A 447,086-nucleotide genomic window follows, 5' to 3' on the forward strand; every position below is an offset into this window, starting at 1 on the left:
ATAGTGACAATATGCTGTGCAGCTTAACTTTAAGTGGCTAGTAGCATGGGCAAAATTACAGGGGCCACATAATGGTGGTAATCAAATGAATAATTTCTCCACAAGAAAAGCAATTTTTGTAGCAACATCATTTAATATTGTTGGTTGGAAATCAAACTAAAACATTTAAGGATATTTGGGTCTGGATTTTATGGGAAGGGCAGATAGACAAATGGGATAGGACAACATCATGCCTTGTTATGGAGAATAGGACTTCAAAGCAGCCTAAATGTTTGTCATGGACAAATTTAATCAATAAATATCAATTAATAAATATTAAGTGCCTACTATTCAATGTATTATGTTAAGCGCTCAGTGTAAACTTACCTCACTTAAGAAATAATTGTGAGACCCACGCTCAAACTTTTGTTTGCCAAGAGGATACCTCTCTGAATGGGCAGCTTGGCCCACTGCCACTGTAGAGAACAATTTATGTTCTATCCACAAGGTTGCTGTCCAAAGCAGGGAAAATCCTTTGCTTCGACAGAGCTGTGTAGGGTTGGATGTTCACTTACAGATGTAGATGAGATGGAAGCTTGTAATTGCCTGCAGCCAAACAGTGTTGATTTGATGACTTTTTCCTCCCTGGATTGTTATTTTTCTTTTGGTTGCTTCTCATTGAACAATATGTGGCCCAGAGGGAGGAAGAAGGCTTACCATATGGGTTAAAGTGTTCCTTTTGGTGTTTCACTGTCACTCAGGGAAATAAAGTTTTATGAATGTTAGGAAAACAAATGAAAACAGTAATTCAGACTCCTACCTAACAATCTCCATAACCCCTTATTTTTGTTTCATTTATCATAGGATGGAGGAAGGAAGGTTCTCAGTAAATAGGGGATTATTGTTTTGGGGGATAATTGTTACAAAATCAAAATGCTTGAATCAATAAAACAATGCTAACACAATATTTTTGACCATACAGATGTGTATATGTATTGATGAAGGTTATATGTGTGTCTCCATGTATTTGTATATGTGTGTGTATATGAGTAAATCAATCAGCAAACACTAATTAAGCATTTATTATTCGCACTGTGCTTGAAGGCAAAAGGAAGGCAAAAACACAGCCTAGGCAAGTTACAGGTCAAAAATAACCTAACTTCTTTCTGTAGTTTTATTTGACTTTCTTGGGGGATTGGCAAACTTTAGGAATTAAAACTAGAAATATTAAGGATCTGAAGTCACCCTGATATAGTGAAACCAGCAACCAATAATTTGAGCTTAAAAGAATAAATTTTTTGATTCAGTTGCACCACTTTTATTTTTACTTTGGTAAGTAATTTATCTTTCTCTGCTGAGTTTCCTCATTTGTAAAATGAAAATAATACTTATTTCATCGGTCTAGTTACTGGAAAATAAAAAGAAAACAGATAATAAAAAAACACTCAGCAACTATTGAGTACCAAAGAAATGTTAGCTATCATTATTGAATTCTTTCCCCCAGTCCTCAGCCCAGAAGGGAGGTTGGGATGGGACTTAATGTAAATCCCATGGGTTGTGTCTGAGATTAAATCTGTTTTAAAGTAGGAACTAATTTAGTGATTGTTCCCATTTGCTTTTCTAACTTGTAAGGAAGAAACAGAGCAATCTTGGACTCCAAAAGGTTGCTTAGCAACAGTTAACCCCTAGTGAGAAAGGTCTAGGAGACTCACTTTGCAGAAGGGATCATTAATAGACATGCCAGAATCTGTTCCAGCTCATGTAGTCAACTTCCGGTTGTATAATTTAATTTTGTTATTTGGTTTGTAGTTAACCATTGAATATCCTTCCTTGTTCCCCAGCAGTGTGTGCTGGGAAGTGTTCTCAGCCATCTTCCATCCCAACTACCTTCCACTACTGCTGTTGCTACTACTGCTGCCTTTAATCAGAGCTAACTTTAAAGTCTTCCCTAACTTCAGATGATATGCCTTTTTTGCACATAGTAGGAGCTCAATAAATGTATATCTGATTAAGAGAATTGGATTTGGCATCACAACAGGGACCTGACGTTGCATCTAGATTCTGCTTCTCTCTTTTTCAATCACTCCCTTCCACATGAGGTCATTCCTGGTACAGTTAGTGACTTCCTCCCCTCTCCTCCTCAAACATCTATCTATATGAAGATATAAATGCATATATTTATGCAGATGCATATATATATAGGTATATCCAATGCAAATATATGTACTGTATATATATATATATGTGTGTGTGTGTGTGTGTGTATTTTGTGTACATGCATGTGTATATCTATTTATTTACCTATCTATATGCACATATTTATAGCTCTGTCTTTCCATCTGGCTATCTATATTTCTATCTTTCGATCTTTCAATCTGGCTATCTCTATTTATCTTTCTATCTATCTGTCTGTCTAGCTGGCTGGCTGTCTATCTGTTGGTTTGTCTATCTTTCTATCTCTTTCCCTCTTTATACATACCTTTACCTATTTATCTATCAGTCTATCTATCTATCTATCTATCTATCTATCTATCTATCTATCTATCTATCATCTGTCTGTCTATCTATGTCTATACCTATACCTTTACCTCTAACTATATCTACTTATCTATCTATCTATCTATCTATCTATCTATCTATCTATCTATCTATATATATATATATATATCTTTAAGTACACTTATTTGAATGCACTTTCTCAACTTCATTAAAAATGTAAGTTCCTTGAGAAAAAGAGACACTCACTTATGCCCTTTTTTTAAATACCTGAAACTTAGGTTGCACTTAATAAATGATGTTTGGTTAATGGATTATGCGACAGTTTACTCATCTCTAAAATGAAATTTTCACATTTGGTTATCTCTAAGGCACTTTAACTATTAATCCTGGGAAATAATAGTCCAGTTAGTGGCTTTGTCCCTAACTAGAAATCAAGGAACAAAATGCAAGAGGTAGAGTATGATTCAAAGGGAGATAGGAAGCTATTGTTCAGTTGCGTCCAATTTTGTGTGACTTCATTTCGAGCTTTCTTAACAGGGATCCTGGAATAGTTTGCTATTTTCTACTCCTTCTCATTTTACAGATAATGAAAGTCGGTCAGTGTTAAGTGACTTGCCTAGGATCACTCAACTAGAAACTAGACCAGATTTGAATTTAAGATGAGTCTTCCTGACATCAAACCAAGCATTCTATTCACTGCATTACCCAACTATTCAGATAGGAAGTTGCCAGTGTTCAAACTGAAAACCCAAACTGAATCTTAAAAAATAATATTTTTAATTAGCAAGTATTTATTTTTTTACCTCCCCACCATTTTCCTCTTATGGAAAAGAAAGATAATCAGAAAAGCAAAATCCATGCAATAAATAAATATAGCCAAGAGTAATGAATTATAAAATTATTCATGTCTAAAATTATGTTTATATATATATATATATATATATATATATATACATGTGTGTGTATGGATGTATGTGTATGTATGATATACAGGTATGCACATATGCAAATGCATATATGTATAGATGTATATGCTTATGTTAGAAGTTGTATATGATTATGCATTTATACTTATGTTTATCTCTAACATAAATATAATAGATAGTTAATCGATGTGTGTATGCACATATGTATGCTGTATATGTATATATAGTACATATTATATGTCTACATGTATCCATATAACACAATGCACCACACAAATATATATGTGTATATGTGAGTGTGCATCTTTACATATGGTACATACACAATACACATACATACACATATGCATACACATGCAAACACACATAAATACAAACAGAGATACATACATGTATACATACATGTGTGTGTGTGTGTGTGTGTGTGTGTGTGTGTGTGTGTGTATACACACAAATTTGACTGAGGTTGCATTCAACTCAGGTCCTCCGGACTCCAGGGCCCTCTATCACTGTGCCATCTAGCTGCGCTTATGCGTTGTTTAGACAACTACTATGTTTCTGAAATTATGCTAACAGATATCAGAAGGCCTGATCAGAAGCACTCCAAAAACAACAAAAAGAACTAATATTTCTAGGATGATCTATAGTTTGCAGAGTGCTTTTCAAACTCTTATCTGAGTCTCACAAATATGCTTTGGGATAGAAACTATCCCCAATATTTTGTTTTTAATGTCACTGTTATTACCAATAACATAATTATTGACATATTGGAACGTCCTTGGAACCAGCATCAAATCTCATCTCTGACACAGACCAGTTGTAGCCAAGTCACTCAACCTGTTGATGCTCTACCTAATTTTCTGATGCTTTATATTTCAGAGAAGGTGACAACTTGCATTAATAGGGAAATTTTACCATCCAGATGTTCCCTATCCCAAGAACATTCCAGGATGAGTCTCAAATTCTCTATTTTCTCCTATTTGTGAGAAACAGAGCCTAAGACAACATTAGTGACTTAATACCCTTGCAAATATTAGAGGTGGATGACAACCTGGGTGTCCCTTTCTACCCAGATTTAAATGATTTGTGAGATCCCTTTGGAGTCTACTATTTGGTGATTGATTTACAACCTTGACTACTAAACCATTTGCAGACAATTTGCAATTGCCTGGAGCTGGAAGCAGCATATTTTAAATAGATTTCATCATTACAGATGTTAGCACTAACACTTAAGAATCATCATTTCGTGCCCATTAAATAAATAAAGAGGTACCATAATTCTCCTTTTTTTTAAAATGAAGAAACTAAGTTTAAAGAAATTAAGCTGATTTATATAAAAGTATCACAAGCCAGGATATAGATATAGCCAGGTCTTGTGTCAAGTTCAGAGTACTTTCACAGCCACATTGAGCTAAGAATCAATAAGCCTATTTTCTATGAATAACTGGTTTCATCTCTCACCGTGACCTTGTCCAATCTGTTCTTCATGACTAGAATGCACTCCCCACTCCTTGAATCCCAGTCTTCTTTTCTGGGGAAACTGAGAACCAAGAGGTTAAATGACTTTTCTAAGATTACACAAGCAGTATCAATTTCACATTTTTTGCTTCCATTGATTGTATCTTAAACAACCACTGCCTGCCATACTTGTGTTTCTAATAGGTAGTGGAATAGAATAGAAGGTGTAGTCATGTGGGAGAGAAACTAAGCTTCCTGTGTTTGACCCCAGAGGATAGAATTGGGAGTAATTGTGGAAACTACAGAAAGCCAGATTGCAGTTTGATAGAAGAAAAAAAATTGCTAACAGCTTTCTGAAACTGGAATGAGTTTCTGAGGAAGTGTTTGTGTTGACTTTAAATCCTTGAGCAAAATAATCGCAATAGGTTGTATCTGTAGAGTGCTTGAATATTTCCAAACATCTTTGATAGGTTGTCTCCTTTGATACTTGGAAGACAGGTGCCATTATTAACTTTGTTTCATGGATGGGAGAATTGAGGCTGAGAGAGATTTCATCACTTGCCCAGAATCACACATCTACAAAGAAAGCTTAAGAATTAAGGTTTTCCTGCTTCCAAATCCAGCAATATCCCTATGATGTGAATTTTCTCAGCCTCCCCCCCACCTCCATTTTACTTTGCACTTACTTAAATCTGGGAGTCACTCCCTTTCACTAGAACAAAAGCAATATGAATGTAGATAAATAAATACTGAAGTTAAGACAGTCTTGAAAATGTCTTCATATCCCTCAAGCATGTAGTGGAAGAAAGTACCAATGGAAAACTTATCTTTTGCCACTTTCGATATTTGCCTGTTCTGCAAATTAGAGCCTTAGGAGTTGTCTGGGGGCACTTAAGGATCTAACACCAGTATGGGTCAACAATGACTAGTTTCTGAGACTGACTGTCTATCTACTCTGCCATGCTTCTGGAAGTGATTTTATTTGGATAGTGCAGAGTGAATTCTTCATCAAATAAAGATTTGATAACAGGACCTTGGGAATAATATTATTTCAGGAAGGTTTCAAAATTTGCTGGAGAGTCAAAGGATTTGCGTGTAAGATTCAGCTTTTCGATTACCTTTGAATAGTCTATCTGTGCAACAACTGTCTCTTTCATTAAAAAAAAGGATTTCGTACAGATTGACTGGAATGTCTTAACCTCATTTGTATCATAGACCCGTTGAGCAATCTGTTGACCTTTTCTCAGAAATCTCTTTCTAAATGCATAAAATAAAATCCATAGGATTACAAAGGACACCAATTATATTGAAATATATATTTCATTTTTAAGTTAATGAAACCTTATATTAAGATCCTCTGGATTGTATCATCTTTATTTTTTTTGTTTATTTGTTTTTTTGCAAGGCAGTGAAGTTAAGTGACTTGCCCAAGGTCACATAGCTAGGTAATTATTAAGTGTCTGAGACCAGATTTAAACTCAAGTCCTCCTGACTCCAGGGCCCATGCTCTATCCACTGCGTCACCTAGCTGCTCATCATCTCTAAGCATCTTAGGATGATGTTTAAAAATTCATAAAATAAAGCACAAAGGATCATAAATGAAATCAATTATATTAAAATATATCTTAATGTAACTCTGGTCCCAAATCCATTGGTATGGGACTCTTTCTTTATTTGTAGAAATGAAAGCTCGACCTGTATGAACATAGAATTTGATACAAAGGAGAAATTTCATACTCAGACAGTCCCTTTCGGGATTCTTTAAGTGAAAGTCTTGTTTGAGTCAGGATCAAGTGCCTTTGGAACTGATCATGCTTCAGATTTTCTTCCAGTGTAGAGTCACTTCATGTGCTTCTGTTTCAGAATATGGATGATGCCAAACCCACTTTAGTTTGCCAATAGGAAAGACTCTGATAAGACAGGATAGGAGTAGGGGAGTAGGCAGTTTCCTTCATGTCCCTATTTCTATCTTGCTACTCTAGAGACTTTGGGGAGTTTCTCTTTGTGAAATCCAGGTCTCTCTCTCTCTCTTTCTCTCTCTCTCTCTCTCTCTCTCTCTCTCTCTCTCTCTCTCTCTCTCTCTCTGACTCTCTTTTATCTAGAATATATTATTTTATTTATCCCATCTCTGAGTTCTGCTTTTCTGATTTGGATAACTGAGTTTGTTTTCTATTGTTATATGTATTCATTGTGGAAATGATATTAGGTAGAAAAACATTGAATACAGAGCTTGAAATCCCTCTTTACCCTAGAAATGGCAAAGAAGTTAAATCAAGTGTGATCAAATCCACTATAAGAACAATATTTAAGGGAACAGATAGATATATTTCTAATCAGATAACCACTCTCTCTGAAGATAGCAAAATCATTCCAACTTCCTGCTTCCCCTCTTGGCAGGAACAAAAATTTCCCTTTGAGAAAGGTTTGGGGATGAGGCATGGGGTGAAGAGGCTTGAGATGACCATTCTGTCTCCCTGTTAGCCATATAACAGTTCCATATAACATGTAACAGCCATCTAGCAACATGTGAGCTTCTCTATACATGTGGCCTCAATGATCATCCTTCTAATAGTTATCATATTTTTCTTTGAAGTTCATGGAACCTACTGAAAGAACCACTGTACTAAATTATCTCCGAAGTTTCTTCCATATTTAAAGCTCTATTAACTTGTTAGAAACATCTTCACTCCAATTGTTCATGTGGATTATTTGCAATTAATTTTGGTAGTCTTCCAAGTTTATATTGATCTGATGAGTCACATTTGGATACACTATACTTTGACTACAATAAAGTGATATCATTTTGGTCCTATTTGAGAATACATGATGACAATGCAACAACCAACCAACTTGTTTCTAGTACTTGAAGAATGGATGTTTGTTCTTTCTCCTCTCACCTCATTGGGATAATGATTTCAGAACAAATATGATAACTCATATGGCAGAATCAGAAACTGGAAGAAACAACCTACTAAGATTTTTAAACTCTAATTATTGATGTCAATAAACCCTCCATTCCCCCATCTTCAGTGACACATTTAAGAGAGGGGTTATTTAACTCCTTGCATAAAAATTTTGGTGTGTGATACACTTAGATTGCTGTGTTATAGTTTACACCTATTTCCTCTAGTTTTGCCTTTGGTGCTGTGTTCTTCAGACACATTCCTTATCATTAACATTTATCATTGTGATATTGATATCATTCCATTTACCAACTGCCCTTTTAGTTTTATTTTACAGGCAGATGTTCAAATTGGCAATTTCCCCAGTTGCTATCAATATGAATGAGACAACAGTTATTTGACTGGTTGCAAAACATTTTGCTCTCTCCATCGAAGAAGTCAGTGTTGAGTTTCTTGCCTCAATTTCTTGGTTGTTAAAAATAGACCTCCCCAGGGAAGTGAACTGGGAAGTGGTCATGGGTGGGGTGGAAAGAGAGAATAAAGACTTCTCATTGTGCAATATCAATATTCAGAATATTACTGTATTATTAGATTGAGCAGTTTAAGAGGCATCTGCTGGAGGGAAATAAGGGATAATGCAAAGAGGTTTTGTATATAAAGGACCAGAGTTCAAATGCTATTTCTGTTCCTGTACCCTGTGTGAACTTGAGTAAATAATTTCCTTTTTTTTGTTTCTTTTTGTCTTCCTCCCCACCAGCATCATTTCTAGACCTTTCCTCAGGCTAACTTTATTTTTATTTATTTTTAGTATTTATTTTTCCCAAATACATGTAAAAATATTTTTTAAATATTCAAGACTTACATGTACTGAAACAAAGTAAAGTGAACACAGCAGGAAGATTGTATACAATCACAAAAAAGTTGTACATTGATCAACTGTGAATACGATTTCAAAGGACTTATAATGAAAAATACTATCCACCTACAGAAAAAGAACTGATAGTCTGAATGAAGATCACAGCATACTTTTTTCCTTTATTTTTCTTGGGATTTTTGTCTATTTTATTTCACAATATGACTAATATGGAAATGTGTTTTCCTCCACCATGTCTGTATAAACAGTATTAAATACTTGCCCTTCTTAATGGGGGGGGGATAAAAGAGGGAGAGGAAGAATTTGAAATTTAGATTTTTTTAAAAAAAATAAATAATTAACAGGAAGACTTGAGTTGAAATCCAGTCTCAGACACTTGATACTCAGTAACTATGCGACCTTGGACAAATCACTTAACTCTAATACTTTGCAGAAAAAACCCATAAAAATAAAATAAATAAAATAAATGTTAAAATGTTTTTATAATTGGTGAATATTAAAGTACTAATTTTTAATTAAAAAGCATCTTTCTAATCATTACATAGTAATAATCATTTCCAATTTGGTGAGCAACCCTCAATTTCCATTTTTGCTATCACCAAAAGAGCTGCTATAAATATTTTTGTACACATAGATCATTTGTCTTTTTTTTTTTAACTCTGTGAAACACAAATCTAATAATGATATTGCTAGAGTAAAGAGTATGGACAGTTTTAAAGTCCTTTGGGCATTATTCAAAATTCCTCTCCAAAATGGTTGAATAAGTTCACAACTCTACCAAAAGTGATTTACTTTCTCAATTTTCCCCCTATGCCCTCCCACATTTATCATTTTCCCTTTTTTTTTGTCATATTAGTCAATTTGATAGGTATGAGGAGGTAACATACAACTTATTTAGCTTTCATTTCTTTAATCAATAGTGAATTAGAGCATTTAGAAGGCAGACATAACTTCAATTTCTTCACCAGAAAATTGCCTATTCAAATTTTTTTGACCATTTATCAATTGGAGAATGACTAGTAGTGTTATAAATTTGACTCAGTTAATTAAATATTTAGGAAATGAAGCCTTTTTCAGAGCAACTTGGGATAATTTTTTTCTACAATTCTGATTGCTAACTGCACGTTTCCCTCAACTTATTTTTGAATTTCTCTCTCTCTCTCTCTCTCTCTCTCTCTCTCTCTCTCTCTCTCTCTCTCTCTCTCTCTCTCTCTCTTTTCACCCTAACCTCAAAAAATGTTGATTCTGACCAATACCTCCTTCAATCTGCCCTCCCTTTTCTCAGTACCCCTCTTCATTTATTCCCCTTTCCCTCCTATTTTGTTGTAGGGTAAGATAGACTTCTGGGCTCAACTTTGAGCTAATTCCAATGAAAGTAAATTTGAAGCATTGTACATCATTCTAAATCTTCCTCTTCACTGTAAAAACGCTTTTGTGATGCTTTTATATGAGGTAATTTACTCCATTCTACCTTTTCTCTTCTCTTTCTAACCCCTTGATTTTATTTTTATATACCATCACATTATCCTCTTTCTGGTTCTTAAAAGTAATATTTTAACTCACAAATGCCCTCTGTCTATGAATATTTCTTCTAACTCTCCCAATAATGAGAAGGTTCTTGTAAGTAATAAGCAGTTTCTTCTCAAGCAGAAATTTACTCATTTTAACCCTATTGAATACCTTTTGATTTCTATTTCCTGTTTACTTTTTGTGTTTATTTTGATTCTTGTATTTGAAAGTAAAATTTTCATTTTGGCTCTGTTCTTTTCATCAGGAATGTTTGAAAGTTCTCAATTTCATTAAATATTCATTTCCTCTAAGAAGGACTATAATCAGTTTTGCTGGATAGGTAATTCTTGTTTGTAATCTTATCTCTTTGCCCTCATATCCCAATAAGGGAGGAGTTAATAACTTTTATGTTCTTTCTACTTGTGGATACATGACAGTTAAATTGTTTCTTTCTGCCGCTTACATTTTTTTTCTTGACCTGAGATGAAAAATTTAACTAAAACATGCCAGGGATTTTCAATTTGGGATCTCATTCAAGAGGTAATCAGTGAATTCCTTCTATTACTGTATCACTCTCTGGTTCTAAAATATTATAGCAGATTTCCTTGATAAATGATATTGTATCAAGGGTGCTTTTTTTAAATAATGACTTTCAATTAGTTCAATAATTTTAAAATTATCTCTCCTAGATCCATTTTCCAGGTCAATAATTTTCCAAATAGATATTTCATATCTTCTATTAATTATTTTGATTCAGTTTATTATTACTTGATGTCTCATGGAGTCATTAGTTTCCATTTACCCAATTCTATCTTTATATTAAAAATATTTTTCTGAGTTATTTTGTATATCACCAATTCTAATTTTTTCCATTTTTTCCATTTGACCAATTCTATTTTCTAAAATATTCTTCTTTTCAATTGATTTTAGTGCCTTTTTTGCCATTTAGCCTATTCTATATTTTAAGGTTATTTTCTTTATTATTCTTCATCCTTTTTTTACCAAACTTTTTTTTAATTACATTCTGGCACTGCTCTCATTTTCCCCCACTTTTTCATCCACTTCTCTCATTTAATTTTTAAAATCCTTTCAAATTCTTCTAGGAACTTTTTTGGGGTCTGAGACAAATTCACATTTTTCTTTTAAGATTTGAGGTTAACTGTTTGTACTTTGCTGTCTTGTTCTGAGTTTCTGTTTTAGCGTTCCTTCACCATAATAATTAGATTCCTTTTTATTGTTTTTTTTTCATTTTCCTTGCCTATTCTATGTTAAAGTTCAATTCTTTTCCTGGGGTGAAGTGGGTACTATGCCAAGCTTCAGGATATTTGTGCTGCCTTTATTCAGATTTACTTCTGGATTTCTGTAAGTTTTTAGTTTTTTTGAGGTAAGAGCAACCACAAAAACTCTCCATCCTAGAACTGTATCCTGGGTCTTTCTACCCCATGCAACCATGTTGCTAGTGCCACTCTTCACCCTGAATCTGAGACCAAAAAAGCATATGAGCAGAGCAGTAGAGTCCTGGGGCAAGAGTCAGCAAAGGGTCCTCTGTAAACTCCATCTGACTAGTTGTCTGACTGCACTGTCAACCATTGGCTAAGAGTTCCAAAAGATCTGTCATTAAGTCTCCTTCAAGGTCTACTGTTGACTTGTTTGACTCCAAGCCGCACTGGGGTGGAAGGAGATGGGGAGGCTGTGTTGGTGGATCCTGTGCTCCATTGTCACTTCCTGGAAACAGCTAATTCTTGCCATCCTTCTAAGATAATTTGGGCTAGAAAATTGCTTCATCCTGTCCATTTTTCTTTTAGTTCTGCTGCTCCAGAATTCATTTTTGATATGTTATTTTAAAGTGGTTTGTAGGGAAATTTGGAAGAACTCAAAAGTGTCTCTGCTATTTTTTCAGTCTCTTCCTTAGTTTTTAAACCTCAATCCTCCACTCCTGAAGGGTGTTCTTTCATAAAATCTATTTACAAAACTATTATATTCTAAAAACTATTTACAAAAACTACCATGCAAATCAAATAGTGTACTGCACACAAAAACATATACAAATTTAGCACCCCTAATTCCCTATCTCTCAAAAAAGCACTGAGCTTTCATTTATTCTCTGAGACCAAAATTGGTTGTAAAATTTATGCTAGTTTTGGAAACATTTTAACATTTTTATTTATTTTTAGAGAAATTATACATATCATTTTACCAGTTCTACATCAATTTCTACATACTTCCCCAAATTTTTCTTCATTCCCTTAATTCATCATTTCTTTCAATGTAATAATATCCCATCACATTCATATTTCACAATTTATTCAACCATTCATCACAGCAAGTTATTTTAATCTTGTGCTTTTTTTTTATTTGTGACACAGGGGTGTTGGTTTAGATTATCACTAGATACCTTTTCAGCTATGATACTATGACTATGTTGTAACCTTTAGAGGAATTCAAATTACTCTAAATCAGAAAACTATTTTGTTTTCACATTGTTTTTGACTTTAAAAAATTAAAATAAATAAAAATCATTCTCCCTGTCCATAAATCAACTTTCTAGGATATAAATTGAGAATTACCATTAAATAGGAATAAACTCCAAGGAATAACATGTATTCCTAAATACTAAATTAGAATAAATTGCTCCAAGTAAATTTAATATGATGAATGACCTTTATTCAAAATCTTTACCAAGTTACTAAGTTGCTATTTAAAAAGCTTTTAATTATAATAAAATTTACATTCAGTCTTCATTGGGGAATGCTGCTCACCAGCTCTAGTTCTCCCATGATTAGTATAGTTAATTGTTACTATTATTTAACATTTATTTAGCATCCTTTGATGAGTCTCCTAGGTAAAGAAAAGGTTCTGCAATCCTCCAGAGTACTAAAGGCAGTCTAGAAAGCCTCCATCTCCCCAACTTGCCAAATTCAAGCCATAGTGACAGGTACTCAATAAATGTTAGTTGTTGCTGATTAATTCTGGCTTTGGTTTGAAGAAACTCCCATGGGAGCAGCCTTTAAAGAACCACTTCTAACAAAGTTAGAGGACGAAAAGGTCCAGGTGATTATTTTTTCAGTCCATTTCTCAAGTTTCCCATTTCTCAATCACATCACTACTCTTCTAAATTATGACTTTTCAGGATTGTTTGATACAAAATGACATTCTGAAAGTCTACCAGGGGAAACCAGCATGTGTCCACATTGTTCTATTTAGGGAGATTTTAGAAGTGTTTTTAGCAGTATTGGTTCCCCGGGATTTCTAAGATTTACCAAGAAAAAGGAACTTAGGTGTTCCCCTAACTGACAGTTTTAAGTGAGATAGAGGGAGATGAATGCTTTGATCATCATAGTGATCTAATTTCTCAGATGACATATATTATAAATTTGAAGGAGAAATGCAATGTCTTTGCAAAATGATGAGGCCACTTTAGACAAGTCACTAAAATAAATAGGACTATTTCCTCTTAAGACTCTGAAGCAGCAAGGAGACTTTCCCCCTCTTTTTATCTCATCTTTTCCCCATCTCTTGGAAGTATTTGTCTTTTTCTTTCAAGTCTCACATCATTTCTGAATACTTAGTGAGATTTTGGGGGGGGAGTAGGCATTTCTAATTATATAACCATTACCAGTGAAATGCCCAATATCTAGTACCCAGTGACAAAAAGAAAATCCTTCTGAACATGCTGGAACTAGTTGGGTCTACAGGCATAGAATACAGAGAAGAAACACTAAAAAATGTCTTGTAAAAAGGTTTTTTAATAAATATCAGCTTTTGTATTGTTATAATACATTTAGTTGTAGCCCATAATAATCATCATTCTCATCATACCTACCACTTCCCCTAAGCTATGCTTTGTTGTCCTTCATTTTCCTATTCTCTAACTATAAAGGTCTCTTTCCTAAGGATTAGATCACATCTCATTTTTGATAAATCTCTCATAACTCCTCATAAGGAAAATAGAAGTGTATTTGTAATAACCAGAATACAAACTATGGCTTTTTAACCCTGGTAGATATGCATGTTAAAGAAAAATGTAGACTGTGAGCTGTGATGGAATTCAAAGAAATGAACAATTGGTTCGCCAAACTCAACGTAAACTTAGGTATCAGTTCTGCCAAACTGGTGCTGACCAGCTGAATCCCAACATGGATCATGAGGCACAAAATGCTTGTCTTATTCCTTTAATTTTTTGCTCGGTTTGGTTTGGTTTTTGTTCAAAATTTTAATTACATGCCAATCTAAGAGAATTTTGAGAATCAGGCCTATGTCTAATGGAATTTTGGAGCCATGTTTGTTAAAAAGAATATTATACACACACACACACACACACACACACACACACACACACACACACCCATAATCAAGGATTCTTGCTGATGCCAGCCTAGGATAATCAACATCTTCCCATCTCCCTCAAACTCCTCTCCTCTCTGATGGAGGATTTAATGGCAGAATATTAAACAATTTTCAAAGACTTCCTTTAAAAGTCAGAAACTAGATATTCCACCCTTTCCGCTTTCCATCTGCAACTCTATCTAGTTTAAAGTCCATGTGGCATTTCATTTCTGGTGAGTATCCTCCATTTAAGTATTTACTCATACCAAGGAGCAAATTTTAGGTGATCATTTTTAGCAGATCATTCCAATAGCAGTCATCTCTCCTGGAGAGAGCCTAGACAATTAAGACTAGCCCTGTTTACAGGAACTAAAAACATAATTTTTTAGATTATTACAAATGTTGTTAGTTGTCTAAATCTTAGATAGTGTAAAGATTTGAATTAGCAGCATGAAAATGAGATTAGATGCTCAGGTTATAGAGCATAAGAGCAGGGGAAAAAATGTACAAATTACAGACTTTCCTATAAGGAAAAAAACTGATAATAAAACAGAACTCTTAATAACTAGAGTCTGGAATCACAAATGCAATGTTGGACCAAGTAACAACAGGAAATATCTAAAGTTGAAATCGTAATGAGGCCTTTTACAAGAACTGCTATGAGTTCAGACTTCAGGGAGAAATAAGTAGGTTATTGCCCAAGGTTAAAGGAATGAATGAAGGTACAAAAAGTCTAAGCAGGGGATGACCTTTACCATCCAAGTATAGCATTTATCATGTGATGTCTATTTTCATATATATATATATATATATATATATATATATATATATATATATATAGAGAGAGAGAGAGAGAGAGAGAGAGAGAGAGAGAGAGAGAGAGAGAGAGAGAAAGAAAGGGAAAGAAAGGTAAGAGAGAGAATATGAGTGATTCAGAGTTTTACAGATATTACAGTATTACAGAAAATACCAGACAACCATGTATCAGCTCGTGAACCAAATATTTATGTCAAAAAATCACTAATTCTGGGGCAGCTAGGTGGCGCAGTGGATAAAGCACCGGCCTTGGAGTCAGGAGTACATGGGTTCAAATCCGGTCTCAAACATTTAATAATTACCTAACTGTGTGGCCTTGGGCAAGCCACTTAACCACATTTGCCTTGCAAAAACCTAAAAAAAAAATCACTAGTTCTATGCCTTTCATATTTCAGTTGAAATTATACCTATATCAACCATTACCATTCAAAGCACTGAAAATATAACCTACCAAAATATTGATTTTGACACTTTTGATCATTAAGAAGTGAAGATAGTGATAAGAATATATAGAAAAATAATTTCCAGTCTATTGTTGGATTAAGAGAGAAAATTAAGATATTGAATAATTTACTGATGCACAATCCCCTACTTTTATTGCTCTTGCTATATCTGGATTTTATTTTTCGACCTAAATTTTTTTAATTTAATTTTTTTAACCTGTGCTGGGATTTTCATCAGAAGTTTCAGTCATTGTCAGTGAACTAAATCAAAAATGGAAACTGGGGCTTATGCCTTTCTATGAAACTCACTTGAAAGAGGGAAAGTTGCTGCCTCATCTCTTTTTTAAAAACTACTGAGAATCTTAAGAAACCTTTAGCAATATTTTATGAGTTTAAAAAAAATAGATTCATTCCATGTCCTTTTTCCTCTAACTCTTCTCAAGATGGAGATTAAAATATTAAATTGCAGCATCTGGATTTTCTAAAGAATGGTAGAAATTTTAAAAAAATTCAGTTATGGAATAACAAGAATAGACTATAATATTATCATGACAACCAATTTATTCATTGTAGTAAATGTAAATTAAATTTCTTCTCCTTTCAATTGGCTCATCAATCAAGCATTCTTTCTTTCAACCAATATTGATTAAACATTTACTTTGTGTAACACACTGTACTTAGCAAATGATGGCTGCAAAGTTGCTTGAAGTAGGCTATTCTTAGAGAATTGACAAAGAAGTAGAGAAGATTAAGCATGAATGCAAATAGCTATAATTGATCAATTACCAATAAGTATTTATGGAGAATCTATAATTGTCAGTCACTGCATCAGGGGTTGAAACACAAGATAAAAATGAAATATTACTTGCCCTCAAAAAGTTCACACGTTAACAGGTGAAACAATATGTATATACAATCATTTGTATTTTTCTGGAGGTGGAAACAAGAGAAGATACTTTCAGTTGCAGGGTTCAAGAAAGACATCATGCAGAATAATCCATGACCAAGAGTTCTGAAGGAAAGTATATTCTAAAATAAAAAGAGTGGGTGAACTCTACTCATAGGAGATAGTTCATACCACACTTTATATATACTGGATCACAGTGCAAAGGGTGAGGAATAGTAAAAAGGTCAAACTTTAGAATACATGGATGGGAGCTGCATATGATAAGGCTAGAAGAGAAGATTAGCATATGAAAAAATTAAATGATAAATAAAGAATTTTATATTGTCCCCTGATGTAATATTGAGTCACTATGATGTTTTGAGCAGGGCATGACATGTTTTTGTTGTTAGATCATTCAGTCAGGTCTGGCTCTTCGTGACCCCGTGGACCATAGTAGACCAAAGAGATCCACGGGGTTTCTTGGCATTGATACCTAAGTACTTTGCCATTTCCTTCTTCAATGGATTAATGCAAACAGAAGTTAAATGATACACAGCTAGTGTAATCATATCTCTAAGATTGTATTTCAATTCAGATCTACCTGATTCCAAGCTCAATTAGCTGCCTCAGTGGCCAGACCTATAATTTAGGAAAAAGTATTGTAGCAGATAAATCAGACTGAGGAGAGTCTTGTGTTAGGGAAAGCAAAGAGAAGTTTATTTGAATGATCTAAGTAAGAGGAAGATAAAGGACTAAATTAGAGTAGCTGATATTTGAGAAAAGAGGAGGGGACAGATGAAAAAGAAACCATGGAGAGCTATGCAAAAATGACAAGCTTTGACAACTATAATAAAGGATGGATTTGATATGTTCATGGAAGAATTACACAGTGTCATGAGAATTCAGGAGAAATAGAGGCTATTTTTAGCTGTGGGAATTAAAGAAACCTTTCCTGAGATGACATTTTGAGCTTGATGTGGAGAGGTGAAATTTTAATAAATTGAGTTGTTGAAATAGGAAAAGTTATTTCAGAGTGAAGTTTGATCTTCTCTGAAACAGTTTATGGTATTGATATATAACAGAAGTTTCAGCAGGGAGAAAAACATGATAAAATTTGGAAAGTTCTAAAGAGTCCAATCATATCACTTGAAAGCTGAGTCCAAGGAGGCTGAATAATTGACCCCAAAACAAATGATAAGTGGCAGAATTGAGATACAAGGTTCAGTTTCTGATATTAAATTTCTTTATCTTTTATTATACTGAGCTGCTTCTCAGGGATAGAAAGAGAGCCTGTGGAGCTGAAAGAATGGGAAGAATTCTAGTATGGGAAGAGGAGTAGCAGAAATTCAAAACAATGTTGCTAAAACTTCTCTTATAATAATAAAACATCACATTGGTAGGAAGTGGAAGGGTCTGGTTTAAGGGACAGATCTATTCCATAGGACATATAATATAGCCTATAGACCATGAGTCATCAGAATAAGCTTAGGTACCCATTATAAACCATTCAAAAAAATCACACATTTATTAAATTCCTACTATTATCTTGGCAAGAAGAAGTAATAATAGTGTGTATAGAGTTATCCTGGTAGTCAATAAGAATTGAGTTCAAGAGTCACCTTAAGACCATTTAGCCTCATGATCAACACACTTAACATCTCAACTTCTGACAACTCTTTAAGAATATAATTGCAGCTGCCCATCTGCAAAGATATTGATCACTTCCTCTCTGCGAGTGCCCTATGGCAATGAAATAAGTCCTCTCATCTCTTCATCCTATGGATTAAGCATTATGCTAAGCTTTTGAGGTACAAGTATAAAAGAGAGGCCATTTCTGCTCTTAGAAATTTATATTCCACTGAGACCTGGGTAGATAAACATATTTATAGAATTAAGGTATATATACTCTATGCAAGTTCATATGAACAAATTTGTAGACGTGTATAAATGTATATATTTATTTTATATTTTACATTTATGAATTTATATAGGTGCCATAGTGGATGGAGCACAAGCCCTGGGGGTCAGGAGAACCTGAGTTCAAATTTGGCCTCAGACAACAGACATTTATTACTTGTGTGACCCTGGCCAAGTCACTTAACCTTGATAGCCTCATATCAAGGGTCATCTCCAGACATCCTGGTTCTAGAGAAGAAAATGAGGCTGATGACTTAGCACAACTATCCTCACTCAACGAAATGCATTTCTTTGTCATGGCAGCACCTCCCTGATGTCACGAGCTTCTTCAAGAACAAAGGATAAACAATAAATTTATGAAAGAAGAGATTTGGATTAAAGAGGAGACTAACCACTGAGAATCAGGACAAAAAAAAATTTCCTTTAAGGTAAGAAATAGAAGGAATATAATCTTCTTAGAACTAGGTTGTTATACCTCTCTGTTGGTCTAGTGAGACTATCTTCTTGTTTCCAATAATGAGTAGGATTGCGTATGAATTATAGGTTCTCCCCTTCTGACTATATAAAACTGGATTTTGAATCCATAGAGGAGAGTTATGCTTTGTTTGTGTGTGTGTGTGTGTGTGTGTATGTGTGTGTGTATGAATACATAATATTATTGAGGACTTAGGTTGCTTATCAGAACCAGACCTTGAATGGCACCTGGACAAAGACAACTAGGCAGGGGTTCAGAGATTGGATATTTCACTTGGGTTATTGAGGAAGTTCTCATTTATGGGAAAAAGAAGAAAATCAAATTTGAAGGAGAGCCATAAATATATAGAAGGAAATAAAAAGGAAAGATTTAGAAACACAGGAATTTGATGACTTTAATGAAATCCAGTAGATGCCCAGAGTGCATTTTCCCTGCAAGTGGGTACATCACAGCATTAGGGTGGTATCATGACAAATAGCCTGAACAGCAGGGGAGTTGAGTGGTAGGAAATAGATAGGTGTCTTGTGTGAAAGTAGAATATAGGATTAGGTATTGTAATCATAAAACCTCTGAGTTAGAAGGGAGTTCTTAACTACTCCAGTATGTGAATACGAATCAACTGATATTACAATTTCCAACAAGTGATTATTCAACTCACATCGAAAAGACTACCTCTTTGGGGGAACTCACTACTAGCTGAAGTAGCCCGTTTTATTTTTATATAGCTCTAAATAATTAGAAGCTTTCTCTGCATTAAACTAATATCTACCTTCCTGCCACTTCCACCTGTTGCTCCTAACTCTGACATCAAGGGACAAAATGAATAATCTAATTTTTAATACACAAGTAACCTTTCAAACTTTGAATACAAATAGTTCATACCGGTATTATGTCTTAAGATTACAAAACACAACAACTCTATGAAGTAGGTTGTGTAAATATTATTTTTCTCATTTTACAAATAATAAAGATGGAAGAGGTTCCAGTGCCTCTGGTAACACAGTCAGTGTCAGAGTCAGGACTGGGATCTAGGGTTTCTGGTTCAAAATCCAACTCTTTTTTTTCCCCTCTATGGGTCTTTGGAAGACAATCCTCCTGCCTGCATTAAATATTCTTTCCTTCAGGTTGAACATTAGCAGTTAATTATCTGGGTCTTCAAAGGACCGGAGTTCCAGTCATTCCCTCTCCTTCCTGATCATTCTCTGCACTTACTCCCTATTCAGAAGCATGTAAGCTGTCCAGTGAAAAAAAGCACTGAACCTCTACTGATGAAGCTCTGGGTTAAAACTCAACCTTGGACAAATATTAGCTGTGTGACCCTGGGAAAGCTTTTTTAGACTCAGTTTTCTATTCTGGAAAATGTAACTAACACTAGCAGCTGTTTTTCAGCTGTTGTTCTGAAGATAAATTAAAATAACACTAGTAAATGATTTTATAAATTATAGAGGGATATAAAAATACTAATCATCAATTTATGCAAAATGAATTATTTTATATTTGATCCTGGATGTGATAGGAAGTCACTGGTGCTTACTGAATGGTCAGAAATATGTTTTAGCAAGATCAATTTGACTACAGTAAAAAAAAGATGGATTAACAATCTTCTGCGACTATGGAAGAAACTTGAGGCAGAAAAATAGATCTGAACAAATTGATTTGGGAATCATCTTCACAGAAATGATTGTTTTTCATTAGAGGGAGGAGAAAAGAAAGCCCAAGACAGAGTTTTAAGGGATATATAGATATACATATCTGGGGATATACATATATATGTATGTGTGTATATATATATATATATATATATACATACATCTATGAATCTGCTTCTATTTCCATCATTTATGCTTGTGCAATAATTCATAAAAATGACTGAGTAAGAAAAGACTTTAGAGGTCATCCATTCATTCATCCATCCACTTTCCACCCATCTATCCATACATACATACATAGATGAAATCATTCAGTTAGTATACCAATTATGTGCAAAGCACACAAAAAAATATTAGATAAGACACAGACTCTGGCCTGAAGGAGCATGCTTTCTAGTATATATGGGACTTGTACACAAACACACACATATACAAAGAAGCATAATAAAATAATATAAATGAATGTTTAAGAGGATAAATTGATATGTGAGGTTAGGAGAATATAATTAGAGGCAATGGGTAGACCAGGAGTCAGGAAGAAGTGAGTTAAAAAGCAGCCTCCAACTCTTAGTTGTGACACTGGGCAAGCTATTTAAACTCAGGGTTGGTTTCCTGATATGTAAAATGGGAATAATAAAAGCATCTACTTCCCAGGGTTGCTGTGAAGAATAAATAATAGAATAATCATAAAGCACTCAGCCATAATATCTATATAAATATTTGTTATTGCTGTTATTACTGTTATTTTCATCAATGTCTTCCTTCAGATGTGGGTACCTATGAGTAAATGCAATCCTTCCAAAATGATCTAAACAGTGCAGAAGACCACAGAATGATTGCATCCTTCATTCTATACATATTTTCCAATCATTTCTTTCTTCTCACTCTTTCTAATCTTCTTACCCTTTCCTCTAAATATTCTATGATCTAGGAACATTGTACTTCTGAATGTTCTTTCTTTATCATCTCTGATCTCTTTGTATTTTGCTCGGCTGCTCTCTGTGTCTAGAATGTTCTCTCTCCCTCTTCACTTTCAAGACTCAGCTCTTTGGTAGGAGGCCCTTATTTCTTACTCCCTACCCCCATGCCAGATTAACTTCCTTCTGAGATCACCTCCGATTTATGCAGTATTTATCCTGAAGGCAGTTAGATGTTTCCTTGTAGTCTCTTCAATGTGAATGTGAGATCTGTGATAACAGAAACTAGTTTTGTCTTTCTTTACATACTGCAAGCCAAGGTTACATGGATGCTAAGTGTCTGATATAGCATTTGCACTTAGATATTCCTGACTTAAAGTCCTATGTTCTATACTTTATGCCACCAAGATGCTTCTATATGGTTATACTTAGCACAGAACCCACAAAGAGGCCCAGTGAGGCAGTTCTCCTACTCAAGGTAACCTGGAAAAGAGTAGAAAGGCTCTGCTTACCGGGGTTGGAGGGGTGGCCTGCCAGAGGGGTGGCCCGCCAGAGCAAAAGAACTTCAGCCTCCTGGAGGCAGCCCCAGGGAGCTGGGAGCAGTGGTTTATAGCAGCAGGGGAGTTGCCTGAGCTACAGTTTCCTGAGCTACACCCCGGGGAGCACCTAGCACAAATTGGGAGAACAGTGGGGGGGGGAGGGAACCTCTTCCAGAGGAGCACATGAAGCCCAGCCCTCAGGGCACACAGAGAGCAGCAGAGTTCCAGGAAACAGAATCAGACTGAGCCAGCAAGCAGGAGCCCCCAGGGCATGAGCCCATTGAACCTAGGGAGGGGAGTGAAGAGAGACTGCCCAGCTCTGTCTTCTGACCTAGAACAGGACTCTGGGGCTCTGACCACATTCAGATCCTGATCCCAGTCTAGGCCCCCCCATAGAACAGCAGGGGCCCCTCCACCAGGACTCAATACTTCAAAACCAAAAAAAATGAAAAATTAGAAGAAAATGTGAAACATCTCATTGAAAAAAAACTGATATGGAAAACAGACTTAGGAAAGATAATTTAAAAATTATTGGAATACCTGAAAGTCATGATCAGGAGAAGAGCCTTGACATCATTTTCAAAGAATTACTACAGCAAAATTGCCCTGATATCCTAGAAGCAGAGGACAAAATAGAAATGGAGAGAATCCACTGATCCGCCCCTGAGAAAAAGATCCCAAAAAACCAACCCCTAGGAATATTATAGCCAAATTCCAGAACTCCTATGTCAAAGAGAAAATATTACAAGCAGCCAGAAGGACACAGTTCAGATACTGTGGAGCTGCAGTCAGGATCACACAGGACTTAGCAGCAACTACATTGGAAACTCATAGGCCTTGGCATATAATATCCTGGAAGGCAAAAGAGCTTAGAATGCAGCCAAGAATCAACTACCCAGCAAGGCTGAATGTCCTCTTCCAGGGAAAAAGATGGACTTTCAATGAACCAGAGGAATTTCAAATGTTCCTGTTGGAATGGCCAGAGCTGAACAGAAGGTTTGATCTTCAGATACAGGACTCCGGTGAAGCATAGAGATTGGAGGAGAAGGGGAAAATATGAGGGACTTAATGATCATAAACTGCATGTATTCCTGCATAGAAAAATGACACTGATAATACTCATATGAACCTTCTCAGTTAATAGAGCAGGTAGAGGGAGCTTTTATAGTTGAAGCACAGGAGAAAGCTGAATTCGAAGATAAAATATGGTGTAAAAATGGAGTCAATAGAAAAAAGGGAAATGTAATGGGAGAAAGAAAAAGGAGAGGGGGGAATAGGCAAAGATATTTCATATAATAAGATTTTTCTTTATTACAATGAATTATTGCAATGATATGGAAGGGGGGGAAGGCAAGGGGGAATGAGGGAATCTTCGCTCTCATCAGAGGTGGTTTGGAGAGGAAACAGTATATATACTTAATGGGGTATAGACATCTGTAGGAAGAAGGAGGGGGGAGCAGGGGGAAGGGGTGGGGATATGAGTGATAGAGGAAAGGATGCACCATGGGGGGAGAGCAGTCAGATATAGCACATTTTCTTTTTTACTTCTTGCAAGGGTCTGGGATTGGAAGGCCTGTCCAAGACCATAAGACCAGGTGCATACTGGGCCTAAGGGGAGGTAGTGGGGCTCAGGGCCTCTTGGCCCCAGAGCTGGGGATCTTTCTGCTGCGCCACGCAGATACCCTACAGCAGAGTCAGAGTAAAAGGAGAGAGAAAATATAGTACATGGTAGTGGAGAAACACGAAAGGAGGGAGTTGTGATCAGCAGTGGCTACAGTGGAAAAATATGGGAGTAACTTTTGCAATGGACTTATCATAAAGAATGTGATCCACCCGCGACAGAGCTGTTGATGTTGGAACGAAGACTCAAGCACATTTTTTATTATTATTATTTTGGGGGGGGTTGCAGGGCAAATGGGGCTGGGTGGCCTTCCTGGGACCGCACAACAGGGTGATTGTTGGGTGTCTGAGGCCAGATTCGGACCTGGGTGCTCCTGGCTCAAGGGCCATTGTTCTGTCTGCCACCCAGCAACCCATACTATTATTACTATTTTATTTTGGGTCTTTGTTTTCTTTTATTTTTTGGATTTTGCAGGGCAGTGCGGTTCAGGTGGCTTGCATGTCACATGGCTGGATGATTGTTGGGTGTGCAGGACCGGATGTGGGCTCATGGCTCCAGGGCTGGGGCTCCATCCATTGCGCAACCTGGCCATACCTACAAATTATCACTATTTTTTTTATTTTAATTTTTTTCTCTCCCCTTTACTTTATCACTCAAGTGAGTCTATATTTATAGGGGGAAAGGGGGTATTTTGTTTACTCTTTTTTTGTTGTTGTTGTTGTTTTGTTTTTAGGTTTTTTTTTGCAAGGCAAATGGGGTTAAGTGGCTTGCCCAAGGCCACACAGCTAGGTAATTATTAAGTGTCTGAGACCAGATTTGAACCCAGGTACTCCAGGGCCAGTGCTTTATCCACTGCACCACCTAGCCACCCGTTTTGTTTATTCTTAAAGAAGAATATTTTATTAATGTAAAAAAAAAATATTTGTACAAAATGAGAATAAATATTAAATAAAAAATACAATTAAAAAATGAAGGAAAAACAACAATAGATGGTTATATAATTCATTAAGTTCTCTGGTGTGAATAAAGTTCATCTTCCTATACAAATCATCTACCTATGTTCTTAAATTGATAGTCTTAGCATACTGCTTGATAAAGTTCTCTTAACTCCAGCATTAGCTAATTATCTACTATATATAACACTCCCTCTCACTAGAGTTTATTCTTATTGCTTTTTTTTTAGGATTTTTTGTAAGGCAAACGGGGTTAAGTGGCTTGTCCAAGGCCACATAGCTAGGTAATTATTAAGTGTCTGAGACCGGATTTGAACCCAGGTACTCCTGACTCCAGGGCCGGTGCTTTATCCACTACACCACCTAGCTGCCCCATTCTTATTTCTATAAGACAAATTGATAATAGATCCATTCAGAAGAGTATGAGATTTTTAAGAAAAGAGAATTCAGGAATAGTTGAGGGTATCAGTGAAAACATCATATCTAATGTAGACTTTAAAGAAAGCAAATGATTTTTAAAATGGAATGGTGATGGAAAAATTATATCAAAAATGTAAATACATCCAGTAAAAAGTCATGGAAACAAAGGTTAAGACGGGAATAGTAAACAATGAAATTTGGCTAGTGGCAAAGGTTTCTAGGAGAGTAGTAATTCATAAATCTGCCAAGGTTTATTGGAAGAAGGTTATATAGAGTCAACAAAAGATTGAAGGAAAGCATTTTCTCAATCTAAGACAATTTAGAAGATCCTCAGGAGAGTATGTTCTACTAGAGTGGTCACAGATCAAGAGTGGCAAGACCTCCAGCAGTAGGCCTTGGAGGTAGCTGTAGCAGCACCAATTTCAGGAACCATGGAGACATTAAGATGGTCAAACAACTGATCAAAAAGAGATTACAGAGGACCCTTTGCTGGGATTAGGAGCAGCTGGTACTGATCGACAACTCTATTGTCCATTAGCAGTTCTGGATTGTAATTTTAGGATGGTGAGGAGCAGGAAACCTGGTCAGAGTACCAGGGCCAAGAGAATCTCCAGTACTTGCAGCTGCAAGAGAGCAGGGGCCTTTCCTAAATAAAGACCAAAACATGCTCCTGAAGAGCAGTGACCACATCTCTCACAGGAAAAATCTTTTTTGAAAGCAACAAAATCTGACATGCACTCTTAACTAGCTCTAAAAACAAGACAGAAAGAAATAGCTCAAATATTATGTAAACACAGGATCACCCAAAATTTAGTTGCTTCCAGGATTCAAAGATCAGAGGTCTTAGAATATTATATTCTGAAGGGTAAAGGAGCTAGGAATACAAGTAAGAATAACCTACTCAGAATATTATGAGGATACTCTTTTATGGGGAAAATAAATATTTAATGAAGTAGAGGACTTTCAAGCATTCCTGATGAAAAGAACAGAGTTACATTGAAAATTTGACATTCTGGGGCAGCTAGGTTGCTCAGTGGATAGAGCACCGGCCCTGGAGTCAGGAATACCTGGGTTCAAATCCGATCTCAGACACTTAATAATTGCCTAGCTGTGTGGCCTTAGGTAAGCCACTTAACCCCATTTGTCTTTCAAAAAAAATTGATATTCAAACACAAGACTCAAGCAAAGCTTAAAACGGGAAACATGGAAGAATAATCATAAGGGAGAGTTAAAAATGTTTAAATTCCTATGGGAAAAAAATACAAATAACTCCTAAGAATTTTATCATTAGTTTGACAAAAGTAGTTTGTTTAGACAGAGGGCTTATTGTGAATGATTATGTTGGAATGAACTACAAAAAAACTGTAGGGGTGAAAAAAGGAATGTACTGGAAGAAAAGGGAAGGGAGAGGTAGGATCAAGAAATTTTTCTCACATAAGGGAAGTATATAAAAGGAAGAGCTTTTATAATGGAGGAGAAATAGGAGCATGGCTTGTATTGTTTGACTCTCACTCTCATCAGAATTGGTCCAAAGAAGAAAGAAATATACATACACAGTTGTAAATAGACCTCTATCTTACCCAATAAGGACATAGAAAGAGAAAGGTATAAAAAATATTGGGGGGGGCTTAAAATGAGAGAAGCAGAGGAAAGACTTTTGAGGAGAGGCAGGATTAAAAACAAAGAGAGAACTATAGTCAGAAGAAAGTGGAATGAAGGGAAATGCAGTCATATAATAACTGTGAACATGAATGGTTTGAGCTAAACCATAGAATGGAAGTAACAGAATGGACTGGAAACTAGAATTCAACAATATGTTATGTAAAAAGAACATAATTTAGACCAAAAAAACAAACACAGAGATGGAATGAAAGGCTGGAATAAATTCTATAATTATTTAGTTGAAATGAAGAAATTTGAGGTGGCAATCATATCTCAGATAAAGCAAAATCAAATGTGTACCTAACTGATAGAGATAGGGAAACCACATTTTGATAAAAGTAGGATAGGAAATAAAGTAATATCAAAGTATTTTATAGCAATTTTCTCTGATAAAATGCCTCACTTCTTAAATATATAGGAGAGAGTCAGATTTCTAAAACTAAGTAATTCCTCAATTGATACATAGATAAAGGATAGCAGCTTTCAGATCAATAAATAAAACAATTTAAAGTCATATGAAAAATACTCTAAACTACCTATGATTAGAGAAAGGCTCATTAAAACAGTTATGAATTACCACTGCATATTCATCAGAAATGACAAATGCTAGAGGGAATGAGGGGAAATAAGTACATTAATGAACTTTTGGTAGAGTTTTGATCCAACTATCTTGAATAATAATTTGAAATTATGCCCAAAAGCCCCTTTAATCTAGCAGAACCATCACTTTATCTATTACCCCAAAGAGATCAAAGAAGAAAAAAACTTATTTATTTAAAAATCTTTATAACATCTCTCTCTCTCTGTGGCAAAAAATTGGAAAGAAAGGGGAATGTTCATCAGCAGGGGAATAACTAAACCAGTTGTGGCATATGATTGTGATGGATTAATATTGATTTTTAGTTTTGTTTTGTTTTTTTTAGTAACAAGAGGAGGTGACTTCAAGGGATATAGGCAAAGCCTATATAAATTTATGCAAAGTAAAGTGAGAAGAACTAGCATTTCATTATGCACAGTAAAAATAATATTGTAAAGATATTCAATTATGAAAGACTTGATTATTCTCATCAATACAGTGATCTAATACAAATCCATAGAATGTGTGATTAAAATAAATCTTACATCTGGGGTTATTCACCCAAGAGAGAGAACTGGTAAACTCTAACTTCAAATTGAAGTCTACCTTTCTTACTTTCTTTTATTCTTTCTTTTGTGATATAGATATTATAGAAATACATTTTGCATGATTTCATATATATAATTGAAATCATATTATTTTGCCTTTTCACTGGGTGGGGGAGTGTTGGGAGGGAGAAATAAATCTGATAAATAAAACATCTGAAATGTTAAATTAAAAAAGAATGTTAAATTATATTATACATATATATATTATACATATATACATATACATATTATACATATACATATTATATACATATACAAATATATTATTAAGATACTGGTCAGAAGTTGACTAGTGGTAGTGGGAGTATATAATAAAAAGAAAAGATTTTGATGGTAAAGGGGGGGAATCAATGATTACCAAAAAACTACTGCATTACAGGTTAACTGCTTTGTCCAGTAATCAAATGCCACCCAACTTTTCCAGTATTACCAGATAGCACTGCCCTTTCCTATAGTTCATTTTAGCCTAACTGGTTCACTTTGCCTTCCTCACTATTATCTTATGCCCATCCTGTATACCTGAAATGGTATCCTACCCACTAAACTAATCTCTTCTGAACTTGTTTGCTTCTCCCAAGAACTAAAAAATTCAAATTCAATTAATTTAAGATTTATTTAGTGCCTATTCTGTGCCAGATTAGAGATACAGAAAAAGAAAAAAAAGAGTCTTTGCCTACAGGCTAATACACAAAAGAAAGCTGAAACATCAAGGAATAGATGGCACAGGGATGTTCATGGAACTGAAAAGAAGCAGAGCCACTAATGGAAATGAAGAATTAACTAGAAAGTTCTGGGACTTCTATTAATGAAGTCTTTGAGAGGTGGAATTCATTGTTCTGCCCTCCAGGTCATGAAAACAAGCAGAATTGCTGTTAGAAAATGAAGCATTAATTCAAATGGCAAGTCTCCTCCTCCTGATCCTCCACTTGGCAGTGACATTCCTCCCATCTTACCATATAAATCTAAAGCCTCACATTATACTTTATTTATACTACTCATTTATTTATAGTCTGGACTATATCTATTTTCATATTAAATAGCACATCATAGTAAATAAAGACTTAAACTCATAGACAAAAAGATCTTGACTTAATTCCTACATCATAGTAGCTCTGTGAACCTTGGCAAGTCACTTAATTTCTGTATTAAAAGTAACTCTAAGACTGAGAAGATACCAGCCTGCATTAATAGAATTTTCCTCATCCAGCTGTTCTCTATGTTAATGAGGTCAAATATATGGCTCCTATTTTTGTTTATTTGTACATGAGCAAATAAATTAAAAATAAAAGGGATCTTGAATAGATATTAAGTTACTTCCCATAAAGCAAATATGGTCTTCAGGAGGACATTGATATCAATAATGTTTTGGAAAATATAGACCATATTTATGAAATTCTCTCTACAAGCCTGCTAATGAGTGATTATTATGGGACATTCTAAGCAAATGGTCCATGAGTTTTCATTTTTGTCAAGCTATTTTCTACTTCTGTTGTTGGAGTCTTCAAACTTGAACACAGGAGACTATGCCATTGGGGACCAAAACAATTCCATTCCATACTCTCTAGAAATAATATTCCATTTTTCCTGGCAATTTTGTATTCTGCTACTGAAGTCACATCATTCTAATTTCAGTTTTCTCTCTAAAAATCAATCAAATCAATATCTCCATTGCCTCTAATATTGGCAGGTCAATATGACTCCAATCATCCACTCTGGGACTTTCCAGATAAAAAACATTTATCTTCTATATGTATGATTCCTCATTTATTAGAAAATAAGACCTTTAAGACCAGAATCTTCTTTCTTTGAGTATTTGTGTCCTAAGGCTTTGCACACAGTGAGCATTATAAGCATCTTATAATACTTTTTCATTCATTTTTTTATTCATATCTGTGTTACTGAAACATTCTACTTTCTATTTGAGAAATTCTAACACAATAATTACTGCATTATACATACTTTATTTAGGTTTGCAAAATAAAATGAATTTAATGTTAGAATTTAATTAGTCAATTAGTATTGAGTAGAATGTCTATTCTGTTGTGTAGTAAATACAAAGATAAAGTTCTGGAATTCCAGTCTGGATAGCCTTAGGCTCAAAACTTGCCCCTGAAACTTATTGCTCCTTTAAAAGAATGTCTGTTCTGCTCTGAATTAAATACAAAAATAAAGTTCTGTACTTGAAGTCTAGATAGCCTTAGGCTCAAATTCTACCTCTGAAAAATATTATTCATGTGACCTCACAATTTTATTTAACTTCCTTCATCATTCTTCACTTTTAAAATGGGCATAATAACATTGGTAGTATGTATCACCTAGGATCAAAGGCAATGGCATTATATAAAGCATTTTGCAAGTCTTAAATGTGCTATCTATATGGATTTCATTATTACTGAGACAAAATATATGAAAAGACAATCATAGCCTTCAAGGAACTGTTGTATCCCTGTTCATATATGTTGAACATCATACCAAACATAACAACTTTATTAAAGACCTGAATCTTTGAAGAAACCAAAGGAAGTATTATCGTAATTACTCAAGCTCTTTAAACTGAATAGTTTACTGAACAGGGGCGGCTAGGTGGCGTAGTTGATAAAGCACCTGCCTTGGAGTCAGGAATACCTGGGTTCAAATCCAGTCTCAGACACTTAATAATGACCTAGCTGTGTGGCCTTGGGCAAGCCACTTAACCCCATTTGCCTTGCAAAATCCTAAAAAAAAAATAGTTTACTGAACAAAATAAAATGATTAACAATAATAACAGCAAAATAATGTAAACATCATAACAAAATGAAAACCCAGAGGAAAAACTCTGTATTTTCCCTTTTCAATTCTTTCTCTTGGAAAGTCAATAAAAAATTGATTTCTCTCAGGGTACATGCCTTAAATTTGAAACTATTCCATAAGAAATAACCAGTCATTTATAGCAACTAAGATTCGTTTAAAGTGAGATGGCTATTTTAGAAATGACTTTAAAGAACACGTATTGACATTATACAACTGTCTAATCTTACCTTCAAACTGTCACATTCATCTAGGCATGGCATTTTGATCATTTTTATTTCTTTTCAGTAGAATCACTAGCAAGAGTATATTTTTTATTATATTTTTCTGACTCTTTAAGTAATGAATTGTCCAGTTTCAGGAAAATAGAAGGTATTTTATTCATTGATTGATTGATATTTATGAAAATGAACTCAAATGAATAGACTAGCTGAAAGGAATAAGGAGCTTTTTTTTCTAAACTCAAAATGTCAAATCAAAAAAGCCATAAAACATAGAGAGAATGTCAATCTCATCAACTTTGCTCTTAAAGAAGGATATTTAAAACCTCCACTAACACATAACATCATCTGACATGCTCCAGAAAGAGGTGACATTATTAGGAAAGTCAGACTATTTCTGCCAGTCCCCAAATAAAATTCAAATTAGCTTTAAATGATGAGTTCTTAGAAAACTAGAACAATGTCTTTCTTCAAAAATTTATGGTATGGGAATTTAGGATCTTTTCATGTAGAAAATTTCATGTATGCATAATAATTGAGGAGACATTTCTTTATTCTTTCTCTTATTCCCTGCTATTTTGGCTATTATAGAAATCCAATGAATTACATCCATCTTAAAGACAAATGTAAATTCTTACCTTTTTTGTCATCCATGGAGTTCTGCACTCTTAGTATCTGCTGACATTTAAATTACTAGAATTGTCATCTTCATCCTTTGAAATATCAAGTCCTTGAAGGAATAGTTTAGAAATAAAGACACCTGGTATTCAGAATGCTAAATTATACAAAGCACTTTACTTCCATCTTCTTTTATCCTTTTAATAGAAAAAGATATTTTATGGGTCACTGGAGAGAGAGGAAAATATAATTATTACTGTGATCCAATCTCAGACCTCTGCACTAATTTATAACTAGAAATCAAGTCATTATTCTTATCTTTGATTATTTAAAAGATGCTCCATGATGTGGAAAAACAGTAAAAAGTTAATCTTTGAAATATCCTATTAGAGTAAAATTGCTTTTCTCAATGTGTAGCTACATAAAATGAGCAAAAAGACAACAGATTTGATTTTTTAGAATGCATTTTATTATCAGATTTCAACTTTTGCTTTAATAGTCTGAAACATCACTTCTTTTATATTGTAATCAGTAAGGCTTAGAATGCGTGTAATTATTGTGTTCCTTTTTTTCTCTCTATCCCACTGAAGATTAATAAATCACAAATCAAATTTTTTATTCTCCTCTGCTTTCAAAATACTATATCATGTACAAAATATATAATTTAGTCACAGACAATGGCTTGAATTTCAAAATTTGGCTTCATTTAAGTTTGATGCCAGGTAAGTTCCAATTAAATATGAATAATGAATCATGAGGAATGGTCACATTATGTGGATTTTCAGTATTTCAGTTATAGGACAAGTATGATCATTATTTCTAGGTCAATGGAAATGCACATTGAAAATAGGAATAATACAATCACTTCATATAATTCACAATAAGCAGGATCTAGTTGTACTTCAAGGACCTGTACTTTCATGGGTGAGAACTAAATCTTTCATCACTGTTGTATCAGGAGGAAAAGAAGAACCATAATCAACCTCAGCCTTCTGGTTATGAACTTCCAAACATGGTTAGATGGATTCTCAGATCCCAAACATCAATCTAATGATCAAAACTAAGACACAAAGGCTTTCTACCTGGTTAGGATTCATAACTTCATCTCTAACTACTGCATTAATCTTTGACAATGTAATAACAACTCTATGATAAGAGTAATATTTAAGTAGGACTTTATGGTTTAAACTTGTTTAAATACAACAATTTTCCCAAATGGTTCTTTGTACCTTTGAGTGAAGAGATACACATAAGAAACAGTGAAAGGTTACATTCACCTATTAAATGAAAAGTTCCCAAATAGAAGGAACTAATTTTTTCTGATGCTATTTTATTTTTTTCCAATTACATTTAAAATAACTTTTAACATTAATGAAATTTGAGCTCCAAAATCTCTCACTCCCTTCATCCCTTCACCCACACAGAGAAGGCAAACATTTGACAGAGGTTATAGATGTGTATTCATGTGAAACAATTCCATCTAAATCATCTTATGAAAGAAAACACAGACTAAAAAAAAACAAAAATAAAGAACAGAAAAAATATGCTTCGATCTTCATGCAGACACCATCAGTTCTTTTGTTTGAGATGGAAACCCTTTTTCATCCTAAGTCCTTCAGAATTGATTTGTATTATTATTAGGTATTACTGAGAATAACAGTCATTCAAAGTTGAGTATCATACAATATTGTTATTACTATATACAATCATCTCCTGGCTCTGATCATTTCTCTTTGCATCAATTCTTCTAAGACTTTTCATTTATTTTCTGAGAGCCCTCTGCTTGTCATTTCTTATAGCACAATAGTCATCTATCACAACTTATTCAGTAATTCCCCTGCATGCTTTACACCCCTTATATCCCTTACATTCCCTTCGATTTCTATTCAATTTCATCCTTTCAATTTGCACCAATAAAAAGGCTGCTACAAATATTTTTATCATATATGTCCTTTTTTGATATTTTTTTATCTCTTTGGATTACAGACCTACTAATAGAAACTGGGTCATAGAGTTTGCATGGATTTAATAGTCCTTTGGACATAGTTCCAAATGCTCTATAGAATAGCTGAATCAATATACATTTCATCAACAATCGCAATATCCCAACATTTGTCATTTTACTTTTCTGTCATTTAAGTCAATCTGATAGGGATGTGGTGGTAACTGAGTTGTTTTTAATTTGCATTTTTCTAATCAATAATGATTTTATATTTTAATATCACCATAGATAGTTTTGATTACTTCAACTAAAAACTGACTTTTCATATTCTTGATCATTTATCAATTCTTTAAGAATTGACTCAAGTCTTTATATATCTGAGAAATGAAAGCTTTATCAGAGAAACTTACTGTAAAGTTTTTCAAGTATTACTTTGTATTTTCTCCCATTCTATTTTCCTCATTCATCTTATTCTGTCTTTTCATCCTGTCCATTCACAAAAGTATTTTGTTTAATACTTTTACCTTCCCCAATATTATGCCCTCCATCCTCTCTCTCTCTCTCCCCCCAGATGTGCGCATGCACGCACACACACACACACACACACACACACGCCCTTCTCTAATCTACCTCTCCCTTTATTGATTTCCATACTGATTGTGTATGTTAATCCGAATTTGAGCCACTATTTCACATTTTATATTTTGTATTCTTTTGATTCTATTTTATAAGTTTTTGAGTCTTATGAAGTCTTGTTTTATAGTTTTTGAATCTTATGAAGTCTTGAGCTTCCACTTACAAATTTTAATATTTAAGGATTTCTTTTCTTTTTTTATTTTCATGTAAATAGTATTTTATCTTTTAATTACATGTAAAGATAGTTTTAAACATTCATTTTAATAATATATTGACTTCCAAACTTTTGTCCCTTCCTCCCTCTCCTATCCATCCTCAAAATGAAAAGCAATCTGATAATAACTATATATATAGAATTGTGTTACATAGTTAAACATTAGTCTTGGTGTAAAAGAAGAAACATAGCTTAAGGGAGAAACCACAATTAAAAAAAGTGAAAATAATTTATTTTAGGGGTCTCTAGGTGGCACAGTAGATAGAGCACTGACCATGGAGTCAGAAGGACCTGAATTCAAATCCAGCCTCAGACACTTAATACTTACTTAGCTATGTGTGACTTTGGGCAAGTCAGTTAACACTATTGCCATGTAAAAGTATAAAACTAATTAACTAATAAATAAATAAAATATATTTTGTTCTATATATGTCTTTTCAGGCATTTCTGTAATCCATTTGTGCATCATGTCTTACAGCACAACACCATTCCATTCCATTCACAAATATGTGTAAATATATGTATACATATACATATGTATTTATATTTATATATTTATATCTCTCATATCAACCTCTGAAACTAATAAGCAAGAAAGTATGAGTTGATTCTCTGTTGCTTATACTAATTTTGACCTAACAACATCAAGAAAATAAAGATGTTCCATCAACAAACACCACACCTTCCATCTGTGGACCCATCAATTACAGCAAATGTAGAAGTTTTGAATGTTGTGGATAAATTCACTTTCCTTGGGACTATTCTTTTCAAAGATATACACATTGATAATGGAGTTGACACACACATTGCCAGAGCTAAATTTGGGAGCCTCTAAGAGAAAGTGTGGGAGAGAAGAGGTATTAGACTGACCAGTAAAATGAAGGTCTACAGAACCCTTGTGCTGACCTATTGTTATATATGCCCATGGAGCCTGGATGGTCTTGCTTTCATCTGAATTTTTTTAGGAAGATTTTGAAGACTGCCTGGTAGGATAAAGTAGCAGACACAGAGGACCATTCTCAAACTAAACCATCAAGTATTCAAATTCTACTACAGAGAGCACAACTCCAATGGGTTGGCTGCATTGTTTGAATGTCAAATGTACACTTGCCAAAAGAAATATTTTTATGGAGAACTCACAGATCAAGTGTTCACATGGTGGTCTGAAAAAAGGAAAACATTCCAGGAAACTCACAGGGTATCTCTTCAAAATTATGAAATTAATTGTGTGACATGGAACAGGACCACCCAGAATAGTATGACATTATCAGAGAAGGGGCTGTGCTCATGAGCAAAGCAAAATTGTAGAAGTTCAAAAGAAATGCAGGATGTAAACTTCATGTCAAGATGGCAGAGAGAAACTAGGACTTCTGTAAACCCTTCTGAGTTTCTTTCAGAAAGTAAATTGATCAAGCCTCTTAACAGATTTTGAAGTGACAGAATACACCAAAGATGAGAATAAAGCTTTTACTAGAAGGTCTGTCAGGGGAGGGTAGGTGCCCAAGGCAGAGTAGACACCCAGAACACAGGAAGGGATTAACCTGAGATCCTCATATGTGGGAGTGGAAGCTTTGGAGTTAGGACTTGGCTAGAAAGTAGACAGCAACAGCGTGCTGGGAAAGCTCCAGAGCTGGTGTCCAGGATAGATATTCAGCCTGTAAGACTGTGTTAGACAAATTGACCCTCTCTGGAAGAGGCTGGCATTCCTATCTGGGAGAAGAATTGATGTCCTGGTGTAAACAACCCAAAGATGGACTGTTTCCCAACAGACTATGGTCACTGGCACTTCCCTAGCCCTTACAGTTGATCCAGAGAGAGAGAGAGAGAGAGAGAGAGAGAGAGAGAGAACCTAGCATTCCTGTGCAAACAGCTCAGATATAGTCACAGATATCCCAACCTTCCTCAACAAGAGAATGAGCAGCTGACTTCCCTATGCTGAGAGAGACTCTGAGTTGCCAACCTGACCAGCATAATCCAGTGACTGGGCCGCCTGTAGACAACCTGGAGATAGCCCCAGGTGTTTCCACTGTAGGAAGTGAGTGACTGACATCCCCAGCATAGATGGCCCAGAAGGAGCCATAGACTTCCCTTACCAGTAAGTTCACTTAGCAACTCTTAGAAATTCCTAGCATCAACAAGTCAGGACAGGTAAAAATCTCTAGGGCTCTCAATATCAAAAATCTGCAAGAAAACACTCCCTCAATACAAGAACCTTGGAATAGATAACAAAAATAAAAATGAAGAAAAGTCAGAGAAAACTCAGATCCATTGAAAGGTAACTTGGAAATAAGGATGGGGGAAAAAACACAAACTCAGAAAAGGAGAGTAGAAGGAGTGCCAATGTGGAGCTATGGAACAGAATATTAATTGATCTCCAGTCCAGAAAGACTTCTCAGAAGAGCTCAAAAAGGATTTTAAAAATCAAATAAAAAATTGGGGGACAAATGCAAGACAAAATAAGCATCATGCAACAAAAAGAAACAGAAAAAAACAAATTATTTTAAAACTACAATTGGGCAATTGGGAAAAGTTAACAATTCATTTTTTAGAAAGATTTTATTTTATTTTTATTTATTTATTTGTTTGTTTGTTTGTTTGTTTTAAGTTTTAAACTTTTTTGATTTCCTCCTACCACCCCAACAGAAGAAATTCTGTTAGAATTTACATTGTTTCCATGGCATACATTTTTCTAAGATGAATGTGATGGGAGAGAAAATATCCTTAAGGAACAAAAATAAAGTATAAGAGATGGCAAAATTGCATAGTAAGATTTGTTTTATTTTCTAAATTGAAGGTAATAGTCTTTGGTCTTTGTTCAAACTTCTGTCTCTGAATACAGATGGTATTCTCCATTGCAGATACCCCAAAATTGTTCCTGATTGTTGCACTGATAGAATAAGCAAGTCCACTAAGGTTGACCATCATCCTCACATTGCTTTTAGGGTCTACAATGTTCCTCTGGTTTTGCTCATCTCACTCAGCATCAGTTCATGCAAATCCTTCCAGGCTTCCTTGAATTCCCATCCCTCCTGGTTTCTAATAGAACAATAGTGTTCCATGACATAAATATACCACAGTTTATTAAGCCATTCCCCAATTGAAGGACAGTCACTTAAATTCCAATTCTTTGACACCACAAACAGGGCTGCTATGAATATTTTTGTACAAGTGATGTTTTTACCCTTTTTTCATAATCTCTTCAAGGTATAGATCCAGTAGTGGCATTGCTGGATCAAAGGGTATACACATTTTTGGTGTGTCGTTTGGGCATAATTCCAAATTGCTCTCCAGAAAGGTTGGATGAGTTCACAGCCCCATTAACAATTTAATAGTGTCTCAAATTTCCCACATCCCTTCCAACATTGATCATTGTCCTTTCTGGTCACATTGACCAGTTTGAGAGGTGTGAAGGGGTATCTCAGAGATGCTTTAATTTGCATTTCTCTAATAATGATTTAGAGTAATTTTTCATATGACTGTGGATTGCTTTGATTTCCTCAGCTGTAAATTGCCTTTGCATTTCCTTTGACCATTTGTCAATTGGGGAATGTCTTGTGTTTTTGAAAATTTGGTCAGTTCTCTGTATGTTTTAGAAATGAGTCCTTTGTCAGAAATATTAGATGTAGAAATTGGTTCTCAATTTATTATATTTCTTTTGATCTTGGTTACAGCAGGTTTGTCTGTGAAAAATCTTTTTAATTTAATGTAATCAAAATTATCTAGTATGTTTTAATGATGTTCTCTGTCTCTCCTTGGTCATAAACTGCTTCTCTTTCCATAGATCTGACAGGTGAACTATTCTTTGATCTCCTAGTTTGCTTAAAATGTTGATTTTTTTATGTTTAAATCTTGTATACATTTTGATCTTATCTTGGAATGGGGTGTGAGGTATTAGTCTAATCTAAGTTTCTTTCATACTAACTTCCAATTTTCCCAACAGTTTTTATATTAATAGCTTGACTCTTTGTGTTTCTCAAATAGCAGATTACTGTAATCATTTCCTGCTATTGCACTTAGTCTATTCCACTGATGCACCAACTGATGCTTTATAATATAATTTTAGATCTGGTAAGGCTTTATAATTTCCTTCTTATTTATTTTATGATTAAATTTATCTAAATCTGAGAGTGGGAGGTTGAAGTCTCTCACTAGTACAGATGTACTGTCTATGTCTTCCTGTAGCTCTTTCAACTTCTCCTCTAAGAATCTGGATGCTGTACCATTGGGTGTATACATATTTAGTATTGATATCACTTTATTGTCTATGGTAACTTTTAGAAGGATATAGTTTCCTTCTTTATCGCTTTTAACATCTATTTTTGCATCTGTGTTGTCTGAGATATGGGTTGCTATCCCTGCTTTTTTCACTTCAGCTGAAGCAAAATATATTTTTCTCCAAACTTTTACCTTTACTCTATAGGTATCTCTCTGCTTCAGATGAGTTGCTTGTAAGTAGCATATTGTAAGATTCTGGGTTTTAATCCACTCTGCTATTTACTTATGTTTTAAGGAAGAGTTCATCCCAATCACATTCAAAGTTATAATTACTAACTCTTTATTGCCCTCCATGCTATCTTCCTTCTGTTTGTAATTTTATCATTTTTTCCCTTTATCCATATTCACAAGTGTTTTGTTTTTGAGTATTGCCACTGTCAGTGTATTTGCCCTTCTATATCATCCCCCTCCCCTTTATTTCACCTTTTCCTTTTCTTCTTCTTCCTTTCCTTCTGTTAGTTCTCCATTTTGTCCCCCTCCCTGTCGTCCCTTCCCCTTTCCCATTTTTAATACTTGAAAGGTAAGATAAATTTCTTAACTTAACTGCCTGTGTCTAATTTAACTTTAAGCCAAGTCTGATGGGATGAATATTCAGGTGGCTCTCACCTCCTCCCTTCTTCCCCTCTATTACAATGGGTCTTTTGTACTTCTTGATGTAATGAGATTTTTCCCATTCAGTCTCCTCCATCTTTTCATCTCCTTACTGTCCCCCTTTTTTAAGGAGGTAATGCTTTTAAAACATTCTATCTAGTCACAGAAAAGTCGTGAGTGTCCATAACTTTTGGCTACACATATTATCTCTAATAGAGTAACTATTCTCAGGAGTTATGAGAATCTTTCTACCAGATAAGGATATAGCCAGTTTCATCTTATTGGATAGCAGGGTTTTTTTTCCCTTTTTTTTTAACCTTTTCATATGTCTCTTGAGACTCCCTTTTGATGTCCAAATTTTCTATTTAGCTCTGATCTTTTCATCAGGAAATATTGGAAGTCTCCCATTTCATTAAATATCCAACTTTTCCCCTGCAAGAGAAAGGCTCAACTTTGCAGAGTAGTAGATTCTTGGCTGAATTCCGGGTTCCATTGCTCTTCAGAATTTTTCATTTCAGGATCTTCAATCCCTTAATGCTGGTGCATAATCCTTATTGTGGCTCCTTGGTAATTAAATTGTTTCTTTCTGGCTGCTTGCAGGATTTTCTCTTTTATCTGATAGTTCTGAAATTTGGCTGCAATATTCCTTGGTGTTTTCATTTTAGTATCTCTTTCTGGAGGGGGGTCAATGTATTCTTTCAATAACTATTTTGCTTCTGGTTCCATGACAACAGGGAAATTTTCCATCACTAAGTCCTGTAATATTAAATCCAAACATTTTTTCTCTTCAATGTTTTCAGGAAGGCCTATAATTCTCAGGATGTCCCTTCTTGATCTATTCTCAAGGTCAGTGGTTTTGCTGATGAGGTATTTTACATTTTCTTCTATTTTTTTTTTTTGATCTTTGGTTTTGTTTAATAGAATCTTGCTGTCTCATGAAGTCATTAGTTTCCATGGATTCCATTCTTTTTTTAGAGAAGCATTTTCTTCATTTACCTTTTGCAACTCCTTTTCCAGTTGGTAATTTTTATTTTTGAAGGAGTTTTCCATTTGCCCAAGTATAGTTTTGAGAGAATCACTTTCCTTTAGCATTTATCCAATTGAGGATTTGAGAGAATTATTTTCTTTTTGTATTTGCCCATTGGGAGATCTGAGAGAATTATTCTCATTTTTTATTTGTCAAATTGTCTTTTCCAATGATTTGTTTTTCTTGTTGCAAGGGGTTAATTTTCTCTTGAGTTTCTTTTCCCAGTTTTTCCAATTATATTTTTAAACTCCTTCCTGATTTCTCCAAGGAAGTCTCTCTGGGCTGAAGACCAATTCATATTCTCCTCAGAAGTGCTAGATCTCTCTGGGTTAGAATCTATTTCTCCTAAGTATCTCTCCATGGGTCCTCCTTTTCACTGGCCTTTCTTCATATTTTTAGGATCTGTTTTGGGGGGTGGGGAGCTGGCTCTCAGAGGTTTTCTTTTGAAGATCCTAGTGGCTTTGTTCACTTGGCTTAGTAATTCCAAGGGTCAGGCAGTATGGGGTGTTGTTTGCTTTCTCTGGAGTGTTTGGAGCCCTCAGCAGCAGGGTCTGAGTTGACCTTGAACAAAAGTGTTCAGCCCTGGGTGAGGGAGTTAATTCTGTTGTCCTGAGGGAGTGGGGGGTTGTTTATTGTTTATTCTGGTCAAAGGGCTCTGCTGAAAGTATGGAACTCAGGTCCCTGGCCCAGCTGGTTGTTCTCCAGGTAACCTCTGTAGTTCCTCTCCCTCTGACCAAAGACTCTACATGTAAAATTGGACCTCGCACCCAACACTCACCAAAGTCTCTACAGCTAAGTTTGGCCCTCTGGCTTCCCCCAGCTGCTGTCCCCATGCTGATCCTCTGTTCTCTGCTCCTGATTCACCCATGGTCCCCTGAGACAGACTATCTTGGTAGGAGTTCTTCTCTTAGCTTCTCTTTCTGGGTTTTGCCAGTGGAATTTCTGTTAAGAGATTTATTTCTTGTTGTTTTTGAGGGGAAAGGGGAGCACTTAACACAGTGCCTGTTTTCTCTCCACCATCTTGTTCAGAAGTCTAACAACTCTTAAAAATAAAATTGACCAAATGGAAAAGGAAATGCAAAGGCTAGATGATGAAAATATCTCCCTAAGAAATAAAATGAGACTAATGTAAGTTAATGATTTCATGAAAAATTAAGAATGTGTTAACAAAATAAGAAAATGAAAAAATAGAAGAAAATGTAAAATATCTTATTGGTAAAACAATTGACCTGGAAAATAGAGTCAGGAGACATAATTTAATAACAACTGGACTATCTGAAGGCCATGAACAAAAATAAAGTCTGGACTCCATTCTTCAGAAAATCATCCAGGAGAACTGCCTTAACATTCTAGACCAGAGAACAAAATAGTCATTGAAAGAATACACTGATAACTTCCTGAAAAAGGATGAAATGAAAGCAAGAAGGAAATTAAGGAGGTGAATAGAATATTAGAAAAGTTAAATATGGTAGACCACTGGAAAAAATAACTGGAGATCAAAAGAATGTACCATTTTTTTTCTGTGATGTATTGCACCTACACAAATAACGATCATGTATGAGGGCATTAAAACCTCATAATTAAATGCAGAAAGATTAAATATTTTTTATATATCAGGATGCAATAAAAATTATATGCAGTGAAGGTTTATGGAGAGATAGACCTAAAATGAATTGAAAACTAAAAAAACCTAATTTTAAAGAATGAGTGGATCAAATATTTAATCTTAGAAAATAATTAATTTTTTTAAGCCAATAACCATAAGAATACAGCATACCAAAATTTGTGAGATATATCCAAAGTAGTTATCGGGGGAAATTTTATATCTCTAATAGTTTGAATGAATAAAATAGAAGAAAGAGGTGATCAATGATTTGGGCATGCAACTAGAACAAAAATTAGAGAAAGAAAGAATTAAAAATCTCTAATTAAATACCAAATTAAAAATTTGGAAAATTAAAGAAGAAATTCATAAAATCAAAAGTTAAGAAAATTTTTGAACTAATAAAACTGAGTTGGCTTTATGAAAAAATAATAAAATAGATAAATATTTGGTTAATTTGATTTAAAAAATAAGGAAGAAAACAAAATAACCAGCATCAAAAATGAAAAACATTTCCACCAATGAGGAAATTAAAGTAATAATTCAGAACTATTTTGCCATCCTGTATGCCAATAAATTTGACAATCTAAGCAAAATTGATGAATATTTTCCAAAAAGGGAAAAAACTGTCTGGGTTAAAGGAAGAAGAAATTAAATACTTAAATAACCCCATCACAGGAAGAGAAATTGAATAAGTCATCAATGAACTTCCTTTCCATGAAAAAATATCTTCAGGACTAGATGGATTAAGAAGTGAATTCTCCCAATCATTCAAGGACAAGTTAGTTCCATTTCTACATAAACTACTTGAAAAGACAGGTGAAGGAGTGCTGACAGACTCCTTTGCTGATAACTAAACCAGAAGAGTCAAAACAGAGAAAAAAATTATGGACCAATTTCTCTAATGAATATGGATGTGAAAATTTTAAATAAAATAAATACCAAAGCAATAATAGTAATTTATCACTAAGATAATACAGTATCATCAAACAGGATTTCTACCAGGAATGCAGGTTTGGTTCAATATTAGAAAAGGTATCAGAATAATTGATCATATTAATTAACAAACCTAGCAGAAATCATATGATTATTTCAATAGATGCTGGGAAAGCTTTTTATAAAGTAGAGCACCCATTCACTAGAGAGGGCATAGGAATAGAGTTTTCTGTAAAACAATAAGCAATATCTATTTAACATCATCAATAAGTATTATATGTAATGGGAAGAAGCTAGAAGCATTTCTAATAAGATCAGGGGTGAAACAAAGATGCCCATTATCAACACTATTATTAAATATCTATTAGAAATGTCAACATTAACATTAAGACAAGAAAAAGAAATTGAAGGAATTATAATGACTAATGAAGAAACAAAACTCTCACTGTTTGCAAATGATATGATGATGACACACATAGTGAACACTAAAAATCATCTATAAAACTGCTTGAAACAATTGACAGCTTTAATAAAGTTGCAGGATATAAAATAAAACCACACAAATAATCAGCATTTCTATATATTACTACCAAGACACAGCATCAAGAGATAGAAAGAAAAATTCCATTCAAAATAATGATTGAGGGGTGGCTAGGTGGCGCAGTGGATAGAGTACTGGCCCTGGAGTCAGGAGTATCTGAGTTCAAATCTGGCCTCAGGCACTTAATAATTACCTAACTGTGTGGCCTTGCACAAGCCACTTAACCCCATTGCCTAGCCAAAAAAAATAAAATAAATAAAATAAAATAACGATTGAAAACATAAAATACTTGGGAGTCTGCCTGGGAAAGGAGATTCAAAAACTATATGAAAAAGAAATAAAACACTATTCACACAAATAAAATCAGAACCAAATAATGTCAATTGCTCATGGATTGGCAGGACTAATATAATAAAAATGACACTTCTATCAAAAATAAATTATTCAGTGCCAATACCAATCAAACTTCCAAAAAATTATTTTGGTGAGCTAGAAAAAATAATAACTAAATTCATATGGAGGAACAAAAGGTCAAGAATATCAAGGGAATTACTGAAAAAATGCAAAGGAAGGAGGCCTAGCCATACCAGGGCTAAAATTATATCATAATGTATCAGTCATCAAAACTGTTTGATACTGGTTAAGAAATAGAGTGGTAGATGATGTTTGTCTTTAATTTTGAAAGAAGATCATGACATCAGGTGAGGTAATGTCATGGCAAGCACATAAATTGGATTTGAGTGAGGTGCTGCTATGCTAAGTCAGCAGTCTCACTTTCTCATTCAGAGTCAACTGAGTCCAGTGACCAGATATGAATCAGAATGACTGGAGATGACCTTGGATGTGAGACAATCATAGCTAGTATCAAGTGTCTAAGGTCAGATTCAAACTCCTGTCTTCCTGATTCCAAAGCCAGTACTCTATCCACTGCACCATCTAGCTGCTCTGGATCAGTGGCATAGACAAGGTGTAAAAAGAAAGTAGTAAATGACTGTAGTAGTCTGCTATTTGATGAACTCAAAGATTTCAACTTATTGGATAAGAACTCACTCTTTGACTAAAATCTGTTGGGAAAACTAAGATAGTATGGCAGAAACTAGGTATAGACCAACATTTCATACTCTATACCAAGATATGGTTGAAATGCAAGATTTAAACATAAAAGGTAATCTTATAAGTCAATTAAGAGAACAAAGATTAATTTATCTGTCAGATCTATGATGGAAAGAGAACAGTTTTTGATTAAAGAAGAGATGGAGAGCATTAAAAAAGAAAAAAATGGATAATTTTGACTTCATTAAAGTGAAGAAAGCTTTATACAAGCAAAATAAATGCAAACAAGATTAAGAGGAATGCAATAAATTGGTAAACAATTTTTAACACTAATGTTTTTGACAAAGAACTAATTTCTAACATATACAGAGAACTGAGTCAAATTTACAAGAAAACAACTCATTGTCCAACTGCAATGGCCAAAGGATATGGAAAGGCATTTCTCAAATGAATAAGTTAAAGTTATCTATACTCATATGGAAAATTGTTAATTAATTATTGTTAATGGAAGTGCAAATTAAAACTACTTTGAGGTACTACCTCATACCTATCAGATTGACCTAAAAAGGAAAATGATTGATATTAGAGGGAATATGAGACAACTGGAACACTAATGGTGGAGTTGTGAACAGAAGCAGAAAATGCTTTCTGGAAAGCCTTTTGGGATAATGCCCTAAAGTCAATAAAACTGCATACCCTTTAATCAAACAATACCACTATTTGATCTCTGTCTCAAAAAGATCCCTAAAATGGGTTTAAAAAGCCCATATGTGCAAAAATATTCATAGCAGTTTTTTTCATAATGACAAAGAATTGGAAATTGAGGGAATGCCCATCAATTGGGGAATGACTAAAAAAATATGGTATATGGATGTGATGTAATGCTATTCTTAAATAAGTAATTATGAGGAATTCGTATTTCATAAAAGCCTGTAAGAAATTACATGTACCAATGTTGAGTGAAATGAGCAGAACCAGAAGAACATTATACACACTAAAAACAACATTAGCTGATGATCAACTATGAGCCACATGCTCATTTCAGCAATATGATTATCAAAGACAATTCTAAAAGACTTTATAAGAAATACCATCCATATTCAGAAAGAGAAATATGGAGTTTCAATGCAGACCAAAGCTTCCTATCTTCAATATTTAAAAATTGTCTTATGTCATTAATTTCTCTCTAATGCTTTTTTGTGCTTTGTTTGGATTTGATTCTTCTTTCATATTGTGATTAATATGGATCTATGTTTAGCATAATTACACATGTAGAGACCATATTAGATTGCCTTCTGTCAGGGGAAGGAGGGAGCAGGGAGAAAAAATGTAAAACTCAAAATCCTGTTAAAAAAATGATTGGTGAAAGTCACTGTTTCATGTTGTTGGAAAACAAATAAAATATTAAAAATATAAAAATAAATATGATATATAGAAATTTGGATAATAAATCCCAAATGTTTAAATTGTCTGTTTGTGTCTGACCTGTATTAGGGTGTCCTAACCTCATATTTGTCTGATCAGTCTCAATTAGATACATTGCAACAGGACTCTAACATAGTAAAGTCGTTTTGGTCCTTTTTGAAAATAAAGGAATATAACAACTAACCAATTTTTTTTTGCAAGGCAAATGGGGTTAAGTGGCTTGCCCAAGGCCACACAGCTAGGTAATTATTAAGTGTCTGAGACCAGATTTGAACCCAGGTACTCCTGACTCCAAGGCCGGTGCTTTATTCACTGTACCACCTAGCTACCCCACAACTAAGCAATATTAACACTTGTTCAGTCGTTCCCCAGTTCATGAGAATTCCCTCTATTTCCATATCTTTGCTACAGAATAGCTTTAAATATTTAAGTACATGTAGGTTCTTTTCCTTGTTTTAAATTATCTTTTATGGATATAGATTTTGTAGTGGTATTATTAGATCAAAGGGTATGCACAGTTTGATTGTCCTTTGGGCATAGTTTCAAATTACTCTCCAGAATGGTCAGATAAGTTCACAACTCTGCCAGCAAAGCATTAGTATCCTAGTTTCCCCCATACCTTCTTCAACATTTATCATTTCCCTTTTCTATCATATTAACCAATCTGATAGTTGTGAGTTGATACTTCAGAGTTGTTTTAATTTTCATTTCTCTAATTCATAACGACTTAGAGCATTTTTCGTATGACTATAAGTAACTTAAATTACTTCATTTGAAAACTGCATTTGACCATTTATCAGATGGAGAAAGGAATTATTTTGTTCAGTGAACTTTCATCTCTGTTTTTCCATTTGGCCAATTCTACTTTTAAGGAGTTGTTTCTTCAGTGAATTTTTGTGCCTTTTTAATTTTTCTACTTCTTCTTCCCAAGATATTGTTCTATTCTCGTATTTTTATGTCTCTTTTACCATTTGACCTGTTATTTATTGTAATTTTCTTCAATATGTTTGCATTTCTTTTACTAAGCCTTTTTCCATGATTTTCTTGCATCAATCTTGTTTTTCTTTCCAATATTTCCTCTACCTTTCTTACTTAACTTTTGAAATGCTTTCTGATAGATGCTGAAGAAGCTTTTGACAAAATTCAGCATCCATTCCAACTAAAAACACTTAGATCATAGGAATAAAGGGAATGTTCCTTAAAATAATCAGTATCTATCTGAAACAATCAACAGGTATTATGGGTAATGAGGATAAACTAGAAACATTTCCTATAAGAACAGGGCTGAAAAAATGATGCCCTTTACCACAACAAGATTGCATTAGAAATGTTAATTTTAGCAATAGAAGAAGAAGAAGAAGAAATTGAAGGAATCATAATCAGTAATGAAGAAACAAAAATTTCACTCTTTGCAGATGAAAAGATGGCATATTTGCAGAACTCTAGAAAACTAAAACACTACTGGAGACAAAACTTTATTAAATTTGCAGGATATAAAATAAACCCACATAAGCCCTCAGCATTTCTTTATGTTACAGATACAACCTCAAGAGATAGAAAGAGGGGGTGACTAGGTGGCGCAGTGGATAACACACCGGCCCTGGAGTCAGGAGTACCTGAGTTCAAATCTGGTCTCAGATACTTAATAATTACCTAGCTGTGTGACCTTGGGCAAGTCAATTAACCCCATTTGCCTTGCAAAAAAAAACTTAAAGAAAGAGATAGAAAGAAAAATTCCATTTAAAATAACCACAGACAACATAGACTATGGGAGTATACCTGTCAAAGCAGACTCAGAAACTTTTTGAAAACAACTATAAAACACTTTTCATATGAATAAAATAAGATTTAAATAACTGGACAAATATCAATTATTCATGGGTGGGCCAAGCTAACTTAATAAAAATTATATTTCTACCTAAATTAAATTACTTATTTAGTGCCACATGAATCAAACTTCCAATAAATTATTTTAATGAACTAGGAAGCATAGTAACTAAATTCATGTGAAGGAACAAAAGGTTAAGAATATCAAGGGAATTTATGAAAAAATGCAAAGGAAGGATACTTAGGCATACCAGATCTAAAACTATATTATAAAGCATCAATTATCAAAACTGACTAGTAATGTCTAAGAAATAGAGTGGTGGACTTCCAGCCAAAATGATGGAGAAAAAATAGGCACTGTGCTAAGGTCTCCTGATCTTCCCTCATGTATGATATGAAATAAACCTCTTAACAGCAATCCCATCAACAAAACCCAGAAAGAGAAGCTAGGAGAACACCTACCTCAAGGTCTGTCTTCCTAGATCTTGGGTGAGCTAGCTGCAGAGAGCATAGACTGCCAGGAGCACAAGACAGAGTGAGAGCCTGAGGGCAGAACTAGCCTGATCAGCCACAGAGGCATTGGGTCTGTGAGACAACTGGGGAGTGGAGGCATTGACTTTGATACTGACAGTCTGGGGCTTACTGGCAGGGCTGGAGGGAGTGTTCCACTGAAGGAGAGTTGCAGACATTGATCCCTGGGTTCCTCTGGTCTGGAAGAACTCAGAGTCCATACCTTCACTTGAGTTGAAGCCTCTTCCCAGAATATAAACAATTACAACCTACCTCTGCCCCAGGCTCAGGTGTGAGCAGCAAAGCCCCCTCAGCTGTGAATAGGGAGAATAATGACATTACTCCAGGGCATAGCCCATTGTTCAAAGATAAAAGTATTCAGCAACTTCAACAACCCCCTCCAGATCTAGGGAGAGGGACTCAAATCATGGTCACAGACACTCTAGAGAAAACAACCAGCACCCTCTACTGGCTGGCCCATGTGGAGTTACTAAACCAAGTGAGTAAAGGCTCTAGGGATCTCAACACCAAACCTCTGTGAACAAGCCCCTCCCCCAACACAAGATCTTAGGAAAATAAAAGAAGTCCAGTGAAAAGGAAGGCCCATAGAAAAATTCCTAGAAAGAAAAGACCCTACCTCAGAGAGACCTAGAACCTCCAAGGATAATATGATTTGGTCTCCAGCACAGAGAGACTTCCTTGAAGAAATTAGGAAGGAGTTTTAAAATCAATTGGAAAATTTGGGAGAGAAAAAAATAACCCCTTGCTACAAGAAAACAAATCTTTGGAAAAATGCAATTGAACAAATCCTAAAAGAAAATAATTGTCTCAAATCCTCAATTGGTCAAATGGAAAACTCTTTCAAAAATAGAATTGACCAATTGGAAAAAGAGTTGCAAAAGGTAAATGAAGACAATTCTTCCCTTAAAAAAACAATGGTCTGTGGAAACTAATGACTTCATGAGACAACAATTAAACAAAACCCCAAAAGTCGAAAAAATAGAAGAAAATGTAAAATACCTAATCAGTAAAACCACTGAGCTCAAGAATAGATCAAATTATTGGTATTCCTGAAAATATTGAAGAGAAAAAAAGGCTGGACTTAATATTACAGGATTTAGTGATGTAAAACTTCCTTAATATCATGGAACCAGAGGAAAAAATAGCTATTGAAAGAATACATGGGGGGGGCACCTGGGTGGCACAGTGGATAGAGCACCATCCCTGGAGTCAGGAGTACCTAAGTTCAAATTCAGTCTCAGACACTTAATAATTACCTAGTTGTGTGGCCTTGGGCAAGCCACTTAACCCCATTGTCATGCAAAAACTAAAAAAAAAAAGAAAAAGAAAGAAAAAAAAAGAAAATGCATCAATCCCTCCAGAAAGGAATCCCCAAATGAAAATGGCAAGGAAGATTGTGGCTAAATTCCAGAACTATCAGATAAAAGAGAACATCCTGCAAGCAACCAGAAAGAAACAATTTAGATACCAAGGAGCCACAGTAAGGATTATGCAGAGCCTGGGATGGAAGGGTCTGGAATATGATATTCTGAAAAGCAAAGGAACTTGGAATGCAGCCAAGAATTCATTATCTGGCAAAACCAAGCCTTCTCTTCCAGGGCAAAAGATGGATATTTGATGAAATAGGAGACTTCAAACTTTCCTGAGGAAAAGACCAGAGCTTAATAGAAAATTTAGACTTCAAACAGGAGAAACAAGAAACACATGAAAAGGTTAATAAGGGGGGGGGGGTTGCTATCCAATTAGATGAAACTGGCTATATCCCTATCTGGGAGAAAAACTTTAATAACTCTCAAGAATTGTAACTCTATTAGAGAGAATATATTTAGTCAAAAGTGATAGACAGTCATGAAACTGCTATCCAATAAGATGAAAATGATAATATCTCTACCTGAGAGAAAGACTCTAATAACTCTCAAAAATTTTAATTCTATTAGAGAGAATATACTTAGCAAGATGTGAAAGACACAGTCATTATTTTGTAACTCAGATAGAATGATTTATAAGCCAAAAGAGGGACAGCAAAGAGATGGGAGGATGTATGAGACTGAATGGGATAAATCTCATTACATTAAGACATACAAAGGACATATTGCAATAGAGAGGAAGGGGGGTTGAGAACCACCTGAATCTTACTCTCATCAGATCTGGTTTAAAGTTAACATGCATACACTTAGTTAAGTTAAGAAATTCATCTTACCTTTCAAGTATTAAAAGAGGAACCAACAGAAGGAAGGGAAGGAAGAAGGAGAAAAGGGGAGGGGAAAAGGGGGAGGAGGTGGACATAGGAGGACAAATATACAGAAGGTGATGGTATTCAGAAACGAATTATTGGGGAATATGGATGAAAGGGGAAAAGGGGGAAAAACAAACAGAGGGAAGATAACATGAAGTGCAATAAAGAGTAATTATAATGTTGAATTTGAATGGTATGAACCCTCCCTTAAAAGTTAAACAAATAACAGAGTGGACTAAAAACCAGAATCCTACAATAGGCTGCTAACAGGAAACTTGTTTGATGCAGAGAGATATATAGAGAGTAAAGATAAAAGGTTGGAGCAAAATACATTTTGCGTCAGCTGAAATGAAAAAAACAAGGATAGCAATCCTTTTCTCAGACAAAGCAGCTGCAAAAATAGATAGTGTTAAGAGAGATAAGGAAGGAAACTATATCTTCTTAAAGGTACCATATACAATAAAGCACTTTCAAAACTAAATATGTATGCACCCAATTGTATAGCATCCAAATTCTTAGAGGAGTAGTTGAAGGAGTTACGGGAAGACAACAAAAGACAGGAAGACAGCAAAACTCTACTAGTGGGAAACCTCAACCTCCTGTTCTCAGATTTAGATAAATCTAATCATAAAATACACAGGAAGGAAGTTAAGGAGGTAAATGGATTGTTAGAAAACCTAGACATGGTAGACTTATGGAGGAAAGTGAATGAGGATAGAAAGGAATATGCTTTCTTTTCTTCAGTACATGACACTTACACAAAAACTGACCATGTACTAGGGCATAAAAACCTAATAATCAATTGGAGAAAGGTAAAAATATTGAATATATCTTTCTCAGGTCATAATGCAAGAAAAATCACATGAAATATTGGACCGGGGAGATGAATACCCCAAACTAAATGGAAACTAAATAACTTCATTTTAAAGAATAAGTGGATCAAGCAATAACTTATAGAAAGAATTATTTTATCCTAGATAATGACAATAATGAAATAACATACCAAAATCTATGGGAAACAATCAAGGCAGCTTGTCAGGGGCTATATTCTCTCTTTAAATGCTTACAGAAATAAATTACAGAAAGAGTAAATCAATGAATTAAATATGCAACTAAAAAAATTTGAGAAAGAACAAATTAAAAAACCCCAATTAGATGCCAAATTAGAAATCCTAAAAATTAAAGGAGAAATTAATAAAATTGAAAGCAAGAAAACTACTGAACCAATAAATTAAACCAAGTGTTGGTTTTATGAAAAAACCAATAAAATTGGTAGACCTCTGGCCAATTTCGTTTTTAAAAAAAGGAAGAAGAAAACCAAATAGCAAATTGCAATTTACAGGTGAGAAAATCAAAGTGATCCATAGTCATATGAAAAATTGGTCCAAATAATTACTTATTAGAGAAGTGCAAATTAAAGCATCTCTGAGATACCACCTCATACCTCTCAGACTGGCCAATATGACCAGAAAGGACAATGATCAATGTTGGAAGTGATGTGGGAAATCTGGGACACTAATACAATGTTGGGGCTGTGAACTCATCCAACCTTTCTGGAGGGCAATTTGGAATTATTCCCAAAGGGCAACAAAAATTATGCATACCCTTTGATCCAGCTATAACACTACTGGGTCTATACCCTGAAGAGATTATGAAAAAAGGGTAAAAGCATCACTTGTACAAAAATATTTATAGCAGCCCTGTTTGTGTTGGCAAAGATTTGGAAATTAAGTGAATGTCCTTCAATTAGGGAATGTCTTAACAAATTGTGGTATATGTATGTCATGGAAATTATTGTTCTATTAGAAACCTGGATGGGTGGGAATTCAGGGAAACCTGGAAGGATTTGCATGAACTGATGCTGAGCGAGATGAGCAGAACCAGAGGAACACTAAACATCCTAACAACAACATGAGGGTGATGGTCAAACTTAATGGACTTTCTCATTCCTCCAGTCCAAAAATCAGGCAAAAGTTTTTGGGTATCTGCAATGGAGAATACCATCTGTATCCAGAGAAAGAATTGTGGAGTTTGAACAAAAACCCCAAGACTATAATCTTTAATTTTGTTATCTCTTTATCTTTATGTTACTTCCTTAAGGATATGATTTCTCTGTCATCACATTCAACTTAGATCAGTGCATACCATGGAAACAATGTAAAGACTAACAGGATGCCTTCTGTTGGGGGGGGTGGAGGGAAAGAAGCAATTTGGGGAAAAATTGTAAAATTCAAAATAAATAGAATATTTCTGAAATGAAAAAAAGATGGAAATAGAGTGGTAGATCAGTGGAATACATTATTTGCAAAAGAGACAGTTGTATATGACTAATCTACTTTTTGATAAACCCAGAGACTGCAGCCTCTGAGGTAAGAACTCATTCTTAGAAATAAACTACTGGGAAAACTGGAAGACAATATGTCAGAAACTGAGCATCTCACACTCTTTTCTAAGATAAGATTGAAATGGGTGCAGGATTTAGACAAAAAACGTAACTTTATAAGCCATTTAGGTGAAAAAAGAATAGTTTACCTGTAAGATATTTGGAAAAGGGAGCAGTTTATAACCAAAGAGACAGAGAAAATTATAAAAAAAATAAACCACATAATTTTGAATACATTAAATTAAAAGGGTTTTGCACAAACAAAATCACTGCAACTAAGATTAAAAGGAATGTAGTAAATTGGGAAACAATTTTATACCTAGTGTTTCTGACAAAGGACTCAATTCTAAAATATTTATTAAAAAACTCATTTCTCAACTGATAAATGGTCAAAGGATATGTAAAAGCAGTTCTCAAAGAAATCAAAGTTATCAATAGTCATATGAAAAATTGTTCTAAATCATTACTAATTAGACAAATGCTAATTAAAACATCTCTGATGTAACACCTCACTCATCTCAAATTGACCAATAAGATTAAAAAGGATAATGATCAATGTAGGTGGGATGTGGTTTTGGGTGCCTGCCCTGAGCTCCCTCTGGTCCCCGAGTCTTTCTCTGTCTTAACCCCTGGTGCCTAATAAAGGTGATTTCTCGACAGGGCTAGTGAAAAAAATACATTTCTTTAAATGTATTGTTGGTGGATCTGTGAATTGATCCAATCTTTCTGGAGAGTAATTTGAAATTATGCTGAAAGGGCAATAAAAATATGCATACCCTTTGATCCAGCAATAACACTACTAGGTCTGTATCCTGAAGAGATCATGATTATACATATATATATATATATATATATACACACACACACACACACACACACACACACACACACACAAATATCTTTAATTTCTTCATTTGAAAACTGTCCATATCCTTTGACCATTAATTATTTGGGGATTGACTTGTAACCTTATAAAATTTAGTACAACTTTCTGTATATTTTAAAAATAAGATCTTTATCAGAACTCCTAGCTGTAAGAATTGTTTCCCAGCTTTCTGTTTTCCTTCTAATTTTTGTAGCATTGGTTTTATTAATGCAAAATCTTTTTAATTTAATATAATCAAAAACATCCCCTTTTCAATTTATATTATACTCCATTTCTTCTTTGGTCACAAATTTCTCCCTTTTACATAGATCTGACAGATAGAATAATTCTTGGTCTGTTAATTGGGTGTGAGATGTGGGTCTATGCCTAATTTTTATTTTATTTTCCAGTTTTCCCAACAATTTTTGTTGAATAGTGATTTCTTATCCCAGCAGCTAATATCTTTGAATTTGTCAAACAGTACAATATCATAGAAAGTTACTACTGTTTCTTTTGAACCTATCCTAATCCACTGGTCCACTAGACTATTTCTTAAGTAGTGCCAAGCAGTATTTCTGACTGTCACGTCATAGTATAGTTTTAGATCAGGAAGAAAAGACCACCTTTCTTTACATTTTTTTCCATTGGTTTCCTTGATATTCTTGACCTTTCATTGTTCCAGATAATTTTTATTACTATTTTTTCTTGTTCAGTAAAATACTTATTTGGTAGCTTGACTGGTATGGCACTGACTAAGTAATTTAATTTGGGTAGAATTTTCATTTCTTTTATATTAGCTCAACCTAACTATGAGCAATTGTCATTTTTTCCCAGTTGTTTAGATCAAACTTTATTTTTGTGAAAAGTGCTTTATAATTGTGTTCATAGAGTTTCTGGGTTTCCCTTGGGAGGTAGTTTCCTAAGTGTTTAATGTGGTCTGCAATAACTTTAAATGGAATTTCTCTTTCCTACTCTTGGGCTTTGATATTCATATATAGAAAAGCTTATGATTTATGTGGGTTTATTTTATATTCTGCTACTTTGCTGAATTTGTTCATTGTTTCTAGTATTTTAAAAAATATTTTCTTGGGTCCCCTTAGTGTACCATTATAGTATCTGCAAAGATTGAAACTTTGTTTCCTCACTGCCAATTCTGATTCTTTTGATTTTTTTTTCTTCTCTTATTGCTAAACCTAACATTTCTAATACTATATTGAATAGTAATAGTGACAATGGGCATCCTTTTTTCACCTCTGATCTTACTGGAAATAATCCTAATTTATCCCCATTACATATAATATTTGTTGTTGGTTTAGATAGATATTGCTTAATATTTCAAAGGAAAACTTCATTTATCCCTATATTTTCAAGTGCTTTTAACAGGAATGATGGATGTTGTATTTTGTAAAAAAAAAAAGGTTATTTCAGCATCACTGGAGATAATCATATGATTTCTGTGGGTTTTGTTCATATAGCTAAGATGATTAGTTTGAGTAATGAATCCTATGAAAGAGTAATGTATATTCAATTTGTAATGTTTGAAATAATAATCATATCAAATATAATTATTTCTAGGACAATGGTAACATTAAGTGTGAATTTGAATGAGAACATTCTTGTATTTTATGTTCTATGTCTGTGATCTGAAAATACACCTATCTATGTTTGGAAAGGGTCCCAGAAGACTGATAATAACTTTAATAATATAAGATCACTAATAATTTTGAAAGATAGTAGTGCAGATCGAACCAATGAAATCACAGATCCTTGAAGTACAACACGGTCCTAATTAGAGATAATTCTGAATCCTGTGAAGTCTTTAAATTATTCCAATTTGCTGATTCTGAAAACTCAAGATTATGTCCAATTTACATTCTCATAAAATGCCTTAACTACTTTTACATTTTTGTCTGCAAGTTTGAAGGTTAGCTTTACAATTTGTTGGTACAGTAGAAAGAGCGCTTTTGATTCAGGGAACATAAATTAAGATCTCACCTATGATGCTACTACCTGTGTGACTTTGAATAATTAATTCACTCAATCTCCCTGGGACATTTACCTTATCTGAAATAGGAGAAAGTTGGAGTAGATATCCATTGTGATCTTTTCCATTTCTAGCTCATGAATTCTAATTTAAGATTTGCCAATGAATTTGATTTTATTCACAAAGAACGCCTTCCTCTGATCCTGAATTGTTGAGGCATTTACTAGAAAAGCGGAATATCAGATAAAGGGCAAAATGTGTCCACTGACTGAGAATCAGTCCAGTTAAGAGAAATTCATTGGAAATCTTGTCACATTATTTTTTTGACCATAAAAACTCATGTAGCCTCTCTACTAATCATCTGAAAGGTAGGGAAACTTTAAGGTGTGACAATTATCTATAGTGATGAAACTATATACCCTTGAAATACTTTATCACAATACCTGAATTTAAAGTCAATGAGTTTATAGATAGAAAACTAACCTCAGAACCAGGTAGGTGTTGATTCAATTTTCAACTCTGACACATATCAACTGTGTGATTCTGGGGAACTGCCTTGGCCTCTCTTTGTCCTAGACAACTCTCTAAAATTCTAATTAGGGGAGAAGATGCTGACCTGAATTAGAAAAAGGAGTTACTTCATCTGAGAATCTCCTTTTACAATGAAATGATAGTATAAGTCTCTATTGCCATCTAAAATAGAATCTAGTTTGGATGTTGGAACATCTACAATGGAGAACATCTAGTCTAACATCCTCATTGTAGCCATAAGAGAAACTGAGTCCCATGAATATATTTGCCCAAAAGCCATTTGCATTTCATGAATTACAAAATGAAAGCTACTTGAAGGAATTTTTCTGTCACTTATGTGAGAATCTATCATTATACTTTCTATTTTAGTGAATCTTGAACATGGGACAAAATTTTGTTCTGGTTTAGTTTTAAACCTGCAATCTTATTTGGCAAGAAAATGTGATTTCTGTTTTAGTCATTGCTTTGCCAAATTAAACAACATGGATGCTTCATTTTATTATTATTTTTTGTTTTACCTGTGTTTGAACAAAGAGACTAAGACTGAGAATGATTTTCACTTCACTGAAATTTGAAGACTTTGAAAAGGAGTGAGGCCTTTGTGAAACAAAATTGTGAAGCAGATGCAGTTTGTGGTATCTCTTCTTCTCTGTTAAGTGTCCAAACCCATCATTCTGAATTTGGACTACCCATAACACATTTCTGTCCCCCACAATTCTAGTATCTCCTCATCACTTCAAGTTATTCCTCAGTGACTGACTAAGGTTTTAATTCTAGGCTGAGGTACTTAGATGGTACAGTGGACATGGAGTATTGAACCTAGAATCAGAAAAATATATGTTCATCTTCTGCCTCAGATACCAGCTGTGTGATGTTGGGGAAGGCACTTTACTCTTGGAAGCTTCAGTTGACTCATCTGAAAAGTAAGTAGCAATTAAAAATTTCTCCTGCCTCCCAGGGTTGTGGTTGTGAAGATAAAATAAGTAACAATTATAAGTTGTTAAAATTTTAAAATACTATAGAAATGCTAACTTATTATAAATGGATTAATGTACTTTTCCCTCTCCCAAGTAGTTATTTTTAATTTTAACAATTATTTTTAATGCTTTAACTGCCCAAGTAACAATTAAAGTTGGACCTGTGGAGGAACATTTGGTGTCAGAGGAGTCTTTGAGTATTTTTGTCTCACATCACAGAAACAAGGGCCTGGTTTCATTTACTTTGTCAAATGAGTTGCACAATAGCTAGAGCCCTAAAACTGTAGTTGGAAAAATCTGAGTTAAAATCTATGAACTATGTGAGTCTGGGCAAGTCACTTAACCTTTATTTTCCTCAGTTTCCTCATTTTTAAAATGGAGGCAATAATAACACATTCTCAAAGTATGTGTGGAGAATAAAATGAGTTAATGTTTATAAAATTTGTTGCAAATCTTAAAAAAAGATATATGTGCTATCAATTACCATTTGCCTACATATAAGGTAGGTCTTATCCATGAGAATCTAACATATCTGTAGGTGGTTTCATTAGAAAAAGTATAATAGCTTTATTACACTGATTCTTTGAAAGATTCAGGGTTCTACACTTATGAGTATTTTTTCCATGGATAATAAATATTTTAACCTTTCTATGTTACCATAGTCAACAATTTTATGACTCAGTGGTCAGCCTTTGAACGAAGTATTCTCCATTTAGATACTATAGTTCTCAGTGAGTCCAATCTTTTTTCTGGATTGTACTCAAGGCTTTCAAGATTAGTAGAATTGGATGGAACTTTATTCTTAGCTGGCGAAATCACACCAAATATAGGAAGCTCTCAGATTAACAAATATAAGATCACCCCTCATTTTACCAAGGAAGAAACTGAACTCCATGAAATCTATGGTAGCACAGATTTAGATCAAAGATGTCTTCTATAGTGATCCAGCATGTTATGAATGGGAGGGACCTCAAAAGCCATTTTATCCAGTTTAGGTAAAAGAAAACTAAAGTTTGACAGGAAGTAACTTTCCAAAAACAATGCAACCAAGAAATACCAGAAGTGAAAACCAAGGTCTCAGTCCCAACCTAATGGTCTTGCCTCTGTAGCATGCTCCATAAATTTAAAGCAAAATTTGGGTACATTAGGCTACAATGATAAAAGCATTATCTCTAGTGTCCTAGGATTTAAATTCAGATCCTGACCTATATAGCCCTACATAAGTCATTACAAAAGCTTGTGTAAGTTACCTGACCTGCCCAGGACTCAGTTTTCTCATCTGTAAAATAATCTGGGTGACTTTTGAAGTTCAAACTCTTTATCTATGATTGTGTGTGTGTGTGTGTGTGTCTGTGTGCATTTAATTTTAAATCAGGCTTGTACATATATCTAAATTCTTCATAAGTGGAAATAAATAGTTTTTTTTATTTTCCTAATCTACAATGACCTAGGTGGTCTCTGAGATTCCAGCTCTGATTGTGGTGTGTGTGTGTGTGTGTGTGTGTGTGTGTGTGTGTGTGTGTTTGTTTAATTTTATTCTATTTATCACAAGATTTTCTGTGTGAATAAATACTTCTCCAAAGTTCTTTGGGGCTATCTGCAAACTGACCAAGGTAGCCTATGAGACTCCAACTTCATAGCTATATCACTGATCTTCTGTGGTATGTATTTAATTTTTAAGTCAGGTTTTTGTATGTATTACTATATTCTCCATAGGAAGTTCCATGGTACTTTAGTGATTGCGATTTCAAAGCTCCGACCCTTTTTAGCATATGAAGTGTCAGAAATGATTAACCCCAGGAAACTAATTAAAGGTTGGGAGTAGATAGAAAATTAAGTTAGCCTCTGAAAATCCAAAGTTACCTCCATTCCATGTTGAGAAATTCAATAGTGAGAAGAAACTTTCAGTGATGAAAAAATTATAATATAGACAATATGAAATTTACATATTTGTGTATATGTAGACATGCATATGAGTGTAGATATCTGTGTTTATGCATAAGCATATTGTATTTTAAATAGTTGAAATATTTCACCACTTACACTAACTTCTATAAGTATAGATTAGAAAATGTAATAAATATAAAATCAGAATGGTTCCTCGGTTGTTGTCCTTCATTCTCGAAGAGGACCAAAATGACATTGCTTATGTGCTAAAAGTCAAGTTTCAATGTCTCCTACTATGGATGATCAGAAAAATGTGAGTTCTACTACAGGTCAGACATAAATAGTCCATGTGAACAATTGGTGTGGATTATCTAAATTTGTATATGCTATACTTCTTTTGAGCTATTTCAATTCGGTTTTGCTCATAGAGCACTGTACATTCTTTGATGACGGCACACCATGTTCGATAGTCCTATGCTATTGTCTTCCACGTTAATAAATTAACCATCAGTACAAAAAAATCAGAATATTTGCAAAATAACTATTCTTTAATAAGTAAAATTAACAGTATATCATCCTTTTGATCCCTTGAAATTATGGTTAATCCTTTTTGAACTATAAAAACATATTTGTTCCTTTTATATAGCCCAAGTCATCCATATAATGTTTTTCTTAGCTATGGTTCTATATACATATTTATATAAAGAAAGAAAAAGGATAGAAATAGGGACTAGAGCTGTATTGTGGAATTGGTGGGTATGACAGCTTGCACTTAGAAAAAATATAGGAATTCTCTCTGCAAATGTGGATTGGCACTGTGTCTACAATTCACAGTTTTAGAAGGCTGGCTAGAACAAGTGCTCAGGGTCAGATAACTAGTACATATATGTGTGTATATATATCTTGCTTAAATCAAGGCCAGTTAACTATCATATAAAAAGATTATCACTATTAATACATTTATATTTGTGATCTATTTACATTTATATATTTATTATGTAGTTAAATATGTGTTATATGTATATATATATGTGTGTTTGTTTTAGTAAATAAACTAAAATATATACATGTGTGTAGTAAATAAGTTAAATATGTATGTGTGTACATATATACATGTATATATGTAAATTTATAGATATAAAGGTACAAAACTTATTGATTTGGATTACAAACACCTCCATTTATCATGTAAAGAGTCATACAGTCTAATTATAACCTACTTGTAGTAGTCCAGGATGATAGTAGACCTGAAGCAGACTAAGTTAACTTCCCATCCTCTTAACCAGTTTTGTACAGGAGTCCTGGTACAGTTTAGAGTAACTTTGGATTCTTCTGAACCCTGGCAAAAAGAATATAAGGACTAGTTCTATGGCTTAAGTAAGGAACTTCTGAGATCCAGAGAATCACCCATACATACAGTAGATAATTTTACTTGGTTGTTTTTTTTGGGGGGGAGGGATATTTTTATTTCTTCAAGTTGTCCTTTGTACTAGCTGTGGAAAACTCTCCCGTTAGGTTATCATTCTAATCTTACTATGCATTACTTTTTGTTTTTTTAGGTTTTTGCTAGGCAATGGGGTTAAGTGGCTTGCACAAGGCCACACAGCTAGGTAATTATTAAGTGTCTGAGGCCAGATTTGAACTCAGGTACTCCTGACTCCAGGACAGATTCTCTATCCACTGTGCCACCTAGCCACCCTATGCATTGCTTTTCATCATGTGGTTCAATCAACTGGGCACCTAACTGCTTTACCATACCACACTCATATCTCATCTGTGTGCCTTTGCCCCAGCTGTCCCCCAAGGCCTGGAGTGCATTTTTTTCATCAGCTCTACTTCTAAGAATCCCTTAGTTGTTTTTCTTCAGCCATTTCAACCATGTCTAACTTTTCATGTTCCCCTTTGGAATTTTCTTGGAAAAAAATATTGGAGTGGTTTGCCTTTTATTTCTCTGGCTCACTTTACAGAAGAGGAAAATGAGGCAAACCGAATAAGTGACTTACCCAGGGTCACATAGCTAGTGTCTGAGGTCAGATTTGAACTCAAAAAGATGAAGTTTCCTAACTTCAAACCCAGAATGTTATCCACTGTGCCACCCAACTGCCCCCTTAGAATAAATCCCTAGTTTCTTTCAAGTTTAGCCAAAGTAACAACCTCTACATAATTCTTCCCAAAATTTTCCACATATGTTCTTATCTCATTCACTACCAACCCTAAAAATTAATGGTATATATATATGTATATATATATATATATATACATATATGTGTATATATATGTGTGTATGTGTATATATGTGTATATTATATGCTTATGTATATGTGGGCTTGGGATTGTTGAGGTCAGGGATTATTTCTCATTTTTTTCCCTTGCATCCATATTGCCTATCTCAGGGTTTGGTATATAGCAGGTGTTTAATGTATGCCAGTTGATTGAATAGAAAAAAATACAAATTAATGTGTTTTCTATTTATCAAAGAAATATTCCAAAAGATATAACCAACAGCAACAACACACACACATACCAACAAAATGCAACATTTTTTCTCATCTTGTATGAAAGCATCAAGGTGGACAGAAGATAGTTCAAGTTTCTGATATGGCACGATAGACAGTTATAGAGAGAATGTGTGTGTGTGAATGTACCTGTGCATGTGTATTGTGATACTGCTTTTATACACACACATGTGTATATACATATCTATATATATATATATATATATATATATATATATATATATATATGTAAAATTTCATTTCAGGAATGGTTTTCCGAAGGGAATCCACACTAATAAGTATTGATATTAAAATGTATTAGTCTCATTTTAAAAGAACTCTTCTGTTTTACACTGGAACCAATATAATGCATGGGGAAATATGTTGTAATGTCTAAAGTGCTACACAAATCAGAGCTGTTATTAGAAGGATCTTTTCTCCAGCATTGCTTTTAAACTCTCTCTCTAGTTATAGAACACTAACTCATTAGTCATCTGGAAAGATGCTGATTTGAATATCTCAGAGGAAAAATGTTCCATTCAATTTCAATCAACAAATATTGTATTAAGTGCCTCCAGTGGAAGTAGAAGGCAAATGGTATTTCATTCACCTTCTGGGATATGACTTGAATTTAAAAAAAACAACGACCATATCTCATAGAGGAGGCTTTGGAGTCATCAACATCTGTATTGAGACAATAAGGATAGCTTATTTTCTGATCTCTGCAGTCATCACAAGGATCAATTCTAGATTTCAGCATTTGTCACAGCGGAACATGTTTACATTTGTCAGGAAAAATCTTCCTACTTTCCAAACCTTGAACTTTGCAATGAAAGAAAATTCACTGTGATCAATTTCTTGACAGATAGATGATAAAGCTAGAATTTTAATTTAAAAGAGCATTTTGTTGTCAATGGTAAAAACCACATTTAATCTCTGTTTTAAGCAACATGGTAGCTTTTTTAAAAAACCTAGAACATTAATTGTATATGTATATAATATGTGCATGTTTGTATGTATATACATATATACATACAATATGCATATATTGTATATATATATAATTTTTAACTTTTTTTATTTATTTAAGGCAATGGAGTTAAGTGGCTTGCCCAAGGTCACACAGCTAAGAATTATTAATTGTCTGAGACCGGATATGAACTCAGGTCATCTGGTACTCTATCTACTGTGCCACCTAGCTGCCCCTATAATATATATATACATACATATATACATATATACATATATATATATATATATATATATATATATATATATATATAATTTTTAAAAGAGCAAACATAGAATCACTCTCCTCAGTGTATAAAAATCTGGCTTTGAAAAGATCAGGATAGCTGGAACTTCCAGATTCAGCAAATCTGTTGCTTGCTCCCATAAGTGAGAAAGAAAAATGAAACAAAACAATATCCCAATTATATTTCTCACATCAACTAAGGAGGGGGAAGAGTGAACTATTTTCAGTTTAGGTCATAGTGCCTATATTTCAGGTTAAAAAAAAATCACTGGAAAATACAAGAAAAAGAGGGTAAGATCACCTCAGTCTGGTACTTTTAAATATGTAAGTATACAGCAAATGGAATAAGAGTATTTTCCTCTACATGGTAAAATGCAGAACATCCTCTACCAAGAGGTCTCTGTCCTCTGCCACATAGGTGCCTCCATCTTACATGATCCAAGCATTTAAAAGCCCCATAGCCTTTTTTTTACATTCTTTTCCTCATCCCTTCACTTATTTATCTTCTCTCAATTTTCTTTTCAAGGGTGTTTGGGATATCTAATTTCTTTTCAAAGATAAGAAATACAGATCAAGACACCATCTCTGAAAAATCAATTCTCTTTTCACCAGTAAAACTTAAAATTGCACTAAGATTTTGGGTAACACTCTCTCCATGCTACCTCATTTTTCATGTATCTGTTTAATGGTGGATTAGGAATCCTCTCACATATCAAACCCATGGACTTTTAGACCAGATATTACCAATTCAGATTTTGATTCATCCATCAATAAGTTATCTTTAAAATCTTAAATATATTTTGAAATATAATTCATACTGTGTCTAAAAAATTTCAAATTTGAAACAAACTTTTCATCTAAATTCTTCTGATTTTTGAGGAGAGGATTCTGGAAAGATGGAGACATAGGTCAGAAAACTTTCAACTCTTCCAAATTTTCTACACAAGAAAGCAACAAAATATTTCTTCAGAGGAAACCTAGAACAGTGACAGTAATCAAAAGTAAAAGCAAAACAGTTATTCTCCTAAAACAACTTGAGAAGACTTCTCTGGAAAGACCTGACCTGCAGGGACAGAGAGTCAACCTTAGTAAACCCCTCCAGAATCATCAAATAAGCCTAGGGAGCAACTGGGCTGGGAAGGCTTCTCAGTTCTAGAAACTTCAATTTCACCAACATTGTCAGGGTCTGATTGCAGAAGAGAAGATTGAGGGAACTTCCACTGTCCAGCAAAACCAAACTTAACCATGTTGAGCAGAGAAGTCCAAGGATTGACTGCTCTGCCCCAGAGAAGGAACAAGCATACATCTAGTGAGTGCAGTATTAGAGGGGCAGGGTCAACTGTTGACCATGGGCAGTTGAAAGTAGAGTCCCTGGTTTCCGTTCCAAGATGGAGATGGTAGTAGTTTATAATCACTGAGGGAACCAAGCAAGCAAGATCATGAGGGATAGAATGACTATAGACCCTAGTCATCCTTAGGAGTGAAGAAAAGAGCCTAAGGTAAAACCCTATACAGACCTCAGAAAATAAAAGTAAGAAGAACCAGAGAACCATACCTTTATTATAGTAACAGATGATAAAAATAAACAAACAAATAAATTAAGGATTAAATAAATAAATGAAAATGAGTAAACAAAGGAGAAAGAATTCAACCATAGAGAACTATTATGGGGATAGAGAAGATCTAAGTTTATATTCAGAGGAAAATAATGGAGATTAAAAAAATCATTTCTTTTTAAAATGAGAAACATCAAATAGTCTCAAGCACGAAAAGAGATATTGGAAGAATTTTAGAAGAACTTTTTAAAAATTAAATAAGGGTAATTGAGGAAAAAGTAGAAAAAATAAGATCAATCCAAAAAAATAAAATTAAGAAAAAATGTGAAAAGAATGTCAACCAATTTGAAACAGAAAATCAAAAACTTAAGGAAGAAAATAATTCCATGAAATAAAAAAGCAAGAGGAAGCTAATATGGTTATAATACATTAAAAAAATAATAAAACAAAATCAAAATAAATGAAAAACAGAACAGAATTTGAAAATCTCATTAGATCTGGAGAAGAGATCAAGGATAAATAATATGAGATTAACTGAAAATCCTGATAAAATATTGATACAATATTATCAGTTATTGAGAACTTACCCAAAAAAATTGTCCTGAAGTTTTATAAAAAGAAAGCAAAAGAAATTTAAAAATCCACTGATAATACCCTAAAAGAGATACCAGGAGGAAAACTTAGAGAAATATCATAGCTTAGGGTCGAATCTCCCAGGTTAAGGAGAAAATATTTGAAAAGCTGAGGAAAAAAACAACCCAATTTAAATATTATGGAGTTACAAAAAGATTTCACAAGATCTATTAGCTTACTTCTTTGAAGTACCATAGGTCTTGGAATGCTATATTTTATAGAGCAAAAGAGCTGGGGCTACAACTAAGGGAAACCTACTCAACAAAGTTAAGTATAATCCTGAATATACATATACATGACATGTATACATGTCATGTATATGCATGAATTTATTGAATTGAAAAACTTAAGGGAACTCAAGCAGAACTTAAGGGAAAATTCAACATATAACATTCAGGAGAAATATAAAGTGAACATTAAAAACCAAGAGACTCAATGAGGTGAAATTGTTTACTTTTAATACATGAAAATATTATCAGTACTTTTATGACTGTCATTATTATTTGGATAGTTTGAAAAAGATTTATCCTGATCCGAATGTGATGGGATGATTCTAACAAAATAAAACTATTTAGGAACAGATTAAAAAGGAGTAACTATTTCATACAAATGAGGTTAAAAAAAGAAAAAAGATACAGAAGAAGCTAGTAGGAAGGAAGGCATGTAGGATTGAAACCCCACTCCTATCCAGAAGGGGTTAAAGAGGGAACAGCATATGTATGTTGAAGGATATAAAAATATTCTAAATCTGGAATGAAATAAGAGGGTAAGAGAATATAGTCAGAGGAGAGGATAAAGAAGGGACTATTCGAGCAGTGAGTAGGTTTAGGAATACGGGACAAGGAAGTAGGTAGAATTGAAGAAGAGAAAGTGAGGAGAAATAGAAGTAGGGTAAAAGGAGAGTGAGAAAAAATGGCATGCAGGAAAATATACAAGTAATTGTAACTTGGAATGAGAATGGGATGAATTTGCCCATAAAATGAAAACTGATAATAGTTTAAAATTTTGAATTCAACAATATGTTGCTTTCAGGAAATGTCATTAAAAATTATACACACACACACACACACACACACATATATATATATATGTATATATACAAAGATAAAAATGAAAGTCAGAAGAATTTATCATGCAAAAAATCAATAGGAATATTGATCATTATATTAATTATATATTTAATGCCATCCTAGTTAAATTACTAAAAATTCAATTACTGGGCTAGAAGAAACATTAACAAAGTTCATTTGGAATGAAAAAAGGTCAGGAATTTCAAAGAGGGAAAAAGACATAAAGGAAGCAGATTCAGTAGTATCAGATTTTAAATTATATTATAAGGTAAGAGTATTGTTGGAATGTAAAATGGTTAATATTGATTACTTTAAGTTAAAATCTTCTTGTATAAATAAAACCTATGCAACCAAAAATAGAAGGAATGGAGAACATCAGGAAAAATTTTCACAAGCAGTCTCTCAGATAGGATGATGGGTTGTAACATTGTGGTACAGAAAATGATGAGCTGAATTGATTTAGGAAAAAGATCTGGTCTTATCACGGAAGATGCTTTCCATCTTCAGAATAACAGTTGGTGAATGGAAATATGCATGGTACAGTTTTACATATAAGTGTATGAGTTTATATGTTATATGAGAGCATGTTTACAGATATTTATGTATAGCTAGGCTTAATCATAGCCTTCTTTAGTATCGGGAGTGGGGAGGAACAGGAACAAAATTAAGTAAAAGGTACATAGCAGAGAATAAAAGAAAATCTATAAGGAAGCAAAGAAAATTGGGGCAGCTTTGAAAACAATGTGTAGTATTTATTATATAGGTTTTCTTGAATGGAAATTTATTATTTTATATTTATTTTCTTCTTATGATCTTCTGTGAACATGGCAATTTTCTCCTTCATTTTCTATTTGTTCAAAATACATTTTTAAAATTAAAAAAAAATCTTTTTACTTTTGTTGGATCTCAAAATATGGCAAAGCAAAAAGAAAATCCTAGCACCTCTGGCTATTTCTAGCACTCAACATTAATAAAATATTTTGGATCTTCCATTTCTTTAGCTTAAAGGAGGATGTTGGAAAGTCCCAGCTGCCTCATCTCTCCTTTCATGCTACAATTAAAGTAAGACATATTTGGGAATGGATAGTAAAATGGCCATTAATGAGTTAAGAATTGATAGAGGGCCAGAGAGAGAGAAACCTTGAGAAATTATCCATTTTCTCATTGTTAAATTTATTTTTTTAATTCATAGAATAAAACTTGAATTTTTGCAATCCAATATAATAAAAATAATTACATATGAAATTTCAAATCTATTATGTACAATTTGTTATTTCTTTCAAATATATAATAAAATTATCATGTAAATTTATTTATTTTCTTTTTTCATTCTCCTTTGTCCTAGAGATGGTTACTATTAGACACAAAATAAGTGTATGCATGTATATATATGTATGTATATGCATGTGTATATATACATATATACATACAAAAATATGTATATGAAATTGTACTAGAGTTGCTTTATCATTTATTTGAATTCAGACAGTGTCTTTCTTTGAATGCTGCTTATTTTTAATTTGTGTATTTATAATAATCAATATTGCTTTTACTGAAAATGTTCTCTTGTTTTGCAAACTTCTTTATAATTTCATGCAAATCAATTTCTGGAGAATACTGGGTCATTATTGTTTCATGACAAGCAATGTTTTAAGATTCAAATAAGAGGTTTAGTCTTGGCTAGAGTAATACTGAGTTGAAACTAGAAGTTCTGAACTGTATTGTGTCTTTTCTTCTATATTATACACTAGAGTTTCTCTCCAACCTCATGTTAATTCTCCCATTGGAACTAACGTGTAGTCCTGGGGTCTTTCTCTCAGATTGTTTTTTTTTTTTCAATCAGAACTTCTATTTTAAGGAGAAAATCCAAGATAATCTTGTCTTCATTCTTCCAAAGCATATCCTGATGATTCACTGTACTTGCTTTACCATGTCTTTATGATGAGTATCTCCTCCATACTTCCACTCATCAGTTCCCTTTTGTATGCTGTCATTAGAGTGAAACATCCTTGAGAATAGGAGTCACCTTTCTTTGTGTGACCAATACATAGCATAGTAATGAATGCAATATGTCTTTCATAAATGCTTATTGACAATTCCCACCTTAAACAACCTGATGATCACTCTTTAGCATAGTTGTAAGCTTGGTGAAGATAACTGATTGGTTTTGACTCTCTCTTATCAGAGATCTTGGTGAACCACCAGTCTAATGCAGGAATTACAGGCATGGGTTAACCAAGTTTCCTCATATTCAAAGATATTATCCATCCCTTTCTCTTATTATATGAATAACACATCTGATCTAGATGGAATAGTGCAGTGGTGTCAAACTCAGAAATGGGAGCCATTATATAATAATATATAAGAATCCTATGGGTGGGGTATTCACTTAGAATGGCACGTATTTGTATATTTCTTTTTAATTAATTCAAATAAGTTAGAAACAACATTTTTAATCTGGTTCAAATCATAATTAGGAGAGTTTTGGGTCAATAAAATATAGACTCCTAGTGACGCTTGAGATGAATCTAGGGTGAAGTAATGTATCTGGAAGATTACCATTAAAAAATAATCCTTGGATAATTGTGGGTGAACAATTTAATTGATATCTACAGTAATCTTTTTTTTTGCAAGGGAATGGGGTTAAGTGGCTTGCCCAAGGCCCCACATCTAGGTAATTATTAAGTGTCTGAGGCCAGATTTGAACTCAGGTGCTCCTGACTCCATGGCCAGTGCTCTATCCACTGCACCACTTAGCCACCCCCATCTGCAGTAATCTTTACAAAGATGCTTCAGGAATGAAAGAAAAAAAGAAAGGTTGATCTAATGCCTCAAGTATACTTTACAAACTAAAAGATTGTGTTATTAGTATGCTTAGCAGGTGAGCAAATAAGGATTCTGGTCAGTTTTTCACTTGTGGAAAAAAATCTATCAAAAAAGTAGATGAAGTGCTGACTTGGACAAAGTCAAGGAGACCTGCTATTAAATGATGCCTATGACATTTCCTAGTTATGAAACAATATGAAACAAGTCATGAAGCCTCTATAAACTTCAGCTGCCTCCTCTTTAAAGTGGAACAAATATAAATTGCAACACACCACAGGGCAGTTAAGAGGATTAAACAAGGTGATATCTGCAAAGTTTTGCTTTTTTCCTGAAAATTTTAAAATATTTTAAAATTGCTCATTTAAATTATTGTAATTACACTCAACACCACTTCCAAAAACCAGGGCATAAGAAAAATAAACAAATTTGCAAGCATACATTTGATTCACTTATGTACAGCTTTCAATTCAAATTAATAAATATTTATTCAACCATTACTAAGTATAGAGGTCTTGAAGCATAAAGAAAAAGAAGACCTGGAGTGAAATTGCTTTATCAGACTTCCAATTCATGTGGCAAAAAATAGATTAAGAAAATTAACAAATAGAATGAATGAATAATAAGCTAGTAATAGTAAGATAGGTTTCAGATATTCTTTAGGTCAGTACTCCTTCCTTTTCCTTCCTTTGACTTCCCTTCACTTTCCTTCTTTTCTTTCCTTTTCCCTTTCAAAGACTAGAGAGGTTAAACCACTTGCTCAGATCAAAGGTAGAAGGTAATTAAGGCTAGGTTTGAACTCAAATCCTCTACTCTCAAATCTTGTACGCTCTTCAAAAAACCTTCTGTCCCTACCTCATGCAAGTGGAGAGATAATTGATTAAATAGTTTTAAAAAAGCAAAATCGACTTTTCACTTTTCCAATCATATCTTGTAAAGCAAAAAAAGCTCATCAATGCACACACATGTGCACACACACACACATCCAAGATGATTTGATTTATAAAATAGAATGAATCATAGAGAACCCAATATAGCATACCCTTTTCTTGAATCACAGAAAACCCAATATAGCATACCCTTAACCTCAAAAGAAAGCATCCCCTAAAAACTGTCTCAGATTTTAAAAGAGAAATATTTTGTGTATTGGTACTGTCTTTGTACTTGTACATTTCACATTAAATGTCTGACCCTGGTGATATTCAAGACTTTCTCAATTGCAAGAAAGTGACTTTTCTTGACTTTTATAATATGTTGTTACCTTTTTTTTCTATCTTTAGTGTCTAAAATCTTATACCATTCCTCTAGAATGATAATAGCTTATTTTGAAAGTTGACCAACTAAAATTTAGTATGATAGAATGCTTTTAGAAAAACAGAACATAACATTTGCAGAATATTAAAACAGCTTTCCTTGTTTTCAGAGGGGACTCACATATATCAATGGTAAAACTAATCAGAATACTAAAAAATACATAGAGAGTTCAGAGATTTCAATTCACAGGGCAAAACTCAGTAAATGAGGAACTATTTTTTCGTTGCTGAAGGGTATGCATAATAAGAGTAGGAATGTGCTCTCAAGTAGTCTTTTGTTATTATCTTAATATTATTTGCATTTATGATCCTATGAAATAGAAATTACAAGAATTTTCTAATTTTGTTAGCTGTCTGTGAATCATTGAATTCCCTTCTTTCCCTTCCTCTGTTCCTTCACTTCTTTTTCCTTCCTTCCTTCCTTCCTTCTTTCCTCCCTCCCTCCCTTCATTCATTCTTTTTTTCCTTCCTTCCTTTCTTCCTTCTGGTTTCCCCTTATTCCTTTCTTCCTTGCTCAGGGTGGAAGTTTAATGTCCACTTACTAATATTTGATGAACTGATTAGCACAGAAGTTTTAATCTTGCTTTGTTTTACTGACCTTGGACATTCAGCTCCTTAGGTCACCTTTTACTCCTTAATGATGATCCAATTAAAGAAGATACCTAATCAGCTTTAGGTCTACTGCAGCTCAGAATTTTAATGCTCAAATGACCATCTTGCCCCATCCTCCCCTCATGACCAGCAGCAAGGTAGGGATTGCTTACAGACATGAAGATATCTCAAAGATCATGAAATTTCAATCAACAACAACATACAGAAAAATCTAAAAAGAAATGTATTTAACCCTAGCACTAAATTTCTATTGGGATTCAACTACCCTGACTTTTGGAGACCAGCTATTTTTTTTGCTCTTTGGCTACAATCATTAAATTGTTATATCAAACCTTTCTGTTCCAGCTATGGAAAACTTTCAACTGGTTATCAAATTAAAGATATTTTTGAAGTCTGTACCAAGTAATCTGAAATGTCCTAAAGGAAATAAGTCTTAGTTATATTTGTGATACTTTATAAATTTAAAAAGTGAGTAAAAGAAAAACTGTAGAAGCCTTAAAATGCAATATCAATATCAGCTATGATTTTCTTTACCAATATTGTTACTGTCATTTTCTCAGTAATGACTACAAAGAAGCAAACATGAACAATGAAGGAGGTGACTAAAAGAAAGAATCATGAAGTACATTTTGCAGTACTTCCCATATAATGACATTTTGTTCCCTTTTTTTCACATTTCTCTCTATCTCAAAAAGAAAAATTAGTCTTTCATCAATGTATTACTATATAAACTTGGGCTCTTTCCAAAAACTTGCCATTGCTCAAAAAAGTCTTTGAGGAATGAATTTTTAAACTGTAGCATGAATTTAATCACTAAAATTTACTTCCTAAATGCTATTGATCCAAAGACCCCAAGTAGTTATTTTCCCTCTCAGATTCATAGTCAGAAATTCCAATACTCAAGGCAAATACAGAACAATGAATCTAGTGCAAGTAGTATAAAAAGTGTCTTCAAAGCGACTTCTTGACAATCAATTCAATTGCAAGACACAAGAGTTCTTTGATACCAAAGTCATGTTTAATATAAGACCCCAAATCACTGCCTTATGATGACAGGGAAAGCAGCTAAAGAATCCAGAAAAAGTAGAAGCAAATTCTGTGAAAGGAGAGAAAGACCAAAGCAAAATCCAACTGGAGAGGATATCACAAGGATTGTGGCTTAGCTTGAAGAAAACATACTAAATTATTTGATGGTGGGCTATATATTTTCATATTGCTATTGACAGTTTATTTTTCCTTCAAGAACAACATTTTTGATTATTTATCAGCTGAAACATCCATCTTATTTTTATAACATTTCAAAACAATCAATCAAATTTCAAAAAAATCAAACAATTATTTAAAAATTTATCATAAACACATTTTTAAAAATGGGGGGAACTGCTATTCAGATCTATGTGTAGGAGAAAAAAACATGACTATATGAAGAATAGAGAAAGTCATAGAAAATAAGGAGCATACTATTTGTTAGCTTCTCATCTTAACTGATTATTACATACTAAGTTCAATTGTTTCTACCTGCTAAAGAAGAAAAACGTAAGTCTTATTGTTATCTTTTGAAATTCTTGTATCGTGTGATCATAGGATTGACTCATACCTATAGTTTTGATCTTTTTCCTTCCATCAATACCCAGAATTTTTGTCAAATCAATGTCTTGGTCTTAGTATGCTAAGAGTACTTAACTAGTGGTCAAGGCAAACCCCCTTCAAACTAATAAAATAACATGCAAACAATGTAAATAATAGCTTTTCTTTATAAATAGCTACTAAGGTTTGTAAAGCACCTTACACATATTATTCTCATTTGATTTTTAAAATAAATATACTTTAAAACTTTATTAATATTAAATAGGAATCCTCTTTGATCATGAATTTATGAGTATCTGCATTGTAAGCAATTATTTTTATCTCACTCTCATTTCTTTGGTATAGGGAATTCTGGCTAAGAAATCTCCTTCTGTCTTTGCAGATCAGCAATTGTTAATCAGTGTTTAGTTAGTCTCTGAATCAACTTGAACCACTGATTAATTGTGACTTTCTTTCTGACCATATCACCTCCTAATTAATAGCCTTCACTGGCATCCTATTATCTTCATGATCAAATAAAATATTTTCTATTTGGCATTAAAAACTCTTCCCAACATGATCTCCTCCTTCCAATGTTCTTACACTTTGCATTCTCACTCCCTAGAAGGTGTCTACATTGTAGCTTCATTGGTTTATTCCTTGCATAAGACATCCAATTTCCTCCTTTTTTGCTTTAATATAGACTTCCCCACCACCACTACCACAAAACAATAATCTCTTTCTCTGCTAGATTGGTTTCTTTCAACACTCAGATCAAATACCACTTTCTTAAAGGCATCCTTTCCCAGTCTTTCCCCTTTCCCTAGGCTGTAACCCCTGATATCTTCCATTTACATTATAACTATTATAACTATAAATGTGTATATGCGTATGCACATAGCTATTTACTAATTGACTCCTTCCATCTGCTCTTTCCGGTATTTCACTGAAACTAAGTTCCATTTTGTTTCCTGTGGTTTTGGTAGTATTGCCTTTCTTTGTATACCAGTATTTAATATGACACCTGGGTTATAATTAAGTATGTAATAAATGTTCATGAATAAACTACTTGACCAGTATAACAAAAACTTTATTTGTCAGAGGAAAAAAATATGAAACAAAATGTCCTTGACTTTGACATCAGTTCCTCTCCTGACCCATGGAAATGTAATTTTAAGAAGAAAAATATTTTTCTTCTACCTTTTACACACCTGCAGAGGAATTGCTTGCTATTCTTTGAGGCTTGAATGGAGAAAACCAGGCTAATTATCTATACTTAGAACTCATTCAGAATGGAAGTATGGTCTTAGATAAAAATCAAGTAGATAACCTTGGTATCATGCTTCACTGGCAACATGGAAAGAAACATATTATTTGTACAATCCATGAAGCTGCTAAATTAATGTCTTAAATAGTATTTTGTAATATTTTGTCTCAAAGTAATCTTGAAAGATAGAAGTTATCGTATAATATCAGAAAGGAAGAGAGAACCTATGAAACAGCTTTAACAAGAGTAGAAGGTGAATGAAGTGTATTTATACTGCATTTGGAGGAGCATTTTAGTCTCAGTAATGATTCAGGAATAGTCATTCATTCACTTGTTCATTTATTTATTAGACAAACATTTTTTGAATATTTGGTAGATGTAAGGTTTTCAGAAATATGGATAAAAGGAATAAAAAGAAACAATGATTATCCCAATGAAGCTTTTGAGCAAGAACAATTTAAACTTCCATAGCAAATCAAATTCCCCTGACTGGTTAAAATGCAACCAACTGAGGTGTGATTGGGTTGCTATTCTCTTCTTGACTGTGATGCAATTTATTATGGAATCAGATGTTAAGTAGATATGGGATAGATACATACTATTCCTTAAGCATCTGCGTGGTAACTGACTTGTGTGGGCAATCACATATATCATAAAGTTTAGTACTGCTCTCTAGTCAACTGAAAATCCTCACTGCTTTCTGCTTCCAGTTTCAAGAAAAGCCTTGTCTGTTCAATAAAAAGGTGAAGAACTCTGGAGGCTTTAGAGACCAGAAAAAGGTGAAACACCTGTTAGCAGGGTTAAATTAAGGTACATAAGTGATTTATTTTTATGCAAGAAAAGAGTGAAAGTCAAGGTAATTGGCATAGGTCAATTATAGGTGTATAGATTGTAGATGTAAATGTGGAAAAGGACCTCAGAGACCATTCAATCACTTTAGATCAGAGAAACCGGAGGTCCAAGAAAGTTGGTATTTCACTTCACAAAATTTATTTGGAAGGTCTCTATTTGACGAATTTACTACATATTTAATAAAGGGCATCATCTTCATCACCATCTTCATCATACCCCTCATCATCATTGTGGCATTTATGGAGCAGGTTAAGGTTTGCAAAGCAGTTTAAATATTATCTCATTTGGTCCTCCTAACAACTCCATGAAATATATACAACTTATTCCTGTTTTCCAAATGTGGAAACTGGGGCTAAGAGAGTTTAAATGATTTTTCCAATGTAACAGGTGATAAGTGCCAGAAAGTATTGCAACCTAGGCCTTCTGTCCATGGAGTCATGGAATAATTCTATTGAGGATAAGATTTGAGTATACTGCATATATAAACAAACAAAGCTGATCATGCTGACAGGATTTTGCTGGGTTCTCAAACAATCAGTTCCTGAAAGGGGAAAAATGCCAATCCCACCTCCTAGACTTGAAAATTAAGTTATTGACAATTATTCCCCTTGAATTTGAGGCACTTAGCCTTTGTGAAGGCCTGATAAGTCTCTGAGTGACATACTTTTCATATTCTGTTGGACAATGAAAGTTTTATGGATGTCTTTCCTGGTTTAACAAAAAAATATATCCTCTGGGTAGAATATTTATTTTCAACAAGTTTTGCAGCTCTTCCATTCTGAGTGTTCTTGGAGACCCTTTGCCATTTCCCCCCATCTTTCTATTTTACTCTGTAGAGAGGATTCAAATTTTAAAGTTTCTTAAAGATAGATGGAAGTGTCAGGCTTCTATTAACTTTGACACCAAATGAGGAAAAAGAATCTATGCAAATTATTGAAATTCTCTGTGGAGCTTGTCTATCTTGTATGTGTGTGTGTGTGTGTGTGTGTGTGTTGTTTATGTTTACTAGCCAATATTGAATGAAGGTACAAAAATATTATCCTGTCAAATAGTTATGTCATCCTTATTCAAGAACCTAATTTAACTTTAAGATAATAATGTAAGGAGTCGTAAGGAGTTTGTAAGGAGCTGATTTAGGACATAGATTGATACCCAGAAGGAAAACTGACATTACCCTGTAGAAAATATATACTATGATTCTAAAAATCCTAAAGGCATTTAAATAAAGAAGTATCTGAGTTTGAATATTGGAAGAAGTGTTCTGTTGTTTTGGTTTTCTATTTGAAAAATAGAAAGAACAATTCAAATAAGTATTTTTTTCACTTGGACTATTAGTCAATATCTATTTTCTAGATTCATTTAACTCTAATAATCTTTGAGGCATGGAATAAATTCTCTTGAGTCATTGCTTTGCAATATAGTCTTTTAATATATTCATGGTCTCGAGAAGCAGTTCTCTGTTGCATGATTTGGTTTCATAATAAAATGAATGATGTCTACTTCTTTCATAATTTTCAATTCTAATCTTTGTATCAAATTTTGATGGTAATTATTTTCCTATTAAAAAGTTCTTCATCTTCCCCCTCTATATATTTCTTCCCTTCTTTTATAATGAACTATATTTTAAAAATTTATCCTTATGATTATATTTGGATAAATTCCTGTTTCCAAGATTCTAAATAGTTCCTTAATTAACACTTTTAATATTAACTGACACAAAACACTTTATACACATTATATTATTCTCATAGTAATCCAATAAGTAAGGAATTACTAGTTCCTTTTACAGATAAAAAAATTAAATAGATAAAGATTAGTACATAATCTAGGGTCATGCAAGGTAATCTCTGAACTACCATTTAAAGTCAAGTATTCCTGATTCCTAATGCCAATATTTATCCAATAAACTGTAAAAGAGAAACTACCATATCATGGAGTTTTATTTTCTTATAAATTGTATTTTTTTTTCCTTTTTTTTTCCTTTAAGACAAACAGAAGTCAAGTGATTTGTCTAGTAGCTAATAAGTGTCTGAGACTAGTAAGTAGGTAGTAAGAAGCTAGATAGTTAGTGTCTGAGGCTGTAATTAAACTCATATCTTCTGCCTCCCAACCCAGTAATATATCCACTATGCTGTTTGTCTTTAATTGTCATCTTTTCTTACTTAATTTTGTCTATAGTTTTGGAATTTTACAAGTCAACTTTTTATAGGGTAATTTGCTGGGTAATTCCATGGAATAACCTAAATATTAACTGTGTGATGCTTCTAAATTATATCTCATCAATAAGTTGGTATTTCAAGCTAATGAGTGAAGCTGTTAGGAGGAAGGATGGCTTACTTTCAGGCAGCAGGAGAATCACAGAAGAGAACCCAACATAGAAACATCATGGAGTAGAACCTCTTAAGAAACTCAGAAAGAAGTATTTATCTAAATATAAAAAAGTAGCAGGATAGATTCTTAAATATAGTTTAGGGATGTAGGATCATTAGTTTTTTCATTTTTTAAACAAAGAAATTAACATATGAAGGGGAAAGAGGAAATACTTTAAAAATGGGAAATAATATCAAATTTTGGTATAATGATTAGTTTAGAAATCGCAGACTTCATTCATGCCTCTGTGTGACTATAGGTAAGTAGTATGTGATGATGGGCAAGTAGCATGTGACCATGGGCAAGTAGCCTCACCTCTTTGGCTCAGTTTATTCATCTGTAAAATGGGAAAGACAAGAATACTTGATATTTGAACCTCAGCTGAAGTAATGTATTTAAACAGTTATTGGAATTTGTTAAAGCACCATGTAAGAGTTAGTTGTAATTTCAGTCTGATATGAATTTTGATAAGAAGTATTGTATGGTAAGCATTTTTAACACAGATTCAGAATTGCAATCAACAGGAAATGGGAGATATTCAACAGGAGCATGTTTTGTTGCTCTCATTCTGCCTTAAGAAAATTCAACTTTTTATCTAAAATATGTGTGTGTGTGCATAATACATACTATTTAGAAATTTGTAATTACATTATAATTTTATATGTGACTTAAGACTCATTTGTCCTATATTATATCTGGAAATCTAGACTCGATGCTTCAATGAATAGGGTAAAAATGCAGCGATATTGAAATTTCAAAAGGAAAGAGAAAAATAAAAAAAAACAGAGAGAAAAATAAAAAAGATAAAGGAAAGGAAAAATGACCCATTTAATATTTAGGATCCAAACTCATTCCCAACTCATTTACCCTTTATTCTTCATTTCAGTTAGTTACATTATCATTGGTTTTCACCAAGGTTGTGCATGCACTTTGAAATGTTCACAAAAGGTCCACAATACATAGTTTCATAATTGGGATAAGTCCTTATACCCAGGATCCCAGGGTGACTAACAGATTCTGGAGATGTTCATTCAACAAGATGAAATAGTCTTATAACAGTTTCAACTACAAAGCTTTAGAGACATTTAATAGACTAGCTTCAGTTACCACAAAACTCACAAAGAATAATTGATCAAAGAATATCTCTCTTATGCAAAATATACATTTTAAGATATTAATTTGATTACATATTTCACTATTTACTGATGTTGCTCCATGATAATTGTAATAAAAAAATATTCTCACTTGCCAGAATTTTATTTTTTTCATAATATTTATATTCTTGAGGTAACAATGAAAAAGACTCATACTATGAACAAAGTTTGTGACATTTTTTCCAGCCTTAACAGTTGTTTTCTTAAATAAAATAAAGAAATAAGCATGTTTTCAAAGATTCTAGAACTTATAAAATAATTAACAAATATAAACATGTCAATGGCTTCTAACAAAATGATTAGGGGTAATGCTTGAGAACTAATATTTCATCAAAAAATATAGCAAATATGTGAAAAATTAAATAGACAAATTAACATCATTGCATGTGTCTTTGATTCACAACACAACCTACTGGGTGGGGAGAGGCCCATGAGGAAATACATAGAGGCTTGGGCCTTTGCAAAGTGGCCAAGGAGGCCATCAATGACCACGATTTCATCTACTCTTGATGTGAGATGACCAAAGCTGATATCCCATGCACAATGTGTGTTTCATTTTTTTTTATTTAATTTATTTACAGTGGTTTCAACAGCACTGGTTAGTCCTCTGGCAGCCCTCTCACACCGAGAGCACCACCTTCAGTCCATGGTTCTTTAAACATCTTTAAATCCAAGTGAAGATGCAGGGACCTCTTCATTAGCAAGTTTATCAGCCGCAGCAGTAGTCTCTTCCCAGTATAGTCCTTGGTATGGCTAAATTCCATTTTCCCTTGTTAGCAGTCAAAAATCCATGAAAAAGTCTGGGCAACACTGTAGTCAATAACAGCAGCACCAGACAGTGCATTAATTCATTTACTAAAAAGTTGTTGATACTTATATCTGTTTACAGGTGACATGAGCAAGATTCATCATTGTACATCTCTAATATCAGAAATGCGTGTTTAGGTAAAGACACTTTTGTACAAGGATTCTGACATGCAGTCCATGCTCTAGGGCTCATACAGATTAATTTAATACATGTTACATGGTCAACAAGAAAAGTGGTCATTGTGTTTGTTCCTAACAAAAATAAACATATGAAAAGCAGGTATTAATTCAACAATGCCAGGGATCTTGTCTGCCTCACAAGGAATTACTTACTCCTCTTTTTTTAACATTGCCCTCCCCCCCATCCTTAAACACCAGATATGCTATTGCTATTTCATTCATAGTGATTGGTAAACAGATTATATTTCTCATAGACTAAATATGATTCCTCGGAGGCTTAGTTGGAGTGTAGTGATGAATGCTGGTTGCTAGGTAGTAGAACTGACAATCCAGCTGGCAACGAGTGCAAATTGTTTAAAAAAAAACAAAAACAACAAAGCCCTCTATTTAAATCCTGCTTATTAAAATCATTCTTAGTGCATGGTAGTAGTCTAAAGGACATTATTAACTTGCATGTGAAGAATGGTGGCTGGATAGACTAGGGAGAAAGGAGAAAATCTGGGACTAAAAGATGGAATCCTTTTGTTCCCCCTAAGGCATCTCTGTGCTCTATGGAGACAGATGAAGTTTACATTGAAGACAGGTAGTTAGACAGACAGATAGAAACAACATACAGGACAAAGCACCTGCAAAAAACACTGCCTGAAATTCTTATGGACCTAATAGGTCACAGATTTAAGGCTAGTCAAAAAAATTCCTTTAAAAGACCTCTGGCCTTTCCATATTTGCACCCACCCCTATTCCACCCCCTAAAAAATGAACAGAAGTCTTCTGGGTTGTGACTTGGCCCAAGGTCTCTTTTGAAAATGTTGGGGGAATAGGGGAATAATGGCTATGATACCAAGGAGCCTTTCCTGGCTAAAAAAAAAAAAAATTAAAAAAAATTAAAAAAAAATTATGCAAGCCTGGCTGGCATTTACCTTTCTCTTATGTTTTGTGCCTTCCCCAAGTCATTAAGTTAGAGATCTGGCCTCTGCTTGCGTGTAACCAGTAATGACAACCTCTTTGCAGTTATCTGTGTGCAAATAACCAAACATTCAGAACTCCATTACAGCATTTTAGAAGATAAAAAGCAATTTTAAAAAAATGAACCATTTAAAATATATTTTTTCTTTCCAAGGATTTGAGGGAAAAAAGGAGAAACCCTTCCCTCCTCCCTTACTTCCATTTCCCTCCTCCTTCCCCCAGCCCGCAATTATACATGCGAACCATTGCCCATTGCTTTTGCATCAGCAGCATGGTTCAATGTGAAAAAAAACAAAACAACAAAAACAAAACAACAAATAAAGCATCCAGAGCCATCCAGGATTTTCATATATGTAACACTGCTTTCAGGTGATGGAGACAGGATGGTTGGTCCATGCAAATGATTTGACCAAAGTCATATCGATAATTTGTGCAATCAAGACAGTGTTCCAGACATCTTCAGAATGAGAGCATCACAAGAAATGAAGGTAGGTCCAATGGAGTGGTAGTCATTTGGAAGCACATTGGTTTAAATAGATCTCCCTGAAAATATGCTTATTTTATTGAATATACTGGCCAATATCTGACACTATCTGTCTCTTTATTGCCAGAAAACAATTGCCAGAAAACTAGTGCAGAGGAAGAAGAGAAGCACTACTTTAGATTATCTGGAGAGTCAAACTGAGACTCATTAGCTACCCAAGTGGCATTTCTGACTTCTGATAATAGTAGTATCATGCAGGATTTCTATTGTATTAGTGGAGCCTACAGTAATGCTACATTTAATTATTTCCATTATGTGGTAAACAGTACTTGAATTGATGCAATTTAGCCTCCTGGTGCAGTTTGGTTTACAAGATGGATGGGATGGGAGATCGAGACCGTCTCAGAGGACAAGGTGAGCTGTAGGGTGATGTAACTGGAGAGAGTCTCAGAGCATTGCCTGCCAAGCCCGCTATGTTGTTTAAACTTCTGGATTTTTCATATCCTTTTATGAAAGAATGCACAGACATCAGTTGAATTCAACCAGAAAATAGACACAGACAAACAATACAGAACAGGGTAATCAAAAGCTATTTTGAGCTCCAAGAAGACTTGTTTACAGAGAATTCCATATTGAGACAGTTTATAAGTCCAAAAAGAAACGAAGTTTCCTCTAGCTGCCTCTCAAATGCAATTAACTCAAGCCACCCCAAAAGCATTGATTATTATTATTATTATTATTATTATTATTATTATTATAGTGATCTTTCCTCAGACCATATTTATTATTGATTAAATTTTGGTGCATGGGCATTCAAAATTCTCATTAAAATATGCAAACAATTTTTAAAAACTATATATTAAATCAAAATGCTGGTTAGTTTAATGACATTTTCTAGGGGAGGAATTGCAGAAAAACAATAGACTATTTCTGGACTCATTTCATAATTCCATTATTCACTTAGCATAGTTGTTTGTTTATACACTAACCTCTATAGCAAGTTTATAAAGAAAATATAAAGAGGAAATTGAGAACTTAACCCAAGTATTTAATCTTCAAGTGTCAGAGTTTAGAAAGGATGGTGCACTCTGAATGTTAACTAATGGCATTAGATGTCATTATCCAAGGAATAAAAAAAATATGGATATTTGCACATACCTCCTCTCTCAAAAAAAAATATGTTAAAGCAGACTGTAGTATCTAATGGAATTAAAGCATGTATTGGGGAGTATACTGTTTACAGATTAGTCCCAAAGTTTATAAGGAATCTGAGATCTAGTATCTTTTTTTTTTTACCTTTATGTCAACCTTCCTTGTCTCAGAAATGATTTTTGGTTTCTATTCAAGTATAGGGAGTTTGTGGAGTAAAGGATTCCTCTTCATTTTCCTTAACCCTCCAGTGTATTTCACTAATCAGCTGATAAGCCTTTTGTCCCAAGTCACCATTCATCCACTTCAGGGGGATTAAGGAGCATTATAGAGAGGAAAGAGAGAAGGAGATTGGAGAGGGTGGAGGACAGAATTTTGTTACCCTTAATTATCCCCAATATCAAAGACAATAACTAAAATTGTCCTTAATATCAAAGACAAGTCACTTTCTCTTTCTCTGTCTCTGTCTCTCTGTCTCTGTCTCTCTGTCTCTCTCTAATTAAACACATACCTCATGTTTGCCACTTCAAGACTGTTTTCTAACTACCTCTATTAAAACAAAATCTGTTGAGGAAGGAAGATGAAATTCCTTAGTGGATATTTAAAGGTATAGCACCTGGGAAATGCTTTAGGGAATCTGCCATTTGTAGAGTTCTACAAATTTCTGCATCAATACACTGCGCAAATATCAAATATTCTACGATCCTTTTTGGGATCCTTAGACTCCAAAAGTATCATCCCCGATAATGTCTGTTAAACTCAAGTGAAAGCATTTAAACTAGGTACCTCATTCAAGGCAAAAGCTACTGATTGGGGAAGAGCCATCTATTATAATTATTAATAACAAAAGAATAATGAATAACAATTTGAGCTGTTTCTTGGCATTGTAGACAAGAGATTAGCTTGTCTGCCCCCTGTATTAGCTGAATGATGATGATAAATAACTCAACCTCTCAAAGCCCCTCAAGAAACTCTAAATTATAGATACAGATCTACATCAGTAGAAGGAGTTTCCACACTTAGGTTTATATACACTGATGAAATCACAGGTCCAAAACTATGTCTTCAAAAATAAAAATTAAATTTGATAGCACTTCAGAAATTTCAAATTCATCAACTTGTGGTAAGGAACAAAATAAGTCATTCTGATGCAAAGGTTGGATCCCAGATACTCTAAGTTAAACACTGGAAGGGACCTGGCATTCAGTTCTTACAGATGACCAAGTGATGGATTTTCTTCAAGAATTATGAAGAATAACAGTGAGCTTATTCTTAACCATCAAAATTTCATATGTGTGATTGAAAGATTGATGCAAGGCATCCTTCTCTTTCCTAACCTAGAGTTGCCCATAAGTGAAATAGGCTAACCCACCAAGAGAAGGGCATCCCTCTTATTAGAGATAAATTGAATGAATCCTCATAGCTGGCATCCTTAACTATATTTTCTTGGTCATGAAAATTTCTGAGAGATAGGTGAAACATAAAGAACTTTTCTCAGAAAAATGCTTTTAAATTAATAAAATAAAAATGTAGAGAATTAAAAAAAGGAACTCAACTATGGAATACTGGTATCAAAAAGTTTTGTTTTGTTTTTATAAAATTAACAGATGCCATGGGTTCACCAAAAGTACTGCTGAGGTCTCTTCCTATTTTCAAAGTTTTTTGCTTTAACATATTAAAGAAACTAATATTTTCCATAAAATGGATGTTAACACTAGAGGTATAGCTCTTATTTCCCATATCTGTGCATGTTAGGCATTTTTCTTCCTACTAACTTTCTCTGCCTTAAAATAAAGTCCACATTCTCATCAGGATCAGGAAGTTTTTGAACTGACAGGTTCCTCATCATTCTTTTTTTTCCCCAAGGCAGTGGGGATAAGTGACTTGCCCAAGGTCACATAGTTAGAAAATTATAGTGTCTGAGGCCAGATTTGACCTCAGGTCCTCCCAGCTCCACAGTTGGTTCTCTATTCACCACTTAGTTGCCCCCTTATCGATATTCTTATAACTCGAGGATATTTTACTAAAAAACTGAAAAAGTCTTCTTGTCTCCCAAGGAGAATTTACAATATTAAACAGGCAAATAATTGCTAGAAAGTTGTGTAAAGCTTGATTTTTTTTTAAATTTTCAACATTTTTTTGTCTGATACAGTGTTACAAAAAACATTATCTATCCTCATGATAATGTGGGAGCTCTCCTAAAAATTCATCAGTTTTCCAAAGGAGAACTTGTCTCTAAATGCTAAAAAACTGATGTGCTATTCTCAATCACAATTATTCCTTTGTAATATAATCATTAACAAAAGAGTTATCAGTGCATTTTGTAAATAACTTCAATTAAATTAATTTCATTATAATCCACTCAAGGTTTTCAATCATATTTAGAAGCAAATATTTAATTAATTAAGAAATTTATATTTTCCATAATACATCTGAATCACATATGTTTCATTTTATTTCACTAGTTTTTTTTAGATAAGAAACTTTAATGTGCAATTTGCCTAAAACAAAATTTTAATCTAATTCCCAGAGGAAATTATGTTTCTGAGCATATGCAATAACAGACCTGAGTTGAACTGAGAGGTTCTGGAAGTTTCAAAAATTATACCTTATTCCTAAATCTTGGCTTGAATATTTAGGATTTTTAATGTCATTTATTTAATCAAGACAAATTTTAGAAAACTTGTTCATTACATGGAAATCTGCTTTTATCTATAAAGTATTCCTTTCTTAAAATATATAAATATGCTCATATATTTAATGATAAGGGCAACTCCATTATTAAGGACATACTTAAGGTGACTGCATGTGTTTGCAAATTCACATTTTTCTATAGCAGGATTTCTTTAATGGAGTATACTTATTCTACTATTTGGAACAACATAAAATAAAACACCTCAAAAATGCAATGCCAAGACTTTTCATTCTAATAGATGATGAGACAGAATTAGGTTTCTGCCTAATAAAGATCAAAATAATAAAAAAAATTTAAATGTAAGAAGAAAAACAAAATGGAAATTATTATTAGATATTACTATCAATTATTACCAATAAAACACATAAATAGAAAGAAGAGTGAGGGAGGAAGGAAGGAAGGAAGGAAGGAAGGAAGGAAGGAAGGAAGGAAGGAAGGAAGGAAGGAAGGAAGGAAAGAAGGAAGGAAGGAAGGAAGGAAGGAAGGAAGGAAGGAAGGAAGGAAGGAAGGAAGGAAGGAAGGAAGGAGGGAAGGAAAAAGGGGCAGGGGAGGGAGGGAGGGAGAAAAGAAGAGAGGAATGGAGAGAGAAGGAAAATCAAAAGGATAGAAGGAAGGAAGAGAAGAGGGAAGAAAAGACTGAAGGAGGGAAAGGAAGGGAAAAAGAAAAGAGGGAGGAAAATATAGAATAAAGGAAGGAGGAAGAAGGCAAAAGTGGAAGAAGGAAAGGAGAAAAGGAGAAAAAGGGAAGGGAGGGAAGAGGAAAAGACTTACATCAAGAAGAGGAAAGGATAATACATTGAGAAGTCTAAGAGAAGAAAGTACCTGTTACTACAAGGGGTAAATCAATATAAAATTATACATGAATTTTAAGTCTCAAGACCATAGATTCAGAACTAGAAGGAATTTTATAGGTCCTATATTCCAACTCCCTCAATTTATTTCTCCCCTCAGGAAAATGAGGTCATAATAGGTTCAAGTCACTTGCCCAAGGTAATACAGGTAGTCATGAGGTAGAATTCAAATTCGAATCCAGGGCCCTCTGTTAATAGATATATTGAATTTTCTCTTTTCCGTGGAAAGGAAAGTCATTAATTAAGTCTATAATTTTAAAAAGATCAGATTTTCAAATGACCATTTCATTTAGGAAGAGAAATATAATTGGGGCGGGGATATGGGTACAGAATTTACATATATTGGACCATCTTCAATATTTTATGCATGCAACTTTATACTTCCAAAATGAATAATAATAATACCTTGTATTGGTAAAATGTTTTTAGCTTTGCAGAAAACCCACATCTACTACTTCATTATTCTAATATAATAATAGAAAAGATGAAATAAGATCTTTTTATATTGAAACTCTTGTACATATATAGAGACAGTGAGAAAGACTGAGCAGAGACAGAGAGGCAGAGAGTCAAAAAGATAGAGAGAATGAGATAAAGAGAGCAAAGAGACATAAACAGAAAAAGAGAGAGACAGAGTAAGATAGAGACCAATCAAAGAAGAAAGAGACAAAAAGGCAGGTAGAGAAAAAACAGAGGAAAAAAGAGAAAGAGAAAGAAGCAAGAAAAAATCTCCTAAATCTATATTACTCTAGGACTGAAATGCAATTAAAAACATCACAATTTAAGTATTTTACATATATAATATCTCAAAATTCTTACAAGAGATAAATCATAATGTTGAAGCATTTAATTACATAGTGAGAGATTACTAGAATAATTTCAAACTGTATATTTCACATCACATTAAGGTGCAGAGACATAGAAGGAAGATCCAAGGTGGGGGAAAATAAAATAAAACAAAAACAAATCCTGCATTCCAGAAATTAGAGAAACACCTCTCTCTTCTTCAAAATAAGACTCTAGAAAGGCCAAGACTGGGCAACTAGAAGCAATAGAAAGAAGAATATAGACTGGGTAATGAAAAATGGAAAAAAGAATGGGAAAGGAGAGAAGATAGAGGATAATCTGGAGCAAGTCTTTAGAGAATTAAAGGAAAAAAATATAATATATAGGCACCTGAAATGACTAAATGAATGTAATTATTTCAAAAGGACAATGACATTGTGCAGCTTTCTTTCATTGAAAATCAATAAAATTTAATATTTTATTGCAAGATAACATTGTTTTGTTCCTATTCTTTAATAAGGTATTAAAGAAAAATTTTCAACTTATATTCAGATAATTTTTTTCTGTTAAAAAAGAAACATGTCCAAATGTATATATATGCATGCATATAAGGTACATACATCTGTATATAGAGATGCACATGAGTACATTGATATGGATGTGCAAATAGAGAATTAAATTTGAAACTTTAATAGTATGGAATATAGGATGCACAGACCAAGATTCTGGCTAAGGTAAAGAAGAAATGATGATCTGTTATTTGTGGACTCAAAGATATATTTAAAAGGAAAAAAGTCAAAATTATATTAATGTTTAGATGAATCAAATACTTTTAAAAATACTCATAAGAGGAGGAAGAGTTAAGTTATAGAAAGAAATGTGAGATGGAGTTGAATTAAACTATATAGTTTGTTTCTCCAATCAAAATGTCTATTAAGAAGGAAATTTAAATTCAAGTTGTGTTGTTGTCTTTGTTTTTGCTATTACTGATTTAATTTTGACCTACCAAGAGAAATTACATAGACCCAAATGATAATTCCTGATGTTGTCTAAAGGATATTTTTAAGAATAGTATCTAGTTAAATAATTGGAAAGTTTTCTGATGTTTCTGTGAAAATCAAGCCATTTTAGAAAGTCAGAGATAGAATCACTCTTCAAGTAATCAGATATATTAATCAAAGTAGACTTGCCATTACATAAAACTGGTGATTCTCACATGAATGAAGCATATAAGCTGCACAAATTGATTGGCGCCTACTTAATTATTTTGATTCTTTGAAAATGTTCAGCAATTTTTAAAATGCTCAATAACCTTCAATTATCATTTAAAGAAACACCACATTAAATTAAGGACATTAAATTTGAATTACTCTAAGTGATTTATGAGAAAATTCTAGTAAATTTTTAAGACTTCCGAAGTGATCACATTAAAGAAATGAGGCGATTAAATTAAAAAAAAGTTTTAATACCAGGGGTATGCTGAAGTTATCTTGTACCATCTCAGAAGACTGATTGTTAAATGTCTTCTATGAGAACTGACACCTTAGTAAACAGTAAATGTTATAAATTAAACTTCAGTTACTGTTTCATTTATTTTTCATCTTAAATGATGGAAAAAGTTTTAATAATAATTCAGATTAAACTCAAAATTGTGGTATCTTTTTCTCTAGTGTTAATCAAGCACAACCCCTGCATTATAACCCTGCTCACAGGAGAGAGGATTAAACAAAAAAAATGAAAGAAGGTGAAAAAGGAAAAGAGTGAAATGACAGTCAAATGCAACAATAAGCAGGCTTTGCAAAAAAGAAAAAAAGAAAAAAGAAAGAATATTTTTGGCAAGGAAAAAAAATCAATGGAGATGGACAAAGGAGGGATAAACAAAGTACATTGAACTAGATGCAATCTCTCTTCAAAAGCAATTGATTTGCATTTCATTTCTTTTTTTCATCATTTAACTGGTGAATAACCCTCCAGAAGCTGACAAAATTCATTCCTACCTTTCCTGATCCCTCCATCAGTTGTACACGTGTAATCACCTGTGGTCAGTAGGAAACAGGCTCCCCCTCTTCTGTTTTTGTCTCTGGTACTAGAACGTCTCATTGGAAGCCTTTCAGGGGGTGACAATGGCTGCTCACTTCCTGCACTGTCTTCACCTGATAACACTGGTCAAAGCATCATGCCCATTTACAGACATTAATGAATGAAGAAATGACACAGCACATAGAGGTTTACACTGATTGCCAGATATTCCAGTCACTCAATACAAAACACAGTAATCAACTCATGATACAAAAAGGAAAAGAATTTTCATTTCTAGTCACAATCATCTAAATAAGGCAAAAGTTAAACATATTAAAATGGGAGAGGCAGAGAATCCTCTTGGGACATCTCTGCTCCCTTTTAAGATTTTGTTTTCTAGGAAGAGGTTTAAGGGAACAGACTATAACCCTGCTGATAAAGTTATTTTTGACAAGTTGCCCAGTGGTGATATTCATTGTATAAAGGAAGTGCCTTTAATGTAAATGAAAATATATTGGAAAGGATTGCCTATTTAGGGAAGGAATAAAATATAAATATATGTACTAGGGCTCCACTGACATCTTACTGTTTCTTACAGGTAAAGTTATCCACAATGTCTCACTGAGTAGAAAAACAGAACACTTGGTTCTAAAATTCTAAAACAGAGCTATTCAAGAAAATCATCAGCGAAAGATGAGCTTCTTGAAATGTCCTTGAAGTATAGATTTGTTTGTTTTCATCGAATTCTCAAGGACACTTATGCTTTGCCAGAATGCTCCCAAGGTTTCTAACTGTTCTCATGTGTGCATGACTTCTTTCATAGGAATACTTTGGTGATATTTCCTGAGAATTATCTTTTAAGAACTATCATTTGAACTACATCTACAATTCTTACCAATATTTTGAGTAGACTTATTCTTAGAGACCTAGTTAGAAAGAATGATCAGAGCTATTGGGCATGAATGGAAATGAGATTCAGACAATCAAATCTTTAACCAACTATTCCATACAAGAATGAAGCTATATACATACATACATACATACATATGTGTGTATGTATATGCATGTTTATGCATTTGCTCTAATGTTCCATCAGCCTTATCTAAATGTCTGGGTGCTGACAATTAAGTTCATGGCCATCAAAAAGCATTTGTTTTTTCATTAGTTTTATTTGTTGAATTTAGATTAATGGCTATGGAATGATCTTAAGCCACTTTTGCACAAGAAAACATTTTAAATGATCAGTTTGGGAAAATATTCCAAGATTGAAAATCTTTGATAGGTTAACTAACAACCTCCAAAATATTTCATCCAGACTAAGAAATTAATAACTACAGATATGCACATAGGCTACCATTTCAATAAACTGTATTTCAATATTTTGTCAGTTAAATCTCAATTATGTCAATGGAGGGAGAAAGAAAGGCACAATGACATAGCTCAATGATTCTCAAACCCTTTGGTCTGAAGACCACTTTATTCTCTTAAAATTTATTTAAGGCCATCCAAAGAGTTTTTCTTGACTTGGGTTGTATCTATCAATATTTTAGTATTATTATAAAAATAGTTTTATTAGCTCCTAGACCCTTGAAAATGTCTCAAGGACCCCCAGATATACCTAGACCATATTTTAAGAGCCATTCTTATAGTTTACAGATGATCAGTCTTTGAGTAAAGAAGACCTTGCTTCAATTCCTTCTAATTTAACCTCTCAATGTTTTTGGTAGCAATCTAAGACTTAAAGGCAATGATGTGTTGCTCATCTACACTGATAGAGTTTCCACATCTTCCATGTGAATAAAATTACAAGTCTATATCTCTCTTTCTCCCTTTCAAAATATACAGGGGGGGAAAGTAGAACAGTCTAGAACTTTAAATCATTCATATATCATTTATAGTTAACTTTGGAAAGGGGAACATTTAAATCGGTAGTATATTAAAAAAGGAAACCCTAATAATGGAATTTAAACTTGAATACTTTTTTTAAATGAATATAATGAGATGTTTGCCCTTAAATCCAGGATGATGTGCATTTTAAACTAGTCATTCAAATACTACAGCATTAGAGGTCTAGAGAGCAACTTTCCAAATGACTTCTTTGGGATTCAGGCCTCTACAGTGTAAGCATCCATTGCTTTTAAATGATGTCTTGGTGTGACTGTTTTTATAATGTATGCCACCGAGTGACTGAGGTAAAGCTGACACAAGAGACAAACACACCAAGCAAAATGGCATGGAGTTTAACAATGAGGAACATGGCAAGATATTCATACCATCACATCGTGCAAGAACACAAAGAAACATTGGCACAAGACCAACGAAGAGACAGGCAAAAGAAAAGGTTGGCACCATCAGCAAAAAGCATTCGCACCAAAGCAAGAAATTTGTATAGGCCAGCTATGCGCAAGTCTAGTTAGTATTAGCTTAAAAAGACTTTGACTTTGCCTCTCTCATAAGCCTAGCACATTCAAAAACAATAGTAAAGAGAGAGAGAGAGGACTGAAAATTGGGTTGGATTTGCAGAAAATGAGGCTCTTATCTTATGCTTACAGAATATCCTATTCAGGAAGGCTTGAGGAGGCATGCATTTGGTGTTGTGTCTTACCTGATCGGTTATGGTCCAACAGTAGATTGTCTTTGCCCAGGCATGGATCTCCCTGTGTGCTATTGCAGGCCATATTCAAGTCCATCTTGCAAAACGTAGGAGAGCTTGCCTGAGGAGCTGGAGGGATGTGCTTCTTTCGTTTCCTTGGAAGTTTCTGCTTTGCCATTGCCAAAGAGTAGTACATTCCAAAATTGTTGACAATGACAGGCACGGGCATGGCTATGGTCAGCACCCCAGCCAGAGCACATAGGGCCCCCACTAACATCCCTGACCAAGTCTGTGGGTACATATCCCCATAACCCAGAGTGGTCATGGTCACCACAGCCCACCAGAATCCAATGGGGATATTTTTAAACTGTGTGTGCTCACTAGCTGAAGGGTCATTAGGCTGAGCCCCTACTCTCTCAGCATAGTAGATCATGGTGGCAAATATCAAAACTCCTAGGGCCAGGAAGATTATCAGCAGCAAAAATTCATTTGTGCTTGCTCGAAGAGTATGTCCAAGTACCCTCAGCCCTACAAAATGGCGGGTGAGCTTAAAGATTCTCAGAATCCTGACAAATCTCACCACCCTGAGGAAGCCAAGGACATCTTTAGCAGCTTTGGATGAGAGTCCACTGAGTCCCACTTCCAGGTAGAAAGGTAGAATGGCCACAAAGTCAATGATATTCAAGAGATTTTTGATGAATTCAAGTTTATTTGGGGAAAAAACAATTCGAACTAAAAATTCAAATGTAAACCACACCACACACACACCTTCTACATACGTTAGAGCAGGATCTGTTTCAATTTCATACTGCAGAACAACTTTTGTGCCATTGATGACTGGTTCTGTCTTGTTTATAATTTTATTGAAAGCCTCATGGGTCTCCAGGCAAAAGGTTGTGATTGAAACCAGGATAAAGAATAAAGAAGCGAAAGCAATGAACTGTAAAAGAAAAAAGAAAAAAAAAGAGATAAATAGAGTGTGATCAATGCTATCAAAGACTTGATTGGAGTCTAAGAACAGCCATCCCCAAAGATAAGAAAGAATTAAATATTACTTGAACATTTCAGTTGGGTTTTTACAAAAGTAAAATCATATTCATGAGTACAAAATTAATAAAGCTAATAGGTGTAATGTTTCTCAAGCACTCTATTGAATTTGTACATTTAACCAGTTTTTCTTTATATAAAAGAAATTTCTCTTTTTCCTTTGTCCCTGAAAGAATATCTCTGAGGATGAAAAGAAAATTCATTCCAAAAGAAAGTTTATAGGTGAGAGATACTTTAAAAGCCATTTCAGGTAATAGAGTGCATAGGAGATAGGACCTTGTAGTCATCCTACCAGGAATCAGTACAAAATAGAATTGAGTTTTTCTTCTAGAGATATAAAATGTACTTCAGAAAGTCTGAGGTTTTCTGAAATCTCAAAGTTACCATTATATTTGGAAATTGAATTAAAAACAAACAAACCTAAGATATTATACACTAAGCTGAGGGCTTTTCCTGTTATAAGCATAAAGAGTAAGAAGATGGAAGAAGAAAAGCTTTTTTGAAACAGATTCATAACGAGGTAGCACCTAACCAGTGCTAGATCTAAGTTATTAGACTTAGTAAGCACTGGTAATAATTATTTCAACAGCAAAGAACTAATTGATCTTTGGAACTGTCCTTTAAAAGTTGGAGTGCTTTCAACTGTGGAGTTTGAACAAAGACCAAAGACTATTACCTATAATTTTTTAAAAAAAAGTTATCTTCTTATGTAATTTTGCACTCTCTTATACTTTATGTCTCTTCCTTAAGGATATTATTTCTCTCTCATCACATTCAACTTAGATCATTGTATAACATGGAAACAATGTAAAAACAGAAAAATTGTAAAATTCAAAATGAATGCAATCTTTCTTTAAAAAAAAAGTTTGAATGCTTTCCCTTCCCCTGATCTGGCTGCTGCAACCCAATGAAATCCATACCATCTCCACCTATAGAGCTGGCTTCCCTTGGTTTCTTCCTCTAAAATAGGAAAATAAAAATAATATTTTTTAAAAAGTTAACCCCTTACATCAGTTATATTTTATGAAACTTGCTCCAGATATGAAAAATGAAAGATAAATGAAATCTAATTTAAAAAGCAAGTTAAAAGATAGTGACTATTTCTACAAACTACAAAATACTTCCCTAACTCCAAGATCTTAAATTAACAATTAAAATTGTCACTAAGAAACACGATGAAGCTCATTAGGTAATACGGACAGGACCAAGTGAACCACAATATCAAAACTCATCCCTTATCATTCATTCTTGTGATGGACTGAGATATGGAATTGGGGACAATGTCTTATATCTATAACCAAGAAAAACAAGTCTCTTTCAGTCTCTTCCTCACTCACTTCTCCCTCTTATCCAGAAGAAATTGCACACTTTTCAGATAGTATAAAATTGAGGAGTTTTTTGTCTCTACTGTCTTGGAGTAGAATATGTCAAATATATAAATTCTCTCACATCCTCCAGATTCAACAGTCTCTTTTGGTCAATTAAATCTAATTCACAATTAATGACAAATTACCTTACTAGTCACTTTCATCCCATATCTCAACATTTTTGCATCTATAATAGCTCTCCCAAACTAACTCTTCTCTACTCAGATAACCACCATTTTAATTCAACTCCTTATCTACTTTTGCCTTCATTAGGGTAGTGGTCCTGTGATTTAGTATCTCTACCTCAGTATTCTCCCATCTCCAATAGATTATACACACTGCTGACAAAATGATTTTCCTAAGTGCATGTCTCACCATGTCCCTTCTTTCCTCAATAATCTCCATGGGCTCCCCTGACCTTAGTAAAAGCATATAAACTATTTAGCTTATAAAGCCCTTCATGATATGGATCCACAAACTCTATGACTGAATTTATAAACATCAAGAAATAGAAAAGTGTGGTATTCTTGATGGAAAGAGAAACTTAAAAGAAAGATAAACTTCATAGAAAGGAGAATAATGTGAGATGCAAATGAAAGAGAAAGAAAGCTCTATTCCCAGCCACACTTATGATATATGATATATACAGATATACTCATTTATATGAATAAAATCTAGAAATCATTAGAAATCATTCACAAGACATAAGTGAACCCCAGAAGCTATTGAAATAAATAAGAAAACATAGAGAAAGGAAAGAACAAATAATAGGGCACAGTATTGGAAGACATACATGTTGCAAGGCATAGTTGTAATCCAACAAGGGCCAATAGGAATGAATGAATGAAAGCATACTTTGCCACCTTAAACTAAAAGTAATAGATTTTGTATGAGGTTCAAATCATAGAAATAGAAAGAATTATAAAGATAATTTGATCTAATTCCTTGCCCAATGGAAGAATTTCTTCTGTCAAAGGTCATTCAGTCTTTAATATGTTAGGTGATGGGTAATTTCCCACTTCATGAGTCATTAACTACTTTGTTTTCAGAATCTACTTATAGCGATAACTAGATGCTATATTGGATGCAGTCCTGGCTCTCAAATTTGGCCCCAGCCACTTAGTAACTGTGTTACTCTAAGCACGTCACTTAACTCTGATTGCTTTTTAAAAAAAAAACAGATTTTACTTATTAGTTCTTCTTTTTATTGAACTTGTCTGTATTGATATAATTTTCAATACAAATAACAAGGCAGGAAATAATGTATTGATGTTTCGAAGATGCCTTTCATTTGCAGATATTTGTATAAAAAATTACAAATATTTAATATACCTTTTTGTGTGCCACTATGAAAACCTTGACTGCCTGTGGCAATTATAAAGACAATTCAAACAATAGCTACAGGTTAGATAAACAACCTTTGAGACTCCCTTCTGTAAGTATTTACTTCAAGAAAATTCCAAGGAGATTAAAGGGAGGGAATAAAAGGTCCTATAAAGAAGAAAATATTCACAACAGCACTCAGAGAAAAGCTTAAGACAGAATCAATATTTATCATTTGGTGAATAGCTCAATCAATTTTAGTTCCTGGAATTAATGAAATTTGATTGTGCCTTAAGAAATAATAAAAATTCAGAGAGTCATAGGAAGATCTCTCTTTATTGATAAAGTGTAAACAGAACCAAGAAAAATATATATATAAATACTCTTCTGAAAATGTAAATGTAACATCAACAATATAAATAGAAACCAAAGGGTATGAAATTAAAATGACCATGCTTGTCTCCAAAAAAGAAAAAAAAATGCATCTCCCTTTTCAAAGAAGTAATGGCAATGAATATGGAAATTGCAAAAATATATTATCATACTCAGTTGATATATTGCTTAATTTTGCTGAGCTGCTTTCTCCCTTCATTTGCTTTTTTTGTTGATTAATTAGGATGACTGACTGGGTAGATAAGAGAAAGTCAAATATTTCAAATTGAAGAAAATGAGCAAATAAAATGTATCAGAAAAATTTTAAATTTAAAAAAGATTTTATGGAAGGATCATTTCTATATCTGAGATGCTATAATTCTATTTTTTCACAAACATGTCTCAAAAATTTTAGTCTTTGGAAAAAAGGATGGAAATATTGACCTCTTCCCACCCATTTTCTTTATTTCCTTCCTTTTTTTTCTTTCCTTCTATTTTTTCCCTTTTCTCTGTGTCTCTCTGTCTTTCTCAGGCTGTCTTTCTCTGTTGTTCTCTTTTTTTCACAGCTGACTCTTCCATGGATGGTCCAATAATTTGATATAGAACTATCAATCATTTGCATACTTTGTCCAGTGTTTGCAGATTACCTTTGATAGTTTTCGATTATGAAACTCTCAGTAGCTAACAAAATCTTGTAATAGGACAGTATATCTCTTGGGATAACCTACTTTGGACAGAAACCCCAGGTATGAAAAAGAAATATGAAGTTCTTTCACTGAATTTTGTTTATTGAACCAAACAAACAATAGGAATTTTTAATTTTACTTAAGGAAAGTTAGCACAATAACAAATGCTAAGTTCTGCTTCTCCACTCTGGATCAGCTTTATCACTATAGTGCTCATTAAGTGAATTAATGGCCCCACTGAGAATGTAGAGATTAAAAATATTATTTTGGTAGCAAAGGAACTATTAGATTGGAGAAGACAAGAGTCAGAATTTAGGACCATGGAAGCAATTCCAATAATTCTGTGCCTATTTGTAATGTGTCTTGCTGCATTTTCCTTCTGTGCATACATGCAGGTTGAAAATGGCTACCACTTATCAATGAGTTTTTTGAAGACTTTTGAATCACAGACTCATGAAAGAATCACACAGAGTCAATTTTACTAATTCCAAATGAGTGATGCAAATAAATACTTAACACTGTAATCTAATACCTGAGAATAAAAATAAATTATTGAGAAATTATTTAGCCAGAGACTATTATAGTATTTTAAAATTATATAGTCCCTACTCCCAGAGATATTATGAACTTAATAGGAGAATTATACAAAAAAGATATCAACTTATAATAATTATTATTGTAATAAATACAATAAAGAGTTGCAAAAGAAAGTAATCTATGAGGTCTGAGGGGAAAATGTATGTCAAAGGTCTCAGTAAAGACATTTCAGAATCAATAGCAGTAACTTAGATTTTAATGCCTGGATAAGAATGTAGTATTCCAGATATAGGAAAGAATTTAACAAAAAGAATAGAGACTAGAACATAAATCTAGTGTGAGAAGGGACCTCAGACCCCTGATTCCCTCACCTAGCAAATGAGGACCCAAGGAGATAAAGCAATTTTCCCCAAGTAGAGGTGAATATAGCTCCTTAGATTCCTAAATGTTCCTCTTTCTATCATACAATGTAAAGTTAGACTGAAAGGTATAGTAAAGGGGATCATATCAGACAAGACTTGCAAAGTAGAGAGGTAGAAAGTTCTGCTGAGAAAAAGTAAGCAATAAAAAACCTCAGAAGGTATTTTTTTTTGTTTAAACAAACTTCCCTGTCCAAGAAGAATAATTCTGTCACTGATATGACCCTGGTTTAGAGCGAATGGAAACTAAAACTAGGAAAATTTGTTAGGAGGTTATTATAATATCTCATGTCTGTACTAGGAAGAGTTGTCCAACAACACTTGGTAATTCAAAATTGTTTGAAAATGAATGATTAGAAATATCTTTATTTAATAAGTTATTCAAACAATTCTCAAAACAAAGAGGGAATTGGGGTGGCTAGATGCATAGTGGATAGAGCACCAATCCTGGCATCAGGAAGACCTGAGTTTAAATTCAGCCTCAGACACTTAATAATTGCTTAGTTGTGTGACCTTGGGCAAGTCACTTAATCCTATTGCCTTAAATAAATATTTTTTTTAAATCTTGGAATTATGCAAGAAAATGCATTTTATGTTGAGTCTCAAAGATCTAACATATATATATATATATATATATATACATATATATATATATATATATATATAAATTTCTAGGGAGATGCATGAGAGAGATCAAATACAAAAATAATATCTCCCAAAAGAATGAGACTTACAAATGATTTTACTGGTTTGGGGAAGTTCTTAATCAGGAAACTCCTAATAATGCAATTTAATTTTCAGCAATTAATAGGCTCAGAGTATTCAGAGATTAAATGATTTGACCAGAGTCACAGAACCAACTGGTATCTCAGGAAAGATTTGAATCTAAAACTGACTCCTTGTCACCTGTGTCATTTTATTCCCTTTCTGCTAATGGCAATGATCGAAACATTCAAAGGGGTATTTTTATGTGGACAAGACACCGGGCAAGATGGAATCATGATAGTGAAGTAAAGTCAGGGAATCGTCCCAGCTCTCTCCAAAATCATTTCAAATACCTTTAAATAAAGACTCTAATCAAATCCTAACGTGATAGAACCCACAAAAAAACAGAGTGAAATTATTTTCAAGTGCAAGACAACTTGGAAGCCACAGGAAGGGTTTGTTGCACTGGGGTTAAAGATGAGTGCAGCCCATACTGTTTCAAAGCAAACCTGTCATAGCAATCCAGGAATAGATCTCAGGGTATTTGAGACACAGGCAGTGGTGGTGGTTTCCAGATGTCTTAGCCTAGGGATTGCCAAGGACATCTTGGAAGTTCAGCAAGAAAACTCTGCTTCACTGGGATGACAATGGAACAAGTATTGGGAGTCACTTTGGGAAAGATTGCAAGAGTCTCTTTTGAGGCAGGGATCTGTTGACTTGCCCATTGTCAGATCTGGGACCCCAGTTCCAGGAAAAAGAATAGAAGCACAACAGCAGGGATTCTCTTCACAATTCCAGGGCAGAAGGGTATACTTGTGGACACCAAAAGAATAAAGCATAGGCCAGGAGAGGAGTCATAACCTCTCATAACATCTTGGAGGAGCTGAAAATTTGCAAGTCCTTAAGGGTATCTCTGAAAACAGCTGCAAAATTCCTCAAAATCTGGATACAATGCATCCTCCATGCTAGAAGTGATGCCCCACCTTTACAAAGAGCTAAAATCAATTCATAGGCTGGAGAAATGAGCAAAGGACAGAAGGAAAAAGACCAAAATATACAATCAGAAGAATATAACAAAGCCAAAATGTTTATATCCAAAGCCTCCAAGAAAATATGAATTGGTCTCAGGCCATGGAAGAGCTTAAAAGATTTTGAAAATCTAGTAAGGGAGGTAGAAGAAAAAGCGGGAAGAAAAATGAGAGCATATAAAAGCTAAACAGGAAAAGCAAATCATAAGGTATTAAAGATGTTGAACTGCTTATATTCTTGCAGAGGAAGATGATACTGCTAACTCATATGAACATTCTCATTAATTAGGGCAGTTAGAAGGAGTATAAATAGATGATGCACAAATGGGAGTTGAATTTGAAGGTATAATATATTTAAAAGATGGAGTTAGTGGACAAGAAAGGAAAGAACTAGAAGAAAAGGAAAAAAGAGGGTGAAGAGGTTAAGTTGTTTCATATAAAAGAAGCAAAAAAAATTAACAAATGTTTTGCAATAGAGAGGAAGAGGGGAAAAGTGAGAGGAACTGGCTCAGAGAGAGAATAACATACACACTCAATTGGTATAGAAATCTATTTTATCCTAGAGGAAAGTAGGAAAGAAAAGGAATGGGAGAAAGGTAGAAAGGGTAGGTGATAGGAGGGAGGGAAGATTATAGGAGGGGTTAGTCAAATGCAAAAAATATTTTTGAGAAAGTACAAGGTGAAAAGAGAGAAAGAATAGAATAAATGAGGGTGGGAGAAATAGGACTGAGGGAAATACAGTCAGCAATAGTAATTGGTGGGGGGGGGGGATTATTGAAACAAGTATCTCTGATAAAGACCACATTTCTCCAACATAGGTAACTGAGTTAAATTTATTAAAAAAAATAAGAGCCCCAACTGATAAATTATCAAAAGATATGAACAGTTTTCAGATGAATTTATCAATACAATCTATTTAAATCAATTTTAAAAGTGCAAACTCACGTAGTTCCTTACAAGAATGTGCCTAACTGGCATAGAGATTTTGAATAAGTATATGAAAATATCCCAATAGTGTTGTGTGGCAATAAAGTGAGTATTAAGAAAGAAAATTCAAGCTGCATTCAATTGTCTTCCTTAGGAAAAAGATAGTACCATAACAATTCAGCCAAAAGTAACTACAATTTTAAGAAAACTTCTCTTTGGCTTGCTTTTGTTGTTTCAATCATGGACCAACACTGTGACCCCATTTGGGATTTTCTTGGCAGAGATACTAGAGTGGTTTGCCATTTCCTTCTCTAGGCCATTTTACAGCTGAGTAAATTGAGGCAGACAGATTTAAGTGATTTGTCCAAGATCGCACAACTGGAAAGTGTCTGAGGCTAACTTTGAACTCATGAAGATGAGTTTTCCTTACTCCAGGCTCAGCACTCTACCAATACATTACCTAGCTATCATTGGCTTGCTAGAAAATTTAGTGAAGACTCTGGTTTTCATGGATCCAACTCTGTATGAACAGGACTTCCTTCCTGATTGTTCAGACAAGTATGCTCTCTGATGAAAATGATGATCAGCAGAGGTCCAATTTTATAGGCAGTTAATTGGAATGGCACTGGTATAGCATCTACCACTTTATTATATAGCTGAGCAGAATATGTGCTTAATCTTTGGGATGCTGAAGGAGATGACTAGACTTTGGAGAGAATGGACAGCTTAAATATATGCGTGTTTGTGTTTGAATATGTGTCTATATATGTGTACATATATATTTTTATATGCATGATTCATATTTTGGACTGAATATTTGGCTGTTTTGGACTGCAGTTATGTCTCCTTGAGTTTCAAACATAAAACCGCTGCAGTGCCATCTCACTATTCCCTTTTCATTTTCATTTAGATCATAAGAAAGTTGTATTTCAAATATCTAAGCAATTGAGCTCTTATCCTTTGTTTACAATAAACATTTTAAAACATGAAAAAATCAAACTCACTATTTAGAAGAGAACTGCAGGTTGGAACAGTTCTGTGGTAATACCTTATACCTATTGGATTGGCTAATAGGGCAGAAGGAGAAAATAAATTTTAGAAGGGATGTAGGGAAATTAAAACATTGATATACTGTTGAAAGAGTTGTGAAATGATTCAATAATTCTGCAGAGCAATTTGGAACTAAACTCAAAGGGCTATAAAACCATGCCTACCTTCTAGGTCTATATTCCAGAAGAGATGAAATATAGAAAGAAAAGATCCTCTATGAATATGGATATTTATGCCAGCTCTTTTCTGACAGTGGGGAGTTGAAAATTGAGGAGAGCCTAGCAGTTGGGGAATGGCTGAACAAATTGTGGTATATGGTTGAGATGAAAGCTGTTCTGTTATGATGAACAGGATGCTCTCAGTAAAAAACATACATTAGCAGATGTAATAGGAAATGTACTGTATATAAAATCACAGCAATGCCAAAGGTAGGCATGGTTTTGAGCAAAGTTGTAGGATGATCAGCTGTGAATGACCTGCCTTTTCTCAGCAGTGCTGTGCCCCAAGAGAATTTAGAAGGACTTATGATAAAGAATACTATCCATCCCAAAGACAGATAGAAGCTTACTTGATTTCTTGAGGTTTCTCCTTTTTAAGGGGGGGGGGGTTTACAACATGACTATTGTGGTAATATTTTTCATGATTACATAGTTTTAACCTATATCAAATAACTTGATATATATTATAAAATATTGTTTGAAAATAACAAATTAGGGGAGAGCCAAGATGCCAAAGCAAGGACAAGGATTTACCTGAGTTCTCCCCAAAACTCCTCTGAATTTCTTTTTCTATTAAAAAATTATTTATTTAAGGCAAAGGGTTTAAGTGAAGTGTCTGAGGCCAGATATTAACTCAGGTCTCCCTGACTCCAGGGCCAGTGCTCTATCCACTGTACCACCTAACTTCCCCATACTTCTGAACATCTTTAAATAATGATGACTCTAAACAAATTCTAGGACAGCAGAATCCACAAAAAGATGGGATGAAATAATTTTGCAGCCCAAGGCAAATGAGAAGATAGGCAGGAAAGTTGGTTGCAGGATGAGAGAAGATCATAGTCAAGTGCAGCCTGAGCCAGCCCAGAGGAGATATCAGCAATCCAGGAGCAGGACTCAGGCAAATGAATCAACAGCAGCACTGATACTGGTGGTTTCCAGACTTCTCAACCTACAGAGGCCAAAGACAAGGTCAGTGAGGAAACTCTGTCACACTTGGATGAGAGTAAAGCACAGTACAGTATAGGCAGCACCAGTATAGACCCAGTTCCCCCAAACCAGGAATAGATCTTGGGAGTTGCTAACTAGTCATGGCAGGAGCTCCTTGGTCCCTCTTTAGTTCACAAATGGTAAGAGGGTTGAACAACTGGACTGAAGGAGACTATAGGGGTCTTTTTGCTATCACTGAGACAGGCTTCTATTGCTTTGCCATACTCATATCTGAGTCACAATACTGAGTTCCAGGGGGAGGAGAAGCACTAGAACACTAGAGCTTGTAGGGACTCTTCTTATGATTCCAGGGCAGAAGAAATTGCTTCTGGTTACTTAAAGACCAGAGGAAAAATGCAGGAGAGTAATAATGCCTCTACTTAGATGATGCCACCTTGGAAGAACTGTAAACTTACAGGTCCCTAGAAGATCTCTGAAAACAAAAATTGAACAAAAAAATGTTTAACAAAATCCTTGAAGCTTGGGACTGTGACCTGTCACCCTGGAAGAGTTAAAATTAAGTGATGGGTTTGGAAAATGAGGAAACAGAAAACAAATTCTGACCACATAATGTAACTATATTGACAAGAGAGGTCACACAATGAGAAAAAGATAGCAAAGTCAAAGTTCCTATATTCAAAGACGCCTAGAAAAAATATGACTTAATCTGAGATCATAGAAGAGCTCAAAAAGAATTCTGAAAATCAAGTAGAAGAGGTAGAAGAAAAACTGAGAAGCAACATGAGAGTGATATAAGAAAATCAAGGAAAAAAGAGATGAGAGCTTGGTAAAGAAAATACCAAAAAAATACTGAAGAAAATAGTGCCTAAAAAAAGAGACTAGGCCAAATGGTAAAAGAGGCTCAAAAAAGCAAATGAGAAGAAAAGTGCTCTAAAAGGCAGAATTATCCCTCTGGAAACTGAGTTACAAAAACTCACTGAAGAAAGTAATTCCTTAAAAATAACAATTGAGCAAATGGAAGCTAATGACTTTATGAGAAATAAAGAAACAACAAACCCAAATCAAAAGAACAACAACAAAAAGGAGACAATGTGAAATATTTCACAGGATTAAAACAATTGATCTGGCAAAGAGGTTCAGAAGAGATGATTTAAAAAATATTGGACTACCAGATAGCTATGATCAAAAAAAAAAGATCCTAGTAATCAAGAAATTGTCAAGTAAAGCCGACTTAATATTCTAGAACCAGAGGGTAAAATAGAAATTGAAAAAAATCCCACTAGCCACCTCCTGAAAGAGATCTCAAAATGACAACTCCTAGGAATATTAAAGTCAAATTCCAGAACTCCCAGGTCAAAGAAAAAAATATGATAAAATCTAGGAAAATACAATTCAAATATTATTAAGCCACAATAAATAAGACAAGTTTTAGCTGCTGTAACCTAAAGGATTAAAGAACTTGGAATATATATATATATATATATATATATATATATATATATATATATATATAATATATATGATATCCTGGAAGGTAAAATAGCTTGGATTACAACCAAAGGTCAACTACCCAGCAAAACTGAGTATAATCTTTTAGGGGGGGAAATGGAAGCTCCATAAAATAGAGGACTTTCATACTTTCTGGATGAAATAAACAGAGCCCAACAGAAAATATGATCTTCAAATACAAGTCTCAAGAGAGGCATAAAAAAGTAAATAGGAAAGAGAAAACATAAGGGTATGAATGATGTTCATGTGCTCAGATTCCTGATAACTCAAAGGAACATGCTCATTTATTATGGTAGTGAAGGGAAGAATATATAGACAAGACAAAGGTGAGGCTTGATTTTGAAGGTATAATATATTTAAAAGATGGGTGAGAGAGAAATGTATTGGGAGAAAGGGGAAGGAAAGGTAGCTATTTCACATAAAAGAAACAATGAAACACTTTTATATTGAAGGGAGAAGTAGGGAGGTGAGGGGGAGTGAGTAAAATTCTCAGCAGAAGTGATTGAAAGAGGAAACAACATATTCAATTGGGTATAGAAATCTTCTCTATAGAAAAAAAGAAGAGGGTGTGAGAAGAGAAGACAGATTGGGGAATGGAGATGTTACAAGCAAATATATGAAAAAAATGTATGAACTCACTATTGATGGTTTAAAAAATTAAAAGAATATTGAGGTACTACCCCATACATATTAAATTTGTTAATAGGTCAGAAAAGGAAAATGGCAAATTTTGGAAGGGATACAGGGAAAATGGGAAATTAATTTGTTGGTGGTGAAATTGTTAACTGATTCAACCATTCTTTAGAGCAATTTGGAATTATGCTTGAAGAACTATAAAACCATGTTTGCCCTTTGACCTAGCATTGCCACTACTAATTCTGGATCCCAAAAGAGATTTTAAAAACGAAAAGGACCTATATGTACAAGTATAAAAAGTTATAGCATCTCTTTTCTGGTGGGAGAATGTGGAAAATTAAGGAGATACCCAACAATTAGGAATGACTGAACAAATATTGGTAAGTGATTATGATGGAATACTATCATGCTATAAGAAATGATGAGTTTTGAGGGGTGGCTAGGTGGTGCAATGGATAGAGCACTGGCCTTGGAGTCAGGAGTACCTGAGTTCAAATCCGGCCTCAGACACTTAATAATTACCTAGCCGTGTGGCCTTGGGCAAGCCACTTAACCCCATTGCCTTCCAAAAAAAAAAAAACTAAAAAAAAAAGAAAAAAAGAAATGTTGAGTTTTTACCCCCAGAAAACCTGGAAATACTTGCATGAACTGATGCACAATGAAATGTACTATATACAAAGTAACAGCAATATTGTTAGATGATTAGCTGGGAACAAATTAGCTATTCTCAGTAACACATATATCTAAGAAAATTCTGAAAAGACATGAAAAATACTATCCATCCCAAGAGAAAGAACTGATGGTGTCAGAATACAGATTGAAACATGCTATTTTTTTACTTTAATTTTCTTAAGGATTTGTTTGGCCTTTAATTTTTTTCATAACATGACTATTATCAAAATGGTTTGCATGACCACATAGGTATAGCCCATATCAAATTGTTTGTCTTCTCAATGGGGGAGGAGGGAAAATGGTCAGAGGTTTCCAAACTTAAAGTTTTAAAAATGAATACTAAAATTGTTTTTACATGTATTGGGGGGAAAAGAAAATACTAAAAACGTTTTTTAAAATAGGTATATGAAACATGGCAGTTCTAGAAGATGCTTAATCTTTTTTTCGGGTTTTGTTTTTGGAAGGCAATGATATTATATGACTTGTCCAAGGTTACACAGCTAGGTAATTATTAAGCTTCTTAGGCTGTACTTGAACTCAGGTCCTCCTGAGTCCAGGGCCGGTGCTCTATCCACTGGGGACCTAGCTGCCTGAGTTGCTTTTAGTAAACTTTTAGAAATACTTTAATCTGGGGGGTGGGGGGAGTCTATTCTTTAGTAATTCTATATATGGGCATTTATGGGTGTTATTGATTTTTCTTATTCTGCTATGTAAAACTCAAATAAATAAAATAAATTTTATTATCTTTGTAAAAAAAGGAAATAGCAAATTAACTTACTCTTGGAGAGCATAATCTTCTATCATTATATCTTTACTTATTCCTGACCTGGTTATATGTCCTCATTATAGCTTGCATTCCCTCTACTCCTCTCAGTTTTTTCAGACTCTCACTCCTGTTCTGGCTAAACTCAGGTCCCTTCCATATTTTGACCTAATTATGAACCAGTTCAACTTTACACTCTCAAATTATTTCTCATCAATCATCCTATCTTATTAACAAAGAAAAATTAGAATGAATGGATGGATGAATAAGCAAACATTGATTTTAAAACTAATATAGTTTATCTGTAATCAAAATCTTGAGACAGAAAGAATTTTTAGATAATCTGGTCTAACTCCCTGCCCAGTGAGAGAATCTCCTTTATAATATCTTCTACAAATGGCCATTCTCTCCTTTAATAAATGAGATACTTTCAATGATAAAGATGCATTATTTTATGAGTAGTCTTTTATTTCTAAAGCAAAATACTTAGAATATATTTTATATTTCTTTCTAATTTGCCTAAATTTCAACCATGGTTTATTCCCACTATTTTCATTGCTCATTCATTTTCTCATCCTGCTGAGGAGCCATGAAATCATACTTCAGTTCCAGAAAATGTTATGTCATTTAATCACAACTGGACCCTCTCTAAGGCAAGCTAAATCTTTTATTTTTTCCCTAATTAATTCTCTATCATCTTTTCTTTAATAGTACATTCCCTGAAGGCTTAGCACATTGGTAATACCTGGACAATCATTTAGTTTTAGAACAATTTAAGCTCCTAAGGTCCACCATCCTAAGTTCCCCCTGTGATAGAGTATTTCTACTGTCCTGCCAAACTCAGATTTTCTTAATTCCAAATCCAGTTCCCTATCCAGTTCTATCATCTAGTTATGTCTTATTAGGTCCAGGCTAAGTGGTTCTAACCTTTAAAGATCTTTTTTGGATCCTGACTATCAAGTATACTAGAAGTCTTGGCCAGATTTGTGCCATTAAAACTGTGAAGAAGAAGAATGTACCAATATTTAATTAACTAACAAATGCTTGAGCACTCTAATAAAGGCCAAAGCTTGAATCAATGGGCCCAGCCATTTAGCTTATTCAAAATATCTCTAGAGGTATTATATCCTAGCTCATATCTCTTCCTTTTTCCCACAAGAAAGAATATAGGCAGATAGATAGATTAAAAGAGAGATAGATAATAGACAAGTGATAAATATAGATGTAGATAAAAAATACCTGTGTATATATAAATATATCTCTGTGTATATGTGTATATATGAATACCAACATATATCTTAAATAATGTGAATGACAGTGTGACATAATAGATAGAATTATGGTCTTGCAACCCAGAAAACCAATGTAAAAATTCCATGTGTGCTCCATACTGATTACATCAACCTAGGCAAGTTACTAAACACCTCATTTCTCTGGGCAAATTTCCAAGAATACAATTTGCAGAAGTGTTGACTGACAATGATTGAGAAAGATTCCTCTTCTGAGAGTTCTCTATAGTCAAGAATTCTTAGGACTATTCCCTGTTGCCTATGATAAATCTGAATATTCTTTACATGTTGTCTTTATTTGCTTACCAAGGGCAGCTAGGTGGTGCAGTGAATAGAGCACTGGCCTTGGAATCAGGAGGATAGGAATTCAAATACCATCTTTGATACTTACTGTGTGACCTTGGGCAAGTCACTTAACCCTGATTGACCTGCATCCAAGGCCATCTCCAGTCATCCTGATTCATATCTGGACACTAGACCCAGATGGCTCTGAAGGAGAAAGTAAGGCTGCTGACTTAGTACAACACACCCTCACTCAAATTCAATTCATGTCCTTGTCATAGAATCACCTCCCTGACACTGTGGTCTTCTTCAAAAGTGAAAGACAATCATTTGCTTACCAAAAAACTGACAAGGTGCTACAAAAACTGAACTATATTTAAACATTAATCTTGTTAGCAATGATTTTACATCTATTACTGAAAATAACAATTCTCCTATTTATATTATATTTTAAGTCTTACAAAAATATTTTGCTTACTTTACAACTAGAAGAGGAAAAGAGTAAATTTTATCATCTTAATTTTTATGATAGAGAGGACTGAGGCTCAGAAATAGTAAGTGCCAGAAGTCAAACCCAAGCATCATAACTCTAAGACATGTGTTCATACTCCACAATAAGATTCTCAGCAAACTGGGGATCTCAAAAATGTTAACCAATTAAAGCTTTAAATTGCACTAAAATTTTTGAGATACACTATTTATATAATAAAACACCTCAAAAGAAATTGTAGCTAAATATAAGAATGATTTATAAATTCTCTTGAAGGAGACACATAAAGGAATAAATATATAGGATGAGGTATCTAGAATCAAGAAAGCTAGGTGACTCAGTAACTCCGAGTCAGGAAAACTGACCTTCCTGAGTTCAAATATGACCTCAAGCATTTACTTCTTCTATGACACTGTCACTTAATCTTGTTTGCTTGTTTCCTTAAGTGCAAAAAGAGCAGAAGAAGTAAATGGCAAACCACTCCTGTAACTCTGCAAGAAAACTCCAAATGGGATCACAAAGAGTAGGTCATGACTGAAAGTCACTGAACAACAATAAAGAAACAGAATTATTTGGAGACCAGCTAATCCACCTTCTTATTTTCGCCCATAAGGAAACTGAGATCATGGAATTTAAGCTACTTGCCCCATGATCATTCTTTGAGTTTTTTTTAACTTGTAAATATTTTCTATAAATATTCAATAGTAGTTTCTGTCATGTTTTTGTGAGAGTTTGAGTTTTATGATTTTTCTCTCTCTCCCTACATTCCCCCCCCCCCAATAGAAGGCAATCTGATATAGGCTTTACAACTATATCCAAGAAAAGCATAGATCAAAATTGAACTTGGTGTGAGAGAAGAATCAGATCCAATAGAAAGAAAGAAAGAATCAGAGATAGAAAAATTACATATTAATAAGACAACTTTTAAAAATTGAACATTATAAGTATTGGTCTTCATTTAAACTCCACAGTTCCTTCTCTGGATACAGATGTTATTCTCTATCACAAATTCCTTAAAATTGTCCCTGATCCTTACAAATGATAGAATGACCAAGTCCATCATGGTTGATCATCACCCAGTATTGTTGTTAGTATAAATAATATTCTTCTGGTTCTGCTCATCTTGCTCAGCATCAGTTCATGCAAGTCTTTCAAGGCTTTTTTTTTGAAGTTCTCATCCCTCATGATTTCTTATGAAATAAGTGTGTTCCATCATATACATATACCACAATTTGTTCAGCCACTACCCAATTGACAGCCCCTCAATTTCCAATTTTTTGCCACTACAAACAGAGCTGTTATGAATATTTTTGTTCATGTGGTATTTTTACCCTTTTTCATGATCTCTTCAAGATACAAACCCAATAGTGGTATTTCTGGACCAAAGTAAATGCATATTTTTATTGCCCTTGGGGAATAATTCTAAATTGCTCTCCAGAAAGCTTGTCATCCTTTGGGTTTGTGTCAGAAACAAACTCAAACCCAGGCCTTGTAACATCAAGTCAATTTCTTTCTCCATTATACTATGACATAATTGGTACAAATGGAAAAAAGAGATCTAAAATCTGTAAAATCTGTAGCTAAATGGAAGAATGACTTAAATAATTTATAGGATTATAAACAGAGAGTTAGAAGGAATTTCACTGGTTTTCATGCTCAATTCAGAGTAAAATGGATGATGTAATTTGGACCAATTAAGGTGCCACTGAAGTGGTAAAAGATAGAAGTAAACTTTAAACTTCGGATATATATCCTTTCTTATGTAGAATTCATCCAATGGCAGCACTAACAACACATCCTCAAAAGTCACAAGGAATATTTCAAATTGATACCTCATCATCCTGCTTTGATGTTCTCAGGATAACCATAATAAAATAAAGCAATATGAGGATCATCACTACTTGTATACCAACCCATTGCCTATAATGAGAGCTAAAAGACAAAGCCTATGAAGAATTTGGTGAAATCTTTAAACTTAATAGATACCTTAATATTCAGAGACTTGATTAGGAAAGTGGATACAAGGGGGGGAACTGAAAATTATTCTGGAAAACTAGAGGTCAAAGGCTAATAGACTCCTGAGAAGACTCATGCTTTCTTCAGGAAGAAATTCACAATGCAGCCAAAATAAGCTGAAGGAAAAATAATCTTGCAAGAAGTTTAATATAGGACTTCACATATATGTATATATAGGTATATATATATATATATATGCATATCATCTGTATATGTATATGTGTATATATGTATGTATGTATATATATATATGTGTGCGTGTGTGTGTGTGTGTGTGTGTGTGTGTGTGTGTGTGTGTATAATGTCTATATAATGCCTGTCCTTCATTTTCAAAGGCTATAACATCATGGCAAGCATAAAAATTTAAGTGAGGGGGATGCTGTGCTAAGCCACCTGTTTAACTTTTTTCTCCAGAGTCATCTGGTTCCAGTGACAAGATATAAATCAGGATGACTAGAGATGGCTCTGGATGACAGGCAATCAGAGTTAGATGACATGTCCAAGGTCACAAAGCTAGTAGGAGTCAAATATTTGAGGCTGGTTTCGAACTCCTGACTCCAAGGTCAGTGATCTATGCACTGCTCTATCTATCTATCCATCCATCTATCTATCTATCTATCTATCTATCTATCTATCTATCTATTTATCAATCTATCTACGTATCTGTCTGTCTGTCGTGTGTCTGTCTGTCTGTCTGTTTAGCTAGCTAGCTATAATGCAAATGGCTTTAGGTTCTCACAGTAATTCAACATACTAGTACCTGTTACTATCCCTATTCTACAGATTTAGTATTTTAATCTTTCACAAATGTACATGGGATATTGAAAGAATCAGATTATACAGTGAATACATTTGGTGGAGTTTTAAAGGAAAATTCACTAAAAGGGACAGATAAAAAAAGCAAAGGGAGTAATGAACATAGACAAAACACATCTCCTTTAAAGTAGTATTATATTCTTTTAACATGTTCAAAATAGCAGAAGATAATTATTTGAACTTCATTAGCCCTGTTGTTTTAAGGTTCACAGATTACAGATATTTTGAAGAATTTCAGAGATTAGCATTAGACTTTTGGCTACACATAGCACCTCTGTTTTTTCATGTTCTTTCTACTACTCTTCAGTCCCCTTTGTTGGAATAACTTTTTGTATTTACTATAGTATCACTTTGGGAAAATATTAATTTAAATGAACTGAGCATGTATGGATTTTTTCCAAATTATGATAAAGTTAAATAATGTCCTGTTCTCCCTGAAAATCTTTGATAAAATAATACTTCTTTGGGAATTAAAAAAAAAGAAAGAAAAGAATAAGACATGTTCTGCTTTCATCCCAGGAGTCAACATTGGTCATGTTTGGACCAATATGAAGAAGAAAGTGTCTTAAGCCATCATCAAGGAGTACTGCACCTGCCTGGACAACAACTTCCATGCCAGTAAGTTCATATGCAAGGAGATATACATCATATTTAGGAAGATCTCAGAATATGTTACTCATTTGATGAAGCAAATCCAGAGGGACCATCTGAGAGATATCTCCATAAAAATTGTTTTTGTTTGCATCAGGAAGTTATTGAAGTGGGCCCTGATACCAAAGAAATGCTGAAACATCTGGACTTCAACAGTTTGTGCAACATTTAAGCTATCCAGACCATGGTTTGGATGAACTTCAAAAGCCCAAGAGGAGCTATTTAATATTTACTTTTACCTTCAATAAATTTGCAAAGTGCTTCTCTCCCAAGGTTAAAAAAAAAACAAAGAAAAACATGCTGCTTCAGACTTCCAGTTCTGTTATTGGAATGAATAATTATGATGGACAAACTCATAAAAATAAAATGAAAGTTGATCTGGCATGACTATTACATCAATTAGATTTTTTTATGTCAGTGTTCTATTGTTGAATTTTATGTATCCTGGAAGTATTTCGCCTCCTCTAAATAAAAAAAGTAAGAAACCTATACTGTCCTCCATCATCACTCTAACAGAGTATGAAAAGGAACCACACTTTTTCAGGTTGTCTTTCAATTTCAGGGATATAAAACCATAAAATAGTCTATTCTATGGTGAAGCAGACTCTACCCTCCACTGTCAATTCCATTTTTCCAGTCACATGTTTTTATAATCCTGGGATGTAGAAAGAAGACTGGAATAAGAATCAGAAGATCTGGATATGAATCTGATTTCTTTTACTATTGGATGATTTCAAGAAGGTCATTTTGTGTCTCCACTATCTTTTATTTTTCTCTCACTTCCCATATCCAAAGACATTTACTCATGACATTTATAGTGGTTTACTCACATTTCATAATGTCACCCCCCACCATTGCTGCATTCAAAACCCTGTGTGTGCAACCTGACAAGGTCAAATGTAACATATTTCCTATTTATAATGAAAATTAATGGGGAGAGGAAGAACATAAATGGAAAATTCAGATGATTCATTATTTTGAAATTAGCACTTTTAGGAACTTTTTGGTAATATATTAATGGTGAAATTGAATGTCTATATTAAGCATTTGTTACACAAAAGATGCAAATGCTCTTTGCCTATTTAATTTAAATTGTAGTTACAAATCTATATACATACTATATTCCTATAACAGAATGAAAATTCTTCAAAGGTAGGGATTATTTTGACTTTCATCCAGCTAAACTGTACTTCCCTCTTCTCAGACCCTATGCAATAATTTCCATCTCTGAGTCACTTATACCTCATAGAATCCCTCACTAGCTTCAGACTCAGTTCTAGCTCTGCTTTCTTAAATGAAGTTTAGAAATATTGACTGGTTACAAATCTGACCCTCGATACCCACAATCTGTATGACTTCAGATAAATGGCTTAACTACCCTATTGCTTCAGTCTCCTCATTGATAAAATAAATCACTTGGATTTAATGTTTACTAAGCTCTCCTTAAAAAGAATGTTAAATCTATGATTCCTCCCTACTACTGGTTCACTCATTCAAACTACCTTCGATTGATTCTGTATATACTTATACATGTTATACATATTAAAGGAGGATTTGTCCTTTTATGAAAGGAAATACTGTTTCAATTTGGTCTGTTGACTCCCCTTTGCAAAGTAAAGGTGCTGTCACATAGTAGGTGCTTAATAACTAATTGTTGACTAACTGAATTTGTATCCTTGTATCTCCTCTACATAGCACTGAGACTTGCACATTTTCAGTCGTTTTCCATTCATATCCAACTCTTTGTGGACCCCATTTGGGACTTGCTTCTAAAAAAATACTTAAGTGGTTTGCCCTTTCCTCCTCCAGCTCATTTTTTACAAAAGAGTAAATTGAGGCAGATAAGATAAAGTAACTTTCCAAAAGATACACATAACAGACTCCAGGAGGCCAACATTCTATCCACTGTACTACCTAGTTACCCAACCACATCCTTGCACATAGCTAATATTTAATACATATTGGTTAGTATGAGTGACTATTTTCAAATTAATATTTTTATAAGTTACAACATTCCTGGGAGTTCTACACTATTTCTGTTCCTCAAATGAGATTCCAGAGACACACAAAAGCTAATTACTTTTCATGTCAATTTTCCTAGTAGAAAAGAAAGAATTAAAATGTGATATTTCACTCAGTCCACTGAACTAACTTTATTAATTCACAAAAACACATCTGTGGCTTGCCATTAATCCACTTCTTTCCCAGACTTTTATGTCACCAGAAACCACTGAATCGCATGCACATTCACATCTTGGGAATGAGCTTTACCTTAATTAGCCAGTCTTTTTTGTTCCCAGAATCACAGCCTCTGGAGATAGAAAATGTCTCTTTCATTAAATCTTCAAGGACTGGCCAAGAAGCAGCAATTATGGCTATACTGTGTGCTGATTTTATGTTCAGTCAAGATTTATTTTAATTCTTCTAAAGTTAGTACAATCAAACATCTACTCACAGGTGAACAACTGTCTAACATTGTTCTACCAAAAAAAATAGATGGTTTGGCAAAGAACTGGAAAATGAGGGGATGCCTATCAACTGGGGAATGACTAAAGTTATGTTCCATGAATACTATGGAATATTATTGTTCTATAAGAAACCATAAATGATCGGACTCTAGAGAAGCAGGGAATGAATTACAGGATCTGATGCTGAGCAAAGGGATCAGAACCAAGATAACAATGTTGACATTACCAACAATATTGTGAGATGATTAACCCTGATGGAAGCAGCTCCTCTCAGCTGTTCAGAGAGTTAGGGCAACTGTTTTAGACCGGCTATGAACAATGTTATCTCCATCCAGAGGAAGGACAACAAAACAAAACAAAACAAAAAAATCCTTCAAAATCTGATGGAAACTTTTTAAAAATTATCTCATGTATTTCTTTCCCTTAATCCTAATTCCAGATACTGAAAATGACTAATCTGTAAACATGTTTATCAAAAATATGTATGCACAATGTCAACCTGATTGTTCATCCCTGGGGGGGAAGGGAGGGTGGAAGCAAATTTTGTAACTTAAAAATATACATATGCATATGGATGAATGTTAAAAAAAATAGATGGAATTTTGGACAAAAAATAGATGGTTGCTTTTTCTCCCGATTTTGGAAAGAAAAAAGAAATAGAGAAAATGTATGATACTAGCTCCTAGTAAGGTGTAGTGATAGGAGAAAGAGGAGGAGAAGGAAGAGGAAGAGGACCAACAGTAGTAGTAGTAGCAGAGTAGTAGTAGTAATAGTAATAGGAGTAGTAGGAATAGTAGTAGTAGCAGCAGCAGCAGCAGCAGTAGCAGTAGCCAGCAATAGTAGCAGCCATAGAGGCAGTAGTAAAAGCAATAGTAATAGTATACTACCTTTATATAAACCTAACTATATTCCAGGCATTATTCTGAGAGCTTTATAATTAAAATCTCATTTAATCCTCACAACAATCCTTGACAGGAGCTAATATTTTTCTCTATTTTGTAAATGAGGATGGTAAAACAAACAGAGATTGTGGTTTGCTTAAGCTCATATAGTCATAAGTATCTAAATTTTTGTTCTGGTTTTAACAAGTATAGACTCTATATTCAGCCACCTGGCTGAATTTTATTTAATAAAGTTCATAAAAGAATTCTATACTGAATTAGAGGTAATACAAATATTCACTACAAAATTCTTCAGCAGGATAGTAAGATGTCCCTGTATCCTGCAAATCTCTGATAGTAACATATATTCAGATCTCATCTATTGAGTATGGATCTAGCATATAAGCTACTTATCAAGTGTCTGAATACCAGATTACTTAGGTTCAGAGAAGTTCATTACAAATATGGTCAGAAACTGATGATTTTTCGAGCCACAAATTCTTGTCAACCATCTATCAAAACAGGTTTTCATTATGCTAACAGTTCTGCTGCATCAATGGTTTTTACTTTGTTGTTTTCTTTCCTTTGTTATAATGGAATATTTGAAAATATAGAGGTTATTTTGGGAAATCTCTAGCTATGTAAATATCTACCGTGATCATGAACATAATAGAAAAGAAAAGAAAAGAAAAGAAAAAAGAAAAGAAAAGGAGGGGAAGAGGGAGGAGGAGGGCAAGAAGAAAGAAGATGATGTTAAAGAAGATGAAGATGAAGGTTATGCATCAAAAAAAGAGTTATACCTGTATGTCTTTGCCCTTCCTTATAACTAATCCAATTTCGTTTTTTTTTTAAATTGTAGCTTACAGTGACTATTTGCTCCTTTGATAAAATAGACACTGTACATAAACTAAAAAGTTATCAGAACTTACTAAATATTGATAATTGTACTTTTTCAAAGAAGACCATGACATCAGAGAGGTGATTCCAAGACATGAACATGAATTGGATTTAAGTGAAAGGGTGTTATGCAGTCACCAGTCTCACTTTTTCCTCCAGAGCCATCTAGGTCCAGTGACCAGATATGAATCAGGAGAACTGGAGAAGGCCCTAGATTCAAAGCAATCAAGTTTTAAGTGCCTTGACAAGGTCACACAACTAATAACTGTCTGACATGCTATTTGAACAACTCAGGTCCTTCCAACTTCCTACCCATCTAGCTACCCCAAATCAAAATAATAATAATAATAATAATAATAATAATAATGTTATTTGATTCCATGGAAACTAAGAAAATAAAAAAAGAATTGCCTATAAGCTAGTTCTTATTATTATCTCCCTTCTTTTCCTCAATAATCATGTCCTGTTCAATTTATCCATTTGGATATTTTTGTCTTAAAGAAAATATTTTTTTATTTCAGATTGCTCTCAGTAATTCAATGTTAAGTTGATCCTAGTATGAGCCCCATAATTACTTCCTAGAAAGTGGGCAAAGAATGAATACTGCTAATATTAGAAACATTCAGATTATCACACTGTGTTATGATAAAAAACACAAAAATATTAAATATATATATATCTATATATCTATATATATATATATCTACCATGATCACAAGTTTCCTAGCCTCAAGAAATCTTCTTGGTAAGCATCTCCTTTGCATAAAACCCTAAATCATTAACAGGAAAGGACCTTGGACATGATTTGGAGTTCAATATAGTGGAAAGAATGCTCTTTATGGAATCAGAAGATGTGGGTTACAACTTCATTTGTAGTTTTCCATCTGTATGACCTTGGATAAATCATCTTACTACTCTGTAAGAAGTAGGAGAATAAATTAGATGTAATCTCAAATTCTTCTTACCTTTAATGTAGACTAATCCCATCATTTTATAGATGATAAAACAAAGATTTAGAGAAAATTGGCCTGCTTGAGTTTACTCATCAAGATAAATGGGAGAAAAGGGAAATTAGAATCCAGGTACAGACAGAATCTCATTTGAATGATCTTATCTGGCAGGATATGAGACAAGATGTTCCATTAATAAAAATGTTGGTATAAGTTTTTTTTTTCTTTTTCTCCTTAATTCATCCTGTTTTGGAATATACTGAACACATCTCACTATCAAAAAGAAATAATCTTCATTGAGCCATTGCATTGAATCTGATTTTGTGCATTCTTCAAAAACAGTGAGAATCTGGAAAGATAATTGAATTTAAAGATTTTTGAAGAAATGAGTTTGAATCTTGGCTCTATTCCTTCTTACTGGGTTGTCCATTTTGGAATTATTAATCACTATGGGTCAAAATTATACTCACCTATAAAATGAGAAGATTTGACTAGCTGACTCTGAAGAACCTTCCAGTTTTATATCCAAGTGTGGTTAAGAATCAGAGGTTAATTGGCTTGCTGTCTTTGTGCTTTAAAATAATTAAACTTATTATATGAAATGAACCAAGAAATGATATTAAGGTATTTTTGTTTATAATGTTATAGTTCATATAATATTCTAATTAGTTGTGGGTTACCATAAGCACCATGCATAAATCACCATTTTAAGAGTCTCTGAGTACAATAATTTTCAGTCATTAAAATTTAAGAATATTTCATTAATTCAGATTAAAATTATAAAGATGAATCTCACTCTGATGATTCAGAAGGTACTTCGAGGTTTAGTAGGAGCATCATTAAAACTAATAGTTTTGATTATCTAGTATGACATATAAAAAGTTAAACTGAATCAGTGCTATCCCTGTCTCAACAAAATAAATAAAAACCTATTTGTTTGCCATTTTCTCATAAAAAATATGGTAAGAAAAAAAATTCTTCGAATGTGATCTGTCTGTATGGATTCCTAATTTTAAAAATGTTAGTGTTTGAGAATGACAAAAAAGGAATAACTGCTGTAGTCTCAGGATTACTGAGGCATATAATTCTTTTGTTGTTGTACACTCAGTCAGTCATGCCCAATTCTACATGATCCCATGGATGAAATCCATAAGAGTTTCTTGGAATAGATACAGGAGTGGTACCATTTCTTTCTTCAATGTATCTCCATTTTACATCCAAGATAAATGGGGTTAAATGGCTTTCCAAGGTCAAATAAGTAGGAAATGTATAAGATTGCATTTGAGCTTAAATCTTTCTGGTTCCATATCCAATGCATTATCCTTCTCATGATCTAGCTTTCCCTTATGGTTATGCCATACAAATATTAAAGACAGGATCCACTATCTGATGCTGCTCATATTAAGGACAGAGAGAGAATGAAAGTCCTGGGATGAATGTTAATCTCTGCAGCCAATAGTGCTAACAAGTGGACATTTAGGATAGGAAGGATCAAAGAGGATGTCAATTCCCTTTACATATGGAATACTTTTTTAGAACTTTAAAAAATAAAACACTAAAAAGAGCTTATCATAGTGATCAGAGAGTTGACTTTGAATTAAGATGATCTGGGTTCAAATTAGTGTAAGTAACAAGTTACATGACATGATCTAATAATCTCTTTGGGCCAACCAACTCTACAAGACTACAAATTGAAGAGTAGGTCTTGAGGATTTGTTGTGTAAAGACATTTCTCCATGCAAATGAAATCACAGATTGAGCTACATGTAAATTTTTAAATAATATCTCATTCAAGACCTTTGTCTATATACATAAAGTAGGCTAGGTATTCAGATGTTGAGTCAAGCAACAAAACACTTGATCCTTCTTTATTTCAATAATTTAGGAAACTCTCTTCACTCAAGCAATTGAATTTTCTGCTTGAATTAATGAGGTCAACATTTTTCATTGATTTTCTTGTGTTCTTAGTGTTTGGGGTGCTATGAATAACAAGTCTTTTAAGTTCTAAAATCTAACAATATTTTCTCCTTTTTAAATATGTATGTTATATAAATGCTGGCAATGGGTGTCAGTAGTTAGTAATGTCACTTACTTGTAAATACCCTTATACATGAGTAAGTTTCTGGAAGAGAAATAGGAAAAAGTTTCAGGTAAACACCACCATCATCACATCCAAAAAGTACCAACATAATAGACATGGAAGATGTTCCCATTTCTTCTCTCTTCTTCCTAAATGTTACGATTTCATAGATTTCTAATCTATGAAATCGTAACATTTAGGAAGAAGAGATTTATGAAATCATGTATTTAATTTTATCAGACTGAATTTCTCCCTATTTATTACCCATATTGCTTATCATTTTGACCTAGGTAAGTAATACAATAAGAGAACAACCAAACAAATTACCAGGGAAGAAATCTTAACTGTCACTTTCTTGTCCCCTGCCTCACCTTAGGGGTCAGATGTGGTTTCTGATTCATCCCACACTGCTGTTTCCCAACCTCTGACAAAAGCTGACATTTAAAATGAGACAAGGGTTCTAATTTCTTTATATAACAAGAACATTCAGGGAAAGGGGAGAAATCTAGAGGGAAAAGGAGGTAGTGGATATGAAAGGGTTAAGTTAGTCTTTTAGGAATAGAAACTTCTATCAAAAAATATGGCAAGAGTGATTTGTCCTCTTTAGTTTCTAACTACTCTAGAAGAAAGTAAAATTGATTTTGGTATACTTGGCTTAGAGGGGAAACATCCTTTTCAGCTCTGAGACAGAGAAAAGATGAGAATTAATCCCACTTAGTCCTATCTCAGACTTTGACCTGCTCTCAGTAGTTCAAAGATGTCACCTTCCTTTCCAGGAGTTCCAAACAACTCTCTAAAGAATAGACCAAAAATGGTAGATTTTCAGTAATCTACAATATGACAAGATTGAAGATGACCTGAAGGATAACCCTTCTTAACCAAGCTCATTTTCTACTTCATATTTTTTGTATTGCTTTGAGAAGTCCTTGAAAAAAAAAATCCCCTGCAGGAACTGGTGAAATCCTGGGAAAGTGTTGTTATTTTCATGGTTTTTCCAACAAGCTGAGGGTCTTGACCTCGCAGTTTCATTTTTTTTTTAGACTAGGTAAAAGTTGGCATTCTCTGTCTCTTTGCCTCATCTCTCTTTTACCTGCTTCACTGAACAGGTGTTGCCTTGCTCAAACTGAGAGATGAAAAATATCTAAGCTTAAAAAGACCAAAGTCTCCCATGCATCCAGGGTCATTTCTAGTTATTGTGACCCATAGTTGGCCACTGAAGCCTGATGGTTTCTAGATCTAAATCTTTGAGTCTATTATTCTTCCTCAAAAGAAAATCTAGTAGCAAGTTGGTTGATAAGGAAGTACTGATGGTTTAAAAAAAAGTGAAAATGAAAATTTTGGAATGTGATGAATGTCAATAGAATTTTTTAAAATATCCATAGGAGGGCGGCTAGGTGGCTTACTGGATAGAGCACCGGCCCTGGAGTCCGGAGTACCTGAGTTCAAATGCGGCCTCAGACACTTAATAATTACCTAGCTGTGTGGCCTTGGGCAAGCCACTTAACCCCATTGCCTTGCAGAAAAGACCTAAAAAAAATATATCCATAGGAGAAAGTGAGGCTGGTGACTTTGCACATTCTCCTCCCCACACCTTCACGTAAATTCAATTCACTTGCAGGTACTGTCATCACCTCCCCTTCTTCAAGAAAGAAGGACAAAGAAAAACAACATTCCAACACAGAGTCATATTTCAATATGTTGTTACTCCAAATATGAAATTGTGCCTATATAAACTATTTATTTCATTTATTAATTTTCAATAGGAAAACATGTTTAATTCCTCTATATTTTTTCCTCTAAAATTTCATCAAACTCTCTTACTTCAAAGTTTTAAGATATCCTTGGACTGTATGTTTGGGTTCTACTGATAAAGTGCAAGGCAAAAGATGAAAATAGCTTGAAAAATGATGATCTAGATAATGCTTCTGTTTTTTTATGCAAACTGAACACCCCTCTGAGATAGATTCCTGGTCTCCTCCCCCTTTATTTTCTCCTCTCTACTTTCCCTCTGTAGAAAGAAAACTGTGGCCATTTTTTCCAGGTTATTTAGCTCATTTCTGTTTGGTAGTGAGTTTTACAGCACTTGTCCTTGATGTACTGACTGCAGTGAGGAAGAACATTGTTGAATATTTAATAAGACCTTGGAAATACTACATTTAATATTCTCTTGTGCTCTCCCAGTGTTGACTTAAAAGGAAACCTAAATAGTCCCTTTCCCTAGGTGTAACAAACATGAAAATACAGTCAGCAAAATAGTCATTGAAATCATCTTCAGTACTCAACTCTCTTCTAAGAAAAAGATTCTAGAAAAAAATTAGAGAATGTAGACAAAAATCATAATTATTCAGTTATTGGACATTTTTAAAAATTCTATTGACATTCTTCTAATTCCACAATTTTCATTTTCATTTTTTATTTTAATCCATCAATATTTCTTTACCAACCAACTTGCTAGGAGATTTTATTTTGGGGGAATATCATAGACTCAAAGATTTAGATCTAGAAACCATTTAAAAGTCCATCAAGTTCAATGTTCTCATTTTACAGATGTCAAAATTGAAACTGAGAGAGGTTAAAACTGAGGCTGAGAGAGGTTAAGTGTTTGTTTAGGATCATATGGTTAGCAAATGTCTTAGGAGGATTTGAAATCAAATCTTCCTGACACTAAATTCAATGTGCTATATGCTATTCACTTCATCATGATGCCATGCTGGTTTTGTAGGATAATCATCAGAAACGGAAGGGACCTTAGAGGACATCCAGTCTAACATCCTCATCTTATACATGTGGACAAAGAAGAACAGAGAAGGAGTGACTTACCCAAGGCCACTAATATAGCAAATAATATATTAACCATTGAAACCCCAAATTCTAAATCTGCTATTAACTCCACTACAGCCCCTGCCTCATATTGATCTAGGTTATAGAACACTGGAGTCATAGGGCTCATATTTAGAGTAAGAAAGAACATTATAGACTATCTGGCTCAAGCTTTTCATTTTACAGATAGAGAAAGTGAGTCTAGACCAGTGAAGTGATTTACTTATGGTCTTGAGAGTAAATTTCAGAAAAGTGATTTTCACCTAATTCTGACTCAAAATATGGTATTTTTACCAGTCTCATTTCTACCATATATTAGGTATGTGATCCAGGAATACTCTATGAGCTTCAGTTTGCCTATCAGCAAAATGAAAAAGGTCATATTCCATGGTCTGTTAAAAGAGGGTGTGACAAGGTTTAATTTAGAGCTGCTGTCAGAATGGACACTAGATTGCAATGGGGAGAGACAGCTATTGCAATAATCCAGGTGGGAGGTAATGAGGGTCTACACTAGAGTGGTGGTAGTGTCACAGGAAAGAAGGGAGATATTTGAGAGATTTCGTCATAAGGAATCTGTGCAACATGCTGGAAATCTTCACTACGTGATCTTGGTATCACTGTAATCACTCATTCCTACTATACTACACATGTCCTTTTATCAAATAGATATTTTCTTGATGACTTACTTTACACTAATCCTATTTCTTCATTAGCAGTTGGTTGCTTAAACCCATCAGGAACTTCTCCATTGACCCTTGGATCATCTTTTCTATAACAGTATTTACCACATATAGGCATAAAAATTGACTTTGAAAAGAGGTAATCTTTACTCCCAAGGAGAAACTTCATAATTTCTCAAAGACAAATAATCTGTATAAGTATTTGCTTATTGGTATGAGGCAGAAGCTATATATATATATATATATATATATATATATATATATATATATTATTAAAAAAAAAACATCCTAAGGGCAGCTAGGTGGCACAGTGGAGGAAGACATGAGTTCAAATTTGACCTCAAACACTTAATTATTACCTAGCTGTGTGACCTTGGGCAAGTCACTTAATCCCATTGCCTTGCAAAAATCAAAAACCAAAAAAAAAAAATCTTTCATTTCTAAAGTTATGGGTTTAAGGAGTCAAGTTCAAAACCTGCCTCCAACACTTACTAGTACTGGGACTTTGAGCAAGTCACTTAATCTTTATCAAACTCAATTTCTTTATCAATAAAATGTAAGCTTCTATATCACACGGTATTAGAAGCATTGAAAGATTAAACAAGATGAGTTCTTTATAAACTCTAAAATGTTATATAAATGTTAGGTATTAGTATATATGCAAAGCAGTGGTAGTAATAATAGTAACAGTGGTAGTAGTAGTAATAGTGGTAATAGTGGTTAGTGGTAGTGGTAGTGGTAGTGGTAGTGGTAGTGGTAGTGGTAGTGGTAGTGGTAGTGGTAGTGGTAGTGGTAGTGGTAGTAGTGGTAGAGGAGGAGGAGGAGGAAGAGGAGTGGTTATAGTTTATCAGTGAGTGAAAACATCCCTCATCACCTCACACATGTATTATTGCAATAGTGTGCTGGTGAATCTCTGCTTCAAGTTATTCCCTACTCCTATCTGTCCACCATTCAGTCAGTAAATTCAATAATGTAATTCAAACTGTAATTTCAATAATGTAGCCATCCCTCCCTTCCTATTGCCTCCAGAAACAAATACCAAATGCTATTAGACATTTAAAATCCTTCATAACCTATCTCTTTCCTACCTTTCCAGCTTCCTATACCTTACTATGACTCAGAAGGCATTTAATAAGTCCTAGATATATAAAGAAAGATAGCAGCAGTTCTTTCCCTCAGGGAGTTTATATTCTAGTGGGAGAGTATGTTATTTTTTTTTGTCCTTCATTCTTGAAGAAGACCATGACATCAGGGAGGTAATGCCATGACATGCACATGAACTGGATTTGAGTGAAGGTATGCTGTGCTAAGTCACCAAGCTCACTTTCTGCTCCAACTCTATCTGGGTCCAATGGCCAAATACAGATCAGGAAGACTTGAGAGAACATGTACATAAATAATCACATACAAGATAGATACAAAGTGCAAGGCAATCATTTTCAAAATATTACTATGATTAAATATTTATTTTGGCTTTTCAGAATAATTATTTTACAGATGCAAAAGTGCCTAAAATATTAAAGTGATAGATCTAGATATGGAAAAGACAGAGATTATGTAATCCTATCTCCTCATTTTCAGATGACAAAGCTAAGAAAAGTAAAGATTGTGACTTGCCCAAAGTCACAAAGTAAATGACAAAAGTAGAATTTTAACCAAGTTTAACATTCCCTCTAGTCTTACCAGCATACCAGATTATGACATACCTCCCTCCACCTGGTATTAGACATGGATATTCTGGATCTCATCTAACTGCTTTGCAAATCTAAGGATCCGTAAGTGTGGAACTTTGACTGTAATGTAATAGTTTTTCATTGCATTGATTAATTTTATTGAATCTTTTCCCCTTCATTAAAAAAAAAAACACTTGCTTTATGGAATAGCTATCTGGGAGTGGGAGCAAGGAGAAATCTAGGTGACAAAAAATTAAAAATTCTTTTTAAAATATGGAGGTCTTAAATTTTAGACTTGTTATTTATACTATTAGGCTATCTCAATGCCAATTGATTGGGGGGTGGGTGGAAGAAAAGTACACTTCTGCCAATATTTTGACTCTGCACTCTAAAGACTTCCTTCAGATCTATAAGAAATGATATCTATTGGGCTTCTAATGGATGAACTAAGTTCCTCTCTAACTAAAATTATGGGATTAATATGAAAATGCATTTTGATTTTTAAAATTACCCAGAAAACATAGTTTAGTAAGTGAACCAATAGATATAGATCTCTTTGAACTAGGTGGATCTCCTACTTCAGAATATTTTGAGGCCATTTATCTGAAGAGCTCTCTTCCCCCCTTCTCATCTCACATCAGTCAGATATCTTTCACCCTCTCTCCTCTTTCACTCTTGTCTCTGAAGAAAAGGTGGCTCTTCTCATTTCTAAGATAAACCCCCCCCAATAAGCATCCTTGAATCCACAGTCTTTCTTCTCCAGCAGTTTGCCCCCAGTCATCCCCATTCTCTTTCAAATCCTTAATGACCCTGATGCCTACAAGCAGACTCATGACTCCTCCCATCAAAAACCAAAACTAACAAAAGCCTACTTGACCTTTACATCAATCTATCAAAGTCTCTACTCCTTTGCTCACTAATCTCCTTAAGAAAGAAACCCACAATTAGGTGACTCCTTTTTCTTCTCTCTTTTCTGATCCTTCTACATTTGGCCTCTGTCTTAATCTTACAAAAGAAATTTATGGCTCTAAATCATCAAAGATCTCTTGTCAACTCCAAAGACCTTTTCTTCTCATCTGTCCTGATAATTGCAAACTTTGACACTCTTGATCACCTTATTGTCTTTATTATTCTTTCCTTTAAAAGTTTTCTTGACATTGCCATCATTTTGTTTTCCCATCTGTCTGGTCATTTTTTTCTTAGTCTCCTTTGCTGAGTCTTCATCTATGTCATCTCCCAAGTCTCATCAACTCCCATGGATAATATACAGATCTTATCAGATTTAGGCAACTAACATATCTTTCCTGAGCTCCAACTCATCATCACCAACTATTTTTGGATATCTCAAATGGTATGTCCCAGAGACTTCTGAAGGACAACATGTCCAAAACAAAACTCAGTTCTGTCCTCCTTCACCACAAAATTCTTTCCTTATCCCTAATGTCCTTTATTGTTGAGCACCACCATCTTCTTTGTGACCTAACTCATAATCTCAGTGTCATACTCAATCCCCCTCCCTCTTACCCCATTTATCTCTAGTGTTGTCAAATTTTATCAATTGTATGTTCACAATATATACTTATTTTATATTCATAGAGCTACAACCATACTTCAGAGTCTCTCATCTCTCACTTGAAAGATTGCCAATAGCCTTTTACCTGATATCTTTGAGTTTCTCTCCACGTTCCAATCAATTATCTACCCTGCTGTCACTGATTTTCCTAAAGAATAGGTCTATCCATGTTACCCTCATATTTGATAAACCATAATGATACAAGGGAAAGATGAAGAGAAATGTGAATGTTACAGAAAGAATTTGGGAGGAGATGTAAATCGACTCTTGAGATGTTAATTGACTTTGAAGTAGAGAAGCATGATTGTAATAGAAACAATTGTTATCCTGGGTGGAGACCCTCTCCATTCTTAAATGCTCCATTGACCATTGACTCATTGTTTAATGTAAAAATTTGTATCCTGATCTTCAGTTCTTCAGTTTTACCCTCTACCTAATTCCAGGTCTAGTAAGAGAAAGGGAGTTCACCTTTTGCCCTCTGAATGAGAAGCAAGAGGTAAAAACCTGGACTCCATGGCCCAGAGAACACTGCTTGGCTGTTGGCTGTTCTCTCTCTCTCTCTCTCTCTCTCTCTCTCTCTCTCTCTCTCTCTCTCTCTCTCTCTCCCTTCCTATGTCTTGAACCTTTTAAAATATATTTTTTGGTTTTTTTCTACCCTTACTTTTCCGAGTCTGAATCATGAATGGTTCCTCATAAGCAGAAATGAACACAAGTAGCCAGCATCTACAATAAAGACTAGAGCCCTGACATCTAGGGTTTCAAACATCAAATCGACTATTTGGCATTTCTATTTCTATTTGACCTTTCTAGCATTCTTCCATTTTAATACCCTCCATGTACTTTATGATGCAGTTACATGGGTCTTGATATTCATGTTCCTTGAAAATTACAAATCATTTTCTCATTTCTTATATCTTTGCACTTGGGCAGGTCTAGAATGTTTGGTAACTTTTCCCTCTGTTGCTTTGCTTCCCTGACTTCCTTCAAGGATCAGTTCAAATCCAACTATTGCTTTTAGTGCCTTTCTTCTATCTATTCTATCAATATAGTGTTTATGTAGTTATTTACATGCCATCTACCCTCTTTAGAATTTTAGAATATGAACTCCTTTAGTGTAGTACTTCTTTTCTTTGTTTTTGGCATCCAAAATACTTAGCACATTAGTGTATAGTAAGACCTTGAAAAGTGTTTGTTGACTTTTGGAAAGAATGAAGGACTCTAATTAGGAATATCTAAATTCAAATCTTGTCTCAGAAATTCACTAGCTGTGGGGACTTTGGGCAAATCACTTAATCTCTTTGTGCCTCTGTTTCCTTATCTCTAAAAGGGAATTAATAAAAGTACAGAACTCACAGGTTTATTCCAATCCAGTCAATTTCCAAATAATCAAGAATTCAAAATGTAGGGATTGACACCATTATCCTTCTTTATGCTTTTGTCTTTGAGGAGCTTTTGTGATGAATTAATATAAATGAAAAAGTCAAGGGATATTATGAGATAATATATAGCTTTAAAGTTTAAACTTTAAAGCACCATATACATGGTAGAAATTATTAGAAGTTTAACTGTAAGTTATATTCATGAGTGTTTTTACTGTGATAATTTTAGACTTATAAATTGATGTTTTCTTCTAGTAATTTATGATAGAATTTTGTATGAAATGTTAAGACTGTTACAAAAATTAAGATCATTTACACTTTCTTGGCATGGTTTAGTGGAATATTTTATCTTTAAAATTAGTGCCTTGCTTTTGGAAACAGTGAGAAAACTACTTGTTATGGTTTTCTAAAATCTAAGTGATACCCATTATAACCAAGAATCAGAGTAGTAGAGGTTGACAGTTTTGTGCTTAATTATGCTTCAGTCTTTGAAGAACTTTCATAATGAGGTCAAAGGTATTTAGTTTCTACAATTCTCTATTGCAACTTCATAAAATACCATTTAAAAATCAATCTCTCTCACCAATTTAATCATGAGAGCTCATATATTTACATGGGACATTAAAGTTTTAAAAAATCACAACTCCGAGAAGAAGGCAGTGCAAATATTCTTGCAATTTTAGAGAAGAGAAATGGAAACAGGTAGAGTCAGTACTAGAATAGGACCATTAGGGCTTTACTCAGAGGTCAAAAAATCAATCAATAATCAAATGTTTTCAACACAAATTATTTGCTAGATATTATAGTAGACACTGAAGATACAAAGACAAAAATAATAGTCTATCTTCAAAAAGCTTGCAAAACTTATTATATGTGATCCTTCTATAAGGTTCACAACTAAATTATGTTGATAGCAAAGCTAGTTATAGAAAATATAAATTTATGGTAACTAGTCCATACTTCTTACTCAGCTACCTATGTCACAACAAGAATTCTGCAGATTATTTATGAGTATATCTTATGCTGCTTGACTAGAACACCAAGACTACTACTTTTGGCTATACTTGCAAAGGTCCTGTACTTGTTTGTTGATTAATTGGGATGGGAATTAATTAAGGTGCTGGGCCTGTGATCTAGCTCTTGAAGGGAAACCTCCTTCTACTGATGTAGATCAGTACTTCCTCTTCAACTGAAAGTCTTAGAAGAATAACCTAGAATTTTAATTGAAAACTTAATTGATTTGCCCAGGAATCACAGAATCAATATTTGGCTTCATATGAAGTTTTCAAGGATTCAAGACCAACCCCAGTCATTATTATGCCATTTCCCTTAAGCTCACATTTTCTAGATCACTCTAGTTACCTTAACATCATAAAGATAATTTTTAAAAACCCTTGTCATCCCTACCATACTGAATTCAATTAAAAAATTCACACAATAGCAAATATGCATAATTTTACATAGGATCTTCATTATCATGCCCCATCCTCACTGCAGTTGAGTGATCATAGTAGGAGACTCAGTACTCATTATAAGTGAGTATGTTCAAATAACATCATAAGTACTTAAGAGCAATTATATCCTCTCATTCCCTAATAGCAGAGACAAACAAAGCTATATCATGTGGAAGTGTGGGCTATAAAGGGCCTAAGTTCTTCATTATATTTTGAAGTAGGAAGAAACTGAAGTATGTTGCTATGAAAAAGGGGAAAAAGCATAAGGAATATTTTTCTACTTTTTAAAAAAAAATAAAAATAAGATAACTAGCATTGCTGTCCTTTTGGTTTTAGATTTAGGAAGACCTGGTTCATGAACCCTCTCTCTGGTCTATGCAAGTCATGGGCAATTCACTCTACCTCCCAGTAGGTTCTCCAAGACTATGAGTTCTCAAAGACTATGAGAGGGTTAAGTAGCTGGTGTGCCTTGGTATATAAAATTTCTATGACAGGAGTTTCCAAAAACAAAACAAACATAGATTTACACACATGCACACATAAAAAATTAGCAATATGACAAACTCTCCCTTAGTATATTCTCACTGTATTAATGCCAACAGTGACATCTATTTTCAATAAGACAAATGTTCTAGCAGTGGGCTTTGAAATGACAAAAAGGAACAACTATTTAAAATGTTATTTCCCTAGGTTATATCTGGTCTTTCCCACATGTAACTTTAAATTCAGTTGATCATAAATAGGTCAATTTATTTTTGCTTCAAAGTTGCACACTTGAATTATTCTGAACAAAATATTCCCTAAATTCTCCAATAGAAATAATTTCATGACAAGAAAAAGATAAAGGGATATCTAAGTGACTGAAAGAAACTGTCTCATGTATTGGATAGAGAGCCGGCCATGAATTAGGGAACAATTAGTTCAATTTATGTCCATTATACATGTTCTATTGCAATGCCCAAGATACTTCAGCTCTCAGTGTTCCAAGAAATTTCCTGATGCTGATAATCTAAAAAGGAAATAATTATCTAGATCCATAGTGGGAGTATCTACACAAGGAGTCCCGATATAAAAACAAATCAGGAGTGAAAATATAAACTATTGCCAAAGGGTACTATCATTGAAGTAAAGAACATTGTATATAGATTTAAAAATCTGAAAGGAAATTTTAGGTATATCCTGTGAAACCCTCACATTTTTATAGGCAAAAATGAAGAGGTTTAGGGAGGATATCTTGTTAGCTAATCACAAATGTATTTAATTTTTTTTTTTGCAAACACCCTTCTTGAATTTCCAGGTGACAAGGCTTCTGTCTGTCCCCATAAATTCTATTTGATAGAACACATTTTAAAGCATGGGCTTTTTTGAGTGACACATTTTTAGAATAATATTAGTTAGGGATAAGACAATAGCTCAAGTATGCCATTAATTGAATTGTCTACCAGTACTAGAATTTCAGTAAATATATTTTCACTCAAAAAAAATCAATGCTGTCTCACTTCCATTTATTTCCTAACTTTGTTTCCTCTCCCTGGAATGTCATATATTTCCCTTGATGTGCTCCCCAAAAATGTTGAGAATCTCAAATGTTGAAATTCATCTTTCAAGGTTCTCTTCAAATTCATTTTCTTCACAATGTCTTCATTGATTGCTTGGCAGAAAATTATCATTCATTCCTCTGAATTTCATAGTAACTTGTTCATATGTCTTTTATGAATAACTAAATTCTAATTCATAGTGTGCTTATTTTTTTTACATATCTGCTATTCCCTAAAAGATTGTGAGTTCCTTTGGAGTTTTCTTATTAAGTTTGAATTACTACTTCCACCAAATAACAATGCATTGAACAAAGTAATAACTTAATAAATATTTGTTGAACAAAACAAATGTGAAAGAATGAGGACCTACCAAAGAGGCAAAAGAGGATGAGAAGGAAAAGGATGACTAGCATTTATGAATACTTTAAAGTTTGAAAAACAGTTTCTATTTGTTACTTTATTAGATCTTCACAACAATCATATAAAGATGCACTATTAGCCCCATTTTATGGATAAGAATAATGAGACTGAGAGAAATAAAAAGAACTGAATTCAGGTCTTCCTTACTCTATGTCCAACACTCTATCCACTGTGCTATCCATCATATAAAGAAAGAAACAATTTATCAATTAAAAGGAGAAATGGGGTGGGTAGGTGGCGCAGTGGATAAAGCACCGGCCTTGGAGTCAGGAGTACCTGGGTTCCAATCTGGTCTCAGACACTTAATAATTACCTAGCTGTGTGGCCTTGGGCAAGCCACTTAACCCCATTTGCCTTGTAAAAAAGAAAAAACCTAAAAAAAACCCCAATTAAAAGGAGAAATGATAAATTGTTATCATAATGATCAACTGAATTTAAGTTATAAGTTAAAAATGAAAAAGGAGGAGGAGAAAAAAAGAAGACAGAAAGAGAGAGGTAGAGAGGAAGAGAGCAAGGAAGGAAGAAAAGAAGTTGAAAATAATGACCAAGATCCAACTTGAAATTTCATTGATGCATTAAAGTTACTTCCACCAATGTAGATCAGCATCCTGTCTATAATTTATAGCCTAAATTTATAGCCCTGGCACTAAGAGGTTAAGTGTTCTCCACATGGTCACATAGCACATATATTTCAGAAGCAAGATTCAAGCCTAGGTCTTCATGGTTCCAAATCTGGTCTACTATCCATCAAGTCACTCTATCTCTACATGTATACGATGAAAATTAATGGTATTTTGAAACTAATCTATTTTGATGCATAGGGTTTTCATCCATACTGGCCCATGATTACTGATCCTAAACTTCACAAGGATGTCTCATATATTCTGCTGCCTTGGTCAGATAGAAATTTTCCATCAGGTCTGGAGTCCTTATATGTAAAATGACTCAGACTGAACTGTAGACTTAAACTTAAAGATACCTTAAAATGCAATATTGTCACTAATTACTGAAGCCCTGTTTGGGGAGACATTCTCACCATGAAAATAAAAATAAAGTTTTTTTATTATTACAACTTTTCCCAAGAGTTGAAGCACAATGATGTTTTTCATAATATTATCAGCTTTCTCTCTATGGCTTCAGTTCCCAAATTGCAAAGAAACTTAATTCAAATGAACTAGAGTCACTTGACTTTCTTCAGCAGAAGGATTACGTTAGTTATACAGTTCTACAGCTAATCAATATAAAATAAAGTTATGGCTTTTAGAAATTATAATTTATTGTTACCCAAGAAACTGTTGCCTATTTTCTGGAAAATTATGAATTACTCAGAAATAATAATTTGATAAATAGTAATATTTTTTCTTTATAAAGGAAGAAAAATGGCCCTGGAATTGGAATTAGGAAAAATCTGAGTTTGAATTTTAGTTCCAACAGATCACCTTGTTAAGACAAATCTAATTGGAAAAGGTGAATACCTTGAGGAAAGATCCCAATCCTCAAGGCAGAAGAGTCTATGACAGCAAGATAGAGACCTCCTAAACCTGAGGAGACCCCTGGGGAAGCAGGACAAGATCAGACCAGTTCCCAGAAGAAGAAGCTTACCATCTGATAACTTCCTATTAACTAACTCTTGTCATTAAACAGGGCCCAAGCTAATTTGACTATATACCTCTTAAACATAAAAACTGATAATAAGTTTTATGTTTCAAGACCCTGTAAGAAAGGTTCTGGTGATGATTAAATCCTAAACCCTAGTTATGACTCTGAATCATGTAGCATATTTAAGTGAGACTTGTTTCTTCAAGTCCAAAATGGGGATAATAACATTCATTTACCTACTTTTCAAGGAGGTACACTTTAAAGATTTAAAGTGCTATGTAAAGTGTGAGCTAATGTTATTTCAAACTAAGCTTACAATTTTCTGATCTCTTCAACATTTATTCCATCTATTTTTAACATTATGTGATGTTATCAGCGCTATAATATAATTTCCATCACAGCTTCACTGAATTTTACTACAAACCATTCCATTGTTTATAGCATACCACTAACAACAAATGAAGTTTCATTTTTCTTCATGAAATATCACAGCTTGTGTTGATTGGAATTTCATAACCAGTCATACAAAAGCTGGATTATGATCAGCATTTCCTTTATCTTTTAGACTGTTCAACTTGGTTCAGAGGAAGCCTCTCCATGTGTATATATATATGACAATTAAATATTTTTCTTTTTATTTTAACCAAAATAATGGCTAATCAGTCTGGTACCATTTATTTGCTAGATGATATAGTAGATAGCAGCTGATCCTGGAGACAAGAAAACAAATTCAAATCATACCTCAGGATACAATATTGGTTATTAATATCATTGTCATTAATAAGGTGACTGCATTACTTAGCACAATTTCAAGAACATAGTAATCATCTAATAAATGTTTGTGAACTGAGTTATAATTAAATGATTGATCTGATTATTTTTACTAACTCAATAACCAAATCAGATCAATGAAGACCAATTGATTGTGTAGAAATTAACCCAATCTTTAAGGTTATCATGAGGCAGAGTTATTTATAACCTTGTTTCATGTTAGGTAGAATAAAATGAAAAGAAAAGAAAAGAAAAATTCCTATTTTTAAACCTCAATGGAATTTTGAGAATGAAAATGAAAAGAAAGAAGTCAAATATTTAAATGATGCTTAAGATGAACTGTTAAGTACTTTGATATTATTTCATTTGATCTTCACAACAATCCTGGGAGATCAATGCTATCACTGTTCCCATTTAAAAACAAAAGGAAATCAAGGCAAACAAAGGTTAAATGACTTGTCCAGAGTTACACAACTATTAAGGCCAGACTTTTAATTATGTCTTCCTGACTCCTGAGCCAGCATCCTTATTTACTGAATCACCTAGTTGCCCAAAGTTTGAAAAATTTGCCTGCAATTCAGTCTTCATTTCTTTTCCTCTCTCTCTTAAACCCTTTGTAATCTGACTTCTGACCTCATTACTTGAATAAACTGCTTTCTTCAAAGTTTTGTTGCTGTGGCTAGCATTTTCAGAATTATATAAATTAATAGTATGGAAATTGGGCATCCTTCATTACTTTCATAATTATTTATTGAAAAGAAAAAAACTTTTGCATGCGCCATTGCATATGATTCTTGATTTGGGTTTTAGATAGATACTTCTTTAATGACATCTTTTTAAAAGTTATCTCTATGCCTATATTTGTAGGGTTTTTAGCATAAAAGAATATGGTTCTTTGTCAAACTATTTTTCTGAATCTAATGAGATGATGAAGTGGCTTTGAATGTTTTAATTTTTAATATGATTAATTATTTTGATAATTTTCCCAACCATTCTTGTTTTCTTGGTTTACATCTCACTTCATCATAATGAATATTTTCTTGGATAAATGAATGTAGTCTGATAGGATTTTGTTTAAAATTTTAATCAATATTCATTAATTATATTATCCTACAATTTCCTTTCTATGTTTTATCTTTTTCTGGTTTGTATATAATGACTTTATGTGTCTTAAAAAATATTACATTGAGGTCCTCTCTTTCTCTGTTTTTTATGAATAATTTTCAAAGTATGAATTGTTTTTTCAAAAATGATTTCTTAACTACCAAATCTGACTTTTCTCAGATTTCTAATCATTTTTGTCCCATTTGTGGAATTTGACAGTTCTGAGCATCCTCTTTTCTAGATATACTTTCCTTTTCAGACTCTTATGGAACTGTTCTCTTCTTTTTTTTAAAATCTGTCCAAAATCTCCTTCTCAGTCTCCCTTACTAGCACTTCATCTGATTCCTGACCCCCAGGTATTTGTGCCAGACCTTCATCTCTTTTTCCTCTGTATTCTGTTCTCATTGGGTTTAACTATCATCCCTATATTAATGACACCCAAGTTTATATATCCAACTTTAGCTTCTCCCCTGAGCTTCTGTCCCAAATCTCTGTCAAATAAAAATTTTAAAATAGATATTTTAGACAGACATCTCCTATAGTCAAAACTAAAATAATCAAATCCCCACCTTTTACAAACTATTCTATTTCAGTTGAAGGTATCACCATTTTTTTTTCAGTTTCCAAGGGCTGCAAACTCAACATTATCCTAGATTTCTCACTTTCCCTGACCATACCTATTCCATCAGTTACCAAACATTGTCATCTCTACTTTTACAACACCTGTAAAATCTTTAAACTCTCAAAGTCACCCTATTAGTTGAATTCAGACTTTCATTATCTCTCAGCTAGATTATTGCACCAACCTCCCAATTACTCCTATTCCAGTCTCAAAACTCTAGTTATTCCAGTTCATTCTACATCCTGCTGCAAAAGTCATTTTCCTTACAAACAAATCTGCTCATGTGACTCTCCTACTTAATCAATTACACTTAACTTTCGATTGCCTCTTGGATAATATGGAAACTTTTGTTTAATTTTTAAACATTCACAATTTGACCCTAAAATATCTTTTTCAGTCTCAATGCACATTACTCTTCCCCCCAAATTATGCAATCCAACCAAACCAGTCTCTTTAATGACATCTTTTTTTAAAAAGTGCCTCTATATTTATATTTCTAGGGTTTTTCTTTCTACTCTCTGTGCCTTTGTGTCTACTATTCACCTTCCTAAAATACACAAGCATCTTACATCTGTCTTCTTTCAACTTACCATTCCAGTATTACTTTTTGCATAAAGCCTTTCTGATCCCACCAAATGTCACTGCTCTCCTTCCCAAACTATTTTGTATTTTTACCTCTCTATTCACTTTTGTATTGTATTTGTTCACTTTAATTGAAAATGTTTCAAATTCATATGTTTGGTTCAAATTTATTCATTTTATATTTATGCTATATATACTTCCATGTATATTTGTTGCCTCCCCTATTAAAATGTAAGCTACACAGGAGTAATTACTTTACTTTTTGAACTTTTATCCCCGGACCTCAGGCAGTAGCTATCATGTGCTAAGTACAAACATGCTATTTGATTGTCAATTGATTTTCTTATTTATGGTAATTAAATGAATCATTGTTGAACACTGTCATCAATAACATTGGAAAGATCAAATTAAAATGTTGTTGAGGGTCAATAGCTTTCAGAAATCAAAGGAATTTTTTGTAATTTATCTGCAAGGATATAAACACTTAATAAAAACATATTAATGGACTCACTGACTGACTACATACCAATCTTTAAATATACAAACAAGAAATGTTAAGTATCTTTTTTTGGTGCTTTGTTCTTCTTATAGACATAAGTCCTTTTGTCCTGACTCATCAAATTTAAATATATAAACTTGGTATCTCAGGTTATAGTTGACTTAATTTTTATGGAAAGTCACCAGAGCTGACAATATCACTACAGAATTTTGCCTTACTGCCAATTTCATTGGGATTCCTATTCATTAGTCCTGAAAGAACTTCTAAAGTAGTTTTCTTACATTAAGAATTGTATAAATACTAAAACTGATTAATAGGTTCTTCATTACTCCTTAAAGATCTTCTAAAATAGTTTTCTTTATAGGTATAACTATATAAATACTAAAATTGATTTATAGATTCTTCCTCACCCTGATGCAGTCTATGTTTTTTTTACTTTACATAAGGCCTCAACTTGCAATTCCATTAGTGTTTAGAATTCATCATAAAACCTTCTTCCATATCACTCCTCTATAACTTGTCAGCTTAGAGCTCTATTAATTACACTGCCTTTCAGTGATAAATGGAATAAAACTATTCTCTTATGTCCCATAAATTTTAATAAAATATAAAGGTTGTAGATTGTGTGCTGGGTTTGGAGTTAGGAAGAGGAAGAGGAAGAGAAAAATCTTTATTAAGTACCTACAATATGACAAATACTCTGTTAAATTCCTTATAATTAATATTTCATTAGTTCCTCCACAGCAAAAATAAAAGGTATGTACTATTATATGCATTTTTAATTGAGGAAACTGAGGTAGACAGAAGTGAGATATCTTCACTAGGGTCACATAGATAGAAAGTCTAGATTTGAACAAAAACCTTCCTGACTTCAGCCCAAGTCCTCTATCTAGGGTTCAAATGTGACACACAATAATTATTAACATTGTGACCCTGGATAAATCCTTGGACAATTCTCTAAATAAATAATTGATAAGTTGTTGCTTTTTGTCTGTTTGTTTGTTTTTCAACATGTATGGGCAAAGGAATTTCCTAGATAAGAATATCCCTTGCTAGAAAATAAAATCAGATTGCTCCTGTAATCATATATAAATTTCAATGAGAGAATTCATGTAAAAGAAATAGAAAATACTATCATGCTGAAGAGATGTTTTCTAGGTAAGTTGCTGACAATTTACCCTCAGGACCTGTACATGCAGAAGCACAAGATTACATGGTAAAAATATATGCTTTCAATTTTGAATTATCCACATTCCATACCAGCAGACATATTTTCCTAGAAAAATTCAAAAATCTTTTGTTTGTTTGTTTTTCTTAGTTTTGTATTTTCAGTAATTGCTTGCTCTCCATAAAAGGACTTAAAATCATCTAAAAGTACTGGATTTTGTAAGGGATAAATACCAGAAACCTTGTTTTGTAGGTAAATAAACAGACTGACAATACAGCTGCACTTGTTTTTCTACATGAGCAATGATATTTTTCACACTTCAGTCAGAAAATTTAATGAACTCTATTCATTCTAGGATAGTCAAGGAATGGGAACATCAAGTTAACTAAGAATTCATGACTGTATATATGTACATACAAATGGACATATACGTATACAAATAAATGTGTATATGGATATTTACATACATACAAAGATAAAAAGAGATAGATAGGTATAGATAGATAGATACTGATATATATGTATATGATTAAATAATTTTAAAACTATACTAAGTCTTTTGGGATAATACCATATACATTATCTATATAACCAACTTTTAGAAATTTAGATTATATCATTAAATCTTTACCAAACAAAACAATCATCATTGATTCAGAAGACAAATCAAGGAAAAACTTGGGTGAGGGGGGTAGAAAGGCAGAGAGAAAAGGCATTTTTTTACCCTGGAAAAAGATTGAAAATTAGATCTGCAATTGTATTATGACCCACCAGAGACATTTATGCTTTTCCTATAAAACATACAGAACATAGTCAGAAGATAGCTCAGAAACATTCTAATTGTATCATTGACCTAGAGTCAGAAGGGACAGCACTCTGAGATATCTAAAACCAACCCATACCCAAATAAAAATCCTTTCTACAAAATCCTTGACAAATGATCATTTGTTCTTTGCTGAAAGATTTCCAGTTAGAAGGAATTCCAAGTCTTCCCCATGAAGTTTGTCATAATTTTTTGCATGTTATAAATTAAAAGAATTATTTTTCCTTAAAAATTTGCTTTGGAATTTTCACCTCTTACTCCTAACTCAGGTTCCAAGAATCACAAAGAGCAATTCTAATCTTTATCATAATATTTCTTCAAATACTTAAGCACTTAAGCACAGCTATTATATTCCCTTTGAGTCTTTTCTTCCTCATCCTCTCCATTCCTAGCTCTTTGAGCTTATTCTTATATGGCATACTATCAAGAAGCTTTACTATCCTTGTCATCTTTTTAACAGTCTCCATTTTCAAACATCTTCTTAAACTGTTGTGTCCAGAACTGAGAACCATACTCCAGATGTGTTCTGATGAGAGTATATGACAAGCATAACTGCCAATGCCCCGGTCCTGGGGAATAAAATGTAGAATCCTCTACATGAAACTTAAGAGCCCATTAGTCTTTTCAGCTGCCATCACACTCTGAATCATGGAACACTAAAAATCACTGAAACAAATTGAGCATCTCCTAAAAATCTGTTGTGAGGGGCATAGTGAGCATGAGTAATCAGTAACATGTTATAAATAAAGGATGTATGAAGAAGAATCAGAGTAAGAATTCATTTAAGGAAATATCTAAGCAAAGAAAATTACTAGTCACATGGTAAGATGAAATAAAAGCCAACACAGCCCATGTGTCCCATTGATAATCCACTTGAAATTAAAAGAAATCCAAGAAAGACACAGGTAACTATGTTGTTTGTCCTTCAAAAAGAACCAATGACATTATGGAGTGGTATCTTAACTGATGCATGAATTGGATATAAGTGAGGAAGAAGTGCACAAAGTTAAAAAACCTCACTCTATCAAAGAAGAGCAGTGGAAAGGCAAAAGTGAAGATGACTGATGATGGACCAGGATGCAGTTAGCATTTTCAGGATCTGACTAAGTTTTAAGTGTTCCATAGCACCTGCTTCATGTGCCTTCAGGGCTATAAGAATAAAGTGTTCTCATCTGACCATTCTGGCAAAGGAAATCTTCACATGCTTGTGTTTGAGGTCCATTGGTTGCCCTCAAACTGCTTTAATCCATCTTCCAAGATGGTTTACTGAAGTGTGACTGTGGGTACACATTACAATGTCTTAGAGTCACAGGTAAGATCTGAGTGCCAAAAGTGAATGAACAGTCTTGAAAAGGGTTTGACATGTCCTCTAGAGGTGCTAGTCTTCCTTAAATATCCCATACACCCCATTGTCTATGTAGAACTTGTAGGAAGGCATAAGTGGCAATTGGTATCAGCCACTCCTTAAGGAGTGGCCCTGTGGCATGCACTCTACCATTCCTATTCCAGCAGTTAGCCATTCTTTAAATACCCCCATTCCTCATAGAAGGATATTTAAAGAAGGTCTACCCTGCTGGCCTTCTTTTTCCTTCCTACATAACTTGCCTAGGCATCTGGGAATACCATTCCTTTTCCCCTTCCCTTTTCCATGCTAGATTCATGTGGTTCCAGCTCCATGCAGGTGGATCCTTGAGAATCTAAGCCCAGTCATCATCTTGGGGCTATTTTCTTTCTCCATCTTTTTCCCCCTTTCTTAACTGTCTTTGTTATTCTCCCCCAGCTATCTCTTCTTTACTTGAAGTATCTTCTCAAGAAATCACTTTCTTTATAATCTGATTTGTACCACATTATCTTCTGAGAAAGGCACCTTATTTATCTTTTTAAAAAATCAAAACTTGATTCCTCATAGGACTATTCTCTCTCTCTCATTAGAGAGTAGTAGTTTCCTGCCTTCATTTTAGTCTTCCTTTTTCTCAACTTCTGCTAATCAGAGCCTGCTGTTTAGTCTCTCTTTGCTTTTAGCTCATAGCCATAATGAAACTTACTATATTGCTGATTCTCCAAAGAAGCTTTTGGTGGTAATTTGTAAAGCTTTTGTGCAACCCATGAATTAAAGTCTAAACCTTTCTTACCTCCCTGAGTCAGAGAATTTGGTGATTTCATCACCCAAAATTAAACCCAATTGTCCCTCTCGGATTTCCCCACCCCAGTTGCTCTGAAAGCATAAAAAGCTTGACTTCTACCAAAATCATAAGATGGTTCATATATATATATATATATATATATATATATATATATATATATATATTCTTATTTAGAGTTTCTACATTTTGTATATGGGAAGTTAATTTTCCGTTAACCCAAGCAAATATTTTTACCTTTATTCCTATTCAATTTTATCTTGTTAGCTTTGGCCCAATGTTATACCTTGCCAACATCTTTTTGGATATTGTCATGCAATATCTTAGCTATCTTTCCTAACTTTGTTTCATTTGCAAATTTGTTTCAAAAATCTCTTTTCTAATTATAATTTGTTTAAATAATTGTCAAAACTTTTAAACAGCATAAGACCAAGTAAACAATCCTGGGACACTCCTCTGAAGAACTTCCAAAGTAACATAAAACCATAAAGTGTGCCTGGCCAATATTTTAGGAATATTGTGACAACATTCTAAGGATTTATTAGTAGTGCCTTGAAACTAAGGCAAACAAACCCAATGACTGTTACAGTTAATGTGGGGAAAAACAAGTAATTAGAAAAGATGAGAGAAAGAAGAACCACCATTATTTCTACTGCATGACAGAGTTAGGATTTTGAGCGAAGAGATCTGACTTCAAAATAAACTCTCAGTTCAGAAATTTAAGGCTTAATAGATATGTGAGTTAAAGAGAGTTTCCCCAACATTATGGTTAATATCTGTGGCAAAGAGGCTTTTGAATATAAACTAGAATGATGATATAGGAAGTGACTATATGAGAAGATACCTTAAACCATAGGATGCCATTAGTCATTAAATAATCTGCTTCTATAAAAAGCTGTCATCATCCTTGATGGTTCTTCATTACCTGTGATAAATTATAGATTCCTCAGTCTGTCTTTAAATTTTTTTTTCATAATTTGGTTCTAATCTTGGGTTAGGTAATTTCTAGTTGATAGATTTAGAGTTCAAAGGGACCTTGGTGGCCATCTATTCCAACCTATTCATTGTACAGAAAGAAAAAGGAAACAAACACTTATTAAATTTTATTTATTAAATAATAATTTGTTAAATAATTAAATGCTAATTATCAAATTAATTATGTATTAATTATGTTGAATCCCTTTCCATACACCCTTAACCTTTCACCAGGTGAAGGTTGAAGGGGCAGGACACAAGAGAGACAAGAGAGACAAGTTGTCTCTGTACACCAAGATCTTTGTTTATTTACCAAAATACAAATACTTAAATATCCTCACCTGTCCCTGGTCCACTCCCACTCCCATGGCACTTATTAAAATAATGTTCTGGTGCTCAATGACAGCAGGTGACGAAGGTTTACAGTACTCCCAAACACAACAGTACCTAACATATTGTCACTATGCTAAGTGCTTTACAATTATTATATCATTTGATCCTTGAACCAATCCAGCTAGGTAAATAATATTACTGTCCACACTTCACAGTTGAGGAAACTAAGGCAAATAGAGGTTAGGTGACTTGTCTAGAGTCACAAAGCTAGTAAGTATCTGAGGTCAGATTTAAACTCAAGTCTTTCTCTCTCGGGGTCCAATGCTCTATCTATTAGGTCACTTAGCCTCCTAGAGCAGGTAATATCCCATCCACTTCTAAGCCTGTGAATATACTTTTCCAGTCTTATTTATTATTCCTATTATTATTATTATTATTATTATTATTATTATTATTTCTGCCAGTCTGCTCCAGATAACACTATCTACTAGTTACTCCTTGTCAGTTAAACCAGACATCTGGTTCATCTCCATGTCTTTGCAGTTTTAATCCATGCATATGTCCTACTCATTTCTACCTTTTTTGAATCCCTAGCTTCCTTCAAGATTAATCAGATACTGCCTCCTAAGTAATATTTTTCTACTAGCTTGCAGGAGAAAGAATAGAGTCAGTGATGGCTACAAGATTTCATGTCTAGGTGACTAGAGAGAAGATGTGCCAAAAAGAAGAAAAGAAAAGAAGTGAAAAGAAAAGAAAAGAAGAGAAAAGAAAAGATAAAGAAAAGAAGAAAAGAAAAGAAAGAAATAAGAAGAAAAGTAATTTTAGGAAGGAGATTTCAATGTGGTGGGTTTGAATTCTCTTTGGGATGTCCAGATGGGGCTATACAATAGAACTACAGTTCAGGGAGAGAGATTGAGGGTGAAAGAAAATATTATAAGATCACAAAGTTAGAACTCAAAGAGACTTGAGAAAACATCTAGCACAAGTGCATTTCTTAGAAGACAAGGGCTAGAGAGATTTAATGAATTACTCATAGGCAGTAAGGTAATAATAAGTAACGGAGTCAGTCATCTGCACATTCTTGCCTGGCCTTCTTTCTCAAAAAGGACCAAAGATATCAGGAAGGTGATGCATTAACCTGTAAGTGGATTGGATTTAAGTGAGGCAGAGTTGTGAGAACTAATTAGCCTCACTCTCCTTCAATAGCCATCTGGGCCTAGGGGTACAATATAATAGAACAGGGTGCCAGGAGATGACCTTGGATGCAGTGGGGAGACTTTAACCTTTTTAAAACTATAGTCTTTTCCAATTCTTAGTTTTTCTGAGGCAACACCCATTTAGAGAATAAAACTATGTAAAAAATTTAGGTAAAAGCTGACCTCTTTTACCTCCTTTAGGAAAAAATCAGTCTGGGAGGGGAAGACCTTTAGGGATTCCAGCCAAAACAGATATAAATGCTATTTAACCCTCCCTTTTAAGCCAATGAAGTCCAAACTGTTCAATCTGGACATAAATCAGTTAAAATCAATTATAGAAAAGTTCTGAGAGCAGAACTTGGTGGAAATGTACTTAGTAAGGGTACAAAAACATTACAAGAGTCAATTTAAAGACTAAAAACAAACTTTCAAAAAAGAAGGACAATCTTGAGAGAAAATGTTCTGGAAAGTCCCCCATCAAGAAGTTGACCAAAAAAAAAATTCAAGGATGATGAGGAAATGTTTTTAAAGTCATTGGATTTGCAAATAGGAATCCATCAGTGCCTTCTAAATAGCTGAGTTAGACATAGAAATCAGACTACAAAAGGTTCCAAAATAAATAGAGGCTGAGGAAACAGAAGTACCAAGGGCAGACTATGCATTTGAAAAGTTTGAAAATGAAAAGGAAGACAGAGAGGGGATGAAAGATTTAGGGCAGAGCAGAATCAAAGAAGTTTCATTTTATTTTCAGGATATGGAAGACTAAACATATATGGAGGCAGGAAAGAGAGAAAGAGAGAGACATGAGGCAGAAACAGACAAGACAGAGATACAAAGACAGACAGAGACAGAGAGACAGGGAGAGGAAAGACAGACAGAGAGACAGAGAAAAAGGGAGGAGAGAGGAAGAGAGAAAGAGACAGAGACAGACACACAGAGAGACAGAGAGAGAGAGAGAGAGAGAGAGAGAGAGGGAGGAGGAAGGGAGGGGAAAGATGCTGAATGGAGGAATAGGAAAGAAGTTAGAAAAAATATTTGGGAGTAAGGACAAAGATACAGGCTTTAGTTCAAGTGACTGGGAGGATTCTCCTCTTCTGAGACTGGAACAAAGAATGGAGAGACAAGTGATGATACAAAAAGATTCAAAGGAATAATGGAGGTGATTTGGAGAAACAGCTAGTCTTGATCCTGTCAGTAAAATAGGAGACAAGGTCATCTGCTTAGAGATAGGGCAATGGAGGTGAAAATTGGAACCTAAAGAAAGATTAAGAAATCAATCAGAAGTGAATAAAAAGGATTGCTGAATAGCCCTGAAAGCCCAGTGGATGTTAGCATAAATTAGCACCTGACCCAGCCAAGAAAATAGATGGTGGGGGTGCCCTGGTTTGGTGATTAACAGAACAGGGACAGTGGAAAGACAAAGCTGCAAAACGATTGATGGGACAGAGGTTGAAATAGAGAAAAATTGTTTCAAGATCATGAAGAAGGTGAAATGATGTTAGAATTGAAGCTAGAACTGAATAAGGACAAATGAAGGAACTGCAGGTCTGAACCCTTACACAAAGGCCTTTGTCACTCAACTAGGTTTCAGACACTTGTAGTTAACTAGGGCCATAGTTCACATTCTCAGCAGTTCTGGGATTTGTACACATATGGAAAAGACTGGTCACTAAAACAACCAGTCTCACATCTCAGACCTAACACGGAAATAAAGTCATGTTTTCAAAGGTGGAATATCTCTCGGATGTGCCTCATTTCTTTTCAACTTGGAATGTTACTTTTAAATTGACAATTCTTAAGGACGGAAAACATTGGTTTGACCTTGACATATTACCTTTCTCATTTCTTCTGTATTTGGAAAAGGAATATTCAGTTATCAGTATGCTCCATCATCACAGTACTCTGGCAACTATAGTTAGAAAATTCCTATCTCCAAATTATTCAAAGATTACCACCTTTGTGATCAGACTATTCAATATAAGGGCATAGTGTTGGACATAGTCAGGAATATCTAAATTCAAATTCTATCTCATATATTTCCTGTGTGACTTTTGGCAAGTCACTTAAACCCTTTTAGTCATAGTTTTCTTCTTTGTAAAATGGGGATACCTATTTGGTTTCTTTTAGAATCAACTGTAATAGAATATGAAGCACTTTGAGAATCTTAAAACACCTTATAAATGCTTGCTATAAAAGCCCTCTTTCCAATAACATCAGTCTATACAGTTGTCCCCATTCAACGCAACATCTACTGCCTGCAGGTCATATCTTCCCTTGCCCTTCCTTTCCATTGCACCCTCTGGCATGCCTTCTTAATATACCAACTTTCCTTCATCCTCAATTTCTTATTTTCACACACTTCACTTATTGCTATAAATGCTATTGTTCTTCTATCATGTTTCCTACTACAGTTTTCCTTACATCCTCCACAACCACTTCCATACCCTTACTCTATTACCATTACCCAGCAACCCCACTTTCTTTTAGGTTCCTTTTATCCATATATTTAATATTGTCCAAATTCTAGCTATTGTGACCTACAAGTTTCCAGATCATTTTTTAATTCTTTTTTCAAGGACTTTGTATAGACTTTTCCCCTAAACAAGCCCCTCCCTTCATATTTGGGGATTTCAGCATACATGCTCATGCTCCTTCAAATACCCTCACCTCCTTAATCCTCAAGATCAATGTTTCTCTATACCTCAGCCAGTTAGAAATAGCCATGCTTAAATTTTACTGTCAACTATAATTATGCTACCTCCTTGATTCTGAACTCTGGAATTTCCTCCTCTTTTTATATTCTCCTGCCTTTCCATCATTCCCTCTACCTAAATCTGTTTTTCATTTTCATCACAAATTCTCACCACAGTCTTTCCATGTCCCCCTATTCTCCCAGTCTTTCCTGTATTCATAGCCTTAAACTTATAATTGATCATTTTAATTAGATCTTACCTCCTACTCTCAATTCCCTTTCCCATTTTTTCTAATGCCAGTAATATCCAGTCAATGCTTCCCCAGCATTATTTGCCTTCGAAACTCACATTCCCTGTCTACTTAAATCACACCACCATGCCAACCAGTTCCTCTAGAAATTCAAATTTACTACTCTCAACTGGGTCCTCATTGCTATAAAGAATATCTTTATTCTTTTCCAACTGACTAACTGTCCTACTCCCCAAATCTGCATTTCTAAGATTTCTGTGTTCATGCCCAACACTTCCTCTACTCCTAATTTTCTCAGAGATACATCCTTCCTTCCTTCCTATTTAACTGATAAAATCAAGATCATCTGTAATGGTTTCTCTCCTTCCCAATTCCACACTTCCTGCAAGCATCCCTTCTCTGATTTCTAAATTTCCTCAGATATATTTATAGATAATGCCATTCCTGGCACAGATTGGCATTTAATAAATGCTTGATGATTGACTAACTAATAATAGTATTTTCTCTACTTTACCTAAATTGTTCCTTTTGAATAAGATATAATATGCCCAGAGCCATATTCAAAATACATGTTTCAACCCATAAAGTCTTAGTGATATTTATTGTGACAATTATTTCCTTTCATTAAAACTTGAAGTCTCTTGCTTGCTGCCTACAATTTGAATCTTTGCATTTGAGAGTTTTCACAATGGTCCCTTTCTTGTTTTCTGTGTCCTGTGAACTTCAAGATATTTTAACTGCTATTATTTTGCCTTCGTTGAATTTATTCCCTATGGTACCAAGCTTAGGGTAGAGATATGATTTATAGATATATTTTTCCTTCTCTATCCATTAAAAAAAATAAAGATATATATATATATATATATATATATATCTCCCTATATGTATCATCCCTGTTTTCAACTATGATACAAAAACCCAAAGACCACCTTCATGGTCAACTTTTCATATTCATATTTTGTGGAAATGTTTTATATAATTTCACATTTATGATTTATAGCTGATTCTTATATCTAAAGGAGGAAAAGGAGGAAAGGGAGAGATAGTATTTGGAACTCAAAATTTTAAATAAAATTGCCATTTTTACTTTTCTATATCCAGTGAGCTTCTCTGCTCTTCATGTTTTCTAGCCCCCTCCAGTATCATAATCTGTGCCAATATAAATCTTCGGAAGTGCTTTGCAATCATCTAGTCCATCCTCAAAAAACTTCCAGAATAATTTTTCCCAAGATATAACTCAGACCATGCTATATCCTTGTCAAAAAAATCTTTATGATCAATCATTGCTAGTAAGAAAAAAAAATGAAATTCCCTCACCTGTCATTTAAGGACTTTTCAGTCAGGTGATATAACCTTTCTTTCTAATGCAATTTTTAACTACTTCTCTTTATGGATTCTATTCTCTAGCAAAATGATGCTCCATTCATTCCCTGAATTCTGCATCATGTACAAAAGAATGAACACTGACTAGAGTGGAGGACCTGAATTCAAACCTACCTTTTAGATCATTATTTTCTGTGTCTCCTTGAGCATGCTATCTTCCTGAGCATTAGTTCCTGCATCTAAAGAATTTAACTAAAAATCTACGATCTACTCCCATCATGCCTGCCCTTCTCATTCCCATTTCCTTTCTTTTAGAATAATTTGATGGAATGGCATCTATGTAAAGAAACCCCTTATGCTCCAATTGTTAGGATTCTCTCCTTCCTCCCTTTTACTTATTCTATGTGTACTGTTGAATAACTTTATCTCATCATTGTCTCATTGATAAAGTACAAGATCTTTGAGGAGAGGGACTTTTTGATTTTTATTTTTTATTCCCAGAGTCTGGTTATTTGCTCTAATAGACATTGAATAAATATTATTTTAATTGTTTAACAAGCAGATACATACAAATGGAGATTACAAGGATTTGTAGTCCAAGGAGAATTTCAGAGTTACAATCTTAGAAGTAGAGAAGTGATGATTTTGTCTAAAATTTGGCCAATTATATGAGTAATAAAATAAAAATAGAAATAGAAGTCATGAGAGATAAGAAGATTGAAGCACTGAGAGGTCAGAGCATTAGAAGGGTCATCAGGGTGAATACTGAATTCCTGAAAATAATTACAAGGAGTGAGATGGATGGAGAATGACAAAAAATCATTGCAAAAAGTGAAAGGATGACCTTGTCTGATATATATCATTAAAAAGGATTGGAAATGGGTGGTACCATAGTACAGAATGAACCTCAAAAGGGAATAAATTATTGCATGAATCAGAAAGTGTCAGTGAGGATAGGGAAGAAAATATATACCAACTCCTTTTCTAGGATATATAAATCTAGGGCCAGTATAACAGAAGTGGGTCACACTGAAAAATATAGTTTAGGATATGGATTTCTTTGTAGAAAGTCAGTTTATAGTTTCATGAAGTAGAAGAAGAAAAGGAATAATTAAAAATGATAAGAAATAAAAGAATTCACTTCTATAGCATTTTTGTCAAAAATTTTATATGCATTATCTAATGAGAAATGGTACACGTATATATATATATATATATATATATATATATATATATATATATATATATATATGGTAAATGTCAAAATACAAATACTTTTGCAATAAGATTTTCCATATCTCAGATTCAATTAATGTAGCCAACTAGATGTTCTATGCCCTTATACTATTATCAGATAAGAATACTTCTTTGACTCTGTTTTAGAATCAATCCATTACCAAAGAAATAAACCAGGTGTGGAATTAGTCTTTAACCAGTTTGGGAGTAATGAATCAGTTTGAGTCTGTCAAAGAAAATCACATGATGCTATACCATTGGAAATATTTAAAAGAATCAGAAGAGGAATTCTAACAGTAAAATGATTAAATATCTTGTCTTGAGGTGACATACCCTTCTATCTATAAGGAGGAAGCAAGAGGGAATGTAGTGAGTCCAGAACAAATGTCTCAGTTCTACCTCCTAATCAGATTAAGTTAAACCAAGAATTGATACATACATGAACATACAGATAAACACACATATATGCTCATGCATATAGATATATATGAATATGTGTGTATATGTGTATGTGTGTGTATATATATGATATATATGTATATATATACATACATACATACATACATACATACATATAAAGATGTATTGCATTCATGAATGATAAGTAGCTATCTGGTCTAATTTTAATGCCAGTCACCTTAATAAGCATAATGGAAAGTTAAGGAGGATTAGAACTGGGGTGTTAAAGATCACAATGGAAAAGCAGTTAGTATAGAATGTCACCTTGGAAAAGAAAGAGCTAAGTTAGATAGGCAAGTGAGGAAAAGGAGAAGTAACCAAAGAAAAGGGATTTGTGCCAAGGTAGGAGGCAATTCTGGATGACTGTTATTAAGAAAGTAAGAAATTTGCAATATGATGGCAATTTAATATACATAATTTCACTTCTCCAGAAATTATAGTTGAATGAACTAATTCTCTAAGTGGTATGTACAGTCACATTCTGAATTTCTATTTTGTTTTATTCCTACTCCCTCCCAGCATGGCTGATACTATACCTGCCAATCAGTCACAGTTGATGGAGAAACACTAACAGTATTTTTTAAAGTTATCAATGAAGCAGAGCAGAGTTATGTGCCCATTTGATCCTGAAAAAGTGCTTGGAAAAAACAAGCAGGCTTGTTTGGAAATTAATCATCCAAAAGATAATTTGGAGTATAGGAGAGCTAACAAAGGACAACCAAATGATTAATTACAGCAATGCTAGCTCCTAACAATGACAGATTGAAATTTGATCTCTCCCAAGTAGTGAGCCTACAAAAGAAGTCATATAAGGCTTTCTTGATCCTCATATCTAAAAAATATCTGTATGTTACAGATGATCAGTCTTTCTGGAAAACAGCTGCTTTGTATTGGAAAGATACAAAAGAAAGGAAAACTTCAACAGGTTTATAGTGAAAATCATTTTCAAGATATTTTTTCAGAATCATATCTATATGAGGAAAATACTTTGGTTTTCAGGGTGGGGTTAAGGGGATTTTTTTGCAAGGCAAACAGGGTTAAGTAGCTTGCCCAAGGCCACACAGCTAAGTAATTGTTAAGTGTCTGAGACCCGATTTGAAGCCAGGTACTCCTGACTCCAGGGCCCGTGCTTTATCCACTATGCCATCTAGCCGCCCCAGACATTGTTTTTTTTTAAAAATATCATTCATCTACATAAATGTAACAACAAAATAAAAAGAAATTAAGAAAGGGAATAAAATCTTAGATGATGGACCTCTGGAGAAAATTTAATGGGGATATATATACCTTTTTCTTGTTAGTACATGCCACCTATACCAAAACTGAACATGTACTAGGGCATAAAAACCTTAAAATCAAGTTCAGAAAGGCAGGAATAATAAATGCATACTTCTCAGATTATGATGCAATAACAATTATATGCAATAAATGGTCATGGAAGGAAAACCAAAAATTAATTGGAAACTAGAAAGCTTGATTTTAAATAATGAATAAATCAAACAGTAAATCATAAAAATAATCAAAACTTATATCCAAGAAAATGATAACAATGAGACATCATACCAAAACTGTCAAAACAGTTTTAAGAGGAAATTTTATATCTCTAAATGCTTATATGAATAAAATAGAAAGCAAAGAACAATGAATTAAGTAAAAAAAGCTAGAAAAAGAATGAATTAAAAATCCCTAATTAAATACCAAATTAGAAATTCTGAAAATCAAGGGAGAGATTAATAAAATTGAAAGCAAGAAAATTATTGATCTAATAAAACTAAGAGTTGGTTTTATTGAAAAAAATAAGAGATAAACCTTTGGTTAATATGTTTTTAAAAAAAGAAGATAACCCAATCACCAATATCAAAAATGAAAAGGGTGAAATAACCACCAATGACGAGGAAATTAAAGAGATAATTCAGAGCTAACTTTGCTAAACTCTAGGCCAATAAATTTGATAACCTGAGTGAAATGGATGAATATTTACAAAAAATATAAACTACACAGATTAACAGAAGAGGAAATAAAATATTTGAATAACCCTATTTCAGAAAAAGAAATTAAAGAAACCAGCAATAATCTCCATAAGAAAAAGTCTCCAGAGGGCGGCTAGGTGGTGCAGTGAATAGAACACTGGCCCTGGAGTCAGGAGTACCCGAGTTCAAATCTGGCCTCAGACACTTACCTAGCTGTGTGACCTTGGGCAAGCTACTTAATCCCATTACCTTACAAAAATCTAAAAAAACAAAAGTCTCCAGGCCCATATGGATTTACAAAGGAATTCTATCAAACACTTAAGGAATAATTAATTCCTACTCTACTTAAAGTATTTAAAAAATAGGAGAGAAAGGAGTTCTGTCAAATTCCTTTTATGACACCAAGATGGTGATGATACCTAAACCAGAAAGAACCAAAACAAAGAAAAATTATAGACCAATCTCCTTAATGAACACTGATGCAAAAATCTTAAATAAAATATTAGCAATAAGACTACACCATGTTATTCCTAAGATAATATACCATGATCAGGTAAGATTTATACCAGATAGTCAGGGATATTTCAATATTAGGAAAACATTCAACATATTTAAACCTAGCAATAGCAAAACTAACAGAAATCAAATGATTTTTCTCAATAGATGCTGAAAACGCCTTTGATAAAATACAACATCCATTCCATATTTTAAAAAAAAATCAAAACTAAGAACTATAGGAATAAATGGTGTTTTCCTTAAAATAATAGGTAGCATCTATCTGAATCCAACAAAAAATATAAATGTAATAGGGATAAACTAGGAGCATTTCCAATAAGATCAGGGTTGAAACAAGGATGCCCATTATCACCATTACTATTCAAAAATAGTATTAGAAATGTTAGCTTTAGCAATAAGAGAAGAAAAAGAAATTGAAGGAATCAGAATTGGCAAAGAGGAAGCAAAGCTTGTATTCTTTGCAAATGATATGACGGTACACTTACAGAATCCAAGAAAATCATCTAAATGACTATTTGCAACAATTAACAAATTCAGCAAAGAAGTAGGATATAAAATAAAACCATATAAATGATCAGTTTTTCTATATATATGAACAACAAAGCCCAAGTGCAAGAGATAGAAAAAGAAATTTCATTTAAAGTAACTGTAGACATCATTAACTACTTGGGAAGGCAAACCCAGAAACCTTATGAACACAATTACAAAGTACTTTTCACCCAAATTACTATTCAGTGCCAAACCAATCAATACCAAATAATTATTTTCCCAAGCTGGAATAAACAGTAGCAAAATTTATCTAGAGCAACAAAAGGTCAAGAATATCAAGGGAATGTATGAAAAAAAAATGTAAAGGAAGGTGGTCTAGCTCTACCAGATCTAAAACTAAATTATAAAGTGACAGTCATCAAAACTGCCTGGTACTGGTTAAAAAACAGAGAAAGTGGATTAGGATAGATTCAAAGGAAACAGTAGTAAATGACTACAATAGTTAAAAATCTGACAAAGCCAGAGACAGTAGAACTCACTATTTGGCAAAAACTGCTGAAACTGGAAAATAGCATGGCAAAAGCTAGGTAGAGACCCACATTTCATACCCTCTACCAAAATAAGGTCATATAGGGTACAGGATTTAGACATAGATAAATTAATAGACCAAGAAATACTCTATCTCTCAGATCTATGGAATGGAAAGAAATTTATGATCAAACAAAAAATAGAATATATTATAAATTGCAAAATGAATTATTTTGATTATATTAAATTAAAAGGTTATTTTTCTCTAATAAAATCAATGTTGTCAAAATTAGAAGGAAAGAAAGCTGGGAAACAATCTTCACAACTAGGAGTTCTGTTATAGGTTTCATTTCTAAAAGATATAGAGAATTGCATCAAATTTATAAGGTTATTTATAAGGTCATTCCCCAAGTGATAAGTGGTCAAAGTATATGAATAGAGAGTTTTTAAATGAAGAAATTAAAGTTATATAGAATCATATAAAAATACTCCAAATGACTTTTGATAAAAGAAATGCAAATTAAAACAACTGTGAGGTTATCATCTCACACCTATCAGATTTGCTTAAGGTGACAAGAAGGAAAAATGATCAAAGTTGGAGAGGTTGTGGGAGGATTGGGATATTGATGCATTTTTTGTGGAATTGTGAACTAATCCAACCTTTCTGAAGGAGCAAAATGGAGCTATGCCTAAAAAGCAATAAAACTGATCATTCCATTTGACCCAGAAATTCCAACAGTAGGTCTATATCTATATGAAATCATAAAAAATTACACATGTTATAAAATATTCATAGCAGCTCTTTTGTGTAGTGGCATAGAATTGGAATATGAGGGGGTGCCCATCAGTTGGGGAATGATTGAACAAGTTATGGCATATGAATGTTATAGAATACTATTGTTCTATAAGAAACCATAAATGGTCTAACTCTAGATAAGCATGAAATGAATTACAAGGATCTGAAGCTGAGCAAAGGGAGCAGAACCAAGAGAACATTCTACATATTAACAACAACATGGTGAGTTGATCAACCTTGATGGATGCAGTTCCTCTCAGCAGTTCAGAGAGCTCAGACAACCCTATTAGATTGGCTATCCCCATCCAAGCTAAAATTTATATAACCTTAAAAGTTTGAAAGATGCTACATGTTTACCTTCCACAAACTTTTCCTATATGTGCATTTTCTTCCTACTGATATATCTACTTGTGGGAGAGGGTCTCTTAATATTATTATTATAATATGGTTAACATATAATTTCATTAAACAATGTATTGAGTCTATTGTGTCATCTGAATGACTATTAAAGGTAAATGGGGGCTTATAAGATAAGTTTTTAGTAGATGAAGACATGTACAGTTCCTTGAACCAGAAGTATACATCTCTGAAGTACCTTTCTTCTGACTTAGAGTATGTCTTCCAGGTGCAAAACAAGGAACTACACCACGGTTTACATCTCTTTTTTGCTGCAATCAGTTACTATATTAAACAATAAAGAATAATGGATAGCACTTAGTTTTCTCCTCATATCTGATACACAAGAATATCTAGTGGATTTATAATTTCTAGAAGTCTCCAAGCAAAGTTGAATGATTGGTTCTTTGGTAGAATATAAAAGAAATTCTAGATTATGTATGGATTAGACTAAATGCAGAGGCCAGATGAATACAATCAACAGAGTATTGCATGATTCAGATTCACCCTAATTAAGACTGTATCCAAATAAAGAGAGAGTGATGAATTATTATAAAGTTTCCAAATTATTTAAAATTAATAGGCTTCCTTGCCAAGGGCTGAAAGGAACATAAATATAAGTAAGGATCCCCATTTACAATCTCAAAAGGAAATAATAATAATAATAATAATAATAATAATAATAATAATAAATCCCATTTGTTAAGGTGGCAGATTAAAGGTAGGCACTCCCTAGAGCTCTCCCTAACACCACTCCAAATACTTTTAAATAATGACTCTAACCAAATCCTAGAGTGGCAGAATCAATAAAAAGCCTGAGTGAAACAATTTTCCAGTCCAAGACAAATTAGAAGATACATGGGAAGTGTCTGGTGCACTGAGTTTAGAGAGGGCCCCACCAGTTGAGTCTAGGATTCTCTGGGGCAAACCTTCCCCAGTCATCCAGGAACAGACCAGGGTCCCTGGGGGTACCTGGGTCCCTGGCAGTGGGGGTGGTTTCCAGATCTCTTGGCCCAGGAGTTGCCAAGGACAACTTGGAAGGTCATTGGGAAAACTGGGGCACCAGGGTAGGGGAGCCCAGTACAGCACAAACTTCAGTGCAGATCCAGCCCCAGTGAACCAGGAACAGACCTTGGGAGTCACCCAGCAAATGCTACCAGAATGTGCAGCTCCTGGATAGTAGTCAAGGGAGACTGCACCAGTGTCTTTGTTATCCTTGAGGCAAGACTCTGTGGATTTCACTCATACTCGCATCCAGATCTCAGCCTGAGGCCCCAGTCTCAGGAAAAGGAGAAAAAGTACAACAGTATGTATTGCCTATAGCAGAGCAAGGAATTACCTTCTAGGACAGACATGAGTATTTGTGGTCATCCACAGACCAAAGCACTGGTCAAGAGAGCAGTCTTTATACTAAGGCAATTCAAAGATGAGGAGATCAAAACTATCCATAGTCATATGAAAAATTGCTCTAAATCATTACTTATTAGAGAAATGCAAATTAAAGTTTATCTGAGGTACCACCTCACACTTCTCAGACTGGTCAATATGAACAGAAAGAATAATGATCATTGTTGGAAGGGTTGTGGGAAATCTGGGACACTAATATATTGTTGATGGAGCTGTGAACTCATCCAACCTTTCTGGAGAGAAATTTGGAACTATGCCCAAAGGGCAACAAAAATGTGCATACCCTTTGATCCAGCAATACCACTACTGGGTCTATATCTTGAAGAGATGATCCAAAAAGGGTAAAAACATCACTTGTACAAAAATATTCATAGCAGCCCTGTTTGTGGTGGCAAAGAATTGGAAATCAAGTAAATGTCCTTCAATTGGGCAATGGCTTAGAAAGCTGTGGTATATGTATGTCATGGAACACAATTGTTCTTTTAGAAATCAGGAGGGATGGGAATTCAGGGAAGCCTGGAGGGATTTACATGAACTAATGCTGAGTGAGATAAGCAGAACCAGAAAAACCCTGTAACCCTAACAGCAACATGGGGGCAATGATCAACCTTGATGGACTCATTCATTCCATCAGTGCAACAATCAGGGACAATTTGGGGCTGCCTGCAATGGAGAATACCATGTGTATCCAGAGAAAGAACTGTGGAGTTTGAACAAAGACCAAGGACTATTACCTTTAATTTAGAAAAAAACTGATATCTTATTCTATGATCTTTCTATCTCTTATACTTTATGTTTCTTCCTTAATGATATGATTTCTCTCTCATCACACCCAATTTGGATCAATTCCAAATGATGTAAAAACTGGCAAATTGCCTTCTGTGGGGGGGGAGGGAAGTAAGATTGGGGGGAAATTGTAAAAATCAAAATTAATAAAATCTTTAAAATAAAATAAAATAATAAAGCTCTGTTATCCATTGAAAAAAAGAGTGCAGTCTTAGAAATTCTCATAAAATCTTAGAGGAATTGAGAACTTGCAAGGTCCTAGCCAAGGTGTGTGGGGGGGTGGCAGTTAATCTTTTAAAACATCTTCAAAAACCCACAAAAGTTTGGGACAATGGGTCTTCCACCCTGGAAGCAGAACTCCACCTTAAAAACAAAAGTTAAAATCAAGTCATAGGCTAGGGAAATGAGCAAACAACAGAAGTAAAAATTCTACCATAGGTAATTATTTTGGTTCTACAAAAGATAAAAATATACACTCAAAAGATAATAATGACAGGTCACCAAGCCTGGTTTCAGGCTATGGAAGAGTTCAAAAAAGATTCTGAAAATCAAGTAAGGAGGTAGAGGAAAAATTGGGAAGAGATATGAGAGTGATGTGGGAAAAATCATTGAAACCAAGATAGCAACATGGTAAAGGACATACCAAAAATTACTGAAGAAAATAACATCTTAAAAAACTTGTTTGGGGGCAGCTAGGTGGTGCAGTGGATAGAGCACTGGACCTGGAGTCAGGGGAACCTGAGTTCAAATCTGGCCTCAGAAACTTAATTTGAAGCTTCTCTGAGGTACCACCTCACACATCTCAGATTGGCCAATATGACCAGAAAGGATAATGATCATTGTTGGAAGGGTTGTGGGAAATCTGGGACACTATTGCATTGTTGGTGGAACTATGAACTCATCCATCTTTTCTGGAGTTCAATTTGGAACTACACCCAAAAGGCAACAAAATATGTGCATACCGATTTATATCTGGTTTGGATCAAATGATAAAAGAAGTTCAAAAGGTCAAAGAGAAAAAGAATGCCTTAAAAAGTAGAACTATCCAAATGAAAAAGGAGACACAAAAGTTCTCTGAAGAAAATAATTCCTTAAAATGTAGAATGGAGCTAAGGGAAGCTGTTGACTGTGTGAAAAATCAAGACACAATAAAGCAAAACAAAAAGAAAGAAAAGTAGAAGAAAATGTGAAATATCTCATTGGAAAAACAACTGACCTGGAAAAAAAAAAATCCAGAAGAGAAAATTTAAAAATTATTGAACTACCTGAAAGTCATGACTAAAAACATAACCTAGATATCATTTTCAAGAAATTATCCAGGAAAATTGCCCAAGTATTCTAAAAGCAAAGCATAAAGTAGAAATTGAAGGAATCTACTGATCATCTCCTGAAAGAGATCCCAAATGAAAATTGTCAGAAATATTATAACAAAATTTCAAAACTCCCAAGTTAAGGAGAAATTATTGCAGGCTTTCAAAAGGAAACAATTCAAGTACCATGGAGCTACACTTAGGATAATATAAGATTTAGCAGATTCTACATTAAGGGATCATAGAGCTTGGAGAAGGCAAAAGAGCTTGGATTACAACCAAGAATCAACTACTCAGCAAAACTGAACATATTTTTTCAGGATAAAAGATGGACATTCAATGAAACTGGGGACTTTTAGACTTTGTGAATGAAGCAAACAGAACTGAACAGAAAGTTTGATTTTGAAGTACAGGACTCGGGTGAATCACAGAGAAGGGTGTACAGGAAGGGCACTTAATGGTATTGAACTGCTTGAATTTCTGCATGGGAAGATGATATTAATAACTCATATGAATCTTCTCATTTATTAGAGAAGTTAGAAGGAGCATGGATAGACAAGGCACAGGAGGGAGCTGAATTTGAAGGTATAATATGTTATAAAGATGGAGTTTATGGGAGAGAAAGGAATATATTAGGAGAAAGGGAAAGGAGAGGTAGAATGAGCTGAGCTATTTCACATAAAATACACACCATAAAACCTTTTTCAGTGGAGTGGAAGAGGGGGAGGGGAAAGGGGAACGAATGAGCTTCTCATAGGTTTGACTCAGAGAAGGAATAACATACATACTGAACTTGGTAAAAAAATCTATTTTACCCTAGAGAAAACTAGGAGAGAAAAGGGATGGGGGGAAGCGGGGGCAGGGAGGGGAGATGTAGGTGATAGAAGGGAGGAAGAGAGTAATCAGATGCAACATACTTTTGAGGAGGGACAGGGTGAAAGGAGAGAGAGAGAATAGAATAAATGGGAGTGGGGTAAATAAGAAATACAGCTAGCAATGGCAGCTGTGGGAAAAGTATTGAAACAAGTTTCTCTGATAAAGACCTCATTTCTCATAGAGAACTGAATCAAATTTATAAAAAAATTGAGCCATTTCTCATTTGATGATCAAGAGACATGAACAGTTTTCAGATAAGGTTATCAATGCAATCTATTTAAATATTTTTAAATGTCCTACCTCATTATTGCTGGAAGAAATTCAGGTTGGAACAATTCAGAGGTATTACCTTAAATCTATTGGGTTGGCTAATAGGACACAAGGAGAAAATGACAAATATTGGAAGGGATGAAGAGAAATTGAGACATTGATGCATTATTGAAGGAGTTTTGAAATGATTCAACAATTCTGTGGAGAAATTTGAAATGCTCAAAGTGCTATAAAACCATGTCTACCCTTTAGCATGCCAGTACCCCTGCTAGGTCTATATTCGAGAAGAGATGAAATACAGGAAGATAAGAATCTGTATTTATAAGGATATCTATAACTGCTCTCTTCTGGTGGTGGGGAGCTGGAGATTGAGGGGACATCCAGTGCTTGGGTAAAAGCTAAACAAATGATGGTATATGATTCAGATGAAATGCTGTTCTTTCATGGGAAATGAACAGGATTCTCTCAATAAAAAAAAAACAATTTACACAATGAAAATTTAGTAGTTGCAATGAGCAATGCATTGAATATAAGTAAAAGCAATATTGAAGGATGTTTACCTGTGAATGACCTATCTTTTTCTCAGAAATGTGACCCAAAAGAACTTTGAGGGACTTATAACAGAGAATATTATCCATTCCAAAGAGAGAGTTGGTGGTATCTGAATACAGATTGAAGCATACCTTTTTTTTTTCCACTTATTTTTCTTGAGGTTTCTCTGTTTTGGGGGAGGAGAGATTATGTTTACTTTTACATGAATATTGTAGTAATATTTTTCATGACTACACATTTTTAACCTACATCAAGTAATTTGCTTTCTCAATGAGGGGGAGTGTAGTGGGAGGAAGTGAGAGAATTTGGAACTCAAGGTTTTTGAAGTAAATGTTGAAACTTGTTTTTCCATGTAGCTGGGGAGGATAAAATTAAAAATAAACAACTCAATAATCAAAATACCCATTTGTTAGCACTTTACATATAGTATCTCATTTTGTCCTCTAAATAACTCTATGAGGGAGTTCTATTAATATATTTATTTGACAGGTGAGAAAACCAAAGCTGAAAGTTTAAATGTCTTACCAAGGTCACAAATCTAGTAAATGTATGAGTCACATTTGAACACAGGTTTTTCTGACACCAAGTTCCTTACTCATTCTATTACATGAACTATCAATAAATTACAAAAAGCACATATATATACCTTGGAAAATAGAGAAGCTTTTAGAAGGTGAACAAGGAGGGAAGGATGGAGGAAAGTATAGAAAGAAGGAAGGAAGGAAGGAAGGAAGGAAGGAAGGAAGGAAGGAAGGAAGGAAGGAAGGAAGGAAGAAGGGGAAAGAGGAGAGGGAGGAAGAACTAGAGAAAAAGAGGAAGGGAGGAAGAACACTTTAGTATAATCTCATTTGATCTGCATAATATTGCCTTTAAAATAGTTGCTTTTATTATTCTCATTTTATAGTTGAGAGAACTGAGCTAGAGGTTAAATGACTTTCCCAAGATCCTACAGTTGGTATGTCAGATTGAATTTTACCTTGAATCTTTCCTGACTCCTGTTCCAGTGCTCTATTTACCTAGAAGTCTCTAAAAGGATGAAGGAATATTTCAATTAGAGTACCTATCAATAACAAAGGCTTGGAGGTAAATATAGCATGTCACTGGAAAATTGAGATTGGGCCAGTTTTTGTTTTGTTTTCTTTTTCTGCAGGGCAGGATAAGTCATAGATAGGGATGTAGCCTGGAAAGAGAGAATGATATGTAAACATCAAAATACATTGAAATTCACATAACACATTATTTATTTGTATCCTTTTGGATGATGATCATCATTTCATTCACTTAAGAAGAGACTTTTAGAAAGACAAAACTAAGTTTCATAGCCACCATAAAGAATCCCACAAAACAATAAAAATATATTGAATATATTTGGTGAGATGTAAGAGACAGGTTAGAAAAGACTATGGGAGACCTTGAACACTAAGTAGAAAACCTTGTACTCCTTACTTAGGCCTTAAGCACTTCTGACAAAAAAAGAGGACCCAATCAGAAAAGTACTTTGGGGAGTTAATCAAGTACAATTAAGTGGAATACTTTGGAAGAAGAGAAAAGAGGCAGGGAGACCAAGCAAATGATAATTTCAAGCAGTCCAGATGAGTAGAAATAAGGGGTTGGAATAAAAATCAGAGGACTTAGATTAGGAAGACATTATAAAGACCTAATTCATTCCTTTCATCTTACAGATAAGGAAGCTGAAACTCAGCAGTGATTAAGGGTCTTGGCTAATGCAACACATGGAATAATTCTCAGAACCAAGATTTTAATCCATGTCTTTGGATTCTAAACTCAGTGGTTTGTTTGGCTTCCCCCCCCCCCCCCACTAACATCTTGTTTCTCTGTATAGAAATGGAAAGAAAGTCGAGAGTATGAGAAACAGTACATACATAGAACCCTAAAGGAAATTCTTGAATGCAGAGAAAGAAACAGGTCAGAGGCAAAGAAAAAGCATATTACATAAAGAATAAGGCTTTAGGGGCGGCTAGGTGGCGTAGTGGATAAAGCACCAGCCTTAGAGTCAGGAGTACCTGGGTTCAAATCCGGTCTCAGACACTTAATAATTACATAGCTGTGTGGCCTTGGGCAAGCCACTTAACCCCATTTGCCTTCCAAAAACCTAAAAAAAAAAATGCTTAAGAATAAGGCTTTAGATTAGGGGAATAGAGACTTCCCTTCTACCCTGAATGGTCTGTTAAATCTATTGCACATTTTAGTTCTTGGTACTATATCCATTTTACCATCTTAACAATTCACTCCTATCTCAAAAGCCTAATGCAAGACCTGACAATATAGAATGTTTAGGAAAACTCTTTGAACTCTGTTGAAATGTTGAAGTGGGCATTATGATAATATAATAATAGCAATGCCAACAATATTTTGAATAATTTATGGAATCAATTTACTTTTAAAGTCTACGTGCTGCTAAAATGCATTATCTGTTGCTTCCACTGAAAACATTTCAGAATTCTTGGAAAAGAAGAGAGAGCAGTGTTTTCTATGTTGTGAGAGCACATTTCTATCCCCCCTTCCCAACCCTCAACTTGGACATAATAAAATAGTCTGAGTTTCAGTACAAAATAATGGTCAAAATCATTATAGCATTCCAAGTAGAGTTTCTGTATATTTGCATCCATATTTTTCAATGAAAAAACAAACTAGAAATCAAAGTAAAAAAAAAGAGATACTAACATGAAATATTTTGCTAAAACTGACAGCACAGAGTAAACATAATTTAGTGAGATATACTCAAATGAGGTCAAATTTGACTCTTCATATGGGAAATCTCCAAGCAGGCACAGTCTATCATTGGTAGCAAATAGATGTGTAGTATCATTATTCTACTTGCCACGTTTGAATGTGAAGTATAAGCACTTGAAGTTAAATAAAACTTTGTTAATAAATTGAGTAGTCTACTATCACTATATCAGTTCTATTCCTAAATATCATTTATTTTATCAAATACAATATATTAACTAGTTTCTAAATAGCACACAACTTAAAAAATAATTAAATCAACCAGGAGAATTTATAGATAAAACTAAGGTTTTCAATACAAGTTTAAATTTGATCTTCTTGAAAATTTATTGCTTATGTTTTAAATTAAATGATATCCCTTTGTAATGGACAGATGCACAATCAGGTTATTTTTTTTTTTTAGGTTTTTGCAAGGCAAATGGGGTTAAGTGTCTTGCCGAAGGCCACACAGCTAGGTAATTAGTAAATGTCTGAGGCCGGATTTGAACTCAGGTACTCCTGACTCCAAGGCTGGTGCTCTATCCACTGCACCACCTAGCTGCCCCCACAATCAGTTTAATAAAAAAAAAATCAACTGTAACAGTTGAGATTGGAATAAACAAAAATTGTAGCAAAATATTAAGTAGTGGAAATAAACAAAAACAAAGCAAACTGCAGAAAATATGATCCAATATGTTTATCACTAGAAATTACAGGTAGGAAAGACTTTATATTAGATATTTTAGCTGTTTTAGGTAAAAATGGTATGAAATCTAATGAATTAAAATGACTTTAATAAATAAAGTGACATTTTGAAAATGAATATGCAGATTACTTAGAAAGACAAAAAATTTTCCAGAAAAAATTATGCTTTAATTAGCAGAAAGAATCTTTTCCCAAAAATATTAGACCTGTGATGTCAAAAGAATTGTTTGTGTCATAAGAAAGTCTAAGTATAAAAGACTTCATTGAAAGGAAGAAAATATCATTACTTCCTGCAGTTATTTTTATGGTTGAAATTATACTTGGTGAATCATATGCACAGCAGGTTCAAATGGCTCTACTTGTATATAATAGATTGGAATGAGAATTGCCCATAGATCTGAAGACCTTTGCAATCAATTAATTGAGAGCCCAAAAATCTTCCTATTTTGCATTGCAAAGAGATAAAGCAGCTGATGCTTACTTCATTACATATGTATAATATTTTGCTGAAACTACTGCTAGAGAGGATGACATTGCCACAAAAAATTTCTATATAATTAATGGATTTTTATTAAAAAAATCATGATGTAGGAAAATAACTATTCTTTGACAAAAGTCAAAATGATATCAGGATAAAATAAAATTCTACAAGTGTTTATTACAAATATTCTTCCCAGACTCATCCAATTTAGAAATACTTTGTGTTCCATAGACAATCATTTGTTGGTGTGAGGGGAAGAAAAATGCCTCTAGTTTTTAAATTTTAACTAGTGTCAGAGAAAGAGCTGCCTTTTAAAATAAATTATTTATTTAAGGCAATTGGGTTAAGTGACTTGCCCAAGGTCACATAGCTAAGCAATTATTAAGTGTCTGAAGTCACATTTGAACTCAGTTCCTCCTGACTCCAGGCCAGTGCTCTATCCACTGTGTCACTTGACTGCCTGAGAGCTGTCTTTTTTTGCTATAACTGATACCGACATAGAAGGACTAGAATATAATCACAAAGTGTGAAAGTGGTGGTGTGTTTTCTAACATACCACCCAAAAATATATGAACATCTATATAATTAACTTGAATAAATAATATACCACATCCTCCAGATGAAGACAAATGATACCACATGGAAATCATCTTGTGATTGGCTAAGATAATAATTCATATTCCTTAAAACTTTCTATTAAAAAATCAGAGAAAAGAGTCAATTATGAACATAAGAAATGTACAGATTCTGGTATTATACATGAATGGACTATTCAGAGATGTTATATTTAAGCTATGAATTTAAAAAGGGCTTCAAGAACCAAGAGTGCCAGAAATTATGTTTTATTTTCTTGTGTATGTATCATACCTAGGTGTCTTACAACCAATGTCTTGAACCCATTGTTCCTATTAATTATTTGGACATTTGTGAAAGTCTGAGCTTCCATTTTGTCATATTGTACTTGGAAGGGGGATGATGCTTTGTACCAAATGTCCATATAACACCATCTTGATAAAAAGCTTTTGATAAGAGCTGATTAGTTACTTGCTGATTTCAAACATAAAGTTTATCCATGGAAGCTCATGAACCATAAGTATAAATCCACAGAGTTACCTTTAGAACTGTGGATAGCAATTATCCTTTGAGAAATATAACATGAACACAGATAAATAATTGCAAAGTTATTTGAGAAAAAAGGAGAGAACTAAAAACTATATTAGGGGAAGAGGTATTTAGAAATCATGAAAGTCCTTACGTTGGCATGTAGTTTGAAATGCCCAAATATGAGGAAGAAGTTAGCATTAAGATATTACTTTGTGGGGGGGCAGCTAGGTGGTGCAGTGGATAGAGAATGGGCCCTAGAGTCTGGAGTACTTGAGTTCAAATCTGGACTCAGACTTTTAATAATTACCTAGCTGTGTGGCCTTGGGCAAGCCACTTAACTCCATTGCCTTGCAACAACCTAAAAAAAAAGAGAGATTACCATGAGTCAAATTTAAAAGAAAAACTCCTTTAATGAGAAGAAATTACTTAAAGCTTGGTAGATTTTTGGTTGGTTGTTTTTAATATTTTGATAACTGTATTTCAAATTGATTTCCTTTGCAATCCCATTTTGATTCTATGCATTAAAAATGAATCCACAAGCTTCATTGGACTGTTAAACAATCATACAAACATGCACATACACACACACACACACACACACACACACACACACACACACACACACCCACCCCTACTTCTCTTCCTTCATTTGATACAAATATAGTCTTAAAGTCTCTTTTCCAGCAACCACTTTTATATGTATATATGACCTCCTTTGAGATTTCTTGTTAGATACAGCAATCCTGTGAACATCTAGCAGAGCATAAGTAAGAAGATGTATTCCTTACCAATGTGTATATCACTATCATTGAAGATGCCCATCTTGAGTCTGAATGGAAAAGAAATTTGTTTCCTTTAGATGGTGAGCAATTTTTGGGATGTTCCTATTTTTTTAAAGGAATTGACATTAAGTTCCTGAAGTTCCAAAATAACTCTTCCCTGACAATGATGAGGCTTCAAAAAAGAGCAACCTGAGGGTGGAGTCAAGATGACAGAATTAAAAACAAGGAATCTCCTGGGCTCTCCCAAATTCCCAAATTCTCCAAATGACCTTAATATAATGCTTCAAAATTAATTAATCTAAGCAGAACCAATCCAAGGAAAAGGGTGAATTTTCCAGATCAAAACTTAGAAGGTTGACAGGAGAGGGGAGAGTTCAGGACTCTACTGGGAAAGCCAGCAATAAACCTTGGGGATAAATATATCAGCACTGGCTTCCAAAATTCTCATTTTACAGGTGGTAAAAGTGTCAAACAAATGGTCAGAAGGATCCTTTGGCTGGCACTGGGTAAAGGATTTTATTTCATTGCCTGTGATGATGATGATGATGATGATGATGATGATGATGATGATGTTTGTCCTTTATTCTCAAAGAATACCATGATACCATGGAGGGAGGTGATACAAGACATACGAGTGAATTGGATTTGAGTGAGGGGGTACTGGGCTAAGTAACTTTCTCCTCCAGAATCAGTTGGGTTCAGTGGACAGAAATGGGTCAGGACAATTGGAGTTGACCCTGGATGCTGTCCTGGGTCTCAATCCTAGGGGAAGAAGGAGCACTAGAACATCAGAACTTGAGGTCTCAGAGGAGTAAGAATCTAAATCACAGTTCTAGGACTGTGTTTGTGATCATTTAAAAAACCATAGTATAGTCAGGAATGCAGTGACAGTTATCAAAATATTAAATTATCAGATGCCATGGTAAGAATTTCTGATCTAGGAAAAAGACTATGGAAAACTAAGCAAATCTTTTGCGATGGATTTATAAGAAGACCTGGACAAAAATCTCAAGGATGAGGTGTGGAAGCCCTGAAATGAGTACCAGTGGAGGGAATCCCTATATTTAATGAGCTCATAGATTTATTAAAACATTAAAATATTATCTGGCTTCAAATTTAGTTAATGATTCACTCTGCAATAACCTTACATTTATTTAATTTGCCCTTGCTTTCTCTCTAGAATGCAAGCTTCTTGAGGGAATAATAACCACACGTCTCTCACAGGGTTTTAATTAGAATAAAAGGAGATAACATTTGTAAAGTGCTTTGGAAATCATAAAGCATTTTATAAATAATAGCCATTATTATTGTGGAGATCTTACTACTATTGTTATTGAAAACAACATTATATGATTTTCAAATGTTTAGTGTCTGTATTTTTGAAGTGAGAATTTCTAGAATTTCTCAACATTAATTTTAATGGCCTGAAGAGAATAGAAATCACAAGATCTTAGGGTTAAAAATGATCTTAGAAGTCATCTTGTTCATAGGCTAGAACCTGCGTTAACTTTCTCTTGGATGAAATACAACAACAGCAACAACAAAGATCTGACTATTCTATTCTTTAATTTGATAAAGATAAACCTCTTCTCAACTCCTACCCAATCAAAAAAATATATACCAGAACTACCAAGACACTATAATAAGGCAAAATAGATGCCGAATTTAGATGGCTTTATAGGAAAGTTATCTACTCAAAAGAACTAGAACCAAACACATCTCAGTGAGATACTTTAGAATTAGTTGTCTAAGACAACAATGAAAGTCATTTTGGGGACATTGAAAGGTAAGTTCCTTTCAACATTAGGGCCTAAATCTTAACGTTATCTCAGCATAATGTCGGACACATAGTAGGTATTTAATAATTAAAGTGAAATGAATTTTGCTAGAGGAATTCTAGAGCCTTCTAGAGGACTTCTTTTCAGGGTAGCTAGGTTGCACAATGGATAAAGCACGAATCCTGGAGTCAGGAGGATTTGAGTTCAAATTTGACCTCAGCCACTTAATAGTTGCCTAGCTGTGTGACCTTGGACAAGTCACTTAACCCCATTGCCTTAATAAAAAAAATAAAAATAAAAAGGACTCTATTTCGTCATCTAATCAATAAACATTTAAGTGCTTACTATGTGTGTTGTTATACCATCAAAATATCAGTGTCTTAGGCACTTATTCAAGAACATAATAAAAAATCAGACAGGATTGGCCATTTTCAGTACATTTCAAAAGCTTCCTAAGGGCATTGAAGGCTGAATTCTAAAGAGGAAGCTATGACTTCAAATCCCAATTCTGCTACTTATTATTTTGTGATCTTGGACAAATCAGTTTCTCTAGCCCTTTGTTTCCTCATCAGCAAAATGAAGGGACTGAACCAGATGGCATCTTGAACAATATGACCTTCACTGCTCTGAGTCTATGACCTTAATGTGAAACACAGAATGCCTATTTAACTGGAATGAAAAACTAATCAATAAAAATTATAAACTAAACATTAAGTAAAATGAAACATATATGGATCATTGGAAGCAGACAAATGGCATTCTACAAGAAATATTTTGAAATCATATTAAGTAATCAGACACACTCCCATGGGCATATATGTGTGCATGCAAAGATAGATGAATATGTGTGCATATGCTTATGTATATACACATGCATGTGTACATGCAGGAATGTATTCATATATGTATAATTATGCATTTATTTGTAAGAATACATTATATTTAACAATATATTATTATATTAGGATTTTAAAATAGTAATATATATATAGTATCTATATATATATACAGGAGTACAATATAATATGCATTATATTTATATATTATCATATTAATTCTATTTTATTTTATTATCAGTATATATATATACATATGCATAAATTCACACATAAATGTGTAAATGTAAATGCATAAAACAGAAAAGGCCAAATTTGAATTAATCATCCAATAAAAAAATCTGTCTAATGCTACAAAAATTCACTCTTCCTCTAACCCCAAACACATACCTAAGTTTGCTTAGGGTATTCAGAGATGCAGAGGTTCCACTCTGCAATAACCTTACATTTATTTAATTTGCCCTTGCAAAAGCCATGTTATTTGGAGCAGTAGAAGTCTATAACAGAGAAAGAGCCTACAGATGGATGTTTAAAAACAATAACCAACATTGTTTATGGAGCTATGAACTCATCCAACCCTTCTAAAGAGAAATTTGGAATTATGCCCCAAAAGCAACAAAAAGGTGCATACCCTATGATCCGGCAATACCACTACTGGGTCTATACCCTCTGAAGAGATTATGAAAAAGGGTAAAAACATCACCTGTACAAAAGTGGTCATAGCAGCCCTGTTTGTGGTGGCAAAGAAATAGAAACTTAGTGAAAGTCCATCAGTTGGGGAATGGCTTAACAAACTGTGGTATATGTATGTGATGGAATACTATTGTTCTATTAGAAACCTGGAGGGATGGGAATTCAGGGAAACCTGGAAGGATTTTTATGAACTGATGCTGAGCAGTATGAGCATAACCAGAAGAACATTGTACACCCTGAAACAAATTGGGAGTGATGATCAACCTTAGTGGACTTGCTAATACCAACAGGCACAATCTTGGGATAGCTGTGATGGAGAATGCCATCTGTATCCTGAGAAAGAATTGTGGAGGTTGAACAAAGACCAAAGACCTTTAATTTTAAAATAAGTTATCTTATTATATAATTCTGCCATATCACATACTATATGTTTCTTCCTTAAGGATATGATTTCTGTCTCATCACATTCAACTTAGATCAATGCATACTATGGAAACAATGCAAAGACTAACAGACTATCTTCTGTGGAGGGTGGGGGAGGGAAGCAAGATTGGGGTGAACATTGTAAAACTCAAAATAAATAAAACCTTTCTAAAATTAAAAAATAAAAAATAAACAAGATCTGTAGCCATTCAAAAACTGAAATACTCTTATGTCAGAGAAAAATGTGAGCTGTAGACTCAAGAATGATATTAACTCAGGGTGCTCAGCAAAGAGTTATATCTAATGGGAAATTCATGAAGACTATTCAAAGTGGATAATTGGGAGTTGTTGTTCATCCTTTACCATATGAATTCCCTATGAAAGTTCCACCTTATTTCTAAGAACCTTGTGTGGGCTTCTCATTTGGGCAGGGTATGTTATTTTCTAAACCATTGTTCTCATTTGTACCTTCTCAGGGAATATCTTTTCTAAAAACTAATTGATATTACTTACTGATAATAAATCTGTACCATTAAGCTTGACAATTATTTTCTCAGTTCCACATAGAATTACCTTCACTGAATGACAATTTAATATTCTATTTTCTGCTTGTATCAATGGTCCTTTCAAAAATCATTTCCAATTCTTGATAGTTGAAGGTATTGTCTTTTCAGTTCCTAATTGTTCCTTTCAAGGACTTCTATTATATATTCCTCCTTGAGTTCCAGAAAAATATTTATCTTCACAGATGAATTCATTTTTTAAAATAACCCCAAAATGTATTTCACTGTGTTGTTCTTTCTGTCTTGACTGTCAAAAAAATCTACTTGCAATTTGAATACCTATCCCGCTCCCTAGAGCTTGCTAACATCTCTCTGTTTTCAGAAGACTGGTTCTGTCTTTCTTGCTGATTAGTCTTTTATATCATAGGTGGATTTTATAAATCAACTCGATTCTTTTTTGGAAATAATCAGTACATAAGTTCTAAAAAATGTTTATATCTTTCTTTCCTACTTGAAGGGAAAAAACATACAGGTTGAATTAATGTAGGATAGATTAAAAAAGTAGAACAAAAAGTTTTGTGAGATTCTGTGGAAATTTAGGCATATTTTCAAGAATTTGGGGGAATGACAATGTTGCCTATTAGTATTTGTAATCTTAAAATGATGGTTTTACTTTGATAACTATCTCTAGAATTCTATCTTATAAACACATAAATTTTAAAAAGGATAATTGAGGATTGAAAATAAAATGAAGTGGTGAAGGGAGGGAGGGACAGGGAAAGGAAGGAGAATGAAATGGAGATAAATATGTAGAGAGCAAGAGAAAGAAAGAAAGAAAGCAGAGAAAGAAAGAAAGCAGAGAAAACAAGGGAGGAAAAAGTATGAAAGAAGAAAAGATGTCAAAGATGTGGCAGGGGCACAAACCTTGTTGCCATCAAAAGTCAGTGACTGAGAGAATGCAAGTACTGATTTATAAAGAAGATATAGAGGAAAGAGGAAAGAGGAGAGGAGGCTTTTTGGAGGACAAACATTTGAAAGAGGAAGGAGAAAAAGATTCACAATATGTGTAAAGGAATGTGAAGAATTTTTTAAAGTGTAATTCTGTGTTCTTATAGCCATATAACTAGAGAATTTTGGGGTCAAAAAGCACATATACAATTCCTTCCAAGGGGGATAAAAAGATGATAGGAAAAAATGGTGCAAGCATCCATGAGCAACCAGTAGGTCAAACAGTATTCAGTGAACCAAAGCATCTTGCAATCTGACTGGAGTAAGGCAGATTGGGAAAAAAAAAAAAAGAGAAGTGATTGTGCAAATGATCCCTTGTCAGTACAAGGTATTACTAAATCACATTTTCATAATTTGGTGAACATCTGCATTTATTTCCTGGTCTACACAATGCCTAACATGGTCCCAAATACTTAACAGGGACACAATATTTATTGAATTTTAATAGCCTGGTGAATAGATCTGTAGGGCTATGTTTTCAGTGCCATTTTGAATTACTAATATTTTCTATATTTTCTAAGATTTTTTTTATCTAAAACATTGACTATTATCATAATTGGCAAAAGTCAACCTCTTCTCTTAAATGACTTTCAGGAGAAAAACAAAACCCTTCTGTTCATTAATATTTTTTTTAAGTTGTATGATTTGGAAAGGAGGCATATGGGTTAATAGTCATATATATGTATATATATACATATATATAGTATACATATATATATGTATACTTTCCTATCAAGGAATAATAAAGTTTGAGCTTTATATTTTGTTTTGTTTTTCCAATCATTGGTCTCCTCTACTCTTTCAAATGCCTTGCAAACAAATCCTTTAAGGTTTTCAAAATCACATTGCCTCTAGCTTGCACTTCTTCTGTGTGCCCAAGATAATATTTTCAAGGTTCTTAGAGCAATACCTGGAGTAAAGTAGGCACTATATAAATATTAGCTAAGATGATGAGGATGAGGATGCAGTATAACAACTTATCATTATAGTTTCCATCAGTGACATTTGAGTATACCTTAGTAGTATATGCAGGATTATAATTTCAGAAACTGAATATGGTACTTCTATGGTAACTGATGAAAAAAATATAAAAATCTCTTTTGTTCTTATATAGTACATTGTTCAAAGGAATAACCACTCTCTATTGGAATATTAGAATAATGCATTATCAAGTATGATTATTTAATAAAGTTCAGAATCTCTTATTTTTGTTTCTTTTAAAATATGTCTGTGAAATTTTTTTCATGAAAACTAATGAAGAAAATATGATTTATATGATTCATTTTTTAACTTTTAAAGTTCTTATTTTTTTATTTTAATCATTTTTTAATTTAAAGCAGGCTTCTGCTTTAAAGGAATTTTATAATTTTATACTGGAGAGTCCTGAAAGGAAGGTAGGGAAGATGACACCAAGTCTCAAATTCATGTTATGAGTCACTAGTTAACGGAGGAGGAAATTTTTAGAATTGGAAAAAGGAAATTTGGCATATGTATGATGGGGGAGGGGAAGATAATCTGATAGTTAACTTCAAGCATTTAAAGGATTATATTGTGGAAGACTCAAGACTTGGTCTGCTTTGTGAACAAATATTTCTTGGAAAGTAGAATTGGGTACAACAATTTGCAAATGGGTAAATTTAGATTCGTTATAAGGAAAAACTACCTAACTACCATTAAAAACCTACCATTAGAGCTTTTAAAAAGTCAAATAGGCTGCCTTGGGACTAGTATCCTTTGTCTTTCTGGAGGTCTTCCAACAAAGCCTGGATAAAAACTCTTCAGATGAGCTGTAAACAGGATTTGTTTTATTATTTTTTACATAAAGCTTTTATTTGTGGGTCACTGAAGTATACTCTAACAGAGACACAAAATGAAATGAAATAAAAGGATGATATGAAGCGTTCACTATGTGACTGACACTTTACTAAGTTTTGGATATACAAATCTTAAGAGAGAGAGAGGGAGAGAGAGAGAGAGAGACAGAGACAGAGACAGAGACAGAGACAGAGAGATATTAAGAGAGACAGAGAGACAGAGACAGACAGAGTAAGAGTAAGATAAGGCAGACAGGCAAATAGAGACAAATTGATATAGAAAGATAGAGATAAACAGAGTCAGGAAATTACAGACAGAGAAAGAGATAGAGACAAAGCAAAAGAAAAAACCTTCAATAGATTATATTTAAACAGAAAGATAATGTCTATGGACAAATGATGAGCAGGGAGTTTTGTCTTGGGGGTGAGGGGTGGAGGGAGCAGTGGTGGTGTTCAGGGTTAGTGATGATGATATGGTCTGACTAGATGAGTTCGTAAATGGAAATCATTTTGTTCTAATGTCTCAGGTTGGCCAGTAGATAAAGTGAATTACATGGAATAGCCTTTGGACTGTTAGGTACCTGTTAGAGCAACAATGAATCTCCTAAACTGGTCACTGTATTTGAATTTATACTTTCTGTTTCCATTGGGTTGAAATCAATTACTATATTTTACATAATTATAACTTCAAGTAGAACAAATTTGAATTCAGCTATGTTCTAATTACAACCTACTGGCACTGGAGAGGTATTACACATTGTTATGATGGACTGTTCCTGAGTTGATGCTATATTTTTAATAACTCCTGAATTACATCTCTATCTGCTTTTCTCTCGCTATCTCCATTTATCTTTCTCTTTGTCTCCCCAGTTCTCTCTTTGTGTCTCTTCTCTGTCTGTTTTTCACTCTCTGTCTGTCTCTGTCTCTCTAAACAATTAAATTCATAAGGTCTCTTACCTCAAATATTGAACATCTGCATGATTTCTAGCTAGTCATTTCATCTCCTTTGGCCTCAGTTTCCTCATTTTTAGATTGAATAGGTTGAATTAGATGGCCTTGGAGGTTCCTCCCAGCTCTCAGTGTGTTATCTTATGGTTTTGTGCAGGAAAAATGTTCAATAGGTAGTGGTGGAACAAATTAATTAATGCTTTTAACTAGATTGCTCAGATGAAAGGCTTCTTGTGTCTATGTGTGTGTGTGTGTGTGTGTGTGTGTGTGTGTGTGTGTGTGTGTTTTAGCAAGGCAAATGGGGTTAAGTGGCTTGCCCAAGGCCACACTGCTAGGTAAGTATTAAGTGTCTGAGGCTAGATTTGAACTCAGATACTCCTGACTCCAGGGCCAGTGCTCTATCCACTGGGCCACCTAGCCGCCCCCTTCTTGTGTTTGTCTTAAATTTTCACCATATACAATCTCATATCAATTTTTTCTGCCCAATTATACATAAATGATATTAATATTAATAAGTTTTATGAAAATTAGTCATAAGTGTTTGTGAACAATCATATATAGTTTGTCCATATTCATTCTGTTTATCTGGGCACTATGCCACACTGGATATGAAACCTAAAGGAATCTAGACTTCCTTTGATGCAATTAATACTCCATGGCAGGAAGCCATTCCCAAAGAGAAATGATTCTAGAGGCCAATAAATTTGAGGAGAGGACAAGGAGTTTTCTGTTTCAAGATCAGATCTTGGTATTTTGCAAGCCAGGCATTTTTTTCTGTATGTTTATTTTATGATTCAATTGATTTTGACAAAATACAATACTCAATAAATAGGGATCAGCATAAACCTTATGGCAAGGTCCACCATCTTGAAACAATATAATCAGTCAGGGAAAAAAATGTTTTCTAATATGGCTGGAGTTTTTAAGATTTTCCAATGACTTTGGATATATGAGTAAAGGTTAGAGAGAGAACTGAATCATTGAACTCTTCTATTACCAGAATTATGATTTATAAGGATTTCAATCAATGAAGGTGAATCATATCAAGATAGAGTTAAGGACAATGAGAAAGGGACATATTTGGGAACTATTTGGTATCTCTGCTTTTATTTCTATTTTATTCTATTTTATTTCTATTATCAAAATGACAAAGTCCTCTACTAATGCAATGTCTTCTATTTAAGACAACTTTTGAAGATCATGAGAGCCTGCATTAATTAGGAAAGGCTGACAATAATTTGGAATTTAAACTATTTCATCAGCCTCATTCTAACTTTTCAGCCTTAATTCACACGACTCCCTTTCATATATATATATATATATATATATATATATATATATATATATATATATATATATATATATATATATACTTTAATCCAGTTAAAATGGACTTGGCTCCTCATGCATAGCACTAAATCTCTATCCACTGTACCTCTATCCTGATTATCATGCATGTATTCTCTCCTGAATTCTATTATTCAGAATCTGTAATTGCTTTCAAATCTCACCTCAAGTACAGCTTCTACATGCAGCCTTTCCTGGTTCCTCACTAGCTGTTGAGGCTTTCCACTCCCATGCACTGGATTACTTTTGTGCATGGCCTTATCTATATATTTATATGTTGCTCTTTAAACTGTAAGGCCTTGAGGGTAAAAGATGCTTCACTTTAGTGTTTATATCCTTATTAGACAGCACTGGTTGCATGGTAAATAATAGGTGCTAAATAAATGATTGCTGATTATATTATTGAGTAGATTTGTAATTTTACAACATATATATCATTTGCTAACATATGTATTTCCCTTTAAAGTCTGCAATGTGATTTGTTCATATGCATACATATATACATATAAATATGTATATATGTATATAGGTATACATATATATGTGTGTGTATGTGTATGTGAGTTATCTCCTTTGATTCTCACAACACCCTGGAAATGTCGATGTTCTCATGATCCTCATTTCACAGAAAAGAAAACTAAATGTTAAGTGACTTGCCCGGGATCAATAAAATATTTCAGTAAATAAATATTGATTATGGTTGCTATGGCTAAGTTCTGAAGACTGTTTCAGTAAATGTCTGGGGAAGGAATAGAATTTGTTCAAAATTCTTAAATACTCTCAAAATCAGCAAAAATTGGAGAATAGAAATATTTCAAGTTATTGTTATTCTCTCTGGTGGTCTAAAGAAGGGTGGTAGCTTTTCTCAATCCATTTCCCAACAAACATACTGCAAGTTTCTTTAACAACAAGGAAGAAATTTTTGTAGCTTTGAAACCTGGGGCAATGCCCTTCCTAATAAGGCAATGTGGAAAAAACATCCATGGTAATTTATTATCTCTGACTCTTCTACTGGGAAGGAATGTTGGAGAAGATCATATATCCAAATCTTTCACTGTTACAATCTAAATATTTTCTTCCTTCTTTATGTGGAATTTTCCAGAGCAAATATAAATGTCTAAATTATAGGCATTCCTTAAAAAATGCCAAGTATTTTGATGATACAGATACCACTTCTTATATTTGTGACTTTGAGCAAGTCATTTAACCAAACTTGGTTCTTCATCTACACATTAAGGGAGCCTATGGACTAGATGGCTTCTGAAATCAGAACTACGATACCATAATTTATTAAAAGAAAAAAATAAAAGATTTTTAGATATCTAAAGAAACTATTTAGATATTCAAATGTCTGACTGAATCCTTTACTTTTCACATTGATGTTCATTCTTTATATTTATAAACTTGGTGTCCAGCACTATACCTGTGTATATAGCATGTTCTAAATGAATATTTGTTTACAGAAGTCAAAACATGTACCATGTCATTGTTGGTTATTTGAAAGATGAGACCTTAAAAGTATTTTGATGAGATCCCAGTTCCTATATATATGACAATACATGTGTTTTTCTGCACTTTAGAGTGGATGTGTTATCAAATCATATGCTTAGAGGAGGCACAATATAAGCTTCTAGAGATTAGAGATTGTTTTATACTTTTTATTGTATTTTGAACCCCTAGGACTGTGCCCAGTTTGTTCATTGAAACTCCCAACTCATGCATTTTACAGATCACTAAGCTGACCTGGAGAGAATGAATCACTTGCACAAGGTCCTACATATAGAAAGTATCAGAGGCAGGGTTTGAACCTGGATGCTTCTGATCCAAATCTAACTCTCTTTCCATTATGCTGCTATCTCCTTTATTTTACTTTTAAATGCAAGGGCAAGGTTTCCTTGACTTAGATTTTCATGTAATGATGTGACAGACAGACAATGGCTCCAGCTCTTAGGAAACCTCTTGGGAATGCCATCTGAAATAAACAAATTAAAAAAAAATCAAAGCAGTGCAAAAGTAGAGACAGGTAATTAATTAACTTGTCAGGACAGAAGCAGGTGCATTGTTCTAATATGCTTTAAGAGAGAAGATTTTGTTCAACAAGGAATGGGGGAGATGGAGTGAAAAGCTTTGAGTTTGTTTTGTGCCAGTTGTAACCTGAGTGGTAATGGGGGCAGAAATACGCCAAGGAAAGTATGCCAGTGTCAATCAAAAGCCCCAATCAAACTGACCTCAATAGAAACTAATGGTCATACATAAAGTGAACACAAGGGCTCCATCAAGGGAAGAAGCTGATGAGAAAATCAGGGCAAGACAAACAAAACTCATTCAACATCAATGATATAATTCTGAAATAGCACCCCAAAATTGTGACTCAAATTGATCCAGTATAACCAACCTGAGAAATGAAGTATTCAGTCAGAGGTGTCAGCAAATTATTTGCCAGAATTAGTCATCCTTTATGGACATGCTCAAGTCCTCATTGGCCACTTTATCCATTAGTGATCTTTGTCAATTTTAGACATATATTGTAATAGCTGAATCACTTTTCTCCTTTTTTTTAAAATTCAATATGTCATTTTGTGATATTCCTTAGGCTTTTGTAGGCTTAAAAAACTTTTCATATAGCTAAAGTTTCTTCCCAACTACTTCAATAACTTCTTTGAGAAGTGTGTTTTAAAGTAAAACACACTGGTCTTGACATCAGAAGAATCAATCAAAACTACAGAATTTAAGACTTGGTGAGGTTCTGAGCAGCCATCCAGTCCTCTTTTTTACACTAATGCAAGAGTTTTCAAACTGGAATCTATGAACTTGGTTTTAAAAAATATTTTGATATTGATCTCAATATAATGAATTTACTTATCAAAAGGAAGAGGGAAAATCTATAAATTCCAAAACAGAATTTCAGTTAAGCCTCATTAGAAACCCAGATTCTATTACCTTCCCCAGAGGCCATTATGCAAGATCACATTACAGATAAGACCACAAGTAAGAAATAGGAAGTCTTTCTGGTATTTTAGGAATTATGATCCCTGGGGAAGCATGTGTATTGAATCTTTGTTGAATTCTGCTTTCAAAAACAGCTTATTTAATAGAAAGGTCCCAGTACACAGATGTATTTGAAAAGTTTCCATATTTTTACAGAATCATATTTTTGATCACTTTATATTTTATTTAATTTTATCTGTTGCCAGTAAAATTAAACATAAATAATGTACTGCTTCTGTTTATATTTTCCTTGGATTCTGAAATATCAATTTAAAAAGCATTCAGACTTTTGAGCAAAGGAACTTGATGATGTCTTTATGTTGACTTTACAAAAAAACAGTCAAAGTAAGAAATATAGAAAGACCTTTGCTTTCTAGATTTATAGTATTTTCTTAACACAACTATTTTGTTACTTGGGAGGGTTAGCTGAATATTTTATCAGCATCCACTCTGATGCACTCCTTACAATAAATTTTCTCAATGTTTCACAAGGGAATTTTAGTGATAAAACTGCCAATGGACTGAATGGGTGTCATGAGGGCCTGCCTGAATAATCATTCATGGCTAGATAATCTTTCGAAAGCTTATGACTGAGAGTTTATATATTTTAGTAATAAGTAGCATCATACATATACTTGATATCATTAATATTTCAGTAGCATCCACCTCAAATTCATGATGGGTATCTTTAAATTTAGGATATGAACAAGAGTGAATCTCAGCAAATCCCTTGGCACTACTCATAGAGAATCCTGGGCTATGTTTAACATCTATGCCTAGATCTTACATAGCATAGAATTTCAAAGATTTATCTATTCTGTGAATTGAAAGAAAACTCAGAAACCAACTAGTCTAATCCGCATTGAAGGAAGAATATCTTCTACCTCATCCACAGTGGTTATTCAGTTTTTGCTTGGAAACCTTTAGGGAGAGGAGAGTTCTTATTTCTCATTCTAACCTCCTGTGCTTTTGGATAATCATAGCTTAAAGAAAGTTGGTTTAAAGTGCCATTGAGATCATGCATAACAAATTGACAAAAGTTAAGAACATACTATGCTCCAAGCAATGGAACTATAATCACAAACATGAAATATTCCCTGTGCTTAGGGGATTCATATTCTATCAGGGGAAAGACATATGGATAAAGAGTAAATTAAAAGTGTTTACAAAGATATAAGATACTTTGTGAGGATGGAGATAATTAGAAGCTGAAAGAATAAGGAAAGTTTTGATGTAGGTGTTGACATTTGAACTAACCTTTGAAAAGTGGGATTCTGATCCAGACATGGTGATAACCTGTGCAAAGGTACAGAGATGATAGATAGGATGTTGTCCATGCCAAACTGCAAATGGGTCAGTTTGTTTAGAATGTAGAGTTTGTAAAAAGGAGAAAGATAGACTAAAACTAGACAGGAAGATGGAAGCCAGAATGCCAAGGACTTTGAATGTCAAACAAAGGAGTTAATATTTTATCATAGAATAAAGAGGTAAACACAGCAGAATTTTTAGTAGTGATGTAGTGGAATAATGAGATTTGTGTTTCAAAGTAATACTTTGATTGCTAGGTGGAGAATGGATTCAGAAGACTTGAAGTGGGGGGAACAATTAAAAAGTTATAGTAATAGGTTAATCAAGAGATTATGTAAGGGGTTGAACTAGGGTGGTAGAAATGGAAATGGAGAGAGAGAGATGTGAGAAATGATGTGGAACTCAATGGGCAGTGATCAGAATTTAAAATTTACGAACAATTTTACTTTTCTCTATAAATAACTTCTTGTGGATTGATTGTGGTCAATTGTCAGTCTACATGTATCAAGTCAAGTATTTGTAGAGAAAGTGCCAGGTCTGCCTTTAATTTCAGTTTAATTTAATAAAAGTAGTTTCTTTTTTTCAGTTTTATTTTCCAAAAATGTAAAGTAGTGATGATAATGAATTCTACCTACTCTGCCTCCTAGATAGATTGTGAATACTAATTAAATTGCCTTTAGAAAATGTTAAGGACAAGCTAGTGTTTTTTTTTTATTAAATGAAAATTAAGGAAAATATTAAATGCATATTTTTCTGTGGAAAGACACTTTCATAGGCAGGGCTAAACAATGGATAAGACCCAGTCTTAAATCAGGGAAAAGTGGGTTCAAATGATCCTTCTAGCACATACTGCTTTTATGACTCTGAGTCAGTCAACTAACCTCTCAATGTTCCAGACAAATTCCTAAGACTACAAATTTCAGAGAAACAGTGCCAACCTACTAAGGTAGCTAAAGTTTCATTTTCTAGGAGTTTCCTATTCTAATGCAATCAGAGGACTAGTCTTTATTCCTCTATGTATCTATGTCAAAGCTGCTAGAAGGAAGATGATGCTCTTTTCTTTCTTAGTACTCTTAATTCCAAACCAAGAATCATGCATTTTTACTTCCACCATATACATTTGATATTAAGCAGTACTCTTCTTTTTTTGACAAAGGTAATGGGGTTAAGTGACTTGTCCAAGGTCATAGAGCTAGGTAATTATTAAGTGTCTAAGATCAAATTTGAATTCAGCTCCTCCTGATTCCAAGGCTGATGCAATATCCACTGAGCCACCTAGCTGCCCCTACACAGTACTCTTCTAATTAGATATCACTCAAATTTAAAGACTAGGTCTTATAGTTTTGAGGAGTACATACATTTTCTGTTATGACCCCAAAGATCTATGTTTGTTGTTGTTTTTCTTAATTATAAAAAAATTCAAGTCAAGGATCATACTCATCACATTGGAAAGATATGGACTGTTCATAAACAGGTGGTAACACATTAAAATCAAATGATTACTTAAGAGATTCAATGCATAGAATGTCATCTAAGAATGTATTACTGGGAAAAGGACTAGTTTTTTTTTAAGAGAATAAGGGATAACCAATGAAAAGTCAGTGTGCTCCATTTATATTTTTGAAATGTCAAGAATACAGAAATAATAGTCAACACTAGGTAACACTAATCCTGTAGCAAACTTAATAAAAATAGTCAAGAATCATATCAGGCAGACACAGATGGGTTATGATGGCTAGGAATATCCATCGATGAGAGATATACTGGAATATTATATTGTTACTCATGAATGTTATCGCTAATCAAAAAAAAATTTCCAGTTCTCACACTGTGGAAAGAATATCAGATTTAGAGTTAGAGGACCTTAGCTCAAATCCAAGCACTATCACCTCCTATCTCTGTGACTTTCTGCAAGTCCCTTGACTGCTTTATGCCTCAGTTTCCTCATTTGTAAAATGAGCAAGTTAGATTCAGTGGCCACTAAGGTACTTTTCAGTCATAAATTAGAATAATATACTCCTATGACCCCTGTATGTATCAGTGTTTCTTATGTTTGTCTCTAGTCCTCTAATGTGAAAGGATGATTTGCTTTGTAGAGAACTATAATGCAATACTAGCTTTAACAATTGTGCAGATGTTGAAGAAGCAAAAATAAAATTTAATAGGAGCTGCACCCAAGAAGCGAAGAAGTGCATCTCCTACTTGGGGGAAATAATAAGAACATAGGTAAATAGATAAAAGATGCTTTGAAGTTATCTTCAAGGGTTCTAATAATGATTCCCAAGAGGTGTAGTACTGATCTGAGCATTGAAATGCAGATAGATTCTGTGAGGTAGAGATGAGGAAGGACCCCAGTCTAGGAGGGCTGAATCTGAATAAATGCACAAGAAGACAGCCAAGTTCAGTTCAAAGTGAGTAGTCCAATTTAGTTGGAATACAAAGTTCTGAAAGAAAGTATGATGAAGCATAACAAGAAAGATTGGTTGGAGTCACAACATAGAAGGTCCTCAATGCCAAATGGAAGAATTTGCATTTCATCTTGGTATGTTTATGTGTCTAAGTATCTATATCAAATATGCTAGAAGGAAGTTGATGGATGCAAGATGCAGCCTGTTGAGGTTTTTGAGCAAGGGAGTCATGTGGCCAGATTGGGGAAAATTGTTTTAGTCACTGTATAGAAGCTAGATTGGCAAGAAGGGAGGTAATAAAAAGAAGACCAATTTGAAGTCCACTGCAATATGTCAAGTGGAATCTCCAAGAAGTGATAAGGATGGTAAGTATGAGTCAAAAGGAGACAGAAGCAATTCTGACTGAATTTGTTAATTCAGTGGTATTGAAGGAGGAAAACTTAAGAAAAATTCCAAGAATGAAAAATTCAGTTGCTGGGAGGAAAATGGTGCCCTCAATAGAAACAGACACTATAAAAAAAGGGGGGGGGAAGAGCAGGTTTAGAAGGAAATTAATTAGTACCAGGTACTCTTTCTGCATATGGGGTTTTTATAAAATATTGCTGGTGCAGCTGTTGGCAATGCAGATTAAGGCTTTACATGTGCATCACAGCTATTGGTACAGAGAGCTGCCAGATGGAACCAAAGGATTCTCAAGCTTTTCAGAATCCACTTCCAATTAATTCTGGTGCAGGTTAGACTGGGTAGTAAATGGTTCTGATGAATCAACTTTCTCAACAGTTGGTAAAGAGTGGTATGAGTCGTTTCCAGTTCACATTTGCCCCCTTTCCATCTTGGATTAGAAGCTACATTTTGTCTGAGGCAGTTCTCATTTTCATGAGGATGGCTACTCCACACATAGGATAGACCAACTAAATTGAATAATTATTGGGAATGTCACTTGATTCAAGCATGACAATATATGGGGTTGGATATGTTTTTGTTTTAGTTTAATATAATAGGACATTGGAAAGAGCACTGGCTTGAGAGAAGGTAAGTTTATATCCCACCTTTGATCTTTATGACCTTTTTGACTTTAGGCAAGTCACTTAAGATTCAATAACCTCAGTTTCTTCATTTGAATAATGAGGAATTTAGTGTAGATGGCTTCCCCAACTATAAACTTCAAATATCAAAAATTTAAAAACATAACCTCACTAAATTCTGCAAAGTTCTAACCTCCCTGAAAAAAATATAGTCTGTTAAAAGATTTCCTTAGAATTCCCAGACACTGTGACCTAAGGTTCTTTTCTGCTGAAGACATTTTAGGTCATATAAAAACACACCCACAACTAAGGAAGAGATTAGAATGGTTGATTTCTTTATCTCTATCTATTGTCTGTATAAATATCCTATCCAATGAAAAACAATGAATTCATGATACTGAGTCCTATTATTTCATTCATCTTACAATTATGCTCCCTTACTAATCAGAGGAGAAAAGGATAACACAGTTTTAGAAATATCTGAGCACTTTGCTTCTCACCAAGGAAACCAAAACAAATCAAACCTTAAAAATCTTTCATTCCTAGCTGGACATTCTTATTCACTTCTATTGACTTGACTTTAGTGCCATTGAGAAACACATATGCGTGATTCTTTATTATTAATTTAATTTGTTCCTATATATTATGAAGTCCTCTGGAGCCATAGTCTATATATATCTTTACATCTCTCTGAAAGTCCAGCACATTGCAATGCCTGCAGTAGGCCCTTTCTATAAGTTATCTATTAACAGCTTTATACATACCAGGAATCGTGCCTTAGACATTTCCCCAGCTATGTTACCTTGAACAAGTCACTAAATATCACCTTGGCTCTGTTTTTCCTCATATATTAAAGGGGAATAAAAATATTCTGAAAATCAAATGAATTAAATATATAAACCACTTTGGAAAACTTATATAAATAGTATATAATAGCATAAATTTGGTAAGCAGTAGTAAGTACTAGTAGTAGTAGTAGTAGTAGTAGTAGTAGTAGTAGTAGTAGTAGTGGTAATGGTAATGGTAGTAGTTAACAATAGCAGTAGTAATGGCAGTAGTAGTAGTAGTAGTAGTAGTGGTAGTGGTAATGGTAATGGTAGTAGTTAACAATAGCAGTAGTAATGGCAGTAGTAGTAGTAGTAGTAGTAGTGGTAGTGGTAATGGTAATGGTAGTAGTTAACAATAGCAGTAGTAATGGCAGTAGTAGTAGTAGTAGTAGTAGTAGTAGTAGTAGTAGTAGTAGTGGTGGTGGTGGTGATGGTAGTAGTAATAGTGGTAGTAATGTTAATAGTGGTGGTGGTAGTAGTAGTAGTAGTAGTAGTAGTGGTAGTGGTGGTAGTAAAGGTAAAGGTAGGGTCATAGTAATATTTACTTATATTACATTATATTACATTACATTACATTATATTACATTATATTATATTATATTATATATTATATTATATTATTACGTTACATTATATTATATTATGATACGAAGACAAGAACAAAGACAAGAACAAAGCAGTCACTGCCCTTATTAATCTTACATTTAATGAATGAGTGAATGATTATAATAGTAATATATATATATATATATATACTAGTTGATACTCTATTTGCAAAAAAAGTTTTCAAAATTATAAACTTATATACATATATATATATAATGTGAATATATATGCATATATAAATATACACACATGTGGGGACAACTAGAAGGCATAGTGAATAAAGTGACCAATGTGAAGTCCAGAAGACTTCTCTTCCTAAATTCAAATATGATATTAGACACAGTCACTGAATGATCCTGGGAAAGTCACTTTACCCTGTTTGTCTCAGTTTTCTCATCAGTGAAATGAGCCGAAGGAAAAAAGTAGAAAATCACATCTCTGCCAAGAAAGCCCCAAATAGAATCACAACATTGATGGATTAAATAGATGCAGATATGTGTATTTATGTAATTTCTAGGTCAAATAACACTTTGGATTATTTTGCTGAGACCAAAGAAACAGAGTACTATCATGGAAAGAGTCTTGCTAAAGCCTGGTTTTTGCCCTGCTCTTGAACCTTGAGTTAATTGGACTTGTATCAAAATACTGGCTCTTCCTGTTTGACCCTAGATTAAGATTTCAATTCCATGGGTATGAGGCTCCTCATCTATAAAATAATGGTTGTCCTCTATAATCTAGGAATGTTTTCAACTCTATTCCTGGACCATCATAAAACCCCAGGTCACTCACTTACTCTCAGCTTCACCTTTTCCTCATTTAAGGAACAAAAAGGATAATCTTTCCTTGACATTCCTCATAAAGTGGCTAAAGAATCAAATGTGAAATTTTATATGAAAAGGATTTAAATAATCAGAAAATGAAAATCTATACTTGATCATTTCTAGAAGCTATTTTTGAGAGTCTTAGATGATATATAGCATTTGGATAATTTCAATGTTTACTCTTTCTAATGTTCCCTAGATATTTTTGACTTTTCTTAAAATAAAAACATGAAATATAATTAACAAAAAGTCTAGAAATAGCAAGATTAATCAGGCTACAAAATATTATTGTAACAAACAGAATATTCATTTTCAGCCCCTTGATGCTATCTATCAGCTCAAAACCAACCAAGTAGCAGCACGGATGCTTCTAAATGAGATGCATCCTTTTAATTAGAAGCTTTCATTTAATTCTTGGGTTGAATTTCCTCTAATCCTTCTGAAGAATCTTATAATTAATCCTCAACCATGTATGTATGCTAAAAAAATTTAAGAGAAGGTGAAGGGCAAAGTCATTTTTTTATTAATTGAATAAGCATTTACTAGACACCAGCCATCTATTGAATGCTGCACCAAGTATCATGGAGAAAATAAGAAAATTATGAGATAGTGTTTATTCTATAGGATTTATACTCTTTCTGGGGAGATAAAATAGTTGAAATAATTACATTTATAATTTTCCCAACATTCTTTTGTCAGATGACTTCAACTGATTTGTTGTACTTCAAGCTTCAAAATTGTTCAAGAGATCACCTACAAGTATCTAAATAATGAAACTCTCTGGCCACAATTTTTGGCCCTTTCATCCATCCAAGTGCTCCAATCCCCCCTATACTTGTTCTTTGCCTATGACCTTAGATCTCTTTACACATGCTTATTCCTCAGTTCCTCATTTTACATCTCTTCCTACTCAATCCCTATGAAAAGCTATTTTAATAATGCATTTTCCTTGAATCCCTTGTCCCCTTTGATGTTATATCAATAGTCCCATCTAACTAACCCTCAAAACAGAGTATGCTTTAGCAACATCTTCTGTTTCTACATCTGATAGTCACAGTTTAAATAGGAAAAATTTACAAAGAGTTGACTATGTCCACTACAAACATATGCTGATTTCACTTGACCCTCACTATTACACAGTAATCTAGTTTCTCAACTCTTATAAATTCTTAATTACATTTTCTATGACATTTGTTCTAAATATTCCCTTCTTTACTTAACAGTTCTATTCCATCCCTTTCTGGTCAGTCCTCACTTTTAACAGGTGACTTCCCCCTCCCAATTTTACTGAAAAGGTTGAATTCAGACAATGTGGATTTCTTCAACTCCCTCCTTCTTTCTCTCTAAAGCTCTCAATTTTCTCATCAATCCTCTAATCTTCCACTCTGATAAAACTTGTCTATGCTTACCCAAGAGACAGCATTTACTTCTAAATGAGATGTACCATTTAATATGAAACCCTTTATCCATTATCTCCATCTTAAACCTCTTCAACCTTTCTCCTTCCTGCCTTTTTCCTACTGACTTCTTCCTATAAGAATAAAAACATGTTCATATATTTCTTATAGTAAAAAAAAACTTGTTTTTACCCCAATAGTTCCTCAAGCTTTAATCTTATCTCGCATTATTTTTGAGAAATAACTAATAATAGTTATTCATTTATTTCACACTTTTGCAAAGTGCTTTAAGTAAGTCAGCTCATTTGGTTTTCACAAAAACCCTGTGTGACAGGTTCTATTATTATCATTTTACGGATGAGAACATTTAAGCACTGATACATTAAGTAGCTTGTCCAGAGTCACACATCTAGTAAATGCCTGAAGTAAGATTTGAACACAGGTTTCCCTGATTTCAACTCCTACACTTCACCTAGCTGAAAAGTTTCTAGAAAGAATGATGGGTGCACATTTATTGCCTTCTCTTTCAAATCAATTTAAGCTAAATTGTTTGCAACCAAAATTCCTCATCAATCACTCTAATGATTTAGATCTTTCCAAAGTTCTTAATGATCTCTTTAAAAATAATTCCAGGTGTTTTTGTTTACTTCTTCCTGACCTCTTCATAGCATGTGATACTTTTGTTCAATCACAGAAAAAAGGGCCAATTAATTAAAATCCTCATCTAACCATTCAACTCATTTTAAAAACACTTGATATATTTAGTAATAAATGTAGCCAAATCCTGTTTTCATATATATATATATATATATATATATATATATATATATATATATATCACATTTTTACCCAATTACTAACCATTTTAATTTTTTTTTTAGTTCAAATGCCTTTCTCCTCAATAGACTGTAATGTAAGCCTTTGAAAGTAGGGGCTATCTTTTACCTTTCTTTATACCTCTATTGCTTAGAAGGGTGACTTAGTCATAGTAGGCATTTAATAAATGTTGTCTGACTGTAGTGAAAACAAGCGAAAAAGCAGGTGGGTGGAAGAAATAAGGTTAGGAGAGATGGAAATTAGCAAGAGGCATGTTCAGAAGACAAAAGATTGACAAATCAAATAAAATTAAATAATAATATAAAATAGTATATGACAAGGGTCAAACACATAGAACACTCTACCTGCATATATCAAACAAGTAGTAATACAAATATATAAGTGAATAAATACCATATGTGTATATGTATATACATATTATTATCATTACTATTACTATTATTACAAAAATTTCAAGAAGGGGTAATATAGCACAGATAGGAATGTTTAGTGAAGCTACCTTTGGAGAAGGTAAGACTTGAGTTACACCATGAAGGATCGTTAGATCTTGAACACATAGAAAAGCAGCTTGAAAGACTAGAAATAAATAAGTTTTGTTGAGAATGCAGTAGATAATAATAATCCAACCCAGGTCAAATAGTTGTCATATCAGGATAGACTAGGCAGTTCCCAGAATCAGAAATTGTAGGACAAGGATTCAGGCAGGTTTAAAGAGCTATCTACAGAAATAGAAAAGCAATAATAAATAAATTATAAACAAATAAATAAGGGAAGGAAGGAAGGAGTAAACAAACAAACGAATGAATGAATGAATAAATAAATAAATAAATGAAACAGGTAAGAAAAATTAAAGTTAGGAGGTAAGCAGGTATCAGAAAAGAGAAACATGTTTCAAAAAAGACAAAAGTTAAAAGGAATGAAGGAAATGTTTGCCTCAGTAATGGCTTACATATATTTCTGTTAAGGGTAGAGACTGGGGGAGTAGGTAAGTGTTTCAGGTGGCAGTAGAAGACAAGAAAGAAAAGGTAGGCTTCTAAGACATAGAGAAAGGAGCAACTTCCTGGAACTGTGTACAGTTCCACTGGAGATTACTAAGAAATAAACTTGAATGGGGGTAGTTTAGGGAGATCTGAGAAGCCAGAGAAAAATATTTCAACTTTATCTTATAAGCAGCAGGACATCCCTGGAGAGATCCTTGTCAATTATAGGGAAAAAAAGGAGGAAAAAAAGAAAGGGGGGGGGGGGGAACGTGACAATCATTTCTCTAGCTCTAAGTACTAAAATACATCTTTTCTAACCTAATCTTTCTCCAGCAGGACCTGACTGGGGAGCAATAATAATTTTGAATAAATATCCACTATCTAATTCAAGAGGCAATATCTATTGTTAACATCTTATTAAGTTTTGTAAATACTAGAAGCTTTCTTCAGTAGCCTATTCAGTCTGAAAAGAGTTAAAGAGTTAAACCCCAAATTATTTTGAATATGTTATTTGTTTCTGCCACAGTGGAATTCTTAGATTAAGAATTGAATTTTTTGATGTGTACACAGTGATTTACAATGATCAAAACATATTAGAATAATTACTCAAATAGAGAACTTTACAATTGACAAGATGCTTTCCTCATGACAACCCTGTGAGATGGATATTGCAAGTATTATTTTCTTCATTTTATACGTAAGAAAACTAAGTGTGAAATATTAATTTCTTGTCCATGATTACAGTCACTGGGATTTTAATCTGTCACCTGATTTCAAGTCCAATGAAAGGCATCAGTTGGAAAAGAACAAATATTATTATGTTTTTACTGGTAAGGAAACTAAGGTACAGAATGCTATTTGGCCATTTCAGTCATGTCTGACTCTTTGTGATTCAATTTGGCAGACATACTGGAGTAATTTTCCATTTCCTTCTTGAGCTCATTTTACCCATGAGGAAACTAAATCAAACAAGGTTAAATGACTTGCATAGGATCACACAGCTAGTAAATGTCTAAGACTAAATTTAAACTCAGGAAGATTAGTGATCCTGACTTTAATTCTGGAACTCTATCCACTGTGCCACCCAGCTGACCAAGTTACAGATAGGTTGAAGTGAAATGTCAGTATCCAAATCTCTAAATTGCTTTTTAGGTTCTGATTCTGACTCCTAAAGATCAATGCTAATGGAAGATCTTTCTTATTTCAAAAAATAGGTGGTCCATTTAGAAGTTGAACTCCTGTGCATACCTAGTCTTTCATTTTGAGTATTTAAGAAGTAATTTATTAAATGATTCCCTATTGTCTTTAAAAAGTGCATGTTTCTCCTGAAAGTTCCAGCCATTCAGAAAACATGCCTATAGAGAAAAAAAAGCTTATCTCTTTTTATATCAAAGATAAGAGAAAAAAATAACTTGGAATAGTGGTAGAAAAGAAGCTTGGAGTTGTGGAAAAAGCATATGAAAAGACTTGAGTTCTATTACCCACTCTATTATTTGTATGTCAGGCAACATTTGATTTAAATTCTTTAATTAATTTGGCAAGAAAGCTGTCTTATTCACAAAATGGCAATGATATCTTACCTAGAAGGTCTATCTCTAAACTCAACTTTATCTTTTATTTTATATCTCTCTGATGGTTTTAATCTAACATTCATGTCTATAATCTTATGTTATGTAATCATCAATTAAAATATGTGTGTCTGATCCCCTTATAGAATGATAAGTTCTAGAGGACAATGACCATGTTTTGATTAAATTTGGTATTTATCTACTTTGGGGACTAATATAAAATTACAAAAGAATTAAACACAGCATATTTGTGGGATGAATGAACTAGATAATCTTTGTGATTCTTAAGGTTCTAAGATCCACCATTTTTACAATTTTTCATTTTCTTTCAAATAGAGATGAGTTTTAATTCAAGCAAAACCACATTTAGCATAGAAAACTAGGAGCAACTGGAAAGTTGTTACGCAAAGGAAAGAATATTTGAGCTAGTAAGAGGACTCAGATTCAAGTCCACATCTTTTTTCTAAATTATGTGTGAAATTTTAGGCAAGTCACCTGCCTAATCTAATAAAAAAACTAATAAATCCAGGGGTCTACCCCAATCTAATAAAAAAAAATGGAGACACTTGAGGTTTTTTTGTTTTTGTTTTTTTCTAGCTTTAAAACTCTGATTTTATGAAGCCATCTGTTGGGCAGCAACCTTGAGAACTGTGCTCACAAGCGTGAAGTTTTAAGGTGTGATCTATGTGTCATTTGGGGCCAATCACAAACAGACCATTAATGTAGAGTCATTTGGAAATCATATATTTTTTGAAAAGTTCCACAAAGAAGAGTAGGCAGAGCCAAGATGGTGGAATGAAGGTAGGAAATCCCAGCAGCTCTCCCCCAGCTCAATCCAAATGCTTTTAAATAAGGACTATAACTGCATTCTAGGTGGCCCCACAGAAGGACCAAATGAAATAATTTTCTTACCCAAGACAATTTGAAAGATCCACAAGAAAGGTCTGTTACTTCAGAATTAGAAAGGGACACAGCACATCCCAGGCCATACCTGAGAAAACTGATCTAGTCATACAGGAACAGTCTGTGGAGTGCCAGAGAACCTGGGGGTGCCACAGCCAAGGTAGTTGAGGAGATTTCCAGACCTCTCAACACAGGAATTGCCAAGGATAACTTGGAAGGTGAGTGGGAAAGCTGCCACCCCAGAGTGAGCATGGAGCCCAGGCCAGCACAAGTCTCAGTGCATTCCCAGAAACCAGAAGCAGACCTGAGTTGCCATCTGGCAACTGCTTCCAGATTGCTCAGCCCATGCATAGTGAAGTCAAGGGAGACTGCAGAGGTCTCTCTGCTATCTTTGAGGCAGGACACCTTTGTTTTGCCCATATTCAGATCACAGTCTCAGAAAGGGGAGTTTTACTGACTGAGGCAACATTCGTTCTTCAATGATTAAGGCTAGGTAAGATATGAGGCAAAAAAAATGTCCTTTTTTAACTTAGAAGAAAAAAAAAGTAAAGAAAAGCAAAGAAAGGGGAAGGGAAGGGAAGGGAAGGGAAGGGAAGGGAAGGGAAGGGAAGGGAAGGGAAGGGAAGGGAAGGGAAGGGAAGGGAAGGGAAGGGAAGGGAAGGGAAGGGAAGGGAAGGGAAGGGAAGGGAAGGGAAGGGAAGGGAAGGGAAGGGAAGGGAAGGGAAGGGAAGGGAAGGGGAGGGAAGGGGAGGGGAGGGGAGGGGAGGGGAGGGGAGGGGAGGGGAGAGAAATTAATCTGAGAGAGGAAGATGCTCAGGTAAAGTGTTGTTTAGGCTAACAGATATACTTGCTATTTATTCTCTCTGAGCCATCAATGCAGGAACAATGATCAAGATAAGCTTAGTAAAATGATCTGAAAGAGGAAATGACAAACTACTCTAAATAGCTTTGTTATGAAAACACCCAAAAGAGAGGGTCACAAAGAGGCTGAAAGACTGAGATGACCTCAACAACAAACTGACATTTCATTTACTATTACTTAAGGATTTCTTATAAATATCTTACAATATCAAGAGACTAATTTGAGACTAATATTAAGCTCTTCTCCTTTAATTAAAAAGAAGAAATTAAGTAATTTAAAAAATTTTTGTGTTCTTCCTCTGCTTGATTTTGTATTAGGATATCATTTCAAAATTTTAGCTATAAATAATTTAGCTCCACCTTCCTAATTTTATTGGAGTTGTAAAAGACTGTTGATAGAAAGCCATATCAGACTTGTAGGGTGGTCTGCTTTTCTTTGTCAGGATGGAAAATTTCCTGGATAAGGGGGAGGAGATAAAACTAAGGAGGTTAGTATAACTGGAAGTAACTGGAAGACTTACATGAACTGATACAGCAACTAAGCCATGGAAGGCAAACATAATATAACAACATATGAGTAGAAAGTCAGGAAAACAAATCATAAAATAACAACACAAAAACAAACAAACAAACCCTCTCATGGTTTTTTTTGCATGCATGGGTCATGAAATGACCATGATTCAAGAGAACCAATGATGAAGAATGCAGCTCACATCCTGATATAGCTAATGTAGGAATATGTTTTGCTTGACTGTGTAACTTTATTGCAAGAGTTTTGCTTCCTTTTAGTTTTTTCAGGATCAAGGGTAGGAGATGAAGAAAATAGATATTTCATGATTGAAAAATCAAAATCTAAATTTATATGGTCACCAACCAAATTTAAAGAAGAAATAAAATATTCCAAAGATTTACAGTGTCTGTCTAGCCTCAGAAGGGCAACCATACATGAAAGGGTCATCTTTTAGAGAAAAACAAATGCCTTGAGGAAATCATACATAATACATCCTAAATCCAAGATCATCTGGATTTTTTTGTGCTCATGATGTATCACCAGAGCATAGGTTTTGTTCTCATTCTTAGAACTCTGGTAGCTTGGTTTATTAGTCTGATTTTTATAGGGAAGCCTTTAGTTTTATAGGGAAGCCAGAAGGAAAGAAGTTGTTTCTATGACATTGATAATAAATGAAAGAAATATTATTGTCTTTTGTTTTTCCAAGTGCTGCAGTAGATAGTGCATGTCATATAGAGAATGCTATATAAATATGAGGCATTTTAACTATTATTTCAAATATCAATAATTTTGACAATATGTGTTTATGGCATCAAAAGATCAAGCAAAACCAATCATCCACAAAATTAAAATGAATGAAATCTACCTACTGACTTTGACTACACGAACCATCCAAATAAGCCATTCTCTCTTTTAAATTCTCCTTGACCTATGAATTACACAATGGCAATATTCCATCTTGATTGCAGATTCAGAGAAAGTTAAAACTCTATATGAATAATGAAAATATTTGTGTGTACAGCTTCCTTGGTACAAGGCAGTCTGTGAACTGTCTTCTTCAATTCAGTTCATCAACACCATCTATACACTCAGTGTTTATGTGCAAGATAGGAAAAGATGATGGGCTGGTAAATTGGATGAAGACATAACTAGAGCACAAGTCAGAATATTTTAAGTGAATATGCCATTATATATAATATATATATGCATGTATACATACATACACATCTATACATACATACATACACATTTAAAAATATCAGAGAACCAAGAAAAGAGACAAATATAAATTGAAAAGGTATAGAAAGACTTTTTGGAGAGGAAGTACATGCACTTGACTTTGAAAGATGAGAAAAGTGATGATGACTAAAAAACGATAGGAGAAAGAACATGAATAGAAGATAACTTGAATCTGAACATTAAGAAAGGGAAGTGAGTCAGTAAGGGCAGTGAGATGTCCATATTGTTTAGAATATGGAGTATGTTATGGATAGTAACAGAAGACCAAGATAAAAGTTATTTATAGAATTCTACCATTTAATATGAAACAGGTGTGGAAAAATATATGGAAAAGATTTATTCCCTATGTAAAATTAATTATATGATTTTTATTTAGACTGTATTGTACATCAAGATGATCCCAATAATTTGAATCCAGAAAATTACCCATGGTTTTTATCAAACACTAGAGTTTTGATTTTACATAATGTAGAATCCAATATCTTAAATCAAATGAACTACAGTGAATGTTTTGAACCATTTGAAACTTAGCATTAATTTAATGCCCTCCTAGAAAGGTCACATTCTAATGATTTCTCCAGTACATCACAGAATCACAGTTGGCAAGACAATGTTGACAGTGTTAAGTATGATATCCATCTAGATCACTGTCTCGGGAGTCCAGGGAGTTAGATTCAAATCCTATCTGTCATTGCCTGTATGACCCATGATAAGTTACTTAACTCCTCTGGGTATATTTCCTCCTCTGTACAATGAGGAAATTTGAATAGAAAGCCTCTAAGTTTCTTTCTTTTTCTTTTTTTCCCTTCTTTTTCTTCTTTTCTGCTCTATATTTGTGATACATCACTGCACATTAAGAAAATATTCCATTCCTAGTCCTAGTCATAACCTAAATAATACTAAAGTGTTCAGTTCTCTCCATCATGGTACTTGAAATTAGTTCAATCAAGACATCCGAGCATATGAATTTCTCTTCCTTCATATAGGTCTCATTATGGTCATTTTTATTTTCATCAAATTTGGGGTAATTTTTGTGCAACTTCTTTTCATTCATGGTTTTATCACAAAGAAATATAAGGAGGACCATTAACTCCATTTCCAGGGACAAGAAAATGGTATGAGGATGTATCATGTTCTCCTCTTAAATATAAAGGAGGTGTCTGTTAATACCAAAAATAATAAGGAACTGTTGGAGTTTATTGAGTAGAGGGATTACATAGTCAGACTCATAATGTAGAAAATTTCTTTGACAGTTATTTAGCCCAATTCTAACATCTATCAAATTAATCTTTTAAATTGAAATCTCTATGTTCGGTCCAGGTTGTAGTCAAAGTATATCACTTCCCTTTAGCTTAATATATCTTATTTCCATATCTTTATAACAGGCATGCAGTAGTTCATCCTCATAAATATTAAATTCATTCTTATATAAACCTACATGAATTCATTTAAAAACGTATCCTCTTACTCAATGTAGCACTTTGCAAAGCAGTATTTTTTTAAATTCCTTTGGGGGGAAAACAATGTTCAATCTTATTCCTGATGAATAAAAATTATACATATTTCTGCACTGACAACTTACAGGAATATGTTTAAAATAATCTAAAAAAAAGTTCAGTGTCCTTAGGGAAAAAGATTTGTTTGCATTAATGATGGTAACAATCATTTCCTTCCAATAGCAAAGCATCTTCATTTTATAATGGCATTCTGAGTAAAACAATGGTAATAAAAATTAATAACTGACATGTATGGAGCCCTTAGAAGTTTTCAAAGCACTTTAAATAAGATCTCATGTACTAATCATAAGAATCCCAATTATATGGTTTCTCAAGTTTTTGGAGGTTGAGGGGAAAGGACCTAATATTCCATTGTTAGAGGGAAAGGAAAGAAACTCCATTTACCATTGAAGATCAACAATTACAATTTCACTTGAAAGAATTGCCTGAATATTAAGAAGAGACTTTCCAAGGATCACACAACTAGTATTAGCCAAGTTGAGATTTGAAATCATGTCTTCCTCATTCTGATGGCATCTTCACATATTTCTCAGGATTTTTATGATGATCCCCTGAGATAACATTTATAATGTTTTGAAAACCTTGAGAGACTCTATAAATGTCAGTTGTCATTTTTTTTAACTCTGCATCCCATTAACTAAAATGGAGATACTTCGTAAGAGGCCATACTGAATCACTATTCTCATTTTAAATTTCTTGCCCAAGATCAGTAAGTATTAATGAGAAGTAGAATTGGAACCCATATCTATTCTGTCTTCAAGTTTCTTCCACTTTCCCTAAATATCCTATCTCCTCTCCCAGTCTTCTCCATGTCTCAGTCACAGTCTCTGATCACAGGAATGTTTTCTCAAGAATGAAATACAAATAAAGAGTTACATTTAATTCCTAAAGACAGCACCCCATGAAGTAAAGAGGAAATTCACTGGCTCAGCTAAAAAAGAAAAAGAAAAAAAGTAGAAAACTAATGCACACTGAAGCTCATTGCATTCAGAAGTCAGTCTTGCATAGACTACAATCAGCTCATCGCAAATCTTTATCACAAGAATGGCTTTGACTTTTAATAGGTCATGAAGCCAGTGTGTGGCAGTAATTTGACCTTCAGATATTTTATATTTGGTTGAATAGCTGTCCATTCCTTCCCCTCTATTTAAAACCTGGCAATGAAGCTCAAATGGAAAGGAAGAGGGAGAGAAAGGGGGAGGGAAAGGCAATAAAACAAAAGACAGCAACTGAAATTGCTTCTAGTTGTCATGCCACAGATACATTGGGCTGAGACACTCAGCCAACAGCAAGTCCCCAAGCCATAAGAACAAAAAGAATAGGTATGTGTTCAAATGGAATTCAATTAATGCCTAATTAAATGCAGAAAATATTTTTTTAAAGAACCACTATCTGTATATTCTCAATGGTGTCACCCTTGCCTATGCCAGAGTCCAATAATAACAATAGAAAGGAGGAACTATATTCTATTACTATTTGCTTTTTCTGCCCATGATTGAGAACAGCCCAGATAAAGTGAAAGGTTCAAGCCATTCTACCAGTGTTAATATATTCTCTGGTTGTATATTAATCAACAAACATTTCTCAAACACATTTTATGTGTCAGTCACTATGCTAAGTGCTGAGAATACAAAGAAGAATCAATATTCAAAGAGCTTACATTCTTCATGGGAGATGGGAAGGGAAGACTGAAATCTAGAATTCATTGGTATAAGGATCTGACAGTAGGGAAATCTCCTTTACCAATGCAGGTCAGAACCAGATCTGTAATTTATGGTCTGAGGATTTCCTGGGACAGAGAGGTTAAGTGATGCCTTGGGTCACATATCTAGTATATGTTAGAATCAGGACTTGAGTCCTAGTCCTCATGGTGCTGAGGCTGAGTTACTATCCCTTAGTCCCTTAATCCATGCTACCATGCTACATACATTCTAGTTGGAGAGAAAAAGACACACTTAGAATTGTACATAAAAGACATATAAAGAGTTAATGGTACATATTCTTGGAGGAAAAACACTAGTAACTGGAATGAGGGCTGGGGATGGAGTGAGGATTGAAAAAGTCTCCTGTAGGAGATAACATTGGAACTGAGTCATAAAGGAAGTCAGTTAAAGGGAACAGCATTCCAAGAAAGGTACTCAATTCAGGAAGGCAGCAAGGTATTATGACACAAGACTGCAATGCCCACAGCAGGAGCGAGCTGAGGCAGGTAGATCTCTTGAATTCTGCAATTTTGAGCCATAACCACTTGAAAGAAGATCTGGTGGCCACACTAAAGTCAACAATATGATAATGGGGGTATAGGTGGATACCTGATTGCTCAAGTGGGGATAAAACATCCCAAATGAGAAAAAAACAGACTTTTCAAAGAAAGGAAGGAAGGAAGGTAAAAAGGAATGAAGTAAGAAAGAAAGGAGAGAGGGGGAGGAAGAAAGGGGACAAACAGAAAAGGAGGTAGAGACAAATGAGGGAGAGAGGGATAAAGAAGGAAATAAGGGAGGGGGAAAATGGAAAAGGAAAGGAAAGAAGGGAGGAATGGAGGAAGGGAAAGATGAAAGGAGGGAGGAAGATGTGTGAGGAAAAAGTCATTGTGTTTGAACAGTCCATAGATGGGAGCAATATGAAAGAAGCAGTATGAAAGTAAGATAAAAGAGACCAGGTTATTTGAGATGAACTTTGTTTTTTAATTATATTTATTTAAAGCAATGGGATTAAGTGACTTGCCCAAGATCACACAGTTGGGTAATTATTAAAGGTCTAAGATTGGATTTGAACTCAGGTCCTCATGATTCCAAAGCTGGTATTCTATCTACTGTTTCACCTAGCTGCCTCCTTGAAATTAACTTTAAATGAAAAACAGATAAGTTATAGTTGATCTTAAAGCTAAATGGGAACCACTGAGGTTTATTGAATAATAGAGTGACAGACTGACCCTTTAGGAAAACTTTCTTTCAAAGGCAACAGGCAAACTAAGAGACACAAGGCAGTTATTCAGCCCAATTCTGCCACCTATTATCTTGGACAACTGGCTAAAACCCAAGATCTCTCTTCCATTTTATTCTAAAGCAGATTTCATCTTTAAGTATAAATTCATTATATTAAGTATCAAATCACTAAAGAGTGAAGGGAAAGGGGTTTGTGGAAGTTTCAACCTACAAACAGTAAATATAATGCTTGGCACTGACTTTCCAGCTCAACCAGCAACAGCATTTTCTAACTCTAAAATGGAATGGGTGATCTCAGGATGATGTGGTTCCCATTCCTAAAAAAAAAAAAATCTTTGAATAAAGACTCCATGATCATTATGAGATAGATCTTGCCCTTGGACAAGAGGGCATCAGTTTCTTTCAAATTCTGAGATTCTTGAATTCTACAATTTTGCTTCAATTTCAATGACCAAAACCAAGTCAAAGACAACATGCGTGCACACACACACACACACACACACACACACACACACACACACAGAATACAGAAACCTGAAGAAAGTTTCCAATAGCCAAGAGATTAAATGACTTGCCCAAATTACTCAGACAGTATGCTTCAGAATCACTATTTGAAAATTGCTCTTCCTGAGTGAGGTTAGTTCTGTATCCTGTATGTTATATTTCAACTCCATCATTGCTACTAAATCATCATATACCCACTTTATAACAAGCAAACTGATGGACAATGTATAGGGCAGATCAAAACTTTATTGTTTAAAATTTTGAATATAGGTTTGAATCTGTTGCAAAACTATAATTCTAATAATATTATGTTATTTATTCTGAGGGGCTTCAGTTCAGTGAATCTTAATATTTCCTCCAATGTTTCTTCTCATTAACTATCCAAAAATAACAATTCTATACTATGTTTATTATATCAAACCTCAATTTATATAAGGTTTGGAAAACATTGGCTATCTGAAGTTAAAATTATTCTCTAACAGCACTTCCTCTTAATTTTCCTTTCCATTGATAATATTATCCAACTCTCAGGCATTAAAACTTGAATTGTGTTAACCTTTCACCTTTATTTAACTCTGCCTATTCAATCAGCTTCCAGGAACTTTTGGTTCTAATCTGCCTTGTATCTGGAAGCTATCTTTCCTTGTTCCATTTATTCTGCCACAATCATCCCTGAGACCCTCACCTGTTCTAAAATTTTGAAATATTTTTATCTTTACAAAATATTTATATTTTATAAATATAATTATATAAGGACAGATTATAAATACAGTATATTTGTAAATACACACTGAAAATATTTATAGTTGATAAATATATTAATTTATATTTCTTTTAAGGTGCAAAAGTAAGGATTTTTTGAAAAAGTTTTATGATATGTTATGGGGTTTTTTTTTTGTATTGCAAATATTTACAAACTACACCTACTTCATAAGAGGTCTCTTCCAACAAAGAAAAATGGTTAAGTAAAACCAATAGTACAATAATCTCATCTGAAAGTTCATTCCTTATCTGTAGAATTCCTAACATCTCTCTATTTTTAAAATTTACATAAATCTATTTTTCTTCATTGCACATCGATGCAATTAAAAAAAAACAAATCTTTTGTAAAAATATGCATAACCAAGCAAAACAAATTCTTTCAATTGCTGTATACACATATGCACACACAAAGATGTATATATCTCATCTGCACCTTAAATCTGTTCTGTCTAAATTGTTCTCACTTTCAGTTTCTCCCTTCTTGGCTCTCTTGTATCAAGTTTCTGTTATATTTGGCTTTGCCTATTCCTAACATATTCACTTAGAATTTAACTTGCAGTATACTTTTGTCTGTTCATTTGGTTGTGTGTGTCTTTGTCTTATCTATCCTCACCAGGCTGTGCTCTTAAAGGTCAGTTTTGTAACTTGTTTATTGTAAGTATTTCCTTTGGTGACTAGCATAAAGTAGATATTTAAATGCTTGTCGAATTTGTTCCATTGCTTGGAATACATTTATTATTGTGAATCATTCATTTTTTAAATTTTTGTCTGACTTTTTGTGACCCCATTTTTTTTTCTTGGTAAAAATACTGCAGTGGTTTATCATTTCCTTCTCTAGCCCATATTTTTTTTTTCACATTTTCCAGATGAGACACTGAGGCTAATAAGGTTAAGTGAATTGACCAGGATCCCACAAATAGTAAGAGTCTGGATTTGATCTCAGAAAGATGAGTCTTCCTGATTCCAGCCCAATCAGTTCTCTATCCACTGCTACTTAGCATAGTAAGGGATTAAGAAATCCATATTGGTTGACTGACAAAATAGGTGTGCCCACATTCATTCAGAGCATGAAACCTTTTTTTGCCTTTGCTCACATTATTCCTTTTGTCTAGATTCTTTTTTTCACCTGAAATCCCATTATAATTTATTTATCAACTTTCTATTGCTTTGCAATACTGTGCACCAGACTGAGTTGTGTTTTTATCATGTCCCCCAGTTAGACTGTAATATACCATCTAAATAAAGGAAAAAATCAAAGCCCTTACTACAGTGTTCTACTTAAATAGTCATGGGTATCTACTAAAAGAATATGAAATGGATATTAGACTCTCTGTGTTCTAATTCTCATTCTAGAATACTGTGTGCCTTTTCTTTTCCTCCCAAATCCAATGTATATAGCTGACATATCCTAAGAAAATCACTGAATGGAGTCTAAAGACCCCACAATCTGCTACTTGCTAACTCTGTAATATTGGAGAGCCACTCAATTGCCTTCATCTCCACCTCTGTATAATAGTCACATTTATAATATCCATTTTTTACCAAGCTACTGTAAGGATCAAATGAGACAAGATATGAAAGTAGCTTAGCAGCTATAAAGTTCTATAAAAATATCAACTAAAATTATGGGCAAAACAAAGTTAAAACTAAGTAGAAAATAAATACATTTCAATCAAAACAAATAATCCAGGCTCCTTATCTTTTTTTATTATTCATATCAGGACCAGGGTCAGAATTTTCCAAATACTAGAGCTAAGTCATCACTTAATTTCTCAAATATACTCATGTGACTCAGTCTGGAATAGTTGATAAAGAGTTTGCCCTGAGACTCTGAGGTCAAGTCTTCTTTCTAGCTCATTTCTTGTAGTATGATCCTGGGTAAATCACTGAAAGTAACTTTTGAGTTTTATAAGACTTGAAGCTATAGGCAAGTTGCTAACCTGGATCAAGTGAAGGAGTTCCTTATATCAGAAAATTCCAGCTTTGGTTCATATCCCTAGCAGTTCCTATCCCAGAGGTCCAGGACAATAGAAGGACCTGCGTGCTCTGGTCCATGAGATTGGACATGACAGAATAACAAATAACAACATGGATGTTAGGATCTTTCTTATATAGTTCTTTTGTGTATTCTTGTCTCCTTTTCTGAATTTGTTAAACTTTTGTTAAATTCCTACCATTTTTGTCTTTTATCTTCCCATTTTTTCATGAAACTTACCTTTGATAGATCTAATTTTCTTGAAGAAATTTCTTTTCTTTCCCATTCTATTATTTTCTTCTATCTTTGCATTGCTCTTTTAAGAAAATCTTATCTCTCCTAGCTGTTGTCTGGAATTCTGAATTTAGTTACGTATAACTTCTTTTCAAAGTCTCTTCAGAATGTCATTTTACTTTACTGCTTTTTTTTCCCCTTTAGGATATTTTGTGTTTTTTGTTGCTGTCTCTTGTATATCGTGAACCTCTGTTTGTAGTTCTTCATGTACTCTATTAGATCTAATCCTTTAAATCTATTCATCTCTGCTTTAGAGTAGATCATATAAGTCACTGCTTAAAGAAATAAATTCAGACTATTTACTGGAAGGTCAAATACTGAAGTTACATAATGAGAAGAGAGAACTTTTTGGATAGAAAAATCTGATACTAAAAAAGACTGAATACAAAAGGAAAAGGGAATGATGGAGGGCTAGATGAATTGGATAGTTATTAAGGAAACAGTAAACATGACCTTGGACAGACTTTAACAGACACTGGACAAAAGAAGGGCCTTTGTGTTATGGACCATGATGTAACAAAGAGTTGGACATTGCTGAAAAACTGAACAGTAGAACATGGAATCTACTTCCAAACTAGTCTGGAAAAACACTGTAGTGATGTAGGACTAGCTAACCCCAAAGGTCTCCATCTACAGTTTGATTAACTATATCTATAAATGGAGAGCTGGTCCCAGAAATGTTTTCACCTGTTCCAAAATTATTGAAGGGAGCACCAGAGGAGAAAACAGTCCAGTCCAGGGTGAGGGAGAGAAGAAGCCCCAGGAGAAGAATTGGACACACAGAAGACAGTCCAACCATAAGAGTAATTATACTAGAGTAGGTGTGCTAAATCTGATATCTTCAAACTTATTGATAAATAGATACACAGACACATACATATATATATATATATATATATATACATATACATTCATAGTTGATAGAAAGAAATTAGTCAGTTAACTATATCTCATTTGACTTGGTTTCTTTTATGATTCTATATGTTTTGTTTTATGCATTTAAAAACAGTAGCCTAAAAATAAGTTTTGTAAGTTTCATACAACTCCCAAAGGAATTCATGACACAAAAAAGTCTATGAAAGCCTAAATAGAAAAAGGGAGTAGAAGAAACACTCCCCTAGAGTATTGTTTATACCCTCTAGAAGGTGGGAGAGAAAAAGGCACCATGGTAATGAAACCCAGGGAGAAAGGTAAGGTGGAGGCAGTTAAATGATGTAACAGGGTTATTATGCTTAAGCCATGTTTGGAAAAACTTCAAGGAAATAGAACTCTTTATTCTCAAAGATTACTTTGAGAACGAATCAGACACATATACACATTGGTTAAAAGAGTAAGCCACAATGTCAGCACCCTGGGGAAATGTCCATATTTCCCTATCCTAGTTGTATCTCTGTACTTATGCTTTTGTTCTTTTAAAAATGTAACAGCTGGCTTGCTCCAAAAAAACTCAAGTACTTCATAATATTAAAAAAGTACTCTGAAAGGGACTTATGAAAGCCTTATGAAGGATTCATAAAACATCAAAAAATACCAGTAAGGAAGGCAGATCCTGTCTCATTATCCCCATTTCATAGATAACAGAAGGACATAAATGGAGAATTCCTATAAGATTACAGAGTTATGGATAAAGAGAGAACTAGATTTCACATCTAAGGACTTCCAATTTGGGTGTCTATAAATATATCTCTGTTGTCTAGTTACCAGGACTATGGTATGAGATGTGATCACTTGCATAGATATCATACAATTCAAAACATCGCTGAATAAATTTCCTCATTAAAACAAACCCACAAACTTTTCTTAAAAACACTTAGGGAAGGAGAGGACCCCTATGACATAGTATGACATATTATAAAACTTCATAAAATAACAGAATTTAAGAATCAGAAAAGACCATGAGCATTTTCTAACCTATGTTAAATAAATTCTCAATATCCAGGCATATCTTTAATATATTGTGGGTTAAGATCAAGAATACAACAATAAAGAAAATTGGGGGGCAGCTAGGTGGCACAGTGGATAGAGCATTGGCCTTGGACTCAGGAGTACCTGAGTTCAAATCTGATCAGTACCTGAGTTCAAATCTGACCTCAGACACTTAATAATTACCTAGCTGTGTGGCCTTGGGCAAGCCACTTAACATGATTGCTTTTCAAGAACTAAAATAAATTAAAAATAAATAGATAAATAAATGAATAAATAAACAAAAATAATGTACATTCTCTAAATTCAAAAAATACTTTATTACTAAAAAATGTTAACTATCACCTGAACCTTCAGTGAATCAAGATATTTTTGCTGGTGGAAAGCACCACCTCAGTGTTTATGGTTGCTCACTGATCAAGTGGTGGTTGCTGAATGTAGGGATGAATGTAGCAATTTCTTAAAATAAGACACCAATGAAACTTGCCACTTCCTTGAATTGACTCCTCCCTTTTACTCAAAAGCTTAGAGATCTTTGAAGGTTTATCAATTGATCTAATTCAATAGTATTATTGGATCTTGGAGAATAGGGAGGCAAGAGGAGAGGGAGAGAGATGAACAGTTGATTCCATGGAGTAGTCAAAATATATACAGTATTTATCGATCAAATTCATTGTCTTGTATAGGCAAAGTTTTTGGTAAACCAAAACAAATACAATAATAACATAAAAGACCACAGATCTCAGGGACAGCTAGGTGATGCAGTGGATAGAGCACTGGCCCTGGAGTCAGGAGGACCTGAGTTAAAATTTGGCCTCTGACACTTAATAATTACCCAGTTGTTTGACCTTGAGCAAGTCACTTAACCCCATTGCCTTGCATAAAAAACAACCCCCCCAAAAATCCATAAATCAACACTATATATATGTATATATGAAATATATATGTAAAAGAAACACCAAAAATTACCATAATGTGACACAAAGACACTATGTGAACATATTCTGTTGAGAAAATGGTGCTGATAAGCTTACTTTACACAGGGTTGCCACAAACCTTCAATTTGTAAAAAATATACAAAATCTGTAAATTACAATATAACAAATTCCAATAAAATGAGGTATTGTTAATAGCATATAAATAGCTATCCAGCCTCTACTTCAAGACCTCTGAGGAGTGGAAAACCACTACCTCTCAAGGTTAGCCATTTCATTATTAGACTAATTATTGGGGAATTTTCCTTACAACAAGCCTAAATTTGCCTGTTTGTACCTTTTACCAGTTGTCCCTGGTGGTTCTGCCTTCTGCAGTCAAACAAAACAAGTCTAATCTTTCTTCCCCATAATCTTCCCACACTTGAAGATAGCTATTATTTCCCCTATCTTCTTTTCTCAAGGGTAAACATTTCCAGTTCCATTAACCAGTCCTCAAAAGTCAAGATTTCAAGATCTATCATCATCCTGATTCATTTGCTAGGGATACTCTCAATAGCCCTTTTAAACTATGGCATTCAGAATTAAAGGCACTATCCCAGAGAAGGTCTTATAAGAATAGAATTCAGTATGATTCACATCTTCCTCTTCTAAAATATATGCCACTTCTAATCAGTCATCAACAAATATTTATCTATTACCTGTAATGTAACAGACCCAGTCTTAAACTCCTTATAGTCTACTCCAACTCCACCACATACTCATACCCATACATGTATACAAACATACATACATACATACATACATACATACATACAAATAGCATTGTAAAATGCTATGGTGAATTCTGGGAAAATAATTCATCTTGAGCAATGCTAGAATATAACTGTCCAGTTTATATTAAAATTCAATTCATTAGACAATTTCAATTGTCTGTTTTATAGGAATAGAGCTAAGGTTTGATGATTCAAAGAAAAGTAGAGGAAATAATAATCTCTGCTCTCAAGGAGAGTGCATTTAACTGGAATGAAGCAAAATGTCCTCAGATAAGCATATAAAATAATTTCGGGCATAGTGATAATATTTTGAATATGAGGAAGAACCTGTGTAGGAGAAAACATGGGGTTAAACTTTGACTTGATGGGACATTGACTGGTAACATATTAAATCGTCCAGTCTCAGGACATAAACCCTTGAAAATGTCAGGCCCTTGGAGAAACCATATTCATACTTTCAAGCCATTAGGTAATATCTAGTTCACAAAAGCAATCATGCTTCCCTTAACTTTCAACAATTGTTTCTAAAACAGAACAAACAGGATTATTGGAAGGAAAAAATATCAGAACTCTTGTCATTGGAGACTAGATGACCTTTAAAAATTCCTCACATCTCTAAGTCTACAATTAGTTTTTTAAAATAATATTGGTATATTAAATAAGTTACTCAGTTATATTATAAATTACTCTGTTATTATTATTTACATGATAGCTAAAACAGGATACAAAGTAATTCAGTTGGTTACATTCAATTCCTAAACCTCTTAAAGAACTCCATTAATCTAGGCTATACAATACAGCACATTCCAATAATAATGCTCAACCCCAAGAAATATCATTAGAAAGCATGGTATAAAGGCAACAAAGCATCATCTTCTAGTTCTATTTTCTCTTAAATGGATTAAATGATTCTTCATATGTTCAAATTATCTTCTGAAACATGCAATCTGTTGATATTTTTTGTGGGCTGGGGAGGCAGCTAAGTGGTCAAATGGATAAAACCCAGTCCCCTGGATTGGAAAAACTCGTCTTCCTGAATCTAAATCCAAATTCAGACATTTATTAGCTGTGGGCTCTTACACAAGTCACTTAACTCGGTGAGCCTCAGTTTCTTCATTTGTTAAATGAACAGGAATCAGAAATGTCAACCACTATAATAGCTTTAATAAAACCCTAAATAGGGGAAGCTAGGTGGCACAGTGGATAGAGCACCAACCCTGGAATCAGGAGTACCTGAGTTCAAATCTGACCTCAGACATTTAATAATTACCTATCTGTGTGGCCTTGGGCAAGCCATTTAACCCCATTGCCTTGCAAAAAAAGCTTTAAAAAAACCAAACCCTTAAATAGGGTCCCAAAGACTTGAACACAACTGAAACAAACCAACAAAAATAACTAATATGGAGAATTTTCCTGCTACTCTAGTTTAGGTTTTGTTTTCAACAGAGAATTGAATTTAAGTTTTGAGGTCTTTCTAAAACATCAGACCATTTCTCTATATGCAGTTCTTTAGCTGTATTTTATCTTGCATGATAAATTATTGTTCAGTAGTAAGGCACCATAAGAATTCAAATTCACCCAAAAATAAAATAAATAATGCCCATGGTCTAAGTAACATTACAGAGCATTTTTGGCTTCATATATCATAAGGAGAAGCATCCTAATCTAAGCACAGAGACAGTAAAGTGAGCAAATTCAGTTCTCACTTGTATGATTGATCCAAGGAAAAGCCAAAATGGTTTCAAGGGTTATCTCTACACCATTATGATTAGTCACTGGAAGAAGAACCTAGCAGAGGATTCATTTAAAATGTTATAATTATCATGAAGGATGGAATTATGGAACTGGGAATATGCAAGCTTCAGAAATTATAAGTTATGTAAAGATGTCTGTCAGTAAAACAAGGTGCCATTTTGTTCTAATGGAAATGTATTTTCTTTTTATCTCTATAATTAATCTAAGAGAAAAAAAGCATTCAGGTATGCCTTTTCTCTCTCCCCTCCTCATCTACCACCTTTATATTAAAGACATCATTCAGAAACGTCAATAACTGATTTACTGCAGATTCAGTTGAAATTACCAGCTTTTACATTCTCCTCTTCTGATGCGTGTCTGTGAAACCCCAGCTCAGTTGTCCATCAGTGTGGTGGTGGTAATGTCTGTGAGGGGCTTTAATGGAAGCAGTTTGGTATTAAAAGTTTTTCCATCTCATTCCAACATAGAAAAGGTAGACATTCACATCATCTCTTGCTGAAGGTCATACAGAAATGCTCCTGACACTAGGAAGGTTGTAAATGAGACTTCATTTGGATCTAATGCTGACAGATGGTGTTTACGAGGTTTCAACCCTGACTGACTTCTTTATAGCTTTATCACTTATCACCTGTTCTCCTATATCACATCAAAGGAAAGAAGAATTTAGAAGCATTTGCTCAGCCATGGAATCACTAGTACATACATTCCTATTCTATTGATGTTTTTCTTAATGATGATCATTGAGTAAGTAAATAAAATGCATCTTACAGCAAGGAGGACATATTCTTTTTCATTTGCTTCACTCTTCTAAAGAACTTCTAAACTGATGTTTGTAAGCTACAAGCTAGCATTGTGGTGTAATAGAATGGACATCAAACTAACTGCAAAGAGAAGCTGATTCTATTCCTAGTTCTTTGACTCACTAGCCTTGAACCTTTTGGAAATTTGCCTCATCTTTCTAGACTTCAATATTCTCATACGTAAATTTATGGGTGGAGCCAAATTATCACTAACTTTTCTTCCAGATCTAATGTTTTTAAATGGAAAAATATGTCTGCCATCTTCAATTTGAGGGAAATAAAATATGGGGGAAATCTCATCTTATTTATGAAATTTCAAATAGCTTTTGCCACAAGGAAACTAGGGACACAATGAAGTAAGAAAGCTAGAGCACATATATAGACAATGTACAATGAATATTGAACTTTCTGCTTATGATGATACTACAAAAAGACATCTACTGAAGGTAGAGGGGTGGACAGTGGAGATTCCTAACATGTCATTTTCTCTGAACTTTATGATTCTATGTATAAAAATTAGTTTTAGTGGTTTCCTCCCCACTAGAGCTCTGTATACAAAGACTGAAGGGCCGTTTATGGATATATGATAAGGGATTCTTGTTCAAGAAATTGGATAAAAGACTTTCTAATTCAACTTGGTCTCTGGTTCAATGCTGAGATATTTCAAAGTCATTCAGGTCCATGAAAACTGTTTGGGAAGGATGTAAAGTTTAGAGGATAAGATTACATTCAAACAAACTCTCATCCAAGGATTATGTTCTATTTTATTTTAAAATTACAGCATCTGTTTGCTTTTGGAAAAAAAAAAGATTTGAGAATGGAAATGCAAATGAAAATAACTCATTGGTTCCACTCATCAAATAGGCAAAAATGATTAAAGGAAGTAAAATTAGAATTTATAAAGCACATTAAGTTTTCCAAGTGCTATATAGATATTACTTTATCTAATTCTCACTTCTGAAGTAGATGATAATTTCATCTCCATTTTACAGATGAGGAAACAGAGAAGAGTTGAATTATTTGCCTGGGTTTATAAAATCAGTAAGTATTTGAGGCAGGATACAAACAAACCCAGGTCTTCATAGCTCCAAATTCAGCACTTTATATACTATGGAAGGGAGGGATCACTAAATGGTTGATCTTCTTAGATTAAGCAATCTCAATACTAGCTATATACACAAAGGAAGTCAAAGACAAATAACAATGCAGAATATATAATTATATATGTATATATATACATATATGAACAGCATTCTATACTTATTAAAAGAGTAGGAAAGAAGGGAGGGAGGGAGGGAAGGAGAAAATGCCAGAGGGAAAAGTGAAAGAAGGGAGAAAGAAAGAGAGAAAGAAAGAAAGAGAGAAAGAGAGAAAGAAGAGAGAAAGAGAGAGAAAGAGAGGAAGGAAGGAAGGAAGGAAGGAAGGAAGGAAGGAAGGAAGGAAGGAAGGAAGGAAGGAAGGAAGGAAGGAAGGAAGGAAGGAAGGTGAGGGCACATCTACTGGGGAATAGATAAACAGATTATGTGGCATGTAATTGTAATGAACTTTCACTATTTAAGGCTAATAGCTAACATTTAATACTATCTAAAGACTTTTCAAAGTACTTTATAAATATCATCTCATTTTATTCTTACAATAATTCTAAGAGTTAGGTGCTATGGAGGGAAAAATATACCAGGAAATTACTTGAAGAGGATGAAAAGGAATGAAGAAAAATGATTCATCAGTCTCAAAGCAAAATATACCCTTAATTTAAAACTTTAACAAAAATAGGAATAAAAGAAAAATAAAAGAAGAAAACTGAATTTTTAGAATTATTAAGCATTATTTGCTTATTGTCTTCTTTAAAAATTATACTTTCACATTAAATATATCACATAAAATCACTTTGGCAGGTGGAATAAGGGCTTCCCTCTAGTAGCAGCTCTCAGAGTGTCCACAGCTCCAGCCTATGGGCCATGGATCTCATCCTAGACAGGGGAAATTGGGGAATATCCACTGGAATGATGATCTTCGTTTACAGTTTGATGGGGGGGGGGGTGGTCCTTGGAGCTGATTCCAGGATTGCACTGGGTATATATTGCCAACTGAATTGGTCCTTATTACTGATCAGATATTCTACTGTCTTTCTGGTTTGGCAGCTAATATCTAAGCTGTGGCTGATGCAGCCACTTAGCAACTGAACTTCCACAGCATCAAACTAAATGAACCTCCCTTGATCCACACAGCTGCTAATCTCTTCACAGAACTGTTTTATTGTTACTGAGAGGATCTCACATCTGGGAACATCATTGCTGGCTGGGATCCCTATGAGAAGGAACAAGTATATTCAGTACCCATGGGAGACATGATGATTCAGAAACATTTTTCAATTGGGAGTTCAGGGAGCTCCTACATATATGATTATGTTGATCAAGAGGGTATGAATGAAAAGCAATGTCTTCAGTTCATTGTTAATGCTCTTCCTTTGGCCATGGAGAGACATGGCTCAAATGGTGGAATAATATCATTGGCAGGAAATACTGAGAAAGGAGTGGAACAGCAGGTGCTTGGCTTCCCTGATTTCCTATTATCACCTATCCCCTTGTTTTGAGATCTGCTACATCCTCCCTGTCCTCTCTGCACTGCCCCCTCCTCTTTAGTCATAAGCCATCCTCAAATGTACCTAAGATTCGATAAACTGTGGGTCAAGGGAAAACATAAAACATTTTGGCAAGAAGTTCTCTTGCATTTAGAAAGCTCTCTATTTAACCTCTATAGATCATATCATTTTCCTTTTTTTTAGGCTACTAAGATTTTTCCGTTTCACTAACTTATCTACACTAGCTGTAAGAAATCTCATCGTATCACCTCAAACGAATAATGTTTATTTCAGTGTTCATTATATTGTCCAAAACATTTTTTCATCAATGAATGTTATCCAAAAGTAGTATGCTTACTTTTTAAAAAAAGCAAAAGCTATATACAAGTATCCCTTGTTTTCCTGCCAGAACAAAAGGTTCATCTCCTAGATATACAACTACTTAAAAGAATAACGTTTTGATTGGAGATGCTTGATTTAAAAAAAAAAAACTTTAAAAGACTTACATGAGCTGATGCTGAATGAAGAGGGCAGTCCAGGTGCACATTTAGTAACAACAACATTGTGTGATGATCAACTATTATAGATTTAGCTCTTCTCAAAAATGCTTTCATCTAAGACAATTCAAAAAGATGGAAAATGATGGAAAATACTAAATATACCCAGAGAAAGAGCCATGGAATCTGAGTGTAAGATTGGAGCATATTATTTTCACTTTTTTGTTTGTTCTTTCTTGTGGTTTTTCCAATTTGTTCTGCTTCTTCTTCTTTCATTATATGACTGATATAGAAATATGCTTAACATGATTGTATATATACATGTATGTATGTATGTAGGGAGGAAGAAAATTTTGGAATTCAAAATCTTATAGAAATGAATGTTGAAAACTCTTTACTGTAATTGAAAAAATACTATTAAGTTAAATAAATGAATAAACAAATAAATAAATTGGAGGCACTTTCAATGATTCACCAAATGAATAGCAAGAAAGTTAAATACGTGGCAGTCAAAGGGAAAAATGAGACATTGCATCAAACTATGATGGATAATAGTTGGCTATTTTTAATACTAATACAGTGAGAAAGGTGTTAAATTTGGAGTCAGATGAATTTGGTATAGATAACAGCTCAACTATTTGCTAGCTATATGGCTTTGGAACAGTCATTTCACCTTTATTGACTTTCAGTTTACTTATGTGTAAAATGAAGGAGTTGGACTTCATAGTCTCCAGAGTCCTTTACATATCTGAAGCTGTTATTCTCAGACAAAAAAGAATAAAAAGACAGAGTAGATATAGTGACTATGTGATTATTTTTTTAATCCCTAGAAGCATTACTTTAATATAAAAAGAATGGAAATTCTTTGAGTGCCAAAAACTTGAGGAAATGCTAAAAAAGTTTCAGTATGTGAATATATAGAAACATTATGATTTCACAAAAAATGGCCCAAAATGAATAAATAGGGAAAACTTAAATGAAAGCATTTAAATTAAAGGAGGAACTGAAACAACATTTTAAACACTGTCTACAACTGTCTAAAAAATCTGGAAAATACACAGAAAGAAAGGAACAACTTCAAAAGTGGCCATAAAAATATACACGATGCTTCATCTGCAATTGCTTTGTTAAAGTTTGTTGTTGATGTTGTTGAAGCATTTAGGTCATGTCTGACTCTTTGCAAACCCATTTGGACTTTTCTTTGGAAAGATCTTGGAGGAGTTCGACATTTCCTCCTCCATCTCATTTTACAGAGGAGGAAACTGAGGCAAACAGAGCAAAGTCACTTGCCCTTGGTCACCCAACTGGCATATGTCTGAAACCAAATTAAGTTTCCTGACTCCAGGCCCAACACTCTTTCCACTGCTCCAACTTACATTATATTACCATTAATAATTAAAGTTTGTAGTTTTATATGTATTTTATCTTTGAGTATTTATTTGAATTAATTTAAGGATTTCAAGTTTATCATAAAATATTTTAAACATTAATCACTGAAATCATAAATACCCCACTGCTAAGAGTATAGCATATAGAAATTATAAGATAATTTCTCAATATTTAGGAAGAATTACACATCTCATGTGGACTAGAAAAGCATATTATTCATTATTCATTATTATTCAGGATTCTAAAACAAAAGAATATGAATGCTAAGAGGCACAGCAATTAAAATGAATTAAATGGGATCTCTGATTAAGGACTTAGAAAACTGAGATTTAAGGATATAGAAAAGAGAAAAGTACTTAAATAAATTGACCTTTTTACATTAGATAGTCTCATTTTATGAACAGTATCCAGAACCAAATATCTATTTGTTCCTGTACTTTAGAGGAAGGTAAATGGTGATAATTTAAAGCCAAAGGACTCATTTCAGTTCTAAGAGGGAAAAAAAAAATCTCTATGATGTCATCACAACTAAGGAAGTATTGGAATCAGTACTCTATTTATAGATTTGTTTGTATGAATGTCTTTTGTCAATCCTGGGGAATTTCAAATTAGATCTTTCCTAGAAATAGGAGGATGGATCGTATGAATTCTCATGGTCCATTACAATCTTATGAAACTGTGATTCTGACTTTCCAGCAAAATGAATGAAGAGTAAATGACAGGCAATGTTTTCTGCATTTTAAACCAATTAGAAGGACTAAAGTAGGCTGAGAGCAAAAATTACTGAGACAGAATTATTCTTAAAAGGGAGTGAGGGAGAAGATAACATCTTTTTATTCTTGTCAAAATCAAATGAATTGTCACCATGGGCTTGCAATTTGCCTTGCCAGAGTCCCTAGCAGGAATTCCTAATGCCAATGAAATCACAGACCTTGTTTTTAAAAAGCTGTTGGGTTAAATGTTTAGAACTCTAAATCCTGATTTAGATTCACAAAAAGAGCAAATGCATTTTTTATTATTATTATTATTATTATTATTGTTGTTGTTGTTGTTGTTGTGCTATTGAGATGAACTGTACTTTGTTTCTCTTTATTCTTTCTCCTGATACTGTCCATTCTCTCTTATCACTTCCTTTCCTTTCAATTATAGGATTAAGACCCTATTTCATTCTCTATTATCTTCTAACATAGGTATCAGGATACAGATTATTTATTTCATCATACTATGCTGGAAAGAATATTACAATTTGTCCTTCCTTAAAAAAGGACTAATGACATCATAGGATGATATCTTGACTCCAATGAATTGGATTTAAATGATGCAGAGTTTAATAAAATCATCAGCCTTATTCTCTCTTCCAAAGTCATCCAAATCCAGTGGCAAGACAACAGTCATAATGACTGGCAATCACCTGAGAGGTAGTATATGAACTTGACATCTTCAATGTCTGATCAAGCTCTAAGAGTACCAAAGAACCTGCTTAGTCTCCTCCATGGCCATTGAAACAAATTGCTCCCATTTTCCAGTTTTACTGAGAAAATTCTTCTCATGTTTGGGATAGATGTAACTTAATTCACCAACAGGTTTCAGGTCTATCAGTTACCCTTAACTTGTCCTAGCCCATCTGCTGAGATGGTTTTACAAAGGTGTGATGGCTGTGTATACTATAGCTTCATGGAACCACAGGTAAGAATTGAATGAAGGGTAACAACAAAAGTGGATAAGCAGCCCCAAAAAGTACTTTACAAGCCTTCACACCAGAGGTGCTAAGCTAAGGCAACTAGAAATCTGAACAAAACCTGAGTTCAAATCTGCTTTTAAGAATTCAGTAATTGTGCAAGTCGGAAAATTGCTTAACTTCTCTCACTCTCAGTTTTCTCATCCATAAAATAGGAATAATAATGGTACCTACCTCGTGGTCTTGTGATAATCAAAAGAGATTGTATTTGTAAAATATTTTGCAGACTGTAAGGTATAATATAAACCAAGCTATCTCCATCATCATCATCAGCCTCATCAACAACCAATCATCATCATCTTACTCTCATTGGATTGGTTCCCTGCTGAGTACTCCATTAGTTGCCTGACATTAAATTTTGTTCTAAAATAAATAAGGGAGTGGCGGTTAGGTGACACAGTGTATAGAGTACAGACCCTGCAGTCAGGAGGACCTGAATTCAAATGGTGCTCCAAACATTAACTAGCAATGTTACCCTGGACAAATCACTTAACCCCAATTACCTCCAATTAATCAATAAAGTCAAAAGGGGCTCCACTGGAGTTTATGTAAGAGAAAGAATTAATTTGCCAAACCTGTACTTTAAGCAATCAATGTTAACAGCATTTGGGAATAATGATAGATTGCAAGACGGAGACCAATTAGTAAATTATTCAATAGATTCAAGTGAGAAGGTATAGGAACTAAATTGTTGGCTGGATGAGTAGAGAAAAAAGGATGCAATTTAAGTTTCTAAGGACAATAATATTTGACAACTGCTTAAATATGTGAGGTAATGAAAGTAAGACATCAAGTATAGTCCTGATGTGGAAAACAATGACTATTACCTTAGACAGAAAGGGAAGTTAGGAACAGAGATGAGTTTGATGAGAGAGGGAATGAGATAAAACTATAGATTAGATCACAAACTATCCATGCCTACTTCTCCAGTATGATTGTTTCACACCAAAGTGGGGGTAGTTCTTTCTACCTGATGACTATTTCAGAATACAGACACTACCCTCCAAGGGGTGTCTGCTCTAGTCAAGAGGTAATCCAAATGAGGAAAGGAATCTAAGAAATGGATATGTTAGATGGGAAGAATAAATAATTCCCCTAATTCTACCTATGCACCTGTTGTTATTTATAACCAAGTCCCAATAAGGTATTTTAATTGAAATTTTATCTTACTTTTCTAATTACATGCAATGTTGGCTTTTCAACATTCATTGATTTGCACATTTATGAATTCCACATTTTTCTATCACCCTCCATTCCCTGTCCTCCTCCCCATGGTGGTGAACAGTTCAGTAAAAGTTGTACATATGCATGAGTGTTTAACATAGTTGCATATTAGTCATTTGAAAGAGGAAATGTTGCTAAGCAGAAAGAAAAAAACATGAAAAAGGACAGAATTTTTTTAAAATGAACATAGTAAGCATTCAAACTCCTAGTTTTATTTCTCCCTCCACCCCACCAGATATGGATGCCATTGTTGATAGTAGGTTTCTCAGTATTTTTCTTGATCTCTGAACTGCTGAGAGGAGTTGCATCCATCATAGTTGATCATCTCACAATATTGTGAGATGTTGTGTTTAAGATGAACATTGTTCTTCCCCAATTGATAAATGATCGAAGAATATGAACAGGCAATTTTAAAATGAAGATATTAAAGCTATATATAATCATATGGGGAAAATGATCCAAATCATTATTGATTAGAGAAATGCAAATTAAAACAATAATGAGATACCATCTCACATTTATCAGATTGGCTAGAAAGACAAAAAGGGAAAATGATCAATGTTGGTAAGACTATAGGAAAATTGGGAAATTAATGCATTGTTGATAGAGTTGTAAACTGATCCAGTCATTCTGGAGAGCAATCTGGAACTATGCCCAAAGAGGAAAAAACTGTTCATTACCTTTGACCCAGCAATACCAATACTAAGCTATATTCAAAAGAAATCATAAAAATGGGAAAAGTCCTATATGGTCAAAAAGATTTATAGCAGCACTTTTTGTAGTGGCAAAGAATTGGAAATTGAGGGAATATCCATCAATTGGGGAATGATTGAACAAGTTAGGACATATGAATGTTATGGAGTACTTCTGTTATGTAAGAAACCATGAGTGGTTAGACTTTAGAGAAGCATGGAAAAAAATTTGCAAGAACTGATGCCGAGTGAAGAGAGCAGAACCAAGAAAACATTGTACACATTAATAACAACACTATGACTAGATAAACCATGATGCATGCAACTTCTCTCAATAGTGCAGAGGTCTAGGGCAACCATTCGCCAATTGATGGACATCTCCTCAATTTCCAATTCTTTGCCACTACAAAAAGAGCAGTTGTGAATATTTTTAACCCTATAGCAAAATAAGATGAAAATGGCTAGAGGATTTAAACATAAAAGACAATATTATAAGCAAACTAGGAGATCAAGGGTTACTTTAACCCATCAGATCTATTGAAATGGAAGCAGTTTATGACTAAGGAAGAGATGGAGAACATCATTAAAAACAAACTAGATAATTTTGATTACATTAAATTAAAAAAAAAACTTTTGAACAAACAAAACCAAGATCAAAAGAAATGCAATTGGTAAAAAATGTTTACAACTAGTCTTTCTGACAATGTACTCATTTCTAAAATACATAGAGAACTGAGTCAAATTTATTTAAAAAAAAACCAAGCCATTCCTCAATTGACAAATGGACAAAGGCCATGCAAAGGCAATTTACAGATGAGGAAATCAAAGCAATTCATAGTCATATGAAAAATTGTTCTAAATCATTACTTATTAGAGAAATGCAAATTAAAGCATCTCTGAGGTACCACCTCACACTTCTCAGATTGGCCAATATGACCAGAAAGGACAATGGTCAATGTTGTAAGGGATGTTGGAAATCTGGGATACTAATACATTGTTGGTGGAGCTATGAACACATCTGACCTTTCTGGGGAGCAATTTGGAATTATTCCCAAAAGCAATAAAAATGTGCATACCCTTTGATCCAGCAATACCTATACTAAGTTTATATCCTGAAGAGATCATGAAAAAGAGTGAAAATATCACTTGTACAAAAATATTCATAGCAGCCCTGTTTGTGGTGGCAAAGAATTATAAAGCAAGAGGATGTTCATCATTTGGGGAATGGCTTAATAAACTGTGGTATATGTATGTGATGCAACACTATTGTTCTATTAGAAACCAGGAGGCATGGGAATTCAGGGAAGCCTGGAAGGATTTGCATGAATTGATGTTGAGCAAGATGAGCAAAACCAGAAGAACATTGTACACCCTAACAGCAACATGGGGGTGATGATCAACCTTAATGGACTTGCTCATTCCATCAGTGCAATAATCAGGGACAATTTCAGGGCATCTGTAATGGATAATACCATCTATATCTAGAGAAAGAACTATGAAGTTTAAACAAAGACCAAGACCATTGCTTCAATTTTTTTTTTAAAAAAGTCTTATGTACTACATAATTTTGCTATCTGAAATATTTTATTTTTTCCACAAGGATATGACTTTTCTCTCAACACATTCAATTTTGATCAATGAATAGCATGGAAACAATGTAAAGATTATCAGACTGCCTTCGGGGGGAGGGAAGGGAGGGGGGCAAATGTAAAATTCAAAAGCTTACAAAAATAATAGGGAGAAACTTTTATTGTATATAATTGGAAAACAAATAAAATATATTAAAAAATAAAAAATTAATATTTTTGAACATTTGTGGGTTTTTTGCTGGTCTTTTTTCATGATATCTTTAGGATATTATAGACCTAGTATTTATATTGCTGGACCAAAGGGTATAATAAGTTTTATTGTTCTATGGGCATGGTCCCAGAATGGCACATTAAGGTCCCAATATCCCACATTCTCTCCAGCATTGATCATTTTCCTTTTCTGTCACCTTTGCCAATCTGAAATGGTACCTTACAATTGTTTTAATTTGCATTTCTTTATTCATAATCATTTGAAGTTTTTTAATTCCATAGGACTCTATATAGCTTTGATTTTTTTCTTCTGAAAACTGCCAGTTCATATTCTTTGACTATCACTCTACACACATACACATACACACACACACACGCATATATATAGACAAACATATATATGTGTATATCTACATATATATATATATACAAACACACACACACACACATATATATTTATGTATATATTAGAAATGAGTCCTTTATTAGAGACACTAACTGTGAAAAAGTTTTCCAACTTTTAGTTTTTCTTCTACTCTTGGCTGCAGTGGTTTTATTAGTGCAAAAACTTTTTAAATTTAATATGGTTAAAATCATCTATTTTACAATTTATAATATTCTCTCTTTCTTGTTTGGTCATAAATTTCTCCCCCTCCACAGATGTGATAGATTATGTCTTGTTCGCTTAATTGGTCTATGGTGTCATCCTTTAAATTTAAGTCTATAGGGGCAGCTAGGTGGCACAGTGGATAGAGCATTGGCTTTGGAGTCAGGAGTACCCGAGTTCAAATATGGCCTCAGACAATTAATAATTGCCTAGCTTTGTGGCCTTGGGCAAGCCATTTAACCCCAATGTTTTGCAAAAAAAAATAAGTCTATACCCATTTTGATTTTATTTTGTTATAGGGCATAAAATATGGGTGATAACTACGTTTTGCCATGATAATTTCCAGTTTTCTCAGCAGTTTTTGTAAAATAATGAGTTCTTATCCCGGAAGCTAGTTTCATTGGATTTGTTAAATAGTAGATGACTATAGTCATCTACTCCTAGTTGGTTTTTTGGGTTTTTTGGTACCTCCTCTAATCCACTGATTCATTACTCTATTTCTTAACCAGGCAATGTTCTTAAAAATGTATTTATTGTAATTGATATGCACATGTATATTATTAAGTTGCAAAATTTCCTTCTACCCTCCCTTGCCACCTCCCTCCCTTCAGCAGCGAACAGTCAGATTAGCATTGTACATACATATTTTGATAAACATGTTCACAGATCAGCAATTTTCCGTGTGAGGAATTAGGATTAAGGGAAAGAGATGCAAAAGAGATAATTTTATAAAGTGTTCATCAGATTCTGGAGGGGTTTTTTGGTGAATTTTGTTTTGTTTTGTTTTTCTTCCTCCAGATGGGCATAATATAATACATAGCCAATTCAATAAAACTGTTCTAGTTCAATGGACTGCTGAGAGGAGCTGCTTCCATCAAGGCTGTTCATCTCATAATGTTGTTGTTGATGTGTATGTTGTTCTCTTGGTTCTACTCTCTTCACTCAGCATCAGATCCCATAAGTCAATCCATTCTGCTCTAGAGTCTGACCATTTATGGTTTCTTATAGAACAATAGTATTCCATAATATTCATGTACCATAACATGTTTAGCCAATCCCCAACTGATGGGCATACCCTCAATTTCCAGTTCTTAGCTACTACAAAAAGAGCTGCTATGAATATTTCGGAACAGGTAAGACTTTTCCTGTTTTTTTTTTTAATAATTCCTTTTGCATATAGACCTAGAATTGGAATTGCTGGGTCAAAGGGTATGAACAGTTTTACTCCTCTTTGGGCATAGTTCCATATTGCTCTCCAGAAAGACTGGATCCATAAACAACTCTATCAGCAATGCATCAGTGTCCCAATCCTCCCACAATCTCTCCAACATTGATCATCTTCCCTTTTTCTCATCTTGACCAATCTGATAGGTTTAAGCAGGCAATTTTGATAAGTGTTGCTTTATAGTATAGTTTTAGATGTGATAAGCTAGGTCACGTTTGTTTGCATTTTTTTCATCATTTCCCTTGAGCTTTCATTTTATTGCTTCAGATGAATCTTGTTACTATTTTTTCCTAGTTCTGTAAAATAATTTTGGGTAGCTTGATTGGCATGGCACTGAATAAATTATTATTTTGGTGAGAATTTGCATTTTTAATATATTGGCTTTGAACTAACCATGAGAAATTGCTGCCTTTTCATTTGTTTAGATCTGATTTTGTGTGAAAAATATTTTGCAATTGTATTTTGATAGCTTCTGGATTTATCATTGGAGGTAGATCCCCAAGAACTTTATATTATCTACAGTTATTTTAAAGCCCTTGGGCTTTATTGTACATATATAGAAATGCTACTGATTTATGTGATTTATTTTATATACTGCTACATTGATGAAATTATTGATTCAAATAGTATTTTAGTTGATTTTCTAGGGTTTTTTAAAAACCAACTATCTTATCAAATGCAAAGAGTGAAAGTTTTTCTTCCTCGTTACCAATTATAATTCCATTTCTTTTTCTTCTCTTATAGATAGAGTTAACATTTCTAATACAATATTGAATAGCAATGGTGATAATGGGCATTCCTGTTTCACCCCTGATCATATTGGAAATGCTGCTACTTTATCCCAATTCCAAAGAATGCTTGCAGATGATTTTAGATAAATACTGCTTAGTGTTTTGAGAGGAAACTATAGTCTTATTCTATCTAGTGTTTTAAGTGGGAATGGGTGGTGGACTTTGTCAAAGGTTTTTTGAGTTTCTATTGAGGTAATCATATGATTTCTATTACTTTTGTTATTGATATGGTCAAATATGTTGATTGTTTTCCTAATATAGAACTATCTCTGCCTATCTGGTATGAATCCTACTTGATCATGGTGTATTATCCTAGTAATCTCTTTGTTGTAATCTCTGCTAATTTTTTAAAAATTTTTTATATTAATGTTCATTAGGAAGATTGATCTATAATTTTCTTTGTCTGTTTTGACTATTTTTGGTTTAGATATCACTACCATATATGTATCATAAAAGGAATTTGACATAATCCTTTTATCTACTTTTATATATTCACATAGAATTGGAATAATTTGTTCCTTAAATATTTAGTAGAATTCACTTTAAATCCATCTGGGCTTGGAGATTTTTTCTTAGGAAGCTTACTGATTTTTTTTTAAGGTTTCTTTTTCCGAAATGTAGCGATTCATGTATTTTAATCACTCTTCTGGTATTTTTCTAGTTGGCTTATATTTTTTTTAAATATTCATGTATTTCACTTAGGTTATCAGATTTATGGGCACACAGTTGCACAAGATAGCTCTGTATTATCACTTTAATTTCTTCCTCGTTGGTGACAAGTCCACACTTTTCAATTTTGATATTCAGATTTTCTAATTTGGTAGTTAATTGGGAATTTTTAAGTTGTTCTTTTTTCTGGCTTTATTAGTTGCATGCCCAATTCATTAACTCCTCATTCTTTATTTTATTCATATAAGCATTTAGAGATATATAATTTCTCCTAAAATACTTTGACTGCATACTATAAATTTTGGTATGATGTCTCCTTGTTATTATCTTGGATGAAATTGATGATTATTTCTATGATTCTGGGGTCTCCTTATGGTGACCTATAGATTCTTTCAAGGACTATTTTGTCTTCATGGTCTGAGATATTATTAGTACAGCTTTCCATGATAATTTTCTGAAAGATATTTTCCTGTCTCTCTTTTTGATTAATGCATTCAGGTAGACCAATACTTCATAAATCAACTCTTCTGGATCTGTTTTGCAATTTGTTTATTTTTACTAAAAGAGACTTTGAATTTTCTTCTATTTTTTCAGCTTTTTGGTTTTGTTTGATGGAATTTTGGTTTCTCAAGGAATTGTTAGTTTCCATTTTTCAAATTCTAATTTTTCTTCAGTTAACTTTCATGTTTCCTTTTTCGGTTGATTAATTATACTTTTAAAGGAATTGTTTTCTTTTCCATTCAGTTAGTTTTCCTTTTTTATGAGTTAATTCTTTTTCCAGTTGGTAATTTTTACTTTTAAAGGAATTGATTTCTTCAGTCAATTTTTCATAATTCATGTCTTTCATTTCTTTTTTCCATTTTTTCTTCCTCTTTTCCATGCTTTTTAAAATTGTTTTTGAACTCTTTCAATCAATTTTGGATTTAAGGCCAATTCATAGATTCTTTTGAGGTTTCACATGTAGTCAAATCATCACTGCTTTCTTCTAAGGTGGCATTTTATAATCCCCATCTGAATAAAATGGGGCTAGAGCTCTTTTGGATTTTTTTCGCATTTTTATAGTTGAATTCTGCACCTACTGCACAAAAAATAGAATCACAAGCTTTTTTTTTTTGTGCTGAGGCCAGGAAGTGATCCCTGGATTATTGCTTGCCAAGGTGTTGCCTATGCAGTCTAGACATTGCCTATGCAGATTTGTTTTCTCCTTTATGCTAAGGCTTTTCCTATGCAATGATTTGTTCTGAACATGGTCCTATCTATTGCCCCAGTGTTTCCAGGGCTCAGACTTTGTCTGAGATTAGGACCCTCACTGCTGCCTGCTTCAATGTTGACTTGGTGAGCTGGGACCTGGGTTTCACTGTGGCTAAGAGCTTCCCACTACCTTTCCTATTGTCACTCCTATGTTAAGTTATGCTTTCCCTTAACCCCCTCCCAAAAGACAGACCTTTACTGAATATCTTCCATGATATCTTGAGATAAGTATTTATTTTACTGTTTTTTGGTGTAATCTGTAGATTTAAGATCTGGGTAGAGGTCTCGTTTAAGTTGTGTCAGGAAAACCACGGGGAGCTTCTAGCTTCATGCCATCATCTTGGCTCCATTCCATCATCTTGGCTCCATTCCAATAAGGTATTAAATAACTTGAAGGGTTGATGCAAAATACAGACAGGAGAACATTGGAAGCTTACCCAGTTGTCCCATGTCATATCTTCTATTCAATGTGACTTTCGAGTTGATAATTATGTATAGGCAGTTTTCTCCATTTCTTTCTATTTAGAACTCTTAATTTATTCATTCACAAATTCATTTATTAATCCTCTTTCAGAGGTCATATTTTCTTCATTCTTACTGGCCCTCATTAGATATATCTCATCTATGCCAGGAGCTCACCATTCCCATATCACATGCCATGACTCAGAAATACATGTCCTGTTTTTGTATGCCATCCACTTGACCAGATGTTCATGACCCATATTGGACTTTCTCTTCTAACTGGCAGCAGTGACATAAATACTATCTGTGTACCCAAAGCTTTCAGTTTCATAGAATGAATATCACAATCTGAAGAATAATATTTTCAGCTTCTACATATTATATTGAACAAAATGCTAAGAAAAGTAGGGGTTCTTTCCCAAACATAGCAATTTCCAGGAATAACACACATTCTAAATACCCATTCAATTATCTAAGATAAGATGAGAGCAGTTTGTATCCCACCACAGTAACTATTACTATCACAGCTTTCCTACCAAGATGTAAACAGCTGCATCATAGTGTTTATCTACCCAATTTATGATTTCATAAGGTGAAGCTATTTTATCCTTACTAGTCACTGATATGAACTTAATAAAAACCAATACCTGCTTCTCAGAATGAACCAGCTGTGCTTTCAGAGCCAATGAGGTCACAGACTTGATTTAATATGAAGACAAAAAGTATTAGTCTATTTCAGTCTGAACAAGAATGAAAAACTTCCACAAATAGAAAACCCTTGAAATGAGAAGGGGGAGGAGGGTGTGTGATAAATGCAAAGAGTATTTTTCTCCTTGGAAAAAGACTACCCTCCTCACTCTTGATGGTGCAATATAAACTACTTCTGCTGAAAAAGAGTTCTACTTTGTCCTTTATAATAGTCAGACTCTAATAACAACCTCAATATGATGGTATCGATTTTATGAACTCTTGTATCTCTCAAGTTCAGAGGGAGAGGACAGAAGCAGTGAGGGAAAAGAGGGAACCAGTGCTTTGTTGTTTGCTTCCCCTTTGGCCAAATTTAACAAGCCTTGAAATTGCAAAAGAATGAAGTTTCATTTAGGAAAAGGGATGACATTTAAACCCCCAAATAATCAAGTTCAAACTGCTTATCCCAGCAATGTAAGCTGACAGCATGTGCACATACATAATCAAATGGAGAAAAAAAAATAATCATGCATTCCAATGAACTGCACAGCACAAAAAAGCCAACTGCCCAAGGGAAGTGTCAGGAACAATTTCTCTGCTTGCACTGCTCTTCTGAGGTGTGTCATGGCCCAATTCTATCATTGGGAGGAAACACTGGGACTCAACTGATGCTCTTAGATTCACCTTGCTACATGGCTTTGGGAAGCAAAGAAAGCATGTTCTGCAAATGTGCATCACCTTATGCTTAACAAAAGAAAATTAAAAAAGAATTTTTAAAGTTGTATCAATTTGCCTTTTTTAAAATTTTTTCTCAATACCTCTATTCTGGTTGTATGCATAAGATTGAGACAAATGATACCATTTAAAAATAAAATGAGCTCTATTCCAAAGACTGGGTATTGAGTACAGGGAAGGAAGAATACACACAACAGGTAGTTTGTTTGCTTTTTAAGCTAGGTAAAATTCAATAGAACTTGTTTTGAAATATAAAAATTACATGTAAGTTAAATGGCAAACTATATATTACAGAGGTCAAAGAATTAGCCAGACTGCAAAGAATTCAAGTGATCAAAGTGGCACTTTCTAAGGGGAATATTTATATAATTCATTTAAATAGCATTTTATAGTTAAGTTAATTCTTAGGTTTATGTTCTATTTACCATACTAAACTTCCAGTCTTAGGAAAAAAGTAAGGAGGATTTAGGTTAAAAAAAAGTCATTAGGTTGCCTTCCTTTCTTACCCACCCCCTTAAGGATCAGAATCACAAAGAAGCATTTCTATGATTCAAATAAAGTTATAATAGATGAAATTTGATGTTATAAGTCTTATTATTGTTTTTTTATACTGGCATACATTTGGAAAGGAAGAAAGGAATGAGAGCAGCCTGATCAAAAGTTTCAGCAAGCAGTCGTATGAATACTGCAAGAATCATTTGAATGGGGAAATTTTCTGTTAAGCACCATTTAGCCACCATAAGCATTTACTGACCAGGCATTGGTCTAAGGACTGAGACACAAAATAAAAAATGAAAAATTGTCCCCTTCCTTGAAAGCCTTATAATCTAATGCAGTGACACCATGCAACTGATCACTGATTATGTACAACCAAAATAATACAGAGTAGATAAAAAGCAACCTCAGAGTGGAAGAAGTAGCTGTGGAAGGTTGAGAGTGAATGAAAATAAGGCTTCCTATAGAAGGTAGGAAATGTGGTGAATCTTTGGAGGAGAAATACAAGGCAGAAGTGAGAACATTCCAGATAGGGAGAACAGTCATTGAAAAGCATACAAATAGAGTGTTCAAAGAACTGCAAAAAAGCAAGGATTTTGAGATCATAAAGTACATGGAAGGAGATAAAGTGTAAGAAGATCATCCCAGCTATTCCTTACATATCAAAAAGTTCATTAAACAAAAATAATTTACTCTAGAGCCCAGTAATACAGACTAAATTACATCTTGGTTCCTGTTATTTATTTATTTATGTGTATATCTGAAGAATAATATTTTCAGCTTCTACATATTATATTGAACAAAATGCTAAGAAAAGTAGGGGTTCTTTCCCAAACATAGCAATTTCCAGGAATAACACACATTCTAAATACTCATTCAATTATCTAAGATAAGATGAGAGCAGTTTGTATCCCACCACAGTAACTATTACTATCACAGCTTTCCTACCAAGATGTAAACAGCTGCATCATAGTGTTTATCTACCCAATTTATGATTTCATAAGGTGAAGCTTGTGTATATATATATATATATATATATATATATATATATATATATATACAAAAATGAGTTCTGATAGTGATGGTGGTGGTGGTCCTACATTTTCTAAGAGTGCCAATAACATCATGGGGTGATAGTTTGACATGGCTGTGAACTGGACTTAAATAAGACTATGTGTACATAAATAGATAGATATAAATGGACAATAGAGATAGATGATAGATGACTAGATAGGTAGATATGTACATATTAAATATATAATACATATCTATCTATCCATCTATATATGTATATGCACACACACACATATGCCACATAGTAAAACAATTACTAGCAGTACTTTTTGTGGTATCACAGAAATAGAAACCATACCTTCTTGATTGGGGAATGGCTAAACAATTTGTGGTGCATGAATGGAATGGAATATTATCGTGCTGTAGGAAACAATAAACATCATGATACAGAGAAACCCAGAAACATGAATACAGAAATACATGGAAAAAGGTATACAAAGTGACACAAAGTGAAGTAAATAAAACCAGAGAAATCATATAGACAATGATGACAACAATGTAAATTAAAACAATGCTTTAGAATTATAATGATCAAATGTCTCTTAAAATGAGATATGGAAGGATAAATCCCTCACTCCTTTGCAAAAAGGAAAACCATGTGTTTAAGATACTATGAATAATGGTAGACACTTTTATGAGATTCAGTTTTGTGGAACTTTTGCTTTGACTTTTTCATGGGAAAGTTCTTCAAGGGTGAAGGGAATAGAGTAAAGGGATAGCAAGTAGGAAGTATAGATGATAAAAATCAAAAGATCAACAAAAAATTTAGTTTTATGATTCACATTATAGCATGTACTATCCATATTTGTGAAAATAAAGATCTCCAAAGTATTACTATTGTCTCATTCTTGTCTGATTCTTTGTGAAATCATTTAGAGTTTTCTTGGTAAATATACTGGAGAAGTTTGCCATTTCCTTCTCCAGCTCATTTGACAAATGAGGAAATTGAGGCAAACAGAATTATGTGTTTTGTTCAGAGTAACCCAGCTAATCTTCCTGATTCAGGCTGATTTAACCATTTTGACACCTAGCTGAATAGGGTTCTAATGAGGAAAAAAAAATTACTCCTAGTTGCATGCTTTTATCCCTCATTAGAAAGTGAATTCTTTGAAACCAGGGAATGTTTTGTTTTTTGCCTTTTTGTTGTATTCCCATGATTTAGCAGTGTCTATTCCTTCATGAGCACTTTATTATTGACTGATGTATGTATATTTATGCAAAATGTATTGCAAGCCTGAAACCAGAATATATGTATATGTATGTATGTGTATATATACATATATATATATAAGCTATTTTACTTATTTTCTTATAGAAAATTCCCTAGAAAATAATCTCTGTCTAATCAAGATTTAACTAAAAATTCAGGATCGTAAGTCCTTAGCAAGTCATCAAAGAATCAGGTGTCCCTTACATTTACCTTTTATCCAGACTTGACATAGGAACCTTCATTAGAATGGATGTCAGCGAATACCAGAGATAGAGGGTGTCCATCATTTAGAAAAAAAATGAGCAATTAAAAGAACTAAAAGTTCTTTCAAGTGCTTCAGGTAATTTGACAGAAGATATGAAACTGGAAGGTGGGAACATTTACTCCAAGCTTCTGAACAATAATGATAGGCAGTACTCATGGGAAGATTGCAACCAATTACCTAGTCAGTCAATCGGCCACATGGAAAAACAGTGAAGAAATTGACCCAAATAATCAGCCCAAGCAATTCTCTCTGAAAACACAAACAAGTACAAGACTCAATCACTTCTGGCAGCATTTTCATCTAATTAATTAGTTTAATCTCAAATCTCCTGATGACAATGCCATCATTACCATCCATTGACTGCAAGGAAGAGTAGATGAGAGCCATAACCTAGCTCACTATATGCTATGCATTTACAACTATTTTTTATTACTTTTATGCAAACAACTCCTTCAGCATGTTGTAAATACACTCCATGTAACACAAAATAAGAAATTTCAATGGATTAATTGAAATTCAGAAAAATATCTTTCTACCCTTCACAAATGGCTGTCACACATCCTACTCTATAAAGCATTTTATTTACATATGTACATGTTTAGAAAGGTATTTAGAAAGGTACACATGTGTTTATAAAAATGATATATGTGGGTATATATGTGAGTATAATGTACCCCTTCTCTACCTACTACCCCAGTTTAATATGATGAAAATCATTTTTATTCTTTCTCAGTTATATCTAACTCTTGATGACCATATTTGGAGGGTTTCTTGGCAAAGATACTGCAGTGGTTTGTCTCCACTTCATTTTTCTTCTCTACTTCTCTTTACAGATGAAAAACTGAGGCAAACAGCATTAAGTGATTTGCCCAGGGTCATACAGCTAATAAGTGTCTGAGGCCAGAACTCATGATGAAGAGGCTTCCTGGTTCCAAGGCCAGTGCTCTATCCAATGTGCTATTTAGCTGTCTAGGGAATATCATGGTGTAGTAAAGGGATGTGTGTGTGGGGGGGGGGGGGAATAATTGATTTTTGGAGTCAGACAATTTTAATTCAAATTATCTTGTGTAGACATGAAATACCTATTTGACTTCAGAAGTCAAATAGCCACTCCCAGTTTTAATTGTTTCAGTTCTGCAATGATGAAATTAAACTAGATGATCTATAAGGTCATTTTGAGCTCTAAATCTATGATTCTTTCAGAGCTTTTCTAAATTTAAATCTGAATTAAACTACACACTGGCCAAAATTGGAAAAAATGGCTTTCTTGACTATATTTTCTAAATCTTTAGGTAACAATATCAATTCTTGATTTTTTAAAAAAGACTATATGAAAATAATTTGAGAGAAATTAATTGTTTTAGATAGAGGATTAATAAATAGCAACATGGGAAATCTACTCTTTAATTTTGGGCTTCAATTCAAATATGGAACAGCCAAAAAAGATGAAATTAGTTTCACTTCAAAGCATGCTAAAACAGAGCCCTTAATGATCATTGTTTATTGTAGATGGTGACAAAGAACTGAGTGAAACCAGAATTTATTTTTTAATACTTCACAAATCTCAAATTTAATGAAAGGGAAAGAATACTATTATAGAGATGAAAATATGATCAATATTTCTTTAAGTCCAGGAAACACCTCAACTTTTATGCAAACATTTCCTTTAGCATAGTCAAAGTCTAGAATGTTAACTCTGCAAAATCCAGTCAATCTCCTTACATGCTCAATCCTTCTGCATATTCTGCCTCATTATATCAAATCCAATTTCTCATTTCTATAAGTCATGCAAATGTCCCTTCTCTGAACTGACTCACCCTAACCTCTTTAAGTTACTTGGGGCAACCAAGATGAAATGCATCTGAGATGGAGGTCTGTAGAACTGCTCAGAAATCTTCAGTGCTTTTTTAGATGCCAGAACTATGGAGGCTGCAAATCAATTTTAGGAGAAGGGAAAGATCACAGTGAGGGGAGGATGTGATGTTCTCATTTCTCACAGAGAACAAAAGAGAAAAGATAGAAGACTGAAAACTGGAAGACTCTTCAATCCTGATATTGCTGCTGCTACCACTAACTAAAAATAGGAGGAGGATAATCAACAGATGTTTATTGAGTGTTTATTGAGCAAAGAAATTGTCCTAAGTGCTAGAGATAGGAGTTTCTACTCAGAATAAATCTATATACTAAAGGGATTCTGGGAATAGTGTTTGACTGAACTAGGCAGAATAAATGCAGAATGGAGAGTATGAATATATAAGTGAAGCAACAAGCGCACACACACACACACACACAAACAATAAATGGTAAGGATGAAGGTGAGGTTACATGATCTTGGAGAGTAAACATCCTAGAAGCTTTTTCTGATCATTCTGTAGTCTGGACCAGCATTCTCTAAAAAAGTCTTGCTGTGAAGAAAGTACTTTGTAATCCTCAAAGCACTATATAAATTCTCATATTTGAGCTATAATTATTAGGCTCAAGCCTATAACCTACTTTCTTCCAAGGTTTCAGCTCCTATCTGGGTTTACATTCATTTCTGAGGCTGCTTAGGTTTATATAAATGATAAGCTATTACCAGAAACTTACTAAGTAATTGTTAAAATAAATAATTCATGATACAATAAATAAAAGACTTGTTTTATCCTGTAACAGAATCAAAGAAATAATGGTAGCTTTAGAGATCACCCAATTCAACTTTATACACACACACACACACACACACACACACACACACACACACACACGTGTAAATGAAAAATCTGAGGCCAAGTGGAATAGACTTACCCAAGGTCACCCAGAGAACTCCTGACTCATAGTATGTATTTCCTTGCATTACATTTTGCTGTCTCTCAATCAGGAGGGAATAAAATAGTCTCTAGTTTTCAGTTTCCTCATCTGTACATTGAACATGAAATTAGATGTGAAAAATAAATTTTTATTTTCACTAACCTCTATGTGAAAAAATTGATGAGTTAAGATCATCACCACTATCTTCATCATAATTTCTCCTCAGACCCGGATGGAGCTGGTCTGAATCCAAAAATCTTGGAAATAACAGTGTTCTCAAAGTCAGTAGACTTGTTTCTAGATCATATATCAAAACCTCAATTAAAGAAAGAAATAATTATGGAGGAGTCCACCTTGCTTGTTTCCATCAACAGCTAGTTAGTAAGCCTATAAAACAAATAAATTTACTACCATCTTTTTTCCCTGCTGTTTTTTTTTTCCCAATAATCACTTTAGATCATTTTTAAAGAAATTTACAATATTGATATAATGGAATGTGACCAGATAGATAAATTTTTATGCTAAATTTATGCCCAAGACTGCTACTCAATTGATATATGCAGAAACCTCGATGGAGTCAACATCCCATCCCTCCCTGATCACTGGTCTTGCTTACAACCTATCGCTTATAGCCAATGTCTGTGTATGTAGACTAGGAGCCAGCAATCCTTATCAACTACCAACCAATTGCCACTCATAGAGTAAGCAAGCTAACCTACCTGAAACAGCAGGGAATTTGAAGGAAAAATAAAATGCATCGTGTCAAACAGTTCAAACTACCTCCACCTTGACCACTACATCACCTCCTAGTATAATGAAGTCATCCTAGGAACCTGAACCTTAATAGTAGTGCTTCTGGTCCAGTGTCAAATGATTCAACAACAGAAACTAAAATTATTTTATCATTAGAAATGGCATTTAATAAAAATGTTTTCCCATTTTCTTTGTTGCTACCCCCAAAAACTCAAGGCAATCTTGCATGTGATATCCGGTTGATGTGTTGTCTCTTCCTTTAGAATATAAACTCCATGAGAGCAGGAATGGTTGTGCATTTCTGTTTTTATCTCTAGTGCTTATCATAGTGCTTTGCACATAGTAAGACCTTTTAAAACTGTCAAAGATGCTTTGATGAATCATTTAGACAAGCAAATGTAAAATAAATTTTCATTAATATATCAAGGGATTTCTGAAGGGAGAAGTAGATTTAATTTCTAACTTCATCAATCAAATACCTCTGTTTTGACTATACAAATACCACCATCATCACCACCAACACCATCTAAATTTATGACGATTTCCCATTCTTTATATAAAAGTACATTGAGTTTTAGAAAGAACGAAGGAAGGAAGGAAGGAAGGAAGGAAGGAAGGAAGGAAGGAAGGAAGGAAGGAAGGAAGGAAGGAGGGGGAAAAAAGAGAGATAGGGAAGGAGAGAGGGAAAAAAACAATGTGGTTTGGGTAGAGCTCATCTAAGCAAGTACATGTCTGAACTCTGCCAAATTTATCTCTAAACAACTTTAAAATACCACCTCAAATAAAATTCTGGAGAATCAATAAAAGTCATGGAGAAAAATTTTCCAGTCCAGAACAATTTAGGAAGTTAGCAAGAAAGGTCTGTCCCAGCAGAGAAGCTGTGGGACTTGGAACCCAACACAGACTGGGCAGGCCTTAGGGCCAATGCATCAGTAGAAGCAATAGCTTCAGAAGCTCTTAATCCATAGAGATTAAGGAGATTGGACAACTGGTCAGAAGCAGAATAACAATATACCTTTTGCTGGCATTTGATTAAGGACCCGGTAGCATTATCTATGTACCAATTTGGGTTGCAGTCCCAGAACTAAAAGAAAAATTAGCTCACTAGCCCTTGTGACAGAAGTAAAGGGGCCCTGGTCATAATTTCAAAGAAGAGAAGGGTACTCATTTTCACTCATGGATCAGACTATGGGAAGAAGAACTGTGGTCATATCTGTCCTTAGGGAATACTGCCCAGGAACTATGAAAAATCTATAGATGCTCAGAGCTAGTTCTGAAAGTAGCTACAAGAAGGGCATGAGGTTTGTGATAGTGACCCCTCTAGTTGAGCAACAGAGACCAAGTTTGTCAAGAAATAATCAGGGGAAATGAGATAACCAAAAAAAAAAAAAAAACCTGACTATATAAAAAGTTTACACTGGTGGCAAAAAAGATCAAGAAACAAATTCTATAGAACATAAATTCAAAACAAAGTCAGAAGAAAAATGTGATGGGCAAAGCTAGATGGTGCAGTGGATAGAACACCAGCCCTGGAGTCAGGATGGCCTGAGTTCAAATCTGCTCTCAGGTGCTTAACAATTACCTAACTGTATGACCCTGTACGAGTCACTTAAACCATTGTCTTGCAAAAACAAAAAGCAAAAAGGGAAATGTGAATAAATCACAGTTCCCACCTATCCCTAAAAAATTTTCTGGAAGAAATTACAGTTGATCAAATAAAAAAGGAGATACAAAAGCTCACAGAAGTAAACAATTCCTTAAAAATTAGAACAGGGTAAGTTTAAGTTAATGACTTCATAAAATATCAAGAAACAATAAAACAAAAAAATGAATAAAAAGCAAAAAAGAAAGATGAAATACCTTATTGGAAAAACAATTGAAAATGTATATTGGAGAAATAATTGAAGATTGATTAGATTACCACAAAATCCATGATTTAAAAAAAAGCAACTAGAAATCACCAAAATTATCAAAGAAAATTGTCTTGATATCCTAGAACCAGAAGGTAAAATTAAAAAAAAAATCTAAAGATCATCTCCTTAACAATATCTCAAAAGAATAATATAGTCAATTCCCAGAGCTCTCAGGTCAAAGAGCAAATATTACAAGCAACCAGAAATAAACAATTCAAGTATTGTGGAACAACAATCAGAAAAATAAGATTTAGTAGCTTCTAGAGTAAATGGTTTCATATGTTATATTCCAGGCAGCAAAAGAGATAGGATTACATCCAAGAACAACTGACCTAGCAAAACTGAGTGTAATCCTTCAGGGCTAAAAAATGAGAATTCAATGAAATGGGAACTTTAAAGCATTCCTGATGAAAAGACTAGAACAGATAGAAAATTTGAATTTCAAATATCAGACTCAGGAGAAGCATAAAAAAGGTAAACATGAAAAAGGAATCATAAAGGAATGAATAAAATTAAACAGTTTTACACGCCTTTATGAGAAGATAATAGTTGTAGCTCCTAAGAATGTTATCATTTTTAGGAGGTGTACACATAGCCAGAGGGCAAGAGTGTGAATTGAGTATAATGAGATGATTTCAAAAAGTAAAATTAAGTATGAAAAAGAGGAGCTCTGAGAGAAGGGAAAGGGAGAGGTTCTATCTCACAGAAAAAAGGCACAAAAGGAATAGTTTTTACAATGAAAGAGAAGATGGAGGCAGGGTGGCAGGTAAAGAATAAACTTTAATCAGTATTGGCTCAAAGATAGAAAAATTGAATAACATACAACTCAGGTTTGTAGAAATCTAACTGTCCCTACAAGAATTAGGAAGAAAGAAGGATAGAAGAAGGGGTGATAGAAGAGATGGTGGTGGGGAGGCAGTGGTCAGAAGCAAAATAGACTTTTGAGGGACTGGTTAAAGAAGAGAAAACAAAAAAGAAAAATGGGGTGTGAGAATAGAATAGAAAGTAATAGAGTAATCATAACTGGGAATAGAGTGGACAAATTCACCCATAATAATGGTGGAAGATAGCAAAATGTATTTAAAACTAAATTCAGCCATTATGTTGTTCCCAAGAAACACTTAAAACAGAGCTACAATTACAGTAAAGGCACAGGTCTAGAGTTGAAGCTATTATGCTCCAGCTACAGTTAAAAAAAAAAGCAGGCATAGCAATCTTAATTCAAACAAGAAAAAAGGAGAAATAGATAAATAAATATAATATAGTAAAGTGAAAACTATAATAAAGTGATAACTAGAGAAACTGAATTTTGTAAAAAGATAAAACGGACAATGAAGAAATATCAATACTAAACATTTAAGTACTAAAGGGTATACAATCCAATTTTTTTAAAAAGAAAAGTTAAATGAGTTATTGGAAGAAATAGACAAGAAAACCATTCTGGTGGGGTACTTCAAATTTCCTGTCTTAGAACTCAAATAATTGAATCACAAAGCAAACAAGAAAGGAGTTCAGGAGATAAATCAGATTTTAGAAAAGTTAGATAAATTAAACCTCTGAAGAAAATTGAATTGAAATAGAAAGGAGTATCCTTTTTTCCTCAGTGGTACCTGAAACCTAGGAAAAAATATATGACCATGTATTACAGCAATAAAAACCTCACAACCAAATGCAGAAAAGTATAAATATTAAATCCAATTTTTGTAGACCATAATACAAAAAAAAACACCTTATGTTCAATAAATGATTATGGAAAGAGATTCAAAATATTAACTGGAAACTAAATAACTTAATCCCAAAGACTAAATGGGTCAAAGGTCAGATCATGGAAATAGTCAAAAATTTCATTAAAGAAAATGGCAACAACAAGACAACAAACCAAAATTTTTGATATGCACCCAAAGCAGTACTTATGAGAAAACTTATATCTCTAAATGCTTATAGCAATAACAAAGAGAAAGAATACATCAGTTGGGCATGTACACAAAAATAAAAATCACAAAAACAACAAATTAAAAATCCCCAACTAAACACCAAATTGGAAATTTGGAAACTCAAATGAGAGATTAAGAAAATTAAAAGCAAGAAAATCATTCAATGAATGAATAAATCTAGAAATTAATTTTATTTTAAGTCAATCATGGTTTAATTGTATGAAAGAACAAGGGGAACCAAATTACCAATATCAAAAATGTAAAAGGGTGAATTCACCACTAATGAAGAAGAAATTAAACAAATATTATGAGCTATTTTATTCAATGATATGTCAATAAAATTGACAATCTAAGTGAAATGGATCAATATTTCCAAAATATAAATTGCCCAGATTAACAGAAAAGGAAATAGAATACTTAAATAAGCCTTGTTACAAAAAATTTATATGAGCATTAAATGATCTCCAAAAGGAAAAAAATCTCCAAAACCAGATAGATTCACAAATGAATTCTAGAAAATATTGAAAGAACAATTAATTCCAATACTACATAAACTATTAGAAAAAAGGTAAAAAATAATCCCTTTTATAGCAAAAATATGATGCTGATACATGAACTGGAAAGAGCAAAATCAGAGAAAAAGCTATAGATAAATTTCCCTAATGAATAATGATGTAAAAACTGTTAAAATACAAAAAAGGCAATTGTATTCATATATAGCAAAGATGATACATTAGGCCTAGTAGTAATTATATCAGGAATGCAGAAAACTCTCAGAACAATTAAACATATCTATAACAGAACAAAATCATATAATTATTCAATAGGTACAGAAAAAGCTGTTCACAAAAAAATAACACTCATTCCCATTAAAACACAGGAAAACATTGGAATAAATGCTGCTTTCCTTAAAATGATAAGTGGTATGTATCTAAAATCATAAACAAGCATTGTTGGTAATAGGGATAAGTTAGAAGTCTTCCCAATAAGATCAGATGAGAAGCAAAGATATCTATTATCAACAATATTATTTATGCTTCAAAAAATGTTAGTTATAGCAATAAGAGAAGGAAAAGAAATTGAAGGATTAAGAATAGGCAATGAGGAAACAGCTATTATTCTTTGCATATGATAAGTTGACATTCTCAAACAATCCTAAAGAATTAATGAAAAACTTATTTGAAATAATTATTTCAGCAAACTTGCAGTATATGAAATAAATACATAAATGGACATTGTGTGTATAGATAAATAGAAAGAATGAAAGAGAGAGAGAGGGACAGAGATCTATTTATCTCTCTATATAATATTGATATACAAATATATGTATATAATCAAATCCCAGCAAGAGAAAAAATCTATTAAATTAACTCTAGCTAATATAAGATATTTGGTAATTTACTTGCCAAGGCAAACCCAGAAACTATAGGAAATACAATATATATATAATAAGTATAATAAGTAATCATAGTAATTTAATGTTTGATAAATGCACAGATCCAAGCTTTTAGGACCAGAAATTATTATTTGACAAAAAATTTATGGGGAACCAACCTAAAGAGCAATAAAAATGTTCATTCCCTTTGATCCAGCAATTCAATTCCAATTCTAGGTCTATATCCAGAAAAAAATAAAAAGAACCAGGAAAAGTCATACATGCTCCAAAATATTTATAGCTGCTCTTTTTGCAGTGACAAAGAATTGTCAACTGAGTTGTCCATCAATTGGGAAATGGCTTAACAAGTTATGATACCTGAATACTATGGAATACTATTGTTCTATAAGAAACCATAAATGGTATAGAAAAACATGGAATGATTTACAGGATATGATGTTGAGCAAAGGGAGTAGAACCAAGAGAACAATGTACATGTCAATAACATTGTGAGATGAACAACCTTGAGGGAAGTAGCTCCTCTCAGCAGTTCAGAGAGCTAGAGCAACTGGCTATGGACAATGTTAACAGGAAACAAAACAAAACAAAAAAAAACCCTTCAAAATATGATGAACATTTTATAAAAATTATGTCATATGTCTCTTTCCCTTGATGCTAATTCCTCATACCCAAAATGACTAATCTGTAAATATGTATATCAAAAATATGTATATACAATGCTAACCTGACTGTTTGGTGCTGAGAGGAGGGGGTGGAAAGAAATCTTGTAACTTAAAAATATTCATGTATATAGGGATGAAAAACAAAAAATAAATAAATATTTATTGAAAAATTGAAAAGTAGCTTGGCAGAAACTAGTTAAAGACCAACACCTGACACTGTGTAAGGTCAAAGAAGAGGTAAAATTAAGGACATGATTTTGTCCTCTATGGGATGCTATATAGGCAAATTAGGGACCATAGAATATCTTATCTGTCAGATCTATGGATAAATTAAGAATTCATGACAAAAGCAAAGATTGAGAACCTCATGGATAACAATGGACAATTTTGATTACATTAAATTTAAAAAGGTCTGCACACATAGACATGCATGCTCATACACACAGATGCAGTCAAGGTTAGGAAGAAAGCAAAAATTGGGGAAAAAAATTTATAGCAAGTTTCTCTGATGAAGGCCTCATTTCTTAAATATATAAACACCTGAATCAAATCTTTAAAATATGAGCCATTCTTCAATTCTGAAATGGTTACATGACCTGAAAAGTCATGATAAAATCATGATGATAAAATAAAGGCTATACCGAATCACTTTTAAAAATGTTTCTAAATCACTACTGCTTAGAGAAATGCAAATTAAAACAACTCTGAGGTACCACCTTACATCTATTAGATTGGTTAATATGACCGAAAAAAATGAAAAATGTTGGAAGAAATGTGGAAAAATTGGCAAACTAATAATGAAGCTATAAATTGGGCCAAGTAATCTGTGGAGAGCAATTTGGAATCATGCCCAAATGACTGTAAAACTTTGCCTACCATTAAGCCCAGGAATGCCAGTACTAGGTAAAGAGTTATAAAATAAAAACAAAAGGACCTATATGTACAAAAATATTCATATTACCTCTTTTATGATAGCAAAGACTTGAAAAATGAGGGAATATGCATCAATTGAGAAATGACTAAATAAATTGTAATATATAATTGAGATGGAATATTATTGTGCTATAAAAAATGACAAGCAGAATGGCTTCAGAAAATACTGGAAAGACTTATATAAAGAGAAGTGAGCAGCACCAAGAGGCAACTGTATACAGAAACAACAGTATTATAATCAACTGTGAATTAATTAGCTATTCTCAGGAATATATTCCAAGACAATTCAGAAGGATTTAATTATGAAAAAATACTATTCCACAACCTGAGAAAGAATTAATGAAGACTGTTTGAAAACTGAAGCATATTTTGTTTACTTTACTTTGGGGATATTTTTTGCCTATTTTCTTTTGCAACATGACTAATATGGAAATCTATTTTTCATGACTGCACATTATATAATCATATTACATAGCTTGCCTTCTCAAGGAAAAGGGAGAAAAGTAAAGGAGAGAAATTATAACTCAAAGTTTTAAAAAGTGAATGTTAAATTTGCTTTTATATGTAATTGGAAAACTTTATATTTTTAAAAGAATTATACTGAAGCACAATTATTACTTTAGAGATGTATATATCTAAAAATATTTTACTCAAAAATAATTCTATGAATTATATTTTAAAGTATTCCCCCAGAATGTTACCATATAGCTCAAATTCATATTGAATAAATATATTGATTTTAATTAAAGATTTCTTAGAAGAGGTATGTATTTTACCCCATTTTTTACTGTTCTTTAAAGGGAAGTTTATTCTTTAAAGAAGAAAACAAGGTATGAGAGAAGATGTCCACAAACAATCAAGTTTGTTTGTTTTTAAAACTCATTCATCTTAAAAAAAATAAAGATACCTGTATAAGAGGTAATTAAAGCTTAGGGGAACACAAAACTAAATGTTGGATTCATTTCAATTTGGTTTTGCATTTTTACACAAAATTTTAGACATTTTCACACAAATAATGTTTATTAAAATCTACAGTATTAGCTTTGGTTTACATTTTATTTCTATACTGTGCCGTTATTATTTTGCATAGACAAAGTAAATAACTCCATGACCCCACATTTTGCTTGATCTTTGAATGAGATCTAGATTCTAGAACATTGTTCAAGTAGATTTTTTCTATTATTCTAATGAATTGAGCCTATGTATTAAATTGATACACAAAAACCTGCTTCAGAGAATATTGTCATTTAAATTATTTTAATCATTTATTTTCAAAAAACATTACTATTTGAAAATTATTTTCCCTATTATTGAATAATTGGGACACAAATAAGATTTCAATTTAAATAGAGGTCTCTGAAAAATAGTGATGAGGAGATGTAGATTTCAGGGCCCTTGCTGTTGATGATGCTAGAGATGGTAATGGTCACTTCAGAATAGTTCTATTTCCCTACTCACTTTATTCTTTACCCTCATGGTAATATGTACCCTTCTGTTCTCTTAGTTTATCAACCTACACACTCTCAACTAGATACATAAATAATGCTCTCCTATTAATCTTTTTAATTGATATTTTATTTCATTTTTCCAATAACATGTTATGAGTTTTTCAACATTCATCCACATGCATATATACCTTTTTAAGTTACATAATTTCATTTCATTCTCCCTTCCCAACTACCTCCCCTCAGCTGTGAATAGTAAAATTAAAATTGTACATACACATTTGTGTTTAACATGTTCACAGATCAGAAATCTTCTGTATGAGGAATTAGGATTAAGGGAAAAAAAACATGAAATGGGAAAGAAAAACATAAGAAATTTTTAAAAAGTGAATGTAGAATTGGGTTTGTTTGTGTTGTTTTTCTTCCCCTGGATGTGGATAGCATTGTCCATAGCAGGTCACCTAGGATTGTCCTAGCTCTGTGAACTTCTGAGAGGAATTACATCCATCAGAGGTGATCAACTCACAATGTCGTCAATGTGTCCAGTATTCTCTTGGTTCTGTTCCCTTAGCTCAACATCAGTTCTCCTATTAATCTTAAAATTTCTTTATTTCTTGTTCTTCCATCATTTCTGTCCACTAATGGTTAATGCTTGTGATCTGGTCCTTCATTACTACAAATCACGTTGAAGCAAATCCAAAAAAAAAATTTATCCACTAAAAATTGAAGCTTACTTCAACTGGGACCGCAGTACCACACTCATTTTTGTTCATCTCTTGCTGACTTGCAGTTCTCATTGCAGTTGTTTTAAAGTTTTCCTCTCTCTTTAAAACCTCAAATCTTAGCAAGTGACTCACTTGTTAATAGACTGAAAATATTGTTTCCATCTCATCTAGCACTCCACTCCTTTATCTACTTTGGAAAATTCTCTATGATCTCATTCATCCTTTGCTTATCTCTAGGTCCAAAAGAAGAGATGATTTTTGTTTTGCTAAATCTAACGAAGTAATCTATATCTTCTTTTTTTTTCCTGACCTCTGTACCTCCTCTCTTACCTTTCATCAAGACACATTTCTTCCCAGGTTTGCTTTTTAAAGCTCTGTTTATACTAGACCTTTCCCTTAACCTACAAATATATCTATGAAATTCCTTTCCTTAAACCAAAAAGATCCCTTTATTTCCCACAACTTAAAGTTACAGTATTGTCTCTGTGTTATCCATTGCCCACTCCAGAAAGAAAAGTCTACATCCAACACCTCAATTTCATTAAAAATCACTTATTCCCCAACCCCAAGGAATCTGATACCTTCTGTTTCTACTACCCAACTAGTGGTAGAATAGCATCTCCATCTCCAATCATCAATGATCTTTTTCTTACCTAATTTATTCCTATTTTTTTGTCCAAATCCTTGTTTACTTCTCTGAATCACTTGACTATATTAGATCACTTTGATTTAGTGATATACTTTACTGTTAACACTACATTGTTCCCCTCCTACCTCTGACTATTGCTAATCTCCTTTTCTTTTTGGCTTCTAATTATCCTTCTTCTCCTCCTTAGATGTAGTTGTTCCCAAAGGTTACAACCAAGGCTCTCTTTTCTTCCCTTCCTGTGTTCTGTCCCTTGGTGAATTCATCTACTCCAATGTCTTCAATCATCAAGAAATAGATCATTCCTTCAACTAAATTCCTACCGAGTTCAGAAGGCACCTTCTCCACGAATCATTTCTAATCACATTCAGATGAATATAATCACTCCCTTCTCAAATTTATTTTGGAATATTAATGAGATTTCATATTTTCATTTTTTCACCACAGATTAATATTTATATACTTCCCCTCTCATTAAAATATAAGATCCATTAAAAATTAAGAACTGTAGTCTCTATCATTGTATCTCCAGCATATTGGACAAAGTAGATAATTGAAAAATAATGTTTGTGGACTCATCTTCCTTTGGAAGGCCAGAGCACTATTGGAGAGCATGGTCCCCCAATAACCTATTATGCCCTTATAATCTTTCCTTACTACTAATTCCTTCATGGTGGTTGCTTTGGCCGCAGTTGCTGCTGTATCTAATCTTTCTCTCCCTTAGCTTCTACTAACCACACCAATACTTAAATAATTGGTTTTGTCCCGAAAATTTATAATAATAAAGCTTGCTAAGTTAAATTGAAATTGTTAAATGATGATGTTACTCCTTCCACAATATCAAGTAATCACTCAATAGGCTGAAATTAGATAGTACCTTCACAAACTTTCGAAGCAGTGAATCTATTAATTTAGCACATTCCATTTAATTCATATTTTTGTTAAATCAGATTCAAACACTAATATACCTTTTTTGAATCCAAGAATTTTACTTCTTTGCTCTCTTATCTGATATGTCTCATTTATCCTATGTTTATTTTGCTCCCACATAAAGTACACCCCCATGAACACACACACACACATAGACATATCATCTATTTTAACTCTCCCTTTTGTTCAACATTTCCCTTAAGAACATTAACAAGGGGCAGAGCCAAGATGGCAACAAGAAGGGATCAAGTCTTAGGAGCTCTCTGATAAAATTCATCAGCTAAGGACTCTAACTAAACTTTTGAGAGACAGAACCCACAAAGGGACCCAGTGAGGCAGTTCTCCTACTCAAGGTAACCTGGAAAAGAGCAGAAAGGCTCTGCTCCCCCGGGGTCAGAGAGGCAGCCCGCCAGAGCCAAAGAACTTCAGCCTCCCAGAGGCAGCCCCAGGGAGCTGGGGGGTCTCAGCTCACAGCAGCAGGGGAGTCTCCTGAGCTGCACCCCAAGGAGCACCGGGCACAAAGTGGGGGAACAGCAGGGGGACCTCTGCCAGAGCGAGCATGTGGAGCCCAGCCCTCAGGGCACACAGCAAGCAACATCTTCTTTCCCCAGCCATGATCCAGGAAACAGAAGAGCCTGTAAGCAGGAGCCCCCAGGGCATGAGCCCATTGAGCTGAGGGAGGGGACTGAAGAGAGACTGCCTAGCTCTGTCCTCTGCCCCTGAAACAGGACTCTGGGGCTCTGACCACATTCAGATCCTGACCACAGTCTAGGCCCCCCCATAGAACAGAAGCCCCCCCACATCAGCCCCTTGGCAGAGGGGGGTGCTTATAGTCATTCACAGACCAGGAGGGAGGACAGAACCTCACACACTGAGACCCTTGTGGGAGTGTCCCAAAAGCTCAAGAAACACACCAAACCAGGCCCAGGCTGGGAAAATGAGCAAGCAGAGAAACAAAAAGAAGACTATTGAGAAATATTTTGCAAATGAGCCCAAGAAGGACCAAAATACTCAGTCTGAAGATGAGGAAACACAAGCTCTTGCATCTAAAGACTCCAAGAAAAACAGAAATTGGGCTCAGGCTATGACAGAGCTCAAAAAAAGACTTTGAAAATCAAATGAAGGAGTTGGAAGAAAAACTGGGAAAAGAAAGGAGAGAGATGCAGGAAAAACATGAAAATGAAGTCAGCAGGTTAGTCAAGGAAATCCAAAAAAATGCTGAAGAAAATAGCATGCTAAAAACCAGCTTAGGTCAAATGGATAGAACAGTTCAAAAAGTTATTGAGGAGAAGAATGCTTTAAAAAGCAAAATTGGCCAGATGGAAAAAGAGATAAGAAAACTCTCTGAGGAGAACAAATCCTTCAGACAAAGAATAGAATTCAGGGAGATTGATGAATTTAACAGAAATCAGGAATCAATACTTCAAAATCAAAAAAATGAAAAATTAGAAGAAAATGTGAAATATCTCACTGAAAAAACAACTGATATGGAAAACAGACTTAGGAAAGATAATTTAAAAATTATTGGAATACCTGAAAGTCATGATCAGGAAAAGAGCCTTGACATCATTTTCAAAGAATTACTACAGGAAAATTGCCCTGATATTCTAGAAGCAGAGGGCAAAATAGAAATGGAGAGAATCCACCGATCCCCCAGAGAAAGAGATCCCAAAAAACCAACCCCTAGGAATATTATAGCCAAGTTCCAGAACCCCCAAGTCAGAGAGAAAATATTACAATCAGCCAGAAGGACACAATTCAAATATCGTGGAGCTGCAGTCAGGATCACACAGGACTTAGCAGCAGCTACATTGGAAGCTCATAGGGCTTGTAATACAATATACTGGAAGGCAAGAGAGCTTAGAATGCAGCCAAGAATCAACTACCCAGCAAGGCTGAATGTCCTCTTCCAGGGCAAAAGATGGACTTTCAATGAACCAGGGGAATTTCAAAGGTTCCTTTTGGAATGGCCAGAGCTGAACAGAAGGTTTGATCTTCAGATACAGGACTCAGGTGAAGCATGGAGATTGGAGGAGTGGGGGGAAATATGAGGGACTTAATGAGGATGAACTGCATGTATTCCTGCATAGAAAAATGACACTGATAATACTCATATGAACCTTCTCAGTTAATAGAGCAGGTAGAGAGAGCTTTTATAGTTGAAGCACAGGAGAAAGCTGAATTCGAAGATAAAATATGGTGTAAAAATGGAGTCAATAGAAAAAAAAGGGAAATGGAATGGGAGAAAGAAAACGGAGAAGGGGAATAGTCCAAGATATTTCACATAAGATTTTTTTTTATTACAATGGGCTATTATAATGATATGGAAGGGGGGAGGCAAGGGGGAATGAGGGAAACTGCTCTCATCAGAGATGGCTAGGAGAGGAAACAGCAAATATACTCAATGGGGTATAGACATCTGGAGTAAGAAGGAGGGGGGAGCAGGGGGAAGGGGTGGGGATAGGAATAAAGGAGGAGAGGATGGACCATGGCGGGAGAGTGGCCAGATATAACACATTTTCTTTCTTACTTCTTGCAAGGGGCTGGGAATGGAAGGCCTGCCCAGGACTACAGGGCCAGGTGTATTCTGGGCCTAAGGGGTGGTATGGGGGCTCAGGGCTTCTTGGCCCTGGGACCAGGGATCTGTCTGCTGCACCACTCAGCGACCCTACAGCAGAGTCAAAGTGAAAGGAGAGAGAAAATAGAGTACATGGTAGTGGAAAAATAAGAAAGGAGGGAGTTGTGATCAGCAATGGCAAGGGTGGAAAAATATGGAAACAACTTTTGTGCTGTACTTATCATAAAGAATGAGATCCACCCATGACAGAGTTGTTGGTGTTGGAACAAAGACTCAAGCACATTTTTTGTTATGATAATTTGGGGGAGGGTACAGGGCAAGTGGGGCTGGGTGGCCTGCCTGGGGCCACATAGCCAGAGATCTTTGGGTGTCTGGGGCTCGATTTGGACCCAGGTGCTCCTGGCTCAAGGGCCAATGCTCTGTCTGTCACCCAGCCACCCCTACTATTATTACTATTTTATTTTATTTTGGGTCTTTTTTTTCCTTTCTTTTTCTTTTTTTGGTTTTTGCAGGGCAGTGGGGATGGGGTGGCTTGCATGTCACATGGCTGGGTGATTGTTGGGTTTACGAGGCTGGATGTGGACTCGGGTTCTCGTGGTTCCAGGGCTGGTGCTTCATCCATTGCACCACCTGGCCATACCTACAATTATTACTATTATTATTTTTTTATTTTAATTTTTTTCCTCTCCCCTTTACTTTTTTCACCCAAACAAGTCTATCTTTATTCATGGGGGAGGAGGAGGGGTATTTTGTTTACTTGTAAACAAGAATATTTTATTGATGTAAAAAAAATTATACAAAATGAGAATAAAAAATAAATTAAAAAAAAAGAACATTAACAAAACTGACCTCAGTTTCTGACTGCTCTCTTTCATCAAGTGGCTTTCTGTGATTTGACTGTATGATTCATAACAATCTAAATTTAGTCTGGTAAACACTCAACACTCATACTAGTTCTTTTTTTTTAAGATTTTATTTATTTTTTTATTTACACATTATTAAAATATTCTTAAGAGTAAACATTGGGGCAGCTAGGTGGCATAGTGGATAGAGTACTGGGCCTGGAGTCAGGAGTACCTGAGTTCAAATATGGCCTCAGATACTTAATAATTACCTAGCTGTGAGGCCTTGGACAAGCCACTTAACCCCATTTGCCTTGAAAAAACCTAAAAAATAAAAGAGTAAACATAATACACCCTCTGCCACAAAAATATAAAACTTTATGAGAAATAAAGTTAAAAAAGGAAAGAAAATAATGTGTTTCAGCCTGTGTTCTGATATCATCAGTTTTGTCTCAGGTGGATCACATTCTTTATCATAAGTCCATCATAGAAGTTACTTCCATATTTTTCCACAGTTGCTGTTGCTGATTGTATTTCCCTCCATCCATTCCTACCCACTACCATCTATTATATTTTCTCTCTCCTTTCACCCTGTCCCTTTTCAAAAATGTGCTGTGGGGCAGTGGACAGAGCATTGGCCCTGGTGTCAAGAGGCCCCAGGCCCACATCCCACCCAAGAGACCCAGAAACCACCCAGCCCCATGGATATGGACAGACCACCCAATCCCAGAACCCTGCAAAAAGTAAAAAAAAAAGACAATCTGTTATATCTATCCTCTCCTATGACCTACCCTCTCCTCAATCACACAGATCCTCCTCCCCTCCCCGTGTCCCTCTTCTCTCCTTTTTCTTCTGGATCTCTATACCCTATTGAGTGTACATGCTGTTTCCACTTTGAGCCATTTCTGATGAGAATGAAGGCTCCCTCATTCCCCCCTCATCTTCTCCCCTTTCATACCATTGCAAAAGCTACATGAAATGTCTTCTATATGAAATCTCTTAGCCTTTTTTACCTCTCCTTTCTCTTGCTCCCAGTACATTCCCCTTTCACCACTGACTCCATTTTTACAATATATTGTATCTTCAAATTCACCTCTCTCCTGTGCCTCATCTATAAAAGCTCTTTCTACCTGCTGTATTAAATGAGTGGTTCATTTGAGTATTATCAGTATTATCTTCCAATGCAGGAATACACATAGTTCATCATCATTAAGTCCCTCATAATATACCCTTCTTCTCCATTCTCTATGCTTCACCTCATTTGGTATTCCCATCTTTCATTGAAAGTCCATCTTTTCCCTTGGAATAGGATGTTCAGTTTTGCTGGGCAGTTGATTCTCAGTAGCATTCCAAGCTCTTTTGACTTCTGGAATATTATATTCCAAGTCCTATGAGCCCTTAATGTAGTTGCTGCTAAGTCCTGTGTGATCCTGGTTGCAGCTCCAGGATATTTGAATTGTGTCCTTCTGACTGTTTGTAATATTTTCTCTTTGACTTCGGATTTCTAAAATTTTGCTATAATATTCCTGGGGGTTGTTTATTTTGGATCTTTTTCAGGGGGAGATTGGTGGATCCTTTCAATTTCTATTTTACCCTCTGATTCTAGGAAATCAGGGCAATTTTCCTGTAGAAGATCTTTAAAAATAAGGTCAATGCTCTTATCCTGATCATGACTTTCAGGTATCCCAATAATTTTTAAATTATCTTTCCTGAATCTTTTTTCCAGATCAGTTGTTTTTTCAGTGAGATATTTCACATTTTCTTCTAATTTTTCAATCTTTTGTTTGAACTATGATGTCTTGATTTCTCACAAAGTCATCAGGTTCCTTTAGCTCCATTCAAGACCTGAAGAATTTGTTTGTCTCAGAGAACTTTCTTATCTCCTTTTCCACCTGGTCAATTCTGCTTTTTTAAAGCATTCTTCTCCTCAAGAACTTTTTGAACTGTTTCATCCATTTGACCTGAGCTGGTTTTTAACATGTTATTTTCTTCAGCATTTTTGGATCTCCTTGACTAAACTGCTGACTTCATTTTCATGTTTTTCCTGCATCTTTCTCATTTCTTTTCTCAATTTTTCTTCTATCTCCCTTACTTGATTTTCAAAATCTTTTTTAAGCTCTGTCATCATCTGATTTCAACTTCTATATTTTTGGAGTCTTTAGATGCAGAAACTTGGACTTTCTCATCTTCAGACTGAGTATTTTGGTCCTCCATGGGACCGAAGTAATTGTCCATGATCAGGTTTCTTTTTTTCTATTTACTCATTCCCCCAGCCTGTGCCTAGTTTTGGGGTGCTTCCTGAGCTTTTGAGTTTTATTGGAACACCCCCACAAGGACCTCAGTGTGTGAGACTCTGACTGCTCTCCTGGTCTGTGAATTATCACAAGCTCACCCATCTGCCTCAGGGCTGTCAAGGGGGGGTGGTCCCTACTCTATGGAGGGCCTAGACTGTGTCAAGGGTCTGAATGTGGCCAGAACCCCAGAGTACTGTTCTAGGGACAGAGGACAAACCTTGGCAGTCTCCCTCCACTCCCTTACCTTCCTTGGGCTAAGCAGTCAGAGTTCAGCTGCCTGTAAGCTCCTGCTGGGTGATTCCATGGCTCTGCTTCCATTCCCTGGATCTGGGCTGCCAGGGCCATGCTAAGTGCCACAACTGTGCTGAGGGTCTGGGCTTTGCACACAGTGGTCTTCCTGCTGATCTTCCAAGTTGGACTTGGTGCTCCCTGGGATGCAGGTCAGGAAACTGCTTCTGCTGCTGGGAGCTCTGGGGCTGTTCCCAGGAGGTTGAAGTTCCTTTGCTCTGACCAGCCACCCCTCCAACCCCATGGAACAGAGTTTTTCCACTATTTCCCAGGTTACCATGGGCTGGAGAACTGCCTCATTGTATCTTTCTGTGGGTTCTGTCTCTCAAAAATTTAATTAGAGTCATAATTTAAAGGTTTTTGAAATATTTTGGAGAGGGCACCTAAGAGAGGCTCTTCTCCTGCAGGCATCTTGGCTCCACCCCCACCCCCCCATACTAGTTCTTAAGGAAACTATATGTTACCAATCATGATTCCATGAAATATGCATCAGCATGGCAACTATGAAATTGAAATGAAGATATCAAGAAGAAGGAGAAAATACTCTAGGAATCCAAGTTAGATCAAGTTTACATAATTAGGAAAAATTTATTTAGTATAGTATTTAGTATGGGTATATAGTAAGTATTTAACAAATTTGTATTGTTAAATACTCTACTTCAGAGTGAATTTTATCAGGCATTCACCTTATGAACAATGAGACAGGAATGGAAGGAAAATCCAATAAATGTCCTTGAATGCATGGGTCTATCAGTCTTCTGCTCACATTCATTCAAATTATCTGCATTAAAATTCCACAGAAAATACTGATGAACCCATGCTTAAACATAGCAGCAAGGAATTGAAACCAACTAAAACATCGGGATTCAATTTAGAATTTATTCTCAGAGGGTTTATATAAATATTTAAATAAATTATTCCAAGCAACCAATGGTAAATCTAACATCTTGGGATTCATCAGTCACCAGTAACCTGTTCTAAGATAGGTATAATACTTTTTCTGAGTTTAAATATTACATATTTTATTTTATAAATTATATATCATATTATACACACAAGTAATATAAACTATGTCACTTATATAGGTTATTTATATTAAATATGGAGTTTGTATTTAAAGATACACACACACTATTACTTGTGGTCTGGCAATTTTCAAGAGCTAGACAAATATTATACAGTGGTCTTTCCAATAACAGTAGCAATTCTAATACCATAGTGAAGTTAATTGATTTGTTTTAAGGTTTCATATTGCAGTTTTTTAGTACTCAGTCAGATAATTGAATTCCTGATCTTGATTGGGATATGTTGATTATTTCAATGCATGCACTGCTTCTGGCAAGCACATCACTCAAACTATCAATAATTTTGTCTTGGAATTTTCCAAATAAAAGAAAGATAGGACTACTCAGTTTAACATTGTCTCTTGGAAATTGTTCAAGCAGTTAGAAAGAATATTTGTAGATGAATCAGTCAGCTTCACAACTATAAGCTTGAATTATCATCCTACCTTTCATCTGTCCACAGTCTCTGAAATGTTGGAAGAACATTCTCTTTCTATGGTAGAGAATGGAGTCCCTTCTCAAACTGTTAATACCTCTGTGATTATTTCTGATCCCTCTGCCAATGAAGGTCAATCATCTTGATTACTGTGAGCCCCAAAAGCTTGAAATCTCTACTGTTTGTTTCCCATCGATATGTCAGCATTCATCTCAATTGTAATTTTAAATAATGAAACTATCTCCTTTACTGGTGAAGTGGGCTAAAGAAACATGAATAGTACTGGATAATGATATTTATTAAATTTCTGGTTTTCTTTCTTATTCTGCCAAAGAAGAGGTTTTCCTTTTCTGACTCACAAAGAAACCTTCCTGAAGCTCAGATATAGAAATAAGGATTTGCCTTTTGATTATATTGGCATAGCACTTCCCCAGAGAAGGAAATTTCCTCTACTGGTACCAATTATCATGATATATTCCAACTTACAGTTTTAGAGAATTGCGTAGAGTAGTGACATGTAACTCAAAATAGAAAAATGAGATAACTAAAATATAATCAAGATTCCTTTGAGCAACACTTTGACTAGAAAGCAACACATTAACAGTAACTATATTCCATTGAATTTTTATAAATTTTGTTTCAAATTCCCAATTATATTTTAATCTGGTTCAGGGATGCTGTCTACAGTCTAGAGTACCAAGAGATTAAGTAATTTGCCTAACGTTTCAAAGCCCAGGGAAAGAATTTGAACACAGATCTTCCTGCCTTTTGGGACAGCTTTCAACCCACTATATTGTACTGCCTAAACTCTGAATCTCAGATTCTCTTTTAGCTGAGTGAAAAGTTTTTTGTTTTTCTTTTGTTATGAACATCAATTTAATTCTACTGGAATACTTTGGGACATTGAATTATCCTTCCAAAATAAAAAAAAAAAACATTAAGCTTTAAAAATCAAAGGCAGTTTCTTGAATTAATGACCAAACATTTAAATCTTATGATGTAGCCCATAGAAAGTCCAGATTGAGGCCAGGCAGACCTAGGTTTTAGTCCTATCTCTGATACATACTGGTTGTGTGACTGGACAAGTCACCTTACCTCTCAAGGGTTTAGGCAGCTAAGACTGTACATTGCAGAATTACTCTCCCATATTGTAGTGACTACAACTACTCCCAAGTGCCTGTAGGAGTAGGCAGTTGGGAGCACAACCTATTTCCTCTTATTTTTCATTAAGAACTACTTATTTAGAGCAAAAACTGTTTTTTTTTATGTCTTTTCTTCTTAAACATTTGGCTAAACTAGCTGTGAGGATCCCGACCCCCCCATTTAATTGTTTTCCCTTTCTCTTAAGTGATTGGGATTTGTGCTTTAACTTTTTTATTTTTATGTAAACAAGAATTTTCATTTCACATTCTGTGATCCTCTGTTTTCTTGTTTTGTTCTTAGGGTAGGGAATATCTTTTACCTTTTAGCATTCCAGAACATAAGACAGTGTCAAGCATACATTAGGTGCTTAATAAATGTTTACTGGTTGACTGAAAATCCACAGACATTACTTTTCAGTAATTTCTTTGATGTACCATTTAATTTGTTTAATAATATAATCTTTAATATCTATATTATATAATGTCTGAAGAACATCTTGGTTAAAATAATATGAAATACTGGTCTAAACTGCCTTTTTGCCAGTTTTTCCAGGAAAAAAAACTGCTTTTGTCAGATAATAAGTATAATCTTACCTCAGTAGTTGTGGTCTTTAGATTCAGACATGTGAGTGATATAGGCCTGGCATCAGGAACATTTAAGTACAAATTCAAACTCAGATACTTACTATCTGATGACAGTAAGTCATTTAACCTCTACCTGCCTCACTTTTTCCATCTGTAAAGTGAGAGTAATGATATCATATTCCTTCAAGGTTGTTATAAGGTCAAATGAGATAATAATTGCATACCTCTTGTCATAATGTCTGACACATTGTCAACAATATATAAATGTTAGATATTTGCTTTTTGCCTTTATCAGCACAAGACTGCTAAGACTACTTCTATGTGTTATAGACTAATTGATCTCTCTATGTTTTAACCAGAAGCAAATAATTTGGATAATTATTGCATTGAAGAACAGTTTGAGATCTGGCATTGGTAGGTCCTCTTCCTTCCCAATTATTATTTTTAAATTTCCTTTGAGAACACAATTCCAAAAGTCTCATGAGGGAAAATGTTAGACACATCCTGAGAAAAAACTGATGGAATCTGAATGCAGATTGAAGCATGCTATTTTCAGTTTATTTTTGTAGTTTTTTCCCCATTTGTTATGTTTCTTCTTTCACAATATGACTGAAATGGATATAAGTTTTATATGATGCATATTATATTACATGCATCAAATTGCTTCCCATCTTAGGAAAGGGGGAAGTCTTGGGAGGGAGAAAATCTGAAGCTCAGAATTTTATTTTAAAATGAATGCTAATGGGGACAGCTAGGTGATGTGGTGGATAGAGCATTAACCCTGGAGTCTGGAGGACCAGAATTCAAATCCAACCTCAGACACTTAATAAGGGAAGGGGAAAAGAACTTGGGCAAGACACACAAAGCTCCATTGCCTTAAATAAATAAAAATTTTAAAATGAATGCTAAATTTTGTCTTTACATGTATTTGGAAAAAATAAAATACTATTTAAAAGAAAACAATTCCTTTGATATCTTTGACCTCTTGTTATTTCTCCCAGTTCATTTTTATTGGTCTAACAATGCATTTTAAAACACTCTAGGTTTTAATGTCATTTTTATTTCATTGATTCACTCTAGCAATTAACAACTAATGCTTCTCCATTTATTTAAGTCTATATTTCTGTGAAAAAAAGAAAAATTGTATTTGAAGAGCTCTTGTTTAGAATTCAGAAGACCTAGGGTGGCTAGGTAGCACAGTGAATAGAGCACTGGCCCTGGAGTCAGGAGTACCTGAGATCAAATCTGGCCTCAAACAATTAATTACCTAGCTGTGTGGCCTTGGGCAAGCCACTTAACCCCATTTGCCTTGCACAAAAGCCTAAAAAAGAAATTCAGAGGACCTACATTCAAATCTTGCCTCAATCATTTTTTTTTCTGTATGGTCGTGAACTAATAACCTGGGCATTCTGAATCTTAATTTTCTCATCTTAAAAAAGAGAACTTAGTCTAGATGGTGTCTAAGATCCTTTCTACCTCCAAATTTATAATCCTATGAACTAACAATGAGCAAGGATACAATGAGCAGATGACCTCAGCATTCATATGATTTGTAGCAGGTAATATATTCTTGTCATTTCTTTTTAAGGTGAGAAAGCAGAGACTGAAGAGTTAATGTGACTTACCCAAGATTATACAGGTAAGGAGTGGTAGAGTCAAAATTACAATCAGACTTAAGATTTTTACTTTAAATTTCATAATTTTTTTCATGAAACTGAGTTATATTAAACTGACATCAAAATTCAGAGTATTTAACTAAGTAATTATCTCTAAGGTATCTTTCAGTTCTTAAAAAATGATGAATCAACAAATTAATGAGTCTCTGGATTAGGTGAAGGAGGAAACCAAAGATACATGAGACAGCTTTCCTGCTACATATATATGTATATATATATATGTATATATATATATATACATATATATATATTTACCTCAGTTTCCTTCAAAAATATGGATAAAATATCATTTTCTGTGCAGGGTTGTTGTGTAGATTAAATTTAAAAATATTTATAAAGCACTTAGCAGAATTGTCTAGCATTTAGTAGGTACTATAACTATGCTTACCCTGATATCTTTGGGAGCTAGGGGAGTTGCTATGGTTTAATGTGAATGCTATGTCCCTCTGTTGGGAAAGGGGGCAGTAAGAATTAGGCTTAGAATGTGTATTTAGGTGTGTATAAATATATAAAGTTTTACATTCATAAATTTTATATATATAGATGTATATATAGATACATACACACACCATTTAAGATAATGGCAGACACTATTGGGTAGGCAATTCAAGACCACTCAGAAATAAGGGAAAAGAAAAGAGTATCACAAAAGCAGACTCTTCATCTTCACTGAGAATTTGGTATGATCTATTTATTTGACACAAGTTCCTTATTAATTAACACCTCTAAATTTATCCTGACAGCAAGATAATATAGTTATCACTGAAATTTATCAATTTACACTTCATACCTGGGGTAGAAATCTATACCAGATTCACTGAAGTAATTTAGTTACTGAAGACATATCCCCCCCAAAAGCTATGTTCTTTTCTTATTTTATTTTTTTTCCAGTTAGAAGTTTATGGTCTTGGACTGAGATGAAGAGGGGGGAGGCTGAAATCCAGTGTCCTTGACTGCCCCACAGGCTTCCCTTTCCATTGACTGACTCATTTTAAAAATTCCTGTGTCAACAGCCTTGAACACTAACCTTTATAATGAAATAAAATAAATGGTTTGTATGACATTTTGACTTCTTGTTTTGTTCCTAAGTATGTATGCATGAAAACAATACAATTACAAGTTTCAATTTCAAAATCCAATTATAAGTAAAGATAGTTTCCAACATTAATTTTCTGCAAGCTCTGAAGTTCCACATTTTTCTCCTTCCCCTGCTTTCTTTCTCCCTTCCCCTTGACAATGAGTAATCTGACAAAGGACTATACATGTACTGTTTTAAACACATTTCCAAATTAGTCATGTTGTGAAAGAAGCATCAGAACAAAAGGAGGAAAAACACAAAAAGGAAAAAGCATAAAACTTATTTTAAAAAAAACTTGGTCTACCTTCAAACTCTGTAGTTCTTTCTCTGAATATGGATGGTATTTTCCATCACAAGTCTTTTAGAATTGTCTTTGATCATTGTACTACTGAGAAGAGCTAAGTCTATCATAACCAATCCTCACACATTTTTTCTATTAATGTGCACAATCTTCTCTGATTCTCTTCTCTTCACTCAGCATCAGTTCATGTAAGTCTTTCCACACTTTTCTGGTCTGCTTATTCATTTCTTACAGAACAATAGTATCCCACACATTGAACACAATTTGTTCAGTCATTCCCCAATTGGTGAGTATTTCCTCAATTACCAATTCTTTATCACCTCAAAAAAAGAGCTCCCAAAACTACATTCTATTCCTCAGTTATTTTTTCTGAATTCTTTTCCGACTTAGGTGGGAAGAAATTTGAAAAGTACATTCTCTATCATTATTAAACATTCACTTGTTTTCTAAAGGATAACTCAAACCATTCTAGGTTAACCAATGTTTATGATGAATCTGAAGGTGTTATTGATTTGTATACAACACACACACACACACACACACACACACACACACACACACACACGCATTTTCTTTATCAAAGTTTAAATTGAGAGACCCTGTGGAACATCAGTAGTCAAAGAGGTGAATTGAGATGACCCAATTTCCATTTTAGCTTGCAGACAAACTAAATTATTAACTAGAAATAGATGGAATGCATACAAAATATTCAACAAATTTAAGGGGCATTTTGATTTGCCCATTTAGAGGCTTAAAATCAGATTCCAATCTATTTTTGTCAGTGATTAACAGCATTCTCTATTACCTAAGTTAGAAATCATGGAGTAATCTTTCCTCTTCTCTTTCTTTTATTTATGATCTGTCACCAAGTCCTTTAAATTCCATTTTTAAAATGGTACTTAGTTTAATTCTTTTTTATATACTTTTTTCATTGCTATACATTCCATCTTCATCTCTGCTTCAATGCTTTTTCTTAAGCTGCTTCCTTTACCTTTCTTCTTCCCTCAGCCTAGCAACATCCCACACAGACTTCTTCATGATTCATTTCATAGTCTCCCTTCATATCACAAAAGACAGAAATGATCAATTGTAGATGGTTTGTGGAAAGGCTGGTATTGATGATGGAGCTGTGAATTGGTAGAGCTAGTTTGAGAAAAAAAACTTGGACTTATGCGGGTTTTTTTTTAATTTTTAAAGTGACTAATGTGTTCTCAACTGTGGCCCTGAGATTCTACTGTGAGACCTTAACTCCAGGGAGCTCATGAACATTTTTAAAAAAGGCTCCAAATCCACAGAAATATGTACAACAGCACTTTTTATTACTTCAAAGAACTGGAAACAAAATGGATGTCTATAATTGGGAAAATGGATAAACCCATTGTCATAAATTAATACAATGGAATATCATGATGCAGTAAAAATCCATGAATTTGATGAATACAAAGAAGCATAGAAAAACATGACTGATGCAAAACAAAGCTGAGTTGGCAAGGGAAGGAAAGGGGAAAGGAGAAGACAATGTAGACAATGACCACACTACTCCAAACAGAAAGAAAAACAACCACCAAACAATTGAAAAGGAAAGTTGCAAAATAATAAAGAAGTTTGATCTCAAGAGATATAAGATGACATCCACAGATAAGGAAGATTACAGCTAATATCAGATTTTTTTTCAATGCCTTGATCAAAAAGATTTTCTCTTTTTCTTTTTGGAAAAAAAATTCTTTGTGCTAGGAATTAGTACTTTGGGAGGAAAGGAGACTATAGTAGAAAATCTAGATAATATAAAAATGAAAGACATCAATAATCTCTAAAAGCAAACAAAAAGTTTATTTATTTAATAAAATGTTTTCTTCTCTCTGAGTTAAATATTCATTCCTCTCTTTTGGACTACACAAAGCATTTATTTTGATATTTAAAACTAAGAACTTGCCTTAATGAGTCCATTCAAAGAAAGAAAGTAATTTTTGTCTCTACTACAGATCCTCTCTCTCTCTCTCCTACCTCCACCTTATTTGGCAGAGGTTACCTCAAGGCCTGTCTCCACTATTAAAGATTATTATCATAGGCTTATTCATATATTGATCTACCCTGTCAAATAGATAAGTATCTATTAATTACTCACTATGTGACAGATATATGTGATGCTATTAAGCTCTGGAAGAGCTTCTGGAAGGAAAAAAATCAAGTAGAAAGAGAACCCCTGCCTTCAAGGAACTTATACTCTAACAGGGAAAGTAAACACACCAAAGGAAGCTGAAAATAGGGCAGGAAGAAAGAACATACTATCCTGGGTATTTTCCTTAAAATGGAGGTTCTAAGAAGAACAGCCAATCAGAAGAGCTTGCTGAATTCGCATTCTCATTGCAAACCCCTTGTTTCACTTGTTCTATTTTGGCACACAATTAGAATGGTTGTCAGATCCTTGAAGTTGAGGCCATAGTCTACCATGAGGCTTGGCACAGTTCTGAATACATTATAAATACTCAAGAAATGTAACTGAATAATGAATGGATGGCCCAATTTATAAGAATCCAATGATTTGGAATAAGTAAAGTGATTTGTTTTGATTATAAAGACATATACATATATAAATATATCTATATCTATCATCTAGAGAGAGATAGAGATAGAGATAGAGACAGAGACAGAGATAGAGATAGAGATAGAGATAGATAGAGATAGAGATAGAGATAGAGTTGGAGATAGAGACGGAGATAGAGACGGTTGGAAACAGAGACGAAGACAGAGATGGATACAGAGACAGAGACAGAGATCGAGATAGAGACAGAGATAGATAGAGATATAGAGATAGAGATAGATATAAATATATATGTAACCACCAAGTGACACTATTAAGAATTATTGAGATATCAGTAACCTCTGGGACTGGTGGGTCTATCAGTGAATGACTGGGACACCCATTATCCCTCCTTTTAGGAGGGTAGGTCCTCTTAATACCTCTCTTTCTTTCTTATGTGGCTGACTCCCTGATGCTCTTTGATCAAGTCTCTGAATGGAGACCAAAAGACAAATTACATTATTTTATTTTCCTTTGATCAATAAATAAAACTTTCTATTCACCTTTAATAGAAGTCTTTCAAGGACTATATGACTTCAAAGCTACCTTTAATAAATTACATTGCCTCATTAATCATTGGAAGATGTTAGATTTGAAATTTTAACAATTTAGAGATTCTAAATAGAAAAAAAGCTAAAGAACCAATGGGATTAACTACATCCTTTAAAATAGTCTAACCTTCATATGGATTAAGAAAAGAAATCACTCTCAGCTTTTTTCCCCCTTCATAAAATCCAGGGAATTTTTTAAAAAAAAAAAATAATATTTACATTCTAACATTAAGGTTATGCAAGAATCTTTGTTATTAATATTATATCAGACAGCCATTAGCATTTATTGAGCATCTACAAAGCAGCAAGCACTACACTAAGCATGGAGATACAAATAAAGGCAAAAGATAGACTATTGTTCCTGAAGAGCTCATATCATGTAGGACACTGGAGTCAGTACTGAATTTAGAGTTGGGAGATCTGGGTTCAAATTCTGAATCTGCCTTCAAGAGCTCAAGTTTAATTAATGTCTTTCTAGGCCTCAGTTGGCTCAAATTTAAAATGAAAGTGCTAGGCTCGGTGGTTTCAAAGGTCTCTTTCATCTCTAAATCTTTGGTCCTAAATTCATTACTTGTATCAATTTAGAGTTTTAGCTCCTCAAAGGCAGACATCATTTAAAAAAAATATCTCCTCAGTACTTTGATTGCTCTTTACTCACAGTGAAAAGGAAGTCCCTAGCAAGAAATTTTCTCTACTAATGCAGATTGGTACACTTTATGCCACTTCCTATTTAAGAGGCATAACTATAGAATTGAAGTACAGCTAGTGGAATTCGAATGCCCCTGGGCAAGTCACTTAACCCTTTTTGCCTCAATTTTTCATCTGTAAAATGAGACAGAGAAGGAAATGACAAAACATTCTCATATCTTTGCCAAGAAAATCCCAAATGGAACCATGAAGAATAATCCATGACTGAACAACAGAATTGAAAAGTTCTTGCCCAAGGTCAAATAGCCAAGATGTGTCAGAACTAAGTCTTGAAACCAAATTATCCTGGTTTCTAGAGCAGTTCTCTATTCACATAGACTCATTGCTTCTTGCCTTTAAACAAAAAATTTAAACCCAGGAACTAAATCCTAGAAATGAAATAACTTTTCCAAAAACTCTTCATTGTAACAAATTAAAATAATACTAAATTTAATCCAACAAAAATTTAAATTAAATACTTTTGTGTGTAAAGTACAGGGATGAAAGCTATCATGGTACATAAACAAATTACTATTATTTAGACTAATCTGTGATAAGGGCAGAAGAAAAACACACATGATGAAATATGTGAACTCTATGGTGGGAAAGGGGACAGGAAAGAAGATTGATCAGAATTCAATAAGAATGATGAAGTAATATCAGTCTCATGATGAGGAAATACTTTCAGTAAGGGTACAGAGACAAAAAATTTTGGCACAGAATGCAATCCAGTTTGATTGAACCATTTAGAAAGTAGCAAGATGGAAAGATAGAGCAGGACTACCCAGTAGGCACCATATTATCAATGAAAGATGAATCAGATAAATGCTAAGGATGATGTACTAAAGGGAAAGTGCAAGCTGAGGGACTCCCAGACAGGTCTTTAGATGATAATGAAGGTTTATTATTATCCACTTAGCTGTGAAAAACGAGAGAGGTGAAGGGACAGAATTAGATGAACTTATTAACTTACAAAATAAAAAAGATAATAGAGAGGGGAAAGATTAAAATAACATTAGTAATTCATGGAGAGATAGAATGAGAGAATGAATGTAATAGTAATAATAGTAAGGTTAAAAGGAAGAATAGGTATGGGGAAGTTAGAATAATGTATGGTTTTAGTCATGTTGTGTTTGAGATATTGAAAGGAATAGTGACTAGATGTAATTTCCATGTGATAGGGAAATCCCAAGCAGAGAAACTCCCTATCTCAAGACTGATCAATAACTTCACTGCGCTATGATATCTAAGATTATCTTGAGAAATGAGAGTTTAAAAAACTTAACCGAGGTACACACCACCAATAAGTATCACAGCCAGGGCCCAAACCAGAAGTCCTCTTAGTTTTCAGTTCATTTCTTTATGCACCATACTACATGCTCTTTAGCAGGAAAAGTGGCTGCCAAAATTAAAACAAAATAATCATAACAGCATAACCAATTAACAAGAATCAGTTCCTGTAATACCTTCAAAATAGTCAAATATAAGTTGGTGCATAGTTCTAATCAGAAATACAGATAGAGAAAAACTATAGGAAGCTAAATTCCATGAATTTTGAGACACAAAGGAAGTCGAGACTTATCTAGTCCAGTCCTAAGATTTTAGATATCAGGAAAGTGAAGAATAGGGAAATTAAATTACTTGCCTGTGATCACACTGGTGGTAAAGAGTAGAGTCAGGATTGAATCTATATCTGCTAACTCCAAATTTATTGCCTTTTTTTCTATAATAACATTTCATGGAAAATCTGGAGCTTATGAGAGATCAGAACTGGAGATAATGGTATGAAAGTCACCTAAATGGAATGCATGTTTGAAATCCTGAAAGGAAATGAGATTGCTAAGAAAGAGTAAAGGGAAGAGTACTTGAGGAACCACCTATCTTAAGGTGATAAAAAAGGAATAAGGACCTCTAAAAATGATTTTAAAAAATCACTAAGAGCCATGAAGCAAACATCCTGACAGTAATCATCACATACTACTCAGGAGTAGTCCCCATCTAAGCCACAGCAGAAAGTGGATCTAGCCCAAGAGGCCCCCCATGTAGGCTAAAGGCATAGTGTGAAAAGCATTGTCCCCAATAGCTCCCAAGTCAATCAAGATAGAGACTATAAAAAGATACAGGCAGAAACAGAGTTCAAGAATCAAGAAACTTAGTCAGTAACACACAAGTCTAGACTACAAATACCATGGAAAATCTTATTTCTTAGAATATAGAAATGTTTTGCACTCTAAGTAGGTCCCTTAAAAATATGGACTTTTTTTGCCTCTCTTTATTTCCCCAACTCTTGGCATAGTACTTGCAAACAGTAGATGCTTACTGTTCATTGACTTTAAACAGTTCTACTATTACATTTTGTTTAAAAAGAAACCAGTAGAGAGGGAATTTCAAAATTAATGACACAGAGAAATTAGATAATAAATGGAGAAAATTTTTGAGAAGATAGAATGAGACATAATCAAGGAAGAAAATATCCTCACTGATTCTTAGACATTAACCATAAGTCTTTTCAAAACAAAATCCATGTAGTGACACATTTTTCATTCTGTGCTAGGCAAGGCTTTTCCACAACTCTCATTATCACCATTAATCAGACATTTTGCTTCACACTTAAAAAAAAAAAAACTTGATTTAATTACACATTTGTCTCAATAGACTGAGAATTTATTAGCTTCAAAACTTTAAAGTTTTTTTTTTAGGCTTTCCATTCTCTGAAGGTTTTAAAGAAAATGGAAAGACAAGCTGTACTCTTCCAACAGACTAGTCCAGCATTTCCTTTATTATGTTGAATGCAGCTTCCATTACTACAATTTGCATTAATTATCCATAACAACTAGTAAGTCCTTAGAAAGCCCACATGCCTTTTGGAGCCAAAAGCTTCTATATTTAGGATGTTTAGCTATTCCCTCCCCCCACTCCCATCATGGTTCTGGTCCTTGTATCTCAGCATAAATTTTCCTAGAGAACACTGGGAATGAAAAATCAGACCAAGAGATCAAGGGAGTTAAAGAAGATTTCCCTTACCCTACTGTTAAGAGACAGACTCCCCATCTAGAATTGAAAACTGCTCCCAACACAGGGCCACTCTTAATAAGGCCCAGAGCCCTCCACCTCATCTCTGACTATAGTTAGAAGATCATAGAACAAATGTATCCCCCTGAGTTTTTCTGAAGCACAAACTTATTTTAAAGGTTCTAAAGAATATTTGACTAGAAACTGGGTTTTATTCTAGTAACATAAAATAGAGAACATAGGATAAAAGAAGGAAAGAAGGAAAGAAGGGAGGAAGGAGAGAAGGAAGAAAAGAAGGAAGGAAGTAAAGTAGGAGGGAAAGGCAAAGAAAGGAAACAATAGGGAAAAAAAGGGAAAGGAAATGAAAGGCAAAGAAGAGATGAATAGGAACAAAAAAGAGGAACCAAAAAGATTAGGAGGTGTTTGTAGATAGCAAATAATCAATTTGTTGAGAGAACAAAGCCTCTAAAAGGCTGTTATAAAATAAGGTTGACCTGGTAGATCAGAGCCATCCTTTAATGGGCTATGAATTCCTGATTAAAGAATCTGAATTTTATGCTCTTGGTAATGGGAAACAGGGACAATTTTTTAGTAGTGAAATGACATGGTCAGAGATGTGGATTAGGGATATTAAACTGAAAAATCACATGTAATATGGGTTCAGGTCAGAGAGGGAAAGATGGAAGGAATGGGAGCAATGAAGAGAGAAGTATAAATGGAAAGTCAAGTAATGAATCGATTAGCATTTTAAATATCTATTATGTGTTATTTAAGTGCTGTAGATACAAAGAACTGGGGATACAGAAGAAAGTAGGCAAAAACAGTTCCTGACCTCTTAGCTCATAATCTAATGAGAGGCAAAAAGGCTAACAAAAATGTATTTTAAAAAAAACTGTGTAGGGACCAAGTAGGAAATATTCATCAGAGAAAACAATTAAGAGGGATCAGGAATAGTTTTCTTTATAATTTAGATAAGATACTTGAAGGAAGTCCTTATTCAATGAACAGTCTACCTACCAATCAGAAAATGATAAAAACAATAAATTTTCATTTAATGACTTTCCAGAATTCATAGGTGATATATCAGCAGCATGGTTTCTATGGAGAGGAAAGTTCCAAATAATTGGGAGATAAATTACTAAACTTCTGAGCTTGAACCACTTCTCAGGCTGCCTAATATCAGATGGACATCCCAGTAGGACATGAATTTATAGCTGAAGAAGACTCTAAAGGCTACCTAGTACAACCCCAGAATTTCACAGATGGAAATGAGGACCAGAGCTGTTAAATAATTTGTCTGAAGTCACAGAATCATTGGACATTTATTAAGCATCTACTCTTTGCCAACATATGGTTGAAATACAAGAATGCAATGGGTTGAAACAAGAATGAACAGTGGTAAAGACATGGAAACAGTAAATATCTTATTTTTCATGAAATCAGTGTGTTAAGGTCAAGAAAGAGATGCAATGATAGGCAATTGGATAAGATGAATAGATGGAGAGAAAATTTTCTTTCCAAATGAGAAGAGCTCAATATATTTAGATAAATGCACTTCCCTACTGTCTTTCCAGAGGTTAATTCATCAAGTATTTATGAAGTACCAAGCACTGTATTGTTCAATTGTGCTAGATTACCTTGATTTACATTTGTTTATTTGTTTTGACAGCTAGGTCTCATAATGATGTTTGTCCTCCATTTTTTAAGATCATGACATCTGAGAGATGCTATCATGAGAAGCACATGAATTGGATTTAAGTGGGGGAGGAGGCTGTTCTAAGTCACCTGCCTCACTTTTTCCTCTGGAACCATCTGGGGCCAGTGGCCAGATATAGATTACGATGCTTGGAGATAGACCTGGAGGTGAGGCAATAGGCTTCAGTAATTTGACCAATATCATGGAGTCAGAAGTATAAGTGTCTGAAGTCAAATTTGAACTTAGGTTTTACTCTGGGACTGATGCTCTATCCACTGAACCACCTAGGCTCCCAATAGAATGTGGTATATTGAGTCAGAGTGAATAAGGACTTCCTTCAAGTATCTTATCTAAATTATAAAGAAAACTATTCCTGATCCCTCTTAATTGTTTTCTCTGATGAATATTTCCTACTTGGTCCCTACACAGTTTTTTTTAAAATACATTTTTGTTAGCCTTTTTGCCTCTCATTAGATTATGAGCTAAGAGGTCAGGAACTGTTTTTGCCTACTTTCTTCTGTATCCCCAGTTCTTTGTATCTACAGCACTTAAATAACACATAATAGAGTTTAAATTCAGCTTCAGACATTTGCTATTTGTGGTACCTAGAAGCCACTAATGCTCTCTGGGCTTTGCTTTCCCCATCTGTTAAATGGAGGTAATAGCATCCAACTCACAGATTTGTGGGAATCAAATGAGAAAATAATTGTAAAATATTCTGCAAACCATAAAGCACAACATTAATTGTTTTATTATTGTCTGTTATTTATTTATAATTTTTATGTTGTTTATTATTTGTTATAAGAGAATTCTTTAGAGTAAGGAGGAGGAAAGAATAATTTTGGAAAAGAAAATTATATTTTAAAATGGTATAAAAATTTAATGGCTTTCATTTACTTAGCTAGATGCAACTGAAATCTCTCAGTGTAATGATACAAGCCTCTTGAGGAGGCCATGGTTCAGGCTAGAACACCCAGATAGTCATGTCTTCTACAAAGTTAAACATTAGGTTTAATCAAATTCAGTGATGATTGCTTGCAATAAACCTTACTACAGGGGTGTGGTACAGAGAGGAGAACATTGGAAATGAGAAGATTTGAATTTTTATTCCATTAGTTCTTTTCTAGGAAGTGACTTTGGGTAAAACATTTTCCCACTATACCTCTCAGATTCATCACCATTAAGATAAAGAAAATAGATTAATTGATATCTAAAGTTACTGTCATTCCTAAATTTGATTGTCCTGGATGTAGGAGGTGATAATATGATATTCTCTCTGGCCTGAAGGATCTTACAATACAACAGGACCAGATGAGTGGGGTACATACTTTACATAATACAAATTGCATGATAAGTTCAGAGGAGGGGAAAATATTGTGAATAGTGATGTACTTCTCTAGTGTTTGATATGCCCAGAATCTCTCCATCCTTATCTCAGTCTCCTGGTTGTCCTTCATGTTCCAAGCAAAATCTCATCTTATATAAGAAGTCTTTCTCAATCCCTCTTAATTTTAGCATCTTCCCTTTGGTGATTATTTCCTGGTTTCCTTTATATCCCACCTCTCCCTAGAGATTGAGTTTTTTTGATGACATTTTGCCTTTCTTTGATGACATTTGCCTTTTTTTTATAATTCCAATGCTTAAAACACTGTCTGTCAAAAAAATAATTAGAGTCAGGGGACAGTTAAATGACACATTGGATAGAAGGGAAGTCAAATCTTCCTAAATTCAACTCTGACCTCACATGATTTTGAATAAATCATTTAACCTTGTTTGCCTCAGTTGCCTCATAGGTAAAATACACTGAAGAAGGAGATGGCAAACCACTCCAGTAGTGTTAGATATAACTGAAACAACTGAACAACATTGTAGACTCAAAAGACCTGAGTTTGATTTTGACTTTCAAAAATTGCTAATTTTGTGATGCTGGGCTAATTATGGAATCTTTCCATATCTTTTTCCTCATATAGATCAAACAATTAATCCCTCTTTTGATCTTGAGGGAGGGGAAAAGAGAGAGCTGGAGGACACAACCTGTCCCTCAAAGAAATTCCTTCATCTCTAAGTTCTTACTCTCAGACCTTCCTTAGACTCAAAACAAGTTCCATAACTTCTCTATAGGATAGCTTCCTATCTGTCAAATATAAATAATAATAGCATCTAAATTATAGAGATATTGCATAGCTATGTAAAGTGTTTTGCACGTGTTAATGCACTATGATAATGAGGAGGAGGACAGTACAAAAATCACTGAAAAAAATCATTGCAGAAATAATTTGACTCAGCAACATTGCATAATGAAAAGAGAATTTACTTGAGTCAAAGGATCCAGGCTCAAATCCTGGATCTCACAAATATATCTGTGTGACCTTCAGTAAGTCATGAAATATTCCTGGACCTCAGTTTGGTCATCTGCAAAACGAAAGGCTAGATGGGCTGCTTCCAGACTAGGTTTATGACAATAAAAATAGTTGCAGTATTTACTTTATAGGACTACTACTACTACTATGAGGAAGAGATGAGATATTTCAAGTATGTTGCCAACCTGGACCTTGGTTTCTTCATCTGTAAAATGAGGGAGTTTGAGCTAAACAGCTTCTGAGATTCCTCCCAGTTCTACAGTTATGATCCTATGAAACCTATATAATGTATTTATAAAGCTTTATCATAGGTTGCTTAGCACAACCTCACTTAGAATTCACAGGGGATTAGAAATAAAAATGTAATAAATACAAAATGTTGAAGACAGAAGGTTAACTTGCTGATGAGCCATAGTTTAACAGTTCTAGTCATCTACATACAAAAGATGTGCAAAACATCTTGTCTCCTATCATTCCCTGCTAATCTATCATTTTAATGGATGCTGAGAAGCTGCAATATCACAGTTGTGTCTCATCAATATTCAGGATTGATTGGTGTTAAGAGCCTCGATCCACAGGGGCTCCTGGGCAACTTGGCAATGTGGTTTGCCAGAGCCCTCTGCTACCCCCATCATGAGTGGCAGCACCCCTTGGCTTCTGAACTGAACAGAATTTATAACCAACAGTTCTCCTTACAGCATTTCTCTGAAGTGCCGTTTCTTGGGGCTGATAGTAGTCCTGAGTTGTATTCTTTTCACAGTGCTGGGATTAATCCAGCTGCATCTCCTGGGTCGGAGGGATAGGTGCCCCATGTAGCTTCAGAAGCCAGGGTATTCTGGGGCATGGCCAAAACTGCTAAGCTTCACTCCAATGAAGCAGTCTCCAGAGGAACTTGCTAGACCTATCAGAGAAATGCTGGAATTTTCCACATGGATGAAAGAGACCATGAATATCATGTAACCCTTTGGTCTATCCCTCCTTAATTCCTGATTACTATGCCAAAAAAGATGGCTCCTGGTCCTTCCCAAGTACTCAGGGAAGAGAACTGTGAGAATTGCTTCAAGCAAAAACAGGAAGATTTAACTGTTTTTCTTTGTGATGTAGATAAGCCAACTGGAATTGCCTAATACAATAACAAAAGACATTAAAATAACCTTAAGATAATGAATAATAAAAGAGAGAGTATTGTGTAATGCTTAAAGAGCCAATCATAAAGTTGAGAAGACTTAGTACAAATCCCAGCTCTCTAGTCTCTCAACTTCTCAATGGCAACTCTCCAAAAACTTTAAATTGGAATGAAAATGCCAACCTATTTTGGCAGAGTGAATTTTCTCCTCTGGGAGTACCTAATGCCAATGAATTCACAGACCCTGACCTTATTCTAATAAATAAAAATATGAGCACTGTAAGCTGTTCTGCATTGTGATCCATCCAACAGAAATGACACTGAAACCACTCTACTAATCTTTATTTTTCTTATTTGTGGGTTGGCATCCTCTAACCCAAAACAAAATTCTTCAATGGGCAATGTTTTCTTTTTTCATATGTCCTTTAATAGGCATTAAAAACAGAAGGGATCTGGGAAATCAACTAGTTCAGCCCTTCATTTGCAGAAATTCAAAAGAGCTATAGGATTTAGTCAAGTTCAGTAAGTAGAAGACTCAGGATTAAAACTTCAATTGCCTGATTGCAAAACCAAAAACAATTAACCCAACATCCTTCTTTTCAATAATACCATATCAATACCAATAATAATACCATATTTTGACACACTCTCTAAATATAACGAATCCTCATTATGTTTCCCAGTTGCCTAGATTCCTCTTTTTTTCAATTCTCCTTTTGGCCATATCTTTCTTCTCTGCATCTCCTTCCAGGACTTAATTGTCTTGTGTCTATTCTTGAGGGCAGAGTACTCTAATATCCAAGATCATTTCTCACAGTTCCATGAATTAGAATACTCTCTAGACCTGTATAAGAGTTATGAAGCTGAAGATGAAAGAGAGTAAATACAAAAAAAAAAAGACAAACATTTAAGATTAGGTTAGTATTTAGATTTCTCTGGAATGCCAAAATCTTGAGACTTAAGTAGACAAAAGATTCAAAATAGTGGGGCAGTTAGGTGGTTCAGTGGATAGAGCACCAGTTCTGGAGTTACAAGAACCTAAGCTCAAACCTGGCCTCAGACACTTGGTACTTACTAGCTGTGTGAAACTGAGCAAATTACCTTTGCCTCACAAAAACAAACAAAGATTCAACCTAGGGAAATCATTTTGGATAAGAATTCATTCTAGGGACCATCATTCAACTGCTTGACTACTTCCTTTATCTATCCATGAGGCCCATTCACCATCATCACCTATTTTCACTTGTAGAAGTCTGAAGGTTTCAGGAGACATACCACATTAAACAAACTGTAGGAATGAACATTCAATGTTAATGAAACACCTGGAGATTTCTAACTTAAATTAAAACATGAGGTATTGCTTCATTTTAGCTTAGATTGTTATTGTTTTTGAATCAATGGTTTTCAAGTTTTCAGTAACCCAGGGAGGTTGAAGTACCTTACAGATAAAGGGACCTTAGTATTACAAGACAATTCCAGGATATTCTTCCATATTTAATTAAAGACTCATTGGTTTAGAAGCAGAGGGGATGCTAGTGGCCATTAAGTTCTTCTCTTTATTTCAAAGATGAAGAACCTCAATCACAGAGATCAACTGATTGCCCAGGGTCAATCACACAGCTATTAATTCTCTGAGGCAGAATACAAACACAGGGCTTCCTGATCCCAGGTCCCACAATCTATCCTCTGTCACCTAGATTCTTCAGATTCAATAATTAATCAATCTTTAGGGCAAACATTTACAAACTACACTTCCAGGGTATGGTAAGTCTTTACTAAACCAATAGCCAGTTCCAGTTGGATTTTTTATCCACACTCTATAAAAATGTTTCTAGGGTAAACCCCTCTTCATTTTCATGAGTTTAAAAAATGCATTTTGATGGTGGCACAGTGGATAGAGCACTGACTCTAAAGTTAGGAATACCTGAGTTTAAATCCAGTCTCAGACACTTGCAAAAACCAAAAAAATAAAATAAAATAAAATAAGGGAGGGGCAGCTAGGTGGCACAGTAGATAGAGTACTACTCTGGAGTCAGGAGTACCTAGGTTCAAATCCAACCTCAGACTTAATAATTACCTAGCTGTGTGATCTTGGGCAAGTCACTTAACCCCATTTGCCCTTCAAAAACCTAAAAATTAAAATAATAAAAAAATAAAAAATAAATAAATAATGCATTTTGACTTTGTTATTTGTTTATTATTTTCAGTGATATACTTATATACATGTACATATTCATATATACATATATATATAAAACAAGGCTGGGAATATTATATATATATATGTACATATATACATAGATATATATAGTATAATTCCCTGCCTTACATTATTTTTGGTTGTCTTTGACTAAAACTCCTTTAGCAGAATAGCTCCAATTCATTTTCAAATCTCCTCACAATAACTGATCTATTTGTAGTTATTGCAGTATTCCTCATTTGATAACAATAATTTACTTTTAATGGTTCTAAGGGAATTAATTAGATTTTTCTTTTCTATATTAGAAAATTCAAGAAAACTTATTTAATCACTTTGTATACTGTGCTCAAGCATACATTTTGATTGCTTTTTATTACTTCTGATATTTTTATAAGCCAATATTCACTCCGATATTTCTATTTTTTCCATTCAAAGCTAAATACTGAATTAGTATAATTAATATTTGACATGTAATTCAAATATTGTCCATCATCTTAAAGAAGAAAAAGACATGATATTTCCCTTTGAATTCTCCTTTGAAACAATAGTTAATTGATATGGAGATATTTGATGATACTTCTTCTATCATAACATTGAAAAAGTAAAATGAATAGTATTCATCCATCAGCTCAATTGTAAAAATAAAAACAGTAAAAATCACTGTTCAGTTTCTGAAATCTGCTTTGATCCTTGGGTCACCTTCTATATAGAGGACAAAAGGGGAAAAAATAGTATCCTAAGTGACTATACCCAAATTTAACAGTGGGGGATTAGAACATTTGTTTAGTGTCCAGTTTGTCAATCCATTGAAAATTTATTGCAAGTCCCAAATGGGTAGCTGACAACATTCATTGAAAACCAATGACACTAGTCATGCTCATTTGATAGGGAGTCAGAATCTAGTCAAAATATTGAGAAGGGCGATATAATGAGATGGATCAAGCACTCTAGTGTGATTTTCAAATACCCAAATCTCAAGACCTTAATGAATAAGCAAATGTCTAGCCAATATCTTCTGCAAAGTCTAAATAATTGCCCCTGTTTCTTAGGAACCTTGTGAAAATAGGAGGCAGTCCTTATTGTGGGGTTTAAAACTGATAAAGCAAGAATTTCATATGCTAATAGGATCATAGATTTAGAGAGAGAAGGGAGCATAAACACTATGCTTTCTGGGGCACATATTCACTTAAATAAAAAGATTAGTTAATTTCAATTGGATAATATCATTTTCCCCAATTATTCCCTATTAACAAGATTCTTGATCATCCAGATGTGCAAGTAACCCAGGTTGAGAACCATTGTCTAGATAAAAAGGAATTTTTTTGATTCTCACTAATGTGAGAGAAGCCTTTTTTTTACATGGAGGAAGGAAGCATCCTTCCCTTTTCCTCTCTCAGCTCTGGGAGCCCCTTTCTCTCCTCTCCTTACCTTAAGACTTTACACTTAGACATTAGCAATTGCAAGTATATATGCCCCTTTAAAAAGATTTTACAACAATTTTTCAGAGACAAACATCTTCAGCAACCATAAAATATTTGCCCTTCTTTGAGTAATGCCCAAAGTCAACACCAAGAAACATCTAGTAACTTATCATCCTCAGTAAATTTGGAAAGCATAGTTCTTCATATTTTTTACTGAAACTTTTATACTCTGGAAATCTAATTTATTTCTGGATATTTCCAGAGCCCATATACACCCAAGCTAATTGCCATAGCTATTTTATTATAGAATATTTTTAAAATTTGAGATTTGAGTTAGCCTTAAAAGAATAAAATAACTTCCTCTAAAAATATTGGACAACTACATTAAATTAGATGAATTTCTTAAAAAATGAAGCTTAATCTTAGTAAAGAGAAACAATTAAATTGGAGCATACAGTAATGCTCATTTTTAAAAGATGAATGATCCCCTGAAATTAGGATGTATTTTTAATGGACTGCTCCAGGGCAAAACTGAAAACAGTTTCATAATACTATGGTATCAAATGGGCATATTAAAATGACACCAAAGTATCACTAATACTGTAAAATATTCTGCCATTTCAGAAGGACTCCATTTTATGGATATTAGGTCTTGTCATTAAAAAAAGTTAAATTAGTTTTCAGGCAAAAGTTGGTAAGCACTTCCAGTCAACTAACTTTGCCATGCTAACTCATACACAACAGAATGCTACTTTCCAAATTGGATGATTTTGAGGGTAGTAAAAAAATGCAAAGAGCTGCATTAGCTTATAGTAAGCAGAAATGAGAGAACTTTTCACCAAATTAGAAAGAAAAACTACTTAAAATTAAAAAACCACTCTACGGTGAGCTAAGGTTACCTTTTCCATTGACCTTCTCTACTCAATTCCCACTTAATGGAGGGTATGCTTTAATTTCCCAGTATAGTTTATGGTACTTACCACTGGTGCAAAAAACTCCTGTTTTTATAACTAATGCCAGTTCTGCATGCCATTTTGGAATCTATTCAAAGTCAAAACTTGGGAGTTGGCAAGGTAAAAATTACTAAGAAGCAACTTAATGTAGTATTTTGGGTTCTGGGGTGGAGGGAATAGGATGAAAAACAAGATGCATGAGCACAAATTCCAGTGTATGAAAGACATAACTTTTCAACTTTGCCCTGGCTCTGCCATTTCAGTCAACTACTTGTTTTAATCATTCTTTTCCTAGAGGAAAATTCTTATGTCATCTTTGCTTTTTCGGGGGTGGAGGTGGCAACTTAACTTCAACTCTAGACTCAGAATACAAAAAAAAATATCACATAAACTCAGCACTACAAAAGACTTCTAACGGTCAATGAAATCAATCTTAATATCTTAAAGCTATGAGCATTATGGATTTATTTCAAAGAATCCAAGAATATATTTGTGACAGCATAAATAATTTTCTGCAGATGTAATAAATCTCTCACATACATACTAATAATACATATATATATATATATATATATATGTATGTCTTTGTGAGAAATAAGTTACAAATTAGTTTAAAAACATTCCAAGATTCATGAGTGATTTTTGTCATTATACACTTTGTCAATCAATCTCAATCTCAATCTCAAATCTAGAGTTAGAAGAATTCTCAGAAGTCAACCAGAAGTCACTTTTACATGAAAGGATATTGAAACCAAGTGAAGTAGTTAATTTCCCAAGATCACAAAAAGAAAGATGCATCGAGGCATGCTTTGAACCCAGGTTCTCTTATTCCACAGCTAATGAACTTTCCACTATGCTATGTTACCAGTAATATAGTTATTGTTAAATGAAGAATTCTCAAAATTTTTACGTTTATGAATGATATGTTCATCTGCAGAATAATTGGGAACCATTCCCTTAACTTGCTACATAAATTGTTTTACATGCCCATTCAGCACATCTTGACCTAGCTTTATTAAATAACCATTCCTTCTTTCTTCCCTTGCTCATGTCCCTCTTCTAATGGAGTGAAATCTCCAAAGGTTGTTTCTTTTCTAATAGTCCAGAGACCAGATATAAAATCCCATAGTTTCGAAGGAAAATCCAGAGCCTACAGAGCCCACCCAGGCTCTGCTGGGAGCCCATCAAAAATAATGCCTCAATCCCCAGCTTAAATGAAAGCATGTTTTCCAAAACTACACAATTTTCCTTTGCATCTCAGAACTTGGACACAATGAGAAGTTGTTAAAGGGAGCTCATGGCAGAAAAGGGGGAGGAAGAGCAAAGCAAATGACTTATTGGAGAATAACTGAGTTATTACATATGTGTATATATAAATAAATTATAAATAAATATAATGAAACATTGTTATTCAGTGATTTTTCAGTCATGCATATCTGTTTATGATCCCATTTGGGATTTTGTTAGCAGATATTGGAATGATTCCCAATCTCATTTTATAGATAAGGAAACCAAGGCAAACTGGGTTAGATGACTTTCCCTTATGTCATACAGTAAGTGTCTTAGACTAGAGTTGAATTCAAAAAGGTATCTTTCTGATTCCTGGTCCAGAGCCTCAGGTACTATGGTGCCACTCCAATCAAATATGATTGTGCAGCAAGATAATATGAGACATAAAAAATACAAAAAAGATAATATGAGATAGATACAGAGAAATTTGAGAAGAATGATATCAACCAATGAAGAGAAAAGCAGAAAGATGAAATATACATTGAAAATAATAATGTAGGTGTAAAGAACCAAACAAAATGCTTTTAAAAAGTATAACAATTGGGGCAGCTAGGTGGTGCAGTGGATAGAGCCACCAGCCCTGGAGTCAGGAGTACCTCGGTTCAAATCCGGTCTCAGACACTTAATAATTACCTAGCTGTGTGGCCTTGGGCAAGCCACTTAACCCCATTTGCCTTACCAAAAAAAAAAAAAAAAAAAACTAAAAAAAGTTTAAAAAGTATAATGATTAAGTATGCTTGTAAAGACGAGACATGAGTAAGTACCTTACCAAATTTCTTTGCAAACATGGAAGACGATGAGTTTAGATTATTGTATGTAATTAGATTTTTTACTATGTTAGTTTTGGTGAACTTTTTCTTTGTTTTATTTTTTTGCCATAAGGACTTGGAGGATTGAGAAGGAATACACTGGAAAAATATAGGGGATGTACAAAGAAAAGATATGAATGAAACTTTATTTTAAAATCAAACTCACCCAAAAGATAGAGAATACGGAATCTTACAAAATAGGCCCCAAATCTGCCTAACAAGCATTTTTGTTATCTTTGAAGTAAATGGTTCAGGATTGCTAAAACCTCTCTTTCTACAAAGAAACTGAATGACACTGTACGTAACCTGAAAGACTGTCCAAGTCAAATCGTGCTCAAATCTAAATATTTCCATCCTATTAAAGAGATTTATACAACCAGAAAGACCTTTGAATTTATAAAAGTCATTCAAAAGAAATTACAAATTGACTTGATAATGATTTTCATTCTTTGAAGGACTAATATCTGCAGAATTGGAACAAGCTTTCTCCTTTTTTAACCTTGTTTGTCTCAGCTGTCTCATCTATAAAACACGCTAAAGAAGGAAATGGAAAACTACTTCAGTATCTTTGTAAAGAAAATCCTGAAAGGGACCATAAAGAGTTGGATACAATTGAAAAACTAAATAAACCACAATAATGGATTGTAGCAATTGTTTTGGTGAGATCAGGGGTGACTTTGTCAGGGCTGTTATGATCCTGGGATCTTCTACTCAAGAAAATGCAACTTCTTAATTATACCCCCAAATTTGAAAATAAACTGTTCTGTTTGACTCCAAAAGCTACAATTAGGTGAGTAGAAAAAAATGCAAAAAAAATTAAAGTTATTGTTAAGGAAAAAGCATTTAATAATTAGAGCTATCAAAAAAAGAGAAAAGGCTATCCCTAGGAGGCAAAAAACCATATTTAATCCAATTTCTTTATCTTAAAGATATAAAAATGGAGGCTCAGAAAGGTTCTATCACTTGTTTAGAATCTCTCAGGTGGTTAGTGGTAGATGAAGCATTTAAACCTATGTTTTTTTGATTCCTAAACTAGGGTCTATTCTTTATACCACAAGATCTTTGAATCCTTTCACTTGATATCTGTAAACAAAGGTAGAATGACTGACTTCTCTAGGATGTTGCAGAAATGTTTTTTTTCAATCATATCCAAATAGAATTAGATCATCTCTAATGGGCCTTCCAATTCTATGATTTGAGAATCCCCTGCAGCCCAATTTCATGAAATTGTTTTATGACACTATCAAATTGATAGTCTCTTTTAAAGACATTTTGATATTTTCCTCTGAAACTAATAAAACACCAGATAAAATTGTCATTTTTAAGACATAAGCTTGCACAAAAATCACATAATTCAGTTATGAATAGTCTACTTTCTTTTAAATATATAATGAATTCCACATATAACTTTCAAAGTTGTCCTACTTATCTGTGATGCTTTCAAGTTTTTCTTCTTTTCTATATATTAAAAATATTAATGAATTTTTTCCATTCTTTTCTTTTTTCTTTTCCATAACTTCTCTCTATTCCCCTTTCCCTGTCCCACTGGGAAAAAATTAAGACTTTTAAACAAATACCCATCAAGCTAAACAAATTCCTACATTGGCCATACATGAAAATGTATGTTTTCTCCCTGTTTCTGAGATTCAAAAATAAATATTCATGGAACTATTAATAAATTATAATTAATTTTTGGGAAATTATAATCATATCTCTATCTGCAGTTTAAATGTTCAAGGTCCTATAAAAACATGTCTCTAACTAAAATAACTGCCTTTGTCCATTGTTTAATTTTTATAACTAGCTCACCTTGATAGAAAAGTTTTCTTTTCCCATCTTCTTAAAAATCTGCACTCTATGTACTATTTTTCTGACTTTTCCTTATAAAAATAACAAAATCAGAATTCAGAAGATATTTCAGGTCAAGTGAGAATAATGACAATTACAATCTAAAATGAACCTATGGTGGGAGCTTGCATCACAATGGCTGCCATGAAAGATGATGATAGACATAATCATAAGATATAATTATGCCCCAACATTTCACTACTAAGCATGAGGTGGTAAATGGATTAATACAATATAACAAATGCAGACCAAGGAATATTTTAGAAAATAGCTTTTAAAACATATCCCAGAAAAGTACAATAAAAATGATATAATCCATTTCTAGTTAACAGAGTCACCATGTTGCTATTTGGAAAAATTAAGAACTTTTGGATTTTATTATACTTTGGTCCAGATCAGTAGTTTTATCGGTGTAGGCAAATTCTCTCATACTAATAATGCTTGGAAACTCATTTATAACTTACAGCTCTAAGGAGCTGCCTAGGACAATGAGAAATTAAATGATTCACTTATTGATCACACAAGTACTGCTTCATGGGTAAAACTTGAACCCAGATATTTCTTATTTCAAAGTGCTCTCTCTGTCCCTCTCTCTGTCTCTCTTTATATTTAGCTTTTGTTTATCTTTCTGTATCTCTGTCTCATTGCTGCCTCTATCTCTGTCTCTCTGTCTCTGACTCTGTCTCTGTATCTATCTCTCTGTGACTCTCTGTTTTCTTATGTTTCAGTGCCACTCTCTGTGTCTCTGTCCCTCTGTCTCTCTATCTCTCTGTCTCTCTCTGTCTCTCTGTCTCTCTCTCTCTCTCTGTCTCTTTCTGTCTGTCTTTCTGTCATTCTCTCTCCCAAGTCTATTCTAATTTCAATAGGATAGAGAATTAGCTTCTAGTATATTGAAACTCTACCTTAATAATCATATCTACAACTAATAATGAGCCTACTTGTTAGCAAAGAGTAGGTATTCAATGTATAACTGGTGAATTAAATTTAATATGTTAATAGATGATAATAGTTTAATGTTTTGTCCTCCTAGGAATAAGGATAAGTCATAGATAGCATACTCATCATATTTGCATTAACAAAATTGTGGGAGAGCAAGCACAGTGGGTGACAGAGGGAGAATACAAAAAAGTTAGAACATAGTAATGAATCTAATAACATGAAATTCAATAGGAATTAATGTTAAATTTTAAAATTGGGTTTAAAAAATAAAAACTATAAAAACAAGCTGGGAGAAGCAAGATTAGACAGATTATCTAAACAACATCTGGGGTTAAAGAGATTTTCAAGCTCAATATTGAATATACAGCATAATATGATATCAAAAAAAGCTAACGTTATCCTGGGAACTAATAAGTAAGCATTGTGGTTGTGGTTGTGGTTGTTGGTTGTTGGTTGTTAGTACATTTTGCTGTTGCTGTTATTTTCAAGTCTTCATGACCCTTGACAACGACCCAGGGATGGTTTGCCATTTCTTTCTCCAAATCATTTTACAAATTAGGAGTTAAAGCAAACATGATTAAATGATTTCTCTTGGATTATAGTAAGAGCTTGAAGCCAGTTGATAGCTCAGGAAGCTGCCTCTTCTTGATTCCAAGACCAGTGCTCTATCCACTGGACTAAGACACAGGAATAAAAAGATCAAAATTCCTTTGTGCTCTGCTATCACTTGCTTAGAATCTCTCGGGTGGTTAGTGGTAGATGAAGCATTTAAACCCATGTTTTTTTGATTCCTAAACTGGGGTCTATTCTTTACACCACAAGATCTTTGAATCCTTTCACTTGATATCTGTAAACAAAGGTAGAATGACTGAACATGTTTATTGTATTATGTTTAATAATCCAAATAAGAAATTGCTAAGCCAGAGAGAATCCAGGGAAGGCTTCCCAAGGTAGCTATATAAGATTCACTTGAAGGACCTAGATATCTGACTGCCCTGGAGAATAGAGGACTCCAGGTGGACTTGAAAATTGTTTTCTGGTATCTGAAAGCCTGTCAGGTAGAAACAAGATTGGACTCCTAACTGGCCATGGAGGGTGGGAATAGGAGAAAAGGATAGAAGATATAAAGAGTCAAATTTAGGTTTGACCTCAGAAATAACTTCCTAATAATTTGAGCTGTGAAGAAATAGAATGTGTTGCATTATTATTATTATTATTATTATTGTTATTATTATTGTTAATATTATCAATATTATTAAAGATCTTTAAACAACAATCTCCTTCAAGGGAACTTTCCTAATTCTCCCAGTTTTTAATGGGAAATGAAAACATCACCATGGATTTATTTTATATTTAATCAATCATATATGATTGTGTTGTATCAATCCTAATAAAGCAATATGTGAATAGAGAATGTCCCACTTTTTATATTTGAATTCCCCAGTAGTCTCATAAAACCTGAGACATATTATGTACTTAATTAATAACTACTGATTGATTGAGTGAGTGATTGGTTGGGGTAGGGGTTCTTCCCAGAGTCTTTTAAATAAAAATTAAACTGGCTTACTTTCTACAGTGTCTTTGAAAATGATTTCATTGAGGAGTTTTTGCTCCTGTTAACACACATATTGTCTTTTTTTTCTGAAAAAGGATTTTTGATTTTTAGTTTCTGTGTTTTGGTTTTGGCAGTCATTACAGAGACTTATGAATGAGAACTCACTGTGGAAATTATAGAAGAAAGGTAGAAACAATTTCTATGTTCTGGAAAAAGGCAAATTTTAACAAAGTGAAAATTAGTAGCTACATGATGAAACTAGGAGAAAATGTAGCTATAAATTAAATTCAAGCAATATTGAAAATTATAGGATCTTTCACTCCCTTCCCCAGAAAAAGGTCACTTCTCCAACTGTTGACAAGGGGAGAAAAAGAAGCCTGATATTTAAAGAAAATTGCCTATGGCTCCATGGAATGATGGAGAAACACATTTTGGTTGACAGTCTTAGCAGTCTATTTAATTCAATGGCAGGTTAGAATTTGCAACTGGTAATTGAAAATGTCAAATGGGAGACTTGGAGTGGGGTGGGGGTGGAGAAGTGACAGAGGTGGATTCCTCCATAGCTGGCTTATTAGGGACAACTCTGAGGGGTCAGTATAAGTCCCTCCAGATCTCTCTGAAACTGAAAAAGTGCAAAAGGGTCAAGTCATCCTACCAACCAGTAGGTAAGTGTTCTCAGAAGGAAATTCAAGAATGAAGACTAAAGACTAAGAATTAAAAAGTTGTAAATATAATTTAGTTATACTTTGTGTCTAGAGCAAAGATCTTTTGTAAAAACAGGTTAAAAGAATGTTGTAGTTTGGAGGAGACAATATTTGGAGAAAAGATTTAAATCCTTAAAACAATCATAGAGACAAAGAATAATGATGTCCTTAACCCTTCCATTTATTTGTTCTCAAAACCCACCACAAGTACAATAATATTCAAGACTGCATAGATGGAATACTCCCCCCTAACAACATGAATTAAGATATTAAATATTATTCTTGGATCTCAAACTGTAATGGGACAAAGGTTAAGGGATTTTTTTAGATCAGTGAATGATGAACATTAAAATCATTCAAAAGGGAAAAGAACAAAGAACTCTCTTTAAAAATAATAATTAAGAATGATTTTATGCAAAGTGTCCTCATTAGTGGAAATTGCTAAAAAAATCTAATAAAATGTATTCTATTGCAGTGCCTCCAAACAATGTGATAAAAAAGTGCCATTTTAGGATCTCAATATTTAAATATAATAAATGGAGTTTTTCTTTAAATTAATACATCCCTGGTTAGCCAAATCTCTTAAATCTCTCACTACTCAGGATATAAGTTTCTAGATGTGAATTGAAACTACAAAGGAAATCATCAGCACAATAAACAGAAATGAGACTCTGAAGTATAGTTATTGTCAAATTATGGTTAATTTTTCTCTTCCTTAGAAGGAAAATTCAGCCTTTTATTGTGTTCATTTAGAAGAAGAAATATATTTTGAAATGAATAAGATTAATTGGTGCACATAAATATTTATATAGCCATTAGTCCTTCTGAAAAATGACTATAATCTCAATAGTGAAGGTTGTTAAGAGGCTTGAATCTTTTTTCATGTGGGATGAATTACTATATTTGGTATGGTTTAAAAGCAGCTTTGGGACAGAAGCAGAAAACTGGAAATGCACCAAGGATATATAATTTCATCAACAAATGGAACTCCCAATGTGGGAACTCTCTCCATCAATACATATAACAACCCAGCTATGGTTTAGTAGATTAGTCTAGGGAGTTTCCTAAAGCATGAGAGATGAAATGATCTGCAATGGATCATATAGTTTAGTAAGTAACAGGCTGAATTTGAACACAGGTCTTCCTGGCTCCAAGTCCAGCACTCTGTCATATTTCCACAAGATTCAAAGACTCAGATTTAAAAAATAAAATCAAGAAACAAGGGAGTCATCTAATTTTCACACTCTTCAATTCACCATTAATCCCTCATTAACCACTGATGCTCAGAGGAATGCTTCTAATCATAAGAAATATCTCAGGATAAAGACTCTGGGGTCTGAGTTTGAGCATGCATACATACCCAACTTGGACAAATTGTCATCATTATTTATGTTTTTCCAAGAGTAATAGAAATAACATATAAAATTTAAAAGTGCTTCTATGCAAGGCTTGCAAGATTTTTCTGCTTTTTTGTTCATGCGGAAAAGTTCAATTGTTATTTCAAGTTCATGTCTGGGATGATATTTAAACAAAGAAGGGCTTGTCAAAGACCTTCATAACTTTTTTTTCTTATTCAATAAATAAATTAAACTTTACCCTCACTAATCAGATTCAGGCAATATGAGGGACCATATACCATCAGGTAATCACAAGTGGTAAGCCCCATTTTCTATTGATTCACTCTTCATTTATTTCTAAGTTTTCTCTAAAGCGGGAGGAGTTATTCTCTCATCAAATCCACAGCTTTAAACCTTTCCTCAAATTGGAATGTAACATTCCAATTGATCGTGGGTTTTGGAAACAAACCTAGGCATTCAGCAAAGTCTTTTTTTTTAGGTTTTTTCAAGGCAAATGGGGTTAAGTGGCTTGCCCAAGGCCACACAGCTAGGTAATTATTAAGTGTCTGAGACCAGATTTGAACCCAGGTACTCCTGACTCCAGAGCCGGTGCTTTATCTATCCACTGCGCCACCTAGCCACCTCTAGCAAAGTCTTTCTTAACAATGTTTGTAAATCTAGTTACTTTCAGATTGCAAGAGCAGTTAGTACCACCATGACTGGAACATGGAACTCTGTGGTAATAAGGTCAAGGTCCTAAGCATGATAAGAAAACTTAAATCAGGAGAACTAGTAAGTGGTAGTGTCAAGATCAATGCATTGCTACTCACTAAAGTGTCTCCCTGACTACAGCAAAATAATAAATCTTATGATAGGCATTAAATATTTTACAAGTTCAAAGAAGGGAGAGAACAACACAACTTCTTTCCATCTCTCTCTGTCCTGTCTTTCTATCTCTATCTCTCTGTCTCTCTCTCTCTCTGTGTCTTTCTGTTTCTTTGTCCCTGTCTGTCTCTCTCTCTCTCCTGCTCTTCTCTTCCCTGTCCTTCCATCTCCTCTCTTCCAGCCCTCCTTCCCCACCCACCTCTTTCATTGAAGAGAGATAAATAATAGATAATGAATAAATAATAGACAGAGAAAATGATAGAATCACAGAGATAATAGATAATGCTGAAAAATTCATATCAAGTTTAGATTCTGTGATTTAGTAAACTCATGGATCATATAATTTAAAATATTTGACTCATAAATAAGAGGAGATTCACTATCATTAAAGGCACACTTCAAAAGTGGCATATCAAGGCATTGAGGCACAGGAAATAAAGCTTAGTTTTAGTCTATCCCCATTACCAACCTACTGGGTAAGCCTTGCATGAAGCACCATCATCTGTCATTTATGGACAAATAACTTCCATCAGTTTTGCCTTCTGATTTTTTTGTTTTTCAGGGTACACAAGTATAATGATGTGAGGAAAGCCCTGAAGGATAAAATTGGAATAAACATATGTTGAGAAAAGGCCTGAGGCTTGGTTACATTTGTAGCTCATTGTAGTTCTTTGCATCAAAAAATATTATTTTTAAACATTTACAAGTATATAAGCAAAGAAGTCAACCCTCCTTTTGTTTGATGGCATGCTCTGTATTTGTTCACCATCAGATCTTTCCATTCAAAGAGGGGAAAAAAGGTGACTAATAAGAGGTATGGATACAGACCAGTTAGATCAGATATATCCCCCAAAGCAGATAAATAGTGAAAAAAGGAGGAGTGGAGACAAGCAGAGACAGCTAAGCGTGAACAAAGAATATCCATAAGTGCAAACCCCCAAAATAATCCAGTCTGTCTGACCTGGGAATGATTAGAGTATACAAAACAGTTGAACATTTGCTTAAGCTTTCAATTTAAATTGTAGCTACTCAGCTGATTCCCCCAAAATCTTCAGGACATTCCAAACATCTGTATCTTGAACCAAAATCTTGGTACATGGATCTTCTTACCAGATTAAAGTTGTAAGGACAAAGTCTTTCAGAATTGAAAGGTATCTCAATGACCATGTAATTTAACTCATGTCCCCCCCCAAAAATATCTTTTATACTGCATTGCTGAAAAAAAGTTAGCCAGCCTTTGGTTGAAAACTTTTAATGAGACCAAGGGAACCTATTACTTCTCAACTCAACCCATTCCTTGTGGACACCTCTTATTGATGGAGTGTTTTACTTTACCTCTAGCAAGCATTTGATTCTCTGAAACTTCTCTACATTTTTCCTGGTTTTACCTTCTAGGGACACACCTAGTTCCCTTATTGTATGAACAAGTATGGCTACCAGGTTAGTTGGTACTTGGCCCTTGGACAAGTGGTACAGTTGATAGAGCACTAATTCAGACTAAAATTAAAAACACTCATTTTCCTGAGTTCAGATATTCAGAACTAGCTGGGTGACCCTGAAAAAAATCACTCAATACTTTTTGACTCAGTTTCTCAACTGTAAAATGAACTGGAGCAAGAACTTCAAACCACTCCAGTATCTTTGCCCCCAAAAATCCAAATTGGGACACTAAGAATCAGTCACAATTAAAAATGTTGCATAACAAACAACAAAAATTAACTTAGTTGGAGTCTAGTCTCTTTTGAGAGGAATTTTGAAATCTGCAAACATGAGGGCAGACTTCACACACATCAGTCTCCTGTAAGCTCATGTTAAATGCTGAAATGAAGTGATCTACTCCAAAGTGATTCAATCATTAATAAAAAAATGTTTACTTAACTCTCGGATAACAAAGATATTTTGTAAGGACACTCTTAGTACCTCACTGGGGTAGAAGGAAGCTCCCTTTATCTCCATATGAAAAATTTGTCTACAGAGTAGTATAATGGTGACTCTGCCATACATATATCTGAAGAATCGAACTCCAAATGGGATTATTTATCCTAGATAACATGAAGTTTCCTCTGTACAGCCAGGGGCTATCAAGAAGTTGTGAATAGAGGCATCAGTTGAGGCTTAGCTCTTGGAGATAATCAAGTCCCATAAATAACTTTGACGCTTTTCAGGGAAAACTCATATTTTGTGGATAGAGTGGTAGGGAGGGAGTAATCATTGTATTGGTCCTATCACATATGAGTGTATAATAACTATCTTCTTGAAAACAACTTTCAAAACCTATGTAGGTGGAGGCTAAAGAAAGTCCTCTCTATGCTGCTTCTGACAATACTTTTTCATCATTTTTACACATTGAAAAAATTGAATTACACTTCTTATTGCCAGAAAATGTAGTGTTCTTTGAAATTGTTTGCTGGGATAGAAATAGAAAGAAGCCTTGGGCCTTCTAGGAAGCATATGTAAATTTAAGGGGAAAGAAATATTCCATCATCTGGCAAAACCTCAAGTACTCCAGAGAAAATGATGTCCTTTTAATAAGAAAAAAAATGTTTGCTATATTTTGCATGTTTAAAAATAGATTGTGTAAAAGGAGGAAAAAAAGATATAAAACAGTTGCTGTCCAGCAATAGTTCATATAACTAGAGATTAAAATGCTCCAACAGTTGTTGGGGTTGGCAGAATAGTCGCTATTGTTTCCGTAAAAATGCTGGAGGCAGCCCCAGATTTCTCAAACTGGAGGAGGACCCGATATATTAGAAACAGAAAACAATAGAATGCTAGGGTTAGATGATTGCTATGTTCTGATCTGTGAAGTGCAGTTTGAATTGAAATAGTGTGACAGAAGGGCAGGAACAGCTCCAGTTAGAGAAATGAGCTTTTTATACAAATTTAGTGGGGAGTGGGGGAGGTCTCAGCTGGAGAGGCTATAATATAGTGTAAAGGGTACTTGCCAGATCTGGAATCTGAAGAGTTGAGTAAGTGACTGTTTAATCCCTTTAGGGCAACTGGTCACTCCAAGATGGAAGGATTTAGACAACTGCTCTCTCAAGGATCAACAGTGACCTCCTAATTGGAAAATCCAATAGCTATTCTCAGTACTTGACTTCCCTACAGAATTTGCTATGATTAACCAAACCTTCCTTCTTTAAATCTGCACCATCCATAATTTATGTTACAAGACACTATCCTTCTTTTTCTATTTCTTAAGCTACTTCTTCTCTCCTTCCCAGACTTCCACTACTTTCTCCTAAGACCTAATATATAGACAATCAGAAGATTCCATCATTGCTCATCTTTTCTTTTTATTTTGTCTTCTCTTTTAATGATTTCACAGAGGTCCCCAGTTTTATCTTTTTTAATTATCTTTCCCAAATCTTGGACCAAAGTTGGGTTCACATTTACATTTACATTCTGAACACCTTCAATTATCATCTTACTAGCACTTCATACTTCATTGGATCAGAAACCACACTCACACTTTTTATGTTGTAACCATGCCTGGTATTATTCCCAATGAGAGGTAGTACTACTCCCAATGGTAGGGGAAGTACATTTTCTGAAAATCCTGTGAGGATTAAGTCTTTGAGACATTGCCCAGGCTAAATCTGTGATTTGGCAATTGTCATAAGATTGGGCCCTATTACACTGAGTGTGTGTTAAGAGATCCCCAGATAGTTCTGGAAGCCAATGCAGATTGAAAAAAGATAAAATTGACCCTACCTCTTTTTTTTCCCTTATTTGTCTTGAGTGGAAATTCCAGAAATATGAAATTAAGATGAATTACCTAATGCAAAGTAGATAAAAATACAAAACCAATTCTTCCTCCAAAAGCTAGACTAGAAAAAGAATGAATGAAATCAACAGTTGGTTTTACTCCTGCCCTAGGGCATATCTCTAGTTACTCTAGATAAGGAAAAAAATTCATTTTCAAGTGCTGATATTATAGCAATTATGAATGAATAATCATTACTTTTTGCAATGCTTTTGTAAATTTAATAAAGCAGATCAATGTATAGCATGGAAGCAATGTAAGGATTATCAAAAATTGCTTTCTGTGAGGGGAAGGGAATGGAGGAGGAATTGTAAAATTCAAAATATTACAAAAATAAGGTAAAAATTACTGCTGTATATAATTGTAAAACAAAATATTTATAAAAAATTTAAAAAATGAAAGTAAATTAATTTGTGCCAAGTTCATGTGTAATCATATATGTGTACATGCATATATATGAAATCATATTGATTTTTCATAGTTTCTATTGTACATGGAAAACAAAAACAATAAGCTTCCAGGAAGTTGAATACAGCTGCTATGAAATGATGTCAATTTTCTCTTGATCGGCTTGGTCACTTAGCCAAATTTCCCTTGTACTAAGATTATAGCAACTCTACTATGATTGTCGATCATGAAGAAAATTACAAATATAAACCAACTTAATAAATTATTATTGGCTACAGATTTATTTCTACATTGACCATTTATGGTTCCCTACAAATGCCTGGTGGAAAGGTAAAGGAGAAAAAGGCAGGAAAAGGAAGGGAAGAGCAATGTAATAAAGTGATATTCTTGACCTTCAAAAAGGTTCTTTACATATTCAGAAGAAAGAATTGCCTAGGATGTCAGGTTCTTTCTAGTCACAGTTATATCCATTAAAAATTATCACCATCATTAAATTTAGGTTGATAGGATCATATATTTAGATCTAGGAAGGACCTTAGCGGTCACCAAATCAAGTTTCTTCATTTTTACAGATTAGAAAATGAAACCCCAGAGAGATTGTGACTTGTCCAAAGTCTCATATCTAGTAAGTTAATGTTAACACTGATGTTCTCTGATCTACAAACTGAGAGAACTTTTCATCATAACACCATTGTAGTGAGTTGAGTTACTCTCAATCTGGTTCATCTGAATAAGATTCTTATTTTTCTCTACCATTCTTATGCATATAATAGACCTGGATGAGATGGATCTGATGAAGGGGTGATGATTTAGAAATGAATAAAGACTTGGTATTGAAAGTACTGGCACTTTTTTTCCCATTCTCCTCAATTGACTTGTTTTTATTTCTGTGGTTTCTAGAGACAATGACTCTTAACCATGCTTCTCCTATCATTTTCAGAACACAAAATCTTACAATAATGACTTTTTTTCAACAAGTTTTGAGTGGAAAGAAGTGACTTGAAGTAAATAGTCTAGTTTCCAAATACCATCACTGTCAGTATAAAAGAAATAAGATAAATGAAACACCTCTAGAGAACAAGACTGTGTTACAAAGACTGATCCCCATCCTTTATTCTAAAATAATTTATAATCTTTCTGCAAAGGCAAGATCAAATATAGGAAATAAGCACATATTATAATGATAAGCAAAACAAGTTGATAAAGCTTCTACTAAATTCCTATTCTGATACCACAGAGAATTGTTAGAGTACTCCCAGACCTCCATGATTCTGTCAGTGAAATGGATGTTCTAACAGGTCCTACCTTAAAACTGAAGGAAATTCTTGTTGATGAGTTTCTAGACTGTGAGCTGAGACTGGTAAAGTTAGATTCAGAGAGATTCATTATCATAATGTTGGTCATCAGGAGATTGCTAAGAATATTATCTCCTGCAATCTGAATATAAGGAGGGAGTATGATGATCAAGATACTATTAACACAGATGGCATGATTCTTTTATTAAATTTTATAACTTAAAGTTAACTTTTATTAAAATTAATGAGGCGATCTGTGATTTCTGTGGTAAAGGAAACTCTCAGATGAGGAAACTCATCTGAAATGAAAGCACCTTCCCAGCTACTCAAAGTCTTAAAAAGCTGTCTAAAGTATTGATAATTTAAGTGATTTGTCCAGTCACACATTTTAAAGGCAAATTGTAACTAATAGAACATGGAATTTCCTGTACAATAACTTTTATTCATTTATATTTTTTGAAATGACTTTTCTGCTTTCCCAAATCCAGACATACACATGTACCTTAGTGGGCATGGGGTGCAGCTTGAAAAATCAGTGGTCATTATGACCTTAGTTCCTCCACCAATTTATCTAGAAGTGAAGTACTTAGCACAGAATCTGACATGTAATTAATATATATTTGTTAATATTTGATTGATCTGTATTATGCCACTAGACTATCACACTAATGCTGACCCCCCATTGTAAAGCCAACAAAATCCATTATTTCATACATCATAAACAACATCCTTAAAGTATATATATATATATATAGTCAACTTTTGTTGACTTTATACCTAAAATGAAGTTTTTTCATTGCATCTAATTGTGTATTGTGTGTGTGTGTGTGTGTGTATGTATGTGTGAAATGATCTTTCTAAGATACCAGAATGTCTAACAGAGTTGGACTAGCAACAAAACTAAGCAGTAGTTTCTAGAGAAAATACTGAATGGAATATTGATTAAAAGAAAGAAAAGAAACTATTTTTGCTTCTGATAATGATAAATGTCTTTTCTGGCACTGAGAAAGCAATTCAAACCTCAAGCAAAATGAGGAAAAAAGAGAACAAAAAAGGTTCTTGTGTTTCAGGATGGATTGCCATTATTCCACATCTGGAGCACGTGTTATAAGTTGCTTGCTGAACTAGACTGAGTTCACAGTTTTACAAAGATAAAGCAATTTAAGTTGACACACTATATTCTTTTAAGATACATTTTCCTGGCCAATCAGCCTTTCCTTTATACCCCAGTTATATAATCTGTTATACAGACTTTCGTCTGAAACCTAACAAGATTCACACATCCTTAAACTGGGTCTTATCTAAATGATGAGGGTTCTTGCTGCATTTAATTAGTAACTTCAAACAGTGAATTCTAACTGGCATTTTTCCCCTTAGCACCCCTATTAGTTCTAGAAGTAGGAACATCTGTTCAGGGTTAAAAATGATTCCTGGGTTCTATATATCAGAGGAAAACTCTGGGCTGCTGTGCTTTGTACTCAGCAATTGAGAATTAATAAATCAATATGTTTCTGGTGATGAAAGTCTCACCCAACCTCTGCTCAAAATTAATAGGATAAAAAGAAAACTGAACTGTCCAACAACTTTTCATATCCTTAAAAGTAAAATAAAAAGTTCTAGTTACAAGACACAGAGAAAATGGATAACCATACAGATGAATGTTCTGGTGCTCAAATAATAATTTTTATAATGAGAAATTGAGCCTTACTTAGGAATTTAAAACACTGAAGTTTCTATGACCCAATAGTATATTTCCTTAATCATACCAGACAAATGAAATCTATAGTTTACTTTTTAAAAGAATGAACAAAGAAAGGAAGTATACAAGATTTATTCAAACTTATCTATCTCAATAATCACCCCTTTAGGAAATTCTCCCTTGTAATAAATGCAAATTTCCTTTGATGAGTATACATCACCAAGTCTCACACTTCATCTGATGTCTATGACTAGAGGGACAATGAACAGGGTTATTTAAATTGTTGAATTCTTAAAGAACATGAGTCTGGATGGGAGACACACCATTGCTCAAAAGGCCATAGGTGGTATTTTTTCCCACTGAGATAAATGCTGGTCTATAATCAGAAAACAATAAGCTTGATGGGATTTTATGTTCCCTACATCTTTTACTTAGTTAAGTATCAAGAAGTCATACATTGTTAAATTCAGAAAATTTGCTTGCTTTTTCTAATATCCTCATGAAAAATACCCTGAGTGAAGAATATACTCAGGAAGATTTTGTATAGAAAGAAAAGTAGACATAAAGTACCTAGTGATGTTCTCTCAACCTTGATTTAATATTTATGAAGTCCAAGAGTTGTTTCCATGTCTTTTGTATCTTTCCCTTCCTTCAGAAACCTCAGTGCCCTCATAGTTTACTCTGAGCATCCATAAAGGAAAGCATATGTAAATAAAGAATGTCTCTTGCCCATAATTCATACACACTTATATGCACATATACATATATGTATATACATATATCAATATACATGTTTTTCCATATTCCCTTAAACATTTATCATTTTCCTTTTTTGTTACATTGGTCAATCTGATAGGTGTAAGGTAGTGCCTCAGAATTATTTTAATATGCATTTCTCCAACCATTATTATTGATTATATACTAATCAAAGACTTTCTCTCTCTCTCTCCATATATATATGTATATATATATATATATATGTATGTATGTATATATATGACAAGAGTACAAATGAACAATAGACAGGTATTATCTCAGGACAACATGCCTATTTTAATACAACCTGAGGAGCGATCATATGAATGTTCCTTTTTTGTTTACAGTATTAGTATAAATAAGGCTGCAAAAGTAATGCAAAAAAAATTGAGTACAAAACATTCTGAAATGCTTAAACACCATATAAATAGGATATTTAGTTCTAAACAACTAATAAGGTAATTGTCACTCAGAACAAATGTACATTCACTTTAAAAGAATAAACCAAAATAATGAATGTAAGATATCTCGACTAATATTACAGTTTTTATATCTTAGAATTCCAGTATAGTGGGCAAAGCATTGACTCTATCATCAGAAAACTTGGGTTCTAATTCTACTTCTGACATTTTGTGCTACATAAACTTGCATAGCCACTAGATGATATTCTCAATTTATTGTATTTATATAATGAAGGAGTTCTACTAGAATAGCATGTAAAGTTACCTCCACACTCACAGTCCTATTATTTAAACCCAATTTAGTTGTTAAAACATAACAACGACAATAGCAACAATGATATATTTAATCAAAGATTAAAGAAAGCAAACATTTATTAATCACCTGCTATTCACCAAGCACTATGCTAAAAATTTTACATATTTCATCTCATTTCATTTACACACAAAAAATAGCCTCTAGGAGATAGAATCTATGAACCTTATTTTTCTTTCTTTAATCACTTCAGTAACATCTGATTCTTTTTGACTCTATTTGGTTTCCTTGACAAAGATACCAGAATAGTTTGCTATTTCCTTCTCCAGTTCATTTTATAGTTTAGGAAACTGAGGTAGGCAAAAGTTAGTTAATTTACCCAGGTCACCTTACTAAAGTACACAAGGCCAGATTTCAACTCATCGGACTGACTACAGAGTGTTGTTTCCACCACACAACTCTAGCCACTTCTAATAGCAATGGATTCAATAAAGCAACTTTCCTGAAGAATCCAATAGACTAGAGAACATTGGGTTGGATTTAATAAGATGAAATGCAACTGTGAAGTCTTTCATAAGCATAAAAAAGCCAACTTCACCAGTACAAGATAGAATATGAATACTTATTATGAAATTTTTCTGGGAGTTTTAGTGGACTTCAAACTCAATACTTGGCAGGAACATGATATGGCAGTCAAATTAGCAAGTTTTCTTTCTCTCTGTTTGCTTTAAGACTGGAATCACTTTGAGGAATAAGAAGGTAATTGCTTTACTGTATACAGCCCTTGTTAGACTTCATCTGGAATCTTGTATTCAATTCTCAGATTAGGATAGTGATAAACTAGAGAATTTCCCGATGAGAGCAGTAATGAAGAACAATGGGTCTATATCATATGAAAATTTGTTGAAATAAAAATAAAGAATAAAAATATAATGGATAAAAGAAGAGTGAATATTTGGAGTATATGAAAGTGATCTGTTCAGTCCCAGGAAAGCAAATAAAAGTAATTTAAAAGGGGGTGCAAAAAAATTGGACATGATGACTGTAAAAAAAACTGCTAGTAAGTTAAATATCCCAAATTAAAATGAGACTGCCTTGGAAGTGATAGATCACTTTTCCTTAGGTATTTTCAATCTATGCAGCATAGAACAGGGTTCTGGTCTATGTGGTCTGGAATCAGGAGGACTTGAAGTCAAACTCAGTCTATGACACTTACTAGTGGTGTGACCTTGTAAGTCACTTAATGTCTGCATGCTTCAGTTTCCTTAACTGTAAAAATTGAGTATCTTAATAGTACCTAAATCTCAAGGTTGTTGTGAATTTAAAATGAGCTATATGCAAAGCACCTAGCCCAATATATATAGCAGGGGCTTAAAAAATGTTTGTTCCACAAAACATTCCCCAGTTGATAAATGGTCAAAGAATATGAACAAGCAGTTCATAGATGAAGAAATTAAAGCTATCTATAATCATATGAAAAATGCTCTCAATCATTATTGATTAGAGAAATACACTTTAAAATAACTCTGAGGCACCACTTCATACCTATCAAATTGCTTATATAACAAAAAGAGAAATTATCAATGTTGAAAGGGAGTCAGAAAACTGGAACACTAAATTGTTGGTGGAGTTGTAAACTGATCCAACCATTCTGGAGAACAATTTGGAACTAAACCCAAAGGGCAATAAAATTGTGCATACCCTTTGATCCAGCAATACCCCCATTAGGGGGTATCCCAAATGAATCCAAAGAAATGGTTAAAAATCCCACAAGTACAAAAAATATTTAAAGCAACTCCTTTTGAAGTGGCAAAGAATTGGAAAGTGAGGGAGTGCCCAAAAATGGGGTAATGACTAACCAAATTGGGGTATACAAATCTGATGGAGCACTATTGTTCTGTAAGAAATTATGAGCAGGGGCAGCTAGGTGGCACAGTAGATAGAGCACCTGCCCTGGAGTCAGGAGGACCTGAGTTCAAATCCTGCCTCAGGCACTTAATAATTACCTAGCTGTGTGGCCTTGGGTAAGCCACTTAACCCCATTGCCTTGCAAAAAAAAAAAAGAAGAAGAAGAAGAAGAAATCATGAGCAGCCAGACTTCAGAATAGCTGGAAAAGTCTTGCATAAAATGATATTGTGTGAAGTGAGCAGAACCAGAAGAATGCTGTACACACTAACAGCAGCACTAGGTGATAATTATGATGGACTTGCTTCATCTCAGCAGCATAATAACCAAAGACAATTCTAAAGAAAAATACCATCCGCATCCAGAGAAGAAACTATTATGGAGTCTGAATGTAGACCAAAGATTGCTGTTTTCAGTTTTTAAAACTTGTTTAATGTTTTTTTTGTCTTTCGTGTTTTTTCTTTTTGTTCTGATTTTTCTTTCATAAAATGATTAATATAGTTATGCATATTCAGCCAATATTATATTGCTTTCTGTCAGGGGAGGAGGGACAGGAGGGAGGAAGGGAGTAAAATGTGAAACTCAAAATCTTACAAATCTTATGATTGTTGAAAACTCTGCATGTAGTTGGAAAAATAAATTAATTGCAAAAATTTTTAAAAAGAAAATATAGTTAAATTCTTACTCCTTTCTCCTTTCCTTCAAAGACTAAATGCCCATTAATTGAGTATATTATATGGCCATTCCATATACAGGTTGAAATTCCTTCTAACTCTCAATTTCTTTGATACTATAATTCTCCTAGGCAACCCTTTGTCAGCATAATTTAAATTGTAGTATGAATTTGGAAATAACAGAATTGTAATTGTCTGAAAATAGTCAGATTCCATTTTTGTCTTGGTTTAAACAGTTTCTTTCCAATTAGTCTGAATTAATGAGGTCTTATTCTATTATTCTAATTATTATCAGAGAAACATTTCCCTATCATCAAAGGCTATTATAGTCACCATCATAATGAAAGTCATTTGTCATAGTACATTACTATAGATTGTTCTATTTGTGCATTCAAATGACATTTTTTAAAATAGCTGCCCAATGAACAGTTGCTAAGCCAACACATTATTGCCAGCTTTCATGACCCAGGTTTCCTAATTCTTGTTCCCTTCAGAATCCCAATCCACAACTACATAACAAATGGGAATAACTCCAAGTCTAAGCAGATGGATGATAATGAGGTTCAGCAGGCAGCATTCCAGGTGTTTGGGGCATGAATATTAAAAAAATTTTAAAAAAACACTACAGAAATCCTGCTTCCTGTGTATACACAGCTGTGTGTTTGTTGTTTGTATAATGTTGGTCCTAAATTAACTTGTTCTTCTCTGCTTGTAGATTGGTCAAAATTAGGTCTACCTCTATTATTCCTTATATTAGATGATTCACATCCATTTTTGAAAATGTGTAAGAAGAAAAGTATTGCAGCTATTCCTTGTACTATAGCTATTTGTAGATATGCTTTACACCCTCAACCAGTCTTTAAACTCTTTGAGTTGAGAAACAATGTCTTATTCATGAGAAACAGAAGGGCAGAGTGGATTAGAATCTCTAGACTCAATGGTCTCTAAGATCCCTTCCAACACTAAAACTATGATTGCATGAATATTACATTTGTTCCCCATTCACCATCTGGTATGAAAGTACTTCAGTGGATCCATGATCTTAAACAGGTAGGAATCCTCTAATGCTGCTTAACATCTGAACTGATGAAAGAAAATTTCAAAATAGGATTTTATTAAGATAGTAGATAATTATGGTTACATAATTTTGGATACTTTATTCTAGGAGTATTTCAAATGTGAACAAAAATGATGCCAGTCCTGAAAATGCCCATGATGATCTAGAGAAGTTTCTCTTCCATATACTGAGTCAGTGACATTGTGGTATTTGATGGTTTCTGCCCATTGTTTTTTTTTCTCATCACCAGTCCTAAGATATATAAATTTAAAGTCTGGGCTCATACCCTAGATTCATTGATTAGGTTAATTATAACATACTTTGTAATCAGAGACTAAGAAATAACATTATGATATAAAAAAGTAATTTTCAAAACAATTTGACACTAATTAAAAAAAGAAACTTCAATCAGTGGAAGAGGTTATGTATATAAATACAAAAGTAAACTGAATAACGTAGTTTTGATAAATACAAAAAGCCCAGTGACTGCTACAAGGACTCATTGTTTTTTTTTAAATTAGGGAAAAAAACTGGATAACAATATGGTAGATCAACACCCCATACCTTATAGAGAGATATGTTCCAAATAAAATGTGTGTGACCTGGATATAAAATCACATCGTAAACAAATTATAGATACAAATAAGCAGTCTGTCATCTCTAAGGCTAGGGAAGAACTCATGGAATATATAATGGATATCTTTACTAGAGAAGAGAAAGGATCATAAAAAATAATCAATAATTTTTATACATGAAATAAAATCATTTTTGCACAAATCCAATGAAGCTAACATTAAAAAAAAAGGTAACTGGGGGGGATTCCCTTCAAAACAGTTTCTTTTACAAAAAATACATAAATTAGTGATTCAAATTGATTAGATTCCCCATAGATAAATGATCAATGTACATGAACAAGTCACTTAAGGAAAGAATCCCAAGGTACCTATGGCTATAAGAAAAAAATAGTTGTAAATAACCAATAATTAGACAAATGAAAAGTAAAGCTTCAAATCACTACACAGGCAAAAATGACACCCACTTCCATTCCCCCAAAAAGGAAAGAAAATGACAAAAGTAGAAAAGACTTTAGAAAAAACAGAAATATTGATTTGATGGAGCTATGGAAAAACAGATACTCTGCCCATAAGTAAAACTATGAATGTGTCGAACAATTTTGAAAAGAAATTTGGAATGATACACAAAAGGTTACTAAACAACCCGAACCCTTTGACCCAGTTTTGCCACTGGAGTCCAACACAAAAATAAATAAAAAAGAAGAAAAGGGTTATTAGTACAAAAATATTTCTAGCTGCTCTTTTAGTGATGGGGGAAAAAACTAGAAAATAAAGAAATGTCCAGCAATTGTGAAATGGCTTAATGAATTGTGGTTTATAAATGTAATGGAAATACTATTATGCTATAAGAAATAAAGCAAAACATTTCCAAAAGATGTGGAAATATTTTTATGAAATTAAGAGTGAAGGTAAGCAAAATGAGAATATTATACTATAAAAATAAATTATAAAAATCAATATTCTAGAAATTATATGTATTTTCATATGAATATATAAATTTTATTTGACTTAACTCTGATCAATTATGGCTCCAAAAGACTGCCCACCACATGACTAAGAAAAAAAGATATGTAGAATAAGAAATTTATTTTAATATGTGATCAATTTGGGAATCTATTTTTGCATAACCGTGTTTATCTGATAACAGGGAGTCTTTCTTATATTTCTTCATTTATTTTAAGTGGAATGGAGGAAAAAAGATTACTCTTGCTGGTGGATCTATTATTTAGATCATTTAAAAAAGGAATCACACATCGAGTTTCTCATGCCTGTTGACCTGATAATCCCACTTTTAGCTATATAATTCAAGAAGGTCAGTAACATAAATCTATTTATAAAGGTATACCAAATTATTTATAGAGTACTCTTTGTGGTAGGTGATTAAAAAAACAGAAACATCTACTTTGGAGTCCATTGATTGAGGAGTAGCTGAACAAATTAGATATAATAATTGTGTCATAAAAAATTAGATGAGGAATCAAAAGAAATAGGGAAAGGTAAATAAGAAACAGAACCAAGAGAATATACATTTTGACTGCAATAATATTTTTCTTAAAAAAATTGGAAGGATACTTTATTATGAATAATTGTATTGGTCAATATTCCTTTCACAGTCATGGCAAACGACAGATGTAGCATGTTATATATGCTATAAGGCAATCATTGCATTAAATGGTTTTAGTTATGATTTATTCTTATTGGGGAAGAATGTCTTACATAGTGTTCTATGGTAGTGACAAAAATAAATGGTAAGAGTTTTTCAAATGTTAAAAACTTCAATGCGGCAATTGGACTAGATACACCCTAAAATCCCTTTCAACTGCAAATTCTATAATCTTAAACTGCTTCCTGGATAAATGGCAACTTATTAGACTTTCTGAGATTCACCAAATTTAGTTTAAAATAGTTTCTCTCTTTGGCAAGCATATAATCTAGTAACAGAGGGAAACACAGCAGGTGCAGTTTAAGATGGAAGGTGGGAGGTGGGAGGTAAGTTGAGTCTGAGTTCCTCTTATTTATGTCTCTTTCCCTCTCCTCCAGACCCTCAGGAAGCCCCAGGTTATCTCAATTTAAAGTCAGCCCCATATGTAGCTCTCTTTGTCCTCTCCCAGCAACAGTCTCATGCACAGCTGGAGCTTAACAACTGCCTTTCGATGATACCGTTAATACTGATGATGATGGCAGTCAGCTCTCTAAAGACATTCTCTATCAGGAATGCACAATGCTGGCTGATTACAATTCAGGACCCAGGTGTTCTGATAAAAAGAATCCACCAGAATTGGTATTTATTCATACCCCTTGTTCAGTTTGTCTGAGCTACCTCTCACTGGATTTTCATGAGCCCCCAGTGAAAATAAATGAATTTATTCAATAAATTTGCTCATCTATCCCAATGGTTTTCATCAGACCAGGAAAATTTATTAAACATTGTTATGAAAAATGGAATCAAGATGGGAAATGCTGACACAAACATCCACAGAAACACAAGATAGTAGCAATGTAATTAATATTTTGCCCTAAAGTCTTCTTTGCACATATATGTCTGAACACTATGAAAATGGAGATTTTTTATGTGGCTTATTAAGATTTCCACTTGCTGGAAGCTTCCACATCAATGTGACCTTCAAAAATAGGAATGCATGTAAATGGGAGCAGTGGAGTAGGCAAATTTAACAATGTCAAGTCATACTCTTCTTTGCTGTTTATATTTCTATTAAACCAGTTTTCATATTCACAAAATAGCTTCATGTCTCCAGCTTAAGGAAAAAGTGCATCAGTACACCTGAACAAAGGTATCCCCACTGAAACAGCTATGTTCTAACTATAATAACATTAGATTTCTTTGAACCAAGGTCCAAATAGAAATTGGGATCTCCCATTAAATGTTCATAATATCAATGAAATTAAAGTGACCAGAATCAAATAGATCAAAAAAGATATGTTCTCTAATTAAATTCTAAGGGGAAGGGAGACTATGTTGATCAGGGACTAGCCAGAATCATATGAATTCTACACAGAAGAATGCTTCTGTTATGGTATAGTCCTGTCCTGCAAGTGAGAAGGAAACATCTGAACCTTCAAGGAGGCATTTTTGTTTTAACTGAGTGGAAAAAAAAATCCACCTACTCAAATACAGCAGGTTGTTTGTCTTGTATTTTCTGCTGATATGCCACTTCTGAACAGTCTACAGCTGAGCTGGCCCTCATTCTATTTTATGTACTGAACAATCCTCTCTGGCATATCAAAATCCACAAGAGCCAGTTGGAGGAACAGAAGAAGAATATGGTCAACTAGAATCCTTGACAAGTTGCTTGTCCCACTCTCCCACTGATTCAACTTTGGAAAAGTGACAAGAAAATTCAGGAGGCTTGCTGAGTGCTAAATGATATTGCTTTTGAGAATTTGGTCTCCACTCATTGAGGGTTCAAGGAAATTCCTGGGCAAATCAATTATCTAAACTGATTCCCTAGGGGGAATAAAGAATGTCCCCAATATAAGGGCATTTGACTTCTCCTGGAGACCTCAGAGACCTAATAAAATCCCATTGTTTATTTATTCTGTCTTTAAAGAGAGGATAATTGATTCATTTGTGCTTAGTTCATATTCTGCCTCAGATACTTCCTAGTTATGTGATCCTGGGCATTTATATTTCAGTTTTCTCATCTTTAAGACAAAGATGATAATAGTACATACAGCATTTGAGGTTCAAATGACATTACAATTAAAATGTTTTGCTAATTTTAGACCATCCTATAAATCTGAGTTATTAGCATTAAAATTATTATTTTTAAGGAAATAACTTATACTCAGTTGACTACTGCACATAGAATCAGAAAACATAGAGATGAAATAAATTTGTACCTATTCTTCCAAGGGTCTTGAGCATTTTGTAGACCCAAGCTATCCATAAGTAGAATGGGCTGTTTTGGGATGGATGGAGACCTCATCACTAGAGATTCTTAATCAGAGAGTAAATAATTTTGTCATAGTGTTTTGGGAGGGAATTTTTGTTACAGCATAGGAACTGATATTCCTCTTAAATATGAGATTCTAATTATCCTAATTTCTTATATTTGAGAGGTCAAGAGTTCTATGAGAAGCAGAATGCTATAATAGATAGCAGTCAACCTGAGCAAGCAGGAAAGTTGATGTTGTTCCTCTGACAAATCTGTGTGATCATGGGAAAATCATGTTTATAATATGATTTAGAAGCTATAAATTGATAAATTGCTATATTACTGGAGGCAGTTTCCAACTGGAAAGATCTCCACACTAAAAACAAATAGGGCAAGTAAGTGGCATTGCAAACAATGTACCAGACTTAGAGTCAAGAAGAATTGAGTTCAAATCAAGAATCAGACACATACTAGTTGCATGAACCTGAGTAAATCATTTAATCTATTTCTTCCTTGGTTTGATCCTCTGTAAAATAGTATAAAATAGCACCAAATTCCTCAGTTTTTTCATGAGGATAATATGAGAAAATATCTATAAAGTTCTTTACAAACTAAAACCCTTGCAAATCCTAGTAATTTTTATAATTACTATTGACTTAAGGAGCTCTAATTGACTTCTTAAATAATTCATATATTCTTATGTTATTACATAGCAGTGTAGCTTTATGTTGCAGTTTTATAATGCTTTCTGTTTACCTCTAGTATCTCAACTCCAACTGCTTTACAGATATCTCAGTTGTCAACTGGATATCCTATAGACAATCTAACTCAACATGTCCAAATTGCAATTCATTATTTCCCCCCCAACCTTCCTTCTCCTATCTTCCCTATTACTAAAGAAGGTAAGCCCATCCTTCCAGGCTCCAGGCTAACAACCCAGGAGTCATCCCAGACCAGCCATGAAAGTGATTTTCTCAAAATGCAGGTCTGATCATGTCACACACACACACACACACACACACACACACACACACACACACACACAAACACCTACTATGAAACTCTAGAGGTTCCCTATTGCCTCTAGGATCAAATATAAAATATTCTCTTTGGTGCTCATAACCTTACATTATCTAGCCCCTTCTTACCTTTCCAGTCTTCTTATATCTTACACTCTAATACATATTCTTCAATCCAATGACAGTCCAGTGGTCTCCTGCTTGTTCCATATACAAAGCTTTCCATCCCTCAGTTCCAAGCATTTTCTCGGGTTGTCCCTCAGATCTGAAATATTCTCTCTCCTCTTCTGGCTACTCACCTCACTGGCTTCATTTAAGAAAAATACCACATGTTAATAGAAGCCTTCCCCCATTGCACTTAACTCTAGTGTCTTTCATCTGTTATCCTAGTTCATCCTAGTTATGCCTGTTAATTATTCTTATTCCTATCTTATTATACCTTGCTGTGTGTGTGTGTGTGTGTTTGCATGTATATGGATATGTTAGTTTGTGAGTTTGTATGTGTGTAAACCATTTAATCCCTACTCATTAGTTTATAGGTTTATCCTATGCCTATCGCAGGCAGAGAGACATAAGGAACTCTAGCACAGCATGGTGAGATGCAAAATGCACAAGACTCCAATGATACAAGAACTGGGCTTAACTTTTATGCCACTGGTTTTATCCCTGCTGGTTGGGTTGTCTTGAGCAAGTCTCTTCACATGCCAGTCACCAGTTCACTCTGTAAAACAAAGATAATAATGCTACCTAACTGGAAAAAGAACTGAGATGCTTTGTAAAACTTTATCATGACATAGAAATAGAAGATATTTCTGATAGCAATTCAGTCTCAAACTAGATATTTGGAAGTCTACTTCCCCAACCATTAGATTATTAATTTGACCTGATATCCCAAATTAACCCTGGAAATGCATTTCCATTGATTCACAAATCTCGTTGTGATTGTGTTCCTAATATTTATTACTAGACTTTACTGTTGTCACCTACCCATTCAATCAATTCTTTATCTGTCTGACTCTCTGCCAGATGACTGCTACATCATCTCTAGCAGATTCCAAACCACTCCTGCTTACATTATTAGATTATTATTATTAAATTAATATAATATAGTATATTGAGTCTTAATACTTGAGTTGGAAGAGAGGTTAGTGGTAGTTTTATCTCTTATTCTTTTCCTCAAGAGATTAATGTCCTGATTTTGAAACTATCTTATGCTTCACATGTTTGAGTTACTGTATTTAACCTTGCTCCCATGTGCAAATCCATGACTTTTACCCTACTTAGTTGCTGGCCTTAGACTTTTACTTTTGGTCTTGTATAACCTATCCCATTGCAAACCAAACCTAAGATGCATGTTAGCATGGGTAATGATGATGATGATGATGAATGATGATGATGATGATAAAGTGCTAAGAACTTTTATCATTTATATCTCATTTAATCCTTACAACCACTCTGAGAAGTATGTGCTATTTTATACCTATTTTACAGAAGAAGAAATTGAAGCAAAAAGAGTGACTTTCCTTGGTCATTTAACTAGTAAAAATATGAAACTGATCTGAACTCAGTTCCTCTGATGCCAAGTCTTGTTTTTCATCCACGGAACCACTTAGCTATCTGGGTATGCATTGATCATGGGTTAGATGACTGGTATACTTGGACATACCTGATGCACTCTCTGTACCCACCTATGACTGAGAGCTATGAGTTCCTTCTTATTCCTAATAAAGATATGTATATATTGTGTGTTAGATACAACTCATGCTTTTGCTTCTCTCTGCAGAAAAAGGCAGTAAAACACTCACAAAAACTCCCATAAGCTCTCTTCTTATAACTCCCATTCTGTGTGATATGTTATGATGGGGTTTTAATTAGACATATAAAGCTAATTTAAGTGTCAGCAATATTTCTCTAATATGCATGTAGACAGTCTTCATCTGATACTAATAATGACATGCAGAAAGTAAAGAGTTATGGCGTAGGAGTAAAAATTGCTTTAAGAAAATACTGTGATTCACGGTGAATAACCCATCTTTGCATGACTGGCATTATGATAATAATTATACAAGTTTTCACTTGTCAGTGAATAGAAAATATACCCAACTACTGGTTTTCTTGTACAAAGATAGATTCATCAAGTATGTTACCTGACAAACATTAACTGCGACTATTTTTTTAATTCATCAACTGTCTTCTTTCCTTAACTTTAACATTTGTCAAGTTCCCATGGAGCAACAAGGATGTAACACAACTTACATAAAAATAAAGAGCTTCTCTTTAAGTTTTCATTCTAATAAAGATTTGAGTGCACATAAATGCCATGTAAGTTAGTTAGTATTCATCAACAGTCATCTTTCCTCTCAAATTTCTGTTTTATTATATGTACATTATTATTATATTATGCTATATAATACATAATAACATCATTTGTCATATAATATTAAGATATATTACTAATGTATTACTAATCATGTTCACTATTAACACTTTAACATTTGCATATTTTTTCAAACTGATGACATAGCTTCTTAAAGGAATATTAAAAGAAGATTTGTGGATCATGTCTTGACTTTCATTAATTTACAGATGAGGATGCTGAGTCTACAGAAAGGTATATGACTTGCCCAAGGATGTGAAACCATATTTTCTAATACCAAACCAAGCATTCTTTCCACTGCACCAAGATCCGTATAATTAGTCACAATTATCATACCTCATTATCTCCAGTCTATGTGTATAAGTGTATTTTTACTTTAGTGAAGCCATGATCTGAATGATAAAGGGATTCCATCAATGATGTGGGTCACAACCCATTGAGGACTTCCAATTTTTTTCTTTATTCTCCCACAAATGCTTTATAGAGGACCCAACCAATATATAGAAGACCTGCTTCTAGGTCTCTTAATATTCTAAGGGAACAAGCAAGAATCTAAGCCCATCCATTTTTAATTTAGGACTAATTTACCACCTTACATAACATGGGCTTTTTAGATCATATATTTAACAATACTTTTCATATGCATATAATTGAAGGTGATATATAGCAGTCTCCATACATATACTGCATATATTCATTCTCTTTACTGCATATATTCATTCTCTTCATTAAGAAAGCATCATATCTATTTTTCTGAAAGCGTGTTGTTCCATGATAGTGAATCATATACTATCACAGAAGAATATCAAAATTATTAGGATGAGTATTTTACAGTACAGCTTAATGCTTGGCCCAACTTATTATATGTCTTCAGTATTTATTCATGATATATGTGTTGATATACTGCCTCCTACGGGTCATATATTTAACTTCATATTTTTTGCTAGACAGAAAACAATTTTTAATATATTTTTCCTATGTGGATTATTAGATCAATTTTAATGGTTGTAATTACATTGAGGAGGACTTCTCATATATTCGGAAAATATATTATAAATATTTTACTATATTTTAAGTGTAATCCAGTTAGTGCAATATCATCACAAACAATAAGGAATCCTACTTCCATCCTACTATGTAAAGGAATTCCTCATGAGGAGGATGAATATTTAGGTGAACATAAATGTGGCTTTATGGTTTCTCTGATACTGACAAACAAAACTTATAATTTTTCTCTATAATTACAATATGAATGAATCTTATATAATTTCATATATTCATTGAAATCACTTTGTAGAAAGATAGTCTTTAAAAATTAATTTTGCTGGGGGTGGCTAGGTGGCGCAGTGGATAAAGCACTGGCCCTGGAGTCAGGAGTAACTAGGTTCAAATCCAGTCTCAGACACTTAATAATTATCTAGCTGTGTGGCCTTGGGCAAGCCATTTAACCCCATTTGCCTTGCAAAAAAGCCCTAAAAATTAATTTTGCTCTATCAAATCATTTTTAAAAGATAAGCATCAAGTAATAAATTCACCAAAACCTTGTTTCATTTATACAAGTCAGTAAATTTTGTGATTGTGAAGGGACCTACCTATGGAATAGAAATCGTTTGTGAAAGCTTCTAATATTCTCTAAACATGAGAAAATATCAATCATTGCTGATATCCTTCTTGGTCACACATTTATTAAAAGGAATAAAGCCATTATTTTTATTTAAGCCTCCTCTTTTTCATAGTAACTTGAAAATTCATCCCTGGAACCTTTCAAAATTATGCCACTTCCCAAACAGACTTTTGTTTTCTGAGTATTTCATCTGGTCCAGATATATTTTCCATTTCAAATCTTCTCTGATGGTAATATCACTTCCTCCACTAACAAAAACAGCATTAAAATGTCACAGTCTAGCTGTCAGTAATAGTTAACATAGTTGGTTATAGAATTTCCAAATGATCTATTTCAACTCTCATCTATTTGTTGTCCTAGTTTCATCCAGAAATGATCTTGAGTTGATATGGAGTAGTTTAGTTTCCCACCAGTTTTCTACAAATCCATTTTCCCCTTCACCAATCTTAAACATTTTTACAACTCAAATTTTCACAGCCCTCCTCTATGATGTTTTTCAAATGAGTTATATCCTAAACCAATTTTTCTCTTGAGTACCATTTTCTCTCTCCTTGGCAAGAAGACCAAATGTTGCCTAGGGTGTTTTGTGTTCTTTAACTGAGATCTCTTTATATCAGCAAACTTCTGTAATAATTAAAACAATATCTTTCCCTTCACTTCCAAATTTTAAGTTTCAATAGCTTATTTGAACTGGTCAGGTTGTGATTAGAGTAATATGGAATAATTTGCTGTGGATTCTGATCTGTAACTAGATGATCTAATTATATACAAAAGAGCTAATAAGAAATGTTTCACAATGATAAAACAGTCATGTCTTTGATGCTTATTGTGCCCACTTTCTTCTGACTGTCTTCTTTAAGAAAATAATTATGACATACTAAATGGAAGTTGCTAAATTGTCTAAGAGATTTGTTCTCTTTTCCATTCCTCAGTGCTGAACTATATTATTCAACCTATTTTTCACTACTTTTCCCCTGCTCATCTTTGCATTGAATTTAATAAGTATAGATAAAAATTTTGATTTAGTTAGTAGAATGAGAATTTCTCTCGCCCTTCATTCTCCTGAATAGATAATTTTGGTATCCCCTGCAGTTAACTTACTGGTAATCTTTTTGTCCAAACTTGTCATAAACATGAACTATTTGGGATGAAATTTCCTATTCTCTCCTGAGTCAATTTATAGAGAAATAACAAATGACAATTTAATATTTCCAATAATATATCATTTCACTCTATGACATTAAAAACAAATCAATTTTTTAAAAAAAAAAAGCTTTAAAGTTTCCCTATATGTGAGGCATTGTCTTAAACAATGAAAATACAAATAAAACCAAAAACAAAGATAGTCCCTAACTGGAAGGAGTCCATATTCTATTGGGAAAAGATAGAAAACCAAAGTAAGCAAGAAAGGGGGTGGGGAGGTGAGTACATCTGAATGATGGGGAGAAGGTAAATTGTAGCCTGTTGAGAAATGAAGAGATAGTTGACCTGAGCTCCCTCCTTAAGTAGATAATCTAGGAAACTCTATCTAACCAAAGAGAGGAAACATGGGATCCAAGAAGGTCAGGGGGGAAAATAGGCTGGAATTTGATGTTTTGGTTGGATGGGACCTTAGAGAAAGCAATTAACTTAGCTCTATTTTGAAAGGAACAATAATGTGGTAGATAGTTTATTATACTTATCATGAGGAATTATGAGTTTTAAATCTAACATAGATCCCTCTATGATCATTGGCAAGTAATAACCTCTGACAATGTTAGTTTCCTCATCTATCATTGACAAAAACAGGGAAATAAGAAATAAAAGCATGTTTAAAGGAGATTAGTGATCCCCATTAGATCCTTTATGATTTGTTTTGACTCTTTTTACTAATGTGAATCAGCATGTGTTTTTAATGTTAGATCAACCTCTTTTCTTTCTTTTTTTTTTTAGGTTTTTTTTTTGCAAGGCAAACGGGGTTAAGTGGCTTGCCCAAGGCCACACAGCGAGGTAATTATTAAGTGTCTGAGGCCAGATTTGAACTCAGGTACTCCTGACTCCAGGGCCGGTGCTCTATCCACTGCACCACCTAGCCGCCCCAACCTCTTTTTCTTTGCTATTTTCCTTTTCTCTTCCTTTGTGGAAACAGAAAATAAATTATCATTATCTTCACTGAAAGTTAATATCAATAATAAATGCTGAAGGGGATGTGAGAAAACAGACGCAAATGCATTGTTTGTAGAGCTATGAACAGATCTAACTATTCTGGAGAACAATTTGAAGCCATACCCAAAGGAAAATCAAACTGTTTACCCTTTGATCCAGCAATACCACTGCTAGATCTGTATCACAAAAAAGTGTAAATAACACCTAAACAAAATATTTGTAGCAGCAATTTTCATGGTGGCAAAGAATTGGACATTGAAGGGATGTCCATCAATTGAGGAATGACTGAAAAAGTTGTGGTATATGAATGTAATAGAATACTATTGATCTATGAAAATGATGACCAGGTAGATTTCAGAAAAACTTACAAAGACTCATATGAACTGATGCTGAGTGAAGTGAGAAGAACCAGGAGAACACTATACACAGTAACAGCAACACTGTGTGATGATCAACTATGAAAGACATAACTCTTCTCAGAAATACAGCAATCAAAGACACTTCTGAGATCTGTGATAGAAAATGCCATTCACATCTAAGTATTCTGAATGTACAACAAATCATACCATTTTCACTTTTCTATTTATTTTTTCGTATGTCTTTTCTTATTCTAATTCTTCTTTCACATTATTTTTAACATCACTGCACATGTATCAGATTGTTTGTTGTTTTGAGAGGGAATGGAGGAAGAGAGGAAAAACTTGGAATTCAAAAAAAATTTTAGATGAATGTTGCAACTATATTTACATATAATTGGAAAAAATAACTTACTACAAAAATTAAAATATCCTCTAGTTTATATTGGTACAAAGACTAGGAATTAATATACTTATTAAAAAATCCAAAGCAATTTTTCTACAATATCAGCAAATCACAAATAAAACTCCCAATCTTATCCCAATAAACATACTGTGGGGGAAACAAAAAGAAGTTAATTTCAATTTCTATTAATCATCTTTTAACCTTTTGTTTACATGTCAATTTTTGTTTTATATACTTTAAATCATTGTCTCCTCATCTTCCTATCTTCTACAGCTTCCTATATCTTTGGAAATTGCAGACTAAAAGTATACATAAAATATTTTAAAAAGAGCTTAATTAATGACGTGTTACATATGAGCTTAACATCATTCTTGATTGTCATAACTTATATGAATATCAGTACAAAATTATGCATAGATAGGCATGTTAGCATATATGTGCATGCACATGCACACACATATGCATGTGTTTGTATGAATCAGTACATTGATTGCTTAATTTGTAGTCCCGATAATTAGAAGATCTGCTAAATTTGTGCCTAACTAGTCATTTTTCAATTTGCTCTTTTAAAGAATTTTGTACATAAGGGTCCATAATGAAGGTTCTATTTGTTCTATATTAGTTCTATTGCTGTGTTTTAATGATTTCTTCATCCTTCACCCATATTAACAAAATCAAAGTTGACAAACATGGCCATCTCATGGCCACAAACTAGATACAACCCAAGAAAATGTTAATCAAGAAGCCTAGAATAGAGAAGGTGGATGATAAATCGAACAATCTTTTTTTTCCTATTTCCCTAAGTATCAAAAAAGAGGTAAGAAGTGGAGTCCACTGACATCACAGAATTTATTAGTGTAAAAAAGATAACTATTGGAAGCACCTGAGAAAATAAAGAACGCCTAAGAGATAACCCTACATTGTACAACAGATGCATAACATCAGCAAATTTCTAGGAATAAAGAAAGCATAAGATGTTCTTAAGACAGTAAAGGGACTAGGTTGATTGAATCAAAGATTTCAATCTTTGTAGGAAGTAGGAAGAGATAAATCTGAAAAGACTGGAGAATTTGTGTAATACTATTATTAGGATTGCTATCATTATTATTATTATTTGAAATTCATTTGCATATCACTCTATAGTTTTAAAGTGTTTAAAATATTTTACCTCACGGGATCCCCACAACAACATTTTAAGAAGATAAAATGATTTTTCTTGTTATACAGATAAGGAAACAGAGGCACAAGAAAGGTGAAGTGACTTGCTCAGGAACACACAGATACATAGCAACTGAGAAGGGATTCCAGTCCAGGTCTTCCTGTCTTCAAATTCAACAATTTGCCCACTAAGTTATGCTACCTCCATCAAGAAAATTATAATATACCTAGATATCAAGCTAAAGAATTTTGACATTATGCTGTAGATACAAATCCATGAATTCACTGGTTATACATTTTAAAATTCAAGTCTCATTAATAGATGAGCAGCAGCATTATATATGAAGAACAATATAGTATCTTTCAGACTCAGCCTGCATACCTTGTTTCACCTGAAAATGTAATGATATTGCCAATTTGATTGTCTAGATTATTAACAAAATGAATTTTTAAAAACTTGGGTTCTTAATCATTTCCAAACTTGAATTTATAACAATGATGTTTTTATTAGAATAAGAATGTTTTGTTTGTTTACTTGTTCGTTTTCCAAGGAAATCATAAAGAAAAGCCCCACATATATACCTCTAAAAATTAGAATAGTATTTTTTTGTAGTTGCCAAAAAAGGATAGATAACTATTCATTGGCACATGGCTAAATCAATGATGATTCAGGAATATAATGGAATATTACTTCACTATAAGAAATGATAAATGTGGAGGAATAGGAAGATTTATATAAACTGAAGCAGAATGGAGAAATCAGAGTAAGGAAAGTAAGTTACACAATGACTACAAATAAAAGAAGAACAGCTTTGCAAAGGTTGGGTTATAATACAACAAAAACACAACATTATATCATATAATTCAATAAGCAGTTAAGTATCCACTGTGTTAGGTATTCTGCTAAGTGCTAGGAAAAAGAAAGACATACCCTACCCTCATGCAGTTTATAATCTTTTGGGAAATGACAACACAAAAGAGGAGGCTGAAAAGGGAGAAAGGGTCAATGATGATGGTGAAATTCAAACCAGATTAGTTGGTGAGCAATGAAGAACTGGATGAGAAGTACCTGAATAGGGTTTCTTTAAAGAAAAAATTTTGAAGGGTTGTTTTGCTCCACTGTACAGCTCTCTCATCAGAAGGATAAAGGTAACTGAGTATACTGATGAAGTGTGAATTCCAATGCTGAAGCAATATTCATGATGAAGTGTTTCCTGGTGATCAGATTATGATGGCAAAAGGAGAAGAAATGATGATGAACAAATCAAACCAAGCAGTGTAGGTGCTATATACAGTCAGTAACAGATGCCACTCCACTATATCTATTTTCAGATTCAGTTGAAGTATTTGTTGTTTCTCCTCATTTTAAAATGCATTTATGACAAAAAAAACTTTCTGTGGAGGGGATGGGAAAGGGTTAGTTGAAAAAAGTAATAGATAACCAAAAGAGCTCAATTAAAATAAATAAATAAAAAACAAGAGCTTTTTTGAAACTTACTTTTTGAACCATTCCCATAATTTTAGAAATCATGATACTTGGTACCATTCATCATTATCCTAAATTATAGATAAAATTTACCTGGTAAATGTTTAACAAATAATTCGGAAAAACTGCGTGCAAAACACCAATTTTTAGTTTAAAAGTGTATTATAAACACTTTCTCATAATTTTGTTAAATTCACACAATCAACTAAAATAAATGACTCCCTTATTTTTAGCATTTAGATATTTCTGGAGGTGTAATTTTGTAATTTGTCATGAGCTGTCAAGATTTCTTCCTTTTTCTGAGCTCTATAGTCTCAGCACTCTATCTGAAACCAACTAAATAGTTGTCAAAAAGGCTGATCTTGTGGGCTAGTAGTCATAGTTTCATTCCTTTCTCCTCTAAGATAAAGAAATTTTTTCCCTAATGTGTGAATGTTTCTGTTTTTTTAGGTGGAGAAAGAAAGATTATTTTATTATCTTTTGCCAACTGTCCAACATGCAATGTTGCACCATACATGCTGTTGAGAACCAGGGCTATTTCAATGATTAGCATGAATTCCCTGAATTCTGGAATTCTCTACATTTTCCAGGAAGAAGCATAATGAGTCAGTGCTTTTCTGTTTAAATTCCAAGTCACCAGTTTGGGGAACTCCCTTCCCTGGCACACTCCAACAACACTTTTGGATAGTATTTCATCCAGCAACACTTCATGTGCTGCTCAGCATTTTATGATTCAAATGAATTCCTGTCAAGCAGTGCCTCACATAAAGCCTTCCATTACAAAACTCAAAGTTTTACTGCAGGGAAATTGAAAAGTGATTGCAGCTGAATGGAGGATTGCCTTGTCTCCATCTATCAGAATGTCGGTATTTGAAAAATAACTGACAAATGGCCAGTGCTAGCAATATCATGAATCAAGAATATAGTTTAAGAAAATCATTTGACTGTAACTAGCAGAGGTGAAAGAGTAGAAAAGTTGGATGATATTTTTCAAAAGGTAGAGAGTCTTGAGATTTTCCTAAAAAAGTCAAGGGTTTTTTTGGTATGCTTTTAATGGACTGTACAAATATGTGGTAGTCTAGGTAAAAAACCTAGACTTTTTGTGGGGGGAGGGGATTGTTAGTGGCAATAAATGTAATATATAAGTTGATAATGAGAGATGGCACCAAAAGTTAATATGATCTTATATTTATTAAGAAAAGAAAAGGTGTCCAAGACTAAGGAGATGATGATTCCACTATCAGACATATGGCATCCAGTTTCAGTTCTACATATTCCACATTGCAGCAAGTAAACTGGCAAACTCCCAGATAAGGATTAATGGGATGGTGAGGGAACTCAAAAGGAAATTCAAGGCAGTATTATACTGTAGACAGGGCACAAGATTTGAATGAGAAAGATCTGGGTTCAAGTTATACTTTAGAAATTTACTGTGTGATTTTTGGCAAGTCACTTATCCTCCCTGTGACTATTTCCTTATCTATATAATGTGAAGATTGGACTCAAAGGTTTCTGGATCCCTTTCAATTCTAAATTTGCAATGCAATGAACCATGCTGCTTACAAAAATTGATTGATGAAAATACAACTATCTGTAGACAAAAATAATAAAGGAGAACAGGATAGATGTTTGAAGAGGTTTCATATAAAAAAGTGATAAGATTTTTTTTATTCTTGACCCCAGATGGTAGGAGCAATACATAGAAATTGTAGAAAAGTAGATTCAATATCAAGAACAAAATTCTTAACAGAACTACCTAAAAGTAGCAGTAGGGTAGAATGGTAGGTATACATATTCAAACAGTCTAGGTGATGACTTTTTAAGAATATTGTAGATAGAGTTTCAATTCTAGTTAAACAAGATAATCTCTAAATTCCCTTCTTTCTCTAAGACTGTCTTCTTTATGGCATATTAGGTAGTTATAAATTCATTAAAAAATTAGAAATTGCTTAATATAAGCAATGAACTCTACTAGGCACCAGAAAATATGCAAAAAGTGATAATGAAGGACACTGGCTTCCACAGAACATAAAATTCAGTAAAAATGATTCATAATTCTAATTAGAACATACACAAGAAGAATGTGAATGAAAGCAGATAAAGAAGAAAGCACTTCTAACTAGAGAAAAAGTAAATGAGAATCAATGGACAATGAATCCTGATGGGAACTAGAAATGAGTGACAGAAATGGTGCAATGATATTTTTTACTCATTAAAATTCATTGATTTAATTAAAAAATAGAAAAGGAAAGAATTAATGAACTAAGTATGTGATATTTTAAAAACCTAGGAAAATGAATAAATTAACAAAATCAAAATAACTGTAGAAACAATAATTATGAAAAGATTAAATTAGATAAAACTACAGATATAAAGTAGCCATTTTATAAAAGATTTAAAATTAAAAAAATTTTATCTAAACAAGCAAAAAAAAAGAAATAATATTGCCAATTTTTAAAGTGTGACAAGGTGAATTCATTGCAAACCAAAAAGAAATAAAAGGAACAGGACCTATCATAAATAATTATATGCTAGTGAAGCAGAGACATTAAAGGACAAAAGATGATTATCTATAAAGATATACTCAAACACTTAATTGATCTAAGCTCTAATAAATTCAGAGATTCATTCCAACAATGGACTTGACAACTCATCCATCTGTGTCTTTAATTTTGCCATGGAAAATGTTCATCTAGAAGTTAGCCTCCTAATATTCACCTATGAACTTTCATGTTTTCTCCCAATATGCCAACATAAATAGACAACTCTTGCTGTCCTGACATCCTTCACTCTTACCATGTAATAAGCTCCCCTCTTTCTATAATATAATTACTTAATGATGTCCTTTTTCTAACTCTTCTTTGTTACTTGTTAGTTATATGTTGCCACCTGCTCAACTCCCTTTCCATAAATCATTCCAGGGTTCCAAGTGTCATTATTATGTTAGTATTGAAAATTTGAGCCTTTGTTTTGGTTGAAAACTTTACAAAGTAAAAGAACTATACAGTTTCCCAGAATCAATGCAGGCTATTCTCTTCTCATTCATTTTGTCCCTGATCACTATCTATTCATATTATGTGTTCCAGATATTTATAGTCTTGGATAAACTAGAGGATGTACTTCCAAAAGCACGTTGAAAGTTGGCCAATTAGACATTCTTCAGCCACTTGGTTTCTCCTGTGTATATTGGAAGGACAAATTTCAATGAGTGATTAATGATCTCTTTCAGGAGACAGCAATGTTCTAATATTTTAGTTGTCAACTATAATGATTATTTCTCATTTCTTACCCTTATTGGACTCTTTGCACCATTCGACACTGCTAACCAAACTCATCCCCTGAATGCTCTCTCCTTCCTGAATTTTCATTGCATTGCTTCTTTTCAATCTCCTTTGCTAGTTCATTATTTATGTCATGCTTACTAACTGATTTTTTCTCTGACCTCTCTCCCTTAAGTGACTCCTTCAGGTCCAATGAGTTGAATTATGATCTCTCTACAGATATCCATCAAGTCTACACATCCAAACCAGTCTCTCTCCTGAGCTGTACTTTGTTATCACAAACTGGTTATTAGCCATTTTGAACTGGATATCCCATAGGCAACTTTTAAAAAATAGAATTCATTACCTTTTGAATTTCAAGATCTTCACATCTTAATCTAACTTATCTTTCTAGTTTCCTTGTACATCACTATCCTTCCCACACTCTACAATACTATCAAATAGTGTTCTTCACACACAACACTCAACCTTCCCTTTTCCTGGTCTTATTCATACTATCCCTTATACTTTGGATATTCTCACTATTTACCTCTGCCATTCAAAATCCCTACTTTTCCTTGAGATTCAGCTTACACACTACTATCTTTCCTTCCCAAAGGGCATCATATCATATATGCATATATGCATATATACACATACATATTTATTCTTCAAATCTTGCCTATATACATATAATTCCTCTCTATGAAATATATAGCACTAAGTACAAAATGTTCCATAATATTTTGTGGATTAAGAGACTGATTGATTGTTTCATAGACTATAACATGCTATTAATGGCTTGGTTAGTTTTTTCCAAGCTCTTGCTACTGCTACAAAGGAAAGTTCACTTATAGGGAAGAGATGAAGAATGTCTGGAAATGATTGTGTTGTAAACATAAATCATTCATATAATTTTAAAAATAATTGCCTGGGGGGGGGCAGCTAGGTGGCACAGTGGATAGAGCACTGGCCCTGGAGTCAGGAGTACCTGAGTTCAAATCCAGCCTCAGACACTTAATAATTACCTAGCTATGTGGCCTTGGGCAAGCCACTTAACCCCAATGCCTTGCAAAAAAAATTATAATAATTTCCTGAAATATAAATAGTTCTTAAACAAGATTAGATGTTTGTATTGATGGCCCCTTTAAAATTTCTAATAAAATATTTAATTTTTTAAACTACTATTTAAATGAGTTATTATTTTCCATACATTATTTCCATACATTATTTTCCACTGCTGCCTTTCCTACATTTTACAATAATGAAAATGTATCTTCAGCATGGTGATGCTGAAGCAGAGCCTGATTTTTAATCAAAGAAAAATTCTTCATATGTTCACTTCATTGTGTTTATTAGTAAGGTAAGGATATATTTCTTCATTCTAAAATTGTTTTCAGTACCACAATATCATTTGTGAATTTAATGAAAAATTATTGCAGAATAATTAAACCCTTATCTCTTATCCTATTTCCATTAATCAAATATTTCAAGCAAGAAATCTTTGGCAGAAATATAGTTAAATCCACATCCCAAGTATAACAAATGGATTCCCAGAGTTTGAAAGCCCAATCAAAAGTTGTAGTTTTTAGAAGGAAAAGGCATTTTGTTCTTGTCTTGTATCTATCAGATAAGCATGTGCTTAACAATCCTTGGCACTTTCTTCCAAATCGATGGACTGATAAATTGATCAGATTGAATGATAAGACTTTCTGGACCTTAGCTTTCTGGAGCATCAAGAACCCAGGGGTAGCTGAAGTTGTAAGATAACCAGAGAGTCCAGCTTTGAGTCAACATGACCCAAGTTCCAATGGTGACTCAGAAACTTACTATCTCTATGACTCTTGGCAAGTCACATAATCTCTCTGTTGCTCAGTTTCCTCATTCCAGTAAAATGGATGTAATAATAGTATCTATTTCACAGGGTTATTGTGAAGATTAAATTGAATAATATAAAAATTATAATGTAAATATAGATAACATTAATATAATATGAATATGAATAAATATATGAAAATATATTATCTAATATTTAAGTACTCCATACATTCTAGATATTATTATTATTATTATTATCAGTCCCAAAACCAAAACAGATGTATCACAGGAGGAAATGGATAAAGAAAAATCCTGTTATAAATCCTAGATTTAGCACTAGTGGTCTGGTACAATTCCTTTCATTTTGAAAGTGAAGAAACTAAAGCCAAATGAGGATGAAGGGTCATGGTGAGTTATTTAAGCAGTAAGTAAGTTGGGGACTCAAATCCTAGTCCTCTGGTCCCAGATTCATCTCTCTTTCCACTACATTATTTACATTCACAAAAGCATATATCTTTTACATCTCAAAGTGATATGCCTTCTGACTATCATCATTTCTTAATCTTTCAGGTAAAATCTCTCTCTCTCTCTCTCTCTCTCTCTCTCTCTCTCTCTCTCTCTCTCTCTCTCTCTCTCTCTCTCTCTCTCTCTCTCTCCCTCCCTCCCACCCTCCCTTCACACAACAGTGGGATAACCTTTTTGTCCCTAGTAATATGTAATATGGAAGTCTTGCCAGAACATCTGCTGAAGGCAGCTCACCTTGACAATCCTCTAAGCAATACCATCAATAATGAAATTTCCCTTAGTTTTGGCAGGTGAGTTCATAGATGTTCTAGTTCACCAAGATCTCACCTCAAATTCCTTTAATTTTTATTTAAAATAAATAACCAGGGAATCTATGAGAATTTGTTTTCATTTATCTTAGAAAAAAATGTGATCCAGGACTCAGTTTCACCTTGAAATTAACTGGTTACTTTTCTTAATTTACCATTTCCAAACAAAAAGAGTCTGGGCACAATTCTTAACAACCATTATAAGTGCTATGGGAACTTCTGGGTATGCTGAAGCTAGGAAAAAAGACTTGAGGAAGCCTGATTACTGTGTTAAAGCTACAGTGAAGAATAGGGATTATATTTGCTTACTTTTAGAGACCAGAGCTAGGATCAATGGATGAAAATTGAAGAGAGATAGCCAGTGTCTTGATGCAAGGTAAAAATTCCTAACAATTATAATTATCTGCAAAAAGGAATAGTTATTATGTAAAGGCAGTTAGCTAGAGCGGTGGATACTGTGTTGAGACTAGAGTCGGAGATACTCATTTCTTTGATTTCGTATCCAGCCTCAGACACTAACTAGTTGTGTGACCTGAGAAAGTCATTTCATCCTTTTTGCCTCAGTTTCTTCATCTGTAAAATGAGCTGGAAAAGGAAATGGCAAACCACTCCAGTATCTTCATCAAGAAGGGGCAGCTAGGAGGTGCAGTGGATAGAGCACTGGCCCTGGACTCAGGAGGATTCAAGTTCAAATCCAGCCTCAGACATTTAATAATTGCCTGGCTGTGTGACCTTGGGCAAGTCACTTAACCCCATTGCCTTAAATAAGTAATTTTTTTTTTAAAAAGAAGACACCAAATGGAATCAAGAATTGTACATGACTGAGAAACAACTCACCAACAACAGAGGTCATGGGTACGACCTCATTGGAAGTCATTAAACAGAGCCAAAGAAGTATTTGGGGAATTGGAAGAAAGAATTCTAATTCAGTTATCAACTGGATGGAGCAGCTAGATGGCACAATGAATAGAACATCAGTCCTGGAGTCAGGGGGACCTGAGTTCAAATTCCATTCAGACACTTAATCCTTTTGTAGCTATGTGACTTTGGGCAAGTCACTTAACCCCATTGCCTTGCAAAAAAAATCAACTAGATATTTATAATAATCTTTAATGATTTATATTGACTGGAAAATTTTTCTGAATTAAATGTTTCATATACATATCAGAGTCTGATAGTCAAGAAATTTAGGGCACTAAAACCGGTGACCAAAAACCATTCCCCAGTCAATAGGCGATCAAAGAATAAGAACTCAAAGGAAGAATTGCAAACTGATAGCAACCACATATAAGATCCAGTGAAAGAATAGAAAAATAAAGGGAATGGGCAATGAAAAGAGAAGAATACTCATGAACCATCAATGAGGCCATGAATTAGCCAAATTCTGGAAAGTAATCAAAAGAAGCACTTTAGGATTAAAGCTTACACATATACACACATGCATGCATGCATATGTACATTGCATACATATCTGTGTGTATGTGTATGTTTGTTGGATCAGACATTCCACTAGATAAGTATCTGCTCCAAGGAATGAAAGTCAGGGGAAGAAAGTGATCTATAAACCAAAATATTTATAGTTGTACTTTTGACAGATGTAAACACACACACACACACACACACACACACACACACACACACACACGAAAGTAGATGCCTATCAGTTGGGGAATGCCTAAAAATATTACACATGAATGCAATGGAAATACTACACAGTAAGAAACAATAGATATGATGAGGAATACAGAGAAGGAATAAGGAAAACTAAAAAAAATCATTTTATTAAATAGAAATAATAACAAAATAACTGAACTTCTAGTATTTAAAGCAAACATCTGCTGGAGAAAAGTCAAAAACAAAGCTCTCTCTGCCTTCATATTTATTCCTCTCATAAAATTTGTATTCTTATGAAGCTAAATCTACATATAGATGGTAAAATGTTAAACTGATGCATTACTCAAACTGTTTGAGTTGAAGAAATCCATTTTGCTTCAATTATCTGTCTACTTTAAGCAAGTGTTGATGGCCTTGAAAACACAAGAACTTATCTTAATTGTGTACACTTTGTAAGACTACAATATAAAAGGGGAAATAGAAAACTCAATCATTATTTGCCGGGTCTGAGTTTTCAGAAACCTATTTTATGTTAATTATCTGGATAATCTAAGCAAAAGTGTTGTAGGCCTTAATAATGCAAGAAATTGCCTTAGTTCTGAATTACACATTATATGTCTGCACGCAACCATTGTGTATTGGTAAAGTCACCATGAATAGAGACAAAGTAGAAAATATTAGCAACTTCCTGGTTTTTACAGAAAAGGGAAATTGAAATCACCTTATTATTTTACTAACAATTTTGTAGTAAGCAGATGTCCTCATTATTACACCCCAAATCTCAACAAGTATGGCAATACTTCATGGATGCCACTCTTCCTACCTAATACAGTCACAAGGACATTCAATGAAGAAAAGTGAGAAAACTCTAGCTACTTGGAGAACATTAAGATCACTTCTATGGGAATGCCCAGCAAAGCCAGATGTCAAAACAGACCCACACGAACTCAAAGGAAACTCTACGCCTTACATAACATGCATTATAGAGCAAGCTGTCAAAATATTGTGACTGAGGGAGAAACGGGATATAGAAGCTGGCCTGAAAATTAACTGTAGTCATGAAATAAGGATAACTGAGCCATCGATTTGTGCTTCCATTCTTCATGACCTGCCAATGAAGTCTAGTGGTAGGCAAACGCTGCCTAATGAAAATAATTTGGTCGGGACCCTTTTCTTTACTTGACAGAGCAGCTTATTATTGTATTTTAACATCGATCTCTGCTTGCAGGTTAGATACTTGCAAAGGCATTCAAAAACAGAAGCCCTTCACCCCAAACTCTGACTTATTGAAGATTTGTATGAATCAATTTGATTTCTTTGGAGTTTGCCCATTTGTGCTAGGGTCTGTTTTGTCTTTTGACTTCTAGGACAATGGAGATCACTCCCAAAAGGGACATTTGAGGCAGAGTGTGACCTGTATAATACTATAAAATAAAACTCTGAATATCTATGTGTATGTGTGATTGAGGAGAGAGAGAGAGAGAGAGAGAGAGAGAGAGAGAGAGGTGATGAGTTAGTGATAAGGTACAATAGATATAATGACGTGCATATATAGATAGATATAGCTATAGATATAGCTATAGCTATACATATATATATACAGACACACATACATACAAATATACAGACACATACACGTATATGCACACATATACATATATGCATACATGTATGTATACATATATGTAAACACATACACAGATATACAAATACAAATACATATACGTATACGTATACGTATACGTATACGTATACGTATACATATACACACACACATTCCTAGGAAATCAAAGGTATCCAATGAGTTAGTTAGAATAAGTCAGATGATGAAGAGAAATCTTCACAGATGAACCAAAACAGAATGAAGTTGGTATGACTGAGATGTGCTAACTATTCCATTTACACTTCACCCTATTATTTTTTAATTATTAGAAATCATAAACAATTTTCCATAAATTTGAAATATTCATCCCATTTTTCTAAGGCTGATAGTTGTAAGACAAAGTCTTTAATAAAATACAAACTAAGTACTCTGCTGGAGGTAGCACTGTCTGAGAAATTACACAGTACAACTTGAACAGGATTATAGTCTGAAAACAATAAAAGTTATAGTTTAGGAGTGTTAGACTAAGAATCAGAAAGATCTGAGTTTGATTACCACCTCAGAAATTTATTTTGAAATTATGTGACCTAGGACAATTTATTAACTTCTCTCATTTCAGTTTTCCCATCTGTAAAATGAGGATCAATACACTATCTCCCAAATATTGTGAAGTTTAAATGATATATCATTTGTAAAGAGCTTTACAAACCTTAAAATACTCTATAAATGTAAGCCATTCTAGTTATAGGCACCAATTCAGTTGGGGGCATTAAACTTTAGCAATAATAAATAGCTACTATTAGTATGATACTTCCCATTCTTCATCTCATTTAAACAAGTGCTAAAGGTATTAGTATCATCACCATTTTACAGATGGAGATCCTAAGATTCACAGTGTTTAAGTGACTTGCCCAATGTTAAACAGATATTAGGTATTTGAGTTGAAATTTGAACCCAGATCTTCCTACTTCAAGTTCAGTGTAGTTTTTAGCAGACTACTGGACATTGACTGAAGTGAGTCAGGTCATCTCAGTCCCCAGACAGATATTAAACCAGGACATACAAAAGGATGGCATGCAATGAAATGAGACAAAATAGCAACAGAGTGAGATGTGCCTGAATGGAAGTCCAGTAGTCCAAATGGTTTTTAGGCAAAGTTGACTCTTACATAACAATCCAGTTTGATCATCAGAAAACATCTGGTCATTGTTCATGTTTTCATCAATTCCCAATGCACCTGCAATCCATTTTTACCATTTTCTTTTACCATTGGGATGCTATGCTATCACTACCCTCCAACCTAAATGAAAGGTTTGCTGGGTTCTCATTTGCTACAGCTGGTCTGCAAGCTTGGCCAAAAGCCAGAAACCAAGATTACCAAATCCCAGTATTTGTGAATCTAAGCAGAATTGCTCTAAAAGACTCAGATTGGCTACATTTCTCAGCCCCATCTGGTTCCTGCATAGTATAAAGAGAGATGCAGTCATTGTTTCAAGAGAAAAAAATCCAATTTGCAACAGTGGACCCTGCATTCTGAAATGGAGGAACAGGTCACCCAAATGAATGGGAGAGGAAAATCACTTAAGGCTTCTATAATTCTTCAGTTATTTTTACATGATGCCATCACATAAATCATGAAGCAAAGCTGCTATAAAAACACCCGCCTGGTGTATAAATAGAAACTGGGAAATGAATTGCAAAGCTTTGTGACTTCCCACAATAGTCATAATATGACATTTACTTTTGGGGATTCCTACTTCATTTCATGCTTTTTCTACAACATAAAACTTTACATCTATTAAATGTTCAAGTTGCTATGAGCTTGAGTCATGAAGTATTTTCAAATAAGCCAAAATACCTTTCAAAACTTTTTCAAAACAATTGTTCACTAATTTAAGGAGTGGGCTGAGTGCTGAGATCCTCACAACTACTATGATTGTGGATAGGATCATATTTTTTGAGGGTCAGAGAAAAAGAATAAGAATTAATCTCTTCTCACAACCAATTTTCTTGGTTACATCTATTCTTAAGACTCAAGTGACTGTTCTAAGAACTGATATGCAAGCATGACAGTAGTCTCTGGGGTAAGCCTAACCCCACAGAGCCTCAAGTTCCTCATCTGTGAAATGGAATTAATATAACCTCTGGAACCCACTTCACAAGGTTTTTATTATTATTGTTATTATTATTATTATTATTATCATTATATTATCTGTAGTCACTGGGAAATTTCTGAGAAAGTCTTAAAAATAAAATAAAATTTTAAATATATAGAAAATAAATGAGGTAGTTGTAAACATCAAGACCTACCCAAATAAGGGGAAAATGACAGACTTATACAGGTTTAGATATGAGAGGGTCCTCAGAGGCTATTTATTCTAATCACACATTTTGCAGACATGATGGAATCTCAGAAAAGTGAAGCCAAATGGTACAATTTTTAGAGAGTAGAGGCTTGGTGTCACGAATAAATGAGTTCAAATTTTGACTCAGACCCTAATGGTGTGACCCTGGCTGGTCAAGTCTCACAGTTTCATTGTGGCTCAGTGTCTACTACTGTAAAAAGTGCAGTGACAAAACCTGCCCAGCGTGATTTTATCTGAAGATCAAATGAATAAAGTATTGTGTGTTTATGATGTAAAAAGCATTGTGCTAAGTACTTGGAATACAAGGAGGAAAAATAAGATAACCTATTCTCAAGGAGATCATGGGAAAGATAACACTCAAATCCTCAAAGTACTATATAAATGCTAGCTGTTATAATAAGATAGTTTGCTCAAGATCATCTAAATGCTATGTTTCAGGGGTTGATATTTGAGGCTAGGTCTTCCTAACTCTAAGGACAATGCATAGGAATGCATTATGCTAGGGGATTCTTGGTTCTTAGGGTTGTTCAGCTATTGTCCTTAAGTATTGGAAATGCCAGACCCAGGCAAGTCTTTTACTAGTTTGTAATTGATGTGGGAGTTATTTGAAGGTTTCAACAAGAAAAAGCAAGAATCAGAGAAAAAGTGAGACTGAAACCCAATTCATCATGGCAATTAACCTGAAACAGATATCACATGATGATAACAGTCTTAGGCATTGCCCAATAGCATTACACAGAAGAGAAATGGGCTTGAGTCAGGTAGAGTGGGATTCAAATTTCTCCTAGACATTTGTTAGCTATGTCATTCTGAGTGAATCACTGAACTTCCATTTCCTCATCTCTCAAATAAGAATGATAATTCCTACCTCATGGACTTGATGGGAAGATCAAATCATGTTTATAAAATGTTTCATGTTAACCTTAAAGATTAAACAAAGTTTATCGCTGTTTGTTGTTATCTACTTCACTAGAAAAGTTCTGAGATAAATGCTTAAAAATCAGTTCTCCTTATAAAGTCTATCTCTCATTATTTTTTAACCAATCATAGTTGATTACCACCCTCAGGAACATGCCTCTTCCAAAAGGGTATATAAGCCATAAATCCTACCATCATGATGGTCTTGGGTCTAAAAGAGAGACACCTAAATGACAATCCTTTTATTAAAATGTTTAAATTACTTAGGAAAAAAAATCAATTGGGAAAGAGGGTGAAAAAATGGGGTACTAATTTATATGGTTATATAGTGATCAAGTTAGATGAAGACAAAGATAATTTTCTTTCATTTGAAGAATTTCATTAGAGATTACACAGGCAAGAAGTATAACAGAGTTTGACATTGGTTTCAATTCAGAACATTACTTGGGTGCTAACCCATGTACAACATTTGGTCATGCTATAAAACTTGAGGGACCTCATTGTCTGCAGGGAACACAAGGGTAAGAGGTCAGATGAACAGTTTAGAAGACAAAGAATTAAGGACTCTCCTAGGAAGAAAGAGAAAAAGAAAAACAGGCATAGTTGAGGCTGGGGGAAGGGGAGAGAGAAAGTTAAGGCAATAGAGAAGTCAAACATTGATCCTGGAGTTATAAAACCTAGGTTCAAAACCTTCAAATACCATGACTTAGTTCCTCTGGGGTCAGTTTCCTCCGGTATAAAATGGTAGAGGTGGAAAAGAACACCTTTGAGTTCCCTTCCAAATCTAGATGGATAATACTAAGTTCACCTGAGAAAACACAGCTGATTTTATTCTCACAATTGCCTCACCTGAGGTACTATTGCTCCCTTTTTTACAGATAAGGAAAATGAGACTGAAACAAGCTTAGTTATTTCCTGAGGTCACACAACTAGTTCTTGGCTTCAATAAAGACTGGAAACCAAACTTTCCCAACTCCAAATCTAGCCTATATTCACTAAGATGAACTGCTTCTAAAGGGGAGAATTAACTAGAAAAAATGATTGCCAAGAATAATTCTAGGTGTTAGATTTTTCTTGTTTTTAAGGGGTAGAAATGGAGACATGGGCTTGAGGAGAAAAATTTCTTGTTGGGATATTTGCCTATTCTTGGAATAAGCCTGAAAATTCATTTTCCAAAGAGTTTCACGGATATTTTTCCATAGAGGTCTGATAGACTACATCACTAGACTGTGAAATGTGGATATTTGACAACTATTTGGGTAGCATATCAATATTAGAGAACTCTCTAAATTGTATATGACTTTTCTATCCACAATGGATATATGCTTGGTATATGTGTTTTGTCTGTGATTTCATTTGGGTGAAGAACTCTTGGGAAGAGAGTTCTTTCTATCAATGGATGTCAGTTTCTTCTTTATAGACTATCATTCTAAGAAGTTCCTAGTAAAGTAAAAGGTAAAGTGTCTGATTTAGGGTCCCAAAGCCTGTGTCAAAGGTCAAAATTGGACTAAGGTCTTTCCTGATTCCAAGAGAGTTCTCCTATCCACTAGAATGGCATTCTGCCTCATAGAAAAGATCTTGAGGGGAAAAAATCATACATTAGCCAGCCTTCAGGCAGAATGACCTTTAAAGCATCTGGAATAGCATATGTTTTATTTGCTGTATCTACACTAAATGAAATGAAATTATTTGTTCAATTTATCAATAAATTTTAAATAAATGAAGATAATTCAGGTAGCAAAAAAGTAGCTCTACATTTTCTATATTATGTGACTTGTCTGTATGCCACAAGTACATATATATATATATATATATATATATGCATATATATAGATCCTAATTCACTTGTCATTACAATTTAGATTCCTCTTTATAGCAATGATAATATTATCCTTATGGCATGTCTATCTATATAACCATATATAAATATGCTATGGGTATGTTAGTAAAAATGAAAATGCATCTGGAATTGACTAAAGTTATGTAAGGTTGTTCCTCATTGAGATTAAAGGGCAGTGAAGGTTCATTTCCCTCTTCTGCTCCCCATGTATTTGCAGTTGGCAACCATTTCTTTATTATTTCTTTATTTTTAAATTCTGCTTTAAATTCTTGATGTTTTCCATATAAAATTATGACTGCTCACAACTCCTATGTGATTGATATCTGTTGTCAATTGATTATAGGGGCATTTCAAGAGAAATTAATGAATAAGTTTGTGATACAGGAACTAAAAAGGACAGAGGTTTAAACTTTGGTCTTTTTCGTTTTGTTTTGTTTTGTTCTCTATCTCTATCTCTCTGTCTCTCTGCTTGTCTCTCTCTCTCTGTCTCTCTCTCTGCCTGTCTCTGACTCTCTCTGTCTCTGTGTCTGTCTGTCTCTCTCTATCTTTCTCTCTGTCTCTGTGTGTTTCTCTGTATCTGTCTCTCTGCCTCTCTTTCACTCTCTCTCACCTCCTCCTCCTCCTTCTCTCCTCTTCTCATCTCTTCTCCTCTTTCGTTATCCATGGGAATGACATTAAAGAGGAGCGATTAACATCTGCTTTGTTGTACACTTAAGAACCATGGAGCTTTTTCCACCTGACTTGCAGCTAAAATTTTCTCTGAATTCTGTTCTGGGTCCTTCTTGCCCATGCAGCACTTAATGATCTCCTCAGTTCCCATAGATTTAATTATTATCTCTTCACTGATGATACCTGTCCTTCTCCAAACTCTCTTCTCACTTCCCAACTCATATCTCCTTTTAGCTATCTCAAACTGTATTGCAGTAAATATCTTAAACCCACCACATCCAAAATAGAACTCATACCCTACCCACTCTTTACCTCCCTTACTACTTCAAAGGAAAAAACTATCCTCCCAGTCTCTTAGGTTCACAATCTAGGAGTTTTCTTGAATTCTGATTTCACTCTTGTGCCATCTCTCAAATACTTCCCCCCTTTCCTCTGCCATTGCCACCACTATGGGGTAGCCCCTCATCATTCACACCCAGACAATTGCATAGCCTGTTGATGGGTCTACCAGTCTCAGGTCTCCCCCCAATCTAATTCATCCTTCTTCAGTCCCTAAAATGATTTTCTTAAAGTACACATCTAACCATGTCACCCCACAACACAATTAAAGTCCAGTGGCTTCCTATTGCCTCTAGGATCAAATACAAAATCCTCTGTTTGGCATTCAAGTCCTTCATAATCTAGGCCCCTTCTATTTTTCCAATCTTTTTTATACCATCCCAATATCCATTCTTCAATACAACTCTGGCCTCCCAAGATATTTCATGAAAAAGACCCTCCATCTTTCAGTTCCATTCTTTATTCTTTGCTATCCCCTATAACTGGAATGATCTCTCTCCTCATCTCTTCCTACTAGCTTCCCTTTTTTCCTTTATTTTCCTAACTAAAATTTCATCTTCTCCATGAAATTTTTCCTAACATCTCTTGTTTCTAGCACCTTCCTTCTCTTAATTATTTCCTATTTATGCTGTAGATATAGCTTATGTATCCAATATATATATATATTTGTTTTCTTGTCTCCAACAGACTGTGAGTTCCTTGAGGGCAGAGACTATGTTTTTGTCCCTTTTTTTGGTATCACTAGTGTTAGCATAGTGTTCAGCACTCAAAAGGCACATTATAAAGATGTTTATTTCATATTCCCTTCCTCTTATTTTTCCTTTTTATTTATTTCTCCAATACTTAACATAGTCTTTGAGCATAATAAATGCTACATTTATTCATTCATTCATTCGTTCATTCAAAATAGCTAGGATATTATCCTGACTTGAGTGCTTGGAATTGTAATTTAGAGAGGATCTCATAGTTTGGGTCCTTTAGTAATAACTTTTAAGCTATTCAATAACAGAGGAAGTTGAGCCATATGACTCAGAACCATTTATCCAAAACAATTAGGTCATGAGTAACTAGATTTAGGTAGTGTGGCAGCTTTGATAAAAGGCAGGTTGAATTGGTCAGAAGCAGATGGCTTACAGGAAACCATTCTTCCTTTTGAAACTTGTCTTTTCCTGGTTCCTGAAGAGGGTCAGAATGGGAGAACAAACTAAGGAAGATCTCTTTCCCTGGGACTAGGTAAGGGATGAGTTGGAGAAATAACATTATCTACCCATCAAATTCCAAAGATAAGGAACAAGGAGGGAATTTTTGTCTTTCAATTTTGGTTTACACCAAAACCATCAACTTTTCCAGACACAGTTTCACCTGCTAGTTACAGTCCTACTCTGTATATGAAGAAATCAAGGTTCAACAGGGTGAGATAGTCTATGGTAAGAGTTGATGAAATGTTTCTAATGTTAAAGTTGGAACTTCTTATGATAAATCAATAATGTAATTGACATGTTAAAAATCTTTGAAGAAGAGTTTCCAACCTCAAAAGTCACTAGAATACCTATACTCTTGAAAAGATTAAAATGAGAATATACATCAGTGATGTCTGATTCATTTAAGTCACAGCTCAGTTGGAACCATTTAGGAATTCTAATAGTACACAGAGTTTGCCAATACTTGTCATTAATATGATCCTATAGACTTCATTCAGAGACAGCTCCAGTTGAAGACTGGCAGCATTTATTACCTTGCAAAATTATATTTGAATATACAAATTCCATAATTTTAATAAATCTACAAGAAGCAAATCTGCAAGTGTCTTTAGGGAACATTGAGTCTATACTTTCATTTTACAATTGAGAAAATTGAGGCCCAGAGTAGTGTCCAAAGTTTCACACGCAAAAAAACAAAGCTGAGATTTCGATCTAGGTCTTCTGGCTTAGGATTCATTCTTCTTTATTTCTATACATTGGTGCTTAGTTTAAGAAAACTCAAATCTTTCATTCAGAAAAACAATAGCTATAAAGAGAAAAGATTTCAGTTTGGGGGGGATAGAAACAAAATATAGATACAAATTTTCATAATGGAATGACAAGGAGGTTTTCAATCTCTTAAAACTTCTCAGACTGACTATACAGAATGAGCCATGTACATGGATAATGTGAAAATTTGTTTTGTTTGATTACATTTGTAATAAATTTGTTGATTTATTATATTTTCTTTTTTCTTTTTCCAGTACAGAGGAGGAGGTAGGAGAGAGGTAGAAAAGAAATGTTTATTGATTTAAAAATTAATTTTTAAAAACTATAAGAAATTAGATCTACTACCTTTATCTGTTGACCTATCTTGAAAATATTGATTGATTTTAAAAATTCAACATGTCTACAAAGGTCATTTTTTAAAAATCATGCTTCAAAGAGTAGGAAAAAACCTTAGATGTTTGATTTCTAAGTCAATCTCAAGACAAATAAACAGGTCATATCATCTCTCTTTGCCTCCCTCTATGTCCTTTTGGTTCTGTTGCTTTGAAATCCAGAGAAAATTATTTTGATGATTATGACATTTCCATTGACATTTATTTAGCAGATAGATATAACTTCTTAAGTATCAAAGACAGCCTCTGCTTGAGTTGTAGTAGTTCAGGCTTTTCAGATGTTTCTGAGTCTTCATGACTTTATTTGAGGTTCTTTTGATCCACAAGATACTGGAATGGTTTGCCATGTCCTTCCAGTTCAAGGAAAAAATGAAGAAACTGGGGCAAACCATATTAAGTAATTTGCCACATGGTCAATAAGTATCTGAGGTCAGATTTGAACTCACGAAGAAGAGTCTTTCTTTTAGAAGCCAGTGTTCTATCTATCATGCCACTTGGCTGCCCTGTGGATTCTTGTAGTGGGAGGGGGAGGAAGTTATTTAATTTAGTTTAGTTTTGTTTTTCACTACCTTATATGCTCTATCCAAAAACAGAACAGTTATACGTCAGAGTTAAAGTTTTCCATGGGCCCTTTTTCTCGGGAAGGGTGGAAAAATTTTGTTTCTCTTAGAGATTTTTTCTTCAAGGACTCTGGAGACTTTGAACATAATCATGTTATATAGTGAATACTGAGTGAAATTCAATTAGGTCACATCTTAATCAGACTCATGGGAAGCAACCTCTGTCGCTAATAATATTTTACAAGTCTGTACAATGAGGAAGGAAAGAGCCAAGAGGATTTTTGGGTTCCACTCAAGCCGTGAGCTATAGAACAGTTTTCTCACCATGCTCCTTGAGGTCAAATGGAAAATTATAAAAAGAAATTTTTCTACAGATGGCTTTAGGAATTCTGGCACAAATAACAGTTGCATTCAGTACACTCCATGCTAGTAACAATATTCAAATTTGCATGTTCCCCAGTTCAGAATAATTTTCAGTATAGTAAATTTTCTTTTGAGAAAAATTGTTTTGTAATAACCAGGTTTCTCTTTTGCTGAATAAAGTGCTCACATATTCTAGGGTCTTGCAATTGCACTCTTCACAGAAACTGTGATATGTGACCATGAATTTAGTGAAGCAAAACCATTGAGTTTGATTTTTTTTTCCTTCTGATAAGAAAAACTTTTGGATCAAATGGACTTCCTTGAAAAATGCCATTTTTCTCCTACTTTGAAGTATTCACCATGAGGCTAGATGACCATTTGTCAACTATGTTATGATGAAGATGATTTTTGTATATGAGTTGGCCACAATGGATTCTAAGATCCCTTCCAACTATAAATTTCTGTGAGAGAAATATACTATAATACTGTGGGAGAAAAGTAGGATTTTCCCTTTGCTTAAATCTATATAATGTAGTCAAGACTGAGTGGACTCAGTGCTAGATTTACAGTAAGGATGAATTAAGGTAAGTTCCTGCCCAAAAGACTCATGAACTATGAGACAGGAGGCAGGCTGCTTAAACTCTATCCAGGTCATTATCTCCATGCATCAAGGGACAATGATAATAACTGTAGTTCATAGTTCACAGATTGCTGGTGTGAGAATCAAAAAAATATATATAAATATATATATATATATATATATATATATATATATATATATATATATATATAAACTACTTTGGGCAGCTAAATTATTTGCAGTCAGAAAGTTCTGAGTTAAATACTTGCTAGCTATGTGACCTCAAGCAAGTCACCTATCCATGTTTGCCTCAGTTTCCTTATTTATAAAATGAGCTAGAAAAGGAAATGACTAAAGCACTTCAGTATTTTTGCCAAGAAAATCTCAAATGGCATTAAGAAGAGTCAGATATGAATGAAACAAAAAGACACTGCAAACTTTAATATTTGCATTATTTAATATATGTAATATATTGGATATATGATGTTATTTATCAGATGCTATGATTATCAGGGACCCAAGGATACAAAGAAGATGATAACTTCTTTTCCATCAGCAGCTACCTATATTCAATATTCAATGAATATTATATATTGTGAATGTTTGTGAGTACACAATCTCCTATGAGATAATATATTCATGGCTTAGAAAAGAGTTAAACAAGGAAAACTCCATTGTAAATTTGGGTATAAGGCTCTATTAACATAGTATTAATTTATTTCCAAGCCTTTGTAAAATCAAATATTTACAATTTCTTTCCAATTCCTTCAGTAAGTTACCCAGTTAGTAAAAGTTCTTGTAACTATATTCCCTCCTATTTCACTTAACTGCAATTTCCCAAGGTTAGGTGAATTCATTTAAGATTTATAAAGTCCTTTAGCATTTATAATCTTATTTAATCCTCAAAACAAAGTGTAGTGTCACAGTCAAATGTGAAGCAAGATGACTCACTTCAGTGCATTTAGCAGACTGAGGTAGAATGCCATAATGGAGAATGTTGGGAAGGAAAGGGGGGACATATTTGAAGAAGGAATGGGGAAAGAATTACTAAGGCAGGAAGACATGTTATGACTAGGGAGTAGAATACTATCTAAAGTGAGGGAGATATTAGAAATAATGCCAAGGCAAGGAGGGACAAAAAAGATTGTATTAACTTTACCCTAATTGTTTCTTCCTTCCCATTACATACTAGGGATGACGATGGTAAGGAGGAGAGTGCATCAAGTCAAGAAGATCTGGGTTCAATCTGGCCTCAGACTCTTACCAGCTGGGTGACTGTGATAAAGTCACATAAACCCTGTTTGTTTGCCTCTGTTTTCTGTAAATGAGTTGGAGAAGAAAACTGCAAACCCTTTCACTATCTTTGCCAAGAAAACCTTATATGGAGTCACAAAGAGTCAGTCACAACTGAAAATGACTTAACAACAATAATAAAAATTACAATTTGGAAGTTTAACATAGCTGAAAAAACACACATATAGAATTATATCTATACATGAAAATAGATACAAATATTGTAATAAGTTCAGACTAATATGGAAAATAAGACTATCAAAAGCCAAAAGGTATAGTAAGACTAAGGATGTATCAGAGTAATAAACATACTACTTTTCAGTTTGAAAGGTTATTTTTCCAATTATCTAGAGGATAGCAAAAGTCAATTTTGCCTGTTCTTTAATGAAGGCAACAATTTTAAATATCTATATTCACTTATTCTATGAGCTTATATGTATCTATGTGGGGGGGGGAGGTGTGCACACTGTACGGGGAGATAGACGTGGCTCTCAACTTCTCCCTCAGTTATTTCATTAATCATGAGACTGTGAATAAGTCACTTAATATCTCTAATTCTCATCTTAAAAGGGGAGATAATATTACTTACAGTTTTATTTGTGGTAGTGGAACAAAATTGGTGGAAGGTCAAAGAAAGGAAAAAATAAGGATGAAAGAAAGGGATTATCAAAGACATGAATATTTAAATAATTTTTATTCAAAGAATATTATTTTAAAACATGTAGTCTTTAGGGTTTATACTGAGTTGGAGCACTGAAGAAAAGTTAGCATGCTTAATTTTAGAAACTGACCCACAAGCTATAGGTGGATAGTCATTATCTGCAAAACAGAAGGAGGACCATAAGGATGAAGCAAAATTGACACAAAAGATAACCAGAAATTGAATCCATAGATAATGATATTGCAGGGAAAGAAAGAGGGTTACTATGGCAAATGATATTAGACTAATTATGTGCATGAAAGAGAATGCAATTTGCCATGAAATATAAGTAAGGTAGAATATCCTGAAGTAATGATTTAATATACTTGTGGAGGAATCATTGAGAAAAGACATCAGAGAGTATCATGAGAATATTGGAACATGACTTAATGAATATAATGTCCTGTGTACAGGTATTCACCAGTAAGGTGTGGACTGAGATTATTATGCACTTGAAGCAATCTCATTTCATATATATATATATATATATATATATATATATATATATATATATATATATCACCATTAATTTCCAACAGCATAGAGTACCATGCAATTCATCCTTGTGACAAAACACAACAGTTAAGCAAAACAAGATAATCACATCCATGAACTATTCTGCCTCAGTTGTCCACTACTTCTCTACAAGGGTTGGGGGGAAGAGAGAGGAAATTTAATGATTTGTTCTGAGGAGCTGATACAGATTATTTGAATTAATCTGATTTTAGTGTCTTCTAGTCAAACTTTCATTTTCATTTATTATGTGTATTGTACTCCTAGTTCTGTTTCAGTTACCATTCCCCATGTCTTTAAGATGGAGCTATGTAGATTCAATGAAGTTCTTAGTAGTTCTCTGGTAAGAGTTAGTTTGTCTCCTTTCAAGTCCATATAGGGAACTAGCCATATTACCTTCCAGCCACTGGTTGATGAGAAAATTAATAATTTTAAAAAACTAACAAGATGTGTGGGAAATACTTTGAAAACTCTAAAGTTGTACATATAATTCTCAGTTATTTTTTATTATTTACAATCATGTCAATCCATGATCAGAGTATATTTGTGAACTCAGAACCAAGTTTTGCATATTCAAAGATTACTTGAAATGTCAACATACTAATCTGAAGTTTTTCCAAAATTTATGATAGCAAGAACTAAATATTATGTGAAATTTTTCATCTTCAACCTTGAACCATAGATATTAACCAAGGTTTAGATGGTTAAGAAAAGGATAAGGGGAGGAATGAAGCCACTGAGAAAGAATATTTTTTTCAAGGAGATATAGCTTAGGAAAAAATGTATAGGATGATATCTAGCAGAAATAGTGGAATCTAGTAAGGATTGGAAGAGACTTGGGTGTGTTGTAAGTAGTAAGGAAAGAAATCAGGATATGGAGACAAACTTAAGATTGGAGAAAGGAGAATGAATGGGGGGAATCTGCTTAAGAAAACAGAAGGGCATAGAATCAAGGACACATTAGAGCATTTGCCCTTGGCAAGAAGGGTCAGTCACCTCATTATCAAAGATTAGGGGAAAGGAAGAAAGATTGGGCATGATATCAAAGAGTTTTTGAAATGAAGAAATGGGAACTTGTAAATAATCAGATGGTACTTTCCATCATCCAATAGGAATTTAAACTGAAAGTCTCTCAAGAGAATATTTATTCCATTCTATTAAGTTAAACCATCTCTAGGACATACAGTGAATAGAATGCTGAATCTGAAGTCAGGAATATCTGAATTCAAATCCAACCTCAGACTCTAGTTGTGCTAATCTGAGCAAGTCACTTATTCCTGTTTGCCTCAGTTTCCTCATATATAAAATGAACTGAAGAATGAAATGGCAAATCACTGCAGTATCTTTGCCAAGAAAAATCCACATTTGGGGGAAGAGGGTGGGAAATTAGATGGTGCAGTGGATAGAGGACTTGACCTAGAATCAGGAGGATCTGAGTTCAAATCCAGTCTAAGACACTTAATATCTACTACCTTTGTAGCCTTGGACAAGTCACTTAACTTCACTGTCTCACCAAAAAAGAAGGAAAAAAAAAACTCCACATGGATCATGAAGAGCTGGACATGACTGAAATGAGTGAGCAAGAACAATTCCAGTAAACAACCTCTAAAATAGAAAAACAATGCAAGTTAAAGGGCAGTATAAATGGGAATTGTATCACAGCTTAACCTTTTCTCAAAAATCTCCAGGTTAGAATTATATGCCAGTATTTCACAACACTTAATAGCAAAGAGTTAAACTCCAATGAAATCTCTTTGCCAAAAAGGAAAGTGTTAAAGAAAACATTCATTGTCACATTCTCTCCAAATGGGAGAAAAGTTACTTGTACTCTTCTCTCTAGGAAAAATCAGTCGAGGCAATTTCAGCTTTTTTTTCTTGGTTCATTTCTGCTTTTAGTAATTATTCTCCTTGACATTATATTTATATTTTCCATCTAATATGTTTTAATTCTAGTACCTGAAAACACCAAGAACAATGTATATATTTAGAGTTCTGTGTAGCATTAAACTTCAAAAATTTCCACTCTATAGATGATGAAAGCTTTCACATACAAAATACTACTATATAATTAAAATCTTGGGAGTTTTGTTCATTCTTCTGTGCTTTTTTTAGGAGTTTGAAGTCAAAATCACAAGTGTAATTTAGAAAGTCTCTCAATTACTCAGGGAGTATATTTTCAGTGAGCTGGAAAATTGTATTGAATGATGTGTTACAAAAGATGGGTGATTATAGGAAAGCTGAAAAAATTGAACTAGTTGAATAAACTTTTATTAACCATATCTTTCTATGTCCTTTTTCATGTAGCTCCTTATGTGTATATGGGGCAACTAGGTAGTGCAGAGAATAGAGCATAAGCCTGAAGTCAGGAAAATTTGAGTTCAAATCTGGCCTCTGGACAAGTCACTTAACCATGTTTACTTCAGGTTCTTCATCTGTAAAATGAGCTGGAGAAGGAAATGATAAACTATTCTAGTATCTTTGTTGAGAAAATCCCAAAAAGAGCCATGATGAGTCAGATATGACTGAAAAAAACTGAACAGCAACAACAAAAATATATGCATAAAAAGCATGATACTGTTAAAAGAACAGGTATAATCATATCAACAAGAAAAAGTGGGCTATTTGTGAATTTTGCTTCTGTTTCATCTTCATTATGTAGACTAGGTTGCTTGTTGGCTTAAGGAAAAGCTTCTGCTTTAACAATAGTAAACAAATCATATTTGCATGCCATGAGTCTGAGTTTTACAGCTTTACATTACATATCAGTCAGACTCAATAAAATGCTCCAGGACATGAAGTTTGATGTAATAAAAATAATTATAACTGATGGTTACATAACATTTTTAGAGTTTCCCAAACTATTTTAGGCACATTTTATATTTTATTTTTACAAAAACACTGAGGTATTTTCTATAGATATTTTTATCATCATTTTCTGAATGTGGAACCTAAATCTTAGAGATGATAATGGATTTGACAAAGGTCATATATCTAGTACCTGGGAAAAGTTTTGGAATAGTTTCTATTATTTCTTTCCCTTTTCATTATGCTGTCAATTCTAGAAAGAAGTATAAATATTTCAAGGCCCTGGATATTGAAAATTTTTGAAATATTTCAACGACAGATGGGCCCTGCTCTTTTCTCATCTGCTGTTCCTATGCAAGACAAAAATATAATCTGTATCATGATCCAATCAATAGGTATTCTTCATCCACTTGTTTTTGTTTTCATGTCTAAAACTAGAAAAATCAGTTTTGAATGCCCATAGATCTCATTAAGGACATCTATGCATATTCTGGTATAATCAGAACAATGTCAGCCACAAATATTGGAGATTTATCATCTTTTGAGGAATTTCCACATGAATTCTAAGTAAGTAATCCTTCATGACAATAAGAAACATCTTAATCTATTATACATTTCTCAAATCATTTAACTGTGATTGCCTCAAGTGATGTATAGTTTTTTGAGGCAATCACAGTTATATAATTTGCCCAGGGTCTGAGGTCAGATTTAAGTAATTGAGATCAGATTTAAATTCAGATCCTCTTGACTACAGGATCAATGCACTATCTACTGAACCACCTAGATGACCTTAATGTTGATAATTATTAAATTGAATAGGGTAATCTCTATAATAGAATGTATGAAGGAAACTTAGATACCATTAATAAAATCATGAGCCATCTTACTGATCCTCTTAGAAATACTATATCCTGGGGTGGCAAGGTGGCGTAGTGAATAGAGCACCAGCCCTGGAGTCAGGAGGACCTGAGTTCAAATTAGACCTCAGACACAATAATTACCTAGCTGTGTGGCCTTGGGCAAGCCACTTAACCCCATTGCCTTGCCAAGAAAGAAAGAAAGAAAGAAAGAAAGAAAGAAAGAAAGAAAGAAAGAAAGAAAGAAAGAAAGAAAGAAAGAAAGAAGGAAGGAAGGAAGGAAGGAAGGAAGGAAGGAAGGAAGGAAGGAAGGAAGGAAGGAAGGAAGGAAAGAAAGAAAGAAAGAAAGAAAGAAAGAAAGAAAGAAAGAAAGAAAGAAAGAAAGAAAGAAAGAAAGAAAGAAAGAAAGAATATATCTTAGAAGTCAAATGATTTGGTTGTAATTAAGGAACAATATTTGCAGTAGGATCTTGGATTCTCCATAAGTTTCTGTAAACTGTATGATTGTGAAGATATGACATACCATAGAAAAATTGATTATGAAACCTTGCCATTGATTTTTTTTAAATTTTGGGAAAGGGAATCCAAATTTCTACATAGAACAACAGACCAAAAAAATAGAACCAGGAGAGAGAATTTAAGAATCATGATCAAAAAAAGAGCTCAGTCAATATCTTTCAAGAAACCTTTCAATAAAAAAGCCCTAATATTATAGAACCAAAGGGTAAATTGTCACTGAAAATAATCCACTGATCACCTCCTAACAAAGGCCCCAAAATGAAAAAGGAATATTGTAATCAAATTCCAAAATTATGAGGTAAAGAAGAAAATAATGCAAGCAGTCAGAAATAGATCATTTTATATACCAAGGAGTCACAGCAAGAACTATGCAGGACTTTGCAGCATCAACATTAAGAAGGTGAATAGAATTTTAGAAAAGTTAGATATTATAAACATCTGGTGAAAATTGAATGGTGATAGAAAAGAATAAATCTTTTGTTCAATGGTACATGGCACCTACCCACAAAAATTGACCAAGTATTAGGGGTCTCAAATGCAGAAGGGCAGAAGTATTAAATGCATCCTCAGTGCAATAAAAATTAGAAGCAATAAAGAGCTATGTAAAAATAGAGAAGAAAAAGAAATTGAAAAAATTAGAATAGGTAATGAGGAAAGAAAATTTTCATTTTTTGCAGATGATATGAAGGTATATATACTTAGAGTACCCTAGAAAATAAATTTAAAACTACCTGAAACAATTTAACAACTTTAGCAAAGTAGTTGGGATATAAAGCAAAACCACATAAGTCATCAGATTTTCTATATATGACCAACAAAGCCCAAAAGGAAGAGAGAAAAAGAAAATTCCATTTAAAAAATCCATAGAAAAAATAAAATTCTTGGGAATCTACCTCTTAAAACAAATCTAGAAATTATACAAACACAATTACAAAACACTTTTCACACAAATAAATTCAGATCTAAACAAGTGGGAAAATGTCAATTACTCATGGGTAGGTTGAACTAAAATGATAAAAATGACAATTGTAAGTAAAATAAATTACTTATTTAATGTCATACCAATCAAATTCCAAAAAAAATATTTTATTGAGCTAGAAAAAAATAGTAACAAATTTCATCTAGAGGAACAAAAGATCAAGAATATTATCTAATTAATGAAAGAAAATGCAAAGGAAGGTGGTTTACCTATTCCAGATCTAAAACTTTATTATAAAGTGCCTATTATTATAAACTGAATAAGAAATAGAGAGGTAAATCAGTAGAAAAAAATTAAGCACAAAACAAACAGTGGTAAATGACTATTGTAATCTACTGCTTGATAAAACCAAAGACTCCCAACTTCTGAGATAAGAATTTACTGGCAAAAACTGCTGGGAAAATTAGAATATAGAATGACAGAAACTAGACATAGATCAACATCTCACACTATACCATGATATGGTCAAGATGGGAACATGATTTAAAAATAAAGGGGGATGCCATAAATAATTAAGTAAACAAGAAATGGTTTACCTGGTATATCCCTGAAGAGGAAAGGAGTTTAGGACCAAACAAGAAATAGAGAATATTGTAAAATGAGAAATGGATAATTTTTATTACATTAAATTGAAAAGATTTTGCACAAAAAACCAATGCAACCACAATTAGAAGGAATATAGAAAGATGAGAAACAATTTTCACAGCTAGTGTTTCTAATAAAGGACTCTTACCTAAAATTTGTAATAATACAAGTCATTACCCAAAGGATAAAAAGTCAAACGATATGAGCAATTCTCAGATGAAGGCAATGCAGCTATATATAGTCATATGAAAAATGCTCCCCAAAATGCTCATTATTAGTTAGAGAAATGCAAATTAAAATAGCTCTGAGGTACCATTTCATACCTATTAGAATGGCTAAAATGAAAAAAATGGAAAATGAGCAATGCTGGAGGGGCTGGGGGGAAACTGGGACACTAATAAACTGTTGGTGGGATTGTGAATTCATCCAAACTTTTTGTAGACTAATTTGGAACTATGCTCAAAGGGCTAAAAAACTGCATGTCCTTTGATCCGGCAATGCAATTATTAGGTCTGCATCCCAAAGATATCAGAAAAAATGCAAAAAACCCACATGTACAAAAATATTTATAGCACCTCTTTTTATACTGGAACTTGATGGAATGCCCATTAATCAGGGAATGAGTGAACTAATTGATATATATATATATATATATATATATATATATATATATATAGGAATACTATTCTGTAAGCAGTCATGAACAGTGGATTTCAAGAAAACCTGGAAAAACTTATGTGAGATCATGCTGAGTGAAGTGAGCAGAAACAGGAAAATATTGTACACATTAAAGCAATACTATGTGATGATTAGCTATGATATGACTTAGTTCTCAGCAGTTCAGTGATCAAGGACAATTTTAAATGACTTGCAATGGAAAATACCATCCACATCCAGAGGAAAAACTATGGAATATGAATGCAGATCAAAGGATATTATTTTTCACTTTTTAAAACTTTTTTATATATTTTTCTTTCTCATGGGTTTTTTGTTTCTTTTACTTCTGGTTCTTCTTTCCCATGAATAATATTGAAATATCTTAAACACAATTTTACATGTATAATTTATATCAGATTACTCACTCTCAAGGGGAAGGGAAAGGAAGGGAGAGAGGTAGAAAAATGTGGAACTCAAAATCTTACAGAAAATTAATATTGAAAACTCTTTCATGTAATTAGAAAAAAGTAAAATAAAACCCCAGTATTTTGGAAAAATAATTTGTCATCTTTCTCTTTCTGAGACATCAATCAATAAATATTTGAAAAGTATTTTCCATATGCTGGTATTGTATAAATAAAGGGAAAAAAACAAGAGTAGTCCCTATTTTCTTTTTTATTGTTATTATTTGATTGGCAATGCAATGGGGTTAAGTGACTTGCCCAAGGTCACAAACTTGGTAATTATTAAGTATCTGTACTGGATTTGAACTCAGGTCATCCTGACTCCAGGGCAGGTGCTCTATTCACTGTGCCACCTAGCTGCCCCCCATCCCTATTTTCAAGGAACTTAGATTCTATTAAACATTTTGAAATTAATCCCTAAGTACCTTGAAAATTGTGTCACCTCTAGCAAGGATACTTTGTTGTTTTGTGTGTGTGTCTGTGTGTGTGTTTGTGTGTGTGTGTGTGTGTGTGTGTGTGTGTGTGTGTGTGTGTGTGTGGCCAAGACAAATATTCTTCCGAACTTCATCTTTTATTTGTTATTCCTACTTCTAGCTCTTTGAGTTCTAAGGAGAGAGTACATGTGATTCTACTGTATCTAATTATGAGAAAATGTAATAATAAGAATTCTGGAAAAAATATTCTAACATCCATTTAAGTTTTCTTTTTCCAAATTCATTCAAAGTGGTCTTATGAGATGGTTTTACTTGGGTTTCTCAACAGGCTTCTATGAGGCAGACTGGTATCTCTATGTCCAGGGCTCTTTCCATGTGCCAGTCTGCCTCAAAACAAAGTATTGAGTTAGAATTCTGCCAATGACTACCCATGTAACTGGTTCAATCAGTGAAGTACATTAGACTCTTAGACCTAAATTACAAAATGAAAGTGGTGAACTAGAGGACTTGAGAGATCCCTTGCACAGGAGATCAGTCAGTGATCCTATTACTGCTTGTTTTTTCTGCCTCAATTGCTCTTTGCTTCTTTTGTGAAATAACTATTTGCAATTTTCCACTCCCCTCCTCAGTGCATAAAACACAACATGAGACATAAAATACTGGACTTGAAGTCAAAAAGACCTAAACTCAAATGTCTCCTCTGATACTCAATAGGCATGTGACCTTGAGCAATCCCCTCCGAATCTATGATTATTCATCTATAAGAGAGATGATGATGATAGCATCATCAAGCAAAATAGTTGTAATACTCAGATGCAATAATTCATGTAAAGTACTTTGCAAACCAAAAGCTGTTCCATAAATCACAGTTGTTTGCCTATTCGTTTGAAAATATATTTGTAGTCTAAATAATTTGTAGTCTAAATAATTATTTTTGCAGCTATTTATTTTTCCTTAGCAAGGAAAGCAAGTCCTTGCTGGTTGAGGTAACTTCTAAGGTCTTTTGACTTTCTCGTGGTGACAGCTTTACAGCAACTAAATACTTCTCTAAGAAAGGAAATGATAATAATGATAATACTTTAGGGTCATTGTTTTTATTTATGTCCATTTCCTTATAACCTAGCTGAAATTTTTCCATTTGTAACTTCCATCCAAGGCACTCCCTTTAACTAAGGCCAAGTGGATCAAATCTATTCTCCCCCCCATATAACAGCCTTCCTCATATTTAAAGTTCTCATGTTCCCCTGTTTAATCCTTGTCTAGGCTTAAAAGCACCAATTTCTACCAGCTGCTTATTAACTCAATGATTCTCACCAACTCTCCTGTGAGACAACTTGGTAGCATGACTATTAGACCTGTTTCAAATATAAGAAAATATGAATGCATTGAGGTTAAAGTAGAAGATTCATGATGACACAATAATGTCAATGAACACAGACAATCTAAACTTTCTGGCCTTTGATCATTTATTTAAAATGAAACACTTTGTAGCTAATATTTGGGAGCAGCTAGATGGTGCAGTGGATAGAGTACTGGCCCTGCAGTCAGAATAACCTAAGTTCAAATGTGGCTTCAGACACTTAGTAATTACCTAGCTGTGTGGCCTTGGGCAAGTCACTTAACCCCATTGCCTTAATTCAATGCCTTAAAATTATATATATATATATATATATATATATATATATATATATATATATATATGCATATATATATACATATATGTATGTGGGGGGGGTGTGGGGGTGTGGGTGTGTGGGGTGTGTGTATGTGTACACATATATATGCATAAATTGAACCACTTCATCTTAGCTACAACTCACAAATTTGTCGTTGTTGTTTTTTAGGCAATTGAAGTTAAGTGATTTGCCCAGAGCCACACAGCTAGTAAGTCTGGATTTGAAAACTGGACTTGAACTCAGGTCCTTCTGATTCCAGGGCCAGATTCTCTGCACTTACCACCTAGATATGTTTCTTATAAATTTTAAATAGATGCATATCAGAATTTTTGTCTACCAATAATCCATATACTTTACCTGGATATCTGTATAAAGATAATATGAGACAATGGGACTTCCTCAGAATCATGAAGATTTGGGTTCAGGCCAAAGTTGTGAAACATGGAGTCCCACTTCCTGGAACTGGAAACCTCTACCCATTAGACCCTCATAACAATCCTGGGACATGGGGGCTACCATTATCCTCACTTTACAATTAAGGAAACAAAAAAGAGAAGGTAATTGATTTGCTTGAGTTCCATAGTTAATAAGTGTCTAAGGCCAGATTTCAGATTTCAACTCAAGTCTCCCTAACTGTAGGAAAAATTCTCTATCTGCTCTGCCACCCAACTACCTCTAAAGCAGAGAAAGGGGGAGAGAGAGAGAGAGAGAGAGAGAGAGAGAGAGAGAGAGAGAGAGAGAGAGAGAGAGAGAGAGAAACTTAGAAAGTCAATAGTATCTAATACCAATCAATCAAAAATGGGGGGGGCAGGGAGGGGATAAATAGTTGTGTGTAAACATTACACATATATATTGTTAATGTGTGCTTATATGCACATATAGTGTCTAATTAATTTGTAATAATGCATTCATATGTAGCATGTAAAACTTCAAGAAATTCATGAAACTATTAACAATCCCCAGAGACATTACACAAGTAAATGAAAATTAAGATTTTTAAAAATGTTTTTTTTCCTTTAAGTAAAAAAGAAAATCCATTCAGTTAAAAAAATTTTGAAAGTCGTTGCATGGATTAATATTGATTCAATATTTTTCTAACAATCTGGGCATATATGTGAAAAACAACCAAAGGCTTTTTGTGGTATATTCTTTCTTTAAGATTAAAGACTGCAAACAAAAAAAATCTTCAAATCATTGTTAATAGAAAGTCCATCATGAAAGACAAGAAAGTAAAAATAAATAAATGAATAAATGAAATAGCACAATTAGATGAGAAAAGCAAAGGACTACATTCATAAATAAATAGATTTCCGCATTTTTAAATTAAAGAAAAAATATCTGATTCAAACTACTACTGTGCTTAATATAAAGAGAAATAAGCTTTCTAAATTGCCATTAATAAGTCTTTCCAAAGAATAGATGAGAAAGAATAAATTAATTAATCATTCCTTGAAGTCCTTAAAATTTTTATTATTGCCCTGTAAAAAGCTTCCTTTATTTTAAAATAACTCCTATATTCATATCACATTTTAATTATGATTATACATACAGCAGTTTGTCAAGATTGTCTGACACTTTAATGGCCATGATCTATAATGCATGAAAAGGTCATCTTAAATCTTCAATCATCATTTCCAATTTTGCTTTCATGTCTGCACTTCATCGGCTAAGTTTAGAGAGCAAATATTAGTCTAAAGTATATGAAATAAAATTTCTAGAGTCTGAAATAAACTTAGGATTACAGTTTGCTTTTTTATTTTGGAATTCCCATATCTAGACTACTAGTCCTTCTTTGCTTATTATCACACTGTCTCCTACAGTAGGTGAACTAATTTTATTCTTGAACAAAATGAATTATCTGAAAAATAAAAAAGATATCAGTGACTTGGTCAAAGTAATCAAGAATTCAAAAAAAGAACTTGGAGGCAAAGAGGTTCCATCTGTATCTCACAAAGAAAATATTCCCTAGATAATTCTCCTAGAGAAAATAATGCAAATAATGCAAGTATGTACTCACTTTTGTTTTCTTATATTTATTTAAATAGTGCTTTGAGATCCTTACAACCATCCTATGAGGAAGGCATCACAGTTATTTTTGTCATTACTTTGCAAATGAGAAAACTGAAACTCAGAAAAGTTACTTAACTAGGAAGCTTCAGAGGCAAGATTTGAACCCATATCTTCCTGATACCCAGTCTTACGTGCTGCTAACTACATTGCCTGAATTAGAGAATAACTAACCACTACAGTATTTTTGCTAAGAAAACCCCAAGTGAGATCATAAAAATTAGAACATAAACACAACCAAACAACAAAATACTGTGTGATCCCCTGGGCAAATAAATTAGTTAATCTCTGACTCAATTTCCTCATCTGTAAAAGGGTTGTAATAATAGTTTCTAGCTCCTAGGGTCCCCATGAGGAAAAAATGAGAAGTTTGTAAAATGTTTTACAAATCTTAAATCACTATATAAATAGTAGCTATATTATTCTTAAAATAACAAGGTATCTTGCTAGAGTCTTTTATAGTACAAATAAGGTATGTAAGGCCAAGAGATGGAGGAAATCATTTGTTCATGGCCATGTGGGTAGTAGAAGGAAAAGCATTTAAAACCCAGTTTTCTGACTCCAAATCTAACATTTTCCCCCATCCCACACAGTTTATCCTCAAATCATGGTAATACAAACTAACTCTATGACCGATAAAAAAAAAAAAGACTGTGACATAGAGTAAAGAAAATCTGGAGTCAGAAAGTGATAATTTGTGAGGACTGGTGCCCATGGACTAGTCCCTTAAATTCACTAAGACTTTTATTTGTCAAATTCAGTAGTTTGACTCAGCAATTACTAAGGTCACTTCAAGTCCATTTGCTGTGAAATCAATGTATCCAAAAATTCTGACTTGAAAAAGTCAAAAAACAAGTCTTAAGAGTGTGAGAAATCATCAAACAGAATTCATGTTTAAAATTTGATTGTTCACACTGTCGAGCTCTGCTTGCAACAAAAAATAACTTTTCAACATTAATGAACAGGTTATGCTAGACTCTTATTGAAAAGGATTCTCTTTAAAACATCAATAAAAATAAGGCTAGTGGTGAATCAAGGATCTCTGAATCATAGGGCAGAAAAAAGCAATTGTAGGTTGAATAAAAAAATTCTAATTGCTTCTTTTTCCCTTTGGGATAAATAATGTTCCACTGTTAAATTGAGACAATAAAACTATTCACAAAAGATATAACAGTGCAATATGATATATCATTACTATAATATTTTCTTTTATGTTACTACATTGTAGGATATTATGTTGTGTAATATTGAGTTGCATTGTACTGTTATAGTCTAATGTTTTATATAGAAAGTGAAAAGGTAACCATGTTACAGTGAATCAATTAAATCCAAAATCAAGATGACAAATTTAAGTTCAGATTCTGAAAGCATGATTAATGAATTGGGCCTTTCATTTAAAATCAGATAACCTAGATTTGAATCTTTATTCAGCTAATTGCTTCGTCTTATGATTTTGAGTCAGTCACTTAACATTTCTTTGCCTCAGTTCCCTTTTCTATAAAATGAAATGCTTTGCTTGGATGATCTGTTCAGATCCTTTTCTTCTGTAACTCCCAGGAGTATCCAAACTTATAGCTTTTCTAGACCACCAGGTCCAACGAAACACCTCAATAGCCACATAGAGAATTCAATTCGTTCATGAATACAATGCAACCCAGATCACAACACAACAATAACTACAAAGGGTGGAGAGGAGAAGGGAACACTTGAACGGACCTGGCAGCAAATTGGACATACCTGAATGACCTAATGGTTCTGTAATCTTGTGCCTTAGACAACTTTCTTAGACTTTATTTCAATTTCAGGGCAAGTGACTGTTTTTATGGATAGAGGGAATTTCTTCATCATGAAGAATTTCTTTATAGGTGAAATTATAACTTATAACCAAAACCTATAGAATATGAACTGAGTTATGGACTAGACCTGCAATATGAAACTAAAATACGAATATATTTTCTATTATGGCCAATTAAAGGAGATAAAGAGAAATGCCAGAAAGAATTCAACAAAGAGAAGAAAGAGACATAGTGAAACAAAAACAGGGCAAGAGAATTTACTGCTCCCAATGGAGGACATACCATTTCCCTCATCACTGGCCAAGATATCACCCAATTCTAGAATGCTCTCCCTGCTCTTGATATCATTCACTCTGTTCCAGATTCATCTTAATACCTCCTGTATAAGGCCTTCAGTTGTTACTTTTCTCTCAAACTTCAAAATTATTATGCATATAATTTATATTTACTATCTGCACACACACACACACACACACACACACACATACATACACATATACTTATACACATGCACCTTGCCATAGAAAATAAACTTCTTTAAAGTCAAGAATCACATTTTTTCTTATATCTCAACTTTTTGGCAGATATTTAAAAACTATTCTTTGAGTTGATAGTAAAATTCAAAAGTGAAGATAAAGAAAGATGTGCTGGGTGAAATACACACAAGACTCTTTCCAAGAAAAGCAAAATACATACAAAGATATTCTAAATACATACAGTCATTTAGAAAGAGGAATTAGAGATCCTTACATTAATAATAGTAATAATAAACATGGAAAGTTATTGCAAAGCTATTGACATGTGTTATTGTCAATAGCCCCCTCTGTTTTTTCCCATGGGCAAGAAAATTAAATAAAAGTATGGGCAAAGTCCTCTGATTCAGAGATTACCCAATCATAGAAACATATACACACATGTATGACAGTTCATCTTTTTTCAGTTATATTTGCAAATTCTTATATGTAATATTTCAAACTATTATATTCATCTAATAATATCAAACGAAAGAAAAACAAATCCTAGACTCCTTTCACTTCTAAAAAAAAAAACCCAACCATTTCCTTGCTTGGAATCTTAAACTCATGGCAGATGAAACGTAGAATGCAACAAATTCAGAATGAATAAAGGAGCCAGACTTGGCTCTCAAATCATCATTCCAGTCTATCAAAGTCAAGGAATCATAGAATCACCAAATCATAGAATTTTAGAAGTGAGAGGATATTGAAATCATCAAGATAATTCCCCCTTTTATTATCTATGACCTAACTTTTTAGATGAACTAAATGAAATTTCATGAAACTGAGTAATTGAAAGTCAGCATATTGATGTAGAAGAAATATTGGATTTGAAGCCAGAGGACCTAGGTTTGAATGTCATTACCTACCTCTAATACCTTGAGCACTTAACATTTTTGTCTAAGTTTCATGATCTGTAAAATTTAGAAGTTAGAATATAACAACTCAAAGGTCCTCTTCAACTCTAATCTATATACACTCCCTAACTTCTGGCCCACAGGCTTCTCAAACTCAAACACTGTCCTTAAATCTAGATTCCATGACTTTTCTAAATCTCAAATTTCTTCCTCAATAACAAGGGAGTGGGGGGGTAGGCGGCACAATGGATAGAGTAGTGGCCCTGGAATCAGGAGTTCCTGAGTTCAAATCCTGCCTCAGACACTTAATAATTACCTAGCTGTGTGGCCTTTGGCAAGCCACTTAACCCCAATGCCTTGCAAAAACCTAAAAATAAAATAAAATAAAATGGGGGGATTTTGACTAAGGTCCTTTCTACCTCTAAATCCTAAACTGCTTCTTTAAGAAAAGATAAAATATTTTATGTAGACTATGTTAAATCAGGTTATTCCAAATGTTATACCAATCAAAATAAATGGGACTCTGATCCAAAAGAAATTTAAATGGAGAGTTTTAACTAGCCTTTGCAGTACTAGGCTCAGTCAAAGCATATCAATGTCCAGCAAGCATATATTATTTAGCCTTATATAGGGGAGTCCACGAGAAGAGTCATCATGAATAAAAAAGGATAAACCAATTAAAATTGCTTTCAGATTATGAGAAGTCCTCATCTTTATTATGCTTATCACAATTATCCAAATGATAGGTTTTTATGCTCTTAAAATATTTTAATTAGGATTTAAAGACTAAGAAATAAATAGGACCCTCTTTCAACTGCCATCAATTCTTTCTCCTCTTTTATCAAGACTAGCAAATCTCTGAATGGAGGAAAATAAAGTGGAATGTCTCATTTAAATCCTTCTCAAAGCTTACTGACTACATAAGCCCATCTAAATCCTATGGAGTTCAATTATTATTATTCAAAATTTCCATAGGCAATTTATATTCTTTAGCTTTTCCCTGGCAAGAAGGACTGAAGCAAAGAGTTCAGTTGATTTTCATTGTTAACCAGGCTGTGAAGCAAAGAGCTATTTGCTACCAAAGGTCTGTCAATGAAATACAAATTATCAGAAAAGCATTTTATGACTAAATAAAAAATGCAAAAAACTATAATTTCAGTGAAATGTTGGTGAAAATTATTATGACTGCAGAATGGTCATTTCAACTATAAAGATATTCTTAAAAGGATCTCCAATAATTTTTTAAAAATTCAAAATTTTCAGCACAGAACTCCAAAGTTTTCTCCAAGCAGAGAGCAGATTTTTAAAATTATTTCCCAAGACTCTGTCCTAATCAAAATACATTGGACATATTGTGCTAAACTCTAGGCATCATATTCTAGAAAGATATTGTTAAATTAGAGAACTAACCATCACCAGTAACAGGGAGTAAAGCATAAGAGTGAAAGGAGTAACAACACACCAGAGACCACCATCCCTGTTTCCAGGTTATTCTATGGCCATCATATAAGGTGGAAATTCTTATGAAGATGTCACCGATTGCAGCTACTACAGCTCCTGCCAAAAGCCTAAAGACCCCAAAAAAACAATTCTTTCCACACAAGTCCTTGACACCATCACACAATTCAACAACAGAAATTTATGCATATGTATTTTTCGTCCAATGGAATTTACACTAAAGAAAATGTATCACTATCTGCCTTCGGCACCCTAAAGACCACTGGACCTTTCCATCTAACTGGCTGCTAAAACCTCTTATATGTGTTGTCTCTCCAAAACAGAATGTGAGCTTTTTCTATTTGTATGATTAGCAACAAATACAGCATCATAGGAAGAACTTTAGGGAATGCTTCTTCATTGATGCTTTGATTCATTCATTTATTAATAAATGCTTATTAAATTGATGTGGATTACATAGTAATTGGTGCAGTCTAATCATGTTAAAATCAGAAACTGGAGAATTGTCTTTAGCCTATATTTACTTTTGAACATACTATGTTTATGTCATTTTATTATTCTCTCTGCTAACAGGCAAGAGGAACTTGTAAACATAAAAATTAAAATTAAAAACTTTAAAATAACACCTATCAGAGAACATGACTCTTTTTTACATATAAGAAATATTTACATGTCAGAAATGAATTACACACTAATAAATTGTTGGTGTAACTGTGAAGTGGCACAAGTATTTAGGAAAGAAACCTGGAATTATGCAAAAAAATGATTAAAATTCCATACCCTTTAAATGAGAGAGACTCCTTTTTCTGGATATATCCTAAGGAAGCCATCAAGAAGAAAAAAATCCTCATATACTCCAAAATAATTATCACATCACTTTTTTGTGATAGCTAAATTGGAAACAAAGTATCAACTCTCAAATGTCTAAACAAATTGAATGTAATGGAATATCACTGTATTGTAAAAAAAATGCTATGTGTGAATATAGAGAAGTATGGAAAGGTCTATACAAAGTGACACAAAGTGAAATAGGCAGAGCTAAGAAGACAATGTTCATTAGCACACCCATTTAAATTAAAAGAATAACACCAAAAAAAGTCAAAAGTAGATGGAACAAAATTATAAAAAATCAAATGGAACTCAAATGAAGAGAAATGAGAAGACACCATCAACCTACCCCCTTTATGGAGGTGGGAGGACCCCAGGTATTACACATTGCACATGTTTTCAGACTTTTATAATGCATTAATAAATTGTACTGACTTTTACCTTTTCTAAAACAATACTATTTGTCATATGAATGGTTCTTGGGAAGGGATAGGATATGACAGAAAAGGGGATATAAATGATACTATCTTGAAATAAACAGAAGATATCAATTATCTAAGACTGATACTCTTTAAATTCTATATTGCTGATCAAAAAGTGATCTCTTAGCCTCTAAATCAGTTATAAATCTGAATGCTGTCTCAGTGTGTAAAAATGCCAGTCTCCTATGTCAAGGCCTTTCTCCTATACCTAAAATGATAATTTGCCTGTGTCAATATTACCTGGTCAGCTCAGTGATAGCACCAACAAATTCCTTTACCTGGTTCAACAAACTGTAAGATAAGAGACAGCTTGAATGAAGAGAGAGCAATCCTATGATTATTTATATACCTTCCCTCTCCAGCCAAAGTAGAATTCTTATCAGTAGGAATATGAAGCAAATATTATAAGTCATGAGAAGATCCTACTGTAGAACTATGTCATCTATGTAAAATATCATTGGTTAACTGACTCAGTTTTATGATTCTTTGTCCTTTCTGTATGAAATGTCTCCAAAATCTTGTATCAGGGTTGGTATTTGTAAGGATGCCATCCACCCATAGGTTTTTGGTAAGATCCTAGAGAACAAAACTTCATTTATATACTAACTTTATTTCATTTTTAGCATAAGAAAAATTATGATTAATGCAATAAATGCTTATTTAAAAAAAAGAAAAAATTAATACTAGTAAAATTCGCTCTTTATCAACCTGTCAACATTTCCTGTAAATCTAAAGACCATGTGTCAAACTGCATCAACAATTATGACAACTATCTAAGTTCTTTTTTGGTTGTGTTCATTTGTTTTGCAGTATACAGATATAGTCTCATTTTCTCAAAAGACACATATTAATATGAAAGCCAAGTAAAGAGAGAGAAAGGAAAGACTAAGAATATTGCTTTTAATATTAAACTTCTTTCTGTTTTGCACTAAGTATCCTACTTGAATTCCTTTAGGTTCCTAAGTCAAGTGTTGATCTTTAATACTACTTCCATAACCTACATATGCTTTTATCTAACAACAGAAATTTTCTTTTAAATATCCTTGGTGGCTACACATTTGGAACTGAATTTCATTTGGGAACTTATTATAAAAGAGAAACTTGGGAAGAAGTCAAGACAGGTTTAAATTCACAATGGAAAAAAATTCAAATAAAGTCATAATTGCAATATCCAAAAATGCTATTTGCATACTTAATTATTTCCAAGGATTTGCAGTTCAAAGAGACTTAAAAAATCTGTTCCTTGTTTCATCCCCAGAACCATAATCCCCACAGCTAATTTTCTAAAGCAACCTAAATTGTTCAAATATATTTTCTCTTCACTACACTGCAAAGAAAAATCAGTCAAGAAAAAAATTTGAACTAGCACAGCCTCCACTTCAAGACACTGCTGTTTGCTCATCCTCTGAGTATCCTTTTTCATCTTTACAAGCCTTTCATCCTTTCCTTCCAAAAAAGAGGTTCTTTAAAAAAAAAAAAGTCATTTCCCCAATTAGGCCACTGATTAGGCTTATGTTAAACAACATCCTTCCTCAGGGTTCTTCCTTTTTTTTTTCAAAGTGGATGCTTAATTACAACCATTTAGAGAAACACTAAAAAACTCCAATATTCTAGATCAGCAATTTGACAGTGGATAAATTTCTTTATCTGTTTTGGCAAATCATTGACTATTAGTGCACTTATTAAATTGTTTATTATAAACTTAATATTATATAGCCATTTAACTAATGAAATATTCTAGGTAAAGTAAAATAATTCTACATGTTTACCTTTCCTTTCAGAAACAGAATAAAGTTTTCATAAAATATTTTCCTAAAAGTAGTAAGGGTGAAAGGTTTTTTTAAACTTTTAAAATATTTATTGGTGATCTCTCTTTGTTTCTTCATATATATCATCATCCCATCCTACCTCCCTTTTTCCTCCAAGTAAAAAGCCCTCTCTTATAGCATATATTTCAAAGTATTGGTCATCTTTGAAAATTCATAGTTAGTCCTGCACCTCTACTCCATTGGTTCACATTTGATCACTGTTTTGTTGATCAACAAATTAGTCAACAGAGCACCTACAATGTGCCAACTCTGTGCTAAGTGTTGAGGGAGGAAAAGAAAGGCAAAGAACAATTCTTATATTCAAAAAACTAACAAACTGATGGGAAGACAACTCACCAACAACTATGTATAAAGAAGTCACAGACAAAATAAAATGGAACTAAACCACAGAGAGAAGAGACCAGAATTGAGGGGACTGGGAAAGTCTTGGTAGGGTAGCAAGAGAGAATCTATTTGGAACCTTAAAAAATGGCATAGAAGTGAAGAAATAGAGGTGAGGAGTGAGGAACTTCCAGACATGAGAGACTTAAGTTAAAATATTGAAATATTTCAATGTTGTTTCTCTCTCTCACATCACTGTGGTCATTGTGTAAATTGTTTTCCTGGATCTGATCTTCACTCTGCACTCTATCTTTAACATTGTTCTTTTCCCATGGTGCAATAAAATGGCATTGCGTTCATATGCAACCATTTGTTTCACAATTTCTCAATGGACAGACATCTATTTTGTTTTCAGTTCTTTGCCACAACAAATAAGGGCTGCTATAAATATTTTTGCATCTAAAAGGTCTTTCCCCTCTCTTCTTGACTTCCTTGAAATACTTGTATTTGAGAATTTTGGGAAAAAGTGTACTGAAAGCTGGAGGTGAAGGGGACAAACGTTAAATTTTCTCCCCAAAATATTTCTGGATTTAATGGGGCATAGAAGCTTTTCAATTTATCTCAAAGAAAACCAGAGAACCAACTTGCTTGAAAATTCATGAAAATTCCTCCAAGACATATAGCTTGCCCTGGTGAACACCAGCCTAGCTTCAAGCAAATCTTTTTGAAGAAGGTTCATTCATACCATGGAAAAACTTTTTAAAAACTGGCAATTCTTGGATAGTCAAGAGATATTTCATGCTGAAATATATATGAATTTTTCAAGATGTACTGAACATTCTGTTCTCAGTCAACTGATCTTCCAAGCAGTAGGTGGAAATCATTCTTTTCCTTTAAAACCTAATATTTATTTAATTGTTTTTTTTTCCTTTTTTACACTGTGGCAAAAGAAAGGTTTATTTCTAGTGGCCAGAGAATTCAAAAATGAATTCAATCATAGATTCCTGAATTTAGAATTGGAAGGATGTTTTTAAAATACATGATACAAACCTCTGCATTTTATAGAAAAGAAATCAACCCAGAGAGATGAACTAATTTGTCCAAGGTAATACCTGTTGAACCCAACAGTCATGAATCCAATTCCTGAAGCTATATTCAAGGACAGCATTGCTTCCCCTTTTTGACAAGTAACTGTAAAATATAATTTTGATCTGAGTGACTTTTCACTAGTAAATAGATAATCCTCACTGAAATATCTCTGTGCTAGTCTAGAAACAATATAATCCCTTGATGAAGGCTGTGCTGATGGAAAGTGTTAGATTCAAAATCTGCCTCTGATCCATACTATTTCTGCACCCTTAGGTCAGATAACTAATTTCTCTAACTATCAGAATCCCCATCTGTAAAAAAAGAAGTTTCATAACCTATAGTGTGTTACAAGGTTGTTGGAAAGCCCAAAAGAGAAATTATGTATAAATATGATAAAAATGCATATATATTCTGCATTATTTTATATATATATATATATATGTATGCCAATTAAAAGGAAATTAAAAACTAAAATATTTCAAATAATTGGAAATTGGATATAATATTGAAAAAATATTAAAAGGGACAAATATAAAACTAAATTTCCTTTTTATCCTGTTTCTTTAGAATGATATTAATCAACAAAGCAATAAGCAGATCTGAGTTTGGAGCATTTGATTATAAGAAAATAGATACTCATGCAATCATTGCAGGTTCCTTATATATTCTTCTACATTGCTTTCTGAAAATAGAACCAATTTAAAGATAATCTCACTTATTCATGAGCCCCCATTTCTAACATATCTCTCTGAAAAGATTCAAGATGCTAAATATTTGCTGTTAACTCAGATCTAAATAGAGGACCCATCTTGGAGGAAAGAGGACATTGATGCCAGTTCTGTATCCCATACACATTTCTATAAATCACTTAATTTCTGAGTTACAGGACATTTTCTGAGACAGAAAATGGGAATGGACAATGGTTCTAAAGCCATGGGATGTTTAATCTTAGGCAAATCAGTCAATATTTTCCAAAACACTAAAATGAAGGGTTTAAAGTAGAAGGAATCTAAGGTCCTTTCAACTGTTAGATCCGACTCTATGAAGTTACAAGCTGTTAATGTATTCTGATGGATAGAGTTTACCTATAGGAAGCTATGAAATCACAGGTCTAAATGAAATCCATGAGAATCTCTCTCTCTCTCTCTCTCTCTCTCTCTCTCTCTCTCTCTCTCTCTCTCTCTCTCTCTCTCTCTGTCTCTGTCTCTCTCCTCTCTGTCTTTCTCTAGTTCTCTGTCTCTGTCTCTCTCTCTCTGTCTCTGTCTCTGTCTCTGTCTCTGTCTCTCTCTCTCTCTGTTCTCTCTGTTTCTCTGTCTCTCTATCTGTTTCTGTCTCTTCTCTCTGTCTTTCTCTGTCTCTTCTCTCTCTCTCTACCTTTTATATATATATATATATATATATGTATGTGTTTTAAAAAATAAATATATATGTGCGTGTATGTATAGTCATATATATGTAGACACACAAAATAATCTACAATTGCATCAATATGTGACTTCTGGAGATCAGTTTTTGCTTTCCAACTTAAGAGGTCTAGTGAGTGGCCTGGAGAATTGTGGTGTGACCCAGGATCCCCAAACCTGTCTATGTCACAGGTAGGACTTGAATCTGAATTTCCTTAACACTAAGGCCGGTTCTCTACAGACCCAATCACATTGCCTCTCTTTAAAGAATGCACATGGGGTGGCTAGGTGGCGTAGTGGATAAAGCACCAGCTTTGGAGTCAGGAGTACCTGGGTTCAAATCCGGTGTCAGACATTTAATAATTGCCTAGCTGTGTGGCCTTGGGCAAGCCACTTAACCCCGTTTGCCTTACAAAAAAAAAAAAAAAAGAATGCACATATGAACTCACAACTATGCTTACATGCAATATATGTTCAAAAGTGGGACTGTATGAATACACCATGCTCACCCTACACGTGTATGTTTACATATGCGTAAACACAAATGACAGTGGTGTGTAGGTGTTTCGTGAGTATATTAATATTCATGAACATGGCCTTGTATATGCATATTCATGTGTGTGCCATGTGTGTGTTGTGTTCATGCACATATATTGTATTCATACACACACACACACACACACACACACATGAGAGTATCTAGGTGGCCCAGTGATACAAACACTGAACCTAAGTCAGGAAGACTGGAGTTTAAATACAACCTTAAAGAGTTACTACTTGGGGGCGGCTAGGTCACATAGTGGATAAAGCACCAGCCTTGGAGTCAGGAGTACCTGGGTTCAAATCCAGTCTCAGACAATTAATAATTACCTAGCTGTGTGGCCTTGGGCAAGCCACTTAACCCCCTTTGCCTTGCAAAAAAAAAGAGTTACTACCTATTTGACCTGACTGAACCCTAATTGTCTCATTTTCCTGATCTGTGAAATGAACTGGAGGAGGAAATGGCAAATTATTCTAGTATAAAAACTCCAAATGGGGTCATGAAGTTAGACATGACTTAGATGACCAAACAATAGCAATAAGAAATATATATTTATGTATATATCATACATATACATATATATGGGGTGAAGTGGGAATGTGTGTGTTTATATGTGTATGTTTTCTATAGAAATTCTTAACCAAGTATTTCCATATAATTGACTTTTTTTACAATCCATGAGTTTTATGTACCTAAAAACATTATTCTAAAAAGAGATCCTTAGATTTCACAACAAGAGTTCAAGATAAACAAAAGTCTAAGAACTCTTGCTTTAGATGTGAAAGGAAGAGAGAAAAAAAAGAAAGACAGAGACAGAGAAAAAGAGAGACAGAAAAAGGGAAATGATAGGCATAGGGATAATCTTGGGATAATGATAGAGACATGGGTTGAGATAATAAAAGAGAGAAGGAGTTAGAAATACCCCTTGCATAATCACTTCAGTATACTTTGAACATAGGTCTCTTATTTAAAAAAGTCATAAGAAAAAAATTATTTTTCCTAATAATTGAAAACCAATTAAATTGCATCTAGTAGCCAAAATCTATGTTCTATGAGCAATATCAAAATTATTTCTTCTTGTCAGTTCACTTTACCTGCTGGCCATGTTCATTACTGGAAATGCTACTTAGTTGGGGAAAACTATAAAAGCTATAAAAAACTATAAAAATTCATGTCAAATCACTTCCTTTTTTTAACAAGTAAAGGTTTCCTTCAAATTATACATTTTGGTTGTAACATATTCCTCAAACTATAATGTTTAAAAACAAAGTCTATATTTAAGACAATGTTGTTATGAGATAATATGACTTTATTAAAAATCACTTTCTTCTCATAAGCCCCCTAAAAATCAAGGAGCCACATCATTTCATGAACAAATTTATAGTTTTGGGTAATTTTTACAAGTTTTTTTCATAAATGTACAATTGTGCCTCAATAATTAAACTTTGTATTCTCTATCCATAGCCTTGCCTCCCCACTTACATAAAAGGCATCTTTCAGTGTCTGACCATGGCATGGCATGGAGACAATCTTGGAATTTAACAGCTATGTCTCAGTGCCAGCCCTAAAAAACTATAAATAAATGATGGATGGATGGAATGATGGATGGATGGATGGATGGATGGATGGATGGATGGATGGATGGACAGATAAATAAATAAGTGAATGGATGAATGAATAAATACATTTATTGTTTTTAAAAGCTTCAAAAACACACCTAGAGTTTTGGTCTAAAGATCTGCCGAACTGTTTAAAGAAACATCACCAAAAGTTTTCCATTAAATGATGGATTAGGGAGGAGGTAATCAGTAATTCATAAACATTGTCTATTCAGCATGGAGGGGATCCTCCCTCTCAGAGTCAGAAGAAGGAGTACTCACAATGATGAAACCATTCATTTTCTGAAGCATTCAAATATGAAAATCTATAATGATACCCATTACCAAATGTAGCTTGTAAAATCTATCTGTGAAAAATGTTCTTGTTTTGTACCCCAGAGAGACAATCCAAGGTCATAATGCTTTCAAAGATAGTGCCGTTCTTAGACAACTTTATAGATAATTAACCAAGAGGAAAAATGAATTTACTGTTTACAATAACAACAATTTATTTTTGCTTGTAAATAATCACAGGCTACACATGGAAAATATTTATAATTTATTATCAGTTTGCAATGTCCAAATTCCCAGAATTCCTAAGCACCAAAATGTTCTTAGTAAAGAACTGGACTCCTAGTAATATGGAAACCCTTTGAAGATTTATGTTCATGGAATCTAGGGGACACTGTAGAGATGTGCTTCAGAACAAGTCAATCAAATAGATACCATCCACCAGAGATCAGCAAAATTCTTTAAATCTATTGGTAATTATATTTTTCACATATTTGCTGCTGTTATTCAGGTGGGTCCAATTCTTCATTACCCTTTTTGAGGATTTCTTAGCAAAGATACTAGTGATTTTCTGCCTCCTTCTCCAGTTCATTTTACAGATATTGGAAACTGAGGCAAAAAAAGGTTTAAGAGACTTGCCCAGAATCACACAGATAGTAAGTATTTGAGACTAGATTTGAACTCAAAGAAATGTTTCCCATATTAGGTCTATCCAATATGACACCAAGCTGCTTTTACTTATGCATTTATCTGTCCTCAAAAGAATGCTAAGGAAAAACACATATACATATGTCTATCTATTTATCTATCTGTCTATCTATCTATATATCCATGCATACAATCACACACACACACACACACACACACACACACACACATATATATATATATATATATATATATATATATATATGTATCCATGTATACAATCACACACATTTATACACACACATATCTATATAAATATACATACATATTTGTGTGTGTATATGTGACCAAAACATTCAATAGAGGTGCTATATTTTTAGGCTTAAGAAATCTTTTTTTTTTATTATGGGGAACTGTTGTATCATAGTCATATACAGGTGAACTCAACAGAATTGAGGGGGTTGGAAGGAAAGAGGGGAAATCAGAAATTCTTACTGACCCAGACACTCAGAGTCATAATCACCCAAATACTATTATGTTCTCCCAGACAAGACTTTGGGCAACTCACAGCAATATCCTGGCATGCAATACTTCCCTAAGGACATACTAAGACAAAGAAGACAAAGATACACAAAATAATGTATCCCAAGGAAAACAGAATTCTAAGATATAATCATATAGAGGTTTCACCTGGCACTCTCCTCATTTAAGAATAATCATTTTTGTGACCATAGAAAAGTGGACCAACCTCAAAAATACCACCCAAGGGGATCTTCCTGGTGTTTTTTGTTTGTTTTAAATCTGTCACCTTCAAACAATCTTTGGGAAAGAATGAGATTTCTATTCTCTTTATGACTTTTAGCCATATGGCAATTTTTGTCTTCCTGCCCACACAGTTAAATTGTGGGACTGTCCTCTATAGAAAAGATCTCCAGTTCTAGAGTCAGATGAGCTGAATTCAAATCTTACCTCAATAGATTACCACTTATGTAATGTTGGACAAATCACTTACTCTTACTGGTCCTCAGGTTCTTTATCTATAAAAATGAAGGTGGACTAGATAATGTCTAAGGACTTGTCCAGCTCTGAATCAAAGTTGCCTTGATGTTGATAATATTTTAACAATAAGCATTAGTCATTATTTCAAAAAGAAATACAACATATTGATGTACCAATTTTGTTCCATAAAAATAAAGCAAAAAATTTCAGGACACTTCACTTTAAATGCTTTTATTTTCACCCATATATTTCCATCCATTTTATCCTCCTGATTGATTTATATGCTCCCTGCTCTGTTATATCCTCCCAACTCATATATAGCCAGAATTTAGAAGCACCCAAAAAATGCTTTCACTGTGATTCATTTGAAAAAGAATTTTTTTAAAAAAAAATGGATCCACTGCACTTAATGATATTTTTAAGGCTAATTTGGATTTCAGTTAAATTGTTGATCATTTATTAAGTGCTTACTATATTCAGAGTAGAACAATAGTGGATAAAGAAAACACCCGAGAGTCAAGAAGACCTGGGTTCAAATATGGGGTATGTTGGAGCCAACTGAAACTGGCTTCAAAGAGCTGATGGTTATTTTTTCATTGTGAATATTTACAGCTCAGATATCAGCAAATGCCATAAATCAGGATTTGATTTATTATTTTGTTGATAGATAGAACTTTGGAAAAGTGATGGAGAAAATGTTAATTAAACAAATTAAACTCATGTATATATTTTCCTCAACAAGAGTCAGTTGTGAAATATATACCAGCAAATACTGAGTTCATTCTATTTGAAATACCTCCAATGGCTGAGTAACTTTGGGCAAGTCATTTGACTTCTCAATGCCCTAGTTAACTGTTGAAAATTTTAAATGTCAATGTAGATGCTGCTCTGAGATAGAGATATTTAGAGATAGTTTCTCCATCAAGAGGATGTGTCAATTAATTCACAGGTTTGAAAGAGATAGAGACAGAGAGACAGGGGGGGAGGGAGAGAGACAGAGAAAGAGAGAGAGAGAGAGAGAGAGAGAGAGAGAGAGAGAGAGAGAGAGAGAGAAGTTATACACATATATACAGATATACATACACATATTTATAGTATAAATATATACACAAAAATCCCTTTTCTAGATAATATACAAAGATAAACAATGTTCTGTTATCATGGGCTTATGATCTAGTAAATAGCATGTATGTTTGTGCATGTGTACATGACTATGTAACTGTACATGTGTGTGTGACTATATATAAACAAAAATGTTCAATGCTACTGAATATGCCATACTATTTACTGTATGCAATACTAGTATTTAGTATAATCATCATACATTAAGTATAATGCAAAGTAGTCTAAAGGCAAAGGGTTACAAAGGGCTAGGCAAACTTATAGGAAGAAAGATCAGTTGTAATGAAGGGAAATAGGGAATATTTGAAAAGGAGAAAGTAAATGAGTTAATTATTAAAATATGGGTGATATTACTTAAAATTGAGATTGGCTAAAGGTGGGAAAAGAGGAATGTGGGAGAGAGATTCCAAGTACAAAAAGATGAATTTAGCAAAGGCAGCTAAATATTGGAAGTATACAAAATTCTACAAGTAGTTCAGTATCACTAGAATCACATGAAGGAGAGTCCATAATGGCTGTAAAGGAAGAAAGGTACAAAATGTTGAAAGATTTTGATTTACAGGTCAAGAAGTCTGATTATCTATTTTATTTGGTATAGTGTAGTTACCTTGTAATGAGTTTTACACAAAGTGATATTCATATCAGTAGATAAAAAAAGATTAATACAGTAGCAATCTGATAAATGCATTAGGAGATACAGGAAGTAGGAAGTCACTCAGGAGTTGGTTGGGCATGATCTATATGCATTCTCCTTTTTAATTATAGTTATATACTATATTCACATATACATATATGACCAAATAGCCATACACACAGTGTGAACATGAGAGATGAGAGGTCTAGCCTTTTGTGGCAGGAAAACTCCCAACTGCTGCCTAAACCAGATTAAAATGTTATTGGAAAATATTTAACAAAATCAATAAAATGCAAGTAAGAAGCAGACCAAAGGCAATAAAGACTTGTACTTTGGCAGTCGCATTAGGAATGGATCCGTCTGCAGAATTTGGATTTAAATGAAATTATGGAGATAGACTCTACATAACTTAGGCATAACAGATGACAAGAGAGTCAAGAAAGAGAAAAGCAAGATTCTAATCATTAGAGAATAAAGAAATAACAAAGTCACTGATACTTCCAGAAAAAAAATCAGAGGAGGGAGTTACTATAGTTGATATAGTAAAATCTGTTTTACACACATTAATTCTGGATCACTTCCTGAAACATTCAGGTAAGAAACTCAATAAGTGTTAGATGGAGGTCAACTATAGGTCTACCTATCTTGAAGACAATGCCCAAGTAGACATTTGAATTCTTCTGTCTAAAACTGAAAAAAATTCCTTGATTTTCCATTTCTAAATATGGGTTAAACCATTGCCGATGGCAACCACAAGCCCTCCTTACATGCAGAGATTAAATAAATTGTCCAAAGTCAAATGGCTGTCAGTGGAAAGGATTGGTTCCTAGTTATTTCTGACTCTAAATCTAAAAATCAATTTTTCTGTATTCATATGTGTACATATTATATATAAAATTATCTTTATATGTATTTTTCTCCATATATATACATATATATGGAATTCAATTCCTAATGAGAACATCATGGTACAAGCCTTTGTAGTCATTGGTCTCCAAAACAACTTCCTGAATATTCTTTCTATTTCTAGTGTTCTCTTTCCAATGTATTTTTCATACTGCTACAAGATTGATCTTACTTATGCACAGATCTGAGCATATCAATTATCTAACAATCATAAAAAGTTTATTATTGCCTTATATATATATATGCATGCATATTCATTCATACATATATGATAGATCCCAGATTAAGGATTCTGTGCATGTGTATATATTCACACACACACACACACACACACACACACACACACACACACACACACCTATACATATGCATGTATTCATGGATATGTGTTATATATGTTATTTGTGTTTTGTATTATGCACAAATATACATATATGGACACATATTATTATAAACACATGTGTATGAGTGTATACATGTATATGAGGGAGGAGTGGTCTGGACCTGCAACTTTATGGCAACAAAATTTCCAACTGTTGCCTAAACCAGATTAAAACATTATTGGGAGATATTTAACAAAATCAATAAAATCCAAGTAAGAAAATATTAATTTGTGACTTTCTGATTCAATATGCGGCTCAAAAAGACCCAATTCTATATGTGATTAACATCACCAATATAGGGAACTCCCAGCGTGGAAACTTCCTCTTCCAATGTGGATCATCTGCTATAGAGTCTTATAGAGTTACCTGAGACACTGAGATCAACAGTTTTAACAAGGATCCTAGAACCAGCATTAACTCAGGAGTAGAAATTGTCTGTAGGTTTGCTTGACTTTAAAAATCATATTTCTATTTGGAGAGGTATTCATCTATACATATGCAGAAACAGTGTGATATTGTGTACTGAGTGTTAAACATGATCTCAGGGAAATTTGGATTCAAAAAAAAGCTTTCCTCATCCTTAAAATGGGATTGATAATAGCATCTGTTTTTCATGATAGTTTGGGGATTAAATATGGTAATTTAAGTTGTCTTCCAAACCTTAAAGAATTACATAAATACAAATTATCATGTAAAAATATATGCATAAATATAATAGTTTAATTATATTTATTCATGAGTCATTTTCTGAAACGAATACACAAGAATGTTCTATTGCCTCTAAAATTTTGAACAGATTCATCTGGGTTTTCTGCATGTAACTTGAAAGAGTAAATTGTGACATAATTATATCTTGAAGTTATGAAACTACAAACAAAAAAGGCACTCTATCTTGTTAAAGAAAGACTTGTCATATTTTATCAGATCACTAGTCTTCTCAGATCAAGATTTGTTTCCAACAAGAGTCAATTCTCAATGCTACAGAGCTATATGAAAAAAAAGTTATTATATAAAAATCCAAAGCTTTCCTTAAGGCACATTAGGACAATCAGACAGATGCATGGAAATTTCCTGCCTGTCCTACTCTAGACACTGACAACAAGATCTAGTCATGAAAGCATAGGGACCAGAGTCCAGAGACTGTTCTCCTATTTTCAACTCAACTAGTGACTCACAGTGTGACTCACAAAACAGTTAAATACCATTTCAATGATGCAATTTGCCTAAGCATTATTTCCTATGCAGATTAGTAGTGTCCAGGTCCTATTGCTAAGCTTATACACCAAAGGAATCAAAAACAAGATGAGCCTCATATCCTAATAACAACAATTACAATAACAACAAATTACTAGGTGTCACAGAAGCTAGAAAAATCCAACCTTAGACAGCAGTTGTAGGACCCTGGACAAGTTATTTAACCCTGTTTGCCTCAGTTTTCTCATCTGTAAAATGGGTTGCAGAATAAAATGATAAACCACTTTATTATTTTTGCCAAAAAAAACCCCAAAATGGGGCCACAAGGAATCAGACATGACTGAAACAACAAAATTAAATATAATAACAATCTTCTCATAAGGGTTGTTGGGAGCATCAAGTGGAACAATACAATGTCTCACACATAGTAAATTCTATATAAATGTTTATTCTTTTCAAACATACTTGGTGCTGCACACTGCCCAGGAGATAAAAAGAAAGGGGGAAAAAATCAGTCCATACTCTCCAGACCTCAAAGTCTAATGCAAACAGTTCCATACAAAGCTAAATTTAAACTCAGTTTTCTCTGACTACAGGTCCAATACTCTTATATGTCTATTTAGTAAATTGACTGAAATCACAGAAAAAGCATTAAGATTAAGGAAGACCAGGAAAGGTTTCTTGTAGAAGCTGGGACTTTACCTGAGACTTCTTTACAATCTTGGATATGTTGCTTTTAAATAGATATTATTCAACAAACATTTATTTAGCACCTACTGTATTCAAGGCTTGAGGGAGATAAAGAGATAAATATGACTGAATGCCTTCATCTCAACAGAACTTTTAGTCCAGGAAGTTAGAGACATCAGGACTATATCATAAAAGAGAGTGTGCCAGAGAAGGAAGGAAGCCAGCAAGACTTTATTAAGTACCTACAATGTGACACCTTGCTAAGAACTTTACAGATATTTATTATCTCAGCTGATCCTCACAAACAATCCTGTATGTTAGGTGTAATTATCCTGATTTTACAGCTGAGGAAACAGCTATCTATATAATATGTCCTGGCTTCCTATTTCTATTAGCAGCATTAGACAACCAGAGTAAGAGGAGTTGGTATGAAGCAATTGAGGGGAGAATGATGAATTCACTTTTTGTCATACTTTGATTACGAGACAGAAGGAAACTAGTAAGAGTTTAGATTTTAAATCTATGCATGACAAAAATGAGAAACAGAATCAAGATGGGGGAAAATGGGGAAGAAGCAGTTTTCTAAAATTCTCCACCAAAATGAGAACTCCCAGGACTACCTGATAATGTGTATTGGGTAAATCTAAGAACCAGGAAGCAAGAAGACCCCAGTTCATATCCACGACACTTAGTAATTAGGTGATCCTGATAAGGCACTTGATATCTTAGAGACTTGATTTTTTTATCTTTGAAAATAGATATCACACAATATTATAGTTTTGAGAATGAAATGATATAAAATTGTCGCTCTGTTTTGCAAACTTTGAAGTGTTCTGTTAATATCAGTTATTATTGTCATTTGCTACCATAACTGATAAATCAGTGTTGAAAAATGCTTTAGCATTTCGATGTTTCTAAAAGGTAAGATTTCTGATTTAACAGAGAAGAATGAAATACATGATATTTCTAATTTTAAGAAATATTTGGAAAATAATAATGGTCATGATGATGATGGTAGTAATTATAATAATAATTGTTAATATTTATGTACTACTTTAAGGTTGGCAAAACACTTTACAGATATCTCATTTGATGCTCACTACAACCTTGGGAGTTGTATGGAATTATTATTTTCATTTTATACAGATGAAGAAATTAAAGCATAGAGAGGCTTGTCCATGGTCTCACAGCTCATAAGTATCTGAAGCTAAATTTAAACTCATTTTCTCTGATTTCAGGTTCAATACTCTTATTTTCTTGGCCTCCTTGTTGCCTCAAGTAATATGAAATGTTATATAATAATTCACTCATTCATAAGCTACTTTTGTTTGAGCATATAACTGCATGGTCCTCATATAGCTCTCTCTATGGTAAGTGCATGCATGCCCTTTGGTAGATAAAATTAACCTCAAAGCCATTTATCAACTTAATCATCAGATTTCTTTTTGTCTGTATTAAATTAAATTTTCTAAGTTTAATTAGTAAGTCAGTCGACAAGCACTTAACTATATGCCAGTTACTGGTCCTAAGTACTGAGGATACAAATGAGAGAGAGACAGACAGAGAGAGAGAGAGAGACAGACAGACAGAGAGAGAGACAGAGAGACAGTGAGATAGAGAGAGACAGAGAGAGACAGAGAGACAGAGTGAGACAGAGAGAGAGACAGAGACACAAAGACAGAGAGATAGAGACAGAGAGAAAGAGAGAAAAAGACAGAGACAGAGAAATGGAGAGAGATAGAGACAGAGACAGAAACAGGAGTGAGAGAGACAGACAGAGACAGAGAGACAGACAGAGATAAAGAGAGGAGGGGGACAGAGAGGGGGTGGGGAGGGAGGAAGGGGCGGGCTACTTTAGAGGGGAAGGTATTAATTAGCAACTAGGGAAGGTGGAGACATAGAAAGTTCTCCTGCAGAAGGTGATATTTAAGCTAAGATTTAAAGATCAGGGATGGCAAAAATAAATAACATGATAAAATATATTTCTTAAATCTTAGTAAGTATATACTAACAAGAACAATTCTTTGAAAGTCTTCCTATGATAACCAAAGTCTATCACAATTCTCAGCATATAAGCAGTGTCTGAAAAATTCATATTGATTAATTCTACAGCAATTCCAATGAAATTCTCAAATTGGAATATGAAAGTTAATTTTCCCAAGTAGAATGTAAGCTCTTTGAGAGCAGGCATGTTTTATATTCTGTCTTTGTAGCCCCAGAGCCTAAAACATTTGACAAATGCCTGTTGGATTGCACTGAATTGAAACAACAGATGATTCCTCTAGACTTCAATTAACTTGTTCCCTCAAGTCCCTGTATTTTCAGCTATTCAAAAATAAGCCATATGATTTCCTTGACTTTCCCTTTGAATAACTGATGGTTTGTTAATTTGCTCATTTTTCAGAGAAAACCTACTGGTGTGATGCTAATGTATCAAGGGATTATGAAGTGAAAACAGAACTGATAGATTATAAAATCACTTATCATCATCAATAACTGCATTTATTACTTGCCTGCCACAGACAAGGCACTGTGTTATGTTATGGTGGGACAGGTAGGACAATATTCAAATTCTGAAACTTGAAATCACAAAAACCAGTAAAGACACTCTAGACAAGGGATAAAGGAGGAGGATCAGAGTTCTGACCTTTAAAGGAGAACAAAGATAGAAGCTTTTATCTCCAAGTGGAGAGTGAAGAGAGTGAATCACTTTCTCCTTAATTGTACTATGTGCTCAAAGACAAGAACTGGGTCTTTTCACCTTGGACAAAGAGATAATATATTTGAAGATATCACAATAGAACCTCACCTCACTGATATTCTGATAACCAACCAATTCTACCATCTCATTTAATAGCATTCAATGGACATTAATTAAACACCAACTCTGAGTAAGACATTGTGCTGATCTGGGGACACAAACTGAAATTAGACAGGGGTCCCTAATCCCAAAGAGCTAATATGTCTTGAAGAAGAGGACTGCTTTGTATAAAGCAATGAATCTCAATTTATTCCTTTCTCCCTCTCTCCCTTTCTTCCTTCCTTCTTCCCTTTCTTTGTTCTTTTCCTTATTTGCTTTGTTCATTGAGTAATATCCTTTTCTGTGAGGAATAATAGGCTTAATAAGGAAGAATGAGAAAAATGGAATATGCCCATGGAATTTTAGTGTTAAATTCCAATTGATTTACATTTTAAATATAATTTATTTTATTACAATTTGTCTACATATAATTCATGACACATCTAATAGAATTTCCTGTACACTAGTGTACCACCCTCTGAGAACTACTGAAATAGAACTAGATTATGAAAATTCACAAAGAAGAAGAACCGGCAACCAAACTCATATGTCATATATTTCTAATGGGCTTCTGGGCCATGGGACTATACTTCCTCTTATTATATGTTGAATTAAAAATTCTTCCCTAAATAGTATCAGGACAAGTAGCATTACATGTAAATTGCTTCATTCAAAGAAATTCAGGAAGTAACAGAAAATAAATTAATCAGAAATATTTACAGTTTTCAATCAAAATTATTTATATAGAGACTACTTTGAAACTAGTTGACTCCATATGTGTTATATACCCCCATAGGTATTTAATTATGTAATTGTGGATACTACATATATTATGTAAGTCATATTTTCTGCATCAATGGAGTAACCTAAGAAGTGCAGAAAGACAAAAAATAATGATTTTAGTGATGTGAACTACAAAGGCATAAAAGAGATGTCTAAACTTGAAAGAATAAAACTATTTCTCTTTCAACATTTATACCTCCCCATAGCTATATGTTGCAGAATATAATCATGATCTCTGTTGATATGTAAAGGATTTAAGCTTCAGAATTCCCATCCATGTCAATTAAATCCTAGATCTAATGTTCAAATTATTTGTTTTGCCCTTTCTCCAGCTTCCCCTCTATTTTTCTCATTAGCAGTCTTGCCATCAGAATATCCTCCCTACCTGCACCACTTCTTGAATCACAATCAGATTTTTGAGACAATTCTGGATGAGCCACCAAGAAGAAACCCAAATACTTAAGGATCACAACTCAGGAAATTTATCATTCACAATCATTCAGTTCTATAGCTATGCAGCTCTGGATCTTTACCTAATAATACCTAAGGAGCTTTACAGAGACCAAGTGAGAAGAGGGTTTTTCAGGGTAGTCAATCAATAAGTGGCCTGTTGTTCAATCGTGGCGAACTCTTCATGACCTCTCATAGAGTTTTCTTGACAAAGATCCAAAGTGATTTGCCATTCCTCCTCAGTTCATTTTACAGATGAGGAAACTGAGGCAAACAGGGTAAAGTGACTTTCACAAGCTTACACAAGCTAATGAGTGTCTGAGGCCAGATTTGAACTCTAGAAGATGAGTCATCTTGACTCCAGTCCTAGTGCTCCATCCATTATACCACCTAGTCACCCCAATAAGTGACCTCTTGATTGCCATTATCAATCACAAAGGGCAGTGCAATCGGGAAAATTCAATAATGTTTCAGACATTGATTAGGTGAGGCTGCTAAATGACTATAATACAGTCTTGTATTTCTTACCTAAATGACTTTGATCAAAATGGTCACTGAGTGAGTATAAAGGATTTTCCTGGTTCATAGGTAAGTCAATCAATGATTAGTTAATATATGGAGTCACTTCTGTCAGTCAAGGCCCTAGCAATAGGTCAATACTCCCACAAATCAATTCATTCATAGTTCCTAGAATAGATGAGTCAGCTCTATTTGCCATCACTAACTTCACAAATCAAAATTTCCCTCCCTGGTCACAACTCCCTATAAAAAATATTGCCTTCCATCCTTAGAATGCAATGCACTCCTTACTGGTGAAGATTATTTTCCTTTTTTAATTTGTATCCACAGAAATTAGACCAATTCTTGGATTAAATTAAGAATTTAATAAAATTATTGTTCATTTATATATATTCTTTTTATCTTATCTTTTCAGGATTTTAGCTTTGTTTTTTGTAATTCTGAACTTGTAAACCTCAGCATACTCGAATGTTTTCATTTACAATAAATAGAAAAGCAAGATTATTTGTAGAACCACAAACCCCTTTGATTTAAAATGTTTGGGCTTTTTAAGTATATAATAAATTCAACACATTAGTGCCAAATCTATCTTTGTTTATGTCTCCTTCTGAACTTCCTTCTGTTCTCATCTATGTTTTTTGAGAATGATTTTATTGATGTTCTTTTATTTCTTCTTTTTTTGGGCTTTATTATCACTAGTGGCCTTTTACCACTATCTCTACTCCAAAAAGGCCTCTCCTTTAACAAACAAGAATACCCAAACAAATCAAATCCACAGATGGCAATATCAGGAAATATATCTCATTCTGTACTTCTAATTTATCTCAGCTCTGCCAGGAAATGGGAAGCACACTTAATCAATAGTCTTTTGAAGTAGTGCTTGGTCTTAAAATTTTCAAAGTTATTGTTTATTGTAAAATTGTTCTCCTGGTTCTGCTCACAATACTGCATCAGCTTATAAAAGTCCTTCCAGATTTCTCAGAAACCAGTCTTTTTATCATTTCTTATAGAACAATAATATTTCATTAAATTCCATAATTCATTCAGTCATTCTCCAATTGATGGATAATCTTATTTTCAAGCTCTTTGCTACATAAGTCACTCATTTGTGATTGAGTGATTTCTTTCCCTGTTTCTTTTATCTTTTTGGAGATATACCTTATAGTCTTATATCTCCTTTTCGAAATATGCTATCACTGGGTACAGAGTTAGTGATTTTTTGAAAATAGCTCCATATTGCTTTCCTGAATGACTAAACCAATCCCCAACTCAACCAATATGCAACAGTGAAGCCTTACCCTAGCAGTGGCAGTCTGACTTTATCAACCTCCATACAACTACATTTCCTTCCTTTTAGAACTAGTCTATACCACTGATTAAACATTCTATTATATTATGGCAAATCTAAACAATAAATTAGAAATCAGAAAAAAACCTTTCCAACAAAGGTCAATATAGTAAAAATTATGCTTTTTTTAGAATAGCAATATATGACTGTGAGAGCTTGACTAGAGTGAAAACTGAGCTCTAAAGAATCAATACTTTTGAATTATGGTGTTTGAGAAGATGTTTAAAAGCCCTTTACACAGTAAACAGATCAAATTGGACAATATTTAACGAAAATAATCACACTATTTACTGGAAGGTCAAAAACTGAAGCTGAAGCTTAAATTCTTTTACATTTGGTTTTGGGTTGGTTTTTTTTGGTTGCTGTTTTTGTAAGACAATGGGGTTAAATGCCTTGCCATGGTGATTAAGTGTCTGTGCCTGGATTTAAACTTAGATCCACCTGACTCCAGGGCCAGTGCTCTATCTACTGTACCACCTAGCTTCCCCAAACTTAAATTCTTTGACCCCTGTAATCAGACAAGACTAACTAGAAAATGCCTTGATGCTGGTAAAGGTTGAAGGCAAAAGTCAAAAGGGGATGGCAGAGAATAACATAAATGGATAATATCACGAAAAAAGCAAACATAAGCTTGGACAAACTGGGAGATAGTGGAGGACAGAAAGACCTGGCATGCTATGGTCCATAGGGTCACAAAAGGCTGGACATAACTGAACAGCTAAGCAAAAAACAGCTAGCTTTTCTACAATTATATCAAATAATGATAGTGGTGATGGGCATTCCTGTTTTACTACTATTTTTATTAGAAATCTCTTTATAATTTCTCTAAAACAGATAATGTTGACTCTTCTAGAAAGAGAGTAATGACCATATTAAGGAACAATTCTTTTACCTTTTCCATTTTAGTATTTGCAATGAGTGCTATATATTGTCAAAAGATCTAAAATATTAATAAATTATATTATGGTTGTTGGTATTATTTTTGATATGGTCTTTTATGTTTCTAGGTTTTCTGACATTAAACCATCATTGCATTTCTGACATAAATTTCACATGGTTATAATGTATAATGTTTCACATTTACTTTGATAGTTATTATGCATATTGGTCTACAGCTGTCCTCTGTTTTGTCTCTTTTTTATTTAGATACCAAAAAAAATTTGGCATACAAAGAAATTATTATCCTTTGTTTTCCTATTTTTGTAAATGTTTTTATATAATATTGGAATTAATTTTTCTTTAAATAGATGATAAAATTTAGGTGCAAATTCATCCAATTCTGTTTATTTTTCCTTTAAGTTTTTGTTTATGGTTTGTTCAGGGCAGCTAGGTATGCAATGGATAGAGCACTGAAGTCAGGAGAACAAGAGTTCAAATCTCATCTCAGACACTTGACTCATACTAGATGTATGACCTTGGACAAGTCAATTTACCCTGACTGCCTTGCATGCAGGACCATCTACATTCATCCTGATTCATATCTGACCCCTGGACCCAGATGGTTCTGGAGGAGGAGAGTGGGACTGGTGACTTAGCACAACCCCCCTCACTCAAATCCTATTCATGTGCTTGTCATGGCTTCATCTCCTTGATGTTGTGGTCTTTTTCGAAAATGAAGGAAAAACAAACATCATTGTTTGATCAATTTCCTTTTCTGTGTTATTGAAACCAGATTTCTGTTTATTTAAATTATAAATATCTTCTATCAATGTGAATATTTTCTTTCTTAATTCATCCATTTCTTTAAATTATCAGTTTGCTTATAGTTGGACAAAATTTTTCTAATGATTTTTTTAAATGTGCATTTATTTTTCCCTTCTTGATTTCTACCACCTCTCACTTTACTAAGGAAATTGTGGTTAAGAAAAGAAGGAATGTCTGTGGACTTTTTTCCTCACATACATATATATTTTGAAAAAATGAGTTCCTGGGGCAGCTAGGTGGTACAGTGGATAGAACACTGGACCTGGAGACAGGAGTCCCTGAATTCAAATGTGACCTCAGACACTTAATAATTGCTTAGCTGGGTGACCTTGGGTAAGTCATTCAACCCCATTGCCTTAAATAAATAAAATTTTTTTTTAAAAAATAAATAAGTTCCTTCATTTTCATACTCAATTATTCCTTAGAGTATTGCTTCACTCCCATTTTTTCCTCTCTCAGGACCATCAAAACAGAACAACTCCCATTCTCAAATCTCTATCTTAGATAATTTTCTCTCTATAATCCTTCATATTGTTTAACTTTTTAAATTTTTTAAAATTTTTATTATATACTGAAGTCATTGAGATAATTTGATCCCTTCTAATTTTCAAAGAGTTTCTTATTTGGATTTCTTCATATCCTATTCTGAGCTACTCATTGTCTAACCATTTTTTTCTAAAACTCTTACTTCATTTTTTTTTCTTTCATTCCTAGTACATAGTTACTATTTGTGGCCAAGACACTTTTTTTCCTGAAGCTCTCTTTGTATTTGTTGTAGTTGCTCCCTTCTTCAAGGTTTATCCCTTACAGCTCTCATGACTCATAATATTTTTTCACTGTTTTCAGAATTTTCTATTTATTCATATAATAGCTAGCATTTATGTAATGTCTTAAGGTTTACAAAGAGCTCCACATACATTATCTTATTTGAATTCATATCTTCTGTCTTAGTTCCTGTTTAAGATCTTGTACCAAGGTCACATGTTACTCCCTCATATACCCTTTAATGAAGTAACTTCAATTTCCTAGGCTCCTGAAACCGGTTTTTATCTACCCAGGGTTACTGTTTTCAGAGAGACAAAAAGTTTCATATTTATCTTGATCTTCTCAGGTCAGAATTTTGTGGACTTCAAGACCCATTGAATCATCTTGTGTCAGAATTCTGTGGTTCTTTTGGACTCCATGGAACATCTCACAATGAATACTGCCAGCCTCTAGAACTTTTCTGTAAGAGCACCATGAGTTTCCACACTCTCCAATGTACTATAGGGATCTCCTGCTTCAGGTACTGTCAAACATCCAATCTATTTACTTGAACATATACTAGCCATCTTGATGAAACTTCTTTTCCAGTGGCCACATGTATTTTGCTTAGTTTTGGACTGGATGAAAGTTTAATATTGTTTCCCTTTGGATTTATCCTTATTCAATTTAATGCCTTTTTCTTACATCTTTTCTAGATTGTTTGCAAAAGTAACAGACTATTCTATGAGTTTCATGTTGCCATCTTAACTAGATGTCTACAATCCCTTCATGTTGTACAGAATAAAGCAACTAACCACAGGTCTAGGACTAGTCTTCCACAAAATCTGTGAGAAAGGAAATTCAACTTCAGTGCCCTCCCACTATCATCTTAAGTCAAGTCGATGTTTCTTACACAAAATTCACAAGGAAATAAATTTGTCTTTGGTATTCTCCCAATTCACTCTTTTTACATCAAGTCAATATGTTTAATAAGCATATTGTAAAATGCTGTTGAAAAATAAAGCAAAAAAACAGACAACTTCTTGCCCTCAAAGAGCTTACAGTCTAACATAGATAAACGAACTGGAAATCAGGAGGCTGGGTGGAAAATATCCAGGGCAGGGGCATGCTAGAAAGAATTCTATGGAGATGAGTCAGTGAGATAGTCTGTGAAGGAATGAAAATTTTGTTGACTGGAATTTCCTCTTAAAATGAAAGTTTCCTATAGAAAGGGTGGAGGAATAAGAGTCAACTTCCAAGGTAAGTTGTTTAAAAGAGGAGTGAATGTTCAGGGTGAAGAAGAAGCTTCTAACGATACGGTAGAGAAGGCCCTGTTTAGATGTCATCAGTGTAGCCTTGAAAGGAGCGGAGTACCAGTGTCCTCCTATTCAAGATCCTCCTATTTAGGATCCCATATTCATCCACTGCCCTCTTTAGCTGGTATTTCATCCTCTAGAACTCTCCAATTATACTATATCCCATCCAACTTAATAGGCACTTCTGAAATTCACCATAGTGACTCCAGTATGACAGAAAAAGGTAAAAGAATTTCACTCCGCCTAGCTAAAAGATAATATCAAATGACATACTGTCCTTATGCTAATTGGGACAATAAAATATCTCAATATTCCAATAAAGTTTAAATTCTTCTGAGGTAATTTCATCTTGTTTGCTTGGGGGTGGACATCCATTAACCTAGCACAGTGGTTGATATACAAACACTTGAGAAATATTTGAATGAATAAATTTCATCTGAACCAAAACAACCAGATCTAATTTTTTTAAATAATAGACATTTTTAACAGAAATGCCCCAGCAGTCCAATGATTATTAAACTTCAGTGAAATATGCAGAACTATAAATCTTGACATACATTTAACTGAGGAGTATTTTATGATTGAATTAGCAGACCATTTACTTTTGAAACCTCTTCAAAACTGTGCAGCATGTACATATATGTTGGCTATTTTTCAAAGCTAAAATGAACAATCTACTATTAATTAAAATATCTGAAAATACTAAATGTTAGATTTTATAGGGATGCTACATCTTTAAGCAAAAGAGTAGAGTTTTAGAAACCAGATTTATGCTGGAATTTAAAAGGAAAGTCAAAAAAGATCTTTTTTCCTTGGAAACTTGCCTCCCTTTTTGGAGATCAAAGAGAAATGAAATTTCCACTCTTTTTCAAAAATCCTTTTCAAGGAACTTCCTTTAAAAATGTGGCTCTTTCGTTAAAATAAAATCTGTCATGACTACAGTTTGGTGCCAGCTGGCATGTTTTGAACTATAATTTCTAAATGTACTAAACTCCAAATCAATCAAGGATTAATTAAAGAAAGCTCTACTAAGATTTGGAAGTAAATTCTATGTCTCTGTCCCTGATCGTCTTCTGATCAAAGTTTTAATAAAATCAATGAAAATATTAACAGTAGTGGCCTCCAGACTACCAGTCTTACTGTCAGCACTGCCCCCCCAAGCTGTCATCCAAAGGAGCAACCTTTTTGGATATGTGACTTGCCAATTTGTCTCAGCAGAAGCTACAGGTACTGCAGACCTAAAAAAGAAAGCTCTTGCTGACAAAGGCTTAAGCAATGTCAAATTGTACAATGTCAAAACTATATAATGATTTTATCAATATAAACGACAATAACCCTTTGTTTTCCCCTTGGATCTTACCAACCATGGAGCATTTTAATCTGACTTAGACAATAATGGTGATAATAATGTCTTCTCCCCCTTTGATGAAGCTTAAAAACATCTACTGATTGGGAAATGCCAAGGACCACAAAAAGTCTTGTTGAATATGGCAAAACCAGTATCAAGTCAGTATTAGAAATGCCACCCTAGTGATAAATCAACACCATTATTATAATGAATAGAGGAAATAATAAAAATAACGTGTATAAAGCACTTAATATGAATAAATGTAGATGAAAATTAAAATAAATTGCATAAATAGGACAAGTAGAATTCTATGATCTAATATACTTCAGAGAAAAGCTAATCTGAGAGGATTGGAAGGATTTCAAGAATGAAATTCTGATAGCAGAAAGAAAAATGATTCCAATAATTAAGAAAAGAAGGTGCTTTAAAATATTGATTTAGATTTTTTTTCCTTTAGGACTAGGTGGTCTTAATCTTTTTTTGCATGAATAGATCATTTTGGCATTCTGAGGAAACCTATGGACCCCTTCTCAGAATAATATTCTTAATTGCAAAAAATAAATTATTTAGAATTGAAGAAGAAATCAATCATATTGAAAAAGTTATAAAAACTTTTTCCCCAAAAAACATTCATGAACCCTTGCTTGAAGACATACTAAGAAGATAGAAACAAGGATAAGCAAGGATGAGCAAATGAATAACACCGACCTGCAACAATGTTGTGAGAAATGCTGAATCTCAAAAGCATCTGGGGAGTGGGAAATGACATAGACTACAAAAAGTCTTGTTAAATATGGGTCAAAACCAATATCGATGAAGAGTTAAAAAATACCACCCCAGTAATAAAAACATCACCATTATGATAATGGACAGAATACATAACAATAATAATAATTAATAATAATGATGATGATGATAATTACAATGATAATAATGATAATTGTTAGTATTATAAATAGCATATATGGTTTAAGGTTTACAAAGTCCTTTATAAATAGTATTTCATTTTAGCCTCAAAACCAAGGTACTATTATTATTCCCATTTTACAGAAGAAAACAAGAGGCAGAGAGAGATTAGTGTGAATCACATAACCAGTATCTGAGATCAAATATGGACTGAGGTTCTACCTGTCTCCAATTCTAACATGCTACCTATTCCACGGATACCTATTATTTTCCTGCTGATTTCTCTACCAGGGAGAACAATCTTTGTTCTGAGTACAGAACAGAAATTCTTAACATTAAGAAAAAATAAAGGAATACATCACCTTTTTAAATGAATTCAAGCCACCATGGATGGACCAATTACATTGCAGCATTAAAAAACTCATAAAAAATAAGGACATATTAAGTACCTATCATATTAAGAACTGGGTGAAAGACACAAGACAAAAATAAAATAGCCTCTTTGCTTCAAGGAGTTTACATTCTGCTAGAGATAAACAGTATATATGGAGTTAAGTAAATGTAAGATATATACAAAATAATTTTGGAGGAAGAGAGGAATAAGCATCTTAAATTTGAAAAGACCAAGTAGGAAATAGTACATGGTCTGAGCTTTGAAGGAAGTCAAAGATTTTAAGAAGTATAGAGAGGAGGATGTGCATTTTAGGCATAGGGAAGAGTATGAACAAAAGGAGATGATGGGGGGGGGGTTGAATAGATTGAATGAAAAATAGGAAAAAAGGGCCAACTAGGCTGGAACCAATGAATGGGAGTGTATTCATAAACACAAAGGAAAGGAGGCCTGGAACCAGATTGTAAAGAAATTTAAATGATAAACAAAGAAGTTTCTATGTTACCCTAGAGGCAAGAAGGAACCACCAGAGCTTTATAATCTGGGGAATGGCATAATTGGATCTATGCTTTACAAAGATTGTTTTGGCATCTGCATAGAATGTAGACTAGGTAAGAAGAGTTTGGAGGGAAGGCAATTAGAAAGCTGTTGCAATAGGTTGAGTGAGAAGTAAATGAAGTCCTGAACGAAGATGACTGAATTACATTATTGGAATGAAGAAAAAGAGTGAATCATTTGTAAGTCAAATGGCTATAAATAAAGGACTGTCTTTACATTCCAATGCTGATTGACTAACTGATTTTTCACTCAATAGAAAACAGTGAGTGATTTTAATCTGAATCATATTTAATATCCTGGATAACAGTTAGATACTGATGATATGCTGACCCAAGGAAGGCAAAATAAGAAGCTGCCTAGAATAAAACATGTAGGACAGGAAAACACAATAAGGGACTCTTTTCAAAATTTATAATTTTTATATGTATAAATTATTTATATATAAATTAAAATTTATAATTTATAAATTCACATTTTATAATGGTTCCAAGCTACAATTCATTCTCCTTGATCACAAAGACAGCTTTTTATCAGAAATGTTCTCCCCTCACCCCATCCCCTATTGTGAATATTGACAGTTTCAGTGCTTTAAGCCAGTGGCTCTCAAACTTTTGGTTCTGAGACACTCTTTGCACTCTTAAAAATTATTAAAGTCCTCCTCCAAGAACTTTTGTTTAGGTGGCTTATATCTGTTGACCCTTATCATATTAGAAATTAAAACATATTTTAAATATTTATTTCTTCATTTTTAAGTAGCAAGAAACACATTATATATGCATATAAATGATATTTTTATGAAAAAACTAATTTCAAAAAAACAAATAAGTTTATAGATTTTTGAAAATCTCTTTAATGTGTGACTAAATAGAAGATAAGAGGATTCTCATATCTACTTTTGCATTTAAATTATTGTGTTATATTATTTTAAATGAAATATATGAAGAAAATCCAGGCTCACATGCATATGTAGTTGGGAAAAAATAGAACTATTTTAAGAGATAAATAACAGAGTATTATTATGGAACACCAGCTAGGTGGTACAACAGATAGAGTCTCAGGTCTAGAGTCAGGAAAACATCTTCTGGGTTTCAATCTAATCACAGTCACTAGATGAATGATACTGGATATGCCTTTAATCTTGTTTGCCTCAGTTTCTCATTTGTTAAATAAGGGACTGGACTGACAATAAGGTTCCTTTCAACTCTAAATCTATGATTCTATAAGGTCTTTTTAGTTGTTAATGTCCTCCTCACCTAGAATCATAATCAAAGATCAACCTCCTCATTTTTACGATATCATAAATATCATTAGATATTACTATATATATATATATATGTATATAAAGGGATTTGATGTCTTCAATAATTTTTAAGTATTAAAAAGTTCCTGAAAACCAAAAGTATGGATGAAATTGCAGGCAACACCTAGCACAATGTTTTTGCATGGTTTATTTGTTCTATTGTGGTTCTAGAGCCATAATCATCAATGTAACCAAACTCCATCTACCAATAATGGATAGAAACTATAATATAAAAAGGCTCGATGACTTACCCAGATGACACAATCAGTTTGCATCAAAGGCAGAACCTGAATTGTATATGCATATCTAGACCCAATAAACCTTAGCTATGTAGCATGGTGGGTGGAATATTAAGAGTTGGAGTCAAGAAGGCCTGAGTTCCAATCTGACCTCTGATACTCACTAGCTATGTGATTTCAGACAAGTCACTTAACCGCTATCTCCCTCAGTTTCTTCATCTGTAAAAAAAGCACCTACTTCAGAGGGTCAACTGAGAAAACATCTATAAAGAACTTTATTCCAGTTAAAACATTATATAAGTGATACCTATCAATACTATTTGTAGATACTTAGTGAATACTTGCTAAATTAAAACTCTTGGATAGTAATGCACATGGAGTTGGAAAGAAAATGAAGGAGGATTTATAAAATTTATCTCCTATGTATCTCTTTCCCTTAATCCTAATTCTTCACATTATAAATGACTGATCTATAAACATGTTTATCAAAAATGTGTATGTACAATGTTAACCTGTTTGCCTCTTAGGATGGAAAGAAATTTTGTAACTTAAAAGTATGTATATGCATATGGGTGAAAAAATAAAGAAAAAAAGAAAATGAAGGAGAATTTTCCAATCTGTCCCTAGGATGCACAAGTGATTGATCCCAACAGATATTAGGAATTCCAATAACCCCATCCCACAGAGTCCCATGTTTAGCCCAGCTCTTTGCTGGGCTTTTGTCTTTGCCCAGCTCTTACTCTATTATCTTGTAGAACAGTTCCATGTCCAGTAATTTATTACTATTCATACTTCTAGTTTTAAAGTTCACTTGTACTATTATAGTGGACAATAACTTCTATTTCTTGAAAATCATGGATGTATTAAAATTATTTCCTTTGGATTCAAAAAGAAATCATAGTAATACAAAGCCTATATTTTTGATAATCAGCACTGTCTGTACCTTGCTCTCTAGATAGGATTTTAAACAATCAACAATAAAGTTTAAAGAAAATGATTTGTACCATATTGCACAGTCCAAATACCAATAACACTTTTTTCTATAATTGTATAAATAATATTAGAACTTAAAAAATCACTAGTCATAAGAATTCACAATAATAATGTACTAAATTCTAGGTTGGAATACCTTATAAAGAATTGAAACTGTGGAAGCTGATCATAAGGCACAAGATTTGGAAGTTAGAAAAAGCAATAAAATAATCTAGTCCAACTCCATTATTTTTCATAGAAGGAAACTAAGGCCCAGTGACTTGATCCAAAGTTTTATAGGGAATATCTGGATGATATTCAAACTCAGGACTTCTAACCCCTGTTTTATACACTATGTTATTATTCACTCAAGTGGAAGGACCAGATTAGGATTGATTTTCCCTGAAATCATCTAGCTAAGTAGAGTCAGACTTCAAAATAAGAACAGGGTCATTATACCAAAGATGAGGATAACTACAGGTATACTGACTTGGTACAATGGATAGAGCACCAGGCCTGGAGTCAGGTGGACCTGGGTTCAAATGTGACCTCAAACAATTAATAATTGTGCAAGTCACTTAACCCCATTGCCTTAATAATTTTTTTAAAAAGAATCCTTTTTATAGTATTCAAGGAAGCTGGCCACTTAACCTCTCCTTAAGCATAAGGGACAGGAAACTCATGGCTTCACAAAGGAAGGCATTCCATTAGAGAATATTTATTATTAGTGAATATTTATTCCCTAATTCAGAAATGAATCTGATCCTCTTAAACTTTCATCCATTTATTAGTTCTAGTAGGATAAAATATTTTCTCTGGACTCAGGAAGATGTGAGTTCAAATCCATTCTCAGAAATTTAGTAGCTGTGGGACCTTGGACAAGCCACTTAAGTTGTATTTGCCTCCATGTCTTCAGCTACAGGATGAATTAATAATAGTATCTACCTTCCTGAATTGTGAGAATTAAATGACCTAACATCTCTAAAATGCTTAGGACAGGGTCTGGAAAACAGAAGGCTCTATATAAAAGCTTATTACCATTATTATTGGTTTTTCCTCTATAGAATAATACAGGAGGAATCAAATTTTCCTATGTCAATCCTTCAAACAGTTACAGTTCACATGTTTTTTAATTCTTTTTTTCCCTCCAGGCAGCTAGTTAGCACAGAGAATAGAGTACTAGGAATAGATTGATAGAGATATAAGTTTGAATCCTCCTCAGACACTATCTATGGAACCCTAGACAAATCACTTAAATTCTCTGAAACTTCAGTTTCTTCCATTACAAATTGAGAAGTTGGATTTGATGGTCTCTAAAGTCCCTTTCATTTTGAAGTCCATGATCCTAGGATCCCTTATTCCTTCAACTATTCCTTTATAAGACTGTTTCTAGATCTACCCTATTTGCTCTTCCCTGGACATTGCCTGATATTTTCCCTTAAGATTCAAGGTCCCAAATTAGATATAGCATTCACATTGTAATTTCACTAGCACAGACAATACTGTAAGATCATTAAATCCCATGATCTTGACATTATACTTCTATTTATAAACCCCCAAATTTTATTTGCTTTTATAACATCTGGGTCTCATTATTGATTCATATTTAATTTGTATTCTTCTAAAGCCCTTGGGTCTTCTTTCACTTTCTTGCTAAGAACTATGCAAAAAGGACTAGATTCATATAAGCCTCATCAAGTATAATCTCCAGATGTTTTTGTAAATTTGAGAAGAAAAGGAGATAAAGAGGTAGATAATGTAGGTACAGATGAAGCCAAAGGCATAGACACAGACACAGTCAGAGGCACACCTAGACATAGACCTATGCTATAGAAGAAAAGCTAATTATTTACAAGATTGGATCATGAGCATCTCCTGGAAATTCTTGAAAGCAAACAATGAATTTATTTTTAAGAATGAGTGAATGATAAGCATTTAATAAGCTCTGATTATATGTAAAGTACCAGGATGTAAATGGAAAAATAATACAGTCCCCATTTTCAAGACGCTCATATTCTAATAGGCAGAAACAGCATATTTTTTTAAAAGTTCATTTGCAAGGCAGACAAAAAGACTTGGAATTTCTAAGGGTAAAAGGGCGGGGGGGAATCAAGGCCCAAGCATACTTGGCTGCATCTATAGGTTAGACCTGTAGGTTACTTATGATTAAGAAGAGGTTAAATTACCACCTTCCTTGGTTGCTGTAGAAAGGATTCCTGGATTAGGGGAAAGAAAGTTATCTTCTATTTCTCTAAAAAGAATAAAGTTAATGATTCTCATCTGACTCCCAAATGTTAGAAGTCAAACAACTCAAATCATATCTGGACAGTCCTAGAGGTAGGGATGAAAGCAAAGCAAAGGAGGTTATCCTCTAACAATATTAAGCCATGTCCTACGATGTTTCTGAAAATGTTGTTTTGGAAGAATTTTGAACTATAAATGGTCACATGAAAACATGATCCAAATCATTAACAGTAAAAGGACTACAAATTAAAATAATCCTGAGCTTTCATTGCATAATACAAATTTAAAAAGATGAAAAATATGTCAATAGAGAAAGTTTGAAGGGTTATTGGAAAACAGACACATGGATGTTCTGTTGGTTGTCAACCATTCTGTATTCACCTTGGAAATGTACAAGAAAAGTGACTAAACTGTCCAAAAGTTTCGATCCAACAATGCCACTCACTAAGAAAACATATATACAACCAAAACAATACAAAGTAAAAAATATAAAGTCTAATATATACCAAAATATTCATAGCAGAACTCTTTCTGACAGTGTAGAAGATATTAACCTGCATTGGATGCAGGAGTTGTTCAGCTAGGAGTTCCATGCACAAATTAAAAATTTTCACTGAAGGCATCAAGCTGAAATCTGTTTCTAAATTCTGCTACCTCAATGAAATTATGCCAAAACAAAATGTCGAAGAGAGAAACAGATGACTGAGTCCAAACATCCAGTACTGAGCGTGACATCAGTGAATCATCAAACCTAGAATAAACTGCAGCCTAAAATATAATATTTAGGCCTAGTTTTAAACCAAACATGGAGTCTTGTATAAATATATACATATATATATATATACATATATATATATGTACATATATAGGTATGTATGGACATGTGTGATTATAAATATATACATATATGTATATATCTATAGATGCACAAATGAATCCAAAATATTCTCTCTCCATATGTACATGCACAAAGAAATAATATGTAAATGTATATATAATGTGCATATATATATATATATATATAACATAAATTTATAAATTTGGATTCTTCCAGTTGTTTAGAGCTAGAAGAGACTTTACAAGTCATTGAATCCTATTTCTGTATTTATATATGAAAAAAATTAAGGCAGAGGTAGATTAAATGATTTGATGAGCGACCCCTAAGGAGTAAGTGTCAGAGGGAGGATGTGAAATCAAGTCTTCTTGACTTGAAACCTATTACCCTATACCTTTGAGTCTTAGGATTACTATGCCAAGTAGGCATTACAACAACAATAAACAACTAAGATTTATGTAGTCCTTTCTAAATAATGCTATCTCTGAATACTGAAAAGGAGACAACCCAGAGTTCCAACACATCATCAAAGAAAATACTGAGTTTGAAATCAGGTAGACATGGATTCAAAGCCTTCTTCTTACTCTTACTACATGTATGACGCTAGGGAAGTCACTTCACTTCTCTGTCCAAGTAATCAAGTAATTTCCTAAGACTAATCTACTGTCTCAGAGTTCTTATGATCTTCTTCAAGGGAGAGTGTCCACATACTAGTAATTCCCCACATGGAAAATGCAAACACTTTTGCCATGTTGTGAAGTTGTATACTGATTCAACTATTCTGAAGAGCAATTTGGAATTATAGCCCAAGTGTCTATGTAAAATCATGCATACCCTTTGACAAAGCAATACCAAAGAAACCAAAAAAAAAAAAAAGAAATAAAAAGAAAGAACCTATATGAACAAAAATATTTATGGCAGCTCTTTCAGTAGTGACAAATAATTGGAAATTTGAAGAAATGTCCATCAACTGAGGAATGAGTAAAAAAGTTACTGTTTATGATTATGACATAATACTATTGAGCTTTAAGAGGAAAAATATGAACTTATATGAATGGATGCGAAGTGTAATGAGCAGAACCAGGAGAATATTGTACACAGTAACAGCAATAGTATATAATGATCTACTATGAATGACATAGCTATTCTCAACAATACAATGATACGAGAAAATTCTGAGGGACCATATGATGAAGGATATTGTCCAAATCCAAAGAAGGAACTGGTAAAGTCTGAATGCAGATCAAGATATTTTTTTAAACTTTATTTCTCTTGAGGCTTTTTGTCTGTTTTCTTTCAGATTGATTCACATAGAAATGTGTTTTCCTAACCACATGAATAACCTATGTCAAATTGCCTGCCTTCTCTATGGGGGGGTGGGGTGGAGAGGAGGGAAGGGAGAGAGAGAGAGAGAATTTTGAACACAAAATTTGAAAAAAAAAAGGTGTTAAAATTGTTTTACCTGTAATTGAGGAAAGTAAAATAATAAATTTTAAAAAGAAATTCCACACATTAATGAAATCACAGATCTTTCACGTGTCTGATAAGTTCACTAAGATTCAGTGAGCTAAAGAGCAGTGCAGGATGATTCCAGAGCCAATCTATCTACTCCATTGTGATAGGAACTATCTTCTAACCCCCATGAAAGTCAAACTTGTTTTACCTTAAAAATCATTGAGATCATCCTTGAGAATCATTGACTCAAAGGACCAAAGTCTCAGACCATTGATATCACTTTCTGGAAACCAAGTACAAAATAATCATTAATATTTCCAGAAGTTCTCTGATGTATGGCAAAGTGTCTTCAATACCTACCTATCCTTTCTGAATGAGCTTCATCTTGTTGAATAGCCTTCTCCTACTAAGGCAAAGCCTCCTTTTTTTAGTTATCTATCTCATTTTGGTACAATATCAAACATACACTTTCAATCCATTACTCTGAGTCAGGTTGAATTCCTCTAGAATTCTGAGTTCTACAAACCAAACAGCTTAGAAATCCCATGAGGTTCTGAAGCTCCACTATTCTATCTGTGATTGTTCAAATTCTGCCTGCAATGTCTGAGTCACAACGTTGACAAGTGACTGAGTACAATTTGTTATTTTTGTAGGCACTGAGATTTAATATCAGATGAAGGAATCATAACTAGTATTGGCAAATAACACTGATGAAATTATGACTTCAAGGAATTTGACAGGAGGATGTACTTCTGGAAACCATAGATACCACTACATCAGGGGAATCAGAGATGGGTTGAATGAGAGATGAAGAACCAGAAGTGGACAGTTTTTGTAAGTAATATTCTTCTTTCCCAACTTGATTCTCTAGAATACATGAAGAAACTGAATGATTACAGATTTCATTAGAAGGTCCTCCCATGTTGCAGTGCTTTCAGCAATCTAATTTCACCTGAAAAATGGACCATCTGGATATCTCAGCAGTTCTAAGGAATCCCTCTTTGGGTCAGGCTCTGAGTTAGAATTCCTCCATGGCAATGGTGAGCACCTTCAGTACGCATGTTTCACTGTTCTATGTTTCATTTGATGAAAGGTAAAATAGCACAGTGTCTATAAAACTACCTCACAGCCGGAATACCTGGGTTCAGTTCCCACCTTTGATTCATATAGACTGTTTGACCCCTAACAAATGATTTAATTTCTCAAATCCCCGTTTTACATGGTTGCACTGTATAACTGATTTCTGATTGTTTACCATGGGTGGAGGAGATGGAGGGATAGAATTTGTAACTCAAAACAAAAAGTCCAAAAACTGGTTTAGCCTTTAATTGGGAAAAAATAAAATCTATTTTTAAAAACATCAATTCCTTTGTTTTATATGATTGCACATGCATAACCCATATCTGATTATCATTTAAGGGAGAAGGGAGGAGGGATAGAGGTATAGAATTTAGAACTAGAAACAAAAATATAAAAATAAAGGCTAAAATTGTTTTTAACATTTATGAAAAAATAAAATATTTTTTTAAAAACTTATCAATTTCCTGGTCAACTCTCAAAGATTTTAATTTGAAGAAAAGGTGCTGACTTGCTTTGGTAGAGGGAGTTCTTAATCAAGGAGTTTTCTCTACCAGTGAGATTATATTATTAATAGTGTATATTATTTTAGTATATATTAATGATATTATTACCAATTGTTATGATAATTCTATTATTAGAAAGAGGGTCATTGACCAAGATCATCCCTATTGTTGGATCTTTCAAGGATGCTGAGAATTTTGAAAATTCATGAAGGACCCTTAATGAATATATCTTTGCTAAATCAATGGAAATATTATGCTGCATCAAAAAAAGGTTTTTAATAGTTAAAAATAATAAGCATATTGGTATCATGCATTTTAACATCTTTAAGTCAATTATATGATGGTTCAGTATTACTTGCAAAAGTCTGCCAATTGCCTTTAAATTCTTTCATCAAGGTTGATCTAACTACCCCCACACAAAAAGTAGAAGCCCATTTAAGGCATATAAAATACTTTACATAGGTTTACATCTTGAAGGAATGAATGTGTCTTTATCTAGGCTATTACATACATTAGAATGAACATCTTAGTAGGATTCAGACACAGAGAAAGACAGAGACAGAGAGAGAGAGAGGAAAGCGGGTAGGTAAATAAGACGGGCAACTATCATTTATAAATGAACTGGGTATAAAAAAAAACAGAAAGAGAAAACGGTTGTTTTCGGAAAACTGAAAATTTCTTTTAGTAATCCTCAAAAACAACTTCTCTGAAACAAAGACTTCTCTTTATAATGTACATATTCATGTGATTTTTGCTGTACAACTGCAAGTCATGGAATGGTAAAATTTCTGGAGAACTAGTAAAGTTAAGGTTCAACAAAACGACAAAGAACAGGCAAAAGTTAACATAAGCAGGCTAGGACACATTATAGACAAGGTATTACAAAGAAGGAAGTGTTAATTAAAATCTTAATTTAATTCTGTGACCAATACTGATTATTTTAGGTTAAATTCTCTGCTTTAACATTGATACATATTAGCAAATGAAAAAATGTTGGAATTTTCAAGAATGCATTTCAGTGTCACATAGTTCATGTCATACTATAGAGCTCCATATCCAAGTAGCATGATTTTGAAAATATGAGATCACAAAATAGTCAAGAAAATACCGAATTATTACAAATATAATTTCAGAGAACCTGCTTTAGGTATGAGTTGGACATGGAGACTTCTGTGATCTTGTGAACTTCCTTAAAATTATAGATAATTACCCATTACAGTGTAGGTTTAAACAATAATAATAATAATAAAAGAATTTGAAAATTGTTCTTTGAGGCAAACATTATTGCTCTTTAGCTATTGTGTACCCCTTTAGATCACATTATAAAAATTCCAGATAGTCTTTAATAAAAATCAAGACATAGGATGGCCAATTGCATCTATCTACTATGGGATGATATTTAATAAAGGAAAACTCCCAGCAGACATATGATTTTATTTAATTTGTTAATAAAAAATTAGATCGATAATACCTTTGTCATTTTAGAATTTAATTGTTCAATTATATGTGACAAAATTTAAGCTCATTGACAATGTAGATCAAAAGAAGTTTATGGGGGAAATGATTGTTTTCACCACTGTCTTGAATGCCCATTTCTCAGTAGAGATAAACAAAAGATGACTAATTATTAAATAGCCAAGACTATTCAATGATAGGCAAGACAGAAGACTTTGAAGCCACCAAGTATGACTGCCTAAATATATAGCCCAGGAAACTAAAGCCCAAGGTTACATGACTATTAGATAATAGATCCCAGGTCCTCTGAGTTCAAACAAGGACCTTTACATCGTACTAAACTGCCTTCTTGAGATTTCTCCAAAGGACTGACATTTGTCATCATAAGATTTTGATAACAAATGAGTAGTCATTTATCTTTTTACTAGAGAGGAAGCCTAGGAAAGCAATCTTAAAATGTCAGCTGTTAGTATGGTTTTCATTGAGGATATAGTTCTTATTTGACTGGCATGTTCATTGGAATTTGTGAAAAGGTGACTAGATGGTTCTATCTGATTGTGAAGACAGCACCTGTTAAGTCTTCCAGACTTCCAACCACTCCTTCCTTACTTTTAAGATGCACCTTAAGAACATGGACTATCTTGAATATTCTCATTATACCTATAGCACTCAGCACAATGCTTGATTTGGTATAAATGCTTAAAAGATAGCTTGGTGACACAGTGAAAAGAGGGAAGTGCTTGGAATCAGAAAGACCTGGATTCAAATCCAGTCTTGGACACTTACCAGCTGTGTGACTCTATGTAATGCTCATTAGTTGTATCACATGTTGAAGTGTTATTACTCCTTTCCAAAGTTAACCTCTCTACTTGCATCCCATTTCATCTCATCTCTTCCACCTCTACTGACTCACTCATTGTCAGTCTTTTCCTTCCAATTGGCTTATTTCCTACTACCTACAAGCTTGCCCATGGCTCCCTTAACCTGGAAAAAAGATGCACTTGATCTTGCCATCCATGGTAACTCATTCTATATCTCTTCTGCCCTTTGTAGTTGAATTCCTCAAAAAGGACCTCATAATAGGTGTCTCCATTTTCTCTTCTTAACCCTTACAATCTGACTTCCAACCTTATCATCCACTGACACAGCTCTTTCCAAAGTTATTAATGATGTCTTAGTTGCTTTATCCTTTCCTTAGTCCTCATTTTCCTTGATCACCCCACCGCCTTTAACATTAAGGATCACTGTCTTTTCCTTAATATTCTCTTCTCTCTAGGTTTTTGGAATATTGCCCTCTCTTGGTTTTCTTCCTTGCTATCTTATTACTACTACTCGTGTTTCCTTTGCTGGATCCTCCTTTATAGCATGCCCTCTAAGAGTTGATATTCCTCAAGGTTCTGTCCTGAACCCTATCCTCATTTCCTTCTATGCTACCTCATTTGGTGATATCCTCAGCTGCCATGAATTTAATTTACTTCTCTACTTTTCCTACCCCAATCTCTCTTATAACTTCTAAATTCCCAACTGACAAACACTTATCTCAAATTAAATATCCAGCAAACATCTTAAACTCAATATTTTCAAAGCAAAATTTACTTCTTCACCCCCTAAACCCTTTCCTCCTACTACCTTATTACTGTAGAAGGCAACACCATCTCCCAGTCCCTCAAGCTTTCGATTTTGGAATCATCCTGCATTCCTCACTTCTCCTCAACCCCATTTCCAATCTGCTGTCATGGTCTGCCAATTTTAACTTTGCATTGTCTCTTGAATATGCCTCCTTTTCTCCTCTGACATTGCCACCAATCTGGAGTAGACCCTCAAAATCTCATATCTTGATTTCTGCATCAATCTGTTGGTAGATCTCCCTATTCCAAGTTTCTTCCCACTCCAATTCATTTTCCATTCACCCACTAAAAGTGATTTTCCTAAAATGCAAGTCTGAGTATATCACCCCACCTTCATTCATAAACTTCAATGCTTTCCAATTATTTTGAGGTACAAATACAAACTCTGTTTGGTATTCAATATAATATTGCCCCATTTTCAGACTTCTTGCATCTTATTCCCCAACAGGTACTCTTTCATCCATTGACAATGCCCTCCTCACTGGAAACTCCATAGATTCCAGACATTCTCTTACACTGTCTCCCGTGACTGGAACATTCTCCCTCCTCTACTCCATCTACTGATATTCCTATTTTTTCTAATGGCAGCTAAAATTTTTATCTCCTATAGTAAAACTTACACAATTCATCTTCTTTCCAATGCTTTTTCTGTGTTGATTACTTCTTATTTATCCTATATATTGGTTGCTTTGTATATATTTGTTTGCATGTTTCCTACTCCCTTTATATTGAAATCTCCTTGAGGGCAGAGATTGCCTCTTTTGAGTCCCTAACACACTGTGCCTGAAATATAGTGCCTAATTGGGGTTTATAGAATTGAATTGACTAGGGAAACATATACATATATGTATATATATATATATATATACATATATATGTATATATATATATATAAACTCAATCCCTTAAAGCAAATCAACATCTTTTCACAACTTCTAGCCTTAGAGTTGTTTAACACACTTAGAAGTTAAGTGATTTCTATATATATGTAAGTAGTGAGCTTTAACCTGGTTTCTCTGCAAGGCAAATTTTTTATCATTTACTAGTTTGGTTCTAACTGTCTTCATAAATACCACACCAAAGGAGCATCTTTATGAAGCTATTTGTCATCAAATTACCAGGATCTTGTGATCAAAAGCCACTACTCAGCAAAATTGATCAAATCTTCAATGACCAAGAAGTATTGGTGTGGGCTGCTATTGGGACACAGAAATGACCTTCTAACATCTAATGGGATATTAGTATGATATTTGTTCAAATACCATACTACTGCATATACAAATATTTGCTCAGAAATCACCAATGACATTTGAAGGTTCTATTATAAGAGCAGACACTGAATTAACCTGGCAAGTTGAAGATCAAACAACCTCTAAGAAGATTAAGCTATATTAAAGGCAAGGAAAATATGAAAAGTAATAGACTATATTGGGAAAGGGATAATTCTCCCATATAGCAAAATTTGAATTATAGAACTCAAAACATAAAGAATTAAGGCCAATAGCCAAAAGTCTTTCTTTTAAAAAATTTAATCCTATCTCCTCCCTGTAAAAAAAAAAGGCAAAACCCAACAATTTCAGTGGAACTCAAGTCTAGGTGCTAAGCATTTTATAATTATTATTTTATTTGATCCTCATAACAATCCTGAGATGTAGGTGTTATCTCCAGCCGAGTTATCACTAAAATTATCCCAATGATTGGCACAGTGTCCAGCAATGCTAGCTAACTAACTTTTCAACCAGATTGTTGACTCTCCCTTTTGTATTCCCTAAGGCAAAGAAGGGAACAGTAAATCCCTCTCTCTAACTTGGACTATAAAGAATTATTTTATATTTCCCATATTTGAAAGGTTTTGTTTAAAAATGAGGTTATATTACTATGTTTTCAGAAATTTCCATTTCAATTAATTACCACCCCTAAAAAAAGCATTTTCAAATCAGCATGATCACATAAGAGATGAGCTGCCCTGCACCAGGAAATAAATGAGTGGAAATATGAGTGATCTCTCCCTGTGGATTCCATGTCACTGTTTCCATTACGATCACCATGAAGTCATAATATACAAGGAAATATTTCTGTAAGTCAGAAAATTTCCAGAATTATCTCTGCATTTGAATTTCTATGACTTTATAGAAGAAATGGTCTCACATCATCTTTGAAGGGTGCCTAATTTTAATTGACTCAGTATTGTGTGTTCATGTTGATGATTACATATTGATCTAGGTGAAATGCTTTATTACTTGTATAGAAATCTCACAGTCTGTTTTTTTTTGTTTTGTTTTTGCAAGGCAATGGGGTTAAGAGACTTACCCAAGGCCACACAGCTAGGTAATTAAGTGTCTGAGGTCAGATTTAAACTCCAGTCCTAATGTCTCCAGAGCCAGTGTTCTAGCCATTGCACCACCCAACTGCACCTGTCTCAGAATCTATTGCTTTAAATTTAGAAATGTACTTATCAATATGATCTACTTATGCATTTCTCATTCAAATCTTTCACCTCATTGTGGCAAGGATATCCATGTAAAGGAGTAAAACAAACTTCAAATACTTCCCACTTCTCTCAGGATATTTAGCTTCAGAATAATGTAAAATAGTCCAAAAGAGTTCCCACACACAAACTTTATAACTATTTATTCATGGTACATAATATGTTAGGGACAATTTAAAAAACAGACCTCATTCTGTAGAACAAGAATTTTTAATCTAGTGTCCAGGGAATTATTCAAATGTTTAGAAAATTTCAATTTTTAAAATAATTTAATTCAATATTATTAGTTTCTTTAAATATCTTATATATTTTAATTTATGTATTTAAAAAATTATTCTGATATCCATAGGCCTCTCCAGGCTTCCAAGATCAATGTTTAAAAAAAATTAGGAATCCTATTCTAAAGTAAGGCAGAAATAGTACTGGATTTGAAGTTAGTAAGACTTGAGTTTATAACTAGTTTTGACCTTTACTAATTGCATGACTATGGGTTAATCATCTAACGATTTTGAACCTCACATATTTATTTCTAGAAAATGCCAAGAAAAGGGAAAAACTCAGAAAGATTCACAGACATGGAGAACAGCTTAAAAATGTATTATATTCTTATATATATTACAATGCAATGCATTGCTGATGCCCTTAGGATAAAAAATGTTTTGGCAATATATTTTCACTGTTTTATGTAAAATCTCTTTTTCTGTTCTTCTGTGTAAAAGAAAACAATCATTTTATTTAGGAATGTTCAGAACAAAGTTCTCTCTTGCCAGAGCCACAAAGAAGTGCTAAGATTCGAAAGCAAACTCACTGAGAACTTTGAAGAGGGAAAATGATATCTGAGATGCTTCTGTGAATTCTTAACCCAAAAGGCAGAGAAATCAAACCACAGATATCAAAAGATACTTCTACTTCCATATTGATCGATAAGAAAAAAGGTCATTAGTATACACTTTGTCTCCCCTGATAGAAGGTAAGCTCCTTGAGAGCAGAGATTGCTTCAATTTTTAATTTGTATTCCCAACACTTAATATAGTTCCTGGAAAAGAGGTTAATTAATATTTATTGATGAATTAACTTGAAGTCAGATGATCTGAGTCCAAGAATTCATTCTGCTATTTCTTGGTTGTATAAGTAGGCAAGTCACTTTATGTGTGACACTCAGCAAGTCACTGTAGGCTTCAATTTTCTCCCCGTTAAAATGAAGCTGAATTATATATTACTGAATGGTCCCTCCAGATCTAGATCATGATTCTATGATGTGTTTCAAATTGGTTATAAAATAACACTTTGCTATTAATATCAACACCCAAACTACTTCATAAAATTGTTTTGAGGAAACCAATGTTTAATCCATAATGACAAATATAAATATGAACTTTTCAATAGGTGCAAACTACAACTAATCCTTTTTTTCCCCAAAGCCAGACCTATTCATTAGCTAAAGATAGAGAATAGAAAAATAGCAGATTACTAGAGTCACACACATAGCAAAGTAAAATATAGTCTTTACATAAAGAATCACTTTTAGGATGCATTTTTAAAGTGATCAACACTGCCCCTTTTGAACAATGACTTAAACCTATCAAAAAAAGCAAGCAGGTACCAATAGCAGTAAGATCTTTGAATGATGAGAACAGTCACCAAACAGAGTTGGTTATTACATAGACAGATAGATAGATAGATAGATAGATAGATAGATAGATAGATAGATAGATAGATAGATAGATAGATAGATATGCAAGGAGAGCTGAGATATTCAAGGGCAAGCCTGAGAGCTGTAACCAAATATTTGAAGACCTGGCCTATGGGACAGAATTAAATTTGTTCTGCTTGACCCCAATGGAAGAACTAGAAGTAAAGGACATATTTTTGAAGAGACAAGTTGAGATTTGTTTTTAAGAGAAACTTCTTAATGGTTATAAACCTTCCCTAAATAGAATGTGTTCCCTGAGAAGGTAGTGTGTTCCCTTGTTTCTAGTCTTCAAGCAAAGGGAAGATGATCATCTGTCAGGTGTGTTGGAGGGGGAATTCTGTTGTAAACCAGAAAAATATAGACTACATAGAAAAGCAAGACCAGATGGCCACTGGAGTTTCTTCCAACATTGAATTCATTGACTCCATGTATAGCTAACTGGTTAGTTACCATTTAGTATTGTCAGCATTATAATCCCTAAATCAAAATCAAGATTAGATATATATTTAGGTGGAGAAGTCATATATCCAACTTTCCCTCTCTGTAGAAAAGACTTTCACCTACCAGTCTGCTCTAGTGCCTAGATTCCCTATGACGCAATCTACCAAGTTGAGGCATCAAATAAAACTGAGATCTTATCTAGGAGGAATACTTATAGTAACATTATGACCATTACCTTCTTAGGCCAAGTTAGTTTATATTAGGTAGGCTAAGATTAGATCGTGTGATTAGCGTTCAAGTTAGCAAATTAGAATTAGAGAAATAACTAAGCATGGTGGACAAAGGAGAAGCCCTAGAGTTGGAAAATCATGGGAATCATGTGCCAATGCTGCCATGTCCTTGCTGTAAAGCCCTAGATAAGTCACTTAACCTCTCAGTATCCTAAGCAATTCTCCAAAATTACAAAAGCTACTACTCTGCATTAACTAGAAGGACCTTTCTTATCTGACCAATGAAATCACAAATCCAATTTTTTTTTAGTAGGACTGAGGAAATGAGACATAGGACAGGTAACTTTTGATACTGGAAAAGAGCTCAAGCACAACAACCTGGAATAAGAGGAGAGTCATGAGAAAGGGGGAATATAACCTGGACTAGTGCCTTTCTCTAAAAGGTAGTAAAAACTCATCCTTGAGATGTAAATGAATAAAGGAACCAAAAGCTCAATCTATTTTTATCTCTAAATGATCACTGTTGGACAAAAATGTACAAGGAGTTCCAATCTCTCCCTCATGCTTTACTGGAGAACCACTATGATGAGGCATAGGAGAAAGACTTTAGCATATAAAACTACATACAATATAACTTTTTATATGACTATGATCAAGTTTTCATGAATAGTCTGCATCATATATGTATATGTGGGATGTATACATGCATACATACACACATACACACATATACGTGTGTATCCCAAAGTCCACAGTCAAGGCAAAGACAACTCTTCAGAAGTATTTGTTCTAGGTAAGAAATTGCATAAATATTCTTATAGAAGGTAGGGGAAGAAATGCATCAATATGAATATATGCTCCTCCCTTTCTCCCCCTCCCCCAAAAAAGAGGATGGTAGAACTTTAAGTCATTAAGAAAGGCATTATTATTATATAGGATATGGATAATTGCCCTTAAAATCAGGAAGACCAGGGCTCTGGTTCTGCCACATGCTGACAGTGTAATCCTGGAACAAGTTACTTACCCTTTCATTGTTTCTAGGTGATTTTCTTAAGAGTACAAAATTACAAAAAAGAAAAATAGACTGAACAGCACCAGAAGATGGACTTTCCTTACCAAGAGTTCTCTATATTAATGAAATCCCAGGTCCATAGAAAAAATAAAGGAAGAAGCACTGAGGGAGTTGCATTTATAAAGATATACCAATACTTTATACAAGAAGTTACATAATCATTTATTGAGGAAATGTATCACTATCAAAGATGAATATTTTCCTCTGATATAGATCCATATAATGGACAAGAGAGCCCTATGTCTAGTGAGATCTCTAAAGACTCTAAAAGAGGACAGGCACCTAAGCACTCACATTTCTCTCTATGAAGAGATCTATATTGCATACATATGTATATTTTAAAGTATTTAGTAAATAGTTACAATAACTAGGAAGATCCAGTTATTCTCTGCATCAGTGGAAATGGTTGTGTAATGGATTCAGACTGAATGATTTGACAATATTTTGTAAACATCTAGAACAACGTGTTAGACATATCTGAAAATTCTCAAATGTATGATATTTTTCATTTTCTAAGATGCAGGGGGAGTGGGGGAGGGAACATCTTTGATAAGGCACATTTCAAGTGAAAATCAAACTCAGATTACCTAATCAAGAAACCAGTGGGGTGGCTTACTATGGAACTGCATCAAATCTTAGGCTTATGAAATTACAGTGCTGATCATCTTTATAGGTTTCATGACAGAACCCCAGTAAAAATGATTTCCTGAGATCAATATGTGGCTGAGAGAAGGCTGTTTTCAATGGAAACAGGAAACCAGGAGCTAACCTGTTTCTATGGTAACTGTAGCAGCAGCTACCCAACAGCTGGAGAGAAAAGGACCCAAGTTAGACAGGCAAAAATCTTGATTTTGTTTTACTTTATTAGTATTATGGTCATAACATTGGCAGGCAAAATTTAATATAGATATGCCTCAATTCATGACTCTAACCCAGATTGTTTTAAGCAATCATCATCACCAATGACTTTTAATCAATCTCGGCCTTTCTCAAGACATCCCAAACAACACTCAGAGAATGTCAAAGTTAAAAGAGACCCTAGTTGGGACACCACAGGATTTCTGATTTAGAGCAAGATTCAGTTCAGTGGTATCAAACTGGGAAACAGATCCCAGTGGGCCATATATTGACTTTTAAAAATCACAAATTAACATTATCTGTACTGTTTTGCATTTTATTTATCTTGTCGAGCTTTTCCCTATTACATTTTAATCTGGTTTGGGCCACATTTGGGAGCTTTGTGGGCTGCCACCCAGTGGTTATCCGTTGGAGACCTTTTCTTTACTTCCAGATAAAGACTCTAAGGGCAAGAAAGGTGAAGGAATTATTTAGGGTCACAAAAGTCATCAAATGGTAAAGCCAGGTTTCAAATTCAGTCCTCCTAAATTCAAACCCAATCTTATTTCCATTATTCCATATTGAAATTATCTTTATTTTACCAATAAGGAAATCTAGACAGAGAAAGTTTAAATGATTTATTCAAGGTCACTTGGTGACCTTTCATTCAAGATTCTTTTTTGCATTCATTCTACTACATTTCTACATTATTTCTCTTGTGTCTCTTCTTACCACAAACTGGATCTCTAAAAATACACTGACTAGGCATTATGGAAATGAGTTAACAACTTGCAATAGCAAAAGAATAGAAAGGGCCTACATCATCCCCAAAGAATACCATCATCCCTCAAAACAACCAAACAAAGGGAAAAACCTTTCCTTTCTTACCTCAAATAAAACTCTGGACTGAGTTTACATAACACCCTACATAGCATTTGACCACATTGTTTTCCCATCACATATATGCTATCATTTTCCTTATGTTGTTAGCTAAAAGTCTTTTACAGATCCCTTAATGTTCTTTACTACTTTGTTTAGATGTATTTCCAAAAATTGCCATAATAGAATACATGATTCAGATGATCTAAAAATATGAGGCCTGAAATCACATTGAGTTCATTTGTAGTAGTGAAAGGGAAGGATAATGATATGCATTTTAAGATTTGAAAATTGTCATAACTTTTATGAAAGCATAGGCATGTCTTTGTCTCCAGGTGCTTAGAAAGTCAGAATTTTTGACACTCAATAAATGTTTCTTCTTCTTTCCTTTTTCTCAAATTTCTTTTATGAATGAATGCCTACTATAATACTCCTGGAAGCACATCTGTACCTATTGAACAAACCTGCACTAATCACTTTGTCTTTTGAGTACTGATTGCCTGGCAAAGGTCATCAATAAATAATTGACCCAATTATATTAGAATGGACTGACTGAGTAACCCAAATGTACCAATTCTTCAGTGATCTGAACTAATAAATGCTTAACACTTCACCATAAGATTGAGAAATTAAATATAACTGATTTTGCTAAGGCATCAATTGATCTTAAACAAACCCAGACATTTGGAAAGGCATGCATGAATCAAAAACACTGGGCTATTATTTAAACTCAATGTTTTAAACTGCTTAAGCTTTGGTTTATAGTTCTCTGTAGTTGATTGGGTAAATGCTAAGTGACCAGTCTTTGATCTATTACTTTTTTAAAGAGGGAATTGAGCATCCCACAGTTGATTCATCTGTTCTGAGAAAATAACAGCATTGAATCAATGATATATCCGCATTTGGATGCTGTAACAAGGATACCTCGACATCACTTAGTAAACATGAGAAATACAAATCATGAACCAAAACATATAAACTCAATTATGAAAAGAAATATTTGCAACCATATTTCTAACTGAAATGGATTTGTGTATTTAGTGTGCCAGATCGTTGAGATTTTTTATAATTTTCTGATTCATAATATCTTTATATTAAATCATTCTTATCATTACAGTAGTAAACCCTACTTTCAAAACTGCACAGTATATGTTAGAGGTAGCTAGGTGTCAATAGTGACTCTTGGAGTCAGGAGGATCTGAGTTCAACTATTACCTCATTATTGTATGACCTTGAGCAAGTCACTTAACTTATGTTTACCTCAGTTTCTTCATCTGTAAAATGGACATAATAATAGCATCAACCTCTCAGGGTTATAGTTAAGGATAAAAATGAGATCAAAATTTAAAAGTGCTACATCAACATGAGCTAATATGATTTTTAAAAATCCATTGGGGGTGGCTAGGTGGTGCAGTGGATAGAGCACCGGCCCTGAACTCAGGAGTACCTGAGTTCAAATCCAGCCTCATACCTAGTTGTATGGCCTTGGGCAAGCCGCTTAACCCCAATGCCTTGCAAAAAAAAAAAAAAAACCCTAAAAAAAGTCCATTGGGATTTCAGTTCTTTGAACTGGAAACCATGATGAAGACAAAAGTACTGAATTCAAACTTCTAAAGAAATTTTTGTTCATACAATAATATAATGTAAGTACTAAACTGACCTATCTTTCATTCTCCCCCATATTCTGTATCACAAGAAAAAAAAATTTGCTAGTCATATAGCTAAAATGCACACACTGGTCTGTGTGTTCCATGGTATACAATCTAAAAGAAAGTTCCAGCAAATTGGGTGTTCTTCACATGGTAGATTTATAGGCAAAAGTGGGCAAGAGACACACAAGAGGTGTTGATATGGATACACTATAATTTTCATTGTTTGAAGGACCACAATAATATCACAAATTCATTGGATTACTGAAGCATGTGCCAATATATTGTGATTAGGGTAAATTTCCTTATCTATAACATTCAACCACTTGAAAATTTTTTTCCCATTTTTCTCCAGGTGTATTTGACTTTCTACATAAAAATTAAATAGACTATGGGAACTTTGATACAAACTATCAGAATAATCAGATCTCATTGAATACATATCCTTCTGACCCTCATTTCTTTCACTGGCATGAGGGTATAAAATAAATGAAATTCCACTAGTATTTTACTAACATGACCTCTTTGCTATATGGTTGGAACCACCAATAAGGAGCAAAAATAATTTAATATTTTTAAATATCCTGCAAAAGTGATGCAGGAACAATTAACAATTATCTCAAGATTTGAGAAATTTGTAAAAAAATGATGGATGATAAAGAGTTAAATAAAGTATGGGCTGCTATAACACTGCACCCACAAAAAGCAACACTTTAATTGATGTGTCATTGTAAAAGTTCATTCTCCTTCCTTACCCAAAGCCCCCCCCCCACCCCGCAAAATGTTCCTGGAAAAAAAAAAGCCATAGAGTGGCATAAATTGTGAATGATATACAGATTCATTGATAGAGATCCACATTCTTCTAGAAGTCGGAATTTCAATCTTCTCAAAAAATTAAGTTTAAAGAAAAAGATTCACGTCTTCATAGTTACATGAGCAAAGGGATGAGAAAAAACATTTTTTTTTCTGGCACAAATTTTATTTCTTACCTTCAGGCCTTAGGGTATTTTTTTAAACTTTGAAAATTCAAGTTCATCATATTTCTACAAGTATCCTTTCATTCATTAGTAACATGACATTTTCATAGAAAACAAGATTCATGCTGCTTCTAAAATTTAAGCAATGGATTAAGAAGTGAAAGAGAAACAAGATTATCATAAAGACCTATAAACATCTCAGAGTAACCTTGTTCTCAAAGTTTGGGCAATATCATCTGGTAGTATCACCAGAATAATCTTTCCTTTCCTCTCCTGATCCTACTTTCTTGCCAACAGGTTACCATGACAACTTATATTTGAATTTCTATAAATTTCTATTTTTAGAGAACATGGTTAAGGATAAAAAATTCATGTCATAAATGAGAAGTGTGACCTTGTTTACTAAAATACAATCAGTTAATTTTGCACATTTAGGTATTATGATATTATGTTTGTAAAGTTATCAAAAAAGTGGAAAAGGCTACATAGAGAACCAATCTGAACAAAAGGCAAGGGAAATATATTTCTATATATAATTATCAAAATTCTGACAATTGAATTTCCTAGTCTGTGAGCTTAAAACATTAATGTTAAATAGGACAGAAATTATTTCACTGAAATGACTACTGGACAGTAGGAAACTGAGAGAAAGACTGAAGTAAATGGTACTATCAAATATAAAAGATGGAAACAGATCTAAATGTATTGAGCATAGGGGAATAAAAAACTAACTTTTTTTATTCCAGTGACCATGAAAATTGAAGTTCTTATAGATACTGAATATTAGAAATAAAACTCATGTCAATGAAACATTGTGCTGGATCAAATGATTTAATAATTCATCTGTCAACTATGATAACAATGTCATCTTTGTATATGTATATGTATACATATACATATGTATATATTATTTCCATCTTGATCTCCCAATGCAGTCATATTCATCAAATTAGGCTGATTACTCGGGGTATTGGCTTAACTGCAAACATTTTCCAAAGTCCTGAATACTTTCAGAATCATCTTTAAAAATGTATTTATATATATATCAGTCACCAGTTAAATACATAGATATTATTAATGACAAGATTTAGTTTTAAAGTATCCAGTAATTTGAAAGGGGACATCCCAGAGGGCAAGTTCATCACCAGTAGACCTAAGAAAAAGGAAAACATTAAATACTGACTAAATAATTGAAACTCAAATGTTTAAAGGTTATTTTAAATTATTCAAGTATTATATATTCTCACTCTTTCCCACAGGAAGTAAAGAATACCGATTCTAATAACCTAAATCCTACAGCATAGCCACCAAAGTTGTGATTCCTAAATTTTAGAATTTCAATAACTATTTGACAATACACCAGCACAAAAGCACCATGGAACCTCAGAGAATTAATGGAGTTTGTAACTCGGGAATAATAGCTTATAACTTAACGCTTCTTCTAGTTGTTATTCCTCACCGTTTCTTGCCTCACCTATAAAATGGGTACCCTGTCAAATCTTCAATAATATGCATTTCAGTGTATTGAAAACACTTCTGAGCAGTGGTCTACATTTTTATAAAGCAATAGTTAACATAATGAAATTCTAGCATAATGTAGACATCTCACTATTGACCTAGACTAATATGTCCCTTGGGTTATCATGGAGAACACAGATAAAACATTCCCATTCATATGCACCATCTGCAAACATTGCTGTGTGGCGAATCTTAAAAGAAAAAAAAACTGTTTCTCTTCAGTCACCAAATGAGAGGATTCTGGGGTTTCAGCTTGGAAGTAAAAGAGAACTACAAGAATCATGAACTGAAATTAGTATTTCTCTCTTTGTTAGATGGCTGGAATTAAATTTTGAGAAGAATCATCACAAAGGAATAGAACATTTCAGAGTTCAAGTTATTAATACTATTTCTAAAGATAAAAGTGTGAACAAACCAGAAAAAAAAAATGTGTTGTGTGTGTCTCAGGGACTTAAAAGAGAAGAAAAGAAATACTATACCAGATTTTCTCCTCCACATTCTATCCAAAAACTAAAAATATAATCATTCTCTGCTTCACAAGACACTACATGTAACAAATTTGTTCATCTTCAAAGGTATAATTTAAAACTAGTTATTAGATATTCTGATCAAGTATTATCTTACCATGGAAAAATCTGATAAAGAGAGAACAAGATAAAGATGGGACCAGGGGCAATTGGAGAAACCTTTGCTTTACAAATCAGATATAATGATTTAAAAAGAGGGAAATGATTATTTCCCCAAGTAAAATTAGAACACCCTAACTATATGACTTTTATTTATAAGTTATTTAATATCAATGACTAAATCCCATCAGAAAACAAATTGAAGAAGTAAACTGGGGCTCTTGCTAAACAATGACTGAAGATAAAAAACACAGAAGTAAAATTGAGTAGGGTCATATTCCAAGCAAAAGTTAAAAGTTTGATCCAGCTGAAATCACATCTGTTTTTTAAGTTGTTTAACCAAATGAATAATTCAAGATCAATCTATTAGTAAATTCTTGCCTTGGTTTGTTCAGGTGTTTGTTTCTGCTTTTCTTTTTTTTTAATGTATAAATGTAGGTTATTCCAATGTCAGTGTCCTGATGGGTTCTGTAAGCACTTTAAAACCAGACTTCCAAACCAGGAAAGGAGTGAGCTCTAAAGAGAAGTAAAATTCTCTTGACTAAATAACTTTTATAAAAACACCCACACCCACACATATATATATACACATTCTGTCTGTCTGACTCACTCTTCTCTCTCTTCTCTCTCACTCTTCTATTTTCTGTCTCTCCTCCTCTGTCTCTCTCTCTCTCTCTGTGTCTGTCTCTGTCTGTCTCTGTCTGTGTCTGTCTCTGTCTCTCTGTGTCTGTCTCTCTCTCTGTCTCTCTGTCTCTGTGTCTCTCTCTCTCTCTCTCTCTCTCTCTCTCTCTCTCTCTCTCTCTCTCTCCCCCCTCCAGTACCCAAAATAGGACCCTAATTGAAGTCACTGGTCTGGAAGAATCACACTGGAAGTTATGCTTCATCTGAAAAGTTGGATCAGGATGACCAGAGGGTAGGATAAAGTAGAAAAGGTGAATGAAAAATGAACACAGAAGTGGAAAAATAAGAAGAGGTGAAGGCGGTCTGAGTTCATGGGACTCCCAGGGTTTGAAATGTTAAATCAAGATGACCACTGGATAGGAGAACGAAAAGATGAACGAAAAAGTGGAACATGGGGAAAGAAAAAATAAGGAGAGATAAATGTGATTTGGGTGTCCCAGACAAAGTGAGGCAACTTTTACTTCTGTCGAGCTCCGCATCCTACGTGGAGAAAGCCGGAGTGGTGTTTGTATGATCTACGATCCTGTGGGGTCCTAGGGTCCTCTAGGCGGCCCAGGGTGGAGCCAGCAAGACCGCTTCTGGACCCCCCACCCCCACCCCACCCCCAAAACCAGCCTTCCAAAGGAAAAAAAAACCACCAAGGCAAAATGCAACTGGGGAGGAGTTTGGGGAAGAGGGTGGGGTCGACCCTGGTCTTACCCTGGCAGCTCGAGAAGAGTAGGGATCCTCGAAGAGAGCCCACATCCGGGGCTGGAGCCTTTTCCAGCGGCCAGCTTTGCAGTCTGGGCCTCCCACCCCGGCCACCTCCTCGATGCCCAGCCTCTTGGTCGTCAGGTCCTCGTCGTCGCCCTGGTCGCCGCCGATGAGGTCGGGGGTCTCGAAGATGTCGAGGGCCTCCTCGGCGTCCCGGTGCTGGCGGTAGGTCATCCAGCAGCAGGGCTCCACGTCGGTCTCGTCGATGCCCCAGAATGCCAGCTCTTCCTCGAACAGGGGCCCGCACACGTCGGCGGGGCAGTGCAGCTTGCCGGTGCGGTAGTAGTTGAGGACATAGGCGAAGACCCCAGGGTGCCGGTCGAAGAAGAACTCGTGGCCGCCGCCTCCACGGGCGCCCCGGGGGCTGCAGTTGCTGGCGCTGCTCTCGAAGCAGCCCCCGGCTGGGCCGGGCGGCAGGGGCGGAGCGGGGGGCGTCGGGGGAGGGGGCGATGGCTGCGGCTCATCGCCTCCAGTCAGGTAATCGCCCTGGGGCTCCGAGGCGAGCAGGGCTAAGCGGGTCCCCGGGAGGGTCTTCAGCGTGCTGCGGTAGGTTTCGTGCCGGGTCCCCCCCACGTTGAGGATCACCCTCTCGTTGTTCTCGATCTTGCCCATTTCTGTGGCTCAGACATGACTGAAGGGAGGCGAACACACCACCGGGTTAAAGCTACAGGCGAGGCAAGAGGCCACCCCCACCCTTCCCTCCCAGACCCCGCCACCCCCGAGAGGAAGTGAGTGATGACACAGAGTGGACCAGGGGGCCGCGAGCTGGAGGAATCAGAATCACCTTTGGATGCTATCTCCTCTTCATCGCACCTCCTCCCAGGAGCCGCCTCCTCCGAGTGCCCCAGATCTTCCCTGAGCCTTTCGCTTGCTCCTAGCTCATGTCCCTCGGGCTCTCCACATCTCCCCTAGTTCATCTCTCCCCTCCGCTTCCCGTGGCTCGGGTGACTTGCTGCCCCTGTCCCTCCCGGGCTTGCTCGGCTCATCCGCCAAGCGCTCGGGGGCTCGTAATCCTCACTTTATTGAACCTCTCTGCCCTCGCAACTTCGAAACTAGTGAGTGGTCACAGGAACCCTCCCTTCTTTCCCCCTCTCCTAGCTTGACCTAAAAGCCCGTGGTGGAAAAACAAACCAGATAAAATGAAAAAGCAAACCCTCCACAAACCCTGAATAGCAGGTTGGCTTTTCCCAACTGAGCTGGGGGCTCCCCCCAACTCGTGCTCTTTAACTCGGGTCCACTCCTCCACTGTGCCTAACGGGATGGTCAAAGGGACTACGGGCAGAAATCATGCCATAGATGGATGGGTGGACAAATCGATGAGGCTGCCTCTTACCAAGTAGCCCTTGCCTAATTTCCTATTCTTCCACCTTTGGAGGGAGGGGGCGGGGCTGGAGAATGGATGGCTTGGAGCTTGTCTCTCGGAATGCAAGAAATCAGTTCAGTGTGCTCATATTCCCCGGGGGGGGGGGAAGTGGGGGAGGGGGGGCCTGGAAGAAAAAACCCATTTGCTTTCTAGGAGGGGTAGAGTGCATCCAAGGCACTAAACAGATCTCCGCGGAGAGCCGCCGGCAGACAGTCACAGCTACCAGCTGTTCTAACACCAACCTCCTGCTCACCTTTCCCTGGGGTTTCACCTCTACAATCAGATGCCCAAACAGCAGGAGGGAATGCCTGCCGGTTAAGTGTGCCTGTCCCGCAGCACCCCCGACTCCATGCCTTCCCTCCCTCTCCCCTTCTGCCTTCCATCCCTGAATACCTTAACAAGCGAGAGACCAAGAGAAGGTAGGTCTGCCTTGCTTTCCACCCCGACGCGCCTCTCTCGCCTGCTGCTCTGATTCCCACCTGACGCCTAGCCGATCCTCCTTGCACAGACGAGAAACTACTTGTTGGATTTTTCCATGTTCAGGTGGCTATGCCGCCTCCCTCGGCGCTGAATCGGGGAAGACACAGAAACAGCCCCCACTGCCAACCAGCCGGGTTCTCTGTCTTCATGTTGCGAGACGTACACCAAGCGTCAGCATCGAAGCCCACAGTCACCATCACAGAGGTCTGGGGAAACCATGGAGCTCTGGGTGGGTCCGAGCGGTGCTCCCCAACCCTAACAAAGAACAGATGCACTGGAGGCTTCTGAGGTGGCTTCCGAGGCTGGCTGAATGTCACTCCCTTCCTTGAAGGTTAAATCGCCTTGACCAAGTGGAGTATTTGTCTCATCTAATTCAAGAATAGGAGCTGTCCCTTCAGCACTAATCTCCCTTCTCCTCATGCTCCCAGGCTTACATAGCAAGAAAGGATGGGTGGGTCTGGTAAAACCGTATTGTGCCAACCGAGCTCACTTTTTTCTTTCGTGAAGCTCTGTCCCCACCCTCCCTGCAGCCTCTGCCTTCTTTACATCCCACTCCCCACACGCTGTTCATTCCCCATTGCCTCCCACTAACCCACTCTCCAACAAGAGCTCAGCTCAAATGGGATATGTTTGCTGACAGCTGAAGGGAAAGAGAAGTCTACCTACAGGTGACAAGCCAAGCTTGTCCCTTATCTCTTTATACATAGTTTTGGCTTTCTCTCTTCTCCCCAGTAAAATGCTGGTTTCCAGACAGTTCTTTAGAATTACATAAAAACGAGGAGTTGTAAAAGTTTATTCCAAGCACACATCACTCCAGAAAAGAAAATGTCAGGTTACCTCTTTCTCAAAGCTTAACATCCAAGCTACAGATGACCTAGATCCAAAGCAGTGCAACCCCCTCCATCAAGTTTCCCCACACTATCCAATAGGTACTTTAGCAAAATATTATTAAGTGTTATTTAAAGAGAAAATCTAGGAAGGGACAGACATGTTCCCCTAGTCAGCAAACTCCTAAGATTTAAGAATGAAGTGTCTTTGTGAGATCTCTGTGAAAGGCAAAGATACTGATAAAAAGCAAAATGAAAAAGAAATTAAGATCAAGCCTGCTAAATGAATAACTTGGAAAAAATGTCTATTTTGCTTAAGACCTGAATATTGACAAATGACAATTTTACTTAAAGAAAGCAATTTTTTTAAAAAATATATTACTAAAAATGGTATGAAATGATGAGAGTTGAAGAATAAATATATGTGTGGATTATTGTATACATCTTCATATCTACATGAATTGTTTCCATTAACATGATAAGAACAGCATGGAGTTAGTTTTTAAATAACTTAAATGCCAGGATCTTTCCTGTAAAATCACAAGAGCATTCTAAGGTTAAGATAGAATTTTCAAAAATGATGGTGAGAGATAAAAAGAACTTTGAGTTGAAGTGCATTAAATTTGTATTACAAGAAATGTGTGGAGAGATCTAAAGGAATGAAGTACAGGATGCACAGAACCCATGGGAGAAAAAAGGGGGGGGGGTGTTCTAATCAATCAAGACCTTAGGAAGTCTAGAGAGAGTATTCTGGAATTTTATATTAGGATTCCAAAGCATCATATAAAGGATCAGAATGAGATTATAGAACATTTCAAGAAAGAATAGTAACAAGAACAAGAAGTGAAAAAAAAAGGATACATAATGCATGTCAATTAATATATAAGAAAATGAATGAGATTCAGTCTTTGATGAGATTTCCCTGCATCATATCCTGGCAGTGTTTAAGAAAGATTATCTGAAACTAATATCCTGCCTTAAGACACAAGGTGAGAATAGAAAAAACACTCCAAAAGTTATTCTTGTGATCTATTTAAAATGTATATGTATATCATATATACACATATCTATACATATCTAGATATGTCAATAGATGAACATATAATGTACATAATAAAGTGACGGGGAAAAAAGTCTAAAAGATCATCATAGAAAATAAAGGAAAAATGTTTTCTTTATTAGTTTTGAACTCAGTGCAGTTTCTTCAAGAGAGTAGAAGGAAAACATTGACTACTTTCGCTAATAGAAAAGATCCTAAAGTGCTGTTTTCTTTGTAAATACAAGTAACTATCACAGTTTGACAAAAAAAAAAAGAAAGGGGAAAATTACTCAGAATAGTTCTAAGAAGTGAATGTCAGTACCAGAAAGGGGGAAAAAACAAAAAGGATGGATGGTTCAGAATCCAGCTCATTATCATTCCTGATGAAACTGCCTTTGTCAATTTGATTTTATCTTAGACTGAGGATCTACAGCAAGAATCACAAATAGTACACAAAATCTCACTTCAAAATGTAAATACTTCTCAAAAAAATCTTCAAGCAAAAATCAATAGCTAGTTATCAATGACTTCATCTGTACAGTCTATATTCTAGGTGCTCTACAAACTAGCTAATAAGTGATAAATGCCTTTAACAACATTCCCCTATTAGCCCCCCTCCCAGGGATTCTATTCAGTGGATGAATTCATTCAAAATTTTAAGCTATTATATTCCCTGACATTGTTAAGCATTGAGGGTACAAAGATGAAATATGTATGATACCTGCTTTCATAGGGTTAACAATCTAATTGAAAAATATGGATGAAAATAACTAAAATAAATAGTATTTTATGATAACTATATAGGAGAGATCCAAACAAAAGTCTGGAATGAATTAATTAATGGATTCAAAGAAAGAAAAATCACTTACAGATGGGAGCATTAAGAAGTAACACCTGAGTTGGGAAGGATTTTACAAAGAGAAATAGGAGGAAAATTTTATATATTCTATTCATGACATAAGAGAGAAGGTATAAAAATGATAGAAGGTGTGGACATGTAAGACATGATTGCTTATTGTACTGATCATATTGACAGCTTATTCTTATTTTTGTTGAATTTTACAGTTTCCCCCTAATCTTGCTTCCCTCCCCCCATAGAAGGCAGTCTGATAGTCTTTACACTGTTTCTGTGCTATACATTGATCAAAATTGAATGTGTAGAGAGAAAAATCATATCCTAAAGGAAAATATTAAATATAAGAGATAGCAAGATTACATACTAAGATAACTTTTTTAAATTAAAGGTAATAATCTTTGGTCTTTGTTTAAACTCCATGTTCTTTCTTTGGATACAGATGGCATTCTCCATCGAAGTTCCCCTAAAATTGTCCCTGATTGTTGCACTGATGTAATGATCAAGTTCATCAAGATTAATCAACACCTCATGTTATTGTTATGGTTTACAATGTTCTTCTGATTCTGCTCATATCACTCAGCATTAGTTCATATAAATCCTTCCAGGCTTCTCTGAATTCCCATCCTTACTGGTTTCTGATAGAACAATAGTGTTCCATAACACACATATACCATGATTTGTTCATCCACTCCCTAATTGATGGACATTCACTCAATTTTTAATTCTTTGCCACCACAAACAGAGCTGCTATGAATATTTTTGCACAAGTGATATTTTTATCCTTTTTCATAATCTCTTTAGGGTATAGGCCCAGTAGTTGTATTGCTGGATCAAAGGGTATGCACATTTTTATTGCCCTTTGGGTGCAATTCCAAATTGCTCTCCAGAAAGGTTGGATGAGTTCACAGCTCCACCAACAATGTATTTGTGTCTCAGATTTCCCCCATCCCTTCCAACACTGATCATTGTCCTTTCTGGTCATATTGGTGAGTCTGAGAGGTGTGTGTGGTGGTACCTCAGAGATGACTTAATTTGCATTTCTCTAATAAGTAATGATTTAGAACAATTTTTCATATGATTATGGGTTGCTCTGATTTCCTCATCTGTAAATTGCCTCTGCATATCCTTTGACCATTTGCTATTGACATAATTTTAAAAGCTGCCATCTAATATTTAAAAATGACAATTTCTGGCTAATTATAGTAAAAATTTATGTGGTAAAATAAGCTTTGAGGTTTTCTTAACTGCCACAATTTGATTTTAAGAATGACAGGTTTCTAAACTTGAGGTCTTACAGTTGCTGGATATATCATACACAATTTAATACCAAGACTGAGGCTTTACAGCAAGAACACAAAAATCTCACTAAAAAAGGTAAATACTTCAAAAAAATCTTCAAGTGAAAATCAATAGCTAGTTTTTAATGAACTCATCTGTACAGTATATATATATTCCAGGTGCTCTACAAACTAGCTAACTAATTCAACGTGGAATGTTTTAAGCAAGATACACAGAAACAAAAATTTTAATGACACGACTAGCTGCCTCACTTGTAGGAAATCAAACAAAAATGGATTGTCAGAAATCAGTTAAGTTCCATAAATACCCAACCTAGCAGTATGGACAGATAACCAGGCAGTGGTAAATGACAAATCATAATGTTTAAGAGTTCAAAGAGGAGACACTTCAAAAAATGGGATGGTGCCAGGCAGTGAATAGACTAGTGTATAGAACACCACCGTTGCTCAATGAGAGCTGTCTTAACCACTCTGGAATCAGGTGCTAAACTACTCCCCAAGCATCACTCTTGCCCAACCCACTATAGAAATGCATTTAAACAAGGTCTTCCAGAGTGGAGCTCTCCTTCATTTCCTCTCTTCCTCTTTGCGGGATGACCACTTTCTCTCTCTAAGCTGGAACCATGTGTTGCCTGGTCTAAGCTGACTTGAACCAGCTCTTAAGGCTACCTCTCTTTCCCTTAGACACTCACAGAGACCTTTGTTATTCAACCTGTCCTCACGTAGCTTTTTGTCTCTCTAGGAAGAGTTCTAGTCTGTGAAATTTGGCTTGTAAAATTAAAATACCGACCTTTTCTACTTCCAGGGCTAGTCTGTGAGTTTTTCACTTTATAGAACTCTCTTTATGAAGGCACCACCAATTTCCTGTCATCAGTTCCACAGATGATACAATGGATCACTCAGAGCCTGAGAGTACATAGAAACAATTCATTTTAATCAAAACAATAGCATACCAGCACCCCAAGTAAAAGAAGGTCCCAAGGTGATTAAAAAAGAAATTTACAGGAAAATAAAACAAAAAAAAAAATAAAGCTGTTAGCAAAAAAATTAAATTAGGTAATTGAATAAAGCAATTCTTTGGGGGTATCTCAGAAACTTTCTACCAGAATCTTAGAGTTGATTCAGTATTTTCCTAGACTATAGAATCCACATTTAGATCCCCAATCTGACCACTTTGGGTCAAAGATTACTCAAATTGTCCCAGATATGTTCCATAATTCTTTTCCTCTTATCAACACCTGGTTGGTGTCCTGTGAAACTGGAACAGGGTCTCTTCCCATACTTGTGGGGACTCCCTTGTAAGATTTCTTGGAGTTTAGTAACTCCAAATTACTCTTGACTCTCCTACATTGGCCAAGCCCATATGACTATTGTTTGGATCTTTATTGGTTCAGAGTGAATTCAAACAGCAACCAGCAGCCAGAAATCTTGAGGGTCTTCCCTTATAACTAATCTTTTTTTTAGGTTTTTGCAAGGCAGTAGGGTTAACTGGATTGCCCAAGGCCACACAGCTAGGTAATTATTAGGTGTCTGAGGTCGGATTTGAACTCAGGTACTCCTGACTCCAGAGATGGTGCTCTATCCACTGCACCACTTAGCTACCCCCCCAAATTAATCTTAAGGACTCATTGACCATTGCCTCAATCAAACCTAGGAAAGACCTAGCTTTAAAGTCAAGATTTCCTATGGCAAGCAGGACCATTCCTATATTTGTCTACTGGGCCCATGGTAGAGGAAAAAGTGAAGCTGGTAACTTTTCCAGCATCCCCATTTAAATCTAACTCACTTTCATGTCAAGGCATTACCTCCCTGAAGTCCTGGTCTCCTTGAAGAATCAAAGGACAGGGGGTGGCTGGGTGATGTAGTGGATAGAGCACCAGCCCTGGAGTCAGGAGTACCTGAGTTCAAATCAGGCCTCAGACACTTAATAATTACCTAGCTTTGTGGCCCTGGGCATGCCACTTAACCCCATTGCCTTGCAAAAAAAAAAAAAAAGAATCGAAGGACAAACAATAGCAACAATATCCTGATCCACAATATATGGGAAGAGTAATTACACCAATTTAAATGATAATAGATCAGTAAAACATATGCGTATAAAAAAATTAGAGTTGAAAATTAACTTGGGGCTATATGCACCCACTTATATCTTTCCTCTGAAACCTTATCTCCAACTTTGAGGACAATCCTGTTCTGTGGCTCAAGTGAGACCTCTTCAATATTCAACTCAATACTTTATGCAAAGATTAGGTATTTTAGGTGTTCAGTAAAGCTGACTGAATGAATGAGTTTACTTCTTAAAGCTTCCTAATCTTACTCCTGAGTTATTTTGTTTATTAGTCAATGCCTGTTATTGGTGCTTATGTCAGAAATTAATTCCCTGTATTAAGTATTTTATAACCTATCTTAAGTAACCAAAACTCCATAGTCATTCTCATTGATTTTTAAATTTTCAGCTATGAATATACTGGAGGTATTAAATTTATACTTCTTGGCCCCAGAGGGAAAGATCAGGACCAATAGCTGGAAGTTGTGGAGAGACCATTTTCCATCTAAAAAGATTTAGATATATGAAAATGGAACTTTGTTAATTGAGGTGTTCAAATAGAGGCTAAATGATTAGCTTTGGGGTTCAATAGAGATGCAATGTAGGACTGATCCAGGAAGGCATTTAAAAGAACTTCTCATCTCATCCTTTTAAAGATAAGGAAACTGAGGTACATATAGGCTAACTAACAATGATGCAGCTAGCAATTAGCAGAGGCAAAGTAAAAGACTGGTGGAAAGAGTTGAACAAAGTGGTAGAGACCAACTAAATGGAAAAGTTACTTTTATAAAATGAAAATTAACTTTTTTGTCTATATCCAAAGTATGGTAAGGACCACCTAATGGGGAGTGGTTAGCTTTCCTGCTAAACAAACAAAAAAAAATAAACAAAAAAAAATGAAGATCCTAGATGGAATAATTAGAACTCTTGCTAAACCCAAAAACTCCAACCCTAGTCATAATTAGACCGTGAAGGCATAGTACTAACAGGAACAATGAAAACTATGAAATCAACAATTATCCTAAATCACTGCATCAAAACTCAGTCTTATAGCAATGAGAAAACTTGAAGAAAGCCAAGGGAAATATTAAAATATGAAAAAAACCAAAAGGTATATTGAAAACAACAGCAGAAGTAAATATCCACAGTAAAGTTTTAAATATTGGTTAAATGAATTGCAAACATTTTTTTTCAAATCTTAGAACTAAATCTTCCCATTATTTAATGAATAAAACACAAAATAGTTTTAAAGATAATAATAAAAGATCTGAAGAGAATTACAATAAGTTCTAATATAAGACTTGAAAAAAATTGTGTTAAGTAGATGAATGAATATGAATTAAATGGCATATGAAGATGACCAGTGGAGAAACTATGACCCAAATATCTCATCTTGCAAAAGTTTTGGAATAATTAGAATGCTTTCTTTAGTAAAGAGGATTAAAGAGATTAAGAAATGTTATGGCAATCTGGGACATTCAAGAAAGTTAAAGCAGAATTGAACAACATTGGTTCCATTTCTTTGCTTAGAGAATTGTGAAGAGGTAAAAAAGTTGTTGTCCATCCTTCATTCTTGAAGAGGATCAATCACTTCATAAGTGTAATGTCTGGACTTTTGTATAATTTAGATTTAAGTGAAGCAGAGCTGAACAAAACTGTCAGCCTCCCTTTTTTCCTACAGAGACATCAAAGTCCAGTAAGACAAAAGTCAAGATGGCTGATGATGGTCTGAAATGGAGTAGGTGACATTGGCCCTTTTAAATGAAGGTCTTTCCCAGGTTTTACCTTATCTAAGGCAAGTCCCATTCAATGACTAAGGAATAAGTCAAAATTGAAACTGTCTAATTTGCCATCACAAGGTGATGTGATGAAAATTACTGATCAGAACAAAAAAGAATTTGAAAAAAAATGTAGAACTCTGAAGTCACTGCAATGTAAAAAGAAGCTTGGAAAAGTTTTTTAAAAAATGATGCACTCAAGGAATAGTTAATTCAAAAGGAGAGACAGACACATTTATAGAATTTTGTTTTCATGAAACTTGCTACAACATGCTGTTGAGTGATTTAATTTATCAAGTGGAATGAGGAAATTATGTTAAATCAAGCGCTTAGACCTCTCCCATCTTTGCAGATGTGGAGGGCTATGGATGTGGAGTACTTCATATCCTGGAAGACTCAGCTGAGGTGTGGGTTAGTTTTGCTAAGCTGCTTTTTCCCCCCTTTTTAAATTCTTTGGATAGATTCAGATTTGGATAGATTCAGAAATAAAAGCAATGTAAAATCAAAAGAAAATAATAAAACAATTAAATTAAGCACTTTTAAAAAGAAAATTCCAAATAATAATATGGCTAGAAGTTTTACAAGAATACGAAAATCATTATCTTTATTATAATGTTAAAATAGTCCTTCAAAGAATCAACCAATTAATAAATATTTATCAGTAGCTACTATATTCCATGACCTGAGGTTATATGAAAAGAGCAATGGGCAATCTCTGCTCTCAAGAAATTTGCAATCTGATGTGGGAGACAGAATGCAAATAAACATATAAAAAGTAAACTATGTACAAGATAAATAGGAAATAACAGAATTTAGACTAAAGAGGGGTTGAGGAAGGCTTTCAGTATAAGCTGGGATTTTCATTAGATGTCAAGGAAGCCAGGAGGTCACTAGGTGGAATGGAGAAGGGAATTCATTCCAGGTATAGTGGGGAGCAGAGAAAATACAGGAACCAACATGGAGTGGTCTGTAGAACATCAAGGAAGCCAATATCATTGGATCAAGTATTAGAGAATAAAGTATAAGAAGACTAAAAATGTAGAAGGGGACTAAATTTTGAAGGACTTTGAATGCAAGAGGATTTTATATTTGCTTGAGGATGCAATAGTCACTGGAGTTTATTGAACTAGGGAGTGACATAATTGGGTCTGCCTTTTAGAAAAATTACTTTAGTGACAGAATGTAGAATGAATTGAAATAGGGAGAGTCTTCAGGCTAGCAGACTCACAAGTTATTGTAATAATCCAGGCATGGCATGATAAGGGTCTGCACTAGAGAGGAAAGAATAGAGCATATTTGCCAAATAAGATGAATTTTACTGAGAAGAAATCAAGAGTTCTTGGCAACAAATTGATTCCTAGTTTGTAAAGCTGAGGGATTAGGAGGATGGTGTTGTCCTCTACAGTAATAGGGAAGAGAGATGAAAATAAGGGAAAAGGCAGACTATGTTTACTCTCCAAAGGTTCTAGTGATCTGATTCTAGAGAAGCACGGAATGACTATGGGATCTGATGCTGAATGAAGGGAACCAAGAGAACAATGTACACATCAAAAAAAAGGAAAAAAAGAAAAATGTACATATCAACATCAACAACAACATTGTGAGATGAACAACCTCAATGGGAGCAATTCTTCTTAGCAGTCCAGAGAGCCAGAGTAATGTTATTAGACTGGATATGGACTATATTATCCCCATCCAGAGGAAGAAAAACAAAATAAAACAAAACACATACACACAAACACCCAAATTATTTCATGTTTTTCTTCCCTTAATTCTAATTCCTCATCCAGAAAATTACTAATCTGTAAACATGTTTATCAAATATGTATATACAATGTTAACCTGACTGTTCACCACTGAGGGGAGAGGGGTGGGAAGGGAGCATGGAAGGAAATTGTTTAACTTAAAAATATACATGTGCAAATGTATGAAAATAATTTTGTTTTTTTAGTTTTTGCAAGGCAATGGGGTTAAATGGCTTGTCCAAGGCCATACAGCTAGGTAATTATTAAATGTCTGAAACTAGATTTGAACTCAGGTACTCCTGACTCCAGGGCCGGTGCTCTCTCCACTGCACCACCTAGCCGCCCCCTGAAAATAATTTTTAAAAAACAAAAAAGAATCTAATGAATCTGCTCACCATGAAACATAAAGATTTCTTCCAATCAAGTTCAAGAGAGATTACATCCATAAAATATTTTGTAACTATAAAGCACCACATAAGTGGAAGTTTTTTTGATTACTGCCAACCATGATCGTTTTTATTTCTGAAAGAAGAATGTTCATTTTCAACCTCCTAATTAGTTACATAGTAAAAAAAAATACTCACTTAAAATACCAAGATCAATTAGTTTCATCTATCACTAAAAATCATTATACTTTATCAGGATGGACAATTTTCTATTATTTTATTTCTTTGTTTCTAATTACATGCAAAAGTGGTTTTCTACATTTATGCTTTTGCAAACTTGAGTTCCACATTTTTTCTACCACCTTCTCTTTCCTCCCCCCCTTCCCATGATAAGGAACAATCTTATATAAGTTGTACATGTTCAATCCTGTTTAACATTTTTCCATATTAATCATGTTGTGAAAAAGGAATTAGAACTAAGGCAGGGGACGGGGGGGAATAATAAAAAAAAGAAAAAAGAAAAGAAACTTTTAAAAGTGATATAGTATGTTTTTCTCTGCAATCAGACTTGATAGTTTTTGGAATTTTTTAACACTGAATGTGAATGGAATTTTCCATAGCAGTTCTCCCAGGATTGTCCTTGATCTCTGAACTCAGAGAAGTTGCATCCAACACAGTTAATCATCTCAATTTCCAATTCATTGTCACTACAAAAAGAGTTGTTATGTGATCTCTTTATGATCTATTCTGAATACAGATCTAGTAATGATATAATTGAATTAAAGGGGATGTATAATTTTACTGCCTTTGGGTATACTTTCAAATTACTCTCCAGAATGACAGGATCAGTTTACAACTCTGTCAACAATGCATTGGTCTCCCAGTTTTCCTTTTTTGTCATTTTAGTCAATTTAGGTGTGAGATGATACCACAGAATTGTTTTAATTGGCATTTCTCTAATCAATAATGATTTAAAATATTTTTCACATGACTAAAGCTTTAATTTCTTCATCTGAAAACTGCCTGTTCATATCAATTGGATACAGGTTCTATATTTATTGCCATGCTAAACATAGCTCTATATTGAACATGTTGTGAGAGAAGAATCAAATCCAAATAACCATTAGAAGAAAAAAACATAATGCATAAGACAACTTTTAAAAATTGGAGATAAGGTTTTGGTCTTCACTTAAACTCCACACAGTTCTTTCACAAGTCTTTTAAAATTGTCTTTGATTATTGTGATGCTGAAATGAAGAGTCCATCATGGTTGATCATGACCCCATGTGGTTAATGTTATAAATTTGAATCAGTTCTCTCTATATTTTAGAAATTAGTTCTTTATCAGAAACACTAGCTATGAAAATTATTTCTCAGCTTTCTGTATTTCTTCTAATATTGGTTACATTGGTTTTATTTCTGCAAAAACTTTTCAATTTAATGTATTAAAAGTTATCCATTTTGTAATTTAAATGTTCTCTATATTTTCTCTGGTTATAAACTTCTGTTTCATAGATCTGACAAATAACCAATTTGTTGTTCTCCTAATTTGCTTATGGTAGCACTCTTTATGTCTAAATTGTGTACTCATTTTGATCTTGTCTTCATATAGAATGTGAAATACTAGTCTGTCCCTAGTTTCTGCTATACTATCTTCTAGTTTTCCCAGTAGTTTTTATCAAAGACTAAGTTCCTATTCCAGAAGCTATATTGTTTTGGTTTATCAAACAGGGAATTACTATACTCATTTATTACTGTTTCTTTTGTACTTAATCTATTCCACTGATTCACATTTCTATTTCTTAGCCAATACCAGATAGTATTGATGACTGCTACTTTGCAATATAACTATAGATCTGTAAAAGCTAAGCCACCTTCCTTTGTATTTTTTCACTAATTTCCTTGATTTTCATGACCTTTTGTTCCTCCAGATGAATTTTGTTACTATATTTTCTAGTTCTGTAAAATAATTTAAAACATTTTTATTTTCATTATTTTTTCCAACTACATGCAGTGGTAGTCTTTATCAATCATTTTTGTAAGGTTTTGAGTTTTGTAATTATTCTCCCTCCCTCCTATACCTGTTCCTTCCCTCTGAGAGAAAGCAATTAGATAGAGGTTCTATATTTATCGCCATGCTAAATATAGCTTTAAATACAGAACATGTTGTAAAAGAAGAATCAGATCCAAATGGAAGAAAGAAAACACTAGAAAAACAATGCATAAGACAACTTTTAAAAATTGAAGATAAAGGTTTGGTCTTCATTTAACTCCACACAGTTCCTTCAAAAGTCTTAAAATTGTCTGATTATTGTGCTGCTGAAATGAACAAGTCCATCATGGTTGAGTATGACTCCATGGTGTTGTTAATGTAAATAATGTTCTTCTGTTTTGCTCATTTCACTCAGCATCAATGCATGTAAGTCTTTCCAGGATTTTCTGGAATCCCATCCCTCATGATTTTTTTTACAGAAAAATAGCATTCTGTTAAATACATATACCACAATTTGTTCAGCCATTCCTCAACTGATGGACATCCCCTCAATTTCCAATTGACTGCCACTACAAAGAGTTGTTATGAATACTTTTGTACATGTAAGATTTTTACCCTTTCCCATGATCTCTTCAGGCTACAGACCTAGTAGTGATATTGCTGGATCAAAGGTATGCACATTTTTATTGCCATTTAGACATAATTCCAATTTGCACTCCAGAAGGGTTGGATTAGTTCACAACTCCATCAGTGTCCAGTTTTCCAGAGATTAAACTCTATTTAATCCTGTACTCTCCATAGGAATGGTTCTATATTTTGTCAGACATTTTCAGCATCTCTTAAGATAATGACATATTTTCTGTTAATTTTGTTATTAATATGGTCAATTAATTTCATTATTTTTTCTAATATTGAACTATCCCTGTATAAGTGGTTTGAATCTTACCTGATCATATAGTATTATCCCAGTAATAGCTTGCTGTAATTTTTGCATCAATATATATTAGGGAGATTGCTCTGTAATTTGCTTTATTTTGGTTCTTCCTGGTTTGGATATCATCAGTATATTGTTGTCAAAATAAATTTGGCAGAGCTCCTTTTATGCCAATTTTTGTCAAATAGTTTAAATTGGATAAGAATTAATTGTTCTTTAAATGTGTGGTAGAATTCACTTGTAAATCCATCTGATCTTGGAGAAGTTTTCTTAGGGAGCTCATTGATGATTTATTCAATTTCTTTTTCTAAAATGGGGTTATTTAAGCATGTTATTTCCTTTTCTATTAATCTGGGTAGTTTATATTTTTGTAAACATTGATCCATTTCATTTGCATTATCAGATTTATTGGCATACAGTTGGACAAAATAGCTCTAAATTATCACTTTAATTTTCTCCTTGTTAGTTACCTTTTTCATTTTAATAATAATTTGGTTTTCTTTTTTTAAAAAAATCAGATTAACCAAAGTTTTATCTATTTTGTTGATTTTTTCATAAAATACTTAGCTTTATTTATTAGTTCAATAGTTTGCTCATTTTAAATTTTATTAATTTTTTAATTAATTAAATTTTATTAATTTATTAATTTCCTCTGATTTTCAGAATTTCTAATATTGTACTTAATTGGAGATTTTTAATTTCTTCTTTTTCTAACTTTTTTACTTGCATGCCCAAATCATTGTTCTCTTCTTTTTCTATTTTATTTATCTAGGAATTAGAGATACAATCTTCCCCCAATAATGCTTTGGCTGCTTCCCACAAATTTTGATATGATGTCTCATCTTTGCAGTATCTTAGATGAAATTATCAATTAATTATATGATTTGTTGTTTGATCCATTCATTCTTTAATATTAGGTTATTTGGTTTCCAAAAATTATAATTTATCTTTTCATGGTACTTTATTATGTCTAATTTTTATTGCATCATGAGCTGAAAATGATGCATTTAAAAGTTCTGCTTTTCTACATTTAATTGTGAGTTTTTATGGTCCAATACATGGTCAATTTTTGTGTAGGTACATGCATAGAAGAGCTATGTTCCTTTCTATCCCATTTTGTTTTCTCCAGAGGTCTATCATATTCAAATTTTCTTAAATTCTATTCATGTACTTAACTTCCTTTTTATTTTGTGATTAGACCTATATACTTCTGAGAGAGGCAGGCTAAGGACTCCCACTAATATACTTTTGCTACCTATGTCTTCTTAAAACTCATTTATCTTCTCTTCTAAAAATTTAATGTTATACTTTTTGGTGCATTCATGATTGCTGTTTTGGGGGGAGTTGGAGGTAGTAGCTTTTTATTTGGGGTGTTTTTGGCAAGGCTTATTGTTCTTTTTTGAATAATATGTTTAATAGATGTTATTTATTATGCTATGGTACCTTTTAAGAAGATTTAGCTTCCTTCATTATTCCTTTTAGTTTAATCTATTTTTACCTTTGTTTTTTAACTAGATCAGGATTGCCATCCTTGCTTTTCTTCTCCTTCAACTAAAGCATAATACATTCTGCTACTGTCTTTTACCTTTATCCTGGGTATATCTCTTTGTTTTTAGTGTGCTTTTTGTAAATAATATTTTGTAGGGATTTGGTTTTTAATACATACTGCTATTCACTTCCATTTTGTAGGGAAAGTTCATTCCATTTACTTTAAAAGTAATGACTATATTGCCCTCTACCTAAACTTTCCCTTTTTTGCACTTTTCTCTCTCCTCACCTTATCCATTATCTGCTTATCCATCCTCACCAGTGTTTTGCTTCTGACTGCTGCCTCCCTCAGTCTGCTCTTTGTCTTTTTTCCCTTTCTCCTCCTACCTCCCTTCAGTCCAGAATAAATCTCAAAGTTCAATTGAAAATGCAAATTATTCCTTCTTTGTGATTGCTCAGTGTTCATACTCTCCTTTCCTTCTACTATCATAGGTCCTCTGTGCATCTTCATATGGTGTATTCATCTTCTAATGCCTTCACTGTCTTCTTCCAATATAATCCTTTTTATTTCATAATTGTTTTATATATATATATATATATATATATATATATATAATATGTCTTGTACCCACATCCTGTGTCTAACTGTTCCAATAGAAATATAACCCTCATGAGCTAAAGAACCATCACATCATGTTCAATTTATCACCATATCCTCTGCTTAATTATATTTCTTCAACTTGTTCTGAGAAAAATAAAATTTTCAAGAATTACAAGTACTATTTTCCCCTATGGAGATGTAGACAGTTTAACCTTATTGACTCACTTTTTTTTATCTTTTTATGCATCTCTTGGGTCCTCCATTTGAAGATCAAACTTTCTGTTCAGTTCTAGTCTTTTAATCAGGTAGGTTTCTAAGGCCTCTATTTCATGGAAAATTCATCTTTGCCCCTGAAAAAAATATGCTGAATTTATTAGGGTATTTGGATTCTTGGTTGTAATGCAAGCTCCCTTACCCTTCAGAATATTATATTTCAGGTCCTCTAATGCTTTAATGTTGAAACTGATAAGACATAATCCTAACTGCCTCCCTGGTATTTAAATTGCTTGTTTTTGACTGTTCTATTTTTCTCCTTTAGCTGAGAATTTTGAAATTTGGCTAGTATTCCTTGGGAGTTTTTATAGGAGCTTCATTGAGTTCTTCCATGAAGTCTCATTGGATTGGAGATCAATCCATTAACCTCTTTGAATCTTCACATGTAGGCATTTTGTCACTGTTTTCCTCTTCTAAGATGGAGTTTTTATCATCCCTATCAGAATAGTAGCATTTTATGGTTAATTTTTTTTTGTTTATTTGCTCATTTTGATAGTTGAGTTCTGCTCCTTGTGTACAGGAGGTATAGTCCCAAGCTGGGACTTCAGAGTCTGATGATCCCTGACTTTCTGCTCTGGAGTCATAAAGTCACAAACCTCATATTTTTTCCCAAACACTAGTGCAGTCCAAGCATTCCTGGGATCAAACTTTGTTTTCCAAATGGGGATTGGCACACTTACTACTGCCCTGCTGTACCACTAGCCAGAACTTGAACTTTCCTGTGACTAAAGGCTTTCCTCTGGCTTCGCATCTCTCCCAGCTAATACTGGGCTACACTCCACTTCTACATACATGAAGTTATTACACTATCTTGAGAAATTGCTTGATTCTTTTTTGTGGGTTCTGTTGCTTTAGGGGCTATTTAGAGCTTCATTTAAAGTTGTTTCAGAAAAGCACCAGGAGCTTCCTAGCTTTGTGTAATCACCTAGGCTCTGCTCAGGATGTCTTCAGCTTTTTTACTTTATAATTTTACAGTTATTCAGTAATGCTCAACTCTTTGGGACTCCATGGACTATATAGTATGTCATGTACTTCTATCCTCCACTATCTCCCAAAGTCTATCCAAGCTCATGTTTGTTGCTTTCATGATACTATTAAACTCATCCTCTATTGCCCACTTTTCCTTTTGCTTTCAGGTTTTCCAAACTTCAAGATCTCTGCCAGTGAGTACTCATTAAGTGGCTTCAATATTTGCCTTTCCAATGAATAGTCTGAATTGATTTCTTTTAAGTATAGATAGATTTGATCTCCTTGTTCAAGGGACTCTTAAAACTTTTCTCCAACATTAGATTCTGTGGTACTTTATTTTCTTTTCAATTCAACCCTCACAATTACACATTGCTACTACAGAAATCAAAGTTTTGATTATACAGAGACATTTATCAACAAGATAAAATGAATCATTTTAATATGCACTTTCCATGTTTGCCAAGGCTTTCCTTCCAAGGAATAGCTTTTCATTTCATGGTTGCAATCATCATTTGCAGTCAGCTTTGAGACCAAAAATAAAAAATTGACATTGTTTCCTTTTCTTCTCCCTCTGTTTTTCAGGAAGTCATGGGATCAGTTGTCAAGATCTTCATGTCAACATTTAGTCTCCTCTTTCTTGCTCCTCAAAAAGTTTCTTGATTCTTTTTCACTTTTTTGCCATCAGAGTGAGATTGTTGATATTTTTCCGAGCAATTTTAATTCGATCAGTTATTCCAATCTTGCATTTAATATAAATAATGTAACAATAGACATTCTTGTCATACTCCCTTTTGAAATTTAATCCAATCAGTTGTCCAAGATTTGGTTCTGACTGTTACCTTTTGACCCACATATTGGTTTTATTGGAAGATAAGTAATATGATCTAGTATTCCCCATCTTTTGGAGGACTCGCCACAAATTTGTTGTGATCTACATATGCAAAAGCTTCAGTGTAGTCAATGAAGTGGAAAAATAGTTCTTTTTTCCTGTAATTCCCATAATCCAGCAAAGGTAGGCAATTTGGTTTTTATTTCTTATCTCTTGAAAAACCATCCAGCTTATCTGATAATTCTCAGTTTACATATTGATGAAATATTGTTTGCAGAATCTTAAATATAACCTAACTGGCATATAAAATGATCTACAATTGTTTGGTAATTTGAAAATTCTTAGGAATTATTCATTTTTAGGACTAGAACAAAAACTTCTTTTTCAATCCAGTGGTCACTGTTGAGCTTTCCAAATTTGCTGGCATATTGAGTAGCTTTAACAACATCAACTTTTAGATTTTAAATAGCCCAACTATAATTCCATCATTTCTACTGTCTTATTCTTAGCTATTCCTCCTAAAGTCCCTTTGACTTTATTCTCTAGACTATCTGTCTTTAGATCAATAATCAAATCATCATGGTTAAGCTCTTTCCTGTATAGTTCTTTTGTGAATTCTTGTCATTTTTTCTTAATCTCTTCAACTTCTGTAAAGTCCCTATTATTTTTGTACTTTGTCATGCTCATTTTTGCATAAAATGTTCCCTTAACTCTAATTTTCTTGAAGAGATCTATCTTTTCCATTCTATTTTTTCTTCTATTTCTTTGCATTGCTCATTTAAGAAAAAACTACTTTTGTGTCCTTGTTCTTCTCTGGAATTCTACATCCAGTTGGGTATATCGTTACCTTTCTCCTTTACCTTTGGATTTTCTTCATTCCTCACCTTTTGGTAAAGCCCCACCAGACAGCCATTTTGCTTTCTATATTTTTTCTTTGAAATTTTTTACTTGGGGGTGGCTAGGTGGTGCAGTGAATAGAGCACTGGCCTTGGAGTCAGGAGTACCTGGCTTCGAATCTGACTTCAGACACTTAATAATTACCTAGCCGTGTGACCTTGGACAAGCCACTTAACCCCATTGCCTTGAAAAAATCTAAAAAAAATGTTTTACTTGCTATTTCCTATACAATATTCAAACTTCTGTCCATAGTTCTTCAAGAAATTTAACTATCAGATTTAATTCCTTAAATTTATCACTTGTTTCATATTCATAAGCAATATTACTTATGTCATATTTATATGGTCTGACGATTTTCAATTTGTCTGAATTTTTAAATAAGAATCTCATGATCCAATCCACAGTCAGAAGAAGGGCTTGTTTTTACTGACTATATAGAGTTCCTCCACCTTTGGATGCAAGTTATATAATCAATCTTGTTTCAATATTGAGCATCTGGTAATGCTCAGGTATGTAAAGAGTGTTTGCTATGATTTATCTTGACAAAAATTATTATTATCTTGACATGTTCTTGAATTGTCTTAACAAAATTCTATTAGTCTCTACACTACTTCATTTTGTACTCTAAGGGCAAACTTGCCTACTAGTCCTATTAATTTTTAATTTCCATTTTAGCATTCTACTCCCTTAAGATGAATGTTACTCTGTTTTTAGTATTATTTCTCTAGAAGACAAAGCATTGGAGCTTAGACTTGTATTACTGTCATGCTTAATGGTTTGTCTTGTATTTGAACAGATATTCTATCCTTTGTGAAATTATACACTAGTATTGCTTTTCTTCTCCTTTTATTGACTAATAAGGCTACTTCATTCCTTCCAAGTAATTCATAACCATATTAACAGTCATCTGAATTAAATTCACCCATCTCCATTCATTTAAGTTCACTGACATCCAATATGTTGATGTTTAAATTTTCCATTTCCTGTTTGATGACCTCCAGTTTATCTTGCTTCATAGACCTTATATTTTGGGTTTTTAGTGATTGTTAATGATTATCAGGAAAAAGAAATATCTATAAGTGACACTGCATTAATATTTTTTTAAATTTTAATTTATCACCAACACTCTAGAATAAGATAAATTGCTCTACATTATTGAGTGTTTATGTTATTTCCTCTCTGAGTCACTTCCAATGAGAATGAAGACACATTCATTCCCCTCACCTTCACCCCTTCCAATCCATTGCAAAATCTTTTTCTTGACTCTTTTTGTAAAATATTTTAGCTCATTCTACCTCTCCTTTCCCTTTATTCCAGTATCCCCCTTTCTCATCCATTATCTCCATCTTTAAAATATATTATACCTTCATATTCAGTTCCCTCTTGTGCCTTGTCTGTATATATTCCTTTTATCTCTATAATAAATGAGAAGGTACAAATGAGTTATCAGAATCATCTTCCCATGTAGGAATACAAGCAGTTCATCATTAAATTCCTCATAATTTGCCCATTCCATCCATCTTCTTTTTGCTTCACCTGAGACCTATACTTGAAGCTCAAACTTTCTTTTCAGCCATGGTTGTTTCAACAGGAAATTTTTAAAGTCCCCTGTTTCCTTGAATGACCTTTCCCCTGAAACTTATGTTCAGTTTTGCTGGATAGTTGATACTCAGTTGTAATCCAAAGTCCTTTGCCTTCCGGAATATCATATTCCAAGTCCCACATGCCCCTAATGATGTCATTGTGGACTTTGAAGGACAAGAACCAACCATTCCTTAATGCTGACTCTGCTAAATCCTGTTTAGCTTCATGTTAATTTGATTTTTTTCTTTCTGGCTGCTTGAAATATTTTGTCCTTGACTTGAAAGTTCTGGAATTTGACTATAATATTCCTGGGAGTTGTTATTTAGGGATCTCTTTCAGGAGGTAATTGATGGATACCTTCAATTTCTACTTTACTCTCTGTTTCTAAGATGTCAGGGCAAGTTTCCTAGAGAATTTTTTGAAAAATGAAGTCTAGGTACTTTTCCTTGTCATGACTTTCAGGTAGCCCAATAATTTTAAAATTCTCTCTTCTGGATCTATTTTCCAGGTCAGTTGTTTTTCCATTGAGATATTTCACATTTTCTTCTTGTTTTCCAATCTTTTGGTTTTATTTTATTTTTCTTGATTTCTCATAAACTTATTAACTTCCCTTAGCTCCATTCTCAATTTGAAGGAATTATTTTCTTCAAAGAGTTTTTTTATCTCCTTTTCCATCTGATCAGTTCTGCTTTTTAAGGCATTTTCTCCTCATTGGCATTTTGCACTGCTACTTCTATTTGACCTAAAGTGTTTTTTTTAAGATGATATTTTCATCAATATTTTTTGTATCTCCTTCACCAAAGCTGCTTTGTTTTCATGATTTTCCCAGATTGCTTTCATTTCTTTTCCCAGTTTGCCCTCTACCCCCTTTATTTAATTTTTAAAATCTTTTTGAGGTCCTTCATAGCCTGAAACCATTTCAGATTTTTCTTGGAGACTTTGGATACAGAAACTTTGACTTTGTCATCTTCTGAGTGTGTATTTTGATCCTCCATTGGGACCAAAGTAATTATCTGAGGTCAGATTCTTTTATTCTTCCACTATTTGTTCATTTTCCCAGACTATGTCTTAATTTTAATTCTTTGCTAAGGTAGAACTCTGCTTCCTGGATGGAGGATGCACATTCCCAAGTTTTTGAGGGTTTTTGCAACTGTTTTCAGGGACCACCCCCCCAGGAACCTCAATTCCTTAAAGATCTTATGAGAAGTTCTAAGGGCTCTATACTGATCTGTGCTGTGGTCTGTGGATGACCACAAGCATTTCCCCCTGCCCTGGAACTTCTCTACTATGGCAGTATGGGGCCCCAGACTAAGACTTGAATCTTAGTATGAGCAAAGCAACAGAGTCTTGTCCCAGTGATAGCAGAGAGAGAGAGACCTTTGCAGTCTTCCCTGAACCCCTTACCATCTGTGAGCCAAACACTCTGGAAACAGCTGCTGGGTAGCTCTGCAGGCCAGATTCTGGTTCCTTGGTCTGGGCTGCACTGAACCCTGTGCTGACCTGGGCTCTAAGTTCACTTTGGTGTGGCAGAGTTTTCCTCCTGACCTTTCAATTTGTTTTCAGCAATCCCTGGACTGAGAAGTCAGGAAACTGCCCCCTGACTCCTCCATTCCCCCACTGCCACAGAGGGCCCCCAGGCATCAAGGGACCCCACAAGAACATCCTAGATAAATGGAACTGGTTTGCTCCATTGTAGCCCAGGTTGTGTTGTAGCCCTTTTTTATCCATGGATCTTCCAAGTTGTCTTGGATGAGAAAATTGTTTCACTCAGTGTTTCTGCCTCTAGAATTTGGTTAGAGTCATAATTTAAGGGAACTTGGAATGGTCTGGTGGGAGAGCAGATAACCTGCCTTAACTAGACTATCTTGGCCTCATATCCCTCTTAATAATTTTAAAGCCATGATCTCCAATCTTTTTTGTGCCACTACCTACTCAAAGTGATGCTATTGGGGAATTTAAAATTTTTTCAGAAGGAACAGGAATATGTTGCAGCCAACTCCAGATGTGATCTGACCAGGGAAAAGTAGAGCAGGACTAGAAGTTCCCTCATTTAGTTACCATATTTAGTTCACCTAGAATGAGTACCCTAGGATAAGTCACCATGAAGTTAAGAAAATATATCTATTTTATTATTCATTTCATGTATTAACTATAATGATACTGTGAATCAATAATTACTTAAAAAAGCTCAAGTACTCTACTATATCTATATATGGAACCTCACTGCTATTGTTAATCTTTTCAATGATGAAGATTATACCATTTACATAGCTTCTCATTATATTCAACTCTGATCTATCACTTCCAATAAATCTTCCAAAAAGAGTTCCTCTTCATATGCTGGGATGCTTCTTTTAAATTTCTTGATGCTCTAAGGAATGAAGGATAGTATTCTGCCTATTTTTTCATCTATCTACACTACAATCCTATCTTTTTATTATCACACATTTCTGTGAAGTTATCTGTTCTGACAATTTTCCTCTAAAATTTTTCATGTAATCAAAATATCCATAACCTGATCTGCTATTTGTTATTATCATAGAAATATTTGCTATAGAAATAAAATAAGAAATAGGGGAATTTAGGGAATAAGCAAAGGCAATAAGTAAGCAAACTTGTGTCTATTTGCAAATAAAATGTTAATTTCAGTAAAATCAAATGATGTAAAGTAAAGCCATTTGACAAAAACATTATGTTTGTGTTGAATCCCTGTTCAGACATCATATGTTGAGTTCCTTTTCTGCACTCTCATGTTGAGGCCCTGTCTGGACTCCCTCAATCTTCACCAGGAAAGTATTGGAGGGGCAAGAGATAAGGAAGGCAAGTTTCTCCCTAAACACCAAGGTCTCCAAGGTCTCCAAGTACTCCAGGGTCTCTGTTTATTTACCAAAACACCGAGGATTAAATACCTCTCCCAGTCTCTAATCCTCTCCCACACTCCCCTGGCACCTAGCAAAATAAGGCTCTGGTACTCAAGGACACCAGGTGATGATAGTTTACAATGCTCCCATACACAACAGTCCCTAACTATCCCCTTTGTCTTTTTTTGAAATGAAATTATTACATAATAATTGCCATATAAGTTGTAAACAAAAGTTCAAAAACTGTATAAACAATAGTAAAAACCAATATTCCCAAATTCCTTGAAATACATTTTATCCCCAACTTACGAACAGACGAAGATTACAAAGGTTTTTCTTTTGCCAACAAAAAAACCTTTCAAAGCAATTAAATTCAAAACCCAAACTAAAAGGATTAACTTTTAACTGGGGTAACATTTAACTATTTCAGATCTGAATTACACACACACACACATACACACAGGAAAGTTTAGACCCTAACACACAGAAACAACTCTTTTGTATCACATTTACCAAGCTGAGACTAATACCCTGGGCCAGTACCAGATCTCAGAATATAGAAAAAAATTTTTTTAGATCTTTCAAGGCAATGAGGTTAAGTGGCTTGCCCAAGGCCACACTACTAGGTAATTATTAAGTGTCTGAGGTCAGATTTGAACCCAGGTACTCCTGACTCCAAGGCTGGTGCTCTATCCACTGTGCCACCTGGGCAACCCTGAATATAGAAAAATTTTCCCACCTCTCCAGGTCAATAGAAAGATGTAAAATGCCCTATAGATGTTTAAAAACACATATATACACATAACACACCAAAATATTAGCCATAAGAACAGGCTTCATTCAAAATACTAAAATTCTCAATTCCCAAAAAAAGTCTTCTTCCCCTTTTCCCTAAATTAATTAACCATGAAGCTTCTCAAACAATAAGCTATTGAAAAACATAGCCATTGCCCAACCCCCACCTCCTCAAATCAGAAAGATGGTATGGGGGTTCTTTTATTTCTAGAATAAGTTTTTGGAGGGGTCTTATCCTTGTAGCAAAACCTGTATTCCATCTGAGACAGAAGCTTGAGTTTCAAAATTCCAAAAAGGAAGTTTTCCTTTCTCCCTCCCCTCTCCCTCTCTAGAGGGTGGGAATGAGAGAGAGCATTTGAAATTACTTAAGTTGTTAGCAGCAGTACAATTGGGAGTTATTGCATTCTCTGAACAATAGTCAGCACCATTATAAACTGTCCAATAGCATGCGACATTTTTGCTCTTAACAGAGGAAGTGCAGTTAGAGTTCAATTCACAGCCTTCTAGTGCTGGAGCAGCAGCTAAGGCAGCCTGGCTGCAGGCTGGAAAGGGAAACTCATTGTGGCTTCTGGAGTGAAATTTGTTGTAAGCCTCAGGGTCTGCGTCAACATTAGGGTCTGTGTCAGGGTCTTCGGCAACAATGAGAAATCTCTAAAGTTGCCTATAAGTTTAGGGGTTTGGATAGCACTTATCCCAGCCAGGCCAGCAGCAACAGCCAAAAGGAACAGCAAGCAAGACTTCAGCATCCCATTCATGGCTCTGGTACAGACTGCTGATGAGAAAGAAATTCAGTCCTCTGTGGCACTGCCTCAGAGATTCCACTTTCCACTGGCTCCTCAATGCTAAATACTTAATGTTTTTCTCACTTTTGCTGGGTCCTTAATACTAACTTACTTTTTCTGGTTCCTTAATGCTGAATACTTGTGTGTCTTCTCACTTTCCATTTACACCTCTTTGTTCCAACTTAAAATCAGCCCCTGGTAACATCAACCTGTTATCTTCTCTGGAGTCCTTTGCTCTGAGATGTCACCTGGTTCTCTTGCTTGTATCTGCTGTGTCTCTATCCTGGACTTCACTCAGATAACTCCACCTTCTTCTACCTGTTCAGGCACCATATGTTGAGTCCCTTTTACAGACTCTTATGCTGAGTCCCTGTCTGGACTCCTTCAATCTTCCCCAGGAGAGCATTGGAGGGACAGGAGACAAGGAAGACAAGTTTCTCCCTTTATACCAAGGTCTCCAAGTACTCCAAGGTCTCCATTTATTTACCAAAACACCAGTGTTTAGATACCTCCCTAGTCACTAATCGACTCCCACTCCAATGGCACCTAGCAAAACAAAGCTCTGGTGCTCAAGGACACCAGGAGATGATAGTTTACAGAGCACCCAATCACAACAGTCCCTAACATGTTTGAGTCAACAATGTTCAGACAGGGATAATACTGACTATTTTTCAAGATCAGGGTGGTAAAAATTATTTCTTAACTTTTAAAGTGCCTTGGAAATGAAAGCCATAATGCTTATCAAGTGCTGTAACAAAAATTAAAAACCTTAAAAAATGCAATTTGATGTCAGATACTTTTATTTATAGAGATAGAATCAAGATGGTGGAGTAAAGGGGGGGACTTGACTGAGCTCTCCCCTAAATCCTTCCAAATACCTTTATATAATGACTCTAAACAAATTCAAAAGTGGCAGAACCCACAAAAGAATGGAGTGAACCATTTTTCCAGGCCAAGACAACTTAGATGATCTGTTTCACAAGGGTGAGAGAAGACAACAGTCCAACACAAATCATGCCAGAATACTCCAGGTTATAGCAAATTGGAGCAAGCCTCAGGATTATTAAATCAATAGAAGCAGTGGCAGTTTCCAGACATTTTAGCCCATAGATGCCCAAGAAAACTTAGAAAGTTAGCAGCAAAGTTATATTGCACCAGGGTGAGAGAGGAGCATGGGTCAGTACAGGTTATGCCAGTGCAGTAAACTAGGAGGAGCAGGCCTATGGAACCACTGAACCAGAAATGGTGGTGGCCACTTCCAGAGACCACAGAGGTTAATGGGGTCAAAAACTGGTCAGAAGGAAATTACAATTCTCTCTTTGCTAGCTCTGAGGCAGGACTCTGTTCCTTTGGACTTACTCAAATCTGGGTTGCAGTCTTAGATGGCAGTCCCAGGATGAGGAGAAGCACTAGCACTAAGAACTTGCAGCTGCAGGGGAAAGGGACCCTTCCTCATAGTTCTAGGGCATAAAAAAGTATTTGTGAGTCATTCAAAGACCATAACACAGACCAGAAAAGTAATAACACTTTCCTTGGATCATACCACCTTGGAAGAACAGTTCTCTAGAAGTATCTCTGAAAACAGTCATACAAAGCCCTTTTTTGAGATGGGACACCCTCCACCTTGCAAGTATTTTAGCAGTTAAAAGTCAAGTAATAGGTTAGGAGTAAACAGAAAAAAAATTCTGACCATAGAAATTTACTATGGTGCAAAGAAGATCAAAGTATCTCAAAAGTACAAAATTCCTATATCCAAAACCTCTAAGGAAATATGAATTAGTCTCAGGTCATGAAAGAGTTCAAAAAAGAATTTTGAAAATCAAGTAAGAGAGTTAGATGAAAAATTGAGAAAGGAAATAAGAATGTTACAAGAAATTCTTGAAAAATGAATCAACAACTTGATAAATAGCTGCTGTTTTTAGACCTAGTTCTGAGGGTCTGCAAGTTTTTGGTGTTTCCAAGGTAGTGTGTGTGGAGGGGTATGTGATTACTGCTCTCCTAGTCTGCATTCTGGGCTTTACTGAAAAAGGACTACTGGTTTCCTACAGTCACAAATATTAGTGTTCATCTTGGCCCTGTAACTGTGATAAAAATCCCTATGCTCTTGTGATTGATCACATATGTTCCTCTGTGACCTAGAACTGTGAATGATCAATAGAGTTGGCAATCACTGCCAGCTGCTCTTAATGTCAGCAAATGGTCTCCTGATATCTCTTTCTTACCACTTGTCTGTCTACCTTATCTTCTCTGGGCTGAGAGCACTTGAAGCTGCCATGGTATGCACACTCCTCAGGTCGTTTGTCACAAACTTCTCTTGTCAATTTTCTTAGATTAGCAAAACTGTCTCAACTTGACCTTTTATTGGCTCTGCCAACTCCAAAATTTGATCTGAGGCATTATTTTAAAGTTATGTAAGTAGGAATGTTGAAAGAGTTTAGTTAATTTGCCTCTAATCTGCAATCTTGGCTCTACCCTTGGGCATTATGTAAAAAAACTATTGAATGAACCTTTGGGGGAAAACCATCCTATCACCAGAGACAGAATACCTAATTGAGTTTGGACATCAACTACATGGTTTATCTACCTGCATGTCCTTGGGTAAATCACCTAATATTTTTGAACCTCAGTTTCCACATCTGTAAAATGAGATTGGACCATATAATCTCTGAGATTTTGTTCAACTCTAAAGAGCATACAATGTATAAAACACTTCACCTGGAGTCAAGAACACTTGAATTTAAATCTGATCTCAGACTCACTATTTGTAAGACCTTGGACAAGTCACTTAGCTCTGTTCAATTTTTCCATCTGAAAAGATGAGTTGAAGAAGAAAATGGCAAACCACTTCAGATTATCTGCCAAAAAAACCTCAAACTGATTTATGAAGAATGGGACATAACTGAACAATTTGACAAAAGCAATTAACAACCTAATACGATTAGCCAATAAATAAACTGACTATCCATCAAGTATTTGTTCCCCAAAAGCAGAAATGTTAATCTGAATAAATCTTCAATTGGTAGAATTAAGTGGCATTTCTTATTTGATATAGATAGTTATCACACATGTGCATGCACACACAAACATACACTAATATGATCCCATGTAAAATCTTGCATGCAGTTATTCATTCCTTAAACTTTGCAAATGTATACAGCTTCATGGACTTTTCAATATATTTCTAGGGAAGACAGTGTGATTTGGCACAATGAATACAGCAAACTTCAACGGAGAAACAAAAGAACCAATATGTGTTCTCCATACATATGATCTCCATGACTCAGATTGCTTGACCTCCATAACTCCATTATAAATGGGTGGTATCACCTATTGATATTGCAAAGCAGACTGAAAAGACATTTCAGCAAAACTAAATATGCTATAGTATTAGCTGGTTACATACTATTTGTTTAATAAAACCACATTCTGAAAACACTGAGCTTACATTAGCATGGGATAATTATGATGTATGCGAGTCCATATGGGAGTTCCATTTATGCACCTAAATTGGCAAATAGTACTATGAGGAAAATTCCCCTTCAATTTTTTGGCATTAGTAACAACCTTTGACTTCAGTTGCAAACCTGTCCTGTGACTCCTTCCAAATTGAATCAGAGTGGGATATCCTGAGTATTGGGGAAGATCCTAATAAGAGTATCATACAAAATATTTCCATATTAGTTATTTTATATAAGAAGAGTAAAAAAGAAAAGAGAGAGAAAAAGAAAAAAGAAGGAAGGAAGGAAGGAAGGAAGGAAGGAAGGAAGGAAGGAAGGAAGGAAGGAAGATAAATTCATGTGCTCCATCTCTATTCAGACAACTTCAGTTCTTTGTCTGGAGGCAGGTAGCCTTTCTCAAAATGAGTCCTTTGGGATTATCTTGGATCATTATATTGCTGAAAATAGTTAAGTCATTCACAAGACTTCATTATTCAATAGTTCAGTGACTGTACAATTTTCTCCTGGTTCTGCTCACTTCACTTTGCATCAGTTCAGGTAAGTCTTTCTAGATATTCTTTTCTAGAATGCATCTTTTTTAATTCTCATAGCACAATAATATTCCCTCATAATCTTATTTAGCCATTCTTCAATTGACATTTCTTCAATTTCCAATTCTTAGCCATCACAAAAAGAGAGTTGCTGCAAATATTTTTGTACAAGTAGATTCTTCACTTTTTTAAAAACAATATACCTTTGAGCTATAGTCTTAGTTGTGCATTATTACTGCATCAAAGTGTATACAGAGTTTTATAGCCCATTGGACACTTCCAAATTGTTCTCCAAAATGGTTGGACAACTCCACTAACAGTACATTACTGATATGGAATCCTTTTAGGGATAATATTTTGAAGGCATAAAATAAAATGCATAGCATATAAAAGGAAAACAATATTATCTGTAATGTACTGAAATACGTTTAGCAAAATATATTTTGTAAAAAGTTTAAAGACTCCAAGACAAAGGTGCCTTCTCTGGCATTGTAGTAATTAACTACCTCCTCCTTCCACCCTATCCCATTCCCTGTAAAATGACTGTACCATATCAGACCTCAGCTCTTAGCTAGGGTTAGTAATTCCAACTCTAGCTTTTCCTGATTTCTAACTTTCAAAAACAGTGCTTGGATTTTGATCCATAGCTGGAAGAGATACCAAATATTCCTTCATTTTTAGATGATGAAACTGAAGCTCAAGGAATTGTAATTTGGCCAAAGTCACATAGATAGTAAATATCTGAAGTTAGGATTTGAACTTAAGACCTCTTACTTCAGAGCTACTGTGTCCTCCTTCATTGATAATTGAAATCATTTAAGTAGGTTCCTTAGAAAATCCTTTGAGTTAGATAGTGTTGGAAGTATTTTCATTACTTAGAAAAGCAAAAAAAAAATTACCTGTTATGTTAATTTGCTAAAACATCTGATTTTTGGTGGAATGGATGAAGCCTGGTGTTTAATAAATAACACTTTCTTGAGCATAGTATATAATTTCAGGATAGATGTGGAGTCCCTATTAGTGAAAGTCATAAGGTGGATCCCTTAAGCAGTAAAAGCCAAGAATAATTTGGATTTTCTAGCAAAAGTCTGTAGGAATAAAGGCCATTAATAATGTGGATTTCTAGCAAAAGTTTCTATTGATAAAAGTCAAAATAATAATATTATTAATACTGATAATATGGATTCCCTGGGGTGGCTAGATGGCACAGTGTGGGGGGGGCTAGATGGTGCAGTGGATAGAGCACCAGCCCTGGAGTCAGGAGTACCTGAGTTCAAATCTGGCCTCAGACATATAATAATTACCCAGCTGTGTGGCCTTGGGCAAGCCATTTAACCTCATCTGCCTTGCAAAAACTAAAAAAATAATAATAATATATAATCCCTATCAATGGAAGTCATGAATAAAGTAAAAGAAGATTAAGGTAAGTATTAATTGATTAGGACAGGACAGAGACATGACTGGTATATCTTCAGTCCATAACCTTGTAACCCTGAATCTCCAGCCCAAATAACACTGATAAGGCATCCAGGTGTCTGGAACCTGAACCCAGTGCTGAGCAAAGGAAACCCCCCAAATGTCAACCAATCCACACTGACATGCTCTATAATTCCTCCTCCTGGTGTCTCATTTCTATAATTGCCATAACAATTTTAGGAGAGTCTTAGCATGGATTCAATTTGTTGTCTGGCCACCCACCCCAGAATGCCTTGATGGGATTAACTAAACTACTTATATAATCAATCTTGAGCCCCCCCTGCTTCTTTCTCTTTGTTATATAGGGGGATCCTTGAATATTCCTCTGAAGTGGGATATTAGGGGAAAGACAACAGGATAAAATGTACAGCCTGATTTTCATCTGGTTTGATGATCAATATACAGCATTGATCAAAGCAAGTCCTATAATAGAAGGGGCAAGTTTCATAGCAGCCTAGATGTAGAACTAGAAGATAAGATATAATTTTCTTAAACAAAAAAAAATGACTTTATATGAACAGATTCAACTCTTTCTAGAAAGTATTGTAAGGTTTAAAAAGTTCAATGAACCTTTGGAATAGTCATTTTGTTAATAATGCCAACATTTTAAAGAGGTCAGAGGCCTTCTTGAATACCAGAGCCCTTCATGGTAGCAGGTCCACTCACAGCATAAATGCTCTTGTAAAAAGGGTGTTCCTGAGGGAGACAATTAACTCTAATTGGTTAATAATTGTTATAGTTTGTCCTTCAATCTGGAAGAGGACCAGGGAAATAATGGCAAATGAACTGAATTTAAGTTAGCGAAGATTGTGCAATCACTAATCTCATTTTCTCCTCCAGGGCCTTTTATATCCAATGGATATAGAACTGGACAGCTGGAGATGGCCTGGCTAGGAGTGGATGATCTTGGCCTTTATAAGCTAAAGCCTTTTAACAGGTATCAGTTTGAGTGAGACAATACCCTTTCAGTGATTAAGACGGGTAAGAAATAAATAAAGCCAAGTTTCTTTTTCATAGTCAAAAAATCAATCTGAGAGGGGAAGACCCTCTCGTTTTCTGATCAAAATAGAAACAATTGCTATTTACACTCACTCTGAGCCAAACGGGGCTCAAACACTGACCAAACGGAGTTGGTCTGGGACCTATTGTTGACTTGTCAATGAGAGACAGCAGTGATTTGGGACTGGTAAACCCTTAGACATCTTGCTAGGTTTCAGTGATCAAAATTTACATTCCTTTGGGCACAGTACTGGCAGGTAAGAATGTGATACTCTAGTGTGGATAGAAAGAAGGCTAACAATCAATGAGCAAATGATTATTACAATGAGGAGCTGGACCTATTCGAATGAATTTTGATTATGCCATTTGTTCTTTTACTCCTGGTCCTGGACAATCTATATTAAGAATTTATTTCCATTCAAACCTGTGTAGAGTACAATAGCTTTCCTATCAGTCAAGAGACTGAACTTTGAAATGAAGACTAGAGAAGGGGGGTGGGGGAATTCTGGATCTCCCCAAATCATTGGTAATCAATAATCATTTCTCTCCATATACAGAAAATATAATTTGCTCAATTATACCAATAATAAGAAACATGTACTACCCTGGAATAAATGTCTTTATTTTTTCAATTTTGATCTATACTTGCCATTAAACCGGCATAGGTAATTAGATGAAGTAACCTTTTCTAGCAATGCAGGGAAGAAATGGTGGGTGCTGTCTCATAGAGTTTTGAAGTCAAGATTACCTGACTTCTAGACCTATCCTGTAATCATACAAACCTTGGTAAAGAGAATAGGGACTTTAGGGGCAGTTAGGTGGTGCAGTGGATAGAGCACCGGCCCTGGAGTCTGGAGAACCTGAGTTCAAATCTGAACTCAGACACTTAAGAATTACCTAGCTGTGTGACCTTGGGCAAGTCACTTAACCTCACTGGCTAGCAAAAAAGAGAAAAACAACCCCCACAAAAAAGAAAATAGGGACTTTAATTATCTCAATCAGTCAAGAGATCCCCAAATCTTAAACAACCAAAACATTATACTTTATTATTTTGTTTCTTAATTCCCCCCCTCAAAACAAGTATTATGATGACAAGAAAATAAATATCATCATTCTACAGATGTTTGGGGGGATGAAAATAGGAAACATTCAGCAGGATCAGAATTTTCTCACCCCTAAAGAATAAAATAATTGTACACAGAGGGAAATCCTGCAGACATTTCTAATAAAAGACTGAGATCCTGGGAGGTATGTTTATTAATCTAGCACCTTACCCACAAAGAGAAGATTAGCAGGGATTTTCATTATTAAAGTCTGTTTTACATGTGACTTATTATAACATGATTATTACTGAAAAAGAAAAGCCATTTAGGAGAAAAGAGTGAAATAAAGAAAATGTTCTTTAAAGAATCCCTTTTGTTTCATTTGCATCGTGAGGTTTAAAAAGTTCAATGAAACTTTGGGATAGTCATTTTGTTAATAATTCCAACATTTTAAAGAGGTCAGAGGCCCTCTCAAATGCCAGAGCCCTTCATGGTAGCAGGTTATGAAAGATACATTCCCTATGTGGCAGATTCCTGTTGTAGAAACTCCTTCAAATGTAGATCGCATCTCTTTTACTCAAATAAATTTAATGAGTAAATTAAATTCCTACCATGGACCAAACCTCATGCTAGGTGATAAGGCAACAAAGATAAAGGAGATCATATTCTACAAGGGATAAGTAATATATACCATAGATAAGCAAATACCAAAAAATTAAAATTAAAAAAATAAATTAATACTCAATAGATAAGGCCTAGGAAGTGGCATAATGTATGAAGATGTAGACACTTGCCCACAATACCAAAAATAATAAATGTCAGGGATAGAATTTGCATATAAATCTTCCTGAGCATCCAGCTTTCTCTCTGTTATGCCCCAATTGCCTAATTTATTAGTAAATTGACCAGAATATCATACAACCAATACTCTGTTTCACTCTAGGAGAGATAAATAAATATGGCCTTACTAAGAGATTGATAAATGTGTGTTTACTGGAAATTTCAACATTACTATGTAAGCTCAACATTAATATTACTGAGAGAACCTTAGACCAAAGGGAATGTCAGCCACTTTAGAGTTATGATTTGTTTAGGAGGACTAGAGGGAATAAGAGCAAAAGGTCAGAATATTTGTAAGTAAAGTTAATCACAATAGTTGAACGTCCTAGAGTTTGTTTCTTTAATCACTTCTACTAATGAAAATCAGTGATTACAAGTTATAAGAAATGAGGAAGAAAGAGGAAGGAATTATTTCTTCTAGAGATAACAGAAAACTAAATAAAAATGTTAAAGGAACAAACTTTTTATAAATGACGTCTGATTTGCCAGTAAAAAAGGTTTCTGTTTAATATTTTTGAAATTTTATTTAGGAATTTGTTTGAATTGAGACAGTATAGAATAGTGTTCATCAGTTCATAAAATAAAATAGAAGAGGAAATTATAATTTTAGAGATGTGTGAGAATACTACAAAATCTGGTAGAAAATAAGTAACTTAAAGGACTAAAATTGTTTGATTTTTATCTTTATATTCATACAGTGTAATACAATGATTAGAAAACAGTAGTAACTTACAAATATTTGCCTCATTTAATTTGTGACTATAATAAAATTATTCTTAAAAAAATCAGAAACTACAAAATTCCTTTTGTGAGACATTTATATTCCAAATACCAAAAATATAGAAAGATAAGGAAAAGAAAGAAAATTATAGCCCAGTATGATTTATAAATATAAATTAAAAATTAAAAAAATACTATATTAAAGTAGGGGAAGGGGTGTTGTTTCAACTTTTCCAAAAACCATTCAATGTGATTAAGTTAAATTTATCCCAAGCATGAAATTGTGACATAATTAGACAATTAGCATAATTGTGTAAAAAAACTCTTCAAAGTTTAGACAGATAGGGATATTTTAAAATTATTTTAAAACAAGCTAGATAAAGTAGCAAGTTAGATTATGCAAAGTGAAATATACTAAAAGCATTCTTAATAAATATAATATTTGATTTTTTGTTATTTGATATAGCTGGAGAAATATTAACAAATAGCAATAAGCCAAAAGAAAGAAATTTAGAAAAATAAAATTAGACAAAAAGAAACAAAACTATCTCTGTTTGGCAGCAATATGATGGTTTACTTAGAAAACTACAAGGAATCAGTAAAGAAATTTATTGAGATTAATAGCAGCTTTTATATTCTAGGCTATTGAATTACCTTAAAAAATCAATAAGATCATTATATAGCAATATAGTAATCCAAGCAATAGCAGAAATCCAAGAGACAATAATGGCAAGGGAACTCCCTTATAAGTTAATCAACCAGAGCAAAATGCTCCTTAAAGAAAATTTTAAAAACTTAATTAATTGGAGAGCAATTCAGTGTTCATGGCTGGAATGTGATAACACAAGACATCCCAAAAATATTTAATGCAGTTTTAAACTTTAATAAACTTGAATGACAATACAAATGACAAGGTACAATGGTAATAATGACAATACTACTGAATTAATTTACACTCTTCATGCTATAGCAATCAAACTAATAAGGGGATACTTTAACATAGTAAAACAAAATAATAGCCAAGTCCATCTTTATTGCATAGATTATTGGATATATCATTCACAAAAGTTCTAGAATATTAAGACTGGGCACTCTAGGTGTTGCAGTGGATAGAGCACATGCCTTGGAGTTAGGAGGATAAGACGTAGAGTCCAACCTCAGAACCTTGCCACTTACTAGCTGTGAACCTTTGGCTAAGTCACTTAACCTTGGTTGCCTAGCATCCAGGGTCATCTCCAGTCATCCTGATTCATATCTGGCCACTGGAACCAGATGACTCTGGAGGAGAAAGTGAGACTGGTGACTTAGCACAGCATCCCCTCACTCAAATTCAATTCATGTACTTGTCATGGCTTCACCTCCCTGATGTCATGGTCTTCTTTGAGAAAAAAGGACAAACACCAGAAGAATATAAGATAAATAACAGAAAAAGAATGAAGAGAAACAGCATTCCAAGATTCATAACTATAAAATAAAGCAATAATCATGAAAACAATATGGTAACTATTTGAAAAAATTTTAAGTAATTGCATTAAATTTATAAGGTTACAAGTCATTTCCCCATTGAAAAATGGTCAAAGGATATTAACAGTTTTCAAATGAGGAAATTAAAGTTAGATATAATTGTATGAAAAAATGCTCCAAATCATTATTGATTAGAGAAATGTAAATAAAAACAGCTATGAGATATCATCTTACACCTATCAGATTGATCAAGATGATAAAAAGGAAAAATTATCAATGTTGAAGAGGTTATGGGAGAATTGGAACATTGATGCATTGTTGGTGGAGTTGTGAACAGATCCAACTATTCTGGAGAGTAATATGGAACTGTGCCCAAAGAGAGATAAAATGTCAACTCAGCAATTCCAATTCTAGGTCTATAACCAGAAGAAATCTTAAAAAAATGGGAATAGTCCATATGTTCTAAAATATTCATAGCAGCTCTTTTTGTATTTGCAAAGAATTGGAAATTGAGGAAATTTCCATCAATTGATGAATAGCTAAACAAGTTATAGTATATGAGTACTACAGAATATTATTGTTCTATAAGAAACCATAAATGGTTGGACTCCAGAAAAGCATGGAATAGGTTACAGGATCTGTTGTTGAATGAAGGGAGTAGAAACAAGAGAACAACGTTCACATTAACTACAACATTGTGAGAAGATCAATTTTGATGGAAGCAGCTCTTCTCAGTAGTTCAGAGAAATAGGGCAACCATATTAGACCATCTGTGGACAATGTTATCCCCATCCAGAGGACGACAAACAAAACAAAAAAAAAGCTCTTCAGAATCTGATGAAAACTTTATAAAAAATTATCTCATATATATATATATATATATATATATATATGTATGTATATATTTCCCTTAATCCAAATTTCTCATACCAAAAATGATTAATCTATAAACATGTTTATCAAAAAATATGTATGTACAATGCTAACCTGACTGTTCGCCTCTGAGGGGAGGGGCGTAGGAAGAGAGGGTGGAAGGAAATTTTGTAATTTAAAAATATACATGTGCATAAGGATGAAAAAAACAGTTTTTGTTACTCAAAAAAATTAAGTAGAGCAATGGTACAAACTGGTCTAGGCAGAATTAGAAATAATTGAAATCAATAATTCAGTCTTCAATAATTCCCAAAACATAAATTATCTATAAAACAAGTTCCTCTCCTTGGTAAGAATTACAAGTAAGAGAGAAGGTACCCTGATAGAAATTAGGTATAGGACAACATTATATACTGTTGACCACAAATAAACTCAAAACCTACTTAGCTGACTGTTAATATAAATATTAATTTCCCAAATGTATGCAAAAAATAATTCTCATAAGAACTTCAAACTCAATATCCATGTGCAAAATTCTCCAAATCATTGATCTTGAGACAGTATTTTTAATCCCAGAGTTTACCTCACACTCAGGAAATTGTCAAAGATAAAAACAAATAGTCACCATTGAAAGGATTGTGAAAAGACAGACAGATTAATGTGTTGGTGGAGCTGTGAAATGGCCCAATCTTTCTGAAAAGCAATTTGGAATTAGAGCAAAAAAAAAAAAAAAACAACTAAAATGTCCCAAATGCAAAAATGCTATTGCTAGATAAGTGTTTCAAGGAGGTCAGTGACTAAAAGAAATGCCTCATATGCACAGAAATATTGTTATCCACTACAAAACTATGCCTTTTTTGCTATTGCATAGGACTAAAATGTTTACTGACAACACCAGTCAATATCTATATGTTTAGACAGAATAAATTAAATATGGTTGATTCATTTTTGTCCTTTTCTCCTGCTACAATTCAGCAGTTTTCACTTTCTTATTAATTATAAAAACAATATTATAGTGTTCTAGCTTGCAAGTATCAAATCAGCTGGTTATAAAAAGTTAATCCTAGTCTTTCTCCATTTTTATATTGAATATATACTAGAAAAATATCTGAGGTTTGAGTGAGGCTAATCAATATAATTTTTAAACAAATGAAAATCTTTCATCCAGATTGGTTTATTTTTATTAGTGATATTTGTGTTTCCTTAAATAATAATTAACTTTAACTTTTCAGACACACACACACACACAAACACATACTTGTCATTTAACCTTGATTGCCTCATATCCAGTGCCATCTCCAGTTGTCCTGAATCATATCTAGCCACTGACTCTGGAGGAGAAAATGAGGCTGGTGACTTAAGCACAGCAATCCTTCATTCAAATCCAATTCACCACCCTGAAGTTATGGTCTTCAAGAATGAAGAACAAACATCATCATTATTAACATCTTTAAGTAATTCTTTTTGCTCTTGAATTGCTCTCATGGGTTCAAGAGAGTTCATATCCAGATATATTACTTAAGTTCAAAACTGAATTATTAGGTTTACATATAATGAGAGGAGAGAAGAAATAAAAAGAGTAGAATGGAAAAAGTATTAGGCTCTGAAGTCAGTCAGTATTAATATTAAGTACCTATAATGGACCATGCAGAGAGGCAAAAAATAGTCCCTTCCCTCAAGGAACTTACAATTTAATGAAGGGAATAGATTCAGAGAATATGAGTTCAAATCTTGCTTCTGGCATTTGTTTTCTGTATGACTTCTAGTAAATATTTACTCTCCCTAAATTGTAATTTATCTTTAAAGCCCTATGTTAATCAATGATCTTCAGTTGTTTTTAAAATGAATACATTCTATGGGAAAGATTTAAATAGATTTCAGATATGTCAAAGTATATTCAGTAGTAACTTTACCAAATAGTAGTGGTGGTGGTAGTAGTAGTAGTAGTAGTAGTAGTAATGAATACTCAACAGAAGTCAAATTTTTAAGATTATATCAATATTCTTTTATTCATAAATCCCAAGAAGTTAAAAGAGAGGAAGATAGGTTCACTCACAAAGACAATATTTATAGCAATATTTTTAGTAACAGTAAATCAGAAACAAAGCAGATGTTTATTGAGAGCGGTATGACTAAATAAATTATAGTACAATTATTCAATGGAATATTACCACACCATAAGAAAAGGTTAATATTATGAGTAAAGAAAAGTATGATAAGTCTTATATGAACTCAATTCAAATAAAACGAATTCAAAATACACATACGTTGGCCACCACAATGTAAATGGAGAGAATAAAAAGCAAAACACTGTTATTATGAGGACCAAGTATAACCCCAGATAAAAATTGATAAAATATATCTTCCCTGTCTTTTTGTGGAAAGACAGTAATAGTAATCTATAGAAGGTACTATCAAACACAAAACACTTATTTGGTTTTCTTTCATTTTTATTCTTGAAATTGCTTTATTTTACTATTACAAGGGGTGTCTCACTAAATGGAATGAAGGGTAGGATATTAAGGAAAATAAAAAATGGAAAAATATCAATAAAATAGTATTTTAAAAAGATTAAATGACGCATCTTTATTCATTAACATCTATGTTTTCATTCATATGTGGCATACAAATTGCCTTACCTCTATCTCTTAAAACCTGTTTTTTTTTCCTTTAAAACTCATTTCAGGTGCCAAATACTACATGAAGTCTTTCATGATCATCCCTAATTAATAGTGCTTTTTACATATTGAAATTTATTTTGCTCTGCCTTTACTTATCATAGAGCATGCTGAATTGTAATATAACATAAATAAGATTTTTAGTTTTGTCTTTTTATCCCCAGTACCTACCACAAGGCACCTGGAGCATAGTAGGTGCTTAATACTTGTTAAGTTAAATTGGATTGACTTAGATGAATCCATACAGAATTATTAGAGGAACCAGAAAAATGTTCCATAAAATCATTGAATCTTAGATTTGCAAAATGTCCTAGACATTATCTAATCAGATTCAAATACATTCAACACCAACCCTGGAATATGATTATTCAGTCTTTGCATCATCACCCCAGTAGTAATGAATTTACTAATGAACAAGACAACACTTTCCAATTGGGATCAACTTTAACTGTAACAAAGCAAGTGTTATACATATATACATATATATACATATATATATATATATATACATATATACAAAGTAAAATTTCAACCTCCTAAGAATTTCTTTCACTGCTCCTACTTCTATCCCCTTGAATTTTTGAAGGGGATGTAATTAAGAATGTGATTTTTAAATCTTAATGTACCATATAAATACTACTTTATATGGTTGCTATCATTATAACTTTTCCCAAAAATAAATTGTATTCCTCTTTCATGTGATAGTCATTTGAATATCTGTAGATAGCTATCATATTTCCTCTGAGTTTTCTAGGCTGAATATCTGACAGTCTTATTCAGTCATTTCTCTTATGTCAAAGATTCCAGACCTGACAACTACATTGATGACCCTTCTCCAAACACTTTTTGTTTTATTGCCAGCATGCCTATTAAAATGGAATATCTGAAACTTTAACAGATTTCATTTGACAAGTTTAGAATTAATACAACTTATTGCTTTTTTGGTTACATACTTACTATATAGCAGCATACTACAAAACCTGAAAATACAGGGTATTCCCAAAGTCTTAATCTATTAAAACTTAAAACTTCACTAATTTGGAATACGTCGTATATAATATATTTTTGATGCTTTTGCTAAATTTGTATTCAACTAAAACCACTCCAACCTTTGTTCTATTACCAACCTCAGCTAAGGATGTCTTTCTTATCACTTGTCTAAGGTAAAGATGAATAGAGATGGATGTTTGCAAAACATTGTGGTTATGATCATCTTGACCCAAGAAATGCTTGTTTATCTCCAGCAGTTCCTGGATTGGACAATTCATAATATAAAAGAGCACAAGTTGCACAGGACTCAGTTAAAACAGTCCAAAATCTGACATCACATAGGGATTATACCAATTTGGATAAATTCCTTATTTTTTTTAATAATGTAAAGTCCACTGAGATATTCCCTGAACTTGCATTTGCCCTTGAGGATTAGATTTCTTCAAGGCAGTTACTTTCTTGGGTTCTCATGACCACTAGGCATAAAATTCTAACACCATAGCTCACAAAGTACCATCAATCTGGCTCCCATTAATTAGCTTCTAGGGAAAGTCATTTACTAAGATGGCATAGTAGCTTCAAAATTTCCTCCCTGTCTCCATTAAATTTGGGGTAAAGTCTTCTACATCCCTGGGACATATGGACCTAGACTGGGAGGACAAGGACAGTGAAGAGTTTTGCATGGTACACCCTGGCAAAGATATCTCACAATGCTTGGTTCTGTAGGGTCTGAAAGTCCTTTCTTTTTTAGAAACTGTATAGAACTCCTTTTGGGTGTTCTGTCTTTAACAGTTAGATTCCCCATGTTCCCATATGGGGGACTAGAGTTTGACTCTCAGTAGGACTCTCTTCTTTGCTGCCAGGAATCCAATTCCTCAAAGTTTCTCTCTTCTCAAATCAAAACTTTTGTATCAATTTCTCTGGAGTATATATCTCCAACTCCCTCAACTCTGCCTCAAATTGAAACCTGCAAACTCTTGTATTCCTGGATAGGCTTTCTACCTTGGGGGGAATTGTTGCTAGACCCCTTGGCCAATATGAAGTGGAAGGAAAAAGAAATGTCTTCCTCCCTACATGATCCCCATTGCAAGGCTCCCTAACCTATATCAAGTGAGGTCTCCAGGACTTAACTTTTAAAAAGTATATGACTAATTTGTTTTCTCTACCAATCCTGTTATTCCCTTCTACCTTTCATAATCAAAGAAATGTTCTTGCTTCATTAAAGGTATCACTGGGTATAGATCCAATTTTATAATTAGAAAATATCTTGTTAAACATTAAAATTTAATTTTCCATGACTAAATCCTATGACAATATAAAGTGAGCTGGAGGGAGTTTGGAGTAAGAATCATATCATTCTCCCCCTTATAATAATCAAAGAAGAAAGTGGGCTTTGTTGTATTTTTAAAGTCTACAAAACTGCTCATACTAGATGTTGGACAAACGTAGTAAAGGTAGCAGCTATTCTGACAATTTTTATAGTGCTTTAATTATGCAAATGACTATCAAATAGGATCTTGCTAGAATTGAAGATGTATAACCATTTATTCAGATCAAATCCCCTTCTTCCCCCAAATTTCCCTACTCCAATGCAGAAGTAGAAGGTCCACAGATGTGGAACATTTCACTTATTATATCTTATCTTTTTTGTTATATATGTATATGTGTGTGCATAAATATGTGTGTATATATGTGTATGTGTATGTTTGTAAATGTATTTATTTATTTATTCACCTACATGCAAAGATAGGTTTCAACATTCATTTTTTGGTAAGATTTTGAATTTCACATTTTTCCTCCCTCACTCCCTTCCCTCCTTCCTCCCCCTGAGAGAGAGTAATCTGATATAGGTTATGTATGTATAACTATGTTAAACATATTTCCATATTAGTTATATTTTTGATGTATTGAATCATTTTTATTTTTTCCTCTTTTTCTTTAAAAAATAAATCTTTATATGTAATGGCTCTCTTAAAGAGAAGGAGGATAAATATAGGGGGGAGATATATCAAAGTAAAAGCTATCAAAAATTTAATTTAAAAAATTTTAAAAATAAGGCACATCATTAGAAACCCTTTGAGACAGCTATTGATTTGGCAAACTATAATAGGCACTTTGTGGGATGCAAAAGAAATAGGAATCAACATTTTCCTTTAAGAGTTCACAGTCTGGCTGAATAGACAACTTTTTTTCCATGAAGAAATAAGAAAATAAAACAAGACTAATGTGTTACACAAAAAACATTGCGTTTTCAGTCAGAAAAGCTGAATTAATTCCATACTCTGCTACTTACAAACTGTATGACCTTCAGTAAGTCACTTTATTTTTGGTAATTTCTCATCTGTAAATTAGGTAAGTATAAGATCTCTTCCTGAGCTAAATCTAACCATTCTATTATTCTACTGCACAAAATTAAGTCCTAGAATTTGCAATATACAATAAACTATAGGTTTTACCAAATTTAATGGAAGAGTATAATCACTGGGAATTATTGCAATAAGGGAAATCTTTATGGAATCTGTGAGGTAAATTCAGCCTGGTGTGAATTTGAAGAATTTTATTGACAGATAAGGATTAGGGCTTTTCAGATAAGAAGAAGGGAACAATAAGAACAAAAAGGAAAAAGCAATATATATGAAGAGGAGGAGGAGGAGGAGGAGAACAAGAAGATGAAAAGAAGTAGAAGAATAAGGGAGGGGAGAAATAGGAGGAGAAGGATGAGGAAGAGAAAGAAGAAGAAGAAGAAGAAGGAAGAGGAGAAGAAGAAGAAGAAGAAGGAGGAGGAGGAGGAGGAGGAGAGAAGGAGGAAGAGGAGAAAATGAAGAAGAACAACAAGTAAAATAAGAACAAGGAGAACAAGAACAAGAGTAAGAAGAACAACAAGAGGAATGAAGAAGAAGAACAAAGAGGAGGAGGAGGAAGAAGAATAAAAAGAGGAGGAAGGAGGAGGAGGGGGAAGATGAGGAAGTGGAGAAGGAGGTGATCTACTGCATATCTCACAGGATTATGGTGAGGAGATTGTTATGCAAAAGCATGACCTAAATGTGTCAATATTATTTTTCTATCTATAAGCTTTTAGAAAACGCATTCATTGACTGGTAGTATATATACTATAAAGGAAATAATGCTGAACTTCTGAATAAAAGTCGGATTTAGGTCTCACTGATCCCTTTATCACCTAGGGCAAGTCACCTGGCCTCTGAGTATCATCTATAAAAATGGTAATATTACTAGTACCACTTTCCTCTCAGGGATGTTGTGATACCAAATAAGAGAATTATGAAAATTGCTGAGTAACTCTAAAATATCTATAAACATAAGTTATTCTTGAATACTTTTAGGGATCTATAATAAATCTATGATTATTCACTGTCAGCACTCCCTCAACAATAGAAATTCATATCAATATTGACTTGGGCTAGTCATGGTTAAAACACACACACACACACACACACACACACATACTATAGTGTATGGCTAGAAATATCTTTTAAAAATCTTTTCAGTGTCAGTGTGGTAGTAATAAGAATGGTTAGCTTACATAGTTTTAGGATTTGCCAAGTGCTTGATGTATATTATCTCATTTACATATGTTACATCACAACAACCTGCTAGGGTTGGAACTATTATTATCCCATGCTACAAATAAGAAAGCTGAGGTTGAAACAGATTAAACTTGAAAGAGATTAAGCTACTTTCTCAGGGTCAGACAGATAGTCTAACATTGAAGGTAGGATTTAATTTCAAATTTTCCCTACTCCAGATCCAACTAATGATTTATCCCCCCACTCCAGAAATGTCAAGCTTGCCTCCACACCACCACCAAAGCAAAAACAAAAATAGTTCTATTTAGCTTGAACAAGATTGAAATGTAATTGGGAAAGGTTTAACAAAATTAATAAAACTACAATACTGTTAAGTTGTATTTTTTAAATCAATATACATCCTCCAAGGTTGATTCCTATTTGAATCTGACATCATCAAACTACATCCTCACCTAGATCTCGCCAGATCTTATATCCTGTGCCATTTCATTCAAGAGTATAGTTACCTACCTACCATAATGAAGCATCAAAGGTGAATGTTTTGGGGGCCATAATTATAAATAAAATTTATTCTTATTAGTCTTCCTATCAAAATTTAGTGTGTATGGGAATGATAGGAAAAAAGTTGAAAAGATCATCAATTTAAATCAAAGCTAACATAAACATGTGAACATGATAGAGGGGAAAGGGTAATGAAGTACAGATCTAGAGACAAGTTATGGTTCCATTCCTGTCACTAACTAGCTATGGTGCCTTGGAAGAGCTGTTTAGCCTCTCAGGCTCAGCAACCTCTTCTATTAAATGGAAAAGTTAATGATTTACCAATCTCTGCTAATTGTTCTTGTTCAGTCATTTCAGTTGTATCCATTTATTCATGACCTTATTTGAAGTGTTTTTGACAAGGATATTGGAGTGGTTTGCCAATTCATTCTCCAGCTCATTTTACAGTTGAGCTTACTGAGACAAACAAGGTTAAGTAACTTGCCCAGGGTCCTACAACTAGTAAGTGTCTAAGGTCAGATTTGAACTCACAAAGATGAATTCTTCCTAACTTCAGGCTGGGAACTCTATCGACTACACCATCTAACCATCCTATTTGACACATAAAAAATCACCAAATAAATGCTTCTTGTGTGATTAATTCTAAAATTAAAACTGAGAATATGTACTATATACATTTGTACAGGTAATAAAATTTGCAGCTATGTCAATGAGAATAATGAATCCCCTGACATGGTTGCATGTTTTCAAATTCACATTATTTGAAGTAATAAGTGTGCAAAATATGGTCACTGGTGAAAACATGCAATGAGAATTCAAATACCGAAACTACTTCCAGTGATTCATTAGTCATACTAATTAAGACCTAGCTGAACTAGCCAATTGAGGGGGGAGACATCAGATTTTTATCTCATCTATCTCTTATTTTAACTGCAACTCAATTGAACTATATATCTCAAAGAGAGATGCCAATACACTAAGAAATTCAGTGACTTGCCCAGGTTCAGTAAGTCAGTTCAGCAACTTGACTTTCATCTTCCTAAATCCAAGACCAGCCCTTTATCCCCTATACCAGGCTAAATCTAACATATATTTATAGGGATAGGATCTGGACCTGGGAATTTTTTTCCCCTTTGGCATCAGAAATTCCTGAGTGAGGGCATTCCTTTTATCAAATGTGGGCCAATAACTTCTCTGTACCTTAAAATCTCATGGAATTGCCTAGAGCAATAGGGTCAAGTTCAAAAAGAAAGAATGACTGCTAAATCATCTATAATGGGCTGCATATTGGTTTAGAGATATTGACATATTTCTCTTTTATTAATTTATTTGCTAAATTATTTCCCAATTACATTTTCATTTGGTTTGACACACAGGGAAATATTGCGGGTTATGTGTTTGACACTCCTGGTCTAGAGTACTGAAAAGGATGAGCAATTTACTCATTATATTGTAAGCTTCTTTAGGGCAGGGCCTATTTGGTTTTTGCCTTTCTTTTTATATCCAGTGCTTAGCACAAAGTAGGTACTTAATAAATGTCTACTGACTGACCAACTCACCAAGATCACACAGGCACTATATGTCTGTAGCTGATTTTAAACCCAGGTCTTATTAATTTTGAGGTCATCTCTCCATCCACTCTTTAATGCTTCCTCTCAGTATACTAATACCTTTCATTTTTAAATGGAAATATTCTAATGATGTATTTCTTTGTTAAACTTCATAAAGGACTTTTAAAAAATATAGAAGACATAGGGACACATTCTAGGAAATCCGATGAGAGGAGGTTACCATATTTAAAATATCATTATGTACTAACTAAATATAGGATCAAGTGTCCCATGCAACAGAAAATACAGCAAAGAGACTTGGAAAAGAGAAAAATAAGAGGCAAATTAAGGTTAGAAGAGATGTGAGAGTGTGTGGACCTTAGAAGAAAGTGAAGATGGGAAAATAAACTTAGTGAGAGAATAAATCTCAGAGTTAGGATTGGACCACAAAAATGGAATTCTCTCCACCCATTTCTCTTCTTCTGGTGGGAGGAAAGGAAAGGAAGGGTAGTAGTAAAAAAAAGCGTACAAATGTGTGACTTGTGGGGTTCCTTTGTCACCCTAATCTCTGAACCTGGTTTTTCTTTATTGTAGGGGAAGGGCTGGAAGAAATTAAAGCTGAGAATTTCATAGCACAAATCCTGGCCAAAGTAAACCGGAGACTCATTTAGAATGTAATTAGTCTTTCCATCAATAAGAGTAAATGACTAGAATTAGTGGCTACTCTAAATCCTTAAAAGGAAACAGAAAATGTCAGAGTAGACTTCAGAAGGTCAAGAAAAGATATATCCATTAATCACCAAATGTTGTTGAGGACCTAGCACAGCCAGGCACTAGGATGGGTGGTGGGCTTACAAAGACAAAATGAGACAATCATTGTTTTAAGCAGTTTATGTTGTTGTCGAGTCATTTGACAATTCATCACCCTGTTTGGGGTTTGGTTGGCAAAGATACTGGAATGGGTTGCCATTTCCTTCTCTAGCTCATTTTACAGATGATGAAACTGAGGCAAACAGGGTAAAATGACTTGCCCAGAGTCACCAAGCTATCAAGTGTCTGAGGATGGATTTGAATTTACAAAGAACCACCTTCCTGATTCCAGGCTTGGAACTCTAGGTATACCTAGCTGCCCTAGGCAGTTTAGATTCTTATTTTTTTGGTCTTTCATTCTTTTTCTTAAGGAGTTTTTTTTTGGCAAGGCAGTGGGGTTAAATGGCTTGCCCAAGGCCACATAGCTAGGTAATTATTAAGTGTCTGAGGCTGGATTTGAACTCAGGTACTCCTGACTCCAGGGCCGGTGCTCTATCCACTGCACCACCTAGCCACCCCTGGTCTTTCATTCTTGAAGAAAACCATGACATCAGGAAGGTGATGCCATGATAAGCAAGTGAATTGAATTTGAATAAGGGAGTGCTGTGCTATGTCATCAGTTTATTTTCTCCTCTGAAGAAAGGGACCAGATATGCATCAGGTTGACTGGAGATGGCTCTGAATGTGAGGCTGTCAGGGTTGAGTTTCTTTCTCAAGGTCATACAGGGAGTAAGCATCAAGTATCTGAGAACAGAGTTGAACTCAGATCCTCCTGCCTCTAGGGCTGGCACCCTAACCACTTAATCACCTAACTGCCCTACTCTATTGTTATAAACAGGTACACAATTAGTTCAAGGTACTATGTAAGCAGTTTATTGGTTGCAAAGAACAGAAAAGAAACATTGGCTTCCCTCCTGTAAGATTACCTACACTCAGGTGCAAGTCTTCATCACCTCACACTTAGAATATTGCAACAATTGCTGGTTGATATTGCATGTCTGTCCCCAATATGTTTCATCCTCTACCCTGTAGTAAGAAGAGATCTTAAAGTACAATTCTGACCACATCATATGCCTTCATTCCATAAATTCCCTATTGTCTCTAGCATGAAATATAAAACCCTCTGTTTGGTGTTCAAATTCCTTCCATAACCTGTCCCTCTCTTCTTAGGCTTTTATCCCACACTACTCACTCCCCCCCACACACACACATATTCTGTGATCCAGTGACAATGGCCTCCTTGCTGTTCCCATCTCTAGACTCTGGGTATTTTCTCTGGCTGTCCTTCAGACATGAAATGTTCTTCTTCATCTCCCCCTCCCTATTTCCTTGACTTCCATCAAATCACAGTTAATATTCTATCTTCTTCAGGAAGACTTTCCTCTTTCCCTTTATGTTGATTATACTCAATTTACCCTGTATAGTTTATTTGTGAATGGTTGTTTGAATGCTGTCTTCCCATCAGATTATAAATTCCATGAGAAGAGTCTTTTTACTTCTTTTTACCTTTCTTTGTATCCCTAGAACATAAGTTCATAAAAAGTGCTAGTTGACTATGTAAGGAAAATCAATCTATGAAGAAACAGTTTCTCAGATAGGCTGGTGTGAAGAGACAATATTTTGAGGACCAGATATCAACTGATCCTTATAGAAGCAATGGAACATATAGGATAAGTGAGACAAAGCTATAGAAAGGGAAGTGGGCCTATGAGCTAAACTCCTAGGACATAAGAAGTTGGGAGAGAAGATAGGAAGCGACTATGAGAGAAGCTGCTTCCAACTGAGATGGTTGACTCTTCAGTTGTTCTGACAGCAGTTTGCAGATTGGAAGAGAGACAAGATGGGCTGATTGACTTGAAGAAAAGCATGGTCATCAAAGAATGCTCTTTAAGCTACAGGGATGAGTAGTGAAGAGCTATATCTTGCTTCTGTCTACACAGCTATCTGATTTTACTTCTTTCTAGCAATATCCATATTCTTAGAGAAAACCTCTCTGAAGAGCCTGGTTGCCCTCTCCTATCAATCAATAACCATATTTTATGTGTGTATTGTATGTATGACACTGTTCTATGACACCGGTTCGGTCAGCAATAAGCTTTTGTAAAAGACCTACTATGTTTCAGGTGCTTTGCTAAGCTCTGAAGATTCAAAGTATAGGCAAGATTACATGCAAACAGCTGGTACAAAAAATTCTCAATACTACTTCTGAAGCTTAGATACAACAAAGTATGGATTGATTCTTTGCTGCTTGTGCTAACACCTAGACAACACAGGTGCTCCATCAGCCAACACTACATCATCCATATGTGAATCCATCCGTTACAGTAAATGGAGAAGTTCTGAAAAATGTGGTTAAGTTCACCTACCTTGCCAGTATATTTTTCAGGGAGGAACACATTAATAATGAGGTTGACACATGCATTGCCAGAGCTGACTCAGTGTTTGGGAGGCTCTGAATGAAAGTGTAGGCAAGAAGAAGTTATTAGATTGACCACCAGAGTGAAGGTTTACAGAGTCATTGTGCTTATCCCATTTGTAATTGAGACCTCATTTGCATACCTGGGAAAACTGGAAAGTCAACTAGGGCCATGTCCTAGGAAGATTCTGAAGATAACTAAACTGTCAATCTTTTGAATTCTACTGCAGAGAGTGCAAATCTAATACATTGGCCATATTGTTCAAATGTCAAATACATGCTTTCCAAAAAAAAAAACATTTTATGGAGAACTCACCCAAGGCAAAAAATCTTATGTTGGTCATTCTCAAGGTCTCTGAAGAATTTTGAAATCAACATGGGAGACACAGGCACAGCATGGTGTGCTCTTATTAGAGAAGGTGCTATGCTCTATGAGCAAAGCAGAATTATAGTAGCTCAAAAAAAATTGAGATTCACAAATTTAGAAACCCCACCCAAATGTTCACATGGCCCTTTTGTGCTGATCTATAGAATGGTAGAACATTCTGAGCCTGTATTGATCTCAGCAACATATTGGACACACTGTAACTTGACTCTAACATAGTGTTGTCATTTTGGTCCTCTTCTAGAAAGGAAAATAGCCAGCAAACAAGCTACAGATATGAATTGGATGAATAGAATTCCTTTCACAGTCAACACAGTCTGATTGGAAATAATCACCAGGAGAAAGATATTAGTATTAGGGGAGATTAGGAAAAACATTTCATAGAATGTGGAATGGATACAAAGAGGCAAAAAATAAGGATCCTTGCCATTAGGAAGCTTTTATTTTCATGCAAGAGACTCTGCAAATTACTCAGCAGATAAACATAGACATATATATATAATATATATATATTATTATATATATATATTTATGTCCTATGTATCCTTTAAATGTTTTCCTTTAATCTCATGGGGAAAGGAGAGAGGGCAGAAAGACCTCATGATGAAGATGGAATTTAAGCTAAATCTTGACTGAGGCCAGGGAAGCCAGAAGGCATAGCTGAAGAAAAGAGAGAAACCTTGTCAGGAACTGAGGATAGCCAAGGAAAAGGCAGAGAATTAGGAGATGGAGTATCTATGTGCGAAAAAGCAAATGAATCAGTATTGCTGGACTGTAGGGATCTTAGGCTTTGTACTGTCCTCTGATTTTAAAGGAAGAAATGGGGGGGGGGAGACTGTTCTATTTTGTTTGTGCTTATTAGAGCTTTTCGGAGCTGGTTGAAGAAAGAATTCTGTTTATTGGCTTATATACACCATTAGTATCTATTGGTTGATCTCTTTCTGTCAATCATCTCTGTTTGTCTGATTCATAACATAGCATATCAATCAATCACTCATTCTATCTCTCTATGTGTAAATATCCATCTGCCATTCTGTCTTACCATTGGATTTTTTTTTAGGCTTTTTTTGGTTACCATTGGATTTAAATGAAAGTTTGTTACTAAACTAGTACAGTGGGGAGATAGATCTATAGATAGATGGATGCATAGATAGATACATAAATGCACAGATGATAGATACATAGATGAATACATAGATACATAGATAGACTGATAGATAATACTAGATACTATATATATTTATATGTACAAATATACACACATATACACACATTCATGGGTACTTATGTGTCTATAAAACTCTCAGCATGATATTGAGTGACTGTAAGTAAAAAGAACTTATCACTGCTTCATTAGCTAAAGAGCAAATGATGAATGTCTTTGCCCAGTAGGTGCTGAGAGAGAGCAACTAGCAGAATAGCAGCTTGCTGTTTTACTGATTTCGTTCCTGAATAAACCAAGGACATCCAGGCCTTCAGGTCAGAGTTTTGAGCTGCCCCTATTACAAGGCCCTCAGGTCAGAGTTTTGAGCTGCCTCTATTACAAGGGCTTCCCTATTCATATGCCTTCCTGCTAGTTTTTATAAGCTGATGTCTATTGTCTTCTGGAGATACTTATGCTTTTGTGAAAGAATATTGTTGTAAATGAACAGTGATGTTTTGATTACTTTTTTTCTTGCAACTAAGGACAAATTGTGGTTACTCTTACTTTTGTTTTGCTGTTTATTCAGAGCTTTGCACTTGTGAGTCAATGACATCATAGTAACTGATTGAATTTGTATAAATAGAAAGCACACCAGTAGAAACTCAAGAGTTGTGGTGGTAATTAGCAAAAATATATCCCCACAGCCATCCATGGGGTTTTCGCTATATCCCCCAAAAAAATATACGAGTATCATGGTTATGATCAAACTTACACACTGAAAAAAATGAATGAACAAAATAAACAAAATTAAACAAAAACAAAACAAAACAAAACAAAAAAACCAGACCCACTAACATGAGAGATATTCAGAAAGAAAAAAATCAGCCCAGAGAGAGAGAAGTGGAGGTGGAGGTGGTATAATATAAAAGAGAGGTGTGTAACACATGACTGAATGTACAACATAATAATAATAATAAATTATGTCAATAATATTATAATAATAGTGTACAATAAGGCAGCTGCACGAATAATCATAACACTTACTCAATAGAAAATAAAAGTGGGAATAATATTATATATGTTCATTTCTGAAGGATTCCTATCAACCACCTTGTCCTCAAAGGTAAGTGAAAAGTTTCATCTGCTTACAAGTGTGAAAAGAAATGTAAATTTGTTTATTCCTAAAAATGAAATACCATAGATTCAGCAGTGATTAAAGATGAATGGAATCTCTGAGTCATCTTTGCTGTCTTTTTCCTGTCTAATCATTTACAAAGTTCCAGTGAGAAAGAGTTTGTCTCCAAGGCAAAAAATAGGTATTATACCTTATCCTTTCCTCTTTTAATAATGCATTAGAGGAAAGGATAACAAGATGATACATGAGGAGGGAGCAAGGTACTTACCATATGGTATGGATAGGAAAAAAGCGCACAAATTGGAGCCTGTCAAAAGAGCTATGATTAGTAATTTTACGCTGGCCTGGGGCCAGCATCACAAAACATGCCGTCAGTTGATATGATTGAGAGTGGTGATAGAGAAATTGCTCCATGAGGGAAAGATAAGGAGACTGTTGCAGGAAAAGGATGAACCAACACTACTCTCTAATTTAACATTCTGGGACCAACCTCCTGTTGCTCCACCTTAGTTAGAACTCTGGCTTCTGATCAGATGATATAGAACTGACCCTGTTTACCTTTG

At 34.1% G+C, this 447,086-nt stretch overlaps 1 protein-coding gene, 2 long non-coding RNA genes and 1 pseudogene across 9 annotated transcripts; 3 read left to right on the forward strand and 1 right to left on the reverse strand.

The window, feature by feature from the left end:
* Positions 1-79,953: 79,953 nt before the first annotated feature.
* Positions 79,954-394,753, reverse strand: KCNC2 (potassium voltage-gated channel subfamily C member 2). Of its 7 annotated transcripts, none has more exons than XM_074226168.1 (4): positions 394,088-394,753; positions 90,556-91,483; positions 87,929-88,093; positions 79,954-80,015 (listed from the first exon to the last, which is right to left on the reverse strand). In XM_074226168.1, exons 1-4 carry the CDS (start codon positions 394,751-394,753, stop codon positions 79,954-79,956), a joined length of 1,821 nt encoding a protein of 606 aa, XP_074082269.1. The 7 variants fall into 7 exon arrangements, with proteins under 7 accessions (XP_074082269.1, XP_074082272.1, XP_074082268.1 ...); XM_074226167.1 differs by lacking the exon at positions 79,954-80,015 and adding an exon at positions 80,807-80,954 and having other exon boundaries at positions 87,929-88,069; XM_074226166.1 differs by lacking the exon at positions 79,954-80,015 and adding an exon at positions 80,807-80,954 and having other exon boundaries at positions 87,968-88,093.
* On the forward strand, positions 204,743-207,070 carry LOC141510884 (proteasome subunit beta type-6 pseudogene; annotated as a pseudogene).
* On the forward strand, positions 247,442-249,864 carry LOC141514961 (uncharacterized). The gene is made up of 3 exons (XR_012476166.1): positions 247,442-247,549; positions 248,724-248,774; positions 249,703-249,864. It is a non-coding gene; the product is annotated as an uncharacterized LOC141514961 (long non-coding RNA).
* Positions 364,440-377,471, forward strand: LOC141514962 (uncharacterized). The gene is made up of 3 exons (XR_012476167.1): positions 364,440-364,608; positions 376,503-376,671; positions 377,350-377,471. It is a non-coding gene; the product is annotated as an uncharacterized LOC141514962 (long non-coding RNA).
* Positions 394,754-447,086: the final 52,333 nt, after the last annotated feature.

Source organism: Macrotis lagotis, chromosome 2 (assembly GCF_037893015.1).
Source record: "Macrotis lagotis isolate mMagLag1 chromosome 2, bilby.v1.9.chrom.fasta, whole genome shotgun sequence".
NCBI lineage: Eukaryota > Metazoa > Chordata > Mammalia > Peramelemorphia > Peramelidae > Macrotis > Macrotis lagotis.

Excerpts from the sequence above, each read along its gene's own strand:
- KCNC2 (XM_074226165.1), bottom strand. The coding sequence starts at position 394,753 with ATGGGCAAGATCGAGAACAACGAGAGGGTGATCCTCAACGTGGGGGGG. Across the intron at positions 91,484-394,087 it reads ACTCTTCTCGAGCTGCCAGG|TTCATTGCTTTCGCTTCTTT; the intron begins GTAAGACCAGGG and ends TTTCTTTTACAG. Across the intron at positions 88,094-90,555 it reads GTTGGACCATAACCGATCAG|TGTTATCAGGTGAAGACAGT; the intron begins GTAAGACACAAC and ends TGCTTTGACCAG.